General features: G+C 41.1%; 6 protein-coding genes, 5 long non-coding RNA genes and 2 pseudogenes across 20 annotated transcripts; 7 read left to right on the top strand and 6 right to left on the bottom strand.

Annotated features, from left to right (window-relative positions):
- Positions 1-28,737: 28,737 nt before the first annotated feature.
- LOC110143915 (uncharacterized) lies at positions 28,738-46,164 on the bottom strand. 2 transcript variants are annotated; one of them, XR_011491547.1, is made up of 4 exons: positions 45,924-46,164; positions 39,780-39,911; positions 38,958-39,119; positions 28,738-29,076 (listed from the first exon to the last, which is right to left on the bottom strand). It is a non-coding gene; the product is annotated as an uncharacterized lncRNA (long non-coding RNA). The 2 variants fall into 2 exon arrangements; XR_011491548.1 differs by lacking the exon at positions 38,958-39,119.
- Positions 41,176-41,936, top strand: LOC110143914 (uncharacterized). The gene is made up of 2 exons (XR_011491546.1): positions 41,176-41,469; positions 41,563-41,936. It is a non-coding gene; the product is annotated as an uncharacterized lncRNA (long non-coding RNA).
- A 15,795-nt stretch (positions 46,165-61,959) lies between the features above and the next one.
- LOC139038417 (sodium/potassium-transporting ATPase subunit beta-3 pseudogene) lies at positions 61,960-63,229 on the top strand (annotated as a pseudogene).
- A 17,371-nt stretch (positions 63,230-80,600) lies between these two features.
- On the bottom strand, positions 80,601-94,043 carry PSKH2 (protein serine kinase H2). The gene is given in 8 exon segments (XM_070476879.1): positions 80,601-80,665; positions 83,948-84,214; positions 88,215-88,391; positions 88,394-88,523; positions 88,525-88,841; positions 88,844-88,878; positions 92,943-93,052; positions 93,918-94,043. Coding segments are annotated over 8 exon segments (1,227 nt in total).
- A 28,094-nt stretch (positions 94,044-122,137) lies between these two features.
- ATP6V0D2 (ATPase H+ transporting V0 subunit d2) lies at positions 122,138-171,424 on the top strand. Its single transcript, XM_070477437.1, has 8 exons — positions 122,138-122,282; positions 135,885-136,056; positions 159,584-159,762; positions 160,946-161,025; positions 162,802-162,879; positions 167,384-167,560; positions 168,713-168,790; positions 170,495-171,424. Exons 1-8 carry the CDS (start codon positions 122,153-122,155, stop codon positions 170,654-170,656), a joined length of 1,056 nt encoding a protein of 351 aa, XP_070333538.1. The 5' UTR covers positions 122,138-122,152; the 3' UTR covers positions 170,657-171,424.
- A 48,674-nt stretch (positions 171,425-220,098) lies between these two features.
- On the bottom strand, positions 220,099-227,293 carry SLC7A13 (solute carrier family 7 member 13). The gene is given in 4 exon segments (XM_020915700.2): positions 220,099-220,301; positions 226,624-227,010; positions 227,013-227,104; positions 227,106-227,293. Coding segments are annotated over 4 exon segments (819 nt in total). The 3' UTR covers positions 220,099-220,149.
- A 23,726-nt stretch (positions 227,294-251,019) lies between these two features.
- Positions 251,020-263,120, bottom strand: LOC139038409 (uncharacterized). Its single transcript, XR_011491372.1, has 3 exons — positions 263,033-263,120; positions 251,886-252,433; positions 251,020-251,307 (listed from the first exon to the last, which is right to left on the bottom strand). It is a non-coding gene; the product is annotated as an uncharacterized lncRNA (long non-coding RNA).
- A 32,509-nt stretch (positions 263,121-295,629) lies between these two features.
- LOC139038503 (uncharacterized) lies at positions 295,630-302,094 on the top strand. The gene is made up of 2 exons (XR_011491544.1): positions 295,630-296,072; positions 296,987-302,094. It is a non-coding gene; the product is annotated as an uncharacterized lncRNA (long non-coding RNA).
- Positions 302,095-302,194: 100 nt separating this feature from the next.
- On the top strand, positions 302,195-311,510 carry LOC110152146 (malate dehydrogenase, cytoplasmic-like; annotated as a pseudogene).
- A 21,206-nt stretch (positions 311,511-332,716) lies between these two features.
- On the top strand, positions 332,717-469,587 carry WWP1 (WW domain containing E3 ubiquitin protein ligase 1). 4 transcript variants are annotated; one of them, XM_070477430.1, is made up of 25 exons: positions 332,717-332,908; positions 357,772-357,866; positions 369,739-369,829; positions 380,923-381,061; positions 381,694-381,818; positions 399,424-399,561; positions 399,656-399,719; positions 403,113-403,294; positions 413,866-414,202; positions 420,762-420,857; positions 423,056-423,230; positions 425,043-425,097; positions 425,182-425,266; positions 425,396-425,524; positions 431,121-431,196; positions 431,304-431,375; positions 434,292-434,380; positions 438,711-438,870; positions 444,814-444,947; positions 445,037-445,177; positions 445,895-446,015; positions 453,361-453,465; positions 455,951-456,047; positions 456,463-456,535; positions 467,071-469,587. In XM_070477430.1, the coding sequence occupies exons 3-25, from the start codon at positions 369,760-369,762 to the stop codon at positions 467,195-467,197; spliced, it is 2,790 nt and encodes a 929-aa protein (XP_070333531.1). In that variant the 5' UTR covers positions 332,717-332,908; positions 357,772-357,866; positions 369,739-369,759; the 3' UTR covers positions 467,198-469,587. The 4 variants fall into 4 exon arrangements, with proteins under 4 accessions (XP_070333531.1, XP_070333529.1, XP_070333530.1 ...); XM_070477428.1 differs by having other exon boundaries at positions 399,653-399,719; XM_070477431.1 differs by lacking the exon at positions 467,071-469,587 and adding an exon at positions 464,938-466,261 and having other exon boundaries at positions 332,718-332,908; positions 399,653-399,719.
- A 949-nt stretch (positions 469,588-470,536) lies between these two features.
- On the bottom strand, positions 470,537-504,749 carry RMDN1 (regulator of microtubule dynamics 1). 4 transcript variants are annotated; one of them, XM_070477436.1, is made up of 11 exons: positions 504,604-504,660; positions 498,826-499,028; positions 488,779-488,896; positions 485,589-485,685; positions 483,105-483,264; positions 481,025-481,114; positions 478,001-478,056; positions 476,349-476,436; positions 474,926-474,956; positions 471,195-471,328; positions 470,537-470,660 (listed from the first exon to the last, which is right to left on the bottom strand). In XM_070477436.1, the coding sequence occupies exons 2-11, from the start codon at positions 498,832-498,834 to the stop codon at positions 470,610-470,612; spliced, it is 834 nt and encodes a 277-aa protein (XP_070333537.1). In that variant the 5' UTR covers positions 498,835-499,028; positions 504,604-504,660; the 3' UTR covers positions 470,537-470,609. The 4 variants fall into 4 exon arrangements, 3 of the variants coding, with proteins under 3 accessions (XP_070333537.1, XP_020771344.2, XP_020771346.2); XM_020915685.2 differs by lacking the exon at positions 498,826-499,028 and having other exon boundaries at positions 504,604-504,749; XR_011491542.1 differs by lacking the exons at positions 470,537-470,660; positions 498,826-499,028 and adding an exon at positions 471,615-471,979 and having other exon boundaries at positions 471,241-471,328; positions 504,604-504,749.
- A 2,227-nt stretch (positions 504,750-506,976) lies between these two features.
- On the bottom strand, positions 506,977-515,038 carry LOC139038502 (uncharacterized). The gene is made up of 2 exons (XR_011491543.1): positions 514,952-515,038; positions 506,977-507,245 (listed from the first exon to the last, which is right to left on the bottom strand). It is a non-coding gene; the product is annotated as an uncharacterized lncRNA (long non-coding RNA).
- CPNE3 (copine 3) lies at positions 514,905-562,873 on the top strand. Of its 3 annotated transcripts, XM_070477434.1 has the most exons (17): positions 514,905-515,021; positions 524,910-525,173; positions 528,018-528,157; positions 528,428-528,607; positions 530,132-530,206; positions 531,456-531,527; positions 535,843-535,926; positions 537,443-537,532; positions 541,905-542,003; positions 545,169-545,255; positions 545,935-545,994; positions 546,539-546,672; positions 551,036-551,090; positions 551,168-551,219; positions 556,266-556,399; positions 557,417-557,653; positions 559,697-562,873. In XM_070477434.1, exons 3-17 carry the CDS (start codon positions 528,026-528,028, stop codon positions 559,805-559,807), a joined length of 1,602 nt encoding a protein of 533 aa, XP_070333535.1. In that variant the 5' UTR covers positions 514,905-515,021; positions 524,910-525,173; positions 528,018-528,025; the 3' UTR covers positions 559,808-562,873. The 3 variants fall into 3 exon arrangements, with proteins under 3 accessions (XP_070333535.1, XP_070333534.1, XP_070333536.1); XM_070477433.1 differs by lacking the exon at positions 524,910-525,173; XM_070477435.1 differs by lacking the exons at positions 514,905-515,021; positions 524,910-525,173 and adding an exon at positions 515,469-515,763.
- Positions 562,874-576,716: the final 13,843 nt, after the last annotated feature.

The following is a 576,716-nucleotide window of genomic DNA, read 5'->3' as shown; positions in this document are numbered from 1 at the left end:
AAAGTCAGCCCCTACGTCCAAGCCAGTTGCATACGAATAGAGGCCGAGTATCTAACATTATGCTGAAGTTTATCTTCAGGGTGATATACATCAGTGCATATATGCATATCATTGCTACTGTCCCTTGCACTGACCCTTTCCATTTGTAAGATGCATCTTCTCACCAGTCAGAAATCTAGGCTAGATTTAGCCATCACCCTGTGGCTCTAAGCAGACATCCATCCAAGTCGCTGTGCGCTCACTGAGGAGGCTCCTGTTTTAATCATCCTCCTTACTTGATTCTTATCATTTCAGCAAGTTTTCTTCTCCTCTAATGTCTTCAGCAAGTTGCTTTTCTTTGTTCACAGAGCCTTGGTTTCCCTTCAGCCAATTGACTAATTTTCTCTCGCGGTCTGAGGCTCACATCAACCTCTCGGTTAATGTTAATTAATGAGACAGACTGGGCAAAGTACTTTCTTAAATATAAACAAACAACAAGATGTAAGCTCTCACATCTAGCAGAGATAGCTGACTCTGGAATAACATGAGAAAGGTGAAGACCATCTTCCTGTAGGCCTCTGACTCAGTGTATCACTTTGCCTGCTCTGAGAGGTGATACTGAAATGTCCTACCTAGGGCTAGCTCATCATATTTAGTTCTGCTGCTTTTTTTAAAAAAGAGCCAAGAATATACAAGGAATAAAAGACAGTCTCTTCAATAAATGGTGCTGGGAAAACTGGACAGCTCTGTGTAAAAGAATAAAATTAGAACATCCTGTAACACCATACACAAAAACAAATTCAAATTGGATTAAAGACCTAAATGTAAAACCAGAAACCTCCTAGAGGAAAACATAGGCAGAACACTTTTTGACCTAAAATACAGCAGTATTTTTTTAATCTGTATCTTAAAGCAAAGGGAAATAAAGGCAAAAATAAACAAATGGGATCGAATGAAACTTAAAAGCTTTTGCACAGTGAAGGAAAACTTCAGCACCATTGACAAAATGAAAAGACAACCCACTGAATGGAGAAAATATTCACAAATGATGTGATTGAAATGGGGTTAATATCCAACATATAAAACAGCTCACACAACTCAACAACAACAAAAAAGAGCTCTATTTAAAAATGTGCAGAAGAACAAATGGGCGTTTTTCCAAAGAGGAAAGGCAGATGGCCAACAGTAATATGAAGATACTCAGCATCACTAATCATCAGAAAAATACAATCAAAACCAGAGTGAGATACCACTTCACACTTGTCAGAATGACTGTCACCAAAAGGAACACAACACATGTTGGTGAGGATGTCGGGAAAAGGGGACCCTTGTACACTGTTGGTGGGAATGCAGATTGGTACAGCACTGTAGAAAGCAGCATGAAGGTTCCTCAAAAAACTAAAAATAGAGCTAGCATATGACCTAAAAATTCCACCCCTGAGTATATATCCTCCAATCAATTCCCATTAATTTGAAAAGATATGTACATGTCAATGTTCAAATCAGCATTATTTACAATTGCCAAGATATGAAAACAACCTGTGTCCATCAATAGATAGAATGGATAAAGATGCAGTATATATAGACAATAGAATACTTAGTCATTAAAAAAAAAAAAAAGAATGAAATTTCTCCATTTGCAGCAACGTGGACAGACTTAGCGGGCATTGTGTTAAGTGAAATAAGTCAGACAGAGAAAGCTCAATAATGTATGATATCAGTTCTAGATGAAATCTAGGGAAAAAATACAATGAACTAGTGAGTATAATAAAAAAGAAGCAGATTTCCCAGACATAGAGAACAAAGTAGTGATTACCAGTGGGGAGGGGGCAAAGAGCAGGCAATACTGGGGTAGGGAAGTGAGAGGTACAGTCTATTACATATAAAATAAGCTGCAAGGATGTACTTCACAGCACAGGGATCATAACTAATATTTTATAATAATTATAAATGGAACATAATCTTTAAAACTTGTGAATTACTATATTGTACACATATAACTTATATAAGATTGTACATCAACTATACTTTATTAAAAAATGAAAATTAAAAAGTAAAACACACACACAAAAGTTAATTCACAAGCTGTACTTGAAAACATTTTAATTGTAAAAATACACATAAGCTCAGTTCTTGGCTTTCATTAATCTTCCTTCCTTTTCATTACACACTACAGGGAAACTACCACTGACAATTTGGCTTGTGTCCTCCCAGACCACTTTCTAGGTAGATAGATGAGAAGATATAGGTATAGCTAAATATATATATGATGCAGTTTCATTTTGTGAAATTTTGTTTTGCTTACAAAAATGAAATTATACTGTTCATTTAGTTTAGCAATGTGTTTTAAGTTAATATGTCTTGAAAATATTTTCCTATCTCTAAACATAGATCTTCCTTATTCTTTCAGCTGCTTCATAATTATGAATATACCATAATTTAATCATCAGTTCCGAGGTGCTTAGCAATTCTCACTCTTCCCAGAAAAAAAAATGCTAAAAGAAATACTCTTGAATATCACTTTGCACATATGTGGGAATATTTTTCTAGTATAGATAATTATTTTAACAAAAAGCTGCCAGATTTCTCTAAAAACTACTTAACTAATTGTCATGTCCTTCATTTTTCCACATCTTCTTATAACAATCTCAAATTTTTGTTTGTTTTTAATTATTTGTTACAAACATTTTCTCTGTTTCTGTTCCTTGACCATTGTTATGGCCTAGGAACTTTGTCCAGAGTTAAATTGTGAATATTTTTCTTTATTGCGTTTGCATTTAGCATATTGACTCAGAGACTTTGCCCACCTGAGATTTATAAACATATCCCCTATTTCCTTCTAATTTTTAACAGCTTTAAAATTCAACTGCTTAATCTACCCTGAGTTCATTTTTGTGTATATTATAATTTAAATAATTTACCTTTTCCCCCAAAAGAATTGCCATTGGCACAAAATCATTTACTGAATAGCTAATGCTTTCCTCTCTTGTATCAAATGCTACTGTTATAATTTGCAATGTTCAGTGCATGTATTGTAGTCTTGTATGACTGCGAGAACTGGACCATAGAGAAGCCTGAGCACAGAAGAACTGATGCTTTTGAACTGTGGTGTTGGAGAAGATTCTTGAGAGTCCCTTGAACTGCAAGATGAAACCAGTCAATCTTAAGGGAAATCAACTCTGAATATTTATTGGAAGGACTGATGCTAAAGTTGAATACTTTGGCCACCTGATGTGAAGAGCCCACTCATTGGAAAAGACCCTGATGCTGGGAAAGATTGAAGGCAGGAGGAGAAGAGGATGGCAGAGAATGAGATGGTTGGATTGCATCACAGACTCAATGGACATGAATTTGAGCAAACTCTGGGAGATACTGAAGGACAGGGAAGCCTGGTGTGCTACAGTCCATGGGGTCACAAAGAGTTGGCCACAACTGAGCGACGGAACAGCAACAACGTGTATATTGTTCTGTTTCTGAACTCTCTACTAGGTATAGCAGATCTGTTGTTCCATTTTTCCATGAACACCAGACTGTTTCAATTACTATAAGTTGAGTACACTTTAATATAGAAAATAAAATTCCTTCTTACTTAAAAAGAAAAAAATCTTAGTCATCCTTGTGTTTTATTTTCCAAGATGAACTTTATACTTAACCTGCCAAATTCCACAATATTTCTTGTTGGAATTTTTATTTAAATTACTTCGAGCTTATAGCTACTTATCACATTTTTATTATATATAATTCTGTAACTAGATGTTAAAAACAACAAGATAGAATTGCCTTCAGGAAAATTCCTTTGCGATGTTGATAACCACATACTACATTTTCTACTGAATGTATAAAGTGATGTGGAATTTAAAGACTGGAAGGAGAGATGAAAGATTTGCTTTTCAAAAGCTTTTCCTAATTGTTTACGAAGCTTTCTGGAAAAGAATCCACCTGCAATGTGGGAGACCTGGGTTGGGAAGATCTCCTAGAGAAGGGAAAGGCTGCCCACTCCAGTATTTTGTGGCTTCCCTTGTGGCTCAGCTGATAAGGAATCCATATGCAATGTGGGAGACCTGGGTTCAACCCCTGGGTTGGGAAGATCCCCTGGAGAAGGGAAAGGCTACCCACTCCAGTATTCTGGCCTGGAGAATTCCAGGGACTCTATAGTCCATGGGGTCACAAAGGGTGGAGCATGACTGACCGACTTTCACTTTCACTATCTCACACCACTAAAAGCAAAAGTTAAGTTGGGGTTTCTGGGTAATGAAACAAATCATCTCACAAAGGGTAAACAGTTAGCGGATGGCAGGAATCTGATCCCACAGTGACCAGGACCCGGCTAAGGAGCGCTGAAGAGTATGAAGGGGAAGCAACACATGGGAACTGTGTCCAAGGAGGAAACGGGCTGTCCTCACACCCTTGTTTGATAGTTAAGGGTGTGAGGCATTACAGCTGAGTATTTAGCTTCTTTGTCCTTGGGTTTCCACTCAGAACAGAAAGTCTTCAAGACCAGAAGCAGTTAATCCTATTCTTCACTTCATTCGTGGATCTTTAATATGCCTGATTCATGTTCGGGCACCTTGCGGGATTATAGTCTGCTATTTTCTGATTGTGACCTTGAGAAATATTGCCTGGGGTTTTCACACATGGTTAATCTTTTGACTAACTTTAATCTAGTTACACAATAACCTAATTCATTTAAAAGGGAAAACAAGCTTGGATAAACCCTGTTATTGCTTTAAAGTCACAAAAACATCAAAGGTAAACCTATATATTTCATTACCCAGAATATTTGGAGTCTTCCAGGATTCTGGGTCCTAGGATCCCAAGAACGTTAGTTCTTCAAAAGATGCTCATCGTCATCATTGCTCTGCTGTGCTAGCCACTCAGTCAGGTCCGACTCTGTGACCCCATGAACTGCAGCCCACCAGGCTCCTCTGTCCGTGGGATTCTCCAGGCAAGAACACTGGAGTGGGGAGCCTTTCCCTTCTCCAGGGGATCTTCCCAACCCAGGGATCAAATCCAGGTCTCCTGCATTGCAGGCGGATTCTTTACTATCTGAGCCACAAGGGAAGCCCAAGAATACTGGAGTGGGTAGCCTTTCCCTTCTCCAGGGGATCTTCCCAACCCAGGAATCGAACCAGGGTCTCCTGTGTTGCAGGCGGATTCTTTACCAGCTGAGCTACCAGGAAAGCCCTCATCATCATCCCTCTCAGCATTTACTGACTAGTCACCTGGACCTTTGTTCAGTGCTGTGTATCTATTACTTAATTAACCTACTCTTTCAAGGAGTAACTTTCCAGGAGATGGATACTCCTAGTATTTTCATTTTACACATGAAGGGATTGAAGTGAACAAAAGCTAAGTAAGCTGTCCAAAAACAGGCTACCTCTAAGGTAAAGACTCTGTGTTGACCACACAGTCTGATCCCTGAGCCTAGACTGAATAGTTACTCTCAATGACTAAATTAACAGAATCTCTACCTAGACATAGAGATCTTTAAGAAGCTGCTAATTACAACTCACCTTTTTGTTACTTTATTTGAGAACCTGTTTTCTTGCCCCAGTGCCATATTTAGATGTATTGAGGCCACATATTTGAGCTCAGAGCTTTGATTCAAATGAAAGAGAAAGTGAGTCATCAGATTTTGGACGCTTCTTTGACCCAAGTGTTCTAATTTTGCTTGTTCTCCTTGGAAATGCGCAAACATCCTGAATGCTTTTGTGACCGAAGCTTCCGAAGTCAGACAGAAACATCCCTTGCCTCACTTCCCGTTATTCACCCTCACGTCTGCCCCTTACCTCTTCTGCAAACTCCGTTCACTGCCTTCTACGTTAGCACCCACCGGCTGGTCACCGAAGATAAAACTTGCCATTCTTCCGCTCTTTTCAAGCTGCCTAATTTTTTTGTGTGTATTTGAAGTTTGTGTAAGTTACTGAAAGCCAGGTTCTTTCCTGGAGACATGACGATGAAGGTCTTTGTAAGAAGTGGACCCCCTGCAAGTAATTTCTGGTTCTGGGAATTGTGGGCGGAACTTGATGCAATATGATCTTTCAGTTCAACTTAAAGACAGTTGTGACATGTCAATCTAACCCGGAATAATCTAATAACTTAATAATGACTGAAGAGTTGTATGAACTGCGTTTATCTAACTACTTTGTGACGAACGAACAAGCTGTTTTCCAGTCTGCCTTGACACCCTAACTGTCACTGAAGGCGCATCTGAAAAAAATTGTCTGGGCCGCACACAATTTAGCTTAAATAAGGTACAATGAAGAAATGCCTGCTGGTGACGCTCCCACTTTCTTTTTGAGAAAATGTCTGAGTATATTATTGGCATTGGGAAAAAAAATCCTACAAACCATCTGTGCTAAGAGCTGTCTGAGTCAAGCTCTCCGAGTGGAATTCCAGGCGGCCCGTTTCAAAGGCAGCGTCGCTGCAAGACATGCTGCTCATGTGTTCGTTTACAAGAGGCTGGGGGATGGAAGCGTTCTGCTCTCAGACACACCACCTCAGCGTGATGGGCTCTGGTGTCCGCGGGGGTAATCAGCCGCAGGGGCACGGGCTCTGAACACCATCACGCCACTCGAGGCAGAGTCTTCATTCCAAGGTGTTTATCACAAGGAAGGACCAACTTCCTGCCTTCATTTGGGGTGCATCCTTCCTTTAGCCCTGCTCCAAATGTCTTTCTAGAGATGCAGAGCAGAATTGCTGAAAGTACTGCAAGGAGAATGAGAAATGAGGGGCAACTGTTTCTACAAGTTTTCACACCCATTGGAGACCTTCTCCTCCATTCAAATAACACACAGACACACACACAACACAGATTTTAAAAGCCATATTGAAAAGATGGTTTGAAAAGATGAAAGTAAATACTGTGCTAACTTTGAAAATACATTGGGGCCTGAGATGAATCCAAAGGTATCATTATTTGTGGGCAAGTATGCTTTCTCCTGGGAACCCCAGAATGAGAGCACATGTTCAAAATCATAACGGAATGAAAGAGACAACAAATACCAATTCCTCACAATTCAAGGTCAAGAGTAGATTAGTCGTCATCCATTAATAAATCTGAAACCACAGCATCGTGTGTTCCAAGTCATCTTGAATACAATTATGAATAGGGCTAAAATGTTTACATAGGATGAAAAAGAAATGAATAATTCTGAATCATAATTCAGTTCTCAGCTGGCAGAATCCCACATCTGAAAACTAGCTCATATTAATTTATAGTTCAGGAACATGTGGCTTCCATTATACTTCCAGTCAGCCCCACTAGAACCAAATCAATTTTAAAATAACAAAGTAAGAAGTATAAACCAGGAATTCAAGCCCCAGCTTCAGCACTGCATAATATATGCAGCTTTCTCACATTCCTCCTGTGACTGTGAGATAAGATGTTTGAGTTTTTTCTTCTTCTTTCGGGCAGAGGATAAAGCTTATCAAAATCAACTTTTTTTTTTTTTCTTTTTAGGTCTACTGTCAGCATTTGAAAGAGTGAAGTTATTCTTGAGATCTGGGATCATGTTTCATCACAGAATAAAACATGGCAGTACTAAAAGAAAAAAAAAATCTCATTTCTATTTAGTTAAAAATAGCTGTGGTATTTTTATCCCCATGTGAGAAAAAGCAGTAGAGGGTTTACCTTCCACCCTTTAACGTTTCGTTGACCTGGTGTCTGGGCCCTCTTGACTGCTTATTTCTAGTTTCCCACTACAGACGTTAGCGGCCACGGTTTCTTTCCGTCAGAAGTTGCCTGTCTCCTAAAATAGGTCTGCTTCTGCAGCCTGCTATCAGTAGGCAGTGGCAGATTATTCTGACCCGTCCCAAACGCTCCCCGAGGGGCCTGCAACTCCCCTTTCGGTCTTGATCGTGAGCAGGGTTGTTACACGCAGAGGCCCCGGAATGAAGCAGCAGTGATGCTGGGTGATTTCTGAGGCTGAGTTCACTTTCCCTTGTGAGCTGGAATGCTCGTGCCAGAGTCCTGAACCCCCCTGCAGGAGGCCCACTGCCCCAGAGCAGCCACGCTGTGAGGAAGCCCAACCTCACCTACCACGAGAAAGCTCTGAAGAAGACTTGGGGCAGCGTGGCCAGAGCCCCAGCTGCTCCTGCCCTCACTTCTCCAGTTCAGACACTGTCTGCAGCAACCTGAGCACTCTGAACCAGAACCTTTCTGCAGAGCCCCTTCCCCAGACAGCTGTCCCCCAGAAACAGGAGAGATAAGGAAATAGTTGTGTGCCTTAAGTGACTACGTTTTGGAGTGTTTTGTCACATGGCAATAATAACTAGAACACAGGGACTGAGAAGAAAGTAAATTCCAAATTGGAGTAGTACCCCCGCTTCAGAAATTGATTGGCAGAAGAATTTCTGGAGAAAGTCTATTTAAACACAGACATTCTGCTTGGCAAGTTCCACTATTTCTCATTAGGATGTTGCAAACTCTAGATCATAGTTGGCGTAGAGATTGAGACATTTAAATCATAAAGGTTAATCTTATTTTCTTCAATCTATAACTAACTACCCAAGTGAAATTGCAGAAGAGTCAAACCCGGAAAGAAAGTGGAGTTATATGGCAAGTAGGTTGGAGTTACTTTGAATCAATCAAATTTCTTTTCCTGAGCACAGCTCCCCTCTCTCGTGGACAAGGTCTTTCCCCCATTTTCAAAGTGGTAAATACCAGGATGGACTCCCTACATGCAACAAAGAGATGGCAGCTCTGTCTTCTCCAGGGCCCCACTGCTCCCCACAGCATTTGGAGAAGAGGAAGTCTGAGATTCAGAAAGACCTTACAGGTGTCCATGAGGTAGTAATAAATAGCTATAACATCAGACTCACATCAGCTAGACTTCATGGCAATCGTGTGGCTGGAAGTGAAAAATGGGATAAAACACAGGAAAATGTTACCTCCTAGTAGCTGCCTTTCCTAGTGAAGGTGTTAGTCGCTCAGTCGTGTCCAACTTTTGGAAACCCCACGGACTGTACCTCCAGGCTCCTGTGTCCATGGAATTCTCCGGGTAAGAATACTGGAGTGGGTGGCCATTTCCTTTTCCAGGGGCTCTTCCTGACCCAGAGGTTGAACCTGGGTCTCCTGCACTGCAGGCAGATTCTTTAGCATCTGAACCACCAGGGAAGCCCTGTAACCTCATCTCAGAGAGCTCTTCTTCCTTCAGTCTCAGGGCATCTGCCTTCTGCTCCTCCAAAAGTCTTACTCCCCCAGGCACGCGATGTATTAACAGTTGATTTTTGGTCTTGCAGAGCGAGATTGCAGACTCCTGAAATGAGTGACACCGGGGAAACCTGCTGTGACCCCAGGGCCTGGATCAGAACCTGGCACAGAGTAAGTGTTCATTGAATATTTGTTGAATAATTTCAATTCTGATTTCAAGCAAAATTAAAAATAGGTAGTTGGATGAGAGAAAGACTTAGGTGCAAAGAAAGAGAAAAATCCCTGCTTTAGGGACTGAAAACACATAGGCTCTCACTGGAACACATTAGAAAGCCTTGCTGATTCCCGCCCTGTGCCCCAGGCTTCATTTTTTAGGCCAGAGTTAACAAGATGCAGCGGAGCAGCAGACACATGATTCAGGAACAGGCCACTTCTAACACACAAGGAAGCTTCTTTGCAAAATACCTTTGGCCAGAGAGGAAACAGCAGTCTTGGATTCATTTTCCTTTATGGTTCTGGCATTGACAGACATTCCCTTTTCATTTTTCTTGACTGCATTTTATATATGTGAGTGAAAAATCTATCAACAGCATCCTTATCACTTTGGTACCATAATCCAGAAAGTAGGACCATGTCTATCACTCTTTAAATCACCTACCTAATGCCTCTATAAAATAGAGCCCGATTTCATATTTGGGTCCGCTGAGTCCTTCCTCCATGCATTTAGCAAACGCCTACTGCATGCACACGCACGGTGGGCATTGTCGGAGAAGCCGAGGGTCTCAGTCGCGGATCCCGTCCTGGAAGGCGACAGGGACCCCTGCAGGCTGCACCGTTCTCAGTGAAAACCTGTGCAATGCTTCTTTTCTGGAAAAAGTGACAGTTTGTATTAAATCACTGAGTTTATTTTCACTCCTCGCACCAGCTGTACGGCAGCTTTCGTGATATTCTTTAATGTCATGGAAAATTTCCTCCGAATTGTGTTATCCTGTCTGTAAAAAGCCGGAAGCGGAGGGGAAACGCATTAGGACAGCTGGTGTATGTGAGACCCGAATGGGTGAGTTTTTATTCCTCCCACTGCTGCCTTTATCACCACAGCATGGAGAATCAGTCTTCCCAGTAAATCTCCAGATCACAGGGGTTTTCTTTTTTTTTTATTTTAATTGTCTGACTTCATGAAGACATTTTTACTGTTGAATATATCAAATTCATTTACTCATCCCTTCATTTATTCAACAAATATGTCTCGAGTTTCTGCTACCTGCCGAATAGCACTCCATCTCAAGGAGCTTGTGGCTTTGAAGAAAGATAGGCATAAAAACACAATTTCAATATAAGAACTTTGATTTCATAAAGATAAGTGTTGGCCTGGGCCAGGCAGTGGGAGGAGAGGGGTGGGGTGGGGAGGAGCAGAGAGAAGGAGCCTGCTTCCGTGGCGAGCAGTGAAGGGAAGTCCATAGAGGGATGAGAACTGGGCCGCGAGGCAGAGAATCGGGAAGAGACGCTAAGCGGGGAGGCTAGCGGGCCAGGGCGGGAGGCTGGGGAGGGAGGACCCTTACGGGGCAGGGGGAGGTCGGGAGAGGGGAGGGCGTGGCACAGGGCTCGTAGGATAGAATGAAAGTCGAGAAAGGGGAAAGGGGGCCGAGAAACTGGAAGAAGAGGAGTCTCCTCGCGGAAAGACCTTGCATCTCTTGCAAAAGGGGTACACATCTACCCCAGGGGGCGTGAGAAAGCAGCAAAAGAATAATAGAATCAGATACTATTTTATAGACATCTGCTGACAGCATCCTGAGGGCTGAACTAATGATAACGGAGGAAAGGGTGGGGAAAGCAGAAGACAGACAGTAAGGAAAGCTGCCGAAATAACACAGGGGAGAGATGATATTATCCTGATCTGAACAGATTCAGGTTTGACTCTGATTAGCTGATGATCAATATGAAGTAATGAACAGAGAAAAATTAGACCTAAGGCTTGACTTTAACAGATACTGATTTAGTATCTATTGTCCTCCAGATGACGTGGCAATTGCCAGGGAGGAATTCTTACTTGTCCTAAGAAAGCTCCAAGCTTGAGGAGTGGGACAAATCAAGTCAGCAGCAGCAGCATCCAACGAGGGCTACAGGGAAGCATGAAAGGCCCTAGAAACAGTGATGGAGGGTCTACATTCTCTGAGTATCACAAACACCAACTTCATAAGAGCTAGCACATTTTGAACACTTGTGTGCATGTCCACTTATATTTGTAGTATGTGTGTGTTTAGTCGCTCAGTCACGTCCGACTCTTTTGCAACCCCATGGACTGTAGCCCGCCAGGCTCCTCTGTCCATGGGATTTTCCAGGCAGGAATGCTGGAGCGGGCTGCCATTTCCTTCTCCAGAGGATCTTCCCGACCCAGGGATCAAACCCGAGTCTCTTCGGTCTCCTGCATCGGCAGGCAGGTCCTTGACCACTAGCGCCACCTGGGAAGTCCAACTACCCCACAGTATTCTGTAATTATGTGGTGGCTCATTTGGACTACATTCAATTCTTTTTCTTCTTTTTTTTTTAAGCTACATTAAACACTTTATTTCATTTAAAAAAATACCAATTTGAAGAAAATGTGGTAATATGTGTTAAATCTAGCTTGTTAGATACATGAATGTCTTATCCAGTATTCATTTCCTTTCTCAGGCACAAGGCATGGGCAGACATTACCTTGTCACTTCTGTTTGGCTAAGCAACAGTACTTTCGAAGTTTCTAAATTTTCCCTGTGACTATGATTATCCAAAACACACAGTTACATTAATTTTTTTTAAAAAGCATTAAAGATAACCTTTTGCAAAGGTACATACACATTTGGACTGCTAATGACAGCACCTAATTTATATTGCTCCCATTAATAATGGATTTAGCTTTTACTTAACAAGGTTTTAAGGAAACATTAACAGATTGCAAATCTTGTCCCACTTTTGTGCTCTAGTTAACAGCCCAGCCGAATATTAACCGCTAATTGGTTTCACAGAGGACAGAGCCTGAGGTCCCTTAGAGCAGTGTGTTCAACCAACGTGACTGACGTGCCTCCTGCTGCTGCTCCTGCCACAGGCCTGGGGTGAAAACTGGGTTTCTGAAGGACACACGGGCTTCTCTTGTTTAGCCATCCTGTGTGCTGCATGGCTGTTGGGAAGACATGATTATGTGGTTGACAAGCGTTTGAAAGAAAGTGAAAATGAAGTCACTCAGTCGTGTCCGACTCTTTGCAACCCCATAGACGATACAGTCCATGGAATTCTCCAGGCCAGAATACTGGAGTCGGTAACCTTTCCTTTCTCCAGGGGGTCTTCCCAACCCAGGGATCGAACCCAGGTCGTTTACATGCAGGTAAATCCAGCCTTGATTATCTCAAATTATCTCTGAGATCCTTAGACAACAAGTGCCTGTGATAGCACCTTTATCAGCTGAAAGCTTTGCTGCCTTATCCTTTACACATGACTTAATTCAACTCTGAGAAGCACATTCTCAGGAGCTGCAAGCGTTCTCTGGCCCCAGGACTATGCTTCATCTGCCATCTGTGCAAGCAGTTTTCACTGCATCAATCTTTTTCCAATCTTTTAAGTTTCTTAAAATCAGAAACCATGTCTTACATTTATCCTGCAAACCCCGATGCGCTGCACGGGGGATGTAGACAAGATTCTTCTGCGTTGGCTCTGCTGCCTGCCATCTGTGTGTGTGTGTGTGTCTTAGTCGCTCAGTCCTGACCGACTCTTTGTGACCCCATGGACTATAGCCTGTCAGGCTCCTCTGTCCGTGGGACTCTCCAGGCAAGAATACTGGAGAGGGTTGCCATTTCCTTCTCCAGGGGATCTTCCCAACCCAGGGATTGAATCCAGGTGCCACTGTATATCTTAAGCAAAATTTCCTTCACTTCCCCAAGCTTCAGTATACTTATGTAAAAAAAGAGGGAATAATATCTTTTGAGGACTAAATTAGATAATAAATTTTTTAAATGCCCTGGAGACCTAAGTAAAATTGCCAAACAAATATAATCTAAAATAATTAATAATGCATATATCACCAAGCATTACACTTATATGAATATAATCTTCTTGCTATTGATGATTAAGAGCAATCAGTGAAAATAACCCCATCCTTTCCCCCATGGATTGCAAACTTCCTAGAAAAACAGTTTCTGAAAGGAGAAAAAAAAATTTGTTTTACATGGTTTGTATGGTACTGTATTATGTGGCAATAAGCTTACTTTTTTATGATAAATAGAAATGCTATCAATTATCTCCAAAAATTATAGTGCTGAGGATACCTATGATATTTACCAAGAAAACATGTTTTAAGTCAAAATACAATCCATTTAAAGTGTGTTTACTCTAATTAGAAAAAAAAGTTCAGGAAATATTTATATTCACTGCCCAAAATTGAGAGGAAAAGATTCAAAGAATGAAAAATATGAAATCAATATATTCAAGGTGTTGGTCATCTTACAAAATAAATTCCTGTGTTCAAAAATCACACCAGTGGTGGGGCGGGGGGGGGGCGGGGGAGCGGTGGTGAAATCACACCAGTGAAGTGAAAATAGGAATTGTAAATGTTGCATTCCTTCTGGAATATTCATTTTGTTTCTATGCATTTCATTGCTACACTGTTTTGCTTTTTTTAAACTTAAGGATCAAAATTCTGTTAAAGATAAGTAATGCTGTTTTTGAAAGGCCTAAAATTTCTAGTTGGGGATGCTAAGTGCAAAACCCCTCATCAGCTTAGGTTGTGTGAAGTATCTCCTTTATGGGTCTTATCGACTGACAAAAATGCACAATCTAAAAGTTGGGGATAATGTTTTATTTGACAGACATACTAAGGACTTCAGCCTGGGATTCAGCCTCGCGGGGTTTCCCTGGTGGTACAGTGGTAAAGAATGCACCTTCCAGGGCAGGAGTGCAAGAGTCAGAAGGATTCCCTGGAAGAGGAAGTGGCAACGCACTCCAGGATTCTTGCCTGGGGAAACCACAGGGACAGAAGAGCCTGCTGGGCTATAGTCCATGTTGTTGCAGAACAGTCAGACATGATTGAGCTGGCAGGGACTAGGGACAGCCTCTCAGATGGCTCGAGGGGTTGTTCCAAAGAGATAAGGAAGCAGCCAGGATATATAGGAGTTTTCACACACACACACACACAAAATAAGCTGTTGAAACTTCAAAAGATTGCTGTTAATTAAAGAAAACCAGACATCTCAAGTTTAGGGATTTAGTACTTTTCTATATCAGGGAAGATGCAGAAGACTGGAGTCATTGAAATCATTTCTTTGATATGCCCCTTAACTCTCTGGGGCCAGGGTCCTCTTTCCTACATCCTGAATCCCCTCACGGCTACACCACCGGGCCTGGGGGCGTCAGTGGCTGAGGCTCAGTGGCCCCAGCATCCTTTGTTTAGTGCTGAGGCAGGCAGCATAATTCGTCTACAGCCTCAACTCACGCTTTTTACCTGGGGAGTCAATGAAATATGCAGCAGAAATTAAAAAGGTATTATCCAGACCTTAGAAGTAAGGGGGCCAACGAGCTTATTCCAGCAGTATACCATCTCTATGCTCAGAGACTCCACCGCTGCGCTTCTTGCCTTTAACCCAGTAAGCAAGAGAGCCAGCTGTCTCACCTAAGCGGGCGTCCAGCTGGGAGCTGACCACTTCCCCCCAAATAAGAATATGCCACAATGGGGAATGAGATAGGTGGGAGGAAGCGATCGATATTAGCACTCCCTTAGGAGCAGTTTACAAAACGCTCCTAGGAATGCCCTTCGTCCTTTAGAGATTACCTTCCCACACTCGGTAACTGGAGGCTTGTCTTCAGGATTTGTTTGCTGGGTGTTTCCTTGACTAGCCACTGCTTTTTTTTTTGCTGTCTTACTATCACGTAAGACAGTTGTGCCCGACTCTTTGCGACCCCATGGACTGCAGCCCACCAGGCTCCTCTGTCCATGAGATTTTCCAGGCAATGATACTGGAGTGGGTTGCCATTTCCTTCTCCAGGGGATCTTCCCAACCCAGGGATCGAACCCAGGTCTCCTGCACTGCAGGCAGATTCTTTACCGACTGAGCTACAAGGGAAGCCCATTGTCCTTATTCAAATAATTTTGAATTGTCATGGTTTTCATGAACTGTAATCAATTCACAGCCTATCACCTGGCTGATGACCAGCAGGGCAGAGCCCAGCCCTCTGCACTTTGGAGGCCCTGAGTTGGTGGATGGCCACTGACGTTACCGCATGGTTCCAAAAGAGACTGTAAGTAGCGACGTCCCAGATGGCTCAATGGTAGAGAACCCGCCTGCTGATGCCGGAGATGCGGGTTCGATCCCTGGGTTGGGAAGACTTCCTGGAACAGGAAATGCCAAGAAAACTATAAGTCAAAGAAAATCCTGCCGTTTCCCTCAGGTTGTGGAATCCAGCACACATTTTTCCATGAAAAAGAGGACATTTTCAACACAAGCAGATTACGCTGGATGACAGGCTCTTGAAACACTAGTTTTCATTTTAAGGTTAATCTTAGTCCTTTGAAGATTTGAGATACCTGGGTGTCTCCATACGGCATTTGGAATCTCTTTTTTTCTGATCTTCCATCTGCAACACAGGGATCTGATGCCAGACTACTCCCAACTCTGAAACCATACGTTAACTTTTTTTTTTTTCTTCCTGTAAGAGAAGAGCTGACTCATTTGAAAAGACCCTGATGCTGGGAAAGATTGAGGGCAGGAGAGGGGACGACAGAGGATGAGATGGTTGGATGGCATCACCGACTCAATGGACGTGGTTTTGGGTGAACTCCGGGAGCTGGTGATGGACAGGGAGGCCTGGCGTGCTGCGGTTCATGGGGTCGCAAAGAGTCAGACACGACTGAGCGACTGAACTGAACTGAACTGAAGATTAATTACATCCAAGTTTTACAGAGACACACAGAACCTTATTATTTTCACTTTTGCTGAAAATGAAGCATCATATTCTGATATAAAGTGACCAATGATACTGTAATCAAATGTTCTCTATATTTCCAATTAAGGATTGGTTCTAGGAGTAAAAGTCTTTTTGGGCAATGAATAACCATTTATGCATTCAGTAGTACATCCTGAAAACGTGTACTGAATCCTCTCTACGCTCTGTACCAAACACATCACCCGGCATCTCCTGGGCCTGGAGCACGTCCTGACCCACTCACAAGCGGGCTGAGGTGAGACTGGTGATTAACCATAGGGGTGGCCCTAGCAGATCTTCAGAGACACTAAATACAGAATGAAGATGACGGAGACGTCAGAAGTCTTCAGAGAGAAGAAACACAGATGCCTTTTGATCTCCTACCCCTTTTCTCCCCATCCACCACGTTTCATGTTTCTCTCCTATTGTGTGTTCTTAGAAAGCTGATTTTTTTTTTAGGCACCCCATGAGCCTGCTAATACTTTGGCATCTGCCTGATAATCATAAGGACAAATGACCAACGTTCAATAAAATAATGAATGCTTTAATATTTAAAAGTAGTTTAAAACAATTGCTGCTAAAATTCAGCACAGTGAATGCAATTAACATGAAGCCAAATTTGCTTTCACAGATTACCGGTTGGGGGGTGGGCGTGACTGGGAGACTGATGCATCTTTAGAGAGGAATTTACACTTCAATACCCCAATAGAGGAAGAAAGGGCTTCCCTGGCGTCTCAGAGGTAAAGAATCCAAATCCAACCGCGGCGCAGGTCGGGAAGATGCCCTGGAGGAGGACGGCCACCGCTCCAGTATTCTTGCCCGGAGACTCCCGTGGACGGAGGAGCAGAGGGCTGTGGTCCAGAGGGCTGCAGAGAGCCAGACCTGAATGACGCCACTGAGCACGCACGCGAGGAAAGAAAAGCCCCCTCTCACAGCGACCCTGCTGTTTTTCACTCGCACAGCACTGGCGCCCCCTCCCAGCTCAGGACCGAGAGTGGCAGCCCGAGCGGAGACGTGAGCAAACCACGTGCTCTGGCTCTGTCCCAACGCTGAACTCCACCAAAGGCGGAGGTGCTGGGGCCACAGTTTCCATCTGAGTGTGCAAATCAGCATCGTGATGGCAAGAATGATTGTGAGGACACTATTTCATCCATGTGTTTGTGACTGGGTCATTTCCAATCATGTTTTTAATCCCAAAGCCTGGACCTTGTCCACAGTAAAAATAACAACAGGGTATTTTTAAAGTTCACCCGCTAAGAGCTGGTCAAATATATTTACCTGAGGGAACAACTTAGAGGAAAGATCTCAGCATAAAGTGTATGTTAATACCTCTTATCCCATCTCCGTCATTTCCCTCACGAGTCTGCAGGCCTTGCGAAAAACTGAAGGAATCACGGCATGAACCGAGGAGCCTGGTGAGTCCATGGGGTCACAAAGAGGCGAACATGACCGAGCAACTAACACGCACTTTGAACAATACCGCATTCCAACCACCGCCACACCTGATGTGGTGAAAAATGAGGCTCTGTTCGCCTTATTCCTTCAGCAAATATAATGTACCCTTAAATATGGAAACACAAGAGAACTCTACGTTAAAACCAGACAGCAGTGCGGATCTGTATATGTGTGTGTTGGTGGGTATAAGCACCCATGCCGTTCTCTGCTTTAATGTCATAGAGCTGTCTGCAAAGGGAATAAGTGATCCACGCTTTCACCTGGTAGAAGAATATTTAAAAAAAAAAAAAAAAAAGTAACTTCTTGTGAGTTTTAAAAATCCTTCTCATGAGATTTCCAAGAATTTTCCAGTCTTACTCATTAAACTACCCTAAATTATAGATTATCATAATTTTTGTTGATCACATGGTTGCTAAAAAGTGGTAACTGGCTATTCATGACCATTTTTATTATAGACTAATTGAAGAAAATTAGGAGGAAATAACTATTTGCAGATTTTACGGTTCCAGAAAACACAAAATTAGAGGGAGCCTTGTTTGGTGTCTTGGAATTTGTTCATCTTTTTCAAAGTGCCGACCCTGGCTGGCATTCAGTTTTCTGAGAAAAAGTCTCCCACAGCATTTGACTGTTATTCAAATCTTCTTTATCTCAGGTGAAACAGATGCTAATATCTATCCTGAAAAGAAAAAGGATGCAACTAGAGACCCAGAGATCCAACTGTAGAAAGCCATTAGGTAGGGTATTGCTGTCTTCAACTTAATCCAAATTCGACATCTAACTGCTGAATTTTTTTATTTTTAAGGGCTAATTTTTCCTAAGAGATCTGAGGTGTTTGCATAACCCATGCACCATCTAGTGGTAACAAGTGGGAAAAGTCCACACAGAAAAATAAAACAGGAGAGCCTTTCAGAGAGAACAATTGACAAAATAGTCCTTCATCATTGAAATAATACTTAATGAGATATACCATTTCTTATTATAAATAATTAAACTGTTTGAAATTATTTTAATAAACTTCAAGTTGTGTTTATCTAGAGGATTATCTGCAGTAAAAGGAAAGTTGTGTCTCTGAATTTTTATATGTAAATTTACTGGAGACAATCGCTATTGTGTTTTAGATCAGCATGTAATCACTGCTCATTCACATTCTTGCCAGAACGAGAGTAGGTCAGGGATTAAGTGTTCTGAATAAGGATCAGATTAGCTGGGATCAGATTTCTGGCTCTGCTTTCTGTTACCTGAATGACCTTTGGCAAAGTTACCTAAGATCTCTGGCCTTCAGGAGATAAAATAAGAAAGCACACGTTAAGCAGTTATAAAAATCCTTGATGCAAATCAGCTACTCATTAAATGGCAGGTTAATTATTATGAAACTAAAAAAAGTTGCAAAAATTCCCTGTTTACCTAGTTTTTCAATCAAGTCAATATAAAACACCAAAGTTTTTTACCACTAACATCATAGGCTTGCCATTCGCTGTGGCTGGCTACCCTCAGAATAGACAGAATTTACAAATTTCCATGGGAATTTCAAAGGTTCAGCCGGGGCCACTTAGGCCCACTTAGTCAACAAGAGTGCATCATTTGGACAATGGATGAGGAGCGGTGGTGGCAAAATGGAATTTCTGCCTCAATGGACAGGGGCCCAAAACACACCCCTCTTTCAGCCTTGTGATGGATAGTGGCTCATTCTTGAACTGTTTACTCAACTATCTTTCTGCTTTCTGCTGATGGTGCTTGAGCCAGGCCACCATTCACTACTGAACAATGAACAAAGGAGAGCGCCATTAAAATACATTCTAATTTATTGTATTAATTTGGTTGCATGAGAAGTCAAAGTGGGGGAAAGCTGCTGGAAGCACTGTCTGTTGAAGAAGGCTCTTTGTGGAAGAGCCTACGGTGGATGAGATCTGATTGTTGGAAGCTTAGAGCGGCAGAAGGTTTCAAAGCACAGAATGCAGGTACTGCTAGAAGAAATTGAGTCCCACAGCAGGAAGGTGCCTGGACAGTGTTGGAGCAAAATGTGAGGAGAGACTGCTTGGGCGTGAAAGATCGTGACATCCTCTATTCACTGTATCTTGCCTCATCCTGGGGCCAACAATCGAAACTTTACTTTTGAGACACATTCTCAGTGACTGTAATTCCATCATCAACTACAAACTAAATTGACTCCCTGCCTTTTGATTTATCCAACAAATATCTGCTGAATATCTGCTCCACCACTGTCATCAAGCAGTTTCTCTGTACACAGAGAGCAGCAGATTACTAGCGATGAGTCAATGACTGACTCTTAACTGCTGATGCAAGGTTAATTAATAATCAACCTAAAAAAGAAATAGATTTTATTCATGCCTAACTGAGGATTATAACCCAGGAAATAGTCTTTCAGAAAACTCTGAGGACTCTTCCACCTGTTAGAGGTGAAGCACAATTACATATGTTTCTGCGACAGAGTCATACATGAAATGATTCCGACAGCTAACACAATCCAGACCTGCATGTACAGTGAGTGGGTAGCCTTTCCCCTCTCCAGGGGATCTTCCCAACCCAGGGACTGAAGTCTCCAAAGTCTCCCACATTGCAGGCGGATTCTGTACCAGCTGAGTCACAAGGGAAGCCCAGGAATACTGGAGTGGGTAGCCTGTCCCTTCTCCAGCAGATCTTCCAGACCCAGGAATAGAACTTGGGTCTCCTGCATCACAGGTGGATTCTTTACCAGCTGAACTAAGTCACTGAATCCCATGCAAGTGAGTTAAGAGGCAAGCAGGGTTCTCCAACCATGCACTCATTACCAGCATTCACACATGCATAGACACACACAGAAAGAGAGAGAGCAAGAACTCCAGCTGTCTAAACTCTTCTTATTTCTGATTGCTGCTATTCCAACATTACGGTGACGAATACTGGTACTGCAATAAAGGAAGCAGTTCTTCTTCATAGAAGAATAGGGACTCAGAAAGTTAAGGACAATATGTAAAAAGAAGAGGAAGAAGTCTTTGGAGTGTGCAAAAGGGGCAAAGAAAATTGCCAATTAAGTTTAGTGTTTAGTAGGAAACAGAAATTTCATTTTTTTTTTTTAAAGTCAAGTCTGATGTCTTCAGAAGTTTCTCACCTAAATGGAGAAAAAGTTAGAATGAAAAAACAGCTTTTGCTCAGGTGAAAAATTATCTGAGGGTCAAGATTTACATGTTGGAAGAGGAAGCTGAGAAAATCCAGAGTATCAACAAGGCCGTTGAACAATGGCCGTTCCCAGTGACTTTCATTTTATTGATATATCAATAGAATGATTCATTTAACTAAATTTTGTGGAAGTGTTTAATCGGCCATATTTAACACAGCTAGACTTGGAATGTAAGTATACTGTGAACCTAAGAGTGGTTCTTTGAATAAATGAAGCTTCCAGATTTCCTAGGAGACAAAAGGCGAATTTTAAAATTATTTATCTTATTTACTTGGCTGTGTTGGGCCTTCATTGTGACGTGTGAGATCCTTGCGGTGTCACATGGCATCCTCCACTGCGGCCCACAGACTCTCTGTGTCAAGCAAGCCCCACAGCACACGGGCTCGGAAGTTGCTTCTCACTGGCCTAGTTGCTCCAAGTCACGTGGGATCTTAATTCTGAGACCAGAGATGGAATCCAAGTCCCCTGCATTCATTGCAAGGCAGATTCTTAACCACTGGACCACCAGGGAAGTCTCAAAAGCCAGAGAAGTTTAAAACAAAAAGAAATCATAGAATGGCACAAGGTATATTCTATTATTGATATTTGTGAAATAAAAACTAATAGACACTTTTTAATGATCATAGCCACAACTTCCCCTTTGATGTGAGTCCGTGGGTAAATTTACAGAGAGCTAGCAGGCACAAATCTCCAGATTAAAGCCTGTCGGTCACAATACACACTGCTTCCCTGCAGGGTTTCACCGTCCTGGGTAAGCAGGCAAGGCACCCATGGATCACAGCCCTGCGCTCTACTTCAACCACATCCCCTTCAAAGGGGAATATGTGATGGGTGTTGACATTGCATTTTTATAATTGCTCTTGTGAACCACAACTTACTAAAACAAGAAGTCTTCTTTTACGGATAGCAAAGTCTTTCTTGTATGATCTAACCAATTCTGTTAGCTTTGGAAGAATTCTGTTTCTCCAACTCAAAAACACTTGATAATATTTTTTAAACAATTGTTAACTTGAATTGGCTTGTACTTTATTCAGCAGACATATACCCTTGGCAGCCGCTGCTGCTAAGTCACGTCAGTCGTGTCCGACTCTCTGCGACCCCATAGACGGCACCAGGCTCCGCTGTCCCTGGGACTCTCTAGGCAAGAACACTGGAGGGGGTTGCCATTTCCTTCTCCAATGCAGGAAAGTAAAAAGTGAAAGTGAAGTCGCTCAGCCATGTCCGACTCTTCGCGGCCCCACGGACTGCAGCCCACCAGGCTCCTCCGTCCATGGGATTTCCCAGGCAAGAGTACGGCAGTGCGGTGCCATTGCCTTCTCCATATACCCTTGGATGTACATACAGAAACCATGTAAATTACATACTCTTCATATCTTTAGAGAGATATTGGATTTTGAATCGAGGAAAAACAGGTTTTTATTTTATTTTTTAATAAAGGAACACAACAAGTAGAAGGTTTGGGAAAATAAAATGCAATAAAATATTATAGAGAAAAAATATTCATCAAAGGGGTTAAAGATAAAGAAATTTGATCAACAGGGCAAATACCTAATAATTGAAGTTCCCAAAAGATGAAAGAAGGCAGATGAGAAGAAATTATAAAAGCCATAAATCGAAACTATTTCACAAAACTGAAGGACTTGAAATCTAGATGAAAAGAACCACTGAGTACCCCGTAAAATGAACAACGACAAGACAATGATGCACCTAGAGGTCATCATTATGAAACTTTACAACTCTTGGAACAAAGAGAAGACCCCAAAATGTTCAGAGAAGAAAAAGATCACCTATTAAGGATAACATTGTATTTATAAAGCAGCACTAGAAACTTAAAGGACATCATCAAATTCTTTGTGAAAAAGCAATTTCAGTCTAGCATTTTAAACCCAGCTAAGCCACTAATCAAGAGCAATGGTAGAATAAATAGACCTTTCTGAACATTCAAGTTCTTTGAAACTTTACTAAAGTATTTGAAACTCTCGTTCCGGAATTTTCTCAGGAATTTCTGAAGGATGTTTTCCTTCAAAATAATGGAATAAACCAACAAGAGGAAGACATGAGACCCAAGAGGAAATGAGGTCTCACACACAGGAATGTCAGAGGGGATCCCTTGATGATAGAAAGAAAGTTCCAGGGCAAACACTTCACAGGAGGCCATGTAAGCAACCAGAATAAGTTGTAACAGAACGAAAGAAATGTCCAAAAGAAAACAATCCAAAAAATGAAAGTGATAGATTTTCTGATGTATTTACAAGGACAATTTCATTTTAAAAAAACAGCTGAGGGACTGGAGAACAATAGGAGAACAATTGTAACAACAAGCATATACAATAAGATACATAGAAAGTTAAATGAATTAAAAAGGGAAAAAGAATTACGTCCAAAAAAAAAAATCACTAAGTCATGTCTGACTCTTGCAATCCCATGAACCATAGCCTGCCAGGTCCATGGAATTCTCCAGGCAAGAATACTGGAATGGGTTGCCATTTCCCTCTCCAGGGGAACTTCTTGATGTAGGAATTGAACCCAGGTCTCCCGCTTTGCAGGCAGATGCTTTACCGACTGAGCTACACAGAAAGCCTAGAAAAAGAAAAAAGGTTGTGCAAGAATAGAGACATAATCACAACACACTATGTAATCAGTGAATGTTGATTTAACCTAAATCATGGTATAGTTAATGATGGACAGGGAATGATGATAGACAGTAAAACCCTCATCTATGGACAAAGAAGTCAAGAGATATTGCTCAGTCTCTAAACACAGTACAGGCTGCGCAGACGCCCACTCATGTCTGACTCTTTGTGACCTCACGGACTGTTGCCCACCAGGTTCCTCTGTCCATGGGACTCTCCCAAGAGGAGAGTTTCTTGGAGAAATGCTTGGTTTCAGATCTGGAGTAGGAAATGCACAAAATGAGCCCAGGACAACTTGTCACAGCTGAAAACCAGGACACGATCAAGGATCCCTGGGTGGTGGATATAGGGCTCAGTGCAGTGGTCTCTGTACATTTGTTTGTGTTTGAGATTTTTCACTGTTAAAAGAAAAAATGAGTTGGGATGTAAGGTTGGGAGGAAGAAAAGAGAACTTCCTAGTAAATGCAATTCAATTCTATTTGAATATTTTAAATAGGAATGCAAATATATGTATTCCTCATGCAATTTCTAATGAATTTTAGATTAAAATGTAAAAGACACAGTGCTGTAAGCATATTACACAGAAGTGTGAGGTTCAGTCCCACGGAGACTAATAAGGGTTGAAAGTGTTGGCCAAAGGGAGGTGTAACAAGGCCATGAAGCAAGGCGAGCAGGGAATTGCTGTTTTGTTGTCTGTAAGTCTTTTGGTCTCATTTGGCTTTTAAATTATGTGCCTATTTTACTTCAATAAAAACAAGCTTTAATTTTTAAGTATAACATTTTTAATAGAAGATAATGGGCTTTGGGATCACATGGAACATTAAAAACTTGATTTGGGCATTTACCAGCCAAGAGGCCTTGAGCTGTGGCTTAATCTCTCCCAGTTTGTTCCTCTATGAAATAAAGATAATAAACATATCCACCTGTGGAGTCCTGAGGCTTCAACATAATACCTTTGAAGCAATTAGCCTGGCACATATTCAGTATATGGTAGACATTATTACTGTATTATATTTAGAACCTTTGCAGAAGCTGAGCTCTAAATCTGCCTGAAGCTGAGACAGGTGGTCAAAGGCTGCCAAAATACAGTGTGGATGGATGAGGATGTTGGGTGGGGCAGGCAGTGTGCCCTCCTCCAACTTAAAGAGCAGAGAGAGCTGGAGGAATCTGAATGGATGATATGTCCTCAGAGGGGAAGTTTCCCTCATGTAAAGGAACAGAGAAACTTTCTCTAAGGTACATGAATACTAACAAAACTATAATGAGCAGTCTGTACTTAATGCTGGTGATTTAAGATGCCATAACTCTTCAAATCCAATTAGGAAGTTGCAGCCTGAATTGGATCAAGAGGGAGTTGAAAGTAAGCAAACTGACTTTTCCACACTATTAGTACATTGTTAACAGAAAAGCAGAATAAAAAAGTCTTGGATCAAATGCATGTTGATCAGTATGAGTAAAATTAATCAGGAAGACATACTTTTATATAGGTCTCAAATTTCTTTAGAATTAGTTGTAGTAATGTGTCAATTTCTTATACACTATGCATGTGTGCTAAGTTGCTTCAGTCGTGTCTGACTCTGCCATCCTATGGGCTGTAGTCCGCCAGGCTCTTCTGTTCATGGGATTCTCCAGGCAGGAATACTGGAGTGGGCTGCCATACCATCCTCCAGGGGATCTTCCTGACCCAGAGATCAAACTCGCATCTCTTATGTCTCCTGCATTGACAGGTGGGTTCTTTCAGTTCAGTTCAGTCACTCAGTTGTGTCTAACTCTTAGTGACCCCATGGATTGCAGCACGCCAGGTTTCCCTGTCCATCACTGACTCCTGGAGCTTGCTCAAACTCATGCCCATCAAGGTGGTAATGCCATCCAACCATCTCATCCTCTGTCGTCCTCTTCTCCTCCTGCCTTCAATCTTTCCCAGCATCAGGGTCTTTTCCAGTGAGTCAGTTCTTCGAATCAGGTGGCCAAAGTATTGGAGCTTCAGCTTCATCATCAATCCTTCCAATGAATATTCAGGACCGATTTCCTTTAGGAGGGACTGATTGGATCCCTTTGCACTCCAAGGGACTCTCAAGAGTCTTCTCCAACACCACAGTTCAAAAGCATCAGTTCTTTGGCACTCAGCTTTTTTTATGGCCCAACTCTCACATCCATACATGACTACTGGAAAAACCATAGTTTTGACTAGATGGACCCCTATCAGCAAAGTAATCTTTGCTTTTTAATATGCTGTCTAGATTTGTCTTTTAGGATTTGAAATAGCTCAACTGGAATTCCATCACCTCTACTAGCTTTGTTTGTAGTGATGTTTCCTAAGGCCCACTTGACTTCACATTCCAGGATGTCTGGCTCTAGGTGGGTGATCACACCATCATGGTTATCTGGGTCATTAAGATCTTTTTTGAAGTTCTTCTGTGTATTCTTGCCACCTCTTCTTAATACCTTCTGCTTCTGTTAGGTCCATATCATTTCTGTCCTTTATTGTGCCCATCTTTGCATGAAATGTTCCCTTGGTATCTCTAATTTTCTTAAAGAGATCTCTAGTCTTTCCCAATCTATTGTTTTCCTCTATTTCTTTGCATTAATCACTAAGGAAGGCTTTCTTATCTCTCCCTGCTATTCTTTGAAACTCTGCATTCAAATGCATTCAAATCTTTCCTTTTCTCCTTTGCCTTTAGCTTTTTTTTTTTTTCCTCAGCTATGTGTAAGGCCTTCTCAGACAACCATTTTGCCTTTTCGCATTTCTTTTTCTTGGAGATGGTCTTAATCCCTGTCTCCTGTACAATGTCACGAACCTCTGTCCATAGTTCTCTAGGCACTCTATCAGATCTAATCCCTTGAATCTATTTCTCACTTCTACTGTATAATCATAAGGGATTTGATTTAGGTCATACCTAAATGGTTTAGTGGTTGACCCTACTTTTTTCAATTTCAGTCTGAATTTGGCAATAAGGAGTTCATGATCTGAGCCACAATCAGCTCCTGGTCTTGTTTTTGCTGAATGTTTAGAGCTTCTCTGTCTTTGGCTGTGAGTGCAATTGTGCAGTAGTTTTGAGCATTCTTTGGCACTGCCTTTCTTAGGGATTGGAATGAAAACTGACCTTTTCCAGTCCTGTGGCCACTGCTGAGTTTTCCAAATTTGCTGGCATATTGAGTGCAGCACTTTCACAGCACCATCTTTTAGGATTTGAAATAGCTCAAGCGGAATTCCATCACCTCCACTTAGTTCATACTGAAGAGTTGGAATCTGCCTTAGTCATGGAATGACTTGAGCCCCACATGAACCCTGTGGGGGGGAGGGACTCACCCCCAAGTTAAATCCAGAGCCGTTGCAGGAGGCGCAGCACCCACCTCTACTCACTGCTTCTCCGTTTCTCAGTCACTCCTTGGCTCTCTGTAATCAGCCTTCTCACTCCACCACTGATAAAAGCAACTTTAGCAAAATTGCACAAGGAAGTTCAGAAAATGTCATTCTTTTCCTTCCTGAGACGGTCTCCCTGGGACTTCTATAGAATGACACCTTTGTTCCACTTTCTATGTGTTCAGCAGAGATAATGTTTATTGAATACAGTGTTTATAAGTAAAAAAAAAGAAAAGAAAATAAAAGAAACTGCCACTTTCCTTTCAAAGATGTTAATCATGTTAGAGGTGCTACCATTGTATTTCTCTTCACTAAAATTAAGAATGAAAAAGAAAAAGCAAAGGCAGAGACAGCTACATAAACTATACATGTATCAAGTGAATTCTTGGTTGAGATGCAATATGTTTGAACTATTCTGTGTGTGTGGGTTTGCCCAGTTGGATGTACAGCTCCCTATACTCATAAAAATGTTTACTACCAGTTTGCTTTCTTTAAAAGAAGGACTTTGTGTTTTTTGGCTGCACTGGGTTTTCTTTGCTGCATGACGGCTTTCTCTAGTTGTGGTGCTTTATTGAAGTTGCTCAGCCCTGTCCGACTCTTTGCAACCCCATGGACTGTAGCCTCCCAGGATCCTCCGTCCATGGAATTTTCCAGGCAAGAGTACTGGAGTGGGTTGCCATTTCCTTCTCCATAGTTGTGGGGAGGGGTGGGCTAACCTACTCTTTGGGGCTTCTTTGCATCCCAACGCACAGGCTTCCCACTGCAGCGGCTCTGTTGCCGAGGAGGGGCTCCAGGCGGGAGGGCTTGGCTGCTCCGTGGGAAGTGGCATCTTCCCAGACCAGGGATCGAACCCGTGTCCCCTGCATTGGCAGGCATGTTTTTAACCACTAGACCCCCAGGGAAGCCGTAGTGTTTATTTTACATACTTTATACTAAACTTTAAGCTGAGTGAGGAGGCAAACTTTTTGGATTCCAGTCGTCTAGATTCCAGATTGTTGCTCGCTCCTATCTCTGCAGCCTGACCGTCACCAAGTTACCTGCTGCCTTAACCCTCAGTTCCCACGTCTGTGAACTGGGAAGTGAGTGTGAGCTGCTCAGTCGTGTCTACTCTGCATCCCCATGGACTGCAGCCCACCAGGCTCGTCCGTCCATGGGGTTTCCCAGTCGAGAATTCCGGAGTGGGGTGCCATTTCCTCCTCCAGGGGAGCTTTCCAGCCCAGGGACTGAACCTGGCTGTCCTGCATGGCAGGCAGACTCGTTACCATCTGAGCCACCAGGAAAGCCCATGATACCAACTTTGCAGGGGTTTTGTGAGGCCTGGAGGAGGGACTCTACACAAAATGCTCAGCGCAGTGCCATGGGCCCAGCAGCGGCAGCTACTATTACTGTAACCCCTACAACTCTGTTGGACAAACACCTGTTTAGCATTTACTGTAAGCCAGGCACTGCCATAGTGCTCGGTAAATATTAACTTACTGATCGTTCAAAAACCCTGTGAAATTGTTATTATTAATCAGTTTTGTATCAGAGGGCACGGGAAAATTGAAAAGCTGCTTCAGGATGGCACAGCTGAAAGGTGGCCGAGCTGGAACCTGAACTGGAAAGCCTGAACCTGGGCCGGGGGCGGCACCCTCCAGCCCTGCTGCGCCGGCACCTCTTCTCCCTCCCTCCTTCCTGTTCCCCTCCAGCATCCTGCCCCACCGTCAGCGGTAAACACCTACGGGACCAGCAAGCTTCCAGTAGCAAACATGGGGGTAACCTTAAAGGACTTTAAAAGTCTGTTTTCTCACTCTAAAATATAGTTTTTCTTCTTATTTAACTAAATATCAGTTGCCATGTTTAAGAGAAAGTAGAGTTTCAATAATATTAACTACGCATTCTTGCAATCATCCTCACTGTTTTCTCATAGCAAGCAACGGCTCACCGGTTGTCTTCATATGTAGGAATCAAGATATCCATTTCATCTTAAGGCTGAGATATGAAACAGAAGGAAGCACTCTGAAGTAATTAATTCTCACGGGATCTGAAATCTAACATATTAACTTGAATTTTATTTGCAAACATCTCATTACCTCTCGCCAACCAACCTGCTAAAGACAGATGCTGCTGCTTCTTTAAAATACTAGAAATCTCATGCTCCCAGAGAAGCTTTTCACATGAGTGTATAAGATGCATAATCTGCACTTTTCAGTCTCCTTTGCAGACACCACCACTTAGAACTTCACATTATCATGTTGCTACTGGGACAGATAGAAGTATCTTCTGTCTGCTCATGGTGTATTAACACATTCTCACTGTACCAGCAGCTCCTTTAAAATGTGTGTCCTATACACATGAATATCCCCCAGAGGCCATGGGCTTCAGTTATCTATAAAATAAACATAGACAAAATTAAACAGCAGAATACAAGCAAGCATGTGTGCTGGTAGGATGATATAGACGCCAAGCAAAAAGGGAAAAAGATAAGAAGCCAAAATCCTAATGACCATCTCATTCTAACAAAGCCAGTTAAAAAGATGTTGTAGCCATTTTCTTCCTTTTCATTCACTTGTTGACTGAACTAAGGTCACATTGAAAGATACTAGTTTGCATGGGATAGCACTTAACCCATCCTTACCTCGCCCCCTCACAAATAAATCCAGAGTGACAAGGGTTCCAATAAAATTAAATGCAGGAAAAAAAATAAAGATACTGACTTGTCTTGACTATGGTTTACTCATAATACTCTAAAAATTTATTCAGTTCAGTCACTCAGTTGTGTCCGACTCTTTGCGACCACATGGACTACAGCACACCAGTCTTCCTTGTCCACCACCAACTCCTGAAACTTACTCAAACTCATGTCCATTGAGTCGGTGATGCCATCCAGCCATCTCATCCTCTGTCGTCCCCTTCTCCTCCTGCCTTCAATCTTTCCCAGCATCAGGGTCTTTTCCAATGAGTCAGTTCTTTGCATCAGGTGGCCAAAGTATTGGAGTTTCAGCTTCAGCATCAGTCCTTTCAATGAATATCCAGGACTGATTTCCTTTAGGATGGACTGGTTGGATCTCCTTGCAGTCCAAGGGACTCTCAAGAGTCTTCTCCAACACCACAGTTCAAAAGCATCAATTCTTTGGCACTCAGCTTTCTTTATAGTCCAACTCTCACATCCATACATGACTACTGGAAAAATCAGAGCTTTGACTAGACAGACCTTTGTTGGCAAAGTACTGTCTCTGCTTTTTAATATGTTGTCAAGGTTGGTCATAACTTTTCTTCCGTGGGCCAAGTATCTTTTAATTTCATGGCTGCAGTCACCATTACTAAATGATTAATTGAAGAAGTAGCGAGTCAGCAAACCTGGGGAAATTATTTTAACTTCTCTAGGACTGCAAGGAGATCCAATCAGTCCATCCTAAAGGAAATCAGTGCTGAATATTCATTGGAAGGACTGATGCTGAAGCTGAAACTCCAATACTTTGGTCACCTGATGCAAAGAACTGACTCATTTGAAAAGACCCTGATGCTGGGAAAGATTGAAGGCGGGAAGAAAAGGGGACGACAGAGGACGAGATGGTTGGATAGCATCACTGACTCAAAGGACATGAGTTTCAGTAAGTAAGCCTGGCGTGCTACAGTCTATGGGGTTGCAAAGAGCTGGACAAAGAGTGATTGAACTGAACTGAGGACTCAGATTTCACAGAACACATAGCCTGAATTTAGTCCTACTAAGTTATTTTCCATTTCTTGAAGGGACCACTTCCACTAAATATTTTTTCAGTCCCCACATCTATTGCCTGGCACTTAGTAGGTTCTCAGCAGATATTGTTTTTTAGGGTTTTAGGAAAATCTGCTATAGTCAATAACTGGGAAAGAGAGCAAATACAGCTGCTCATTTGCTATATTCTGCCTTGATCTCTCACTACACAATTAGTTATGCCTGTATGATCATACAAGCGCTGAGAAAATAAATCACTTCCAAGAATTTATTAGAGCGAGAGAGACTTTGCCTTGGGAGAGAACAGAGCCTCGCAGCAATGTCCTGACTGTTAATGCAGTATACTATTATTTTGTTCCTGGGTGGATTTAATTTTTACAATTAAAATAAAAGATTAGTCCAGAAACTTGAAACAGACCAAACTAAAAAATAAATTATCAGGCAAAGAATAACTATTACTGTATTATTGCTTTCATTTATGTTTCTGCCTTTCTACCAAACTATAAGCTTCTTGAGAGTAAGAACTATATCTTACCCACCTCCATATTCAGGGATGCTATTCAGTGTATTTTACAACCAGTAAGGGAGAGACTTTGACCAGTCAGAACAAGTGCTGACTATAAACCACCAACGTGGTCAGAGTTTTCTGCCGATTAAATATTAGCCCTAGTTATTCCTGGTGCCAACTGATACAGTGCCTAGAGAAATACTGGATGCTCAATAAATGTTTAGTGAGTTGACAAAGACAGGAATGAATGAGCGCATGAATGCCACAAGCCAGCCATCCCACCAAAGCCCAGCTCTCCCAGGATTGTCCTACTATCACTCTTTAAATTCCTTTGAACCCAAAGGCCCCACGCAGTGCAGAGAAGGGGGCTGCAGGTATTGCGGAAATCACGTGACTTAGGTTTCCTTGGAATTGCTGGGGCAGTTGGGTTCAGTTAGCCCAGGGTTTTGTGATAGTCCTACGACCTTGGGTATTTTTAAGAACATAATCTCCATCGTGAACATAGAAAGCACAACAGTGAGCTTTGTGGTTCCAGAAAATAGGATTGTCTCAGCGATTTCTATACAGCCATGCCTAATTTGGATACAGAAATGACTGATTTGCAAGAGGCTTCTCATAGTTATTTTATGTTAAAACAAAATTCTACTGGAACTATTTTTTATCTTCCCATTCTATAATTTTGAATAAGTACCTTTTAATTATTGAAAGTAATAACTTCCCATGAAAGTGTATTTTTAAAATAAACTGTTGGGTTGAAGTTAGAGTGTACCAGGACTGTCCTAAATACTTTATATATGTATCAACTTATTCAATGAGAAACCCGCATGCAGGTCAAGAAACAACAGTTAGAACCAGACATGGAACAACAGACTGGTTCCAAATTGGGAAAGGAGTACATCAAGGCTGTATATTGTCACCCTGCTTATTAAACTTATATGCAGAGTACATCATGAGAAATTCTGGGCTGGAGGAAGCACAAGCTGGAATCAAGATCCGGGAGAAATATCAATAACCTCAGATATGCAGATGACACCACCCTTAAGGCAGAAAGTGAAGAAGAACTAAAGAGCCTCTTGATGAAAGTGAAAGAGGAGAGTGAGAAAGTTGGCTTAAAACTCAACATTCAGAAAACAAAGATGATGGCATCTGGTCTCATCATTTCATGGCAAATAGATGGGAAAACAATGGAAACAGTGACAGACTTTATATTCTTGGGCTCCAAAATCACTGTGGATGGTGACCACAGCCATGAAATTAGAGCTTGCTCCTTGAAAGAAAAGCTATGATGAACCTAGACAGTATATTAAAAAGCAGAGACATCACTTTGCCAACAAATGTCCATGTGGTCACGGCTATGATAGTTTTGTTCAGTCTTGCCTACAAATGTCCATATATTCAAGGCTATGGTCTTTCTGATAGTCATGTTCAGATGTGAGAGTTGGACCATGAAGAAGGCTGAGTGCCCAAGAATTGATTCTTTAGAATTGTGATGCTGGAGAAGACTTGAGAGTCCTGTGGACAGTGAGGAGATCAAACCAGTCGATCCTAAAGGAAATCAACCCTAAATATTTACTGGAAGGACTGATGCTGAAACTAAACCTCCAATACTTTGGTCACCTGATGCGAAGAGGTGACTCATTGGAAAATACCCTAGTGCTGGTTGAGGGCAGGCAGAGAAGGGGACGACAGAGGATGAGTTGGTTGAATGGCATCACTGATCCAATGGACATAAGTTTGAGCAAAGTCTAGTAGATAGTAAAGGACAGGGAAGACTGGCGTGCTGCAGTGCCTGGGGTCATAAAGAGTTGGACATGACTGAGCTACTGAAAGACAATAAACTTATTCAATGAAGGCTGGTAAATGTTAAACAATCCCCTCTGAGTAGAAGAGGTGGTTTAAGCACTGATTTGTAGAGTCTTCCAATTTCTGTTCCTCTCACCCTGGAGGATATTAGGCTACCAGAGTGATTTCACTGAGTGTGGAGCTGGAAAGAGGAGGAGTCGTGACTACCCAGAGCTCTGCCGTCAGCTCTAGCACACAGCTTGTTCTGACACCTCATGTCCTCAAGACTGATAAGTAGGATCTGAAAAAGGGATTTAGAGTCAACTTGCATTGCATCCACATTTCCAAACATGAAAATATAGGCCCGCATGTTGATTACTATTGACAAAGTCATGATTACATTAGCAATCAAGAGCTGTCTATGGGACCTGGCTCAGACACTAAAGAATCCACCTGCAATGCGGGAGACCTGGGTCCCTGGGTTGGGAAGATTTCCCTGGAGGAAGGCATGGCGACCCACTCCAGTATTAGCTTGGAAAATCCCCATGGACAGAGAAGCCTGGTGTACTGTAGTCCATGGGGTCGCAAAGAGTTGGAATGACTGAGAGACTAAAAACATGGGACCTGGGTGGATCCCTTGGTGGCTCAGACGGTAAAGAATCTTCCTACAATGTGGGAGACCAGGGTTCAATCCCTGGGTAGGGAAGATCTCCTAGAGAAGGGAATGGCAACCCACACCATGATTCTTGCCTGGAAAATCCCATGGACAGAGGAGCCTGGCAGGTTACAGTCCATGGGATCACAAAGAGCCGGACATGACTGAGCAGCTAACACAGCACATGGGACTTGGATAGACAAGAGGCTGAATTCTAAGCTAACTGGTCAAGTTTCCATTCAAAAACGGTCCAGTTCTGAAAGTAGTGTCTGGCATCTTTGTTTCGAGAAAAGTCTAAATTTCAAGTCTCCTTTTCATATTCATACACCTTTCCTGGCTGTTAGTCTAGGCTTCCCTTCCTTAAGGGTATCTAGATAATCTTGTGACTGCCTTCTGCTTTGTTTATTGCACAGCATATACAAAAAGACAATCAAATTGGGACCAGCATGTCAACCTATTCCACGCCTATGTGACGGTCTATGGGATGGCCCTTGGTGCCAAACTTCACAAGATTGCTGAAGTTTCAATACTTAATTCCTCTGGATATTGAAAAAATTTTCTAGCTTCCTAGGTCTAATACCACAAAACCTCCTAAGCAAATAATTTTCATATATATGTTAGGTAAAGTCTATTTATAGAATGCTGAGTCTAAGTCATTGAAATCAAAATTTTTAAAGCCTTATTATCAAAAGTGGAGTTAAGAAACCCTATAATCCTCCTTCATGTATTTAACAGTTTTACCCATGTTTGAAGCTTATATCATAGAAATTCTTCCATACAGCGAAATTTTAGTTGTAAAATCTGCTAAAATCAAAAATAAAGCTATTAGAAATAACTTCGTGAATAAGAAACTTTACTTCTCTTGTGTTTGCCTTTTAAAATAGTAAAATCATTTACGAAATTCTTTCTGTGCTGTTCTGGCTCTCAAGTGATTTTTTATTATTCTTTGGGGTACTCAGAAAAGCAACTCTTTTGGAAAGGCCCAAGTTACCAAGCATAGAATCGTACTAGATTTAGCACAGCTTTGAATACCGATGGTGGGGTGTGAAGTTCATCATGCTTTCGAACCACTACAGTGAACTTGCTGGTCATCAGCTCTGCAGAAGGCAATCTGCTCAGCTGACTGCTCAGTCAGAATACTGTTTCCTTTGTCAGACAACGTAGAGAGGATAGTTGCTTTATCCATGAAATATATATTTAGTATAAATAGCAAGCATAACTTTGCATCTCTGAGCAGATGAAAAATGATCTATTTACTCTGAGAATATCAAGCCAGCGATCTTACAGATCTCAATGAAAAGGGCAAGAAAAAGGATTTGAAACACTCCCTGATGACCAGGCTCATAGAAGGTGTCAGCTGAATCATCTCCTATCCCACACCCCTCCCCTCACTGTCAGACCTAATCCTCCTCTTCCCCTCCTTCTCTCTGGAGGCTGCAGCAAAGATAACTTAGCTGCCCTTGCACAAAACCGAGACATTGCCCCTTCTCCCATTTCAGGAGCATGACTGCATAATCCTTCACCAGCACCCACCCTCCCTCACGTGGCAGAGCCAGAGAAGCTGCTGTGCCCTTCACTTGGAGACCTTCCCCACTTCCCCAAGCCCTGGAACTCTTTGGCTTCTGGACAGTTATTCATTGATTTCTTGATGGTTTGTGAAGACAGTTTGTCTTCACAGAAGACATTTATCCAAAAAAAAAAAAAAAAAAAATCAACAAGGGTGAAGAGATACCTCAAAATATATTGAAAATACATTAAGAACTTAGGGAGTTGCTTTATCTCAGGACACTGAAATTAGTTTCTGAGCTGCATCCCTGTCTGACCTCAGGGAGTTAAGGTCTACAAGCAGGATTAGACAGACACAGGCAGAGAGAGATCAGACGTGCTCGGGGACAAAAATAAGCAAAGGAAACAGGGCTATGCTTCCAGGCAGGGATTAATTTAATTTTCTGGGAGGGAGGAAGGGATTGGTTAAGGGCTTAAACCCATGGGGGTGTCTCAGATGCTGATGAAGTTTGACACTTCGCATTGTTTTTTGGTTTTTTTGGTCTTTTTTGACAGATCCACAAAGATGAACAGAAAAATGACTCATTATCTCTTCTGGGAAGGAAAGACTATAGGGGTTTATTTTAATAATTTAAATCCTCTTTTCATAAAGTACTCTTTACACAGACTATACCTTTTAAGCTCATTGTTAGGGAGAAGCTGATATTCGGTGTGACTTCAGCTCAGGAACTCAATAATTAATCCCTTAGAGACAATAGAATGTTTAACCACTGGATGTTTACTTGAGACATTGCTAATGAAAAATATTCTAAGCCTCCCAATTTTACAATTTACACGTGGAATGAGAGAATGTTCAATTAGGGGAAGATACTGAAATACTGAATAATAGAAATGGGGATTTGCTTATGAATAGGATAAACTCTAAGCTGTGAGGACCTGGAGTGAAGTTTGGGGGTCATGGCGGAGGACACTAACAGGGGCATTTAGGAAAGCCAGCTCTCAGGAAGGGCTCTGGGCAAAGGCCGGGCGGTGGAAGGTCTTCTCTGGGCCTTCTCCGGCCAGCTGTGACCTTCATCACAGGGACTGGCTCCGTTTCTACAGGTGGAGGGGAGGAGGGAGGCAGTGTGAGAAGCCAGAGGAGCTGCGGTGGTTAAAGGGCTTTATCCAAACATTCTAGAACTAAGTGGTATCCCCACAACCCCAAGCACCTGAAAGAAGGTTTCTATCTGTGCAGGAACTCAGAGTTTTTAAAGTGAAGCCGCTCAGTCGTGTCCGACTCTCTGCGACCCCGTGGACTGTAGCCCACCAGGCTCCTCTGTCCATGGGATTCTCCAGGCAAGAATCCTGGAGTGGGTTGCCATTTCCTTCTCCAGGGGATCTTCCCGACCCAGGGATTGAACCTAGGTCTCCCACATTGCAGGCAGATGTTTTAATCTCTGAGCCACCAGGGAAGCCCAAACAAGATCCTAAATACACACACACACACACATAGATGGGTAGGAAATTCTCTTTTCTGTCAAGGCTAAATTAGAAATGCTTATTAAGCAATTCAGACAAAGAATACAAAGAGAAGGAAAGTGAATGACAGATCACAAGGACTTACTAATTCAACTACAGGGGCTCCGTCTAACTCCCTAATTTAAATGACAGTGTATTTTCCCTTGACACTCTCAGTCAGACACACCACTACTTAACTATAGCTAAGTGATGCTTCCATGGTCACAGGAAGGGCAGTCCCTGCTTCTCAGAGACCATCCACCCCTGAGCACCGCCCCCAGCGCTGTGGCTTTATGAGGAGTACAATGGAAGACGCTCAAACCGTGTGTTCTCCCAACAGTCACATAGCTTGCCCAGTGGCTTTGTATCCTGCAAGGAAAAGTAGTAACTGTTCTCAAAAGTGACTTGGCAAGCAGGTAACGCAGGGAAATCCCTGGAGAAGGAGAACCGGGCAGGGCTTTCTTGACATAAGAGAAACCATTTTTCGTCTGAGCCATTGTGTGATCTAAGTTTGGCCACAATGCTCATCCTTGAACAGGTCTCAATAATTAATAATCTTATGGCAGCAGGAGAATGCAGAAACAAACAACTGTTATCAGGCAAGAAAAGTAACCACAGCAAAAATAATATGTCAGTTGGCAAGACTCCCAGTTCTGTTTCCATGGTAAAGATTAGCCCGAAGCTCTCAACCACTAAATTAACTGAAACATACTGCAGCCATGAAACTAAAAGACGCTTGCTCCTGGAAGGAAAGTTATGACCAACCTAGACAGCATGTTAAAAGCAGAGACATTACCTTGCCGACAAAGGTCCATCTAGTCAAGGCTATGGTTTTTCCAGTGTTCATGTATGGATGTGAGAGTTGGACCATAAAGAAAGCTGAGCACCGAAGAATTGATGCTTTTGAACTGTGGTGTTAGAGAAGACTCTTGAGAGACCCTTGGACTGCAAGGAGATCCAACCAGTTCATCCTAAAGGAAATCAGTCCTGAATATTCATTGGAAGGACTGATGCTGAAGCTGAAACTCCAATACTTTGGCCACCTCATGCAAAGAGCTGACTCATTGGAAATGACCCTGATGCTGGGAAAGACTGAAGGCAGGAGGAGAAGGGGACAACAGAGGATAAGATGGCTGGATGGCATCACCGACTCGATGGACATGAGTCTGAGCACGCCTGGGAGTTGGTGATGGACAGGGAGGCCTGGCGTGCTGCAGTCCATGGGGTCGCAAAGAGTCAGCCACGACTGAGCAACTGAACTGAAGGGATGATATGTTGCTCTTTTCTGATGCTCATCACTTCAGTCAACTAAAACTTGGGCTCTGTCAACAGTCCAAGCTCCTTCATAAGATACTGCTTTGGGAAAGGCCCCTGGTATTCTCCTTACTTGCCCCAAGTGCTAAATCCTTCCTTCTCCCGCTCTTTGGCCTAGTTGTGCCTTTTGGCTCAACACCTACCAAGAGGCAGTTTTCAGGCAACATCTTTATAGGTAGGTGCTGCATGCAGCTGTCCGCTCTGGTTCAAGGCTCCTTACTCCATCAAGTTTTGTTCATTTGTTTCTTTTTCAAATAGCTTTATTGAAGCACAGTTTATATACAGTAAACTGTACATATCTAAAATGTACACTTTGATATGTTTTGGCATACATGTACAATCACAAAACCGTCATTACAATCAAGACACCAAATATGTCCATCATCCCCAGAGTCTCCTTGTGCCATTTTGAAACCCCTACCTCCTGTCCCTTCCCAGTACCTCAAATTTACTTTGCACTTTCTAAAGTTTTACATAAATACCATCATATGATATATACCCTTTTGGTCTAACTCCTTTCACTCGGCATGTTTTTTTTATTCATTTATACAATTATATGTATCAATAGCTCAATCCTTTTTATTACTCAATTAAGTTTTTCCTACACAACCTCCAAAAACTTCTAATCCCACCATGAAACTCCGCTTTGGGTCAAGAAAAGTTTTTCATGTTTAACTTGCCACACTTAAAAAGGCAAACCTCTACCCAAAATGTGTCAAGTTGGCAGCTTCATTGAGAGGCTGGTGGCAGCCAGCTGTGAATTTGATGCAAGTAGAAGGGCTCCAAGGGAAAAACAGAAACAGGGATGAGGGCAGCGGGACTCACCAGAGAGAAATGTTGAGTTTCTGCTGCTCCAGTGATGCCCACACTCAGCCTATCTCCTATGGCTACTCGAATTACGTTCCCTATTTTCAGTAACTGAATAATTACCTTTCCTTATTTCTCAGTTTCACTGCCAGCCAGCCTCACTCAAGTGCCAGGGCTGGGGTTCTCTCTGACACATTCCCATCCCCTTTTGAGTACTGAGGATAACTATTCTGTCACCCAGAGCTTAAGCCTGTCCTGGACTGCTGAGAGTTCACGGGCATCAGAGAGTCTCCGGCATCAGTTGGGCTCAACGTTTGGCAGTTTCCCCAAAGCAAGGAGTTCTGCTTCCCTCAAGAGACAGCCGGCACCTCTCAGCCCGTGTGGTTCTCGGCAGTTTCACACCCCAGCTCCACACCTGGGGTCCGGCCAGCTCCCACCCTCCCGTCTCCCCTCCGTCCAGTCTCCTGGAAGTGAAGTTCCTACCTCCTGCTCGCCCTCCGTCATTTCTGCCTCTTTCTAAAAACTCCGATTCTGATCTCAAGGGGTTGGAGGACAGCGTGGGTAGAGTGCTTGCTTCTTCCATGTCTTTCCAAATCTATTGTTAATTCACACCATCTGGGGCTGGTTTACTTCACATATTTCTTTCTGGTGATTAACAAGAGTGTGACTTGGATCATTTTTTTTTTAAATAATAAAGATGGACGAACTATTAATCTTTTGGTCCTAGTAAAACAATCTTATTCTTGGATTCATGTGGAAGAAAGATCATGCATAAATAAGTGGGGAAAAGTAAAACACAAAAATGAATATTTCAAGATACTGTTTTACTACATGTATTTAAATAATTTACATGTATTTGCAATCCCTTAATGTATTTAGAAACATTTTAAAACAGAATTTAGTAAAATATCTCCAAGTCTTAGAAATACCTACAATATAACAGTAAAATTTACCTGTCCAAGATATGCTTTTTGACCCCAGACAGCCTCCTTAACTATGGCTAAATGGAAAGATTATTCTGCAGCCCTTTATGAAGATGAACACTTTTTAAAATTTTTTTAAATTGATATCCTCATTATCCAAAACTATTTACCAAATATATGTAGCACGTCTGCTATTTTGAGCAAGTGAAGTCAAGCTGGGATGAATGTGCATGAGGCCCTGAGGACCACCTCAAGACAAGCACCTTCCTTTGATGGGAACATTTTTGATCCCTCAGCAAAGCAAGAGGCTTGGCAGGGAAAAGGAAAGAGCCATCCTGTACAAAGAAAGAGCTTGCAGGTAAAGAAAAATTGTGAAACTTACAGCCAAACTTGTTTCAAAGTTTTCAGAAGGCAGGGCAGCTCTCGTGTGTCCTTGATGAGTGACAGGCTTCCCTCCACCAGCACATGGGATCTGGCGCTTCCCTGAGACCACACAGGCAAAGGTCTGCTTGTCCTGGAAACCATCAAGAAAGCCATGCCAGCAGATTTGATCAGAGGGGTCAGGGGAGTGGCAATTTCACCTAGAAATGTAGCCTCACAAGCACATTTGAAGGTTTCAAAGACCATTCATCCATCAAGTGCTAACTCTACAATCAGCTCACCCACAAGCCAGCAGAAAATGGATCTTGCCTCTTTCACTGAATAACCATCCTTTCTTGTCTCAAAAGCACTCAGCTCAATATCCTTTTAGAGGCAAGAGTCCTTTGTTTTCATTTGATGTACATGAGCTGAGCTTATCTTTCACGGGCCAAGAGGAGATTCATAGCCTAGGAATCATAACTGATACCCCCATGTATTTATTTTTTTAATAATTAAATGCCAATGTAACAATTTAGTACCCTTGGCAACTATGACATCTTCAATTTATTTTTTCCTTTTTAAAAAATTTTCATTGAAATATTGTTGACTTACAATGTTGTGTTAGTTTCAGTTGTACAGAAAAGTGATTCAGTTATACATCTATATGTATAGTGTTTTTACATTCTCTTCCATTATAGTTTATTACAAGATATTGAGCATAGTTCCTGTGCTATATAGTAGGTCCTTGTTGTTATCTATTTTATGCATAATAATGTGACTATTTTAACCCCAGATTCCTAATTAATCCTTCCCTCCTATCTTTTTCCTTTTTTAAGCACCTAGATGTTCCTGAGATTCTGAAGACAAAGAAAAAAGAAAAAAGTATGTAAATGATTGTATTTACATGACATCATGGAAAACGCAAAACTACAGGAATGAGGAAACAGATCATGGTTGCCCGGGATTAAGTGTGGAGAGAGGGGTGACTAATAATACAGCAGGAAGGGGTGGTGGAGAGTGTTTAAGCTGTCTTCTCTACACCTCGATTTTGGCGGTAGTCACAAGACTTTACACACGTGTCAAAAATCTTAAAACAGTACATCCCAAAAGGTGAAGTCTTCTGTACATAAATTAAAAAAGAAAGTGCACTGAATCTTATTAACCTGGCTTCTATAAGAAACGGAGTTTGGAAAATGTCTTGCGGTGTCTCACTGTTCCGCTGAACCCAAGGCAGGCAAGGCACGAGCGGGGAAGCTGGAAGAAAACTCGGACATGCTTATCCTCTGCGGCCCGGCCCGGCAGCCAGAGCAGCAGACGCGCGGCATTCCGCCCTGACTGACCCAGCGGACACGGCCGTAAGGCCTCGGTAACGCGGACGCAAGGGCTTCTCAGGGGCAGCTTATACGTGTTTACTCGGCCTGTGGCCGAAAGGGTACATTGCGATGCGCATGTGCAGTGCTATGAGCGCGCTCAGGCGTTACGTAACCACGCATTCACAAAACGTGGGGTCAGAGCGAGAGGGCGACCATCTTGGCCAACTGCTCTTTCCCTACAGGGCAACAGTGGAAAGGACAAAGACTCAACCGCTTTTTTTTCTGTTGACATCTGGGAAAATCATTTACTTCTGTATTACTGTAATTAGAATCATCTTAGTCATCTTCTAAAATTATGCATTATACGGATATTATGGCACATAAAGGATAGCAAGGTAGGTACAACTACAGCCTTATCCAGTGTTAACAGAACCCTTTAAGCGTTATTCCCAGCCCCCATCCAATCTTCTTTACCTTTCTCTTCCTAGGTAGACACTTCTCAGCTAAAGAAGATTTTATTCAAGGGATATATTGTTTTTTTATCCTGAAGCACTTGACGCTTACAAAAAAGTCAGACACCCACCCCATCAGTGGAAACTGATTAATCATCTTCACATATCAAATTGTTTACTGGTAAAGCTGAACTGTCTTTGGAGTTTTTATTCACATCAGTGTCTCCAGAAGCTCTTCAGCCTGCTCATGTGTTAGTAGCCAAAGACCTTTTCTCTTGGGTAGAAACTGCAAATTTGCTAGTTAATTAGCTAATTTGTTTCCATGCTTTATGAGCAGATTCATGCTGCTTGAGTCTCTTCCAGTTTGAACATCTTCCACTTCCCCCGAACCCCAAATAAGATGACTAAAGTCAATTCATTGCCTACATATTTATTTCATGTGGGTGTGTGGGTGTGTGGGTGTGTGTGTGTGTGTGGGTGGGTATGTGTGTTTAATAAAAAAAGAAAAAAAAAAAAAAGACAAGGAATAACACGGTCTGAAATAGTTCTTCTCTAAGGATCTCTAGGAGAGAAATAATACTACTTTTTTTTTTAAGTATAGTAAGTTTCCAGCTGATATGTGAAGACAAGCAATGTTCACTAGATCAGTTTAGGGTGATATCTCTCAACCAATTAAAAGGAGCATTTTTTAGCTCTAAGTTAAGGGATATTCCTATAGGAATATCTAACTTAGAGCTAAAATATGAGTCAATAGAAACAAATAAGTCAATAGAAACAAAATACTTAAAGGTCAGCCAGCTACTATTCCTCCTGGTCTCATCTCTACCCATTTGGCAACCCATTAAAGAAATAACTTCACAGGGAGATGTATAATGGTAGCAATGTATCAGTACCTTTTTACATTCTTGAAACCATAATTTTTCCTTTCACTTTACCCCCGAAACAACATAAAGTCTGAGTGAATATTTAGAGACCTGTTCTTACACAAGTGATCTATTAAGAGAGAAAACTGTTAGGCTTGGAAACAATAGGGTAATTTTGCTTTGGGTTAATACTTGCAGTATCTTAAAAACTATCTGTAAAAACAAATGACCTGATTATCACTAAAACATCCGAGAGACTAATTTGAGTTCTAACAGTCTGTATTCTTTTCTCCAACTTCAGGGCTGGGACTGCATGTCTCCCTGGCCTCTGAATGCGTCACTGTAGCCTTGACTACAAGGGAGCCATTGATTTGAAACACAAAGCAGACCCAGGACCAAGCCTGAAAAACAGACACCCTGCACCTGACTCAAATCTCTCCTGGACCTGGGCAAATGCTTTAGGCTATGCTAAACTCAATCTGACAAGTCCCTCATAGTGAATAATTCCATGAGTTTTAGAATAAGGTTTAAAAAAAAAAAAAAGGTATCAACTTGTAAAAACCTACAATGATGTCAGCATACACATATTCTTTTTGTTGGGTAACCCAGCAGCAGATTAGAGGATATTTAACTAAGCTTCAAAACTCCTTGGCATCTCAATAACCTTTTGAACCAAGATTATTCTAACTGTAAAAAAATACAGTCCAAGCTGATTTTCTACCATCGGTAGCTAAGAAAAATATTTGAATATGTGCTGATGTAATTAAATAGTGAAAAAATTATATGGCAAAGACAGAAAATTAGAAAACAAGCATGATTTTCCACCACCTTCTTCATTTTTTTAAAGTTGGTTTTGCACTGGATTTTTTTCATACTTATGAATTTCTAGGATTTAAAATTGAAAGCATTTGTATCATCTTTTATCAGCAATAAATAGTAATAATCTTCCAAAAATACTATAATCCCCAAAATAATTTCTGATGTGTACAGCTATACTAAGATTATGTTGATATCTGATCAATGTTAAATTCTTCATCCAGTTGTCAAGAATCAATACCCAGAACTTGAGCATGATAGTCTCATAAGGCTATTTTTATGGCAGAAAGCGAAGAAGAACTAAAAAGCCTCTTGATGAAAGTGAAAAAGTTGGCTTAAAACTCAACATTCAGAAAATGAAGATCATGGCATCTGGTCCCATCACTTCATGGCAAATAGATGGGGAAACAATGGAAACAGTGACAGACTTTATTTTGGGGCTCCAAAATCACTGCAGATGGTGACTGAAGCCATGAAATTAAAAGACACTTGCTTCTTGGAAGAAAAGTTATGACCAACCTAGACAACATATTAAAAACAGAGACATTACTTTACCAACAAAGTTCCATCTAGTCAAAGCTACGGCTTTTCCAGTAGTCATGTATGGATGTGAGAGTTGGTCTATAAAGAAAGCTGAGCGCCGAAGAATTGATGCTTTTGAGCTGTGCTGGAAAAGACTCTTGAGAGTCCCTTGGACTGCAACGAGATCCAACCAGTCCATCCTAAAGGAAATCAATCCTGAATATTCATTGGAAGGACTGATACTGAAGCTAAAACTCCAATACTTTGGCCACCTGATGTGAAGAACTGACTCCCTGGAAACGACTCTGATGCTGGGAAAGATTGAATGCGGAAGGAGAAGGGGATGACAGAATGAGATGGTTGGATGGCATCACCAACTCAATGGACATGAGTTTGTGCAAACTCTGGGAGCTGGTGATAGACAGGGAGGCCTGGCTTGCTGCAGTCCGTGAGATTGAAAAGAGCTGGACGCGACTGAGCAACTGAACTGAACTGAACTGATGATTAATACATGTTGTTAATATTAAATATACATTTTAGGGTTAAATCTTAATTTTCTTTAATCTCTTGGTGAAAGAATAATACACAGAACATAAACCACTGTTATTTGGCAAAGTCTTCATAGTCTAGCTTCAGAAAACAGATGGAGACAAAAATATAATTCAATAAAGCATCAACTTGCACCTTCGATGACTCACAAAATAAGTCCAAATGCTTTTGCCTGGCATTCAAGGCCACCAACGTTTGCACCCTGCTTCCTCATCACAACTACTCCATTATGCACTTTCAAATATAAAATGCCCGAGCAAAAAAAAAATTGCTTATTTTTTAAAATTCAGCACTCATTCATTTTTTTTGTTATAAAATCCAGGCACTTTTTCAGCACTGGAAATAGATCAGTGAACAAAACAGATAAAAATGCGTACTACTATGGACATCACATTCTAATGGAGAGAGAATCAGTTCAGTTCCTTTCAGTCATTTGGTAGTGTCCGACTTTTTGTGACCCCATGGAGTGCAGCACGCCAGGCTTCCCTGTCCATCACCAACTCCCAGAGCTTACTCAAACTCATGTCCATCATGTTGGTGATGCCATCCAACCATCTCATCCTCTGTCATTCCCTTCTCCTCAAGGAGAGAGAATGGCAATAAATAAATGATCAATTCATAACATTCTTTTTTCACATTTTTCACCTGTAGCTACCATTAAAAGATAATTATTCCTCAAAATAAAAACTTTTATATTGATATAAAATAAACACATGTTAAATATTTTATTTAGCTAAATAAATGAAGGTACCATGTAGATGTTATAGAAGAAACCAAAAAGCAGACTTATTTACAAATCAGAAATATTGAATGTGCAAATGGGAGCAAACCTGGTTTTTCCAAAAGGGGCTGAGAGGTAGGAACGTCAAGTGGACCTCTAAGAAAAGACATAATGTGCATGGCTGCAGATAAGAGTTACTTTGCACGTTAGCAGGTTGAATGGTAGTCCTCAAAAAGATGTGTCCCTGTATTAGCTCCTAGAAACTGTAAATGTTAATTTATTTGGAAAGAGGGTCTTTGCAGATATAATTAAGGATCTTGACATGAAGAGATCATCCGGGATTATCAGGGTGTGGCCTCAGTCCAGTAATGTATTCTTAAGAGCCACACAGAGAGCGGCAGTCTGAAGGGGAGGAGGCAGTGAGACATCGGAGGCAGGAGGACCTGGAGCCGCCAACCTCAGAGAGACAAGGGGCAGAATCTCCCGATGGGGGCCTTCGAAGGGAGAGGGCCCAGCGGCACCTTGGTTTCAGGTCTCTGGCCTCCAAAATTACTGGAGAATAAATTTCTATTGTTTTATGCTACCAAGTTTGTGGCAATTTTTAAGGCAGCCTCAGGAAACTAACGTACATTGTGATCAGTTACCTCCAATTTACAAAGTTGTAAAACAGGTCTCAGAATCAGATAACTGAAAGGATCTTTCTCCAGAGCTTAGCTCTCCACTGAAGCACAATTTTGGCAGACAAACTTTGCCCTGAAATAGCCTTCCCATGCTTTCTCTGCCCATCAGAACCCTGTTCATCTTTAGAAGCTAAGTTCAAATGCCATCATTTGTTTCTTAATGAGTGTCCATTGAATATTTTAAAATCCACCTAACTAGAATGGACCGCTCTGCTAATAACTCCTTTGACCCTTAAGCGGGCCGCCTTACCTGTATTTCTCAGGTACTGTAGTGTCCTAGCAGGGCACCGTGTACACGGCCGGCTCTCGCTACTTGTTTGAAGAAATGGAGCTGAGCTGGGGAGCGCTTGGCCTCTGGCGGTCAAAAGGAAAACTGGATCCCTTCCAGCAGTTACTGACCGGTCTTTGTCCAGGCTTGTCCTGTCCACACTTAATGTTACAGAGTCTCATATCCAAAGCCTCTGACTACATAATTGTGCATGTAGTCAGTGTATCCGAATCTAACAAGAGGCTTGGTCCTTTGAGAAAGTCAGCACCTAAGGCATGGGGTTGGAGGGGTGACATAACAATAGCTTTAATGATAAAATAACTTAATAATAACTTTCCCTTTATCTCACTGAGGAGTCACTTAAAGCAGATTTAATGAGACTGCATTTTATATACATATATATGTGTGTGTGTGTGTGTGTGTGTGTGTGTGTGTGTATGATTGAAACTCACTTGCAGACACAGTTCAGATTGTTTTCCTAGGAAACACTTTCAAACCTCTGTATAACAGTAGTCCCAAAGAGATGTTGCAAGTCTTTGATGCAAAGAGATCAACTGCAACCTGATGCAACTCGGTAGATGCAAAGAGTAGTTGCAAATATCCAACAGATACTCCCCAGTCTCAGTCCCTTTCAACTGGCCCCGCTCCCGCTCTCATATAGAAAATGGACTTCTCCTCATGGGACACTTACAGAAATTAAGATTATGTGACGTCTCATAGATCAATGGAACAGAATAGACACCCCAGAAATAAAAGCATGCACCCAGCTGATTAATCTGTGGTAGAGGAGGCTAGACTATACAACAGAGAAAAGACAGCCTCTTTAGCAAGTGGTGTTGAGACAGCCACATGTAAATCAATGAAATTAGAGCACTCCTTCACCCCACACACAAAACAAACTCAAAACGGCTTAATGACTTAAGTACAAGACAGGACACCATAAAACTCCCAGGAGAGAATAAAGGGAAAACATTCTCTGATATAAACTGCAGGAATGCTTCCTTAGATCAGTCTATCAAGGTAAAAGAAATAAAAGCAAAAATAAACACATGGAACCTCATTAAACTTAAAAGCTTTTGCACAGCAAAGGAAACTGTCAACAAAACAAAGACAACCTACAGAATGGGAGGATAATGTTTTCAAATGATGGAACTGACAACAGGATAATATCCAAAATATAAACAGTTCTTGCAACTCAATCTCAAAAAAACCAAACAAAGCAAACAATCCAATCAGAAACTGTGCAGAAGATTTGAACAGACATTTTTCCAAAGAATACATACAGACTACTAACAAGTACCTGAAAAAAAGCTCAATGTTGTTAATTATTAGAGAAATGCTAATAAAAACCACAATGAAATATCGCCTCACACCTGTCAGAATGGCTATCAGCAAAAAGTCTATAAAAAACAAATGTTGTTAATAGGACGTGGAGAAAAACAAACCCTCCTACCCTGTAGATGGGGTGTAAATTGGTGCAGCCACTATGGAGGACATTAAAGAGGTTCCTTAGACACTAAAAGTAGAGATACTATATGATCCAGCAATCCCACACTGGGGTATGTATCTATAAAAAACAAAAACACTAATTTGAAAAGATACACACAACCCAAAGTTCATAGCAGCACTACTTTCAGTAGTCAAGATATGGGAGCAACCCTACTGCCCATCAACAGATGGCTGTATGAAGATGCATAAATATATGGGCTCCCCAGGTCGTGCTCCTGGTAAAGCATCCACCTGGCAATGCAGCAGACAGTGGCTGCAATCACCATCTGCAGGGATTCTGGAGCCAAAAAATAAAGTCTGACACTGTTTCCACTGCTTCCCCATCCACTTGCCATGAAGTGATGGGACCAGATGCCATGATCTTAGTTTTCTGAATGTTGAGCTTTAAGCCAACTTTTTCACTCTCCTCCTTCACTTTCATCAAGAGGCTCTTTACTTCCTCTTCGCTTTCTGCTATAAGGGTGGTGTCATCTGCATATCTGAGGCTATTGATATTTCTCCCGGCAATCTTGATGCCAGCTTGTGCTTCATCTAGCCCAGTGTTTCTCATAATGTACTCTGCAAATATGTCAAAAAAAACAGGGTGACAATATACAGCCTGACGCATTCCTTTCCTGATTTGGAACCAGTCTGTTGTTCCATGTCCAGTTCTAACTGTTGCTTCCTGAGCTGCATACAGGTTTCTCAAGAGGTAGGTCAGGTGGTCTGATATTCCCATCTCTTGAATTTTCCACAGTCTATTGTGATCCACACAGTCAAAGGCTTTGACATAGTCAGTAAAGCAGAAATAGGCGTTTTTCTGGAACTCTCTTGCTTTTTCAATGATCCAGCAGATGTTGGCAATTTGATCCCTGGTTCCTCTGCCTTTTCTAAATCCAGCTTGAACATCTGGAAGTTCACAGTTCATGTACTATTGAAGGCTGGCTTGGGAGTTTTGAACATTACTAGCGTGTGAGATGACTGCAATTGTGTGGTAGTTGGAGGATTCTTTGGCATTGCTTTTCTTTGGGATTGGAATGAAAACTGACCTTTTCCAGTCCTGTGGCCACTGCTGAGTTTTCCAAATTTGCTGGCATATTGAGTGCAGCACTTTCACAGCATCATCTTTCAGGATTGGAAATATCTCAACTGGAATTCCATTACCTCCACTACCTTTGTTCATAGTGATGCTTCCTAAGGCCCACTTGACTTCACATTCCAGGATGTCTGGCTCTAGGTGAGTGATCACACTATCATGATTATCTGGGTTGTGAAGATCTTTTTTGTATAGTTCTTCTGTGTATTCTTGCCACCTCTTCTTAATATCTTCTGCTTCTGTTAGGTCCATACCATTTCTGTCCTTTATTGAGCCCATCTTTGCTTGAAATGTTCCCTTGGTATCTCTAATTTTCTTGAAGAGATCTCTAATCTTTCCCATTCTATTGTTTTCCTCTATTTCTTTGCATTGATTGCTGAGGAAGGCTTTCTTATCTCTCCTGGCTATTCTTTGGAACTCTGCATTCAAATGGGAATATCTTTCCTTTTCTCCTTTGCCTTTTGCCTCTCTTCTTTTCCCAGCTATTTGTAAGGCCTCCTCAGACAAACATTTTGCCTTTTTGCATTTCTTTTTCTTAGGGATGGTATTGATCACTGCCTCCTGTACAATGTCACAAACCTCCATCGATAGTTCTTCAGGCACTCTCTCTATCAGATCTAATCCCTTGAATCTATTTCTCACTTCCACTGTATAATTGTAAGGGATTTAATTTAGGTCATACCTGAATGGTCTAGTGCTTTTCCCTATTTTCTTCAATTTAAGTCTGAATTTGGCAATAAGAAGTTCATGATCTGAGCCACGGTCAGCTCCTGGTCTTATTTTTGCTGACTGTAGAGAGCTTCTCCATCTTTGGCTGCAAGAATACAATTGATCTGATTTTGGCGTTGCCCATCTGGTGATGTCCATGTGTAGAGTCTTCTCTTGTGTTGTTGGAAGAGGATGTTTGCTATGACCTGTGTGTTCTCTTGGCAAAACTCTACTAGCCTTTGCCCTGCTTCATTTTGTACTCGAGGCCAAATTTTCCTGTTACTCCAGATATCTCTTGAGTTCCTACTTTTGCATTCCAGTCCCCTATAATGAAAAGGACATCTTTTGGGGGTGTTAGTTCTAGAAGGTGTTGTAGGTCTTCATAGCACCATTCAACTTCAGCTTTTTCAGCGTTACTGATCGAGGCATAGACTTGGGTTACTGTGGTATTGAATGGTTTGCCTTGGAGACGAACAGAAATCATTCTGTCATTTAGGACATTGCATCCAAGTACTGCATTTCAGAATCTTTTGTTGACCTTGATGGCTACTCCATTTCTTCTAAGGGATTCTTGCCCACAGTAGTAGATATAATGGTCATCTGAGTTAAATTCACCCATTCCAGTCCACCTTAGTTCACTGATTCCTAAAATGTTGATGTTCACTCTTGCCATCTCCTGTTTGACCACTTCCAATTTGCCTTGATTCATGGACCTAACATTCCAGGTTCCTATGCAATGTTGCTCTTTACAGCATCGGATCTTGCTTCCATCACCGGTCCCATCCACAACTGGGTGTTGTCTTTGCTTTGACTCCGTCTCTTCATTCTTTCTGGAGTTATTTCTCCACTGATCTCCAGTAGCATATTGGGCACCTACCAACCTAGGTAGCTCATCTTTCAGTGTCCTATCTTTTTGCCTCTTCATGCTGTTCATCGGGTTCTCAAAGCTAGAATACTGAAATGGTTTGCCATTCCCTTCTCAAGTGGACGACATTTTATCAGAACTGTCCACCATGACCCGTCTGTCTTAGTTGGCCCTACAGGGCATGGCTCATAGTTTCATTGAGTTAGACAAGGCTGTGGTCTGTGTCATCAGATTGGTTAGTTTTCTGTGGTTGTGGCTTTCAGTCTGTCTGCCCTCTGATGGGGAAGGATAACAGGCTTATGGAAACTTCCTGATGGGAGAGACTGACTGAGGGAGATATTGGGTCTTGTTCTGATGGGCGGGGCCGTGCTCAGTGAATCTTTAGTCCAATTTTCTGTTTATGGGTGCGGCTGTTGTTCCCTCCCTGCTATTTACCTGGAGCCAAGCCATGGTGGGGGTAATGAAGGTAATGGTGAGCTCCTTCAAAAGGTCCCATGCACGCACTGCTACACTCAGTGCCCCCAACCCTGCAGCAGGCCACCACTGACCCACGCCTCTGCCAGAGACTCCTGGGCAAGTCTGGGTCAGTCTCCTATGGGGTCACTGCTCCTTTCTCCTGGGTCCTGGTGCACAAGGTCTGTTGTGCCCTCCAAGAGTCTATTTCCCAGTCCTGTGTAAGTTCTGGCAGCTTTATAGTGGGGTTAATGGTGACCTCCTCCAAGAGGGCTAATGCCATACCCATGTCTGCTGCACCCAGAGCCCCTGCGGCAGTCCACTGCTGACCCACATCTCCACAGGAGATGCTCAAACACAGTTCTGTCTCAGTCTCTGTGGGGTCCCTGGGTCCTGGTGCACACAAGGTTTGTTTGAGCCCTCTGAGCATCTCTGGTGGGAATGGGATTTGATTCTAAATGTCATTCACCCCTCCTACCATCTTGCTGGGGCTTCTCCTTTGCCCATGGATGTGGGGTGTCTCCTCAAAGTTGCTCCAGTGCCACACAGCCACATTTATATAATGGAATATTACTCAACAATAAAAAAGAATGAAATACGGTCATTTGCAGCAACATGGATAAATCTAGAGACTATTATGCATAGCGAAGTCAGACAGAAAGACAAGTACTGTTTGAGATTCCTTATATGTGGAGTCTAAAAAGTAATACAAATGAATCTACATACAAAACAGGAACAGACTCAGAGACAAAGAAAATGATATTATGGTTACCAAAGGGGAGAGAGAAGGGGGAAGGACAAATTAGTGGTGTACGATTAATAGACACAAACTACCATATATAAAATAGATAAGCACTATATATAAAAAGCTGCTGCAGGAGAACATGGCAACCCATTCTAGTATTCTTGCCTCTAGAATCCCATGGATAGAGGATCCTGGTGAGCTACATTCCATGGGGTCACAAAAGAGTCTGACACTACTGAGGCGAATGAGCACAGCACATATATAACAACACCATATAGCACGGGGCATTATATCCATTTTTTAAAAAAATAACCTACAGTGGAATACATGTTGTTGTGGTTTAGTCGCTCAGTAGTGTCTTACTCTTTTGTGATCCCATGGACTGCAGCTTGCCAAGCTTCTCTGTCCATGGGATTTCTCGGGGAAGACTACTAGAGTGGATTGTCATTTCTTTCTCCAGGGGATCTTCGCAACCCAGGGATCAGACTCATGTCTCCTGCACTGCAGACAGATTCTTTACTGCTGCGCCCCCTGGGAAGCCCACAGTGGGATGTAATCTGTGAAATACTGATTCCTTGATTTGCACACCTGTTGCTGTTGTTGTTCAGTCACTAATTTGTCCAGCTCTTTGCAACCTCGTGGACTGCAGCATGCCAGGCTCCCCTGTCCTTCACTGTCTCCTGGAGTTTGCTGAGATTGATGTCTATTGAGTCAGTGATGCTATCTAACCATCTCATCCTCTGCCACCCTCTTTCTCCTTTTGCCTTCAGTCTTTCCCAGCATCAGTGTCTTCATCAGTGAGTTGGCTCTTCACATCAGATGGACAATGTATTGCAGTTTCAACTTCACCATCAGTCCTTCCAATGAATATTCAGAGTTGATTTCCTTTAGGATTGACTGGTTACCTGAAACTAACACAATATGGCAAATCAGCTATACTTCAATTTTTACATTGCATTAACTGTCAAAAAGAAAAAAAAAAGATTAGGTGATATCTGGGGAACATTCTTAGACTTTTCTTTCTAGACTTTCAACAAATGAAACCAAAACCAGTAAATTAGAATTACTGTACAAATAAGATGCACTTCAAAAAAAAAAAAAATACACTTCAAACTAATCTCAGATATTAATTTTACTGGGCCATTATTTTTACTGAAGCAAAACATTATATTTAACCTTCCGGAAAACTCATTTGAACCAGAATTACACATATTATCTTCATTTTACAGCTGAGGAAATTTGAAATTTAGTTCATATACAAGACAGCTTCTCGCCTCCCCAACACTCCTAGTCCCTCTAGGGCAGGTATTCACCTCTCAGTTTCTGATACCTGCAAACGGTAAGCCAAATAGTTGATGATCAAAAAGATTGTTTAACTAAAATAAAAGCTGCATACTGTGTCCCAAAAAAGCATAACTAGGACATAATTCTCCTGACTCATTTATCTACAACAAAAATGTGTCTAACTGAACAGTCTATGATCACATTGCTATGATTAGTATTATAGGAACCATGCTTATCCGCCTCTTACATTTAGATCAGATGTGAGCAGCCCTTCTGCTTTCAAGACCATCCACCACTTCTCTGGTCCACTTACTTTCTTTGTTGTTTAACTTCTTACATTTTCTTTAACCTGGATAAATGTAACTTCTTAATAGGTTCTTTCCAATTTTTGCCTTTTCATACTGCACTTTCATACATCACTTTGTCAACAAAGGTCCATCGAGTCAAAGCTATGGTTTTTCCAGTAGTCATGTATGGCTGTGAGAGTTGGACTCTAAAGAAGGCTGAGTGCCAAAGAATTGACCCTTTTGAACTGTGGTGTTGGAGAAGACTCTTGAAAGTCCCTGGGACAGCAAGGAGAGCAAACCAGTCAATCCTAAAGGAGATCAACCTTGAATATTTATTAGAAGGACTGATGCTGAAGCTAAAACTCCAAAACATGGCCACCTGATGTGAAGAGCCAACTCACTAGAAAAGACCCTGATGCTGGGAAAGATTGAAGGCAGGAGGAGAAGGGGACGACAGAGGATGAGATGGTTGGATGACATTACTGATTCAATGGATGTGAATTTGAGCAAACTCCGGGAGATAGTGAAGGACGGGGAAGACTGGCAAGTTGCAGTCCATGGGGTCGCAAACAGACATGACTCAGTGACTGAGCAACAACAAGATAGGCTCTTTAATTTTTCTCATAGCTGGACTTTCTTTTCTTCTTTGTATGCATATGAACAAAATAAATGAGCTCACTAGCTGTTTCCTTTTCTTCCTTCATGCTAATCCTTTCTCAAACCCCACCTTTCCTTGGAGCCAGCTTGAATCACCTTAAGATTTCCAGGGTCCACTCAACAATACCGAGCATTTTTGCTTTCTGAAGTATGAAGATCTCCTTCCCCTTGAGTGATCCCTGTCCTCTCTCTGCGACTTGCCTGTGTCACGTTTAGATTGTAAACCCAATAGACAAGGAATGTAAGTAACGCTGTGTGTACACAATCCAGCATCAAAATGAAAGTTGTCATTAGCAGCTAGGACTATAACATTCAGAATTTTAATTAACTTGCAGGCAATTGCATTAATACAGCTATAGTAAAACTCTCTTGGAACATATTTGACTCATTTTAATCACCACTGAAGTAATGAGCACAAGTGAAAAGCTGATGCAATGTCAGTGGGCCTTAGGAAAAATTCTCTGGAACAATCTTCAAGGTGTCTGTGTACTTCAGAACATACAGTCTCTTTTGTTGCTAAGCCATTTACATTTCGGAAATGATATTAAGCAGCCAAAGTAATATATTACATATATTCTCGTGTTTTACAGACCACATATTAATGGGTAAATATGCAGGTTTGTTTATAGGTAATTCAACACAGAAATATTATTTTTATTAGTGAGAATTATGGTTTTCCCTCTGTGTGACACTGAAAATCTGAATCTGAAAGCCTAATTATCACTTGCTACCTTCTCTTAATATGAAATAATAAGATAATCATTTGAGACTCATAAACTCTTGATTTTTCATCTTGAAGGGCATGAACAATGTCACAAACTGTCATGAGACAGTTTGTGCTCTGTAGCTAGTGCTAATAGAAAACAAGAGGCCACCAGCAAATATGTCCTTGAATTACCTCTGAAAATGAAACTGTTCTCTTTTTGTATAATAACACATTTTGATCCAAAAGATAATTTGCCTTTATATCAAGAATTTATATAAAAGACTCACTTCTGAAGATACTCCATAGACCATTCTTCTCTTAATTTGCTGTGTAATAGTTAAAATCCTGATGACCTAAACCAATTTTTATAAACATGCAATAGTGGAATAAACTCAGAGTATTTAAATTATTGTTACTGAATACATTGTGAATCATCCATTTCTATAAAAAGGTTAAAATGTATTTAACTAAATTCTATATAACTTAATTGAGTGCTTGTGCCAAACACAGGGATTGTGATGCAAGTATGAGGGTCTTTGCTTTCTCGGAAGTCACAGTTCATAATGGAAAGCATATTAAGTAGGTAATCATGGGACTACTGAACGTTACAAGAGGGTAAAAACAGGCAACTATAGGAGCATGTGAAAATGTGATCTAACTTAAACAGAAGAACCATCACCTCATGACTTAGAAAGCTGTACATTGTGGACAATCAATCTTTCTATTCAACAGAGCCAGAACTGACTCTTCATGCACCAGGCAGTTCAGCAGAGCGAGGGCCAGCCTAGATAGCTCTATTGGTAACAGTCTGGAGCTACTGAAGTACAAATTCTATCCATTTTAGATCACTTGGCTTTCCTCAAGAGGAATCTCTCCCTCACCGCCCCCCACCCCTCACACCCTGGCTGCTGGCCCAGGTCTCTAGCAAAATGTGTAAAATAGACACTGGATATAAGAATGTGAATGACTCAGCATAAACTCTTCTTCACTGAAAAGTCTCAGGAAAAGGTCCTGCTGATTGGGTTAGCCACTGTCTTTCCATGTGATTACAAAGCCTATTATCACACAGGCAATACTTGGAAACAACCTTGAATATAAATAAGAAGCTCAGCTCTTGCCAGCATGTTTATTAAAATGCTCTTTAAATATTTCGAGTAAGGGAAGAAGGGAGATTTCATGGAGACTAGAGCCAGAATCATGTACATTAAAAGCCATACTAAATTTTTCAAAGCTATCCTGCCATCTAAGCAAGGAAATGAAAGCAGACAGATTTTAATGAAAGCTTTCAAAATGAGCAATCAGAATATTCCTTTACACATGGCAATCAAAAATATCTGTAGACTGAATGAATTACTCTGGAGTTGAATCAGTGGGCTCAAGTTCTTGCCACATAAATCCCCTTAGGAAGAACCAAGTTTCCCTTCTAACAGGATACACAAGACCTACTCGTGTTGACAAGATGGTCCTTTTCTCCAGTTTCCTGGACCTCTTTCCTGAGACCATTTCAGCTTTCACTTCCTCTAGAAGAGAAAGTGATAACGGAACAAGGTCCTTTCCAGGCCATCCCCCAGACTTTGGTGAGGTCATTGGCTTGAGAGAAAGCACGCAGCGGCCCTGACTGTAGGGCCCCTGGGCGTGTAGGGGCAGCTCTCTGATGAGACGCAGCACGAGGGTTAGAAGCAGCAGAAAGCAAAGGACGATGACGTTGCTTCTTCCAAACTGATAATGATGAAGACCCTCTAATATGTAAACAGTAAGACATTGACCACAGACTTGACTGCGGCCTAGACAGAACCCCTAGGAATAAGAGCCTAAATCTTCTCCACATAACTGGCCTTTCTGTGTGTCCCCTCACGGGACAGCTTTGTCGGTGGTTTACCTGTCTTCAGCATTTGAGTGCCTTAACAGCTGACAAGAAGGTGGCGTTTGCTTATTGGGATCAAAACCGTACCTGAGCTGAGAACAAGAGAATATTTTCAAAGGAGTGCTAAGTGCTTTCATTCCTGGAGCCCTCGATCAGCAGGAAGTGGCCAGAGCAGTCATCGCCCCTCTTCCTCCAAGACTGAGAAGTGATCAGAGATGAGAGAAGTGGAACAAGGAGTCATCAGTCACATCCACTTCTCCTGCCTTCACCACTCAAGGCTGCCGACGACAGACTTAGCACCTGAACAGAACGATGCCTACCCCAGCTGTTTTCCAGGAACTTGGGCTCAGCGGTGCCCAGTCCAAGCTGAGCTATTAAGACTAGCTCGGACCACTGACCCTCTGACCGCACATGAGCAAAGGTCCGCTTGGTGACCTTTTGATATCAGAGGGCAAAAACTCCACCCTCAGATCATGCTGAGCATCTCCATTTTTTAATAGGCACAGGCCTGTAGCTTAGTTACCTCTGGGCAGAACTGAACCTTTTTCCATTCACTTTTTCCCATGCTACCCATTCCTCAGCCTGCCCTGATTCTTTACTCTTCACTCCAGAAATACCCTGAGCCCCTTGCCTTTTGGGAGGCAGATCTAAGACGTGTTCTTTCCTCTCTTGGATGTCTTGTGAATAACCCTCTCTGTATTGCAAATGTCAGCATCTCAGACTTTTGGCTTGATGCTTAATGGGGCAAAATTAACCTGGTTTGATAATATAAAAAAAGTCATCCTCTTCCCAAATTCTGTTCTGACTGCTGAGTATTCCAATGCATGAGGAGATATTTTTAAAGCATCCTTAGTTGCACATGTCAAACTGAGCCCACTTAATCTCTTATTTTGTCTTTATATGGGATCTGAATCTACAGAAAACTGTGTACTTTTCCTTCCTTCATCTCCCTTTTCTTATGTGTTAGTCTCCTCAGGCTGCCATAATAAAAACACCACAGACTGTGTGACTTAGAAATTTACTTCTCATGGTTCTAGAGACTGGGAGTTCCAGAGCAAGGTCCAGGAGGCAGGGTTTGGTTTCTGGTGGGAATTCTCTTCCTGATTGCAATTGGCCCCCTCCTCACTATGGCATCATATGGCCCTCCCTCTCATCACATGCAGAAAGACATCTCTCTCTCTTCCTCATCTTATAAGAACACCAATTCCATCAAATCAGGGCCCCACCCTTTGTCATTGTTATTCAGCCTCTGAGTCATATCTGACTCTTCACAACCCCATGAACTGCAACATACTAGGCTTTCCTGACCTTCACCATCTCCCAGAGTTCGCTCAGATTCATGTCCATTGAGTAGGTGATGCTATCTAACCATCTTATCCTCACCTACCCCCTTCTCCTCTTTCCTCAATCTTTCCCAGCATCAAGGTCTTTTCCAATGAGTCAGCTCTTCACATCAGGTGGCCAAAGTATTGGAGCTTCAGCTTCAGCATCAGTCCTTCCCATGAATATTCAGGACTGATCTCCTTCAGGATGGACTGGTTGGATCTCCTCACAGTCCAAGGGACTCTCAAGAGTCTTCTCCAACACCACAGTTCAAAAGCCTCAATTCTTCAGTGCTCAGCTTTCTTTATGGTCCAACTCTCACACCCATACCTGGCTACTGGAAAAACCATAGCCTTGACTAGACAGACCTTTGTCAGAAAAGTGATATCTTTGCTTTTCACACTACCTAGGTTTGTCAAAGCTTTCTTTCCAAGGAGCATCTATTAATTTTATGGCTGCAGAAAGGTGAAGCTTCAGAAATCTCTTGTGCGTTCTGGAAGAAGTAAGTGCCCATATGACTCAGGTAAGACTCGAGGACACCTTGTGTTTACCTCTGACAAGGCCAGACACAGACCCGCCAGATCTCCATGTTTGCTTCATAAACAGAACTGCTTTGTCCCCACTGCTCAGTCAGAACAAAGGGTTTGTTCTTCAGATTTGGGATGAGATGAACTTTGGTCCCATCAGTGTGAGCCAGCAAGCCGCCCCTCCTCAACCACCCCTCCTGAAAGCCGGCCGTGTCCTGAGAACACTCTCTGCTGACGCGGCCCTAGAGGCCACGTCCGTCCACCCAAGTCCACAACCCGGTTCTTTCTAGCCTTGTTTACTCCTCCACAAAGAGAAGCCCTTGCAGACCTCACGGTCAGAGCATTCTCCCTATAGCTATAGTTCATCTCACACTCTTCCTTCATCTCTTCGCAATCATCCTTTGGGATAAAGTCTTTCCTTACAAACTCTGGACCTGTTGTGGTTTTTTGTTTTTCACCAACAGATTCCAACAGAAAATTACCCCCCCTTCCCCGCCCCCACCAATTTTTTTTTTTTCCCTTCCAACAGGGCAGGAGCATGTCTGGAGACCACACCAAACCGCTGCAATCGTCCAGGCCAGAGCTGATGGGCGTCTGTAGTGTATGGAGTGGCAGGAGCCTTTTGCTGGGGTAACTTTGTAGGAACTGAGGATGCGCTGGACGAGGGAGGGCGTGAAGAGCCGCCTGCTGCCTGGGCGTCCTCGCCGTGGGCGACCTCCGCCCGGGGCTCCCTGCCGGGGGCCGCCCTGGGGCTCCCGCTACCCCTTCGCCTCCCCCTGCCCCCGGGTCATTGCAGGTGCGCTGCGCAACCCCGCGTCTCCGGAACGACTTCCCCTTTGGGCTGTGAGCTTCCTGCAAACGGGGTTCATGTTTAGTCACTCCTGCACTCTCAGCACCCAGCCTAGTGTCCTGCTGTCCAAGGGTTCACTGATTGATTCGACATTAATTCATAAAACTGATTTAAGATGTCTCAAGGACCCTGGGTGGCACAGTGGATAACAGTCCGCCCCTAGGTGGCGCTAGTTGCAAAGAGGTCAGAGATGCCCGTGCATCTCCGTGGCAGAGGTCAGCCTGCCGGGGCTAAAGAGGTCAGATGTGCCCGCTGAAGCCTGGCCTGGGAAGATCCCCTGGAGGAGGAAATAGTAACCCACTACAGTGTTCTCGCCTGGAGAGTCCGCATGGACAGGGGAGCCTTGGAGGGGTTGGGGTGGGGTTGGCTACAGTCCATTTGGTAGTAAAGAGTCAGACACAACTGAAGTGACTTAGCACGCATGCCAATGCGAGGGACAAGTGTTCCATGCTCCGTCTGGGAAGATTCCACCTGCCCGGGTGCAACTAAGACTGCGCACAACTGCTGAGCTCCAGGGCCCACGAGACGCAGCTGCTGAATCCGCGTGGGGCAACTGCTGGAGCCCCGTGCCTAGAGCCTGCGCTCGGCAGGACAGACAGTCACTGCAAGGGGAAGCCCCACACCTCAGTGAAGAGTGCCCCAGCCTCCCCAGCAACTAGAGAAAGTATTCCCCCCTCCAAAACAAAACCCAGCGCAGCCAAAAATAATAAAATTAAATTTAAAAAGTAAAAAGATTTCTCAAGACATATGTATGTGTGCAAGTCCTCTGGCTTCTGAATTGATAGGAATGATTGGGAAAATAATTTGAGCTAATATATTTTCTGGATTTTGTTTGTATGTCATTTCACCTATAATCTTCACCAAACCCCTAAGAACAGGTACAATTGCTATGATCTTTATTTGACTGATTGGTACACTATTAACGAGGTTGAGCTATTTTGAGTAAGAAGCAGAGCTGAGAGTTCACACACTTCATCTCTGCCTGCTATCAGCTTCCTGCAATCTCAGAAGTAGCAGTGACCAGCTCCTCACAGGAGGGACTGCCCATTGTTCGTGTAAAGGAAGATCTGGATGATAATTCGTCAAAGAAAGAGATGATTGAAAAGAACAACGGAACTTACTCTTTCAAACAAATGCCAGAAAGACAAAAATGGTTTGGGAATGTGCAGGCAATATTTCGAACTCAACAGAAATGCTGACTGAGGGATGAATTGTGATCGTGAGACCTTTGATGTTCTGTGCTAACCATCACTCAGTACAAGGATTATCTTCCAGAGAAAGCAGTCAGGCACACAGAAAAAAAAACTGAAAAGCATCGGGTTTTTTCCATAAATTTTTGCTGTTCTCAAATAGTCTGTGTACATTTTCTTGGCATGTTTCTGTATGTAAGCAGCTAGAAAATGCAGAGATCTAGACAAGCCAGCATGGTCCACGGTAGAGATGACGTCTGCAAATGGGAGCTTCCTTGAGAACAGCCTCCAGCCCTCTATGATGTGACTCTGCGAGCCACCCGCACTTTCACTGCCCGTAAGACGTGCTTTAGAATTTGTAGCTAAGGTGCACCGCAGAGTGAGGGCCATGTGACAGACTTCAGCAGACAAACACATGACTAACAGGAGCCTTAGTCTTGGCTAAGGAAGGAAATAGAGACATTTAAGAACCAAGATGATCCCTTGTATACCTGAAACTTCCATAATATTGTAAATCAACTATGCCTCAATAAGAAAAGGGAAAAAAAAAAAAAACCACCAAGATGATCCTAAGGTCACTTCAGATGGACTCATTTCCTCCTGAAAGGCTGTGGACCAAGCACCAGCTTTGCCAACTGTGTTTTCTAACCTCTGAACAGGACGTCACAGCGCCTCTGTTTCTGGGAGTTCTCAGGGTCAAAGTGATAGGTGAGGTTGATGACTCGTAGCTAAACATTTTTCAATCGATGTTCCATAGATTTTCTTGCTATTATATAGATTTCTGAACTGAGTTACAAATAATCAGGCTTATTCTTAGAAAGTATAATCTATCAAAATTAGATATCCTTCAATGACAATAAAAAGCAAGAGTGACGTGATGAGAAGAATCGTTAAGGATACAGTCTCTCTGAGCAGGTGGGGTCTGGGAGACCCGCACGTGGCCCTGGAAGAGAGACGCCTCGGACACTTGTCAAGTACAGGAGCGGAAGGTGAGGCGGGGGACGCTGCCCCGGGTGGGACTAGACGCTGGGCGAGGAGTCTGGAGCTTTCTAGCGGTGCCCCACCCAGTAACCCGGCGAGAGTTGCTTCCTGCACTTCCATCTCCTCACCCTTTTAGTCGTTTGAACTGCTTGAGTCATTTGCAAGTAAAACTTTTCTCCTGCTCTTCTCAACGTGTGCTCTTTCAAGTTTGGACAACAGTGCTACTTAGTTCCGACTTCATCAAGGTCACAAAGAGTGAAAAAGAGAGGCGAGATTGCTAATGGGCAATTGCCCTCATCCAGTCAGGTGAAGGCTTTAGAGCAAAATCTGCGAGTTCCCTGAGAAGAAGGAAATCTGCCTCAAGACTTCAGCAGAGGACTCCTCCCTAAGTTTGCAGCCTGTCAGCCAGCCCCACACACTCCATTCTCAAGACTGCAAATCCGCTCTTGCCTGTGGCCTGCCCGACAGATTCAGGGCTTGCCAGTCCCCAGGATTGCATAAGCCAGCTTCTTAAATCTACATCTGTCGCCAAAAAAACTTCTCAAAATTTCTTTTCTTGTTGGATCTCTTCTGTAAGCCTATTTTTAGAAAATATCTTTCCCTTTTGTTTTAGATTTGTGTGTGTATGTGTGGACCATTTTTAAAATCTTTTTTGAATCTGTTATAATATTGCCTTTTTTGTTCATTTTCTGGTTTTTTGGCCATGCGGCATGAGGGATCTTAGCTGCTGGACTAGGGATCGAACCTCCACCACTCTGCATTGGAAGACCAAGTCTTAACCACTGGACTGCCAGAAAAGTTCCTACTTTTCCTTTTTGACTGAAGAAACAGATGAACCAAAAAACCACAGCGAAACAGCAAAGGACTTCAACTTCACGTTTGTCCCCGTCATCTGCACCAGGGACTGTTCATAATACCATTTGCTCTCTCTAGACTGTTTCCTTTGCGATTGCACTCGGTAATGTCACAACAAAGCTTGGAATGAAAACACCATCACCGGACAACCGGAGAGTTCCTGGGGCGCACTGCCAAGAGCTGGGGTTTGATCTTGCTCTTCTACTTAGTCTTTTATGGGTTCCTGGCTGCACTCTTTTCATTCACAATGTGGGCCATGCTTCAGACTCTGAATGATGATGTTCCAAAATATCGTGACCAGATTCCTAGTCCAGGACTTATGGTTTTTCCAAAACCAGTGTCTGCATTGGATTTTTCATTCAGCCTGTCTGATTCAGAATCCTATCAAGGGTACATTGATGACCTTAAGAAATTTCTAAAGCCATATGGCTTAGAAGAACAGAAGAATCTCACAAATTGTACCAGTGGAGCCTTTTTTGATCAGAAGGGTCCAGAATACACAGCATGTCAGTTTCCTCTTGCCTTACTTGAAGCATGCAGTGGTGTGGATGATCCCACGTTTGGCTACCAAGAAGGAAAGCCTTGTATTCTTGTGAAAATGAACAGAATAATTGGATTAAAGCCTCAAGGACAACCAAGGATAGACTGTATTGCAAAGAGTGAAAGCACAGCATTTCTAGCAACTTACCCTGCCAATGGAACGATAGATTTAAAATATTTTCCATATTATGGGAAAAAACTGCATGGGAGCTACCTGCAGCCACTAGTTGCCGTCCAGCTCATCTTTGATAGTGATGGTGACGTAAAAGAAGTAATGGTTGAGTGCAAGATTGATGGATCACCCAACCTAAAAACCCAGAATGACCGTGACAAGTTTTTAGGACGAGTTGCATTCAAGATCACCATGCATGCATAGTAGGAGTTAGGATGTCTCCACAGAGTAAATGTTGTGTTGTCTGTCTTCATTTTGTATCAGCGGGACCTGCCATTCCAGAATTATGAGACCGCCTTGGAGAAAGGTGGAGTGGTACATGACACTGGGATAACATAATGTGCTTCCTAGTGGTCCATGTCCTTCGAAGTAACTGCCTGTTGCCTCTGCTGCCTTTTGAACCATGTACAGTCACCAGATAGGGACTGTGAACACCTGATTCTGAACATGTAGGTTGGGGGTCTTGTCCAATTTTTATGTGGTTTAATTGCCAAGTGTCTAAAGCTTAATGTGCTGTGCTATGTAAATATTTTATAGATTTAACACTGGTTAACTGTCATATTTTGATGCCAGCAAAGCTTTAGGGTGTAAAATGGTACCTGACCAACATCAAATGACTTTATAGCTGCAAGAAATTCAGTGCGTGGAAAAGTTCTGTATGTGAGGAGGAAAAAGGAAAATAAAAGTGGATTTGAAAGGTTAAAAAAAAAAAACACCATCATAACTGATTCATGATTAAAATCAATACAATATGTGTAAGTATATATAAACCAAAGAAACGAGTATTCCATTAGCTATTCATTGATCTACAGTCTATAACTGCAGGTAAGATCTTGTATTAAGAAAGAGCTATGAAGCAGAGAGGTTGACTTCTAGTCTGCCATAATAATGGGCAAGTTAAATGACCTCCCCTTTCTCAAATTATTTGATTGTGAACTAAATGGTTGATGAGCATATATAGTGATAGTTTTAATGAGCATAAAATGAAGTATTAATAATGTTATAGTTTGCATTGTATCACTCAAAAGATACTTTGGAGTCCTAACTTCTAGTGTTTCATAATGTGACCTTATAAATAGGATGTGACTAGCTAGAGGTATATAGTCAGTTAAGTTGAGGTCACACTGGAGTACAATGGGCCCTTAACCCATGATGACTGGTGTCCTTGTGGAAAAAGGAGAGACAATCTCACAAGGAGAGCAGCATGTGATGATGGAGGCAGAGACTGAAGGCGGCAGCTGCAAGGCAGGGACCAACAGGAAACCCCTGAATCGAGGGAGAGAACCCTCCCACAGATTCCTGGGGGAGTGTGGTCCTGCCAGCACCTTAATCTTGGACTTCTCATCTCTGTTGTTTTGAGCCACCCAGTCTGTGGGGCTTAGAAGTAAGATGATAAAAGTTTTGAAAGATACAACACCTCGAGTGAAATGTCTTGCAGTGCATTTACAAGCCTGGGACGTGCCACGTTAATAAACAGAGCACACACGTCAGGCCCTGGGATGTGACTTCACCTGTGTTATTTCATTGTATTATCCCAGTAACCAAATGAGGCCGGAACCACTATTATTCACATTTACAGTCAGTGAAAGCCTGGCACTGCCAGCGTACACGGCTTACCCAAGGTCACGTTCAGTTCAGTTCAGCTCAGCCGCTCGGTCGTGTCCGACTCTTTGTGACCCCATGGACCGCCAGGCCTCCCTGTCCATTAGGAGTCGCTATAAGATGTTGTGGGAACACCATAATGTTTTTTGCCTTTAAGGTCTTTAAAATCTAGTTGATAAAAGTTAAAATACATGCGTGTTAATTTAGTCATTCATTAGTTCTATTTCTAATGTTGTGTTGTTCTCCTTGAAATACTACTGAAATAATAAAGGGAGTGAGAGAGAGACAGAAAAAGAGAGGCAGAAAGAATGTGTATTGTATCAACACTATCCCCAGCAGAAATACAAGTGCAAGCCTGCCAGTTCTTCCGTATAAGCTTCACATACGAGAAGAATTCATTTCCACAGTCCCCAGAGTCAAACCAGCAGTTTGGGATGAGGTGACTTTCTAAGTCAGCATCATTGTTTCTTCGTGGAATTTCTCATTTCTCTGTGGCTTCTGCACTTCATCGCCTCCCTCCCATTGTCTGTGGTCACTCGGCGGTGAGTGGAGACAAGCTAAATGAAAAAGGCCTTCCCCTTCTTGGTGAAGTGAGAAGAGCTGCCTCTCACCCCTTTTAACAAAAATGTTTTCTGCATATTCTGTTGTGTTTCCTTTGTTAACATTCACGGTATCTAGGACTTGTCTCTAGACATTGTCGATGTCGTGGGTCTGCTAAACTAGATACTCAGCCAATCCTTCCCCACGCCATCTCATCCTCCAGTCCTGCTGAGAGAGGAGAAGCAGAGATTAATAGCTCTTCTTACCAGCCATTTCTTTCAAAGCTCTTCTCTTGGGGCCTTTTACCTCCACCGCCTTCCGCTCGCCTGACTACATCCCTTCTTTGCATCTTCTAAGCCATGCTGTGTAAGGATGTACAGTTGACTCTCCACTAATGTCCATGTTTTAGCTCGTTTCATTCTTTCATTATCATGATGACAAGAGTAATGGCCTCTCCAAAGTTCCTCCAATCTTTCTGCTTCACAAGAACCAAAAATGTGATTTTCAATGATCTTGTCACAAAAATAATTGAGAGAAAACCACTTGTGTTCAGAGTTTTGGTCTTAACGACTTCAGGGTCTCAGAGAGGCAGACGCACAGATAGCTGTTGGTCATCCGTCCCGGGGATTTCATCGTATAAAGCCTGGGAAGGAATACTTAGTGAGGTCCCAGGAAGCAAGACTCACTTCTAACTTCAGTGAATTTCTAATGAGGCAGCTCTCAAGTGGAACCGTGACGGACTCAGGCTCCATGGACAGAGGACTGGATTCTGATGTGCACTAGATGCGTCTTGGATAATAGTTGGACCTTTTATTAGCTAATATCTACTGAGTGTTTCCCTGTGCTAGAGGTACTGAGTTAGACGCTTTACAAGCGTGATCTCAGTCGTATGTAGCCCCATGAGGTGACTAGCACTATTTTCATATTGTTTCACAGCTGAGCCTGGGTGCTTCTAAGGGATCACTAACTTCCTTATGGTGGAGTCAGGATGCAAACCCAGGCACTCTGAAGCCACAATTGTTCTCTGAACCTCTGTACTATCCGGCTCACTGTCTCCTTCTAGAATAACTCCACTGAGGAGTCAGGAGATCTGCTCTTGCCTTTGAAGCCCTCCTAACTGCCACAGTAATCGAGGCAGTACATACCTGCTGAAGAATTCTCTGACCGTGCTGTCTACTGTGAGAACCTCAGAAGGGCCGGTTCCACCAGAAGCCAGACAGAAACTGTTCACCCCAGGAAGTCGTTAATCGCTGTGCTGTTTTTAAAAGGACAAAGTAAGCTTTTTTCCCATTGCCAATGCCAAAAATCACCTCACGCATTTCTCAGCATGCCGTACGGTTCCTCACATCCCAGCCGCAGCCTGGCCTCCTGGCCGACCTCCCCCCACGACCCGCCCCCTGCCTCCTCCGCGTTTCCACCCTGTCTCACTCTGGTCTCTGATACCTTCTGCTGTTATGTACGTATTTCTTCTTGCCGGAGTCTCCTTCCTTCTTTCCAACAGGTTGCAGGCCCCTACTCGGCTCCCCTGATGACTCAGCGGGTAAAGAACTTGCTTGCATTGCCCGAGACGCAAGTTCCATCCCTGGGTCGGGAAGATGCCCTGGAGGAGGAATTGGCGACCCACGCCAGGGTCCTTGCCCGGAGAATCGCACGGACAGAGGAGCCTGGTGGGCTACAGTCCACAGGGAAGAAGGAAAAAGAGCCTGACTCGACTGAGTGACTAAGCAGCGCGCAAGCGTGAGGACAAGCCCCTACTCATCTTCCAGGACTCCGTTTGTGGTCTGAACAGCCTTCCTACAGACGCTCCAAGGTGAATTAATCTATTCTTTGTACTATCATGAGCTTCCCAGGAGGTGCTAGTGGTAAAGAATCCACTTGCCAGTGCAAGAGATGCAAGAGACACAGGGTCAATCCCCGGGTTGGAAAGACTCCTGGAGAAGGAAATGGCAACCCTCTTCAGTATTCTTTCCTGGAAAGTTCCATGGACAGAGGAGCCTGATGGGCTACAATCCATCAGTTCAGTTCACTTCAGTCGCTCAGTCCTGTCCAACTCTTTGCAACCCCTTGAACCGCAGCACGCCAGGCCTCCCTGTCTATCACCAACTCCCAAAGTTTACCCAAACTCATGTCCATTGACTCGGTGATGCCATCCGATCATCTCATCCTCTGTCATCCCCTTCTCCCGCCCTCAATCATTCCCAGCATCAGGGTCTTTTCTAATGAGTCAGTTCTTCGCATCAGGTGGCCAAAATATTGGAGTTTCAGCTTCAAGTTCAGTTCCTCCAATGAATATCAGGACTGATCTCCTTTAGATCAGGTTTTACCTCCTTGTAGCCCAAGGGACTCTCAAGAGTCTTCTCCAACACCACAGTTCAAAAGCATCAATTCTTCGGCACTCAGCTTTCTTTATAGTCCAACTCTCACATCCATATATGACTACTGGAAAAACCATAGCTTTGACTAGATGGAACTTGTTGGTAAAGTAATGTCTCTGATTGTAATATGCTGTCTAGGTTGGTCATAACTTTTCTTCCAAGGAGCAAGCATCTTTTAATTTCATGGCTGCAGTCACCATCCACAGTGATTTTGGAGCCCAAAAATAGTCTCTCACAATAGTCTCATTGTTTCCCTATCTATTTGCCATGACGTGATGGAACTGGATACCATGATCTTAGTTTTCTGAATGTTGAGTTTTAAGCCAACTTTTTCACTCTCTAGTTTCACTTTATCAAGAGAGTCTTTAGTTCTTTTTTGCTTTCTGCCATAAGTGTGGTGTCATCTGCATATCTGAGGTTATTGATATTTCTCCCAGCAATCTTGATTCCAGCTTGTGCTTCATCCAGCCTGGCATTTTGCATGATGTACTCTGCATATAAGTTAAATAAGCAGGGTGACAGTGTACAGCCTTGAGGTACTCCTTTCCCAATTTGGAACCAGTCCATTGTTCCATGTCCAGTTCTAATTGTTGCTTCTTTACCTGAATACAGATTTCTCAGGAGGCAGGTCAGGTGGTCTGATATTCCCATCTCTTTCAAAATTTTCCACAGTTTATTGTGATCCACACAGTCAAAGACTTTGGCATAGTCAATAAAGCAGAAATAGATGTTTTTCTGGAACTCTCTTGCTTTTTTGATGATCCAGCAGTTGTTGGCAACTTGATCTCTGGTTCCTCTGCCTTTTCTAAGTTCAGCTTGAACATCTGGAAGTTCACAGTTCATTTACTTTTGAAGCCTGGCTTAGAGAATTTTGAACATTACTTTACTAGCATGTGAGATGAGTGCAATTGTGCAGCAGTTTGAACCTTTTTTGGCATTACCTTTCTTTGGGATTGGAATGAAATCTAACCTTTTCCAGTCCTGTGGTCACTGCTGAGTTTTCCAAATTTGCTGGCATATTGAGTGCAGCACTTTCACAGCATCATCTTTCAGGATTTGAAATAGCTCAACTGGAATTCCATCACCTCCACTAGCTTTGTTCATAGTGATGCTTCCTAAGGCCCACTTGACTTCGCATTCCAGGATGTCTGGTTCTAGGTGAGTGATCACACCATTGTGGTTATCTGGGTCATGAAGTTCTTTTTTGTATACTTCTTCTGTGTATTCTTGCCACCTCTTCTTAATGCAAACCATGCGGTCACAGAATTGGACATGACTGAGTGCACACACACACACACACACACACACTGTACTATCATGTATTTCTATTAATACCACAGGTATTGCTCTTATTTTCTCTATCTGTTATCTCTTGTCCCACAAGCTTGTCACTAAATATTGGCACTATTGTAAGTCCAGCAAGACAGCGGTGATCACAGTTGCACGTTCTGCATGTCAGCTGCCCTCTGCCAGAATGTGCCTCTGTTCTTCCCACTCAGCAAGCATAAAGTCTCATATCCACACCAGATGCCTTTCTTACCGATCTCGGGAAATGCATGTCTAGAATCCATTAGTTTTGAAGAATATATGAAGAGTTTTATAAAGGTGAAAAAACGTAGACTTTAGAAACCGTGCCTTTTCTTTAATGAATTTTTTCAACCTCAAGCTTCAGTTGAAACTCCAGACTGCCGAAATACTAACACATGAGTGCCTCGTGGCGCCATCTAGTGTCGGAGTTACTACTGTAACCTGCTCTTCTAGGACTAGGTATCCCATCCAATACTTTGGCCACCAGATGCGAAGAACCGACTCATTGGAAAAGACCCTGATGCTGGGAAAGATTGAAGGCAGGAGCAGAAGGGGATGACAGAGGATGAGATGGTTGGATGGCATCACCAACACAATGGGCTTGGGTTTGCGTGGACTCCGGGAGTTGGTGATGGACAGGGAGGCCTGGCGTGCTGCAGTCCATGGGGTAGCAAAGAGTCGGACACGACTGAATCGACTTAGCAATCACTCTACCTACTGCCCATTGAATCCATGTGGTTTTCACCCCCAGTCATGCCCATTTCCTGCCTGGACAGGTAGGAACCCAGCAAAGGGCAGGGCGAGTCCTCTCTGCGGCTGCCACGCTGTTCATAGTACCTGGAACAAGGTAAGCTAAGCAAGTTGAATGGATGGGAATAGAATTATAGTGGCAGAATTACACTGTCTTTTAAAAAGAAAATATTGATGACTGGAACAATTGTCAATAAAATTAAATAAAAAATAAGGTAAACTAGAAAAGCAAACAATTGGTATTTTCATCGTTGTGAGAAGTCTTTGGCTCTTTTGCCCTCCCCACCCCCACGCCCATCCCCACCCAGTGAGCCCACCTCCTGTTAGCTCTCTGAATGAGTCTTTAAATTCTGCCCTTTTTGCATAAGAAAGTCCTATGAGACTCCACAGCTTCCCAAGTTTGAGCAAAGCCACTTGACTGCAGGCTCCTTGAAAGCACGAAGGAATAATCAGATCCACAGAATTCGCTGAGCGCAGCCACTCACAGTAACAGAGAGGTGGACGTCCTTTCTGTCATCCGTCTGTCGGCTCACGGAAACGTGGGCGCAAGTGAAGTCCATCCCTGCCTCTGCCCCACGCGGAAGGTCATAAACAGTCAGACTGCCGTCCTCCAGGCCAGGCCGACACGGGCCTCACCCAGGATGGGGAAGCCAGGCAGGCCTTTCTAGGCAATGAGGTGGGCATCAGAGGACAGAGCCTCCGAGTCACCAAGAATATCTCATTAAAATTAGCTGCTTTGTGCAATTTGGCGATAAATTATAGACTATTTTTCCTCTGGATTTGTTTGCCTTATTCCTGATAGGTAAAGCAAAAGAGGGAGGAGGGTCTGGATTTTAAAATCTTGCCAAATAACACAACACACTGTCCTTGCACACATATCTTTAGTTATGTTCTCTACCCTCCAGTTCACCTTCGGCATCACCTGCAGCTGGAAAGTAAAAAAGCAGCTCAAGGTGCCATTTTCTTTTTTTTTAAACCTATTTTGAGTAGATTCTTTTTAAACTACCAGTACCCAATATTTTGGCAAGGGTGTGGGAGGTATCAATTTATACAGAATGTCTAAGAAAATAAAAAGTGCATGCCCTCTGATACCTCAATTCCATCCTGAAGGTGTATCCCAAGGACAAATGTGGAAAGAAGGATGCTACAAATATTTTCACTGTACTTTTATTTACAATAACAAAGTTTTGGAAACAACCTAAACACTCAAAAGTAGAGTCTATAATGGCTAAATAAGTCACGATCTTATCCGCATGATAAAGCACCATGTAGTCATTTTTTAAAGTCTATGGAAGAATGTTTAAAAGGAGAAAATTTTCACAATCTAAAAATAGAGAAAAAAATACTGTAAAACAGAGTGTACATATTTATGAAGTACGGCAATTTGAACTGTAGATATCTCTGGTTATTGTTACTGTAAGTAATTTGACTTTCTCTTTGCAGTTTATAGATTTGTACAATGAGCATGTATGTCCATTGTAATCTGGAAGATAAACAGTAAAATTGCATATAAAAAAGGAAAAGGAGGAAGCGTCATGTGTTGGATCGAGTCATGAGCTGAATGAAGAGACAGAAGCATCCGTTGTTCTCCTGAGACACTCATGACTGTTTAAGGGCAGCTCGCAGGCCTCCGGGGGCCAGCCAAGTGTCACTGCTGCTTAGGATCCCAGCGGTGAGACGACATGAATCTCCTTCAGCTTTTGTTTTCCTGAGAGTTTATATGAGTGTCCCGCAGCAGGATTAGACGCGGCACACAGGCTCGCGCTGCCGGGCGGGGAGGAGGAGGCGCTGCAGCCTGCGGGGTTTCAGGACGGGCAGGCGGCGTGACCACAGTCGGAGCCGTCAGGGCACAGGCCAGAATGGCTTTAAGCGTCTTAGAAAGATGCCACGAAGACTCTACCTGGAGCTTGGGCGTATTCAGTAGGTCATTGGAGGACATTTCTCAAGCATTTTCAGCACTCCGGGAGTTGATGGACAGGGAGGCCTGGCGTGCTGCAATTCATGGGGTCGCAAAAGAGTCGGACACGACTGAGCGACTGAACTGAACTGAACTGATGCCACAATTAAGATCTGTGTTTCAGAAGACAGGGTGTGGGGGTGTGTCTGTGTGTGTGTGATGTGGAAGATGAATGGAAAAAAAAGAAACCACAGGCAGAGCGTCCACACTGGAAGCTACTACAGTGGTGCAGAATTTAGAAAGTAAAAATAAATGGTCGCTATCAAAAAGTCTACAAATAGCAAATGCTGGAGACAGGAGAAAAGGGAACCTCCAGCACTGTTGGTAGCAGTGTAAACTGGTGCGGATACTATGGAGCATAGGATGGAAGTGCCCGAAAAACTAAAAACAAGAGTCCCGCTCACGGCCCGTCACAGCGGCTCCTGCACACGGTCACATCCCCACAGAGCCAGCCTCCTCCCCGGCTTTCCCGCCGGGCAGCAGTGAGCACGCCACCCCCGCCCCCCCAGCTGGTGGAGTCTCCTGCTCTGTCGGGGACCCCAGTGGAGACCAGCCGGCCCTTGGAAAAGTACCAGTCCAGGCCCCTTGGCAGGAGCCTAGACTAATGGAAACCTCACCCCAAGCTGGAATTCACGGCTCACCCTGCGGTGCCTTCTCCACTCCAGAGCGCAGCGTTGCTTTGGGTTCCTCAGGGACACCGGCGTGTGTGCGGAGAAGTGACCTGTCCTTGATCCCTTCCCCTCGGCTTTGCGCTTCTGTCTTGAGCCCAGATCTTTCCTAAAAGGCCATAAAATGCTGTCTTCCACACCACCCACCCCTTGTCACTATCCGGCTTGTCCCTAACCCACACTGAGTTGGTGGCATTTATTCTGGCATAAATGTCCTTAGCACGGAAGTCCTACAATGCACAGCACCTGGGACTGCACCGCACTGATCACTCTCAATCCAAAGCCAGCCCTGGCACCGGGCTCTTCTGAAGTTGCTCTAAACTGCGGTCAGAGCTGCCACACCGAGTTAGTACCAGGAGCACTGCCGGGGGGCCTGAATCCAACTTCAGATGGACCTGATGTGAAGAACTGACTCATTAGAAAAGACCCTGAGCCCGGGAAAGACTGAAGGCGGGAGGAGAAGGGGACAACAGAGGGTGAGATGGTTGAATGGCATCACCAACTCAATGGACACGAGTTTGGGAAACTCTGGGAGTTGGTGATGGACAGGGAGGCCTGGAGTGCTGCGGTCCATGGGGTCGCAAACAGTCGGACACGACTGAGTCTAAACTGAGCTGAACTGAAGAACAAGCAGAACTCTGCCTCTGGATTCACAGGAGAACCATCCAACTGAACCCTGCATGTTAACCTCCTGAACGGCCCCACAGACCCTGAGCAGCCCTCCGGCTCCAGGCTCTCTGCCCCAATTTTTAAATGCTGCAGGTACTGGTGTTTAAGGGGACCAGAGGTGCAGGCTTCCTAGATGGTGCTAGTGTAAAGAACCTGCCTGCCAACACAGGAGACATAAGAATCAAGGTTTAGATCCCTAGGTCAAGAAGATCCCCTGGAGGAGGGCATGGCAACCCACTCCAGTATTCTCACCTGGAGAATCCCATGGACGGAGGAGCCTGGTGGGCTACAGTCCATGGGGTCACAAAGAGTTGGACACATCTGAAGTGACTTGGCATGCACACACAAGATGCGTGTGGTCAAGTACCCGGCCTGACTGCTCAGGCTCCTTCTTGGCCCTGAGAGAGATCAAGAGGTCCCTCTCTGTCCCGCCACCCCTGATTTATTAAAGTGCAGGTTGGCCTTTCTCACCTCCCTCAAGGAAATTGCTGTAGCGACCTTTTACCCATTTTCCTGACGAGATTGTCAGGCTCCTGTGTATGGTTTACGTCTAGGTAATCTTTAGATAATCTTTAATTGATTGTAATCATGATAATCTTTTAACTGATTGTAATCATACTAAGACGCCAGTCCCTTGCTCTGATAGTCTTAAAGAGTTGAGATAAAATTCCTGAGCGAAGACTAATGGCTGCGATTCTGTCAAGTACCCAGCCTAAAAGTGACAACCCCGCTCACGCATCCCAAACCTTTGCAGTGATGGGAGGCAAATGAAACTGGCTTTTCTCTGGTCCTGCTAGGGCATAAGGTGGCCAAAACAAACATGTGCTTGCTCTTTTGCTAAAACAAAGATTTTTTTTCCTTGCCATTGAGAGGAGTGTATCTTCTATCTGTAGCTAGATCATTTATTTTATCAACAAAATGTGCTAATAACTGGTAAGGAATCCTATATAAAATAAAACCATAGGTAGCCATTTTTTTTTAATGCAGAATAGAAGGTTCTATTGCCACAAACTAGATATGATTTCAATAGACAAATGAGACTGCTGTCTGGTATCTATTGAAAAGAAGGGCTGGTGATCTTTTAAAATCAAAGTCATTGTTTTGGTCAGATGATTCCCAGCTTTTAACTAGCATAAAGTTATTTGTCTACATGATATGTTAATTTACTATTACTCTAGAAATAGCTTTTTATTTTCCTTGAATAAATGCAATAAGGCAGAATTAATAACATGCTTCATTTGTTTAGATAGATAGATAGAGATGTATATTTTAAGTTTTGACTCTGCTGGATCTGTGTTGCGGCCCCTGGATTCCTGATTGAGGCTCACAGGCTCTACAGTCTGAGGGCTCAGTAGTCGTGGCCCTTCGGGGTTTTCTCGAGTTGCTGTGCATGGGCTTACTTGCCCCACGGCGTGTGGGATCTTACCTCCCTGACCAGGGATCCAGTCTGAAACCCCTGCCTTGGAAGGCGGATTCTTAACCACTGGACAACCAGGGGAGTCCGTAGAAATAGTTTTTTTTATGCTCATTTATTTTAGAAGTTCAGTTCCGTGCAGTTCAGTCACTCAGTCGTGTCCAACTCTTTGCAACCCCGTGAACTGCAGCTCGCCAGGCCTCCCTGTCCATCACCAACTCCCGGAGCTTACCCAAACTCATGTCCATCGAGTCAGTGATGCCATCCAACCATCTCATCCTCTGTCGTCCCCTTCTCCTCCCGCCTTCAGTCTTTCCCAGCATCAGGGTCTTTTCCAATAAATCAGTTCTTTGCATCAGGTGGCCAAAGTATTGGAGTTTCAACTTCAGCAACAGTCCTTTCAATGAATATTCGGAAGTTAACACCAAGGAAAAAAAAAATTATTTAATAGTAAAGGTTCTGTGAAACTTTCCTGAAATGTTTTCACACCTGCAGTAAGTATTTCGCCGTAAACATCTAAAGATTTTTCAAATCTGAAATCACCGCTCTCGTCTTGCCGTGGCATTTCGGTGGCTCTGGATGCCCTTTCCTCGGGGCACTGGGCATGCGCTCAGTTGCTAAGTGGAGTCCGACTCGGTGACCCCAAGGACTGTCGCCCACCGGGCCCCTCTGTCCGTGGGATCCCCCAGGCCAGAATACTGGAGTGGATTGCCATGCCCTCCTCCGGGGGATCTTCCTGCGTCTCCTGCATTGGCAGGCGGATGCTTTACCACTGAGTCGCCCGGGAAGCCCCTTCGGGCCCTGCAGCAGTCGCCGGCTCCTGGAGGAAATCGTGCGGCCCCCAAGGCGGTGCCCTCACCCTCTGCCCTGCGGCGGGAGTCAGACTGGCCGTCCGCCTGCCCGTCTGACTGCCGGCCGGAGCACACACAGCTGAGCCTGCAGGTCGCCGGCCGCCAGGCTCTGCGACAGCCTGCTGCCTCAGCACAAGCCAAAATCACGCTGAGAAGCAATATATTTGCAGTATCACTTGGAAGACATGTGAGATATCCCTTCCTCTTGGTTTTCTCACAGTCCCTCTCTCCAGCAATCTGGACAAACGCTTGGGCGCAGTGCCTGGCGCTTCAGAGCTCCCCGGACCCATCTTCACCAAATCACCCACTGGGTGATATTAAGGGACATCATAAACAAGGAAACTTGTTGAAACTTCTCACTGTGTTTACTCTAAAGATGCTGCTAATTGTATTGCACCTGCGCGTCCTCTCCAGGAGATCCCATAAGAAATTTTCTTTTGAGTCCCAGCGTCAGGAATGAATGTGCTCCCTCCGAGCAACTAATTAAAATTAATTTGGTTTGATTTTACAGGCACTTTGAAGCATGTACCTGTTTTCTTCTTTGAATCAACTCCTAGAAAGCTGAGAGCCAAATTTGAAGTTTATCTTTAGCAAATCGCCTTCTACAATCTATGGTTTTTAATATTTTTACTTATAAATTTCATGTAATAATCTTGCCTTCTAACTTAATCCTATCCCTTCTGCTCCCATTTTGCTTTTTCCAGCTTTCCTCTTCTACGTAACTCAAACTGATTTTTACCTCATTTTTTATCTACTTATGTAAGATACCTTACAACCTTTGAAACAAGAAATGGATAAATTAATAAAGATTTCAGAATATGTGGTACTTTATTTCTCAGAGGCAAAATTAAACTGTTCCCATTTCCTGAACTGATATACTAGGAAACAGAATGGAATTATGCAATTTTATAGACTTGGGACAATTCCATAGAACATTGTTTCAAACAAACCCACCAGTTAATAATACTCAGAGCTCCATTTCATGAAAGATTGGAAGTGGAGCCCCAAGGCCAGGGCCACTGGCAACAGACAGAGGAAGGCGATGCTTTAGGCAGGCAGATCTAATGAAGGACCCCACGTGTGACCTCAGGGCCACAGATACAGGTGCTGATTTCCATCCGTGGTGGGTTGAATGATGACCCTAAAGCACATGTCCAAGAAGAACTTCACAACATGATCTTATTTGGATTAAGAGTCTTTTAAAGTATAATCAAGGTAAAGATCTAGAGATGAAATCATCCTAAATTAAGGTGGTAAATCTGATGATGGGCATCCTTATAAAAGACAAGAGAATGAGACAGAGACACACAGAGAGAGAAGCCGTGTGAAGACCGAGGCAGAAGCCGGAGGGTGGCCCCAGGCCAAAGAACACCAAGTGTCGCCAGCAGCCTCCGGAAGCCAGGAAAGCTGCATGGAGTCGATTGCCCCCTGAGAACCTCCAGGAGGAATCAAACCCACCGGGACCCGGATTTCAGACTCTGGTCTCCAGAGCACATTCCTGTTGTTTTGAGACAACTCAGTCTGTGATCATTTGTCCCAGCAGCCCTGGGAAACTGATGCACCATTTTAAGTCTCCAGATTCAGATTCACACCAATCCATGTTTCAGGTTTCAGAACCTTTCTCTATGAATTTAACTCTTGGTTAAAGTGCCTTTTTGAAAGCGAAACTTCTTCACTTCAAATATATATATATATATACATATATATGTATATATATATATATATTTCAAACACAAATCAGTAATTAGTCCACATATCCAGTTGAAGATGCTTTCACTGTAGCTTAAGTGTTTTAACTTTCCAGAAGTTTGTACACTTACAGGCTATTCGCCATTACATTTTTATATGATGTATTTTAATAAATAATGCTATGATATGCAATAGAATGAAAAAATATAGCTCATATGTGCATGATTTCTATTATTCAGATTATATCAATCAAACATTGAACTCCTTGAAATATAGTTATCAACCTTATATCATGGAAAGTGGATTTTTTTTACAAACATTTTTAAAATATGCAAACAAAGATAATAGTAAACAGTCACATAACCACCAGGAGACAGGAAGAAAGAGTAAGAGAGAAAATATTTAGATAAAAAACTCAGGACAAATAATAATACAAGACAATGTAAATGGATATTAGAGAATGATGAAAGAGGAAATCGATATCATTATTCGGGATAAATCTTTTTTCTCCATTAGAAAAATAGAAACAGTTTCTATTAATAAAAAAAGAAATATAAAAGGAAATATGAGACAACATATCTTTTATAAAATTAGTTGTGTTCTTTTCAGTCAATTCATATTAACCACGTTCAAGTAAAGAAGATCCAATGTTTACAAATTGGTTTGCAATACCTCATTTCACCAGAGGATGGTAGGAGAGGGTCAAAACATATGAAAAACAGCTAATTTGTATTTTTCTCTCAGGAGCTCACAACAGAGTTCCGTGATTTGTAGACCTGTCAAAGTCGTTTTATTCAGGACTTCCCTGGCGGTTCCGCGGTATTAATAACATGCCTGGCATGCAGGGGACGCGGGTTCGATTCCTGGTCCGGGAAGATCACACATGCCATGAGACAGCTCAGCTGGCCCCAGTGCTGCAACGAAGGCCCGGTGCTGCCGTAAATAAATAAATACACATCTTTTTATTCGAAGCTAGCATGTCGGAAGAGGATACTGCGGGGATTTTGGTGGATTGGCTCATCAGTCTGTTTCTCCATGGTGGAGAGAGGAGGTGGGACGAACACCCCGGACGTTAGAACATGACCTACAAGCTCCTGCTCACGTGAAACCAACGGAACGAGGAAGCAGACCTGTGAAAAGTGTATGAATTTCTCAATGAAAGTGTTAGTCTCTCAGCCGAGTCCGACTCTTTGCCACCCCATGGACTGTTTCAGGGAGACAGCTGAAAGCAGAGTAGGTCGATTTGTAGGAACTTCACAAAAGCTGGAGCGAAGGGGGCTTGCCCAGTCGCCGCCCTCTGTTTAAAATCCTTGATCGGGGCAGGGACAGCGAGCCGGGCCCACGGGTAGCCAGCAGGAGAGGGGAGGGGGTTTCTCCTGCTCATGAAAACCCCCGGTGCCCACCCTGCTAGGCCGCTCGAGCCTTTCCCGTCTCATCCCCCCAGTGTCTACGTTTGACTGAGAGATTTAGGTCAGCGGGGACTTTGGTTTTCAGCAGGGAAACCCTGGGGACAAGGGCAGGGGGAGACCAGGCCAGTCCAGCTTCGCTCAAACAGCGCGTGCCTGCCAAGTGCAGACTACCAGGCTCTGGGGTTTCTGAAGCAAAAAAGGTCTGGTCCCTGCTCTTCAGAGGCTGAGCATGTAGGAGACGTGGATCACACGAGCCAGGATCCTGCTGGGCCCATCTGTTCCGCAGGGTCTCTCACCAGTGGTCCGCAGTCACCGTGGAAACAAGCACTCTGCCCCTGGGGAACCGTGGGCCTGGTGTCAAGCTCCTCTCCTGGGCGCCGAGTCCTGGTTGCCGCCCTCCACCTGGGTGCCCGATCCTCCTGGTCTGGTCCCCGCTGCCCCAGACCGCCTCCCTGGACTCCGCGCTCCCTGCTGCTGTTCTTCTCTGGGACTCAGCCCATCTCCCCGCCAGCCCTGCCTCTCCTAAACCCGAAAGCCACCGCGCCGTCTGCCATAGTAGCTGCACCGATGCCCGTTTCCACCAACACTGCACAAGAGCTCCCTTTCCTCCGCATCCTCGCAAACACTTGTCTTCTGCTTCGCTCCTGACAGCTGTGAGGTGACCTTGTGGTTTTGATTTGCATTTCACTGATGATTAGTGATGTTGAGCACCTTTCTATGCACTTAATAGCCATCTGTATGTCATCTCAGAGAGATGTCTATTCAAGTCTCTAGCCCATTTTTAAAACTGTGCTAGTCTTTTTGTTTTGTTTTGTTTTTCAGTATTGACCTATAGAAGTCTCTTTTATATTGGAGATGAACCTCTTGTCGGATATATGGTTTGCAAATACTCTCTCCCATCTTGTGGGCTGTCTTTTGTAGTTTGCTGTGCAGAAGTTTTTTAGTTTGAAGTAACACCACCGTTTATTTTTATTCTATTGCCCATATACACAACCACGTGGATCACAGACAGCCGCTGGGAAGCTGCTCTGTAACGCAGAGCCAGCCTGGTGCTCTCTGAGGACCTAGAGAGCTGGGCATGGGGGGAGTGGAGGAAAGCACAAGAGTGCAGTGATACATGTCTAACTATGGCTGATTTGCCCTGTTACACGGCAGAAACCAACACCATTATAAAGCAATTTTCCTCCAATTAAAAAAAAAATTAAAAAATTAAAACAAAACAACAGCAGCAACAAGAAGAAAGCTTGCTCTGGACTTACTACGCCTGCATCTCCAGTATGGAGAGAGAAAGGGGCTTCAGGGGAGATCCCACCACAGCGCATTTCCTCTGAGCACCGAAGACTTCACTGAGCCAGTTGGCTGCCTACAATTCCGCCGGTAGCAGAGATATGACATGTGCATTCAGCTATTTGAGGTTTCAGGCGTATATTCTGGCAAAGTCTACAGCTTTTGCACTTCAGTGCAATGGCAGAAAATCACAGTGACTTTTCTGAGAACGGGGACAAAAGGGCAGTTGCTTTTTCTCAAACTCCTATTCTGTGTTACCTACCAATGCGCAGCATGTATCTAGGAAAAAAAAAAATACTATGATTTTTGTATCCCTCCTCATCTACAAAGGAGAGAGATTGGGGAGACTGTCCATATATTTGCTATATCTCAAACAACAATTTCTAGTTGATGTGTATTTTTTTTTTATTGTAGATCTCAGGATAAATAAGGGAATCCCTACAAACTATTGTCTTTGTTCTTGTGGGGGGAAAAAAACTCAAATTCCGTACATAAACATTACATCCTCCAATCTCTTACCATTCTGAAAATTTGGATCAAAGAAACCAGTAAAAGAATTATTTTTCTTTTCTTCCCCCTCTGTTTATTTAGATAGATGACCTGTGAGAAATATTTTTCCCCAAAGTAAAATTCTTAAAATAAATGAATGTGTTTGCCAAATACTCAAACACAGGGAAAGTCAAACATAAACCCTGCAAGTCTAGACCAAACATGTCAGTGGCTGACACTCATGATGGCACATCCTCTGATTCTGACTAGACGTTTATTTGGTCCTGAATCCATACATATTTATTTGGGTTCAAGGCTACTTAAAGTTAAATCATTTGTCTTTAGTGGAACATTTAATGAGACAAGCCACTGAAAGCTGGAAAGAATACAAAATATGTGCAATGAGACTTATGGAGAGCTCATTAAAATGACCAAATGAATATACATTGAAAATGCAGAAAATAAGGTTAACTGATGTCCTGGACAAAAATTCTTCAGACAAAGCTCATTATTCAAACACAAGTTATAAATTACAGAATCCCTGAGCCATAAAGAACAGCTGGAGAGTATATGGAAGACGATTTCATGTTGCATATTAGAAAACAGCAAGTAAAAGGGGGAAAATGCTAGAACGCCTACTATATTTTTATCTTCTTAATCTAAATTTTATTTTTGCCTATGTTTCATAAAGTACAAAACAGATTAATATGCATACATGTATATATTCTAGAAATGCATGAAAACAGCGTGCATGCTCAAACTTTTTGACTAGTGTAATGTGACACAAAACGATCAGTTCCTGGGACCACAGGTTTAATCAGATTCCTCCTCTGGAGCTCTGTCATCTGGTGAGGTCATCCAGTCCCGTCAGCAGCTTTCACACCCACATAACAGCCACTGAGGCTGTCTGCATCATTTCTCCTCCGAGAGTTGGCCATATCCACTCTTCGGATTGAAAATCCCCATCCAGCGTTTCTCCTCAGCCTCAGGAAGACAATGCCGTCAACTGTCTTGTCAACCTTGTCAACCGCCATCACACGGAAAGAGCTGGGGACGGAGGTCAGTGGGTCTGGATCAGAGAGGCTGGGTGGCCACACTCAACTCGGAATCGCGAGATCTCGGTTTCTGCAATAGAAAAGTGGGATCACCAGCTCTCTTTCATAAGGTTGCCTTTAGGGGACGTCCCTGGGGGTCCAGTGGTTAAGAATCTGCCTTGCAATGCAGGAGATGCAGGTTCGATCCCTGGTCTGGGAACTAAGGTCCCACCTGCCGCAGAGCAGGTAAGCCCACACGCTGTAACTACTGACCGGAGAGCTCTGGAGCCCGGGTGCCCCCACGGGAGAGTCTGTGCGCTGCAAAGAAGGGTCTCACGTCATGCAGGGAAGATCTCGCATGCCACAACTGAGACCCGATGCAGGTAAATACATAAGAAACATCCAAAAAGGAAAAAAAAAAAGATTTGCTGTTAGGATCAAAGTAATAAGGTATGTGAGAAATGATTTTCAAAGTATAAAATATTACCTCGATTGCTATTGCTCTTGTTCTAGTTACTGTTAAATCACCATGTGACTCTTTTATAGATACATTTCACTAACAACATTTAGAGGACTAGAAGATGAAAATTGTCCGAAAGTTCTCAGACCTATTCCACTACTATTACTGTGACAAATATGTGCCCTCAAAACTAAAAATAAAAACAGCATTCTGTGTGAAGAGGTAATGAACCATGTAAAGACAAAGACTGCCCTTTCCTTTTATTCCAGGCTCATCCAGTTAGTTACAAGTACACTGTAATACTCATGAACAGTTTGGGCCTTTTTCTCCTTTCTTGTCCCTTTCTTTATCTGTGCCTATTTCTGTCATCTGTAACAGAAACTAGCTAACTGTACAAAACAACAACAAAGAAGGCAGAAAACTGAAACTCGGTATTAGAAATTGCACTATTAGCTTTGGAGAAATAAAAGAAATTGAGAGCAATGGGAAAGATTCCTGGGAGAGATTGGAGGCAGGAGGAGAAGGGGGCGACAGAGGATGAGACAGTTGGATGGCATCACTGACTCGATGGACAGGACTTTGAGTAAACTCCGGGAGACGGTGAGGGACAGGGAGGCCTGGCATGCTGCGGTCCATGGGGTCTCATGGAGTCGGACACGACTGAGAAGCTGAACCACAGGAGCAATGGTGCATGTTCCATTCATGTCTTTACTCTTTTGCCTCTAAACAGAAAAGTTTAGAGAGAATGACTGTAGTGTTCTGCTTTCCGATTTGCTGATGAATATTTCTCTTTCAGTGTGACCTAGTGCAGGGCCTTCTGAGAGGCCTGCCCTGCAGAGGGCCCCGCAGGCGTGCTGTCCTGCAGAGTCTGCCAGCTACCCCTGGCCCCTCTGCATGCTCCATTCACCGGCTCTGTCCTCCACCCCACCCACGACTGCCCTCCTTCCTCGTTCTGACAAACAGGCCCCACTTTCATCTCTGATTTTCTGCATCAGCTCCCAAATTAAATCCTTTGCACAAGGTTCTCTTACCTAGGGTTTACCCACGGCTTTGTATCCTGCAGTCTCCTTCATTCTCCCAGACTTGGAGCCCCAGCGTCTCCATGGAGATTCCCAGCCTCCCCTTCAAGGACAACAGAGTCCTACCTTCCAGATTCTCACATTCATTCTCTCCTTTAATGAACACCAGTTAATAAAGTCAAAGTAGCAGCTTGTACAGAAGATGGGGTGTGTGCTCAACCGCTTGATCGTGTCCGACTCTGCGATCCCATGGACTGTATCCGCCAGGCTCCTTTGTCCATGGGATTCTCCAGGCAAGAAAACTGCAGTGGGTTTCCATTTCCTTCTCCAGGGGATCTTCCTGACCCAGGAATTCAACTCATATCTCCTGCAGCTCTGGCATTGGCAGGCAGATTCTTTCCCACTGAGCTCCCTGGGCAGCTTAAAAAATACACAACATCTGACTGAGGCATTGGTCACACAGTGGTTAGTATAGCTGCTTTCCAAAAGCTAAGTAACTAGTTTATAAATGAACAATAGTCCCATGACTAGTCAAAGCTTTCATATTTCTTGGTTCCTTTGAGGCATTCTCACAGAGAATTATTATTTTAAATCATAATTAAAAACCCAGACATTACAAGCATACATGGACACAATATAGATACAGTACCTAAAATTCTAGATGAGACATCTTAAATTTTAAAGATCGTAGGGGTGATCATTTTCTGATGCACAGAAATATCAAATTGCTATATTGTGCACTAGGAGCTAACACATTGTCGTAGGACAATTATACTTTAAAAACAAACTATAGAAAGAGAGAGCAGATTTCTGGATACCAGAGGCAGGTGGGAGGGCAGAAGAGGGACTGGATGAAGGTGGTCAAAAGGCAGAACATTCTAGTTATGAGATCAATACATATTGAGGATGTACAACAAGATTAAATAAGTAATCCTGATGTATGTTATATGTGAAAGTTGTTTAAAAGAGTAAATCCTAAGAGTCCTCAGCACAAGGAAAAAATTTTTTTCTTTTACTTTGTATCTATATGAGATGATGGATGTTCACTAAACTTATTGTGATAATCATTTCATGATACGTGTAAGTCAAATAATTATGCTGGATGTCTTAAACTCATATAATGCTGTTATGTCAATGAGACCTCGATAAAACAGGAAGAAAAAAATATAAGGATTATAATTGATGTTGAAACTCAATAAATCAAAGAACTTCTAAAAGTAGAGGGTAATTATTGATGGATTTAATTATAAGTTTTCATAAAACTACAAACAGTCATTTTTTAAAGTAGATGGTTAAGCTATCATTCATATCTTTGCACTAGGAGGACTCAAGTAGCATTAATTTCCTCAAAAACAGTAGTTTTTATTAAAATTTCTACTGATGATAACCCTCTAACAGTTTCCTTCCTTCTTTGAACATTAGCCTGTAGTTTTGGTAGGATTTCACTTGAGCTTTGCAATTAAATTTTATGTAAATATGTTCCAAGGTACCGATTAACTCTACATAACATTGTTAATAATAGAGCAAAATTGTTCTTCCTTATTTCAAAAAGCAAGAGATCTTGTACATCATCTTTATATCATAGATATTTAAGGTTTGTCTCTTGCCAATATTCAAAGAAGACTTCAAATTGTGTCTCATATTTGCCAAAACTGAAACCACTCAAAGTCAAGCTTTGACTAAGTCAGAATGCTCTATCTGTTGGGGCACTTGTAAACCCTAGAAAAAGCAAACAGACATTCACAAGTTAATTATAGGTGACATCTCATTTAAAAAATAGAGAAAGAGCCAATTGATCCCACACGGAGCTCAGAGAGAGGATATCTTTCTAAGTTTAAGAGGCTCTTGACATGAAGGAAGGATGCTTTCAGTTCTTGACTTATAAAGAAAGCACTGAAGCTAAAAGGGCTGGGCAGGGCGTTCCCGACGGCTCGGTGGCAAAGGATCTGCCTGCCCGTGCAGGAGACACAGATCCCGAACCGGGAGGAGCCCACGTGCGTGGAGCAACTAGGCCTGGACGTCACAACCGCGGAGCCTGCGCTCTGGAGCCCGGAGCTGCAGCGACTGCGCTCACGCACTGCGGCTCCTGAAACCCCGGCGCCCTGAGGCCCGTGCTCCGCAACGAGAGAGGCCGCTGAGGCGGGGAGCCCGTGCGCTGCAGCTAGAGAAAGGCCCGTGCCGCAGCAGAGACTCCGCACAGCCAGAAAAAAAGTGAAAATTAAACTATGTTTGAAAAGGGATCAATCCAAGAAGATGTAACAAGCATACACATTTACGCACCCAACATCAGTTCAGTTCAGTTCAGTCGCTCAGTTGTGTCCGACTCTTGGCGACTCCATGAATCACAGCACGCCAGGCCTCCCTGTCCATCACAAACTCCCGGAGTTTACGCAAACTCATGCCCATCGAGTCGGTGATGCCATCCAGCCGCCCTGAATACATAAGGCAAGTGCTAACAACCATAAAAGAAGAAATTGACAGTAACACGATAGTAGTGTGGGACTTTAATAGCCCACTTACACCCATTCACAGATCATCTAGACAGAAAATAAATAAACACAAGCTTTAAATAACACAATAGACCAGGTAGATTTAATTGATATTTATAGGACATTCTGCCCCAAAGCAGCAGAATAAACTTTTTTCTCAATTCTTCAGGATAGACCACATTTGGGGTCACAAATCAAGCAAGCCTTGGAAAATTTAAGAAAATGGAAATTTTATCAATCATCTTTTCTGACTACAATGCTATGAAATTGGAAATCAATTACAGGAAAGAAATCTTTAAAAAAAAAACACACAAATACATGGAGACTAGACAGTGTGTAGCTAAATAACCAACTAATTACTGCAGAAATTAAAGAACTAAAGAAATACAGAAATACATAGAAACAAATGTCAATGAAAACATGATAACCCAAAACCTATGGGATAAAAAAGCAGTTCTAAGAGGGAAGTTTATGTCAATTCCATCTCACCTCAAGAAACAAGAAAAACCTCAACTAAACAATCCAAACTTACACCTAAAGCAACCAGAGAAAGAAGAACAAAGAAAACCCAAAGTCAGTAGAAAGAAAGAAATCATAAAGTTCAGAGCAGAAATAAATGAAATAGAAATGAAGAAAACAATATCAAAGATCAATAAAAGTAAAAGTTAGTTTTTGAGATGATAAACACAATTGATAAACCCTTAGCCAGACTCTTCAAGAAAAAAGGGAGAGAACTCAATAAAATTAGAAATGAAAAAGGAGAAATCATAACTGACACCATGGAAATACAAAGGATCATAAGAGACTACTACAAGCAACTATACGCCAATAAAACTGACAACCTGAAAGAAATGAACAAATTCTTGGAAAGGTACAATCTTCTAAGACTGAACCAGAAAGAATTAAAAAATATAAGCAGATAGTTCACAAGCATTGAAATTGAAACTGTAATTTAAAATCTTCCAACAAAAAAGTCTAGGACCAGATGGCTTCACAGGTGAATTCTATAAAACATTTTGAGAAGAGATAATACCTATCATGCTCAAACTCTTCCAAAAGTTGCAGAAGGAAGAACACTCTCAAATATTTTCTGAGGCAACCATCACCCTGATACCAAATCCAGACAAAAATGCCACAAAAAGTGAAAAAATCACAGGCCAATATCACTGATGAACATAGACACAAATATCCTCAAGAAGATACTAGCAAACAAAATCCAAGAACGTATTTAAAGGATCATACAACATGATCAAGTGGAATTTACAACAAGAATGCAAGGATTCTTCAATATATGCAAATTAATCAAAGGGACTCTCAAGAGCCTTCTCCAACATCACAATTCAAAAGCAACAATTCTTTGGCGCTCAGCCTTCTATATGGCCCAGCTCTCACATCCATACATGACTACTGGAAAAACCATAGCTTTGACTACATGAACCTTTGTCAGCAAAATGATGTCTCTGATTTTTAATACGATGCCTAGGTTTGTCATAGCTTTCCTTCTAAGGAACAACCGTCTTTTAATTTCATGGCTGCAGTCTCCATTCTAAATGTATCTTTCAAACTACTTTTCAAGAAATCTGTAACAATTCATCCCATACCAACAGTGGATAAGAAGGCTAATCTCTTAGTACTCATAACATCAATGAGTAAATTAGAGCTTTTTTTTTCTTAATTTGTATCAATTTGAAAGACAAAGAAAAGATAAGGTTGTCTTCATTTGCATTTATTTGGGCATTAGTGATGCTAGATGTTTTTTTAAAGCGTCTCATGATTTGCATTGTGTGTGAATTCTTTCCATCCTTTCCTACCTCCCTGTGTAAATCTCAGTTCTCAATTACCAATTTGTATTCAAACATATACATGTGCAATAAGACATTAAATCTGCAAGAGGATAGAAAATAATATTTTTCAATTTGTTATTTAACTTTTAATTTTGCTTAAGATGTTATACCTATAGATGTTACACTTTAAGTATGTACGATTAAACTATCAATACTTTTCCGTATGAGAAAAAAAAAAGTCCTTTCATCACTAAACATAAAACAAATTTGGTCACTTGCTCAATAAGAAGTAAATCTCCTGTTTTGTCAGGCTTCCCACACAGAGGAATTGGCAGCTTTCCTTCCCTAAACAAACCAACAGAAGCGTTAATGCATTCCTAAGCACTGGGAGTTCTGAGTTTAAACAATGGATGAATATTCTACACAAACTGCAAGGTTAAACATTTGACTGAGAAAACACCACATCTCACAAAGGGCTTGGATCCTCTAGAATCAAGGCAGATAAATGTCTCACCAAACATCCAAGCATCACTCTGAGCCTCCAGGTATGCATTAGTCTACACCGGGCTCAGGCTTTGCACGATGACTGAAGACGTAGCAAACTCACTTCCCTACTTGATTGTCACTGCTATGTGCTAGCCACAGACAGCGCCGTCACTGAGGCCCTTTGCTACCTTGAAACATGGCTTTCAATTGGGGTGATTTTTGCCCCATAGAGGCCATTTAAGAATGTCTGAGGACAATGTTAATTGTCACAACTTGGGGGAAGGTGTGTATCTAGTGTAGCTATTGGATACCAGTATCTACCAGACTGCTGGTGTATCTCCTGGTACCTAGTTGGTAGGCTTAGCATCCTACTGCACACAGTGTTGTAACCATGTGTTCAGAGAAACAAACTCACTCAGAAGGACAATGCAGATAGTGGAGTGCAGTTAGTTATACCAGTGGGCCCAAGGCAGAGCCTCCTCTTAGCCAAGGACCCCGACCAGCTTTTGTGAAAACCTTATATACCCTAAGTGTACTTGCTCAAAGCCACCTCTCCAAATTCCCTGAAACTAGTCTGGACAAGGTAAAAGAGAGATACGATCAGAGTTAAGCCATGTGTCACAAGACCAGATAAACAGTGGGTATTTAGCAATAGGCCTGTGGTCATATCCCGATAAACACAATGGAGTTTACCGCTTTGTTCTGTTACAGAGATAATTGGCGTACTCTTAAAAGAATGGCAAGGGAGAGTCCAAGCTCAACTAAATGGCAAGGGAGAGTCCAAGCTCAACTCCCGAGGCTCTTCCGTCCGGGGGTCTGGTTTCCCATTGGTATGCCACTTCTATAGACCTCGGGCGCCAAGTTCGGAGTCCGCTGGGAGGGTGACCACGCGTGTAGCCTGATGTTCGCAGCCTGGGCGGAGACGGAGCCCAGCTCTGTCTGTTTCCTGTTTCAGCAGGACGGCCATACCCCGCACCCCTCCCCACCCGACTCCGGTAAAGAACCATCCTGCTGCAAATGCCAATAGTGTGGAAACTGAGGAACTCTGTTCAACTACCTGCCAATGCAGGGACACAGGTTCAAGCCCTGGCTCGGGAAGATCCCACATGCCGCACGGTAGCTAAGCCCACACACCACAGCTACTGAACCTGAGCTCTGGAGCCCACAAATCACGACGACTGAGCCCACGGGCGGCAGCTACTGAAACCCATGCACCTCGAGGCTGTGCTCCGCACGACGAGAAGCCTCCTCAGGAAGAAGCCTGCACCCTGAGCAGGCTTGAGAGCCCGCACGCACCAACAAAGACCCCGTACAACCCCAAATAAAGCAAATTAATTTCTTTTAAAAAGAAGATCTATTCAAGACCAAGTCCATAGGAAGACACTGAGCTCTTAGCTCTCACCTCTCCTGTATAACTCTCTGCCTTTCAGAATCTTCCTAGAAAGCCTCACATGGCTTTCATCGTTAAAAGACAGGGATCTGCCAAGTAACACATACTCGATTAGACCAAAAATCCACGTGTCAACTCTGCTGGTATAAGATTTTCTCAGCAAAACTTCAGGAGCTATGTACTCTGGGGTCCACAGAGCATCCTCACTGTCCAGTCACCCCCTTTGTTCCTAGAGTGTCCCAAATCAACGTCTGTGATTAAAATGTGTGAGTCTACTCCTGGGTGATTGTGTAAGAGCTTTTCAGGCTTTAGGTCTCTGTTGAGTTATTCTCAACGCATGCACATACCTCATGCCATCAGCAACCACGTGGGGGATTCTGACGGCATCCTGCTCTGTAAAGGATCCCTGAGAGATGAGTCAATCAAAGAACTCCCTTTCTAGAGCCAACCCCATCATCACGTAAACTTGATCTCCGGCCCCAAAGATCTCCAGGAGCTGGATGATGGAACTGTGGCCAAACCCCCATAGGACAGGCAACTCAGACTCACACACCTCCCTGCCTTCTCTCATTCTGGTTTCCATCACTTTTATTGCAAAAGGTTTCTTGGTGGTCCTTGGCTCCACCCTGACCACCTCCTGAAACTGCCAGTCCCAATACAAGTCTTGATATCATATCTGTTGGAAGCAAAGTCAAATAAATCTGCTATCCTTTCAAGTGATGATTTTCAAAATGATTTAATTCAATGTTTTACATCAATTTTTCTAGCTTTACACCCCCACATCCAGTTTCCTTAGTTGTGTTCATTATTTTAAAAAATTCCCCCAAATCCTCTTGAAATGGAGGCAAGGGATAAAAAGTAATTAGTTGGTTGAAAGACAAACAATCTTAATAACAATAGCTACCATTTATTACACATTTATTATGTGCTAGGATTTTTTTTAAAATTTTATCCAATAAAATCCCTGCTGGGCAATATTAAAAAGCTAAGTAATTTCCCAAGGCTATACAGTTTCAATAGATGAAATTTAAATCTAATTCCTTCAAAGGCACTGCTCCAAGTTTTCCTTGAAGAATTTTGGGACCTCCATCTACCATTTTCTCTCCTCCTTCCAACTCTTATTTTTATCATTCTGCAACAGCACCCACCAAACCAGGTGGAGAAAATGAAAAAGAAACTTGGTCCTATTTGTAACTTTTCCAAAGAGGGAGGAAACAGTATCAGGAGGCAGGGTGCAAGCAGTAGGCTTCCTCGGGTTGCTTGACTGTGAGCTCTCAGTCCCAGGAACACCTCGTATCTCGCTCAAGTTCTTGCCCAGAGATGCTCCTTAGTTGATGACCACTGAGAAAGCCAACGTGGTTATGCTATTGAAAGGGCAGCTTTCAGAAGATGGGTGGGGGTGGTATCGGGACCTCCCTGCAGCCAGCAGCTGTCATTGTTTCCCTGACTCCCCTGCACCTGCAAGATTCAGGGAGCCAACAGAATTTTGTGTGCCCGTAACGTGTAATCATTTCTCAGAAAGACCAGGAAGTCAAATGAATTTCAAAGGCTAGGGCTCTTCAACTTGAATTATCTGTGTCAATGTCTGTGTAAATTTAAGAATCCTATCAGAATTTAATCTTCTGTCTTTATTTAAGAAATGTTGAGAAAGCGCTTGACTTAGAGTCATGATTTTACAGCTGGAAAGAATATTAGAGAATGATTTCATCCAATCTCTCATTTTAGCAATGAAGCCATTTGAAGATCAGGTTAGCTGATTGGTTAAGCTGTGGAGTGGGGACTAAAACCCAGGGGTCTTTACCTGCATCATAATTTGGTGCTTTTCCCACTTTATTAAAACTTCTCTCAAGTAAGGATTTCAACAAACGAAGTGTATTCAAGGAGGGTACAAGGAAAAGATAATTTTTTTAGACACATACTCAGTACCAAAGATTCAAATGCAGATATCAACCTGTACTTTAAGTAATCTTATTTCTTTTTGCTGAATTTATTCTTCCTCTAATTTCTTTTTGGTTTGATCCACTTACTTATTCCCTGTATTCCTGTGCTTGCTGAATAAAAATGACATTTGGCTGTAGCAGCTTACAGGAAATAGCTTTGTTCTATACAGTGCATTTAATTTTCTAGCCAATTACCTTATCAAAACAGATAGCAATTTAGCAATCTTAAATGGATTCTGCCCCTTCTTCTCTTGCCAACTCTTATTTTTATTCGCATGCACTCCCAGTGTGATTTTGAAGATAATCACAGGCATTTCAAATTCGGTTGGTCTGCAGATGAACACATTACCTCTAATGTGGAAGAAAGCATTTTGCAAATACTAATTTATCACTCTGCCCTCAAAACTGCAGGAAAATTCATTTGCTCATGGGATTAATCATCAGCTATCAGAAATTACTATTTCTGAGGAGCCACACTCTTACTCAAATAAAAGAAGCTTTACTCAACACTGTTACAGGCTTTTATATATCAACAATTTGAAAAAACAAAATGCTAGCAATTTGGCATTGGAAGAAATAGTAAGCTTTAAGCCAAAATTTAGAGTTGTGGAAATAAATGGTTTTAGAAAACAAATGTTCCATAACAAGTTGGAAGCTGTGGCCTTCCTTGTGAGCCGCTGATGGCCATGGATGGTGACTATTTTTATGAGGATGGTGACTATTTTTATGACTTGGGTGGCTATATCTTGTGCAGCGCCTGACACAGAGGGGACAGCAATAAATGTTGAATGAGAGACCCATTCACTGAATGCTTATTATTTCCAATTTTCACTTGTGTTTTGAAAACATTAAGAAAGGAATCAGGCATGGGAGAATGCATCTACAAGGCCATTCCACCTCCTGCACTTCCACCCTCCATCCCTGCTCTCCCGCAAAGCAGCCCCAAAGGTAGTTTTGTAGGTCATCATCTCAGAGACTACAGGAAATAAATTATTACTTTAACTTCAGCTGCCACAAACTGGGAATCTTCTGAACATGACTTAAAAAAAAAAATGGAAAAGACAATAATACCAATTTGACAGAAGCAATTGTAATGAATTCCCAAGAAGAAAGTGAATATAGTCAGACTTAAATTCTGTCATCTATCTCTCACTGCGGGCTCACAATGGAGAAGAAAGACAGTTGTTTTCTAGACCTCATTCTGCCACCAACTTGGACAAGTCACTTAATCCTCTGGGGCTCAACTCCCCACTGGTTAAAGAAGAGCCTTGAGTTAGTCTCTAAAGTCCTTCCAGTGTTGAGATCCTCTCCTTTTATGACCCTTTCATACTGGAAGGAGCTGAGTTACAAGGGTAGATAAAGACTAGACCAGAGCTCCCCCGGCTACAGATGACCAGAGATGTGACCCAACCATTTGGCAAGATCCCACGTCCCTTTTGATTCGAGTTCACTTGCATCAGCCAACTTAGTTCCTCCCTAGGCTTAGTGGATACTAGACTAATCATCAAGTCATCTTTGTTCCAGAACTTCCCATGGAGGGCAGGAAATGGCTCTGCATAGACTCTGGTCAGAATACTGTGAAGAAGCGACCAAATAACCCCAGGGTTAGAATCCAGTTGGGCCATCCACACCTGTGTCCCACCAAATGCTGCCGAATGGAGAGGATTCCGTGACGACCTTCCTCCGCTTGGCCAACCCAGGGCGCTCAGGAAACTCCTTCTCAGGCCAACCAACTGGCTGGCCTTCCTTGCTTATTACTTACATGTCAGTTACATCTTATGTCTCCCTTCAGTTCAGTTCAGTTCAGTTCAGTCGCTCAGTCGAGTCCGACTCTTTGTGACCCCGTGGCCTGCAGCACGCCAGGCCTCCCTGTCCATCACCATCTCCCGGAGCTTGCCCAAGTTCATTGAGTTGGTGATGCCATCTAGCCATCTCCTCTGCCCTCAATCTTTCCTAGCATCAGGGACTTCTCCAATGAGTTGGCTGTTCACCTCAATCAGTCAGTCAGTTCAGTCGCTCCGTCGTGTCTCTTTGCAACCCCGTGAATCACAGCACGCCAGGCCTCCCTGTCCATCACCAACTCCCGGAGTTTACCCAAACTCATGTCCATCAAGTCGGTGATGCCATCCAACCATCTCATCTTCTGTCGTCCCCTTCTCCTCCTGCCCCCAATCCCTTCCAGCATCAGGGTCTTTTCCAATGAGTCAACTCTTTGCAACTCCAAAGTACTGGAGTTTCAGCTTCAGCATCAATCCTTCCAATGAATACTCAGGACTGATCTCCTCTAGGATGGACGGGTTGGATCTCCTTGCAGTCCAAGGGACTCTCAAGAGCCTTCTCCAACACCACAGTTCAAAAGCATCAATTCTTCAGCACTCAGATTTCTTCACAGTCCAACTCTCACATCCATACATGGCCACTGGAAAAACCACACCTCAGATGACCAAAATAGTGGAGCTTCAGGTTTAGAATCAGTCCTTCCAACAAGTATTCAGAATTGTTTTCCATTAAGAGTGACTGGTTTGATGTCTTTGCTATTCAAGGGACTTTCAGGAGTCTTCTCTAGCACCACAGTTCAAAGGAACCAATACTTTGGTGTCCTGCCTTTTTTACAGTCCATTCTTATGAGGAAGGTATTTGTTATTATTCCCATTTTACAGAGTGGAAACTGAACAAGGAGAAAGGCTAAGGAACATTCCCAAAGACGCACAATAGAAAAGACAGGAGTGGATCTCAAGTCTAGAGTCAAAGCTCTGTTTTTATTACTTTAATAGAATGTAACAGAAGATCCTTCACATACCCCAGCCCCAGTGTATCCAAAGCAAGGTCCTTCTCGATGCCACTGCGGATGGTGACTGCAGCTATGAAATGAAAAGACACTTGCTTCTTGGAAGAAAAGGTATGACCAACCTAGACAGCATATTAAAAAGCAGAGACGTTACTTTGCCAACAAAGGTCCATCTAGTCAAGGCTATGGTTTTTCCAGTAGTTAAGTATGGATGTGAGAGTTGGACTATAAAGAAAGCTGAGCACTGAAGAATTGATGCTTTTGAACTGTGGTGTTAGAGAGACTCTTGAGAGTCCCTTGGACTGCACGGAGATCCAACCAGTCCATCATAAAGGAAATCAGTCCTGAATATTCATTGGAAGGACTATTCGTTTATTGATGCTGAAGCTGAAACTCCAATACTTTGACCACCTGATTCGAAGAGCTGACTCATTAGAAAAGACCCTGATGCTGGGAAAGACTGAAGGCAGAAGGAGCAGGGGACGACAGAGGATGAGATGGTTGGATGGCATCACTGACTCTACTCAATGGACATGAGTTTGAGCAAGCTCCAGGAGATGGTGAAGGACAGGGAACCCTGGCGTGCTGCAGTCCATGGGGACACAGAGTCGGACACGACTGTACCAGTGAACAACACCCCCTTCTCCATATCCCCCTATGCCCCACCCCTACCTGGCACTGTGAGGGTGGAGACCATCCTCCTGCCCCTGGACTCTGAAATCAGGGATTCCCTCCCTGTCCTCCTTGCATTTCCTCCTTCCTTTCAGTCTATAACTTTCCCTCTCCTCTGCCCTCCCACTCTTTTCGAAGAGACACTGGCCAAAAGAGCAGAGAATATTTTATTCCAGACTACTGCAATAGGGGTCAAAACTGCTGTGCTGGGAAAGAACGGCTGAGTTCAGCTGTGGAAACACATGGCAGGAGAGTGTAAGGCTGGAGCGAGCTTGTAGGAAATTATCAGTAGCAGAGGCCACGGCGGAGGGGTACCTGGGAGCTAGATCCCGGACTCCCATCGAGACTGGTAGATAAGGCCGGGCTCTTTCTTGATGCTTGTATTTCAGAAGAAAGGATGGCCCAAGTCCCGGAGAAAGACTTTCCCGGGTTGTAGAACATTTACATCTCAAAGCGGCCGAGATTTTCGGGAGGTCAGGGGCCTTTCATCAGAAGACCTTAGGGTCCTGGCTTCCCTTGCGTCTCATCTGGTAGATAATCCACCCGCGATGCGGGAGACCTCGGTTCGATCCCTGGGTTGGGAAGATCCCCTGGAGAAGGGAAGGGCTACCCACTCCAGTATTCTGGCCTGGAGAATTCCATGGACTGTATAGTCCATGGGGTCGCAGAGAATCGGACACGACCGAGCGACTTTCACTAGGGTCCTGGCAAGTCTAGGGGAAGGGCAAGGCCGTGGGCCGCGGGTCACCTTTCTCAGCCCCGCTCCAGCCCAGCCGCTCCGCCGGCGCTGCTCACTGCGCTTTACCTGGTGAGGCCCCAGCGCTCGGACTTGGCGCAGAAGCAGGCAGCTTGCATCCTGAGCGTGGCCTTGGGTCGGGGTCCTCCAGAGTGGCCTTGGCCTTGGCCCTCTCACTGCACCCCGGCTGGTGCAGGCGCCCTGGAACGTGCACCTCCCTGCGGGCGCTGCAACCCAGGGCCAAGACACGGAGCGGGGTCTGGCTTCTCAGGGGGCGGCCACCCACTTATCGCCGGAACCGCAAGGCAGGTGGGACAGAGCGCCCGGCCCGGGAGTCCTTGCTGGGAAGAAGGCCTTGCCGACGTCAGGCTGCCTTGATCCACGCTGACCACTTACCCTAGTAGATTTAGAGATGGTAAGAGCAAAGTGGAGGAGAAGGTAGGAGCCTCAGTCTTCTGGTCCGTGAAATGGGGACGTGAACATACGAACTTATATCTATAAAGTATAGCTTCCCTCTAAAGGACTTTCCCTGTCTCCAAAGCAGAACTCACTCATATAAAGATGATATGAACTTTAAATATATTATTTTTCAGCGCTAAGAGCTTGTAATATTTAAAGTATAAAACATCACTGTACTCTTTGGCGTTAGTTGCACACTCAAGTCCGTGTCTGACACTCTGCTAGCTCCTACAGCCAGAAGAGACATGAGCTACACTCTGCCAGTGATGCATGTGAGACGCAAACACTCTGGGCAAAACCAGATGTCCAGAACTAAGTGTGATATACTCTGCAAACACAAGGATAAAATCTATGGGGGGGGATTGTATTAATAATTATGTGGTGGTTTAGTTGCTAAGTCATGTCTGACTCTTGCAACCCCCTTGGACTGTAGCCCCCCAGGCTCCTCTGTCCATGAGATTTCCCAGGCAAGAATACTGGAGTGGGTTGCCATTTCCTTCTCCAGGGGGTCTTCCTGACCCAGGGATCGAACCAGGGTCTCCTGAATTGCAGGTGGATTCTTTACTGACTGAGCTATGAGGCTCAGATGTTAATAATTATACAGAATATTAATTAATATAATTGTGTTATAATTGTTCTTATATAATATTTAATCTTCTGTTTTGTCTATTTCATTCTTACATTCATAATTGTTTTTATGTGTTTGCATATAAGTATTTTAATAAATGATATTAAAGTTTGGGTTATATATCAATATATTGATTTATATGATTTATATTGATAACGTTTATATAAATGATGTGCAGGAAGTGAAATTCAGTGAAGATCAGACACCCCTCACAGGTTATAGAGCCAGAGCTGGAGGCCAAGTCTCCCAGTTTAGTGCCCTTTCAGTGGTCATTTCTTTTCTAATTTCAGTTAACCTTGGGCTTCCCAGGAGGCTCAGTGGTAAAGAATCTGCCTGCCAAGCAGGAGACACAAAGGTCCCCTGGAGAAGGAAATGCAACCCACTCCAGTATGCTTGCCTGGAAACCCCCATGGACAGAGGAGCCTGGGGCCTACAGTCCATGGGGTCACAAAAGAGTCAGACAGGACTGAGCACTCTCAGACAACACTTAGTCCTCTTAACAGGGAGCATCTGTGATGGGTCAGTTAGTCCTGGGTTTGCCCGAAAGAACTAACTGTATTTTGAAGGAAATTCTAAAATTGACTTGGGGTGTAGTTTAGAGAAATTGAGCCCATCCTGCAGAGGGAGCTTAAGTGCCAGATAAACAGACTTTTCATGAAAAAGAACCCACGGGATTCCCCAAGTACTGGGGGACAAAGAGAGAAGGTTGACGGTTAGCCAGGAAAGAATTTGTGCTTTTGCGTTTCAGGCTTTTGAATGAATTGGCAGAATAGGCCAAAGTCCAAAGGACGCGGAATGAGAAAGAGAAGAAGGGGCGCTGATGGAGAGAAATAAAGCCTTTAGAGGCTGCTCAAGGAGCGAGCTCGCTGCTCCGGGAGCCCAGAGCTGTGAGCTGAGGATGCGAGCGGCGGCCCAGGGCATGGGAAACGCCCTCCTAAATCCGGGCCCGGGGCCGCCAGGACAGCCTCCCGCAGCTCCCGGAGGAGGTCCGTCCTTGGAGCTGGCCGCCCTGCGGTGAGAGCTTCATCAAGAGCCTACTGCTAAGCCTGAACTTTCCTTGAAAATTGGCTAATAAAATCTCTGGCTTTTAAGCCCTTTCAAAATGAAAACGGTAAATTAGAAACCACTCATCAGTTCTCTTTTGGAAAGCACCAACTATTGTTAGTAACTGCAAGTGTTGTTGAAAATATAAATTCCGTGCCTGGAGACAAAATTTTAACTACTTACGTAGTCAAAACTTTTATGGGTTTTCACCAAGCTTTGAAATGCAAAATGTTAAGCACACATCATCTGCGTGTTCTTGTAGCCTATCTAACCCCTCGGAAAGAACCGGTATTGTGTAGAATAGCATCCTCCGGCAGTGTCCCCTGTGTGTATTTCTCTTTGTTGTCATAATTGCTTCATTGTTTTCGAAGCCATGCAAACATTGTTTGGGATCACTTGCTGTTTACACATTAATTAACTATTTATAGTTATTTAAATTATATATTTTATCCTAATTGAAGTAAGACAGCCGTTGAAGTTAAGTTTTAGACGTAAGGCTTGTTTTAAATGAACTTTTCTTTTTATGTTCATGAGTTTAGTGCTTATAAACGGCTTCCTGTGAGACTCACACCAGTTGAAGAAGGACGATGGTGTTTAACTGACATCTGGTTCTGGTGCTAAAGTTTGCTCCAGTGGTGTTTTCTGAAGAGGATGAAATAAATTGAACATGCAGTTTCTAAAGAAAAAAAATCCAACCTCATCCTCAACTCCCACTCATTACCCCCAAGTCACAAATTCTCATTGAATAGTTGGTTATGACATTCAAAACAATAGGTAATACATTGCACCAATCACTCAGTGCTGGGTTCTCTCCTACACCCAGTTTTCAAAAAGTAGGGTTAGAAAGGCACAGGGAATCCTAGGCAACAGAGATTCTCAACTAAGCACCTTGATGTGTGAAAGATACACTCAACAAATTAGAAACCAATCCCTAAGGAATATTGCACTGAAAGGATTTAAGAGAAAGTGCTTGTCTGACTCTTTGCAACCCAGTGGACTGCAGCCCAACAGGTTCCTCTGTCCGGGGGATTTTTCAGGCAGGAATACTGGAGTGGGTTGCTATTTCCTCCTCCAGGAGATCTTCCCGACCCAGGGACTGACTTTGTGTCTCCCGCATCTCTTGCACTGGCAGGCAGATTCTTTACCATTGAGACACATGGGAAGCCATTGAAAGGATATGTGGAATTACACCAAAATAAAAGCTCATTAAAGACCTAGACTATCATTTAGGGAAAATTCATTTCTCTCTTACATGAACAATATTGGTAAAAAACACACACACAAAATACAAATTTTTGTATTCTCTTCTATTGTCAGTCTTTAGTATACTTCACTAAAGGAAAGAGACCAGCACAAGAAATTAGGGGCGTCACAAAAAATGACGCACTGGGAAGCCCTACAATTCTATAACCTCCTCTTTAGATTTAGAATAAAAAGATATAATCAAAAGACATATTTAACAGATACAAATGAGGAATTTGCTGCATTTGGGATGGGTTTTTTTTTTTTAATAGCTGCAGTTTTGTTGTTTTTCAACTTTTCCTTCTTTTTAGAGCCCCCTTATTGGGATTAATTTTCTCTAGAATAAACTCATGCCTGAAACATCAATATGAAGGTGTTCATCTTCTTGACTTCCAGTTTCCCAAGGTACAGGGTCTGTGTTTGTAATGAGGACTAGGATGGGGCTTTTTAAGTCAATTTCCCATATACAGTGAAGCGTGGAGCCAACAGTGCAAAACTCCTCTCTGAGCTTTCTTTCCATAAAACCAGTAATAAAGAACCATTAAGTAGGATGCCTTTGTGTGAAATTTAAGAGATGAGAAGAGCATTCCTGCTACCCCTGGCAGGCTATTTTTCATTATCACAACACACACACACACACACACACACACACACACACACACAATCATAATAATTCAGACAAGTCAGCAAGAGATTTTTAATTACCTTAAATATTTTGCCTCCACTATAGTAGTGAGTCATTCCTGTTAATTTGCATAGCTCTACATTTAGCACTGGAAAAGAGTATTTCATTTTTGTAGAATTTCAAAATAATTACAAAAAGAAGATAAACATTAACATACAGCAATAAATTGCTGGTAAGATCTCTGCTGTCAAATAAAAACACAAATTTTTTTTTTTTTTAAATAGCAATGAATCAAAGAAGCCAACAGCCAACTGTGAGAAGTTTTAGTGCATAAATCAAAGAAGATAAAGTCAGGTTTTCCATAATATTTTAAATGATTTGCCCAAAACAATTCTGCATTTTTAAGTTGATAAATTGTATCCAAACCCTTTAAAAATTATTATTAAAAATAAGTTTAGTTACAGGGGAAAAAATTTACAATATATTAGTATTTGGGGGTGGGAAAAAAGATAAAAAAGAAACACTATATTGTGTGATCTCATTTGTAAACTCACTAATGAGATAAGTTCCTGTGGCGTGGAAGGAAGCCTGCAGCCAAAAATCAAACAGCAAGGAGCCAGGGCCTGCTGACAACTGTGTGACAGACCCGGGAACAGATCCCCCATCCCCAGCTGAGCCTTGAGATGACTTCAGCCCCAGATGACAGCTTGATGCCACTTCAGCAAAGCTTGGCTCTGAAAGTAGACTTCCAAGTTCAAGTCCTGTTAACACCACTCCCCCACGCTGCGACCTTAGCAAAGTTACCTAGCCTGTCTATTCTGAAGGAGTCTTTTGGGCTTAGAGAAGAGAACAGCAGTCTCAAAGGCCCCTTGCTGAATCGTCTAACTGCGGAGAGAACAAAGCATAACTCTAGTTCCATCCTGATGCTCCAGGCCAGCTGCATCTATCTGGGACTTATCTCCCCCAGTCCGGAAACCTACCACCCCCTCCACCCGCCCAGAAGACTTATCACCCCCTGCCCAGCTGCAAGTATCATCTCAACAGAGGAATACTCAAATATCCTGCCTGATTGACGTTTCCCTTATCGCTTCCACAAACCTCCCTCTAAGAATGAAGCCTCCCTGATCCCTTTCGGCGCTCAGCCTGGTCGTTAGGCCGACTGTCGCCCCTCCTTGCCTGAATAAAGGTAACCTACTTCTCTTGAGGTCGTCTTTCCTTTTCTGCCTCACCGGAACTGTACCTTACATATTCCCCCACCTTTATCCATAAATTTGAAATGATAACATCACAAATGTCGTAAGGTTGCTGTGAATAACTTCACTCATGTAAAGCACTTAGAACAATTACCTAGAACATTATAAATGCTCAATAAATATCACTATTGTAATGTATTTTCTTTTCCATTTATTTTTATTAGTTGGAGGCTAATTACAATATTGCAGCGGTTTTTGCCATACATTGACATGAAAATAAATGGTTTTAAGGGATTGTGTTAGTTAGCTCCAAATTTAGCCGCTTTTGGCTAAGTGAAGTTGGTCAGTCGTGGCCAACTCTTTCGACCCCATGGCCTGTAGCCCACCAGGCTCCTCCATCCATGGGGTTTTCCAGGCTGCCATTTCCTTCTCCAGGGGATCTTCCTGACCCAGGGATCGAACCCGGTCTCATTGCAGGCAGACTCTTTACCATCTGAGCCACAAGGGAAGCCCCATAATAATTACATAGTTCACTAAAAGCTAGCCTAAAGAAATGGTTTTAAGGGATTGTGTTATCTCTTGTTTCACAACACATTTCCAAATTTAGCTGCCTTCAAACAACAAAGTCGGCGGAGAAGCATCCGCTGACTCTCAGGACTAAGTCTCTCCGAGCACGCCTCCCACGGCGGGGCCCAGAGAGGCTGCCTGTCCGGAAACGCGCGGCTGGTCTGGTCATCCGTCAATCAGTTCCCTCCAGTAGGAAGTTCTCAAGGTGCGGTTCTCACGGCTGCCGCAGGTAATCAAGTATCAAGACAATCAGTAGGAAAAGAAAGCCATATCTCAACAGCTAAACTACTTTGAAATGAGCTTTTTAACAAACAAAACTCAAAACTTGTTGTTGTTTTTTTAATGTGCATTTATTACGCTTCGTTGCTGAGCGGGCTTTTCTCTAGTTGCGGCGCGCGGAGGCGCCTGTCCGGCCGTGGGGCCAAGCTTGAGATTGCAGAGTCTTCCCTCGTGAAGCACCATCTCAGGGCGCGTGGGCTCAGTCGTTGCGGCTCCTGGGCTCCTAGAGCGCAGGCTCAGTAGTTGCCGCCGTGGGGCTTGCCTCCCCGCAGCCCGTGGGATCCCCCCGCACCAGGGGTCGAATGCATGTCTCCTGCTTTGGTGGGCAGATTCTCCACCACTGAGCCACCAGGGAAAGCCCGCAAATCAAAACGTTTATTCCAAGACAGTTTGTGCAGTTTTCATAAACATTTCAAAAACCAGTGACCTAGAGACTGATTCCTAACTTGAATAAATCAAAATGTCTTAACTGTTTACTGAAACATGCTCTGGATTTCCCCGCTGCAATATTTAATTCAAACAAGACTCTACAGAAAAGTCAACAGGGACCAGAACCTTGGTTATTTATTGACTTGTGCTTTCAAGGCATTTCCACAACGTGATACTTCTCTGATATCTGTTATTCCCACATAAGCCTCTCTCTCCAGGGAAATAGCTTTCTCGTCCTTGGACACCGTCACTGTATCCCTGGCAGTGCTTTTCCCTCCAACTGTTAGTCTGTGACTAATTTTCTCTCTGCAGCATTTTGTGGAAACCCGCTGCGGATTGAAATCGGAGGTCCCCGTTTCCTTGCAAACGTTAGTCTCACAACGTAGGACACAAGGTTACTACCGAGAGGAGCCCATGGTCAAGCTGCAACCAGCTGTGAAAGCGTTCAAGACCTGAGCTCTCCACCCTGCCGTCAGCGCCTCTGGCATTCAAATTCATCAGGTGCCATTGGACTTCAGGAATCACAGAGAATGTCTAAATCCAGACTTATTCCTCCACTATGTGAAGTGTGTTTCTGAAATGCTGCTTTGTTTATTTTGCTTTTTTAAGACATTGCTTCTTGGTTTGTTTACTGCAGTTTCCACCTGTATGCTGGGTGCTTTTACAGAGTAGCAAATTTTTTATGACCGGTGGGGAAGCACTTAGGTTATTAAAGTGATGATCATTAGTTGGTCACTATATGTTTGTGCCTTTAAAAATATTGAATATATAAGCATCTGTTGGAAAAAATAGCTCAGATGAGACGTCTGATAAATATTCAGGCTGTAAACGTGTTCCCTAGTTTGATATTTTCACTCTTGTTCTTCTCACACTTGATCCCAACCATTACCAACAGTTTGCAAATTTCAATATGCATAAAAATAACTCAAGGAGCTAGTTAAAAATGAAAATTCCAGAACACTATTTCCAAAATTTCAGATTCATTGAGCCTGGGGAAAAGCCCAAGAATTTGCATTTTTAACAAATCAATGCAAGGTGGTCTATAAACCCCAGTTTGAAAATATCATTTTAGACACTGAAAACTAAAAGTCATTAAAATTTAAACCAAAAAATCATAACTATATTCAGTACTATTACTCATGAATGGCAAAACTGACCACCTAGACAGCGAACTCATAGACACCACCCAAGTGCCATCACCTCCAGGGACGTCAGATATTAGGTAGTCACCACCACTACCGGGAGAAGGAGAGAGAAAAAGAAAGAGAAAGGCTTGGACAGCAGGTGCTCAGTGGGTAAAGGAGTTGCCTTACCAACCTTTCTGTTCAGTGTTTAGTTTTGTTGTCTTCCAATTTCAGAGATAATACATGCTTAGAGCAACACTTCTGAAAACACGAAAAGAAAGCTGAACTTTAAAAAGAACTTTGATTTATGGACGTAAATAAGTGTCATTATTTTTCATTTTTATTTATTATTATTCCCTAAAAATATTATGGTATATATTGATATAATGTAACATTTTTTCCATCTATCAGTATCTTTATTTCCCATGTAAAGAATTATCTAAACGAATATTTTAAATGACTAACCAGCATTACATCATGCAGATATTCCACAGTTTAAATATTCCTTTAACATTGAATATTTAGTCTCACTGTGTGGTGGAGGTGGGATGTCTTTCAAAATAGATGTTTCACTTTATTTATTTTTAATATTGATTGATTGATTTGACTGCATCGTCTCAGTTGCAGCATGCAGGGCCTTCGCTGCATCATCTGGATCTTTTGTTGTGATGCATGAACTCACCAGTTGTGGTCTGCAAGCTTAGCTGCTGCTGGACCTTAGTCCCCAACCAGGGATCAAACCTGCATCCCCTGCATGGCAAAGCAAATTCTCAACCTCTGTACCACCAGCGAAATCCCAACACATAGATATTTTAAAGATTTGTGTTGAAGTCTTTTGAGTTTTTTCTTTTACTGTTTCTGCTTTTTGCATTATACTCAGAGAAATGACTCCCAAATTGGCTACACTGTGATGTAGAAATACACTGTGCAATCAGCCTTTGAACTTTAAGCTTTTAATCAGTTTCTTATTTTCTACCCATTGCACAGATTGGAGATCACCAAAGTAAATTATATCTCAGGGTTCAAGAGTTGTTAGACCTGGCTCTCACTGCTTTAGAAGTAAAGTGGGGGAAAGTTATGGCCTCGTTCTCCTCGGGTAAATCCCAATTCACCAGGCTGTTTATAACTTCCTATCTCTTGTGACTTTGCAACTTGCCATTCTTCTCATTGACCCTAAACACTCTAGACCTGTGAAATCCTGTTTTGTGTGTTATTCAGCAGCCTGCTGTCCAGTGGTGGAAATAGGGAAGTGAAGGTTTTTTCCCCCTTAGAGAATAATCCCGTTTCATAATACAGCTCGAAGGTCACTCCAGTAATAACTTCATATTTGTATAAAACTGAATAGTTTAGGCTTTCCCGGTGGCTCAGCAGTAAAGGACCCGCCTGAAATGCAGGAGACACAGGAGATTTGGGTTCAGTCCCTGGGTGGGAAAGATCCCCTGGAGGAGGGCATGGTGACCCACTCCAGTATTCTCACCTGGAGAATCCCGTGGACGAAGACCCTGGTGGGCTACAGTCCACGGGGTGGCAAAGAGTAGGATGCGATGGAAGCACTGAGCGCATACGCACAAATGAATAGTTTATGGGGGCTTCCCAGGTGGTCTGTGGTAAAGAATCCGCCCACCAATGCAGGAGACGCAGGTTCAATTCCTGGGTCGGGAAGATCCCCTGGAGAAGGAAATGGTAACCCACTCCGGTGTTCTTGCCTGGGAAACCCCATGGACAGAGGAGCCTGGCTACAATCCATGGGTCGCAAAGACTCAGACATGACACTGGCTAAACAACAACAAACAACAGTGTGAATAATTTATGAATCACTTTTTAGATAGTAGAATGAATCATAAACCTCGAGTCAGGATATCTTTATCTCCAGATTTGCAATTATTGATTTGTAATATCTGGGATTTTTTTAATCCTTAACTTTTTTGAAGCTGGGCTGCCTTTCTTTGAGGTAAGAAGGTTGGTTTTCTGTGGGTTTTTGTTGTTTTTGTTTTTTATTTATGTTTTTGGCTACGCTGGGTCTTGGTTGCTGTGCCCAGGCTTTCTCTAGCTCTCTTGTGGGGGATTCCCTGGTGGCTCAGAGGGTAAAGCGTGTGCCCGCAATGCGGGAGGCCTGGGTTCGATCCCTGGGCCAGGAAGATTCCCTGGAGAAGGAAATGGCAACCCACTCCAGCATTCTTGACTGAGAAATTCCATGGACTGAGGAGCGGGCTACAGTCCGTGGGGTCGCAAGAAGTCGGACGACTGAGCGACTCCGCTTTCCCTTTCGCTAGCTGTAGAGAGTGGGGACCACTCTCTAGCCGCCGTGTGCAGACTGCTCCCCCGTGGGGGAGCGCAGGCCCTGGGACGTGGGCTCAGCCGCTGCGGCTCCGGGCCTCCGCAGTGCAGGCTCAGCAGCTGTGGCCTTTGGGCCAAGTCGTCCCGCGACGCGTGGGAGCTTCCTGGACGGGAGATCCGGCCAGTGTCCCCGGCATTGCCAGGCGGATTCTTAACCACTGGGCCACCAGGGAAGCCCAAGAAGACTGCTTCTGAGGTTCCTAAACTCTTTATAATTTCCAGCACGCTTTATAATCTTATGAAATGTGACACTGGGATAGTTTCTTTTCCAGACTCTGTAAAGAATTAGCCACGAAAAGCCATGAGTGTCTCCATATTTTTTCAGTTGGTATGACATCCTATCAAATTTTCTCTGATAACATCCCTTCCTATGCTAAGATTCTAAGGTTTGTATGTATAAAACTGTTTCTGATTACAAATCTTTCTTCTGTACCACTTTTTAAAATGTAAATATAATGTATAATAATGACCTCTATAATAATGTAAAGTAATGGCCTTTCTACCTAATAATTCATTTTTTCTTAGTTCATATTTTCTCATAGAAATAATGTTCTGAGCATAACAATGCCATTTATTATTCCCACTGGTGAATTTTCCATCATTAGTTCTTGTAATTACCATACAAGCTTACTATTGTAGCAAGACAGGTCCTGGGATCTCTGCCATCAAGACAGAAAAAAATGAAAAATCAGAAATATCTGGAGTGGAAAAGAAAAACACTGTAAGGGTATTACATTTTAAAATACACATGAATTCAAAAATAGATAATTTCTTCAAGTAAAAACATGATTATACAATCATGTGATATATGAGTTTTATAACTTTTTAAAATAATTAATGTTATAAATCAGAATTTCTCAAACACCATTCAAAAGAATACTACTTCTTCAAGTCACTAAAGACATTAGTTGTCCAAACAAAGGGAGCCATTGTCCAATCAGTTGTTTGGAAAATGCCATCTTAAAGTTAAATGGCTCTAATCACCAAAAGACTTCCCAGGAACTTCAGTATATTAGTATGCACTTTGATTGTCCAAGTTCGGGGGTACTATCTAACCTGTTTGTTCACAGAACTTTTCCTTCCACCATAGAACATCTCTCAAGGAAATATCAATTGAAAAAAAAATTAGAAAACCAAAATCACAGCTTAAAAGCAGTGAGTTTCAGTTTTATTTGGGAATATTACTGAAGACTGTGCCCAGGAGACAAGTCTCTCCAATAGCTCTGAAAAAGGGCTCTGAAGAGGCAGAAAAGAGCCACCAGTATACATGTGAATTTGGGGCTGGAAAATATATGCAAATGTATACATCTTGATAAAAGATTATTGCTAATCACACACACACACACACACAAACCAGATATATGAAGTCAATGAGTTTAGTGCTTTTCTATTTATGGGAAGGTGCAAGAATCTGGAGGCACCAAAATTCTTCCTTAGATATGCGTCTTAACTATCTTGGGACCAAACTCCAAAACACAGAATGCTCATCCTATTTTTTCCATCCTGAGTTCCCTGGATTCAGGACTTCCTGTTGGAGGCTGACTGCAGTCGGTTGCAACCTAACCCTTTGTGTAACTGGATGACGAGCAACATTCTGGTTTTTTCTGTTTACAGATCCTTAAAACAAGGTAAATTGCAGTGAATATGTACGGTAAATGCAACCCGATTGTGAAATAACAGATGAAAACATTTTTTAAAATGCTATTCAGGATGAAGAGAAGGGCTTGCATTATGGGGGAAGCCAGTGATGGCTTTGTTGCAGGAAGGGGGACGCCCACCAGGGCCCCCGAGAGGGCTCTTGTGTAACACTGGGAAATGGGTTGTCTGAGGAGACGCATATGCTGACAAAACCAGGGCTTCCTTGGGAAGGGGCACCCGCGTGGAGAGCAGGAGGGCGGGAGAACCCAGCTCTGCCACGAGGCTCTCTGTCTCCAGGCTCATGGTGAGGGGGTTGGTTTCCAGGTTGTCTCTGGCCATTCTGGCTCAGGGTCCTTCTTGGTGGCACACGCATCGCTCGGCCAAGATGGATTCCAGCAAGGAGGATTCTGGGAGGTGGGTAGGACACACGGACTGCTGTTTCCTTTTGACCTTTCCCGAATTCTTCTGGTTGGTGGTGGCTTGTCAGTTCCTTGCTCCCGATCAGGCCTCCCGTCATAAAATAACTGTAAAATAACTCATGCAAATGGTCACTGTGGTGCCTGGCCAGGGTGACGGTTTCAGTCAGCGTTTCCCCAACAGTTTGGTGAGCAGAGTAAGAGACAGAAAGTAGGAGAGCTCCTTGAAGTTTGTTAATGTATGTTAAAGAGAAATGGTGATGTGTGTCAAAGAGAAAAACCATAGGCCGCATATAGTGCCACTTGTGCCAAAGCCCATGATTCCACCTGGATTTAATCTAACTGTAGTTTCAACCTTCCTCCAAAATGCAACATTAGTGAAGAAGTTGGAATTTTCTGGGCATAAGCCCTCTTGGACAAGGTAGCCCTTAACTCCACCATAGAGCTGCCAGAACTTACACAGGACTGGGAAATAGACTCTGGGACGGCACAACAGAACCTTGTGCCCCAGGACCCTGGAGAAGGGAGCAGTGGCCCCACAGGAGACTGACGCAGACTTGCCCGTGAGGGCCCAGGGGTCTCTGGAGGAGGCGAGGGTCGGCGGAGGCCTGCTGCAGGGTCAGGGGCACTGAGTGTGGCAGTGCATGGACCTTCTGAAGGAGGTCGCCATTATCTTTGTTACATGCAATATCCAGTGAAGTCGCGTAGGCATGTCCCACTCTTTGCAACCCCATGGACTGTAGACCACCAGGTTCCTCCATCAGTGGGATTTTCCAGGCAAGAGTACTGGAGTGGGTTGCCATTTCCTTCTCCAGGGTCCCGACCCAGGGATCAAACCCAGGTCTCCAGCATTGCAGGCAGAAGCTTTACCTCTGAGCCACCAGGGAAGCCCCTTTTACCTTCATTACCTCCACCACAGTTTGGCCCCGGGTAAATATCAGGGAGGGAACACAGCCCCACCCATCAACAGAAAATTGGATTAAAGATTTGCTGAGCATGGCCCCACCCATCAGAACAAGACCCAGTATCCCCCTCAGTCAGTCTCTCCCATCAGGAAGCTTCCATAAGCCTCTTATCCTTCTCGATCAGAGGGCAGACAGACTGAAAAGCACAATCACAGAAAACTAAGCAATCTGATCACACAGACCACAGCCTTGTTCAACTCAATGAAACTATGAGCCATGCCCTGTAGGGCCACCCAAGAATGATGGGTCATGGTGGAGAGTTCTGACAAAACGTGGTCCACTGGAGAAGGAAATGGCAAACCATTTCAGTATTCTTGCCTTGAGAATCCCATGAACAGTATGAAAAGGCAAAAAGATAGGACACTGAAAGATGAACTCCCCAGGTCAGTAGGTGCCCAATATGCAACTGGAGATCAGGGGAAAAATAACTCCAGAAAGAACTGAAGGGTGGAGCCAAAGCAAAAACAATACCCAGTTGTGGATGTGACTGGTGATGGGAGCAAGGTCCGATGTTGTAAAGAGCAATATTGCATAGGAACCTCGAATGTTAGGTCTGTGAATCAAGGCAAATTGGAAGTGGTCAAACAGGAGATGGCAAGAGTGAACATTGACATTTCAGGAATTAGTGAACTAAAATGGACTGGAATAGGTGAATTTAACTCAGATGACCATTATATCTACTACTGTGGGCAAGAATCCCTTAGAAGAAATGGAGTAACCCTCATAGTCAACAAAAGAGTTCAAAATGTAGTACTTGGATGCAATCTCAAAAACGAAGGAGAAGTCAAGAGTTACCTGGAGTAAAACAGGCACATTTGGCCTTGGAGTACAAAATGAAGCAGGACAAAGGCTAAAAGAGTTTTGCCAAGAGAACATACCGGTCATAGCAAACACCCTCTTCCAACCACACGAGAGAGGACTCTACACATGGATATCACCAGATGGTCAACACCGAAATCAGATTGATTACATTCTTTGCAACCAAAAATGGAGAAGCTCTATATAGTCAGCAAAACAAGACTGGGAGCTGACTGTGGCTCAGATGAGTTCAGTTTAGTTCAGTTCAGTTCAGTCGCTCAGTCGTGTCCGACTCTTTGCGACCCCATGAACCGCAGCATGCCAGGCCTCCCTGTCCATCACCAACTCCCAGAGTTCACCCAAACCCATGTCCATTCAGTCGGTGATGCCATCCGACCATCTCATCCTCTGTCGTCCCCTTCTTCTCCTGCCCTCAATCAGGATCAGGATCTTTTCAAATGAGTCAGCTCTTCACATCAGGTGGCCAAAGTATTGGAGTTTCAGCTTCAACATCAGTCCTTCCAATGAACACTCAGGACTGATCTCCTTTAGGAGGGACTGGTTGGATCTCCTTGCAGTCCAAGGGATTCTCAAGACTCTTCTCCAACACCATAGTTCAAAAACATCAATTCTTCGGCACTCAGGTTTCTTCACCGTCCAACTCTCACATCCATACATGACCACTGAAAAAACCATAGCCTTGACTAGACAGACCTTTGTTGACAAAGTAACGTCTCTGCTTTTTAATATGCTGTCTAGGTTAGTCATAACTTTCCTTCCAAGGAGTAAGTGTCTTTTAATTTCATAGCTGCAATCACCATCTGCAGTGATTTTGGAGCCCAGAAAAATAAAGTCAGCCACTGTTTCCACTGTTTCCCCATCTATTTGCCATAAAGTGGCTCAGATCATGAACTCCTTATTGCCAAATTCAGACTTAAATTGAAGAAAGTGGGGAAAACCACTCGACCATTCAGGTATGACTTAAATCAAATTCCTTATGATTATACAGTGAATGTGACAAATAGATTCAAGGGATTAAATCTAATAGAGTGCCTGAAGAACTACGGACAGAGGTTTGTGACATTGTACAGGAGGCAGTGATCAAGACCATCTGCAAGAAAAAGAAATGCAAAAAGCCAAAATCGCTGTCTGAGGAGGCCTTACACAAAGCTGAGAAAAGAAGAGAAGCCAAAGGCAAAGGAGACAAGGAAAGATATACCATTTGAATGCAGGGTTCCAAAGAATAGTAAGGAGAGATAAAGACTTCCTCAGCGATCAATGCAAAGAAATAGAGGGAAACAATAGAATGGGAAAGACTAGAGATCTCTTCAAGAAAATTAGAGATACCAAGGGAATATTTCATGCAAAGATGGGCTCAATAAAGGACAGAGATGGTATGGACCTGACAGAAGCAGAAGATATTAAGAAGAGGTGGCAAGAATACACAAAAGAACTGTACAATAAAGATCTTCACAACCCAGATAATCACGATGGTGTGATCACCCACCTAGAGCCAGACATCCTGGAGTGTGAAGTCAAGTGGGCCTTAGGAAGCATCATTATGAACAAAGCTAGTGGAGGTGATGGAATTTCAGTTCAGCTATTTCAAATCCTAAATGATGATGCTGTGAAAGTGCTGCATTCAACATGCCAGCAAATTTGGAAAACTCAGCAGTGGCCATAGGACTGGAAAAGGTCAGTTTTCATTCCAGTCCCAAAGAATGCTCAAACTACCGCACAATTGCACTCATCTCACACACTAGTAAAGAAATTCTCAAAATTCTCTGAGTGAGGCTTCAACAATACGTGAACTGTGAACTTCCAAATGTTCAAGCTGGATTTAGAAGAGGCAGAGGAACCAGAGATCAAATTGCCAACATCTGTTAGATCATCGAAAAAGCCAGAGAGTTCCAGAAAAACACTTACTTCTGCTTTATGGACTATGCCAAAGCCTTTGACTGTGTGGGTCACAATAAACTCTGGAAAATTCTGAAAAAGATGGGAATACCAGACCACCTGACCCACCTCTTGAGAAATCTGTATGCAGGTCAGGAAGCAACAATTAGAACTGGACATGGAACAACATACTGGTTCCAAATAAGAAAAGGAGTATGTCAAGGCTGTGTATTGTCACCCTGCTTATTTAACTTACATGCAGAGTACATCATGAGAAACACTGGGGTGGAAGAAGCACAAGATGGAGTCAAGATTGCCAGGAGAAATATCTATAACCTCAGATATGCAGATGACATTACCTTTAGAGCGGAAATCGAAGAAGAACTAAAGAGCCTCTTGATGAAAGTGAAAGAGGAGAGTGGAAAAGCTGGCTTAAAACTCAACATTAAAAAAACTAAGATCATGGCATCTGGTTCCATCACCTCATGGCAAATAGATAGGGAAAGAATAGAAACAGTGAGACTTTATCTTTTGGGCTCCGAAATCACTGCAGATGGTGACTACAGTCATGAAATTAAAAGTCGCTTGCTCCTTGGAAGAAAAGTTACAACCAACCTAGACAGCATACTAAAAAGCAGAGACATTACTTTGCCAACAAAGATCCATCTAGTCAAAGCTTTGGTTTTTCCAGTGGTCATGTATGGATGTGAGAGTTCGACGGTGAAGAAACCTGAGCGCCGAAGAACTGATGCTTTTGAACTGTGGTGTTGGAGAAGAGTCTTGAGAATCCCTTGGACTGCAAGGAGATCCAACCAGCCCCTCCTAAAGGAGATCAGTCCTGAGTGTTCATTGGAAGGACTGATGTTGAAGCTGAAACTCCAATACTTTGGCTACCTGATGGAAGAACTGACTCATTGGAAAAGACCCTGATGCTGGGAAAGATTGAGGGCAGGAGGAGAAGGGGACGACAGAGGATGAGATGGTTGGATGGCATCACCGACTGAATGGACATGGGTTTGGGTGAACTCTGGGAGTTGGTGATGGACAGGGAGGCCTGTCATGCTGCGATTCATGGGGTCGCAAAGAGTCGGACACAACTGAGGGACTGAACTGACCGTACTGAGTCAGCACATGGGCCTTCTCCCTGACACCACACCAGAGGAAGAAGAGGGAATCACATGATAAAACCCTTGGGTCTCTTCTTTCCAAAAAAAAGTTGTCCTGGCCCCAAATAATCCTTTCTTTTACTAATGACTTCCTCACCCACCCTGCTTTCTGTAAAAGCCTTCTGCCTTGCCCAGCTCCTGGCCTCCTGGATGCCATTCTAGTACCAGATGGAATGCTTCCTGGTTCATGAGTTGTCCAATAAAGCTAATTACACCTTCCGAGATACTCAGTTGAATTGGTTTTTGACTGGTAAATCAAATGAAAAGGTGCTTGCTATAATGTTATGATGACCCCTTGTGGTTCAAAGTCAAAATGATCCTTTGAAAAATTAATCCTGGCCCCATGAGCAGCAAGTATCTTAGAGTTTAAGTAACTCCTTTCAATGTTTGCCCACACTATTGTCAGTGGTTATCTCTTGGGAGTGGTATTAGAGGGATTTTCGTCTCATATATTGCTGTAATAGTCAAAATTTTTGCAAAAAGTATGCGTTGCTCTGGTGATCAGAGCAAAACACAATGAAGACTAAACAAAATACAGGGAAAACAATCACCCTTCTCAGGTAGATATTAATTTCTCGCAAGCCCGAATATAGAATCTGGATTAAAGTACATTAATGCCCCTAATCTTTCTAAATAAACAGGATTTGGGGCCTTTTACCTTTGCTTTAGAGTTGTATAAGTATTTTATCTAAATACTGTGAGTGGTGATTCATTTTTGTACTTTTCTAATCAGATTAAAAAATTTTTGCCCTAGAACAGATTTTGTAATAAGACATTAGATAGGGTCACTGAAGAACAGTAAGATATTATGAGGGAAGACACATATTATATCAGGTCCAGGTTTAATTAACATATAAAGAATATTGTTTTGATAAAATATAAAAGATAAATCATTAGGGCAAATAACACATTACAAATCCCTGACAAAACAGATTTCATCAGCAGCTAACACGTGAAGTACTTTTAGTCTTCTCTTCAGCAAGAAGAAAAATAATAAAACATCCTTAAAACGCTAAATTAGCCAAAGCCAATAAAGCAAAAATAGGGCCACTTTTAACCTTAAACAAGGGATCCTCCTGACCGACGTGGCCCAGAAAGGCAACGATGCTGAGGACAGTTGGCAAACCCTCCTGCTTTGGAGAGAGTTAAACCAGGAGCGCCGCCGGGCCGAGCACCGTGATCACTGTTCTGAATCAGTGTCAGGGGAGCGCCCTGCTTCGCCTGCGGAGTCGTTGTGCTGAATTCAGGCACGTGCTGTCTGGGGTCTCTCACTGTAGCCCCCTCTAATCCAGCTGGGATTCTTGAAGAACACACATGGAAGTTAAGTTCATGTGGCTTCAAAACTCAATTTTTCATCATGATGGGGTGTTTTGGACTGATATGGGAAGTTTATGTTCACATGTTCTAATTGGAGAGCTTGAGTACTGGAGAAAACAGTGAAGGAGAAGTAACTCAAACCCATCTACACAAGCATTGCCTGCCCTGGGTCCACATGCTCTTAGAAATCACCCACTTGCATGGGCTAACCTTAGCTTCCAGTGAGCAGTGTGGGGCTATCGCACACCACTGAGCACATTGTCCGCCCCACTGCAGGGAATGTGCTTTTTTTCTGAACACTCTTTTCTGAATGGCAGTGTTAAACCAGAGCTCCTTGGAGAAACAGCTGATTCTAGGTCTGGGTAAAAATGGAACAAAATAAGCATGGACCAGCCTGTCATTACAGAAAGCAAGGCAGTTGTCAAAGACTGCTAGGGTTAAATCAAAAGAACATGATGGGGACTTCCCTAGTGGTCCAGTGGCAGAGACTCTGGGCTGTCAGTGCAGAGAGCCTGGGTTCGATCCCCGGTCAGGGAACTAGATCCCATGTGCTGCAACTAAGGCCCTGGTACCGCCAAGTAATAAGTAAATATTTAAAAAGAAGATGACGACTATGCTTAAATCTATGTGTTAATAATAATATTTTTATCAAAAAGAAAAACCCACAGATAAATCCACGCACCTATGGACACAATGTCTTGGACAAAGGAGGCAAGAATATACAAAGGAGAAGACATTCTCTTTGACAAGTGGTGCTGGGAAAACTGGTCAACCACTTGTAAAAGAATGAAACTAGAACGCTTTCTAACACCATGCACAAAAATAAACTCAAAATGAATTAAAGATCTAAATGTAAGACCAGAAACTATAAAACTCCTAGAGGAAAACACAGGCAAAACACTCTCTGACATAAATTACAGCAGGATCCTCTATGACCCAACTCCCAGAGTAATGGAAACAAAAGCAAAAATCAACAAATGGGACCTAATCAAACTTAAAAGCTTTTGCACAATGAAGGAAACTATAAACAAGGTGAAAAGACAGCCTTCAGAATGGGAGAAAATAATAGCAAATGAGGCAACTGACAAACAATTAAACTCAAAAATATATAAGCAGCTCATGCAGCTCAATTCCAGAAAAATAAACGACACAATCAAAAAATGGGCCAAAGAACTAAACAGACATTTCTCCAAGGAAGACATACAGATGGCTAACAAACACATGAAAAAATGCTCAACATCACTAATTATCAGAGAAATGTAAATCAAAGCCACAGTGAGGTATCATTACACGCCAGTCAGGATGGCTGCTATCCAAAAGTCTACAAGCAATAAATGCTGGAGAGGGTGTGGAGAAAAGGGAACCCTCTTACACTGTTGGTGGGAATGCAAATTAGTACAGCCACTATGGAGAACAGTGTGGAGATTCCTTAAAAAACTGGAAATAGAACTGCCATATGACACAGCAATCTCATTGCTGGGCGTATACACCGAGGAAATCAGAACTGAAAGAGACACATTTACCCCAATGTTCATCGCAGCACTGTTTATAATAGCCAGGACATGGACACAACCTAGATGTCCATCGGCAGACGAATGGATAAGAAAGCTGTGGTACATATACACCATGGAATATTACTCAGCCATTAAAAAGAATTCATTTGAATCAGTTCTAATGAGATGGATGAAACTGGAGCCTATTATACAGAGCGAAGTAAGTCAGAAAGAAAAACACCAATACAGTGTACTAACACACATATATGGAATTTAGAAAGATGGTAATGATGACCCTAGATTCGAGACAGAAAGAGACACAGATGTATAGAACAGACTTTTGGACTCTGTGGGAGGAGAGGGTGGGATGCTTTGAGAGAAGAGCACTGAAACATGTATCTTACCGCATGTGAAACAGGTGACCAGTGCAAGTTCGATGCATGAGGCAGGGCCCTCAGAGCCAGTGCACCGGGACAACCCTGAGGGATGGGAGGGGGTTCAGGATGAGGGCGGGGAACACATGGACACCCGTGGCTGATTCATGTCAGTGTATGGCAAAACCACTACAACATTGTAAAGCAATTAGCCTCCAATTAAAACAAATATTAAATAAAAAGAAAAACCTTTATTGGTCACTTTCGGAGGATTCTAGGGAACCAACACATTATTTGGAAAGCTGGTAAATGGCATGAGTTAAGCATTTATCCAGCCTTTTTTTTTTTTTTGGCAGTGCTGGATCTTCGTGCAGCCTGCCGACTTTCCCTTGCTGCAGTGCGCAGGCTTCTCCGAGCACAGGCTCTAGAGCGTGCGGGTTCGGTAGTTGAGGCAGGCAGCCTTCTCTAATTGGAGCACACGGGCTTAGCCACCCTGCACACGTGGGGCTGAGTTCTCCAGCCAGGGATCAAACCCATGTCCCCTCCACTGGAAAGCAGATTCTTGACCCACCAGGGAAGTCCTTATCCTATCTTTCCTGAATGAAATGTAAGCTAAGGTAACCAACAGTTGATATTGCAAAGTCTCTTTTTGTATAAGTTCTCCAGCTAATAAATGAAGAAGGGATGATAGTCTAAAATATATTCATTTTGTGACAGTGAAACAGTGGATCTAAGTAGTAATCATAAATGGCAGGTGAAATTTAAAATTAAAAAATATATATATGTTACATGCATCCTGATAGAAGTAGGAAGTGTTCTTACAAAAACTCTAACAGATTTAATTACCAATTTATAGGAATAACAGGAGATAGAGCAACAAGTTCAATGACACTTCAGGATGTAATCAGCAAATTACAAACTGTGAAAAACTCTCTAGAATCTATGACCAGGTTTTTTAAACAAAATGCAAAGCTAACTGAGGGAAGGTATACCTAAAAGGAAATTGAGATACATAAAATCCAACTGTAATGTCTCCTCATTAAAGCAAACCAAGTGTAAAAAATCATTACCTTGAGAAAATTTGGACATTGACTGGATATTTAATACCAAGGAATAACTTCAAGTATAATATAATTATGATTATCTTATATAATATTTGTTGTTCAATTGCTAAGTCATGTCCAACTCTTTGCAACCCCATGGACTGCAGCACTCCAGGCTTCCCTGTCCTTTACCATCTCCCAGAATTTGCTTAAACTCAGGTACATTGAGTAAGTGATGCCATCCAACCATCTCATCCTCTGTCGTCCCCTTCTCCTCTTGCCCTCAATCCCTCCCAGCATCAGGGTCTTTTCAAATGAGTCAGTTCTTCACATCAGGTGGTCAAAGTACTGGAGCTTCAGCTTCGCCATTAATCCTTCCAGTGAATATTCAGGACTGATTTCTTTTAGGATTGACTGGATGGATCTCCTTGCAGTCCAAGGGACTCTCAAGAGTCTTCTCCAACACCACAGTTCAAAAGCATCAATTCTTTGGCACTCAGCCTTCTTTATGGTCCAACTCTCACATCTTTACATGACTACTGGAAAAATCATGGCTTCGATTATACAAAATTTTGTCAGCTGTAAGTTGTATCTGCTTCTTAGTATGCTGTCTAGGTTGGTCATAGCTTTTCTTTCAAGAGCAAGCATTTTTTAATTTCATGGCTGCAGTCACCTTCCACAGTGATTTTGGAGCACAAGAAAAATAAAGTTTTTCACTGTTTCCATTGTTGCCCCATCTATTTGCCATAAAGTGATGGGACCAGATGCCGTGGTCTTAGCTTTTTGAATGTTGAGCTTTAAGCCAGCTTTTTCACTCTCCTCTTTCACCTTCATTTAGAGGCTCTTTAGTTCCTCTTCACTTTCTGCAGTTAGAGTGGTGTCATCTGCATATCTGAGGTTATTGATATTTCTCCTGGCAATCTTGATTCCAGCTTGTGCTTCATCCAGCCTTGCATTTCTCATGTTGTACTCTGTATAGAAATTAAATAAGCAGGGTAACAATATATCATCTTGACACACTTCTTTCCCAATTTGGAACCAGTCCATGGTTCCATGACTGGTTCTAACTGTTGCTTCTTGACCTGCCTACAGGTTTCTCAAGAGACAGGTAAAGTGGTTTGGTATTCCCATCTCTTTAAGAATTTTCAACAGTTTGTTGTGATCCACACAGTTCAGAGGCTTTAGCGTGGTCAGTGAAGCAGAAGTAGATATTCCTCTAGAATTCCCTTGCTTTTTATGATCCAGCTGATGTTGGCCATTTGACCTCTGATTCCTCTGCCTTTTCTAAACCCAAGTTGTACATCTGGAAGTTCTCAGTTCACATACTATTGAAGACTAGTTTGAAGGATTTTGAGCATTACATTGCTAGCATGTGAAATGAGTGCTGTTATGCAATAGTTCAAACATTCTTTGGCAGTGCCTTTCTTCAGGACTGGAATGAACACTGACCTTTTCCAGTCCTGTGGCCACTGAGTTTTCCAAATTTGCTGGCATATTGAGTGTAGCACTTTAATGGCATCATCTTTTAGGATCTGAAATAGCTCAGCTGAAATTCCATCACTTCCACTAGCTTTTTTTGTAGTAATTATTCCTAAGCCCCACTTGACTTCACACTCCAGGATGTTAAGTTCTAGGAGAGTAACCACACCATTGTGGTTATCCAGGTCATTAAGATATAGTATAGTACATACTGGTGGCTCAGACGGTAAAGCATCTGCCTGCAATGCTGGAGACCCGGGTTCAATCCCTGGGTCGGGAAGATCCCCCGGAGAAGGAAGTGGCAACCCACTCCAGTGCTCTTGCCTGGAGAATCCCATGGACAGAGGAGCCTGGTAGGTTACAGTCCATGGGGTCGCGAAGAGTTGGACACGACTGAGCAACTTTACTTACTTACTTACTTACTTACTTATACATCAATGGACTTTCCCGGTGGCTCAGATGGTAAAGAATCTGACTGCAATGCAGGAGACTCAGGTTTGATCCCTTGTTTGGGAAGATCCCAAGGAGAAGCAAATGGTTACCCACTCCAGTCTTCTTGTCTGGAAACCTCCATGGACAGAGGAACCTGATGGGCTACAGTTCATGGTATCACAAAAAGCTGGACACAACTGAGTGACTAACACACACACTCACATAATAATATTATATTATTACTAATGGGTTTTTGTCTTTTAGAGATACTGACATATTTATGGACAAAACATAAGATATCTTGGGTTTCCTTGACAGTCATTTAGGGAAGGGAGGAGATGGGCGATGTTAGAGAGCAGCCCCAGAAACTGTGATCCAGTGGCCAAATCTGGCGCGGCACATGGTTTTGGTGAAGTGGTACTGGAAAACAGTCAAGTTCATTTGCTTATGTGATTGAGGACTGCTGCACAGAGGTGGAAGTTGCAACACAGACTGTTTAAGTGCTGAGAGCTTTAAGAAAGGCCTTGACTTGGCCTTTGACTTTGTCATTGAGGATGCACCCTGGGCCCACCCCAGGGTGAATCCAACACAGCGCGGCCCTTAAAGACAGTCTGAGGGACCGTTTGAGGGCGGGTGTGGCTGTCCACAACTACCTCAGAGTTTAGCCCTGGCTTGCTTGGTCAGCCACATGGCGACCTGCAGGGGACTGCTCGTGGGAGCGGCCTGGATCTTCTTTGCTTCCTCGGGTCCTCCCGAGAGCCTCAGTCCAGTCCAGTCCAGCTCAGTCGCTCAGTCGTCTCCGACTCTTTGCAACCCCATGAACCACAGCACGCCAGGCCTCCCTGTCCATCACCAACTCCCGGAGTTTACTCAAACTCATGTCCATCAAGTCAGTGATGCTATCCAGCCATCTCATCCTCTGTCGTCCCCTTCTCCTCCTGCCCCCAATCCCTCCCAGCATCAGGGTCTTTTCAAATGAGTCAGCTCCTCGCAGCAGGTGGCCAAAGTTTTGGAGTTTCAGCTTCAGCATCAGTCCTTCCAATGAACACCCAGGACTGATCTCCTTTCGGATGGACTGGTTGGATCTCCTTGCAGTCCAAGGGACTCTCAAGGGTCTTCTCCAACACCACAGTTCAAAAGCACCAATTTTTCGGTGCTCAGCTTTCTTTAAAGTCCAACTCTCACATCCATACATGACCACGGGAAAAACCATAGAAACCCACAAAATACCTTCATTCTTCAAATACAATTTCCAAATATAGTGTTTCCTAGAGACACATGGAGCTAAAGATTCTGTAAGTGTAACTTCACCCAGTGGACAGCTACTGAGTATCTGCTTCCCTCAAAGCATGCTAGTAGGCACTTGAGAGACAGAAAGATGAATAAGATACTGTTGCTGGCTTTCAGGAATGCAGTCTAGTTGATGAACTGAAATTACAGTGTTTTACAGTAACAAGAGGAAGAGGAGAAGCCGTTGCAGCTGCTTCTTAGCACATATACCCACTCTTGCTAAGTATATTTAGGGTTGTATCTCATTTAATATTTACAACAAACCGAGGTGTTATTACCTTCATTTTACACATGAAAACACTGGCACTCAGAGGAAAGAAGTCATTTAAAACCATGCTCTGTCACGCGCCAAAGCCCACTCTCCTAAACATCACTGATAGTTTAAACATGGAAGTGAATATTTTTATTATGTTTCCACCAGAAGGACCCACTTAAGAAGAAACTCTAGATTATTTTCACTGTACTGGGTTTCCTCTCATAGCCCATGAGTTTGATCTCATTTTTTTTTATAAGTATCTTTAGCAAGAATAAGACATGTCTGCTCATCCAAGAAAAAGGGAAATACTTTGCTTACCTCATCCTCCAATTGCATAAAAGCAGACAAAGTAGATGTGTATAATTTTAAAGAAACATTGGAACTTATCTGCTTATGAATATAAAATATGAGAAACAACTTTTCGCACACACATAAAATCCATTCTTTTTTGAGTGTGTGAAGATTTTGTGTTGCACTGTAAATGCTTAAGAACTGGCTGTCCTTCCAAAATAGGTACATATGTTTCTCATAAATTCTATGATATAATGGATATGTATCACCAAACTTACAAATAACAATAAAATAATATTTTTTCATATAAATTCCATTTAGCCTATTGATTTTCACAGTATGCCTTCATTGATTTTTGTTCAGCTCTAGTATCTGTTGCCAACATCTGGTTGCAACTGACAAACAGGTGTAGTTCCAATGACGGTTGGCTGGTATTTTTATTCACATTAATGAGTAGCACAAAAATGAAACAATGAAGACATATGTAACGTGACTGGCTTCTTTGTTGAAAAAAAGAAGCAGTCGATGATTTTTGAATACTGAAAGATTATTTCTTCAAATTTTTTGCAATTCACAAAGTAACTGTTACCAGAAGGGGCACCCCCTCAGAGCCCAAGAGTGGGCTCTTGTGTAACATTGGGAAATACACTGTCCGAGGAGACACACCTACTGACAAAGCAAAAGACTTTTATTGGGAAGAGGCCGGAGGGCATCAGGGTAAGGGAACCCCAGAGAGCTGCCCTGCTGCATGGCACATGGTCTGAGAAATACTGAGAAAGACTTAGAAATACTGGAGAATTTCTGACACTTTAACTTCAATTAAGAATTTGACATAACATTTGACAGTGAAATACAACATGTGTAAAATCATGTTCAGGATACTTGGCACAATTTTTGAGCTAGGTATAAGGGAGAACCAGCGTTCCTTTGGGGAGCAGGAAACAGCAATCACATCCCGGCTTAATTATGCTGTGCCTTCTGAACTGCCTCCCAACTTCTGAGAGTCGGTTCCTTACTTGTGATCTCGGTAATCATACTATGGCTTCTGTGCGTTTGATCCCTGGGGTCACAAAGAGTCCAAGAGGACTTAGCCACTAAACCACCACATGAACACTATGGCGTCCCAGGTGGAGAAGTGATGAGGAACCCGCCTGCCAATGCAAGAGACATCAGAGACTAGGCTGGAGCCCTGGGGAGGTAAGATCTCCTAGAGAGGTGGTGGTGGCTAAGTCGCTAAGTCAGGTCTGACTTTTGCGACCCCATGGACTGCAGCCCACCAGGCTCCTCTGTCCATGGGCTTCTCCAGGCAAGAATCCTGGAGTGGGTTGCCATGCCCTTCTCCAGGGGATCTTCCCAACCAGGGATTGAACCCGGGTCTCCTGCATTGCAGGAGGATTCTCCACTGACTGACGTGCCAGGGAAGCCCCAGGCGTAGGGCTACATCCCCTGGAGTAGGAAATGGCAACCCAGTCCAGCATTCTTGCTGGAAAATTCCCTGGACAGAGGAGCCTGGAGGGGCTACGGTAAAGAGCAGGACAGGACCTACCTCAGTAACAGGATCAGTCCAGATACTCCTCTGAGTAAATCCTGAGACCTAAAAGGGAAAGCCAGTCCACCCTATAGGAGATCAGTCCTGGGTGTTCATTGGAAGGACTGATGCTGAAGCTGAAACTCCAATACTTTGGCCACCTGATGCGAAGAGCTGACTCATTTGAAAAGACCCTGATGCTGGGAAAGACTGAGGGCAGGAGGAGAAGGGGGTGACAGAGGATGAGATGGCTGGATGGCATCACCGACTCAATGGACATGGGTTTGGGTGGACTCCAGGAGTTGGTGATGGACAGGGAGGCCTGGCGTGCTGCGGTTCATGGGGTCGCAAACAGTTGGACAGGACTGAGCGAATGAACTGAACTGAACTGAAAAGGGAAAAAGAGAATGAAGAGCAACTCCTAAAGACTCAGATTTTGCAAAGACAGTGGCTTATAACTATAGAATCACAGCGCTGTGTACCTGCTTCCAAGATTGCCTTCTGGTCTCTGCCCCAGGCCCGAGCTGAGAGGGAAGCAGCTAGGAGACTTGGAGCAGCGTAAGGCATTCCCAGGGCCTCCCTGGTGTCTCAGACGGTAAAGAACCCGCCCGCAATGCAGGAGACCTGGGTTCGAACCCTGGGTCAGGAAGATCCCCTGGAGGAGGGCATGGTAACCCACTCCAGGATTCTTGCCTGGAGAATTCCCATGGGCAGAGAAGCCTGGCGGGCTACAGCCCGTGGGGTCGGAAAGAGTCGGACAGGACTGAGCGGCTAAGCGCAGGGCATTACTAGAGTTTTGTTTTGCAGACACTGTGCTGCCAAATGAGCTTGTCGGGGTTCTCCAAACCGCCTGCTCACATTCGGTCTGCTCACTTAACGTGTGCGTGGGGTGTGTGTGTGTGTGTGTGTGTGTGTGAGAGAGAGAGAGAGAGAGAGAGAGAGAGAGAGAGAAACTCCTCTCTTCTTAGTAGCCCTCAAGACGTTTAAGAAGAATGTAATTTGCAATTGAAAGCACAGAAGCGCGGCTCGGGGAGGACTGTTTGCACAACATTTAGGTGTAGCCGGGTTGCAATAGCGGAGCGGCCCGGGGCGTCTGACCCTCCGTCCCTCCCACGACCCCCGGCTCCCTGCAGGGCTTTGCTCCCGGGTCCCCCTAGGGTTATCTGGCTGATCCACTGTGGATGGAAAAACAGGGCTGGGCCGGCTGTGTGGAAAGCCGCTGCAAGCGGAGGAAACCGGTCACCACAGCGTGACTATCAGCTGAGAGATCGCCGTCTGGCCACCCGAGAGAACCGCGCGCTCGCTTCCAGACCCGCGCGCCCCTGCAGACCCGAGCGCCCCTCCAAACCCGCGTCCCTAGGCACCCGCGCGCCCCTCCGGACCCGCGCGCCCCTGCAGACCCGAGCGCCCCTCCAAACCCTCGTCCCTCGGGACCCGCACCCCCCCGGACCCGCGCGCCCCTCTGGACCCGCGCGTCGCTGCAGCCTCCGGCGGCCGCTCCCGCGATGCTCGAAAGCGCAGAGCTGAACTTCAACGCCGACCACGGCTACCTGGAGGGCTTGGTGCGCGGCTGCAAGGCCGGCCTCCTGACCCGGCAGGACTACGTCAACCTGGTCCAGTGTGAGAACCTGGAAGGTAAGCGCCGCTCTTTAAAAGGAAAAAAAAAGGGGGCTGACGCCGCCCGCTGGAAGGAAGAGCGGGCCAGGGCCTGTGTCCCCCTGGCCTAGAGTCCAGGGCAGGGTGTTCAGCCCAAGACCCAGACTTCAGGGGTCCCTGAATTTGGACGAGGGGGAAGAAAAAGATTGCATCTTTATTTTTCGATAGTCTCTAAGTGAAATTTAGGCAACAATCACAGCTGGTTAGCACTTTGAATAGAAATCCATTGTTTTCATATCCTCTCACTGTTCTTGCAGATGCCTTGAAATGTCATTTATGCTTTCACTGCTTCAAAGTATGCTAGGTATTGGACAGATCCTTGATATTTACTGTCTTAATAAAGAAGTACATTGTTACACATTTTACAATATCTTAGTAACTCTATTTTGATATATTTTGTTTCCTTTGTAATTCTATATATTTTCATTCTACATATTTATAAATGTTTGGAGAAAGGTGTCACCAAACTGTCCAGGGATCCACAGCCTAAATACCTACCCCTCCCAAATCTTGCTCTAGAGAATTTTATTCTATACTCTTTGTTGGTGTATATTAATATGAGGGCATGTGTATTTGAGATTTGTCTTCATTGGAGCGTAAGAAAAAAAATCGAGACAGGCATGTGGTGAGGCCATCCTGGATTCAAAAGTCCTGACTTTGACTTCTACAAAAGGTCAGTAGGTGACCTGAGGCTCAAAGCCTCCAAGCTTGATTCCTTATTTGTAAAACTGGATGGTAATGCTGCCTGCTTTGCTGAGTTGTTTGGACAAATAAATAAGGCAGTACATAAGAGAATGTGTTAAGAGCTATGAAGCACTCTTGTTCTTTAGTCGCTAAGATGTGTCCGACTCTTTGCCACCCCATGGACTGCAGCACACCAGGCCTCCCTGTTCTTCACCACTTTACAGAGTTTGCTCAAACTCATGTCCACTGAGTCAGTGGTGCCATCCAACCATCTGTCATCCCCTTCTCCTCCCGCCTCCAATCTTTCCTAGCATCAGGGTCTTTTTCTTCCAGTTAATCAGCTCTTTGCATCAGGTGGCCAAAGTATCAGAGCTTCAGCTTGAGCATCAGTCCTTCCAGTGAACATTCAAGGTTGATTTCCTTTAGGACTCTACAAAGGCAATTATCTTTGTCTTAAACCACTTTACTGAGATATGGTTGACATACAAAAGCTGTACATATTTAATGTATACAACTTGAAGAGTTCAGGGATAAGTGTACACCTGGGAAATCACCACAGTCTGTGCCATAAACCCGTCTGACACCTCTGAAAGTTTTCTCCTGCCCTCTATTGTTGTGTGTGTGTGTGCATGTGTGCGTGAGGACGACACGTTCTGTGCTCCACAACAGATCTCTAGGACTTACTCGTCTTGTGTAACCAACACCGCATACCCTTCGACCAGCGCCTCCCAGCTTCCCCCGCTCTCTGGAAAGTACACTACAGTGTTTTCAAAGCCTTGCCAAAGATTTCACATTTTTTATTCTTTAAAAAGGCTACATTTACTAACTTTGAAACATGCTCATAAAATCATTATAATGCCAATAATAGGGTGCTTTAAAATGTCTAGCTCCTTCTAGAAAAAGCAAGAAAGTAATAAACTGCCAGGAAGAGTATCAGAAAGCGAAAAGGAAACAAAAAAACAAGGTGACTTTGTAGGCTTCTCAGGCAGGACTGAGGGTGGAGCCAAGCAGAGTTAAGGCAGAACTGCCTTTCATTAGCGATGCACATGGCTGGACAGATCTTGTAGACGATAACTAATTCTGTTGGCTACAAATAATTGCAGTATAATCCCAAATCCTAAATCATTTCAGCACATTTAATTTGGAGTTTGGTGCCTGGAGAATGTTAGTCACATATAGAAAATAAGTGTAAATTGAGGTAGAAAAAATTAATGAACACAAGGCAGAATGTGTGCTTCCGAGAGAAGCCATTTGAATGAATTCAGTAGTTTTCAGGCTTTTAAATGAGTTGAGAAATGCAGATTCAAACACAAACCATACATAAATGTCATCATGATACAAAGCAAGGTTTAAGCCTGCTCACTAAAGAATTCAGAGAGAAACCACCCTCAACTTCAATTTGGGGGAGAAGGAAAGGTTCCAGACTCTTGAAGGCCTGAAGAGTGAATTTCTTAGAAAAATACACACAGGTGCACACATACAGAATTTTCCATATGATTCCAAGGAGTCATGACCACCTGAAGTCATCCTGAACCCTGAATAAGAAACCTTCCTAAATACACCATTTGTTATTTTCATCATATCTCATGGTTTCTACCTTTCTTTTCTCCCAGTAATAGTTCTTTTTCAACCCTTCATTTCACAACTATGTTTGAATCTGTTTCCAATCTTTTTGGAGACTCTTGGGAATATCAAATATGCCCTCAAACTGCAGGTTATAATGACTGCTGAGAAAATCAATCTAAATAAAGGTTTCATGTCTTCAGTTGAAGACTCTGAGGCTTGGCATGGCTGTGACCAATCTAACCACCTCATGAGGTGTGAGGTATGCAGATATCTGCATCTATTATATTTTTTCCATTAAAATGTCTGCCTCCTGAGCATGAATGGAAGATCCATGAATAGGTCGCTGTTGCACTCAGCTCCATTTTGATATAGAAAATAATAAGGTCTGCCTTGCCTGTTTATCTTATAAGATGTTGGGAAATAAGGCACTTGTGAAAAGCAACTCAGCTATTGCATCTGTGAATTTACTGAGAGGAACCCAGCCACCTCCCCAGCTGGTTTAAACATGCACACACTCCTTGGGACAGAAGTTAAGAACCTTAGGATTTCTGTCTGCTTTCGCACACAGTATACACTATACAAGTGGTGGGTTAAGAAGGGCAGGAAAAACTGTCGGGGTAGTGCTGTGTGTTGGAGCAGGCACTTACTGTAAAGGAAAGCTAATTTGGCAAAGATTAAATTTGCCTTTAGTCTTTTAAATTTCTCTAGTTTTTAAAAGAAAAGTATCCTGATACGAACGAATTGTTTTAGAATCTTTATCAGGAACACAGGAGGTTTCAGGTCATTTTGGAAGACAGAAATATGAAGATTGTTGAGAGGGTAACAGGCAGGAAGGCCAGGGGTCTCCAAATGGAGGAAATAGGCTGCAAGTGCCAGACATTTTTGTGTACTTCATACTTTTTTTTTTTTCATTAGTTGGAGGCTAATTACTTTACATCATTGCAGTGGTTTTTGTCATACATTGAAATGAATTAGCCATGGATTTACATGTATTCCCCATCCCAGTCCCCCCTCCCACCTCCCTCTCCACCCGATCCCTCTGGGTCTTCCCAGTGCACCAGTCCCGAGCACTTGTCTCATGCACCCAACCTGGGCTGGTGATCTGTTTCACCCTAGATAATATACATGTTTCAATGCTGTTCTCTTGAAACATCCCACCCTCGCCTTCTCCCAGAGTCCACAAGTCTGTTCTATACATCTGAGTCTCTTTTTCTGTTTTGCATAAAGGGTTATCATTACCATATTTCTAAAGTCCATATATATGTGTTAGTATACTGTAATGGTCTTTATCTTTCTGGCTTACTTCACTCTGTATAATGGGCTCCAGTTTCATCCATCTCATTAGAACTGATTCAAATGAATTCTTTTTAATGGCTGAGTAATATTCCATGGTGTATATGTACCACAGCTTCCTCATCCATTCATCTGCTGATGGGCATCTAGGTTGCTTCCATGTCCTGGCTATGATAAACAGTGCTGCGATGAACATTGGGGTGCACGTGTCTCTTTCAGATCTGGTTTCCTTGGTGTGTATGCCCAGAAGTGGGATTGCTGGGTCATATGGCAGTTCTATTTCCAGCTTTTTAAGAAATCTCCACACTGTTTTCCATAGTGGCTGTACTAATTTGTATTCCCACCAACAGTGTAAGAGGGTTCCCTTTTTTCCACACCCTCTCCAGCATTTATTGCTTGTAGACTTATGGATAGCAGCCATCCTGACTGGCGTATAATGGTACCTCATTGTGGTTTTGATTTGCATTTCTCTGATAATGAGTGATGTTGAGCATCTTTTCATGTGTTTTTTTGCCATCTGTATGTCTTCCTTGGAGAAATGTCTGTTTAGTTCTTTGGCCCATATTTTGATTGGGTCATTTATTTTTCTGGAGTTGAGCTGGAGGAGTTGCTTGTATATTTTTGAGATTAATCCTTTGTCTGTTGCTTCGTTTGCTATTATTTTCTCCCAATCTGAGGTGCCAGACATTTTTATCTCTGTTAAGCGGCAGGAGGAAACAAACTGGCGATATTTTTTTCCTTCTCTATACAAATTTAAAAGGAGGTTTCTCTTAAAAAGCTGTGTTGCCATGAAACCTGGTTTTACCTGAAGCTAACTACTCCCAAACCTTGAATTAACCAATACATTTTTTCTTATGGATATATTTTGTTTTAAGCTATGTTAATGTACCCCAGACTCTTGTCTTCAAGTTCCGCCAAATGGCTCAGAACCTACTTGACAAACCAGCATGTTATACTCAGATACTGTTCCCCTAATCTATGTAAATGAAACTATTTGCATGGTAATCTGCCCTTCTACAAGATTCAAGTCAATCGTTTTATGGCCTGGGATGAATCATCTGGTGCCAGGATTATCACAAAATGCAATTTATGGATGAGGGGCCTGGTGCCATTCTGAGTTTTAAGACATTCCTTTCTTTTCATTAACAGACTGCTAGTGACTGTATAACATCCAGCTGAAGACTAGCAGGGGGTACTCTTTCTGCCCCCTTCTGATGCCTATGTCAGAAGCTTTCTCTATCTCCTTTATACTTTAATCAAACTTTATTACACAAAAGCTCTGGGCGATCCAGCCTCGTCTCTGGCCCCGGATTGAATTCATCTCCTCCGGAGGCCAAGAATCCTGGCATCTTATCGTTCAGCAACAACCTTTCATTGTCCACAAAAGCTTTGAAAAATCCTGGCATTTATGATTGTGCAAGTGAGTGTGGTCGGAAATATTCGTCTTCTCCACGGCCTGACCCTGACTAACAGTCACCTGAACCAGTCACTAGGACCCTCCATGACTCAGTCCTTCCCGGGAGTAGGAGAGGAAGCCAGTTCACATAGCCTATATCACTGGTACTGCGCGTAGAAAATTCCTGAAAAGGGACTTTTTTAAAAAGTTATTTAAAATTAACTTGAACCAAAATAATAATGTGAAAGGGGCATAAAATGGTCTTCAGAAGAATTAGCACCACTAATTTTTAATTAATTTTTTTTAGAGCAGCTATAGGTTCACAGCAAAATTTAGGAGAAAGTACAGAGACTTTTTATATAATGCCTGCTCCCACACATGCATAGCCTTCCCCGTTATCAACATCCTCCACTAGAGAGGTGCATTTTTTATAATCCTCGAACCTGTGCTCGATACATCATAGGCACGCAGAGTCCAGAGTTTACACTGCAGCCACTCTCACACATCCTGTGTTGTTCAGTCACTCGGTCGTGTCCGACTCTGTGACCCCGTGGACTGCAGCCTGCCAGGTTTCCCCGTCCTTCAACATCTCCCAGAGCTTTCTCAAACTCGTGTCCACTGAGTCAGTGATGCCATCCAACCATCTCATCCTCTGTCGTCCCCTTCTCCTCCTGCCTTCAATCTTTCCCAGCATCAGGGTCTTTTCAAATGAGTCAGCTCTTCGAATCAGGTGGCCAAAATATTGGAGCTTCAGCTTCAGCATCAGTCCTTCCAATGAATATTCAGGATCTGATTTCCTTTAGGATTGACCGGTTTCATCTCCTTATAGTCCCAGGGACTCTCAAGAGTCTTCTCCAACACCACAGTTCAAAGCATCAATTCTTCAGTGCTCAGCCTTCTTTATGGTCCAGTTCTCACATCCATACATGACTATCAGAAAAACCATAGCTTTGATTATGGCAAAGTAGTATCTCTGCTTCTTATATACTGTCTAGGTTAGTCATAGTTTTTCTCCCAAGGAGCAAGTGTCTTCTAATTTCAGGGCTGCAGTCACCATCTGCAGTGGTTTTGGAGCCCAAGAAAATGAAGTCTGTCACTGTTTCCATTGTTTCCCCATCTATTTGCCATGAAGTGACGGGACAGATGCCATGATCTTAGTTTTTTGACGATTGAGTTTTAAGCTCTCACTTAAGTTTTTCATTCTCCTCTTTCACATTCTATGGGACTGGACAAATGTACAACACGTACCCACCACTGTTACATTATACAGAGTATTTCCACTGCCCTGTGCTCTGACTGTTCTCCATATTGGTGACCCCCTGCGGGAACCACCGATCATTGTGCCGTTTCCCTGGTTTGGCCTTTTCCAGAATGTCACACCGTTGGGATCATTAAGTAAGTATGTAACCTTTCCAGACTGGTTTCTTTCACTTAATAACATACATTTGAGGCTCCTTCATGTCTTTTCATGGCAACACTGCTATTTTCATTAGATTTTTTAATTACAAACCAGACTGTTGTAAGTATTCTTTCCTCTTCAAAAAATAAGACAAAGTGGTAAGATTAACACTTCAGAGCTCAAAAATTTAGTAAGAAATAGCCTTCCCTGGTGGCTCAGAGGTAAAGAATCCACCTGCAATGCTGGAGATGCAGGTTGGATCCCTGGGTGATGAAGGTCCCCTGGAGAAGGAAATGGCCATCCACTCCAGTATTCCTGCCTGGAGAATTCCGTGGACAAAGGAGCCTGGTGGGCTGCAGTCCATGGGGCTGCAACTAAACAACAAACAACAACAAGCTTTCTCTCAAATACGTGGGGAAAGTGATCCCTGCTCTCGGGTACGGTGAGAGGCCTGGACCCAGCCTGGACCTTGTCCTCTCTGCCGTCATTTTGGGGAAGCGAGTGAGAGGAGCTGGTTACAGCTTACGACCAATTATTAATGCTTCCTTTTCAAGGACCATGACCTTCATTCTTTTCCAGCTGTGCCTTCATGTGGGAATTAATGCATGTGCTCAGCACTTTCTAGTTAGAGCCAAGGAAGGAAAGATGAAAAAGATACAGCCCGCCCTAAAGGGCTCCCACTCTAACAAATAGAAATATTAAAAGAATAAGAGTCCCTTAGTGAGAGTGGTTGGGCCTCAGAATTCTAAATGCATGTGCACTTGACCTGGGACTTCGTGTAGCGCTGGTGGGAAGGGCAGAAAATGACAAACAAATCAAATGTCCACGGTAAGGGAGCTGGTTAAATAAATGATGGAGCAGTTATATAATGTAATATCCTATAACTACAAAAAAAAAAGAGGAGAAATAAGAAACTGTGAAAGGATTCATATGGAACTAAAAATAGTAGTTACTGGGGCTAGTAATGAGTGGCAGGGGTGTGGATATGTAGTTTACAAGTAGGAGGCCTTTACCTACTATCTATTAAAAGGTAGTCTAAATTTTAAAAAAACTCTCGCAGAAGGAAGGCTCTTATTTCAAAGGGCTTTCACCAGTCTCCTTTACACATTATTTGTACCTCTCATTATGTGAAAATGAAAGTGTTAGTCACTCAGGCATGCCCAACTCTGTGGGACCCCGTGGACTGGGGCCCACCAGGCTCCTCTGTCCGTGGGATTCTCCGCAAGGATACTGGAGTGGGTTGCCGTGCCCTCCTCCAGGGCATCGTCCCAACCCAGCGATGGGACCCAGGTCTCCCGCATGGCAGGCAGATTCTTTACTATTTGAGCCACCCAGGAAGCCCTAATTAGAGTACTTATTTTCTCTGCCTTGTATTAAAAATGCATATACAATATTGTCAAGTGTTCAGAAATACTTTCATCAGGCAGGATAAACTTAGCTCAGTTTAAAGGCTAGATAGCTTGGCTGGTACAAGGATCAAACCAGCGATCTTGGCGTTGTTAGCACCACACTCTAACCAACTGTGACTTCTCTGGTGGCTGAGATGGTTAAGAATCTGCCTGCAATGCAGGAGACCTGGGTCTGATCCCTGGGTTGGGAAGATCCCCTGGAGGAGGGCATGGCAACCCACTCCAGTATCCTTGCCTGGAGAACCCCGTGGACGGAGGAGCCTGGCGGGCTACAGTCCCTGGGGTCACAGAGTCGCACACGATTGGAGCAGTTGGGCAGCAGCAGCTAACCAGCTAAGCTGAGGCCAGCTACCATCCCATCTCCACCTGGTAAGCGCCTCCGCAGAGCTTTCTGCCTTTCTCTAGGGTTATTCCTCAGCCACAAATTCCATTCTGCATCTTGCTTACATGGAGAACGCCCATTCCTCTTTGAAGTCTCCATTTCGAAGTCATTTTCTCTATAAACCCTTTTCTACTCATTTCTATTGGGATAGAATTGACAAGCCTCAATTTTGTGCTTTATCGTGGCGAGTAATGTACCTAATTCTGTATAGCATCTGTGATATTTGCTTAAGTCTGTCACTCTGGGGCAGGACGTTTGTCTCCTTTATCTGTCTATTCCTCTGAGTGATCACAGTTAAGGGCTTAACTCCGGAGTGAATAAATGAATCTATCCCCTCCTAAACTGCAAGCTTCTCAAGGGCAGAAACTATAAATATGTCTGCTTATAGAGGTGTTAGTTAAGGAGGTGGGAGAATCCTTTCACAGCGTTAAGAGTGTATCAGAGCACCATGATGTATACTTTAAATGCCTTAGAATTTTATTTGTTGGTTATACCTCAATAGAACTGAGCTTTAAAAAAAAAAAAAAGACTTTTTTAAAGTATAGAAACCACACCATATCCTTCTTTGTCTCCTAGCTTCCCTAGCCTAATGCTGTGTTTTGCACGTAGTATGAATTTGGTGTAAGAATTTGAAAATACACAATAGACATGTCTGCATGTTTAAGTCCTGACTCTGCCTTCTGGCCGTGGGATGTTAAGCCAGCTGCTTAACTTTTAGCCATGGTGCTTTCCTTTTTGATAGATGGTATCTCCCTGGCCTAACTCCCAGTTACTAAGGGAATCAGAAATTCCTGAAAATGTCTTGTAAACTCTAAATCACGAGAATTCCCAGGAAGTCAGAAGAACACCGCCTGAACTGCTGTGTATATACAACAAGAGTTGATTTACCCTCTTCTGCTAGATTTTAAATTCCTAAAATAATCCTTCCCGTTTCTTGGTTATGGTTAATAGTGTTTGGTGTATGCCTCTGTGTTGTTGATTCTGTTTTCCTTCAAAGAGCATTGGTTTGTTTTGGAAACAATCATTCTGTAAATAAATAAAAACTATTAAAATTTAAGAAGAGTTTATAGCTAGAGGATATATTTGAAAGTAAGCTGAATCTTGAAGGACAGTGGGTTGGGAAAATGCCAGTGGAATGGGGAACTGGAGGTGGGGTCAGGGGAGTTGAGATGATAAGATGTCCTAGGCTCTTGGGGAGAATTAATGGGCTATAAATAGAAAAACATAGAAGCATAATGGTAGGATAAAGTGGTTTGCTACAATACTAGAGTATCACAATAACACAGGAGTTTATGCTGTGAAGATTTTCGAGGGCCACCAAAGGTCTAATTATGGAACTTCAGAATACTGAGTGAAGAGAGAGGTGTGTCCGAACCTTCAGTCAAATACATGTATGCTTGGAAAGATGGTCAAGTTGTTTCTCTGAGTCTTGGCTTCTTCATCTATGAAATGGGGATTATTGTTAAGGCTTATATTGTGTGTGAAAATCATCTGTCAGTGGTAAAATAAAAGTAATTTGCAAGTTGCTTTTAATCTGCCTAAAATTCAGTAGCTCCAGGGTACTTAAGAGGATCATTCTAAAATCCAAACATTTCTTAGGAAAGATTAAAGTTTGAGGCATGGAGGACAGAAGAGAAACAAACCTGGGAGAATCTATTAGAGATTGCCACAGTGATCTAGGTTTATGATATCATCATTCTAAACTGGGGTATAAGGAGAGGAAATCTGGGAAGATATTCAGAAACAATGCAGGGGATTTGGAGTTAATAAATCTTCAAAGAGGACTTGAAGTTTTATAACTGTGAGATGGCAGTACCTTAGCAAAAATGGAGAAAGAAGCATCTGTCTTTTAAAATACTGATAGGTTTATTCAAATTTAAGTAACTGTAAGGTATGGTAATACATTGTTTAAAAAAAGTCTGATTTAGGGAATAAAAATCAAAGTCTTAGCCAATCGAATCAAATTATTTTGGAAGGAAATAGGTACACGTAAGGAGGCGAAAGAGGCCTTCATCTACATTATCTTCTTTAAAGCTCTGCAGTAACCCCAAGCATACATTCTAACCCATTTTGTAGGTGAGAAAACTGAGTTCTGAAAGGTCAGGTAATTCCCTTAAGTGCAGCATCAGGCAGAGTGTGGAGAAGAGGCAGGGGCTGCTCAAACATAGCATCCTTCACAAGCACAGGTGCTGCCTTGGCATAGACTACCTGGAGTGTGAACAGCCTGGACGTTCATTTTCAGAGAGTTCCAACAGGAAGCTGCAGGGAACGAAAAAGGATCTACCCAACAAAGCAAGAGAGAAAAGATAGCAGCCAGAGAGTGTTCCTGCCTCACTAGTCAAGAGATCTCAGCTAATTCCCTGAGCCCACTGACTGCAGCCCACGGAAGGAGCATTTTTACATTATGACTCTGTACACGCATATATGCTATTATACTCTGTGTGATATGCTCAGATATTTTTTATAATAGCTGAATCTGTTCCCATTGTGCTATTGTGTTTGGGACCTGTAAAACTGATTTAGTTGGCAGTGATCTCATGGTTCCTCATTTGAATAAAAAAGAAAAAGTGTCACTTGCGACACGACTCTGGATAAAAAAGTGTAATTTTCCAAAGCGTGCTCTCTGGGGTGGCTGCATTGTTTTCTAGTGGCTTGGGAAGTTCTGTACCAAACTCTGTCCAAAGAAATCATTCAAATGAATGTATTAAAGGCTTTCAGTTCCTGCAGTGAAGAAGCCTGTTTATTCTGAATGCATCTGACCACAAAGCTCTATTTACCACACACCTATTAAGATAAGCATGGCTTCCCAGGTGGCTCGGGGAGAATCACCCAGCCAGTGTAGGAGATGCAGGAGATACAAGTTCTACCCATGGGTCGGTGAGATCCCCTGGAGCAGGAAATGGCAACCCACTCTTGCCTGGAAAAGTCCCACGGACAGAGGAATCCTATGGACTGCAGTCCGTGGGATTGCAGAGAGTCGGACACGACTGAACACGTAGGCACACGTGCTTAGATAAGCACTGGGGGAAATGCGAGGAAAAAAATGTGACCCCGTTTGTAAACTATAAAACTATCAGCATGATCGTTATCATTGAAAGATAATAATATTAACTCAGAGCAGATATTTCAAGCCGAGATTTTCTTCGCATCGGATTTCAAGGGTCCCTTGGATCACCTTGGGGTGGGGAGGCAAGGCTCCTTCTATCTTAACTGTCTGTCCACCAGCCACAGTTTTTTACAAGATTGCCTAAGCAGGGTCTGAAACACTTGAGACATTTCATTTCAGCATCTCACTGGCAGCTGAAAGGTTTGGAAGTTATTTTGCCTAAGAGAAACATATGTCACATGAGCCATATATCATGTTTTTGGAAGAAATACCATTTGTGTCACTCCTGTTGGCAAATATTTCTCCATGCTGAGACTACACCCTGTCAAATTGTATAAAAATCTGAACTGTCAAAATAAAGGCCAAACAAGACATGGCAAAGAGTATGCTTTTTTTTTAATTAAGCTAATTAAACAGGTAATTGAGCAAATAAATTCTGCGGTCAGTCAGATGAAGAGCATTTCTGGTGCATGATCTACTCCAGACCCTGAAGAAGGCCTGTCTGCTGAGACTCAAGAACCACTTGAGTGCACATGCCCCCTCCCCCATCAGCTACCAGAGGGATTAGCTCATCACCCACAGAGGCTCCCTGTTATCCTCAGGATCAAGGATGTCACGCCAAGTCTTCCTGGGGACAGCCCCTGCGTCTTTCTCTGGCTTCACATCTTACCCCTCCTCCTCTCCCACCCAGCGCTTCAACAGCACTCAACTGCTTTGAATTTCTTGCCTCCTCCCACCTGTACGAGTTCATGGAACGCCTTCCTTGCACTCTTGCGTAGCGCTTGAAGGCTCATCTCTGGCTTAACCTTCTTCCGGAAACTCTCCTAGGCTTGTTTTGCTTTCATCCCTCTGAGTCTTGCTCTCATTTTCTCAGTTCAGTTCAGTTCAGTTGCTCAGTCGTGTCCGACTCTTCGTGACCCCATGGACTGCAGCACGCCAGGCCTCCCTGTCCATCACCAACTCCCGGAGTTTACCCAAACCCATGTCCATCGAGTCATTTTCTGTGTTCCCATAAATCAAAGTTCTTATCTTTATCCTGAGCTCAGTGGGTTGCATCATCTGCTTTTTTTCATGTCTCTACCTCCACCAGCTTATGAGTTTCCTTGAAGATGAAGAATATGTCTTGTCCGCTGTGATAACAGCACATAATAGATACTCAATAAATGTTTCAGTGAAAATTACAATAAGGTCTAGGACACTGTATTGACTTCAGTCATGTGCTAGATGGTGCCAAAGACATTTCTGATGTTCAAATATTTGAGACACTTATGTTGGGTACCACACAAGAAACCAAAAGATATTACTAAGAAACTGGAACTGCCCTTTTGGAGTTAACATATTAAGACTTTGTGATATCCCGAGACAGGAGGTGTGCTAGAAGTATTATCCAAGTATTTTGAAATTCAGATGAGTGAGGTTAAATAATTCTACCAGACAGAATTAAGTAACAGAATAATTGATAATCTAATTTAATTGATTGGTAATAAAATACAGGGTTTTTTTTAAGGTATAATACTGGCTTTGAATCAATTTCTCAAATTGATATTGATGAAGTGATGGGACCGGATGCCATGATCTTTGTTTTTTGAATGTTAAAGCCCATTTAGACACACGGAGACTCAATTTCTTCATCTGTAGGGTAAATACTCTTTGCCATCAAGCTGGGATGGAGGCTTGGTATCCTCAAACAGTTTTCCTAGCACTATTTCCAAATGACTACGTTGGCTCAGTTAAAACCAATTTGCAATCTCTGGACTAGGTGGTTTCTAATGTTCTTTTCAACTGTGCTCAATAATTCTATAGTTCTTATGTAATTAAACGTTATTTTCGATTATCTGCATTAACATCGAATCCTTTATTGCTGTAGAGATTAACATTCAAGTCTAAATCACATGTAGACCTTATATTAAGGCCTAATAAGATAGCAATAATTAAATATGCGTTTATGAGACTTCCCTGGTGGTAGAGTGGATAAGAATTCACCTGCTGTGCAGGAGACAGGAGTTCCATCCCTGGTCCTGGAAGATTCCACACACTGTAGAGCAGCTAAGCCCCTAAGTCACAACTGCTGAAGCCTGCGAGCCCCGGGCCCTGCAAGTCACAACTCCTGAGCCCACGGGCTGTGACTAGCGAACTTCGTGCACCAGAGCCTGTGCTCTGCGGCAAGAAAGGTCGCCGCAACTAGAGAGTCCACAGGCAGAAACGAAGACCAGTGCAACCAAAGAAATAATAAACAGTACATAAATATGCATTTATCATAAAGTTACTGCAAATTCAGTCAGTGTTGTAAAGCTTTTTCATGCATGTTCCAAATTTAGCCTGATCTGGTGCTTTCCTTAATTTCAGATCTGAAAATTCATCTCCAGACCACCGATTATGGCAACTTCTTGGCTAATCAAGCCGCTCCTCTTACTGTTTCCGTTATTGACACGGAGATGAGGAAAAAGCTGTGCAGAGAGTTTGAGTATTTCCGGAATCACTCCTTGGAGCCGCTAAGCACCTTTTTCACATACATGACGTGAGTGACAGGAGGGGCCCCTGCTCCTCCCCGGGGTGACTGCAAACCACCCCTAAGAGCTCCAGGTGGGGGTCAGGCTGGCCTGAAGTTCAAGGCCGCTTCTGTTGTTTGTAAGTTTGAATGCACTCAGACCTGAGAACTGATAAGCGCATGTCTTATCTTAGTGTGAGTCACTCCATCCCCAGACTCTTTGCGATCCCATGGACTGTAGCCCACCAGACTCCTCCGCCCACGGGATTCTCCAGGCAAGAATACTGGAGTGGGTGGCCATTGCCTTCTCCGGGGGATCAAACCCAGGTTTCCCATATTACTGGCAGATTCTTTATCGTCTGAGCCACCAGGAAAGAACATAGATCCACATTTTCACTGTTGGAAAATAGAGTTCATTTATTTATTTCACTTACTTATAAGCATGATCAGGTCACTCACTCTTCGCAGTGATAAGCGCTGCTGATGTTTGAAACATTTCAGCTCTTGGAACTGAAGGTAGGTATTACGCCACGTTTTCAGATCGCTTGTCAAGGTAGGGTTGGAATATCACAGATCTTTCTTAAAGTCACACCTACCCCTTCAACAGAATAAGGTGCTCCCATCATAGTTAGATGTGTCTTATTTTTATCCCTCTCCATCACCAATGGCTCCAGTCTTTTGGTGTGAAGGCCCTTCTTTCTAAAATGTTTGAATTTCTATACAATAGTAAATTGTATTTCTTAACCTAGTTAATAAACTATATCCAGTGCTCAAAACTTTGGGCCCCTTTAGTCGTCTTGGCTGATAAGCTGAGAACACCCACGAAGGATGAGCTGTCTACCATGTACATATAATTTAGATTAATATATAGCTATGATTACTACATCCAGGCCATAGTCTGGTTGAGAAAGGCATATAATAAAAATATCCCTCTATTCCACCTATCCCCTTCCTCCCCACACAGTTCCTCTCCCTAAAAGTAAGCACTTCTCAGTTTATTATTTTTCTAAAAAAAAAAAATTGCATTGTATATGTATATTGATACATATTCAACCCACCCTACTCCCACATTTCAAATTCATACAGATGACATCAGTTTTTTCCCACTTAATATTGCTAGAAATATCCTCATCCGTGTCATGCATTTTTAATAACTGTAGAAGTCCATGTTTGGTATACATTATAACTCAATTTATCAGGCATCTATTAACAAATAACTAACTTTTTTTTTCCTATTACAAAAAGTTTTGTAACTGGCTCTAGCTTATTATAGTGTAGGTCTTGAATTTATTTCTAAGCTAAATTTCTAGCAGTGCAAGTAGTGAGTCAAAGGAATGTCCCTTTATTTATTTTAGAAAATTTGCTAACTTGAACACAACAGAAGTAGCACCAATTTGTACCCCCAAAACAGTGCATGAGAAGGCCTGTGCCCCTACACCATTACCAACATCAGATGTTATATTTTTCATTTTTACCTTGACAGTAAGTTAAAAACTATCTCTGCTTTAATTTATATTTTTTTATGGGCTTTCCTGGCATCTCAGCTTGTAAAGAATCTGCCTGTTAATGCAGGAGACCCCGGTTCAATTCCTGGGTCCGGAAGATCCCCTGGAGAAGGGATAAGCTACCCACTCCCGTATTCTTGGAATTCCCTGGTGGCTCAGGCAGTAGAGACTCCACCTGCAATGCAGGAGATGTGGGTTCGATCCCTGGGTTGGGAAGATCCACTGGAGAAGGGAATGAAGAGAGCGGCTACCCACTCCAGTATTCTTGCCTGGAGAATTCCTTGGACAGAGGGGCCTGGCAGGCTGCAGTCCTTGGGGTCCCAAAGAGTCGGACATGACTGAGTGACTTTCACTTTGCATATTTCTTTATTAGCAAAATGGAACATCTTTTCATATTTACACATTTAGTCATGTGTATTTGCTACCTGACCAAATTCCTTGTCTATTTTTATTAGAATGTGCAGCATTTCTTAATTGATACATAAGGACTATTTATAAGTTAAGAAAGTTAGCCCTTCATCAGTTTGATATAACTTAATTTTTATTTTTATTTTTTTGCTGTAGGAATATTGAGATTTTTAATTTAGTTATCACCAGTCTTTTTATTGTACAATCTTTTGATTATTGTGTCCTGCTTAGAAAAGCCTTCACTCCAAAGGATCAGTAAATTCACCTGTCCTTTCTTTCCATTCTATTGTTATTGTTGTTTCACTTCTTAACATTTAAAATTTTGATTCATCTAAAATGTATTTTTGTGTAAAGAATGAGAGTAGGGATCCAGCTCAAATTGTTTTTCCCAAAGAATGATCCAGTAGGCAGTTAGAAGGAATGATCATACAGGAAGTGATCACTGATGCTAACAACCTGTGTTCCTTGTTTGTGCAATCTAGCCTCCTAGCAGCACTGTAGTCTGGGAATTTGTTTACAGACAAGATACAGATGCTGACGTTTTAAAAGAATCCACCAATAAACAACTAGTGCAAATGAAGATCGGATATGATCTTGGGTCTGACTCAGTCCAAAGCCCAAACATTTTCTTTGAGAAAGATTCTGGAAAGGTTTCCCAGAAGGGCCGACATTGCTGCCAAGGCTGGAAATGGAGTAGAAATTGGAGATTCGGAGAAGGCTGGGGTTGAAGCATGCCGATGGGAAGGACGCTGCGTGTAATAACCGGTCAGTTTTGGCTGGAGCAGCCTGTGCAGAAAGAGGAGAGGAATGGGGAAGAGAGGCTAGGGGAGAAAATTCCAGTCAGATTTTGGAGTCTTCAGTGACAAGTCTTACTTAGTTCTGGTCGTCGCCGTTTTAAGGATGAGGAAATGAAAACTTAAGAGGAGGAACTTGCCCAAATCACTAAAAAGTGATTTGAAATAAATGCTAGCAGTAGGCTTTGCAGAATTATTTTGCTCAGATTTTAGATGAGTGCAGAAAAGCGGACCTGTGATGAAGACAGGGCAAGTCCAATTTTAACTCACTCTGAAAGCTGCCAGGTTTTGTCCTTTTTAGGTTGAGAGACGATCTCACATGATGAAAATTTTCCCCCAAATATGTTAAGAAGTGCTCTAAGAATGACTCTGAGTCATTTGGTCAGTGGTTCCTCTTATGTGATGATTCCGTGATTTATTGTCTTCTAACTATAGAATCTTAAACCTGGAAGGAACCTGAGATTAATTCAGCAAGCCTTCTTATTTCACAACAAACTATCATATCGATCTAGTTAAAATATACTGTTTCTAAAAATAATTACTTAAAATTCCAAATATTTCTAGCCATTAGTGATATTTAAAACCTGTGTATAAGTATGTATAGATAGTCACAGATACCTGGGTAGAACGTTAATGCAGAAATAGACACGGAAGCATAGTTTTGGTAGTATTAGTATTGTTAGTCATGGACATGCTTTAATTCATCGTCTTCCTCTCTCCCTTTCTCTCTCTTGATGGTAAACTCTTTGAACTAGTTCTTTTAAGGATCTCTATCTGGACTCATTAGTAAATAATGAACACTGAATATTTGTTGAATCAGTATATAATCCTGTATCTAGCAGCACACATGCATATAGAAACATACTTTCAGACAATTCGGGATTTTATATCTTACATTTAATTAATATATGGTACTTGAGGATTGGTTATTCATTGAATGGTATGATAGGGCTAAAAGCCAGATGTCATTCCTGTAGATGTGTTTTATGTGACCAGGGTAGTCTTCACAGTAATATTAAAAAATATGTTTCATTAAGGCTTGCATTCCCCAATTAGCCATGGTATCCAACACACCCTTCTGTCTTATGATCTGCAGGTATTTAAGTTACTTATCAGACCCCAGATGTTTAGGTTTCTTATCAGACATCAGACCTAGATGTTTTACCTACATCTTTGCACCAGAACCATGCAAAGAAGTGTTTATATCTCCAATTTTCAAATTAGAGAAACGGAGGCTCAATGAATCAATGTGTATTTCAAAGTCAGAGCATTATTAAGAGATTTGGAAAGCATTTGGTGTGGGTCCATCATTCTAGAAAGCTGATGGTCTTGCATTCACTCCATAGTTTGTCAAAAAGCAAGTAAATCAGAAGGATCTGTGGGCCTTTAGAATAGAAGTATATTCCTGATGCCTATCCCAGGAGGTTCTGACCTAGTTGATCTGGGCATGGGGCCCCCCTGTATTTTGGAAGGCACCTGGGTTATTCAGATGTGCACCCCTAGTTGAAAATGCCCCATTATGGTCCCCAACCTTATGACTTGGACGTCGCTTTCACAATTATTCTCGTGATCCTTTTGCCGCAGTTAATGACAATGAGTGGCGTTCTCTCCTTGTCGGAGACCAAAGGGATCACACCGAAGCCCAGGTCTTCTGAATCTCAGTCCATCGTTTGTCCCACCATTCGTGTGACCTGCCAGCATCCAGCAGTGCCTGGGTGTATGTTACCAAAACGAAAGGTGTCTGTGTGCGGGACAGGTGTCCAGTAGTTCTGAAACTGTTTTTCTTACTTCTCTTTTAGAACGTATTGCAAAGTCAAGTGTCTGTCTAGCACCTCTGAACTGCCCTACTAGGGAATTCCCAGGGTATCATTATGAAAATGACTAAGCCAACCCTAATAGAAATGCTCTATGTTTAAAGTGGTATAATAAACACAATATGAACATACAAGAACTGTACATTCGTGTGATACAATTACCCTACATGTGAAACTTGTTTTGACAATCTGGAATGTATATTTTTAAATGCCTAATCACAGGAAGATCTGGCGGTTTTGTGTACTATAATTATACACAGTGCTGTGAAACAAAGGAGTGAATCCTATAGCGTTTTAATGAAGAGACTATATAATAGAGGCTTGGATTGTTTTTTCTTCCCTCCAACTCAACACTTTCCAGCAGCATTTCAACTTCTATCTTTTGAGATTAGCTCTCTGACTCAAATATTTTAATATTCAAAATACTGATTTAATTTTTTAAGCTTTAAATTTTATTAATCTTTCAAAATAAATTTTCTCAATGTAGGATAACCAAGGAAATATAATCGTCAATACTTCACAGTAAAATCAACCAAGAATCATAGGTTAAGATCCACGCAGTGAAGAAATCTTTAGAGATTCATTTTTAAAAGCTAATCAAAAGTTCTTGACTATCTCAGTGACACTTTATAACCCTCCACAGGTTTTGCATTGTGTTATATTTTAGAGGGCTATGCAGTTTGGTTTGCCCTAAAAAGCTTCTCAGAATCAGGTCCTTTGGTGCTAACATGAGGAAGTGAAAGTTGCTCAGTTGTGTCTGACTCTTTGCGGCTCCATGGACCATACAGTCCATGACATACTCCAGGCCAGAATACTGGAGTGGGTAGCCTATCCCTTCTCCAGCGGATCTTCCCGACCCAGGAGTTGAACCGGGGTCTCCTGCATTGCAGGCAGATTCTTTACCAGAGTCCTCCACAAACTGGATCACAAACTTGCTCACCCCATCACGTGTTATAGTCAAAACGTAAACAGTATAATTCTGAGTGGGAACTCACATTCTAATGGAGCAGGTAGCTGCGTCCACAAAGGGTGGAACGGTGACAGAATCACGCAGCAGCTGTAATGGAGGCTTGAACATTGAATTGGAGGAACCCAGAGGGTGAAATGACTAATCCTGAGTTTGAACGATTTTGCAGAGAAGGTAGCATTTGAACCAGTATTTCAAGTGGGCATCAGATTGGAAGAATACATTGCGTAAGTGAGACATGAGAAGATTGTGTACCTAGAGGTGAGAAGTCATCTCAGGCGTGGCTGGAGCCCAGGCAAGAGCGGAGCGTGGCTGGCGAACGAGACGAGAGGCTGGCTGACGCAGGGCTTCCCCTGTCTCCATCAGCAACAGCCAGTCGAGGGGAGATTTCAGGAAGGATGCTACCACTTCCTGCTTCAAACACCCACGTCCTTTCTGTTAGTAAGTAGTAGAGACCCTAAGATGTGACATTGTGTGTGTGTTAGCTGCTTAGTCGTGTCCGACTCTTTGCAGCCCCACACACTGCATCCCACCAGGCCCCCTGTCCGTGGGATTCTCCAGGCAAGCACACTGGAGTGAGTTGCCATTTCCTTCTCCAAAAGGAACGGTAGAAAGAAAGAAAGTGAAGTCGCTCAGTCGTGTCTGACCCTTTGTGACCCCATGGACCGTAGCCTACCGGGCTCCTCCGTCCGTGGAGTTTTCCAGGCAAGAGTTCTGGGGCGGGGTGCCAGTTCCTTCCCCGATGTGACATTGGGTTTTCCAAACAGCATTTCAAAGATGCTACTTTTTCTTGTTTGTTTTTACTTTTCAACTCTCATTGTCTTGAAAAGTGAGGGGGAATGATCTGCTACATATTTCAGGAAGATGATTCTGCTGGTATTGTGAAAGATGCATTGAAGACATGAGACCCGAAGCAGAGAAACTATAGAGGAAGCTATTTTAAACGTTTACATTGAAAATATCGATGGTAGAGACAGGAAGGACGGAACAGTGATTAGATGAATTTGATAGGTAGACTTGACAAAATCTAGCATCTTGATTTATGATGCAGCGAGTGAGAGAAAGCAATCAATGATTCCTGGAATCCTAAGCTAAGGGAGAAAAGAATTTGCAAATGAGATAAAGGGTTTTGTTTTATTTCTAGTCAAAAAGAATAAGAAGCCTATTTAACTTAGATAAAATTAAATTAACAAATTATCCTTAGTCTCACCATGATTTGACATATTTTTATACTCACACATTTTAAAGGAATTAAGATCACTCTGTAAAATAATTTAATCTTGAATATCTATTACCAGAATTTTTTCATGTCAGAAGTTTTTTTCTAGTATTTTTGAATGACTGCATAGGCTTCCATCTGATCATGAACATTGTAGGTATGTTTTGTTTCTTCCTGACCTCCAAGTCTGCAAAATATTTAATTTGTTAAATTCTGATTTCAAGAATCAAATTCCCAATAAAAATATCAGGTTGAAAAATATCTGGTTGACAACATTGTGTATTTGTGATTCTGACTCTGGCCAGAAAAGGTCTTCTGAAATCTTACAGATTGCACCAACTTAAAGGTTTTATATCCAGAGATTCTATGTGCATGTTCAATGGGAGAAGCAAAAATGTCTCTAATCCAGCTGCTGATGAGACCTTCTTTGTGTAAAATTCTCCAAGTGCTGGAATTGAAAACACTGGTGCTTTTCTACAAAAGCAATACTTGTCCTTCTGTAACTGAATGATACTTAATCAGCATGAGTGAGTGAGTAAAAGTCACTCAGTCGTGTCCGACTCTTTGAGAATTTTCCAGGCCCGAGTTGGTAGCCTTTCCCTTCTCCAGGGGATCTTCCAACCCAGGGACCGAACCCTCATTGCAGTCAGATTCTTTACCAGCTGAGCCACAAGGGAAGCCTAATTAATCAGCATAACCTTTATTAAGTGACTGCTATGAGTGAAGGCCTATGTAGGTTCTAAGACTAGAGATCAATTGAATACGGACTTGCTTCTCTAAGCCAGTGGAAGAGTTACTTAAGGCGCAGATTCCAAGACCATCCCTCTAAAAATCAGGTTTTAGAAAGTCCTGGACTGCAGTTTAGGAATCCACCCTTTCAGAAGGCCCTCCGGTGACCCTGATCTACATGAGAAATTCTCACAGCCAGTACGCAGGCTGGGAGTCTGCAATACACCAGCTGTGGGGCCCTGGAAAAGTGCCTTAGTCAGTCAAAGCCTTTTCCTCGTCTAGAGTAATAATTATATACAATAGAGTTGCAAGTTTAACTGAAAACACATATATAATATAGAGTCTAAGTGTTAATTGAAAGTTGTGTTTCATGAGGCCCAGTGAAATGAAAATACATGGCCCTTGTTAAAAAACAGTAATTTCAAGAGACCAACAGCAGAGATTTAAACCGAGCCTGGTGATGGTTTAGTACCCAAGGTGTGCCCAACTCTTTGCAGCCCCACGGACCGTAGCCTGCCAGGCTCCTCTGTCCATGGGATTCTCCAGGCAAGAGTACTGGAGTGGGCTGTTGTGGCTTCCTCCAGGGGCTCTCCCCAACCCGAGGATGAAACCTGTGTCTCTTGCGTCTCCTGAATTGACAGGTGGATTCTTTACCACTAGCGCCATAGGGGAAGCTCACTGAAAAGTGTACACATATATAATATATAAATAAATCCGCACACACAGTATATCTACATGCACTTGCTCAATACAGCTAACTTTACGCATTAGGGTCTTATCACCTGTGAAAGCGGGAAAAGGTTGCATAAAGGAGGTAACGCTGAGACTGAGGTTGGAAAGATGGGACCCTGTTTGTACCCAGCCAGGAGGGAAAAATCTAGCGGAGAGAGCAGAAACGTAGGCTTAACCAGTCCTGCTGCTGGGTTGCCCACTTAACTGATAACAGCAAAAGTGGTGCCTGAGGATTAAGGATGCTAAGGTCATGGGTGTAAAAGGCCTTAGGATGCTACAGCAGTTCTCCAGAGTGAGAAATACATCAGGGTCAAGGTAGATGCGTTGTTTCCTTTATCAACAGTCTGGCTAGGCGGCAGTCAACCACCAGGGGGCGCGATTGATCCCCGTAACCCTTTTTCCAAATCTCTACTCCTTCCCCAGCAATTGTTTAGTAAGACTTGAGACTGTCCCATAACCTGGTACTAATTCAGATAACCACTGCCCTAGTTGTATTTTATCTTGTTTATTTTTTTAAAATTTAAAATGAAGCACCTGTATTTTTAAAAATAGCTTTTATTAAAAAAAATTATTTAGTGCTCTCTGCAGACCAACAATTTTATAGTCGCTTTGTTGTTGTCTAGTTGCTAAGTTGTGTCTGACTTTTGAGAGCCCATGGGATAGCCTGCCAGGCTCCTGTCCATGGGATTTCCCAGCAAGAATACTGGGATGTGTTGCCATTTCCTTCTGCAGGGCATCTTCCCCAACCCAGAAGTCGAACCCAAGTTTCCTGCATTGGCAGGCGGATTCTTTACCACTGAACCACCTGGGAAGCCCGACAGTCACTATTCATGCATTAAATTTAATTCTCACAACAATCCTATGAGGTTCCTTTTTAGAAATACAGAACAGAGGTTTTATAAGTTAAGACTGTAATTCAGTACCTATTTCCCAAAGCCCAGAAGTAAGCACTCATAAATTTTATGTATGCCTTTTCAAATTTTTTTCAACATGAAAAAACTTTGTATGTGTGCATATATTTATATCTAAAACAACATATAAAGTATACATAACTGGTTTTAATTTTTTTAGAACAGTTAGGTTATATGATATATTGTTTACATTTTTTTTTTTAGTGTAATCTATTAAGAATTTTCTACAGATGTTGTTGTTTAGTGGCTAAATCGTATCTGGCTCTTTTGTGACCCCACGGACTATAGCCCACCAGTCTCCTCTGTCCATGGGACTTTCCAGTCAAGAATACTTTTCTGGGTTGCCATTTCCTTCTCCAGGGGATCTTCTTTTTATTTTTTTCCAGGGGATCTTCTTGACCCAGAGATTGGACTCGTGGCTCCTGCCTTAGCAGGCAGATTCTTAACCACTGAGCCACCTGGAAGCCCATAAGTGCACACAGATCTATCTTATTTTAAAGCATACATTGTATTCTGTTCCCTCTTTTGTCCATATACTTTATTTTATTTCTTTGTTATTTCAAGTAATATGACAGAAATCATTGTACCTAATATGTTTGCTTCCTTTTGCCGGCATTTCTTTACGAGGGATTTCCAGAAGTGAAATTGCTTTGTCCATAACTGTGCAGGTTCTAGATTTTTACAGTAATTAGCAGATTGCTCTCTCATACTCCAACAATTTGGAATGTTTTGTTCCTCTCCCTATCTTCTCAGCTGTTTCTTTTTTTCTTTCCTCATTGGAAGAAATAAGATTCTCCAAAACCTGTTGTGACTGGTGTTTTGAATATAATAAACAAGATTCACCAGTCACTGTTCTTGACCAGATAGAGAACAGCCTATAATAGAAGCAGCATGTGTAACTGTCTAGTGGACAAGAAGAATCGTCACCCCATTGGTGTTTTCCTATCCATTTCTGTAATATTGACATACACTGCTATGGGAGAGGCAGCACTGAAGCCATCTCACTGATGTTATTCTTCTCAATAGAAAAGTATAGGAAAAGCAAGGAATAAGCAGCCTTGATCCCTAGAAAAAGTACCAGGTATCTCCTCATCCTTTTTACCCAGGGACTATCAGAGTTAACATACTTGTCTGAACGTAGGAAAAAACGTACTCATCCACTGAAAAAAATCATCACTGTGCTCCTGTTCTGGGCAAGTATGGTTCAGGCCTCATGGAGGCCATAAAAAATGAACAGAGTCTCTAAGGATATTGTAGGAATTATCTGTGAATAATTACATTTAAATGAACATGCGAAATCACTTACCCAAGATTACACAATTGAAGAGTGACAGAATTAATGCTGAATCCAGGTCTCAGCTCCTTAGATATATAATAAATATTTGTGAATGAACGAGCTAACTCCTCCCTGTGTTCACCATGGCTACTGCCAATGTATACGAAAAATTAATTTCACAGCAAGATAAATATAAATACAGAGCTTTAGAGACAGAAGAAAGATATCACTTCTAGCTACAGATATTTTAAAATCTTAAATATTTGAATATTGGCCTTAAAGGATGGGGAGGATTTCAGCATTTAGCAATTGGTGGGGAACGGATACTTTTTCCATCTAAAGAGGGGGTAGGAACAAAGACACTGATATAGAAAAGGACGAATGAGTTTGAAGAATTTTTAATGCAAACAAATGGGTTAGACCGAGGTTGTCGAGAATCTTAAGTACTAGGGAAGAGTGCTAAAGATTCCAGAGCTACCAAGGGTTTGAGAAATGCATAGTGACCAGCATTCTTGTTCAAAATGTGCTGTTCCAGCAATGCTGACTTCAGGATAATTTTTCAATATTTTATTTTCCTAGAAGGAAAAAAAAATGCACGTGACAGCAAAATGAACTGCTTTTAAAAACTGCTGTAATTTTCACTTCCTCTATTTAAAAAGTGGGAAACTTCAGGGGAGTAAGAAATGTTACCCCAAATGTCCACTTTCAAGAAGGTACAGAATATTAATGGGGAGATTCTAAACCCCAACAGCCTCTTTAGGAAATCAGACTAAATGCAAGGGCTGGCCCACCTGAGTATCTGGGATTGGCATTAGACTCAGTACATCTGGGGTAACACAGAAATGTTTATCAATGCAGTCAAGAAAAGCTTTCATTTGAAAATTAACACATTGGAAAATACTTCCTACATGGCCCTTTCGTTTGCTGTCGTGCTAAGTCGCTTCAGTCGTGTCCGACTCTTTGTGACCCATGGCCTGTGGCCCGCCAGGCCCCTCTGAGCACGCGATTCTCCGGGCAGGAATACTGGAGTGGGTCTCCACGCCCTCCTCCAGGGGACCGAACCGTCTCCTGACCGGCGGGCAGGTTCTTCGCCTGAGAAACAGCCCCGTTGTCGGGGTCACAGTGAAGAGCTGGCGGGCCTGTCAAGGCGGATCAGCACCTCTCTCTGAGAGGCGCTGCTGAGGAATGAAATAAGTGCACCTAACGCATTTCACGCGCCCTCCCCCCACACTTCTCATGAATTGTGCATTTTATGTCCCTCTTCCTGTGTTTTCCATACGTACAAGCGTGACCCGGAAACATACCGCAGTCCTGCTCACCCGGAACAGAACCGTTGGCGCTGAGAACACCGTATTACGTGCTGTAGATGAAAGGATGCTGACCCGGCTGCTTAGGTAGAAGGAACCAGTCTTGATATCAGGGTGTGCCTCCCGTGATGAAGCCAAACCTTAGTCACAGCGCTTTGAGATGATGAATCTATTGTCCATCTCCAAGTTCACCAAGTTATTTGCTATCCAGCCGTGCCCAGAAGAGGGAGTTCAGTCTGAGTCATGAAGAGCTTCCATCTTCAGTAAGGGGCTCAGGCTTTTTCACACGTAAAAGCAGCTATCATTTACGATGAGCTAGCCAGCATGTTCTGAAATTAGTGATTACATTTCCAAAGAGAAACCATTAAACATTTTGAAGTTCAGGTATCTTAACGGAGACATCGTATGAAACCATGACCACACAAAGATAATTCTAGGGTTAGAAGATGCAGAACAGGTTGGTAACAGATTTTATAAAAGGTATAAATCAGACCTGAGGGCCAGTATCCCAACAGGTATCGTGGTTTATGTCCTGGGGATGTTCTGTCTCCCAGATGACTGTAGCCCTCAGCCTCATATCTCCACGCCATCCCAGGGGTTAATCCCTTGTCTTCTAAGAGCAATAGGTAAATTTTAGAAGGATTCTATTAACTAGAACTAAGTGTGAAAGTATAGAGATATAGAAATCTCAGGCTTGATGAAAGAGTATAAACATTGCAAAATTTTTACACTAAATATTATGTATACAGCTTTTAATTTTTATCTCCTCTTCCTCCAAGATCCAGTTTACAGGGAATTAGCTTCGTCTAAGGGTATGTGACTCTCCTTCACTGGAGGCACTGTACTAGTGTTTTCAGATATATGACTGATCCTGGTGCCAGCAATTCAAGTTGAATAAATATTTCTATTTGAGACTGAGGAAATGGAGCTCTTTTTAAACTGGTTTTTAAGTGACAGAGCTGGGCTTAGAATTACGCTTATCTATTTCAAAGCTTGGCCTCCTTTTACTGTTGTAATTGATGATTTACAAACTGTTTTCATATGTGTGATTTGATTTAGTTTGCACTGCAGTCGTGTGAAGACAATGATATTCTGCCCTTTCCCACCCCTTGATGCCAAGCTTCTTAAAAAAGGATGGTCTCTACTCCTATCTTCTCACTTATTTTCTCAACCCACCTCAGTCTTATTTCTGACCCCACCATGCCCTCTAAACCACTCTAGTTGCTAAGTCTAATGGGTATAAAATTTTAAGCTCTTTTGTTAGATCTTGGTTTCTAAAACCATTCCCCCATAAAGGGAACTGACATTCCTTGGAGAAACAGCTGAGGACTCGAGCGAGAAATATACAGGATGAACTTGAACTATCTTGTAATACCAGAATATGAGGATGTGAAAAATGAAACAAAGCAAAAAAAAAAAAACCTGCAATGGTTTGGGGTGTGTTAAAGTCGCTCACAGGAACCGACAGCAAGAGCTCCCAGGGGCCAAAGCTGGAGCAATTTGAGCAGCGAAATAAAGGAAGTTGTACTGAATTATCATCCAAAGTATAAAATAAATATTTTTTAAGACCATCCTGGTCTAAATAAATGATTGACTAACTTAATAAATGAGGGAGAAGGGACACATCTCCCTTACAGAATGATTTGTGTAGATGCTCCATCCTCAAGGAGGGTACCATATTTCCCACTTCTCTTATGCTTGACTTCCAAAGAGGACAATATGGAAAGAGGAGGCAGGGCCTTTTCGGTGGAGGAGTCTGGCAAACACTGCCTCAGCCGGGTGCTCGTGATGGCACAGGTGGTCGTGACCCATGCTGCCAGGAGGCTCATTTGATAGAATGCGATGGCAGTGGGTCCTCCGGCTTCTGCTTTGCAGGTGGAGGTGCAGACTTGTCTGCAGGGATGACGGGGGGGGGGGGCTGTGTGGGGCAGAGCCCTTCTCCAAGCTTCTGGATTTCAAGCTTCCAACTTTTCCCTCTGCACCCTTTAAGATTAAGACACCCCCGGCTCCACCTTCCATCACACCCATGCAAAGCAGCAGTGAGTCCCCAAGGACAGAAGAGAGGAAAGGATGAAAAACTGTTCAAAGAAGTAACAACTGGAAACCCTTGGAATTTGGCAAAAGACACAAACCTACTGATTCAAGAACTAAACGAACCCCAAATAAAAGAACCCAGTGAAATCCAAGCCAAGATACATCATAGTGAAATTTCTGAAAGACAAAGACAAAAATGCCTGAAAGCTGTGATACTCGTGGGGGAAAAGCAATGTGAACAGGGGTGAATTTCTCCTTAGAAACCATGGTGTTCAGAAGGAAGGATTATAGCATTGTTTAATGCTAAAGGGAAAGAAATGTTAACTCAGAATTCTGTATACAATGAAGGCATCTTTCAAGATTGAAGGGTGAGTCAAAACAGCCTCAGAAGAACGAAAACTAAGAATTTGTGGCCCATAGACCTACCCTAAAAGAATGGCTGAACAAAGTTCTTGAAACAGAAAGGAAATGATAAAAGAAGGAATCTGGAAATAACAGGAAAAGAATAACAAAATAGGAGGAAAACATGGGTAAATACAACAGACTTCCTCCTCTTGATTTTCTATTTTATAATTGACAGTTGAAGCAGAAATTAATATTTTTCTGATGTGATCTGTATATGGAGGAAATATTTAAGACAGTTCTCTTATAAGTAGGGAAGGTAAGAGAAAATCTTAAGAGATAAGATTTATGCAGTTTCTTAAAAAACTAAACATAGTCTACCATACAACTCAAATTGCACTTCTAAGCATTATTCCAGATAAATTGAAATTTATTTCTACACAAAAACTGACACAAAAGTGTCCATATTTACATTATCTACAGGCAGCAACTTGTATTACATGTATCTCAAGGGAATTAGTGAAAGTGAAAGTCACTTGGTCGTGTCCGACTCTTTGAGACCCCATGGTCTATATAGTCCATGGAATTCCCCAGGCCAGAATACTGGAGTGGGGAGCCTTTCACTTCTCCAGGGGATCTTCCCAACCCAGGGATCAAACCCAGGTCTCCCACACTGCAGGCGGATTCTTTACCAGCTGAGCCACAATAAGCTGAATTAAAATAGCCAATCTCAAAATGTCACATAATAAACAATTCCTGTTAAATATTATGCACAAAAATGGCAAAGTTATAGAAAGAACAAATTAGTATTTACCAGAGGTTCGGAGATGGGCTTCCCAAGTGGTTCAGATGGTAAAGAATCCATCTGTGATGCCGGAGACTTGGGTTCAAACCCTGGGTTGGGAAGATCCCCTGGAGGAGGGCATGGCAACCACTGCAGTATTATTGACCTGGAGAATCCCCATGGACAGAGGAGCCTGGTGGGCTGCAGCCCATGGGGTCACAAAGAGTTGTGACTGAGTGACTGAACTCTACAGCACAGGAAATGGTTGGCAGGAAAAGGGTGTGACAATGAAGGGGTGGCACGCTGGAGGTCTTTAGATGACATGCGAGATCTGTACCTTGACTATGGTGGTGCCTGCACCAATCTACGCATGGGATCAAGTAAGACAGAACTACACACATGCAGAGGATCGATGTCAATTGTCTAATTCTAACATTAGAGCTATGAAGATGTAACCCCTGGTGGAAACTGGGTGAAGAGGATGTAGGACCTCTCTGTACGATTTTTTCAACTTCCTAGAGAATCTGTAATTATTTCAAGATAAAAAGCTTTAAAAATTTATTCCATATTTTTGTATCCACATAGTAGTAACAGTAATAATAACTCATAAAATCTAACATCTGAAGCCGATGATCACAGGAAATGACAAATTAGTATTTAATTACATGTATAGAGAGTTATAGGAAGACATAAAAGACTTTCAACATGAAGACATAAATGCTATATCAGCGTAAAATTTCATCAGAGAATTGGAGTAGAAATAACATTTCCAGAAAAAAAAAACAACATAATTTCTTTGTTTATGTATTTGTAATTGAATAGTGGTGGTGTCTTAGTAAGCTTGAGTTTCTGTAACAAAATGGCACAGACTTGGTGGCTTGGATAATTGGACTTTATTTCTTACAGTTTTGGAGGCAAGGAAGTCCAAAATTAAGGTGCCGTCCAATTTGGTCCCCTGGTGAAGGCTGTCTTCCTCACTGTGTCCTCACACAGCAGGAGAGAGAGCAAGATGCCAGTGTCTGTCCTTAGAAGGACACTAATCCTGTCATGCAGGCTGCACCGTCAGGACCTCACTTGAACCTAACTAATAGCCCCAGTGGCCCCAACTCCATATACCATCACACTGGGGCTAGGCGTCAACATGACCTTTTTGCTGTTTAGTCGCCCAGTCGTGTCTGACTCTTTGCAACCCCATGGACTGCAGCACACCCGGCCTCCCTGTCCCTCACCATCTCCCGGAGTTTGCCCAAGCTCATGCTCATTGTATCAGTGATGCCATCCAGCCATCTCATCCTCTGATGCCCTCTTTTCCTTCTGCCCTCAATCTTTCCCAGCATGAGGGACTTTTCCACTGAGTCATCTGTTTGCATCAGATGACCAAAATACTGGAGCTTCAGCTTCAACATCAGTCCTTCCAGTGAATATTGAGGGTTGATCTTCCTTGAGGTTGACTGGTTTGATCTCCTTGCTGTCCAAGGGACTTTGAGGAATCTTCTCCAGCACCACAGTTTGAAGACATCAATGCTTTGGTGTTCTGCCTTTACAGTCCAGCTCTCACAACCTACATGGCCACTGGGAAGACCATAGCCTGGACTGGATGGACCTTTGCTGGCAGAAGAATGTCTCTGCTTTTCAACACACTGTCTAGGTTTGTCATCCCTTTTCTGCCAAGGAGCAATCATCTTCTGATTGCATGGCTGCAGTCACCATCTGCAGTGATTTTAGAGCCCAAGAAGAGGACATCTGTCACAGCTTCCACCTTTTCCCCCTCTATTTGCCATGCAGTAATGGGGCCAGATGCCATGATCTTTGTTTAATATTTAGTCTTAAGCCGGCTCTTTCATTCTCCTCCTTCACCCTCATCAAGAGGCTGTTTCACTCCTCTTCACTTTCTGCCATTAAAGTGGCATCATCCTGATATCCGAAGTTGTTGATGTTTCTCCCGCCTATCTGATTCCACTTGTAACTCATCCAGCCCAGCATTTCTCACGATGGGCTCCGCCTGCAGGCTGAACAAACAGGGTCACAGCAGGCGGCCCTGTGGTACGCCTTTCTCAGTCTTGAACCGATGGGTTGTTCCACACAGGGTCCTAACTTGCATCTTGACCCCCATACAGGTCTTCTCGTCTCGCTGAGAGCTTTCCAAGTTTGTCACGATCCACACAGTCAAAGGCGTTAGTGTCATCTATGATACAGAGATCGATGTTTTTCTGAAATTCCCTTGCTTTCTCTATGATCCAGCGAATGTTGGCAGTTTGATCTCTAGTTCCTCTTCCTTTTCTAAACCCAGCCTGGACATCTGGAAGTTCTTGGTTTGAATAATGCGTCCAGCTCCGGGCCTTCGCGGCCATCGCTGCCTGCGCGGTTCCTTGCCTTCGCCTGCCCCCAGCCCTCCCGAACCGAGTGGAGCCGGTGGGCGTCTGCAGCGTCGCCCGAGGGGCACCGCGGCTTCAGGGGCTGGGCCTCCGCGCGGCGCAATGACATGCTGCGCGGAAGCCCTGTGAGTCCGAGGCCGCGGCCGTGGCCCTGGCCCTGGGCGGCGGCGGGTCCGGGCCGGGTCCGCTCAGGGTGCCACCACGACACCATCCCGACACCGGGCAGGAAGGCCCGGTGCGCTGAGTTCTTCACCTCCGTTTAGACTCGGATCTGCTAAGTTTTCAGGCATTGCTCTTCAAGATCTCAGAAAGGCCTTTAAAATAAGACTGCAAATGGTGTGTGTGTTTATCATGAACCGAATGAATTCCCAGAGCAGTGGTTTCTCTCAGCGGAAGCGAATGGCTCTTAGGATTGTTATTCTCCTACTTGTTGATGTGATATGGGTTGCATCCTCAGAACTTATTTCGGTATGCAAGCTTTATCTAGGAATGATGCTGTGTTATTGAAATATAATTATATCTCTAGCCATTACTGTCTCTCATGCCCACTTAAGTGATATTTTGAATATTGTTAAATTTTCTCTTATAACGAACTAGCATTCGTTGGAGAAGGAAATGGCAACCCATTCCAAGTATTCTTGCCTGGAGAATCCCAGGGATGGAGGAGCCTGGTGGGCTGCCATCTTTGGGGTCACACAGAGTCGGACACCACTGAGGCGACTTAGCAGCAGCAGAAGCCTAGCATGCAAGATTTTAAGCATGACCTTCCTAGCCTGGGAGATGAGTGCAATTGTCTGATGGTTAGCATATTCGTTAGTACCACCCTTCTTGGGAATTGGGATGAGGATTGACCTTTTCCAGTCCGTGGCCACTACCAGGTCTTCCAGATTTGCTGACATAATGAAAGCAAAATCTTGATGGCATCATCCTTTAAGGATTTGAATAGTTTGCTGGAATTTCATTCAACGTGAATTTTAGGAGGACAGAAATCAGCCTATAGCAGGTGAGTATCCAGACACTTCACTGAATAATTTAATTTGACTAATTTAATTTGACTGATTTAAGAGTTTCATTTTAAATACTGGCATCTATGATATACCAGAAATATCTTTGCAGTACTTAAGCTTACAATAAAAGTTTTTACGTATCAACTTAAAGTAAATGAGCTGTGCATAGTCTTCAGCAATTGTTTCATGTGGTTCCACGGTAATGCTTCTAAGACTTGCTGCCTTACCCCACCTGGGAGGTCACGTCCCTGGAAAATTATTGTAGTTAATTGCCCTGACCCTTGCCTTACAGCCTTGAACCATTGTCGCTGTTCCTGAACCAGCCCAAGCTTGACACCTTTCATGGCAATTTCCCAACTCCGCAGCTGCTTTATCACATGTACCTTCTGATCAGGGACTTCTTTTGCTCTAAAGCCATCAATAAAATTCTATTTGTTTGAGATCTTACAGAAACTTATTGAAATCTCTTTTTCCCCTCATTTCACTCTATTGATGAATGTTTTCCTTTTCATATATCTTGAATATTAATTTGGTTGGGGGGGGGTGTCAAATGGTGCATGATATGGTTAGACCAAAATCCGACCAGAGAAGCCTAAAGGATTTGTAAAATCCTCTGGCTTTTCCCTCTGCCTACCATCTTAGTAGACGTGTCTTCAGAAAGGACATGACCACTTTCTTCTGAACCTCTCCTAACTATATTCGTAAAAGAAGAATATAGTTCTTTGCTTATAGAGGTATAGTTCTTATACCTCTCTTTGCCTAACTATCTCGCGCCACAGTGCTTCGGGAATGATGGTCATTTCTCAGCCACTGCTAATGACACTTAAGTACTTAAAACTTTATTCACAGAACAGTTCCACTAACACCAAATTATGGTTCGCCCTACTGTCTGACCATATAGCAACTGTTATATTAGCCCAGAATTTGACAGTTATATCACAGGAAAGTTAATTTAGTTAGCTTCGAGATCCTTAAATAAGTTTGGGAGCAGAAGGAAAAAGAACAGCATGAAGTCCCAAAGGAAATATTAAAATGCCTTCTGGGTGAAGCCGCTTTGCCCAAGTCCAGCATGGAGCCGGGCTGTGGGGAGGGGCCCCAGCGCTGCCCCTCTCCAGCAGGGTGGCCGTGGACGGGGTGTGGAGCCCCACAGCCTGGCTCCTCCGTGCGAAGCGGCCCTTACGCACCGGCTGGTGGGGGGCTTGAGCAGAGCCATGCGTGTATCGCATGTGATGCCTGACACGTGCTAGCAACCTCAAGCAAGGTTGGCATTTAAAAAATTCGTCTTTTTAAAACCTGAACTTTCTGAAATTGTGTCATTTACTCTCACAATTTTAGGCTCATTCATGCACTTCCCTGGGGGCTCAGCTGGTAAAGAATCTGCCTGCAATACGGGAGACCTGGGTTCCATCCCTGGGTTGGGAAGATCCCCTGAAGAAGGGAGAGTATTCTGGCCTGGAGAATTCCACAGACTGTATAGTCCATGGGGTCACAAAGAGTTGGACACGACTGAGCAACTTTCACTTCACCTCGCTTCATGATTTTCAGAGGTGCCGATGTCAGCGTTATAGAGAAAATATTTAGAAGGGGCTCAGTGAGAATGTTTGTCTAGACCACGAGTGGGAAAAACATTGACCCAACTGAGTGGACACAAGTCTTGGCTCTGTTACTACTTATAAGCACAAGTATTTAAAACATGAGGAGTTTGAACTAGGCGAGCAGCCAGGTGACTGTAAACTCAAACATGACTCAAGTGACCCATTAGAGATTTCATTCCTGACCACTGGAGGCATGGCCCTGAAGGTTATCAGGATTATTGTCTGGAGAGAACAAGCTATCTTCTGGGCATATTATCCCCTTCCATCGCAAACCGCCACTCATTATGCACCCGGGGCCTGTGTGATGGAGGTGAGGAAAGAGACGCCCATCCCCTGCTGTGGTCCAGTCTTGAGTTCTCACTTGTTTTCTGGACACAGCTGAGAACTGCTATTATTATCCCATCTTGGAAACAAGGCCACTTAAAGGAGTTGAAATAATTCAATCTCCATACGCCTTTCTCTTTGCAATGTAGGACTAGCCTCTCCATTAACTTTTTAAAAAAAAGCACCCAATACACACATGCCCACAGGCACTATACAGGCATGGGCTTGAGTCTTGTGACCTGTGGGCTGAAGTCTCACTGATTTTGTTCGGCCCCCTCAGCGTCGGTCTAACAGTCCTCTGCAAATCGGGAATGTTGGCGGCTCACCTGCTTTTACATCACAGGGGTGCTGTGGGAAACAATTAAATATCTCGAGCCTGCTAAGATTATTAAGTGCTGGCAATTCCCCTCTCAGGTAATAGCTTCTGAGCCATAAAGGGACAGTTAAATAAGCACTTCCATTTTAATATCCTTTTCAGGACATAAAAAGGATTCTCCAATTCCATAATGTCTAAATACGGCACTGCTATTTGGAGGGGATGAAGAAACTTTATAGTTACACAATTTCATGAAGGGATACGTGCCTTCTTCTAAACTCCTTTAGGTAAAATTTTTGTTGGGATAACTTTGAGAAGCTCAGGGGACATGCAGGAACTATTTTCCTGCTGGAAATGCATTCTTGCCCAGGAAGCCTGTAACCCAGGCAGCCAGACTCCAGTGACAGTGCTTCTGAGTGGACAGGCTTATTTTCATCCAGTGAAAGGTGGGTTTGGGGTTTTTTTTTCATATTTATTTATTCAGCTTTGTGGTGTCTGGTCTTAGTGTGGCCTGCGGGATCCTCCGTCGCGGTGCCTGGGCCTCTGTGGTTATGGCGGGGCTCCAGAGCGCGTGGACTCTAGTTTACAGCACACGAGTCTCTAGTGAGGCGCGGGAACTTAGTCGCATGTGGGGTCTTGGCTCTCTGACCAGGGATGAAGCCCGCGTCCTGTGCATTGCAAGGCAGAGTCTTACCCACTGGACCACCAGGGGAAGTCCTGAAAGGCGTTTGTTTTTCAAGCTTGAAGTGTGCAGTGGGTGAGTCCCTTGCTGTCAGACCTGAGGACTGTGTCTCACCGCTTAGCTGTCCCTTCCGGCTGTTCCACCTCAGCCTCTCGCTACCTCTTTCCCCTCAGCTCTTAATCACGTTCTCTTCGCTCCCATCTTCAGGGGAAAAACACCAAAACTGGAAGTCCAAAGTTCCTTCAGCCCCTAGGTCTCCATATTAGTTACCTTCCGCTGCCCTGTAGCGTGAACTCTTAAAAAACAAAGCGAACAAAACCTCTTTACTTCCCTCTTGTTCTAAGCACACAGTGGCCAGCTTTCTGCCTTCTTCCCTTCCCCTTCCACAAGCAAACCCCCCTGAACGCGTGTTTGCTCTGGCGTTAGAGGACCTCTTTGTGGCTGCATCCTGAGAACACTTGCTTTAATGTCCACCTTGATTTTCCTGTGGCCTTTGACGTCTTCTTTCTGAAACGTCCTAGAACTCCCTCCTGTGGCTTTCTTCCTACCGTCTGCTCATTCCTGCTGAGTTCTGTCCAGGGCCTTGAATGTTGGGGCTCCCCAGAGTTCTCAGGACTGCACTCTTGAGGTACCAGCCAAGGTGTGACCTCAAGCACTCCCAAACATCTGCTTCTACCTTTAAACTGCCCGGTTCCCTGACCGTCTCTGCCCCACCGCTGTCTTCAGGACTCAGATGGCTGAAGCCTGCCTGGTATCTCCTCCTGGGCATCTGAGCTGACTCTGCCCCAAACCTGCTCCTATTATAACCTGTTCTTCCTCCAACACTCGCATCTCAATAAATGGCTCCAGCTTCTAACTGTTAAAACCAGAAACCGATGCGTCATCCTTGACAACTAAACACAACATAACCTGAGCGTTCAGAGAAAGGTTCCAGGAGCAGACCGAGTTTGACACACAGCTCTCTCATTTGTTAGCTGTGTCATCATGGCTGAGATTTTTACCTGTCTGGGCCTCTAGTTGCTCGGCTATAAAATTTCATTAATAATAGTACCTATTATCATTACAGTGTGATTATCATAATTAAATAAAAATGCAGTACGACTTTTGTAAAGCACTTTGCCATGTAAGTGCATTTCCCTCCTCTGTTTTAATGCCTGTTCTGTCTACAGAGATCATAACTCTCCCCTGTCCTTACAGGCACTCAGCACCTCCCAGGGCCCTCGGTCTACATTCCTCATCTTGTCCTTCAGGACCGCCTGTTCAGCCTGGGCCCCACCTCCAGCACTCGGCCTCAGGCCGAAGGATGTCCTTGTTCCTAGCTCTCTGCCTCTGGGGCCTTCCACGTGTTCTCCCTTCTGCCTGCAAGCGCTCTTTCGCCCCATTCCCAGCAGCTTTTGCTTAGACAGCCCTTACTCATTCTGCAAGTTGCAGCCTGAAGTCACTCCCTAGGAAGTCTGATCCCAATTCAGTTCAGTCGCTCAGTCGTGTCCGACTCTCTGCGACCCCATGGACTGCAGCACCCCAGGCCTCCCTGTCCCGGAGTTTACTCAAGCTCGTGTCCATCGAGTCGGTGATGCCCTCCAATCACCTCATCAGTCGGATCCCAGACAGGTTTAAGCGCCCAGCCCTGAAGCCGCACGCCACCCTGCAATCTTTGCATAGCCTGCAGGCTGCGCTGCAGGTCATCCCAGTAGATCCTTCTCCAGGACCTCCCTTAAACTGTGTTCTCTACAAAGGAGGCGACTGTGTCTCTCTTACTTCTTCACCTCATCGTTTGCAACGTCCTTGGAATATAGGGCTTTGTATTGAAGAAAGAAATCACATAAAGTGTGAATCTACGGACTCTTGGGGTTCTGGGAGGGGGAAGAGGTTAGAAAGCTCACTCCCTCATAAGAGAAAAAGACTGGAACAGTCTAATTTTAAATAAATAAAACATTTTAATTTTAAAATGAATATGTTAATTTTATCCCTTTTTATTTTAAATACTTAAAACTTTGAATCCTCAGTGATGGGGCTTCATCACAGATTTCAACAGTCAGCTTTTAAAATAGAAAGAAATCCTTCAGTTCTTTGTTTCTCAACTTTGTCAGGCCATAGTCCATTATGAGAAATCAAACAATCTTACACCCTTGCAGCTCTCTGCCCCCAGCCCCGCCCCCCACATACGATAATTAGTGTGTAGGGTCATCTCCTACGTGGTTCCACCAGTCAGTTGTTATAGCTATGAATATGGTTTTTCAAACTACAGTTCCCTCTGAGAGTCATGTATCTTACCCCACCCACATCTCTCATACGCCAGAGCTTAAAATGAAAGGAGATGTGATTTCCTTCGTGAATGAGGACGTGCCTGAATGGTGTGTGTTGCTTTAACCCGTGGGGTGCTTCTTATCCTCATGCAATCGTGTTCCTAACGACCGCGTGCTCCTTCTACCCCAGGTGCAGTTACATGATAGACAACGTGATTCTCCTGATGAACGGCGCTCTGCAGAGCAAACCCGTGAAGGACATCCTGGGGAAGTGCCACCCTCTAGGCCACTTCACGGAAATGGAGGCGGTCAACATTGCAGAGACGCCTTCAGACCTCTTCAACGCCATTCTGGTCGAGACACCCTTAGGTGCGAGCGCCTAACTCACCGTGCTGCTGTTTGTGCATGTCATCACACCATTAGAAAACGCACTTGCAACTCACAGTTGTCTCCATGAACGCAGGGTCATACTATACAGATTTCTAGAAGGGGAAGGGGACATTGCAGAATCATCTGGTCCAGCTCCCTCCTTTCTCAAGTCAAGACAAGTGATGTAATACCGCCCCAGACCCCACGCAGACCACTGATAGCCGAGCAGGACCAGGCCTCACCTTCCAACATCCAAACCCATGGGCTTCACTCCTGATCACAGCAAATAAATGATAACATTTGTAATTTTTCAAAAAATTTTCTAGCTGTGTTTTAGGTGATTAAGTTCCTTACCTTTTCATTTTAAATTTCTGTATAGGGCTGTGTCTGGGAAACACTTTGTTTCAGGAAGTTTGGGAATGCCATTTTTTCCTGAGATGCTCAGGAGTGCCTGGCAAACGACCTGAAGCAGTGAGAAAATAACTGTCAATGCCATCATACTTTGGCGTGGACAATAGTTGCAGCATTTAAAACGCTGAAGGAATCATTTTATACCTCCATTGTCAGGGAACCCTGATAATAGCAGTTCTCTGCTGATCATTCGTCGTAATAGCTGCCATTTAAAACAAGCTTTAAAAAGAAAAGTAATTGCATCAATATTAAGGGTCAGTTGCTCCAGGAGCATAGCGTGGCCGAAAGACAGTGAGTCTGAAAACCCATGTTCACAGGCATGAAGCCAGGCCCTGCTGCCCCCAACCAAGGGACATGGGACAATTCATTTTACTCAAGTTTCCTCATGCTGAAAACAATACTGTCTTCCTATCAAAGAGTTTTAAAAACTAGGACAGTTTTTAATACAGCTCCATACTTGTCACATCGTAAGGTTGCAAATGGTAACTATGGCTGGCTGATGTGGAGAGGGACTTCAAAAGCGGAAACCATAAAGTGAGGAGTACAAGGTTGGGAGGACTGAAAATGTTCAAGTGTATCCAGTGATTACTGAGGGCTTGGGCAGAGCAAATGCTTCCTCAGGAGTCACTCCCCCATCACCGCCACTGTTAGCTTCATTGAGGCTGTCAATTGTCCTGGTTAGCAGTGAGCAGGGGGTGGTACATTCAGGAGACATTTTCTACAATTTAAAATCCTCTTTTGATTTATTTTGGATGATAATTTCTGCTTTCAGCTCCATTCTTTCAAGACTGTACATCTGAAAATGCTCTAGATGAACTGAATATTGAAATCCTGCGTAATAAACTGTACAAGGTAACTGTTTCCCCAGATATGATGTTCTCCTTTATTATATAATACATTGTAACCAGAGTTCTTCATCAGATGTTACTTACTTGCTAGCAGCTCAGCTGGTAGAGAATTCGCCTGCAAAGCATGAGACCCAGGTTCCATTCCTGGGTCAGGAAGATCCCCTGGAGAAGTAAATGGCAACCTACCCCATTATTCTTGCCTGGGTTGCAAAGAGTAGGACACGACTGGGCAACTAACACTTTCTCTGTATTGACCGATGATCAGCTCAGCTGTTTGGTTTTAGGCTTCCCAGGTGGTGCTAGCGGTAAAGAACCCGCCTGCCAATGCAGGAGACATGAGAGATGTGGGTTCAATCCCTGGGTCGGGAAGATCCCCTGGAGAAGGAAATGGAAACCCACTCCGATATTCTTGCCTGGAGAATCCCATGGACACAGGAGCCTGGTAGGCTACAGTCCATGGGGGCGCACAGAGTCGGACAAGACTGAAAGTGACTTAGGGCTTAGCACTTGCTAGCCAGCTTCTGAACTGTGAAGTCAGGCATCATGGGAACAAAGCTCTTTTTAGTCCTGACCTGTCTTCTAGTTAAATACTCGTATGTCAACTTCTGCCATCCAGCAAGATTCCTGAGATGATCCCATTCTTCTCTGTATCCTTAGCTTTTACGTGGTACCTGGCACATAAAAGGTGTCAACTGGATGGATGGAAGGATGGATAGGTAGATAGATGAGTGGGGTGAACGTCAGTCCATTTCAAAAGCAGCAGCTTACACCGTGAACCCTGTGTTATGTAGTTTTCATCTCTGACCTCAACCCTGTTACAGAGTCCGTGAGTCTCACAGTGAACCTGCCCACAGAATTTTAATTTACTGACAGTGCACACCAGGATGACCCACCCGTGGACACCACACCACCTTGTGCAGCGTGACCGTCTCTCTGGACCATGCCGCTGCCCTCTGAGATGCTCTGTGTGACGGGCTGAGTCCCAGGGGCTGTCATGTCCCCCATGCGACCGTAGCATCTTTACACTCCCACAGAGCAGCTGGACGGATGTGCCCTCCATCTAGCTTCTCATGCTGCGACATATGAACCCTCCTCTCCAAGGCACTGCGTTGCCGCTGCTTCCTTTTTATAAAGAGACCATGGGCTTAGAGGAGGCATCCCTGAGATACAGCTCGCAGAAGCCACTGTTTTAAGCATTTCTAGGCATGAGTTCATTTACTCTACTCAGCAAATCTACGTGCCATCTCCACTCCCCAGATGAGAAAACTGAAACGTGGAGAGGTAAATTTAGTTGGCAGAAGTCAGCAAGCTAGTAGGTAATAGAGTTGAGACTCAAACACAGACCGCCTGACTCTACGCCTAGACTCTGTCTTCCCCGTGTATGGTCCACACTCAGCACCATCCCAAATGTGTCTCCTGAGCGCTTGGACTTTCACTTTTTCATACGCCCAATTCTGGATTGATTTGCTGAGCTCATAAGACAGTTTCATACTCTTGTTAGAATAGCGAGAATTAACTATGAAATAATCCAAGAGCCATGCAAAAAAGTGCTTGGTAAGTTATTTCAAGATATGATAAGTTCGATTTTGTTCTTTTATGGAGTTTTGCTTTTAAGGCTCCGCAATGTACTGCAAGGTGAAAGTATTATAAGATATCCCCCTATGGGAGAAGTAATTCAATTTTCATTAAACAGTTTAATAAGTTGTGAAAAACTGATCTAGAAATTTCCAAAAGGAAAATATGTTCATTTTTTTGTTTTGTGGTCTTTCTTCTTTTTAAGTCCTACATCGAGGCATTCTACAAATTCTGTAAGAATCACGGTGATGTCACAGCAGAAGTCATGTGTCCCATTCTGGAGGTAAGAAAGAGACCTTGACTTTTTTGTGCCAAATAACGGGCTTACATGATTTTTACTTATATAATCCTACCTTTTTTTTTTATTCTTAGAAGTTATTTTATCTAGAAATAAAATAGCAATATATTTTATTATGTTATCATTTGATGTCTTCAAATAAGAGTGGTGTTTTCCTAGTTTTCTACAGAGAAGAGCTTATTTGGAAATTAAAAAAGAATAATGCTTATAGAAATTTGATCATGATTTACTTGGATGTAGTAGGAAGAAAGCAGATTATAATTCATTAAAAACTTAGTATGCTTTGGACAACTGGTGCATTATAGGTTCCCATAACAATCACCAAGTTCCCTCCCGACTTTGGGCCTGTTGGGAACCCCCACAACTTGTCAACAAAACCCACTGTGGGTGGCGCTCCTCATGTAAGTCCTAAAGGACAGGCCTCCACGAGCAACCCTTGAGCATCACCACTCCCAGCAGAAAGACCAGGGGTGGTGATTCACAGTTGGCATGCCCACTTACTCCTCACAGAGTGGCAGATGCCACCATCGGCGCCCACCTCTCTAACTGATATTATACTCCCTTTAATTCCTCTTCATCATCACAGCTTTCGTCTGTGCCCAGAGGCCCTCTTGCTTGCAAATGTCAGTCTGCACACACATGGGAGACTCAAGCTAGAGATCAGGGGATCAGAGAATTCTGGGTGTAGTTTGTGCTGAGTGTTTTACCCGGATCTCTCTTGCTGACTTACTATTTCACTTAGATCTTAAAAAAACAAAAGTATTCCCTGGTGGTCCAGTGCTAGGATTCTTCACTTTCACTGCCAAGAGCATAGGTTCAGTCCCTGGTTGGGGAACTAAGAATCCTTGAAGCCACGTGGCACAGCCAAAAAACAAAACAAAAAAACTTACTGGGCTTAGAAAGCTCTTGCTTTGCCTTGTGGAAAGAAGTTTTGTCTAAAGAATGTCCTTAATCATTAGATTATCAGTTATACTGGCTTCATTGGTGGGTTCAGTTCAGTCTCTCAGTCGTGTCCGACTCTTTGCAACCAGCACGCCAGGCCTCCCTGTCCATCACCAACTCCCAGAGTTTACTCAAATTCATGTCCATTGAGTCGGTGATGCCATCCAACCTTCTCATCCTCTGTCGTCCCCTTCTCCTGCCGCCTTCAATCTTTCCCAGCATCAGAGTCTTTTCAAATGAGTCAGCTCTTTGCATCAGGTGGCCAACATATTGGAGTTTCAGCTTCAGCATCAGTCCTTCCAATGAACACTCAGGACTGGGTAGATACTAATATTTACAAATTTGAATGACTTCTGATTTCAAGAAAAGCCTGATAAGAACTGTTCATTGAAGAAGAAAAAAAAAAGCTGAAATAACGTCATCTGCACGTATTTTAACCTAATGTTCTGATACTGCGTTTGATACAAGTGCGTGTGCACTTAGTCGCTTCAGTCGTGTCCAACTCTGCAACCCCATGGACTGTCGCCCACCAGGCTCCTCTGTCCTTGGGATTCTCCAGGCAAGAATACTGGAGTGGGTTATCATGCCCTCCTCCAGGGGGTCTTCCCGACCCAGGGATCAAACCACATCTCTTACATCTCTTGCATTAGCAGTTTAAGTTTTTTACCACTACTACCACCTGGGAAGCCCCTTGATAAAAGTAATTCCCTTCAAATATCTAATTATTGAACTTTTATAGTTTAAGATACTGTTGAAAATTTAAAGTCAAACCAGCCCTTGAAGTAAGAGCTCTTTGGAGGACTCCAAAAATATTTTCTATCTCTATCTGTATTACACAGGCAGTGGGCATCAAAAAAGATTTTTTCAAGGCATGCCAGTTGTCAAAAAGTGAGTTCCAGACATGCTGAGCACATAACACAAGCAGCCTAGTGACCCTCTGAAGCACCTCACTTTCTTTTCATAAATTTAAGTACTAGCCACTTTATAAAAAGCCACATTATCTATGACTCAAAGTATAGATTCTACATGGCATAATTCCTGTGACTTAGCAATGATTCACATACTTTGTACCTAACAAATATGTGGGAAAGAGTTATGTTAAGATTAATAACTTTCACATCTGTCAAAATGACTATCACCAAAAAGAATATAAACAACAAATGTTGGCAAGGATGTGGAGAAAAGGAAACCATCATCACTCTTGCTAGGAATATAAATTGGTGCAGCCGCTGTGGAAAATGGTATGGGATTTTCTCCAAAAAAAAAAAAAAATGAAACTAGAACTACCACATGACCCAGCAGTTCCACTTCTGATACATATCTGAAAAAAGCAAAGATACTAATTTGAAAAGATACATACACTCCAATGTGCATAGTAGCATTATTTACAATTTCCAAAGTATGGAAGCAACCTAAATGTCTATCAACAGATGAAAAGGTAAAGAAGATGTAGTACATATATACAGTGGAATACTATTCAGCCATGAAAAAAGAAGAAATCTTGCCATTTGCAGCAATTTTGATGGATTTGGAGGGCACTGTACTAAGTGAAATAAGACAGAGAGACACAAGTACTGTATGTTATCTTATATGTGGCATCTAAAAAATAAACCAGTGAATAAACCAAAAAGAAGCAGACTCGGGGATAAAGAGAACAAACTAGTGGTTACCAGTGAAGGGAGTGAAGGGGGAAGGACAGAATAGGGGGAAGGGTTATTATGGGATTATATGAAACGTGAAACTTGAAAATCATAAAGCACTACAGAATAATCTTTCATTCAATAAAAATGAAAAAAGAATAATAACCTTACAGAGGTATACAATAGCACTATTAATAGCTAACATTTATTATATACCAGATACTGGGTTTCTTATTGCCATGAAATCTCCCTCTTGCATTTCTTTTCTTAACCCTGGAAGGTCTACGATTACTGACAGGATTGGTTATATTCAGTAGCCAGAGGCAGCTGCCTTTGCTTCCATATAAGGCCTCCCCTTGATTCTGACGTGCCCATAATTTCCATGAGAGCAATCAAAAGAATCAGAAGAAACCAACTCTCGCTCTACTAATAGGAAACACCTGTTCTAACAAAACAGTTCCAGTAAAATCTGTTGTTAAGTCTGGATTTGCTATTGGTTAATTAGTAAAAAAACAAAAAATAATTCTGTAGAGCAATTCATTTCAGCTCTGATGTGCATATGAGTAAGCTTGGGATCTCATTTCAAATGCAGATTCTAGTTCACTAGGTCTGGACTACAGTCTAAGATTCTGAACTTCTAATAAGCTTTCCATTGATGTCAAAGCTACGAACCCTTGAAACACACCTCGGGTAGCAACATGGTAGAGAATTTTAGAGTGGTAGGACGGTGGACCATTCTGTTGGAGTTGGTAAACATTTAAGATCTTCCTGTGTCAGGCACTAGATGTCCAAAAATAAGGAACAAGACAGACATGACCCCTCAAAGATTTTAGAGTGCAGTGGGATGAAAGACACACGTGGAGATTTTAAATAATGTGGTAAGCGCAGGTTGCTTTGGGTAGGTGGAGATCAGGCCTTCTTAGCCCAAGGTCATCACGGCAGATTCCCCTGGCAGGCAGAGGAGGTGAAATGGGGGACAGACTGAGATGGAATGGTCAGAGTGGGGAGAAGCAGAACCAAGAGGAGTGTGAAGACATAGAAGGCGATTTCAAGAAGGATCTGGCGGTTAGATGAAGCAGAGAGTCGGCACGCGGGGCTGGGAGCTCAGTGTCTAGGAGGGCTCAGCGCAGAGGAGACAGGTGGGGAGCAGACAGACCCCGCCTGAGAGAGCCTGTGGTCAGACCTCACCGTTGACAAATAAGGAAACAGGTCCGGAGAGCAAAGTCACTTGTCCCAAGTCCCATGATCCTTAGCGACAGGCTTAGATTTATTGATTTGGGTGAACTCCGGGAGTTGGTGACGGACAGGGAGGCCTGGCGTGTTGCAATTCATGGGGTCACAAAGAGTCGGACACGACTGAGTGACTGAACTGAACTGAACTGAACGGATCCGAGGACTTGAAAGAAGAAAACCAATACCAGGAAAGTACAAACAAATGGTAAGTAGCCCCGTTTGTTTTAAAGATCCTACTGATGTCAGCATTCAGAAAGGGAGGTTAACTGGTAGGACATGGACTTTTTGGTTCTATACATTTTGCCAGGGCCTTCTATCTGCATTATCTTGTCCTGTCTCTGAATCGATCCCAGCAAGTAGGTCTTACTCTGATCTTTATGGAAGACTCTAGGCGCCTATGCGAGAGAAACGCTTGAGTAACTGATAACAGAGCCTGGGAACTGAGGTTTAGTGGAATGCCCTGGCCTCCTGGGCTGTCGTCACTGCTCTGAGCTCCTTCTCTGGCCAGCCGAGTTGCTCCGTGACAGGAAGAGACTGTGGGAACATTAATAACACATGTCCACATTATAATTAGCCATAGATTGGAAAGAAGGCAGATCGTTCTGAAAATGAATTTGTCTAGAGCATTTAGTAGCTGGTTCAATTTCACTGACTCTGATGTCTTGCAAATTAAGTTTGAGGCTGACCGGCGTGCTTTTATCATCACTCTGAACTCCTTTGGCACCGAGTTGAGCAAAGAGGACCGGGAGACCCTCTACCCGACCTGTGGCAAGCTCTTCCCCGAGGGGCTGCGCCTGCTGGCCCAAGCCGAGGACTTCGAGCAGATGAAGAGGGTAGCGGACAGTTACGGAGTGCGTGTTTGTCCGGGAATGTCTCGCGTGATTTCGTCTCGTGTGCTTTAGAAAGTCCACACATCACATTGACACTTTATCTAATGCGGTTATAATGTTTATAGGCTAGAAGCCAGTCTCTCTTGCTAGGATGTCTCTCCCAAAGAAATACACCGAGTTTCTAGCCCAAGCTAGTGTGTTTTCTAAGATTCCTGCCAAGCAAGTACTTGTTTAAATCTCCAGGGGATGGTCATTTGAGCCTGTTTTTTTTTTTTTTATAAAGTGCATGATAGAGCAAATTCCCCAAGGGACTGGTGCGGTGGAAATGTGAGCTCATGTCAGAGTTATGTGGAAGAGCCTGCCCCAGCCGCCCTTTCAAGTGCCCACTGCACAAACATTGCTAGGTACAGAATGTCTCCTAGGAGGGCAGAATATGGTCATACTGTTTATAGCACTACCTTTGCTGGTGGCCAGCATTCGGGAAAGAGGGCTGCCGCGTCCTCTTACTGCGCGCCTGGCTGCTCTTGGACAGCCTGGAGCGTCTCAGCTCAAGGTTATAACCTCATCCCCTGGCACCCTCCCTTCTCACTTGCAGACAGTAACACACAGACCCTCCAGGGAGCTTTTCCAGAACTAGAATGACACCCCACTCATCTTTGCCCCCAGGGAAAGATAAGCCAACCAACAATGCATGAACCTCTGTAACTGTCTCTTGTGTCACTGCAAGAGGCTCTTGAGCATAATCCTACAATTTGAGCTTCTCCCCGTTTTCACCCCTTCCTCACTTAAAATTCCACGTGAATTTTATCAGTTGTCATCTCAAAAAACCCGTGAACCCAAACCATTTAGCCTCTACGATGTGTCTAACCAGCGCTAAGAGACAAACATGTGAATTAGCTCAAACCGTGTGCGCAGAGAGTAGAATTGCTTTTGCCTCCTGCCTTATAGGCCTGAATAAGCCAACAGAATGGAATTCCACCCCTACTCTCCTTGTTTGGATTTTTTTTGTTATTCCCTCAAGAGACCAAAGAGCCTACATAAAACCTCCAGGCCTTCTGGATAGATGTTCTAAAATAGATGCACAATTCTTTTGTTGCTGGAAAGATATAATTTTTATGCTTGTAAAACGTGAAAGCTTGTTTTAAAAAACAATGCCTTGTCTTTCTTTTTCAGGCATACAAGCCTCTGTTTGAGGCTGTAAGTGCCAGCAGTGGGGGAAAGACCCTGGAGGATGTGTTTTATGAGCGTGAGGTATGATGGAAATGGAAACGCTCCTAACCTTTACACCCTTTTTCTCATACTCTGGGTTTTAGGGGTTTTCTTATTTTTTACACTTTGGGTTTTCTCTTCACAGTTGACCAGGCCAACTGACTAGGCAGGTTCGTAGCTTGGACAAGAATCAGTTAGTGTGCCTGCCGTGGAGCGTCAAGGCCCTGAGGTTCACAGATGGTGGCTTCGCGTGGGGTTGTCCCATCCAGACAGATGTGCTCACCGTGAGGTTCCGGGCGTGAGCCCGCTGTGCCGTGCTAAGTCGCTTCAGTCGTGCCCGATTCTGTGCGACCCCCTGGGCTGTAGCCCACCAGCCTCCTCTGTCCAGGGGATTCTCCAGCATAGCATATGCCAGTGAGGCAGCTCGTCCATAGTTACCTAGGGAAACAAAGCTAGGACGCCCTCGTGATCGCGTGTTGACTGTTAGGTGCACACCCTCTAACCCATCCCTTCTTCAAGGAGGATTTATCACTCCTGTGCTGTTACAACAGTTCAGAATTATTTGCATGGAAATCCATCCAGTCTAGATTATTGTGTTTCCCTGAAAAGGCAGAAGAGTACTTTAATCTTATAGCCAATTCGTGGGCTACTGGAATGTGCAACAGGAGGACTTTGGGCAGGTCGCTCGATGGGAGCCCCCAAATCCGGAGAGTTTTTTACAATGTGTTTTATTCATCTCCCTAAAACCACTGGTTTTAGAGAGAAGCCTGAAATTTACCCACACTTTAGGGTCAGACTGGCTCCAGAAAGCAGTATGAGAGTCTCCCTGGAAGTCCTACTCTAGATATTTTCTAACAGCTCTCTAGAAGGAAGTGAAAACAATGCAAGTTGTTTCATATTTTAGGGATGTTTTAAAAGTCCACACTCTTGTACTTCTGCTGCAAAGACGGCTGTTAAAGGGGGCCCCTTGGCAGGAAAAATGCCTGCCTGCTCCTGACAGAGGGGAGCCTCCCCTTCCTGACAACTTTGCTTGAGGTTTTCAGAACTAAGGGCATTAGTACCTCTTCTTTTTCCTAAATGGAAAAGAATAAAGGGATTGTTCCATTTCAGACTGTACCCTAGTTAAAAAAATATATTTTTTTTGAAAATGTTCTTTTAACAGTTTAACTATATGTCAAGTTTCTAAGGAAACTCATAGTGTCACTTGGTCCAGATTTGATTCCTATATGACATTGCCCTGAAAAGGAGTTCAGTAGCCTAAAAACGACTTGAGAATCATAAACGTTGTGGCCAAGGGAAAATATCTTATCTAAATGAGAGAAGCCCACTAGCTAGAAGCCAAATCAATATCACTACCAAGTTACTCACACACACACACACACTCACACACACACTCACACACACACACACACACACACACACACACACACACACACAGTTGAAGTCCTCCTAGGAATGAGTCAGTCAGTGCTAGCAGTGCTACTGAGATTTGGAGCCTGTCTTATAATTTTCCAAACTTACTTCTTAAACTGCTGGTTGTCTGCCTTTCTCTGCAAAGTGACACTCTCCCTTTAGACTTGCTAAATTTCCTGCTGTTTCCCTTTCTTTGACCCAACTTGGAAATTGTCTATTTAAATACAGGTAAACACTAAACAAGCTGGTCTGTAGCTTCCTATTCTTTCACTAATGTAGTATGTTCCATATAAGGTGATGGTCGATGTTTTTCTTTTTTGTTTCCTTCCTCAGGTACAGATGAACTTGCTGGCATTTAACAGGCAATTCCACTATGGCGTGTTTTACGCATACACCAAGCTGAAGGAACAAGAAATGAGAAATATCGTGTGGATAGCCGAATGCATTTCGCAGAGACAGCGAACTAAAATCAACAGTTACATTCCAATCTTATAACCCAGTGAGGGGCCTCAAATGCAGAAAATCATAAATGTTAAGAGGAGGTTAGGGAAATAAAGGAGTTGTGTCGTATTATCTAGATCACGCAAAAGTAAGCAACGCTGCACTTCATGAATTGTACACCCACTGGAAGCACAGCAAAGCAACCCGGAAACAAAGCATATCTTTTTCTAGGAGCCTTAAATCTCATTATGCCTCATTCTTCACTGGGTCTTAGACATTAATTTTAATTAACCTCTGGTACTTTCCCTATTCTCATTTTCTTCTTATAAAATCAAATCTATTAAAAGTGTTTTGCTTTCCCATGTTTATTCACAGGCCCAAATAGTGTCTCCTTTACTCGTTAACTGTCCATTCCTTATCTATGTCCACAGAAATCCAGAGTAGTACATAGGCATCAAGGACCACACTTGGTGGAAAACACCATAGTTTTTCCTAACACACTTTGATCTGGTAGGCTTGGGAAAGCTACACAGTTCCAAATCATATTCCATAGGTGCAGGTAGTGTTAAATTTTTTACTGAGGCTACCAATTATAACTTATTTTCTCACAACTTTCATTGAATAAAAGGTATACCTCTCTTTCTTACAGTTCCTTCATATTAATACTTTGAGAAGAAAAAGTTTTGTTCAGAAACATAAATCATAGGTTCACAGGATATGGAAACTCTATAAAACTCCAGATTACCAGAGAAAGAAAAATCAACAAACACTGCTCCAGTGCTTTCTTTAAAAATAAAAATAAAAAATTCCTAAATAGAAAAATCTGGGTTTTTGTTATGTTTTAAAAGGTAAACATATATTTATATTTGCAAAGTTCTTGAAATAAGAATATTTACAGAGAGTATAGAAAGTGAAATCATGCAGTCCTGTCCGACTCTGTGCGACCCCCATGGACTGTAACCCACCAGGCTCCTCCGTCCATGGGATTTTCCAGGCAAGAATCCTGGAGTGGGTTGCCACTTCCTTGTCCAGGGATGGACCTTCCCGACCCAGGGATCGAACTCTGGTCTCCCACACTGTAGGCAGACGCTTTACCGTCTGAGCCACCACGGGCAGTCCAGGAATATACACTATACCTATACTGAATTAGGCCCAAAGACCGAGAAGTAAATTCATTTTGGGGGGGAAAAAATTAAACTTATCATAAAATATTTTCTAATTTCAGTGATAGGAATTTTTAAGCAGGAGGAAAACAGTGGCTCTCGGAGTCAGAAGGAAGGCGGTGCCTCTCCGCCCAGCTGCGCAGGGGTCCCGGGCCGTGTGCCCAGGTGGAGGCCGCCCTGTGCAGGCTCCAGCGCGGATTCAGCAGCCGGACCCGGGAGCTGCTCCGGGGGCAGCCTCTGGCGTGGAAAGCGTCCTCCCCGGCTCGCCCCTGCCCCTACCTGCCGCTGCCGTCTTCCCCTCCGAAGCCCGGAGGCCAGGAGACGCCTGTAGACTACATTTCCACCCAGGTGTCTGCAGCGGGGGAGACTGGTAAGACTGGGCGTCCGGAAGGGTCGAGGGCAAAGATGCCGGTTGCAAAGCGGCCCCTTAGAGAAAGTCCCGAGCTTTCTCAGACCAGGCCCTTCCCACCCGCCTCTCCCATGAGCCGTGTGGGCCCTTCACGTGCCCCAGGGTTAGGGTTAGCGGGCTTGCGGTTACCTCTCATCACCTCCAGGCGAGCAATGAAGCCGCCAGCCCCCCGAAGCCCTCCCTAGCCACCAAGTCTAACCATCGTGCGGACAGAAGAGGAAGGAATTTCCTGTCCCCTCATGAGGCACATTCTGTAGGATGTGCCCTGTTAGACATCGCGGCGCACGCTGCTGTTGGAAAAACTTGGCTTCGAAGTTACAGCCTCTAAGTGGCTGGGATCCGATTTCTCTGTCATACCTCGGGGACCCTTTGGAAACGAGGCCAGCAAATCAGGTACATGGAGCGACACAAAAAACTACGAGGCAAAAATGCATTTCGTGTCCTAAGTGGTGGGAGCTGAGGCTCCTTGTCATCCCTTTAGCACCCACCTCCCAGCAGTATTCCATCAGTCTCAGATGTCCACCTCCGTAAATGGCTGCAGTTGGTCTTGGAACACTGTATTCGAGTGGATTCTACACCCAGAATTGCTTGGTCTGCACCCGGTCCAGCCCGCGCCACAGGCAGACTTTCGGCCACCCCCAACCCCTTCATTCCCACCCCCTTCTCGAAGGTTCCAAAGTCATTTATCAGTTTATCCATGGGCAGGAACCTGTTAAATCTCTAAGAAAGTTTTGCAGTCAGGAGAATTTGCGGGGCTTGGGGATTCAAAATCAGCAATTGCAGTTCTCAGAAAATTTGGAGAATATCTGGGGGGGGTGGGGGGAGGCGGCGGAGAATTGCAGTCCTTTTATTTGTCGCAATGCTTTAGGAATGCTGAGAGCAAATAAAAAGGACCATTCTGAATCTGGGTGAACTTCGCCTAAGGCTGTCTGGCTGAATATTGGACAAGTTGAATTAACCCTTCCTCCCAGCATGGCAGCAACTTAATAAGACATTAAGAAAGGTAAATAAAACTTTGTAGAGTGAAGAAGGACTTGGTGGTCAGATTTGAGAGGTTTCATTAGTAATAACTTTTAACCTACCACTTGAAACATGCTGATAATGTCAGATCTCACAGGTAAGATGTAGATATATGTGAAAGTGAAAGTGTTGGTCACTCAGGCATGTCCGATTCTTTGCCATCCTATGGACTGTACCCTGCCAGGCTCTGCTGTCCATGGAATTCTCCAGGCAAGAATACAAGGGATCCTCCCAACCCAGGGATCCAACCCGTGTCTCCCACATTGTGACAAGACCTGATATTGAGAGTTTTTAATGTCAGTTTGGATTGCTGCATAGTTACAAAATGTACGAGGTTTATAAATAAGAGAATAGGCTGCAGAAACTATCATAACGGCCAAACCACCTGCCCTGAGCAATTTCCCATCTTCATTTTTCTCTTTTACGTCTTCATTACTCTATCCGGCCTCCCATTAATTACTTTTCCACTTTCTCCTCAGTCACTCTGTGCTGCAATTTCCAGCTTCCACAACCAGCTTGATCACGAAGTGAAATACAGTTGGTCAGAGCACTGCTCAATGAGAGCGTCTGGCTGCTTGTCCCAGGGAAGGCAAGTTGGACTTCTCTTTGAAAAGGAAAGAGAATACACTAAGACGATGCACACAGAAACAAGTATCAATCAATATACTGGAAATTGTCCCCAGGAAATTGTCATTCTGTCCAGATCCACAAAATGTCATTTAAAGACTAGGATCATTGACGAGCTATAAAAGTACATTGGTAGCTCTAGGCAGACTTCTGATATCTGTAAGAATGTTGTTAATGTTCCAGTTAGTGTGGATCTCTCATTGACAAAGTTGGAAGCAAGTTTTGTAAATAAATAATAAGAAATTATTAGATCTCCATTTCAGGAAGCAAGTACCAGACTCCCTCTCAATAGAGCAGCCTGTCATTAAGACTGTTTGCAGTGGCTTTTCTGCAAGGTTGCACATGTCTTCACGTTCTTTAAAACCCCTCCACCCAGACATGGGGGTCTTTGTGCCCCCTCCTTGCACATAAGCTACCTTTAGTGACTTACTCATAACCAACAAAATCCGAAAAGCAGTGCTGTATGCCGTCCAAGGTTATCCAGTTCCCTTTGCTTACTGGATTTTAAGTCCTGAGCTACCATGTAAGTCGTCCAGCTTCCCTGAGCCTCCCATACGGTGAGGAAGGCAGGCCACATTCAGCAGCCAAGTTTAGACACTCAGACAATATGGAGAAGCAAGGTATATTCAATATGACAATCCCAGTTGAACTCCTACTAACAGTATTATGTCTAGACTGCCATGTCTAGCCCAGGCCAGTCTTCAGATACTAAAGCTTAACCCGATACCTAACCACAACTGCATGAGAAATCCCAGGCAAGAACTACCTAGACAAGTCCTGTCCTAAACTACTGACCCACGGTATCCTTGAGCTCAATAAAGAGCTGTTGCTTTGAACCGCTAAATCGGGGGTACTTTTATGCAGTAGTAAAATGGAACAGTGGCACTCAGTAGTTATCCACTGATACGTCTTACAGTGTCTGTGGCCACCCTGAAGTCCTTTCTTAGGCCTGCCTAAGCCATCCACGCGCCAATCATCTTTGAAATGGTTGGGGTAGGTATGGTTTTCTACATATATCACCTGCAAATGAGTCTTGATGCTGACCTGGAGGGACTACTTCTGTGCCATTTGAAGACAGACATGTCATGCCCAAAGCCAGATAGGAGCAAGCAACTCTAGATGACAGTGTAGCGTCTTGCTTTCCAATAAGGTCTGGCAGTACCAGATTCACTGACACTGAGTCTAGCTCTTCAGAGGTGATAGTCCTTATTACCTTTGTCATTTTTTGAACAAACAGCAATTTTAGATGTTAAACTATTTAAACATTTTCAGATTCTTCTTTTGTAAGTGTTTAAAAATTAAAGCAGTTCATCTGTACTCAACTCTTCATGCTGATGAGATACATATTTTGTTGTATAAGAAGTTCACTGTTTTTAAATTTTTGGTTTGTTTTAGTGTTTTATTTTTAATTTTCTGCTTTTCAAAAAAATGAGTGAAATGCTAATATAGTTCATTTCAGCAACATCAGTTCAGTTCAGTCACTCGGTCGTGTCCAACTCTTTGTGACCCCATGAACTGCAGCACGCCAGGCCTCCCTGTCCATCACCAACTCCTGGAATCCACCCAAACCCGTGTCCATTGAGTTGGTGATGCCATCCAACCATCTCATCCTCTGTTGTCCCCTTCTCCTCCCACCTTCAATCTTTCACAGCATCAGGGTATTTTCAGATGAGTCAGCTCTCCACATCAGGTGACCAAAGTACTGGAGTTTCAACTTCAACATCAGTCCCTCCAATGAACACCCAGGACTGATCTCCTCTTGGATGGACTGGTTGGATCCCCTTGCAGTACAAGGGACTCTCAAGAATCTTCTCCAACACCACAGTTCAAAAGCATCAATTCTTTGGTGCTCAACCTTCTTTATAGTCCAACTCTCACATCCTTACATGACCGCTGGAAAAACCATTGCCTTGACTAGATGGACCTTTGTTGGCAAAGTAATGTCTCTGCTTTTTAATATGCTATCTAGGTTGGTCATAACTTTCCTTCCAAGGAGTAAGCGTCTTTTAATTTCATGGCTGCAATCATCATCTGCAGTGATTTTGGAGCCCAGAAAAATAAAGTCAGCCACTGTTTCCCCATCTATTTCCCATGAAGTGATGGGACCAGATGCCAGATCTTAGTTTTCTGAATGTTGAGCTTTAAGCCAACTTTTTTTTCATTCTCCTCTTTCACTTTCATCAAGAGGCTCTTTAGTTCATCCTCATGTTCTGCCATAAGGATGGATGTCATCTACATATCTGAGGTTATTGATATTTCTCCCCACAATCTTGATTCCAGCTTGTGCTTCATCCAGCCCAACGTTTCTTATGATGTACTCTGCATATAAGTTAAATAAGCAGGGTGACAATATACACCTTGATGTACTCCTTTTCCTATTTGGAACCAGTCTGTTGTTCCATGTCCAGTTCTAACTGTTGCTTCCTGACCTGCATACAGGTTTTTTAAAAGGCAGGTCAGGTGGTCTGGTATTCCCATCTCTTGAAGAATTTTACATAGTTTGTTGTGATCCACACAGTCAAAGGTTTTGGCATGGACAATAAAGCAGAAACAGATGCTTTTCTGGAACTCTCTTTTTTTTTGATGATACAGCAGATGTTGGCAATTTGATCTTTGGTTCCTCTGCCTTTTCTAAAACCAGCTTGAACATCTGGAAGTTCACAGTTCATGTATTACTGAAGCCTGGCTTGGAGAATTTTGATCATTACTTTGCTAGTATGTGAGATGAGTGCAATTGTGCAGTAGTTTTGAGCATTCTTTGGCACTCGCTTTCTTAGGGATTGGAATGAAAACTGACCTTTTCCAGTTGTGTGGCCACTGCTGAGTTTTCCAAATTTGTTGGCATATTGAGTGCAGCATTTTCACAGCGTCCTCTTTCAGGATTTGAAATAGCTCAACTGGAATTCCATCACCTCCACTAGCTTTGTTTGTAGTGATGCCTCCTAAGGCCCACTTGATTTCACATTCCAGGATGTCTGGCTCTAGGTGAGTGATCACACCATTGTGATTATCTGGGTCATGAAAATCTTTTTTGTACAGTTCTTCTGTGTATTCTTGCTACCTCTTCTTAATATCTTCTGCTTCTGTTAGGTCCCTATGATTTCTGTCCTTTATTGAGCCCATCTTTGCATCTGCAACATCAGGAATTTTTTAAAGTAACAGATTTTTATTTTTTTCAGTTTTTTTTAAGCACAATTGACAAAATTGTAAGGTATTTTAGTGCACAATATGATTTGATATGCATAGACACCGACACTGTGAAAGCATTCCTCCCATCACATTAACACCTTTATTCTTATATGTGAAAGAATATTTAAGTTCTACTCTCTGAGCAAATTTCAAATATGCAATACAGTGTTATCAACTATAGTCACCATGTAACACACTAGATTCTATCAATAAGACCTTATTCATCTTATAACCAAAGGTTTGGACCTTTTTTACCAACTTCTCCCTGTTTGTACCGCTCCCTGGCCCAGCTGGTCACGTATCTACTCTGTTTCTATGACACTGACTTCTCTTTTTCCCAAATGTAAGTGAAGATCAAAAGGAAATCTATAGGTAATATTTCAGGGATCACGATTGTTGGTTGTTGCGGTTGGCGTACTTGCTCCGTCATGTCTGACCCTTTGCCACGCACATGCTGTGGCCTGCCAGGCTCTTCTGTCCACAGGAGTCTCCAGGCAAGAGTATCAGCATGCTTTGCCACACCCTTCTCCAGGGAATCTTCCCACCCAGGAGTTGACGCCAGGTCTCCTGCACTGTAGACAGAGTCTCTACTGTCTGAGCTATCAGGGACTCCCCTTAGCAATCATGGTTAGATATGTTTTAACTCAGTCTATTTCTTAAGATATGTGGCAACATGGAAGCTTGGGTGACCATCAGTTCTAGCTCTGAGTGCCCGGATCACATGACTGCATGCAAGGATTCCCCCTGGTCCTGTGATGAGAGGTTTGTATTGAACAGTCTTTCAGAACCTGAAAGGCTTTCAGTAGAAAGACTGAAGAAAGTTATGCAAGAACCACACGTGCAAATAAATAAACATAAACCATATCATAGGCAACTATCAGTTCATAGTCAACTGTTCCCTGTGCTGGAGGTAATTCTGTGAAATACCAGGATTACCTGAGCACCAACTTTAAGATGAGTCATTAACCATGGCTCTAATCATTTGAGTTCAAATAATCCTTTAAGAATCTGATTTAAAGAAAATAATCTGATGAACACAATGAACAACTTCCCTAAGAATAGTAGACATTACACATTCCTTTAAATCTGCAAAAGCCAATATCAAGAGAATAACGAGGCAAACTATAGACTAGGATAAAATATTGGCAAAGACACATCTGATAAAGCACTGTTATGCAAAACAAAGAATTCTTAGAACTCCACACTAGAAAAATAAACAACCCAGTTTTAAAAAGACCTTAAGAGGAATTTCACCAAGGAAGATGCATAAATGGCAAATAAGCATATGGGAAGATGCTCTACATCATAGATCATTAGGGAAACGCAAATTAAGGCAACAATGAGATACTACTACACACCTATTCGAACGGCCACAGTCCAGGATGCACACACCAAATGCTGGCTGGGAGGTGGAGCAAAAAAAGCTCTCATTCATTACTAGTGGGGATGCAAGGTGGTATGTTCACTCTGGAATACAGTTTAGTGATTTCTTACAAAACTAGCCATCAATCACCTCCCCCCTCAGTATTCTCCCAAAGGAGTTGGAAGCTTATGTCCACACAAATGCCTATATACAGATGCTTGTAGCAGCTTTTTTCATAACTGCCCAAACTTGGAAGCAACCAGGATGTCCTTCAGTAGGTAAACAGGTAAACAGTGATGCATCCAGACAGTAGAGTGTTATTCAACACTACGTCATGAAAAGACTTGGAGGAAGCTTGAAAAGTGAAAGTGAACGTCACTCAGTCATGTCCAACTCTTGTGACCCCGTGGACTGCAGCCCACCAGGCTCCTCTGTCCATGGGATTCTCCAGGCAGGAATACTGGAGCCGGTTGCCATTTCCTCCTCCAGGGGATCTTCTTGACCCAGGACTCGAAGCCCAGGTCTCCTGCACAGCAGGCAGATTCTTTACCAACTGAACTACGAGGGAAACCCTTTGCGACCCCATGGACTGTCTTAAATGCATATTATTAAGTGATGTTGGGAACGATTGAAGGCAGGAGGAGAAGGGGACGACAGAGAATGAGATGGTCAGATGGCATCACTGACTCAAGGGATGTGAGTTTGGGTAGACTCCGGGAGCTGGTGATGGACAGGGAGGCTTGGCGTGCTGCGGTTCATGAGGTCACAAAGAGTTGGACGTGACTGAGCGACTGAACTGAGCTGAAGTGACATAAGCCAATAGAAAGGGACAACATACTGCATGATTCCAACTATATGACATTCTGGAAAAGGCAAAATTATGAAGGCAATAAAAAGATTGGTGTTTGCCAGCGGTGGTGGGGGGAGAGATGAACAGGCCCAGCTCAGAGGATTTTTAGGTCAGTGAGTCTCCAGGATATTCTGCTGATGGACATATGTCATTACACATTTGTGTAAACCCATGCAATGTGCAATGCCAGGCCTGAACCCTAAGGTAAACCGTGGACTTTGAGTGATTATGATGTGTTAATGTAGGTTCATCCTTGATGAAAAATGTGCGATTCTGCCGAGGGATGTTGATGATGAGGGAGACTGCATGTGTGGGGTGAGTAATACATGGAAAATCTCTGTAACTCCCTCTCAATTTTGTTGGAAGCCTAAAACCACTCTTTATTGTCTTAAAGACATAAATACATCTGCCCAGCTGATGTTTCCTGAAGTCTATTTTCAGGATGACATGATGAAATGGGAAAAATTACTATTAAGGCAGCACCTTCAGTATAATAGCAGAAAACTGTGCCCTCATATTTTCTCATGGCACCCAGAAATGAATCATTTCTGAATTCTTTTATTTATATAAAAGTCATCCTTTATGGCTTAAAGCCAACTAAAATAAGTCAAGCAGAGTAGTGAAGAGTGGGCAGGACAGATGCAGAACCTCTTTAGTAAGTATTATAAATCGAGGAAGAGCAGGTGGAAATTTAAATCGGTGTTTTCTGAAAGAAAACACATCCTTATGTTCAGAAAGTAGCCTGTGCTATCCTGCATGGATGGGACCATTTTCAGGCAAGATCATGGAGAGACTGTAAATCAAAAACAGCTGGACACACTGCCAGCCCGTACTGAACCACGCGGAGCGCGTCCGCTGACTTAAGACAGGAGCAGTTTTACAATATGGGAAAGCAACAGCAAGGAGAAGAGGGATGCTTGTGCGAAAATGAAGCAGATATCTGCAGTCCACAGAGAAAATGACTGTTCAACATCAGCTCTGGATTGAAGCCCTGAGAATAGTGCACTTCAAGAAATAACTTACCTGAAGAAAATACGCAGCATAATTTGGTTTGTATGCTCCAGGGAAATTGGTGTTCTCCACAGCCTCTGAAGGTAGGTCTTCAGCACAAATTCAAACTGAATGTTAGCACAATGGCTCTGAAAATAAATTGACATATGTGTATGGTCCATTAACTTTCTGCAGTAAATCTGTCTAATGGCCACATCTTGCTCTGACAGTTTTTTTAATTGGATTTCTCTGACGAATTTAGTACATCAGGCTAAATGTTCCTTATTCAATATAGCCATCTAAGAAACATGTCCACATCTGTTGTATCTAGCCACCCCCCAAAAAAAGGATAATTTAAGCTGGATACTGAAAGACAGGCATAAAATGGGTACATAGAATTTCAGAACTAGAATGGGCACTAGTTTTCCAGATAAGGAAACTATAGTCAGAAGAGCTAAGAATAGGAGTCAAAACTAGGTCTCAAGTATTCTGTGTCTTCCATCTTAGATAGATAGATACATACATAGACAGATAAATATAGATATTCTACTTTCTTAAAGGTGATAGACAAGTCTTTAATTTTCTCTTTAAGTTATAGGCTTTAAGTTACTACCTTTCTTAGAGATAATAGAAAAAAATTTTTTTTAAATTTTCTCTTTATCACCTCCAGTTTAAGACTAAGATTCCTGTTTGTTCCAAATATGTCCTGTGAAAAATGACAGAAATCCTATCAAACTTCATAAAAATATGAGAAGGAAACCATCTCACATCTTTGGGAATTTGCAGAGCTCATGGAACTGGATCCAAGGCTTCAAAGATCTCATTAAAAATTATCTGTACTCCCCATGTCATGTCAGAGATGATGAGCTGCAGCCCAGCCTAGCGGGAAATGTTCCTCTAGTCCAATAGCAACAAATGCTCTGGATTAGACAGTGACTGACCTGCCAAGGCGTCTCATGTAAGTCTTTGCAATTATAATTTTTATCATTCTGTTACTATTTGAGAATTGGTGAAGCATTTTTTAAAATTTGTTCATTTATTTTTATAAAATAGTAGAAAATATTAGAATTAGTAGAAAATTATTAGTAGAAAATATTAGTAGAAAATTATTAGAATAGTAGAAAAACTACCTATTTTATTGAATGATTTTAATCATTTAGACCCTGAGGCCTTACTGACTACTGGGCCATATCATGCCCAGGGTAACTTTGAAAATAATCTTGCCATTTTATCCAACGCTAAGTGCCAAATTTTGGACATGAGTTTGAGCATGCTCCGGGAGTTGGAACGGGCAGGGAAGCCTGGCATGCTGCAGTCCATGGGGTCACAAAGAGTCAGACACAACTGAGCAACTGAACTGAACTGAATGTAAAATTATTTGGAATGCTAGTTATCAAAACTTTGGTATATTAACATTTTAAATTTAAAATGTTAATATAGCTAAGTTATATCATGACACTTTAATCTCCCTTACCCATAGTATACAACCTGTACGTAAATTCTCCCAGTTCTGCTAACAAAAATATTTCTTTAATTCACCACTTAAGTCCAATACTTCATCATCTTTTGTGTGGTTAGGTCCATAAACCTCTAACTGTCCAACTGTCATCCCCACTACAACTGAGAGAACTTTTAAAAACCTAAGACCTTATTACCCTTTAAAGCAACAACAAAAACTCTCCCATCGTTTCCCCTTATATCTGAAATAAAACCAGAACTTTACGATGACCTACAAGGCTCGGAAAGGTCAGGCCTTTGCCGCCTTCGCACTGACGGCCTCTGTCCACTACCATGCTCACTGGCCTTCTTTCACATTTTCAGTAGTCCAGATTTGTTCCCATTTAGGGCTATTATCTTCCTCTCTCTACATAGAATTTTTTTCCACTGGGTTCTCCCAAGGCTGGCTCCTTTCCTTCAGGTTTTAACATGATTTTGTCACATTGCCCAGTCCCAATGGGCACTTTTCATATCTCTGAAGTTGTGCCAACCACCAGTGCATGATGTTCCTCTATATTCAGCTTCTCAAAGACTTTTCTCAGCTTTAAAGAGGTACCTTGTATTGTCTCTCTCAAAGCATCCTGTTCCTTACCTTTTATATCTCACCACAATTTGTAGCCATAATAGATTTGTTTATCTGTTTGTAATGTTGGCCTTCCCCACCCAACTATGGTCTGTGAGAGCAGGAAATTTATTTTTTTGATCATCACTACATTAATATATTCAGTATTTGGCACAGAGCTTGGCATATGGCAGCATTTAATAGATATTTGTTCAATGAATGAATGCACAAATTCTTCCACCTGCAAGATACATAGATTCAAATCAAGAACTGCTGAGAAATGAACTGAGGCATACTAAAAATTTTAAGAGTTCATTTAAGCAAAATCGATTCCACTGGGGCAGCTCCACGCGGGAAGTGGTCAGGCGGGCTCCACCAACAGCAGCTGAGGGGACAGACTTACAGAGAAAAGGCTAAAGAAAAGCAAGGAAATTGTTTGAATGGCTATAGCTTAAGCATCTGCCTTGTTTGGGGAGGCCTAGTTGACTGTTTATTATGGATTGTCCTCAGGTTTTTATTTCCTAACCTTGAGGCATTTATAGGTCTAAGTTTTGGTGTGCTTACAAAGACTGCTAAGGTCTTAAGACCATCCCAATCTAATGTCCTCCTTGTTTAGTTAATTTAATAGAAGGAAAAGCCAAAATATAATTAGGCCAGGGACCCATAAATTTCCTTTGGGGCACAGATATTGTCAGTGCCCAGTGAAACTGACTCAGTTGTGTCCAAATCTTTGCGACCCAAGGGACTATACAGTCTATAGAATTCTCCAGGCCAGAAAACTGGAGTGGGTAGTCTTTCCCTCCTCCAGGGGATCCTCCCAACCCAGGGATCGAACCCAGGTCTCCTGCTTTGCAGGTGGATTCTTTACCAGCTGAGCCACAAGGGAAGCCCAAAAAGATTTTCTAAAAAGCCCAAACAACTGAGTCTGATAAAATGTCACCTCCTCAGTCAGTGAAAACAGAAACACATTCAAAGATGGGGCCCCAGGGGCTCCTCTGGACCACAATGAGATCTTCAGCACATGGTAGGCACCCAACACGTATTTGTTGAGTAAATAAACGTATGTGCAGAGCAAGTATTACATCACCACCCACCCCTGACCTTTGCAACCAAAGGGGGAACAGTGACCCAGAATCCATCCCAAGTACAGCATTTGCCGAGAGTCAGAGCAGCCAGACTGCAGTTCTTTGTCTGCACTCACATTGGGCACAGCAACCACAGTCAGAAGCCAAGCCAATTCAATCACAGAAATACGCCTCAGCCAAGAACTGCTTAACTAAATGGAGCCTATTTCCTGTCATCTACAAACACAGGTGTCTAGAGGACAAACCTGAAGAACAGGTAAATGAACCAAAATTGCTCCGTGGTGCTCTCTGCACACCAGGGTAAATGTGGGTCAAGACTCTCAATCCAACTTGCTCGCCTGCTCAAACTCTTTTAACATCTAACTTGAAACTCACAGGGCTCTACCATACATTAAAAAAACTGGTTATTTCCCTCATTTATATGGCGTTTTAAAAGAATTGTCAAACATGGTTTACTCTGCCATGCACCGTTTATTCAACTAATTATGTTATCTCTCTCTTTCAAAGAGTTCTAGGCATGGAGATAAAAGCAAAAGTGCAGAACATTCCACTTCAGTGATGAAAATTAATGGGAATAGTAAGAGGGGGAAAGATGAATGATATTTAGAAAAAGGAAAGGAATGGAAATTATTTTAAATAACTGCAGGTGGAATGGAAAGGTTAATTGCAAAGTCCAGATGTTACTGATACTCGTATCTGTGTTCACCTGGCACCAAACCACACCCCATTCATTCTCCGAGAAGGCTACTTTCAACTAAAGGAGTGGCTGAGATTGGGGAAACAACTGTTTTGGGGGTTTCACATCTATTCCATGCTCTCAGTATGATCTCCTGGTAAGATGGCATTTAAGCATCTGTCCCAAACAATCTTCTCTACGTAACTGTGTAACCCGTGGAGAGAGAGGCTGGCCATTTCCACAGAGGTCTTCTCCAGGCATAGGTGAGGCAAGTAAATCACACCCAAACACAGACTAACAGCTGCATGAAAACATGAGACCTTTGTCCTCTTGAACTTCTTTTTCGAGGTGAGGAGAGAGCTGAAAATGCAGTCACCAAAGGAATAGCATTGTGCTTCGTCCTTGACATCTGCTCCTCCTGGGTGCTTAAGCAATTAATCTGATCTGCCAAATGAGTCTCAGATGAGTCATTCCAAAGGAGACACTCCCCAAATAAACCAGTTCAATAGTCCTAATACTTCAACTTAGTGAAACTTAGCAAGACATGAAATAACGACCCTAGGTAAAGGAAAGCAATCATGATGAAGGTATTTGGGTAATTCTGATCCTTATTTTTTTGCTTTTCTGATCATCTGTCTTAAGTTCTTTCTCCAGAACTGACTTCAGAGTTATGGAGAACTATTTTAAGACAGAGATACCTCAAAGACTATTATTTGGTTTGATATTAAGTGGGAGCGGGTTTCTTTTTTCAAAACAAACAACTTTTTATTGATTTACATAATTAATTTTCTGGTTGATTTACAATGTTGTGTAAGTTTTAGATGTGCAGCAAAGGGATTCCATTGTAAGTACATATATATCTATATTTTTTCAGGTTCTTTTCCCTTATAGGTTAGTACAAAACATCGAGTATAGTTCTCTGTGCTGTATCAGAGGTTCTTGTTGGCTGTCTATTTTATATATAGTAGTGTGTATATTGGTGTTGGAGAAGACTCTTAAGAGTCCCTCGGACTGCAAGGAGATCCAACCAGTCCATCCTAAAGGAAATTAGTCCTGACTGTTCATTTGAAGGACTTATGCTGAAGCTGAAACTCCAATACTTTGGCCACCTGATGCGAAGAGCTGACTCATTTGAAAAGACCCTGATGCTGGGAAAGATTGAAAGTAGGAGGAGAAGGGGACGACAGAGGATGAGATGGTTGGATGGTATCACCGACTCAATGGACATGAGTTTGAGTAAACTCTGGGAGTTGGTGATGGACAGGGAGGCCTGGTGTGCTGCAGTCCATGGGGTCGCAAAGAGTCAGACACAACTGAGCAACTGAATTGAACGGAGTGTGTATATGTTAATCCCAAATTCTTAATTTTTCCCTCTCCCACATCTTCCCCTTTGATAACCATAAGTTTGTTTTCTATGACTGTTAATCTGTTTCTGTTTTGTAAATATTAATAAGTTGATATGTAACATTTTTTCTAGATTCCACATATAAGTGATATCATATGATATTTGTCTTTCTCTGTCTGACTTCACTTAGTATAATAATCTAAGGTTCAACAGTGTTGAGGCAAATGACATTATTTGATTTCTATGACTGAGTAATATTTCATTGTATATATGCACCATATCTTCTTTATCTATTCCTTTGCTGATAAACATTTAAGTTGCTTCCATGTCTTAGCTGTTGTAAATAGCACTGCAATGAACTTTGGGGTACATGTATCTTTTTGAATTATAGTTTTCTCCAGATATATGCCAAAAAGTAGGATTTCTGGATCATATGGTAGTTCTAGTTTTCCTTTTTTAAGGAACCTTCATACTGTTCTTCATAATAGCTGTATCAGTTTACATTCCTACCAACAGTGCAGGAGGGTTCCTTTTTCTCCACACCCTCTCCAGCATTTATTTGTAGACTTTTTAATGAAGGCCGTTCTGACCAGTGTGAGGTGATATAGTTTTGATTTGTGTTTCTCTGATAATTAGTAATATTGAGCATCTTTTCATGTGCTTTTTGGCCATCTGTATGTCTTCTTGGAAGAAATATCTATTTGAATCTTCTGCCCATTTTTTGATTGTGTTGTTTGGTTTTTTATATTAAGCAGTATGAGCTAATTGTGTATTTTGGAGACTAATCTCATGTCAGTGACATCATTTGAAAATACTTTCTCCCAGCCCTTATGTTGTCTTTTTGATTTGTTGATGGTTTCCTTTGTTGTCCAAAAGCTTTTAAAATTAGGCCAATTGTTTATTTTTGCTTTTATTTCCATTGCTGTAGGAGATAGATCCAAAAAAGTATTGTCACGATTTATGTCAGAAAGCATGCTATGTTTTCCTCCAGGAGTTTTATAGTATTCTGTCTTACAATTAAGTCTTTAATCCATTTTTACTTTATTTTTGTATTTGATGTTAGATAATGTTTTAGTTTCATTCTTTTATATGTAGTTGCCCACCCAGTACCACTTATTGAAGGAATTGTCTTTCTCCACCTTATATTCTTGCTTCCTTTGTCATGGATTAATTGACCATAAGTGTGTGGTTTATTTCTGGGCTCTCTACTCTGTTCCTTTGATCTAGGTGTCTGGTTTTGTGTCACTACCATACCGTTTTGATTACTGTATCCTTGTTGTATAGTCTGAAGTCAGGGAGTATGATTTCCCCAGCTCCATTCTTTTTCTCAAGATTGTTTTGGCTGTTCATTGTCTTTTGCATTCCATACAAGTTTTAAGATTATTTGTTCTAGTTCTGTGAAAAATGTCATTGGCATTTTTTTTAAAGAACAATACCTTTTTTTTTTTTTAAGAAATCTGTAAATTGACAAAGGAACCCACCAAAATGCAGTGCTATGATTTTTGGAGCATTGGCAAAATTTTCTGGAGGTGGTGAAGTTCAGGCTGTCTTATGCAATAGATCAGTATTGGAGAAGAGAACGAATCCAAGCAGAGAAGGCCCTGCGTGGAGATGCAGAGCAGAGCATGTGTTTGTGTGTGGGACGGCATGGATGGTTTGTGGGAAGCTGGAGGGAATGGTTGACACCAGGTGACAAGGGCTTTTACAGACTCTGCCAAGCAGTGTGGCCTTCACCCTGTGGCCACTGAAAGGCCAGTTAATGTTTTTACATTGGTGGAGACATGCTCAGATCTGTTTATAGGGCTGGCTTAGTGCACAATGTGGGAGAGACCAGTGTGAAGATGCCGGCCGTAAGCCAGATGCAGTGAGTCAGGTATTTCCTTTGCTGTGCAAAAGCTTTTGAGTTTAAGTAGGTCTCATTTGTTTGTTTTTATTTCCATTATTGTGGGAGATGGGTCAGAAAGGATATTGCTGAATTTATGTCAGAGAGTGTTCCGCCTATGTTTTCCTCCAGGAGTTTTATAGTGTCCAGTCTCACATATAGGTCTTTAATCCATTTTAAGCTTATTTTTGTGTATGATGTTAAAGAAAGATCTAATTTTATTTTTTTCCTATGTGTTTATCCTGTTTTCCCAACACCATTTGCTGAAGAGAGTGTCTTCCCAACATTATGTAGTCTTGCCTACATTGTCAGAGATTAATCAACCATAGGTGCATGGGGTTATTTCTGGGCTTTCTATCTTGTTCTGTTGGTCTCTATTTCTATTTTTGTGGCAGTACCACACTGTTTTGATGATTGTAGCTTTGCAGCATATTCTGAAGTCAGGAAGCCTGATTCTTCTAGTTCCATTTCTCTTTCTCAAGATTGCTTTGGCTCTTTGGGATCTTTTGTGTCTCCATACAAGTTTTAATGTTTTTTGTTCCAGTTCTGCATTGAATCTGTAGGTTGCCTTGCATAGTATAGTCATTTTGATAATATTGATTTTTCCAATCCATGAACACTATGTATCTTTCCATTTGTTTGTGTCTTCTTCAATTTCTTTCATCGGGGTCTTATAGTTTTCAAAGTGCAGGTCTTTTGTCTCCTTAAGTAGATTTATCCCTAGGTATTTTATTCTTTTTGATTCAGTGGTAAGTGGAATTGTTTCTTGAATTTCTTTATCTGATCTTTCACAGTTAGTGTATAGAAATGCAACAGATTTCTGTGTATTAATTTTGTAACCTACAACTTTACCAAATTCATTGATGAGCTCTAGTAGTTTTCTGGTAGCAGGGGGTGGGGGTTTAAAAACTAAAATGTGAAATGATTTTGAAGGTTAACCTCATCCTCCATAGTCACCCTTCAAGACAACAGAGAGGAGCCTGTGTTCCATGGAGGTCCTCCCCTCCTAATATCGTTGCTCCATCTTTCAAAACAAAGGCCTTTAGTCTCTTCTAGCAGATAAGGGCCTCATAAATACATACCTCAGTCTTCTTAGGCATCAAACAGGCAGAATTAGACTCTAAGAAATTAACTGAGTACAGCAGGAAAAGCCTTTGAGAAAATGAGTATGAGTCAGGAATTTGAGTCTGTTTTCCAGAGCTTTGTAGCCTTAGGCAAATCACTGAACTTCTAAGATTGAGCTTCTCAGACTTCTTCAGTGGTACAGTGGATAAGGATCTGCCTACTAACGTAGGAGACACGCGTTCGACCCCTGATCTAGGCAGACTGCTCATGCTGCAGAGCGACTAAAGCCTGTGAACCACAGCCACTGAGCCCGCGCTCTAGAACCCACAGCCACAGCCGCTGAGCCCGCGCTCTAGAACCCACAGCCACAGCCGCTGAGCCCGCGCTCTAGAACCCACAGCCACAGCCGCTGAGCCCGCGCTCTAGAACCCACAGCCACAGCCGCTGAGCCCGCGCTCTAGAACCCACAGCCACAGCCGCTGAGCCTGCGCTCTAGAACCCACAACCACAGCCGCTGAGCCCGCGCTCTAGAACCCACAAGCCACAGCCGCTGAGCCCGCGCTCTAGAACCCACAACCACAGCCGCTGAGCCCGCGCTCTAGAACCCACAACCACAGCCGCTGAGCCCGCGCTCTAGAACCCACAACCACAGCCGCTGAGCCCGCGCTCTAGAACCCACAAGCCACAGCCGCTGAGCCCGCGCTCTAGAACCCACAACCACAGCCGCTGAGCCCGCGCTCTAGAACCAAAACCACAGCCGTGAGCCGTGCGTCTAGAACCCTCAACAGCAGAACCGGGCCTGAGAACGCGTCTAGGGAATGCATTACAAGACTGCCGCTAGTCCTCCAGCGTTTAATCCACACAACAAGCTTCCATAGCTTTGGAGACTTAAAGAAACTAAACCAGCGTTGACTGTCCCACACCATATGCTGAAGTGAGGCTTACCCTATGGCTCCACATGCAGAGGATTAATCACCATAGGTGATGATGTCCGGCTCAGTTCGTTCGTGTCCGTTTCTAGTCGCTCAGTCAACTGGTCGACTCTGCGACAATATTTTGAATCGAAAGTGGCTCAGCTTCCATTCCATCTCAACTGCTCGGATGTTCTCCATAAAATTAAGTTTTTTGTTCCATTGTTGTCTGTATGCCATTGCCATGCATCTCATTTGTCTATTGATTTTCTCTGCCTAACCCTTGGTTTCCTCAATTCCTCCCAGCAATCAGGTCTTTTCCTAATGATCAATTTTCGATTCAGTGGTGGAATGTTTTTGAATTTCACTTCTATCATCTTCCTGTTATGAGAACATCCAGATGATCTCGTTTAATTAACTACAATGTACCTGGGTTGTAATTCTTGCAGTGGCAAAACTACTGCAAGAGTCTATCTCCAACACCCTTCAAGCATCAGAAGGACCCTGTTTGGGTACTCGCCTTCTATAGTTCCCATCTTTCAAACAACCTAGTCCTTCTAGCTAGCAAAAAACCATAGCCCATTGACTTAAAATAGATAGAGACCTTTGTTGACAAGAGGGTAGAATGTCTGTTGCTTTTTAATATGAACTGTCTAGATTGGTTCTCAACTTCAGTTACTATAGGACGTTAACTAGAGCACGCTTTACATCATGGCCTGCAGTCAGAGCGACTAGCTGTACCAGATTGAGCCCCCCAGACACAAAAGGTCTGGCCACTGTACCAACAGGGCTGTGCCGGTCTATACCCGATCAAGGTGAGCCGCGCCAGATCCCAGATCTAATTTTCCGCTGTTGAGCTTAAACCAACAATTTCATACCCGCCCCTCTATTCACTTACAAGCGCTTTTGCCGCCTCTATCCAACATGCCTGGCCAAAAGAGGTAGGTGCTTAGCATACACTGAGGGTCTAGATCAATCACTGCCTGGCATCCTCTGATCCCAGCTTGATGCCTCCTCTAGAACCCACAACCATATCGCTGAGCCTGCTCTAGTAAATAACAGGGCTGACCGGTACAGAACCTCGACACACTGAGCCTTTTCCTATTTGAACCAATCCAAGGTGTTCCGTCCTAGACTCTAAACGCGCTACTTGACCCAAGCACACCGCTGTCCGCTAGAAGCCAGCAAGGTGGCCCGGCTTCCCATCCGCTTAGAATGACCACAGGTCTTAGCTCGTTGATCCCCACACACAGCCTAAAGGCCTTTGCACACACAGCACTGAGCAGCGCTAGACCCGACCACACCTGCGACCACAGTCCTGTTATACCTCCTCTGGACAGACTTGCATCTGAATAATTGGTGCGTGCCACTGTTCCAGTCACTAGGTTGAAAGTATTTGGAAAGGGAAGACCATCTGTTAATTTTGCTTTTGTGTCTCCATTAGTTCAAATCAAACGTGCTTTTCAAATAGAATAAAAATTCGCTACTGGATATTGATATAATATAGATTTATGACCAAAATAATTTTACTGAAATCCCAGGTTGGCTGCAGATTAATTCTAATGAACGAGGACTGTCGCCTTCCATATAAACCTGTACAACTCTGTACGGTCTCTTTTGTACAGTAATGTCTTCCATTTCCAGGCCATGGCGGCCCTTCTCCAAACTCCTCAAGCCGTTCACGTTCTGGTCTTACAAGTCTACTCACCGCTCCCAGCTCTCTCTGCCCTCCACTCTCCAAGTCCTTCACTGCATGTCTGCTGCAATCCCTCTTAGCCTGGGTCATGTCTCCTGTGATTTTTGGGGGGACTCATTGCTTCTCTTTTTGGAGTCTTCTCCCCTCCCCAAGCCTAACTGAGTCTTACAGCAAATTCTAATAGAAAGTTAGATCAATATGTCCCTATCTTCTTAACTAGAAGCCTCCACACTGGATGGAAGCTTTTCTTGGTGGTTTGAGATCCTTTTTGCCACCACTCACGTCTCCATTTTTCATTGCTTTGTCTTCATAATTTATAGTTTAATAATTTGCCTTCTTTTTTAGAAAGTGTCTGTGGGATCACAAAGTCTTAGATGAACAACGGTCCTGGGGGACTTGGACAGTTGGAGTCCCGCCTCTGCCTAGTTTTCAAGGACAGAGGGCACCTCCCCACATCAGGAGGGGAGAGGGCGTCCAGAGAACATCCAGCATTTGCAGCGTGCCCCACTGTACCCACCTGTACCCTGACCCTCTCACCTGACTCAGTGCATCCCCAAACCAGCACCCACCAAGAGCAACTGACCTCTCCACAGCCCTCCCTTTGAGTCTGTTACACTTCTTTTTTTTTTTCAGTGCGCAGTACATACTTGTGTCCTGGAGTTAAATTTATAGCTGCCATTCTAAAATTATTACTGTTAGAAAATATTTTTCCTTATAATTTCAGAATATAAAAGGGGGCAGAAAAGACCAAAAATAATAATAACATAGAGTTGCCTCAAGGGCTACTAAACTGAATAAGCTCATTTGCCTGTCTTTGAAATGACTCCAGACAAGTACATGTTTTATAGTTTTATGATTGCTTTTCCTGCAATTTTCTTGCCCCTTCTATAACTGTCAGTGTAATAGAAGTTCTTTTTTATTAGCTTTCTCTGGCTTCCTTCTATTACGTCTGATTTGCTGCCCACCAAAGGGGAGCAATAAAACCATACTTTGATACCAGTTAGAATTGGGTCCAAAAGATACGTAAATAGAACTCAGGGTAAACTTGAGTACCTGGATGTTGTAAGGCAGCTCTGAATTCCCAGTAAACTCTTTGGCCTGATGGATTATTCTCTATTTCCTGAGAGCTAGATTACTTTGTTAAATCACCACTGAGTACGTGAGAAGAGTTCTTTATAATATTGGTGTTCTTGTTGACAGGAAGTGGTGGAGCTGAATCAGCAGACCGACATGTCCTCTAAAGCAGTGTTAAATCATGTCTTGTGAGGAAATTTAAAGACCTTGGGTACTGGAGATGCCAGTTGCCAAACTGCATTACAAAACAAGCCTGATTATTAAGTATTCCACTGAGTATGTGTGTGATAACAAACCAGGAGAGGGTATTTTCTTCCCAGTGTTCTGCCAACTCTCAGCTTGAATCTAACACTTTGGCGGAACACATTTCCCCTTTCTGTTTCATCCGGAGAAATTTTGCTTTTTTGGTTTCCTGTCATATAAGGTTATGTTTACAAAAAAGGCCGTATCTTCTAACCTCTGGTCTTTGGGTTAAGGGAATTTCAGACTGTACCAGGAGACTAATTAGTAAGCAAAGCTGCTTCGTGCCAGCTGCCATGGAAACGTCAGTAGTCCATTCTGTCAGACTGTGTCACTTTAATTGGCATTGAGGGAAAGTAGACCTAATTTCTAGGAACAACTTAAGCCAAAATTCTTTACTAACTTGATGAAGCATTTTGAATTTGAAGTGAACAGTCAACTTCTTGAAGGGAAAAAATGTATTTTTATGAAAAACTTGAGAATAGGATACCTGAAAAGGAAAAAATGATTTAAATTATGTCTGTGGGAAAGATTATTGTGTATTTGTCTGTTTTTGTTTCTCTTTAATCTGTTAGAGGGCTATTAGATCAGTGTGCTCCAAGAGCTTAACCGTGTGGGTTTATAAGAATCTAATGACTAACCCACAGAACAGAGGACCTGCCCGTCATGTTTGCCATCCTGTAGTGCTTTTATAATTGGCACTTTGGTTAAGATTCTTTAATTTGCAGGCTAAAGAAACTGACTCTGGCTAATCCAAATAAATTAGGAGAGTGTGTTAAAGGGTTGCTCACAGTGTCAAAGGAAGGGCAGTACAGACCTCGCAGAGGACAGAAATCAGAGCGGATCCAGAGGAACCACTGGGGCTGGCTGCTCATGAACAGTCTCTAGGGAACTCGTATCCGGTGACTCGGTTCTGAGAAGCTTCAGCTCCCGCAGACCTCCATTCCTCGTCAGCGTCTGGGGAAGCACTGTCCTCTGGGCCCAGGCACAGTCGGCATCTCTGTGTGTGCCTGACTCCAGTCCCTCGGCAACCCCAGGGGCTGTAGCCCGTCAGGCTCCTCTGTCCATGGAATTTTCCAGGCAAGAATATTGGAGCGGTTGCCATTTCCTACTTCAGGAAAACTTCCCGACCTAGGGGTCGAACCCTCGTCTCTTGCATCTCCCACATTAACAGGCAGTCTTCGCCGCTGCGCCACCTGGGCGGCGTATCTCCCCTTGGGTTAACAGCCACTGCGAAGGATAAAGGGGATGGTGTGAAAGGGGAGGGAAATGACCAAGGCCACTCGGGGAGTCGTTGTGTGCTGAGCAGCAGCCCCAGTTCTCTCTTCTGTTATTGCTGAAGTCATAATCAGGCGCTAGGGTCGTGGAGTTACAAATAGAACATTGGTTTTCCGGAATGATTTCAACACTTTATTAAATACCTGTAGTGTGCCAGGGAGAAGACAAAACTCCAGGTACACAAAAGTTCTCGGTCAAGTAAGAGATGCAGATGTTTAAGTAATGAGTAGCATCATAACAGATATAATTCAGGCTTGTGCATATTTAGGAAGTTATTAGAAGCTTTAAGAATCTGCCTATAATGCAGGAGACCTGTGCTCAATCCCTGGGTTGGGAAGATCCCCTGGAAAAGGGAAAGGCTACCCACTCAGTTATTCTGGCCTGGAGAATTCCATGGGCTATCCATGGAGTTGGCAAAGAGTTGGACACAACTGAATGACTTTCAGTTCACTCTAGTGAACTTTAAAAAATATCAATTGACATACACTTGAGATGTCAGGGAAATCTTTTCAGAGGAAAGAATATTTGAGTTGTCTTTTTTTTGTCTTATTTATTTTGTCTTTTTTTTTAAATTGAAGTATACTTGATTTACAATATTGTGTTAGTTTCAAGTATATAGCAAAATGATTCAGTTATTCATCTTTTCCAGATTATTTTCTATTATAGGTTATGAGTTGAGTCTTGAAGGATAAGTGGGAATTTATTATTGTGAAATGAAGATGAGAGGCATGCCCTCTAGAAAAAGTGCAGTTTCAAAGCACACAATACCTACAAAGGGTGGAAGTAAGAGACAGTGTGGCTCTCTGCAGAGCTTTGAATAGTTCAGTGTTGTTGGGGTTTGGGGATCTGAAGTGGAAGTTGCTGAAAATAAGTCTGGAGGAAGAGGCACACCCCTGAACTTTCTATTATGTAACATGAAGGTCTATTGATCAGATGCTTTAGGCAACAGAGAGTCAGCAAAGGATTTATGATTTGGGTGAGTGACGTGTTCAATATTGCTTATAGAAAGACCACTTTGGCAGCAGTGGAAAAGAGTATGAACAAGGGAAGAAGACCGGCTACATGGAACTTGCAATAGAGCAGAAAAGGAAGGTCCAGGGAAATTCAATCTTCTTTCTCAGGTAGCAAACTAGACCGCGGGGTTGCTAGCTGAGAAGAAGAACTGAAGAAGAGACTGCTGAAGCCAATCAGAGGCCAAGTGCATACACAGGTCTGCAGTCAGAAGAGAGATGTTTCTGAGCTAACAGGACAAGATAACCATTCAAAATGTGGATATTGATGAGTTTCATAAGTAGAATATTTTGAATAAACACAGACCTGAGAATGGAACCTTGGAGACTATAATTAATGGATGGATCAAGAGAAAGAACTGAGTTGGAAATTCAAGAATAATAAAAAGAGCAGTAAAGCGCAGATATAACAGCAAGTAGATAGGAAAGGGAAGGGAGTTTCAAGAAAGAGTATGTGCGGGTTAGGATGAGACCGCTGCAGGTTGCACTTCTTTCTCAGGTAGACTGGATGTGGAGCTTGGCCTCTGGTATTAGTATAGGGGCTTCATGATCATCCAGTTCCTTCTACATTTTACCCGGAATCTTGATAATCCAACTTGGTTCCTCAAGATTCATCTCAGGGGAAGGAGGCCATGTTGAGGAAGGGAGAGTCCTCCCTCTAAAGACACTTACTCTCCACTTTACACAGCATTTCTGTCTACTGGCAGAATTTAGACATATGAACACACCTCCCTTTAAAGGAGGCTGGGAAATGCATATCAAATTTGGGGCAACCGGAAGTCCAGCTGAAAATAGAGCTCTGTTTTACTAAGGAGGGGAAAACGTATCGTGAAAGCAAACTGGAAATTTCTGCCACACAAGAGTTGGTGAAGAGTGACACGAACTGAAGAGAGCTCTTGCAAGACAAGGATTGAAAGGTATTCATTGAATCAATGCCAACCTTGGCAAAAGTAGCTCCTCGGAGCGATGAAAATGTAAGTCAAATTGCAAATAGAAAGCCGATCTTAAGGGACATGAAATTGTATATGGATTTTGCTTTCAACAAATGGGGCTGTGAAAAGCAAGGTGAGAGGTGAGATCAGTTGGCTTGGGCCTGTCACGGGATGGCGCTCGTGAAGGATAGGGGCTCAGACTGGGATGGGCCCCGTGAAGGCTGCAGCAGAAGGCGGCAGCCTTGGGAACCGGGACAAGGGAGCGACTTTCTGCCCCTGGAAACGGCTTCAAGGGTAAACCTAGATCCAGTCTGATCCAAAGAACTCAGCCCTACACATCCTTTGCATGAATCAGGAGTGGCTAATTTACCAAAGTGAGCCAGAGGATTCCTACAGTGAAAGGTTTAGGTTTCCTACTAGAAAATAACAGCTTATCAATTTTATTCCAGTGGTTGAAACTATAAATCATAAAAGTAAGTTGGCAGTCATGTTTTTCATCATGTGTCAGAAAGACATATGTAATCAGGATTAACACAGCACTGTTTATAATAGCCAGGACATGGAAGCAACCTAGATGCCCATCAGCAGACGAATGGATGAGGAAGCTGTGGTACATATACACCATGGAATATTACTCAGCCGTTAAAAAGAAATCACTTGAATCAGTTCTACTGAGATGGATGAAACTTGAGCCCATTATACAGAGTGAAGTAAGCCAGAAAGATAAAGAACATTACAGCATACTAACACATATATATGGAATTTAGAAAGATGGTAACGATAACCCTATATGCAAAACAGAAAAAGAGACACAGATGTACAGAACAGACTTTTGGACTCTGTGGGAGAAGGCAAGGGCGGGATGTTTTGAGAAAACAGCATTGAAACATGTATATTATCTAGGGTGAAACAGATCACCAGCCCAGGTTGGATGCATGAGACAAGTGTTCGGGGCTGGTGCACTGGGAAGACCCAGAGGGATTGGGTAGAGAGGGAGGTGGGAGGGGGGATCGGATGGGGAACACATGTAACTCCATGGCTGATTCATGTCAATGTATGACAAAACCCACTACAATATTGTAAAGTAATTAGCCTCCAACTAATAAAAATAAATGAAAAAAAAAAAAAAAAAAAAAAGAAATCAGGATTAAGAGGAAGATAGAGATTAAAGGCAGAAAGAAAGGGAAAGTCAGTGTCTTAGCAACATTTAGATTCTCGCTTCTGATTGTTCCTGAGACTCAACAATCTTTCCCTTGAGAAGTGTGAGATCATCAAGATCCTTATAATAAAAATCTCCCTCATGCTTAAGTAAATTCATGACTTAGTTACTAAGTCATGTCCGACTCCTGCGACCCATGGACTGTAGCTCTCCAGGCTCCTCTGTCCATGGGATTTCCCAGGCAAGAATACTGGAGTGGGGTGCCACTTCCTTCTCCAGGGAATCTTCCAAGCCCAGGTATTGAATTCCAGTCTCCGGCACTGCAGGCGGATTCTTTACTGACCAAGTTACCAGGCTCAGAGTATGTGTCCCATAAACAGCCACTGAATAAAGACCTCCTCTAATGTGGAGCTTTTGTCTCAAAACAGTGTGATGCTTCTGAGAATGCCTCAAAAATGATAATGTAGCAATATGACAGTAGATTAAAATATGTTTTGCTTCTTGAACAAATGTATTTCTATTTTTATTAGTTTTTTCCTCCCAGGATAGTAATGCAATTCATTTTCAAAATGATGAATGTTTATTCCAATCAAAGAGTCATAACGGAGCTGTGATATTAATGTTATTTAACTTGAATTAGATATGACTTCTATGATCATTATAAAATATCAGGACAGATAAGGATGATATTTTTAATGAATTCTTTGAAATTTCTTCTTTCCTATTTTAAAATTTAGCTTTCCAGAAACACATAATCTTCCTCTTTATACAAAGGAGTAGTTAAAACATAATGTTAATCTATTTCCTCTCAAAAGAAATTTGTTTAAATGACCAGAACTCTCTTGGAAAACAGTTCCAACGACTTCTAATGAAGTTAAAATTGCATCATTGTCATAATTATTAGGATTATACCCACTGGTAGAATTTTCCATTAATATAGAAAAGAAATATTAATCTGTTCATGGCTGTTTTGTTATCAGTACTTTTAACTATACATGTTTCTCTCTTCCTCTCTGTATTTTCTTTTGTCCCAAGAGCATTTATGAAAATCATATTTAATTTAACATGTGAACTTATTAGCCAAGGCAATACTTTTACAAAAGTCAGTTTTTCTTGACATCTATTTCTTCTACACAATTGCCTCTTAATTTAGTGAGACTCAGATACTCCATCATGATGTAAAATGGGAAAAGTTTAATATGTAAAATTAATATGGGTTGCAAAGCAATTATCCTCCAATAAAAGATTTTTAAAAAATAAAAGTTATATGGGGTAAATAGCCACTCTTTACCATGATACTGGTTGTTTCTTAAAATTTTGATACTAGATGTGATTAAGTAGATATGTTCTAGATTAACATCCAGAATCTAGTCAATTCCCTCTGTTTCCAACTAAAAATTTTCTACCTGTTAGGTATAACAGAAACAAAAACATGTATAGAGTGATCATCTCAAGCTCACATGGAACATTCACCAACATAGACCACATTCTGGGTCATAAAACACATCTTAACTTGAAAAGAATAGGAGTCACACAATGTCTGTTCTCAGACCACAATGGAATTAAACTAGAATAATCAGATGTGCCCAGGTCTTAATCAATGAGTCGCTCACTGATGTTCTTGACCTTGTTTCTGATGCCATACAGCAATGCAATGTCCTTTGGTTGCAAAACTGCATGATTGTGGCTTACTTTATTAAAGTCATTTGTGTCTCTGCCATTCTGAAAGGGTTTCCTGTTCTTCCATGCAGCACTGTTCTCATTTGACGCCAGCTTCTCTCTCAGTACACACAGAGTTGTAATTAGTGTCTGGCTCTAAGTCTGTATACAAGGGACAGAAAGTGGCACAGTCTGTCAATGTATTTGATCACGGTAGACAACAGGCCAAAAACTTAGACAAAAATCAGCCTCATTCTCCTCCTTAATGAGGGAAAGATCTGTAGTTTTTCATTAGATTTTCTATGTACCTCAGGACTCTTCTGTTTGCCCATGTAGATTTATGTTACAGAAACATTTTACTCTGTTTTTTTAAGTTCAGCATTGTAATTTAAATACTAATAATGTTTTCTATTCAGAATTTAGAAATTTTCCTTTTTTATATGACATAGCTTATACAACTTACACTATTGTTTGATGATTCATCTTCACTTAGTGTCTTAGAAGATGTTAAATAGTTTTCATTTTATTGCATTGCTTTACTTGACTATTCTATATACAAGACATTTGTAATTGCTCCCTCAAGTGCAAAGACCACCTCGGGCAGAAAAATTCATGCAGAAAAGTATTTAGGTTATAGCCTTCAAAAAAATGGCTGTATGTAAAATTACTATTTTTAAATATTCAAGGACTTTGTTCACTTCATTCTTGTTCTTTCTTGAATCTTCCCTGACCCTTCAGACTGTGGGATCTCTTTATTATATGCTCTGGTAGTACCACTTTCTTATCTTTCATAACTTTTATCTCAATTTAAAAGTATATGCTTATTTTGAGATTACTTGATTAACGTCTAAATTTTCTTGTAGTTTGTAAACTCCATGAAGGCAGAAAAAGTGAAGATGAAAGCCGCTCAGTCGTGTCTGATTCTTGGTGACCCCATGGACTGTAGCCTGCCAGGCTCCTTTGTCTATGGAATTATCCAGGCCAGAATACTGGAGTGGGTAGCCTTTTCCTTCTCCAGGGAATCTTCCCAGCCCACGTATCAAATCAGTTCTCCCCAATTGCAGGCAGATTCTTTACCAGCTGAGCCACCAGGGAAACCCAAGAACTGGAGTGGGTAGCCTGTCCCTTCTCCAGGGGAATCTTCCCAACCCAGGAATTGAACCGGGGTCTCCTGCATTGCAGGCAGAGTCTTTACCAGCTGAGCTATCATAGACTGTGTTAATGAAGAAACAGAAACAGACTAAAATGTTTTAAGAAAGAAAACCACAAGTAATTCAGCTTATACAGGCTGCACGTCTGTTTCTCCGTCTTGTAACATCCCAGGTGAGGGCAATCCAGGGCTGGTGGGGTGGCTGCTATCCTCAGCGCGGGCCTCGTCCTGACTGAAGAAGGCTGCCAGTGTCCTGCTGCCTCTCGGTCAGAAGAGGAAACGACCAGAGCAGCGAGTGTGCAGTAGTCCTTTAAAAGGTCAGAGTCCCTGAAGAAGACGACGTTGCTTCTACGCTCCACCTATCAGCCACAGCTTACTCACATGGTCCCTAATAATTGCAAAAAAAAAAATCTGGGGAATGTAGGAGTTAGCTTGCAACCATCTATACTAGGAAAGACGAGGAGACTGAACCTAGAGGAACGACTAACAGTGTGCCACAATATCTGTGTTTGTTGTTACTGAACGTTACGTCTTCAGAGCCCACTCCAGAGCAAAGCGCTTGACAGCTATTCAAAGGGTAAATGGACAAATGGATTTTAGATTCACATCATCACTGACCTTCCCCTACATTTGACCCTTGCCTCTCCCCCGACCTGAGAAAGCTGTGAATCCAGAAGAAGAGCAGGAGGCCTAGGAGAGTTACAGGATGAGAGAGTAGCTATGTGTGCACCACGGGTCACAGCTTTTATCTTTTCTGCAAGGGTGAAGTTGACAAAATTAGTTGATACTTATGATGTAAGAATCACTAATCCTTAAGATGAAAGGAAAATATTTCAGAATATACCCAGGTCACTGGGGCCTCTCAGGTCTAGTCATCCTTTGTGATACCACCCATCACTCTTAAGTTGAAGGCATGGTTCATTCCTGCAATTGAACACAGAGGACTGAGGAAGACAACACACATACATCTCCAAAACCCAAATGTAAGTTTTGAGAGGTAGTGCAGTACCAATATAAGGAAAAAAGAAACGGTTCTCTCACAAAATGATTATTAAAATAAATAATCATTATCAAAGTAATGAGAGATAGAGCCATGACTCTCCAAGGAAAATTTAAGTGGAACTTTCTTCATATCTGCTTAGCACCTTTTAAGGCACTTTCCACATGGCATTACACTTAATCTGTGAGCTGTTTGTGGACTGAAAGCATGTCTTGTTTATGTTTATACAATATTTCCCCCCAAGAACTAAGTGGCACTCAACAAACATCTGTTGAATGAATAAATGAGGGATTAATGAATCTCCTGAGTTATTGTGCTAAAAATATAAGTGGAAAAAAAAGGTAACTTGAAGCATAAAACCTCCTCTACCCTCAGGAAAACCTAAAGCTTCCATAAGGTCTTTGTGAAGAAAAGACATTAATCATTAAAAGGAAACAATGAGAGAAAGGAAATAGCATTTTTGGTATAGCCTAAGACTCACTGGAAAAGACCCTGATGCTGGGAGGGATTGGGGGCAGGAGGAGAAGGGGACGACAGAGGATGAGATGGCTGGATGGCGTCACCAACTCGATGGACATAAGTTTGAGTAAACTCCAGGAGTTGGTGATGGACAGGGAGGCCTGGCATGCTGCGTTTCATGGGGTCACAAAGAGTCAGACATGACTGAGTGACTGAACTGAACTGAACTGAAAAATATGTGAAGTTTGGTTATGAAGGAGAAAAATATTTCTCGATTCTATTGTAGGATTGGAGTTCGCTGTGTATCAGAATTGAGATGTGCTTTGGGAGTGTGTGTGCACTTTAAATAACTCCTCACTGCACAAAGCTGCCATTCGTGGACTCCCAGTGTGATCTCAGGGTGACAGAGGACAGGAGGACTCATGTCCATCCTGGCTGCTGCCAAGCTACTTAGAAAATGTCAGCACAGACCACTGACTCTCTCCCTAACCTACCAAGTATGTTACTTTGACATGAATGTCTCAGATAGGAAAAAAAAAAAAGTACTTCCATAGAAGAGAAGCATGGATTGTGGAAGGAGATCAACCGCTGTGGTTAAGAGGCACATTTCCCAAAAGGGAGGGGATAGATTTGCAAAGCAGAAGTCAGAAAGACGAAGCATGGAATGGAAGGAGCCAGATTAGGAACATGGCTGTGTCCAACAGGGGTTCCCTCAGGAAGACTTGAGCTTCTTGGGTGACTGTCTCTCTGGACCTTGGGAAAGTCATTTTTGTTGTATATTTAGTAACTCTTGGTAGCTTCCCTGGCGGCTCAGATGGTAAAGCATCTGCAATGTGGGAGACCCAGGTTCGATCCCTGGGTCGGGACGATTCCCTGGAGAAGGAAATGGCAACCCACTCCAGTATTCTTGCCTGGAGAATCCCATGGAGAGAGGAGCCTGGTGGGTTACAGTCCATGAGGTTGCAAAGAGTCGAACCCTACTGAGCGACTTCACTTTCCTTTAGCAACTCTTACATTGTGCTGAGCTGTGTAACAGGGTTCCAGCAAACTCTTCTGGGTATTGAATGGTGGGCCACAGGAAGGAAGCGTGAGCCTGCCCTTAGGTAAACTTGTTCACCTTGGTGACCAGGGAAGAGGCCCACGGCTTTTAATCAGTCCTGAAACAGAGCCAGAGCAGGGCAGGGCTGCTGTGAGAGGGCCACTCCCAGACAGAAGGGAGGCAGAACTTCAAACTACAGACAGCATGTCTCCTTCCCCAAAAGATAGATAGTTTTTCTCTAACCTCCTCCTTGTTTGAATCTGATCTAACTTACCTAGAAGTTTAGAGATCCAGAATTCTGAGGGGACCATAACTGTCCTCCACTTTGTCCTTAATATTTTCATTTCCAAAGAAATATGTTAGAGGCCAGAGAGCTTACAGATATTAAGATATAGTGCTTATCTCTGTTATCTTATTGGTCCCAGAAATTCATGGGATCACTGATGGGAAGGATGTGTCCCAATAATGCTCTGGATTTAAAGATCATAGTACTCTGAGGACCTAAAATAGCTTCACAACTTATCTTTATTAAGTAGCACTTATTTTTTTTTAAGCTTAATGTGATAGTTGTTCATTCAGTAACTATTGAAAAAGACTGCCAAATGCTTTTAAAATATTATATTGCTTTAACTGTATACTTATGGTCACCTGTTCTCAATTGAAACATGTCATTTCCAATCTGGAGACTAATTCAAAGCAAAAATAACCATTTGGCTATCAATTTTCATTCATTTTACACAGATGTGTGTATTTACCTAAAACTTTTATGCTTAATATATTTCTCATTTCTACTCATTTCTCTGTTAAATCGCCTACAAATTCTCCATTGTTTTTCCATGGTTTATAAGAGCTGCATATTCCCTAGCTAAAGGGCATGTACCCAGTTGTTCAGTTGCTAAGTTGTGTCCAACTCTTTGAGACCCCATGGCCTGCAGCACGCCAGGCTTCCCTGTCCTTCACTACCGCCCAGTAGGCACTCAGTAATTACACATTGATGATGACCACGCTAATGATAATGGAGGACATAAGATGAGTTAAATTCACTATTTTCTTTTTTTTCCATTTATTTTTATTAGTTGGAGGCTAATTACTTTACAACATTGCAGTGGTTTTTGTCATACATTGAAATGAATTAGCCATGGATTTACATGTATTCCCCATCCCGGTCCCCCCTCCCACCTCCCTCTCCACCCAATCCCTCTGGGTCTTTCCAGTGCACCAGGCCCGAGCACTTGTCTCATGCATCCAACCTGGGCTGGTGATCTGTTTCACCCTAGATAATATACATGTTTCAATGCTGTTCTCTTGAAACATCCCACCCTCGCCTTCTCCCACAGAGTCCACAAGTCTGTTCTATATATCTGAGTCTCTTTTTCTGTTTTGCATATAGGGTTATCGTTACCATCTTTCTAAATTCCATATATATGTGTTAGTATACTGTAATGGTCTTTATCTTTCTGGCTTACTTCACTCTGTATAATGGGCTCCAGTTTCATCCATCTCATTAGAACTGATTCAAATGAATTCTTTTTAATGGCTGAGTAATATTCCATGGTGTATGTGTACCACAGCTTCCTTATCCATTCATCTGCTGATGGGCATCTGGGTTGCTTCCATGTCCTGGCTATGATAAACAGTGCTGCAATGAACATTGGGGTGCACGTGTCTCTTTCAGATCTGGTTTCCTTGGTGTGTATGCCCAGAAGTGGGATTGCTGGGTCTTATGGCAGTTCTATTTCCAGTTTTTTAAGAAATCTCCACACTGTTTTCCATAGTGGCTGTACTAATTTGCATTCCCACCAACAGTGTAAGAGGGTTCCCTTTTCTCTACACCCTCTCCAGCATTTATTGCTTGTAGACTTTTGGATAGCAGCCATCCTGACTGGCGTGTAATGGTACCTCATTGTGGTTTTGATTTGCATTTCTCTGATAATGTGTGATGTTGAGCATCTTTTCATGTGTTTTTTTGCCATCTGTATGTCTTCCTTGGAGAAATGTCTGTTGAGTTCTTTGGCCCATTTTTTGATTGGGTCATTTATTTTTCTGGAGTTGAGCTGGAGGAGTTGCTTGTATATTTTTGAGATTAATCCTTTGTCTGTTGCTTCATTTGCTATTATTTTCTCCCAATCTGAGGGCTGTCTTTTCACCTTGCTTATAGTTTCCTTTGTTGTGCAAAAGATTTTAAGTTTCATTAGGTCCCATTTGTTTATTTTTGCTTTTGTTTCTAAAATTCTGGGATGTGGGTCATAGAGGATCCTGCTGTGATTTATGTCGGAGAGTGTTTTGCCTATGTTCTCCTCTAGGAGTTTTATAGTTTCTGGTCTTACATTTAGATCTTTAATCCATTTTGAGTTTATTTTTGTGTATGGTGTTAGAAAGTGTTCTAGTTTCATTCATTCTAGTGTTCTAGTGTTCCAGTTTTCCCAGCACCACTTGTTAAAGAGGTTGTCTTTTTTCCATTGTATATCCTTGCCTCCTTTGTCGAAGATAAGGTGACCATAGGTTCGTGGATTTATCTCTGGGCTTTCTATTCTGTTCCATTGATCTATATTTCTGTCTTTGTGCCAGTATCATACTGTCTTGATGACTGTGGCTTTGTAGTATAGTCTGAAGTCAGGCAGGTTGATTCCTCCAGTTCCATTCTTCTTTCTCAATGTTACTTTGGCTATCGAGGTTTTTTGTATTTCCATACAAATTGTGAAATTATTTGTTCTAGTTCTGTGAAAAATACCATTGGTAGTTTGCTAGGGATTGCATTGAATCTATAGATTGCTTTGGGTAGTATAGCCATTTTGACAATATTGATTCTTCCAATCCATGAACACAGGTATATTTCTCCATCTGTTTGTGTCCTCTTTGATTTCTTTCATCAGTGTTTTATAGTTTTCCATGTATAGGTCTTTTGTTTCTTTAGGTAGATATACTCCTAAGTATTTTATTCTTTTTGTTGCAATGGAAATTCACTATTTTCTTCTCATCCAGCAGGAATGAATTTTCCCCCCATGGCAGAATTCCAGGGGCAGTGATGAGATCTCAAGCCTTCCACAGTCAGATTTGTCACTCGTTAGCCTGGAGTTCTCTCCCTTTTGCTCCAAGCCTTCTTCCAGGGCTTCCTGCAGTCAACAGAAGGGTCTGTGTGGAGGACCTCGGCTGCAGCTCCTCGGCTGCTGTTTGGAAGTGGGTTAGCCAGAAGGGCTGGACCGTGGACAGCCCCACCATCAACATCAGTCAGAAACAGTTCCCAAGACTCAGGCTTGTGAAGGTAACATGTGGGCACATCTCCTTGAAAAGCCCTCTGGCCCATAAAATGGTTTGATAGATAAATCAGTGCTGTGCCCTCACTGATAACTTTCAGGAAAATGCAAGCCAAGTTGCACAAAAGAAACACCACTTTTGTATTTGATCAGGTCTCCGTATTTATTAACAATTTGGCAGGAAGCTGGTTGTGAAAAGTTTCTTAATCTGAAACCAGTTAATCTGAGTTCTCCTCCTAAAGTCAATAACCTTGGATTATCTTTTTATAAACATATTAAGTAAATCCCTTGGTTGAAGTGAAGTAAAGTAAAGTGAAAGTCGTTCAGTCATGTCCAGCTTTTTATGACACCGTGGACTATACAGTCCATGGAATTCTCCAGGCCAGAATACTGGAGTGGGTAGCCTTTCCCTTCTCCAGGAGATCTTCCCAATCCAGGAGTTGAACCCAGGTCTCCCACATTGCAGGCAGATTCTTTACCAGCTGAGCCACAAGGGAAGCCCAAGAATACTGGAGTGGGTAGCCTATCCCTTCTCCTGCGGATCTTTCCAACCCAGGAGTCGAACCAGGGTCTCCTGCATTGCAGGCAGATTCTGTACCAACTGAGCTATCAGGGAAACCCAGGTTAAGGAATTTTTAACTGGGCCATTTATAGAGATGTTTGGTCCTACATGAGGTACAAAGCTGATTTGTTCCCTCTGGTAATTCTGTCTTTAATCTTGGTTGAAATCGTATCAGGTAAAGCCTATACTGGCCTTTCCTCTGGGTACCAGGAAAGCATTTCCTCCGGGTACCAGGCTCTGTTGCTGTAGCCTCCTATTTATCAGATTATCTCCGATTTTCATCCTTAAATTACATTTGAAATATTGAAAAGTTTTTGCCTGGCAAATAGTGGCTGTATAAACATTCTTTGAATACAAAAATCGTCTCTTCTTTACTTTGTGAGATAATTTATTTTCATTTGTGTGTAGGGTTTCCAAATTCTATACCACTTGTTTTAAAACAAAGTAGTACAATTAAAACGATTTCTGTGGTTAAAATTTTTGGGAAGCTTGGAGTAAGATCAAGTTTATTTACTGAATGATTTGAGAGAACTAGCTTGTTTGAGGTCAAAACAATCAAAATAATATATCTTGGCAATGCCCAGAGCATGATTTACTTTATTCCCTAAAAACTGGTGTTAATTTCCACTGGCTATCATAATTCACTATGTCTTGGATAAGCTAATTAAAACCAGATGATCTTAGTTTGCCTATTTCAGAGACTTAAAGAATTTTCAAATAACTCTGCCAAAGAAAGTTAAAGCCTGTATAAGCTTAGAATTCAATATATGGCATAGATTTAGTAGAACATATAATAAACACATTTTAAGGGGTTATTTAATTATGTTTTTTTTCAGATTTCTGATTTATTTTATAATTTCTAAATGGCAGTAATAGTACATATATATGATATAATAATACATACTGAATGATATATCACTTTCCAGTCTGATATTCTCAAGGTTGGTGATGGACAGGAAAGCCTGGCATGCTGCAGTCCATTGAGTTGCAAAGAGCCGGACGCAGTTGAGCAACTGAACTGATTCCCAAGGTGCTGGTTCCTGGCATTTCATGTGAAATGAAGATGGATAATATGTGGAAAATTTGCCGGGGTGCCCTCTCAGGGGGGTCATGAATATTAGGAAGATCCAGAGAACCCGCAAAATCCACAGGACCATTTCCACTTCGCAAATTCTCAGTCTCTCATACTTCTGACCGACCAGCTATAAATTAGAGCTTCCCGCAATCCCTTCCTCAGGTTCAATTAGTTGCTATCATGACTCACAGAACTCAGGAACACACTTCATTACATTTATTGGTTTATTAGAAAATGTATTATAAAGATACAGATGAACAGCCAGGCGAAGAGGCAGCCAGGACGATTCAGAGTGTCCTGAGTGCGGGAGTTTCCGTCCCCTTAGAGGTGGGATGTGCCCCCTCCTGCATACAGATGCGTTCACCAGCCCAGACGCCCTCCAAACCCCGTCATTTAGAAGTTTCATGACACAAACATGATTGATTACATAACAGGAGGTTATTATAATAACCTAAACAATAGGTGGTTAACTTAATCTCCAGACCCTCCCCTTCCTGGAGATTGGGAAAGCAGGGCTAAAATTTCTAAGCTTCTAATCAAGGCTTGGGCTTTCTGAGGACATAACACCATCCTGAAGGGATCTAGGGACCCCTAAGTGTCACCTCATTAGAACAAAAGAAGCTTTTTTTTTTTTTTCACCCCTGTCACTCAGAAAAATCCAAGGGTTTTAGGAGCTCTGTGCCAGGGATGTGGGCCAAAGAATAAACATCTGCCTGGCATACCACAAGAAGGTATTGCAACTGCTTTAAAAAAAAAAAAGAATTAATTGTTGATATTGGCAAACACTCTAGAATTGGTGGTCATAAGTTAAGGACTTGTACTAAGAAGGTAGATATGGCAATGGAAAAGAGAGAGGCAATGTGAGAAACCCTGTCAAGATAGAATCAATAGAATTTTAGATAGCCTGTTGAATGGGGGAGGGAGGGGGAGAAGGGCTCAAAGAAGGCTCTTAAGTTGAGTCTACATTGCTGAGAAGATATTGATGCCACTTACTGAGAGGTAAAAGTAGAGAAGGCTTGCTTGGCAAGAAGTTCAATCTTGTACATACAGAGTTTCAAATACCAGTAAAAAAAAAATCCTTGTGCCACATCTTCCTGTTTCTGCAGATGGGTTCTTATCTTCCTGTGCCCCTCGGTGCAACTTTAAGACTTCCTTTTCTTTCTGTTTTTCTCTGTTCTGTCTGAAATATACCTCTTCAAATTTTGAAAATAGTAAGTAGGTTGGCCACGTCCTTTAATATACTCAATTTTTCTCAAGTAGCCAACCATCTCTAACCTCTGTTGGAAATTTTGAAAGAAGTCGATAGAAAGTTGGCCATCTGTAATGGGGAGGAGAAGAATGGAAGGGAGAGCTTTTGAGGTAGACTTGGCCACCAGGTAACTTCGGTACAACCTCAGACACACTCTGTCAATGAACTCTGAGTCTGAAGATCAGCACTGGCTTCAACTTTGGTGGACATTTTCTAGTGCTTTTAAAGGAGTCTTGATAGATGTGGAACGAAAGGTGATTCCCTCTTTCCATGTTAGAAATTCTTTTGTCCATTCTCTCTTGCTATAAAAATCAGAATCAGTAAATCATGATGTCTGAGGTAGAATGGTTGGCTTGCTCCTATCATAGCTATCTGATTTAGAGTAGTATCTGAAGAGAATCTAAATAATTGCCTCTGCTTGATAGCTACTTTTGCCGCATGTATAATGACAAGAATTGTCTTTGTTATAGGCATAATTTCATTTAAGCAACAATTTTAGGAGGATGAGATATTGTCATGCACGCCTCCATCATCAGTGTTAAACATACAAACAGAATCTCCATCTCAGGACAGAGTGACACTGTCATTCTAACTTTTTGCACATCCCGCTTTATAGACTTTTCACTGAATCCTGTCTCTCACTGGAGTTTAAGCCCTCCATTCACCAGTTTTACCACAGCTGAAAATTTCCTCAATGAAGTCAGGTTCCACCTGTCAACCATACTCTCCCTTCTGTCATCACTGACTCACAAATTTGTGAACAGACATTCCTTACCAGACCACAAGAGGAGTCTTCCAACGACTGGGGTTTGAAGACTCAGCAAGGGTCGTCTTCCGGCTCATCTCCAAGAGCAAGACGTCGTACGGCACTGCCCCGTTAGCGGCTTTCTCCCCTTGACCACAGACACCATGCCCAGGCTCTCTCAGTGCCTTTCCAGAAGACTCACCAAAGAAACGATACCATTCATTCTTCAAGGACTTTGCCTTTTCAAAGCTGTTTCGCTCAGATTCAGCCTTTAGGTTCATAAAATATTTAGACGTAAATCATTTACTTCTTTCTCGAGGACATTACACGAGTTGGATCATTGGTTTAAGTCATTTCCTCCACACTGACCTGAGGTACCTTGGATCCTGTTGAGCCAGCGTCAAAAATGGTTTGAGCTCTTGCCTTTTAAATCATGATTTCTGCAGACTTGCAATCAAACTTTCAAAAAATTCCAAAACAAGAATGGGCTTTGAGATCATTTGTGATGTCAAGGGTTGTGCCAGCCAGAATTTTTCAGTGAAGAACACAATGCTGGTTTCCTGTGAGCAAACGAAAAGAATATTATCTTTCAGTTTTATGTATTTCCTTTAAAAATACAAACTGTTGTGATAAGATTGGGACCAGCAGATGATGACATTGGATTTGGAACTCTGCTTGGTGCACAGAATGAACCATCCGTTCAGAAAGGGAAGAGAATTACAGAGGCCACTGGGTTCTTTTTAACAAGGAACACCTTGTTCTGTAGAAACCTCTCTGGTACATTCCATTTGTTTTAATGAGTTCTGTTTAGGGCAAAATGCTAAATGTGTATTCTATAAAGTGCAATTTAATGCTGCATAAGCCTGTAAGATTCTAAGATAAAATCCCAGATAGGGTGAGAGACAAGCTCTGTCCTAACACAGTTCAAAGAGATTTCGCTTGAGGAGTTCCAGGATTCTTCCCCACGATGCAGTGAACCGCTTTATCAGTGGTAAGGGACACGACACAATGTTCTGTATACAGTTCACATTGCCATCCCATCCCATGTTCTCTCCAGGAACTCTTATCAAAATTTTCACAGAACTTATTTGGATACTATGTCACCTTTCCTTCTAACAATTTAGGGTAATCAATAGACACTACAGACAATTCACACTAATTCACTCACTCACCCTTTTATTCATTAATTTAATAAAAAGGCATTGCATGCCTACTGTGCTCACTATGTTTCATTAATTTTATGGAACATTTATCCTGTGCCCCATACTGGACATGAAAAGATACACATAAGGTTGGGCTTGCTTCCAAAGTGTATATAGTCTCATTAGGCCAAAAAAATGAGTGCTATTAAGACAATTATTAAAATGAAAGAAGTTAAATGTCTTAATTAATTTAAGATAATGTTTACTATTATTTATTTAAAGATTACCAGGTAAGCAGACACTGAGAAAAGCACCTTATTTTACTTTATGAAATGTTTTTATTATTTTTTATGGAGTATAATTGCCTTACAATGTTGTGTTAATTTCTGTTGTACAACAAAGTGAATGAGCTGTATGTGGACATAGATCCTCTTCCTTGTGACATGCTTCCCACCCCTCCCACCATGTTAAATCTAAATTACCTCATTTAATTCTCATAAACCCCTAAGTGGTGAGTGTTAACTCCAATTTGGAAATGATAAAACAGGTGTAAAGATATTGACTACCGTCTCATCACTTGATGACCGCCAAACACCTCGCATTTTACCATTTTTCCAGTTAAAATGCTTTTGGCTTAAAGTAGACTGGATAAAAGTATCTTGAATCATAGCTTATTAAGTCAGAAGAAGAAGTCTGGAGGGAAGCAGTTCTAGGGCTGGTTATGTTTCCAGCTTCAAAGAAGAGCGTTCCATTTCTCTGTGGTCTCTTGACTTGCATGTCAGGGTTACTAGAGTCAGCACGGCTTCAAGCATCCCACCTTTACACGATCAAATCCGAGAAAGGAAAGCACAGAGAGCTTGTTCTGGCTTTCTTAGCAGAGAGAACACCGTTTCTCATCAGCCCTGCATCGGACTCTCTCTTACATTTCTTTGGCGAAAACTAGGTCTCACACCCACTCCTAGACAAATCACAGGCCAGGAGCATGAGATTACAGGGGTCAGCCAAGATCAATTATGATTCATCCCCTTGAAGATGAGTATAATTTTGCCTTTTACCTGAATAAAGTCAGGTAAAGGAAGGGAAAAGGGGGCAACCTGTAGGATCTCCCTTATATATTAAAGTGCTCAAAGATTCCAGGTAATAAGGAATTTTCTCACTTGCCATTAGACACATCATCCTCCACAAGATTTTAACTGAGACTGAAATTTTGAATGCACCATTAACCTAAGCATGTGGAACTGAAGCATGATAAGTCTACAGGACATCTTGGTAGAGTTGGGCCTTGTGTGCCATATGTAAACATACTAACACCAAATTCAGCCTGAGAATGGGGCCAGTCATTAAAAGGAAGAAAATATTGCACTATACCATGAAACTAGACAATGTAGACTAATCACATTCTTGTTTTAAAATAATTTATATCACTGAGACAAAGATTTTTAAGTTAAACATCTTTGAACACATTTCCTTTAAACTTTATTCAGAATAATGTGTCTGATCAACTCAGATTTCTTGACGGACATGTTACCTGTTTAAAAAAAATCTTTGCAACACATTAAAAAAAAAAAAGTCTTAGGTTTAAGATGTCAGACTTAACTTAGGTTAAGATGTCAGACTGAAGAAACATCAATTTAAGCTGTGAGTGCACACTGTCATGTCCAACTCTTTGCGACCCCATGGACTGTAGTCTGCCATGTTCCTCTGTCCCTGGGATTCTCCAGGCAAGCGTACCTGAGTGGGTTGCCATTTCCTTCCCCAGGGGATCTTCCCAACTCAGGGATCAAATCCATTTCCTGCATCTCCTACACTGGCAAGCAGATTCTTTGCCACTGAGCCACCTGGGAAGCCCCTATTTAAGCTACTCGTGTGTGTGTGTGTGTGTGTGTGTGTGTGCATCTATGTGTTAGCCATTCAGTCATGTCTGACTCTTTGCGACTCCATGGGCAGTAGCCCACCAGTCTCCTCCACCCATGGGATTCTCCCAGCAAGAACACTGGAGGGTGTTGCCATTCCCTTCTCCAGGTTATCTTCCTGACCCAGGAATCGAACCTGGATCTCCTGCATTTCAGTCAGCTTCTTTACTATCTGAGCTATCAGGGAAGCCCCAAGAATATTGGACTGGGTAGCAATTTCCTTCTCCAGAGGATCTTCCCAACCCAGGGCTCAAACCTGGGTCTCCTACATTGCAGGCAGATTCTTTATCATCTGAGCCACCAGGGAAGCCTCTTAAGTTCAGCTATATACAGCAAATATGTTAAGCCATGCAACATGTTTTACAATACAATGCAGGAGACTCTGGTTCAACTCCTGGGAGGGAAAGAGCCACTGGAGAAGGAATAGGCTCCCCGTTTCAGCATTTTGGGGCTTCCCTGGTGGGTCAGATGGTTTAAAAAAAAAAAAAAATCTGCTTGCAATGGAGGAGCCTGGGTTTGATCCCTGGGTTGGAAAGATCCCCTGGAGAAGGGCAAGGCTACCCACTCCAGTATTCTGCCCAAAACGCTATACTTTCACGCTTATGTAATCCCAGTAAAACCAGAATGAAGAAAATTTTCAAATAAATAACCCCATGAGGAAGAGGGAAAAGAGAAAAGCTTTTTTTTTTGAGAAAAATATTCCAAAATATTATAAATTGGAAAGCAAATGCATTAAAGATGCATACCCATACAAGTGTGGGTCTTTAAAGCAGGAGAAGTTGAGAAACAAGGTGATTTACTCTGCAGAATGCTCAAAGCATCATGTAAATTAATGGAATTAGGTCTGACTGGGGCTGGGGCAGTTACATCACTTAAATAAAGAAGATTATGTGGAAATGATCTAGAATCCAGTTCTAGTCTAAATCCCTAGGCAACTGCTCCTGTGCTACCATAGCAAATAACTGCAGATTTCTTGATGGGAGATATCAGCACAGTTGAAGTTCTAGGTACTCTGTGAAAATGAGATGAGTTTATACTCATTGATTACTAACTGCAGAGACTGTGCTCTCTAGTCCCATTCCCCAGCTCAGCTCCCAATACCCGAAAGTCAGTCCTGACTTTAAGAAGATTAGAAGACTTCTCTGGGGAACCTGACTACCCAAGATGAAAGATGTACAGATTCTGACTTTGATGATGCCTTAACAATTGGTTCGCTCAGATCACCATATATATAGCATGTATACATTTGGAGTTTCCAATCAACTTTTTGGTCCATTATTATTAATTATGAGCAGACAGTTAAGGCTCACAAAACATCTGAAAACTACTGGTTTTCCAGGAGTCATGTATGGATGTGAGAAGACTGAGTGCTGAAGAATTGATGCTTTTGAACTGTGGTGTTGGCGAAGACTCTTGAGAGTCTCTTGGAGAGCAAGATCAAACCAGTCAATCCTAAAGGAAATCAGTCCTGAATATTCATTGGAAGGACTGATGCTGAAGCTGAAGCTCCAATACTTTCACCACCTGATGCGAAGAGCCAATTCATTAAGACTCTGATGCTGGAAAAGATTGAAGGTGGGAGGAGAAGGGGACAACAGAGGATGAGATGGTTGGATGGCATCACCAGCTGGATGGACATAAGTTTGAGCAAGCTCCAGGAGATGGTGAAGGACAGGGAGGCCTGGCCTGCTGCAGTCCATGGGGTTGCAAAGAGTTGGACTTGACTGAACAACAAACAGCAACAAAAAAGTAACAACAAGCAAATAGAGGTTAAAGATAGGAAACAAGAGATAAGAAAATCAAAAGACAAGTTCAGGAGGTTCACACAAAAATAACAAAAATTCCAGAAAAACCAACAGAAATAGAGAGGAGGCATTATATCAATGAAATGATCCAAGAAAATTTCCCCAAACCAAAATATTTTCCATTTTGAAAACGCTTGTGAAGGTCTAACACAATAGGTGAAAATAAAGACACATAAAAACCCGTTACCATTAATTTTTTTAAAATACTGAAGACCAAAATGTAGCTACATTTTTTCAGGTTGGGGGGAAAAACAGGGCTTGGCCACATATATAGGATTAGGAATTAGAATATACTAGAATGTCTAACCAGAACAATTAAACAAGAAATTTTAAAAATTAGAATGATTTTGAAATGTCAAGAGCAATATTGGAAGTTAGCATTCAGTGGAGAAATGTGTTCAAAATTCTGAAGGAAAATTATTTCCAAAGAATTCTATTACTTGCAAGCTATCACTCAAGTAAGGAAATAAAATAGACACTTACATACTTGCAATATCTCATGAAATTTTTCTCCCATTACCTTTTACATGAAGTTACAAAATAACATGCCCTTCCAAAATGAAGAATCAGCTGAAAAAGAGAAATACATGGGACAAAAGAAACAGGTGGAGGTAAGAGGTAAAGAGAATTCCCCAGAACATTGACAAAGGAAATCTCAGGTGAATCACATTAGAAACTGTTTTAGGAAAGGGCAGAGGCCCATATGTAGAGCCGTCTTACCCTCCAGAGTGAGCAGATAACCACAGGAAAGTCACTGGAACCATCATCTCTTTTGATGAGTCTGCAGTGATGATGGGAATGCTGGAGATAGAAAGATGGAGCAGTGTAGAAATATACATCTACTCTTAAGGGTTCATGAAAGCCTCATGTCTCACTTTTACTTTTTTTGTTGAGGAAGGGAATTCATATGTATTTTTACTCAACTAAACAAAAGCTTGTCACTGTAAAGAAAGGAAAAGAAAATATGCTAGAATAAGAATTTTCCTATAAATATCTATGTGATTGCACATATGTATAAACTTGCACTAGTTATTTTTAATTGTAAAACATAAAAAATTATTTCCACTGAAGTTAAGATCAGAGCAAGGATGCAAATATCATTACAGTTTTCAACCTTGTTCTGGAGGTGTTTGTCATCGCCACAAGGCGAAACATATAAATGATATCTAAAAACTAAAGTGAAAGAAACAAAATTCTCTTTCTAAAGATGACAATTATCTTCCTAGCAAATGAGAAATATTCTTCTAAAAAATTATTGGAATAATGAGAGTTCAGTTAAGTAGCCAAATACAAGATCATCCACAATAAAAATGGCTTTCCTAAATACCAACAATCACCAGTTGGAAAAAATAATGAGGGATTAAAGTATCCCAAACATAATCACTGTCAAAAAAAGAAAATATGAAACATATAGGAATAAACAAAAATTTGCAAGATCTTTATAAAAAAATTATAAAACTTCTTTGAAGACATAAAGATAACCTAATAAATAGCAAGATTTGAAAAGAAAGACTTTGAAAGGAAGACTCAGTATTGGAAAATGTGAGTTCTTCCAGAAGTAACCAGTACAACCAAGTAATGAAAATAAAAATTCAAATAGAATTTGCTACGGCGTATGAAAAGGCAGTAATAACTAATACTCATTTTTCACAAGATGAGGAAAATTGACATACACTACGAGATAACCAAACATGACTTTTCTTTAAGAGCATTAAAAACTGTGTAAGTTCCCTAGGGCTGCCATAGAGTACCAGAAACAGGTGACATGAAAAAAAACAGAAATTTATTCTCCCACAGTTCTGTGGGCTAGAAGTCCAACAGGGTTATGCCTTCTCTGAAAGGTCAAGTTTCTGGCCACTCTTGACATTTTCCCCAAATTGCAGATCAGTTCAGTTCAGTCGTTCAGTCGTGTCTGACTCTTTGTGACCCCATGGGCTGCAGCCCTCCAGGCCTCCCTGTCCATCACCAACTCCAGCAGTTTACTCAAACTCATGTCCATCGTGTCGGTGATGCCATTGAGCCATCTCAGCCTCTGTCGTCCCCTTCTCCTCCCGCTTTCAATCTTTCCCAGCATCAGGGTCTTTTCAAATGAGTCAGTTCTTTGCATCAGGTGGCCAAAGTATTGGAGTTTCAGCTTCAGCATCAGTCCTTCCAATGAACACCCAGGACTGATTTCCTTTAGGATGGTTGGCTCTCCTTGCAGATACATTACTCCAAATGATGCCTCAGAAGTCCATGGAATTTTCTGTGTCCCATCACACATCTTCCCTCTGCACAGCTCTGCTCATCTGCTTTCAAAGACATCATCTTGTTGAATTAAGTGCCCATCCTATACACAGTACAACTTCTTCTTAACTAACTACATCTGTAAAAGCATGGTTTCTAAATAGATTCACATTCTGAGGTTCAGGTAAGGACATGAATTTGGGGAGACAATATTCAACCCAATAGGGTAACTAAAACATTGCTATTTTTAAGAAACTGCATACTAATACAGAATAGATTAATAGAACAGAATAAATCATTCAGAAATAGACCCATATATTTTTTAAAATTAAAGACTATCAAAACAAAACAGATTGGCAATTGGCTATTCATTTCAGAAAAAAAAAGAAGATACATTTAGAAGACTTCTTTCAAATATACATAAAAACAAGTTTTATATAAGCCAAAGAGCTAGATTTTAAAAACAAAACCATAAAATATTAGGAAATTAATGTAAGCAATTCACATAAAGAAAAGTCCTAGGGAGAAAAGTTAGTCACTTTTGTGATGTCTATACCCCCAAAGTATAACACAGCAAGTTACAATTTATGAAACCCTTTAATTAGAGGGTCACTCATTTGGAGCTTAAATCATTAAGAAAACTCCTTTTAATGGGTAAAATACCCTTGAGAAAGATAACCTATCATTTCACGGCCTGTTATCAATTATCCAAAAATTGAGAGAGGAAAGAAGAGCACACATGTGGGTATTAGAGACAAATCTCAATGGCTTATGCTATGGTTACCCTTGCCTTCCTTTTTTTTTTTTTTTTGGTAATATTTATTTACTTGGCTGTGCTGGGTCTTAGTTGCAGCACACAGGATCTAATTCCCTAACCCAGGCCCCCTGGGAGCCTCCAGGACCCCTGCACTGGGAGCACAGAGTCTTAGCCCTTGGACCACCAGGGAAGTCCCCTGCCTCCCATTATGACGCAAATGAATATCAAATAATAATATAAGCAATAATAAGTACACTGTGGCTTTGTACTGCTTGCATGCCTTAGCTCATTTTAATACATCTTCACATTCTTAGGAGGTAAGCATTATTTATTCCCATTTTAGGTCTGAAAACACAGGGTCAGCAGTTAAAAAAAGAAGACTGTCTTTCCCTGTGTACCCTCCCTAAGTACTCTGCATGAATGCAGAAGCCAAGTCTTATTCCTTATTCCAACTGATACAACTAGGGGATAGCTAGATAGGCTTCCCTGGTGGCTCAGCTGGTAAAGAATCTGCCTGCAATGCAGGAGACCTGGATTCAATCTCTGGGTTGGGAAGATCCCCTGGAGAAGGGAAAGGCTACCCACTCCAGTATTCTGGCCTGGGGAATTCCATGGACTGTACAGTCCATGGGGTCGAAAAGAGTCGGACACGACTGAGCGACTTTCATCACATTATTAGACGGAAGTAGAAGGAAGAACTGAAAAGAAGGGCTGGTTGCAAGTCAACCAAAGTTGATGGTGATTAAAATGCTGCTTCCTCCGAGTGTTCATTCTTATATTTTGTACTTAGTGAGAGACAAACATCCCAAAGAGACTGCCCAGATTTGAAGCTTGTTTCCACTTCATGCTGTGTGACCTTGGGCAAGTGACTCAACTTGTATAAAGCTGGTTCCTTTTCTGTAAAATGGAGATAACAGTAGTATCTGCCTTCTGTATGACCGAAAGGGCTAAATATGATAATCCAAGTAAAGCTTTTAGCATGCTGAGCCAACCAAGACTATTTTACTGTTATGACAATTAGAGCATCAGGCCAGCGTTCTCCAATAGCATGCTTATGCCGTCAAGTCGTTGCCCTTTTCCTTTTCTACAACTAAAGGGTGCTCCTGTGAAACTCTTCTTCATCCAGACTGAAAGTAAGTTTAAATGTAAGTGAAGATGAAAAGATGGAATCTGTTTGGTGATCAAGTTAAGCTGACATTTCAAAATAGCAGATGGTATAACTTGTGACCCACAGCAGCACTTGCCCGTTCTTATTTCCCACCTGCTAAATCCGACCCTGACTGTGGAAGATGCTGGAATGCAGCGGTAGTTGTGTAAGTAAACGAAGGAACCTCTGCTGAACAGACTCGACGATGTCAGACATGACCAAAAATTTAGTAAAGAATAAACAAAAATCACCTGTAGATCAGTATTAAGTGTTTACTCTCTGTTATATATTGTAATGTAGATCCTGCCTTTTCTCTCACTCCTAAATCGCTTCAGTCGTGTCCAGCTCTTTGCAACCCTATGGACTGTAGCCTGCCAGGCTCCTCTGTCCACAGGATTCTTCAGGCAAGAATGCTGGAGTGGGTTGCCAATTGCCCTCCTCCAGGGGATCTTCCTAACCCAGGGATCGAACTCACCTCTCTTAAGTCTCCAGCTTTGGCCGGCGGGTTCTCTACCGTTAGCGCACCTGGGAAGCCCGCAGGAGGCGCTAGTGGTAGGTACAATGAAATCCTCTCATTATTGCTTTTTTACTTTAAGCATTCTTCAAAAATATGATCTTTGGAAAAGCTCAGAATGGTCTGTTATATGACTTCCTAGGAATCATTTATCTATTTCAAATTTATTGACTATTTTGGTGATCTTTAATTTTTTGCTCCCTCAGATAAGGTTATGATGGTTGCCCCTATACATACAGTTTTCATGTATAGCTCTGATTGTTTTCTTAGTTTAAGTTCATAATACAATAAAAATAGATATTTGCAATAAAAATATTATTTCAGAATTTAAACAAGATCTGAGGATATGTCTGAAACAATCATATCAAATACAGTCAAAACACTTCATGAGTCTTCCACACATACCAAAATTACTATTCCACCCACAAAAATGCTGCAACTATTATGACACCTGAGAAGAGATATTCATTATTTTTCATAATCTTTATGACCATAGCACTGGCCATAACAGATGTCGGCTTCAGTGAACCATTACAGCTAGCCAGCTGACCAACAGCCCTGACCACATCTATAGCTAGCTACCTTTGTAAATTTATTTTCTACATAATCAAAGTAGAGGGCTCCCCTGGTGGCTCAGATGGTAAAGAATCCACCTTCAATGCAAGAGACCTGGATTTGATCCCTGGGTTGGGAAGATCCCTGGAGAAAGGAGTGGCTACCCACTCCAGCATTCTTGCCTGGAGAATTCCATAGACAGAGGAGCCTGGCAGACTACGGTCCATGGTGTTGCAAAGAGTTGGATATGACTAAGCAACTAACACACTACTTGCTTTTATCCAATTTAGCAGTCAGGTTGTTCTTATAAATTCTCAGAATCGTGATTATTTCCAGCATATAGCTCCCTAAGAGAGCTAGACCGCTGTGAATCAACACTGATACCATGCATATGGCAACTTCCTACATGGCAGAAACTCAAGACCTCAGGCAAAGTGTGTTAGGACGTTTATATTAAACCTCCCCTAGGCTTATTTCCAGTGCTCCAAAGATTTACTAAAGCAGTAATAACTACTCAAAAGAGATTAGTTCCAAAGGTACTGGCTGATAGCTTATCACAGAAGGCAGTTGCTCAGAGTCTAATGCTGGTTTGAGGAAATTGCTAGTCTCTCATATTTCCTGTTCCTCATTATTTTTTTCCAAATTTCCTTTTATTCCTTGCATCTGTTGCTCATTTTTAAATATATGTTTATTTCCTTAAGATTTTCTTATTTCATTTTTTATTCTACAATTAGGGATCTCAAATAGTTATCTTTTAGTCAACTTTTCAATATGTTCAGGGCCCTTTGCCCCCATATAGTTTAGAGTTACTTATGATAAATAATGACATTATATTGCATATTAATATTTATCATATTAACTATATACATTAGCATCCATTAGCATCTATTCTTTTAATTGCTAATGTCCTACATTTCAAGTTTATCATTCTTTATGTCACCTAGCAGAATATTTGGAAAATTCACATTGTCAAAATTTTAGTAGATATAAGCTCTGATTACACAGCATCACTCTGGTGAGAGGAAATCATGAAAGGAATACTAGTACTGAATCAGTCTGCATCATATGCCAGCATTATGTATACTATTCCATATTAACAAAAAACATATTACCATGCTTAAATGTGAAACTCTTTTCTTAACCAAATCATACTCTTTGTCACCTCAGTCATTTTCAAAAATTACAATAGATTCTCTATAAAATAGTGAAAAGCAAACAACAGTTCCAACTGGTAAAGGGATACTTACATATACCATCTTTATTATTTATTGTCTTAGCAATTTACATACAAACCTGAACAGAGCATTTCCTTGGGGGTCAGAACAGTCAGGAAGGAAATGTTAACCAGGAAATAAACAAGAGTTACCAGAGGGAATGCAAGAAATAAGTACTTTTGAATTGTCTTTCTGGGTTTCTTTAGCTCGCCTGAAAGACATAAAAGAACAAAATCACAACTGGTAAATCTTATGTCTTAAATTTATCTTTAAAATTGTTCTGAAGGAAACAGACAGAACAGGCTCCATCTTGAAAGCAGGACTCCATCTTGGGCTGGACTGTGGACTTTGAGCTCTATGCCCAGTATCTGTGGAAATGGCACACAAACTGGAAAACCAGACCCTTCAGAAGGAAGAGACCCAGGGCTCATACCCAGACTCTCTGTCACCTACAAAAATACCCTAATTATCTGTGTAACCTTATAGAATCATAAATCCTATTATGCTTATTGGGGTATGACCACAGGCCTATTGATAATTGTCCACTGTTAACTACCTAGGCTTAAGGCATACAAATCACGGGTTAACTTTGACTGTATCTTTCTTTTCCTTTGTTCAGACTAGTTCCAGGGAATCTGGGGAGATGGGTTTGGACACGTACACTTAGAGTATATAAGGTTTTCACAAAAACTGGTCAGGGCCCTTGGCTAAGAAGAGGCTCTGCCTTGGGCCCGCCGGTGTAATGAACTGCTCTCCACTATCTGCATTGTCCTGAGTGAGTTTGTTTCCCGGAACTCGTGGCCACAACAGTTCCATGTCTCGAGTGTTGGGCTGGATTCTTCCTATTCACCGGGGCCACTACCCCCCCCCCCCCCACACTCTAATATGCACAAACACCCACGATAGTAACTACTACACGTACACTCTCCCTTCAGAGCCTGGTGCTAAGTGAACAATATGGTAAAATTTCCGAATTAAAGGCACAAGAATGAAAGTGGAAGCTGAGCCCATAAGACCCTGTGGGTTCAGAGTCCACCTGTGTCTTCAGGCTTCTCTGTCAGGTACTCGGCGCTGAGTTTGAGCAGTGGGAATACAATGGTAAGCAAAAACAAACAGGAAGCTCACCCTCTCCTACTTCCTGTTCCTCATTTTTTCCCAAATTTCCTTTTATTCCTTGAATCTCTTACTCATTTTTAAAATATATCTTTATTACCTTAAGATTATGAGAAGAGCTATGATTAACTCAATGATCACATAAAGAAAAGTTAAAATAGTGACTGTGGTAAGTGTCCATATAAAAGAGAAAGGGCTGTGGAAATATATGAAAATTTGATGGTCCCTTTTGCTATCTGCATTACAGGCACACCAAATTTCTTTCAGTTCCTCAAAAATGTACTCCCTGTTGCCCTCAGCCTGTTCTCTCACTGCCTTTTCTAGTTGCCTAATTGACATTAACCCTTCTTTCAGCAACCATAGCTTCTTCTGGGAAAAGAGGAGTGAACACTCTCCTTGTTCAGTCACTCAGTCATGTCTAACTTTGAGACCCCAGGGACTGCAGCACACCAGGCTTCCCTGTCCTTCACTATCTCCAGAGTTTGCTCAAACTCACGTCCACTGAGTCTCATTCTCTGTTGCCTCATTCTCCTCCTGCCCTCAATCTTTCCCAGCACCAGTCTCTTCCAATGAGTCGGCTCTTCACAGCAGGTGGCCAAAGTAATGGAGTTTCAGCTTCAGCATCAGTCCTTCCAATAAATATTCAGGGTTGATTTCCTTTAGGATGGGCTGGTTGGATCTCCTTGTAGTCCAAGGGACTCGCAAGAGTCTCCTCCAGCCCCACATTCAAAGAAATCAGTTCTTCAGCCCTCAGTCTTCTGTATGGTTGAACTCACTACCGTACACGACTACGGGAAAAACCACAGCTTCGACTAGACGGACCTTTGTCAGCAAAGTGATGTCTCTGCTTTTTAACCCTGTCTAGGTCTGCCATGGCTTTGCTTCCAAGGAGCAAGCATCTCTTAATTTCATGTCTGCAGTCACCATCTGCAGTGATTTTGGAGACCAAGAAAAGAAAGCCTGTCACTGTTTCAATTTTTTCTCTAACTATTTTCCATGATGCCATGATCTTAGTTTTCCAAAGGCTGAGTTTTAAAAGAACCAGCTTCTCACTCTCCTCTTTCACCTTCATCAACAGGTTCTTTAGTTCCTCTTCGCTTTCTGCGCTTAGGGTGGTACCATCTGCATACCTGAGGTTACTGATACTTCTGGCAGTCTTGATTCCAGCTTGTGTTTCATCCAGCCCAAGATTTTTCATGATGTACTTTGCATATAAGTTAAATAAGCAGCGTGACAATAATCAGCCTTAACGTACTCCTTTTCCAATTTTGAACCAGTCCATTGTTCCATGTCCAGTTCTAACTGTTGCTTCTTAAACTGCATACAGGTGTCTCAGGAAGCAGGTAGAGTGATCTGGTATTCCCATCTCTTTAAGAATTTTCCACAGTTTGTTGTGATCCACACAGTCAAAGACTTGAGCATAGTCAATGAAGCAGAAATAGGTTTTTTTTCTGGAATTCTTTTTTTTTCTCTGATCCAATGGATGATTCTTCTGCCTTTTCTAAATCCAGGTTGTACATTTGGAAGTTCTCAATTCACATAGTGTTGAAACCTACCTCAAAGTGAACCTACTTTGAGCATTACTTTGGTAGCATGTGAAATGATGCAATTGTGTGGTAGTTTGAACATTCTTTGGCATTGCCCTTCTTTGGGATTGGAATGAAAACTGACCTTTTCCAGTCCTATGGCCACTGCTGAGTTTTCCAAATTTGCTGGCATATTGAGTGCAGCACTTTAACAGCATCATCTTTTAGGATTTGAAATAGCTCAGCTGGAATTTCGTCACCTCCACTAGCTTTGTTCATAGTAATTCTTCCTAAGCCCCACTTGACTTCACACCCCAAGATGTCTGGCTCTAGGTGAGTGACCACACCATCATGGTTATCTGGATCATTAAGATGTTTTTTTGTACAGTTCCTGTGTATTCTTGCCACTTTTCTTCATCTCTTCTGCTTCTGTTAGGTCTTTACCATTTCTGTCCTTTATTGTGCCCATTTCATATGCATGAATTCCTTTGGTATCTCTAATGGTCTTCAAAAGATCTCTAGTCTTTCCTGTTCTATTGTTTTGCTCTATTTCTTTGCATTGATCACTGAGGAAGGCTTTCTTATCTCTCCTTGCTATTCTTTGGAACTCTGCATTCAGACGGATATATCTTTCCTTTTCTCTTTTTCCTCTTGCTTCTCTTCTTTTCTCAGCTATTTGTAAGGCCTCCTCAGACAACCATTTTGTCTTCTTGCATTTCTTCTTCTTGGGGATGGTCTTGGTCACAGCCTCCTGTATAATGTCATGAACCTCTGTCCATAGTTCGTCAGGCACTCTGTCTATCAAAACTCTCCTAGGCCAACAAAATTGTCCTATTTACATTCTCATAGCATCTGTGGAAAGAGTAAAAGAGTCAGTCAGAAATACTCTTTCCCCTGTAGACTCCTAAGCTTTCCTTTACACCAATATTCAGTGCAGAAGAGATCATGATTTAGCATTTATATATATAATGATTTTCCAGGATAGTCTTATTCTAAATATTGTCCCATTTATGACACCATTTTCCCCAGTCTTACCATTTTCTGAGAACTCTCCCTGACATAAAGAATTGAACACTATAGCTATGTGTATACAATGTGACCCTGGGCCCTGGTAATAGGTAACAGCACCACGCACAGACCTCTGATTCCCTAGAAGCCTATCATTGCCAGTACACAAGATTTCTTGCAAAGATTTGAACCATATGTCAACAAAGCTGAGAGAACCAGGAAAAAAGCACTCAGTGTTTGCAGAATAGGCAACTGATAACTTTAATTTTTAAGTCCTAGAGCTTCCTTGATTTCTGTTGTTCCTGAAGACTGGTTGCTCAGGTCTTCCTTGAAATACAGCATTGTTCTTCTAGCCCGTTTCCTTCTTCTTGTTTAAGCTAATGTGTGTGAGTTTCTGTTACTTAAAGCCAAATACCTCTGACTAATACATGTTTGTCCTTTGACAGATATCAAACGGCTTCCATCTACATCCACCCAGGGGTTGAATGCACTGTCCCTGGCACACACCGATATGGGCTGATTGAGAGCTGAAGAGTAAAGACTTAAAAAGCTCTCATTGAGGTGCTGCCTCACCCACTTATTCCTATGGGCTTCTGGATGATTTACTGACTGTCAAGCTTTCAATTTCCTTACCTGTATATTGGGGGTAATTGGAAAATATAGAAACAATAAAATTCCAATCAAATCCCTAGCACTTAATAAGTTATTAATGACTACGTTATTAGTTAAAACTTTTGAGCAAGCTAAAGGGCAACTTTTAGGATTACCTGTTCTTTCCTTTGGGCCTTTTGCTATTTCTCATTATGTATTAGATTGCTACATCAGAGATAAGGAATATAATACAATAAAATATATAATATAATAGCTATATAAGTGGTGAATATCCTTGGTTTTGAACTTAAAAGATGAATGTTCCCGCAGTAGGCAAAGGCAGCTGCCTACAAATTACCATTTTACTGGTAAAAGTGTTACTTAGAATTTAGTTATGCTTAAAAGTTATTAAGTAAATTAACAATCCCAGCATATGCCCCAGTTCCTCCAGCTTTTGTTTACTGCTCGCGGGTTTTGAAGAGTTCTGTAATAGTTGATAGGTTAGCAAATTTTGTTAATTTGTTTACAGCAGAGTCGTCTAGCAATGAAACACCGTTGGCAAAGAAACAAGATGAAATTGGCACAAACAGAAGCCAAAGATTCCTGTTTTTAAAAGAGAAAAGGACAATGTGTGTGAGAGAGAGAGAGGAAAAGAAAGTTTTGCTCATTACCCTCTCAAATGGCAGTGGCCCATTTAATTATAAAACACTGATCTCTCATAGTTTTCTTTTCTCAATATCTCAGTTTCAAATTCAATGCTGAGTGCCTTTCCTCTCATGCTCAAAATCCACCAACGACCTCTTGGTTAATAAAATTGTTTTTGATCATTTCTCACACTCTTCAGCTTCTGAAGCATTTCACGATGTGGATTACACTCTCTCCTTTGGAAACTTGGTGATTTTCTTTCATAATTCTCTAGACTTCCTCTGGCTTCTTTATCAAATCCTCTTTCTCCATCTGCCTCCTAAAAGCTGACATTCTCCGTCATCTGTCTCCAATCCTATGTCATCTTGCTCTTCCTCATTCTAGGTGCTCGACCTAACAACTGGATTGATTATCAAGCTGGTGAGGCGGAAACAATCTGGCAGTTACCTAAGATTGTGTGCCATGACTTACACACATCTGCACACTTCTGGTCTCCACAGCTTCACTCAGATTTTTCTACTGCTGGAATTTTTTGGAGGGTCCCATTAAAACTGTTATCTTTTCCACTAGATGAAACAGCAGAAGGTGGTTTTATCTTCCACTGAATTTCCATTGTAATTGTATTGTTCCCTTACAGCCACTTACGACATACTATCATATCATTACTTATTCATAAGTCACAGAATTATGGTGACTTTAAGCAATACTGCCTATTTTTCAGACGAAGGAGGGTGAAGTGCAGAGAGATAAAGACACTTAGCACAGCTAGGAAGTGGCAGAAGTCAGGCCACAAATCTAGGGAGAGCCTCTTCTACTGCTGCAAACCTCTTTGGTAGAAAGAATACATCTTACTGATCTTACAGCACTAATACAGGGCTTTAAAAATCATCCGTGTTTCAAAAAATACCTGCTGACAAGACAGTTAATAGATGATGGACACATCAGTGACTACAGGGGGTCCTAAGATTAAGGAAATATTTTTTTCAGTAGTAGAGAGTCTGCTTAATGTTTAAATGTCCAAGAAAAACAGCGATAAAAAGGTTGAAGCTGAGAAACATGATGTAATAAGTGTGAAAGTTTCCCGAGGACGTGAGAGGGAAAGCGTACAGGTGGAGGTCAAGGGGAGAGGCTGACTTTGAAAATGGAGACAGAACTTGTATCCTGACAGTGAAGGGAAGAGTACTGAATCTGACCTTAGAGCAATCAAGGAAATCCAGGATTCTATTCTTTTTAAAAACATTTAAAAGCCTGAATATGTCACACTCACCAATAACACAAGCCTAGTCTGGCATTGGATTATTCTTAGATTCACAGTTTCATGAACAAAGACTATTTTCCACACTCTGAGAATTCATCCATTAATAGAATAAAAACTAGATTGGCACATAAGTCCCCTATCTGCTGTCCCAGAAAAGAAAGCTGAAAAAGAGAAGTTATTCAAGAAAATAAGTACTTTGGAATAACTGGAAAAAATTAAGAGTTGATGATAATTGCAGAGCTGGCATATTCTGATCTGATTTGGAAAATAATAAAGAAGAAAAAATTATTTAATTTAAATAAGACACAAAGTATAATAAAAGATGTGCACTTCACATTGCATACAACAGGTCATGGCTCGAGATTTGTTTTTCCCAAGGTATTGTGGGTTACCTGCTGGATACATAAAGCATCTCCCATCTGAATATGCAAAATATCCTTGGAAGATGGCTTCTGTCAACTGGGAGGCTTCTGGAAACTCAGCATTGAAAGAGTTCTGAAATAATTCTAGCTTCTCCCTTCTCCCTTTCACCAGCAACACTATTGCACTTCGGGAAAGAAGGTCGTGCATGGCCATTTTCAGCATCATGCTGCCTATCTGAAGCCGAGTCACCTCTCTCACACCACGAGAACTCAGAACTCCCAGCGCCAGACATTTCTTCAGCAGCTTTGGAGCAGAGCAGCTGGGATAAAAAGGCTGGATGCTGTACTCAGCAAGGAGCGGAGCCTGCCTGGCAGCGAGCCCTGGGCCCAGAAAGGTGGTCCAGAAATTCAGGAAAGAATCACATTGCCAAAACACCTCTTGAGAAAACAGTAGTGAGCTCCACTGCATGGGAAGGTCACGCCTACCTCTGCTGAGCAGAGAGGGGTCATAAAGGACCACAGGGCCCACCCAGTCAACCTAGGTGCTCAGGGAGAGCCCCGGATTCATGCACGAGGACTTCAATATCCCTTCGAGGGCCACAAAAACGTGTGCTCCAGTCAGAAACGTCAGCAAGTAGAAACCTCGTGCCCAGCAACATCCAAATACTCTCTTGAGCTGTATCTTCCTCTCTTTATCCATTGTAACAGAATTTTAAAATTCTGCATAAATGACAGCTGATGACTTTTCCTGCCTATATTGGTAGAAATGATGTTCATGGGTTCTCTGAAACAAAAGAGTGCTGCCCTTTTTTTTCCACCTTTGTTAAATAGAGCCTGTGTTCAATCACTAACAAAATGCATGTGATGCATCCAGGTAAAATAGTGTAAGATTACTTGAAAGGGTTTTAGTTTGACTTTTTAAAAAATTATCATCAAAATAATATGATCAGATGGAAGAAAAATGTCATTGAGACAGGTATTACAGCAAAAGCAAGGGTTTTCTACTCTACTTCACTCCTTCCCAAACATATTCCCAGTTTTTTTTCCTCTGGAAACAACCATTTAAGAGTGTTTATGGTTCTGGTTCTTCTTGGTGGTTGCTTCCACAAGTCTTCCCTGGTGGTTCAGATGGTAAAGAATCTGCCTGAAACGCAGGAGACCCAGGTTTGATCCCTGGGTCGGCAAGATCCCCTGGAGAAGGGAATGGCTACCCACTCCAGTATTCTTGCCTGGAGAATCCCATGGACAGAGGAACCTGGTGGGCTACAGTCCATGGGGTCACAAAGAGTTGGACATGACTGAGTGAATAATACTTTCCTTCCACAACTCTAAACAATATGGAAACGTTTATTCATAAATATCTCAACTTAAGACAGTGTCTGTTGACTTCTGCACATGAACACTGAGGAGTTGGCTCACTTACAAAAATCCTCTCACTTACGCTACTCCCTCTCCCTCCCACTTTTTCCATCACGCTTTCAAGCGACCAAGGATCTACCTTTCATTCATTTTAAGAAACAAATTCCAGGCTGGATGCATGAGACAAGTGCTCGGGGCTGGTGCCCTGGGAAGACCCAGAGGGATCGGGTGGAGAGGGAGGTGGGAGGGGGGATCGGGATGGGGAATACATGTAACTCCATGGCTGATTCATGTCAATGTATGACAAAAACCACTACAATATTGTGAAGTAATTAGCCTCCAACTAATAAAAAAAAAAAAAAAAAAAAAAAAGAAACAAATTAACAACGTGAGGGAGTGAAAGACCCTGCAACATAAGTCTGTCCCCTAACCAGCCACCATTCTGGTGGCCTGGGTCACGTGCAGAAAGATGAGGTCAGGAAAGACAGGAGGAGGCCACCCTGGACAGAAGGAACAAAGGTCTTGAACATCTGAGCAAGGCCTGAGCTTTAATAGCTCTTAAATATGTTGACTCCACAATGCAAAATGTTGTCCTGAGCACCTCTAAAGTCTCTTAAGCTTGGAGGACACTCCCTGCCTTAGATGTAAATTATTTCCATGTTGTCCTTTAAGAGTAAATGAACATAAAATTGTTTATGTTTTTGCTTTGGTTGCCAGTAAATGGCTATTTTCTGGCAGACTGCATCTGATTCACCAGAAAGCCCAGTAACAATGCTATATAGATCTCAATAAACATGAGCAGGTTCACAACCCAGATGAAAGTATGGCTCCCCTTCTGTCCTGGAGAGAAGGACCTAGAAGTGAGGGAAGGAGACCAGAATGTTCATCTTAAAATAGAATTACAAAAATTAAAAAAAAAATTGAATTACAGTATGTGAAATAACCACACACAGAGAGATAAGTATTGCATGATTGTACTTAAATGAGGTATCTAAAATAGTCAAATCCATAAAGTCAAAGAGTGGGATGGTGGTTACCAGGGGCTGAGACCAGGGGGGGAGTGGGTAATTATTAATCAGAAGTCATAAAGTTTTAGCTAAGTAATATGAATAAGCTCTAGAGATGGACAACATTATAACAATAGTCAACAATAACGCACACTGAAGATTTAAAAGGATAAATCCCATGTTATGTTCTTATCTCAAGAAGATATTTTAAATGAGGGTAAAATACAATGTTTGGGGGAGAAAAAGGCAAAAACAGAGCAGAAGCACAGGGCAGAGTTAGCCAACATCCTGCCACTCAGTCTCCTACCTGCTTTCAGGAGAGACAGTGAGTGAGCCCACTCCCTGTGTCCTGGATTTCACAGCAGGAAAATAAGACTAGAAAAAGAAGCATGACCCCCGCACCTCCACAAATAACAGTGTGGTAGGTTTGCAATGTGTTAACTACACATTTGACTATGCTGAACTACATTTCCCAAATTTCTAAGTTAAAATGAACCATAAGGAAGAATTCTTTTTTTCCCCCTAATTTTAGCTTGTTTGTTTAGTTGACTGTGCTGGGTCTTAGTTGTGGCATTTGAACTCTTCGGACACAACACGTGGGATCTAATTCCCTGACCGGGGATCAAGCTCAGGGACCCCTGCACTGGGAGTGTGAAGTCTTAGCCACTGGACCGTCCAGGAAGACCCCATAAGGAATATTCTTGAGTAAGATTTAGAAAACAGAAGTGAAGCAGCAATCATTTTGATGTTTCACACTGACAAGGAAGCCCTCCTTGACCAAACTTAAACGAGACTCCTTTGAGCCCTCATCCTTTGATTTGCTGAGCACAGTTTAGCAAGAATACCCACACTGCTGCTATCTAATCAAGTTCCTCTTAGTTTTTCTCCATTCACTGACCCCCTCACTGTGCGTGGGATATAAATCCCCACATGCCTTTGCTGTGTTTGGAGTCGAGTTCAGTTCTAGACTGAAGTCTCTTTCCCCTACTGCAGTAGCTCAAATAAAATCTGCCTTGCCATTTGTAACCAGCATGCTAAGCAATTTTTCTTTTACAGTATACATTGTGTTATAGACGATGGCCCACTCCTTTGCTGTAACAGTTGTATATCTGCTGGCTTATCTTGTCAGCATGAGGCGGTAAGGAAACTTGTAACTCTCCCACCTTCACCAAAGTCCTCCTTCGGCCGTTCCAACTTCTGGGTCTGGTGCATGCTTCCTTCCACCGGGAAGGGCTGCAGCTTCGATGAGATACTCAGGCTGTCTAGGTAAGTGGTAATAAAACTGACAGATTTCAGCTTATCCTTGTGAGCTCCAGCTTGTTCTTACTCTCCTCCACGTTTACATCCACTACCCTTCTGGACGACCTGAACTTCCACTTTCAGCTGCAGACTTGAGGACTAGAGACGACATAATCAATCTTACTAGAGACGACATAATCAGCTCCCACAACTAAATAAAGTCAAATCTCTTTAACAAGCAAAGCCTTTTCATTTTCTTTTCTTTTTTTTTTTTTTCATTTATTTTTATTAGTTGGAGGCTAGTTACTTTACAATATTGTAGTGGTTTTTGCCATACATTGACATGAATCAGCCATGGATTTACATGTGTTCCCCATCCCGATCCCTCCTCCCACCTCCCTCCCCATGCCATCATAGCTAGAAATAGAAACAGAGATTCAGATACTGACACAGATAAAGAGCTATTGACAGATCTATACATAGATGAAATAGATGTAGATATAGATACGGTTTCCTAGAGGTTCTATTGCTCTTACTGATACAAGGAGAAAAAGGATATGCCATTTCATGTATCCCTTGAGTTCAGTAGTATTCAAGAATGTCAGTCACTCAGTGGTAAAGAATCTGCTTGCCAATGCAGGAGACTCGGGTTAAATCCTTGGGTCAAGAAGATCCCCTGGAGAAGGAAATGGCAATCTACTCCAGTATTCTTACCTGGGAAATCTCATGGACAGAGGAGCCTGGTGGGCTGTAGTCCATGGGGTTGCAAGAGAGTCAGACATGAAGTCACAACTAAACAGCAACAACTGTCTGTGACACTGAAACATAAGAGTGTAAAACAAGAGACTAGGGCTGGGGCACCAACCCCCATTCCTGGCATTCTCAGGACTATCAGAGAGTCTCCAGATACAGGGGAAGCTCCCTTTGAAACGGGATCCCTACTCCATGGTGTGTATTCTTGAAGATTCCAGGTGGGGCTACTCCATTAACAGGTAAGTGAACCAATATCAGGGTCACTGGCACAGCTCCTCCGGTGCCCTGAGAATCACCTTCCCCACAGCATGCAGGTGAGCTCAGCCCTTGGACAAAAACTTGGGAAATCGAAATGAGAAACTTCCATGACCATGCCTTTTCAACACGTGACTCAAGAAAAAGCAATGGGAGTTGCAAAAAGCAGAGAATCAGAGGAGAGGGAAGCAAAGAAGAGACATTTTGAAAGACTAAATTGTATAGTGAGATGCCATCCTGAAAGGTTTACAGTGCTTTTCCTGTTTATTCTTCTTTTTCTTTAATTGCAATCTAAGAGAAGATCTGTCATGATGACAGATCTAATGGTGTCAGTCTTGTTAAATGTGTATCATTAGCTCAATTGTACAGATATGCAAAAAAAGAGGCTCATAGAAGGGAAGGGACTTGTGAAATTCATATGACTCTGTGTTACTCCAAAATTTATGTTCTTAATACCTAAATTCTACTGTTTGTAGAATTATTTGTAGAATAAATTTACTGTTTGTAGAAATAAATTCCTGATTTATTAATTTTTAAATTAATTTTTATTGAAGTGTATGATGGTGATTGTAGCCATGAAATTGAAAGACCAAGTTAGACCAACCTAGATAGCATATTAAAAAGCAGAGACATTACTTTGCCAACAACGGTCCATCTAGTCAAGGTTATGGTTTTTCCAGTGGTCATGTATGGATGTGAGAGTTAGACTATTAAAAAAGCTGAACACAGAAGAATTGATGCTTTTGAACTGTGGTGTTGGAGAAGGCTCTTGACAGTCCCTTGGACTGCAAGGAGATCCAACCAGTCCATCCTAAAGGAGATCGGTCCTGGGTGTTCATTGGAAGGACTGATGCTGAAGCTGAAACTCCAGTACTTTGGCCACCTGCTGCGAAGAGCTGACTCATCTGAAAAGACCCTGATGCTGGGAGGGATTGGGGGCAGGAGGAGTAGGGGATGACAGAGGATGAGATGGTTGGATGGCATCACTGACTCAATGGACATGAGTTTGAGTAAACTCTGGGAGTTAGGTGATGGACAGGGAGGCCTGGAGTGCTGCGATTCCTGGGTTGGCAAAGAGTCGGACATGACTGAGTGACTGAACTGATTGAAATGTATTTGCTTTACAATGTTGTATTAGTTTCTGATGTACACAAAAGAGAATCAGTTACATGGATACATATATACTCATTTTCAGATTTCCTTCCCATTTAGGTCACCACAGATCACTGTGCTGTTCAGTATGTCCTCATTAGTGGGCTGTCTTAGACATGGTAGTACATACATGTCAACCCCAGTCTCCCAATTCACCCTACTCCTCCTCCCCCTTGGTGACCAAAGTTTGTCCTCTACGTCTGTGGCTCTATTTCCGCTTTGCAAATACATTCATTTGAACCATTGTTCTAGATTTCACATACAGATGATGTTATATGACATTTATTTTTCTCTTTCTGACGTACTTCACTCTATATGACAATCTCTAGGACCACCCACATCTCTGCAGATAGCACTAGATTTTTCCTTTTTATGTATCAGTCAGTTCAGTTGCTCAGTCATGGCCAACTCTTTGTGACCCCATGGACTGCAGCACGCCAGGCTTCCCTGTTTCACCCCTGATTTCAATATAAGTATGGTAGTCACATTATCAGATTGAAGATCCTATATGTCTATTCTTCCATAAAAGCAACAAGATACTGAAAATTTTGCTAAAATCAACTTTTTCTGTACTTCAGAATCTAAGTCAAAAATGGTCACAATCTAGGGGGAATTTATTTAAGAAAAACTTCTGAGGTTTAATTAATACAGTTGAGTTTGTGGGTTTTAAATTTGGCCTATTCCCATCCTCCTTCCCTAGCTCCAAGCCAACCTTGAAAACCAACAGCTCTGAAATCTTGCCACCATAAAAATAAGCGGTGTTGCAGCCACTGTAACGTGGTAGACCAGGAGCACCTCAAAGAGCACCATCTCCAGAGCGTTCTCCTCATTGGACCTATCTCTTGGCTCCTTGAAAATACTCCATATGCAGGTCTTGGAAAAAGCACTCTCAGCAGGATATCTAACAAAAACAATCAACTGCAATTTTGTTTAACACAGAAATAGCCTAAGGCAGCAATGCCAGTTTAGGCAGCAAGGGGGACAGGGGAAATCCCAGCCTAAAATTTAAAAGGAAGATCCGGGAGAAAAGACGTCCAGAAGGGCCTTTGAAAAGTGCCAATGTATTCGTAAATATCTCGAAGGCCACGTGCACATCCAGGGATGTACAAATGCCCAGAGAAGGCCTTTCAGGGCCCCAAGCTCTCACTTTTGTCTGACACTGAAGCCCTGTGAAAACTAGAAATGAAGCCTAAGTTAGAGTAATAATTTGCCTGAGCATAGAAGGAATGCCTTAACCTACACAGAGGGCTCCTTAGCAAAGACTAGAAAACTTACTGGTCCCAGTCATTTATGGGAATCTCTGATCAGTCATTCAGTTCGGTTCAGTCACTCAGTCGTGTCCGACTCTTTGCGACCCCATGAACCGCAGCACACCAGGCCTCCCTGTCCATCACTAACTCCTGGAGTTTACTCAAACTCATGTCCATTGAGTCAGTGATGCCATCCAACCATCTCATCCTCTGTCGTCCCCTTCTCCCCCTGCCCCAAATCCCTCCCAGCATCAGGGTCTTTTCAAATGAGTCAGCTCTTCTCATCAGGTGGCCAAAGTATTGGAGTTTCAGCTTCAGCATCAGTCCTTCCAATGAACGCCCAGGACTGATCTCCTTTAGGATGGACTGGTTGGATCTCCTTGCAGTCCAAGGGACTGGATTCTCAAGAGTCTTCTCCAACACCACAGTTCAAAAGCATCGATTCTTCTGTGCTCAGCTTTCTTTATAGTCCAACTCTCACATTCATACATGACCACTGGAAAAACCATAGCCTTGACCAGACGGACCTTTGTTGGCAAAGTAATGTCTCTGCTTTTTAATAAGCTGTCTAATTTGGTCATAACTTTTCTTCCAAGGAGCAAGCATCTTTTAATTTCATGGCTTCAGTCACCATCTGCAGTGATTTTGGAGCCCCCCAAAATAAAGTCTGCCACTGTTTCCATTATTTCCCCATCTATTTGCCATGAAGTGATGGACTGGATGCCGTGATCTTAGCTTTTTGAATGTTGAGTTTTAAGCCAACTGTTTTGCTCTCCTCTTTCACTTTCATCAAGAGGCTCTTTAGTTCCTCCTCACTTTCTGCCATAATGGTGGTGTCATCTGTGTATCTGAGATTATTGATATTTCTCCTGGCAATCTTGATTCCAGCTTGTGTTTCATCCAGCCCAACGTTTCTCATGATGTACTCTGCATATAAGTTAAATAAGCAGGGTGACAATATACAGCCTTGATGTACTCCTTTCCCGATTTGGAACCAGTCTGTTGTTCCATGTCTAGTTCTAACTGTTTTTTCTTGATCTGCATACAGATTTCTCAGGAGGCAGGTCAAGTGGTCTGGTATTCCCATCTCTTTCAGAATTTTCCGCAGTTAATTGTGATCCACACAGTCAAAGGCTTTGGCGTAGTCCATAAAGCAGAAGTAGATGTTTTTCTGGAACTCTCTTGCTTTTTCGATGATCCAGCAGATGTTGGTAACTTGATCTCTGGTTCCTCTGCCTTTTCTAAATCCAGCTTGAACATCTGGAAGTTCACGGTTCACGTACTGTTGAAGCCTGGCTTGGAGAATCTTGAGCATTACTTTGCTAGCATGTGAGATGAGTCATTAGCTGACTACTAAGCACACCTAGTAAAGAATTCAGTGGCTGCACACCGGGGAATACAAATTTTTATTTGCTTCTCAGGGTTGCCACAATAAAGTACCAAAACTGAGATGTCTTAAAACAACAGAAATTTATTGTCTCATTGTTCTGGAGGCTAGAAGTTCAAAATCAAGATTTCAGGAGGGCCACATAATCTCTGACCACTCTAGGTGAGAATCCTCCCTCATCTCATCCAGCTCCAGGTGATTTCTAGCAATCTATAGCATATCCTGGTTTGTAGATTCAAGATAACGGTTCCATGCTCTTTTCTCCCCGTGTCTTCTTTTCCCTCTGTGTCTTTCTTATTCCTTCATAAGTCACATACATTTTTGTTAAAACTGGACATTTTAGATAAAATGAATGTCACAACTATGAAAATTAGATCCCTCCTCCCCAAAGTTTGTTGTTATTGTTATTGCTTCTGGGGTGTGCATGTGTATGATTGCTTAATCACTTTCCTAGTCTAATTCTATAAAATTCATATTATGGGTTGAATTATGTAACTCCAGAAGACATGTTTAAGTCCTAATACCTGGTACCTTAGAATGTGACAATATTTGGAAATAGAGTCTTTACAGAGGTAATTAATTTAAAATGAAGTCATTAGGGTGGGCCCTAATCCAATATGACTAATAAACTTTCAAACTGATGAAAAACAGATGAGTCCCAAATAGAATAAACTTAACTAAGCTTATACCCTAGCACACTGTATTCAGATTTAGACATAAACAAAAGATTCTTGAAACCATCAAAAGAAAAATACTCATCATCTATATGAAATTCTCAGTAAAGTTAACACTAACTTCTCATTAGAAACTATGGAGGCCAGAGGCAGTGGAACAATACAAAATGTTGGGAATGGGAGGGGAGACCGTCAGTCAAGAATTCTATATTCAGGAAAACTATTCTTCAAAATTGTGAGAGAAATCAAGATACCACAAGACAAATGAATGCTGAGGGAATTCACAATTACCAGTTCTATGAGAATCTTTCAGTCTAAAACGAAAAGACACTAGGGGGTAAACTCAAATCAACATGGAGAAATAGATTATTACTAAGGGTAACTACACAGATAAATATAAAACACAATAAAACACAATTTTTGTAATTTTTTTCTTCTCCTATCTGATTTAGAAGACAACTACATACTGCAATTAATATAAATTTTTGTTGATGGTCTTATAACATTTGAAGGTATAATTTGTAAAACAATAATATCACACAGAAAAAAGAAGGGATGAAGCCAAGTTTCTCCATTAGAGCAAAATCTCTATATGCTACTAAAAGTAAGTTAATATTAATATTAATCTAAATCAGACTGATTTAAGTTAAGGTGCCAGTTGTAATCCTCAGGGTAAACACTATGAAAACAAATTTTTAAAAAGAATAAGCAGAAAAGAGAATTTACATGGTACACTAGAAAATATCTATTTCACACAAGAGAAGGAAGTAAGGGAGGAACAGATGAATAAAAAAGACACATAGAAAACAAATAGCAAAATTTCAAACATAACTCCTACCTTAGCAGGATTTACAATAAATGTAATTAAATGCTATGATCCAAAATGTAGAGACAGGTAGGATGGAATTTTTTAATGATCCAATTAAATATGGTATATAGAAGATAGTAAAATTCAAAGACACAAATAAGTTAAAAGATAGAAAAAGATATATAATACAAATAGTATGCAAAAAAGAGCTGGAGAGATTACACTAATAAAAGACAACGTTTTAAGAAAAAATTGCTACTGGACTGGAGAAACATTTTATAATAAGAGAGTTGAGTTACAAGAACAAATAATAATTACAAAAACCTAACAACTGAGTCCCAAATATATGAAACTAAAATCGATAGAATTAGAGGTAGGAACAGAAAATTCAATGATAGTTGCTCTTGAGAATTCCCTGGGGGTCCAGTGGTTAGGAATCCTTGCTGTCACTGCTAAGGGCTGGGGTATGATCACTGCCGAGGGAACTAAGATCCCACAGACTACATCGTGTGGCCAAAAAAAATAATAATAATAATTAAAAAAGTAAATAGCTGCTCTCAAAAAATTGATAGAAAAACTGGAACAAAAATCCACAAGAATATGTATAACTTAAAAAATATCATCAACCCACTTAATCTAACACCCATCATCAGCAATATTCATAAATTATTTTCAACCACATATGGAACATTTTACAAGATAGATAACATGTTAAGTAATGAAATAAGCATTAATAAATTTAAATGGACTTAAGTCATACAAATGCAGCTAAGTTAGAAATTAAAAACAGAAGGAAGCTACAGCAATCAAGACTGTGTGGTACTGGCAAAAGAAGAGACAAATAGATCAAAGGAACAGAAGAGAGATCCCAGAAATAGACCCACGCAAATGTAGTCAACTGACCTTTGACAAAGGAGCAAAGGCAATTCAATGGAGAAAACAGAATCTTTTCAACACATGGAACTGAAATTACTAAACATCAAATGCAGAAGAAGAAAAATAAATCCAGACACAGAGTAGACATTTTTCATAAAAATTAACTCAAAACAGTTCATAAACCTAGACATAAAACACAAAACTACAAAGCTCTTAAGGACAACATAAGAGAAACTTTAGGTGACCTTGGGCTTAGTGATGACTTCTTAGGCACAACAACAAAAGCACAATTTGAGGGGGAAAATGTGATAAATTGGACTTTTCCTAATTTAAAAACTTGGGCTCTGCAAAGACACTGTTAAGACAATGGAAAGACTAACTGCAGACTGAAAGAAAGTATTTGCAAAATGCGTATCTGATAAGGTACATGTATCCAAAATACAGAAAGAACTCTTAAAACTTAGCAATAAAAAAACAAAAAACCCAACCAAAAAGTGATCAAAAGATCTGATAAGATACTTTATTAAATAAGATGTACAGATAGCAAATAAGCATGTTAAGAGATGTTCCACATCATACGTCATGAGAGGATTGCTAATTAAAGTAAAACTACACACCTTTTTAAGTAGCTGAAATTACTGACAACAGCACTAATAATACCAAATGTTAGTAAGGATGTGGGCAGTAAGAACACTGTTTATTGCTAGTGGGAATGCAAAAGTGGTATAGCAACGTTGAAGACAATTGGGCAGTTTTTAAAACACTGAACATTGGTTTACCATATGATCCAGCAATTGCACACCTTGGTATTTATCCAAGTGAGTTGAAATTAATGACATGCACACAAAATTCTATTCACAACTTAACTAAAACTTGGAAGCAGCCATGATGTTTCAAGGGTGAAAGAATAAACATCTGTGATAATATTAATGGAATATTACTATGTTGTACACAATGGAATACCACTCAGCAGTTAAAATAAATGATAAAACATGGAGACATCTTAAATGCATATTGCAAAGTGAAAGAAATCAATTCAAAGACACTACAGGCTACTTGATTCCAACTGTTGAAAATTTAGCTAAGCTACTCCATGGTAGCGCTGCTTTGACCTCCATTTTGGGGGTCAAGAAACTTGCAGGGGCCTTAAACTGACATCAGCTCCACATACAAGAACATTGCCCAGATAACAGCCTGCAGAGGTATAAGAAAATCTAAGTTCCTAATATGACTTCCCCAAAAGCCCTTGTGATAAACTTTCAGCCCTCCGCCCAAGGCCTTCCCCTTGCGTGCTCCTTAGATAAGACAGGTTCAGAGCTTATCAAAGCCCCATTCTTCTAGGTTTGAACTGACCAATCTGGCTTAGCTGGAAACCCTGAAGCACTCCACCCGTGGACCTTAAAAAAAGCCCATGCCCCAAAGCCTGCCCCTCTCTCTGCCTACACCCTGCCTTGACCTGCACATGTGCTCCCCCAGCGTATGCGGTGTACTTCCTCCATGATCTACGAGCAATAAACTTCTCTATTTCAATTCCCTCGCGGCCTCTTGTTGAACCGGGGCTCACCCTCTGTCATCACGAGACTCAACAAAAGCTAGCTGAACAAAGGCACAACAGTTGGCATCTGGAAAAGGCAAAAATTACTGAGACAGTAAAAAGATAAGTGGCTTCCAAGGATTCCAGAAGGAGGGAAGGATGGATGAACAGGCGTTGCAGAGGTTAACTGGGGGGCAGTGAAGCAAGTTGTGTGGCACCGTAATTGTGGATACATTTGTGAAAACTCATAGGATATACAACAGAGAGTGAACCTTAATGCAATATTGGCTCATCACGTGTATCTCTAGCACTAGATCCAGCAATTGCTGGATCACATGGTAAGCCAATTTTTAGTATTATTTAACATGTTAATAATAGGGTGAACTGTGTAGAAGGGGTAGAGAAGAGTGCTGGGAGGAGGGGTATGTGGGAAATTCCTGTACTAAATTTTTCTGTAAACCTCAAACTGCTCTAAAAAAATTAAGTCCATTAATTTTTTTCAAAAGGTACAGCAGGTTTGGTGGATATAATGTCAATTTGCAAAAATCATTTGTTTTTGATACACGAGCAAAATTAAGAATAAATTTTCACTCACAATAGCACCAAAATGAATGAAATACTTAGGAATATATTTAGCAAGAAAAGTGCAAAGCATACACTGAAAATCATAAAACTTTGCTGAGGTAAATTTAAAAGAGTGTTAGTCACTCAGTCATGTCCAGCTCTTTGCGACCCCATAGACTGTAGCTTGCCAGGCTCCTCTGTCCAAGAGTCAAGAATACTGGAGTGGATAGTCATTCCCTTCTCCAGGGGATCTTCCTGACCCAGGAATGGAACCCTGGTCTCCTGCATTGCAGGCAGATTCTTCACTGTTTGAGTTACCAGGGAAGCCCCAGACCTAAATAAATAGGCATTCTGTGATTATGGATTAGAAAACTCAATATTGTTAAGATGACAATTCTCTCCCAAATAGATTCAACACATTCCTATCAAAAAACTTCTTACAGAAACTGACAAATTCTAAAATTTATATGAAAATGCAAAACACCTGACAGCCAAAATAATTCTGAAAAGAACAAAAAGTTAAAGAATTCTTATTTTCTAATTTCAAAACTAACTATAAAAGCTAAAATAATCAGGCAATTTGGTCGGCATATGTGTGAGCACGTTAGTCTCTTAGTCATGTCTGACTTTTCGACCCCATGGACTGTAGCCTGCCAGGCTCCTCTGTCCATGGAATTCTCCAGGCAAGAATACTGGAGTGGGTAGCCATTCTCTTCTCCAGGGGATCTTCCCAATCTAGGGCTTGAACCAGAGTCTCCTGTGTTGTGGGCAGATTCTTCACCATCTGAGCCAATAGAGAAGCCTGGTATTGGCATATAGACATGCAAATATAATTGACCTTGAACAACACAGATTTGAACTGTGAGGGTCCACAGGTAGGCAGTTTGTTTTTAAAAAAAAAAAAAAAAAAACAGTAAATACTATAATACAGCACTACATGATCTGCAGTTGGTTGAACCCACAGATGCAGTTATGATGGAACCTCAGCTATGGAGGGCAGACTAAATTTATGTGGATTTTTAAATGTGAGGAGAGACAGTGCCCCTAATCTCTAAGTTGTGTAAGGTCAATTGTATGTAGATTATGAAACAGAATTGAGAGTCCAGGAATAAAGCCTTATATTTCAGTCAACTGATTTGTTTTACAAAATGCCAAAGCAATTCATTAGGAGGAAAGGATAACCTGTTCAACAAACGGAACTGGGACTAGATTCATTAGATGTACACACAAAAAATATCAATTTTGAACCTCATCTTAGAACATATACAAAATTAACTCAAAATGGATTATATACTTGAATGTATGAGTTAAAACAATAAAACTTTTAGAAGAATATGTAAAAGAAAAGCTCCAAGACCTCGTGTTAGGGAAAGACCAAAAGCATAACCCATAAAATTTTAAAAAAATTGTTAAATTGGACCTCATCGAAATTTAAAACTTTTGGACTTCAAAAGGCACCATTACGAAAATGAAAAGATAAGCAAAAGACAAGAAGCAAACATTTTCAAAACACATGCCCAATAAAGGACTTATAACCCTGAAGAATGCTGACAACTCAATAAGAAGATGATCCATCAAAAATGTTTAAACATGTTAACATACATTTATGAAAGAAGATACTTGAATGGCTGATGTAAAACATTACACGGAAAGATGTTCAAAAATATCATCCACTGTTGTTGTTGTTTAGTCGCTCAGTCGTACCTGACTCTTTGCGACCCCATGGACTGCAGCACTCGAGGCTTTCTTGTCCTTCACTATCTCCTGGAGTTTATTCAAACTCATATCCATTGAACTGAATCGATACTCATATCCACTGATCCATGGATGTGATCCAACCATCTCATCCTCTGTCATCCCCTTCTCCTCCTACCCTCAATCTTTTCCAGCATCAGGGTCTTTTCCCGTGAGTCAGCTCTTCGCATCAGGCAGCCAAAGCATTAGAGTTTCAGCTTCAGCATCAGTCCTTCCAGTGAACACCCAGGACTGATCTTCTTTAGGATGGACTGGTTGGATCTCCGTGCAGTCCAAGGGAATCTCAAGAGTCTTCTCCAACACCACAGTTCAAAAGCATCAATTCTTCAGCATTCAGCCTTCTTCATGGTTCAACAATCACATCTGTACATGACCACTGGAAAAACCATAGCTTTGACTGTATGGACATCTGTCAGCAAAGTGATGTCTCTGCTTTTAAATATGCTGTCTAGATTTGTCTTAGCTTTTCTTCCAAGGAGCAAGCGTCTTTTAATTGCATGGCTGCAATCACCATCTGCAGTGATTTTGGAGCCCCCAAAAATAAAGCCTCACTGTTTCCACTGTTTCCGCATCTCTTTGCCATGAAGAGATGGGACTGGATGCCAGGATCTTAGTTTTTTGAATGTTGAGTTTTAAGCCAGCTTTTTCGCTCTCTTCTTTCACATTCATCAAGAGCCTCTTTAGTTCCTCTTTGCTTTCTGCCATGAGAGTGGTGTCATCTGCATATCTGAGGTGATTGATATTTCTCCCGGCAATCTTGATTCCAGCTTGAGCTTCATCCAACCCAGTGTTTCACATGATGTACTCTGCATACAAGTTAAATAAGCAAGGTGACAATGACAATATACAGCCTTGACGTACTCCTTTACCAATTTTGAACTGATCCCTTGTTCCATGGTCCATTAAGGAAATGCAAATTAAAATCACAATGAAATGTCATTTCACACCTACCAGAATGGCTCTAATAAATCAGACCGACATTAGCAAGTGGTGGCAAGGATGTGGACAAATAAGAACCCTCTGATGTTGTCAGTGACAGTTAAGGTAGTGCAGGCATTTTGAAAAAGAGCTTCCACATTCTGGAGACGCCAGAATTCTTCCACATACCACTGTGTCTCAAGTTCTAAAAGGACAGAAGTTTCTTTGTTTGGGACCCCACCTATGGATCTCTTCACCAGGTTGCTGACTCATGTAATAAACTGGTCATCTCATGAGTAAATGGATTTTCGTGAGTTCTGTGAGCTGTCTAGCAAATTAACCAAACCCAAAGAGAGGGCTGTGGACATGAATTGGAGCAAACTGCAGGAGATAGTGAAGGACAGGGAAGCCTGGCGTGCTGCCGTCCCTGGGGTCGCAAAAAGTTGGACACAGCTGAGCAACCAAACAAGAAAGGACAGGGTTTTATAAACCTCTTGTTTGCAGCCAGTTAGTCACAAATACAGGTAAAACTTGGGTTTGCAACTGGCATCTGAAATGGAGAGCAGTCTCCTGGGGCTGAATCTTTACCTTGAAATTTGATTCTATCTCCAGGTATGTAGTGTCAGAATTGAACTGAATTCACAGACACCAGAATTGCGTGTATGAAGTATGGTTCCTCCCCTCACTGGAAACTGAGTGTCTCAACATCAACTTTGTGGGAAAGTAGGGGTGGTAGTGGGACATACTAAGGGGGCGAGAGGTGCACACATCCTCCAGAGACACCTGTGGAGGGCAGAAGGGGTCTGCACGGTCCTTTGGGTCTCATTTGTGGCATGAACAGTAACTGGGAGAAAGCATGTTTTCCTTTTGCCGATGGTCCTACAACTGGGATAAAGAGATACACAACCAACAGGCCCTTTGTGGGCCATCCTTAAAACAAAGCGCTAGAATGGGGTCAGGGACCACCAGTGGTATGAAGCAGAGCAGATGCCAAGATAAGGCCACATTCTGTCCAGGTTGCTATTTGAGAAAGCATCATACTGTGCCGTTGCCAAGAGTGTAATAGGATAAATTACATGGAAGGCAAGGATCCACTGTAGGACTTAATAAATCAAGACCTGCATGAGGTCAGGCCCCTTCTCTCAAATTACCCATAGAGGCAGTTGCATAAGCTCCTAAAAATTTAAAAGGGGCTTAAAATTTAAAATTTCAACCCAGGAGAAAGGAAAAGGCTGAACAGGGGGAAACACGGTGAATGTAATCAAGCTTCAAAGCTAAAGGACCGAAAATAACAATTTATTTTTACTTAGACATGACTAAGTTTTCTGCCTCGGGCAAAATAAGAACTTTGAGGCAAAAATCAAAGTGAATTATACAGAAGAGAAAGGAACAGGCATTAGACAAGCTTCTAGAGCAAGAACGCTACCCTCCACTGAGCTGCCCAAATTTGGACTTCTAGAGGAGGCGGCAGGAAGGGCTGACCCGCAGTTGGCGCGAGGATGCGCGCGCAGCCCTGGGCAAGGCCTCCGCACACGCCAAGGGCCGGAGCCGCCGCGGGGTGAGCCGCCGGGTGAGCGCATCAGTGCCTGCGAGGAAGCCTAACGAGGACGCCCGGGAGCTCGTTATTTACTTGTTTTAATAATTTACAGACCAGGAACAAAGGTTTACTTCTACAAACAGTGATTTTCAACTGAGAGAGCTTTCCGCAGTCTTGCTCCTGAACTTTGGATTCTGGTTAAATTACTGTCTGTTCAGATTTTTTTTCAGACTCATATGAACAGAGAAATCGTGTTTCAATACATTATTTTACCTTTCTGGAATTTGGTAAAAACTGGAAAAGATGTTCTGTTTTGTTTCTCTTGTTTGTATACTAAGTGGCCCTTCTTGTCTAAGGAGACGGCTTGACCTTGCTTTCCATATGTCTTACTCAACATTAGGCTGTTTTTAATTTTTATCCTGTTCAGTTTAAAACGCTTACAACATACCAAATTATATTGTTTAATCCTGTCTTATTTCTCAGACACGGACTGAGTTATATTTTGCAAGTAGGTATAATATTAAAACACAGTGTTTTTATACATGTGAGTAGAAAAACATTGATAAATAATCAAATATGATTATGGATTTGTGATCTCATATTTCAAAATGATCAAAAATCATTTGATCATTTTGGCTTGGGTCAAAAATCTCCAACTGTGACAAAATGGCATGTACTTCAAACAAGGATTGTATTTTTATAGGGAAAAAAATGGGGGGAAATTATTTGAAACTGAAAATCTCAAAAACTTTTCCATTGCTGATTATGTTGTATACTATGTTAACATTCTGGCAAATTCCCCACAAAATGCATGAAGACAAGATGTCTACCACAAAGGTACATAAATACTTAGAGAAAAGGCTATATTCTTTTCTTTTTTTTTTAGATTTATTTGTACTTGTTTTTGGCTGTCCCGGGTCTTTGTTGCTGCCTGCAGGCGTTCTCTAGTTGCGGTGAGCAGGGGCTACTCTCCACTGCCGAGCACGGTCTTATTGTGGGGGCTTTTCTTGTGGAGCTTGGGCTCTAGGAGCCCGGGCTTCAGGAGTCGCAGCTCGTGGGCTCAGTAATTGCAGCTCTCCGGCTCTAGAGCGCAGGCTCAGCAGTTGTAGCATGGGAACTTAGCTGCTCTGTGGCATGTGGGATTTTCTTGGACCAGGGATGGAACCTGTGTCCTCTGCTTTGGCAGGCAGATTCTCAATGAAGGTGAAAGAGGAGAATGAAAAAGCTGCCTTAAAACTCAACATCCAAAAAACGAAGATCATGGCATCTGGTCCCATCACTTTATGGCAAATAGATGGGGAAATAACGGAAATAGTGACACACCTTCTTTTCTTGGGCTCCAAAATCACTGGAGATGGTGACTGCAGCCGTGCAATTAAAAGACACTTGCTCCTTGGAAGAAAAGCTATGACAAACCTAGACAGCATATTAAAAAGCAGAACCTTCACTTTGCTGACAAAGGTCTGTGTAGTCAAAGTTATGGTTTTTCCAGTAGTCATCTACAATGTGAGTGTTGGACCATAAAGAAGACTGAGTGCCAAAGAACTGATGCTTTCAAATTGTGGTGCTGGAGAAGACTCTTGAGAGTCTCTTGGACTGTAAGGAGATCAAACCATTCAATCCAAAAGGAAATCAATCCTGAATATTCATTGGAAGGACTGATGTTGAAGCTGAAACTCCAATACTCTGGCCACCTGATGTGAAGAGCCAAATCATTGGAAAAGATCCTGATGCTGGAAAAGATAAAGGGTAGGAGGAGAAGGGGGTGACAGAGGATGAAATGATTGGATTGTGTCACTGATTCAATGGACATGAGTTTGAGCAAACTCCAGGAGACAGTGAAGGACAGGGAAGCCTAGCATGATGTAGTCCATGGGGTCACAAAAAGTCGAACACAATTGACAGAACAACAACAACAAAGACTACTAGGAAAGCTCAGAAAAATGTCTGTATTCTTTATGAGAAATATAGGAAACATTTTTTTTAAGGAGAGAAGGAAGATTAAACAGAGAAAAAACATTGCAAGAGGAAGGAAATAATTGGAAATAGAGAAAGAAGGAAGGAAAAGAGAAAGAAGAGAGATCTAATTTATTCTCTGCTATTAATTACATTGTATATTCAAATCTCAGGAGTTCTTCCAAAGTAAAAGTGTTTATATTGATTTATGATAATGCTTTGAGACGAATGGCCAATATATAAAAACCACTGTTTACAAGACAATATAATTTGCTCAGTTCATGTGAGGTGGTACTTACAATTAGACTTATGAAGAGAAAATGATAAATTTAAAGGAGAAATGCCAAAATAGTAAATGCACTTTTTAATTTTGAAATTGGTCTTGAAATCTTTCATTGAATTGAAAAACAATAGGACAATGTCCAGTTTGACTTCAGTATCGTCATCAGTCCTCTAAGTTTTGGCATGCCCACCTTTGGTGTAATCATATTTTATTGTATCAGGACTGCATGCAAATAAGTTACAGGAAATTGAAGTAGCTTTTAAAAATATAGTCATCTTTTTTACTTGCCTCAGAGGAAGGCTGAGGTAGAAATTGGTCCAGTGACTTACCCCTTCCAAGGTCCCTGATAGTTACTAGATGGCTGCTAGAACTCAGGCTTAGCACCAGTAGCCAAGGCAAGAGGAAGACAGACTCACAGTGCTGCCTCACAAGTTTCCTTCACCAGAAAATCAAGAAAATTCAGGGAAATTCTCCAGCTCAAGGGGCAGGAAGAACAATTGGGTCAGCCAGCCAACAGTGTCAGCAGTAGTTTGCAAACGCTGTTTTTATTTCTTTGAACTAAGATCCTGATTATGTATGAAGTTCAAGTGCTCCATAAGTTGCAAGGAATTTATTTCAAAAGAACGGAATATTCTAGGAACCAGGTTAATCTTTCGTTTCCTACTTTGCATTATACCCCAAAATGCCAGTATCGCCCCATGTTGCACACCTCTTTCTGTGAGAACTCACTCTGCCCCAGCATCTGTATCTGCCGGGGAAGGTGGCTGGCCCAGAGGCATGCGGACACGCAGGTTTCAGTGTTGCTCTCTTAAGACCTGATCAGAAAGATGAGCTGGACCAGTATGATTCCTCACTTAAGAGATGAAAACTGAAAAACAGAGGTAAAGCAGTGGTGGTTGTGAACGTACAAGTGTTCCATAAACTTGAAATGGACCCATGGTAAGCAATATTCAGGTACAGGAAAAGGTTTGACAGAAGATTATTAAAGTACATGATGAGTGCCCTGAATGTGCAGTTTAAATATTTTTTCTACATGATTCAAGAATCAGTCAATTTAAAAAAAAAAACAGCAGGCCTAATGTATACCTACGACTGATGCTTGTTGATATATGGCAGAAACCAACACAGTATTCTAAAGCAATTCATATCCTCTAATTAAAAATAAACAGATTTAAATAAAAAATAAAAGCACCTGAATGTGAAAAAACACAGCAGCCCTATGAGTTGCCCACATTAAAAAGAGAATGCACATTTCAAGAAATATTCATTTTATAAATAAGGAAAATAAAATGCTATTTATTCCATTCTCTGAATAAATGTTGACTTATAATCATGAAGCAGAAAAGTAAACAGTGTTAAATCTCAACTAACTCACCCAGAAAATTGAACCCAGTCCTTTAAAAAAATTTTTTATTTATTATATTTTTGGTCTTCTTTGCTGCGCACAGGCTCTCTCTGGTTGCAGAGAGCAGGGGGCTACTGTCCAGTTGCAGTACCTGGGCTTCTCACTGAGGGGGCTTTTCTCGTGGCGCACAGGCTCAAGGGCAGGCGGGCTCCAGGACTGGCAGCACACGGGCTCAGGTGTGTGGCCCGCGGGCTCAGGCACCCCATCACAGGTGGAATCTTCCCAGACCAGGCAATTGAACTCGTGTCTCCTGGATCGGCTGGCAAACTCTCGATCGCTGAACCACCAGCAAAGTCCAGCCCTTAGGTGACTAACAACGGTATCAGACACAGCTTCCCACCGCTTCGGGGGTGTCTCTGGGAGTCAGCACCATGGCCGAAGAGAGCCAGACCCAAATCAGGAACTACCAGACTGACGCCTGGACGGCACCTTACCCGACAAGAACCAGACCTGGAACTGTGAACAGCGGGCCCTGGCCCGCACCACTGAGAAGGCGGTGATAGCTAGCCGAGTGACACGCGGGGTGAGCAGGCCACCGCGTGTGTGAGGCCCCCTGCCCCACAGCCTGACTCAGCCTGAGACACTGCGTCCTGGGAAGACCCGGACCGGCTCCGCCACCTCCCCTGCCCCCGACCCTTCTCCCCTGGCGGCAAGGGGCGCCTGGGTACGTGGTGATCCCACCGCGGGATCCTGAGTCATGGCTTACCTGATAATAAATATTCATTGGAAAACTGGAAGGAGCGTACTAGAAAGTAACATATACACACTACTGCATGTGAGACAAATGACAGTGACTTACTGTATCACACAAAGAATTATACTCAACATTTTGTACCAACCTATATGGGAAAAATATCCAAATCACTTTGCTGCACACCTAAAGCTAACACAACCTTGTAAATCAACTCTACTTCAACAAAAATAAATTTTTTAAAAAAGGATATTAAAAGATTATGACCTAGTATTTCACATGAATATAAGTTCTACCTGATGGCGCTTTGGAAGGCTCTTTACAGAAAAGAGCACTGAAACTTCTATTTTTTTCTGGACCAAAGTAGCAGATTTTTTTTAAAGTGTAGAATAATGCCAAAATTCCACTCACTGAGTACTTTAAATGTTTATCTTCTAGGATTTTTAAAAAATTTTTCATGTTTCACAATAGTTCCACATGACTACCATCTAGAAAATATTTCAGCATAAAAATCATTTTTCTTGTTCCTGGCTAACTTCACATATAGGTGTTAGAATGGCTCTCAAATGAAAAGTTCATAAAATGGATTTGGAAATGTTGGATGGAACCTATCTATCTTCCAGGTCTAATGAACTGAGCCAAGCTACCAGACTGTATTAGAGAAGCAAATTTTAGATAAGTCAAGTAAAACAAGTTAATCAACAACATCAGAGACTCTGCAGGTGTCTATAGAAGAATCCTCGGCTGTCTGTGTCTGTCTTGTTTCTGGTTGAATATTCTGGTTGACTTCTGATGAAGTCAGGACGTGACCACTGAGGCCCATTCTTTATCTTGGAGGTATCTGATGGAAAGAGTAGTTCCAATGAACTCAGGGAAACCCAAGGGCCTCGCAGGGCTGTGTGCTAGCCCCACATTTGAGATTAGTTAGATCTCTGTCATTCATATTTGAAAACGTCAGCAGTTTGCTTTGCTTCTGGTGACAGGCAAAGGCATAATAACCTTTATGGCTCAGCGTCTGCAGCCGGAAAGGTCAATGCACAAACTAGGAAACTATTTTTGATAACTTGGACTTGGAGAGACCAGGCTAGTGCTCTGTGAGCTATTTTAAACCTGCTCTGGATTCTTAGGCAACACCAGATCCTCTGATTACATGTTTACAAGCCAGTCCTTAAAGATTCATAGAGCTTGCACTCCACAGCCAGGACACCTAAAGTTATTCACTTCAAAGTGAAATCTAGATACTAGCGGAATAATCTCCACAAACACCTGTGCATGCAGATGACTACAGTTAGCCCCATTTTAGAAATCCGCCAATAAGCTCCCTTTCTAGCATCATCAGGAAATTCCACAATTAGGAAAATGGACCTAAATCATACACTTTTCCAGCTTAGTTACAGCTCTTAGGATAAACCTGATGTACTAGAAATAAGGGCTTCCCAGGTGGCTCAGAGGTAAAGAACCTCCCTGCCAATGGAGGAGATGCAGGTTCGGTCCCTGGGTCAGGAAGTTCCCCTGGAGAAGGAAATGATAACCCACTCCAGTTTTCTTGCCTGGGAAATCCCATGGACTGAGGAGTCTGGTGGGCTACAGTCCTTGGGATTGCAAAAAGTTGGACACAACTTAGTGACAAACAACAACAACAAAACTAGAAATAAGGTATTTGGAGTATAAAATACATTCTGAAGAGCATGAGAAGACTGCTTAAATTATCCACCCCAGAACCAGACTGGCTATGTATGACCTTTGATTCTTTGCTAAGCTTCCTGTACCTGAGTTTCCCCATTTTTCAAATGGGGATGATATTAATAAGCACCCCATAGATTTTCTGTGAGAGCAGAATGAGTTTAATATTTGTAAAATGATGAGAACAGCTCCCTGGAACATTGTGAGTATATGAGGAGTATTAGCCAACAGTAGTGCAAAGCACGAGATCCTATTCTCCATAAACACTTATTTCTCATCACCAAGCAAGGGGATCCAACCGGTCCATCCTAAAGGAAATCAATCCTGAATATTCAATGGAAGGACTGATGCTAAAGCTGAAACTCCAATATTTTGGCCACCTGATGAGAAGAACTGATTCATTGGAAAAGACCCTGATGCTGGAAAAAGATTGAAGGCAAGAGAAGGGAATGACAGAGGATGAGATGGTTGGATGGCATCACCGACTCAATGGACATGAGTTTGAGTAAGTTCCGGGAGTTGGTGATGGACAGGGAGGCCTGGCGTGCTGCAGTCCATGGGGTTGCAAAGAGTTGGACACGACTGAGCAACTGAACTGAACTCATCATCAAAAATAATGCAGTTACATCTCTGAAGAAAGAAAATCGGCACTGCCCTTCTGTAACACTAATGACCTGTTTCTTTTATCTTACTCTGGGATCAAGAATCCCTACCATTGGTGAAACAGTGGCTGTGGAGATCTGTAACAACAAATATTGATGGTGCAAAAGCCTATAAATAATTTATTTCTCTGTAGTTGAAGTTAATTTTATTCTCAAACACTAATTTGTATCTGTGGTAGAAAATTCATTCAAGGTAAAACTTAAGTCATTTTCAGTTTAAAATTTAGCCCCTCAAGACTGTCCCATCTTTCTTGTCACCTTTATGCCCTGTCCCCAGCAGCAAAGTTCCTGAAGTGCTATACGTTCCTGGGAGAGTCATCCTGGGCTTGTGGGAGTGGAAGGCTGTGCTGACCTGTCTCAGGCAAGACAGCGCTGAGCGAAGCTTGAGCTACTTGATCTCGGCTATCAGTCTCAGTCTCCACCACTTCTCACACGTGTCCTCAGCCGACAGAACCTGGAGTCTGGTTGCCCTGACGTGGGCGATCCACTCTGCAGACGCTAGTACAGGGTTGTGTCACCCGAGTCCTGGGCTCCCCTCTCAGATCGTAATTCTTAACCAAAACTATTTGTTGGGGAAGCATAGGTCATCTCATGCGCTCTTTGCACAAACCTGCCATACCACCATTTCTCTGGAGGCTTTTATTTATTTATTTATTTATTTATTTATTGGTGCTAGACTGTATTAGTCACATTTTGCTGCATATTATCCCAACACTTAGTGGTTTAAAACAAAAAACATGTATTATCTCAGTTTCTGTTGGTCAGAAAGTCAGGAGCAACCTATAGGTGGTGGGTGGTTGTTACCTGGAATCTCTCCTGAAGCTGCAGTCAAGATGTTGAAACCAAGCAGGACCCTGTGGGTCTCCCAGGTACAAATCCCTTCTGTGTCCTTCATTTCTTGTTTGTAAGAAACAGACTTCATTCAACCTCCTTGGCCTTCCCTGAGTTCCAAAGAGCAGATTCAGCCTTTAATCAGGGATGGGAGGGAATGAACACAGAAATAAGGTGAAGATACAATAGTGCAACCTTGGACATGGAAGCAACCTAAATGTCCATAGACAGATGAATGGATAAAGAAGATGAGATACATATATACAGTGGAATACCACTCAGCCATAAAGAAGAATTCGATGCTGTCATTTGAAGCAGTATGAATGAACCTAGAGATTATCATACTAAGTGAAGTAAGTCAGAAAGATAAATACCATATGATATCACTGATGTGTGGAATTTAAAATGTGACACAAATGAACCTATCTATGAAACAGAAAAAGAATCATGGATGTAGGGTACAGATTGGTGGTTACCAAGGGGATGGGGGTAGGAGATGGATGGAGCAGGAGATTGGGGTTAAAAGATGTAAGGTTTTATATATAGATTGGATAAACAAGATCCTATTGTATAGCACAGAAAACTATATTCAATGTCCTATGATAAACCATAATGGAAAAGAATATTTTAAAAAAAGACTGTATATGTATGTATAACTGAATCACTCTGCTGCCCAGCAGAAATTAACACAGCATTGTAAAGCAACTATATACCTCAACTTTGGGGCAGCCTTGGGTCAGGATCCCGATTCCTCCTTGATGAATATACGTGACAGTATCTTCTGCAGAACAAAGGCCCCTACCCAGACAGAGGATGGCAACTTCAGATTGACTCCAGGAGTATGGCCCTATCCATCCACCATCAGCCAATCAGAAGAAAGTCGCATACCCTGCAACTCTCAGTCCAAATTTTGCCTATAAAAACTTCCCCCTGCCAAACCATCAGGGACTTCAGGGGTTTTGAGCACAAGCCGCCTGTTTTCCTTGCTTGGTGCTGCAAATAAACCTTTCCCTGCTCCAGACTCCAATGTCTCAGTTTTTCTGGCCTCACTGTGCATCGGGCACACAAGCCTTTGTTCGGTAAAAACGTCAGCAGGGCTGCAGTTATCTGAAGGCTCGGCTGGGGCTGGAGGAGGTCTGCTTCCAAAGTCACTCTTGTTATTGTTGGCAGGAGATCCAAGTTCCTCACCATCTGGGCATCTCGGGAGAGATTCTGAAGACACCCCAGGACATGGCAGCTAGTATTTCCCAGGGCCAATGGTCTGGGAAAGAGAACAAAAAAGAAGCTGCATTGTCTTTCGTGATCTGGCCTAGCAAACCATATACTATTCTACAGGGCGCAATGACATGGTGGAGCAGTTCTACGCAAGAAGCAACACCCGGGGGAGGAGATCATGGCAGGACATCCTGGAGGCTGACTCTACATGAACATTCTGTCAGGCTGCTCTTCTCCCAGAATTCTGCATGGGGTGCAAGGCGCAAGTCATGCTTTCTGAGCCCCAAACTCACCAGAGACGGTGCAGGCTCGGGAGTTTACTGTCTGGCTTCTAATTCTGTTTCAACACTTTTTAAGTGTGTGAACTGGGAAATTTACTTAATATTAAGATTTCTGCATCCAAGTCCTCATGTATAAAACAGAGCTAATGATGCCACCTACAGTGAGGTGCTATACTGTGCTGTGCTTATTCTCCCAGCTGTGTCTGACTCTTTGTGACCCCGTGCACTGTGGCCTGCCAGGCTCCTCTGTCCATGGGATTCTCCAAGCAAGAATACTGGAGTGGGTTACCATGTCCTCCTTGAGGGGATCGTCCCAACCCAGGGATGGAACCCAGGTCTCTTGCATTGCAAGCAGATTCTTTACTGAGTCACCAGGGAAGTGAGGTGTAGGGAATTATAAAAGATAATCCAGGTCAAGCACTTAGAACACTCTGGCATATAGTTATTGTTCAATAAATATTACCATCAAGACTGACATTCACAAAGATTTCATCCAGGGAAGGGGAGAATGGGCAGGCAGGGAATAAAGCTCCACACTGTATCTGAGCGCTCCGACTCTTCTTTCTAAATCCTCCCCATATAGCTTTCTCATATCAAGGGTTTATTTTTGGATTTTGAGCTTCTGTTTTGGTTCTTGTTTTCTAATTTCCTTACCCTGTGACTTAAAACTGCTCTTTTCCAGCCCAGGTTGGATGCATGAGACAAGTGCTCAGGGCTGGTGCCCTGGGAAGACCCAGAGGGATGGGATGGGGAGGGAGGTGGGAGGGAGGATCAGGATGGGGAACACATGTAAATCCATGGCTGATTCATGTCAATGTATGGCAAAAACCACTACAATATTGTAAAGTAATTAGCCTCCAACTAATAAAAATAAATGAAAAAAAAAACTGCTCTTTTATCTGTATCCTACAGTCTCAGACTACATAATGGTGTGGTATACTCTTTACTTTAAGCAGCTTTGGTTCTTAATATTTATCAAGATTTTGAAATTCATAGAGCACTTTTCTCTCCTAAGCACCTGGTCTTGGAAGATTTGATGCCCTGTTTTAAAAACTCAAAGCAACTAACAAAAACAATAGCAATTGTTCACCAAGGGCCAGGCCCTAATGGAGATGCTTCATATATTAACTCATTCAATCACTGCAACAACTGCTTGGCATAGACATTATTACCCCATTTTACAGAAGAAACAGGCACATAGAGGGTTAGAGGGCAAGTTCACAGAAAAGAAATAGCAGGGCTGATCTTTGTCCTTTGAACCAAGGCAGCCCCAACCCTCTACACCCCCACTTCCCACCCACCCCCTTCCCCACACCAGAGTCTACATTCCTGTCCATTGCCTTGCATAACCTTTCAAGAATGTGCTCTTGCTATTCACTTGTTCTTTTACACTCTCCTTTTCTTGTAGCACCTTATCTCATCCTCAAGGACACTTCTTTTAACTTTTTATTTTATATCATTTCAGACTTACAAAAAAGTTACAAAAACAACACAAAGAACTCCTTATAACCATCACCCGAATTCTGCAAATGTTAATATTTTACCATATTTGCTTTACCATTCTCTTTCTGCATCATATGTGGAGATTATGTGTATATAACCATATAAATTTCCTGAGAGTAAGTTGCAGACATAAAACTTCTTTGCCCTTAATTATTTCAGGATTTGTTTATTGAAAGCAAAGATAATCTTTTACATAGTTTAGTACAATTATCAACATCAGGAAATTAACAAAGCTAACAACACTAGCGGTGGAATGCTGGTAAATATTTAACAATAAGCTCTCCAGGTTTTAAAAAAATGGCCCTGGTTTGTCTTATTTGCTACTCCCCACATGGGGTAGCAAAGAGTCGGACACAATTGAGCGACTGAACTGAACTGAACTGAACCATATGAATACCCTCTGGGGCTGCTGCTAAGTCACTTCAGTCGTGTCTGACTCTGTGCGACCCCATATTCGGCAGCCCACCAGGCTCCCCCGTCCCTGGGATTCTCCAGGCAAGAACACTGGAGTGGGTTGCCATTTCCTTCTCCAATGCAGGAAAGTGAAAAGTGAAAGTGAAGTCGTTCAGTCGTGTCCGACTCTCAGCAACCCTATGGACTGCAGCCCACCAGGCTCCTCCGTCCATGAGATTCTCCAGGCAAGAGCACTGGAGTGGGTTGCCATTGCCTTCTCCATAAATACTCTCACTGTGGCTAATTTCAAGCCAACAACCTGATGTCACTAAACTTGGAGTTGAGGAGACGTCCCAGTCAGCTCTTGTGGACCAATACAAGGCAACCTTAGCACATGATTGAAAATAAACATTTAATTACTAAATATCTATAAAATTTACAGAGCATTAAAGAAAAAAATATTTATAATAATAAAAAATATTTTTCTACTACTTTATTTACCTTTGATCCATTAGTGTCCTCCCCAGGTTCATCTAAGGATAGTTGTCATCAAGTGCCAGGTAGAGAAAGTGAGGCTTAACAATTTTATGTAAAAGACTAACATGTCCTACTTATGAAGCAATGTTTCACATGACTGTATTGGTCGATGTGGCTTCCAAAGCAATTAACAGAAATTTAATACTAGAATTAAAGAGATGACAATCCTGTGCTATGATTATTCTCATTTGTAATTTAAATAGCTGTTGATAATGTGAATTTGAAGCTGTAAGACTGAACCTGCAAAAACGAGAATAACAGCAACAAACTTTATGTCACAAGAATCAGATTTTGACATATAACTGTGGTATTTGAGCAGAAAAATTGATGTGAGTCTTGTTTTGAATTGAATATACACACAATAATATTCTCTAAGGTATTTGAGACTTTCTTTGAATGCACACAGGAAAAAAAAGAGATAGCTATCCGAATATATCAGTCTCCTCCATCCCACCCCAGGAATAAAACATTAGGAAGAAACTATTGATTGGGCAAATGGCATTACTCTCACTTTCAAATTATTATCAGAGAAAATATTCAGAGAAAACTGAAAAGAATCTTTTATTTTTTCCAATTATTTCCTTTAATTGAGCATAACTTACAAATTTCATAGAGAAAGTACAGGAAAAAAGAATATGAGCAACTCTTTTATTTAATGAAGCAATCATGCAGATCAATTTCAAAGAGATACAATTATGTATTAATGAGACAATGTGAACCTACAACAGACTAGGTTTGAATTTAGGTATATTTACCTAGTATCTCACTTTGGAATTAAATGTGTTATAGTATTTTCACTATTTTTGATTGATCAGACATTTAATTTTTATTTGGAATTCGAAGCATCCTCACAAAGCTGTTTCTCATAGCTTCCTGCTCAGGCAGTTCTTCGTCAGCTGCATTAGATGAAGAAGCCTTTGATAGCAACTACAAATCAGTGATCTTCATCAAAATAAAGTGAAATACAAAGAATACTAAAAGCAAATAAAACATATCCCACAGAAAAAATATTATAGGTAGATAACATGGAGATGTGATCATTGGGATCAGAACCAAAATAGAAGAACAGTTTAACATGAAAAACCCATAAAGTGGGATCTGCATATTTCTCTAATGATAAAACAGAATCTAGGTTAAGGACATATGAAGCAAGCTGAGCTATCTTGGAAGGTGTAAAATAAAACTGAAAGGAAGGAGATGATTTCGGAGGGCGTCATTGTCAGGATTTTGCTTCGATGGTAGGAGCACGCCTTGGTGATCGTACCCCATGAGTGTGTCAGGGTCGCAATCACTTGCTGCCTGGCCAGCATAGGTTTATGGAGATTTTCTTTAGGGCAACACAAGTAATCAAATCCGCAGCTACAAAAAGTTCATGTTATAAATCCATAAAACATCTTCCAGCTGTGCTTTGGTAGAGGGTAGTAGGTTATTTGGTGTGATTTAAGAGGCAGGACGGAATGCAGGAGTCAAGTAAAGCAAAAGTCACTCAGTTGGGCCCCACTCTTTGTGACCCCATGGACTATACAGTCCATGGAATTCTCCAGGCCAGAATACTGGAGTGGGTAACCCTTCCCTCCTCTAGGGGATCTTCCCAACCCAGGGATCGAACCCAGGTCTCCCGCATTGCAGGCACATTCTTTACCAACTGAGCCACCAGGGAAGCCCAGAACTGGTATGTTGACCAACAATTCCCTCAGCCTTTTCTTAGCTTTATCCCTTCCCCTCACCCCAAATCCCTCCACTGCTAGAGCTAATATTTTGGCCATTAATCGCAAACCACATAATGAAGGATATATCTTTTTGCTATTGAGTCATTATGCATTCAGGATTTTCTCTTAAAAACTAGGATAAGCCATTTGCCTAATGCCTTTTAGGATAGTCAAAAACTGAGATTAATGGAGAAATAAGAATGAGCAGAAGATAACTAAATAGGACACAGAGACAAATGTTAGTCAATTCTCTCTCACACCTGAGGCTAACTTTGCCACTTTTAAGATGCACGTGTATGTCAGGGTATAATCACAATCATAAAAACTCATCTTACTGAATGTTTACTGTGAGCCAGACACTGTGCTAAGTACTTTGTTGTCATTATTTATTTATTTTTTCAATTATTAAGGGTATCACTATTTTTGATACATGGGTTTTAGCAATGAAAAAAATCAGATAATATTCCTGCTTTCACAGAGTGTACATATTAGTGATAAACAAAATGTCAATAGGTCAAATGGCCTATTAAAAAATAAAGCAGGGAAAGATGGTTAGAACTGATGCTTTTGAACTGTGGTGTTGGAGAAGACCCTTGAGAGTCCCTTGGACTGCAAGGAGATCCAACCAGTCCATCCTAAAGGAGATCAGTCCTGGGTGTTCATTGGAAGGACTGACGCTGAAGCTGAAACTCCAATCCTTTGGCCACCTGATGTGAAGAACTGACTCAGTGGAAAAGACCCTGATGCTGGGAAAGTTTGAGGACAGGAGGAGAAGGGGAAGACAGAGGCTGGGATGGTTGGATGGCATCACCGACTCAATGGCCACAAGTTTGAGTAAGCTCTGGGAACTGGTGACGAACGGGGAAGCTTGGTGTGCTGCAGTCCGTGGGATCGCAACGAGTCAGGCATGACTGAGTGACTGAACTGAACTGAACTGAATTGACCTTCTGAAGAAGGGTAAATCATGGTGTAGTGTCCACGGCCAGTCATAAGATGTTCCCAGCATTGGCTGCAGGGTGCCTAGCTCTCTGCTTGTCCCTACATGGTTCTTACTGTGCTATACTTACAGTTCTCTGTCTATTTTCTAAGTCTTCCACTGGGCTGTGAACTGCTTGAAGGCAGGAACAATCATTCATTTTTATATTCACAATATCTAGCACAATCCCAAGATCACAGCTGGTGGCCAATAAATAATTTCTGGATAAATGAATTAGCAATTAAGTTAGAATTTAAGAGAAACCTTTTAAAGAAGGTAACTGAAGTAGCCTTCATTCCAGGTATTCTTTTCTGCCTTCCAAAATACTCTCAGTGCATTGGTCAAGAGCTCGGACAGCAGAATCAGAAATTTTGAGATTAGATCCTCAGCTTCAAACTCATTAGATGTCTGTCTGTGGCTCTTTACTAAGCTTCTCCAGGCCTCAGTTTCAACAATAAAGATTTCTCACTTTTTGCTGATATATTAGATAGATATACATATATTCTTAGCAAAAAAAAACCTAATTCTTATCATTGCTTCATACATGTTAGCTGTCACTATTATTATAGATACTTAATGCAAGCCTGTATTTATGCATAGATTAACTCCCATGGGTAGAGGAGCCTGATAGGCTTTAGTCCATGGGGTTGCAAAGAGCTGAACATGACTGAGCAGACAACCTACCTATCTTTTCCAGGTTTAAGTCAAGAATTTTTGACCACGGTGTGCTCAGCCATTCAGTTATGTCTGAATCCAATGGACTGTAGCCTGCCAGGCTCCTCTGTCTATGGAATATACTTTGTTCATAATAAGAATATTGCTACCTACTCCTTCTTTCTATCAAAATCTTCCTTATCTTTTGAGGCCTTGAAGACAAAGTAATTTTTCAAACTCAAACAAAACCAGAAGGTTAAGATGGAAATTGTAAGGTGGTGGGTTGACATTTTGGATTAGGAATTCTCAAAGCACCACTTAGGAAGTTGTCTCTTCTACTTGTCATATGATTAAGAAGAATGCAGAGTGCTAATTCATAAATGGCTTCCCTGGTAGCTCAGTTGTAAAAAAAAAAAAAATTGCCTACCAATGCAGGAGACATGGGTTTGATCCCTGAGTTGGGAAGGTCCCCAGGAGGAGGAAATAGCAACCCATTCCAGTATTCTTGCCCGGAAAATCCCATGGATAGAGGAGCCTGGTAGGCTACAGTAGGTGGGGGTCACAAAGAGTTGGACACGACTTAGTGACTAAGCAAAAATAGTTCATGAATGATCCAGTAATGGTTTGTATGCATGACCAGCTACAGAACTGCTCTTCAGAAGCAGAGCTAGGCCCTAGGATACAGAGTGTCCCTGGGTGTACCCACTCTGTAAGGTGTTCTAAGGACTTCAGTAGCTCCAGATCATCTTTGATGGCATCATATGGTCCACTCATAAAATAATAAGAATGATGAAATTGCAGCATGATGAAATTACAATGACATCACATGGTTCAACAATTTAATAGCTTCACTGAGTTCACTTTTTAAAAGCTTATGAATTATTTTTGTTCTCTTTCTAATGCCAGTATACCAAAAGTCACTTAGATTTTCCTCCTAAGAACAGTTATATCAGATTTACTGTTCATGTCCAATAATGATATTAATGATGGCTGCTCCTGAATACCCTTACTTCTACACACTGACCTTCCACACTTTTCTACAAGACCCTTGCTTATAAAGAACCTGAAGCAAAACAAAGCTACTCTGAAGCTGTCTATTCACATTAAGTAATTGAAACAAAAACCAATCAAACTAAAAAGCCAAAAATCCACTAAACCAAACAGTGAAGACAGCTGCCATCTAACATTGTTTTCTTAACAAAAGGAAAAACAAGAGAGAAAAAATCCACAAGATGCTGAAGCAAAATTGGATGATTCAGTGTGATAAGCCTCCAAACCCCCCTGTTCTGAACCACTTCTAATTCACCTTGTTGGTGAAGGAGGGATTCTTCGCCCTAAGTAGTTAGATACATGAACACGTGACCCCCAAACCTGGACAGATGAGCGTGACAGCAGTTTATCAGCCACAGAACTCACCCCTGCGGTCAGAGGACACGGCCCGCCGTGCAGGGCCATGCAAGGATGGCGCTCAGGAGCAGAGGGAGCCAACAGAGACCGTGGGAGTCAGGCTTTGCAGGAATAAGTGGATCACCCCTGGAGGACGTGATCACTTGTCTGAATGATTTCCAGGCCAGCACAGAGGTAAAACCCAGTAGGTTGAGGACTAAGCACTGCAGGTCCAGCTGACAGAGGTACTAGGCAGGCAAGGAGACTCTCCTTTAGGGTGGGAGGCATATCTAGCAAGAGTGGGAGTGGACGGATGTCACGGCAGCACTAGAAATTGAATGTCCTTACCCCTCTCTACTGTTGAGTAAACAAATTCCTCAGAATCCTAGCACTCCGATACTTAGCCTTTGAAGTAAATACTAAGTGAGTCATCTTATTTTTGTCATAGACATCAGTGATGGGAAAAACTGGTTCCATGGCAGAAACTAGCCTTGAGTTTGATTCACGGTGAGTCACACTGAACTGGAGAACTTGCCTGAGGCTTGATGGTACTTAACTGTTTACAAATATTCTTTGAGCACCAAAGCAGGGTGTGAACCTGCAGCAGAAACGTTGTTATGTGTTCACTGAATCCCTCCAATGTTTCTGCTGAGCACACATTTTCTCTGCAGCTCCAAGCTACTTTTCAAGGACATGTGGCCATGAAACTAAGTTTCGGCCAATGGAATGAGGGCAAAAGTAAAAGTGATACTGTCAGACCCATGTGAGATTATTTGTTTTTTCTGTCCTTTCCATTGATGACCCTGGGAGCCACGTGCTGGAGATGACAACCTCACAAGACGGAGGCTTTTAGTCCCTGGATGGCTATGGTCTTCCTCCTCAATATCTCACTGGAAAAAGACTAAAGTAAGTCAACTAAACAAGCTTTCATTGTGCTAGATCTCCAAGGTTTGAGAATCACTTGTTACAACAGATAGTTTAACCCTCATAGATAACCCCTGTACAGAATGCTAAGAAAGCTTCAGATATGAGAGCAGAGTCTAGGTATTGTTACAAATACTAGATATAATTTCTTCTGAGTTATCCATTTCTGCTATGGTGCTTTGTGCTATTGAAAACATCTCTAAAATGTATCACACGAAAGAAAGTCAACTCCTCTAGGCATGGTGTAAAGAAAACCAATAATTGAATATATTAGTACAAGATAAATTCTGAACTACACTAACCAAGAGTGGGGCAAAAATAAATGGGTAGACAACCTACTATGTTAATGAAAAAGTTTTTAAAAAGTTAAAAAAAAGATGATAAGAAAAGAACAGAAGGAGAAGAAATGAGAGATTATAAGAATCCAATTGAGGGGCAAAAAAGCATCATTAAAGATAAATGAATTAAAAACATAATGGACAGAGATGAAAGTTGAATTATTGAATAGATGAAAAATTTGAGAAAATCACCAATACAATCAATCACCAAATAAAAATATGGCAAAGGTGTGCGTATTGAAATGATCAATTTCAGATTGGGGCCCAGATAGCTACAATTCAATAGGAACATTCTGAAACCAAAGAACTAAACAAATGTAAGAACAAAAGCCTCCAAAGAATTACTGCCAACTGATAACCCTCAAATAATGATTCCAGCAGACTGAACACACATAATCAACACTCATCAAGCCATAACTTGGTAAAATCATGATACTTTAAAAATAAAGAAAACAAACAGAAGAAAGAAAAAGAGAGGAGAAAGAGGAGGACAGGAAAGGAAAAGTTAGGAAAAGAAGAAATCTTCAGGCATCAGGTAGGAGAAAACTCTACCGAAAAGGAGAAAGAATTGAGGCACAGCACAATGCAAAACAAAACATAGTAGAGGCACACCCAGAAAACTCCTAAAAGAGAAAAGAAAAAACACTCAAATGGCCCAAGGAAATCATACTCATCCAAGATGTGAGAATATCAAACAGACCTTCCAAATTATTTCAAAGAAACTGCAAGAACATAGGGCTCATGGGTTCTTATTAGGAGGATAAATATCAAAGCAAAAAACCCCCCAAATCCCAAATGACTGAACTCAGAAATGGAAAATGCAAGTAAAAGGACTGGGGATGGAATGAAATTCACCTAAATGTGAAATAAGCATTAAGCCATTATGTTCAAAAAACAGTGGTATACAGTTGACCCTCGAACAACACAGGTTTGAACTATGAAGGTCTGCTTATCTACGGATGTTTCTATCTGTGGATTTTTCCAGTAAATACATATTACAGCACTACACGACTCGCAGGTGGTTGGATCTGCAGATGGAAAACCAGGGATATGGAAGACCAATTGTAAAGTTAACATGGATTTTTTTGCTTCACCAAGCGATCGGCACCTCTTATCTCCAAGCTATTCAAGAGTCAGCTGTGTACATACAATGGAATATTGTTCAGCCATTTAAAAAAAAAAAAAACAAGGAAAGCTTACCATTTGTGATAACACGGATGAAACTTGAAGACACTATGCTAACCAAGTCAGAGAGGAAGATAAATATTATACGATCTCACTTACAGGTAAAATCTAATACCAATAAACAAAATGAAATAAAAGAACACCAAGCCCATAGGAAAAGAGATCAGATTTGTAGTTGTCAGAGGAAGAGGTTGGAGGTAGGGGCAGTTAGAGAAAGTTGCTCAAAAGGTATCAACTTTCAGTTTTAAGGTAAATAAGTATTAGTTTTAACATGTATAACATATTTACACTGCTATGATATGTAAACAGAAAAGTTAAGAGAATAGATCCCAAGAGGTCCCGTCACAAGGAGGAATTTTTCTCTTTTGATGATATCTGTATAAGATGACAAATGTTGACCAAACCCTCTTGCGGTGATGATTTCATAACACGTGTAAATCAAATAACACCAGGTTGTACACTTGAAACTTATCCAATGATGCATGTCAATAAAGCTGGTAAAGAAAAATGAAGAGAGGTAGGAGAAAAAATTCAATTTGACCTTAAACTCAAAAACAAAATGAGACAGAACAAATGGAACATAAAAAATAGAAGTGACATACAGTTTGACAGAATAAAAAAAAAGACTAACCAATAGAGATGCAGGCACCAAAGCGGGTCAGTGGGAATTAGGAACCCAAGGCTTCAGGCCCTGGCTTGAATTCTAGCTTCACTGATTTCTTAATTAGCAGCCCTGGGTAATTGTGAAATTTTCCTTACCTTAGTTTTTTCATGTAAAATAATGAGGACGATACCTCTGCCTTGTGGGACTGTTCTAAGCATTCTGCGATTTAATGCACTTAGAGTATTTAGCTAGCGCCTGGCCCTTTGTGATCACTCAATCACTGTTTGCTTTTGTTAGTAATGCCCTCATTTCCCACAACAGAGACTTTAGTGGATACTATTTAAAGTGGAAATAAGTAATTTTTAAGTATGACTCCAACTTCTGAATGCACTTTATTATCTCTTAAGCTCAGATAAATCTTTTAGAACATAATAGCCCATTGAGAGGAATTTTATTCCTCTTAAACATGAATAAATTTAAATATAATATTTTTCATTTAGAATATGATCTCATTAAAAAATTGCTTTCACCAATTTATATACCTATGCTTCCATCTGTGCATATGTATAGAAAAACATCTGGAGTAAAGTTATTTCTAAATAGGGGATTGGCAATGATTTTTTAACTTCTTTAAAAAACTTTTTTAACATTACGTATTTATAATAGATCCTTTGCTACTAAAATAAAATTAATATTACAAGGGAAGAAGAAAAATTGTTTCTTGCACTTGTGAACTGTGTATCTTTAGGTGTTACATAGTTAGGTATATTTACTGCTGCAATAGCAAAGGATTTTGTACAATCAAACACCATGCTCCTTGCAAAACTAGCTGGTTATAGTCCATAATCTTTTGGTTCAGCTCACTACCTAATAGAGCCTGCAGGAGGTTTGTTTTTTCTTTTAACTGCATTTGTTTTTATCTTTTAAAAATAATTTTAAACATTCTATATTGTAAAAAGTACTACAAACCCCTGGAACATTTCAAACAAAAAATGTATTGTGAAAAGCAAATTCTGCCGTTGACAATCCCCTCTTCCCATTTCTACTGTAACACCTTTTTTAAAAAAATTTAACTAAATAGTTGATTTGCACTATTGCGTTAGTTTCAGGTGTACGGCTCAGATTGTTTTCCATGATAGGTTACTACAAAGCACTGAATAATGTTCCCTGTGCCTTACAGCAGGTCTTTATTGTTTATCTGTTTTATACCTAGTGGTGTGTATCTTTTAATCCCATACTCTTAATTTATCCCTGCCCTTCCTCTTTTCCCTTTAGGAACCATAAGTTTATTTCCCAAGTTGGTGAGACTGTTTCTGTTTTGGAAATAAGTTGATTTCTATTATTTTTTGGACTGCACAGATAAGTGATATCATATAATATTTCTGCCTGACTTACTTCACTTAGTATAGTAATGTCTAGGTCCATCCATGTTGTTGCAAATGGCAATATTTCACTGTTTTTTATGGCTGAGTAATATTCCATTGCATGCATATATTATATATATATCTATATATATATCCACCATGTGTTCTTTATTCACAACTTACTACATCATTTCAGACCTTTTCTAAGCACCTACAAATGTGCACACATACATAGAAAACATAAATCGAGTCATTATTTTTTATATACATAAGGTAAAACTACAAATATTGTTCTCTGCCTTTAAGCCAGTTTCCTGGGAAATAGGGTTGAACTGCAGATTTGCATGCAGAAGGTTAACAGGGGAGTGATCTCAGGAATAACCCCTGTGGCAGACTAGAGGAAGTGCTGAACTGCTATGCTAAGGGCGCTGGTACCCAGGTTGCTCTCGGCAACTGCAATGATGCTACACAATTTCATCCTAACTTAACCTATCTCACTCTTGCTACCAGAATTTACTTAGGCATTAGATCAATATTCAGTTTCTCCAATGGAGTAATATGAGAACAAACAGCTCAGAGTTCAGAACCTGGGACTGATATAAAAATCCACAAGAATACTGACCTTCTATCATTTCAATCTTCTGTTTATTTCACAGCTTTGAGTGGGTTTTTCAATGCTGACCAAGATAAGCATGTTGTCCACATATCAGTTATTGCTGCAGTAATGATGCATAACAAACCAAATCAAATTCAATGACTTGTAAAAACAAGCATTTGTTCTTAGGTTTATTACATCTTACAGCACATGTTTTAGTTACCATTAAGTTGTGATCATTGTATCACATCATTAAATTTTCTTTTTAAACATAAGCTGTAGTCATGTATGGATGTGAGAGTTGAACTATAAAGAAAGCTGATTGCCGAAGAATTGATGCTTTTGAACTGTGGTGTTGGAGAAGACTCTTGAGAGTCCCTTAGACTGCAAGGAGATCCAACCAGTCTGTCCTAAAGGAAATCAGTCCTGAATATTCATTGGAAGGACTGATGCTGAAGCTGAAACTCCAATACTTTGGCCACCTGATGCGAAGAACTGACTCATTGAAAAAGACCCTGATGCTGGGAGGGATTGGGGGCAGGAGGAGAAGGGGACGACAGAGGATGAGATGGTTGCATGGCATCACCGATTCAGTGGACATGAGTTTGAGTAAACTCTGGGAATTGGTGATGAACAGGGAGGCCTGGCGTGCGGCGGTCCACGGGGTCACAGAGAGTCGGACACGACTGAGCGACTGAACTGAACTGAGCTTATTCGATAGTACACATCGCTAGACGTTGATGTGCATAGATTTCCGGGCACCTCTGATTGTTGCTCTGCTCACTGCCGTCTCACTGTGCTCTTTGTTCCAGTCACACTTCCCTTCCAGTTGCTTCTCAACATGTCAGACACATCCCTGCCTTAGGGACTTCGCGCTGGCTGTTTCCTTGAGGCAGGGGAATGCTCTTTCCCCTTACCTTCTTGAAGCTTTTTTTGAAAATCCCAGCAAAGCCTTCTGTGATCACCCCGTTTGAAATTGCAACCCTTTGTCCTTTTCCTTAGCCTCATCTTCTCAATAACACTTACCATCTAACACCCTAATAAAAATACCTTATAATATTCATCATCTAATACCCACATTATTATTTATTTGCTGTATTTACAATTTATAGTCTCTCTCCCTTTGCTAAAATGAAGGTCTATGAAAATAAAGATTTTAGTCTAATTTTTTCACTTATAAATCCCCAGTGCCTAGAAAAGTGTCTAGAACTCACTAGTTGCTCAGTAAAGATTATTGATTAGTAAACATCTAGAAATAGAATTAGACTGTACTTCTGAACTTCTAAAAGTTAAATTACACCCAAAATTGGCCCAAGAGTAGGCTTTTTAAATCAGGTCACATGTTATTCAGTACACTTTATAGTGTCTCCAGAGTCAAACAAAAGTTTTTTAATTTTCTTAAAATTATTACCTAGTCACAGTACACTTATGCTTCTTTAAAGTTAAAAAGTGATCATTAATCATATACAAAGCTGTCGAATTCTGTTACTAGAAAAACTGATCCCACTTTTGTTTAGTTAGCATGTCCCTAGCACAGCTAGATCACTACAATCCAACTTCTTCTCTTGGCATAATTTAAGAATAGAGACAAGACTAAAAACCATTATTAAAGTCTCACATAAGCTTTCTAAACTTCTTAAGCACTCACTAAAGAAGCAATAACCATGTACTCAAAAGGAATTTGCTTTCATTGTTTATAGTAGATAAATAAATGAGGTTTAGTGTTTTATTTAGGAAATTACTGATTTCCTACTTCTCTAGTCCTCGCTTTTTTCCACATTTCCACATCTTCCTTGGATACATTACTCCTGTTTAATACACATTCTTCCCTTTGAGATTTTTATGGTGCATATTCTTATTCTTTTAGTTATTCTTTTCCCATTTTCTGTACTTAACAAGAACTCTAAAACACTGCTGATCTAATTTTCATGATCTTAAGGGCATATTTTCAAACTGATTTCACAACAAATATCCATCAGAGTGTTAGACACTGTTGGTTTGTTGGCATTTGTTTCTATTAATCTTCAGTACGTACTCTTTCAAGAGAAAATACCCTTTTATGCTCACGAGTACAATTTTTATTAAAAAAAAAAAACAACAACAAAGTCAAAGGGATTGTTAAAAATATGGAGAAACTTAAAGCCTAGTGCATTACTGGTGGGAATGCAAACTGGTGTGGCTACTGTGGAAAATGGTATGGTGAGTCCTCAAAAAATTAAAAATGGAATTGCCTTGTGATCCAGAAATCCCACTTGTGGGTATTAAAGTTAAATTAAAAGAATTAAAAGCAGATACCCGAGCTAATATTTGTACGTCCATGTCAATAGCAGCATCATTCACAATAGCCAAAATGTGGAATTAATACAGGAGTTCAAAGTAAATGAATAAACAAAATGCAGTATATATAAGCAACGAAATATTGTTCACTCTTAAAAAGGAAGAAAATTCTGACACATGCTACTACATGGATGAACCTGAATACACCATGCTATGTGAAATAAATCAGCCACAAAAGGACAAATATTGTGATGATGCTTATATGAGTTACGTAGGCAACTTCATAGGGACCCAAAGTAGACAGATGGTTGCCAGGGTATGCAGTGAGCGTGGGGGTGGGAAGTTAGTGCTAATGGTTATGGGGTTTCAGCTGGGAAGATAAAAATGTTCAGGAGATGGATGAGGTGATGATTGCTCAACAGTGTGAATATACATCATGTCACAGAACTGTCAACTTAGAAATGGTTAAATTTATAAGCTTTACATTACAAAGCTTTACACATTTTTTTAGTGCCCAGTTCAGTTCAGTCACTCAGTCATGTCTGACTCTTTGCGACCTCATGGACTACAGCATGCCAGGCCTCCCTGTCCATAACCAACTCCCGGAGTCCACCCAAACCCATGTCCATTGAGTCGGTGACGCCATCCAACCATCTCATCCTCTGTCGTCCCCTTCTCCTCCTGCCTTCAATCTTTCCCAGCATCAGGGTCTTTTCCAATGAGTCAGCTCTTCGTATCAGGTGGCCAAAGTATTGGAGTTTCAGCTTCAACATCAGTCCTTGCAATGAATATTCAGGACTGATTTCCTTTAGGATGAACTGGTTGGATCTCCTTGCAGTCCAAAGGACTCTCAAGAGTGTTCTGCAACACCACAGTTCAAAAGCATCAATTCTTCAGCACTCAACTTTCTTCACAGTCCAACTCTCATATCCATACATGACCACTGGAAAAACCATAGCCTTGACTAGACAGACCTTTGTTGGCAAAGTAATGTCTCTGCTTTTTAATATGCTATCTAGGTTGGTCATAACTTTCCTTCTAAGGAGTAAGCGTCTTTTAATTTCATGGCTGCAGTCACCATCTGTAGTGATTTTGGAGCCCAGAAAAACAAAGTCAGCCACTGTTTCCACTGTTTTCCCATCTATTTGCCCTGAAGTGATGGGACTGGATGCCATGATCTTAGTTTTCTGAATGTTAAGCATTAAGCCAACTTTTTTACTCTCCTCTTTCACTTTCATCAAGAGGCTTTTTAGTTCTTCTTCACTTTCTGTCATAAGGGTGGAGTCATCTGCATATGTGAGATTATTGATATTTCTCCTGGCAATCTTGATTCCAGCTTTTGCTTCCTCCAGCCCAGCGTTTCTCATGATGTACTCTGCATGTAAGTTAAATGAGCAGGGTGACAATATACAGCCTTGACATACTCCTTTTCCTATTTGGAAAAGTGCCTGAGAAGAGATAAATTAGAGTAAACACTCTTCAGTTAAGAACTGTGAACCACAAATTCTTCCAAAGATGCCCCAGATGGTAGCCCTGTTCACGGGGCGCTTCAGGGTACGCGTGCCCAGCCACTCAGTCGCATCTGACTTTGGGGCCCCGTGGACTGTATCCCACCAGGCTCCTCTGTTCACGGGATTTTCCAAGCAAGAACACTGGAGAAGATTGCCATTTCTTCCTCAAGGGCTCTCCCTGACCCAGGGATTGAACCTGCACCTCCTACCACTGAGCCACCTAGAAAGATCCAAATGGTGTTTAGGAAAAGTCATAGGAAAATGGACTACAACAAGGAAACCAGAAACTTCAGTTACATCTTAACCATGCAGTTTCAGTTACAGTATTTGAAATGAATTCAATACCATCAAAGCTCATATTTTATTTAGGGATAAAAGTTTCCCTACACAAAAAATAGTTCTGGTTGTTTATGACAGATAATTACATATCTATATGTAACTATAACTGTACAAATTATATAAATACAACTGTCCTCTACGTATAGAACCACAACACTCCTCAATAATTCAGTGGCACTTAAGAACTTGATGAAGATAAGTTCATTTTTCTCTTAGCTATTTACTATCGAAGATAAATAGTGGACTTCTTGGAATGTCTGAAAAAATAAACAGAGAAGAAACCACAGTCAGTAAGGGAACTGTTGTTAACAACATGCTTTGGAATCATCTGTGGTTCTTCTGTTTCTCTAAATATCAAAGAAAAGAAAATAAATACTGTTTATTAGTTATGATTTCTGAAAAAGATATGCTCAGCAATTCTAAGGAAATAGAGACATATGTTCCAGACACCTATCACAGACTTTTCATGGTGTTGAAAATCTCATGAAATTGAAACCCAGTTTCAAATATTATTACATCCTGTTCTCACATTATGGGCCCCAATTTTTGGTTTAAATTATGGTAAATATAGACAATGAGAACAGGAAACTGTGATCTCTCACTAGAAAGTGAGCTAGGGCCATTGAAGCTAACTCTCTAAGCCTCAATTTCCTTAAAGCTAAATAAATGTGAGTGATAATATCTACCTTCCAGTTCTAAGAATTAGATATAATATAATGTTCCTGGAAAACAGTAGGAATTTAGTAAATCATTATTAACATAAGTATATTCAATAATAACAGTACAAGAACTTGGTAGCAAGAGGAGCATCTGTTATGGATTATCTGCATCCTCCTGTTAACTGTGTCGTACTTACACACAACCAAACTGGTAAGAAGAAATAACTGATGCTAATAAAGGATAATGAAACACAATTATCATCTATTCTTAGGACTTGAACCCAAGTCACAATAGAATAAATGCTTTTTGTAAATTTTAATCCAAAGGGCTTTTAAATCACTTTTGTACAGGGAACATTTTTTCTCAAACTAAAAAACCTGCCCAGACCCTCCGTGAACAATGACATTTTTTCAGCTGGAGCTCTCTGTCAGATTCATTCCTACCTAAATAACAGTACTGGGGAAAGGACTGCAGGGTAACTTGCCTGTTCATAACTTCTCTAAAATCTTTAGGGCAAGTGATGTAGACTTCCATTCTACCTCATCCAGCAGTGGAACAGGGGAAATTGGCTGATTGTGACCAGAGAGATTTTACTGTTATTATGGAAGCCTTCTTTTTTCAGCTTTCCCCTCAAATTACCATCCTACATCACGCCTTTCTTTCATCACAAATGTCACAAAAATAGCTTTTTATTTCTACTTCATAAACCATGTAATGTGACTCCTTCCTTCTTAGAGATTTAAAAAAAGCCCAAAAATGTCCTTCTCCCAGTTCCGTCTCTTTAATTTCTCCATGGCATGTGAGTCGGTTGACTAACCCTTGCTTTGTGGAACTGGGTGAGTTCTCTCTAAACATAATGTTCTCGTGTCCTGAATGCGTTCTCCTCTGTAATCTGTCTCGTACGACTGGTATCACCTCCCTGTCTGTCCCCACTGCACGCTTCCTTCAGTGGGTTTTGCCATTTCCGTGGCATTTTAGGTACCCTTTATTATAGCCACCTTGGGCTATATTAAGTGCCAGCTTCAGTACACAGCCCTTTCTTTCTGTCTCCGTAGCCTCACTTCCATTGTTTACTCTGACTAAAATGATCTACTCAAGATCCTTTTTCAGGACTCAGCTCATTGTGCCACCTTCTTCATGAGCTTTCTCCAAATGGAAGTGAATATTCTTTCAATGAATATCTGCAGTAATTTTTCACCTTTCTTAAAAATGAGAACACTAAAGTTCTCTCTTTGCAAATTTCAGTTATCCAATACAGTGTTATCAATGATACTCACCATATGATGCTTCAGTCCTCACACCTTATTCCATTTATAACCAAAAGTTTGTATATTTTACCAACCCCTTCCTATTTTTCCCACAGCCAAGTCCCAAACCACCATTCTTCTCTTTGTTTCTATCAGTTTAACTTTTTTTTTAGATTCCACATATAAGTGATACCATACAGTATTTTGTTTTTCTGTATAGCTTAGTTCACTTAGCATATGCTCTCCAGTCTCATTGTCACAAAAGGCGAGATTTCCTTTTTTTTTTTTAAGTATGATTGACACAGTAACATTATATTCGTTTCAGGTATGCAACATGATTTGATATTTAGCTACAGTTTGAAATGATCTAGTTAACATCTGTTAGCAAGACATGCTTACCAACCACCACATCTAGTATCTCTTCCCTTTTTACTGGAATTGGGTTGTTGCAATATGGGAAGATGATGAGAGGGCACAATCAGGATGTTTGTCTCACTTCCCTGGTGGTCCAGTGCCCAAGACTCTGTGCTCTCAGTGCAGGGGGCCCAGGTTTGATCCTTGGGGAACTAGACCCACATGCCACGATATAAAAGGTTCACAAGCTACAGCTAAAGATCCCGCACACCACCACTAAGACAAGGCTCGATCAAAGAAATGAATAAAAAGAAATATTTTTTAAAGAGCAAAAATAATATAAAAGTGTATAAAAGATATTTACTATATTAAATATACAATGTAAATAAACATACAATATAAATACATATATATACAATTGTCTGCATCTGTTTATCTACCAACGGTGGTGTCCATATTTTGACTATTGTCAATATGCTTACATGAACGTGGGAGTACAGATCTCTTTAAGATAATGGCTTCAGAGATAGGGATCAAGATAGGAGAGCAAAAGGATATGGAGTTCACCTTCCTACACAAACACACCAAAGATGCATCTACATGTGAAACATTTCTCATGGGAAAGTAGTGGAAAGTAGCAGAACTCCTCTACGGTAACGCTATAGGAAAGATCCCACATAACGGGATAGGATAGCAGGAAAAGCGTCAGACTGGGGCCTGCACCTCCAGGAGGGGTCTAGGAAGTGGGGGAAGACCCCACGGGCTCGCTCCTGCCCTGCGGAATGAGCTATAGGCTAGGCATCCCAGTTCCGGGACCCCACGGAGAGGAGACCAGGCCCCTCGGCTGCTAGGGAGAAAGCTGGACAGACGGAAGATACGCAGAAGCCTAGACTCCACTTGCGATGAGCGCAGGGCGCTCACCTGCCAGGAGGCAGGGCGGACAGCGCTCTGCACTAGCAGCTGTCCCCTTGCCTTAGTCCCCAAGCCAAGCTGGGCAGACACGCCAGCTCCACGCATTCCACGCCATGGCACAGGATTTGGGGCCACCTGGTCCCAGAAAGGGGTGTGATACGGTCATACGCGGATGACCAGGAGGCCTGGGCAGTGATCCGTGGAAGGCAGCAGACACCACGGTCGACACTTTGAGAGGCAGCACCACAGATGTAGCCCAAACTTTTGGCAGCAATGCAGGTGCTCAAAAACTTCCACCAGAATAGATAACGGTTTCATCTAAACTCATAGACACAGAGCAAGTGAAGTGAAATGAAAGGCAGGGGAACTACTTCCAATTGAAACCAAAAGAAAAACCCTGAAGAAATAAATAATGGAACATAATTAGTCTATCAGACACTCAGTTCAAAAAGCTGGTAATAAAAATGCTAACTGAATTAAAAAAGAGTATCAGTGTAAATGCACATCATTTTAACAAGGAACTAGAAACTATAAAGACCATCCAGTCAAAAGAGATAATTCAATTTCTGAGATAAAAAAATAAACACTTCAGAAGCAATTAAAAAAAACTGAATAAATGACACTGAGAATTTCATAAGTAATCTGGAAGGTAGGATAATGGAAATCACCCAATCAGAACAGATAGAAACGCAAATTTTAAAAAAGTAACATATGAGAACTATAGGGTAACATAAAATGTGCCAACATACACCTAATAGAGGTTCCAGAAGGCAAAGAGACAAGAGGGAATCAATAATGTTTTTGAAGAAATTATGGCTGAAAACCTTCTAAACCCAAAGAAGGAAATAGATATTCAGGTCCTGAAAACACAGAAGGTCTCAAACAAATGAACTCAAGACATATTATAATTAAAGTTGTAAAAGTGAAAAATAGAGAATTCTAAAGGCAGCAAGAGAAAAACAAAGAGTCGTATATAACAGAACCCCCATAAGGCTCTCAGTTGATTTCTCTGCAGAAATTTTTGCAGGCCAGGAGGGAGTAGAATTATATATTCAGAGTAGAATTATATATTCAAAGTCCTGAAATGAAAAAATGTGCAAACTAGGATACTCTACTCAGCAAGTTACTATTTAGAAATAAAGGAGAGGTAAAGAATTTCTCAGACAGGCAAAAACGAAAAGAATTCATCAATACCAAACCTACCTTAAATGAAATGTTAAAAGGTCTTCTCTAAAGGCAAAAGAAGCAAGAATCTATAGGAAAGGGACAGTCTCAAAAGGAAAGGCATGTATATTGTATGGATTGAAGATAACTTAAATAAGCCAGTATGTAAATTTTTTAAAAACCCAAAATGAACAAGCAATTATAACTACAAAAAAAGGAGAAGCATGAAATGTAAAATACGAGATCAAAACCACAAAATATAGGGAAGGGTGGTAAAAAATGAACTTTAAGAATATGAACTTAAATGATCATCAGTTTAAATCAAGTAGATATAACTGGGGATCAACAGATACAAACTTCATGGAAATCACAAATCAAAAACGTATAATAGATATACAAAAACCAAAAAGAAAGGAAGTCAAGCCCACTACAAAAAAATCATCAAATCACAATGGGAAAAAGAAAAATGAACAAAGGAAAAAAACCTGGAAAACAAGGAATAAAAGGGCAATAAGGACGTTGGTTTTTAGTTGTTAAGTCATGTCTGACTCTTTTGGAACCCATGGACTGTACCTACCAGACTCCTCTGTCCATGGGATTTCCCAGGCAAGAATCCTGGAGTGGGTTACCGTTTCCTTCTCCAGAGGATCTTCTGGGTCCAGGGATTGAATCTGTGCCTCCAGCTTGGCAGACAGATTCTTTACTACTGTGCCACCAGGGAAGCCCATGAGTACATACATTGATTTCAAACAATGGAAGCATATCTGATTCTCTTAGATTGAAAAAATTAGCATTACTAAAATGTCCATACCACCCAATGCAATCTACAGATTTAATGAAGTCCCTATCAAAACCCCCAGGGCATTTTTCACAGAACTAGAATAAATAATCCTAAAATTTATATGAAAGCACACAGAACCCCAGATTGCCAAAGAAATCTTGAGAAAAAGGAACAAACATGGCAGTATAACCCTGCCAGGCTTCAGACTATACTACAAAGCCACAGTACTCAAAACAGAATGGTATTGACATAAAAACAGATACATAAATCAATAGAACAGAATAACAAGCCCAGAAATAAGCCCATACATGTACATTCAATTAATCTACAACACAGGAGGCAAAAATATACCGTGGAGAAAGGATAGTTTCTTCAATAAGTAGAACTGGGGAAATGTATAGTCACATATAAAAAATGAAAATAGGACATTCTCCTATTCTCCTAAAAAATGAAAATAGGACATATACCACACACACACAAAAAGAAACCAAACCTCAAAATGAATTAAAAACCTTATTATAAGACATACTATCACAAAATTCCTAGAAGAGAACATAGGCTAAACACTTTGACATAAATCATAGCATTATTTCCTTGGATCAATCCCCCAAGGCAAAAGAAATAAAAGCAAAAATAAATGAATGAGACATAATTAAACATAAGAGCTTTTGCATAGCAAATAAAATCATCAATAAAATTAAAAGACAACCTATAGAATGGAAAAAAATTTGCAAATGATGTGTTCGATTCCTGGGTCAGGAAGATGCACTGGAGATGGGATAGGCTACCCACTCCAGTATTCTTGGGCTTCCCTGGTGAGTCAGCTGGTAAAGAATCTGCTTGCAATGCAGGAGACCTGGGTTTGATCCCTGGGTTGGGAAGATCCCCTAGAGAAGGGAAAGGCTACCTACTCCAGTATTCTGGCTTAGAGAATTCCATGGACTGTATCGTCCATGGGGTCACAAAGAGTCAGACACAACTGAGCAAGTTTCACTCGCAAGAGGCTAATATCTAAAATATACAAACAGCTCATATAACTCAGTGTTTTAAAAATCTAATGAAAGTGTGGCAGGGGCCACCACAGTGTTGTGAAGTAATTGTCCTCCAATTAAAATAAATAAATAAATTATTAAAAAATCCAGTGAAAAAATGGGCAGAAGATCTACATAGACATTTTTCCAAAGAAGACATACAGATAGATAATAGGCACATGAAAAGATGCTCAGCATCACTAGTTAGTAAAGAAATGCAAATGAAAATTCCAACAAGGTACCACCTCACATCAGACATCAGAAAGTCTATAAATAACAAATATGAAGAGAATTTGGAGACAAGGAAAGCCCTATATACTATTGGTGGGAATATAAATTGGTGAAACCATATAAAAAACAGTATGGAGGTTCACACACAAAAAATTAGAAGTATCATACTAGCCAGCAATTCCATTTCTGGTATATGTCTGAAGAAAATGAAAAAACTAATTTGAACAGATACACAAATACCAATATTCAAACTATTATTTACAATAGCTAAGACCCAAGTGAAAGCAACTGAAGTGCTCAACAACAGATGATTGGCTTGAGAACATGTGGTGTGTACACATGTATAACGGAATGTGAGTCATGAAAAAGAATGAAATGCTATCATTTGCAGCAACATTAGTGGACCTAGAGTGATTATGCTTAGTGAAATAAGTCAGAGTATCAAACACTATACAACATCACTTGTATGTGGAATCTGAAATGTAATACAAATGGATGTTTATTCAAGACAGAAACAGACTCACGGGCAGAGAAAACCAACTTGGGGTTATCAAAGGGGAGAGGAGAGTGGGGAGGGACAAATGAGAGGTATGCAAGGCTCATGGACACAAACTACTACTGTATATAAAGAAGATAAGCAGCAAGTATTCACGGCAGAGCACGGGGAACTATGCCCATTAATAACCTATAACGGAATACAATGATCTGCTAAAACACTGAATCACTATGCCGTACACCTGAAACTAACACGATACTTTAAGATAACTGCAATTCCATTATGGAGAAAGAAATGGCAACCCACTCCAGCAATCTTGCCTGGAGAATTCCATGGACAGAGGAGCCTGGCAGGCTACAGTCCGTGTGGTCACCAAGAGTCAGGCATGACTGAGCAACTATCACTCACTCATACGTCCATTGAAATAATAAGTAAATAAATAAAGCACTTATATTTTTCCAAAAAAATGATTATATTTCCTTTGACTCTACACCCAGAAATGGAACTGCTACATTACATGGCAGCAATATTTAAGCTTTTGAGAACCCTACATAGTGGCTTCACCAATTTACATTCCCACCACCAAAGTACTGGCTAGGGCTTCCAGTACTATGTTAAATAAAAAAGACAAGAACATGTATCCTTGTCTTGCTCCTGATCTTAGTGGAAAAGTTTTGAGCTTTTCAATGTTTAGCACGATGTTAGCTATGAGCTTGTCATACATGGCCTTTAACGTGTTTATGTATGTTCTCCTTATACCCAGTTTTCAAGAGTTTTTATCATGAAAGAATGATAAATTTTGTGAAAAGTTTCTTCTACCTCTATACCCAGTGTGTTAAGAATTTTTTTTTACCTCCATTTCATTCCTTGGGTCTAGAGGTCCCTAGCCAGTCTATCTTCTTCTTTCCACTGTTCAGAGTTTCTTTTTTGCTTTATATATGATATCCAAGAGTTTTCACTGTATTTACTGGGAAGAGTAGGGAAATACATACCAACTTAACCTTCTCTGGAGCAAAGTCCTCCTGTGCTATAGACTGAATATTTGTTTCCCCCCAATTTCATTACTTGAGACCTAATCCCCAAAGTGATGGTGTTTGGAAGTGGGGTCTTTAGGAGGTGATCAGGCATGGAGGGTGGAGCCCTTGTGAGTGGGATGGGAACCTCTGTCAGAGAGGACCCACACCAATGCCTCTACCTTCCACCATGTGAGGTCACAGAACAAAAATCCATCCATCTGTGAACCAGGAAGTGGGCTCTCACCAGACACAGGAATTGCAGGCACCTTGATCTTGAACTTCTCAGCCTCCAGAATTATGAAAAATAAATTTCTGTTGTTTATATACCACCTAGTTTACAGTATTTTACTATAGCAAACCCAGACGGAAGAGACTAAGACTCCAGTTTAGCAGTTTTTAAAATACTGTAACATAGCAAATAGTGATATGTAGATTTTCTCATTCATAAGAATCTGAAGATTTCTCTTACAGTTGATATTGTTTGTGAGCTGTTATGTTATCAGCTGAATGTATCTCTCTAAACATTTTTATATTGGAGTCCTAACCCCCAATACCTTGGTTTGAGGTTCAAAAGGTAAAGAGTCTGCCGGCAATGAAGGAGATCTAGGTTCAATCCCTGAGCTGGGAAGATCCCTTGGAGAAGGAAATGGCAACCCACTCCAGTATTCTTGCCTGGAGAATCCCATGGACAGAAGAGCCCGGTGGGTCCATGGGGTCGCAAAGAGTCGGATCCGACTGAGCGACTAACACTAACCCCCAATGCCTCAGAATGTGACTCGGAGATAGCGTCTTTAAAAGAGGAAAATAAACTAAAATGAGGCCTTTGGGGTGGCCCTAGTCCAACATGACTGATGCCTTTCTAACAATAGGAAATTTGGACACACCAGAGGCACAGAAGGGAGACCGGGTGAAGACACAAGGAGAAGACAGCTGTCTACAAGTCACGGGGCAAGGCTTCAGAGTAAAACAATCGTGCCAACACCTTCAGACTTCTAGCCTCCCGAGTTTTGAAAAAATAAATTTCTGCTATTTAAGCCACCCAGTCTGTGGTACTTTGTTATTGCACCCTTGAAAATTGATTCAGTACCAGAATATTAAAATTATTTAACTACAGAAAATGTTTTCTACATAATAGGAGTTAGTTATCTTTTCTTATCTCTTCCTTTTGATTTAGACTAAAAAATTACAATTGTAATAGCCAGCATATGCTCAAAAAAAGAATTTCTTTTCTTCAAGAGAGATATTTGGAGTAAATAGTTAAAAGTTGAAAATCTGGAAAGTCTTCTGCTATTGACTCTGTTTCATAGCTTGCTGATTAAAGACTCCTAAAATCAGGAGAGATATACCTGTCTGGGGCAAAGACAGATGGTGCCAGAAAAGAAAACAGTCTTGAAAAATGAAGGCATGTATATGTGGGAAATAGCTGCATGGAACCATATGAAGAATCAAGTAAAAGGCTGAAAGTTAGATGTAGGTTCAGAAGAATAAATGAGAGGAACAAAGAGCAGAAGGAAGAAGAGAGTGGCGGGGAAGCCAAAAAGAAAAGGCACTCGAGAAGGAAGAAAACAGAGGAAAGGGGCAGGCTGGAGAGACTGGGAGAGGAAAGGATTGTGAAATCATTTTTTTTCTTTATTTAATGTTGCTAATACGAGCTGATGGAACTCTTCCAGAGTGGAAGTGTTCATTTGGCTTGATAACAACTGTTTTGGAGAAAATGGCTAATGTGCAAAAAAAAGAATGCCACACGTGCTTAAGAAATAACTGTTTATGAAATAAATTCGGTTTGCTCAGCTTTTGCAGTGGTCAGTCAGAGTGATTGGAGAGGCAGAAGTTCTCTAATATGATGACTCTCCCAAAAATGGCAAGGCATAGAAAGCAGAGAGAGGCTGTTCCTCTCAGTGGTTGGTTTCAGCAGTATCACACCTCCCAAGCACTTGTCAATACTGTTACCAGTGGTTGTTTTAATTCTTGTTACCGGCTAGTAAGGATTCGTGCTCCCGTTCTCCAGAGTATTGCCCTCACCCAAGCGAGAGCCACCTTGCCTGGACAGAAACTAATAAAGGAAACCTTAACAACGATACTGTGTCTGCTCCAGAGCTCCCCTAGGGGATAAAGCTGCCTCTAGTTGAGACCACAATTTTGCTTAGCTTTTAATTCCCTGCTGTACCCTGCTTCCTTCCTTCCCCTTATCTTTAGCACATTCCTGCAATAAATCACTTACAGTTAAGATCCCCAGTCTTAGGCTCTGTTTACGTTCTAGATGTAGCGTTACAAAGCAGTCTCTAAGGATGGGATTCCGGGGTTGCAACATGTGCCTGGGTGAATGGCACTGAGGACCCATCACAGGTAATAGGTGTAACAGTCACTGTCCCTAAACTGCTGCTGGTGTGTGACTGTGAAGACTTTCGTTCTGGAAAACCGTAAATATGTGTGAGAGCTCACAAAAGCTGGCGCTGTGGCTGGGGCATTTGAGAGGGATTAGAGAAACAGCAGACATAAAGACTGGAATGAAATGCTGTTACTGATTCATGGAAGAGAAAAAAATAAGTCTCAGATTTGTTAACCAACAGCTTAAAGCAAAATACGATACTCAGAAGACTTTCTTTCTTTCTTTATTCAGAAGACTTTCTTGACTGCTCTTAAATAGAACCTCATGGTCTTATAGTTGAAACACTGAAGATCAAGGTATATGACTGAATGCAAAGTAGATAAGAGAATTCATTGATCAAGCCATACTAAAGGTACTGGCAAAAATTAAAAAAAAAAAAATATATATATACTATTTATTTGTTTAGAAAAATATAACTTCTTTTCATGAGTTTGCTATGTTAGCATGTGACAAGTTTATTGGTATTGTTATTTTAAAATAAAGGAATACATGAATGTTTTTAATTGTCTCACTTTTGGCTTATAATACAGTAAACGTGTAGTTGCTTTGCAAGTCTGTTATACAAAGTAAATGAGATAGTGCAAGGCCAGTAGAGTCTTCACAGGTGCCGTTAGTGGTAAGAACCCACCTGCCAATGGAGGAGACACAAGAGACATGGATTTGATCTCTGGGTCTGGACCATCCCCTGGAGGAGGGCATGGCAACCCACTCCAGTATGCTTGCTTGGAGAAGCCCGTGGACAGCGGAGCCTGGTGGGCTATAGTCCCTAGGGTTGCAAAGAGTTGGACATGACTGAAACAACTTAGCATACACATGGACAGTGCATGGTATGTATATATAAGGAAATAATAACAGACTATCTTCATTATTTTGTCCATATAATAAATCCTTTGAGTGTCACTCAAAAATGACAGACAGCATTACTATTTTTACAGACGCTTCCTGACACATGGTGGGCACTCAAATCAATGTCTTTTCTCATCCTTTCTCATCTCTCTTTATACAAGGACTATTCATTCATGACATAACCAAGTGAGCTAAATAAGTAAAGTAAGAAAACAAATTTTAAAAGGTACACAGATATAACCTACATTAACAAAAGCTCTTTGGAATCCTCCATAATCTCCAAGAGTGTAAAGAGTCCTAGAGACTAAAAGGCTTGAGAACTCCTGATCTAAAAGAGAGTAGTCAGGGTCCTGCCTCTTCCATAAAAAATGGAACCAAACAGAAGCTTGAGCAGAGGATTCTAGACTCTAAAATGATCGGAATACATCCGATCAGCACCATCAGCACCATCCTGACAAGACAGTTCCTGCCAGGAGCTCACTGCTGTATGGCGTCCAAGCTTCTTCAGTTCTTGTCTGTTCTCAAGCCCAATTCATCAGACTAAAGTCCTGTATCTTGCCAATAAACTTATTTTGCTTAAATTCATAGGGTTTAATTTCTATTGACTGTAATCCAATCATGCTAACAGATGCAGCATCTAATATTGCTTCTTTATTAGGTCTGAGTCTGAAACTGTCCACTCATGGTGCAAATTCTGTTCTGTCAACGAGTTCCTGCCTATAGAGGCAAGCATCTCTGACATCAGAGAACCCACAACAAATGAGGAATTTAGCTGAAAGTGTGGGAAATCTCAATTCTCTTCTTTGTGGGCTGTTTTAAACAGTAAGCCCACAGATACCACCTCCTTCTTTGATTACATGTTGACAAACCAGTCATTAAAGATCTACCTAGCCCTTTACCCCAGAGTCAGAGTGGTTGCTATGTTTTATCTTCAAAGTGTGGTACACACATCTGTGGAATAATCTACAAAATAAATATGGGTGTTCCTGGAAATGTTACCAGCCGCATTTTGGAAAGTACAGCAATTAAACCTTTTCCCTTAGGTCCCCAGGGGGATACATATTTAAAAATCCTGGCCCCACACCTCACACCACTCAATGCAATTATGGCTCACAGAATAAAACTAAATGTTTAGCATCTGTACAGAAGGAATTTGAAGACAGTATATTTACAGAACAAATTTTCTATAAGGTCTTATTTTAAAATACAGTAAATAATTAATGTTGCAAATTTCACTTCCCTCAAAGGCAAATTTTACATTTCTCCTTTCTGTCAAGGTTATCTAATTTCTTTTTATCTTTCTTGGAAGAATATGTTCCCTGGGAGGACCTATACACTATCTTCTGTAAATTCAATAATCAGGCTCTAGTTTAGGTAAGGGATTTAGGAAACTCATGAACCTATGTATGGTCTGAGAGTCAACAGACTTAATATCTAGGATTAGAAAAGATACAGGCCTGCCCTACACCTCCTTCCTGAGACTGTATCTGGAGAGATGGCATTCATTCTCGGCTCTGACATATACAGAAAGTATATAAAGCAAAGAAAACTGACCAGGTTGATAAATCAGATAAAAATCAGATATTTCTCAAAGAAATTAAGAATAAATAGCCTAGAGAAATAAGGGGCTCAGTAATAGCTGCCTTCAGCTCCTTAAGTGAAATAAGTAGTAGACCCCACCAATTTATCACCAGTTTGTGAAGGCTACAGGCTTCCTGAGATGCCTTCATTCTGTAACTCTTCCTGTTTGTTACTTAATAGCTCCCATGTCTGAATCTGAAACAGATTTCGAGTTAATGTAAGTAACTATGCATCCTACATCATACAAAATAATTTTGGGCTTAAAGTCAATCAGTTAATAAAAATAAAATAGCTCTAAGTATGTGTTCTATTTGTAATTGTATAAAAACATAGTAATGCTTTCTTAGGCATTTAGGAATACTAGGAAATGTACACAGAATGAAATGAATCATGTTTTAAGATGATAGTACTAGAAATCTACAAGTGGACACAGCAAATGAAGTTGTCTTCTAAACATGAAATCAAGGCCTCAAATAGGTTTTAGGGAAGAGAAAAAGATTTTATTTTTAGCAACTTTTATTAATAGTGTAGTTGAGAGTTAACAGAGAAGGAAAGAACAAAAAGAATGAATGAGTGGGAGAGGCAGGTTATAATTTATCAAGAGGTGAAAAGGGAAAGTCTCTACAGTAAAAAAAAGTCACCATCTCAGGGCAGATGCCACCACCAGCTGCATGTAACAGAGTAAGCACGGATGTATCTCTACACGTGGGCATCACCAGACGGTCAACACTGAAATCAGACTGATTATGTCCTTTGCAGCCAAAGATGGAGAAGCTCTATACAGTCAGCAAAAACAAGACCGGGAGCTGACTGTGGCTCAGATCATGAACTCCTTATTGCCAACTTCAGACTGAAATTGAAGAAAGTAGGGAAAACCACTAGACCATTCAGGTATGACATAAATCAAATCCCTTACGATTATACAGTGGAAGTGAGAAATATATTCAAGGGATTAGATCTGATAGGCAGAGTGCCTGAAGAACTATGGATGGAGGTTTGTGACATTGTACAGGAGGCAGTGATCAAGACGGTCCCCAAGAAAAAGAAACGCAAAACGGTAAGACGGTTGTCTGAGGAGGCCTATTTGTAAGGCCTCCTTACAAATAGCTGAGAAAAGAAGAGGGAGAAAAGGAAAGACATACCCATTTGAATGCAGAGTTCCAAAGAATAGCAAGGAGAGATAAGAAAGCCTTCCTCAGTGATCAGTGCAAAGAAATAAGAGGAAAACAAGAGAATGGGAAAGACTAGAGATCTCTTCAAGAAAATCAGAGATACCAAGGGAACATTTCTTGCAAAGATAGGCTCAATAAAGGACAGAAATGGTATGGACCTAACAGGAGAAGATATTAAGAACAGGTGGCAAGAATACACAGAAGAACTATACAAAAAAGATCTTCATGACCCAGATAACCACAATGGTGTCATCACTCACCTAAAGCCAGACATCCTGGAGTGCAAAGTCAAGTGGGCTGTAGGAAGCATCACTACAAACAAAGCCGGTGGAGGTGATATAATTCCAGTTGAGCTATTTCAAATTCTAAAAGATGATGCTGTGAAAATGCTGCAGTCAATATGCCAGCAAATTTGGAAATTTCAGCTGTGGCCACAGGAGTAGAAACGGTCAGGTTTCATTCCAGTCTGAAAGAAAGGCAATGCCAAAGAATGTTCAAACTACCACACAATTGCACTCATCTCACACACTAATAAAATAATGCTCAAAATTCTCTAAGCGAGGCTTCAATAGTATGTGAACCCTGAACTTCCAGATGTTCAAGCTAGATTTTAAACAGGCAGAGAAACCAGAGATCAAGTTGCCAATATCCACTGGGTCTTCAAAAAAGCAAGAGAGTTCTAGAAAAAACATCTATTTCTGCTTTACTGACTATGCCAAAGCCTTTGACTGTGTGGATCACAACAGATTGTGGAAAATTCTGAAAGAGATGGGAGTACCAGACCACCTGACCTGCCTCTTGAGAAATCTGTATCCAGGTCAAGAAGCAACTGTTAGAACTGGACATGGAACAACAGACTGGTTTCAAATTGGGAAAGGAGTACATCAAGGCTGTATATTGTCACCCTGCTTATTTAACTTTAATGCAGAGTACATCATGAGAAACTCTGGGCTGGATGAAGCACAAGCTGGAATATCAGGGAGAAATATCAATACCATCAGATATGCAGATGACACCACCCTTATGGCAGAAAGCACCCTTATGGCATCACTTTCTTGATGAAAGTGAAAGAGGAGAGTGAAAAAGCTGGCTTAAAATTCAACATTCATAAAACTAAGATCATGGCATCCAGTTCCATCACTTCATGGCAAATAGATGTGAAAACAATAGAAACAGTGACAGACTTTATTTTCTTGGGCTCCAAAATCAATGCAGATGGTGACTGCAGCCATGAAATTAAAAGATTTCTTGTCTTTTAATTAAAATTAAAAGAAATCTGCCTCTTGGAAGAAAAGCTATGACCAAACCAGATAGCATATTAAAAAGCAGAGACATGACATTGCTGAGGAAAGCCCATCTGGTCAAGGCTATGGTTTTTCCAGTAGTCATGTATGGATGTGAGAGCTGGACTATAAAGAAAGCTGAGCGCTGAAGAATTGATGCTTTTGAACTGTGGCGTTGGAGAAGACTCTTGAGAGTTCCTTGGACTGCAAGGCGATCAAGTCAGTCAGTCTTAATGGAAATCAGTCCTGAATATTCATTGGAAGGACTGATGCTGAAGCTGAAACTCCAATACTTTGGCCACCTGATGCGAAGATCTGACTCATTGGAAAAGACCCTGATGCTGGGAAAGACTGAAGGCAGGAGGAGAAGGGAACGACAGAGGTTGAGATGGCATCCCCAACTCAATGGATATGAGTTTGAGTAAACTTCAGGAGTTGGTGATGGACAGGAAGGCCTGGTGTGCTGCAGTCCAAGGGGTTGCAAAGAGCCAGACACAACTGAGTGACTGAACTGAACTGAGAGTGAGCGTGCTGGCTGGCTGCCTTGCAGACTCCACTAAACTGTGCATTCTTAAGAAGCAGCCACGTGAATAAAGGCACTTGATTTTCATTTTAACAAAAAAGTTCTTTTTAAGTATAAATTTTGCTCAGTCTTAAAAATATACCATATGCTAGACACTACATATCTAGGAATATGTAGACACATGATCTCATTCTTAAAAAAAGAAAAAGTGTATAGAACTTTCACACTGATGGCTTTACAAGGATGTATCTCTTTTTTTTTTATAAATACAAGAAGCATTTATTAAACTCATAGCATGCTAAAACATTACTAAGAAATGATCTACAAATATACAAACTGCTCTCGAGGAAACAGGGAGACCTATGTTGTTAATAATTTCTCTTTTTAAAATTTATGGATTTAATTGGAGGGTAATTACAATATTGTGATGGTTTTGCCATATATCAATATGAATCAGCCATAGGTATACATGTTTCTCCTCAATCAGAAGGATATATCTTTATGAAGAATTTGGAGAATCTGTTTCCAGACACTTCAGAGAAAAAAGCATTCTAGAGTAATTTTAAATATTAAATGATTTTTCTTTCAAACTCAATGGAACAAAACTGAAAACACACTCAAGTTAATTATAATAGAAATTTCTATAGAGAAAGACAGATTTTTAAAATGTATCTGTGAAGACTTGATCATTGGGATCAAAGCCAAGCAGAATTTAAGGGTTTTTTGGGAATAGAATATGAAGTTGTTTTTTTTAATTCTTCCTATAAAAATTCAGATATCTTTTTTTATGTATCTTCCTATAAAGATATACGAAACAGTAGATGATTTAATGGGAAAAAAATGAGCTAAAATTGTTAGCTGAGACTTATTTTCGAAGAGTTGTTTTAAGTTATTTTTTGAAAGATATTAGTTCAAAAATTAACATTTAAGAAGTAGATTAATTAAGCAGCATCCCTTTTTTGAAACAGTGGCTGTAAGGCTAAGCATTCTGCAAAACAAAGTAGAATAAATTGTTTAAGAGGGTCTCCGGGGAACCAGCATAAGTATCAGTAGGTTTCATCAGACAGATCTCAAGGCAGAAGAATGTCAATGATAAAAATCACTAGAATATCTTGAAGTGTATTGCCATTCATCATTGGAAAAGATTGACATCAAAAGGTATAATTTCAGGCCTGTGAAGTAGTGGGAATGAAGAGGGAATTTGGAAACTTGGCCAAAATAATTCTCCTTAAAAGTCTGCCAGGAGAAACATAAATCTCTGCTCTTACACTCTACTTGAATTTAGCACTCTGAGAATCCTCCTGCAGTAACCTGTGCATTTTGGAAGAAAGAAAGCAGACAGACACTTCTGACATATAATTTGAGAAAAGCAAGTGCTCTCCTCTACTCCAAAATATCTCCACAAGCTAGTGTGAGATGCGGCACCCCATAATTAGATGTGCATTCTTTCTGAGTCTTGAAGGGCTTTTGTGTTTGGTTGTCTTATGCAATTGAAAAATATTCTTGGGAAGAGAAAATCTCTGAATTAACACTTATTAACACTTTAGAGAGAATTAGTTACTAAATAAGGGAGTGAGAGATCTGAAGCAACAGGAAAGAAGAAAAGCATGAAGCAGGGTACACCTGAAACAGATTTCAAACACTTCTGTTTTCCCCAAGGCTTTGTAAATGTATGTGCATAATATCATTAGTAACAAGAAATAGTGCTAACTGAATGCGTTCTAAGTGGCAGTGTGCCAGCCCCCTCCCATGGATAGCAGATTTGAAATGGACAGTCAAAAAACTCTCAGATGCTCCAAATATGGCTTTGTTCACTTCTCTAGAATTGAATATGAATTAGTACGTAAGTACCCATGTTCACTAATTGAGGAAAAATATAAATTTGTCCACCAAAGTAACCCCAGATACTTTAGATTTGAAAAGAAGTAAACTGAGAATTTAATCTCAGGGCAAAATTTCAGCCTCTTTCTTGATCTCCTCTTCTCCTTGGTAAAGATGGGACATAAAGACGGGCCCAGCCCAATGCCTTCCGTGATGCTCAGATGCCTCCACTGTGAGAAGACAGTTTCTCTAGTCCAGTCTTCAACTTTTCAGGTTATTGTCTCTATTATAGATGTTAACTTTCCATTTGGAAATTTAAAGATAAGCAGTTTCACTGACTTTTTAATTCTAGGCTGAATGCTCCAACTGCATATTGACTCCAATAATGAAAGCCCAGGGCAAGAAAGTAAATCTCAGGAAATACCAAGAATGAAGACATTCTCCGTGAATGCTGCACAAGGACGCTTTCATCACACATGCATTATCACCCTGAAGCTTGTTCGAAGTTAAGGGTTAGTGAGTGAAGAGTCTAGGATTTTCCTCAGATGCAGCAAAGTGCAGAGCCTGACCAGCTGCTCGCCCCCTTTGACACGGTCATTCAGAGGAACAACAAGACCACATTCACAATTAAGCCTTCAGAGTTTTACGGCATTAACTTCAATGATCTCATCAAGGTCTAGGACACAGAAAATCAAAGCAAGCGGGGGAAAATACGCTATCATGTGTTACTCTTAAAGAGAGACTCTAGGGAGAAATACCAATAACCTCAGATGTGCAGATGACATCACCCTAATAGCAGAAAGTGAAGAGGAACTAAAGACCCTCTTGATGAAAGTGAAAGAGGAGAGAGAAAAAGCTGGCTTAAAACTCAACATTCAGAAAACTAAGATTATGGCATCACTTCATGGCAAATAGATGGGGAAAAAATGGAACCAGTGACAGACTATTTTCTTAGGCTCCAAAATCACTGTGGATGGTGACTGTGGCCATGAAATTAAAAGACACTTACTCCTTGGAAGAAAAGCTATGAGCAACCTAGACAGCATATTACAAAGCAGAGACATCACTCTGTTGACAAACGTCCGTATAGTTACTCAAAGCTATGGTTTTTCTAGTAGTCATGTACAGATGTGAGAGTTGGACCGTAAAGAAGGCTGAGAACTGAAGAACTGATGCTTTTAAACTGTGGTGCTGGAAAAGACCTTTGAGAATCCCTTAGATAGCAAGGAGATCAAACCAATCAATCTTAAGGAAGATCAACCCTGAATATTCACTGGAAGGACTGAAGTTGAAGCTGAAACTCCAATACTTTGGCCACCTGATGTGAAGAGCTGACTCACTGGAAAAGACCCTGATGCTGGGAAGGATTGAGGGCTGGAGGAGAAGGGGATGACAGAGGATGAGACGGTTGGATGGCATCACCGACTCAGTGGATGTGAGTTTGAGCAAACTCCAGGAGACAGTGAAGGACAGGGTAGCCTGGCATGCTGTAATCCATGGGGTCTCAAAGAGTCAGACACAACTTAGCAAGTGAACAACAACAAAGGGAGATGCTAAAACATACCTTCCTTTGGAGGTGAGGTGCTCTTTAGGGATCGTATCCACTTGGGGAGACAAATCTCTAGGTGTCTCTCATTTCCCTGCACCTGGGAGTGAAGCCACTGACGGCCTTTGTTCTGGACTGTGTTTTCAAGAATGTGTGTAGAGCAAACAGCTTTGGAGGATAGTGGTGTCTCCCACTAGAGAATACAGATTTATTTATTGTCAAAATATAATCATGTCTTCCTCCAGAGCAAACACTGGGGAGGCTTGATTGTAGTGCATTAAAAAAAGATTCCGTTTTCTTAAGCTTGTGGTTTTAAACTTGTTGCATGTGCAGCATCTTCCCGGGCCACTCCCCTTCCCTTGTGACTTTGGGAGAAAGAGGAAGCTCTCGCTGCTTTTGGTGCTGTGCTTGATACAGTCCTTTGTGTCTGATCCAGGTCTCCTCTGACAGCAGCCATGAAACTGGCAGGCTAACTTGTGAGCTTGCGAGTAGGATAACACCTCAGCGGCTTCACAGCTTCTGACACTCATAAAATCCTGTCCGTGCCTTAATGTAGCACTTTCTACACTTGACCCCTGAACAACGTGGGGGATTAATCTGCATATAACTTGTAGTCAGCCCTGTGTGTCAGCAACTCCCCTGCATCTGCAGATGCAAACAGCCATGGACCTTGTAGTACTGCACTATTGATATTCACTATTGAAAAACCCACATGAGAGTGTCTCTGCACAGTTCAAACCCATGTAATTCAGCTGTATAATGCTGCCCTGTCTTATCCTATTAAAACCTACCATAGGTTATGAACTGTTGGAGAACAGTGAATCAGACAGCTTAGGCTAAGCTGTGGTGTGGTAATGAACAATTTCAACTATTAGTTTCTTTAAACACTGCTGCTGCTGCTAAGTCACTTCAGTTGTGTCCGACTCTGCGCGACCCCACAGACGGCAGCCCACCAGGCTCCGCCGTCCCTGGGATTCTCCAGGCAAGAACACTGGAGTGGGTGCCATTGCCTTCTCCAGTGCATGAAAGTGAAGAGTGAAAGTGAAGTCGCTCAGTCGTGTCTGACTCTCAGCAACCCCGTGGACTGCAGCCCACCAGGCTCCCCCGTCCCTGGGATTTTCCCGGCAAGAGCACTGGAGTGGGGTGCCGTTTTCCCTTTAACACTGAGTGCTGAAAGGAAAAGTTCAGTAAAAGGAGGTAGTCGCTCAGATCACGTGTCCAACCTTGGCCGTGAGCACGCAGCACCGCCAGCTTAAGCTCGTCATGGGATTGTCCAGGCAAGAGCACTGGAGTGGGGTGCCATCGCCTTCTCCCTTTAAACACTGGAGTACTGATAAGCATATAGCAAGTTCTTCAGGAATAAAAGTCTTGATGTGTAGTTTTCGCTAATTTTCAGAATGCAAACTGTTCCACCTTGGCCAGTGTTAGCAGCAGCAGCAGCCGCCAATGTTAAGCTCTAATGTGGCCTCACCTGGTGCCGTTGGGAGGAGATGAGCACAGTCACTTCCTCCAAGCCAGTGCAAGCCAGCTCCAGCACGCCACTGCTTTACAACAGCAACGGCTTATTTCTTGCTCATGGTACAAACTCTTTGCAGTTCAGCTTCAACTCTGCCTAAGGCCATCTTTGCTTCAGGAAACAGGCTGGAGGACGGCTCTTATCTGGGACAGACCAATTTGTAGCAGGGAAAAGAGTGAGAGTGGGGCCATAGGATGACTCTTGGTGGTTCTGTTCTCAACTGTTGCAAGTCACTGCTACTCACATTTTCTTAGCCAAAGCAGACCACCTGTCAAGGCAGACCCAGTAAAGAGGGGCAGCAAGTATTTTGACATTAATACAGTCTACAGTAAAGTGAATCATGTCTTATTGTGCCGTGAATCCACACCACCCAAGACAATACTTTGCACAAAGTGCTAGGTTAAACAAAATTTAGCTGAAGTCTTAATGGTAACCTTAGGAGGACAGGCTAAAATGTTTGCCATAAGACCAGCTAATATTGTGATTTGCACTTTGCTTTCCCTTTCCTCAGTTGTCTCCCAGAGGTTTATACAGACATCTCTGTGAAACCCCGGTGTTTCTTAGTTAAGACTATTAATGTCTTAGAATTCCAAGCTCAGAAAAATTTATTGAACCCATACTTTGGGTCAGGCTTTGTTTTAGAATTCGAATAGATGGTAATATGAAGAAAATAAAGTTCTTGTTCTTATCGAACTAAAAATCCATCAGGAGACTTTTCATAAACAAACAAACATGCCATTTTTTGACAAGTTCTATGAAGAAAAATAACAGATAATATTTGTGAACCTACTTTTATGAACACTTATGAACCCACAGCAAGAGTATAAAGGGAAGCTTACCTATATGGACTTTGTCTAAATTAGTAGTTAAGTCTTTATTTAGCAAAGAATATGAAGTTACACAGATTTCATGACATGTATATGTTGTGAATTTGATGAAAATAATCTTCCCGCTTGCTTTTATTATTTTAATCACTAATTAAATCTTCATTAAGTAAAGAATATGCAATATATTTTCATGAATTTTATGTGGGTTGTTCTTGACTTTCATTGTTTTCTGGTTTTTAAAATTTTAAGCAGTCTGCTTTTTAGGAGATTTTCTGCTTCATTTTTATTTTCAGATTTTTTTATTTGGGGGTCTCTGTCTTATCATTTCAATCTGCTATCATACTTTCAACTTGTCCTCATTCTCAATGATCTAAAGAATGATACATATACACATACGTGTATATGTAATAAAATTGTATTCAATGTGCTCATAATTTGAATATGTATTTATTCAAAATATAATAAAATAAAGATTAAAATTTTCATTCATGTTTTCAGAAGTGTTCTACTTTTTCTAAAATGCTTAGAGTTATCTATTAAAATTAAGCAGCAAAATTCAGTCTGTGACTAAAGAACATAAAAAATTTAATTATATAAATAAAGCAAACACTTGAATCTTGTTTTCAAAATTTTAATTAAATCTTATTACATTTTTGTCAAAGAAGGAAAGCTATTCGTAATTTTATATTTTGGGCCTGATTGCCTATTAGGCATAAAATGTAAAATGCAAAGAATTGACATTGTTTCCTATGTTGTGTTGAGATCTACTTACATACAGATTTAAATATAAATTGTTTAAAATGTCCCTCAGGACCCACCTGCAATTACTGTGCCTCAGGTCCCAACAATTTTTCTGAGCCATGAATCAAAACAGAAAAAATATGCAGGGCATACTGGGAAACATTCTTCATTACACAAGAATTTTTGGTATTTGTGCTTTCTGAAAGGGTTAGAGAAGTTAATTAGCGGGGTTTTTTTCCTTCAAATTTTACTGTACTTGTGTACTTTAATATCTATGTATCTGCTTAAATTTTTAAAATTTATTTATTTTTTAATTGAAGCATAATTGCTTTACAGAATTGTATTGTTTTCTGTCTTTTTCTCTTAAGTTCTTCCACTCCTTTGTGAAGAGCTGTCGTTCTCAGCTGTTGGCAATAGCACAATCCACAAATATTCACAGCATTTTGAAGACCGAGGTAAAGGATGTAAGAAGACATTTCCCTGGGGCCTAAACAGTGTTAGCCACAAAAGCGTAAGTGTGGGGTTGGGCTGTGCCATGCCAGTGCTGAGAAGCGTCTGCTGAGCGATGAAGGTCACCTGTGTCCCATCTAATACATCTGCTGGGGTGTGTTTTTCTAACACGTGGGCGCCTCTAACGTGCGGAACCATGTAGTGCCTTGGAGGCAGTAGTAAAGTGTTTAGGTTTTATTTTGGCTATCAGATCTTTGGGGAGTTTTGAGCAAAGAAGTGACCTGAGTTTACATTACTTTAAAAATTAGTTTTCTGAATGCAATGTGAAGAATAAATTGTAGGAGATCAAAAATAGAAACAGGGAGACCAGCTTGAAGACTATGGCAATGGCCAAGTGGAAAATGATGGTTCAGACAGCAGGGATGAATGTAGTCAAACTGGTCTAATTCCGGCAAAATTTTGCAGGCGAAGCCCAAAGGATTTGTTGACTCACACCGCCACACTTCTAAGATTAATTGTCTTCACTTTGAAATGGAGCCTTATTAAAATTGAGCTTATATGAAGATTAACTATTATAATCCTTATGAAAGTATTCTCATGATGATTGGTATATAATAAGGATATAATAAATATCAGCCATTAAATTACTTTTAAGGCATTTACCTGATAAACTCGCTTTCCCCAAATATCCTCTTCCATGCCCCTAAATTTTGCACATTTATATTTTTATAATTGGAAACACATTTGATCCTATTCTGTTCCTGTCCAAATCTTCCTATCTATCTATTAAGGCTTTGAAGACCAAAAACCTTTTCAGACTCAAAGGAATGAAAAGAAAGTACTGAAAATAGTAGAGAACAGATTTGTGTTGGGACGGCGATCTTCCCCTCCACAATACCTGCCAAATCTGAAACTCACTATTGAGTACCGTAGAGTACCAGTTCACTAGCACGTCATTAATATTTTTAAAAAAATTTCACCTGTGTGCATGAATAGATCCATAAAAATAAAAACTAATCTTCTTCTCAAGAGAATAGTAATCATCTTTGCCTAACTGCTCCAGGCACCATTTTACCTCCCTAACAAAAAATATATTTTTCAGTGAACTGCAGAGACCTCATATTGAACAGGGTTTATATACAATACACAACAATACACTGAAAATTAGACCTAGACCGGCATTATCATTATATGTTTTACAGTTAGTAAATTAGCTGAGTTGTAAATAATTCTCCACATTGAAATTCTGAATATAGACTTTCAATATCATAGAGCTAAAGTTGTCTTTTTTTCAAATAGAGGAAAAATTACAAAGCCCATTGAATTTTAAAACTGGTTTCTCAGTTTTAACAGTCCTACCCCCATCCTCTGTCCATGGAATTCTCCAGGCAAGAATACTGGAGTGGGTTGTCATTCCCTTCTCCCAGGGACCTTCCCAGCCCAGGGAGAGAACCCAGGTCTCCTGCATTGCAGGCAGATTCTTTACCATCTGAGCCGCTGGGGAAGCCCCAGTGATCTTTTCAAATAGAGGACAAATTATAAAGCCCATTGAATTCTAAAATTGGCTTCTCAGTTTCAACAGTCCCTTCTTAATTATGCAGTCCAAAGCGGTTTGGCAAAGTGACGATAGCTTCTCAAAGCAATTAAACCGATGTGATATTCAAAACGGCTGCCACGATAGTCATGACTGATTCAGCCAGGGCTGAAGAAGAGGGAAATCTAAACTTTGTGAATAAGAAAGCAGCTGGCCCTTTTGGCTAGCAGTTCAATTCAGTTTTGTAAGGAAAAGACAGGAATCAGAAAGGCACTGCATTCTCAGGCAAAATGAATGACCCATGTTATTAAAGGAATAACTCTATCAGCCCATAAGACAGACACAGCATTTGCAGAGAAGAAAAAAAGATACATTTGAAAAGAATTACCCAGTGATGTATGCTTTAATCTACTCTTGAAAGATAGCAGGAAATTCTCCTCTGATAGCAAAGAATATTGTGCTCTGTGTTCTATTGCACTTAGTTGCATTCATTGCCCCTCCCTAAACATATATATTATCTTGGGTCTGACTCCATTAAGGCACTATAACGGTTTCATAAATGCTGTTTATTTTTATCTATTTCTTCCACTAAATTGTAAACCATTTATTAAAATAGGGAACAGTAAGAAGGGTTCTGATAGGGAGTGAGTGGTTCCATTCTGAACATGTTAAGTTTGGGATGCCCAAGAGGTAAGCAGTCTTGTCTTACCAAAGGAATACATATCTGTCAATTAACTCCTAATGAAAATTTTATTACTGGATTTTAAAGCTAATTATGTCATCCTGCAACAATAAATTTCACTCTAACTTGCTGCTTTCAAAGAAAGAGATCCTGTGTCAAGTCACGGTACAAAGGAGACATTCGCTTAATCATTCCAAAACTGACTTTTGTGAACAGAATGCTATTTTCACTTGGTTATACCCTCTAAAAGAAATATGTATTTGCAGCGTGGCAGTGTTCATGCTGATAAATGGAGCCCCACCACTTGTCGAGAAGTGCTGGGCCAAGTTTGGACTCATTCAAACAGCTTTCTGAGAATGGAAAAGGAAATTGGGAGGCAGGGAAGGCTGACTCAGCGGGAGACTCTTTGTTAAAGTAAACACGTGTGCACACACACTGGCTGCTTTTCAAAAAGCAAAGTCCAGGGAGAAATTTCAGCTGTTTCCTGAAAACATGCTCACTTACACTTCCCTGAAACAGAGGTTTTTATCACCTGCGAGAACTGAGGACCTTGTTTACTGGGAAGAAAGGGACAAAATGGGGGGCTGGGTCGCGGAGCCCTGGAGAGCCATCCCAGAATCAGGCTGGGCAGGAGAAAACACCCGCGGCTGAGGCCTCGTTCAGTGGGAACAAGTGGGACACAGCCCTCCTACCAGAAGTGCACAGTCACATTTCTCCTCTTACAAAATCTGCTAAATCAGTTGACAGCAGAATTTGGGTGTGGTTGGGCTGGGAAGTCAGCGTCCACGGTTGACACCCACTCAAGTGTTCTAGGTATGTTTCAAATGCAGATAGTCTAATCCAGGGCTCTCAGGATCACTAGGACTCGGACTGTTGTCCAGGCCCTTGGCTGTTGACCGTGTCACCGAGTTCACAGACTTCTGTTTATTTATTCAATAGATATTTACTGAGAATCTACTAACCGCTGAGCACTGTTCAAGGTGCTAAGAAGACAGCAATAGAGCAAAATACAGATTAATGTTTCTATTCTAAAGGAATTTACCTTTTACTGGGGGGAGATAAAAGGTAAGCAAATAAGATTTCCAGACGGTGATAAGGACTAAGAAGAAACTAGACTAGGGAAATGTGAGAGAGCGTGACCTTGACATTCAGTAGAAGGAAATCCTCTCCAAGGTGCCGGGTCATGGCATGACCCATCAGAACCCCTGAGAGGGTCACGGACTGTTCAAAATTCAATTCTGTGCAGAAGACGGCACAGTCATCCCTCTTGGACAACAGCTCTGAAGGCTCCTGTCTGGTCCTTTGGCTGCAAAAGGCTCTTTCTGATCTAGAAGAGGAATGTTGTCAATACTCTGATATGCTCTGAAATTACGGGCCTCTTTTAGCAAATGCTCTTGACTGAAATACCTACTCCCTCCAAGCATGCTCTGATTTATGACCTCTTTGATTATTTTTCTTGACTGCCTTAATATTGCTGGTATCAGTTTTCACTTAACCTTGAGCCTTGCCTCTTTTTTCTGCCACCTTACCTACACTCTCCTGCTTGCTTTCTGCAACAGGCAAGCTTGCCAATCCTCTCTAGGGCTTAACTCCAGTTGTAACTTGGATGAAACATGCTCCTGACATGCCCCACAATGATGACATCCTGGCAGGATCTGGTCTTTGCTTTCCCTGTGCCAATGTCAGGACTTTTGCCAACTGGCTTATACTTACAGGTGCTCCAGAGATGCCCTTTAAATCTATACTCTCTAGAATATTTTGCCAACTGAGGTTAAAATGTTACGATCTGAACACTTGGTAGTGAAGTGTCCTGAATGAGGTATCAAATGTCTAGGATTGCTAGTTGGCAGAGAATAACTCTACCCATCAGGACCAAAAATGTCAACTGCTTGTGTATCCCTGGGCACAAGAATTCAAAGTAACAGGAGAGTTTGACTTTGCAAGCAGTAGCATTTACTGGAACTGTAACATCAAATCTGTGCCAAAATGGCTCCAGAGCAGGACAAAAGGTTCACGTTAAACTGAAGTTCCTTACGAACAGGAGCTAAGAGTCGCATGAAAAAGCCTGACTGCCTTAAGGAGAATGAAATGGAGGTAAAGATGGAGAGATGCAGAGAAGAGACATGGTGCTGACTGGAAAAAAAAAAAAAAGATAAAGGAGCTTGTCTGAAATTTTTCAGCGTGTTTGAGGCATAGTGGTGCTACCTGCAGTTGGATTATGGAGACTCCCACATAGTCTTCAAATAAACACCTTACTCAGCTGGCCCATCGGAAAATCTTTCTGAGCTCTTCAGGTGCATGACTTTGTAAGCGGAACCTACAGAGCTATCTGAAGGCAGCTCAAACTCTCTAATATAGCAACATGATTCCCGGGCTCGGAAGTCTGGGGTAGGAATTCTTACTGCTACCTTGCTTCCTCTACTGAGGTATACTTCTCAGACTGCTGACATTTTTGGTCCTGATGGGGAGAGTTTTCCTCTGCCAACCAGCAGGCCTAGAGTTTAGATATCTTATTCAGGACCCTTTACCATCAAGTGGTCAAAGTATAGCATCTTAACATCAGACTCTCGGAAAGAGAATCTTATTGGCCCTACTAAGCTTTAGGTTGCTTTAATCTGGGTTATCTGTCTAGTCAACTATGCTAAGTCTATGCTAAGCCTTTGGGGTTGAGGACTAGAAGATTCTGTGCTATATAAACCTGATAGCCATGGGTGTAACCAGGGGGAAGATTTCCTGAGATGGAGGGCTGGGTGAGGGACGCAACGACTAGCAGACAGGACCAGCAAAGCTATAAAACCCAGTCACCACCCATAACTACCAATGAGGACACACATGAAGAATCTGGTGCTTCCAACTGATATGAATGCTTGAATTGTCCAGTGTGGGTGTAGAATGTAGTACTAAATGTGTACCCTTTCCAAAAGCAAACCAGATTGTAGACATGCTAAAGATAAAGATCTTGTAAACTGTAATCTAAGAGAATTTGTCTAGCTAAACAAAAACTTGTGAGGTAATGGTGAATAAGACTGTGAATAAAAAATAGTTTAGAAGGAGCTAGAAAATGGAGGCAGGTTTCCTCCTGCTTCCATATGCTGTTTGTCTCCCCAGAACGCCTCTCCTTCCACCATCTTCTTGGCAAAGTCTTATTCATTCTTCGAGACCTAGATTAACCATCCCTGCTGGCCATGTTTTTCCTATATGGTCCACTTTTCTCTTTCAGAGAAAGACAGTCTCTTCTTTGATCAACACTGCAACATGAGCCTGGTTTCAGCCTTCATTGCAGCAGCTCTCACACTCATTTCCATGGGCTGCTTTACGACACTGTGTCTGAAATGAGACTTTCAATCCCTCCAGGGCAGAAATAGTGTCTTCTTTGACTTATTTTGATTTATATTCCTGGCTTCTACCCCAGTGTCTGATACGGAACTGGTGTTCAAGAAACGTGACTGAATGAGAGAGAGTAAAAGAAAGTATGTTATTCATTTGGCACAAGCATAGACTGAGGAATCTTCTAGATAACTGAAGTTTTTCCAATAGTCATGTATGGATGTGAGAGTTGACCTATAAAGAAAGCTGAGTACTGATGAATTGATGCTTTTGAACTGTGGTGTTGGAGAAGACTCTTGAGAGTCCCTTGGACTGCAAGGAGATCCAACCAGTCCATCCTAAAGATCAGTCCTGGGTGTTCATTGGAAGGACTGATGTTGAAGCTGAAACTCCAATACTTTGGCCACCTGATGTGAAGAGCTGACTCACTGGAAAAGATCCAGATGCTGGGAAAGACTGAGGGCAGGAGGAGAAGGGGATGACAGAGAATGAGATGGCATCACCGACTCAATGGACATGAGTTTGAGTAAACTCTGGGAGTTGGTGATGGACAGGGAGGCCTGGGGTGCTGCCGTTCATGGGGTCGCAAAGAGTTGGACACGACTGAGCGACTGAACTGAACTGAATACCTTCAGTAATCAAAACTTTAAAAATATTTATGAAGACAGAAATCCTTAGCAATTCTTACAGATTTTTCTGCCTCATTAAAGAAATGAAATTATAATGAATACTCTGTAAGCTATTCAAATTCCTTTTTTTTAAATCTATCATATTTTTCTCTATTATGGTCTCAAGAAAGCTTAGTTCAGTTTCCACATCATCCAGGAACCCTATCCCATCAAACATCACTAGATATCTTATATTCACAGAACGCCATCTGTATACTACTTACACTCTGTTATAGAAATCATCTATTCATGTGATTCCACTACATCATATGGTCACACATGTCCTATGTCTCTGTTAGACAGTGGGCAGCTCTGGACAGGAGACCATATCATTCATCTTTTCATTGCCAGGGCCAACCAGAGCATAATAGGTATAAACAAATGCTGAACTTAAGTGAATAGACGTTATTATTGTAAAGATATTATTATGCCCAATTTTTTCTGTTTTAATAATGTTAAATTTTTTATATTGTTTCTTTTTTCCTTCCCAATTATATCATGTAACTTTATCAGATTAACTGTCTCAAGAAAGCTGCCTCTGTCCCTTTTACCAATTCAATGACTTACAAACTTTTTTGATAACATATCTTGATTAGTAGAAAATATTTGAACCCATACCTCTATCAAATAAGGGAGAACAAATTTGCATATAAATTTATACACATTTTAAAATAAATTGAATACATGTATTATTGTATTGATATTTTGTGCATGTCCACTCATAACCATAAGCAGAAAAGAAATAATTGAAAGGAAAGGTTAGATAGCAATGAAACCAATATTTTAAAACCAATATGGCATTTTATTGTGTTTATTAACAGTATAGAGTATTTTGCTCTTGGTTAGTGAAATCATCTTTTTTTTCAATCTTGGCATAATATTTAGTGATACAATATTTTGATGGCTTGGGTTCTAAGTTCAATTGAATATTAATATTAACAGCTATTACAGATGAAAAAGATACTTCAGAAATATGTTGACACAAATAGATTAAGTATATATCATTATCCTTAGTTTTAAAACATGAAATTCATGTTCATTCCCAGATACCAATTATGCCAAAGTTTTGAAATTCAGATAGGCAATTCAGTTCATCTTGATGTCACCTTGATGTAGGTGGTGGTGGTTTAGTTGCTAACTCATGTCCCACTCTTACAACCCCCTGGACTGTGGTCTGCCAGTCTCCTTTGTCCATGGGGATTCTCTAGGCAAGGATACTGGAGTGGGTTGCCTGTTCCTTCTCCAGGGGATCTTCCCGACCTAGGAATCGAACCCAGGTCTCCTGCATTGCAGGCAGATTCTTTACCAACTGAACTATGAGGGAGGCCCATAGGTATTGGGTTTAAAAAAAAAAAAGGCTAACCAAAAGGATTCAGATTTTTCATTTAGAAGATGATACTGTGGGAAATTCTATTTGAAAAGTTATAAGTAAGCAATTTTACAGATGGCACCCCTGTACCACTTTTAGCTATAATACCATATATTAATATAAATATTTCCAAACATCTGTTTTCAAATAGTTCCCACAACATAAGGTTTTCCCCAAATTGTTTATTTTCTCATTCACTGTAAAAATGTGCCCTTTATTTTGATGATATGCAAAGGATAAGTGCACTCTGCGGGCAGCCTTTTGCCATCAGTGAAAAGGTCAACACATTTTCAGCACTTATCTTTTTGTAAATGAAACACTTAATTTGTCTTTAAATTCAGCAACTCCTTAAGCACTTTTCAGTGGAATAATCAGTGAATTTCTCTGGCAGCAAATATTAACATTGTTATTCCCTATCTTATTACAAAGTCACATAAATATTTGATGTCATTTTGGAGTTGTGTTCTTGTGAAATTAGAAAAATCATTGTTGATGCACTCCTGACTTCAGAGTCACTGATGAAAAACTTGGCTAATCAATGATGCAGTTAAGATCTCACGTATGAAAACGTTTACAATTTTTTAATTCCATCAAAGCAATATACTTCCCATAAAACAATTTTTTTAAAAAAAAATCAACAAGGATTTTTTTACTGCTGAGAGTTTATCTTCAATATACTCTTCCTTTACAGGCACAAAATTATGATCAATCATGAGTTTTCTTTTTTAGATGCAATCTAGCAAGTATATTTTGAGACATGGTAGAAATGCTGATAGATCCACTCAGTTCTAACACTGCCTAAATTCTAATGTTACATAATTTGTTCTAGTATCTGCTTCTCAAAGTCTTTAGAAAACTTTCTGTGTATCGTCTAACACTGCTGAAAAAGGACTTACATATTGGTTTGTGGCTTATTATTTCAGTCTTATGTGGAAGGAAAACAGTTTTCCAAGGGGTCTTTTATTAGCAAGGAAAGTTTTGAACATTTGTCATTAAGGTCAGTGAAATGTCATTAAATGCCAGACTGAGTAACTCTTGACTTTGAAAATTTCTGAAAAACTTGTAAAAGATTGTCCTTATTTTTTTTTTTAATGCCTTGTTAATCATGAACACATCTCAAGGCACAATACATGCAGATAACGATCTTCATTAACAAGAATACCAAAAAATCCACATTACAAATGGTTTCATCATAACTTTGATTCCCGGGGGAGGTGGCTTTTTGTTAGATCTGATTAGATCTTGTTTAACAATTTGCAGAAAAAGCTTATTCACAAAGAGCAGTGTCACAGCTAAAATTTTCTTTTGTGTCCAATTGTGCTTGCATTTTATTTGCTCTCACTTTCTGGGACTTTTTTGAGCAACTTGTCCATTTCATGAAAGTTAGTTTAGTTAAAACTTAAGGCATCTCCCATAACGTGCAATGCCTCGCAGTGAAGGATTGGAAGGAGCTTCCCTTTGTTCTGGGGGATGTAATTTCCACTTTCACTTCCATGTAATGCCATGTCAAATACTAATGCCATACATCCATGGGCTACCCACTGATAGTCCATTGTCAATCCTTTTTATTAAATGTTAGTAAGGACTAGTTTCTTTCTTAAAACTATTTCTAAATAAGGAGAAGTTTTCATATTTTCTGCCCAATCTACTATTACTACTGCTTGTCTTGTACTTTGGAGAAACTGTTCTAATGTTTGGTCGAAAGAGAAAACGTGTCAATCCTTTAAGAGATTTCCATCCATTGAAGTCCTAAGACTTGCATGATCTTCAGCACCAGAACATATCACTCATTATTTGGTGTTATTTTCACATTAAGTATATTTGTCTTACTGCCCCAGTTAAATTACAAGCAAATTGAAGGCATAGCATACTTCTTACTCATCTCTTTTTTTCCCCTCACATTACCTAGGACAAAACTTTGTCCAAAAGATATAAAAAACATATCTTTTCTCTTGCTGAATTGTTTGTAAATTCTCATATGCTATTGTCTTTTTGTTCTGGATTGCAGTTTCTATAAGGGAACCTATTCTGTGGATTCCTCACACCTGCCACATAACTTACAAGAAAGTTTAATAAATATTTGTTGATGTAAAACCAGATAACCAAACAGATTTGGGCAGTCACGTCATTTTACACAGAAACAAAGTCAATAAATTATTGAGCAGGGCTCTAATGGAATACTGAAGAGTACAAAATAACTTTAGACAGTACAAATTACCTGTACCATTCCCATGAAGAGTTCATTCAATTAACAGATTTATTATAAGAGAAAAACATGCACATCTTCCCACAGAGTACATGTGCTTTCAAGCCATAGTATTAATGTAATAATTTAATGAAAAAAGACAAATTCTATGAGGAAATGTTCATTTATTTTTTCATTCAATCAAGTAATGTTGGTAGTGTGCTTTCCATGTGCTAAATATTAATTATAAATGTAGCATAATAAAACAGAAAGCAGAGAACACAAAGTAAAGTAAATATGTTGTATAATCATCACGTAATAATCCATAGTGGATAGAGACTTAAAGAAGCTGTTACACACTCACAGGAAGCTATTCACTCTTGTTTGTAAATTCACTGTGCTTGTAAATTCTCTGTTCAATATTGGCCTGTTTATCTCTCTGGACTATATGCTCCACTGGGGCCCAGAGCAGGTCTGAACTAATACTACTCTGCTCCTAGTGTGTATCACAACGCTGGCATAGAATGAAGTATTCAATAAGAGCACGTTGACTAATAAAATAAATGGATGTATGGGGTGAAAACAACAGCAAGAGTTGCATATATTTAAAAATCCAAAAATAGGGATTAGGTTGTATACCTTAGTCTTATACGGTGCTCTATGTATGTAAATTACATCTCAAAAACTGAAAGAACAAGCATAGAGGGAATGATAAAACTGAAGATTAAGCTGTCTTTATTGACGATAACTTGAGAAAAATAAATTATTCAAGTAAATAAGTCTTTATGAATAAATAATTTTTTTTTAAAGAATAAAGATAACTTTCTGTTGTATTTTGGTAGGGGCTGACACATTTGAGAATTCAGTGATTTGCTCGATATGGAGTTCCATACCAAGGTCACAGGTGCGAAGCCTTGTAACAAGACCATAGATTCAGGGACCTGCCCCAAGGTCATCTTCAGAACTGAGCCCCAGAGCAACCATCACCATGAGTCTCCCTGATCTAAAGTTGCCAGCTCTCTCACCCCCTACGAGGGTGGGTAGAAATACCCACCCTAACCAATCTCCTAATGCCACCCATGCAGCAGGAATCTTCTTTCTCTTGAGGCTATAAAAATTGGCTACTAATCCATGAAGAGTATCACCTCTCCCTGGTCTCTCAGGAGGTGTCAGTTTGCTGTATTCTCAGCCTCCACATTACCTCTGTTCTTTGTTCTTAGCAAATTCACTCCTTCCTGAAATACTCTGTGTCTAGAAATTCTTTACCAACCCACACTCAGTAAAACAGTCGACATATATTACTGAATTCATACAAAGAGCTGGACACTGTGCTGAGTGCTGAGATGCAGGAGAGAATAAGATAAACTTGGTCTCTGTCCACATGGCATTTAAAAAAACCCGAAGGTACTGAAAGGCTCAAAGATTATATTTTCCTAACATGTAATATAAAACAAAAGTCTTATAACTACATATGACTGCACAATTGATAACATAAGCAAATACCTAACAGGTCTTTAATTATACTTTGGCAAGTATAACTCCTGGTCCTACATGATGTTCTGGGGGCTTCCAGAATAATCCATGCTGTTGCACACTCCAGGTCATTGTTCATATCCTTGTGCATGCGTGCGTGCTCAGTCACTTCAGTCGTGTCCAAGTCTTTGAGACCCTATGGACCGTACGTAGCCCACCAGGCTCCTCTGTCCTTGGGATTCTCCAGACAAGAATAGTGGAGTGGGCTGCCAGGCCCCCCTGCAGGGGATCTTCTCCATTCAAGGATCTAACCCACATCTCTTGAGTCTCCTGCACTGGGAGGTGGGTTCTTTACCTCCAGCGCCCCCTGGGAAGCCCTCATAGCCTTGTACCTTGCTGGAACTCATTTCCATCAAGGCTCATCTTCTACTTGTCTAAATCCACTCACCCTTTTCGTTTCTCAACACAGCTCCCCCTCCCACATCTGACACCGCTTAGACGATCATATGCTGTGTGTGAACGCCCCATCACCAAGTTTGCCATACTGAAATGGTGATTTATTTGCCTGTCTCTTTTCTGAACTCTAAGTTCCTCTAGGGCAGAGGCTAATTTTCACCGATTCTGCATTCTTTTTTTTTAAATAATCTGTTTCTATCTGGGGCTGTGCTGGGTCTTCCTTGCTGCAGAGGCTTTTCTCTAGTTGCAGTGCGTGGGCTTCTCATTGCAGGGGCCCCGCTGGTTGCAGAGCAGGGCTCCGGGGCGTGTGCGCTTCAGTAGTTGCAGCCCGTGGGCTCAACTGCTGTGCCTCCTGGGCTCTGGAGCGCAGGCTCGATTGCTCGACAGCTGCGGCGCACGGGCCCAGCTGCTCTGCAGCGTGTGGGCGCCCTGTATTGAACACGTATCTCCTCACTGGCAGGCAGATTCTTGGCCATTGAGCCACTGAGGAAGCCCTTGATTTTGTATCTTTAATGCCTACTACTATATAACAGGTGATCAATAAATGTTTGTTAGCTTGAATGGAAACCTCTATGTTTTCTATCTAGAAACCTACATCTGCCTAATGTAAGACTTCATGTGACAGCCTATATTGCCAAATATCTTTAAAAAGCATCTATCAATACAATCTATGAGATGTCAGGAAAGGTCATAACTGAAAACATTCACAAACTTGGTTACACTCTCTTCTCATCCACACCTTAGGTCCACATGAGAATCTGAGCCAGAGAAGGGCGTTATGTCTACCAGCCTGATCACATAAAGTCCACACCTTTTTAACATTTAAAATCCCAAAAGACAGGCTAAGTCAGACAAGCTGCTGCTGCTGCTAAGTCGCTTCAGTCGTGTCTGACTCTGTGCGACCCCACAGACGGCAGCCCACCAGGCTCCTCTGTCCCAGGGATTCTCCAGGCACGAACACTGGAGTGGGTTGCCATTTCCTTCTCCAATGTGTGAGAGTGAAGTCGCTCAGTCGTGTCCAACTCTTCGCAACCCCATGGACTGTAGCCTACCAGGCTCCTCCGTCCATGGTATTTTCCCAGCAGGAGCACTGGAGTGGGGTGGCATCTCCTCCTCCGAGTCAGACAAGCCTCGGGTCTATAATGCTACTTAAGTGCTAGAGGGAAACATTCTCTGGTACCAGAACTCCTCCTGAGGCAGTAAATGAGCTTTTTCAGAGACAGAAGGAAACAAAAAGAGATATGAACATATGAAAGTATCTACCATCTGTGAATATTATCTCTGACTCAGCACCTCAAATACACAGGAAGTTCCCCTCATTGATTAATTGCTATTTGGGTATCTCTGGGTTATCCATTGCCATAATTGTGCTTCATAATAAACCACCCCAAAGTCAGGGCCTTAAAGTAACAAGCATTTATTTCGTTCACTCTAAGTTGACAGTTTTGAGTGAGCTTAGCTCGGCGGTTCTTCTGATCTCAGATGGATTTCCTCGTAGATAAGGGGGCTGGCTGGTAGCTGGCTGGTCCAGGAGGGCCCTAGCTGGGAGGTCTGGGACAGCCTGGTTCTCTTCCACACGTCTCTCACGTCCTTCCTGCAGACTAGCCTAGGCATGTTTGCAAAGCACGGCAGAGGGGAACGGTGAGCAGGCCCGATCACGCAAGAGGGAAATAAAAGAGCATTTGTGCTTTCCAAGTCTCTGCTTGTATCAGGGAGGCTAACATCCTATTGCCCAAAGCAAGTCACATGCCCAAGTCTAGAGTCACAGTGGGAGGAAACGTTTAAGTTATAGGACAAACACAATGGACTTATGGAGGCCATTATGTGGGGTCATTAACACAACTAATTGACGGACACCTGGCTTCCTGAACCTACCCTGACACTAAACTTTAAAAACTCATTCAAGAGAAATGGTTGAACATTTCCACATCATGAATTCTGGATACTTCAGAAAGCAGAGTTCTCTAGGAAATATACTTTAAAAGTTTTGAAGTTTTATTTGGAATTTGGCACAGTCTCACAAATCTACAGATGTTTTAAAGATATATGTATTCTCCATCTGAGGTACACTCCTCATATATAAGGGTAAAAGAAAGCTATGCAAAAACAGCAATGGTAAACTGAAAGTAATTTTGTCAAATCCAGCAAAGTAAAACTGATAAGACAGGTGATACAGTGCATCCAACAGAGAAGGAATGTAACAACAACAACAAAAAGATCTAACCTACAAACTGTGCATGTGCAAGTATACACATGCACACCCACAGATACATGAAGAAGCATAGGCAAATATTTGGGACGCATCCTAAAACAAACAACCCAAGACCAAAACAGGCATACAAATCTGCAAAACTGAATCTTGCAATATTTGAAAAAAATAATTGCATTGGTGGTGCTTTTTCAGATAGCAAAAAGCCACATGTTGGTAACATCTGTTGATACAAGGGGACACATGCAAAACCAGTCAACAGCCCCACGGCCAGGTTTTCTGAGAAACGGGAATGCCACACAGGACGCACGGCTGCTCGGTGTCTCTGTAACTGCAGTGATGCAACGGGGGGTCCTGTCCACCTACGGCCGCTCAGCCCCCCGGACCTGCTGCCCTCCACCCCAGCTGCCCTCCACCCCAGCTGCCCTCCACTCCAGCTGCCTTCCACTCCAGCTGTCTTCCACTCCAGCTGCCTTCCACACTCATGGCTAAGCTCACCTGTGCTCCTATGGGGACTGTACCATTCCTTCTGGAAGCTGGAAACTTTCACTCCCCAGCCACTTTCATCTAACCGTTTCTACTTTTACTTCGCGGCCTCTGATCACTGCTTCTTTCTGTGAAGTTGCTTCGTTTCCAAGCCATTCTATCATCCTCTTAGTGTCTGGTACAATCATCTTCCGGGACACTGTTGGCAAACCCTTAATCCAGACCCTGTCTTAAACTACATTCTAATTTAAATATGAATGTCTTTGGGTTAAGAACCCATCACTGCTTTGCTCAGCTGTTGTCAAGTGTTTGTATTATTGGGCAAAAAAAAAGAAAAAAAAAAAAAAAGAATTCCCCAGCTGGGGGTATAAGTGTTACAAGCACCCGGAGGCTTCTCAGAGTGGGGTAGCCTGGTTGTCAAGCTGCTCTTAATAGACCATTTAGTACAAAAGCCACTACCAACAACAAAAGGCTGATACAAGAATGCAAGGACAATTCACTGTGAGAAAACCTATCTACACAATCCCAATGTGTGTTTTCTCAACTCAGAAGACACTGACAGGTGTCTTACAATGTAACTCAGTTCTACCTAGAGACAGATCATCAGATCCCACAGGCTAAGGGCTCAGTCCTTCAAAACTGTCCCACTAACCACTTCAGATGCCGGTCCCCCAAGTTTAGCTTGTAACTCGTGCTGTGGGCTATAGATAGGAAGTTCTCATGACCCCCTTCAGAGTTTGAGGAATTTGCTAGAATGGCTCACAGAATTCAGAGGAACGTTTTCTTATTAGATTGCTGGTTTGCTATAAAAGGATGTAACTCGGGGACAGTAAGATAGGATGTGTAAAGCAAGAGTTGGGGGAAAAGTGCAGAGCTTCCACGCTTTCTCCAAGCACGCCACTCTCCCGGCAAGTCACATCATTAACATAAACTCAGGAGTAGCTGAAAGGGGGTTCTTATGAATATCAAGAAACTTCTCTCGTTTTATTACTAAGGAAATTCTAAGGGTATTAGGAGCCGTGTGCCAGAAACAACTGAAGACTAAATACATATTTCTTATTATAAATCACAATAATATAATAATACATCCTATCCATGGTCAAAGGGGAAAAATTGAAAGATATATTGAAAAAAAGAGCTGACTCAAAAAAAAAAAAAAAGAGCTGACTCATTTGAAAAGACCCTGATGCTGGGAAAGATTGAAAGCGGGAGGAGAAGGGGACGACAAAGGATGAGATGGTTGGATGGCATCACCAACTCAATGGACATGAGTTTGAGTAAACTCCAGGAGTTGGTGATGGACAGGGAGGCCTGGCGTACTACAGTCCATGGGGTCACAAAGAGTCGGACACGACTGAGCAACCGAACTGAACTGATACTGGAAAAAGCAACTGATGTACTAGTATAGAGTTGATATTATTTCACATGGTTTTCTAGTAAAGTTCTTAATCTAACAAATTTTGCTGGGGAAATACAGATAGATGCAAACAAATGCCAAGAATATCATATTCTTTAATGAAAACACAGAAGTGATAGTGAGACTAAAGTGGAGTTACAGGTACCCAGGAAGACCAGAGTGAGGCCGTGGTCCCTGAGTACTGTATATACAGTGGGGCTCAGGACGGAGAAGGAAATGGCAACCCACTCCAGCATTCTTGCCTGGGAAATCCCATGGACAGAGGAGCCTGGCGGGCTACAGTCCACGGGGTCGCAAGAGAGTTGGGACATGACTGAGTGACTAAACAGCAACAAGGATGGAAGAAGATAATGTAACGAAGAGATACATCACTGTGTCCCCTGAATAAAAAAACTCGCATGAAGAGAGGATAAAGGTGGAGAAAGGTGAGAAATTCTTGGCCGTATGTTGACTAAAGTTGTTTTGAAAGCAAGGGGTTTCTAAATTCTTTAAGTTGTTGGCACTGCTGCATGCAAATCCCCTTTGTCTCCCTCTAACTGTAAATGAAGAATGTTACACAAGAAGAGCCACTTTTGTGGGTGAGATTTTTTTTTTTAAGGATTGGGATGTTGAGAAGGAATCCAAGAAAAGAGTCTTGAGATTCATGCCTAGCGTGGGGCAGAGAGGACACCAGCCGTGTGGGATGAAAGATGTGTGAAAGTAAAAGTTAATTTGAAGCTGACTGACACAGCCTGAAGACACCATTGAACATTTTCTCTGGAGAATTCAGAGAAGCTGAAGGAGGGAGGGAAGGAAATTGGACTTCTCATAGGATGCTGACTGAGTTGTTAGACATAGAATGCTGACTGAGTTGTTAGAGTTGGTTTTCTTTAAATATCAAAAGCTGAACCAGCCTCAGCTGAGAACTGAGTTAACTAGTACATGTAGTAATTCAGTTCATGATTTTACAAAAAAGAAAGAGTGGCATTATGAATCCATGGGAAAGGATGCATATATAAGAAAAAAAAAAAAAAAGAAGCAGCAGCAGCCACCTTTCCATACTGATTCAGCTAAGGAAGGATGGAGTCTTATCTGAATGCTAAGTCACTTTGGTCATGTCTGACTCATTGCGACCCCATGGACTGTAGCCTGCCAGGCTCCTCATTCATGAAAGTCTCCAGGCCAGCATGCTGGAGTGGGTTGCCATGCCCTCCTCCAGGAGATCTTCCCATCCCGGGGATTGAACCTGTGGTTCTTAGGTCTCTCCTGCATTGGCAGGTGGGTTCTTTACCACTAGCACCACCTGGGAAGCCCTATCTGAGTTTAACCAGGTATTTGGTCAAGGGATCATCCATTAAAAATTATATACCTACTGTGTGGCAGGCTCTTAGGCATTGGAAATAAAGCCATGAACAAAGTAGACAAAATACCTGCTCTCAAAATCTTTCCATCCTGGAGGGTAGAAACAGACATTTTGAAAGTGAGTGGTAAAATTCTTGGTGGTGGTGGTGGTTTCATCGCTAGGTTGTGTCCGACTCTTTGTGACCCACGGACTGTAACCCATCAGGCCCCTCTGTCCATGGGATTCTCCAGGCAAGAACACTGGAGCGGGTTGCCATTTCCTTCTTCAGTAAAGCTCTTAAAATAGGCTATTTCTGGTATGCTGAAAAGTATACTTTGAAAGTAGGGGATATGAATGAAGAGAATTTAGATAGTGAGCAAAATGACATGGAAAAACTACCTCAAGGTAACAGTGGAGATGGGCCTTGAAAATTATAGAGCAATTAATTCACAATTTAAAGCACAGGTCAGCAAACTCATTCTGTAAAGGGACAGGTAATAAATATTTTAGGCTGTCATTCAGGCTATACTGCAACTCTCAACTCTGCTACTATAGCTGAAAAGAACCCACAGACCATACAAAAATGAGGGCTCTTGGCTCTCCTGGGAATAAAACTTTATTTATAAAACAAGTGGCAGTCTGCAAGCCATCGTTTACCAATTCCTCTTCTAGAGTCAGGCTGCTTGTGCTCAAATTTGGCTTCATCTGTTCCATAATGCATGACCTTGTATAAATTAAACCAATCCTCTAACCTTCATATCTCAAAAGAGGAAAATAAAATAATGCATATAAACTGTCATAGTTTCTGGTTCACAATAAACTCTCAAAAAATCTTAGCCATTATTACTATGTGGCCATTTTTATTGTGATAATAAAATAGCTACTGATAATAAACTTCGTCCTTGATGAGTATGTGTGTGCGTGTATGTGTGTATACATGCTTGTATGTGTATACATGTTTACATGGAAATGTACGCCTGTGTGAGACTGCTCTAATATCCACTTTCTCGATTATGAAAAGATTAAAGAGTGTGCAAATAATATTCCACCAAAAGTGAACATGTTGGAGTTTTCATGGCAGAGGGGCTTTGAGTACCAAAATCACTTCACCTTCTGAGATCATCCTACTGGATCTGAAGGACCAAAAACCAACATAGATAGAACTTCTGGGGCCCCAGAGCAGTATTTTAGACAGAATAACTTAGGCTTTGGAATTTGATTGCTCCAAGAGCTACAGTAGAGGAAGACTCAATGGATACTAAGGTGAAATTAATCCCGGGTTTACATGACAGTTCTGTATAGCAAAGAACTTTGAGAGAAGAAAGTGACATGAAGGAGACTCAGAATCCAGCACGGGGTCACCATGAGACTGCTGTTGGCTACTCGGTGACACATGCATGTAGTGAAACTTTGCAAAACTAGACAAAAAACTGGACTGTAACCTGGATGACTCTCAAAGCTCACACAGACCTTGGAGATGTTTGAGTTCTGACCAGCCAGATTCCAGGAGCCATTTGAATATTCCCAGAGTCTATTCTAAACCAGTCCACCAAAAAAAGCTTAAAAGCAAGGCTTAAACGAATCTAGTCAAGGCAGGTGTTGAAACTGTCCACACAGCCCCCAATCCTACCAACAGTGTTCCTAAGGGTTTCTGTCACAAAACTCTTGAAAGCAGAAGGCCCTTGACTACACATTTTGAAACAAATCAGAGTCCTAATGACTGGAGCAGCTGGTCAAACTGCATATTCACTACTGTACAGTGTTAGAAACGGATCTGCCTTTGGTTAAGACCAGCCTGTAATTTTTCTGCCGTTGGATATTACTCTCATGATGGGTGTCTTGGATGGTGTCCTAATGGAACTGCAAGACTGTGCCCAACCCTCCTAAAAGAGGCCATTGCCGCAGATAAAAGAAAAAAACAGAGAGACTGCCTCAAAGACCTGGTCATGGCCATGCTGTGGGCTCACACCAAAAATGGGATGGCATGGAGAGGAAAGATTTATTCAAAGCAAGTAAGAAAATCTTCAAATGCCAGGGTGCTGCCTTGAGAAACACGCCAAGAAGTCAGTTATGGTTCTCGTGGTAGGAAGCCCAGCCAATACCAATGGCGTGATTGCTCCAAGCCCATCCCCAGGGAGAACTTTCATTGCTTGACTCTTTTGGATCCTAACTGAGCTGAACTGCTCTGTTAAACTCCGTGTAAAACTTGGTGTGATTTCTTTATTTTCTGGCTGTGCCATGGGGCATTCAGGGTCTTAGTTCCCTGACCAGGGAGCAAACCCATGCCCCCTGCAGTGGAAGTGCCAGGTCCTAACCCCCAGACCACCAGGAAGTCTCTGGTGTGACCTGCAATGGTGTGAAGAATGTCATCATCTGGGGAAACCATGCCTCACCTCGGTATCCAGATGTCAATCATGGCAAAGTGAAAGCATACGGAAAGGAAGATGATATTTAGGAAGCTCTGAAAGATGACAGCTGGTTCAAGGGAGGACTCCTCACGGCCACGCAGCAGCATGGTGCTGCTGTCATCAAGGCTGGAAACCTATCCAGTGCAGCGTTGGCCGCAAAAGCCATCTGCGGCCACTTCAGACACATCCAGCTTGGAGCCCCAAAGGGAGAATTTGTGTCCTTTATGTGTTATCTCTTAAGGCACCTTTTACAGTATTCTGGGTGATCTGCTCTACTCACCACCTGTTATAATCAAGAACAAGACCTGCAAGGTGGTTGAAAGTCTCCCTATTAATGATTTATCAGATGAGAGAAGATGGATCTTACTGCAAGGAAACGGGCAAAAAGAAAAGAAACTGCATTTGAATTGCTTTCCTCTGTATGACCAGACAATCATTTTGATGTCACTAAGTGCCCCAAAACAGAAAACTCTCAAGGTTGTCTTTGACTCTAGTATCAAATAATGATAATGCGATACTTAAATTGTGAAAACAACACATTTTAAAGATAGTGTGTTTCTTGGTATAAATTGGTGACAATTCATCATCATGCTGTTAGTGCTGCATCCTAAATAAAATATGTATTTAAATTATTTCAATTATTAAGTAACTTGGCTAACAGAACAAACTTTCACAGTTTAGCATTCTTTAAAAAAAAAAATACATAAGAAAACAGAACTCAGCAGGCTCACATTTAAAATGCCCAGCATGCAATTAACATTTGCTAGACATGCAGAGAAGTATGAACTTGTCTCTCATACCAGATTTATAATCTGGCAACAGAAACAAACTGGGAAGTAACATAAATGATGGCATTAGCAAATAAGAACGATAAAAGAGCTATTTTAAACATACTCAAGTATTTAAAGGAAAATACGAATATAAAGAAGAGGAAAGAGAAGATTTTTTTAAAACACCAAGTATAATTTTCTAGGATTGAAAACTACAGCAATCGAAGTAGGAATTTTACTAAATGCCCTTAAAAATATATTAGATACTATAAAGGAAGAAAAAAATCAGTGAAATTTGAGATATATTAAAAAGAATTGAGAGGAGGAGCCAAGATGGCGGAGGAATAGGACGGGGAGACCACTTTCTCCCCTACAAATTTATTGAAAGAACAATTCAACGCAGAGCAAACTTCACAAAACAGCTTCTGATTGCTAGCTGAGGACATCAGGCGCCCAGAAAAGCAGCCCATTGTCTTCGAAAGGAGGTAGGACAAAATATAAAAGATAAAAAGAGAGACAAAAGAGCTAGGGACGGAGACCCATCCCGGGAAGGGAGTCTTAATAGAGGGTTTCCAAACACCAGGAAACCCTCGCACTGGTGGGCCTGGGGGAGGTTTTCGAATCTCGGAGGGCAACCTAACTGGGAGGAAAATAAGTAAAACCCACAGATCACGTGCCTAAAAGCAACTCCCAGCAGAAAAGCACCCCAGACGCCCGCATCCACCACCAGCAAGTGGGGGCAGAAAGGAGAGGAGCGGGCGGCATTGTTTAGGGTAAGGACCCGGCCTGAGTACCCTGAGGGCAATCGGAGGGAGCTTTTGTGAGAAACCAACTTAAACTGTGGGACAGAAAAAGAGAGAGAGAAGATTAACCGGCCCGAACACACTGCCGGCCGTTAGCAGAACAAAGGGTCTGAGCAAGTCCAGAGGAGCTAGCCGGCTGCGGACCGGCCCAGCCCCGCCAGAGGCAGGAGGCAGGGGGGAGGGGAAAGGGGCAGACTCGGCCCCAGAGACGGCATCCCCTCCCACACTGCAAACAGGCCTCCAGTTTCTATCCAAAGACTCCCTGAGATTCTGGACGGTCGACATCCGCCGGGAGGGTCACGGCTAAACACAGGGCGCACGCAACCGACCGGCGCGGGCGGAAACTGAGGCTGGGACCGCGGAGGGGAGAAGGCGCGCCGCACCCGGGGAGAGTGCGCCCGACAAGCTCCTGGCTGCCTGAGCTGCTCAGGCCGGGGAAGGCACAAAACGCAGGCGCAACCGAGTCCGCGCTTTTGTGGAGTACCCGAAAACTGGAACCGCACGCAACGCAGGGCACGCTCCATATAGAGCAGCCGGGAGCCTGAGCAGCATAGACGGGGAAAGCAGCGCCCCCCCCCCTCCCCACAGCGTGACGGAACTAGCGAACCTGATCAAGAGGCAAACTCCGCCGGCCTCTGTCAGGGCGGAAATTAGACACTGAAGAGACTGGCAAACAGAAGCCAAATTAACAAAGGGAACCGCTTCAGAAGGGACCGGGGCAACAGATTAACATCCCTGTAGGTAACACCGACTACATCAGAAGGGGCCCATAGATATTGAGAAGTGTAAGCTGGAACGAGGAGCTATCTGAAACTGAACCGAACCCACACTGACCACAACAGCTCCAGAGAAATTCCTAGATATATTTTTACCTTTTTTTTCTTTTCTTTTCTTTTTTATTTTTCTCTTTTATTTTCTTTTAAAATTCCCTATTACTCCCCCATTACTCCTTAACTTTCATTTTTATATATTTTTACGATTTTCTTAATTAGGAAAAAAAATTTTTTTTTCTTTTATTTTCTTTTAAAGTCCTCTATTACTCCTCTACTACTTCTTAATTTTATTTTCATTTCACTATAACCTTGCAAAAAAAAAGAGAGAAGCCCTATTTTTAAACCAAACTTTATATATATTTCTAAATTTTTTTGTGTTTTTGTTTTTAATATTGTATTTTTAAGAGTCTAACCTCTACTCTAGATTTTTAATCTTTGTTTTTCAGTATGTGATATAAACTTTGGACATTTAAGAGTCCAATATTCAGTTCCCATTTTTATTCAGGAGTGTGTTGATTACTCTCGCCCACTTTTGACTCTCCATTTTCTACCTCAGAACACCTCTATTTCCTCCTTTCCCCTTCTCTTACCAATCCAATTCTGTGAACCTTTGTGGGTATCTGGGCTACAGAGAACACTCTGGGAACAGAGAACTGCATAGATATGTCTCTCTCCTCTTGAGTCCCCCTTTTTCTCCTCCTGCTCATCTCTATCTCCCTCCTCCCTCTCCTCTTCTTCATGTAATTCTGTGAACCTCTCTGGGTGTCCCTTACGGTGGAGAATCTTTTCACCATTAACCTAGAAGTTTTATTATCAGTGCTGTGTAGTTGGAGAAGTCTTGAGACTACTGGAAGAATAAAACTAAAATCCAGAGGCAGGAGAATTAAGCCCCAAACCTGAGAACACCAGAAAACTCCTGACTACACGGAACATTGAGTAATAAGAGACCGTCCAAAAGCCTCCATACCTACACTGAAACCAACCACCACCCAAGAGCCAGTAAGTTTCAGAGCAAGACATACCATGCAAATTCTCCAGCAACGCAGGAACATAGCCCTGAGCATCAACTTATAGGCTGCCCAAAGTCACACATAACACATAGACCCATCGCAAAACTCATTACTGGACACTCCATTGCACTCCAGAGAGAAGAAATCCAGTTCCATGCACCAGAACACCGACTCAAGCTTCCCTAACCAGGAAACCTTGAGAAACTAATCGTCCAACCCCACCCACTGGGTGAAACCTCCACAATAAAAAGGAACCACAGACCTCCAGCATACAGAAAGCCCACTCCAGACACAGCAATCTAAACAAGATGAAAAGGCAGAGAAATACCCAACAGGTAAAGGAACATGAAAAATGCCCACCAAGTCAAACAAAAGAGGAGGAGATAGGGAATCTACCTGAAAAAGAATGTAGAATAATGACAATAAAAATGATCCAAAATCTTGAAAACAAAACGGAGTTACAGATAAATAGCCTGGAGACAAAGATAGAGAAGATGCAAGAAATGTTTAATAAAGACCTAGAAGAAATAAAAAAGAGTCAATTAAAAATGAATAATGCAATAAATGAGATCAAAAACACTCTGGAGGGAACCATGAGTAGAATAACGGAGACAGAAGATAGGATAAGTGAGGTAGAAGATAAAATGGTGGAGATAAATGAAGCAGAGAGGAAAAAAGAAAAAAGAATCAAAAGAAATGAGGACAACCTCAGGGACCTCTGGGACAATGTGAAACGCCCCAACATTCGAATCATAGGAGTCCCAGAAGAAGAAGACAAAAAGAAAGGCCATGAGAAAATACTCGAGGAGATAATAGCTGAAAACTTCCCTAAAATGGGGAAGGAAATAGCCACCCAAGTCCAAGAAACCCAGAGAGTCCCAAATAGGATAAACCCAAGGCAAAACACCCCAAGACACATAGTAACCAAATTAACAAAGATCATACACAAAGAACAAATATTAAAAGCAGCAAGGGAGAAACAACAAATAACACACAAAGGGATTCCCATAAGGATAACAGCTGATCTATCAATAGAAACCCTCCAGGCCAGAAGGGAATGGCAGGACATACTTAAAGCAATAAAAGAGAATAACCTACAACCTAGATTACTCTACCCAGCAAGGATCTCATTCAGATATGAAGGAGAACTCAAAAGCTTTACAGACAAGCAAAAGCTGAGAGAATTCAGCACCACCAAACCAGCTCTTCAACAAATGCTAAAGGATCTTCTCTAGACAGGAAACACAGAAAGGCTGTATAAACGTGAACCCAAAACAACAAAGTAAATGGCAACGGGAGCATACCTATCAATAATTACCTTAAATGTAAATGGGTTGAATGCCCCAACCAAAAGACAAAGACTGGCTGAATGGATACAAAAACAAGACCCCTATATATGCTGTCTACAAGAGACCCACCTCAAAACAACGGACACATACAGACTAAAAGTGAAGGGCTGGAAAAAAATATTCCATGCAAACGGAGAACAAAAGAAAGCAGGAGTCGCAATACTCATATCAAATAGACTTTCAAATAAAGGCTGTGAAAACAGACAAAGAAGGACACTACGTAATGATCAAAGGATCAATCCAAGAAGAAGATACAACAATTATAAATATATATGCACCCAACATAGGAGCACCGCACTATGTAAGGCAAACGCTAATGAGTATGAAAGAGGAAATTAATAGTAACACAATAATAGTGGGAGACTTTAATACCCCACTCACAACTATGGGTAGATCAACTAAACAGAAAATTAACAAGGAAACACAAATTTTAAATGACACGATGGACCAGCCAGACCTAATTGATATCTATAGGACATTTCACCCCAAAACAATCAACTTCACCTTTTTCTCAAGTGCACACAGAATGTTCTCCAGAATAGATCACATCCTGGGCCATAAATCTAGTCTTGGTAAATTCAAAAAAATTGAAATCATTTCAGTCACCTTTTCTGGCCACAGTGCAGTAAGATTAGATCTCAATTACAGGAAAAAAAATTGTTAAAAATTCAAGCATATGGAGGCTAAATAACACGCTTCTGAATAACCAACAAATCATAGAAGAAATAAAAAAAGAAATCAAAATATACATAGAAGTGAATGAAAATGAAAAGACAACAACCCAAAACCTATGGGACACTGTAAAACCAGTGCTAAGGGGAAGGTTCATAGCATTACAGGCTTACCTCAAGAAACAAGAAAAAAGTCAAACAAATAACCTAATTCTACACCTAAAGCAACTAGAGAAGGAAGAAATGAAGAACCCCAGGGTTAGTGGAAGGAAGGAAATCTTAAAAATTAGGGCAGAAATAAATGCAAAAGAAACTAAAGAGACCATAGCAAAAATCAACAAAGCTAAAAGCTGGTTTTTTGAAAAAATAAACAAAATTGACAAACCATTAGCAAGACTCATTAAGAAACAAAGGGAGAAGAACCAAATTAACAAAATTAGAAATGAAAATGGAGAGATCACAACAGACAACACTGAAATACAAAGGACCATAAGAGACTACTACCAGCAGCTCTATGCCAGTAAAATGGACAACTTGGAAGAAATGGACAAGTTCTTAGAGAAGTATAACTTTCCAAAACTGAACCAGGAAGAAATAGAAGATCTTAGCAAACCCATCACAAGCAAGGAAATTGAAACTGTAATCAGAAATCTTCCAGCAAACAAAAGCCGAGGACCAGATGGCTTCACAGCTGAATTCTACCAAATATTTAGAGAAGAGCTAACACCTATCTTACTCAAACTCTTCCAGAAAATTGCAGAAGAAGGTAGACTTCCAAACTCATTCTATGAGGCCACCATCACCCTAATTCCAAAACCAGACAAAGATGCCACAAAAAAAGAAAACTACAGGCCAATATCACTGATGAACATAGATGCAAAAATCCTTAACAAAATTCTAGCAAACAGAATCCAACAACATATTAAAAAAATCATACACCATGATCAAGTGGGCTTTATCCCAGGAAAACAAGGATTCTTTAATATCTGCAAATCAATCAATGTAATACACCACATTAATAAATTGAAAGATAAAAACCATATGATTATCTCAATAGATGCAGAGAAAGCCTTTGACAAAATTCAACACTCATTTATGATTAAAACTCTCCAGAAAGAAGGATGGAAGGAACATACCTCAACATAATAAAGGCTATATATGACAAACCCACAGCAAGCATTACCCTCAATGGTGAAAAATTGCAAGCATTTCCCCTAAAATCAGGAACAAGACAAGGGTGCCCACTCTCACCACTACTATTCAACATAGTTTTGGAAGTTTTGGCCCCACAGCAATCAGAGCAGAAAAAGAAGTAAAAGGAATCCAGATAAGAAAAGAAGAAGTGAAACTCTCGCTATTTGCAGATGACATGATCCTCTACATTGAAAACCCTAAAAACTCTACCAGAAAATTACTAGAGCTAATCAATGATTATAGTAAAGTTGCAGGATATAAAATTAACACACAGAAATCCCTTGCATTCCTATACACTAACAATGAGAAAACAGAAAGAGAAATTAAGGAAACAATACCATTCACCATTGCAACAAAAGAATAAAATACTTAGGAGTATATCTACCCAAAGAAACAAAAGACCTATACATAGAAAACTATAAAACACTGATGAAAGAAATCAAAGAGGACACAAACAGATGGAGAAACATACCATGTTCATGGATTGGAAGAATCAATATTGTCAAAATGGCTATTCTACCCAAAGCAATCTATAGATTCAATGCAATCCCTATTAAGCTACCAACGGTATTTTTCACAGAACTAGAACAAATAATTTCTCAATTTGTATGGAAATACAAAAAACCTCAAACACCCGAAGTAATCTTGAGAAAGAAGAATGGAACTGGAGGAATCAACCTGCCTGACTTCAGACTATACTACAAAGCCACAGTCATCAAGACAGTATGGTACTAGCACAAAGACAGAAATATAGATCAATGGAACAGAATAGAAAGCCCAGAGATAAATCCACGAACCTATGGACACCTTATCTTTGACAAAGGAGGCAAGGATATACAATGGAAAAAAGACAACCTCTTTAACAAGTGGTGCTGGGAAAACTGGTCAACCACCTGTAAAAGAATGAAACTAGAACACTTTCTAACACTATACACAAAAATAAACTCAAAATGGATTAAAGATCTAAATGTAAGACCAGAAACTATAAAACTCCTAGAGGAGAACATAGGCAAAACCCTCTCTGACATGAATCACAGCAGGATCCTCTATGACCCACCTCCCAGAATATTGGAAATAAAAGCAAAAATAAACAAATGGGACCTAATGAAACTTAAAAGCTTTTGCACAACAAAGGAAACTATAAGCAAGGTGAAAAGACAGCCCTCAGATTGGGAGAAAATAATAGCAAATGAAGCAACAGACAAAGGATTAATCTCAAAAATATACAAGCAACTCCTGCAGCTCAATTCCAGAAAAATAAATGACCCAATCAAAAAATGGGCCAAAGATGTAAACAGACATTTCTCCAAAGAAGACATACAGATGGCTAACAAACACATGAAAAGACGCTCAGCATCACTCATCATCAGAGAAACGCAAATCAAAACCACAATGAGGTACCATCATACGCCAGTCAGGATGGCTGCTATCCAAAAGCCTACAAGCAATAAATGCTGGAGAGGGTGTGGAGAAAAGGGAACCCTCTTACACTGTTGGTGGGAATGCAAATTAGTACAGCCACTATGGAGAACAGTGTGGAGATTTCTTAAAAAACTGGAAATAGAACTGCCATATGACGCAGCAATCCCACTTCTGGGCATACACACAGAGGAAACCAGATCTGAAAGAGACACGTGCACCCCAATGTTCATCGCAGCACTGTTTATAATAGCCAGGACATGGAAGCAACCTAGATGCCCATCAGCAGATGAATGGACAAGGAAGCAGTGGTACATATACACCATGGAATATTACTCAGCCATTAAAAAGAATTCATTTGAATCAGTTCTAATGAGATGGATGAAACTGGAGCCCATTATACAGAGTGAAGTAAGCCACAAAGATGAAGAACATTACAGCATACTAACACATATATATGGAATTTAGAAAGATGGCAATGATAACCTTATATGCAAAACATAAAAAGAAACACAGATGTACAGAACAGACTTTTGGACTCTGTGGGAGAAGGCAAGGGTGGGATGTTTCGAGAGAACAGCATCGAAACATGTACATTATCTATAGTGAAACAGATCACCAGCCCAGGTGATGCATGAGACAAGTGCTTGGGCCTGGTACACTGGGAAGACCCAGAGGGATGGGATGGAGAGGGAGGTGGGAGGGGGGATCGGGTTGGGGAATACATGTAAATACATGGCTGATTCATGTCAATGTATGACAAGACCCACTGCGGTACTGTAAAGTGATTAGCCTCCAACTAATAAAAATAAATGAAAAAAATAAAAATAAATAAAAAAAATAAAAACAATTGAATCATCCAAACTGAAGTGCAGACAGGAAAAAAAAAAAACAAAAAACAAAAACTTCTAGAAGCAAACTGAAACATCAGCAATGCAAACAGAGCCTCAGTAGCCTATTGGGGAAAAAAAAATTAAGTAGCAATTATTTAAAATATGTTATTCCCAGATGGCGCTAGTGGTAAAGGGCCCATCCACCAATGCAGGAGACCTAAGAGATGTGGGTTCGATCCCTGGGTCAGGAAGATCCCCTGGAGAAGGGCATAGCAACCCACTCCAGTGGAAGCCTGGTTCCTCCAATCCTGTTTTTCCTTCTCAAGATTGCTTTTGCTATTCAGTCTTTTGTGTTTCCATAACAATTTAAAGATTTTTTGTCCTGGTTCTGGAGAAGGAAGTGGCACCCCACCCCAGTACTCTTGCCTGGAAAATCCCATGGACAGAGGACTGTGGCAGGCTACAGTCCATGGGGCCCCAAAGAGTCGGACACGACTGAGTGGCTTCACTTTCACTTTTCTGTGAAAAATGCCATTGGCAATTTGATAGGAACTGCACTGAATCTATAGATTGCCTTGGGTAGTATAGTCATATTGACAATACTGATTCTTCCAATCCACAAGCATGGTATATCTTTCCATCTGTTTGTATCTTCTTTGATTTATTTCATCAGCATCTTACAGTTTTTGGAGTACAGGTGGTTTGTCTCCTTAGGTAGGTTGATTCCTAAGTATTTTATTCTTTTTGATGTGATGGTAAATTGAATTGCTTCTTGAATTTCTCTTTCTGATCTTTTGTTGTTAGTGTATAGAAATGCAACAGATTTCTATGCATTAATTTTGTAACTTGTAAATTCATTGATCAGTGTTACTAGATTGACAGATGAGCTCTAGCAGTTTTCTTATAGCATCTTTTGCGTTTTCTATGCATAGTATCGTGTCATCTGCAAACAGTGACAGTTTAACTTCTTTTCCATCTTCGATTGCCTTTGCTACTTTTTCTTCTCTATTGCTATAGCTAGGGCTTCCAAAACTATGCTGAATAAAAGTGGTGAGAGTGGACATCCTTGAAATGAAACTAGATTATTCTTTAACAAAATACACAAAAGTAAGCTCAAAATGTATTAAAGATCTAACCATGAGCCTGAAAACTATAAAATTCCTAAAGGAAAACATGCACAGAACACTCTCTGACATAAATCACAGCAGTATCTTCTTCAGTTTGTCTCCCCAAATAACAGAAATAAAAACAAAAATAAACTAGTGGGACCTACTTAGACATGTGCACAGCAAAGGAAACGATAAAAACAATGAAGACAATGCACAGACTGGGAGAAAATATTTGCAAAGGATGTGCTCACAAGGGACTGGGCTCCAAAATTCACAAATAGCTCACGATACTTAACAGCATCAAAACAAAGAACTCAGTCAAAAAATGGGCAGAAGACCTAAACAGACATTTTTCCAAAGAAGCTAATAAACACATGAAAAGATGCACGACACCACTCAATATTAAGGAAATGCAAATCAAAACTACAAGGAGGTTATCACCTCACATCCTTCAGAATGGTCATCATCAAAAAATCGACAAACAATAAAGGCTGGAGAGGGTGTGGAGAAAAGGGAATCCTCTTACACTGTCAGTGGGAGTGCAACCTGATACAACCATTATGGAGAACAGTATGGAGATTAAAAAACTAGGAATAAAACTCCCATGTGACCCAGCAATCCCACTACTGGGTATGTAGCCTGAGGAAACCATAGTTGAAACAGACACATGTACCCCAGTGTTCGCTGGAACGCCATCCATAACAGCCAGGACATGGACGCAACCTAGAGGTCCATTAAGAGATGAATGGACAAGGAAGCTGAGGTACATGTACACAGTGGAATATTGCTCAGCTATAAAAAGCAATGTATTTGAGTCAGTTCTAATGAGGTAGATGAATCTAAAGCCTATTATACAGTGTGAAGTAAGTCAGAAAGAGAAAGATAAATATCATATACTGCTATATTTTTAAGTGGATAAGCAACAAGGACCTACTGGATAGCACATGGAACTCTGCTCAATGCTAAGGGCAGGCCTAGACTGGAGAGGAGTTTGAGGGAGAATGGATACATGCATATGCAAGGCTGAGTCCTTTCATCGTTCACCTGAAACTATCCCAACACTTAATGGGCTATACTCCAATACGAAATATAAAAGTTTAAAAAATGTATTGGAAAAGGTAAATTTCAGAACAAATAACACTAACAGATTAAGAGGGAAATTGTGTAAAGGTAAAGCATATATAACTATCCTAATGTGTAAACACCTAATAAAAGACATATGCAATACATGAATCCAGAACTCACAGAATTAAATGTGGATCTATTGAATAGATTCATAGAGATTTCTTTATTCATCTCAGAAATTGATAGAACAAGTAGACAAACTCAGTAAAACTACAGAATGTCTGAACAATACTATCATCCACTTGAACTAGCCATTTATAAAATTATCTTCACTCTCCCCAACAAGAGAACATACATGATTCAGGTGCAAATGGAAATTTTACCAAGAATGCTGGAAGATAAAACTAGTGTCAATAACTTGAAAAGACAGAAATGCTAGAGGATATACTCTGACAATAATGGAGTTAAATTAGAAAACAGTAACAAAAGATATATGGGAAATTTCTAAATATTTGGAAAATGTACAACCTATTTTTTAATAATTGACGGGTCAAAGAAGAGATCAGGGGAATATCAGAAAATATTTATAACTAAAAGAAAATTAGGATATAATATATCTAAGTTTGGGGGATATATATAAACGAGGGCTCAGAAGAAACCTGTGTTCTAAATGCTTATTGTAGAAAAGAAAAAAGGTCTCGAGTGAATAAGGTAAACTTTCACCTTAATGAGTGAGGAAAAAGAAGAGAAAATTAGTCCCACATAATAGAAATATGGTAATGATAAAGGTAAAATACATAAAATAAAACAGAAATAAATAAAACAGAAGATGAACAGACAATAAAATTAATGAAACCAAAGCTTCTTTTTTTGAAGAGATCAAACAAAATACTTTTAACTAAGTTTATCGAGTGAAAAAAAGAGAAAACATAAAATACTAATATTAGGAGTAAATGAGACATGAAATATTGAATAAATGCTAAAGAATAGAGGAATATAATAAATAACTTTAGGCCAATAAATATGACAAGTGAAATGGAAAAAAAATCTTGACAGACACAAATTTCCAAAACTGGCACAAAAAAGACATAGAAAATTAAATTTTTTATCTACAAACAGAATTAAATTCATAATTTACATTTTCTCCAAAAGGAGACTCTGGTCCTAGACAGCTTCACTGATGAAAGCTATCACATAAATCAACTATACTTAAATAAACTACAAGTTTTTGGAAAACTTTTCAAACATTTAAGAAATAAATAATAAAAATGTTACACAACTTCTTCAGCAAACAGATAAGGAGTTTCCATGCTCATTTTATTGGGCCAAGCTTACCCTGAAAACAAACCTAGAAAAAGACGCTACAAGAAAACCACAGACCAATATTCCCAGTGAACTTGGATTCCTTAGTATTTTTAAAATGTAGCTTGTAGAATCCAGCAGTATATAAAAAGTATAATACATCAAGAACAAGTTTGGTTTACCTCAGGAAGGTAAGGTTGGTTTAACATTAATCAATTTAATCCATCAACTCAACAATCTAAAAAGGAAAAAGAAAAAGAAAGAGATAAGATCATCTCAATAGAAGCCCCTTGAAAGCAATTGATAAAAGTCAACACTCATTCATGATAAAAAAAAACTCTCAGCAAAATAGGAAAGTTGTTTGCTTCTCAGCAATCTACCTCAACCTAGCAAAAGACATATGCAAAAAATCTAGAGATAATATCATATTTAATAGTAAAACACTGAATGATTTCCCTAAAATTAGTAACAAGACAAGGATGCTCTTTCTTATTACTTCTGTGTAGCTTTGTACTGTGTGTTCTAGTCAGTACAATAAAATGAGTAAAGTAAATAAAAGCATGCAGAATGGAAAGGAATGGAAAATGGAAATAGAAAAATCTCTTTATTTGCAGATATATGATAGTATACATGAAAACTTCCAAGAAATCTAAAAATCACTACTAGAACTAATTAATTCATTAGCAAGGCCTCAGCATACCAGGCCAATATTAAAACATCAAATTATTTAAATATAATGATTTATATTTAAATATATTGTTTAAATATAATTTAAATATCAATGAACCATTAGAAAAGGAAATTAAGAATCCATTTACAATAGCATTAAAAGTATAAAATACTTAAGGATATGTATATGTTATACCAGTATTTTAAAAAATATAAAATATTGCTAAGAGAAATTAGAGGTCTAAATAAACTGAGATCTATACTATACTTGTGAATTAGAAGACTAAATACCTTTCTTAAAAGAAATTTTTATTGATTGATTTACATCCAATTTATTTACTGGATGCATGAATCTTCATTGCCGCTCCTAGGCTTTCTCCAGTTGCAGCAAGGTGGGCTGCTCGAGTTCGGACTGAGGCCTTCCGCGTGCGCCAGCTTCTCTTGCTGGCAGAGCACGTGGGCTTCGGGAACAGCTGTGTCAGTAGTTCCGGCGCGGGGGCTCCAGATCCAGGCTCACTAGTCGTGACATGCGGGCTTCCTTGCTCCACAGCATGTGGGATCGTCCCAGAGCAGTGATCAAACCCATGTCCCCTGCACTTGCAGGCAGATTCCCAGCCATTCGATGACCAGGGAAGTCCCCTAAATACTTTTACTGCATCAATTCCTCCTAAATTGATCTATATATTAACAATCCCAAACTCCTAGAGGTATTTTTAAAATAAAAATTTGACAGCTAATTTTAAAATGTATATGGAAATGCAAAGAACCTGGGAGAGTCAAAACCATTTTGAAAAGAAGAACAAATTTGGAAAATTTACACTTCCTGGTATCCATACTTTCCAAAATTACTATAGTCAATACAGTGTGATAAAGATAGGCTTACAGTTAAATGGAATGGGTTAAAGAGTCCAAAATGACATTGAGTTCTCCCAAAGTTAAAGGACTGTCTTTTCAACCAATGATGTTGAAATAATAGTCTGTCCATTTAGAAAAAAAATAACATTGATCCTTTCCTTGAGAATACATTATACAAAAATTGATTTGAAATATATTATAGTTCCAAATGCAAAGGTTAAAACTATAAACTGCAAGCAGAAAATACATAAAAAATTCTTTTCTCTATTGCAGTAGGTAAACTTTATTTTATCTATAGGAATAGGTAAACTTTCTTAAACATGTCATTCAAAAAGCATGAGTCATAAAACAAAGAGTTAATAAACTGAACTTTAGCAAAATAAAAACTCTGTTCTTCAAAAGACATTGTTAAGAAAATGAGGAGCAAGTTTCACTGCTTCTATGTAATAAATTTCTCCAAAGCTTAGTGACTGAAAACAACAATAAACAATTATCATCTCTTACAGTTTTTGCGGATTAGGAACATGTGAATTTCCTGGCCGTCCAGCTGTGGCTTCAAGTGTTACATGTAGTCATCTGAAGCCTGGACAGAGGCTGAAGGGTTCATTTCTAAGATGCCACATCTGACTGGCAAGTTGCTGCTGGCTGTTTAGCAACAGGTCTCAGTTCTCTGCACAGATCTTCCCAAAGACATTCTTTAGAGCAAGCAACACAAGAGGAAAGGATAAAAGCCACAAATGATTTTCATGACCTGGTACCAGGAGTCACATACCATTGCTTTTACAATTCCTCTTGGAAAACCTGACATGGGTCTGCTCTAAAGATGATAAGACTGTCCCAGAGCGTAGGCACCAGGAGGCCAAGATCACTTGGGTCCATCTTGGAGGCCTGCTTACCACAGCAAGCCACAGTCTGAGAGAAACAGTTCACAATACATGGATCCAACAAAGGATTGGTATATGGAACACACAGAGAATGGACAAAAGCAATTTGAAAAGGGCAAAAGATTGGAACATCCACTTAACAAAAGGAAATAAGTAAATGGGCCATAATCACATGAGAAGATACTCAACATCATTGGTTACCAGGAAAACCAAAATTAAAACACAGTGGCTTATTCTTACACATTGTTAGGACGGCTAAAATCAGAAAGGACTGACATTACCGAGTGTTGGGAAGGAAATAGAACAGCTGGAACTCATACATTGCTGGTGGGAATGAAAAATGGTACAACCACTTTGGAGAAGAGTTTGGTAGTTTCTTATAATTAAATATATACTGACAATGTGACCTAGCAATTCCACTCCTAGGTATGATTTAGCTAAGAAAAATAAATACATATGTCATGACAAAGACTTTTAACTCAATGTTCATAGAATCTTTAGTCATTATAGCCAAAAAAAAAAGTCAAGAAGCAACAGTTAGAACTGGACATGAAACAAAGGATGGGTTCAAAATTGGGAAAGGAGTGCAACAAGGCTGTATGTATATTGTCACCCCACTTACTTAACTTATATGTAAAGTACATCACGTGCAGTGCCAGGCTGGATGAATCATGAGCAGGAATCAAGCCTGCAGGGAGAAATATCAACAACCTCAGATATGCTGATGATATTTATTCTAATGGCAGAAATGAAGAGGAATTAAAGAGCCTCTTTGATGAGGGTGAATGAGGAGAGTGAAAAAGCTGGCTTAAAACTCAACTTTGAAAAATCTAAGATCATGGCATCCGGTCCCATCACTTTACAGCAAACAGAAGGGGAAAAAGTGGAAGCAGTGACAGATTTTATTTTCTTGGGTTCCAAAATCACTGCGGACAGTGACTGCAGCCATGAAATTAAAAGATGGTTGCTTCTTGGGAGGAAAACTATGAGAAACCTAGACAGCGTATTAAAAAGCAGAGATATCACTTTGCCGATCAAAGTGCATATATTCAAAGCTAAGCGTGATTTTTCAGTAATCATGTACACATGTAAGAGTTGGACCATAAAGAATGCTGAACACAGAAGAATTGATGCTTTTGAACTGTGGTGTTGGAGAAGACTCTTGAGAGTCCTTTGGACTGCAAGGAGATCAAACCAGTCAACCCCAAAAGAAATCAACCCTGAATATTCATTGGAAGGACTGATACTGAGGCTGAAGATCCAATACTTTGGCCACCTGATGTGAAGAGCCGATCCACTGGAAAAGACCCTGATGCTGGGAAAGATTGAAGGCAAAAGGAGAAGGGGGCAGCAGAAGATAAGATGGTTGGATGGCATCACCGATTCAATGGACATGAATCGGAGCAAACAGCAAGAGATAGTGAAGGACAGGGAAGCCTGGTGGACTGCAGTCCATGGGGTCGCAGAGTTGGACACAACTTAGTGACTCAACAACAAAGCCAGAAACTGGAAACAAATTAAATGTTTACCAATAAGACAAATATAGGGAGGCACTAGGGCCAGTTTCTGAAAGTTTGGCAAATCAATACAATAGACTAATAGTCAGCAATGAGAAAAGAAATAACTACTGCTGCACAAAACAGGAACGAATCTTTAAAATATGCTGACCTGAAGAAGTCAGACACAAAACTACGCACTGTATGATTCCATTTACACCAAATCCTTGAGAAAGAAAAAAGTATGCTCTGGTGACAGAAAGCAGATTGGTGGTTGCCTAGGGCCAGGGGTAAAACAAGGGAAAGCGGTACTTAGATGAGCAAAAGGTGTGAAACAAGTCCGTGAGAGAGAGAGAGAGTATGAGTGAGGGGAAAACGGACAGGTTACTGCAGGTTTTCTCATCTTCAGCATGCCGCCATTTTGGATCTGATGATTCTTTGCTTCTGTGGTGGGTGTGTGTGTGTGTGTGTGTTGCCCTGTGCACTGAAGGATGTTTAGCACTCTCTGGCCCCTACCCACAAGATGCCAGAGGAAACTGCCCCCAGCTCCCTAGCTGTTATTAATACAATTAAAAATAGCTCACAACATTCACAATTGTCTTCTGAGACACAAGATAGTCCCCAACTGAGAACCACTGGATTAGTCTGTTTACCATACTGCTTCGTAAAAAGTCATCCCCCCAATTTAGTGGCTTAAAACAGTGAACAATTTATTACCTCACAGTGATCGTATGGGTCAGGTGTTTGAGAATGAGTTGGGGGTTTCTGGCTAAGGTCTCTAATGAGGTTGCAGTCAAGATGTCTACACCATCTGATGCCTGACTGGGGCTGGTGGACCCACTTCCAAGAGGGCTCCATACACGTGGAGACTGGCAAGAGGTCTCACATCCTTGCTGGTTGCTGGCCAGATATGCAAGGATATGCCATGTGTGCATCTGATAAGGCTATTGATACGTCTTCACGACATGTAAACTGCCTTCCTCAGAGCAAGTGATCTTAGAGAGAGTAGAGAGGAGCCATGACACCTTTTTTAAGACCTGCTTCTGGAAAGTACATACTGTCACTTTTATGGTATTGTGTCCATTAGAAATGTCACTAAATACAACCCACGTTCATTTGAAAGGGAATTAGTCTCAACTTTTTGAAGGGAGGAGTACTGGATAAATTCATGGGTATATTTTCAAATCTTCAGAGATGGAGAAAGATTCTTTAACAAAAGAGCTGGGGAAAACCATGAGCTCTTTAGAAAAAGAAAAGGTAGATTACAGTAAATTAAATCTGAAAGGATTAAATTATTTAATGGATAAAACAAAATGATGAAGTAGAAAAACTCAAAGGCAGATAAATGACATGATCTCAGAGTGGTAATGGAGGTGTGAAGCAAAAAACAATAGAAAAAAACAAAAATGAAAAAGCAATAATTTTATCACACATCAATATCTCAGTTCAGTTCAATAGCTCAGTCGTGTCCGATTCTTTGTGAACTCATGAATCGCAGCACACCAGGCCTCCCTGTCCATCACCAACTTCTAGAGCTTTCTCAAATTCATGTCCAACGAGTGGGTGATGCCATCCAACCATCTCATCCTCTATTGTCCCCTTCTCCTCCCCTCCTTCAATCTTTCCCAGCATCAGGGTCTTTTCCAATGAGTCAGTTCTTTGTACCAGATGGCTAAAGTACTGGAGTTTCAGCTTTAGCGTCAGTCCTTCCAATGAATATTCAGGACTGATCTCCTTTAGGATGGACTGGTTGGATCTCCTTGCAGTCCAAGGGACCCTCAAGAGTCTTCTCCACCACCACTGTTCAAAAGCATCAATTCTTCAGCACCCGGCTTTTTTATGGTCCAACTCTCACAACCATACATGACTACTGGAAAAACCACAGCTTTGATTAGATGGACCTTTGTTGGTGAAGTAATGTCTCTGCTTTTTAATATACTATTTAGGTTGGTTATATCTTTTCTTCCAAGGAGCAAATGTCTTTTAATTTCATGGCTGCAGTCACCATCTGCAGTGATTTTGGAGCCCAAGAAAATAATGTCTGTCACTGTTTCCAACGTTTTCCCACCTATTTGCCATGAAATGATGGGACCGGATGCCATGATCTTAGTTTTTTGAATGTTGAGTTTTAAGCCAGTATCTACACTATATAAATATATCTACATTTATATCACCAATATCTACATTATATAAATTGTACATCACAATGTCTACATTATATATACATCAATATCTACATTATATAAATTGACTTTTGCAAATACTCTAGCAAAACAATGGACAATGGACCAACAATAAGACACCACTTTTGCCCTGTGATGAGAATATACCCAGACAAGACTTATGTCATGATGACTTTGACACAGTGAAGAAAGACAATCACATACTGTCACATGGTGCTGTGGGAAAACTGAGAATGAAAATTATAATATCAGTAATCTATTATGTGCCCCATAGTTCTAGGTATTCTATTTGTAGCAACTCATTTTCTTTTTACTACATCATGATGTGATGGTATTAAACCAACTTTCTGGTTGAGGCACAGGCTACAGTTTGTGGCCAAACCTCATAGCTCATAGGAGGCAGGAATGTTGACTTATTCAATTGACAAGATAGGTTCAGTGCCTCAGGCTAACCATGCTTTCAGAGGGCCATAGATGGCTTCCCTCATAGCTCAGTTGGTAAAGAATCCACCTGCAATGCGGGAGACCCCGGTTCCATTCCTGGGTTGGGAAAATCGGCTGCAGAAGGGACAGGCTACCCACTCCAGTATTCTTGGGCTTCCCTGGTGGCTCACCTGGTAAAGAATTCACCTACGATGGGGGAGAACTGTGTTTGATCCCTCGGTGGGGGAAGATCCCCTGGAGAGGGGAAAGGCCATCCACACGAGTATTCTGGCCTAGGGAACTCCATGGACTGTATAGTCCATGGGGTCGCAAAGAGTCAGACACGACTAAGACTTTCACTATAATGTTTTACTTTCTTTTAAAATCAGAAAGAAAATATGAATGCTTCGGCCGAAGAAATGTTTTAATGTATATTACCAGTACACTGTCTTTGTTTCAGTGCAGTTATAAACATAATTTTAAATACACTTTATGGAGGAAGAGGCCCAAGTAAAAGCATCTAGAATCCATGAAAATCGGAATGTGATGCTGGGTGGCAGAGCTGTGTTTTTGATTCCAGGCAATGTGACACCTATGCTGATGTCCTTCCTGAAAGGTAACTTGCCAATATGTTTCAAGAGGGCTAAAATTGTTCACATCTTCAATTACTTTTAAGCATATAAATTATGGCAGTAAGGAAGGACATGGGCAGTGATTTGTGAAAAGGTACTTGTAATAGTGCTCATTTGAACACCAAAGAAACATTTAATAATGAAAGACTGGTCCAATGTTGGCTATCAACTTAGGGGACTAGGTAGGTACTAGGAACTTCTGAATGGAGCTCAACAGAGGTGAAAACGGAGGACTCTGGAGAGCTGTAAGGAGAGCAAGAAGTGGAAGGAGGCCTCTGTGTTCAGCAGATGGAGCACAGACCTCTGCCTGGGATGTGTGGGTTTATGTCTGAGTGCACTTGCCAGCATGTTCTTGAGTTTGTTTTTAAAGGAGTTGGACAAGCACAAAGGCGAGGGAAAGGTTAGAGGAAACAGTACTTTTCAAAGAAGAGATGAGTGAGCACAGTCAGGAACTTTGAAGACTTTGTCCAAACAGGAGGGAAAAGCCCATGAGCATGAAAGAAACCTTGAAGATAGTGTTAATTTTTGTCTCAAAAGCGCTGATGAGCCAATGAAAGATTTTAAGCAGTGGAGTCATGGGCTCCAAAGTATGTGTTAGAATAATCATTGTGGATACAGCATGCGTCAGATCCAAGTAGGAAGTCAGAGGGTAGGAACTGATGGAGTGGAGAGGAAGACAATGTGCATTTATTCAGTCAAAAGATTTTTTTGCTGAATCCTACAAATATTCATGGAATGCAATGTTCTTGATACACAATTCTTTCAAAGGCTTAGTTATGATGGAAGAAAATAGAGAACCAGAAAGAAGTTTTAAAGTCAAGGGACACTTTCAGACACAAAAGTCTTACCCAGTTATCCTGGAGAGTAGTACCAGAAGGGATAACGTTAAAGATATGCCAAGGAGGGCTTCACAGGTGGGAGCAGGCAGTGGAGAGGTTCACCTGGAAGGGAGCAGAGACACCAGACTGAGACAGAGGAAAAAGAGCAAGCTTGGGTGTGGACGTAGGTAATTTATGGAGCTTGGGTGAGGCAACTGGGCACAAATTATAGAAATCCATGCTGGATGACCTTTATTATCTCTCTGACGTAGAGGATCAGTTAATCTGGTGAGTAAGGTGGTCATTACTGATTTTTACCTGCAGGGTAGCCTGGGTTCTAAAAGCAAGGCACAGAGCCAAGAGCTCTTCTTCAGACTAGTTGACTCATTAGCGAGGATAATAGACGCTTCTTACGAACTGCTGTTTGGATTGATCGCACATACACAAGCTCTCGCTTAGTATTTATCACTGTACTCTTGTGGGGTTCATTTCAGTTCAATCGCTCAGTCTTGTCCCGAGTCTTTGCGACCCCATGGACTACAGGACGCCAGCCCTCCCTGTTCATCACCAACTTCCAGAGCTTGCTCAAACTCATGTGCATCCAGTCGGTGATGCCATCCAACCATCTCATCCTCTGTTGTCCCCTTCTCCCCCCGGCTTCAGTCTTTCCCAACATCACGGTCTTTTCCAGTGAGTCAGTTCTCATCAGGTGGCCAAAGCGTTGGCGCTTGTGGGGTTAGGGGAGTGAATGTTTAGGTTAGTAGCAAAAGTGGACTAGAAGTCTTCTGGTACGACCATGTGCTAAATGCAATTATTTACTCTTCCAATGGTTCTGGGTCAAACATTCAGCGAGGCCACGGAGTACTAACAGCTTCCTTTTGCGTAAAGCGATCAAAGGAAGAACTCCAGGGCCCCGTGAGCCTTACTGGAAGTTCCGCACCGGAGCGGCCACGAACCAGAAAGCCCAGCCGCAGCACCCAGCTCCGGCTTCCAGAAACCTCTTCCCAAATCTCGGCGGCGGCCCCGCCCCTTGCAAGGCTCAGGCCCCGCCCCCTACCTCCCATTGGCTGGCCTTCCCCCTTCCTCGCCCGCCTCGAAGACCCGGAGGGCGGAGTTCTCCACAGGCGGCCGCGGTGGGGGCGGGGCGGGGCGTGGGGGGGGGGGGCGCTCCCTCGCTGCGCATGCTCGCGGTGAGCCGGATTCCGGGTCCGGACTTGGAAGCGCCGGGGCCCGGGCCGGCGCGGGGAGTGGGGGTGGGGGGGCGCGCGCGCGCCTGGGGAGCGGCGCCGGCTGCGCGGGCACGCGGCGCGCTCCCGGGGAGGGGAGGCGTGGGGCCGGCCGGGGGCGGCGCGAGGCCGGGGCGGGGTGGGGGGAGGGGCGGGTGTCGGCGAGCGCGGCGAGCGGGTTCCTAGTGGCTGCGGGCGGCCTGGGCTGCCGGGGCCGCCGCCTTGGTAGCTGCCGCCGCCGCCGCGCCTGCTAAGAGATGGCGGTCTTGGGCGCGGAAGGCTGAGGGCGCCCGCCTGTGGAGGAGGCGCCGCCGCCGGGAGCCGACGGCTTCGCGCCGGGTGAGGACGCCGCGGCGCGCGGGGGCGCGGGGGCGCGGGCGGGGACCCCCTCAGGCGGCGCCCGGGGCCCGCGCGGCCCGCCCCGGGGCGGGACCCCCCTCGAGGGCCGTCGGGGCCCGGCCGCAGCCCGGCAGCCGGCAGTGCTCTGAGGTGGCTTCTAGGGTCCGGGCCCGAGCTGAGGAGACGGGCGCCCGGCGCTTCCGTGACTCGGCAGCCGCGGTCCTCGGGCTTCCTTCGCCCGCTCCCTGCCTTTTCCTCGCCTCCCCTCAGAGCCCTCGTCCGGGGGCTCGCTGCCCCGGCTTCCACCTCAGTTCCGCCGTCCCGAGGCGAGGGTCCCCGACTCAGAACGCCTTTTTTTTTTTTTTCCTGACATGTTATCGCCACTGGTTCTTCCCCGACTCTGCGGCTCACGCGCCACCCCCCCCCCCCCCGACACAACCCCCACCTCCACCTTTGTGACCTGCTGGGTCCCAGTGACCTTGCAGTTTTTACTCGTCCTTATCTTATTGTGACTCGGACCTTTCTCCTTTTCGTCTCTTTAGACATTTAAAAAATTTTTGTCATCAGCCCATTGCTTTTTGCAGCCTTTAAACCATCCGTCTTGTGCACAACAAGCCTTTTCTTTGCTCCATAGGTTTCGGAGTTGAGCTTCCTTTGCTTCACCGTGATTCTATGAAACCTTCATCACCAAAGAAGAAAAGTATTTGTTACGTTTGCAATTTTGCTCTTTCAGGATAAAAATTTTTGCCAGGGGCTTTCATGTGGCTTTCTTTTCCTGTTTGATTGGTTTTTATCTCTTTGTGTAGCTAGTGTGCAAAAGATGTGAGTTTCTGCTTTAAAATGTTATTGGTAATACTAGTGTAAAAGGATACAGTCCAAAGTTATCTTCCTTCTCTTTGGATTTTTGTTTTTGCCTGAAATACCTAGTGTACAGTTGTATGTAAAGGGTTCATGCTTATGTATAAATCCACTTTACCTGTCTCATTAAGTCTGTATGTATTATGCAAGCGAAATGGACCTTTTAAAGAAGAAAGGCATTCTTTTATTTATGTGACTTGTTTTTAGTCATAAAGTAGATAGTTATCTGTGGCTGAATTTATCATTTTTCATAAATAGTTAATATTTTTTAAACTGAAAACTTAGTGTTGGGAGCTCTTCAAATTGAGAAGTGTAAAGTGGGAAAACTGTTCTTTCTCAGGTAGCTTATTAACATTTTCAAATGGGTCTTCCCTTATAATGCAAAACTATTTATATGACCTACAACATAGGGCTTTGAAAGGCAATAAGGAAAGGTTATGTATTTGGCAGCCGGAATGTCATGTAAGGTCTCTGCCTTCAAGAGATAATAATCTGCCTATCCTGTGAAGGCTGAAATTTCTTCTACTTCCTTACCGATTATTAAGCATCTACTGCATGACTGCAATGTATTTGGGGGAATATAAAGATGAGGGTGTTAACAGTTTCTGCCTTCACAGACTAGTTAGGCAGGTAGGAAGTTCTGTACACAGATGCCTAATTTGTCTTTTAATACATAATATTAAAAGAATCTGAATCATACTGAATTCAGATTCAGAGGGGTGAGAGCTCACATCTTATTTGGCAAGGTAGAATTAGGGGGGTTATTCCATAGAGCTTCTGGTGTTTGAAATCTTTGGTTTGAAGAATGACTATAGACTTTTGATAGGCTGGGAATGGTAATCCAGGCAGAGAGAAGGGATTAAGACCTCAGAGTTCATACATTTGGGGAAGAGGCAAGTATGTTTAGATGAAATATAACTTATTAGTACCAATATAAGGGGCCTCCCAAGAGGCACTAGTAGTAAAGAACCCACCTGTCAGTGCAGGAATTGTAAGAGATGTGGGTTCAGTCTCTGGGTCAGGAGGATCTCCTGGAGGAGGGCATGGCAACCCATTCCAGTATTCTTGCTTGGAGATTCCCATGGACCCAGGAGCCTGGTGGTGTATAATCTGTAGGGTTGCAGAAAGTCAGACACAATTGAAGCAACTTAATACGATGCAGCATAATGGGTGGTAAAGCTTCCAGGTAAAAATTTCAACCAGCTTATGGACTGCTTTTAAAGCTGGGCATGTAACCTTGGGTTTAGTAGGCGATGGGGGTTTTACAGATGATTTTTGAGTTGGGAAGGAAACGATTAAAGCTTTGTTTTCAGAGGATTAATCTGACAGCAGCTTGTCGTGTGAATTGAAGTAGAACTTGGAGGTACAACAGACGTCATTGCTGTGGTCAAAGGTGTCAGGGTCTCAACTCTGCTGGCAGTTGTAGGGATGGAGGAAGGAAGTAGAATAGACAGAATTTGATGAGAGAGAAAAAGAAGAAAGTAAAGTAACTGAGGTTCTGGTCCAGGCTGCTTGAGAGAATAGTGGTACATTTTGAGCAACATCCACAGAAGCTTTATTTTCAGCCTACTTTACAGCGGTAGTTCTCAACCTTTCAGGGATTAGTAACGCTTGCCGAAACTAAAGAAAGCTGTTGGCCTGGAAAATTTCCATATATTCTTGTGCTTTGTGGATAATTTTCAAGGAATCTGGACCACCTAAATCTCATTCCTGGAACCTGTGGGCCAGTGGGTTGGGAGCTGTGCTTTGAGTTACTGGGGATCTTTTAAAACAATAGAACCTTCAAATGTTTCATTTTAGCAGTGAGAACCTCTGCTGTAGAGACATATTGTATGTACATCTAGTGACACTATCTCCCTTAGACTTGTGGTTTTTTGCTTACCGAGAATTTTGACTAACTTATTTACTATTCAATTACAGAACCGACAAATCCAACAAGTTAAATGATTTGTCCCAAGTTTTTCAGTTAGCAAATGGGTAAAGTAGAATCAGGAGTTGATGGACAGTGATGGTTTTCCTGTCTGGAGATGTGTACAGCTGATTTACCATCAACTGAATGCAATCACTATCTTTAAGTGACTTCATCAGTAGGGATCCTGGGAGGTTCCTTCCAGTTCTTAACATTTTGTGATTCTTGGGTTTTAGATTTTTATTAGACTGTCTGTACCTTTCCTGTTTTCCATGTACAGGGGAGCTAGTGAGACTGATGGATGAATTGGGTATATATCGATCAGATAGGAATACCAAAACGGTCATGCTGTCCTTGGTTTCCTTTGTATCGGTTTGGGTTGGAGAGGTGGGGCTGGAGGGGAAGTAAGTGAAATAAACTTTAAGAACTTTTATCTTCTATATTCAGGCATTCCTACTTGAGAATAGTTCTTCACTCAAGAACACTTTATTAAATAAAAATTAAAACTACAGAATACTGAAGTGTGGAGACCTAGTCAGTGATTTTTTTTTTCATTGGATTAAGTAGCTAAGTCTGTCTGTTATGGTTAAAGCGTAATTTGATGAGTAAATGGTTGACTTTTCTGCCTCTATAGGATTGTCTTCCTGGTAGAGAACCAGAATAAGTTATTACACAGTATCCTTTATAGCTCTGGAAACTTTGATTCCATAATTATTAGGAAGGCTGGGATCTTTTTTACTCTTTCTATAAAAATATGATGTAATAATAACAAGCACTGAAAGCCAATAAATTAGCCTTAGTGGTGGTTATTGAAGTAACTAGCTAGTAATCCATGGAGAAGGGCATGGCAACCCACTCCAGTATTCTTGCCTGGAGAATCCCACGGACAGAGAAGTCTGACAGGCTACAGTCCGTGGGGTTGCAAGGAGTCGCACACGACTGCAGCGACTTAGCACGCATGCACACACGCAGCTAGTAATACACAGTGGAGGAAGAATGTCTGATATAAAGCACAGAGGTGGTTTTTTTAATCTCCTTGCTGCTGGTGCTAAGAAGAATATCATATTTTATATATTACAGTATTTTACACTTTTCCATCATGGGTTATATACATCATCATTTTATTCTCATGACAACTGAACAGTAGGTGTGTCAGGAATAATTGCCTTTTAGATGAAGCTAGTGAAGCTCAAAGAAGTAAAAAAACGTGTAGTTTCCAGGGTATATGGCTAGCAAGCTAGCAGGTGGCTAAAATTAGAACTAGAGCTAAAACCCATCTTTTTGTTCCTGAGTCAGTATTCTTTTCCCATCAACTGTTCATCTAAAATGGAAATTTAACTGAAGATTTTATGTGAGGAGTTTGAATTTACCTGTTTGGAACCTGTAGAAAACTTTTTTACTGAAAAAAAGAAAAAAATAACTTTTTTTTTAAACTGTGTAGATCTGAGCTTGTCTGTTTCCTCCTTTCTGTTAAAATGGTACCTTCATTGTAGTTGCTATTGGTATGTAAATTTGAAAATTTTAAGTATTTATCACAAGTAGTTACCCTTCTATCAAGGAAAAATCAAAAGGTGATTTCTTGTCTGACAAAGTACATTGGTGAAATGTAGGTATTAATTTCCTTTTGAAAATCTGTTGGTTTTAATTCACCTGTTTTTACAGAAGAAGTTTGTTCTTTTATAAACTTTTTAAATGAAGCTTTATCTATGAAGATTTGTATTTTAGGAGGATATAAATCAGGATCTGATTTTCAGAAGTGTGTATCATGATACATCACAGTTTTTGCCAGTACATAAGAAGCTTTGTCATTTAAAAAGAAGTTTACCTTAAAAATTCTTAGGATACATTTCAAATTCATATGTTTAAATGACTTTTGGGGCAAATATTTTGTAAAGCCATTTGTCAGGTAATTCCTAAGGTCTGTTATGACCAACCTAGATAGCATATTAAAAATCAGAGACATTACTTTGCCAGCAAAGGTCTGTCTAGTCAAGGCTATGGTTTTTCCAGTAGTCATGTATGGATGTGACAGTTGGACTGTAAAGAAAGCTGAGTGCAGAAGAATTGATGCTTTTGAACTGTGGTGTTGGAGAAGACTCTTGAGAGTCCCTTGGACTGCAAGGAGATCCCACCAATCCATCCTAAAGGAGATCGATCAGTCCTGGGTGTTCATTGGAAGGACTGATGCTGAAGCTGAAACTCCAGTACTTTGGCTACCTGATGTGAAGAGCTGACTCACTTGAAGAGACCCTGATGCTGGGAAAGATTGAGGGCAGGAGGAGAAGGGGATGACAGAGGATGAGATGGTTGGATGGCATCACCGACTCAATGGACATGGGTTTGGGTAAGCTCTGGGAGTTGATGGACAGGGAGGCCTGGCCTGCTGCCGTTCATGGGGTTGTAAAGAGTCAGACACGACTGAGCGACTGAACTGAACTAAGAAAGACACACATCTGCCTTGACTCTCCCGGAGCCTGTCGTTTGCTCACAGCACTCCACAGTGTCCCTGCTGCCTGGCTGGCCATGGGCTCAGGGCTGGGCGTGCAGGGCCGTGGGAACTGCCCAGGAGCCTGCGCTCTGGAGACAGGGAGCCGAGGGTAGGCCCTGACCGCAGGAAGGGCATGGACTTCATCTTCTGGAATTGTGTGAATAGTTCAGATTGTGATAATTTACCTTTGTCATTTTTTCTGGGTTTTGAACTTATGAGGCAGAAAGACAAGGGGAACAGGAGTGCTGTTTCGTTACTTGTTACTGTGTAACAAACGTGAAACTAAATGACTAAACAACCAGGTTTTTTTGGTGGGGGGTGTGGTTTTGGGGTTTTTCGTTTTCCTTGTTCTTTCTTTCTTGTTTTTGGTTCACAGGCTTGCGCTCCGGGCTGGGCCACTTGAGCAGTTGTGCTGGTTTTGCCGGTGGTAGCTTTCATGGCTAGCATTCAGTTAGGTGCTGCTCTTCTCTCTGTCTCTCCCCCTTCCTCCTTCTCATTTACCACACAGTCTTGTCTCAGGGCCGCTTTTCTCCACGTGGCCTTTTCAGGATTGCGGGCCTCACATATGTGTGGCTAAGGGCTTCCAGGAGTGCAAAAGCAGAAGCCACCAGACCTTCTTAAGGCATAGACTTGGAACCAGCCTAGTCTTATTTCTGTCATATTCTGTTGGTTAAAGCAGGTTACAGGTCCAGATTCAAGGGAAAGGGACTAGACAAGTACGTGAATCCCAGGAACGGGGCTTCTGGAAAACTGTTTTGGAAGCTGAGACTTGAGCTGCCTGGTACTTTTAGTTCCTGGAGTCTGGGCCTCTCAGATGGAAAGTTGAGTCTCAAGTGCAAATGATAGTGTGTTTGGCTTGTTACACAGATGGGAATAGCCAGTCCTCCTGGGGTAGAAAAGAAGGTTTGGGGTCTCTGGGGTTTAACCCAGTGTGCCACCATAATGGGCAAGATCGACTTGCTGTACTTCAGGGTAAGAAAGTTCTAGATCGAGATCTCAGGCCCCTCTGAAGCAGTGATTTACCCAATTTAACCATTTGGATCAGACAAATCCCAGTCAGTACCCTGTGCATTAAATAGGCAGAGATCGATTGGCCCTTGTGATTCGATGCCAGACCTGGGTTAGCAGAGCTCCTGGCCTTGACTAGCCTTGAGCAAACTGGTGCCTCACAAATATTATTCTCTGTTTGCAGTGTTAGGGAAAGTTTAGGATAAGCCGCCCTTTCTTGGAGAGAGTGTTATAATGGAGAGAATGTTCTTTCCTTGTGGAGACTGGAATGGAAGTCCTGTCTCCTTAGCAATATGTAAGGAACGGTAAGGAAGTGCTTCTCCTTCCCTGGAACAGGTAGGTTCATTGATTGCTGCCTAGAGTGTTCTCATCTTATCTGTATCTCACTGTCACTATCTCAGTAGTATCTACTTTTTCTTTTAGTTCGAGTTATATGCTAAGTAATATTATGGCTAACTATGGAATGAAGAAAATAAATGTATGTTTTGTTGTTATTACATTATAGCTTCTGCATAGAATAATGAACCAATATATTTCATTTGAAGAATTTAGGTGTAGATTTGGAGCATTTTTTAATTTTGAGTAGATTTCTGCCTTCTGGTGCAAATCTCTTTGCAAATTTCTGAGTATAGTAGGATGTTGGCTGTTGTGGGCAGAACTTGGTAATTGAGTGTTCATACTGAGAAACACTGTTTATATAAATAGGAGCGGCTGGGGCACAGAGAAAGGTGTAGATTGAATTACCTTAAGGTGTTTCTTTATGGCCCTCCTCCCTGACCTAAATTACATGAGTGGTTTAAAAATGTGCTAGCATTAACAGAATTGCCGGTGTGATAGCTTTTTCTTTAACTAAGGAAAACAAGTTCTTTGATAGCTGTTTAGTATACGCGTGATTAGGACCCCACAGTCCTAATCTGACGCAAACTGACTCGCGTCGTGACTTGAAGTCGGATACTCCTGTTGCACCTTAGCTCCAGCCTGCCACGGTGAACCACGCTTTGTGTTTAGTTTGTGTGGGGAGGAGAATTAGTCAAATGAGCTTGCTCTGTGTAAGTTAGGGCATACTTACTTTACCTTAGAAGTAAATAAATGAGATCTTTCTGTTCTTAAATTCAGTTTAAGAATTAAAGGCATTCCTGCGCGGCGTGGGTCAAGAGCTGTAGCTTTAGAGTCAGGCACACCTGAGTTTTGTCAGTGATGGTTAACAGCAGTGTTACCTCAGTTTCTTCTGTAAAAGGAAGAAAATATCTTCTGGGTTTTTGTAAGGAGTCATTGAAATATTATTTGTGAAGCAGAAAGAAAATGTGGTCCGTTGGACATTTGCAGCCCTTGAATCATTTTTACTGCCCTCAATTCATTATTAACAAGTTGAAAATTTTCTGTGAGCCACTCATTTCTCAAGGACAGATGTAGTTTAGTTTGGCATAGGCAGAGCTGCATGTCAAATTTCACCTCTTAGCTTAAAAAAATAAGTTGCCTAGAGGTTAAGAGTTGATCTGAGAAAGATACTGACTCTGCATGGCTGCAGTATATCAACTGGTGATGGTTTGGCTGTACAGTCTGGGAACAAGAAACTGTTAACACTGTCATTGGATGAAATACAGGGTGGGTCATAAGTTATCGAGGTGCAGTCCCTGTATCATGGTCATCTGGGTTACCAACATATTGGTTAAATGTAGGTTCTGTACTCTTCAACATCTGTGGTATGGTCCTAGTGGAGCTCATGAATCTTCATTTTTAGTAAATACCTCAGATGATTTTGTACACGTTAGTTTGAGAGCTGTTGGTATAAACTGAATGGATAGTTTGGGGTTTTGATGTTCTTTGAGACCATTTTTTAACCTATAGGGTTCAATAAATTATTGTTCAGTCGCCCAGTCATGTCCGACTCTTTGCAGCCCCATGGACTGCAACATACCAGGCTTCCCTGTCCTTAACCATCTCCCAGAGTCTGCCCAAACTAATGTCCACCGAGTTGGTGATGCTATCCAGCCATCTCTTTCTCTGTCTTCCCCTTCTCCTCCCGCTTTCAGTCTTTGCCAGCAAATATCGGTCTTTTCCATTGATTTGGCTCTTTGCATCAGGTGGTCAACGTATTGGAGCTTCAGCATCAGTCCTTCCAGTGAATGTTCGGGGTTGATTTCCTTTAGGATTGACTGGCTTGATCTCCTTGCAGTCCAAGGGACTCTCAAGAGTCTTCTCCAGCACCACAGTTTGAAGTCATCAGTTCTTAGGTGCTCAGCCTTTTTTATTGTCCAGCTCTCACATCCGTACATGACTACTGGAAAGACCATAGCTTTGACCAAAGGACCTTTGTTGGCAAAGCAGTGTCTCTTTTTTAATATGCTGTCTAGGTTTGTCATAGCTTTCCTTCCAAGGGGCAAACATCTTTTAATCTCATGGCTGCAGTCACTGTCCACATTGAATTTGGAGCCCAAGAAATTACATGTGTATAATGTAAATACAAAGAGAACTTAACATCTAAACCTTTCAGATAATTGTCCGGCTTCCCAGGTAGGTCAGTGGGTGAAGAATCCACTTGTAATGCAGGAGATGAGGGTTTAATCCCTAGTCTGGGAAGATCCCCTGGAGGAGGAAATGGCAACCCACTCCAGTATTTTTTTGTCTGGAAAATCCCATGGAGAGAGGAGCCTGGTGGGCTACAGTCTGTAGGGTTGCAAAGAGTTGGACACAACTGAAAGACTGAGTAAGAGCCAGAAAATTGCCAAGGACTTGGTCCAAGCGACCTATAGAAACCCAATACATAGTGATTATAGTGAGAAGTAGGCCAGAGAAGTAACCCTGAAAGAGGCACCCATCATGATTCCTTGTTTAAAAAATTTCCCTATATTTCTACAAAATATGTTTTTATGAATGAAAGTATTCCTTTTTTAAAAACTGCCTCAGCTGAAACAAGTTAGGTACTGTGATTATTTATCCAGTAATCTTACTGTTTTTCACTTAGTTAAGATAAACTAAGCTACTCAGAAATGGAGATTTTGAATGAAGTGTGTTTAACTTGGAATTTGGTCTTTTGGGTAGAAAGTAGATTGAATGGGAGCCGTAATATGTCTCTGTGGAGAAAAGCCATTGCTTCTAATAAGGATATTGATTTGAGAAGAAAGTCCTGAGAGAAAGTTTAAATTTTAAATTGATCAAAAGGAAAAAAAAACCCAAAGCTTTGAAGCTTATTTTCCCTGACCTGTGTTCAGCGCGGTGGTCCTGATGACGTGCGTCTGTGGCTGTGACCCCCCTCAGGCCTGTGGTCCTGTCCCGCGTTGGAACAGCAGGTCTTTACATTGGGGCTGTTCCCGGAAAAACTTAAGCTACATATCAACCTTATTTTTATCGTCTTAGTACATTTTGTGGTTAAAAAACATGCTAAACCCATGATTCTTTCTAAATTTGAGTGGAAAGGATCAGTTGGCATTTGTTTAAGGAGCCTATTGTTTTTGTTTGTTTCCACTGACTGACCAGTTCTTTGGGAAGCAAAGTGGCAATAAACTCATCTCTTTTTGTCCTTCGAGCTATGAAATGTGTTGGTGTTTAGATGTGGCTACCCAGAAAGGAAAGTGTACATCGTACTCAGGAATTTCATTGTGCTACATTAAAAATTTTTGATAATTATAATTTGTTTTAAAAACTTTCATTGTAATTTAATTTTCCTGTGAAGTTTTAGCTAAACTGTTTAAGAGCTTAGGCCTTCAAGTTAGACAAACCTACACTGCATTCTGGCACTTACTTATTGGTTTGGCTTCCTAGGTAGCTCAGCTGGCAAAGAGTTGACCTGCAGTGCGGGAGATCCGGATTCGATACCTGGGTCAGGAAGATCCCCTGGAGAAGGGATAGGCTCCCCACTCCAGTATTCTTGCCTGGAAAATCCCCATGGACGGAGGAGTCTGGCGAGCTGCATATAGTCCATGGTTGCAGAGTCAGTCAGGTCTGAGAGACTAAACACACACAGCACAGTGATCTTGGTAGAGAGCCTTAGATTAAGCCCCAGTTTTAGCATATGTAAACTGGGTACTCACATGTAAAATGATAGTAGTAATAATAATACCTATTTGTAGATTTATTGCATGACTTAAACCTGACACTTAGTACTGAGTAAATATTCACTAGGATGGGTTTATAATACCTTGTTATTTGGTGTCAAATGTGTTGTAGAAATAATTTTTTTTTTTAATTTTAGAAATGTGTAATTACTCCATATTCTCTGTTATATAAAACCCCAATAAAGTCTTAGGGCAGCACTCTATACTTTCCTTGGCAAATGTCTAGTTGTGGGTAAATAAGGACAGTAGATAGTCACACATTTGGTCAAATTTTGCTGCCGGATGAGTTCAGGTCAGTTCGGTTTTTGTCACCAAGTAAGTTACGAAGTTAAGTTTGTAAGAATGGGGATATCTGAAAGTTCGTACTTAGCAGCCTGGTTTAAAATTCTTTGTAAAAAGTAAATGAGCACTGTGTTCTGTTACTGGAGTAGTCATAAAGTATCTTGAAGTCCTGTAATTACAACGGAGAGTTTAGCAGTACTATGTACCTCTCGAGTGATTCAGTGTAGTTTGATCTGATCCTGACTACAGGTGTGGGCGGCTTGCTTTGTGTCACTTTGCGGCATGGTCGTGTGATGGACGTGCTCCTCAACCTGCTGTGCTCTGTACTGTTGTGGAAGTATTGATATGGCAGAAAAATAGTGGTGTTTCTCAGAGCAATTGAGAGTATTACGGGAGTGGTGGTGGTGATGGAAGTTAGGTTTAGGAAGTTACCAATTATTCAGCATCTTCTCTACTTCATTCTGTAAACAGTTCCAGTTTCTTAGAGTTAATGTTAACACATTTCCCCTTCACAAAAGTTAAGGTGATATCTTCATTTTACAGGTAAGAAAACCAAGCCTCAGAGAGGGTGGTGAATACAGCCCTGTAGGAGAGTTGAAGTTTGGACTCTGCTGACGTTACCCAACATGCTCTTCTCACACTAGGGGTTGGCACTTTGGAACTGAAGAGGTAGCAGATCTCCACAGCGACCTAAATGCCGGGAACTTAGAAGCCTTAATGTATTTAGAAACAGTCAGGCCATGTCATGGGGTGACTGTCACTTTGGGTTGTGCTGTCCTAGTGGCCAGTGCAGGGCAGAAGAGTGTTGGCCTCAGCAGCAGGCCTGGGTTTGGCCTTGACGTTAGGAACCTTTTTGTGTGTCTGTCAGCGGGCCTCTTAATCACCTCTCAGCCTCAGCTTCCGCTCTGATTGGTGACTCTGTGCTTTTTGCTACTTCAGAGCAAGTACTGTGTATTTGAAAAATACCAAGCCTTTAACATTTTTGAATTTGAAAGGAAGTTTTATAGGCACATATTATTAAAATACTACACTGTGAAACAAATGGCAGATTATTGATGGAAATGTTTGTCATTTTGAAATATGAGATGTTACGTGATGTAATTACATGAAATTTGATCTTTGCAGAATGAGAATGTTAGGTTGGCCTGGATGTTTTTTCCCAGAATACATGGAAATGATTTATTAAACATAGTCCCAGCAATCTATCTTCTTCATTGTTAATGTGTTTATGCTTTTTACACATTCCTTGTTTTAAAGTACCTTTTGAGCTTTCAGGGAAAGCATTTTTAGTGACCTAGCTTAAAAGCCCCACAAAACCACCCTATTATAAAGTTGCTTAAGTGATAAAATAGTGAAAGAATAGGAACATCAGATTGATATAGCAGACTATTCATATTCAGTCTTGGATTTAGCTCAGCATTTCTTTTTTTAATATCCTTTTTGTAACACAAATGTAGTGAAAAGAGCTTTGGCTTTGAGCCCAGGAGATCTGTGTTCAAAATTCTGACGTTCACCAGTTTTGTAACCCTGTGCAATTTACTTAAATTCTTAAAACCTCGTTTTCCTTACCTGCTAGAAGAGATAGTAAAGACTGTGAAGGACGTTAGAGATAGTTTTGGGGGTTTTTTTTTGGCAACATGACGGACAAATAGGAACCTAGTAAATGGTCAGTGTGAGTCTTAACTACTTTGGGAGTCAGAGGCCTGCTGGTTCAGGTTCCAGGTTTAGGATTGGCCGTGTTTCTGTGTCGTTCAGGTGCCCTCGTGCTGCCCGGCTGCCAGTCTCACGGACTGTGCTCTGTCGTCACATCATTCTGCCTAGGGGGGTATTTATGAAGCTTTTTTTTTTTAAGTATTATCTTAAATTGATTCTATAGGTTTAGAACCTAAGTTTTAAGATGCTGTTATTTGATTTTTCTTATAATTGACTATGCACCACAGGAATGGGAAACCTGCCTTCTACTGGTAGTAAGGTGTAGGGAAAATGACCAACTGCAAACATTTTTCTGCTTGAAAAGCTTTGGTTAAAAAAAAAAATTAAAAAAGAAACCTTTGATAATTTGCCATTACAAGCATAATATTGTATAAAATTGAGAAATTGTGCAAATTAGAAACTGTGTCATTTGCATTTTGGTGTAGTTTACCAATGTTGATGGAAATACATTTTAGTATCAAGTCTTTGAAAACAGCAATATGAATTATCTCTCTAAGAATAATTATGAAAAATGAAGTTAGTCAATAAGTAAAAATGTATTTCTTTTCTCATGTTTTGTTTTTAGTATCCTGAAGGAGGGGATGGATCAGGGAGTGAGGGAAAGATTCGTGTGATAGAAGACACAATAATAATGCTGAAGTCCTGTGTTTTTGTTTTTAAGGACTGTAACTGTTGCCTTGAAAATCAAAATAGTTCCTGCTAAATTTGATGAGTATATTTTCTTCCTCTTTAATGTTTCCTAGTAGGTAGAGACATTTTAATATTCTTTACTTGAATTGGAGGAGAACTATTAATTCAGTATTTTGGTAAATTGGTGTAAGATAACTCGATTATATTTTTAAAAGGTGTGCTTCCCTGGTGGCTCAGAATGTGAAGAATCTGCCTGCAGGAGACCCCGCTTCCATCCCTGGCTCGGGAAGACCCCCTGGAGAAAGGAATGGCTACCTACTCCAGTATTCCTGCCTGGAGAATTCCCATGGACAGAGGAACCTGGCAGGCTACAGTCCATGGGGTCACAAAGAGTTGGATGTGACTGAGTGGCTAACACTTTGTTTTAGAGAGCAACATCACCATCTTGTGGCCTTCTAGAAAATTGTTGCCAAAGGTATCCTGTGAAAACTACAAGCATCAATTAAGTTGTTCTCTGATGTTGGCCAAGGACTCAGTCAAATTTGTATTCAGTGCCTCTTACTATATGTAAGTGGGAGATGGGAGTTAGAAAATGAAATGATTTGTACTGCTTTGATTGCAACTTTGTAAAAATAATCAATATTGGAGGAAAATAACAGTATAAAAATGGAAACAGTTGCAAGTTGAGTTGATGTAAAGATTGTGGATGATTGTTACTGTTTTCATGAAATATGCAGTGTTTATAGTCAAGCAGTTTTGAGCTAGAAAAATCCAATGTGTTCAGTCCTCCATTTCTGAATTAGTAAGATTACAAGGCCAGAGAAGTTTTGATGCCCTGTCTCATTCAGTCCTTTAGTGAGACTTTATCTAGAGCAGTGTTTGCTAAGCTGGTGACTCTTAGGAGTATTTTCTACATGAATTTTTATATGTAAAAATAAAGGAGTGTTTTCTACATGAATTTTTATCCTTTTTTCCTTCATTTTGGAAGTAGTTTTAAAAGGAAAAAAATCGATTTGAGAAGTACTGTAGTTCACTTAAGAGAGCATCTGAAAACTAAATAAAGCTATTTGATTTTACTCCTGTGGTTTACTTAGTTGTTTTTTAGGATTCATTTTGTTGACAGTAATTATCCAAATATAATTACCTAAATAGTATTAAACACTCCTGTGTGCCAAGCTTTGAGGGAGGCATGGTGTATAGGCCAGGAGTTCTCTGCACTGTTGGAATTTACAGTCTAGAATGAAGTGAGAAAAATAAAGCTATTTTGATTAACACAAAAGTTTGAAATCAAAGATTCTGGGGGGAAATAGCTATAATTTAGGTTAAAGACTAATATTTACCATGTGTCAGGCACTGCGAAGTGCTTTTGGTATTGTTTTTCCTCAGTGTCATCTATTTATTTTGGAATTTTGCTTTCCTTTTTGCATATGTATACAAATAAGCTTTTGTGGAAGCTCTGAAACATCTCTGTGGACAGTGTTAGATTGGTACAAAAGTAATTGTGGTTTCAGACCGTGAATTTTAAATCATTATACTAGGCTCAGACACATCTTTATGAATCAAAATAGGAACCATTACAATCAGCACATTTTTGCCATTGAGAAGTAAGTGTGTTTATTGCTGTAGCATAAAAATTCGTGCTTCAGGATTATTCGAGAAACTCTTGGAAAGCATTTTCTACTTCCTGCTGGTTGTGGAAGCGTTTTACCTGCCAAAAGTTGTTGAGATGTTTGAAGAAGTGGTAAGTTGGTTGGTGAGAGGTCAGGCGAATATAACAGATGAGTCAAAACTTCGTAGCCCAGTTCGTCAACTTTTGAAGTGTTGGTTGTGCAACGTGCAGTCAGACGTCCTTGTGTAAAAGAATTGGGCCCTTTCTGTTGACCAGTGCTGGCTGCAGGCATTGCAGTTTACAGAGCATCTCGTTGATTTGCTGAGCATGCTTCTCAGAAGGAATGGTTTTGCCGGAGATTCACAAAGCTGTAGTGGATCAGACCGGCAGCAGACCAGTGCCTCCTGACCTTTCCTTGGTGCAGGTTTGGCTTTAGGGAGTGCTTTGGAGCTGCTTCTTGGTCTAACCACTGAGCTGGTCATTGCCAGTTATGGTATAAAATCACTTTTTGTTACATGCGACAATACGATTGAGAAATGGTTTGTTGTTGTGTAGAATAAGAGAAGATGACACTTCAAAAATGATGATGATTTTTTTGATTTTCAGTCAGCTCAGGAGGCACCCACTTATTGAGCTTTTTACCTTTCCAATTTGCTTCAAGTGCCTAATGACCGTAGAATGGTCAGTGTTGAGTTTTTCGGCAGCTTCTCAGGTAGTTGTAAGAAGATCAACTTTCTTCAATCACTGCTCTCGTTTGGTTATCGTCCACTTCCAATGACCAGCCACTATAATCTTCATCTTCAAGGTTCTCGTGTCCTTTGCAAAACTTCTTGAACCACCATTGCACTGTGTGTTTGTTAGCAGTTCCTGGGCCAAATGCGTTCATGTTGCAATTTGTCTTTGCTGTTTTCCGACCCATTTTCAACTTTAATAAAAAAAGATCACTCAAATTTGCTTTTTGTCTAACATCATTTCTATAGTGTGAAATAAATATCAATTAAATGGCAGGTAATAGTCATTAGCAAAAAAACCATAAAGTGAGAAATGAGCATTAAAATGATGTGTAACATAACCACATTTACTGAAGAATGTAATCCATTATCAAATGACAGTGTTCAGCAATGCAAAACTGCAATTATTTTTGCACAAACATAATACAAGTGGTTTGGATCTTACGGGTTTGCTAGGCTCTTGTAGCTTGGTCTTGCTATCTCACCAGCACTTTCAACATTTCTGTTGGGAAAATATGTACTGTATTCTAAGTAGCTGTCTTTCCCCCAGACTTTTAGAATCTGCTTTATGTATAGTTTGGGGATGAGTGTATGACTTCTGAATTATTTTGAATAGTTAGGGAGAGAAAGTACTGAGTTTCATGAGCTCTTCTCTTGTCAATGTATTTTTGGATATTTGAGTATTTAATATGTCAAATGATCATTTTAGGTAACAATTACCCTCTGCTTTTGTATCGAACTTTTTTTATTGAGACTTTACTGTGGGCTGTGGAGGTGCAGTCGTGTGGGTAAGGTGCACATGGACTTGGTGCTCAGAATTAACCGCGCCAAGATGGGGGAGGGTACAGGCGGTCTATGGTCCCGCCTGTATAGGATTTTCTTTAATATTTTAAAAGTTTCAGTTCTATGCTATGTAAGTATACTGTTTAACATAGCCACTCTTAAACCATTTCTACAGGTTAAATATTTTATTCATTGTGAATCTTCATTCAACACATGTTTTTTGAGTGTGTAGTAAGGGCTGAGCAGTGGGCCAGGGGCTGGAATTATAAAGATGAGAATTAATAAAGAAATTTCCAATGTAGTAGGGTAGATGAAAAACATGGTTACAGTGCTATGTTTGCTTGAGCTGAATCTTGTGGGATGATTAGAAATTAAGTAGATGAGCAGTAGGAAAAAACGTGTACGAAGTTACTGGTGCCCAGATGTGTCTGTGAGAAGCACTGGGACCCACTGGCGATGTCACCCTGGTAATTATGACATGCAGCTCGGTTGAGGAAAGCTGGTAGTGGATTAGAAATGTGTCATTAGTGGGCTTTGGATAAAGAGCTTTTCTTTTTTTCTTTTTTTTTTTTTTGGAGAAAACCAGTTATTTTCTCTAGCTGAATTTTAATGAACAGAGGTGGCAGAGATTGTGTACTTAATGCAGCTGAATAACCACAAATATTATAGTTTGTTAGTAGCTAGAATAGACCTGTTTCTCTTCTAGACGCTATGCTCTAAGCAGGTCTGCCATGTCTTTGCTTGTAAATGTGAACTGTGAAGGTGAATTGGAAAGAAAGGAAATCACGCGTCTGTAGGGATGGGCGCTGCTGCCTGCCTTGAGTTCCTTACCTACTGCGTCCCTCGTCCCTCGTAAAACAGGGATTGTTGTCTGTGTTTATCGACCCTTGTATTCCCCAGTGCCTCAGAGTGCCTGCTTCCCGGAGGGAGCTGGCAGTTAATCCCCTCCTTAAACTTTCCAATTTCAGAGATACCTGCATTTTCACGCATTCTTCTCTCTGGTCTCAGTTGTAAGGACTGTGTTTCTGCCTCTGTGTTAAATCTCAGCCAGCGCTTCTCAGAGATCTTGCCTTAGCAATCATTGTCTTTCTGTGGTGTCAGCATCTTCCTGCCTGAAGGCACATTCAGGTCTCTTCTGGCTTCAAAAACAAAGCTGTGTACCCCTCCCTTTAATACTGCATCTCTTTTCCTTTATTATCACACATCTGAGGAGGTTTCTGGCTGTTCATTTGCTTCTGAAGCCTTTGGCCTCTGGGCCTCCCACTCTGTTAAAACTGCTCTTGCTGAGGGCCTGGTGGCATCCCTGTAGTCTAGTAACCTGCTTTCTCTTTTACGGATCTTCTTGGAGTACTTGCTGGGCTGAGCCACTTTTCTTCTCCTTCAAATTCTTAAACTTTTGGTTTTTTCCAGTCCTGTGCACAGTCTCCATCTACCATCCAGCCTTTCAATATTGCTGTTTCCTGGGCTCTATCTGTACTGCTAATTGCATGCCGGTGGCCTTTCCTGAGTGAAAGACCACCTGTCATCGCAGGTGGCTTCAGGTGGTTCCTGAGCTCCTGCTTATGGGATGTCATGCATACCTTTACCTCCAGCATCTATTTTCTGAACCCTGTCTCAATTGGTCAGTAATAATTTTGGGGGGCCTTCCCTCAGCCAGGCTTTAGCCTGGGTTCTGGGAGTGAATAAGATAGAATTTCTGCCCTTGGAGGTAGACACGAGGTTGGAGGTAGAAGTAAGAGGATTAAATAACTGAACATAAATGATTGGGAATTACTAGGAAAGATGAAATAGGATGAGGTGATAGAGGTGAAGGAGTGGGCTCTGTTTGTGCCTGGGCTAAGTGGAGATTCTTTTCGAATGGACTGTGTTTGAGTGGAGCCCTGAGGCTGAGGGGGTAGCCGAGAGACTGTCAGAGGGAGCAGGGAAAACAGAGAGGGAGGAGAGAGGTAGGAGCTGTAGGGGCAGCAGGTCACATGGAGCTCGGTTTGAGTTTGGCCTTACTGGAGTTAGAATGAGAGGCCTTTGGAGGGTGAAGGAGCGTTTGCGATGATCCTGCTTTGGAAAGCTCGCTCTGACCACTGGGTCGGGGATGGATGTGAGGGGCCTGCAAGCATGTGACGGGAGAGGGGTCGAGAGAGGGGCAGGGAGAGCGCACGCTGCAGTCTAGGTGAGAAACCATGAAGCTCGGAGGAGAAGGCGGGACTGGAGATGGTGAGAAGTAGTCTCTTTCTTTATCCCTGCGTCTGATTAGTCCACCAGTGATTACAGATGCCGGCCTTGCTGTCTGCTGCTTCCTCTGTTTTTAGTCCCTTTCCAGCCGAGCCCACTGTCAGGCTCCCCCCGCAGCACTGTTAGAGCAGCTCTCGCAGAGAGGGAGTCCGCCCTGCTGACGATGCACTGCGCTCTGTGGCCTCCTCGGTACTCTTCAGGGGCGGCAGCTCGCTTCCCTAAGGCTTCGCCTCCTGAAACTCTCTCCACGGACTTGCCTGAGCAGAGCCAGCGATGCATTCGCTGCCCATGTTGGTGGTCTCCTCCGAGCACCAGACGGCCTGAGAGCACCCTCCTCTCGTATGTACGGCGCTCCCGAGGAGTCCTGCACAGCCCCTCTCCGCTGCTTCCCGTCTCTCAGGAGCCTTTGCAGACACCGGCTCTGTCCCACAGGCCAGATCTGGCTTAGATGCCCCTCTTCTCTTGTTTCATCACCAGGTCGTGTCTGACGCTTTGTGACCCCGTGGACTGTAACCCGCCACGCTCCTCTGTCCACGGGATTTCCCAGGCAAGCATACTGCATTGGGTTGCCATTGCCTTCTCCTGAGAGTCTCCCCAACCCGGGGGCTGACCCCACGTCTCCTGCGCTGGCAGGCGGATTCTTCACCACTGAGCCACCGCTCCTGGGGAAGCCTGCGCTGTATTTCCCTTGTATTCTCTGCACCACCCTGTCAGTGGGCTTGATGCTGCTGGTTGCCTGGCCTGTCTTTACAGCTCAATTATAAACTCACTGAGGGCAAAGAGCATATCTGAGATGGTTTTTGTATGCCTAGTGTCTAACACACTACCTGAAAACGCGCATTAGTAGATTTATATGCTGAATAACTTAATTCAGAAGTGGTAAAAGATGCCTGCTTTGATTATTGATTTGATTATTGATACCCACTTTGATTATCAGATACCTGCTGCCTGCTTTGTTTACTGATCAGCTCTGGTTTGTCGCATGGCAAATTGATTGTCTTTTACCGGAAAGGTTAGAGGCCTGAGTCAGGATTTCACAGGGAGCGCTTGGAGGCCCAGTCCGCATTTATTGACTAGATCCCCTCTGACGGTGCAGAGAGCTGCAGGAGAGAGTCGGTGTGAGGTGGCCGCCACTTGGTCACGGAGGAAGAGGGAGATGTTTCAGCAGAGGGTGAGGCGGCAGCCAGACTGCATGGGTGGAGAAGTGAGTGGGAGGCGAGAGAGAAGGTTGGCTGTTCCTTTAAGAGGTTATTTGATCAAAGTATTTGGTTTTTCATTTTATTGTTTTTTGTCTTCTTGTTGTTTTCATAACATAAATCTCAGGTCGATTTGATGGCCAAAAAGAGGAGGGTGTAAACGGGAGGAGAGTATATTTAGGAGACGAAAGCTGTGTAGGTACTCGGTCACTTTGGAAAGGAGGGTAGTCTTCATTTTCAGAGACTCAATACTAGGACGGGGTATTGTATAATATATTTTTCTAAGAATCTCCATCAGAAATTATCTAAAATACAGTAGATTGGGTACGTGTCTCAGAAGGCCAAAGAGTTTAAAAGCAACCTCACTATTCAGAAAAATTTATTGATAGAATTGCAATAAGCAAGAGTATATTTTTCTATAAATGTTTTATTTTCCATTGTCTTATATTTAATGTTTTTCTGTGTTATGTGCTTAATAATTTAGTATTTATATATCACTTTATAATTCACAAAGTGCTTATATAATGATAATCTCTCCTAAGACATCTACTGCTGCGAGAGGTTAAGTTACTTGTCAAAGGTTATGTCAGTTTATTTATTAAGCCTTTGTAAGCCAGACAGTTTTCTTAGCCATTTGTCAATATTAATTCATCTAATTCTCTTGATAAATCTATGAGGGTAGGTACCATTATCTTTCTTATTTTATAGATATAAAAGCTGAGGCAGTGTAGGATGAAGGAGGTTGCCAGTAGTGGAACCAGGATTTGAACCTAGACAATCTGGCTGCAGAGTTTACTCTCGTAACTGCCGTTATGCTGTCTCTTAGTAAAGGTGGGCGCAGAAGTTCACATTCAGACTTGCCTCTGGTAAGTGATGGTTTATTTTCAGTCACTTGTTACTCTCTTACCTCTACTCCCGCCCCCATCAGCCAGACTGAAGGACTTCTACCAGTGAAAGCTTACTTGTTGACAGGATCTGAGTTGGGTTTCTGGTAACTTCTAACGTTGCTAGATGTTGAGAGTTTATATTAAGTTTGCTGTAAGTGTAGTTTTGTTTTTCACTAACCTCTGACTTGGAAAAGGGCAAAACCCAGTATTTCTGTCAGCTCCAAATGGAAATATCTTTGATATTTGATCTCTCAACTGGCCTTTACTTTTTTTGTTATAGTTACTGCTAGCTTAGCCTCTAGTGGAAAGTAAAAGCGTTAGTCGTTCAGTCATGTCTGACTCTTTGCAGCCCCGTGGATTGTAGCCCTCCGTGGGATTCTGTAGGCAAGAATCCTGGAGTGGGTTGCCATTCCCTTCTCCAGGGGATCTTCCCGGCACAGGGATCAAACCCCAGTCTCCTGCATTGCAGGCAGATTCTTTACTTCCTGGTCTGAGCCACCAGGAAGTACAAAGTGTGGTGTTGATCATTTATTGCTTTTTGGGAAAGGAATTTGCATTCTGTACGGACAGGAAGATCTTATAAATTTTGCTGATTTGAAGTTTAAGTGAAACACATTCTGTTTGAAAGGGTAAGTGATTAGTTTTGCTTTGGGTAGGTGATTGTAACTGTGTCTTATTGACTGGGGGCAGGCAACTTGATAGGAAAAGCAGAGCTAGTTAAGTTGCTCCAGTCATGTTTAGTGTTATATGACTGGAGCCTCTTTGTGATGGAAAACTGTTTTAAGGCAAAGAAGTAGATAGAATTTAAAGTACCCAGAATCAAGAATTACCTTAATTGGAATTAATGAGAATGAGAAAGAGAATTAAGTAGTTTGACTCGATAACTGGATGTGAATTTTTAGTGAGTAAAGTTGTAGGAAATAAACTAGGAAATAAATTGCAGGGAATTAATGGGCAGTAGGTATAAGGGTGTGTGTCATGATAATTTGAGGAGGCATAAGGTTAAATTCAGCAAGGCTTTTGACTGTTACAGCAAGGGATATGCAGTTAACAATACAAGTATTTGAAAATTTGAGAAAGGAAAAGAAATTTTTATTAATTAGGTAACTGTTTGAGTAGATTGATTTAACAGAGTAAGTTGAGAGCATGGTGGTCACATAGTGTGAAAATCTGAACCTGGGTGGAGAGAAATAATAAGAGTTGGATATTAATACAGACTTAGGAAATTTGACATTTTGAAGATAAATACATTTTCCTCATTAAAAAAAAAAAGGACACCTCCTGTGTTCTTCCCATAAACTGGCATGTATTGTGCACTAAAATAAGCTTTGAAGTTTACTCAAAGTACAAAAAGGTGGAAGACAGAGGGAAAGTTGTGATTATTAGATCCTGTGATTAAATAGGCACTTTTAGATGAAAAACAGACAAAACAGCCAGACTGCAGCTGGAGGATAAGAAGTTCCTGTGGACGCCGGTCTCCGTCAGTCCGTTCCCTGGCAGATACCGCAAGCGCTCTTCAAGTCCCTGAGCCGCACGGTTCACAAGCGTTACTCGTTTTCACTCAGTGGCCCTCGCACATTATCAGGGGGTGAAATTCCATGTTTTTCTTTTAAAGGATTAATCAGTGAAGTTTATACAGAGAGGTTAGTGTGGACAGGTAAAGTTTTTAAGAAATCATCTGGCTTCTATCCCAAATACCTCAGCACCAAGCGTACTTGAAGGTGGAGGAAAAGGCACAGTGGCTGAGTGCTCCGGGGAAGAAAGCCCAGCTGTCCATAATCACCTGTCAGAGATCTTCCATGGATGCTGAGCTTTCTCCTCACAGCCCGTGCTCTGGTTCAGATAAACTTGCTATTTTAAATCTGGACCCGTTTCTGCCGAAGTCATTCTTCTAAAATGCAGTTCTTGCTATGGAAGCCTGTGAGTGTTACCTTCAGGATAAGCTCTAAACTGCTGTGCTTTGTTTGTTTTGGATACCGTATGAGCTGTCCCATAGGGTGGGAAATGGAGTAGAAATAGGGACACAGAGCGTGAGGGAGGAAGGAGAGGGGGGACGTTTGGAGAGAGTCACATGGACACTTACGTTGCCACGTGTGAAATAGATGCCCAGTGGGCATTTGCTGTGTGACTGGGCGATCTACATCCGGGGCTCGGTCACAACCAGGAGGGGTGGGGTGGGGAGGGAGGTTCCCAAGGGAGGGGGTGTTCCTGTGCCCTGTTGATATTTGGCAGAAACCAAGACTGTAAAGCAGTTATCCTAAAAAAAATAAAATTCAGCTCAATCAAAAGAGAATAATGTTAATGTTGCAGTGTTAAAATTGGAAATGGTTGTACTTGGCCTGTTGCCTAGAGATGGGAATGTGAATGTGTAACTGGTAAGTGCTGAACAGACATAGGTAGGGGTGGTCTCAGACAGCGGAGAGCTGGGGGTCCGAGGGGCTTGAGTTCTGCGGACAGGCGCTGAAGAGGCAGTGCAGTGCTGGACGCAGCTGCCCGGAGCCAGGCACGGGCCGCCCCTGCCGTCGGTGAGATGAAAGGGGGCGAGACCCAGGCTTGGCGCAGATGCTGAGGCTGGAGCAGGGTGGCGGCTTCAAGTGGGAGGAGGCCGCACGGGAAGGTGGAAGTAATCTCGGAATCGTAGGAGACCGCAGTGGTGATCATTCGGAGAGTTCGATAAAAGGGAACGATTCTGAAGTTGAAAGGCACTGGGTACTGAGAAAGGTTTTCCTCCTCCTTCCCCTCTTCTGCCCACGTGAAGTCACCTGGGCTTTGAAACCGAGGCCTGGTGATGTGTAGTCCAGGTAAAATGGGTCTTTCCTTTCTGAATATTTTGGTCCTACAGAAACTGTTAAATCTAACAGAAGTGTGCTTTATTATATCAGGATTCTACTAGTGAAATATTCTTGAGATACATCCGAAAGCTGTCTCTTCAGCTGGAGCCATTGCATTGATTTCTAAGGTTACCCTTTACGGTCCCCGTGTACCCAGGACTGAGCCGTTCCCATGAAGGAGGACTCAGCCTGGATGGTCTGCCTTGATCTTTGCCACATTCACCGAGTTTTAAATTTTAATTCATTGTTAAAATTCATTGAGATTTAAGTTGAGTTTTAAATTTTTAATTTTGTTGCCTAACTGGCTTTTTAACCTTTCAAGTTCCATGTCCATTGGGCTAACTTTCTTTAGCAGCTGGTATGTACCACCCTGTCTTGTTGCTGGGATATTACCTGTGTATTAATGTCCTCAAACTAAAGTACCAGTGTGGAAACGGGAACTTGGTCTTCTACCACTTTTGTGTCCTTACCATACCCACTTTAATAGACTAGGCAGTCACTAAGTATGTTTGTTAATTGATCCAGGCAGATGGATACATGATGATATTTCTCTGGCTTTTCTAATCCATAATGCTGTGCATAGTATGCAAAATGAATCATATCTGTTGGATTTTTAAAATAAAATTTTGCTTTTGACTCAAAAATGACATCTTAAAGTAAGCAGGCAATAAAGATCTATTTTCTGAGTGAGGCGTTGATAGGTCTGTAACCTTGGAGGACTGGAAATGTCGTTTATTATCTACATTCAGGACTCTCACTGTTGTTCGCAGTTGAATAGTAATGAGTAATAGTAATATCACAACTCTGTGATATTTTTAAAGGATTGAACTGGACATAATCAGCTTACATATAACTAGCCATATATGTTATGACCTAAATTCATTTGGATGAGTAATGAATTCACTCGAAAGTTTGTAAAAACTCAGACTTCTGTTTTTTTCTTTTGCCATGCCTGGTCACACAGCTGTTTAAGTGGCAGAATTGGAATGAAATTCAAGTAGTCTGAGTGCAGAATTGGCTCTTGAAAACTGTGGCATGTTGTCTTCCACGATTTGTTCCTCTTCTGTTCCCTATGTTGGTTATAGCTCCATTATCCACCCAGATAGCGAAGTGGGACATTTTAGTTGTGTGGAGTCCTCCTTTCTTCTAAGACCCAGCTATCCATAATCACCTGTCAGAGATCTTACACGTATGCTGAGCTTTCTCCTCACAGCCAGTGCTCTGGTTCAGATAAACTTGTTATTTTAAATCTGGACCCATTTCTACTGAAGCCATTCTTCTGAAATGCAGTTCTTGCTATGGAAGCCTGTCAGTGTTACCTTCAGGATAAGCTTTAACTTTAAACTACTGTGCTTTGTTTTGGATGCCATATGAACTATCCCGTAGGGTTCTTTGTAGTTCAGATTACTGTTTGCCTGTGGGCCTCCTCACTTTGCACCAGTCTTACCAACAGTTCTCTGAATGCTCCGTATTTTCTGTGACTAGTTCTTTAAGAATTGCACTCTAACACACAGTTTATTCGAAGGTTTCCTTCTCCGTGACTCTCTTCGTGACTGAATCACCCACTTTCTATTCTGTGCCCTAGATGTAGTGGTTGCCGTTTTGCATCTGTTTTAGTAACTGTCACAGTGAAAGCTGTTTTGTCTGTTTACAGGTTGTCTCCTCATTAGACTATGAGCTCCGTGGAAGAAGGAATCGTGTCTTACTCATCTTTATATCTCCAGTATCTAGAACAGTTCCTGGTACAAAGTGAGTGATTAACTAAGACTATACTTAGCAATTAAACTCCAGACATGTTGATCGTTAAGTATACCTATGTAGACCGAGAATGCATTGTCATAAAAAATATGGTTGTGGACTTTTAACACTTCTGAGCCAGTTTTCTCATCTATAAGATGGAAATAGTACCTCCCTACTCATATAGTGTTACTGTAATGCTCATATTAAAGAATTTATATAGATACAGAAGCACCCTAAGTGTCCATCAACAGATAAGTGGATTAAGAAGATATGATGTGTGTGTGCGTGTGTATATGTATACAATGGGGTATTAAGCGGCCATAATCAGCAGATGAACTTGGAGGGTAGGTATTATGCTCAGTGAAATAAGTCAGACAAAGACATAATGAATGATATCACTTATATGTGGAATCTAAAAAATACAACCAACTAGTGAATGTAACAGAAGAAAGACTCAGAGATACAGAGAACGAATTAGTGGTTACTGGTGTTGAGAGGGAAGGAGGAGGGGCAATATAAGGGTAGGAGATTAAGAGGTATTGACTATTACGTATAAAATAAGCTACATGGATATGTCTGTACAGATGGGAGTACAGCCACTATTTTATAATGATTATAAATGGAGTATAATCTTTAAAAATTATGAAACTATACTGTACATCTATAACTTACATAATATTGCACATCAGCTATACGTCAATAAAAAATTTGTTATCACATTAAAAAATTATGTATATAGCAGTACTTTACGTGTATTTTAAGTGCCATGTGCATGCCTGCTAAGTCGCTTCAGTTGTGTTTGACTCTTTACAAGCTTATGGACTCTAGCCCGCCAGACTCCTCTGTCCATGGGATTCTCCAGCAAGAATACTGGAGTGGGTTGCCATGCCCTCCTCCAGGGGATCTTCCCGACCCAGGGATCAGACCTGTGTCTCTTAGGTCTCCTGCATTGCCAGGCACTTAGCAGGCATTTACCACTAGCACCCCCTGGGAAGCCCTTAAGTGCCATGCAACTTTGTTATTAAACGAAGTATAAAAGCTAATTGTTGATGTAGATGATTTTGTGTGCTATGTATCTTGCCTGTTAAGGCAAAGTAGTACCATTTTTGAACCATTTTGATCACTTGCAGTTTAAATTTTCAGTTACTGGTGACTAGAGGCACGCACTCTAGAGTCCAAGGACTGGTCTGTATAGAACAAAGAGAGCAATAGCTTGGGGGTGGAAATTTGGGTACAGAAAAAGTTTTAAGCAGTTAGAGCGAACAGTCTTTTGCCTCGTTGGCAGTTTCACAGTCTGCACAGTGTTTTAAACCTTCAATTCTTTTTAAATAACTTATCCTCAGTCTTTATCCTCAGCAGTGACCTTTCGGTCTAATTCACTAATAAAGTCCCTCAATTTTCTTTTAATCTACCTCCAGATTAATTCATATCTTCACTTATCCTTCGATCCCTCATTTACTGTTCAGGGGAAGAAGTACCTCCTTTTTCTTGGAAGACTAATTACACAGCATCTGTGGGAACGCTGTGGCTTTTCCTTGTCTGCCTTATCAGGCTGCAGGCATACTCCCTACCTCATCTGATGAATTAATGATCTACACTTTTCTATGTCTACTTCCTTGTCATCATGTATTTTTTACACTTTTAAAAATTCTGTAAGTTGAACATGCCAATTCCGGATTGTAACATACAGAAGTTAATAATAAAAGCAAACCTTTGGGAACCAGTTACTCTGCTCAGAACTGGGTCAGTACCAACTCAGTTAAAGAGCTGCCTGTGAGTACCTCTGTTACCTTACATTCCTGCCCTTCCCCAACCCCGGAAGTAACTGCCATTTTCAATTTTTTTTAAATTATCTTTTTAAAAAAATAGTATCACCACAGATATGTTTCTTTATTTTGAATTTAATATTATGTTTAGAGTCTTTTTAAAGCTTGCACAAATGATGTTTTAAGAAAAGTCTGTTTTATAAACAGATCTTTATATTTCAATGAAAATACCCAAGCATCATAAAACAATGATAGAAAAGGCTCAGTGCATATTCACATTTATAACAAGAAAATAACCGTGGAGACTTACTTTTGTACGATGTGGATATTGGTGTACCAGATATAAAAGAAAGCTCCTTACTCAGAGTGCAGAAGTGTCGCCAGACGTATCTCCACACACTAGTTTTCTTGAATTTGTGAAGAATGTTTCAGTTAGATTCATAGTGTCCTCCTTGAAGAGTGGTGAGTGGTGATTGTTGTTTGCTTGCCCTTTGCACCTCAGCGGTTCTTCGGTGGGCCTCATTCAGTTGTTCATACTGATCACATAAGCTTTTGAGACGCAGGATCCAACAGTATTCCCGTGTTTCTGGATTTTTAAATTTTTTTCTGTTGTGTAATTGTAGCATTTTCAGAAGAAATACAAAGCAAAAAATGAGTCTATGGTAACTGCCAAAAGAAGTAATTTCTTCTTTGTCATTAAGAATTGGAAGTTGTTCTTGAGGCTCAGTGTAGAACATTAAGTCTTGGAGGTGGGACTTGGTGAAAGAAAGATGTTACTTTTGAACTCCTGTTTGTCTATTTTTATTTACTATTACGTTTTCTAAGATCCATTCATGTTGTTGCCTACAGCTATAGTTCATTCATTCTCACTACTATATAATGTTCCATTGTGTATTATCCTAATTCTTTTAACCATTTTTCTGCCAGTGAACGTTTGAGCATATTGGTGGTAGCTTTTATTATGAAGAATGCTTATACTTGGAACAAGTATGTGCAAAAATTTTTGTAGTATGTACCTAGAATTGTTCAATAAGGACATGTAAATGTTCAACTTTATTTAATAATGCCAAGTTGTTTTCCAACAAGTTTACCAAATTTAATACCTACCAGCAGTTTAAGCTTTGCCAGTTTAAACAACTAGTAGCAGTGTGTAAAGCGTCACCACTGCCCCACGTTTTTTTCTTTACGTTATTTGGTCAAAATTCCTAGTCTTTACCATTCTTGTGAGTTTGAAAATAGCATCTCCTGTGGTCTTAACTAGTATTTCTCTGATGAATAATTGAGCTTCTGTATTTCTTAAAAATACTTCTTGGCCAAACAAGTTTCCATGTCTATAAAATTTCTATTCAGTTTTTTTTTACCCCCCATATTTGCTTACTGTTTTTTTTTTTTTTTTATTTTTTTTGTCCAGGTTCTTACATAGTTTAATTACTAACGTTTATTCAGTTTTACATTTTGTAAATATCTCCCAGTTTGTGGCTTGTCTTTTAGTTGTCTATTTTTAATGATGTTTTATGCTAAATAGAAGTTCTCAGTTTCCACACAGTCAAAATATTCATTCATTCTTTTCTTCTTTGGTTAGTATGCTCAAGAAATCTTTCTTTTTTGGGAGGATGCAAAACAATAGTGTGATTTCTTTTAAAAGTTTGCCTTTTATACTAATATCACTAGTCCATCTTGAATTGATTTTGTATATGATGTGAGTTAGGAATCAAGTTTAATTCTTCCATTATAGATAATATCAGGACCATGTAATTGTCTCTCCTTTCTCACAATTCTGCACTGCTGCATCTGTTGTGTTAGTATGTCCTTAGATATGTAGGTCTTTCGGGAAACTTTTTTTGTATTGAGGGATACCCGATTAACAGTGTCTGGATAGTTTCAGGCGGACAGCAGTGGGACTCGGCCATACATATACATGTATCCGTTCTCTTGTGGGCCTCTTTATGTTGTTTCACCTTATTTGTTGTTGTTTTTATTCAGTCGCTAAGTCGTGTCCGACTCTTTGCAACCCCATGGACTGCAGCACGCCAGGCTTCCCTGTCCTTCACTAACTCCCGGAGTTTGCTCAAACTCATTGAATTAGTGATGCTATCTAACTGTTTTATGCTCTGACACACACTTGTCCCCTTGCCCTTGATCTTTCTCAGCATCAGAGTCTTTTCCAATGAGTCAGTTCTTTGCATCAGGTGGCCAAAGTATTAGAGCTTCAGATTCAGCATCAGTCCTTCCAGTGAATATTCAGGACTGATTTCCTTTAGGATTGACTGGCTTGATCTCCTCACAGTCCAAGGGACTCTCAAGAGTCTTCTCCAGCACTATAGTTCAAAAGCATCAATTCTTTAGCCTCCCAGTCAGCCTCCTTTAGCAGTCAGCCTTCTTGATGGTACTACTGTCACATCTGTACATGGTTAGGAAAAACCATAGCTTTGACTCTGTGGACCTTTGTCAGCAAAGTGATGTCTTTGCTTTTAATATGCTATCTAGGTTTGTCATAGCTTTCCTTTTCTCCAGATAAGAATGCTGGAGTGGATAGCCATTCCCTTCTCCAGGGGATCTTCTCAATCCAGGGATCCAACCCAGGTCTCCTGCATTGCAGGCAGATTCTTTACCTGCTGAGCCACCAGGGAAGATCCTCCAAGGAACAAGCATCTTTTAATTTTTCAAGACCGCAGTCACCATCAGCAGTGATCTGGGAACCCAAGTAAATGAAATCTGTCACTGCTTCCATCTTTTCCCTCTTCTATTTGCCATGAAGTGATGAGACAGGATGCTTTGATCTTAGTTTTTTGGATGTTGAGTTTTAAGTCAGCGTTTTCACTCTCCTTTTTCACTTTCATCAAGGGGCCTTTAGTTCGTCTTCACTTTCTGCTGTTAGAGTGGTATCATCTTCAAATATCTAAGGTTGTTAATATTTCTGTCAGCAATCCTGATTCCAGCTTGTGCTTCTTCCAGCCCAGCATTTCACATGATGTACTCTGCATAGAACTTAAATAAGCAGAGTGACAGTATATAACCTTGATGTACTCCTTTCCCAATTTTGAACCAGTCAGTTTTTCCATGTGAGATTCTAAATGTTGTTTCCTGACCTAAATATAGGTTTCTCAGGAGACAGGTAAGGTGGTCTAGTATTCCCATCTCTTGAAGAATTTCCCACTTGTTTCCAAATGTTTCCATTTGTTGTGATTCATATAGTCAATGAAGCAGAAATAATATTTTTTGGAATTCCCTTGCTTTCTCTATGATCCTACAAATTTTGTTAATTGGACCTCTGGTTCCTCTGCCCTTGTTAAACCTAGCTTGTACTTCTGGAGTTCTCAATTCACATATTACTGAAGCCTAGTTTGAAGATTTTGAGCATAACCTTACTAGCATGTGAAAAGAATGCAATTGTATAGTTTGAACATTCTTTGGCATTGCCCCTCTTTGCAATTGGAATGAAAACTGACCTTTTCCAGTCCTGTGGCCACTGCTGAGTTTTCCAAGTTTGCTGGCATATTGAGTGCAGCACTTTCACAGCATCATCTTTTAGAATTTGAAATAGCTCAGCTGGAATTCCATCACCTCCACTAGCTTTGTTCGAAGTTATGCTTCCTAAGGCCCACTTGACTTCACATTCCAGGGTGTCTGCCTCTAGGTGAGTGACCACACCATCATGGTTATTTGGGTCATTATGACCTTTTTTGTGTACTCTGCATTCTTGCCACCTCTTTTTAATCTCTTCTGCTTCTGTTAGGTCCTTACTGTTTCTATCTTCTGTTGAGCCCATCTTTGCATGAAATGTTCCCTTGATATCTCCCAATTTTCTTGAAGAGATCTCTAGACTTTCCCATTCTATTGTTTTCCTCTACTTCTTTGCATTGTTCATTGAAGAAGGTCTTATCTTCCCTTGTTATTCTCTGGAACTTTGCATTCAGTTGGGTATATCTTTCCGTTTCTCCTTTGCTTTTCACTTCTTTTCTTTTCTCAGCTATTTGTAAAGCCTCTTCAGACAACCACTTTGCCTTCTTGCATTTCTTTTTCTTTGGGATGGTTGTGGTCACTGCCTCCTGTGCAATGTCACAAACCTCCATCCATAGTTCTTCAGGCACTCTGTCTACCTGACCTAATCCCTTGAATCTATTCATCACCTCCACTGTATACTCATAAGGGATTTTATTTATGGCATACCTGAATGGCCTAGTGGCTTTCCCTACTTCTCTTCAGTTTAAGCCTGAATTTTGTAATAAGGAGTTCATGATCAGAGCCACTGTTAGCTCCAGGTCTTGTTTTTGCTGACTGTATAGAGTTTCTCCATCATCAGCTGCAAAGTACAAAATCAATCTGATTTCAGTATTGACCATTTGGTGGTGTCCATGTGTAGAGTTGTCTTTTGTATTGTTGAAAGAGGGTGTTTGCTATGACCAGTGAGTTCTCTTGGCAAAACTCTATTAGCGTTCTCCCTGCTTCATTTTGTACTCCAAGGCCAAACTTGCCTGTTACTTGAGGTATCTCTTGACATCCTACTTTTGCATTCCAATCCCCTGTGGTTAAGGACATCTTTTTTGATGTTAGTTCTAGAAGGTCTTGTAGGTCTTCATAGAGCTGGTCAACTTCAGCTTCTTGGGCATTAGAGGTTGGGGCAGAGACTTGGATTGCTCTGATGGTGAATGGTTTGACCCCTGCTCTTCCCCTGTAGCATATTGGACACTTTCTGACGTGTTGGGCTCATCTTCCACTTGTCATATCTTTATGCCTTTTCGTATTGTTCATGCGTTCTCGTGGCAGGAGTACTGGAGTGGGCTGCCGTTCCCTCCTCCAGCGGCCCACATTTTGTCAGAAATCTCCGTTATGACCCATCCGTCCTGAGTGGCCCTGCACTGTATGGCTCACAGCTTCATTGGGTTACACGAGCTCCATTACACAACCAGGCTGTGATCCATGAGGGCGTTCATTTTATTTACCCTTCACCAAGTCTTGGAAGACATTTATTTGTTTTAGTATTTTCTAAGAACTGTGACTTTGTTGATCTTCTCTGTTACCTTTTTTTACTTCACCAGTTTCTGTTTTTTATTACCTTTTGCTTTCTTAGGGTTTACTGATTTCTGTCTTTCTCATTGAGCAGATTGTCCTGTTAACTCATTTATTTGCAGCCTTTCTTCTTTTCCTAGTACAAATCATTAAGGCAATAGATTTGCCTGAAATTGTAACATTTACTGTATTCCAAAAATGTTTTTAATTCAGTTTTTAGTTTTTTTTTTTTTTTTGAAGCCTGATATGCTGCAGTCCATGGGGTCACAAAGAGTCGGACATGACTTTGCAGCTAAACAACAGAACATTTTTATTTTTTAATTGTATTTAATTATTTTTGGTTGTGCTGGGTCTTCGTTGCTACTCGAGGGCTTTCTCTAGTTGCAGTGAGCACGGTTTCGCTCTTGTTGAGGCACGCAGGCTTCTCGTTGCGCTGGCTTCACTTGTTGCAGAGCACGTGCCCTGGGGCAGGAGGGCCTCAGTCCTTGGGGCTGGAGGCTTCTACGGCGTGGGCTCAGAACTTGTGCCCTCTGGGCTGAGTTGCTCCTGATGTGTGGGATCTTCCAGACCAGGACCTCCCCTGTGTCCTCTGCGTTGGCAGGTGGGCTCACAACCGCTCTTCCCGGGAGTCCAGTTTTTAGTATTTTTAGAAAAATTTGCAGTATGGTTTCTGACAACTCATGTGATATTTAGAAGTGTTATTATTTTCTCTTTGTATTTAAAAAATTTATCTTTCATTACTGATTTTTAACTGCATTTTGATCAGCACCCAGGTACAAAATTCTACATGTTGTTTGAAATTTAGTGACATTTTTGTTACCTCCCAATGTGTATATTGTTTTTCTATATGTCCCATGTATCCTTGAGAAGAATGTTTGTTTGTTTTCTCAGGTATAAAGTTCTGTTCATTAAATTCTTGTTCATCATTTTGTTTTTAGGTATTTTTTGATTCACTTGATCTGTAGAAAATCACTGTGTGTTGAAATCACCCACATCAATGGTCAGTTTGTCAGTTTCTTCCTGTAGTTCTAACAATCTTTACAGGCTTTCCTCCTCCCAGGAGATCGTGAATTTTTTTTTTTGCCTTGTCTGGATAGAGATTTGATTTGCTTAGAAATGTTCCAGGGTAGAGTGAGGCTAGGAGAGAGCACGGGATGTAGAATTCTATTTTTAATTTTCAGTCAGCTGGGAGAGCATCATTCTCACGGTACTGAACTTAGAAGCTGTGCTCTTCTAAGAACGAGTTTCAGATGCAGATCGGAGTTCTTGATCCTTCTGTTCTGTTTTCTCTCCCACTTCTTCTGTCAGTCCTTATTACTTCATCTCTTGGTCCATGCTGGTGTCCCCACTTTCACCTTTTGGGGCACTCACTACATCTGCCTTGTTTTCCTCTTTCCAGGTTGATCCTTGCTGAGATGGTTGAACTGCAGTGACTTCTCCCCATCACTTGTAGGGGACTGCTGCTCTGTGTTTGAACTGAGATCAACAGAGGATTAGCACTTCCCTTCACCTAAGCGAGGGAGGGGCCAGCATTTCCTCTGGTAGCTCATCAGGTCTGGGAGGCTTAGAAGTTGGAGAGTGACAGTCTTTTGCTTTTACTGAGTATTTCACCTTCCAGAGAGGTCTCACTGTCTCCTTCATCCACCCTGGTCTGACTTCTGGTGCACGCGGCAAGGTCCCAGTCCGAGATGACTTACTTCCTGTTCTTGACCATTACTGTTCTTGAAATTCTTTCCTTTGCCAGTTTCGGTGTCTCTCCCGAGGCTGTCATTCTAGTTGGAGATCAGACCAGTCCATCCTGAAGAAAATCAACCCTGAGTATTCACTGAAGCTAAAGCTCCAGTACTTTGGCCACCTGATGCAAAGAGCTGACTCACTGGAAAAGACCCTGATGCTGGGAGAGACTGAGGGTGGGAGGAGACGGGAAAGGCAGAGGATGAGATGGTTGGATGCATCGCCCACTAGATGGACATGAGTGTGGGCAAGCTCCGGGAGAGGGTGAAGGACAGAGAAGCCTGGCGTGCTGCAGTCCCTGGGGTCGCAGAGTCGGACACGACTGAGTGGCTGGACAGCAAGCTGATGCTGCCGTTTCTCCCGTTCCCCCTGTGGCTGCTCTGCTGCCTGTTCGCTCTCAGCGGGGGCGTCGGGCTGCCCTCTGCTGCTCCAGAGATAGACGCTGCCTGAGAGCTGCTTGAGGAGGTGCCAGCAGGGGCGACCGCTTCGCTGGGAATACCCTGAGGCCTGAAGTGCAGTTTGGGCCTCTGGAAGGGTCCTCTGTCATCATACCTGTGATATCTGGAGAGCAGTTGTCTCTGGTGCTCCACGACTGAACGTCCTATCTATGGAACTTCACAGTCATTGTCCCTCTGGTACCTGCTACAGGTTGCCTTTTTGCCACTGTTTGTCCTGAAGTCATGGCCTCTGTCACGGCCGCTGCTGCCTTAGTCATGATGGCAGTCATGGCCTTCATGGCAATCATGATGTTTGCCTTCAAAGCTCTCTTCACCTCTTCTAGGTGAATAGGCAAATCCAGGCTGTCTGTGCAGGACAGCTCCTCCGGTCCATATCTGTTTTGTGAAAATTCTGGTTTCTTTTTCAGCCAAAAGAACCACCATCTTTGTTTCTGTCCTGTCCTTGATTAGCAGTGTTCCCTGGAATTCTGTTGTCTAGAGATTCTTTACTGAGGCTCTGGACACTGAACGGGGACTCCAGGTTCTCAAACTGAGCATAATCAAAACCTTTCAACCTCCCTGCATTCCTGGGTTCTCACGGTAAATGCACAGTGCTGATAATTCTCTGAAGAATTCCTAAGTGGAGACTTCGGTCTCTCACAAGTTGGGCTCCCTAGAAAGACAGTGTAGGGTGGCAGATGGGAAGTGGCCCTGTTCCCAGCAGCCTGTGGAGTGGTGGGTAGGATGTAACAGTCAGTCACAGGTGTTGTGACGTGCTGTCGTCATAACTGTGCCAAGTGGTTGAAACAGCCTCCAGATCATCTGTGTTGGGGTCATAGATGCTCCTTCTACCATGCTATACCATTTCTTAACCCGAAAGTCTGTTAGGGACTTCCCATTCTTTTTGGCTGAGATCACTTTGTTGGGCTGGGAGAAGGAACCAAAACTAGGCTATTTTTTTTTTGAAGTGTGCAAATTCGGAGTTCTCTGTCTGCTTACTTAGATGGAATCTTGTATCATTTTCTTTGTCTTCCCTAATGATGCTCTTTCTCTGCTATTGTAACTAAGCCCAGCTTTCCTTTTGTTTATCTTTGCCTAGTATGTCCTTGCCATATTTTTGCTGTCATGCTGTCAGCATCTTTATTTTGCAGGTGTCTCTGGCCTTACTTCTGAACTTGCTGTCACTGTGATTAATTTCTATATTTGGACTCTCTTCCTTTGTGCTTTCTGATAATGCTGGTTGTTTATGCTTTTTTTTTCCTTTCCTTTTCTAGCCGTTTTTTGGGAATTGATTATTATTTTTTTTAATTGTATTCTCTTCTACTCTACTAGTTTGTAAATTACACTCCTTATTTCCATTCTTCTGTGGTACCCTTGAAATCCTGCTGGGAATGCTGTATAGTCCAGAGTGAAGCCAGAGCACAGTCTCTCTGCTGGACGGCGCAGAGAGCTGACCTCGTCACCGCCCATCCTCTCGCTCCCTGCCCAGTCCCTCCGCTCTGTGCTTCTGTTCTTGGTTCTGTATTTTATTCTGGTTTATTTACATACCATAATAAGATGTCCCTGTTGTTATTTTATTGACAGTGTTTATGTAGATTTACTTGTATGCTGACCAGTTTCTTGGCTCATCTTTCCCTTCTTGCATCTCAGAGCATCCTTCTGTGTAATTTTACTCTTTTTTGGAAACATGTCTTTCAGATTTTGTAGAAGTAAAGGCCTGCTATTGGTAAACTCTTTTTGGTTTGTCTGGCAAAGTCTTGATACTTTCCAAAGAGAGTTTGATGATTGTGTTCCAAAGAGAGTTTTGGTGATTGAGTAAATTTCCTCTCAGTTTTCACAGATAGATGCTTGCTCTGCCTTCTGCGTTTCCCTTGCCGCTTGTTGAGAATTCTGCTGTCCCTTGACTGTCTTCTTCTGTGGGTCATCCCTCTTGTCTCTGGCTGCTTCTAGCAGGCTCTGTGTTTTGGTACCGTGCAGTGTGACTGCCGCGTGTCCTGACATGAGTGTCTTCATGTTTATCCCAACTGTTTTATGTAGTGTTTCTTAGAATTGTGAACATGTGTATTTCATGGTTCTAGAAAACTAAGTCATTTTCTCTGCTAGTATGACCTTTTTCTTCATTTTCTGAGATTTTGAGAGGCAGTATATGTCAGGTCATATTTTATTTTTTCATGTCTTTTAGTTTCTCTTTGATTTTTTAAGCTGTTTATCTCAGCATTACTTCAAAATGACTTTTTAAAGTTTATATTCAAGTTTGCTGATTCTTAAGTTCTGTCTAATCTGAATAAACTATATGCTCTAATTAGTAATAATATATTGATATTGGTTCATTAATTATGACAAATATAGCATTCTAATATAAGAAGTTAATAGTAGAGGATACTGGGTATAGGATATATGAGAATGCTGTTTTCTTCACAACTTTTCTTTAAATCTGAAACTATTCTAAAATGAAGAGTTTAAGCAAATTCAAAATGGTTCTTTTTCAGATACACAATGCCATTTTCATGGTCTCTTTGCTTGACCAATATGTCTTTTATTGCTAAAACTAATTTTTTAAAATTTATGTTTAATAATTATTATTATTTTTTATGTTTATTAAATTATGTTTAATAATCATCATAATAAAGTCCATGAGGGTAAGAAACATATTTATATTACCTTTTTCAATCTTACCCTTAGTGTTCATCTTTATCTTAGTAAGTTAAAGGTTAATAGAAGTTTAACCTTAAAATACTTGCCATGCAGGAGAAAGCTGAAGTAGCTTGGCTTTGTGTTTTATTTAAAAAGTAAAAATAGGGTAGGGCAGTGGCTTAGAACTTGAAAAAGTTATCTGTAAAAAGAAACATGCAAGATTTACTGGGGACAAGGTATTAATCATATTGAAAATTATAATCTCTAGTCTAATATGTGAATAAATTAACTTTTTTGTAGATTTAAGCTGAATTTTGGGACATGGCCACTGCTTCACCAAGGTCTGATACTAGTAATAACCACAGTGGAAGGTTGCAGTTACAGGTAACTGGTAAGTTGTTTTCACGGTCATTTAAACTAATAGTTTTCTGATGAAACTTTCTTTTTAATACCTAATTTAGCAGACTTATTTTATAAGTATCTTTTCTTTTAGATTCATGCCATGGTGTATTTGTTGTAATAGGCCTCAAAGATAGAAACTCTGTAAAAATATTTATTCCATGAGTATTTATTGAACCTGTACTGGATGCCGAGAAGCTCTATCCTTTTTGGTGGTGGGAGAATTTGGGTATTAGAATTAGCTCCATTGAACTGAGCTGGTTTTTAAATGATTATTAGAATGGAGAAAGATGCTAAAAACCCTTTTCCATGCGTTTAAGCCATTCATTCAATCATTGGGCAAATATTTGTTAAGTGGCATTCATATATGGAAACCCAAGACCCTAGAACTGCAGGGACTTACTGTATAATGTCAGGCAGGTTTGTTTTGCATGGACAGTTACTATGCAAAGTGATTGTTAACTGGATGCAGTGAGAACTTAAGAAGAAAGTGTCATAGTTCTGCTTGGAATTGGAGATGGCCTATAGGTCTGTGAGAGTAGGGTAAGAGAAGGATTCACAGAGGGTAACACTTTGACTCTTGTAGGAGGATTAGAGTTCGTTGCAGATTGGCAGCCAAAAGTATGGGAGGGAGAAGGAGCAGCATGTGTGAAAGCATGGAAGAGCCTTGGTTGGGGCGCTGCAGATCATCTATTCTAGCTAACTGGAGCAGTGATGCAAAGTGTGGTCCTCGAACCAGCAATTGTACTTGTATAAATTTATCTTGCAGGTATTTATGTTGTTTATATGTACATATAAATAATGTCCACATATACTGTGTGTGGATAGTTTATATATAAATATCTGCAAGATAAATTAGTAGGAGCAACAGAAAAAGAATCTTTAATAGGAAAAGATTGGCAGAATTCTAGATAAACAATGACATGAAATGAATATGTGTATCAGCAAGAGCCAAGTTCTAAGATAATATTTTTAAGTAAAAGAGCAAAGTGTGAAATAGTGCATATAGCCATATGGATATGGAAAAAAAGGAGGGGTGTTTGTCTGTGGCTCTGTGCTTAGGACATTAGAAATAATATCTGCCTTAGGAGGGGCAGGTTGAGTGTCGGGTAAGAAGGAGGTATACTGTAACCCCATGGTATGCATCACAATTAGGTCAGTTGTTAATGGGAGTTTTCAGTGAACAGAGGTGTTTGTTGTCTTAGAAAGCAAAACACAAACCCCAACTTCACGCTGACAGTGCTCACTCTAAAGAAGAGCTGTAGTCTCTAAGTGACTGTTTTCCACTAAAGGAAGAAAAAAAGTTATTTTTACTTCATTTGACTTTATATCTCTCTTTTCTCTTAACTTCAGAATTTTAATTCTAAATAACATCAGCACAGGTATACCTGTTTTATCCTAACATACACACACAGAAGTCTTAGCAGTTTTAGAGTTACTGAAAGTAACAGGCTCACTCATTGCAGTTTTAAGATTTCTCTGTGAGTGTCCCTCCTTTGTATGTATAGTCAGAGTAACTTGAGTTTCCATTTGGTTATGCCACCAACTGGGTTAGATTCATTGCTTTCAGTTATTTACTTTTTATTTAATTTTATTTTATCACCATATAAGGCATTTACATAGTTCTAGAGTCAAAATTGTTAAGTCAGGATGGTATTTGGTGAAGTCTGGGTACTCTGTCCATTGCTTCCCCTCTTTCCCTTCCCCTTTTGGTAAACATTTTTGTTAGTGTTGATTCATCCATCTGTTGCTTCCTTTTGAAAATACAAGCAGGTATACACATTATATGCATGCATATCTCTCCTGTCAGTCTTCCTAGTTCCTAACATCTAGTTCTTGCACCTTGCTTTTCTTCATTTAGCAGTAATATCGTAGGGTAATGTCCATAGCAGAGTATTCCATACACCTTTTTATCAATGCCCAGTACTTTGTTGACTGGATGTACCAAAGTTAATTCAGCTAGTGCCCTATTAATGGACATTGGGTTCCATTTTTTGCTATTGCAAATAGTGCTACAGTAAAGAGCTTCATGTGTCATTAGGATAGAATTCTAGAATGAGATTGCTTGATCAGATAGTAAGTACATGTGATACTGTCAATCACAGTTGACCCCTGAACCACAGAGATTATGGTGCCGAGTTCCGCGCATTTGAAAAATCTGTGCATGACTTTACAGTCAGCCCTCAATATCCATGGTTCCTTATCCATGGATACAGCCAACTCCTGATGGTATAGTACTGTAGTATGTCCTTATCGTAAAAAATCTGTGTAGAAGTGTATCCACACGATTCAAACCACCCTTGTTCAGAGGTCAGCTGTTGTGAAAGTCTCTTCCGTGGGATCTGTACTATTTCTGTGTTCCCACCAGGTGTCTCTGAGAGTGCCTGTTTTCTTATAGCCTCATCAAGATACGCTATCAGGCATGATGACACTTAGGTAAGAAGTAGTATCTGAAGTGTCCTTTTATATATCATTTCTTTCATTATGAGTGAGGCTGAGGCATATTTCAGGGATATTTGTATTTAGTTTTTCTGTGAACTGTGAATTTACATATTTTCAAGCAATTCTCGGATGATTCTGATGTGTATTCCACATAAATGTAATTCATGATGCTTATGCTTTTTCTCTGCATAAGCTTAGAGCTCTGTCCTTGGTTTTCACTGTTACTTGTGCAGCACCTGTGGCCACCATATCTGAGGTGTAACTTTCTTCCTGGTCTTTATCTACTGTATGAGTACTTAATTGAAGTAACGAAGACCTGGTCTGCCTGATTGGGGCCAAAGGGGACCTTAGAGAAAAGCTGTCAGGTAAGCTAATAAATAGAATCACCCAAAGCCTGGAGAACCAATTGGAAAATAGATATGGACCAAAGGAGTGTAAGTAGCCAAGATAGTGCCTCCACAGTATTTTATCATTTTGAGTATCAGTTAATACAGCTAAAGCCTTTGACTGTGTGGATCACAACAAACTGTGGAAAATCCTTAAAGAGATGGAAATACCAGACCACCTTGTCTACCTCCTGAGAAATCTGTATGCTGGTCAAGAAGCAACAGTTAGAACCAGACATAGAACAACAGACTGGTTCCAAATCAGGAAAGGAGTATGTCAAGGCTGTATATTGTCCCCATGCTTATTTAACTTATTTGCAGAGTACGTCATGAGAAATGCTGGGCTGGATGAAGCACAGGCTGGAATCAAGATTGCCGGCAGAAATATCAATAACCTCAGATGTGCAGATGACACCACCCTTATGGCAGAAAGCGAAGAAGAACTAAAGAGCCTCTTGATGAAAGTGAAAGAGGAGAGTGAAAAAGCTGCCTTAAAGCTCAGCGTTCAAAAAACTAAAATCATGGCATCCAGTCCCATCACTTCATCTCAAATAGACAGAGAAATGAAACAGTGAGAGGCTTTATTTTCTTGGGCCCCCAAATCACTGCAGATGCTGACTGCAGCCATGAAATTAAAAAGACACTTGCTCCTTGGAAGAGAAGCTATGACAAACCTACACAGCGTATTAAAAAGTAGAAACATTACTTTGCTGACAAAAATCCATCTAGTCAAAGCTGTGGTTTTTCCAGTAGTCATATATGGATGTGAGAGTTGGACCATAAAGCAAGCTGAACATCACAGAATTGCTTTTGAACTGTGGTGTTAGAGAAGACTCTTGAGAGTTCTTGGACTATGAATGAAACCAGTCAACCCTAAAGGAAATCAGTCCTGAATGTTCATTGGAAGGACTAATGCTGAAGCTGAAGCTCCAATCCTTTGACCACCTGATGTGAAGAACTGACTCATTAGAAAAGACCGTGATGCTGGGAAAGATTGAAGGCAGGAGGAGGAGGGGGTGACAGAGGAGAGATGGTTGGATGACATCACCACCTCAATGGACATGAGCTTGAGCAAGCTCTGGGAGTTGGTGATGGACAGGGAAGCCTGGCGTGCTGCAGTCCATGGGGTTGCAAAGAGTCAGGCAAGACTGAGAGGCTGAACTGAACTGAAGTGAGCAACTGAACACACACACACACAAGTTGTTCATCCGTGCATCTACTACATCTTGGTTATTTAGATGTTCTGACAGTTGTATAAATAAAGCTGTGATAAATATCCACTTGGAGGCTTTGTGTAAACATAGGTTTTCAGCTCCTTTGAGTACATACCAAAGAGTGCAGTTATTGGATCACATGGTAAGCCTATGTTTAGATTGTAAGAAACCGTAAAACTATCTTCCGAAGTGGTTGAACCATTTTGCATCTCCACCAGCCGTGAATGAGAGTTTCTGTTGCTTCACATTCCCCCAGAATTTGGTATGGTTAGTGTCCCAAATTTTGGCCAGTCTAGTAAATGTGTGGGCTTCCCTGGTGGCTCAGTGGTAAAGAACCCCCCTGTCAATGCAAGAGACATGGGTTCGATCCCTGGGTCGGCAAGATTCCCTGGAACAGGAAATGGCAACCTGCTCCAATATATCCTGCTTGAGAAATCCCGTGGACAGAAGGTGCCTGATGGGCTGTAGTTTGTAAGGTGGCAAAAGAGTGGGACGCGACTTAGTGATTAAACAACAGCAGGTGTGTAGTGATATCTCACTCTTCTTTTAATTTATGTTTCCCTGATGACGTATGCTTTTGAGCTTTTCATATGCTTATTTGCTATCCATGCATCTTTGGTGAGGTGTCTGTTAAGGTCCTTAGCCCATTGGGTTGTTTTCTTAATGTTGACTCTGAAAAGTTTTCTGTGTGTTTTAGACAATAATTCTTGATCAGACATGTCTTTTGCAGGTATTTTCTCCCTTTCTGTGGCTTGCCTTTTCATTCTCTTGACACTGTCATTCAGAGCGCAGCTTTGAATTTTAATTACGTGCTACTTGTAAGTTCCATCTTTGAAGGACCATAGCTTTGGAGTCATTTCTAAATAGACATCCGTCACCACACCTAAAGTCACCTGAAGGTTTTCCTGTTTTATCTTCTATGAGTTTTATCATTTTGTGTTTTGCCTTTAGGTCTGTGATACATTTTGAGTTAATTCCTATAAAGGGTATAAGATCTGTGTTTACATTTATTTATTCGCATGTGGATGTCCAGTTGTCTGTGCACCATTTGTTGAAAAGATGTCTTGTGCTGTTAACACCATCCAGTACTGCCTTTCTCTTCTTTCAGTACACAGATAAATCCAGCATGTACTGAAGAAACGACTTTCATCTGGAGTGAAGAACTTTGGTTGGGGGATGTTTAGGGAGAGATCTGTTCCTTCTGTATCACTCAGTGATAGAGGGTTTAGAGCAGTTTGGAAAAGAGAAGGATGAAAGTGAGTTTTGCCATCACCCTGATAGTACCACTTCAGAGGTAACATTTAACACTTTTTGAATGTTTTATGTTGCTGGTATATACGTATAGTGTTTCCTTTGAACCTCTTCCTTTTCTTCAGTTGTGAGTTGAGGACTACTGTATTTCAGTAGTCTATTGCTGCTGCAGCGTTTTTCATGTCATATCTCTGTGGCTACTTATGTACATTACTGTTTCCTCACTGTAGAATGCAAGCTTGCATCAGCTTGTTTATGTTCACATTTTAACATGTGATACACGTATGACATGGAGGTGGCTTCCCCTCCTTATCTCAGACTCACAGTGTTCACAGGTAATTGACTACAGAAATGATCTTGATAAATTCTTACTACTTCTTGGTAGTCAGTACTTTGCCCTGAAATTATGTATTCCCCATTTGAATTAGTAGTTTTAAAAGTTATTTAAAAATCAGATATTTAGCCTAAATTAAACAAGTCTTCCTCCAAGTCAGATAAATTCACTTTCAAATTCACTTTCTGTAGAGAAGTATGATTAACTTCTATAGTGACATTTTGATTTCAGAATTTTTCTTTGAAAAGGCAGATAACCTCTTTTTCTTGAAACCTACTTTCTAGGGAAAGAATTTTTTTAAAAAATTGCCAGTGTTTGTGTAATTTCAGATGGGTAAGTTATGAATACTACCTCACAGAGAGGTTAATAGACATATTGAATCTGAAGACACTTCAGTTCAGTTCAGTTGCTCAGTCGTGTCTGACTCTTTGTGACCCCATGAATCGCAGCACGCCAGGCCTCCCTGTCCATCACCAACTCCCGGAGATTACTCAGACTCATGTCCATCGAGTCGGTGATGCCATCCAGCCATCTCATCCTCTGTCGTCCCCTTCTTCTCCTGCCCCCAACCCCTCCCAGCATCGGGGTCTTTTCCAGTGAGTCAACTCTTCGCATGAGGTGGCCAAAGTATTGGAGTTTCAGCTTCAGCATCAGTCCTTCCAATGAACACCCAGGACTGATCTCCATTAGGATGGACTGGTTGGATCTCCTTGCAGTCCAAGGGACTCTCAAGAGTCTTCTCCAACACTACAGTTCAAAAGCATCAATTCTTTTGGCGCTCAGCTTTCTTCACAGTACAACTCTCACATCCATACATGACCCCTGGAAAAACCGTAGCCTTGACTAGACAGACCTTTGTTGGCAAAGTAATGTCTCTGCTTTTTAATATGCTATCTAGGTTGGTCATAACTTTCCTTCCAAGGAGTAAGTGTCTTTTAATTTCATGGCTGCAGTCACCATCTGCAGTGATTTTGGAGCCGCAAAAAATAAAGTCTGACACTGTTTCCACTGTCTCCCCATCTATTTCCCATGAAGTGATGGGACCAAATGCCATGATCTTAGTTTTCTGAATGTTGAGCTTTAAGCCAACTTTTTCACTCTCCTCTTTCATTTTCATCAAGAGGCTTTTTAGTTCCTCTTCACTTTCTGCCATAAGGGTGGTGTCACCTGCATATCTGAGGTTTTTGATATTTCTCCCGGCAATCTTGATGCCAGCTTGTGCTGGGGTCCAGCCCCAGCAGGATCCAGGGGTACCCTCAGGATGAATGGCGTTGGCGAGTGAGAGAGAAGAGAGAGAGACCAGACCGCAGTGTGCAGCAGAGTCTGGCCCATGCTTTATTTTTCACCGTAGCTTTTATACCCTAAGTTGGCACATTTCTAAGGGGAAGATAAGCACACAGACTTAGTTTAACATTACATCAGCTTGTCCTTCACGAAACCAGATGTTCTCTGTATATTTTTGTTTATGAAAGTCTTTTCCATAGATTTTTGTACATTATCTTCTGGCCTTGAGCTTAGCAGAAAACAAAAAAGTGGCGGTCTCATGGTACAGCAGGTTGCAGCATAGTAGAAACACAATCCTGTTAACATAAAAGACAGTCTTTTTGCAGAAGTTCTCAGCTAAATTTATCAAAAAAAAGTTTAGCACACAAAGAGTCTGTGGCTCCGGTGAGGCAGCCCCTGTTTAGCACTCCTGGTTAAAATGCACAATTATCTTATTGTTTTTACACTAGGGCTAAACTCTTAATTTTTCTAGATTTTTAACTATATTAACAATAGTTTCCACTGCACAACCTCAGCACATTAACAGCAATCAAACGTTGATCCAATAACCACTTTTAAAACAATATTTTTTGTATTCTCTAATAGGGCTTCCTCACCCCCCAAAGGGCTCTGTGCCTATTAGGGCCTTTTTTATGGTTAACCACTTTTAAAACAATATTTTTTGTATTCTCTAATAGGGCTTCCTCACCCCCCAAAGGGCTCTGTGCCTATTAGGGCCTTTTTTATGGTTAATCTCTGTGTGTAATATCTTTCGGCCTTCAGGCCTGTTGACAGTTTATGGCTTGCACCTGGTGTAACTTTAAGCAACTTCAGTAGCCAACCCTGTCTTTCTTGTGGTTAATCTATTTTCTTTCTATTAGGTGTCATCTCCATGGGAACTAGATAGGATTACATTTTTACAGAACAGAAACGCAAAGGATTGCAAAAACAGCAGATAGAGCACAAAACAGGCTTATTCTTAAAGCTAACTACCTGCAAGAAGTCACCAGCTAATCTCTATCTAAAGTATTTTTTATTAGGCACATTTGTGGCTATTTTATTTGTGGAGCCTTTCTCACCCCGCGGAGGGACCTATGCTTAATGGTTTCTTCTGTTAACGTACTGTGCTTAGGATGCTTAGAACAATCATGAGCATTCTTTGCAATAGGAGCACACATATGCCAAACAAGCCAGAGTGCCAGCAGAAGGGTTTGAATTGAAGCATTTCCTTCATCTTTGGCCCCTTCATAGGGTACCAACGTCTAGGAGATTTATTAATTAGGGTTTTCAGTTGCTCTTTATTCAGTGAAAGAGGAGCAGGAGAGCTCTCGGCAGGCAACACAAGAATCTGCAGCAGGGCAAACAAGAACAACAGCAGGAAAAGGGGGGAGGATACAGGGTGGGGTAGAGGCCGAGGCCAACCTGGAGGGTCCCTTGTGTCCTGAACGGCCTTGCGTGTCAGGTCTTCTCACGACCTCATCATGGGTGGGCTGTCCCATAGCGGCTCCTGGCAAGCTTGTGCTTCTTCCAGCCCAGCATTTCTCATGATGTACTTGGCATACAAGTTAAATAAGGGAAACCAAGCCACGCCGTGTGGGGCCACCCAAGACGGACGGGTCATGGTGGAGAGGTCTGACAGAATGTTTTCCACTGGAGAAGGGAATGGCAAACCACTTCAGTATCCTTGCCTTGAGAACCCCATAAACAGTATGAAAAGGCAAAATGATAGGATACTGAAAGAGGAACTCCCCAGGTCAGTAGGTGCCCAATATGCTACTGGAGATCAGTGGAGGAATAACTCCAGAAAGAATGAAGGGATGGAGCCAAAGCAAAAACAGTACCCAGTTGTGGATGTGACTGGTGATAAAAGCAAGGTCCCATGCTGTAAAGAGCAATATTGCATAGGAACCTGGAATGTTAGGTCCGTGAATCAGTGCAAATTGGGAGTGGTCAAACAGGAGATGGCAAGAGTGAATGTCAACATTCTAGGAATCAGTGAACTAACATGGACTGGAATGGGTGAATTTAACTCAGATGACCATTATATCTACTACTGTGGGCAGGAATCCCTTAGAAGAAATGGAGCAGCCATCATAGTCAACAAAAGAGACCAAAATGCAGTACTTGGATGCAGTCTCAAAAATGACAGAATGATCTCTGTTCATTTCCAAGGCAAACCATTCAATATCATGGTAATCCAAGCCTGTGCGCCAACCAGTAATGTTAAAGAAGCTGAAGTTGATCAGTTCTATGAAAACCTACAAGACCTTTTAGAACTAACACCCAAAAAAGATGTCCTTTTCATTATAGGGGACTGGAATGCAAAAGTAGGAAGTCAAGAGATACCTGGAGTAACAGGCAAATTTGGCGTTGGAGTACAGAATGAAGCAGGGCAAAGGCTAATAGAGTTTTGCCAAGAGAACGCACTGGTCATAGCAAACTCCCTCTTCCAGCACACAAGAGAAGACTTTACACATGGATATCACCAGATGGTCAACACTGAAATCAGATTGATTATATTCTTTGCAGCCAAAGATGGAGAAGCTCTATACAGTCAGCAAAAACAAGACGGGGAGCTGACTGTGGCTCAAATCATGAACTCCTTATTGCCAACTTCAGACTTAAATTGAAGAAAGTAGGGAACACCACTAGACCATTCAGGTATGACCTAAATCAAATCCCTTATGATTATACAGTGGAAATGAGAAATAGATTTAAGGGACCAGATCTGATAGACAGAGTGCCTGATGAACTATGGATGGAGGTTCATGACATTGTACAGGAAACAGGGATTAAGACCATCCCCATGGAAAAGAAATGCTAAAAAGCAAAATGGCTGTCTGAGGAGGCCTTACAAATAGCTGTGAAGACACGTACCTTTCTCTTAATGCTGGAGGCAGCTTAGAATTGGCAAGGATTTGGAGAAATCAGAACTCTTATACACTACTGCTGGATGTGTAAAGTGGTATAGCCACTGTGGAAAATAGCCATTTTTCAACAGAATTACCATGTGTGCGTGCATGATAAGTCGCTTCAGTCATGTCTGACTCTGTGCAGCGCTATGGACTGTAGCCTGCCAGGCTCCTCTGTCCGTGGGATCTCCAACAAGAATACTGGAGTGGGTTGCCATGCCCTTCTCCAGGGGACCGTCCCAACTCAGGGATCAAACCTGTGTGTTTTAGTTTGCTGCATTGCCAGGCGGGTTCTTCACCACTAAAAGCCACCTGGGAAGCCCCAGCAATTCCACTGCTAGGTAAGAGAAATGAAAACAGACGTGTACACAAAACCTTCTAAGTGAATGTTTATAGCAGTATTTTATGCAGTGTAGCCAAAAAATGAAAACAACCCAAATGTCTATCAGCTGCTGAATGGATAAATAAAAGTGGTATGCCTATACAGTGAAATATTATGTGTAAATAAAATGAATGAAAATACTCATGTATGCTACAACTTGGATGAAGTTAGAATGCTAAGTGAAAGAAGGCAGTCACAAAAGACCATGTTATTCTAATCTAAATCCATTATTTGAAATGTTTAGAACAGGCAAATCTATAGAGACAGAGTAGATGAGCCGTTGCCTAGGACTGGTGGGGCAGAGGATGTAGGATGGAATAGAAGGGTGACTGCTTAATGGTATGAAGTTTCTTTTAGGGGTAATAAATATATGTTAAATTGCTTGTGGTGATGGTTGCACAACTCCTGTGAATATAATAAAACTATTGTGCAGTTTAAATGGGTGAATTATATGCTATATTATATTTCAGTAAAACTACTTAAAGTCAAATGGTTCTCAGGCATTAACAATGGCCCTTTTGTATTGTTTCTTCATCTTGCCAGCAAAAAGAGTTTGAGTTGCTTAAGAAGCACAATTCCATTCGTATTGATTTATACTATTTTGTGTGCTAAGTTGCTTCAGTCGCGGCTGACTCTTTGTGACCCCATGGACTGTAGCCTGCCAGGCTGCTGTGTCTGTGGAATTATCCAGGCAGGAATACTGGAGTGGGTTGCCATGCCCTCTTCCAGGGAATCTTCCCGACCAAGGGATCGAACTCAGGTCTCCTGCATTGGCAGGCAGGTTCTTTACCACTAGCGCCACCTGGGAAGTCCCGAAGAGTCGGACACAACTGAAGTGACTTAGCACAAACACACTTTGTGGCTAAATATATTCACTAGTGGTTATCATGTTTCTTGTTAGTTTCTAGTGCCAAACTAAAAAGAAAAAAGAACTGGTTTGGAACAGCAATATATACAGAAGTAGCTGCAGATGGAGAAAGTAAGAAAACAGCAAAATCCAGTAGTTCTTCTAATCCAAAATGGGACGAACAGCTAACTGTGTAAGTATCTGGTGCAAAGAATGCAAACTTTTCAAGAGAGTATTATTTTGGGAATGTTTTTCTGGTGGTGGGGTTTTTTGGTGATTTGCTGTTGTTATTTTGGTAAGATAACTTCAAAGTAAAGAATTCTATATTTTAGTGTGACTAGACAATTTTAAATGTGAAAAAAGTTTTGGTTAATTTTATTTTCTTTAGAAATGAAGCATAATGATTCTTGCTTTTGTTTTACAAACTTTTTCCATATAATCATATTTTCTCTTATTGTAAAAATAAATAGAGCAGAAAACCATTTGGCATTTCTGAAATACAGTGTTAGAAATTTATGTATAGTAAAAATATTATAATGTAGTCAGCTATCTTAAATCTTTAGATATTTGTTCAAGTAGAATTAATGTTATTGTGAAGTCTTAATAAGACTTTTGATGTATTGTTGGTGTTTTGCTTTGTCAATTACAGAAATTGTTTAGGTATTGAATTCCTAATGTACTTGAAAATAAATGTTTTTATTTATAATTCAGCTAGTTTACTGTTTCATGTAGTATTTTTTCCTTAAATATGAATTCATGTCTTTTTGAAAATTTATTGAAGTAAATGTATTCTCCTGTGTTTTTGTTAAAATATTACCTTTACAGAAATGTGACCCCACAGTCTACATTGGAATTTCGAGTTTGGAGTCATCATACTATAAAAGCAGATGCTTTGTTAGGAAGAGCAACAGTAGATTTGAAACAAGCTCTGTTAATACACAATAGAAAATGTAAGTTTTTTATTCTAATCTTTTTTTTTTTAATTTTACTTTAGACATTCTTAAAATAGCCTGAAGTCTAAAAGCAAAAAAAAAAAAAAAAAGTTTTGTATTCATAAAAGGAGAGATTCATTTATTACCTATGACTTTTTAAAAATTTATAACATCATTTGAAATATGAAATATGTACACTGGCATTTCTCTATGCAAGAAATTTATACAAAATAAGCCCATTCATCTGTGAGTATACCCTTTTATCAGTGATCATCAGTGATTTATTTTATATTCAAAGGCATGAAAACTGATCATTATCTGAGCCTGCTCTTTGTTTCTTAGCTAATAACAATTTTGTCTGTACAAAATAGATTCTGACTCTTTAATTTTCTTTTTTCATTATCTAGTTCATGTTTTGAAAATATGGAGTCTATAGAAAATCACAGAGGAATATAAAAATTATCTTTAATTTTTACTATCCAGAGATAACTATAGACACATTTTTTTCCTTCTTTGTATCTATTGGTTTATCCTCTTCTTTTTTCATTTAAGAATATAATATGAACATTATGTTTCCATTACATAAAATTTTTCTAGCATAAGAATTCTTAAAAGTAGTTTAATTATTGTAAACTTTCTATCATGGTATACGAAAATTTGGGTGTATATACTTGTTACTTCTAATTCTGAGAAATTCGTTTTATGAAATTCTCAAAATATTGTGTGATCTAAAGAGTATTAAAAACTGAATGATTTAACTGGTTTCTTATTATTTGATGTTTAGGCAGTTTCTAATAGTTCACTCAAATACAACTGTAAATCTTTATGTTCATCGTCTTAGTTCCTTAGAAATTTTCTTATTCCTAACAAATGTGCTAAAATGCTTATTTTTAAAATGATAATTTTTTAAAAAAAATTCCGTTTTTAACAAAAAATTCATATTAACTGAAAAATCTGTTTTTAGTATAGTATTTGGACATAAGGAGTTATGAGTCAAGAAAATGTAAAAGCCACACTCATTTTTATATATGAGTGCGTGCTAAGTCACTTCAGTCATGTCTGACTCTTTGGGACCCCCATGGACTGTAGCCCACCAGACTTCTCTGTCCGTGGTATTCTCCAGGCAAGAGTACTGGAGTGGGTTGCCATGCCCTTCTCTAGAGGATCTTCCTGACACAGGGATTGAACCCGTATCTTCTGTGGGTGGATTCTTTACCACCAGTGCCACCTGGGAAGCCTCAATGTATATGTGTAGTGATTTTAAAAAAACCTCCTAAGCATTGGAAGTTAATGCTCTGTTGTGTTACGGCTTTTGGTCATTCAGCTCATCTCTGTGACAGGGGTAAGTAGTAGGTCTTGTGTGCAAACGTATGTTGCTTGGTCTGATGGTAGCTGAATTTGTACTTTAGCTCTGTGGCATTATTGGTATAAATATGTAATACCTCTCAGTTTACCTGTATTATTTCAGAATTGACTGTTTGGTTTCACCTATTTATATGCTGTTTCTACTCTGGATTAAGCTTTTACAGAGGACCTCTTTTCTAGTACAGTGGTTTTTTTCTCATAATCTCACAGCCTAGAGATAATGAGTGCTGATACTTTGGTGAATTTTGTCTACCTGTGTACATGTATAATAATTGGGATCATATTAATCTTAACTCTCAATGTTATATATCTTGTGCATTTCTCTGTGTAATTCATTGGTATTATTTGAAAGCCAATTTTAGTACTTTCATAATATTTTACCGCAAACCATAATTTTTAAACCATGTTCCTACTGTTGCCATTTAGATTGTTTCCAAATCTGTTACATTAGGCTGTACTGAACCTTCCTATAAAGACTGTAATTATTCTCTACAGAAAGATTATAATGTTTATCTGCCAAAGTGATTTTGTGGGAAGGTTGTAATGTCTATATACTTGGAAATGAAACTCTTATAAATTGTATATACTTAAAATTATCTCTTATTATTTAATTAGGCAGAATGTTCTCAGAGGAAAAACAAAATTTTATCAACATTCTTGCATGTCTGAAGTCAGAGGTTTCAGAAATTATAGTAGGAACATCCTGTACACCCTAGGCAGTCAGTATTTTTTTAAATTTTTTTTGATAATTGAAAGGTGTATTAGTTTTCCAGGGCTGCCATAGCAAAACACCGCAGACTGAGTAGCCTAAACAAAAGCAGTATACTCTCTCACAGTTCTGGAGGATAGAAGTCTGAGATCAAGAGGTGGACAGGGTTGGTTACTTCAGAAGACTCTTTTCTTGGCTTGTGACTAGCCATCTTTACCTTACGTCTTTATGTGATTTTCCCTATGTATGTGCATCAGTTCAGTTGCTCAGTTGTGTCCGACTCTCTGCGACCCCATGGACTGCAGCACGCCAGGCTGTGTCCAATTTCCTTTTCTTGAAAGGACAGCAGTCGCATTGGATTAGGACTACCCTGATCTCATTTTAACTTAATTACCTCTTTAGAGATCTTCCAAATAAAAAAGTCACCTTCTGAGGTACCAGAGGTTAGGGCTTAAACGTATGAATGGGATGCGGTTGCAGGAGGGGGACACAACTTAGCTTATAACAAAAAGGGAAGTAAATAAGTAAATTAGCTTCAAAAATTAAAAGTTTTATCAAATCATAGTGCCTTAAATGCAGGAGAAACCTGTGAGCATTAATCCCAGTCACTCATTTTGTTGATTAAATAAATTAACCTAAATTAATTGCTTGGGGGCATCCATGGTGGCTCAGACAGTAAAGAATCTGCCTGCAATGTGAGAGACATGGGTTTGATCCCTGGGTTGGGAAGATCCTCTGGAGAAGGGAAAGGCTACCCACTTCAGCTTTCTTGCCTGGAGAATTCCATGGACAGAGGAACCTGGTGGGCTATAGTTACGGGATCACAAAAATTCAGACACGACCGAGCGACTAAGCAGAAGTGAATTGGTCAAGAATGGAAATAATCGCAGATTTTGAACTGGAGTACAGATTTTCTTATTCTTAGCTGCTTAATTTTAAATAGAAGTAATAGAAAACTAATATGCCTCTAGACAACCTTGTGGAATTTACAGATATACTCATAATTGATAAAATCCTTGGTTGCCTTTGATTCAGCCTCTTGGTTTAGCACTGGAACATTGTCCCTCTTTTCTTCCTGTGCTCAGGGCCTTGACATTTTCTTCTCATCAGTTCATGTTTTTATGTATCCGTTCTCCTGATATGTTTGGGGTAGAGCCAAGGGTTGATTCATTGGAATAGTTTTCTTTTTAATCTATTTTTGAAGGTATTTACTTCTTCAGCCTTCATGGTGTAATATGCACTGTTGGTCAGCCATGCTGCTGTTTCGTTGCTAAGCTGTGCTCAGCCCTCTGTGCCCCCGTGGACTGTAGCCCCCAGGCTCCTCCGAGCATGGCATTTCCTTGGTGCTAGTAGTACTGGAGTGGGTTGCCGTTTCCTCCTGCAGGGGATCTTCCTGACCCAGGGATTGAGCCCACATCTCCTGTGTCAGCAGGCAGATTGTTTACTCTCTCTCAAACCTACTGTTCCTACTGTTCCTACTGAACCTTCCTCTCAAACCTACTATTTCTTAAATTGCAAAGGAAAAATCTGTTGTCAAAGTTAAAGCCAGACACTAGTGGTAAGGATATATTTTAGTCAGTAATACACCTTTGCAATAAGGAAGAAGTTCCAGCTCGAGCTGAACTCATCTTCAATTTAGAAAGTGAAAGTGAAAGTCGCTCAGTCATGTCCGAGTCTTTGTGACCCCCCTGGACTATACAGTCCATTAAATTCTCCAGGCCAGAATATTCAAGTGGGTAGCTGTTCCCTTCACCAGTGGATCTTCCCAAACCAGGGATCGAACCCAGGTCTCCTGCATTACAGGTGGATTCTTTACCAGCTAAGCCACCAGGGAAGCCTAGCAACACTGGAAGTGGGTAGCCGTCTACAGTGGATCTTCCTGACCCAGGAATCGAACTGGGATCTCCTGCATTGCAGGTGGATGCTTTACCAACTGAGCTATCAGGGAAGCCCCTGATATAAATCTTCAATTTATATAGAGGTTATCAGGCATTTCAAAGGGAGAATAGGGGAGTAGAAAAAGGGGTGAGTGGAACTAAGTGGAGTCAGGGAAATGCAAAATTACAAAGAACTGATCAGTGTAAATGTAATTAGGCCAGCTTTTTCAACTACTTAGAATTTTATTCTCCCACAAAGCCTGAGACCCCATCCTTCCTAATGATTACATTTTAGAGGAATAGCTTTCTGGCCCTTGAGAAAGACACTTCTGAATAGTGGACACACACACATCTTAAAGGGACAAAGGAAGGATCCACCATTGTGAGCCCTTTTTAGTCAAACCTCTTGGAAAGGGTGGCCTATCTCAGGTGTTGCCTGGAACAAACAGTAAATTCTTTCAAGGTAGGCTGGAGTCTAGCTCTCCTTGAATTGTTAAAACTATGTTACTGTTTGTTAAAGTATTTTCGTTTGGGGAAGAGTGGGGTGGATAAAATCTTTTGTGCTTGTTTTTTATATAGCCAAGGTTGAGGCTTAGTCGAGAAGACAGCTCAGAGGAGCCTTACTTGAATTTGGGCAAGGAGAAAATCTTTGTCATTATATTCATGGATGAACAGTGTAAGAGTAGTGTAACTAATTCCTAGATTGGACAGAATTTCATTTTATATTTCAGTTTTGAAACTGTCAGAGCCACTTGAAACACTCCAGAGAGGAGTCAGGTAGCTGCCTTTTAAACACTGGAATTACACTGTTCTTTGTTTTTCATGGTGTTAGTAGCTTTTATCAACAAAAGTATTTTGAAATCTATTAAGATCACTTCAAATTGAATATGTCCAAAATGATTTACAGTGAAAATTATCTCTTTACATTGAATGATAGAGAAACAAAGCAGAAGAATGTGTCATTTATTGTAGAAGACAGAGCATAGTCAAATTTATTAAAACATTTTGTTTTTAGCCTTATTTACTTGGTTAATGTACTGAGTCTTAAGTTCTTCTTTTAAAATTCACTTAGTATCAGAACAACCTGAGATATTTTAAGCCAAGGTTTTGAACAAACAGTATTTTTATTACTGGTGATACGTGTGTTTCTAGTCTTATGAAAGATTTTTAGGACTGAAATTACTTGGTGGAAGGGAAAATAGTATTAAGCCTCTTAGCTATGCATGGCTGTCTAGTTGCTTTCCCTAAAACTTAAAATAATTTGTACATAAAATGTAACACATGAGAGTGCCCATTTGGAAATATTTGCCATACTAATAGATTAAAAAGATGAATATTTTTCTTACCAGAACATTTCTTTAACTTTTAATTAAGTCAGATTTTATTGATCAATCATATTTCATCATTTGTGATTGTAATTTTCTTACTACTTTTTTTTTGCTGGTTTGTTCCTTTTATTCCTCACCAATTTGTGAAAGCTCTTTTTTTCTCCCAGCTAATCATTTACCTCCTTATTTTTTGTTCACAGTTTTTATTTATAGAAGTTTAATATTATTTCAGTCATTAAAGTTTATTCATTTTCCTTTATTACTAAGCTCAAGGAATCCCTTCCAGTACTTATATTTAATAATTATCCATTTTCTTCCACATTTTAGCTTTATTTTTACTTTTTTTTTTTCATAAATTCTGAAATTATTTTGTTACATAATAGGAGCTGGGAACCTAGCACACTACCTCATACTGTGATGTGATGGAAAGACTTAGAATTCAGAAAACCTGGTTATTCTTGAGACTGTTCCTTACAAGCTTTTGTAACCTAATGCACTCATTCTTTTCTAAAATCCTGTTATCTTATTTATGTGCATGTTGGCCAGCTTCCAAGTGGCCCTTATATATTCCTGTCTTCTATTTCATGCATTTCTGTAGTCTCCCCCCCCCCCCCACCACATTGAAACAGAGATGGTCTGTGTGAAAAATAGAATATGCAGAAGTAATGGTATATGACCTCCAAGACTTGATCAGTGAAGAGATTTCAGCTTTTGCCCTGGTCTCTTAGATGACTCACTCCAGGAAACAAGTCACCATTGTGAAGACTGTCGACAAGTCCATGGAGGGGCCCAAGTGGAGAGGAAACTGAGGTGGCTTCATCAATGCTAGCTTGTCAGCTCTGTGCATGAGTCACCTTTTAGGCAGTTTCCCACCCCTCCCAAACTCCTGGCCCACAGAAACTATGAACAATATTAAGTGGCTGTGGTTTTTTTAAGTGACTGAATTTTAGGATAATTTGTTCCTTTGCAATAGATAATACTATATGCAAGCACTTTTAGAAAACAGCTTCAGAATGTGACTGTGAGCTCCCATCTAATTCTGTGAAATGCTGTGAAGACTGAGATTTCTGAAGGTCTCTTGTTTTCTGTGGTACAGAAAGAGTATATGTTTTTGACAAGTCCATGGTGAAAGACTGATTTTTTGCCCAATCAAAACTAAGGAAGAGGACTTCTGGTGCTGCAGCAGATGGGAATCCACCTGCCACAGCAGGAGACACAGGTTCCATCCTTGGTCTGAGAAGATCCCACGTGCCGTGGAGCAGCTAAGCCCCTGCACCAGCCCTTGTGCCACAGCTCCTGAAGCCTGTGCATCCTGGAGTCCACATGCCGCAAGTACCGAGCCTGCGTGCTGCAGCTCCTGAAGCCTGAGGGCCTGTAGCCTGCGCTCCGTCACAGGGGGAGCCCATGCACCACAAGGAAGGGTAGGCCCTGCTCGCCACGGCCAGAGGAAGCCCGAGTGCAGCAGTGAAGGCCCAGAGCAGCCAGTCAGTGAATAAGACTAAGAAAGAGTGTCTAGGAGGTAGGAAGAAAAATCCGCTACTGCCTTGCAAGTTTCCTGAGGACAGCCCTATCTTAATAGTTGATTTTAAACTTTATTAAGCACCTACCTTTTGTCAAATACTGAGGACACACCACTGAATTAGAAGTCTCTTGGAGACTTCAGTTCAGTTGGGGAGGTGGGCTCCCGCTTCCAATTCTGGTGGTAAATCTATTGAAGGAAATAAGTGGAGTGATGGTAGGGAAGAGGTCTGCTTTAGGCTGATCCAGATTTATCCTGCTTTCCCAGAGTGCAGTATCTGACACGTACTGTGCATTCACGTACTGAATGAACAGATATGTCAGAGTTGGCTTGCTTATACAATAATGGAATAATACCCTCATATTCCATCCCACCCCCCACACACACGTAGAGAGAGTTATTTATGTGATAGTTCTCCCAGTTTAATGACTCATAAATGTTATCTCCCAGTCTGTCACGTTTATATTGTGAAAGGCTCAGTGTTGCAAAGAACCTCCCACTGCAGAACAATTAGGTCCTGAATAGGGCGGCTTTCTGTGGCCTTGATGAGCTTTTCTTAAAGGCAAGGGTGGTCTGCAAGGCCCTTCTTTGAAGAAAAAAAAGGCAAAGAAAACTTATGAGCTGGAGTTTTATTAGTGGATGATGCTGAGCAGTTTTGACTGACAGCCTGCTGGGAAGCTGAGCTTGGACTCCTGTAGTGGGGTGTCTTCACACCACTGACAGAGTAAGAAGCAGACCCTGCCTGTACTAAAGCCCAAAGGTTACCCTGACATTAAGATCAGAAAATGAACTCACCATCAAAGATTACAAATTATAAAAAGCCACCCATAAGCAGGGTTGGCAAACGTTTTCTCTAAAGGACACGATGGTAAATATTTGGTTTTGCAGGTCATGTAATCTCTGTTACACCTGTTTAGCTCTTCTGTTGTAGTGGGAAAGCAGCCATTGAAAATACGCACACGAATGAACATGGCTGTGTGCAAATAAAACCTTAGTTTACAAAAACAGGTAACGGGCTAGATTTGACCTATGATATATAGTTTCCTGAGCCTGGATTTGAGGGTGGAGTAGAGGAGATAATTTCAAGAGATAATGGCTGAAGGGTTTTTTGAACACTGGTGAAAAATAAATCCATGATTCATGATATTCAGAGCAAGATGATAAAGAAGTCATGCTTTCATCAAAGTGAAATATGTGATACCAAAGACCAAAAAATGCAACTGTGGAGCAAAATAGGTCATTTGTGAAGATTTATAAATTAGACAACATAATTAACAGTAGTAGAATAAAACAGTAGAGAAATATCTTCAGAGAGTTGAGAGAGATTATCGCTACTAAGTGGGCATACCCAGGAAATCTTTCAAGGATGAGAATCCAAACATTTACAGGTTTAAAAACAAAAAGATGAGAGAAGGAGAACAAGATGACGGAGGAGTAGGTGGACTTGGTGTACATCTCTCTACACAGATACATCAGGAATACGCCTTCAGACACAGAAGTGCATGCAGAACACCAGCTCAGAGCCAACAGGAGTACCTGACCAGCGGAAAAGAATATATAGAACCATGCAAAACTCGGTAGGATGAAGAAACTAGGGGGAAAAATAGGAGTGTTAGTAGGGGAAAAATAGGAGTGTTAGTAGGACTGGCAATAGGAAACCCAGTTAAGCTTTTGAGCTTTTCTTTTTTTTCCTCAGTCACATTTTTTTATTGTTATAAACCTCTGCTTCTGTGTTGGGCTTTTGCAGTTCTGTGGGGTTTTCCTTTTCTTTTTTTTTTTAATCCTCCTTTCTCTTTTTTTTAATTTTAATTTTTAATTTTTTGAGCCTGTTATTATTTTTTCTACATATATTCCTTTGTTTCGTTTCCCTGCTGTTCTTTTCCCCTTGCAATTAATCTTTAACATATGTAAGTCTTCTTTATCTACCTGTATCTGACTTTGCCTATCTATTCTTTCTTTTCTTTCTCCCCTTTCCTCTCAACATATTTGTTAGTTTTATTTTCATTGCTTTATTCCCCAATTGGCACCTTGCTTTTTGTTTTCCAGCTTGTGCTTTAGTTAATTTTGTTCTGGTAGATATAATTTTTGGTTTGCTTTGTTCGCTGGGTCAATCTATTGTACTTTAATTTTGTTGGACTGTTTCTTGTCTTTGGGAGTATATGTATATGTGTATATTCAGCCACACTTTATATTGTTATAAACCTCTGCCTCTACGTTGGGCTTTCTTGAAGTTCTGTGGAGTTATCCTTTTTTCTTCCATTTTTTTTTTTCATTTTTTAATAATTTTAATTTAAACCTATTCTATTTTTTCTATACTTATTCCTTTGTTTGCCTTTCCTATTGTTCTTTTCCCCTTGCAGTTAATCTTTAATGTATGTAAATCTTTATGTACCTCTTTAAATTTGCATATCTATTCTTTCTTTTGTTTCTTTCCTTTCCTCTCAACATATTTGTTACTTTTGTTTTCATTGCTTTATTCCCCACTTGACACCTTTCTTAAGTTTTGTTTTCCAGTTTGTGCTTTAGTTAGTTTTGTTCTTACCTGATAAATATAATTTTTGATTTCCTTTGTTCGCTGGGTCAGTCTACTGTACTTTATTTTTGCTGGACTGTTTTGACTTTGCTCATGGGTGTATATGTATATTCCATTATTTTAATTATTATTTGCCTGATTTTGTACTGCCATTTGTCTGGGTTCGCCTTTGGTTTCTCGTTTTTGGATATTTGTTTCAGTCTCATTTAGTGTCCTAACAGACCATTTGTGGAAGCTTCATTCCTGACCAGAGATCGAGCCCTGAGGTTTGGAGTGGGAGCACTGGCTCCACGACCCTGGACACCAGGGAACTGACCCCGGGGAGTATCAGACAGTGAGAACTCTCAAACCACTGGAACACAAGACCCTGCTTCACCCAAGCCCCAGTAGCACCCTGTGCAGGATGCCTCATCTAAACAACAAACAGAACAAGAATACAAACCCAGTCATCAGCAGACAGGATGACCACCTCACTCAGCCTTGCCTGTCAGAGGAAAAGCAAACAAAAACTCAGCACAACTCACACCCTATAGGAAGCTTACACAAACCACTGGACCAAACTTAGGAGGGCAGAAACCAAAAGGAAGAAAGAATTCAACCTTATTCAGGGAAAGAATTCATCTTTCCTTGAAGCCTGGGAAAAGGAGCCCTTAAATACAGTAAGTTAAAAAAAATAATGAAAAGGCAGAGAAATACTATGCAAATGAAGGAACAAACTAGAAACACAGAAGTCCAAATAAATGAAGAGGAAATAGGCAAACTACCTGAAAAAGAATTCAGAATAACAGTAATAAAGATGATCAAAAACCTTGAAAACAAAATGGAGAAAATGCAAGAATCAATTAAAGACCTAGAAGAATTAAAGAATAAATGGACAAACAGCACAGTTATTGAAATTAAAAATACTCTAGAAGGAATCAACCGTAGAATATCTGAAGCAGAAGAATGAATCAGTGAGCTGGAAGATAAAATGGTGGAAATAACTTCTGAAGAGCAGAATAAAGTAAAAAGAATGAAAAGAACTGAGGATAGTTTCAGAGACCTCTGGGACAATATCAAACGTACTAACATTCGAATAATAGGGGTCCCAGAAGAAGAAGAGAAGAAGAAAGGGTATGAGAAAATCTTTTGAAGAGATTACAGTTGAAAAGTTTCTCAACATGGAAAAGGAAATATAGTCAATCAAGTCCAAGAGGTGCAGAGTCCCATACAGGATAAACCCAAGGGGAAACATGCCAAGACACATACTAATCAAACTAACAAAGAACACAAAGAATATTAAAAGCAGCAAGGGAGAAGCAGCAAGTAACATACAAGGGAAACCCCATATGCTTAGCAGCTGATCTTTCAGCAGAAACTCTGCAGGCCAGAAGGGAATGGAAGGATATATTTAAAGTACTGAAAGGGAAAAATCTACAACCAAGATTACTGTACCTGGCAAGGATCTCATTCAGAATTGTGGAGAAATTTAAAAAATGGAGAAATAAAAACAGAACAAAAACTTTTCAGACAAGCAAAAGTTAAGAGAATTCAGTACCACCAAATGAGCTTTACAACAAATGTTAAAGTAGCTTATATAGTCAAGAATTATAAGAGAAGAAAAAATCTACAAAATCAACCCCAAATAATTAAGAAAATGGCAATAGGAACATATATTTCAATAATTACTTTAAATGTAAATTGATTAAATGCTCTAGCCAAAAGACACAGACTGGCTAAATGGATACAAAAACAAGACCCGTATATATGCTGTCTACAAGAAACCCACATCACACCTAAAGACATGTATAGACTGAAAGTGAGAGGATGGAAAAATATATTCCATGCAAATGGGAAGCAAAAGAAAGCTGGAGTAGAAATCCTCATATCAGACAAAATAGACCTTAAAATGAAGATTACGAGAGATGAGGAAGGACACCACATAATGATCAAAGGATCAATCCAAGAGGGAGACATAACAATTGTAGATATCTATGCACCCAACATAGCAGCACCTCATACATAAGACAAACACTGACAGACATTAAAGGAGAAATTGACAGTAAGACAATGATAGTAGGAGACTTTAACACCCCACTCACACCAACAGACAGATTATCAAAACAAAAAATAAGGAAACACAGTGTTAAATGATACATTAGATGAGATGGATCTCATTGATATCTTCAGGACATTCCATCCAAATGCAGAAGAATACACCTTCTTCTCAAGTGCACATCGAACATTCTCCCAGATAGACCACATCTTGGGTCACAAATCAGACCTCAGTAAATTTAAGAAAATTGAAATAGTCATCAAGCATCTTCTCCGACCACAATGCTATGGGACTAGATATCAGTTACAAGAAAAAAAATTGTAAGAAACACAAACACATGGAGATTAAACAACACGTTTCTAAATAACCAACAGATTACTGAAGAAATCAAAAGGGAAATCAATAAATTTCCAGAAACAAAACAATGAAAACACGACAACTCAAAACCTATGGATGCAGCAAAAGCAGTTCTAAAATGGAAGTATATGGCAATACAATCCTACCTCAAGAAACAAGAAAAATATCAAATAAACAACTTAACTTTACACTTGAAGTAACTAGAAAAAGGAAAACAATAAAACCCCAGAATTAGCTGGAAATAAATCATAAAGATCCGAGCAGAAATAAATGAAAAAGTAATGAAAGAAACAATAATAAACATTAATAAAAGTTAAAGCTGGTTCTTTGAGAAGATAAACAAAAGTCACAAACCTTTAGCCAGACTCATCAAGAAAAAAGGAGAAAAGAATAAAATCAACAAAATTAGAAATGAAAAAGGAGAGGTTACACTAGACAATTTAGAAATAAAAAGGATTTTAAGAAACTATTATGAACAGCTATATGGCAATTAAATAGATAAACTGAAAGAAATGGACAGATTCTTAGAAAAGTTCAGTCTTCCAGGAAGAAATAAAAATTATCAACAACCCAATTGCAAGCACTGAAATTGAAGCTGTGATCAAAAATCTCCCAAAAAACAAAAGCCCAGGACCAGAATGGCTTCATAGGAGAATTCTATCAAACATTTAAAGAAGAGCTAATGCCTATCCTTCCAAAACTCTTTCAAAAAATTGCAGAGGAAGGAACACTTCCAAACTCATTTTGTGAGGCCACCATCACCCTGATACCAAAACCAGACAAAGACAGCACAAAAAAAGAAAACTATAGGCAGTATCACTGATGAACGTAGATGCAAAAATCATCAACAGAATTTTAGCAAACAAAATTCAGCAACACATCAAATAGTTCATACACAATGATCAAGTTAGGTTTATTCCAGGGATGCAAGGATTCTTCAATATATGCAAAATAATCAGTGTGATCCACCATATTAACAAATTGAAAGATAAAAACGATATGCCATATTAACAAATTGAAAGATAAAAACCATATGATAATCTCAATAGGTGCAGAAAAACCCTTCACCTATTGTGTGACAAAATTCAGCATCCATTTATGATTAAAACTCTTCAAAAAATGGGCATAGGAGGAATCTCTACCTCAACATAGTAAAGGCCATATATGATACGCCTACAGCAAGCATTATTCTCAATGGTGAAAAACTGAAAGCATTTCCCCCTAAGATCAGGAACAAGACAAGGGTGTCCATTTTTGTCATTTTTATTCAACATAGTTCTGGAAGTCCTAGCTACAGCAATCAGAGAAGAAAAAGAAAGAAAAGGAATCCAGATCAGAAAAGAAGAAGTAAAGCTCTCACTGTAGATGACATGATGCTCTACATAGAAAACCCTAAGGATAGTATTAGAAAATTACTAGAGCTAATCAGTGAATTTAGGAAAGTTGCAGAATAGAAAATCAATGCACAGAAATCACTTGCCTTTCTGAAAAATCAGAAAGAGAAATTAAGGAATCAATCCCATTCACCATTGCAACAAAAAGAATTAAATATCTAGGAATAAACTTACCTAAGGAGACAAAAGAACTGTACACAAAAAATTATAAGACACTAATGAAAAAAGTCCAAGATGACATAAACAGATGGAGAGATTTTCTGTGTTCCTGACTATGCCAAAGCCTTTGACTGTGTGGATCACAATAAACTGTGGAAAATTCTGAAAGAGATGGGAATACCAGACCACCTGACCCACCTCTTGAGAAACCTATGTGCAGGTCAGGAAGCAACAGTTAGAACTGGCCATGGAACAACAGACTGATTCCTAATAGGAAAAGGAGTACGTCAAGGCTGTATATTGTCACCTGGCTTATTTAACTTATATGCAAGAGTACATCATGAGAACGCTGGGCTGGAAGAAGTACAAGCTGGAATCAAGATTGCTGGGAGAAATATCAATAACCTCAGATATGCAGATGACACCACCCTTATGGCAGAAAATAAAGAGAAACTGAAAAGCCTCTTGATGAAAGTGAAAGAGGAGAGTGAAAAAGTTGGCTTAAAGCTCAACATGCAGAAAACTAAGATCATGGCATCTGGTCCCATCACTTCATGGGAAATAGATGGGGAAACAGTGGAAACAGTGTCAGACTTTATTTTTTTGGGCTCCAAAATCACTGCAGATGGTGATTGCAGCCATGAAATTAAAAGATGCTTACTCCTTGGAAGGAAAGTTATGACCAACCTAGATAGCATATAAAAGGCAGAGACATTACTTTGCCAACAAAGGTCTGTCTAGTCAAGGCTATGGCTTTTCCAGTGGTCATGTATGGATGTGAGAGTTGGACTGTGAAGAAAGCTGAGTGCTGAAAAGTTGATGCTTTTGAACTATGGTATTGGAGAAGACTCTTGAGAGTCCCTTGGACTGCAAGGAGATCCAACCAGTCCATCCTAAAGGAATTCAGTCCTGGTGTTCATTGGAAGGACTGATGCTAAAGCTGAAACTCCAATACTTCAGCTACCTCATGCGAAGAATTGACTCTTTGGAAAAGACCTTGATGCTGGGAGGGATTGGGGGCAGGAGGAGAAGGGGACGGTAGAGGATGAGATGGCTGGATGGCATCACCGACTTGATGGACATGAGTTTGAGTAATCTCCGGGAGTTGGTGATAGACAGGGTGGCCTAGTGTGCTGCGATTCATGGGGTCGCAAAGAGTTGGACACGACTGAGTGACTGAACTGAACTAGGTAGGAAGAATCAATACTGTGAAAGTGACTGTACTACCAAATGCAATCTACCGATTTGATGCGATCTCTATCAAATTACCAATGGCATTTTCCTCAGAACTAGTACAAAAAATTTCACAATTCATATGGAAACACAATAAGACAAAGCAGTCTTAAGAAAGAAGAATGGAGCTGGAGGAATCAGCGTTCCTGACTTCAGACTATATGACAAAGCTACAGTCATCAAGACAGTATGGTACTGGCACAGAACGGAAATACAGACCAATGGAACAAGATAGAGAGCCCAGAAATAAACCCAATAAACCCTATGGGGTTCCTTATTTTTGACACAGGAGGAAAGGGTATATAATGGGGCAAAGATAGTCTCTTCAATAAATGGTGCTGGGAAAACTGGACAGCTACATGTAAAAGAATGAAATTAGAGTACTTCCTAACACCATAGACAAAGGTAAACTGAGAATGGATTAAAAACCTATATGTAGACCAGAAACTATAAAATTCTTAGAGGAAAACATAGGCAGAACACTCGGTGACGTAAATCAAAGCAAGATCCTTTCTGACCCACCTCCTAGAGTAACGGAAATAGAAACAAAAGTAAACAAGTGGGGCCTAATTAAACTTAGAAGCTTTTGCACAGCAAAGGAAACTAAAGTGAAAAGACAACCCTCAGAATGGGAGAAAATAATAGCCAGTGAAACAACTGACAGGGTTAATTTCCACAATATACAAGCAGCTCATACAGCTCAGTTCCAGAAAAACAATCAGCCCTGTCAAAAAGTGGGGAAAAGACCTAAACAGACATTTCTCCGAAGAAGACATGCAGATGGCTAACAAACATGTGAAAAGATGCTCAGCATCGCTCATTATTAGAGAAATGCAAATCAAAACTACAATGAATTATCACCTCACACTGGTCAGAATGACTACCATCAAAAAGTCTACAAACAATAAATGTTGGAGAGGGTGTGGAGAAAAGGGAACACTCTTACATTGTTGGTGGGAATGTAAATTGATATAGCCAGTTATGGAAGACAGTATGGAGCTTTCTTGAAAATACGAATAAAATCACTGAATGACCCAGCAATCCTACTCCTAGGCATATACCCTCAGGAAACCAAAATGGAAAGAGACACATGTATCCCATTGTTCATTGCAGCACTATTTACAACAGCTGGAACATGGAGCAACCTAGGTGTCCATCAACAGATGAATGGATAAAGAAGTGTGTTACATATACACAATGGATTATTATTCAACCATAAAAAGGCATGCATTTGAGTCCGTTCTAATGAGGTGAATGAACCTAGAATCTATTATACAGAGTGAAGTAAGTCAGAAAGAGAAAGATAAATATCCTATTCTAATGCCTATATACGGAATCTAGGAAAATGGTACTGAAGAGTTTACTTACAGGACAGCAGTGGAGAAACAGACAGAGAATAGACTCATGGACATGGGGAGAGGGGAGGAGAGGGTGAGATGTATGGAAAGAGTAACATGGAAACTTGCATTACCATATGTAAAATAGACAGCCAAGGGAATTTGCTGTGTGGCTTAGGAACCTCAAACAGGGGCTCTGTATCAGCTTGGAGGGGTGGGGTGGGGCGGGAGATGGCAGGAGGTTCAAGAGGGAGGGGGTATATGTGTACCTATGGCCGATTCATGCTGAGGTTTGACAGAAAACAACAAAATTCTCTAAAGCAACTATCCTTCAATAAAAAAATAAGTAAATTTTTTTAAAAAAAGTATTTTCCATCAAGAGACTCATTTTAAAGGGATTTCGGAAAGCTTTAAAAAAAAAAAAGATGTTACTGAAGAATCGTTGATTTACAGTGCTGTTAGTTTCAGGTGTATAGCCAACTGAATAAGTATACATCTGTCCACTCTTTCCTAGATTCTTTTCACACATAGGCCATTATGGAGTGAAAGGCTATTAAGAATCTACTTAGCTAAATATTTTAGGAATGAGAGCTAAGCCTCCAAATTGCAGGTGAATGAAATAGGATGGTGGTCAATAGTTTTCTTTAGATATAGTTTGTTAGAATCTAGATACAACTGAAATTCATGCTTTTGCAGGTTTGGGTTTTTCCTTGGTGCTTTCATATTTCCTCCAGTTTTTCTGTTTTATTAATGTTGATTTTGTGGTTTGAAATGGAAATATGGTTTACGGGGGTGAAAATGGTTGGGATAGGTCTTCTACAAGGCTTTCTTTATTACATGGTCCTTAATTTTTTTGCAAAGAATTCCTGTGTAATGATTAGTGGTTCCAGATTTTTGTTTGTCTTATCTTGGATAATTAAAGTATTTGTGCTAGATATTTGGTAAATGGCAAAAAAAATCTTGTTAAATAAAGGAGGAACCAAAATCAAGGATATAATCTAAAAAAAAATGTTTAGATTTTAAAAATGAAGATCAGATTGAAGTACCTGGACTTGTTTTGCATAATAAAGGAACCACTAATACTTTTGATACATATTCTGTGAGATAGAAGTTAAAGCAAAGGAACTGCATTTAGTAATAATTAGATATCCTGATAAGAATCAATATTTGGCCTTATATGAAAAATAAATAGTTAACTATTGCCATTTATTAAGCATGTACTGTGTGTCAGACGTGGTGCTAGGAGTTTTCTCTGTGACTTTGCATTTGGACCTTATGACAGTTCCTAGTTTGATGCTTTTATGATCCCCATTTGTGATGAGGAAACTGAGGCTTTGAGTAATTTGACTACTTGAAAGTACAGCTAGAAGTCCCTGAACTGGAATAAGGAACCCTCTTGAGTCTCCTGCAGAAAGTTTGCCTTAACCACAAGTCTTACCTTGTACTATGAGCCATAGAGCATGTTTGGGACATTATTGCACTTGTTATCTAGATATGTTTGTATTTTCTCTGAACATTATACTGTGCAAAGGGACAATTAGAGATGATTCTGAAAGTATGTGGTGAAAGGAAAGGAGTTACTCATCTAGTAACTGACAGGAAGTGATCCTGGTGTGGTATGGAAGGGCCTACAGATAAAAACACAAGTAATTCCTTTCACACGCAGCCATCCAGCACTACATTAGAGTCATTCTTGATATGTAGCTTTGATTTCTGAAACATATTTTTGTACATAACAAAAGCTTTTAAATTAGTTTTTCTTTTCCCCCCCTCTTAGTGGAAAAAGTGAAAGAACAATTAAAACTTTCCTTGGAAACCAAGAATGGTGTCGTGCAAACTGGTGAATTAACAGTTGTGCTTGATGGACTGGTGATTGAGCAAGAAAGTATAACAAACGGCAGCTCATCTCCAGCCAGTAAGCTAACTTTGGGTTTTTAAAATTTGAAGGAAAAAAAAAAATCAAGAAGTATGTAAAAAACATAGTGTCTTTTTTTTTTGTCATTCAGTAGAAGTACAGCAAAATGGTGATGCCTTACGTGAAGACAGAGAAGCTTCAGCAAGGACAGCCGCCAGGTAGAGTGTTTTATTTTGGTGTTTGTGGCAAAGTAACACCACATTTCCCATACGTGAAGTTTTTAACCTTAGTTTAGAGTTTGCCATAGACTTTAAAAGCTTATATCTAAACATGTTATTTGGTTGAATTCTTATCAAAGTGGTTTTTTTAAAAAAAAACAGCTGTAACAGATATATTATTGGAGTAAAGTGTACATCTCAGTGGTTTTTAGGTTAGCAGAGTTGGGTAACCATCACCAGTGTCTCATTTCAGAACATTCTCTTCACCCTCAAAAAGACTGTACCCAGGGGCACTCTCTCTCCACCCCCTCTTTTCCCAGCTCCTGCCAGCCACCCAGCTTCTGTCTCAGTGGATTTGCCTCTTCTGGGCATTTCTTGTAAACGGTGTCGTACAACATATGACCTTCCGTCACTGACTTTTGCTTAGCATGTGGTTCATCCCTGCTGTAGGAAGCGTCAGAACTTCATTCGTTTTTTTTTTTTTTAATTGGAAATAACTTTTAAAAATCTGTATTTAGGCACATTTTATCAGTAAATAGAGTCAGGTGATGTGGTGCTGTCTGAGTTGGCAGCTTCCTGTAACTGCTAGAAGATAGATATTGCACTGATTATGGTCTCCTTAGAGGTCACCCTACCATCTCAGCAACTCCCATAGATTCACATTTGATGATAATAGAAACTTTCTGTTTGAAATAATTTGAATTAGAATTAAAGCATGTAATAGATCAATTATAATCGAGTGAACATTTGAAAGTACATTGCTGTGAAATAGATTTGAAAAATCATGCTGGTATATGACAAAGTGTGACTTTTGTTAATCTACAGTTACTAATATTGCTACTAAATTGCTGTGAAATGATCTTCACAGAGCCCTTGAACAGATCAGTATGTCTTCTGAATATATATTTGGCTTAAATAAATGTATTTATTTAGTATTCACATGATAATTGACATTGAGAAAATTCAGAACTGAAAAGTGAAAGTCATTCAGTCATGTCCAGCTCTTTGCAATCCCATGGACTATACAGTCCATGGAATTCTCTAGGCCAGAATACTGGAGTGGGTAGCCTTTCCCTTCTCCAGGGGATCTTCCCAACCCAAGGATCGAACCCAGGTCTCCCACATTGCAGGCAGATTCTTTACCAGCTGAGCCACAAGGGAAGCCCAAGAATACTGGAGTGGGTAGCCTATGCCTTCTCCAGCGGGTCTTCCCGACCCGGGAATCAAACTGAAAGGATACAGCAATTAGGTAGACTAAAATGCACTAGTGTGTATGTGTGTGTGCATATGTATATATGTATCAAAAATTATAATTTTTGAAATGAAATTTTAAATGGTTAAAGGAGCTTGAATCACTACCAACCTAAAGACTAATGTTATTTATTACATAGCAATACATTTTGAATCAAAGTTTAGTTCTACAGCACCAGGAGAACTTGAGTTGCGTTCTTTTACTCTGTCTCCCGGGTCACTGATCCTTGCTGAGTGGCTTAGGGAAGGGTGTACAAATCAGATTCACTTGAGAGAAATTTCAAAGCTTTGTGTGCCTGCTAAGTTGGCGCAGTCATGTCTGACTCTGTGTGACCCTATGGACTGTAGCCTGCCAGCCTCATCTGTCCATGGGGATTCTCTAGACAAGAATACTGGAGTGGGTTGCCATGCCCTCTTTCCAGGAGATCTTCCCCACCCAGGGATCGAACCCAAGTCTCTTACGTCTCCTGCATGGGCAGGCAGGTTCTCTACCACCTGTGCCACCTAGGAAGCCCTTTCAAAGCTTTACCTGCCCAAAATTCCTGAACACATCTCATTCCAAATATATAGGTGACAAGGGAAAGTGTTGTTAATTCGTCCAGGTACTTACTGAGTGCCTGTTTGGTGCCAGGCACTGGTCCAGGCACTAAGAATAGTAGTCCTGTTCCTGTGGAATTTTCATTCTGGCAGGATAGAGGTAGATAGTAGACAAATGAGGAAAGAAATTAGCTAATTGGAGATAGTGATAAGAACTATGAAGTCATCGATGACAGGAATGTAAAGGATCCCTTTTTAAAGAGAAATGCTGCGGAATCATCTCTGTGGAAGTGCCATTCAAGCTACAATTAAAAAGCCAAAAATGTGCCGTCCATGCAGAGATTTGAGGGAAGAGCATTCCAGGCAGAGGAAATAGCAAGTGAAAAAGGACACTGATTCTTTCCCGTTAGTTTTTGTTCTATGTGCGTGCTCGTGTGTGCTCAGTCCTTTGCGACCCTGTGAACTATAGCCCACCAGACTCCCCTGCCCGTAGGATTTTTCAGACAATGGTACTGGAGTGGGTTGCCGTTTCCTCCTCCAGGGAATCTTGCCAACTCAGGGATCAAAACCACGTCTGTTACATCTCCTGCATTGCAGTCAGATTCTTTACCACTGAGCCATTGGAGAAGCCCTTTTGCTCTGCAGATTCTTCCAACTCTAGAGTCTATCTAACCTTTATTTGATAATCTTGTAAGTCATTATAACTTTACTCCCTGTATCTAATAGTTTGTAATAAACATTTGAAGACTCTTTGGCATGATTTTTCATATAATATTGATATACTAATATATCTACTGCAAGGTGGGCAAGGAACAGCTTGGAGAGAAGTAGATCAGAGAGAGAGATGAGGTGGGGCAGGACTGAGATGTGCTCTTATTTATTTATTTATTTTAAATTAAGAAAAAAAAATTAAGGCCACTCTGTGGAGAAGACATACAGGGTTACCAGTGTATTTGGGAAAGTTCTCCTGATTACTTACATAATATTGCCTAACTCCCTGCCAATAAGATTTAAGATATTTGATTTTGTAATTGTAGACATATTTATTTGCAGTAATGAATACACTGTAAAGTCTTCTAACTCTGAAATATAATATTTAGCTTTCTCTGATCATCATGTACTCATTATTTTAGTGCTGGTAATAGCTTGTGATCAATATTGTAAGATGTTTTTGGTCTTTTCAGTACTCACAGTTTGGAATTGATTTTTATAAGTTTCATGACCTTTTTGAAAATATTTCCAGACATTTTAAAAATAAATCTAATATTCTTAGATTTAAATATTTAAAATATACAATTTGATCATTGCTTTGAGGTACTGAATTTATTTTGACAGTATGATTATATATCTCAATATGCATTTACTGTGTGGATACACTTAGAACTGAAAGTAATTTAAACTTTATGTATGTAATAAAATGTGAAATGTAAAAAATAAAATGTTTAAAAAAAGTAATCAAGATTTCTCTTGTTCACTACTCTTTATCATTTTGCTTCAGTGTTAAGAACTTGGTAAATATTCTTACAAAACTTCTGATGAAAAGTTGTGTGATTGCTTTTAATTCATTGAAGTAAGATATCTTTTTTGTTTGACTTTTTTTTTGAGGTTGGCTGCTGAAGATACTAATGGGATAGATAATCATGTACCTGCAAACACCATAGTACAAAACTCATGCTGTTCATATGCTGTTAATGGGGACAACACACCATCTCCATCTCAGGTTGCTGCCAGACCCAAAAACACACCAGCTCCAAAACCACTCACATCTGAGCCTGCCAATGACACTGGTAAGCGTGGTTACTTATGACACACTATTTAAATGAAAACTAAATTTTATGTATCTGTACGTATACTTTTCTTATTGTACAATCTTTCTTAATCTTCAGTTTTATAAAAGGAATTTGAAGATTACACCACCTGAATTTTTTTTTCATAATTTGAATTTTCCTAGGTTATTTAGGAAGATATTCCAAAACTACATTATAATAGCACATTTCACTAAGCAAGTACAAGTACTTGTGTGATAGTCAATCTTAGGCTTTACGTTACAAAAAAAATACTATTTATAATGTAGAATGTATTTCTAAAAGCACTTTAGGGAATTCATTGATTTGTTAGTGACGAATGATTCTTTTAACCATTTTGGTTAAATGGTTTTCTTTTGCCAGACAGATATTTACTGCTTGGCATATAACTTAGTAGAAAAATGTATTGTGAGGTGATACAGCACTCGGAAAGTTTTCTATTTTCTAAGGGGAATTGTTCTATGATTATAGAAGGACTGTCTATGGAAGAATTTTTTTCTGTAATCCTGTTTTTCAGTGGATTCAGCTGTAATATTTGTACATCATTGTTTGATTTTTATAAATTAACTCTTTCAGATGAATTTCTTGAAACACAAACATCTTAGGACTTCTTAAGATTACTAGTGTATGTCTTGAGGCTAAAGTTGGCATCCTGTCTTTTGATCCCAGAGCCTGTATTCTTTCCCTCATCTGTTTATGGGATTATTCAAAAGTAGAAACATGTAAGGAAGTAATTATATGAAAATAGATGGGGATGGGTTTATAGAGAAGACTGTTGGATATTTATACTGAAGGTTGGGGAAATATTTACTGTGCATGTTGTGAGTTTTTGTAAATGTGGGAACTGACATGATGGTTTTCTGAAAATGTAATTTATTAATGCTCCTCTTTTTTTATAAAAAAGATAGGCTTAAACATCCTAAGTCCTCACAATAAGTTGGCACTTTTCATTATTAATTTAAGGTGTCTGGAAAATGAGAGAAAGTAAACACAGATGACCAGGCTGAAATGAGTGAACAGGATCATTTGTTTTCTGATTCTGGTATGCTTTCTAGTAAGAATGTTTGTCTCAGGTTTATTAGCAAAGGGATAAAGGAACAAATTAAGAACAGACCAGTTAAAACGATTTCCATTGGGATTCCCTGGTGGCCCAGTGGTTAGGCTTTAGCACGTTGACTGCCAGGCCAGGCTGAGGTTTAATTGTTTGGGGAACTAAGATCCCACAAGCCTCAAGGTGCAGCCAAAAAGCCCCTCCCAAAACAAAAAATAAGAATACCAGCTTTTATGCCTGATGTTCCATCTTTTATGGATCTGTATGAAAAAGCATAATGTGATCAGCATCCTTGCTAATTCTAAGAGAGTAAATACAGTAGTGAGTTTGACAGAACTCTGCTTATATTATGGATCCTAAGTTAAATTTATAGTTTTAAAAGGTAGTCTGGGAAAATAAGTGTGGGAAGGACCATCCATGTATATGGGTGACCACCAAATAATCACCCATAGAAAAATGGTTTATATTAGTACTAGAGTTCTTAATAATAAAACATAAATCCAGTGCATTTGACCTATAGATTTGTAGATTATCAAATAATTACCTATATTTACCCATACCAAAAATGACACACAAACTAGGTACCCACCCATGAAGAAATTTAAATTGTAAACATTGTAATTCCCTTCAGAATGCTCTGAAGAGGTTGTAAAAATAAAAATACCCTTATGTAACCAGACTTGATTTGTTATATGGGATTATCATTAGATTCATTAGAGTGGTAGATCCAATTCCATTATTTCTGTAAGTAATTAGACATGAGGACCAATTACTGAGTCTGTTCTTTTTCCATGAGAAGTATAAGAATTTTGAATGTTCATTTTAGAAAGGCTTATACAGTCATTCTATTTCATTCTTGTCATCACCTTCCAGTTAAAAGTGTATGGAATTTGGAGATTTAGCTCTTCTTCCTAAAATATTTAGCTGTTAGGATAGATTAGCCAAAGTATCTATTGACCACTAGATAGTTGCATGCTTGTGGGCTTATTCAGGTGTTGTTGCAAAAGGGAGAGCTTTCTGAGTTCCCCCTCATTGTAGAATCTCCAGTTTATATTCTGCTTCTAATTTTGTATTTTATAGACTGTTTCTGTTGGGAACAGATTTGCCTTCCACATTCTTCTCTTATTCTTGCCTGAAATTTCAAGATGAAAGTAAAGCACACATGAGAGACTAGAAATGAAGGCGCCGTTGTAAATAGTTCCCAGGACATTCTCCATAATCGCAAGGAAGCCTAAGACGATCAGAACAACAGCTAGTATCTGTGCTACACATGTTCCAAACACCATATACCCACGGATCGATACAGCTCTCAGGATAACTCTCTGAAATGGGCACTAGCGTTTTTCTCCTGAAGGAACTGAGGCCCAGAGATCCCAGCTGATAGAGGAGCTGTCGCTGACACCCACCTCTGTGGTTCTCTCCTCCCCGCTTTCCTGTTCATTTAGATGTGTGTGATTTCTGTAGTGTCTCATTGTTGGGTTGTTCATCTTTTATACCTTTGATAAACTTCAAATAATATTCCCCCAGTCAACTTAGTGATTGTGTTTGCATATTCTTTGACACATGACAAAACAATCCAACTGCCCTCATTCCATTGGCTGGTTTAGAAAGGCTTCTGGAACCTACTCTGTTGGTAGAAACCACTTTACCCGGGTCTTTTGTATGATCTGGCATCCCTCAGTAGGAATATGAATTCAGGTATTTTTTTCAAGGGGTAGTCTTCTTTAAGGTGTTGGTGTAAAAATAGGATTCTTTTTTCTGTAATCAAGAACTTTAAAAATCAGTTTTCATTGTTGGAGTGGTGATGGAGTGGAATGTGCATATTGTGTGTGTAACATAATACATGTTTTTAATCCATTACCTGTGATTCCAAAATCCTAAAATCCTTAAAACCAAAAGGTTTTGGTAAACTCACTTGATGGCAAAATGACTAGGACTAACTTGAAGGTATTTATAATTTTTTCTGCTTAGTATGAGCATCCTTCTGTTTCACTCCAGAACTGATACTGTGATTAACTACAGTGTCTAGCCCCCAGTCTGACTTGATATTAGTGTAATAGATAATATATGTGCCATACTACCTTTCTGCATTCCAAAGTTATGAATTCTGGAACACACTTGGCCCTAAGAGTTTCAGATGAGGGATTGGGGGCCTGGAACTGCAGATAAATGATTTCTTTTCACCAAAGACAGTATTGTACATGAGGACTTTGGAGGGGAGGGCATTTTCCCTCACCCCTACCTGTTCTTTTGAGTCTTAAGAAGATCCATTGGCTAAGTTTAGTTGGTAAATACTGATATTTATTTTAAGCTAAAGTGGGAGGCAGTCATGATTGGAAAGATTAGATTTGGTTTCTAACCAGACTGTGTTCCAATCCTAACTCTGTCATTGAACACTTTAACTATGGGTTGTCATTCAGTCATGTCCAACCCTTTGTAACCCTGTGGACTGCATCATGCCAGGCTTCCCTGTCCTTCACTATCTCCCGAAGCTTGCTCAAACTCACGTCCATTGAATCGGTGGTGCCATCCAACCATCTCATCTTCTGTCGTCCCCTTCTCCTCCTGCCTTCAGTCATTCCCAGCATCAGGTCTTTTCCAACGAATTGGCTCTTCACATGAGATGGCCAGAGTATTGGCACTTCTGCATCAGCATCAGTTCTTCCAGTGAATATTCAGGACTGATTAAGATTGACTGGTTTGATCTCCTTGCTGTCCAAGAGACTCTCAAGAGTCTTATACAACACCACAGTTGGAAGCATCAAATTCTTTGGCACTCAGCCTTCTTTATGGTCCAACTCTCACATCCATACATAACTACTAGAAAAACCACAGCTTTGGTTTTCTGTATGGACCTTTGTCGGCAAAGCAGTGTCTTTGCTTTTTAATACACTGTCTAGGGTTGTCATAGCTTTTCTTCCAAGGAGCAAGTATCTTTTAATTTCTTGGCTGTAGTCACTGTCTGCAGTGTTTTTGGAGCCCAGGAAAAGAAAGTCCATCACTGTTTTCATTTTTTTCCCCATCTATTTGCCATAAAGTGATGGGACCCAATGCCACGATCTTAGTTTTTTGAATATTGAGTTTTAAACCAACTTTTCCACTCTCCTCTTTCACCTTCTTCAAGAGTCTCTTTAGTTCCTCTTCTCTTTCTGCCATGAAGGTAGTATCATCTGCATGTCTGAGGTTGTTGATATGTCTTCCAACAGTCTTGATTCCAGCTTGTGATTCATCCAGCCAGGCATTTCACATGATGTACTCAGCTTATAAGCATGCAACCTTGGATAAATTTAGCATTCTAAAAATTTAGGTTCTCCACTTATAAAATGATACAAATACTTAATAATACCTTACAGGATTGTTTCATAGGTTAAATAAGATAAATTTAAAACATCTACCATGTTTCTAGAGCAGCGGTATTTAAGAAAAATATGATTTTCTTCTTTACTTCCCCCCTTGCCCTTGGCTTCTAGAAGAAATGACTTTTTCTAATGTATAATTATTGTTTTATTAATAAAATAGAGCTCAGTATGGTAAGGCAGAACTAACCAATTTCACAAATGTATTAGACTTCTGCTTTTAGTTTTTTGTTTTGAAATACAGATTCACAAAAAGTTATCAGGAAATGTACAGAGAGGTCCCGTGTTCCCTTCATTGGCCTCTCCGAATGTTAATGTCTTGTATAACTGTAGTACTGTATGAAAATGAGGAAATTGACATTGACACAGTCCCCATTTCACGGGTTATATACCTGCAGAGAGAGTGTGTGTGTGCAGTTTTGTCATGTGTGGCTTCATGTAACTAGCACTGCATCAAGACACGGAACTGCATCATCACCAAAGGCTCCCTTGTGCTCCACCTCCTTAAAAGCCATAGCCACTTTCGGTGTGAATTGTAAAGAAATTTAGTGTGTATATATATGCACACACACATATATAAGCAGTTTTTCATGTCATACTTTGTAAAGGGGGCAGAAATGATACTAGGTACTTCAATATTTCCTCCTTTTCCTGCTTTATTTGGCTGAACCATTAGAGGACAAATGCACAGTGCTATGAGATGTACATATCATAAAGTCCATGGGAAATTTACTTCTCAGGGATAAAACCTGAAGTGAGGGAGACCTGTCTCCTAAATTAAAAGTCATAATTGCATAAAGTCAGGCTTGAGATATACTCATTAAGAAACCAAATCAGAGAGTGTGGTCTTACATCTGTAGAGAAGGAAATGCTTTGCATAAGCTTCTACTGTCATTGCTGTCACATGGGATTTTAATTAGTTGCCTGCATATAATTTTTCTGTTCTTTTCCTGAGAAAGGAACCTATGATCCCTCCCTCCCTGCCAGCCTTCTTGTTTCTCATCGTCTTTATTGTTAAGTTTATCCATTCAGTCATCCTTGTATCATTTGTTAAGAGGTATTTATTTTGCAACTACAATAGACTGGACGCTGCCTGGTTGCAGGTTACATATGCATTAATCAGTTTCTCATCTTTGACACTTGACATTTTGTGCTATATAATTCTCGGTTGTGGGTGACTGTCCTTGTGCATTTTAGGATCGTAGCAGCCTTCCTGGCCTGTACCCACTAGACGCCAATAACACCCACCCATTCCCCTAGTTGTGACAACCAGACATGTCTCAGACATTGCTAAATGTCTTCAGTGGATGTCCCGTTGAGAGCCATTGATATATATGAATAGTCATCCTAATCAAATGCATGCTCCCTGTACCTACCCCACTGAGAACTTGCCCTGCTATTAACATCTTGCATTGTTGTGGCATATTTGTTATGAATATAATTAGTGAACAGTATAAGTGCATTATGATTAATAAAAGCCCACAGTTTATGTTAAGGTCCACTCTTGGTATTGCCTGGGTTCAGTGTGATTTGAGAAATGCATATTGCCATGTGCTGATCATCACAGTATCATTCAGAATTATTTCACTCTTAGCAATTGCTGTGCTCCACTCATTCATCTCCTTTCCCACACTCCTAGCAGCCACGGATCCTTTACTGTCTCTCTAGTTTGGCCTTTTTCACAATGTCATATGTAGTCATTTCAGACTGGCTTCTTTTACTTTGAAATATGAATTTTAACCTGAGAGCCAAAGAATTGATGCTTTTGAACTGTGGTATTGGAGAAGACTCTTGAGAGTCCCTTGGACTGCAAGGAGATCCAACCAGTCCATCCTAAAGGATATCAGTCTTGAATATTCATTGGAAGGACTGATGCTGAAGCTGAAGCTCCAATACTTTGGCCACCTGATTCAAAGAACTGACTCACTGGAAAAGGCCCTGATGCTGGGAAAGATTGAAGGCAGGAGGAGAAGGGGATGACAGAGGATGAGTTGGTTGGATGGCATCACTGACTCGATGGACATGAGTTTGAGTAAACTCCGGGAGTTGGTGATGGACAGGGAGGCCTGGTGTGCTGTGGTCCTTGGGATCGCAAAGAGTCGGACACAGCTGAGCGACTGAACTGACCTGATGTATTTTCATGGCATGATATCTCATTTCTGTTTGTTGCTGAATAATATTCCATTGCATGGATGTACAACAGTTTGTCCGTTCACCTGTCCACGACCAAGCATTGTGGTTGTTTACAGTATTTTTCAGTTATGAATAAAGCTGATGTAAATATTCATGTGCAGGTTTTGGTGTGGACCTAAGTGTTCAGCTCAGCTGGGTTGAGGACCGTGACTTCAGGATCATACAATAAGAGTATTATTACTTCTGTAAGAAACTGACACGCAGAATGGCTGTGCCTTTTACGTTTCCACTACCAGTGAATGAAAATTTTTGCACTTTGAGGATAGTTTACTTTTTAAATTTTGAAGCAACACTGAATCTTCTCATTCAGGGAGAATTCTGTCTCCAGTATATGTTTTAAAATACGTTTTAGAAACGTTTTTTCTTTTTCTTCAGATAGGTCTTGAGTGTAATCCTTGATGTTGAACTTGAATCTCTCTGATCATGGTGCTGAAAGTTTTGGTCAAATTAATAATTGTCTCTAATGTTTTTTTCAGTTGATTCTTTTGTGATATAAATAAATACTCTTATCTTCTCAGTGAGTTTTACCATTTTATATCTCGTATTTTTCACTTCTCTCTTGTCTTAATACATTTTCATACATAACCCATAGTATTGAAATGGAGTGGTAATTGTGATCTTCCTTGTTTTGTTCTGATTTTAAAATTTGTTCCTGATCTTGATAATAGTTCTTCTAATGTTTTACCATTAATATATTGTGCTTACTCTTGGTTTCTGGTGGATAAACTAGATTATTTTTGAATTTTCCTAGATTCCTCTTATCAGCAGTTTTATCAAGATTTTTTTGAATCCTTTTTGGTTTGTATTGAAAATAATCGTGTAGCTTCTAACTTTTAACCTGTTAACATGGTTTCCTAACATAATTTCCCAATATTGACCCAATGTTTAATTTATTCAGTTTCAGTTTTAGGGTTATATTACTCTTGCAGAATAAATTAAGAAACTCCTTTTTCTTTCTCGCCAACAATGTACTGTAACATTTCAGAGAACACGGGGGTAATCTGTTCCTTGAAGGCTCAAAAGCTGAGTCTGTTGACTTTTGGAGGGACAGTTTTCTATCTTTTATCCCCTTTTACATTTCTACTCTGATTTATCTATTTTTCTTTCTCTTGAGTTAGTTTAGTTAATATATTTTAGACTTACTGATAGGAAGTTATACATGGTATTCCAAATGCTATGCAAACTATATTTTTCTTTATAAAATTTGCTAAGGCAGTATTTCATGGTTTTTCCAACTTTAGTTGTAAGAATTCATCTGAAGCATTTGCTAAAAATACAGATCCCAGAGATTCCCTAGGAGATTCAGTAATTCTAGAATGGAAGCTGAGATCTATACTTTCTATAATATCCAACAGATTCTAATCAGGTTAGGCAATTCTGATCTATTATATTTTTCTTCTAATTCCTTTCCTTCTACCATTTTCCCCTGGCTCTGGAATTGAATGCTAAGCTCATTTATTGCTGTTCTTTCTTATACCCTAGGATACTTCTTTGCCATGTCAAATATTTCATACAAGTATTTCCATGCCATTAATTTCCTTAAAGTTTGTGATTTCATAACTGTTATTTTTCTTTAACTTAATAATTATTTAGGATTTTATTAAAAAAAAATCTAAGCTAAATTGTTTGCAGGTGGCAGAGAGCTATCATTTTTATGGACATGTAAGCATCAATTTTCTTACTAGTAAAATGGATAGTATCTTTCTCATAGCGTTGTTCTGTGGGAATTAAATAAGATAATCCTTAAAAAAATGTTTTACAGAATCTGCCAGACTTTCAGTAAACATTTCAGTAAGTTGTATTTTGCTTTATTTCTAGTTTTCTTGAATTATGATCAGAGTTTCACCTCCTGATTGTAAAATTGGAATTTTCCTTTGGTCCTTTACATGTCATTTTTTGTTTTGTTTTGTTTTCTTAAAATTCCTAGATTGTTTGGATGGAATATGTATGCGAAAACTAAGAACTACCTCTCTAATGCTATAATTTAGAACAGGTATATTGACTGTGTCATTCAGTCCTTCGTGTACTTAATTAATGTTTCTACTAATGTTCTTTTTTTCTGCCTAGTTTTGAGAGAGATATGTTCACTTCTTTTTCTGTGATTTGCCTTTGCTTAACATTTATTGTTTTCATATGCCAGGTGCATTGTAACTGTTGAGAATACTAAAGTGGAACAAGTCTGACAAAGTGTTGCATTTTGAACTAAAGGAAAAAGAAGGAAAAACAATTTCGGAACATGAGAAGCAAACCAGTCTAGTAGGCAGCCTGGGCTGCGGGTGGGGCAGGCGCAGAATTAAATAAGGTGCCCGAGCGCGCCTTTCTGAAGGAGTGGTTGAGCCTGCATGCTGCGTGATAAGAAGCAGCAGCGCCAGTACAAACCCCTGAAGGGGAAGGCGTTCACTCTGCTCGAGGGGCGGAAGGGAGACCACCATGGGAAGTCAGGTGTAGCTGTGGAGCAGGCTGTGTGGAGCCTTTGTCAGGAGCCATGGTAAAGAACTGGGAATTTACTCTGGGTGCAGTAGGTGTGTTTAATTAGGGAGTGAAAAGATCTTCTGTACGCTTTTAAGAGATTACTTTGGCTGCTGTTTGGAGAGTGGGTTGGAGTTGGACCAGAGAGGAAGTGGGCAGACCAGTGAGGACGCTGTTGCAGTGGACGAGGAACAGTGAGTGGGGTGGTGGTGCCGATGGAGAGAACAGCTGAGAGCACTTGGAGCTGAATTGTTGTAGGAGAGAAGGGTTTGCCTTGAACAACTAAAAGCTGCTGTTTAATAATTAATTTTCCTCTTCTGTTTTTAACACTTTGTTAGCATGTGTTATGTTTTAGTATGATAAGGGTTTATGATTCTTTCTTATTGGGCTGGATTATCTTGTCTCAAATATTCCTCTTTTTCCATTTAGTGTTATTTTGCTTTCCAAAGACTGTTGCTAATCTTTTTTCTTTTTTTTTTTGGAAGTCAATTTCCACGTTGTTCAAGATTGCAAGTTAAGTGAAAAAGTTTACTTTTGGATATCATATATTCCATGAATTCTGAATATCGTATTAAGAGACCAGAACTTACTCTCTCTGTGCACATTCTCTTTTCTTCATGTTTTCTAAGAGTTGAGTACAGGTAGCAGTGTACATTTTTATTTCTTATATTTTGTTATTGGTATTTTTCTTCCAAAGTTGCTCTCCCCTGTAGTTGGTACAGAACTTGATTGGTTCTGTTTTGCTCCTGCAGTTTGATTCCTTTTAATAGTACTCATTTCTCTTCTTCCCACTGTTTACATCTCATCTCTTTCTTCAAAAATCTACCTGACCATTTCATTACTCTTAATTGTGTCTCCTTCCTCTGTTTCAGTTAGAACTTTGATGTGTAATTTTCTAATAGGTTTTATTCAATAATCTGTTCCCTTCCCAGTTTTAATTTGACTTTCTCTTATAGTGACATGTAGTTGAAATGGATCGATTCCATTTAAAATTAAAATTTTAAAAATTGTGTGCCACTGGATCTCGGTGCCGGGTTAGTTCTCCACCAAGTGTAGAGTGAGCTCCTGGGTCTTTTTTGCAGTCCTCTGCAATACTGTCTTGAGTTAATGCCACTTTATATTTGACAAGAGTTATTTTGATATTAGCTGTATTTGCATAGGAAAAGGGAGATTGAATGGGGTCATTTTGAAGTTTTTATATAATCCATGTAGATATTCAGAATTGATTGTTTGGAGGAAAAAACATTTGTTCATGTTGATTTCTCTTTCCTTAAGTTTGGGTTATTGTTACATATATATTATGTTTTTTTTTATTTAACATTCATCTCAAAAATATGAGCCACAAAAAGTATTATCTATCTTATTTCCATCAGTACCTAATACATTGCTCAGTGTGAATTAGGCTCTGAATAAATACAGTTGATGAGTTAATTGGGTGCTTGGTCGTTTCTTGACAGACCATCTTACTGATTTTCCCTTCTCAGTTAATGGAGACTCACCCTCATCTGCACCGACTGATAATGCTTCCAGCACGGGTACTGCAATAGTATCTGGAGAACCCGCCTTGTCTTCAAATTGCACTAGTACTCCTGTTGAAGACCCTCCAGTTCAAGAAACACTGACCTCCTCGGAAAACAATGAATGTATTGTCTCTAACAGTGCAGCCTTTGGATCTGAAGCTCAAAATACGTTAGATCCTTCCATCTCCAATTCTGCAAGTAGCTCTGCTTTTGAAGCAGCCAAATTAAGACAGCCGGACGGATGTATGGAACCTGTCCGACAGCAGTCTGGAAGTACCAACACAGAAACGCTGCCAACAGGGTATGTTATTTTTTTTTTTAAACATGTGTGACTTACATTTAATAGCAACTTTTTAATAACAACCTGAGAGTTGAATATGTATATGAAATTTTTCCATTGTTCAGTTATTTGAAATCTAAGTTGGAATCTAATTCATACAATTTATTTGCTACAAACCAAGTATTTCTTTAAAACTAAGAACAATTGCAAGTTTTAGTTACAACATGTGCTATATGACTGGAAGAAGAAAAAACCTTATATTATTTTCCACGACTGTCTATTTGATTCTTGGCTTACTTTTAGAAAGGAGTGACTGTGACTCTGTCTATAATAGCCTCAGTTCTCTAGCTTTCTTTACTGTTGCCTTCCCAGGCTAAGCTTGAAGCAAGTAGCCATCTTTTTTTCTGTTTGTACTCAGTGCTGGGAGCGATCCAGTAAGTCTGCTGAGAAGCACTGTTATAAACTCAGGTTTTCATTGAAAGTGAAAGTCACTCAGTAGTGTCTGATTCTCTGTGACCCCATAGACTATACAGTCCATGAAATTCTCCAGGCCAGGATACTGGTGTGGGTAGCTTTTCCCTTCTCCAGGGGATCCTCCCAACCCAGGAATCGAACCGGGGTCTCCTGCATTGCAGTCAGACTCTTTACCAGCTGAGCTACCGGGGAATAATTCTTTGTCTTTTAATTTTGTACGGTAATAATTCAGCTTCCTATGATTTTCTTTAAAGAATATTCTGTGTATTCCATTTGGTCATCTCTCCCATATTTACTTAATACGTTTCGAGTGCCTCTGAGAATCAAATGCTGCTGATCTGACAGGAGGCGGATTGCAGGTGGTATCGCGAGCTCTGGGGAGCAGCCGTGAATACAGATGGAGATGCGTCCTCTCCACCCCGCCGCGGCACATCCCCAGCTCCTGCCAGGCTGGGGACCGAGACCAGTCCATGGCCCTAGAGCTGGGGACCCCCAGTGCGCAAAGTGTGCTGTGTCCAGGACAGTGTGTACAGTCCTACCGACTACAGCGGCGAGAACTGCCGCCTCTCGCCGCTGTGAAAAGGGCGCCTCCAGCGGGCTCGACCTCAGTGCCCTCATCTCCCGTCACAGTTGCTGTGTCCAGACCCTCACTGACTCTCTGAACTGCATTTTTCTCAGTGCTCCTCACTGGATTATGTGACTTTGCCTGTTGCCTCATCGTGGTTTCAGGCTTTGGCGGGCTCCTGGGAGCTTCTCTTGAGTCTTGCACTCTCCCATCATTTTAGCTGTTAAATTTATACGTCAAGGCCAGACCTTTCTCTGAGCTTATTTTTATCCACTTACTGGAAATCTCCACTGTCTCCTGCAAGCATTTTTGGCCATGTAGTATCTTTCCTTCCTCTCAAAAATCTCTCAGCGTTCCTTTGTCTTCTCTTTGACAACTTATCATTAGGCATTTATCTTAGTCTCACGTGTTTGCCCTTATGACATTGATATATAAGAAGCTTTCCATACTGTCAAGAACCTCTGATCTGATGGGAGATAAAGATAAGTAAATAGTCATTGACTATACAATTTAATTAAAGCTAAGATAGACATCCAAGTTTAGGGTGCTGTGGGGGGGAACATGTGTAGAGGGGGTTTAATAGGATATCCTGTGATACTGAGATCAAAGAATACTTTCTGGAAGAGATGACCCTTCAGTGGTTTCTAAAACAGGAGTAGGCGTTAGCAAAGCAATGAAGAAGGCACATGTGCTGAAAGGTTTCATTTTCAGTGGAGCTAACTGCATATTCAGATCTCTGACACCCAGAAATGAATAAACAACTCAGGAAGTGATATTTTGTTACAGCTTGAGTTGAGCATTTGAGGAAGCAGACTGTGTAGTACAGAAGAGTAAACAGCCCTCTGAAGAGTTCTGTATAGCTGCTAAAGCTTTGGGAGTCCACCCCCCCCCCCCCCCCCGCCCCCCGTAGAACCATGAATAAACACCCAAGAATTTTAAGCAGGGGAGTGGCACAGTCATTTTTGCATTTCAAGATTGTTCTAGAAGTGGTATAGACAGATGAGGAGTTAAGAAGACAAAGCAGAACAAAGCAAGCCAGGCTTTTATAAATGAGAAAAGTGGGCACATTCCTGTTTAAAATGATAAGTACATAAACTTAATTCTGTGGGGCCAGGTAAATGCTTCCACGTGCTTGTAGCCACTGTATGTGAACTTTGCATGAAGAGACTTTTGTAGGCATCTACATGAATGAGGAATCTAGATGAGTGATTTTCAAATTGCAAGTTGCAGCCAGTAATAGATTGTGACCAGCATTTGAAAACGTAATAAAGTAAATCAATATTGACCAGAGTGGAAACCTGGAGTGTGTTAAGTAAACATTGTTTCCTGAAAGTTTGTTTTTCTGGTGTGCTTTTGTGTGTGTAAAATCTGTAGGTAAATAGCAGCCTAGGATGAACAGATGCATTCATGTAAGATGTATTCTTACTCTCTGAGCTGTTGCCTGTAAAGGTTAGAAGCTACTAACCCCAGTGAGAAATTAAAATAGACTGCCCCAAGGTGGATGCTAGTCTTCTTGGGGTGATGTTACAGTGGGTTGTGGGAATTAGCTGTGGGAGGTGGAATGCGAGAGTGGGGCCAAGATTGGTTCTTCTGGCTTAGGCAGTACTTGGCTTCTGTAAGCATCTTAGCAGTTTTCAAATCTACATCATCTTCTCTCTTTCCTCAGAAATGTTTTTTAGTTCCTGTAATTTGTCTCTTTGGCGACTTATTTCATTAGTGCCCAGAATTACGAGTGCTCTGAAGGGAGCCTGTTCTAGCCTGAGGATTATGCCCAGTATGGTCTTACATAAAGCCCTTTGCATTTGCTCTGACTTCTGTGAGGAGTGTTATTCCTCAGATATGAGCGTGTCTCTGCCCAAACGTCACCTTGCTCCAGAGGCCTTTCCTGATTCCCTCAAATCAGGCCGCCCTGTCCCTATCCCCAACCCCGCCTTATTTTTTTCCAACCTTCTGTTAAGAAAATTTACAAACATGCAGAAAAATATAAAGAATTTTACAGTGAACACCTGTATATCTGTCTATCGCTAGGTTCTGTAGTTGATATTTTACTCTCTCTGCTTTATCACGTATCTCTGCACTTCTCCATTTGTCTGATGTTTAAGTCTAATTAAGTAAGTTGTAGTTGTACATTTTGCCCCTCAGAACTTGAGCTTGCATGTCATTCACTAGAGTTCGGTGTTTGTTTACAAGTTTTTAGGTGAAGTTTACATAGAAAGGCTGTCTTAAGTGTGTCACTGATGCGTTTCGACAGGTGGGAATAACGCAGACCTTTATCAAGATGAGAGTGCTGTCGTCACCTTAGAGAGTTCTCTCAAGCCCCTTTCGTTCAATCCTGCTCCCACTTTTAGGGAGGCAACGCTGTTCCTCCCTGCAAGTATTTTTCCACAATAGGTTATAGATTAGTTTTCCCTGTGGTGGAACTTCACATAAATGGAATCAGTATAAACTCTTGAGTAGGGTCCTTTTAATCAGCATGATGTTATTTGTATTACTTTTCAACACTTAAATCATTATGTCACATATATTTGTGTATTTATCAGTTTTCTCTCCACTACACCGAAAAGGGAGCTTTATTTTGTCCATTTCTGTATCCCTCGTGCCTAAAACAACACCTGCCATGTAGCAGGTACTCAGTAAACATAAGTGAACTAGTGCTTGATGCAGTGATTTTGAGTGAGTGAGCAATTGGGCAAAGGCCCTGGCTTTGTAAATGCTTTGGAGGAAATTGTTAACAAGGTCAAAACCTACTGAAAATTCAGGTAACATGAGAACTGAAAGGCACCGTTGAATTTAGCCACAAAGAGCTTATTTATTGTTGACCTTTGACAGAATGATTTCTGGGAAGGAGAGCTGTATTCCGATTTCTGTGTGATGGAGTGAATGGAATGGGTGGAAATGTGATAGAAAACTCTTTGAAAGAGTGAGAACTAGTGCATGCAAGTTTGTCCCTATGAACACACAGGGAAAGAGGAACGTTTGGTAGAAGCAAGCCAGAAAAGACCCAGTATTGAGGAGTACTTTTTTTATTTTAAAAGATGAGAGTGACCTAAAGGGTGGGCAGCAGAGAGGTTAGCAAGCCAGGCAGCAGCAGAGAGGGGCAGCTATTGACCGTGGTTTGTGAGAGCCCATTCGTTACCCAGTCAGTTACTACATCCTGTCATTTTTACTATAATACATCTAGCAAAATTCTCCCACATTTACTATTACTTTCCCTTTTTTAAATAAGGTTTTTTTCAGCAGTAAGTTTTAGGAATGTATATATATGAGATATGGAAGCTGTATCAGAATAGTAGGGACAGGAGAGTATTATGGTTGAAGGTGACATGTAGCACTTATAAATTAGCACTTATCCCCTTGAGATTGAAGAATTCTGTTGGGGAGTCCCATCACTTGGCCTGGTAATTTGCAGCTGTTTGAAAGGGTCTTAGGAATTCCCACTGCAGGGACGATCTAGTCTCTGAGCGGTTTGACCCGTCACTGCTGCAGGACGTGCGGGCTCAGCTGTAGCTGGCTGTTGCTGAGTCCCTGGCCAGGCCCAGGGCAAGCCCCTTACCCTCGTCCCGCTGTCTCCCCCGCCAGCACTGTCCCTCCTCACTGCTGCCCGACACTAGCTCTGGTCACCCCACATGCACTGGGGCTCGTTCTCGGCAGTGGTCCTGCCCCAAAAGGTAAACTCTCACTATGGGAGTGACAGTTCAGCGAGTTGCCTCCCTGTGGACCAGCTGCTGGGGCAGAAGGAGAAGCACCCTGAGATCCTGGTCACTGGGGCGGGTGGTGGAATTGACCAGACTCCTCCCCTGCGGCCAGGAGTTCTTTGTTCCATGAGTGTTGTCAGCAGAGGGCGGGAACATGGCACATCCACAGCCTGGGTGACCTACCTCAGGAAGATGCAGTGGGGCATGACAGGAGTTTTTGCTCTTATTATGTTAGTACCTACATAATAGTCCTGACTTTGTATTTTAGCCCACAAAGTCTAAAGTATTTACTATCTAGTACTTCACAGAAAAAGGCTGCCTTCGCGTGATCTAATGAATGGAATGCAGAAAATTACAAAGATGATATCCAGAAGGGGGTCTTCATATGATGTGTGTAGCAAACAATTTAGTTTGAGTAAGATAAATTCTCTTTGGAGGAAAACCCTGAAATCTGCAAGTGATGTGGAAAAGTTAAGAACTAGTGGCTAGAATTATAGTTGGAACCTAAGTGCTTACTGAATATTGAATATTAAATTAGAGCTATTTCCAGCTAACTTAGGATCAAATTACAAAACGGCGTCATAGCCCGTTTTATGGATGGTACACTCGGTTGTGTACATTACACTCCTCTTACATTATACTCCTTGCAATGCAGGAGACCAGGGTTTGACCCCTGGGTCAGGAAGATCCCCTGGAGAAGGCAATGGCAACCCATCCAGTATTCTTTCCCAGGGATAGAGAAGCCTAGCAGGCACTAGTCCCTGGGATCAGAAAGATTTGGACATGACTGAGCAACTTTCAGTTTCACTTTTCTCCAGTTAAAAAGAAGTCAAATTAAATTGAATCCTCGTGTTTGAGAGGAAAATATTTCCCATTTATTCTACTCTCAGCTGAGAACAAGAATGTTAAACTCAGAAATACGAAGTTTCTGTTTTTAACGTTTAAAGTTTTTTCTTCTGTGCTATGCCAAGAAGAGAGTAGAGAGGAGGGATGAAGGAGCGCAGAGGAGAGAACAAGGGTGGGGGGAGGAAGAGGTGGATGTGTCTGAGATGGAGCAGAGGAAGATAAGTTAGGGTGTGCTTAAACTCAGAGGCGCACCAGAGACAGGAGAGGGGTGACATACACAAAAGCAGACCCTGTGCGCAGATGGAAGAGGGGGTTTGCAGGGCACTGTCTCATGCCATACTTCAGTGCCGTTTCTGCTAAACTCTTAGATGTGCATTTTTTCATTTCCCCAAACAGATGTCACTTCACTGACATTTTCTCCTTTGGGCATGATGCTAGGGTGACAGTTTCTTCAGCCCTTGATTAAATTTCTGTTTTGTGATGATTTGAAATTCCGTGAATTAGTAACTTTAAAAAACTTTGGGTGTTATTCTGTCTTCCTCTGCTAAATGAACTTCCTGAGTTTCCAGTGTGTGCTGTTGTTGGTAAATCACTTCAGTTATGTCCGAGTCTGTGTGACCCAATGGACTGTAGACCACCAGGCTCCCCTGTCCGTGGAATTCTCCAGGCAAGGATCCTGGAGTGGGTTGCCATGCCCTTCTCCAGGGGATCTTCCCCACCCAGGGATCGAACCCACCAATGTCTCCTGCATTGACAGGTGGGTCCTTAGCACTAGCGCCCCCTGGGAAGCTGGGAAGTTTCCAGTACTGCTAATGAAAAGGGAATAATTAAGCACTTACAAAGCCCAAAAGAAGCAACTTCATTTTGTGTGTAAATATGATGCTTTAAAACATACCTGTAATTTTTTGGCTTATAAAAAGGAATCATAAAAAAAGAAAAACAGGAATTGTTCTTCAGACTGTCTTTAGCTTGTTCTTTTATTTCTGTATTTTTCTTAAAGGTGGGAACAGAGAAAAGATCCTCATGGTAGAACCTACTACGTGGATCATAACACACGGACGACCACATGGGAGAGGCCGCAGCCTCTGCCTCCAGGGTAAGGCAATGTCTTCTCCGGCTTCAGCTGTGTTTCATACATGGAATTTTAAAAGCTCAGTTAATGCAATATAAAGTGGTTCTTTCCTACTGCATGTTATGTTTCCTTGATTTGCTTTTGTGAATAGTAAACGTTCAGTAGGTGAGATTTGTTACCCTGTGTCTCATTAACAGTCTGAAGGGCTTCCTCAGGAGATTAAGAGATGTCGAACACTGGCATGAGTTTACTGAGAGGAGTTGCAGACTTCTGATCCAGTGTCAGTCCTTGCTATTTTTTTAAGGAATGAGAGTCATATTTAGGGTAGTTTATGTGTGTGTTTCTTCATAGACAGGGATCTAAACTATGCAGTTGTGTGATACTTACGTAAGAGATCCTAGTGTTATTCAAAATTATTATCTAGAAGATCGTTACAAGTAAAATTGTATTATGGCTGAAGTTAATAGAGCATTTTAAATGAAGAGGCATTCCTATTACATACTAAATAAAACTTGTGCTATTAGGCTGGTATTCACTAATAGTCCTTCCAGATGCAACTCAGAGCTTGCCAGTATAAACATATTCAAAGTCCAGAAAATTAAAGGCAACAAGTGTGTTATCTTGTGAAAATGGTTGCTGAAAGGATATCGAAAGCTTATGAATTAAGAATATAGATTGACTGGAGGTGAACTGAACCCTGGAGGGTAGGGGTCCAGGAGGCCAGGGAGTCTTCTGGCTGGTGGAGAGGGTATTCCGTTCTGAGAGGACTGAAACAGGCATGACGGGATGAGACTTCTGACATATTTGGGGCCTGCCAGGAGTTGATTTGGCCCCTCGTATGGGTCCCTTGAAAGAAAGGAAAGTGAGGGTGAGGCTGAAGAAGGGAGGTGAGGCTGAGATGGTGACTGGGTTCATTGTTGTGCCAGCAAACGGTGATAGGCAGAATGGCATGGCTCAGTCTGCACTTTAGTTCAGCAGCAGCGTGGCCACAGAAGGTTGATTAAAAAGCTGTACAAGTTGAGTTAAAACCCTTTACATGGGCAGGGATGATAGAGGCAGATTGCTCGGTATACAGTTCAGTTCAGTTCAGTCGCTCAGTCGTGTCTGACTCTTTGCGACCCCATGAATTGCAGCACGCCAGGCCTCCCTGTCCATCGCCAACTCCCAGAGTTTACTCAAACTCATGTTCATCGAGTCAGTGATGCCATCCAGCCTCTTCTCCTCCTGCCCCCAATCCCTCCCAGCATCAGGGTCTTTTCCAATGAGTCAACTCTTCTCATGAGGTGACCAAAGTACTGGAGTTTCAGCTTCAGCATCAGTCCTTCCAATGAACACCAGGACTGATCCCCTTTAGGATGGACTGGTTGGATCTCCTTGCAGTCCAAGGGACTCTCAAGAGTCTTCTCCAACACCACAGTTCAAAAGCATAAATTTTTCGGCGCTCAGCTTTCTTCACAGTCCAACTCTCACATCCATACATGACCACTGGAAAAACCGTAGCCTTGACTAGATGGACCTTTGTTGGCAAAGTAATGTCTCTGCTTTTTAATATGCTATCTAGGTTGGTCATAACTTTCCTTCCAAGGAGTAAGCATCTTTTAATTTCATGGCTGCAGTCACCATCTGCAGTGATGTTGGAGCCCAAAAAATAAAGTCTGTCACTGTTTCCACTGTCTCCCCATCTATTTCCCATGAGGTGATGGGACCAAATGCCATGATCTTAGTTTTCTGAATGTTGAGCTTTAAGCCAACTTTTTCACTCTCCTCTTTCACTTTCATCAAGAGGCTTTTTAGTTCTTCACTTTCTGCCATGGGGGTGGTGTCATCTACATATCTGAGGTTATTGATATTTCTCCCGGCAGTCTTGATTCCAGCTTGTGCTTCTTCCAGAGGTATACAGTTAGCAGTCAGTAAATGTTTATCAAAGAAAGAGGGAGAGTAGTCACATTGATACTGTTCAGTCTATGGCCTCTTTTTTTAGACAGTCCTTAGAAATCATGTATGGGAAGAACGGGAAGGTAATTTAGCTAAATAGATAGCAAGTTACATGTTCATAAATTTTCTGAAGAATATCAGTATTTACATTCTTTTAAACTTATTGTGTCTTGGACTTGATTTTTAAATTATTTAGGTAACATATTACCTAAGTGCTTTCCAGTTTCTTGTATGAAGAGGTTGTTGTTTGCTTTCATTTTTGCCACCGCTCCATTTACTCTCGGCAGTTGGGAGAGAAGAGTGGATGACCGGGGAAGAGTGTACTACGTGGACCACAACACCAGGACGACCACCTGGCAGCGGCCCACCATGGAGTCCGTGCGGAACTTCGAGCAGTGGCAGTCGCAGCGCAGCCAGCTGCAGGGCGCCATGCAGCAGTTCAACCAGCGCTACCTGTACTCGGTAACTCGGGGCGCCGGCGCCGGATGGCTTTCTTAAATGTTAGAGATTGCGAGATCGTTTTTAGTTGATCTTTAGTAAATAATTAACATTTCTTATATACAGAAGCACTTTGTTTTTTTTTAAAAATCCTAGTTTACATAGCTATACACTCATGCTTTTGTCCTTATTAAGAGGTAGTCTCATAAATACAATTTACTAATAATATAATATGTCTTGGCTAGTTCCCAATCTTCTACTTTGAGTTATAATCTTTTTGTTTGCTTTAAAAAAAACTGGTTGCCTCCTGACTTTACTTAAGGCCAGTCTTGCCATATTCCAGCTATTCTGTTTCCATCCCTGGTTTGTAGAAATGCTTTCATCTGTTTTGGCCCACTAAATATGTATTCTTGGGATCGGAGATAGTTTTGTCCAAAAAAGTGTAACGCTGTCTGAAAAGTTGATCAATTGGTGATTTACTGTCATAAGCAAACATCCACAAGAGTTTGGGGGATGGGGAGAGGACTTCTCTTTAAATAGATTTGATCTCAAGAAGTAGAAAGTATAAGTCTCAAGTACTGGGCATCTCCAGGTAGTGTTTTGGGGCAGCTTGAAACCCCAAAATGTGGAAAGGAATTAGTAAAGACACACAAAACAGCTCTTCAGAATCCTGCCTCGGGCAGGCTCATTCAGCTGTGCATTTTTGGGAGGTTAAGTAGAAGGTTCTCATTTGAAGGTTGGTCCATTCTCCTGGTTTTCTGACCATCAGAGGGTGAGCCAGCCCAGCCTGCTCAGCATCTTGTGCTATCAGTTCTTGGTTCCTGAGTAGCTTGTGCAGAAATCTGTGGGAATGTTCCTTCCTTTAGCTGTATGTACTAAACAGGTTGTGTGTGTGCATTTGTTGTGGTTGGACTTTGCTGTATATCTGGAAAACCTTGGGGAAATAGGGCAGAATTAGGTAATGGTGTGCGTCAGAAGCGGAGAAAGCAATGGCAGCCCGCTCCAGTGTTCTTGCCTGGAAAATCCCAGAGATGGAGGAGCCTGGTTGCCTTCTGTGGGGTCGCAGAGTCAGACACGACTGACGCGACTTAGCAGCAGCAGTGCATCAGAAATATGTTCTTCGGCACAAACAGAACATCCTAAGCTTGACATTTAGTTGTCTAAATGATAATTGAGTACAATTCATAGTATCTGTTATGAAGTTATAAAATATTTATCAAGATGTATGTGTTTTATCATTAAGAAATGATTTTTCAGGTAATTTTTTATTTGTCTTTTCTTAAAAACTGATGGTAAAGATGTTTCTTTTCTTTTGAATATGTTTCTGAGTTGTCATAATATGTAAGCATTAACATGTTTTTATGTGTGTTTGAATGTATAAAATATATTAATACAAAGGTAGAAGTTTATTTTTAAAAGATAATTCTGGAATTTAATATTATTATGTTAGTAGACATTTGTTTTAAAGAGAGCTGTGGTGATTATACTGTTTTTCAGCAAATAATGTTACCTCATTTAAACATTACAATTTTCTGTATGTTATTTTCTCTCATGTCATTTCACTCTTATGGACTGTTACAGAGATTAACAGTGCTGATGTTGATACATTATTTCTAAATCATTATAGAAAAGCTAATAATTTATCACTTATTTAACTCCTCTTAACTCATCACATTTTTAGGATTTTGTGCCTTGAAATTACTATATTCACATTTCCTTTTCATATTTTTTAGAAAATGACTATTAAATGTGATTCAGCTAAGTGCTTAGTTTATGCTTTTATATTAAAAGCCTGTTTTTTTTTAACTTCTCCTCCCAATCCTTTTCTCCAATCAGGCTTCAATGTTAGCTGCAGAAAATGACCCATACGGGCCTTTGCCACCAGGCTGGGGTAAGCTAATGTGTTGTTGATAAAAATATTGAAATGTATATATAGCAAATAGTTATTAAATGCCATGCTCACTCTATTTTTTAGAAAAAAGAGTGGATTCAACAGACAGAGTTTACTTCGTGAATCATAACACAAAAACAACTCAGTGGGAAGATCCCAGAACTCAAGGGTAAGTATATACTACAGCCTTACTTAAGTGATCTTGCATGTCGGAAGACGGAATCAAGTAAACCTCAATTCAGGCGTTTTTAGCATCTCAATAATGTTCACCTTGTGTGACTTTAACTTTATCTTTTAGTTTGCAGAATGAAGAACCCCTGCCAGAAGGTTGGGAAATTAGGTATACCCGGGAAGGTGTGAGGTACTTTGTTGATCATAATACAAGAACAACAACATTCAAAGATCCTCGCAATGGGAAGTCATCTGTGTAAGTGAAGTTCTGAGATGCTGTTTAATGAGAATGTAAAGTTTGACTTCTAATTTAGCCTCAAGCAAATTTTACATTATGTATCAAGAAAATCTACTCAAGTAATAATCTAGTATATGTGTTTTGCTCTACTGTATTACAGAGTGGGTTTGTGGCATATACTTCCTTAAGAACAATAGTAGGTATTTATCTAGTGATTATTGATGCGCCAAGGATTCTTCTAAGCACTTTATATAAATTAGCTTTTATCTTCCAACAGTTGCTTGAGGTTGATACTCTTACTTTCCAAGTGTGGAAATGGAGGCCTAGGGAGCATGTTGACTTATGCAAAGTCGTACAGCAAGTGATGGAGGTGGTTTCAGACCAAGGCAGTCTGTCCACTGAGTCTGCGCTCCTAATAGTCACATTCTGCCTCTGCAGGCTCAGGGAAAGACGCTCAACACGGCTTTCCCGGTAAACATAGCTCAATGAAGTGTTTGAAAGGTCTCTCCTTCATCCTTACTCTTAGATGTGATGTCTTTATATTACTAAGACAACGGAAGCAGCCATAAAAGTTTTTCAGAAATTCCTACAGTTACATCTCTTTACCAGTCAGCATCTGTCTTCCCTTTTCCTCCTGAAGGTAAATTGTCATCATTCTCTCAAAGGCCAATCCCTCTGCTGGTGCCCGAGGTCTTTCCCTCTTCTGATTAGCTACTCCAGCAGTGATTTTCATACCATCCATCTTTCTCTGCAGTATCATTCTCATCAGCTGCTACTGCTCTGAGATTAGAAGTGAACAAGTGGAAAGCCATGACTCATCACCTCATAAATCCATTTAATGGAGAATTCATTATTATTGCTTCCCTTTGCAAGAAAACTACCTGAAAGACGTGTCTGTGTAATTGCTGTTTCTAGTTTGTCTCTCAAACCAACAACAAGGAAGTTTCACTGACCCTAACTAACCTTACTAAGGGGACCAGTGCCCTCCACTAGGTTAGTCCCTAGGTTGGTTTACAGCTCTGTCTAATTTGACACAGTCAGGAGTATTTGAAGGAAGTTTCTCCCTCCTGACAGAAATAGTACCGGGACGCTGCCTCCTGATTTCCTTCTGCCTGTCTGGTCTGTCTTCTTCCTCCTTTTTGTGGGTGACGGGGGGCCCTGCTCTCCTGTCAGCCTGTTAACATTGATGTACCCGAAGTGCCCCCTCAGATCTCTCTTCTCTGCTGTCTGTACTCATTCTCTTGGTGAATCTTATCCAGCTCACAGATTTTTCTCTAGCATTTCACTTGTAATTTTGCTGCTACTTACTTGATAGCTATTCTTAACTTCTTCCTGGTAACTACCATCAGTCAGACTTATTCTACCTGGGATATTTCCCATCTTAGTTGAAGGGACCTCCACTCTTAGGTGTGTTTGAGCCAAAAATCTTGTAATTGTCCTTGACTACTCTCTCTCTCATGTCACATACAGTCCATCATGAGTTCCAGTTACCTCAGCTTCAGAATGTATTCAGGACCAGCTGTGTCTCGCCATATCCACTGCCGTCACTTTGGTCCAAGCTACCGTGGTCTCTCACCTGGAGTGTTTCTCTGAGTACCACTCTGCTTTCTACCTACACAACACTGTCCCTCATACAAGACTTTTTACTTTTTTATTTTTTCTTTTAAGTAAAAAGTTACTCCACAAAACCTTTCCGTGGTTTCCGCAGAGTACTTGACCGTGACCTCTAAGCCCTTGGAGCATCTGACCCCTGTTAACTTGTCAGCCTCACGTCTGACGTTTCTCCTCATTCACTCTGCCTCAGCTTCCGTAGCAAGTTAGCTGTACCTCAGACAGCTGAGCCTTCCTCATCTGGGCTCTGGTTTCCTCTGGTTGGCATGCACTTTCACCCAGTAGTACCTGTATGTTTCCTGCTTATTGTTTTGTCTGTGAATCCTACTCTGCTTATTCTGTTCACAGTTGAAAAGTTCTTCTCCCCATTTCACTCCTTGTCCTTTTTTCATCTTTTTTCCCCTTTTCTAGGAGCGGGAATGGTGAAACATTTATGCTCTTCTAACACTAAATGTATAGTTTACTTATTCATTGTTTCTTGTCTGTTCTCTTCACTAGTACATAGACTACACAAAAAGAAGTATTTTTTTTTCAGTTTGTTTTATTAGCCAGTAATACTCTCACTATCTAGAATAGTGCCAGGATACATACTGTGCATTTTGTAAATATTTGTTGAATGAATTCAGTTGAACCTGACAACAGAAGAGAACATTTTTTATCCATTGCAGAATGTTCCCTGGGAATGTAAAAGTTCTTTATGCCTGACTCGTAGGCTGTCGCTAGTGGGCAAAAGACCCAGGGCTCTCAGTGTGAATAGCACTTCCCCTAAATGCCGGCCACCCTGCTTTTTCCCTTACTGACCTGCTGAGCTGGGTGACCTGGACATCGCTTCCTAGGAGCTCAGTTTTGCTTTGTTTACTCTCTTCAGCAGTATTTGTTTTGATTTCAAATTAACTTTAACATGTAAAAGGAATATCCTTTCCTGTCTCTTCTACCTAGAGCCTCTTGTCCTCCCCTCCTTGGATTTAAGGGTTAGCAAGAAGTTTTTTTTTAAATAGTCATAGACTTTCATATTTAAATAACTTTTTAATATAACATTTAATATTTGCACTCTAATACATGGTTAAAATCTAAAATGTGGAAAGTATAACCCCAGAAAAAGTGTAGAAAAAGCAATATATATCACCTGCGACTAGTCCTGGTGCCAATCCTGGTGTCATAACACAATTCAGCTTTATATATTTTTTTATATTATAGGTATTATGCCTATCTCCCCCCTCCCCATCTATATTCCTGCAAATTCTAGTGTCAGTTTATGTTTTCTAATAAAAATGTAAATCTCATTATGTTAGTGAGAAATAAGCCTTTGAAACATATTTTTTTTTCACCTGCAACACTCTATTAGAAGTGCTGGGTTATTTGAAAACTGTCAGTTCTTTTTAATATCTTTTAAATTTTTTAAAAATTTCATTTTATGTTGGAGTATATTTATCTATCTACAATATTGTGTTAGTTTCAGGTATACAGCAGGGTGATTTAGTTATACATATCCACTCCAATATTCTTGCCTGGGAAATCCCATGGACAGAGAAGCCTGGCGGGCTACAGTCCATGGGGCTGCAGAGTCGGACACAGCTGAGCACACATGCATGCATCAGGTCAGGTCAGTCGCTCAAAAGTTGTGTCTGACCCTTTGCGACCCCATGGACTGCAGCATGCCAGGCCTCCCTGTCTTATCACCAACTCCTGGAGTTTACTCAAACTCATGTCCATTGAATTGGTGATGCCATCCAACCATCTCATCTTCTGTCGTCCCCTTCTCCCGCCTTCAATCTTTCCCAGCATCAGGGTCTTTTCCAATGAGTCAGTTCTTCACATCAGGTGGCCAAAATATTGGAGTTTCGTTTTCAGTATCAGTCCTTCCAATGAATATTCAGGACTAATCTCCTTTAGGATGGACTGATTGGATCTCCTTGCAGTCCAAGGGACTCTCAAGAGTCTTCTCCAACACCACAGTTCAAAAGCATCAATTCTTCGGCGCTCAGCTTTCTTTATGGTCCAAGTCTCACATCCATACATGACTACTGGAAAAACCATAGCCTTGACTAGACCGAACTTTGCTGGCAAAGTAATGTCTCTGCTTTGTAATATGCTGTCTATGTTGGTGATAACTTTTCTTCTAAGGAGTAAGCATTGTTTAATTTCATGGCTATAATCATCATCTACAGTGATTTTAGAACCCCCCAAAATAAAGTCTGCCACTGTTTCCCCATCTATTTGCCATGAAGTGATGGGACCAAATGCCATGATCTTAGTTTTCTGAATGTTGAGCTTTAAGCCAAGTTTTTCACTCTCCTCTTTCACTTTTATCAAGGGGCTCTTTAGTTCCTCTTCACTTTCCGCCATTAAGGGTGGTGTCATCTGCATATCTCAGGTTACTGATACTTCTCCTGGCAGTCTTGATTCCAGCTTGTGCTTTGTCCAGCCCAGTGTTTCTCATGATGTACTCTGCATTTAAGTTAAATAAGCAGGGTGACAATAAACAACCTTGGTGTACTCCTTTTCCTATTTGGAACCAGTCTGTTGTTCCATGTCCAGTTCTGACTGTTGCTTCCTGACCTGCATGCATACATATATCTGTTCTTTTTCAGATTCTTTTCCCACTTAGGGTATTACAGAGGATTGAGTAAAGTTCCCTGTGCTGTATATATGGCAGGTCTTTGTTGCCTATTTTAGTTTATCATTTTTTAATTTTAATTAAAATTTTTTTTTCATTTTTTGCCAGGCAAAAGTATCTATGCCTTTTCCACACCCCTCCCCCACAAAGAAAGATAACTTTAATGTGCTAAAGGGATTCTTTTCATCTCTAGCTAAATTTTAGATGCTTACATAAGTTCTCTTCAAAGAGAGATTGAAGTATTGATAATTAGGCTTATTTGGTATGTTGTACTACATGGGAAGCACTGTCAAATGTAATGATAAAACTTCTTAGATTCTACAGCTAAATGTTAATTAATGTAAATGTTCTAGAAATTATATGACATTCCTCAAATTGGGTATATCCTGGAATAGTGTTGTATCATAATTTTAGTTATTATCTTAAGATGTTATATGTTGCATAAATAGCCAGATTTCTTTGTCAGTTGCATTGCAGTTGGTTCTTTAATCATACTATTTCAGTTCTCTGACGTTTATATTACTCTGATGCTTTTACAAACATGAAGATCTTCCAGAGGATTCATAGAGAGGACTTTTTTACAAATATAGGTTTCTAATAACTTTTAAATCATACCACTTAACTGAGTAAGAAATTACAGAATTCTAATGGAAAACCAGATGGCTTCATAAACTGCTAACAAGAGATCAAGACCAACAAGAATAATTACATGGGACTGAAAGAACAATATGATTTATGTTTTATGGGTTTTTTTTTGTCTGAAATACTACTGGCTTTTAATATTTGTTTTCCAGATATGAGGAAACTTTTCCCATTATGCTAACTGTAACTATGTATAATATACATATATATTTAAATTCTATCACATATTTTCACTGCTTTGTACATTTTGTATTTATTTGGAGTTACATATTGAATTTTGTTCCTGCTTCTTCACTCTGTTATGTGGTAATTATCTCCTCTTAAAAATATTTTTTACTATTACCCTTTAATTTGTTATGCTAATAACAAATCTGGTTTTTGTTTTTCTATGAATGCTTTCATTTTTCCCAAAAGATGTTTTTGCTTATATACAGTTCTTTTGTTATTATATGTTTTTAGCACATTAACTAGCTTCTTTGTTTATTGTATCCTTTAAGCACATTAACTAACTTCTTTGCAAAATACCCGCCCGTGCACATAATCTCTGTCTTTGCGTGTGTGTATCGTGTGTCTTCATTGTTCCCTGTTGGCCCCCTGAATATTACCTCTGCTTCTCTCCCAGCAGGTGTCACAGAGTAGCTTGCTGTCATTTGTAGGACACTGGTACACTCCAGTTTCATACTGAATAATGAACATCCAGCTTTATTATTTATTAATATAGGGTTTGTTTTTGTTTTTCTTTAGAACTAAAGGTGGTCCGCAGATTGCCTATGAACGCAGCTTCAGGTGGAAACTTGCTCACTTCCGTTACTTGTGCCAGGTACTGCAGTGGTAAATAAACCTCCTGTTCGTAATCATTTAGTTTTCTTGTTACAGGGCACTCGTACTGTAACTAACATGATACCACGATATTATTTTTGTTTTCAGTCTAATGCTCTACCCAGTCACGTAAAGATCAATGTGTCCCGGCAGACATTGTTCGAAGATTCCTTCCAACAGGTAAGAAAGATGTACCAGAATAAAATTGTTCAGTCAGCCCTCTGTATCCACAGATATAATAGCATCCATGGATTCAGCCAACTGTGGATAGAAAATATTCTGCGGTGGGATGGAGGGAGATTTACAGAAAGTTTCAAACGGCGAAATTTGAATTTGCTGCAGCCAGTAGATTGTTTTATTGTGCCTTGCTTTATTTTACTTTGCAGATAGTGTGGTTTTTACAGATGAAGGTTTGTGGCAGTCTTGTGTTGGGCAGGTCTCACAGCACCATTTTTCCAGCAGCACGTGCTCACTTGGGAGTGTCCCTGTGTCACATTTTCGTCATTCTTGACGTGCTCCAAACTTTTCATTATTATTAATTTGTTAAGGCGATCTCTGAGCCGTTACGTTTGATTTTCTGTTCTAAAAAGATTCAACTGCTGACGTCATGGTTATCATTTTTTTTTTAACAATAGAGTATTTTTTAAATTAAAGTCTGTACATTGTCTTTTTAGACATAATGCTATTGCCCCCTTAATAGACTATAGTACAATGTTTTTTTTTTTTTTTTCTCAAATTTTTTTTTTTTCTCCATTTATTTTTATTAGTTGGAGGCTAATTACTTTACAACATTGCAGTGGTTTTTGTCATACATTGAAATGAATTAGCCATGGAGTATAGTACAATGTTAACATGACTTTTATATGCACTGGGAAACCAGAAAATTAGTGTAACTTGATTTATTGTGATATTCTCTTTATTGCGGTACTCTGGAACCAAACCTATAATATCTCTGAGGTGTGCTTGTGTGTATGTGGTATTTATATTGTATTAAGTATATAAGTAATTTAGAAATGATTTAAAATTATATGGGAAGATGCACATAAGTTGAGCACCCCCATATTTTGGTATCTATGGAGCTGTCCTAGAACCAACTCATCTTGGATACTGAGGGAAATCATACAACTTGAGTTGTTATATTCGTTATATCTAAAGGGAGTTAAGGTTTAGAAATTCTCAGCCATTTAGAACACAGCTGTGACAATGACTGCCACTTACTGAGTGTCCCTTATAATAATAAAATCCATCATGTATCAAGTGATTGTCATATGCTTAGCACTGGCACCTTCCATTTATCATTTCATTTAATTTATCACAAAATCCCTTTGAGGTAGCTCCTGTCATTATCTCCCATTTTTACAGGCACAGGTACCTAGGCTGAGAAACAAATCCATTCTACCATGAATTAGATTACTAAAATAAAGCATAACGAGCTCTGGAACAAGTTGACATTTTGACACCTGTTTAGTTTTTATTAAGACTTTATTAACTCAACAAAGTCATGATATGAGACTAAATTAAAATTAGATTGGTGTAGACCCTGTATTCCATTTAAATATTTCTTTCATACCCTAGTGTTAGCTCTCACTTCCTCCTGGTTTCTGTTAAACGTCATGACCTCAGACCTTGTGCGAGCACTCATTTAAGATGGCAGTTCTCTGCTCACCTCCGTCACAGTCCCATTATAGCCAGTCATGGTACTTCATTCTTGTTTGTAACACTTCTCACCATCTGCGGAGAAGGAACTGGCAGCCCACTCCAGTAGTCTTGCCTGGAGAACCCCATGGAGCCTGGCGTGCTACAGTCCACGGAGTCACAGGCTTGGACACAACTGAGCGACTAAACCACTCCCACCACCTAACACACTCTATCTCCCTTACCAGAATGAAACTTCAAGAGATCACAGCTGTTTTGTTTACTGCCGCTTTGCACAGTACCTAGAAACAGTGCTTTGCACATAAGCAGGTATTAATAAACATTTGGTGGCATGAACAAATGAATGTAATACCTTTGCTGAATTATCTGTACAATAGAGATGAAAAACCAAAATATTGTCAGTTCTTTTTTTCTGATGAGGTTGAGAATTTTTCTTCTCAGTCCTCTCCCAAGGTATTACAGTGATGAATTAAAATTCTCTGAGTTCAGGTGCATAGCGACTTGTATGTATAGAAGCCAAAATGGAATAACAGTTCTTAAGTCAATGATGTTCAAATCCTAGCCTCAGTTTAGTCACTTGTTGCATTTTGGACAAGTTACTTAATGTAGCTATTATCATCAAAACCTTTTCTGTTTGATTTAATAAGTTTTTATCTTGTTCCAAGCTCTGTGTAAACTTTGTTTTAATACATACACATCTGAATTCATGGTAGATTTTACTTGGCTTTGTCCTCTGGCTTGGGGAGAATCATGCTCTGTGAGCCCCTGACTCGCTGTAAAGTGGAGGCCTGCTGGCGAGCTGTCGCCTCACCCAGACCAGTCTTGGCTTTGGGAAGTAATTCCCTTTTATCTGGAAGTAAAGCTTATTTACTGGTAACCTTAGTGTGAGCCTTTAAGGCTTATAAAAAATCTAGTATAGATATAGTTTTAAGATAAACCTTTTTATGCTAAAATTCATCATCTTATAAATAATTCTTCACAATAGCTCAGTTCCTTTCCTACTGAGAAATGGAATGTGTGGTATAAGCAATAAATTCTACTTTTCATTAAGTGTTGCTTGTCAAAAAAATTTTCAGGTCACCTTTTATAAGATTTTGGTAAAATGTGGAGAGTGACAGAGATGGGAATATGTTCTAACCTGAAAAACATTGTTTCAAGCTGTTCCTCTCTTGCTACTAACCGAAAGTAGAACTACCATTTAATACCAGAAGAGGGGAAAGAGATTTATGAAAGTTAATCAGAGAAAGCTTAGTAGAGTAAGATGCATCTTTGCTAGTTTGTGGAATAAACTAGTTTGATCTCTTTGAATTAAAAGCATTGTTGTATAAGATAACGAAATGTGAAATTTTGAAAACACAGATGAAATTTAAATAAAACTGTTTTGGAGGAGACTTGTATTACATATGATGTTTAAGCATCCATGTTTTTGTTTTTAATTAGATTATGGCATTAAAACCCTATGACTTGAGGAGGCGATTATATGTAATATTTAGAGGAGAAGAAGGACTTGATTATGGTGGCCTAGCAAGGTAAAATAAAAGATATATCTGCTTTGAAATAAGTGCATCTCCACTGTAGATATATTCTTGAAAAGGTACATTTTTTCAATAACAATCTGAAATTATTTTTAAAAACAATTGAAATATTTATGTAAACCTATCAGTAGCCATTATTATTATTATGTTGCTTATCCTGTACATTTTATCTGCATATTCAGTTGACCCTTGAAAACATGGGGGTTAGGGGTGCTGAACCCTGTGTTGTCAAAAATCTGCATACTGCTACTTCTGTTTCAAAAACAAAAGAGTGTGGGATTAATCAATGTAAGCTACTATACATAAAATAGATAAGCTACAAGGATTTACTGTATACTACAGAATTATATTCAATATCATGTACAAACCTATAATGGAATATAATCTGAAAAAATTTAACTGAAACACTTTACTATATGCCTTAAAACTAACACAATATTGTAAATCAACTTTACTTCCATTAAAAACAACACAAAACAAAGGATTTGATAAATGATTTACCAAAGGACAGGAAGCTAAAGCAGTTTGGATAAAATCTGGATTCAAATCCCTAGTTCTTTCAGTTCCACACACTGTGATCTCTGACTTTTGCTGTACTTAATTGATTTTAAGATATTTGTAAAATGAAAATACAGGTACTATATTGAAAAAAAATTCGTGTATAAGGGGACTTGCAGAGTTCAAAAGCATGTTGTTCAAGGGTCAGCTGTATATAAATTTGAATGTATGTGTGATATCATACATATTTGCTGATTTTTTAAAAACAGAATTGATCATACAATTTGCAAAATACAGCAGCTTGATTTTGTTATTTTGTATATCATGTATATCTTTCCATATCTCATATAGACCTTATACTCATGGTTGTATAATCTTCCATTGTTTGAGCATAGTATAGTTGATGAATCAGCATAAATAAGGTTGTTTCTTATTTTTTGCTATTATAACAATTTGTGTTGGTTTGATGTTTGTGTTTTTAATCCAGTCTGAGTCCTTTTGACTAAATAGTTTTCCACATTTACTAAATATTTTTTTAACAGACACTTATGAAGCAATAAGAACAGCAGATCCTTTTTATTTAATTTTTTCCCCTCAATTGCTTTGCCCAGACCCAATTTGATAGCAGTTTGTTTTTTAGTCAAAGCATTTTCGTTAAAGAATTAAATTTGCTTTTCTTAGAAACAACTCTCTTTTTGAACTCATACTTCATGGGTGTTCAGAATTACATAATCACAATTTTAGTACAGCTGACTTAAAAAGAGGTAGAAAACTAGAACTGGGGGAGTTATCAGAACTGGTTGTGTTAATGTATTTTCTCATCTAAAACATTTTAAGTTTTTTCAGAAGAGAAAACTGCCTGTCACTGTGGATATTCATATCACATCTATTGTGATTTGTCTCAATTTCAAAAATGTTCAGACATTAAAAAGGCACATCTTAGAAATGAATATGGTATTATTTTTACAATGTCTGACTTTATAATATTCACATTCTTAACCATTTTTTACCTCAACTGTTTGGGTTTTGTTTTATATTTTGATGGTTTTAATGCATATAATGTACATAATTAGTTACTGCACACCATGTTTTTCTTATTCCCAAATTCTTTATTTTGATTCATGTATTGGTTTTGGTTTAATCAGTTAACAAGGGTGATAAATCCCTCTAGTTTTACATGTTTGAGAGTATGTTTTCTGCTGCTTTTGTATTTAAACAAGAACTTCACTAGATACAGATTTCTCACCAACACCTGTTTCTCCAGCGCCCGGTCGCCATTGCTTCGCTGCCGTCTAATGGGGTGTGAACGCTATCAAGTAGCAGGCCAGCCTTTTAGGCAGCTTTTCCCTCTGGGTGCCCACACAGGTCTTTTCTTTGAAGTTCATTAATTTCATTGTCGATTGTTTTATATCTTCTTTTGGAGCTTATTAAGATCTTCCTTAATTTAAGGGAAATTTTCTTCTATTAGGTCTTTGAATATTTTTTCTGTTCCATTTGTTCCATTTTTCTTCAGGAACATCAGTCATGGGTATGTGGACTCTCCTCTCTCAGTCTTACGTGTCTGTCATCTCTTCTCAGGTCACTTTCATCTTTGTGCTTTTTCATTCTGTTCTGATTTTTCTCAGACCTGTCCTCGCGTCTCTGTTTGCAGTACTGCCCCGTGTTTTGCTGCTTTTAATGTGACTTTTCATCGTTGGTGGTTTTACTGTTTTCCTCTCTAGGCTCTGCTAGCTCATTCCTTGTCTATTAATTTTTTTTAAACCTCTTGTAACTCTTTAATTTATTTGCGAGTATATGGAAGAATATGTTAAAGGGAACTTTCTACCTCTTGTTACTTAGAATTTTTTCTTCTTTTTTCCTACTGTTAGAGTATAGGTTAGATGCCACATTGTAGTCATTCTTTTTTTCAATGTACCCAGTTTTCTCTGGGCTGTTTGCTGAAAGTCATCTGCAACATCTGGGAGTTTTATTTCTACTTTTTGTGTCTAAACGCATTCTCACTGCTGCTGCTACTGCTAAGTCACTTCAGTCGTGTCCGACTCTGTGTGACCCCATAGACAGCAGCCCACTAGATCTGTTCAATTCTCTTCCTGGGGACATGTGTTACTTCATCCTCATCATAGTGGGAAGTCAACTTGGTTCAGCTACTGTTTTGGGACTGAATTTTGTTTTATAAATTGATTTTAACATTTCTCAGTTGATTTAGAGTCCCTTCTCTACCCTTCATTAAGTTTCCAAGATTATATTTTTAAAGTTTCAGAAAAGCATTTCTGAACAGGCTGCCAGGCCAGATCTAGCTTGCATAGTGATGACCCCCATTGTGATTTTAAATTTTTTTGTATTATTTGACAACATTAAAGAAATCACTAGATTACTCTTATGAATCAAGATTTCTGGCCTTTCTTTAAAAACAATTGCCACACCTTCTCACACGGCATCAGTGGACTGAGTCAGAGCAGCTGCTTTCCCTGTTGGCTGTCATACATTCTGTCTCAGTCCCTGGCCGCCATAGCCAAGTTGTCTAAGGGCTATGGTTACATTCCTAGAAGTCATTCTTCCTAGACCGGTGGTGACTTTTACCCAGGATACAGTGAGGAATGGGAGTTTGTGACTGAGTAGAAGACTGTGAGCCCGTGCAGAGAAGGAAGCCCGCTGTACTCACTGACATCTGTAGGTGTTTGAGTTTTGAACCCTGTATTAGAAAAAATTGCTATGGAAGACAGTCTTTGCGTATTGAGTTTATTTCATAATATAAATTATTAATCTTTTACCTAGTCAGGTTTTCTGTATTGGACTTTTTAAAATGAGACAAATTACATAGTAATAAGTTAGATAATGTCTATCCCATTTAAAGATTTTGCCTTTTAAAATTGTAGTTCCATTTTTAATCCATTGCCCAAAAAAAAAAAAAAACCAGTTAACACTGTTCCATAGTGGCAATGCTGTGTTATCTCAGTATCACCAGCAAATATTCACTAGAGCCTATTGTTCAGGGCTTCCCTGGTGGCTCAGTGATAAAGAATCCACCTGCCCATGCAGGGGACATGGTTTCGATTCCTGGTCTGGGAAGATCCCACGTGCTGCAAGACAGCTCGCCCATGTGCCACAGCTTTTGAGCCTGTGCTCTAGAGCCCGGAGCACAGCTCCTGATGCCCGCGTGCCCTAGAACCCTGCTCTGCATTAAGAGCAGCTACTCCAGTGAGAAGCCGGGGCACCACAATCAAGAGTAGCCCAGTCACCACAGTTGGAGAAGGCCTGCACATGGCAATGAAGACCTAGCACAGCCATAAATAAATAAAATAAATCTTCCTTATAAATCTAGTGTATATAGGTTGTCGAGTGCCTGTAAGAGTTAAAGGTACAAAAAATAGAGACCTGGCTTTTGTTTTTGAGTTGCTTACAGTCTGGTGGATATAGTGGTCATGTGGGCCAGTCAAGTACAGAAAAATGAATAATATTGTGGGATTGTTACCACAGAGTATTAAGTGACTGAGACACTGAAATACACTGAAGAATGCTTCCAATAATTGCGGAAGTAGATGTCAGCTGAACTTAAAAGTGAGATCCCCACAGGCTGAGTTGAAGTTCAGGATTCATACACAAAAATATGGCATAGGAAGAAGCACACAATATGTGAGAAACGCCTAGTTTATAGCTTGGCAGCGCAGGAGCTGGCAGGTGATTTAGAATGGACAGCTTAGCAATGGGCAGTAGAGTTGTTAAAGGCTGTTGAGTGGAGGTGTGATGTTATGTATGAATTTATTTAAGGCCTGTTTTTAAATTTATACATGGTTGCTAAAAATAATATTGACTTATCTTCTTTTAGAGAATGGTTTTTCTTGCTTTCACATGAAGTTTTGAACCCCATGTATTGCTTATTTGAGTATGCTGGCAAGAACAACTACTGTCTGCAGATAAATCCAGCATCAACTATTAATCCAGACCATCTTTCATACTTTTGTTTCATTGGTCGCTTTATTGCTATGGTGAGTCTTGACTTTCCATTACCTATTTATTTATTTATTTGAATTTTGCTTATTCCAAAAGTATTTTAGAGAAGATTTTTTTTTTAAAGTAATACATATCATCCTTGGTTATATGTAGTCACAAATTTGGTTACCAAGGAAGTTTGCCTAGAGAGTATCAAAATAAGTTGCTGTGTGAAATCAAGATTGTGAATATAAGGATTATTGATACAGCCAGTTGATCTTTAGAAGTCCTTTCATTTAAGCCTAATTGTGGTATGACCACTTTTCAATAAAAGGAAAATCTGAGTTGTATAATCATTGAACTTGATTGATATTTTTTGAATTTTCGTAGCTTTGTAGAAGGTCTTGTGGGACTATAAACTTCTTGAGAAGTGTTTGTGTTTATGTATTTATTTGCACTTTATTATCTATCCATTCATTTAGCAAATATACATTGCCTGCTATGGCATCATAGTATGAATGGGATGAAACCATGATAAGACACAGTCCTTGTTCTTAGGGATATAAATATTGTTAGAGGGAGACAAATAATAAATGCATACTGAGGGAAAGGAAGTGTTGCTCTGTTATTTAACATGAGTAGAGGAGGCCTCTCTGATGGGTAACACTTGAACAGAAATAAGAAAGCAAGGGATTGAATCATGCAGATATTTTGGAGAACAACTTTCAAGGCACAGGGAACAACTCAAAAAAAAAAGATCTTGGGTGGAAGTACGTTTTTGAATGAAAATGTCATAGCTGGTGCATAGAGGGAATGTGGTAGGAGATGAAACATAGGCAGTTTGTGGGATCATTCAGAAATTCAGCTAAGGGCTTTGAGCCAGGAGTGGTGTGGTCTAAGGAACATAGTATGACCATGGAATTGATTAAGCTCAGTTTTCTGCCTTGTAGAAAGAGACTGTAATTGAGGGCAAAGGAAAGCAAGAGGAAAAGCAGGAAGACCACTCGAAATAGCTCAGCTGAGACATGGTACTGGAGTCCTCAAGCTCGACCTCGAGAGCTGTAGCTGTGGACGTGGTGAGGCGTGCTGTGGGTTCTGGATGTATCTGCACGTGGAGGCAATCAGGTCTTCTGTCCATTTAGATGCAAGATGTGCGAGTCAGGTGTTGCACCAAACTGTAAGGTCTGTGTGTCTGGTTGCAGCTGCCATTTCCCAGGATGGCAGGGTTGTCGCAAAGAGGAAATTTGGGAAGGGACTCCAGAATTGGGATTTGTTTTAAGATTCCTGCCGATTTTCAAGTGGAAATGTAGAATAGATAGTTGGATGCACAAGTCTGGCAGTGAGGGGCTGTCTTGGTAAGACGATGTAACTATTTGAAGGATCAGTGTGGACAGGGAAGCCATCTAAGGACACTTACAAGTTGGGGAGATGAGAAGGAACCGGCAAAAGAGCCTGGGCATAGGAGGAGATGGGAGAGTCAAATGCAAATGGTTTCCAGACCAAGGAAGCAGGAAGTGTGTATCAAGAAACAAGAAGTGATCAGCTGTGTCGAATGCTGCTGGCTGATCAAGATGAGGTCCAAGAAGTAACTGTTGGAATTGGCCAGGTGAATGATATTCATGTGCAGTGGAGAGGAAAGGTGGATGGGAGGAACCTCAAGAGAGAATGGAAGGAGAAATGGGGACAGTAAATATAAACTAACCTCTTAAATAGGAAAAGGAGTACGTCAAGCCTGTATATTGTCACCCTGCTTATTTAACTTATATGCAGAGTACATCATGAGAAACTCTGGGCTGGAAGAAGCACAAGCTGGAATCAAGATTGCCAGGAGAAATATCAATAACCTCAGCTATGCAGATGACCCCACCCTTATGGCAGAAAGTGAAGAAGAGCTAGAGTCTCTTGATGAAAGTGAAAGAGGAGAGTGAAAAAGTTGGCTTAAAGCTCAACATTCAGAAAACTAAGATCATGGCATTTGGTCCCATCACTTCATGGCAAATAGATGGGGAAACAGTGGAAACAATGGTTGACTTTATTTTTCTGGGTTCCCAAATAACTGCGGATGGTGATTGCAGCCATGAAATTAAAAGATGCTTGCTCCTTGGAAGGAAAATTATGACCAACCTAGACAGCATATTAAAAAGCAGAGACATTACTTTGCCAACAAAGGTCCATCTACTCAAGGCTATGGTTTTTCCAGTGGTCATGTATGGATGTGAGAGTTGGACGGTGAAGAAAGCTGAGCGCCAAAGAATTGATGCTTTTGAACTGTGGTGTTGGAGAAGACTCTTGAGAGTCCCTTGGACTGCAAGGAGATCCAACCAGTCCATCCTAAAGGAAATCAGTCCTGGTGTTCATTGGAAGGAGTGATGTTGAAGCTGAAACTCCCAATACTTTGGCCACCTGATGTGAAGAACTGACTCATTTGAAAAGACCCTGATGCTGAGAAAGATTGAGGGCAGGAGGAAAAGGGGACAACAGAAGATAAGATGGTTGGATAGCATCACTGACTCAATAGACATGAGTTTGGGTAAACTCCGGCAGTTGGTGATAGACAGGGAGGCCTGGCGTGCTGTGGTTCATGGGGTCGCAAAGAGTCGGACACGACTGAGCGACTGAACTGATGAATCTCTTAAAAGGGCCTCCCTGGTGGCTCAGCTGGTAAAGAAGCCGCCTGCAAGGTGGGAGACCTGGGTTCGATCCCTGGGTTGGGAAGATCCCCTGGAGGAAGGCAGTGGCACCCCACTCCAGGATTCTTGCCTGGGGAATCTTGTGGACAGAGGAGCCTGGTGGGCTATAGTCCATGAGGTCACAAAGAGTCGGACACAACTGAGTGACTGAGCCCACACACACAGAATCTCTTAAAGAAACTTGCTGTGAAGGATTAATAGGAGATCGGGTGGTGCCATGAAATATGTGTGGAACCAGGAATGGGAGGAGAATAGAACATTTATATGCTGCCGATGATCAGCAAGAGAAGAAGGGGTTTGGTAAGGTCAGAGAGGGGGGGTATGGGAGCCGTGGCCTTGAATAGGAGAGCAAGGGGGAGGTGTGTCCAGCGCAGAGAGAAGTCATGGCTTCCCCACAGCAGGAGTACACAGGTTCAGATGCTGTTAGGTTTGTGCACACGTCATTACGGTTTCAGACAGTAAATTTTAATTCATTATAACTAGACTTAAACACATCTTTATTAATCAGAATAGAAACCATTACAGTCAACACATTTTTGCCAATGAGAAATAAGTCTGCTTATTCTTGTAGCATAAAAATCCATGCTTTGGAATTCCATGAGCTCTTGGAAAGCATCTTCTGCTCCTGCTGGTTGTGGAAGCATTCTCTCTGCAAAAAACTGTAGAGATGATTGAAGAAGTGGTGGTCGGTTGGTGAGAGGTCAGGTGAATATGGTGGATGAGGCAAAACTCCGTGGCCCAATTTGTTCAACTTTTGAAGCATTGGCTGTGCGACGTGCAGTCAGATGTCATCAGACGTTGTCATGGGGAATTGAGCCCTTTTCTGTTGACCAATGTTGGCTATAGGCGTTTCAGTTTTCAGTGCATCTCCTCGATTTGTTGAGCAGACATCTCAGCTGTAATGGTTTTGCAGGGATTCCGAAAGCCGTAGTACATCGGGCTGGCAGCAGACCACCAAACAGTGACCAGTGCCTCTTTCCGGTGCAAGTTTGGCTGCGGGAAGTGCTTCAGAACTTCTTTGCAGTCCAGCCACCGAGCCGGTTGTCACATAAAGTCCGCTTTTCCTCACACGTCGCCCTCTGGTTGAGAAATGGCTCACTGTTATCGCACAGAGCAAGAGAAGACACTTCAAACTGAAGACTTTTTACATTTTCAGTCAGCTTATGAGACACCCACTTACTGAGCTTTTTCACCTTTCTCATTTGCTTCAAATGCCAAACGACTGTAGAATGATCAGCTTTGAGTTCTTCGGCAGCTTCTCATGTAGTAAGAGGATGGTCTTTGATGATCTTCTCAGCTGGTCATTGTCAGCTTGTGACGGCCAGCCACTACATTTCTCAACTTCAAGGCTGTCGTCTCCTTTGTAAAACTTCTTGAACAACCACTGCACTCTGCATTTGTCAGCAGTTCCTGGGCCAAAGTGCATGGTTGCTGTGAGTTGTCTGTGCTGCTTTACAACCCATTTTGTACTCGAATTAAAAAAAAAAAATCAGTCACTTTGCTTTTTGTCTAGCATGATGTCTACAGTCTAAAACAAGTATACAGTAAACAGCGAGTAATAGTCATTAGCAAAAAAGAAAACTATAAAGTGAGAAATGTGGATTAAAAGGATGTATAATACAGCTACATTTACTTAGAATATATTCCGACGTCAAATGGCAAATTTCAAAATGCAAAAACCACAGTTAGTTTTGCACAAACCTAATACTAGTGAGCAGGTAGTGGGGAAACCAACAGAAGTTCTCTCGTGGTGGCTCTGCTTCCTCGGTGAGATGGAGAGTGTGCTCGTTAGCACAATGAGAAGACAAGGTTTGAAGGTACACAGGAGAGGTGGCCAGGTGGTTAAAGTGATTGTGCTCTGAAGGTCCAAGGGAGTAATTTTAATCACTGATGATGGAATCTAAACCGAGTAAGGGGAGGACTTCCCTAGTGGTTGAGGAGTTAAGACTCTGAGCTTTTCCAGTGCAGAAGGTATAGGTGCCATCCCTGATTGGGGAACTAAGATCCCACATGCCATGTGGTGTGGCCAAAATTTTCAAGATAAACTGAGTAAGGGGAGAAATAACTTCATAAGGGGGCTGAGCGACAGGGACAAGCTAACAAGTTCCCTGGATTATTTTAGATCCCAGTGGGGTCAAAACTTGCCGGTGCTTACTGCTGAAGGTGGTGAGCTAGAATGTCAGGAGCACTTTGGAATTCAATTTATGAAGGAATTGCAGTCAGTGCTAATAACAGTGTCAAGGGCATGGTGTTGAGAACATTTAACTAAGTTAAAGACTAAGATCACAGAAAGGATTAAAATGTGCCAGCGTAGTAAAAGAATCATCAGCGTAGACCGTGAAATCTTAAAAATGATGACGGTCGTGTTGAAAAAGCATGGGATTGAATGAGTAAAGGGGGGAAACCGGAAGGTCTAAGGATGGCTGCAGTAAGGAAGTAGGGGGTGGTGAGCCGTGAATGTAGAGGGCTGGCGTGGACTTGCAGGCCGGAGCAGGAGAGGGAGGTGAGATCAGTGATGGGAAGCAGCACCACCACTCACAGACTTAGTGACACAGGGATGGGGCAGGAGAGAGACAGCCGGCTCCCTGAGAGGGTCTGAACGGAAACAGGGTTCTCAGAAAAACGCCAGATTTCTGTTGGAACAAGATGTGAAAGGATCTTCAAAGGATGAATTGAGAATGTCGGGGATTTTGCTAATGATGGATCATGAGCTTGGAGAGGACAAAACATGGATGGTTTTGAAAGTCAGGTCAGATGTGAGTCACGGAATTGGGTTTCAGAGTAGCCAGGCGGATGGTGGTGAGAGTCCAGGTACTGCAGGTCTGGGGCTCTCTGCGTTGGCTGTTGTGAAGGCAGGACAGGGTTAGTCCTGAGGATCTCTCAGGCAGCTGTGTGGTAAGAAAGGAGTTGGGGAGGGGTCTTCCCAGGTGCACAGGGAGCCCCAGAACGCCGCCTTTTCTGTCTCCAGTAGGGTTAATGTAATTCATGAAACATATTGAAAAGTGGGAGTTTGATAAGGCTCCATTGTCATCCTCTTTTAAAGTTATTGACAGAACATCGTATAGCTCAGTGTTTGACCTCAGTTAAAGAGATACTGTTTTCACTCTAAATTTGTTTTTCATACTTAGCATTTTATAGAATATTTTATTTTTCAGTTTTCATGATTTCAGTCTTTTAGTTTTCATGATTTATGCTGATTAATTATTAAGTACTTTTTTGCCTGTAAAGCCTTATGATACCTCTGTTATTGTGCCTGAATAGGAAAATTGCTACTTTGTAAATTAAAAAAAAATTTTTTTTTCTTGGCAGGCTCTTTTTCATGGGAAGTTTATTGATACTGGTTTCTCATTACCCTTCTACAAGCGTATGCTAAGTAAAAAACTGACTATTAAGGATTTGGAATCAATCGATACTGAATTTTATAATTCCCTTATCTGGATAAGGTTTGAAGATTTATCTTTCAATAAGGTATTTTCTTGAAACCAATTTTACATATTTTGTTAATTAGTGGTTGTATCTCTCTATCACCCAGAGACAACAACATTGAAGAATGTGGCTTAGAAATGTACTTTTCTGTTGACATGGAGATTTTGGGGAAGGTTACGTCACATGACCTGAAGTTGGGAGGTTCCAATATCCTAGTGACAGAGGAGAACAAAGATGAGTATATTGGGTAAGGTGATTGTCCATACTTTCTACAACTGCCAGAGCATCTTAGAACTGTCTCTCTATACCCTTGTCTTTATGCCTTGTTTGCTTCTCTGGGGACATGTTCCACATTCATTTCCTCTTTCAGTGATCCTTTTTAATTATTTTTTTCTCTACTCAATCTTCCTCTTAATTTATAAACATGTTGCAAAGCACTCAAAAATTCAAATATAATTTTAAAAAATCCCATTTCCCTTGCCTCTGACATACGTTTATTTAAATTCTTCCCAACAGTACTAACATTCTTGAAAAAAAAGTGTATATGATGACCTCCACTTTCCCACTGCCATTTGCTGTATTGCATCCTACCTTGTCTGAATAAAAAATCAGAGAACACTGGTGCTAAATAAGGGCTCTTCAAAGCCCATGCACTTCTTCATTTCTAGATGAGGAGATGGAGGCACTCTGTAGATAGTAGCAAAACCAAGTCCGGAGCCGCACCTGACTAGCACTGTAATACTCATTCCTATTCCATTTCACTTTCCCTTTTTGACTTACTCTTTTAATAGTGCTCACCACAACTTCTGGTTTGAAACTGTGCTCACTTAAAGTGTGTGGTCCATACAGCTTACTGATTTTCTTCACTTTCTCTTTTAATGATGGTTAAGAAGTACTCTGTGTTTTAAAGCCTTTTACCTTACATAGAAAGTACCATCTTTTTAAATACCATCTTTATTTTCAGTTTAATGACTGAGTGGCGTTTTTCTCGAGGAGTACAAGAACAGACCAAAGCTTTCCTCGATGGCTTTAATGAGGTTGTTCCCCTTCAGTGGCTGCAGTACTTTGATGAAAAAGAATTGGAGGTTAGGCTCTTTTATTATCTATTATAGGGAAAGTTCATGGGAGGAGGGTCTGTTGTTATGCTTCTATAATAGAATGTCCGCAAGCTGTAAAAACATATGGCAGTATCTTCAGTCCACTCTGATTCATTGAAATGTTTAGGGGGTATAAAATTCCAGCACTGAGTAAGGGTCTTCAGTTCTCCCAAATGTGATGCTGTCATAGCGCAAAACCATCAGTCAGTGCCAACTCTTAGGGCTCCTCAAGAGTGCAAACTTATTAATAATTGGGGGAACTCAAGTAGGGGAAACCATACAATATTTGTCTTATTGTGACTGCCTTATTTCAGTTACCATAATGTCTTCATGGTTCATCCATATTGTATCATGTGAAAAAATTTTTGCTTTTTAATACTGAATATATACAATATACAGGTATACATATACAACGTATGTGTATATATTTTCAGTATTTACTGTATATATGTAAGTAACATATATATCCTGGAGGAGGAAATGGCAGCCCACTCCAGTATACTTGCCTGGAGAATCCTATGGACAGAGGAGCCTGATGGGCTGCAGACCCTGGGATCGCAGAGGCAGATGCTGCTGAGTGACTGAACAACAACAACATATATATAGTAAACAGTAAGAAAAGGCAAGACATGCGACCCTGAAAAATGAACTCCCCAGTCAGTAGGTGCCCAGTATGCTACTGGAGAAGAGTGGAGAAATAGCTCCAGAAGAAGAGAAGAGGCTGGACCACAGCAGAAGCAACGTCCAGTTGTGGATGTGTCTGGTGGTGAAAGTAAAGTCCGATGCTGTAAAGAACAATATTGCATAGGAACCTGGAATGTTAGGTCCATGAATCAAGGTAAATCGGAAGTGATCAAACAGGAGATGGCAAGAGTGAACATTAACATTTAAGGAATCAGTGAACTAAAATGGACCAGTTTGGGCAAATTTAATTCAGATGACCATTATATCTACTACTGTGGGCAAGAATCCCTTAGAAGAAATGGAGTAGCCATCATAGTCAACAAAAGAGCCCAAAATGCAGGACTTGGGTGCCATCTCAAAAACAACAGACTGGTCTCTGTTTGTTTCCAAGGCAGACGATTCAGTATCACAGTAATTCAAGTCTGTGCCCCAACCACTAATGCCAAAGAAGCTGAAGTTGACAGGTTCTGTGAAGACCTATAAGATCTTCTAGGACTAACACTGAAAAAAAGATGTCCTTTTCATCATAGGGGACTGGAATGCAAGAGTAGGAAGTCAAGAGATACCTGGAGAAACAGGCGGATTTGACTTTGGAGTACAGAATGAAGCAGGGCAAAACCTAAGAGAGTTTTGCCAAGAGAGCGCACTGGTCACAGCCAGCAGCCTATTTCCAGCAGCACAAGAGAAGACTCCACGTGGACATCCCCAGATGGTCAATGCCGGAATCCAGTTGATTATATTCTTTGCAGCTGAAGATGGAGAAGCTCTATACAGTCAGCAAAAACAAGACCAGGAGCTGACTCTGTGGCTCTTAGATCATAAACTTCTTATTGTAAAATTCAGACTTCAATTGAAGAAAGTAGGGAAAACCACTAGACCATTCAGGTATGACCTAAATCAGTTCCCTTACAATTATACAGTGGACGTGACAAATAGACTCAAGGGATTAGACCTGATAGGCAGAGTGCCTGAAGAACTATGGGCAGAAGTTCATAACATTGTACAGGAGGCAGTGATCAAAACTGTACCCAAGAAAAAGAAATGCAAAAAGGCAAAATGATTGTCTCAGGAGGCCTTACAAATAGCTGAGAAAAGAAGAGAAGTGAAAGGCAAAGAAGAAAAGGAAAGATATACACATCTGAATGCAGACTTCCAAAGAATAGCAAGGGGAGATAAGAAAGCCTTCCTAAGTGAACAATATAAAGAAACAGAGGAAAACAATAGAATGGGAAAGACTAGAGATCTCTTCAAAAAATTAGAGATACGAAGGGAATATTTCATGCAAGGTTGGGCATGATAAGAGATAGAAATGGTATGGACCTAACAGAAGCAGAGATTATTTAGAAGAGGTGACAAGAATACACAGAAGAACTATACAAAAAAGACTTTAATGACCCAGATAACCATGATGGTGTGATCACTCACTTAGAGCAGACATCTTGGGGTGTGAAGTCAAGTGGGCCTTAGGAAGCATCACTACCAACAGAACTAGTGGAGGTGATGGAATTCCAGCCGAGCTGTTTCAAATCTTAAAAGATGATGCTGTTAAAGTGTTGCAGTCACTATGCCATTGGAGTGGAAAACTCAGCTGTGGCCACAGGACTGGAAAAAGAGATTGAGTTTTCATTCCAGTCTCAAAGAAGGTCAATGCCAAAGAATGTTGAAACTACTGCACACTCATTTCACATGCCAGCAAAGTAATGTTCAAAAGTCTCCAAGCGAGGCTTCAACAGTACATGAACCGTGCACTTCCAGATGTTCAAGCTGGATTTAGAAAAGGCAGAGGAACCAGAGATCAAATTGCCAACACCCATTTGATCATTGAAAAATCAAGAGAGTTCCAGAAAAACATCTACTTCTGCTTCACAGTAAAGTCTTTGACTGTGTAGTCCACAACTGTGGAAAATTCTGAAAGAGATGGGAATACCAGACCACCTTACCTACCTCCTGAGAAATGTATTGCTTCTATGCAGATCAAGAAGCAACAGTTAGAACCAGACATGGAACAATGGACTGGTTCCAGGTTGAGAAAGGAGTATGTCAAGGCTGTATATTGTCACCCTGTTTATTTAACTTTTATGCAGAGTACATCACTGAAGTGCCAGACTGGATGAAGCGCAAGTGGGATCAACATTATCAGGAGAAATATCAATAACCTCAGATATGCAGATGACACCACCCTTAGGGTAGAAAGCTGAAAGGAACTAAAGATCCTCTTGATGAAGCTGAAAGAGGAGAGTGAAAAAGTTGGCTTAAAACTCAACATTCAAAAAACTAAGATCATGGCATCCAGTCCCATCACTTCATGGCAAATAGATTGGGAAACAATGAAAACAGTAACAGACTTTATTTTCTTGGGCTCCAAAGTCACTGCAGATGGTGACTGCAGCCATGAAATTAAAAGATGCTTGCTCCTTGGAAGAAAAGTTATGACAACTTAGACAGCGTTTTAAAAAAAGTCATTACTTTGCCAACAAAAGTCTGTCTAGTCAAAGCTATGGTTTTTCCAGTAGTCATGTATGGATGTGAGAGTTGGAGTATAAAGAAAGCTGAACACCGAAGAATTGATGCTTTTGAACTGTGGTGTTGGAGAAGACTCTTGAGAGTCCCTTGGACTGCAAGGAGATCCAACCAGTCCATCCTAAAGGAGATCAGTCCTGGGTGTTCATTGGAAAGACTGATGCTGAGGCTGAAACTGCAGTACTTTGGCCACCTAGTTGGAAGAGCTGACTCATTGGAAAGATACTGATGCTGGGAAAGATTGAAGATAGGAGAAGAAGGGATGACAGAGGATGAGATGGTTGGATGGCATCACCAACTCAATGGACGTGAGTTTAGGCAAGCTCTGGGAGATGGTGGAGGACAAGGGAAGCCTGGCGGGCTGCAGTCCGTGGGGTCACAAAGAGTCAACTGATAAATCACAGCGGTCACAACTGATATACATAATAAATATATGTGTGTATTTTCTTTATCCATTCATCAGTCACTGCATCTTTGTCTTCATTCCACCTTTTGGTGATTGTGAATAATGCTGCTATGAACATGAGTGTACAGAATACTCTTTGAGACCCTGCTTTCAGTTCTTTTGAGTATATACTCAGGAGTGGTATTGCTCTATCAGATAGTAATTCTCTATTTAACTTCTTGAAGAACCGCTACCGTTTCCCATAGCAACTGTACCATTTTCCATTCCCACCAAATGTATGTAGGGCTTCCAACTTCTCTACATCTTCGTCTATACTTGTTATTTTCTGTTTTGTTTTTAGTAGTAACAATTCCGTTAATAATAGTATGACGTGGTAGCTCACTCTGGCTTTATGTGTCCCTGACGATTAGTTACTGTGAATTCTCCAAGTCTCCCCCGTGTAGGTTAGAACGTAGGGCGGGCCATTTAGGAAAGTGCTTGCATTTCCCCTCTGCCACCTTTTGGGGACAGTATTTTAACTTCAGCCTTCCTGCGTCCTCTGTTAAGAAACTTAGTTTGTCCTGTAATCAAAATGTGCATGTGAAAAAATTAGCATTGTAAATTTTATACAGCAATATTCCTATGTAGGAATTAGCCTTCTAGAAACTCTGACATGGGAATTACATGAAAATCAGGAGTCAGAGCCTGAGCTACAGGCAGACTCTGTAAACGTTAGTTAACGTCTCTTTCCTAACAGCTTGCTTACACAAATTAGCAGAAATGCATTAGTAGAATGGAAGATACTTTTTAGAGTAGTATTAATCATTTTTTAAATGACCAACTTTATTAAGAATATGAAGAAAATGAAACAGTTTTGCATCCTCAAAATGCATACATCTAAAACACTCCATACCCTTGGTTAAGAACTGCTGTCTTAGGGGCCCACTCCGTGAGACAAGGATGTTAAAACAAGAGCCTGACATCAGAGCTGACAGGAGACTAAACCGGCAGATAAAGAAAGACACTAATAGGTGCATATGTCACCTTGGTGGCGCTTCCAGTCTTCTCACAGGACACCTTGTTAAATAGTCTGGCTACATGATAAATAAGGAGACTGATTTGCTTTTGGCTCACAGTACAGAGCTGTGAGGAAATAAAGTTTGTTTTGTTTTGTCTTTCTCTTGTTTCTTCTACTCCCATTCGTTGTCTCTTTTAACCATGAATAATACCACAATAAAGAATATTTACACCATTATCCAGAAGAAAGGTTATCCATAATCATGCCCCTTTTTACAGGTTAAAATCTATTTGTAAGAAGATAAAGCAATCATTCTGTATGACAGCTCTTCATTACACTAGGAATAGAAGGCAGCTGTCTCATTTTGATAAAGGGCATAAACAAAAAAGATAAATCCTAATATCATTCTAATAGTGATATCTTGAATATTTCTCACTGCGATTGGGAACTCAGTGATGTCCGCTCTCACCACTTGTGTTCTACATTGTACCATATTCTGAAGCCAGTGCAATCAAGAAGGCAGAAGTAGAAGCAAAAAGCATAAAGTTGGGAAAGAAGTAAAACTGCCTTTATTCACAGATGATAACATGATTGTCAACTTAGAAAATCCTAAGGGACCTACCAAAAAACAACCAGAAATGATAATGAATTTTAATAATTCACTGTAGGGTAGGAGCTCAGTAATTTAAAAAATCAATTGTGTATCTTCTGCATGCTAGCAGCAAACATTTAGAAATTGAAACTTCGAAGTTTCGTTTACTAATGCATTAAAAAAAAAAGAACAAATTTAGCCAAGGGCATGTAAGAACTCTATCCTAAAAACTGGAAGCATTGTTGAGAAAAATTAAAATTTTAATAAGTGGAGAGATATTTCATGATATGTATTGGAAGATTCAGTATTGTAAATACCAGTGTTCTCCAAACAACACAACCCGATCAACATCCTGGTAGAATTTTCTGTAGAAATTGATGGGCTAGTTTTAAAATTACAAGAAAATGCACAGGTTCTAAATTAGCCAAAACATTGTTGAAAAGGACAAATCTTACAGGATGTTTACTACCTGATGTCAAGAATTTTTATAAGCCATAGTAATTAAGGTAGTGTGATATTTGTGTGAGGATAGACATATAGGTCAGTGGAACACTTTTTATTAAGAGTCCAGAATAGATCCACATATATATTGTCATTATTTTCATCAAAAGTACTAATATATTTTGATGGGGAAAGGGGACAAGTCTTAAACAAATGATTCTGGATTAACTTGATATTCATATAGAAGAAAATTAATTTTGACCCCAAGTCAGCTTATAAAGATTAATTTGAAATAAATTATGAATATAAATATGAAAACTAAAAATATAGCATAGTAGAAAAATCTTAGTCTAGACCGAAGTGTCTTAGGAAGAACACAAAGGATGTTGGACTTCATCAAAATTAAAAACTTCTCCTCAAAAGATGATGTCAAGTAAATGAAAAGGCAACCTACCTGCTGAGAGAAACACTTGAGACAAAGGTGTTATATCCAGACTATATTAAAAACCTGTCACTCAATAAAAAGACAATTTTTAAGTGGACAAAGACTCACTTCTTTAAGGAAGCTCTATTGATGGCATATAAATAGGGGGAGATGCTTACTAATCATTGGGGAAATACAGATTCAAACTAAATGAATTATCACTATTAAACATGCCTCAGCCTTATGTCCTAGCGGTTCCACTAGTAGGTGTTTACTCATGTGGAAATGAAATACATATGTTCACAGAGGAACTTTTCCATAAATGTTCATCACAGTTTTATTCATCAAAATAAAAAATTTGAAGTAACCTAAATGTCCATCAACAAGAGAATGGATAAATAAATTGTATATTAACATAATGAAAGACCTGTCAGCAATGTGAAAGAACCACTGGTACCCATCACAGCATGAATGAATCTCATAAACATTCTACTGGCCAGAGGAGAAAACAGAAGAGAGGGATGAGTGTAGTGTGTCTGCTGTGTTCGGAAATCTAGTCTGTGGTGAAACCACTGATCACCTGGGGCCAGGGATGAGGATGGTGGTGGTTAACTGCGACAAGGGACATAACATATTCTACCTCTTAATTATGGAGGTGGTTAACATGTATATACTTCTGTTAAAATGCACCTCTTTACTTAAAATATGCACGCTTTATTGTGTGTACATTATAGATCATAGTTGATAAAAGAAATAAAATATTGTTTATTATGCCCAAAATAGTTTTCATCCCATATATAATAAACTAGAGTTATTTGAAAATTTTACATATCTAGAATATTTTATTCTCAAAGCCTGGATAGATGAATAACAGGAGGTTAGTATATTTTTAATTTTAAATAGGTAAGGTAGCATAGATTAAGAAAAGAAGAACCAGAAACTTATGTTTAAAACTTACTTGTATGTGATTTGGGATATGTGTGTAGTAAAAGTGATTGTTTTTGTATAGCCGATGTTTCTCTTGAAGAATAGTTACTTTCGAATGTTTTTAAGTTCAGTAAACATGAATAAGATAAGAACCAAAGAATTCTGCATGTTAAATTGCCACACAATTTAGTTAGACTTGCTTTACTATGATCATTATTTGATGTACACATCGCCATTGACATAATTATGCATGTGCACAGCTGGGCATTAGCAGATTTCAGTCCTGTAGTTACTCTCTTCACTAAATCTTGACTCTGACCTGATACTGCGCTCGTTTCCCAGGTTATGTTGTGTGGCATGCAGGAGGTTGACCTGACAGATTGGCAGAGAAACACTGTGTATCGACATTATACCAGAAACAGCAAGCAAATCATTTGGTTTTGGCAGGTATTTGCTTTTATCTTTTTGAAACTAGCTACTGAAAGAAAATGTTTTCTGGGAGGGGGGATTGGGATGGGGAATACATGTAAATCCATGGCTGATTCATGTCAATGTATGACAAAACCCACTACAATATTGTAAAGTAATTAGCCTTCAACTAATAAAAATAAGTGAAAAAAAAAAAAAAATGTTTTCTGATGAAGTGGTAATTTGAAAACAGTTCATTTTTATGATTGAGACTGCTTTTGGACATGATATTTAGTCTTTGAATTTTAAATTAAAAGTGAATAGTGTAAATACTTGCTAAAGGATTTTCATTTCTTATTTCCTAAATGAAAGAACAAATGACCATCTTTAAATAATAGTTTAATGGTAATGGTTTTAGGTATAACATTTTTTTCTAGTAGTATGAAAGTATTCTATAAATTCTGCTTAATTTTGAAAGTAGAAGAGGAATATGTTTTTAATGAGAAAGTCAATGAAAATACTTAATTCCTCTCAAGGTGATAATGTGCCAGCAAATTAGAAGACTCTAGAGGATAATGTCCAAGAATGACTTTTCTTTCCTTTCCTTTTTCTCTCCCCCTCTCTTTCCCTCCCCCCTCCCTCCCTCTCTGTCCATCAGGGGAACTGAGTAAATAAACTGTAATATATCCGTTCTGTAATTCCATACCTTTTTGTCGTTCTTTTTCTTAATGCAAATTAACAAAAATATTGGAGAATAATGTTTTTCAATACAGTATTAAGGTTGAAAGGAAGTTGTATGTATTACTTGAGTTAAAGGAAAATACCTATTCTATATAGACTGTCTGCTAGTGTAGGAGTCCACCCTCTGAGATAGCGGGCGCCCGGACAGAGAGCCGCCCGAGGCAAAGGTGTGCCTGCGGGCTGTTCTTCGCGCCGCGCCCTCCTGCCTGAGCTCCACACCAAGTGCACATGTTAGCAATTGTAGAAAGTGAATGAAAAGCAGGAATAGCTCCGTTTGCACACCTAAGCCATCAGAGCCGCATCGCATACAGAGTGTGTGCAAGTGTCTGTCCCCTCCCTTTTGGCTCTTTACCAGCTTCCTTGTTCCTTCTGTTCCCGGACACTCCCTTTGGGCATTTCTGTCTATATACCCGAGGAGCTTAAGCACTGGGTTATGTAAATCCAAATGAATAGTTGTGTTTTCTAAATGGGATTTCCTTGGAGAAGGAAATGGCAACCCACTCCTGTATTCTTGCCTGGAAAATCCCAAGCACAGAGGAGCTTGGTGGGCTATGGCCCATGGGGTCGCAAAGAGTCAGACACAACTGAGCAACTTCACTCACTCGCTCACTCACATGGGGTTTGTTCTGGGGAAAGTGGTGAGGTTTATGCCAGCTCTGCTCACCTCCATTTCTATGTCTTGATGAAACGTGTTGCCTCAGCACAGTTCTGTGCAGAAACAGTTTTCGTATTTAGCACAACGTTTTGTCTTATTGTTCCTAAAGTTTAGTCTCTCTTTTTAAGATACATTTTTACTTTCACACTGTGCTCTGAGTTCCTTGCCTCCTGTTATAAGACACTCAGAGCAATTCAGATCAGTATTTCACATTACCTGTCTATGTCCACTTTGAAAAGAAATAGTCCATGAAGAGATACATATTTAGAAGAATGCATACTGTGGGTTTTCAAGTATGAAGAACACAGTTGGGAAAGTGGTGTTTAGTGAAAGACAGTATCACAAATTGCTGAGAGTGGTGGTTGAGAAGGATTTGTTCACTGTCAGTAGCTTGCAGGGTAGTCAGCTCAGGTCAGGATAACAGAGCTTTAGAGCTCAGTCAGACCTGAGTTCAGATGTTAGTTCCGCCACTTAGTAGCAGGTCGAGAAGGACAAATTCTTTCACCTCTCCAGGCCTCCATTTTCTTTTTTTCTGATCACTTGTCTCTGTTTGACTGTGCTGGGTCTCTTGCTGCACACGGGCTTTTCTCGACTGCGGCGAGCAGGGGCTCCCCTCCAGCTGTGGTGTGCAGGCCTCCCATCGCCATGTCTCCTCTGTTGCGGAGCAGGGGCTCTAGGGCGCGAGGGCTTCTGTAGGCGTGGCCTGTGGGGTCAGAGGTTGTGGCTCCTGGTATCTAGAGCACAGGCTCAGTATCTGTGGCCCACGGGCTTAGTTGCTGCACGGCACGTGGGATCTTCCAGATCAGGGATCGAACCCGTGTCTCCTGCACTGGCAGGCGGGTTCTTTACCACTGAGCCACCAGGGAAGCCTGGCCTCCATCTTCTTACAGGTATAGTGGGATGCTAATGATAGTACCTGTCTCATAGTATCGTCATTAGGGCCGAATACGCACAAAACATATGGCGCATCCCCTGTTTTCATTTTCCTCCTAAAAATAGGAAATTGGGCTTCGAAATCAATACAAGAGTTGTAAGTTACTTGAAATTAGAAATAGAATTATACATATGGATTTCTTGCTACAAATAATTTCCACCAGGTCGTAAAGTAAACTTGATTTTGTTATGCAGTTTGTGAAGGAGACAGACAATGAAGTGAGAATGCGACTCCTGCAGTTTGTCACTGGAACCTGCCGTTTACCTCTAGGAGGATTTGCTGAGCTCATGGGTAAGTGCAGTTTTCTCTGTAAATAATTCTGTGATAAATGCGTTTAGACACACAGCAGACTTAAGCATAAGGATTATTCTTCTGTGCTTTATGTAGGGCATCTACTGAAAGAAAGACAAATTAATGGTTAATATCAAGTACATTTGTAAGATAGGTATACAAGTCTGCTCTCAGAGGCTGGTTGGCCATTGCTTTGTGAAGGGAGCACGAGTCTGTAGACACTGATCTTTCCACTTTGTGATTCCCATTGCTGGATCTCTGCAGCATTAAGAAGCTTCTCTGGGCAGAAGCCACTTACAGTATAGTTTATTCTGTATAATTCATGGTGATTCTGTGACATGTTCTGGTTTGACTAGTTGTCAAAACTAAAAAGTTTAAAGGACCAAATAAATTTTGTCATATTTTCCTGATTTAGGAAGTAATGGGCCTCAAAAATTTTGCATTGAAAAAGTTGGCAAAGACACTTGGTTACCAAGAAGCCACACGTGGTAAGTTCAAAAGTCTTAAATAGGACAGTGACTGAGTATAATTGTTGATTCATTAAAGTAGTCAGAATTTCAGTTTTTACTGATTAATATAGCACTCTATAACTAAACACTTTAGAGTGACTGGTTAATATAAATACTCAAGAAATGTATCCATTGATTCAACAAATATTTAGAGTGCCCACTAGGTATAAAATAAGATTGAAGTGCTCCCTGCCTTTTATGAAGTCTGTGCTCCATTGGGGGTGGGGGCACAGAAGACAAACAGGTGAATGCTGGGAGTCCTTTAAAGGGAACCAGGAGAACAGCTGGAGAGGAATCCCCACCAGATTGGATGGTCGGGGAAGTTTCTTAGAAACAGTGATGTTTAAGTTGAGTTTGATGAATAGCATGCTGTGGGAAGAAATGGGGAGTGTATACTTTGTATAGGTATTTTTTACAGAAATAAAAGATGACTTGGTATGAATGGAACTTAATGATTCAGAGGAGGATAAAAGAATTTGGAAATGGGGGCCGGGGTACATTGCTGCTAAGTCACTTCAGTCCTGTCCGACTCTGTGCGACCCCATAGACAGCAGCCCACCAGGCTCCCCCATCCCTGGGATTCTTCGGGCAAGAACACTGGAGTGGGGTGCCGTTTCCTTCTCCAATGCGTGAAACTGAAAAGTGAAAGTGAAGTCGCTCAGTCGTGTCCGACTTTTTGCGACCCCATGGACTGCAACCTACCAGGCTCCTCCGTCCATGGGATTTCCCAGGCAAGAGCACTGGAGTGGGTTGGGTTAATAGGCTGTGACGAGCAATTAGATTCTAAAGACAAGGAGAAGCCATTGAGGAGCCTTAAACAGGAATAATGCGATCTAAGGAAAATTACTCTGGCAGCAGGGGGATGGCGGGAGTTGGGTGAGTGCAGGGAGGTCAGAGCTGTTAGTCATCCAGAAGATGGTGCTGGCCTGAAGCTATGTGCTGCTTTCAGGAGGTCACAGCCAGTTTTCACACTGTCCTTTTTTGCCTTTTTATTGTTTTGACATTTGCACTTGTACCAAAGTAATGGTGGGTCAACAGCTGTTGACTTAGCACGGGTCAAGGCAGTGACATCGAACTGCTGTCTCTGCATTTTTCAACACCGCACATTTGAAGTTTCAACTTCACCATATTTGAAGTTTAAAAAAAAAAAGTAAAGAAAAGGCCAGGCTTATTGACAGTTGTTGATTATGAAGTGGTAAAAACTATTAACTTTATTAAATCTTGACACTTGGAGTATGTGTATAGTTTTTTTTTAATATTCTGTATGACAAAATAAATGGCAAGTCTACATAAAACACTGGTTTTTGTCTTGAGAAGAAGCTTTTAGGCAGTTGTTGAGCTTAAAGCTGAAGAGCTTGCTTCTTTGTGTGTGCAATGCTCTTTTTACTTGAAAATATAACAGATGATTTCATTCAGAATTTTTCCTTGAAAATTAAGTAAAAGCTCATCACTTAAAGGAAAACAACTAACAGCATTTGTTGGTGATGATAAAATTGAGGTTTCATACAAAAATCAGAATTTTGGAAAATTGTATATTCAGCTTCACAGCTTCCTAAGACTTTTAGTATTTGAAAATTCATTATAACTTGGTGAACCTATATTTCCAAATAACTGATACATGATGTTATAAACTCACGCATGGGGAAAAACATTCAAAGTGCAAAAGAAACCAGTGGATTTCATATAACAGAATACAGAGTATTCTTTGATATGATTTCAAAACCCATATTATGCATAATCTTGTCAAACTTTAGTATATTATCAAAGAATAATATCCACAATTATCTGGAAAAAAAATTACTTGAGTACATCTCTGTTTTCTAACTGCATATCTGTATGGGCACAGTTTTCATATACTTAATCCAAAACAACACAGTTTGATAGTATAAACACATACGTATTAGAATCCAGATGTCTTTTTTTAAACCAGACATTAAAATGATTTGCAAAAATATGAAACGGGGTCATTCTTTTCACTACTTTTTTGAAAACAGTCATTTTTTTTTTTTTTTTTCATAAAAATAAGTTTACTTTCATTTTCAAAGTAAATTATTTTTAAAATTTAACTTATGGTAAATATCAATAGCTATAACTCACATAAACAAAAAACTCTTTGCATTTCTTCATATTTTTAGATGTGAAAAAGGGATCTGTTCACCAAAAACTTTTAAGAACACCAGGTTAGATTAAATTGGTGAGTCCAATGGAGGAGAGATTGTTGAGTCAGGGGACAGAGAGTTCATAACCAAAGGAGATAATTCTTTAAGGAAGATGGAAAGAACTGGGATTCTGAGTGTGAGTTAAGGAATTCACTTTTGATGAAAACAAGAACATTTCCTTTGTTGTAACAGAAGAGGAAGAAAAGTTGGGTATAAACGATAGATAGATTTCAGATTTTGTGAAGGAAAAGAGTTGATCAACTGTTGATTTCTTTCCTCCAAGTATTTATAAGGTAAAGTCACTGGCTGACAATGAAGAAGGGAAAGACTTGGAAGAAGAAAGAAAGGGAGAGTTGTCAGGGACTAGACAAGTGTTTCTAGAGAAACATGGCTAAGAATGCTGGGCAGTGTTGGATTGCCCACTTGGATCTAGTAGTTCATGTGAAGTCATCAGATTTCCCCTGCAGTAATTTTCAACTGATAAGGTACAAGGAATGAGAAAGTAGAAGGCTGAATTCATTCAGAGTTTGAGTAAGTTCAAAAAGGAGAGATAAGATTTAAAATATTTGCAAGGTATTGATTATAAGGATGGACCATGACCTTTATAAAGTATTAGGCTGGTGCAAAAGTAATTGCAGTTTTAGACCATGAATTTTTTTTTTCTTTTTTATTAGTTGGAGGCTAATTACTTTACATCATTGCAGTGGTTTTTGTCATACATTGAAATGAATTAGCCATGGATTTACATGTATTCCCCATCCCGGTCCTCCCTCCCACCTCCCTCTCCACCCGATCCCTCTGGGTCTTCCCAGTGCACCAGGCCCGAGCACTTGTCTCATGCACCCAACCTGGGCTGGTGATCTGTTTCACCCTAGATAATATACATGTTTCAATGCTGTTCTCTTGAAACATCCCACCCTCGCCTTCTCCCAGAGTCCACAAGTCTGTTCTATACATCTGAGTCTCTTTTTCTGTTTTGCATATAGGGTTATCGTTACCATCTTTCTAAAGTCCATATATATGTTTTAGTATACTGTAATGGTCTTTATCTTTCTGGCTTACTTCGCTCTGTATAATGGGCTCCAGTTTCATCCATCTCATTAGAACTGATTCAAATGAATTCTTTTAATGGCTGAGTAATATTCCATGGTGTATATGTACCACAGCTTCCTCATCCATTCATCTGCTGATGGGCATCTAGGTTGCTTCCATGTCCTGGCTATTATAAACAGTGCTGCGATGAACATTGGGGTACACGTGTCTCTTTCAGATCTGGTTTCCTCGGTGTGTATGCCCAGACGTGGGATTGCTGGGTCATATGGCAGTTCTATTTCCAGCTTTTTAAGAAATCTCCACACTGTTTTCCATAGTGGCTGTACTAATTTGCATTCCCACCAACAGTGTAAGAGGGTTCCCTTTTCTCCACACCCTCTCCAGCATTTATTGCTTGTAGACTTTTGGATAGCAGCCATCCTGACTGGCGTGTAATGGTACCTCATTGTGGTTTTGATTTGCATTTCTCTGATAATGAGTGATGTTGAGTATCTTTTCATGTGTTTTTTAGCCATCTGTATGTCTTCCTTGGAGAAATGTCTGTTTAGTTCTTTGGCCCATTTTTTGATTGGGTCATTTATTTTTCTGGAGTTGAGCTGGAGGAGTTGCTTGTATATTTTTGAGATTAATCCTTTGTCTGTTGCTTCGTTTGCTATTATTTTCTCCCAATCTGAGGGCTGTCTTTTCACCTTGCTTATAGTTTCCTTTGTTGTGCAAAAGCTTTTAAGTTTCATTAGGTCCCATTTGTTTATTTTTGCTTTTGTTTCTAAAATTCTGGGATGTGGGTCATAGAGGATCCTGCTGTGATTTATGTTAGAGAGTGTTTTGCCTATGTTCTCCTCTAGGAGTTTTATAGTTTCTGTAGACCATGAATTTTAAATCATTGTAACTAGGCTCAAACACATCTTCATTAATCAAAATAGGAACCATTACAGTCAACACATTTTTGCCAGTGAGAAATAAGTTTTGTCTGTTCCTGTAACATAAAAATCCATACTTCGGGACTGGACGAACTCTTGAGGAAAGCACTTTCTGCCTCCTGCTGGTTGTGGAAGCATTTTCCCTGCAGAATGTGGTCGAGATGCTTGAAGAAGTGGTAGTCAGTTGGTGAGAGGTCAGGTGAGTATGATGGATGAGGCAAAACTTCGTAGCTCAATTAGTTCAGCTTTTGAAGCGTTGGTTGTGCAGCGGGTGGTCGAGTGTTGTCGTGAAGAATGGGGCCCTTTCAGTTGGCCAATGCTGCCTGCAGATGTTGCAGTTTTCGGTGCATCTCGTGGATTTGCTGAGCTCAGATGTAATGGATGGTTTCACCGCGATTCAGAAAGTTGTAATGGATCAGACAGGCAGCAGACCACCAAACAGTGACCATGACCTTTTTTCTTCCCCTTTTTTTGTATTTGACCAAGACTTTTTTTGGTGCAAGTGTGGCTTTAAGAAGTGCTTTGGAGCTTCTTCTCAGACCAGCCACTGAGCTGGTTGTTGCCGGTTGTCAAATCCGCTTTTCATCACACGTCATAATCCAGGCGAGAAATGGTGTGTTGTTGCCTAGAGTAAGAGAAGATGGCATTTCAGAACAACAGTTTTTTTTATTTTCAGTCAGCTCATAAGGCACCCACTTCTCAAGTCTTTACACCTTTCCACATTGCTTCAAATGCGGAATGACCGTGGACTGGTCAGCACTGAGTTCTTCAGCCACTTCTGCAGTGGTAAGAGGACCAGCCTCGATGATCTTCTCAGTTGGTCATTGTAACTTCCGATGACCAGCCACCACGGTCCTCATCTTCAAGGCTCTCATCTCCTCTGCATAACTTCTTGAAACACCACTGCACTGTACGTGCATTAGTAGTTCCTGGGCCAGATGCATTGTTGATATTGCAAGTTGTCTCCACTGCTTTATGACTCATTTTGAAATCAAATAAGACAATCACTCGAATTTGCTTTTCGTCTGACATCCTTTCCATAGTCTAAAGTAAATATAAAATAAACAGCAAGTAATCATTAGCAAAAAAACAAAGTGAGAAATGTGTGTTAAAGTGATGTATAACATAACCACATTTATCGAGAATGTATCCCAGTATCAAATGGCAGTTTCAACAGTGCCAAAACCACAGTTACCTTTGCACCAACCTAATACTTATAATGATGGGCTGTGGCTTAAGAAGTGAAGATCGGAAGAGTCTATGGACGAGGTAGGGTGGTGAGAATTGGGTTAATAGGTTGGCATTTTGATTGAATTAAGTTGGGGAAAACAGATAATCAGAGAATAGAGTGTTTTAGTTATAATTCCCTTTGCTGCTGCTGACCAAGTTCAAGGTATGATACTGAAGTAGAGGAACGGATCCCTGAAGAAGGGCCAAGACCTGGGAGGCCGTAGCGTTGCATGTCACCTGAGTGACAGAGGTGTCAGTGAGTGAAGGAACATATCAGGAAGGAGGTGACAGCAAGAGTGCAAAAGGAAGGCTTCATAGCCAGATCATTTGCCTCAAAGGAGGAAAGTGTTGGCTGGCTGTGAAAGAAATGGACTGTTTCAGACTAGCTAAATTTCCCTGAAGGCAAGAGAGGAGTTGTTACAACTGTCTCCAGGGGATCTTCCCGACCCAGGGATCAAACCCAGCTGTCCTGCATTTGCAGGCAGATTCTTTACCATCTGAGCCGCCGGGAAAGCCCGTTAAGATTGTAGAAGCCTGCACATCATGTAACAGAAGTTCAGAAGAATGGACTGGAATGCTGCGAGATGGAGGGCACAGGTGGAGATACTGTTCAGATCAGGGGAAGTAGAGTAGGTCAGGACTGAGGTGAGGACTTAGGTGAAAAGATGACCCAGAGAGACTCCCGTCTCCAGCAGTGACTGAGGGGCATGGCGCTGTACCTGCAGTCTGTGGGGAAGCGGTCCCGATGGCCCTCGGGTGGGGTCCCCCTGCTGCGGTGCCAGGGCTTTGCTTGGAGAGGCGGCAGCTCTCAGGATACAGGACAGCAGGCGACGTACGTGTGAAGCAAGCTAGTGGGGGTACTTGTCCCCTCCCTTTTTACATATAGGAAGATAGAAGTAGCAAGCGTTCCTCAAAGTGCAACTAAAAAGCCAAACTAAGACGGTATTCTGACATTCACATAGTGTGTACTCAGCAAAAGATAAGTGTTTTTAGAATGTTTTTGTCCTTTGGCAAACCAGCACAGAGCATGATAGCTCATGTCTTAGAGCCATGTTTTTGAATGTTTTAAAGATACCCATTTTCTCACATGGTTCAACTCAACATAACTGTCTCCTGTACGCAAAATGGATCGGTCCGGAGGATAGAGGGGACTCTGCCCTTGTGAACTTTAGAATCTATTGGAAGAAACCAGTCAGTCATAATACAGAGTAAATCTTAAATAGGAATAAAAAGACCTTATGGAGAGGGGAATTATGAAGTCTATATAACATGTTCAGAGAATTCTTGGAGGAAGTTTTGTAGCATTTGGACTGATTCTTAATAATATTTTCATAGACGAGGGGGTATTTCGGAACATGGGAGAGCTGTGAATAAGAGCATGGCCATAGAGCAGCCGGGCGTGTGGTCTGCCTGGAGAAGACAGAACGAGCGGTGGCCCGCAACAGACGGCCCAGGCTTCCTTCCCCGCCCCCTCCACAGGAGTTAGCAGCAGCAAGGGGTTTTACACGCGCATGTCTTTTTAATAAAGGACCCCTGCAACTGATCCAAGGCTAGATAGATGGTGAAGGAGTGAAAAAGGAAACTGCACACAAGATCGGCAGGCAGGAAATCTGATGGTCTAGATCAAAGAGGAGGCGGAAGTAGACACGGGTGGATGTGGCAGCGACAGGGCCGGGGGGACGGCGGGGCAGCTCGGTGAACAAAGGACAGTGTGACACAGGCAGGGCCGGACTCTCCCCTGACCTCCGTCCACCATCAGACCGCCTCAGGCCCAGGGGACAGGGGACAGCGCCCTTACTTGTTACCGTGGACGGCTTTTCAAGAGAGAGAAACATGGTCTGAGAAGAACACAATTGTAATCGGCCGCCTTGTTTCAAAAGGCTCTTTCCTGATGTCCAGTTCCTGACCAGGGCAGGTAACTGGTAGGAGTAGGAGGAGGGAACGGGGCCACCTCTAGAAACCTTCCACGTGAGAAGATAAAGTGCAGGACGGTTTTGACTTCTCAGGCTGCCTCACTGGACGCTAATAGAGTGGGGACTGAAGTCCGAAACTCCTGAATCCTGACCTAGCGACTCAGTGATGTGTCTTAAAAAAATTAAATGCTAGTCTATACCTTTGTAAATCGTGGAACAATACATTGATGATTTAAGCATTTTCCATGTTTTCTGTATTTCATCAGTTAATCCCAGCAGGGAATTCTCTTTGAATCTGGCAAGATTGCAAGCACTTTATTTTAGAAATAATTTTACATATGACAAGTGAAAGTGGCTCAGTCCTGTCCGACTCTTTGTGACCCCATAGACTATACAGTCCATGGAATTCTCCAGGCCAGAACACTGGAGTGGGTAGCCTTTCCCTTCTCCAGGAGATCTTCCCAACCCAGGGATCAAACCTAGGTCTCCTGCATTGCAGGAGGATTCTTTACCAGCTGAGCTGTCAGGGAAGCCCAACATATGACAAGACATTTGAAAAGACAAAAGTATATATTTGGTGATAGTCTCCACCCTAGAATGTAAGTTCAGTGAGAACATGGGCCTTAGTTTTTCATCTCTGTATCACTAGCTCCTGGGAGAAATACCTGATACAGAAAAGATTCTCAGTAAGTAACTGATGAGTGAGTGAATTCATAGGTGAATGAGTGAAATAAATGGACTCTTTTAACCCAAGAGAAGAAGTTAGGGGGACTCCGGAAACAATGTCACATAGTACTATAGAAAAGAGAAAAAAAATTACAGCGGTTTTATCCATTATTACTACAGTTACTATTTGTAATTCCAGCTTTCTCTGGGAAACATTATTTTTATGAATAGGTCTTAATATTGAGTTGATTGCTATAAGAAAATTTGTATATTTAATATTATGTTCAATAAGTATTAATATAGTAGTCTGTTAGAATACTTCCAACAAAATTTTTACATTCTTCCTCTGTTTAGTTTTTCAGATGTATTTTTAAAATGTATTAGAAATCTTTTCAGAGTTTATTTTATTGAAAATACATTTTGTTTTTGTTTCTGTTCAGTTTTAATCGCTTGGATCTACCACCATATAAGAGTTACGAACAACTAAAGGAGAAACTCCTTTTTGCAATAGAGGAAACAGAGGGGTTTGGACAAGAATGAGCGGCTTCTTGTCTTGGAGGAGCTCTTGCGTTCAAATCCCCCAGCCAAGAAGAGTTGCACAGATAGTGTACATAAGCTGTTCATTCTGTACAGTGAATTTTCTGAACCTCTCAAAAGTATAAATGTTTTCCGTTCTTCCACAGAAATATGCAAAACAGCTCATCCTTTTCTACTTTATTTATTGTTCCCTTGAAATGACTGACCAGGAAAAAAAATCATCCTTAAATTTTGAAGCAAGCAAGAGACTTTATTAAAAATAACTATATATCTATATAAGCATCTATGATAGTGGCTCTAGTTTTATAGAGCTCAGAGTGTATTAAACGTGACAGCCATTCATTCGAAAATAGTCTGGATTTGCTTTACCTTGTTTCTGTTATCCAGGGGGAAAAGTGCAAGTTGCTCTGTGTTTTTTCCCTGATGGAACATCTCTTGAGGGTGTTTAGTTGCATGGCTGTTCAGGAAGGTATTAAGGGCTTAGGCCAAAATCTTACTTTGAATATGTTAAAAAAAGTGCTGCTGGCTTTTCTTAAGATGGGTTCTTGAACCTGTCAGTTTATTTTAAAATAAATACAGTAGTTGAAAAATTTCCCTCTTTGCTACATCACTAATACAAAGTCATTAATGAAACTGTAACTTATATGAGTAACTCATATACTAGATCTACTACCTTTTAGTTTATTCTGGAAATTGGAGAGAATCCACCGAGCAGCATAGAGGTTTGTTTACATGTTACTTTGGGATGCTAGGTATTTGTGGGATTAAAAAGAATCAGGCACTTCTGTACTTTAGTTTTAAAATTTATGATGTTCTTTAAATACAGAATAAATTGATGTAATTTGATACTTAGGAACATATAAAAAGGCAATGTGAACTTTTCTGCTTTTGTGTTTGAAATTTTGGTTTTATAAAACCAGATGGATTGAAGACTTACAGAAGCATCTAAATATTCAAATAAGTCTAATGATTTCCTATTACAGTTTGAATATCTTCATTCCTCTTAAATTCATGAAAGTTCTATGTATCTGAATAAGCATATAAAAAATATTTTGGTCTTCCCCCCTTTTTATATAAATTATTATTTTTGTCCTAGGTAAATACTTTGTTTTTCATTATCAAAGACATTTACTTATCTACAAAAATGTATAACAATCTGATGTGAATGATATTAATGCTGCTTTAGCAAGTGGGGCTTCCTTATTAATATAAAAATTTAAATTTCCAGTTGTATCATTATTTCAATATACACTATAAATTTCATAAAACTTAAAAAAATTTTTTTAACCATGAAACTGACATCTTAGAATGTTACTAGTAACATATTTCACTGAGTACATACAGACAACACTAGGATACAATTTAACTTCTCTGAACAATACTTTTTGCTTTGCCAAAACTTTATTTTTCTACATATTTAGATCATGTTCTGCATTTTTATTCAGAATTCATAGTAAAGATGAAATAAAAGTCAGTGATCCACTTGGTTGAATACTTTTCCCAAATCCTGATTCCTGATTTTCTAATTATTCTCATGCCTAAAGAATGAAAAACAAGAGAACGAGTGTGTAGGACAGATTGTGCGTGAGAGGGTGCCCAGTCTTCGAAAGGGCCACTTGACTCAGACCATGAGGGCGGCACCACTGAGGCGTTTTGCTGAGATGGCAGCGGCTGTCGCCCAGCGTGCGCAGACAGCCGTGTGGTGTCTGACCTTCTCAGGGTGCCCACGCCTGCCCCCACTTCAGGTAAGAACTTACTGAACCACAGGCGGCCTCAGAGCGGAAACCAGCGTCCCGGAGAGCGCGTCAGGCTCTTCTGTCCTGTTATTCCTACAGATCCAGGCCTGAAGGCAGGATATCCCTGCTTGTCTTGATACACGCACGCAGAGGCAGGCTCAGCGCCCTTCACGCCAAGAGAGTTAAACAAAACGTCCACCCTCCCACCTCAGGTCAGACACCCAGGTTCCCCAGCTTTCAAAACCAGGTGGGTTGGTGTGCCAACCGTGCTTCAGGGAATACCTTTTCTCTTCATAAAAGGACCCCTAGATGGTATGTTGCGTCTGGACTGGGAAGACTCCAGAGACTTGACAGGAAGCCACAGCTGCGGACCTCCCAGGATGGGGAAACTCTGACGGCCTGTCCCTTTGGGATTCCCGAGCTGTGACCGGGGCGATGGTCGTTCTGGAGCTGCCTGGACGCACTGCTCCTGACGCTGCCGTAAGGTCTTCCGAATGTCGGGAAGCCTGACACGGACCCGAGTGAACTGGTGCCAGATGAAGCCTGTCATGGGCTTTTTGAGTCTAAATATTTGGTTGAACCTCAAAAGACTCTTGTCGGCATTACAACATCAAACAGAAATGTTCTCTGGTTGAAGTAGGTAACAAAAAAATGAAAAGGCGGGGGAACCCAAACCAGTAACAAAGAGTAATAGTCCAAAAGTGGCACCTTCTGCCCTCACTTCCACAGCACGTACACTATATATAGTTGGAACACAAGTGGCATCTCCTAAATTTCAAATTTTCTCTCCCCAGTCTTTGACCAAGGACAGTCAGATGTTAGCAGCATTTTTAAATATTTACTGATACTCCTGGTAAATACATGTTCTTTAATCCTCAAAATTCCATTAGGTTCTTAGGGGCTTTTTTGTTTTTTCCTTGTAATTATTTTAAAGAGTCTGAGAAAAATCATTCTTACACAATCTACAGCTAGCCCACTCAGGAGAATTTCTGGCAACAAGAGAACAGCCGCTTTCCAGTCCGGTGTCTGCTCTCATTCTTCCAAGGTGACGGGTGCAGGACAGGCGGCTGTGGTCTCCCGGAGCCCGTGTCTGTGGTGTGTTTAGAAGACAGAACACTACAAACTTCTGTTGACACGGATGTGGGGAAACAGGCCTCAGACTAGCAGTCAGCTCTGGAACACAAGCGCCGCATCAAGTGGGCGCTGCAGGGGCAGGGACATAACGGGGCCCCAGGGCTCCCTCCCGGAAGCAGCAGTTCTCAGCCAGAGTGGAGAAACGCCGGGAGCAGCGTGAGACAGGGAGGTCAGACTCTGGGGCAGTCAAGAGAGGCTGAAAACGCACACAGTCACATAGAATCGCAGGGAGGAACCACTCTTTGGAGAAGGAAGTTTTATTCCTTTGTAGAGAGGGAAGAGAAACAGCAGCTCTATAAAGGACCCAGCAACCACACTCCTGGACGTTTGTCCCAGAGAGGAAAAGTATGTTGACATAACTGATATGAGTCATACCTTATGTTCATAGCAGCCAGAGTTTGGGAACCACCCAAATGCCCCAAGGTGGATAGTTTAAGCTGGTGCACCACACAATGAACTATAATCAACAATAAAAAGGAACTGTTGACTAAAGGTAGATGGATCTCAAATGAGTTCTGCTGATTGAAAAAAGCCAATTTCAAAGCATCACATTCTGTATGATTCATTTGTATAATGTTTTGAAATGACAGAATTATAGAGAACTACAGGGAAGTATCAGCGGTTGTCAGGATTAGGGGTGGTGGCAGGGAATGTGTGTGACATAAGCACCAAGTCTCTGTGATGGAACAGTTCTGTATCTTCATTGTGGCAGTTACAGAAATCCACCCATGTCACACTGCACAGATCACACACGCAAGATCACTTAAAAGTGGTCAAGTCTGAATGCTGTCTGTGGACTGCACAGCCTCCTGGCTGTGATACTGTCCTGCAGTTACCTGTTGGCATCGAGAACTGAGGGCAGCACCGCAGCGCCTTTGTGAGAGTACTGTTTGGCAACTTCTTATGAATCTTATTTCAAAGGAAAAAAATTTTAAACAGCTCTAGATAATATCAAAGACCGATCCTCCCCTCCATAAAAGGCTTTATGACTAAAAGAAACCTTATTTTACAAAACTATTTCATTTTGTAAATTACTGAGGGTGTTACTGAACTAATCCAAACCCTTACCTCCCATTATTAAACACACACAAGTCGTACCTCCAAAAAATGACATTCAGAGTCACTCTAAAGAGAAAACTGAAAACGAAATTTCAGATGAAAATGCTAAACAAACAAAAAAAAAAAAACAGTAAAATCCTTAAACACAGTATACTAGTATGAATTAAATCTAAATAATAATTTGCAGACATGAAAAAAATCCAAATTAGAAATTCAGAACTGGAACAAAAAACATGAAGATGTGAAATGCCTACTAACTTAAATCAGGGGGGGAAAATTATAGAAAAAGAAACATCTCAAAAGCGAAGACAAGCAGTATCTATCAGAGAAAGTGATAAATACAAACGTCAAAGAAGATCTAACATACATATAAGATGGAACAGTGTTTCTCTGAAGGTGGTCAATACGGCCATTCTGGAAGGAGGGACAGTTTGGAAGACTTTGGCCTTTTTAAAAAGTCAGTGCTGTGAGAGAAAGACGTGTTACTCTTCTAGATATTAAAACTCAGGTGGAAAATTAAATTCAATGTATGATCTTTGAATCTTGGTTTCTAGAAGTATATAAGACATTTTGGGACATTTAAGGATATTTGAATATGGCTGGATATTAAAGAATTGCTGTTAACTTTCTAGTTGTAATATGAATTTGTGTTTGTTTAGAAGGATGTCTTTACTCTGAGACAATGAATGCTGAAATATTTAGGGATGAAATATGTTGTCTACTATTTCAAAAGTTTACAGATACACATAAATACATGAATATATACATACATAAGTGAAACATAGCAAAAGATTAGCAACTGTTGAATCAGAGATGGGTATAAATAGTCCAGTACTTTGAGTTTTTGCTTCTGTTTGAAAGTACACATGATAACCACGAAGAGTACATACCCCCATTGTATGTTTTCCCTTTGAGCACACTCCACCTAGACATACACTCAGATGTCTCTAAGTGACATTCAAGACACTGCTGCTCACAGCACTTCGGATCTGCACTGGGGGCACCCCAAGGATCCCTCCTTTTTAAACACCCTCGCCTCCGTTTCTCCTTGAGTTCCGCGTTCCTTTCACCCACTAGGGAATAGACTGGGCTCGCCTAGTGACAAAATCAATCGACTTTTAAGACTACCTCACGTTTTAAAGAAGAAACCACTCCATTTTCAGCCCTCCTGACGGAGCTCTTTCCTTATGCAGGCTGGCTCCAAGACACACCAATTAACTGCATTATACCAAGAACCCCCATCGTGCCGAGCCCCTCGCTCACTGTTGCTTCTCTGCAACGGCTCAGCTTTGAATCGGTCAACTTGAAAATGCACCCCTCGGCAGCCAGCGCATCCACACTGTAGCTTTCCTTCCTTTATCCCCATCCTGACGTGGTGCGGTCCGCCCTAGAAATCTCACGCCCTGCTGTATCGCTGGTATCTCGGGCGCACAGTCATCTCTGCCTCTAAGCCATGGAGACGTCTCTGCCACCCTTGTGGAATCATTTCTTTTGCCTTGTTATTTGTAAAGAAATCTAGAATTTTGTTATTTTGTTAAATGGTCACAACATTAAAAGAACAGCCAGAGAACAGTTATACTTAATGTATTTATTATCTTTAAAATCTGACGAAAAGGCAATGCTTCTCAGCTACTTCATTGAAAACCTCAGTTCTTGTCACTGAAGCCTGTGAGTAACTGAGCCGCTTCCGTCTGCACCTAAGATGGAAGAACGCACGTCATAAACAGCACAGCACAGAGACTGACTCCTGAAACAAGTCCATAAAGTAGCGTCTGAGAGTTTCAGAGAACCTGGCTAGTACACGAAGTGAAACTTCTTAGGGAACTCAGAAGCGAGACTCTTAGAGAACTCTCACATTAGCACACACCCCTGCCTTTTATGTTTTAGAAATCTTATCTGATCTGTTATATATAGATATGTCAAACAGGAATGATTCTATACTGTACTGAGTAATTCATACATGTTTGTTGACAGTAACTAAGTATTTGCTCTGCGTGTGTTCAGTAACGCTTTGCAACCCCATGGACTGTAGCCTGCCAGGCTCCTCTGTCCATGGGATTATCCAGGCGAGAAGACTACAGTGGACTGCCATTTCCTTCTCCAAAAACATTTGCTGTATACATTTGAAACCAGCAGTATTATTTAATAATATGCATTGGGACAATGCCACTTTGGAAGCAGTCCTTGAGTCCCCTTTCCTTCACGAGCCTCGCTCACTGGAGACACTGCACCTGCTTATCCTCCTCTGTGTGCGCTGGGTGGTCCTTGGCTTTTGTCAGCCAGAAAGCAGCGAGCTTTCTGTTGTGCAGCTTCAAATACGTCTTTCCTAGAAGGAGCAAGTTTTTGCTGTAGAAGTTTGGATCCACTGTACATAAGAAAGAAAAACAATTCACATTTTATCTCCGGTCAAATAGTATTGCTCTTACTTTGAAAGGCTTAAAATTTTCTAAAATGCCAATTTCTAAAATTTTCTAGATGCCAATACAGTAACCCCAAGACCCACTCTGAGAGCACACACATTCTTAAGTCCGGTTGGTTCCTAAGTCCAACAGAGTTAGCCTAGGTAGCCAGCTAACACAATGGACTATGTAGTATTGAACTGGAATACTTTTCACACAAACAATACATAAGAGAAAACAGTTTAATCCTACAAGTGCACTACAGGCAGCTGGCATCCAGGGGCTGGCACTGAGCGGACAGACAGGAAGTCAGTCACTTTCTGGAGGAGGAGGGTGAGGGAGACGGCAGAGCTGAAGGCTCGTCAGCGACAGGAGATGGCAGCTACGGCCCTGCTGCGTCCGGACCTCCGGGGCTTGAAATAAAGATCCCGCACCACCACACCTCCACGGCGCTGCCCGGCACACGGAAGCACACACTTCTGGGGACGCGCATGTGACCGTGTGCAGCAGACACGTGACCCAACCTCCCTGTCGGAAATCTCCCAACTTCACAGTCTGTGTGTGAGGACGTACTGTGATACGCTAGGCTAATGACGGTCTCCTTTGCTCAACTATTCCTATCAAAAAAATTTGAGAGAAGTCCTATTTTTTGAGTGTCTACTTTGTGCTAGCCATTTATATTACACACATTTCTTATTTTCACAGAAATTTTATAAAATCGGTACTCCATTGAACAGATGAAAACCTGAGGGGGTCCTAATAGACAATACGCCCACCTCTTTTGTTCCCTGGATCCTACGTGCCTAGAACAATGCCTCGAACTGACTCAGTATGTCCTTGCTGCCTGAGTAAATGAAGTCATGATGATATCTGTGTGTGTGTGTGTGTGTGTGTGTGCACGCGCGCGCGCGCACATTTGATCAGCCTTTACTGAGCGTGGGCCGTGTGTGTGTGTGTGCGCGCGCGCGCACATTTGATCAGCCTTTACTGAGCGTGGGCCGTGTGTGTGTGTGTGCGCGCGCGCGCACATTTGATCAGCCTTTACTGAGCGTGGGCCGTGTGTGTGTGTGTGTGCGCGCGCGCACATTTGATCAGCCTTTACTGAGCGTGGGCCATGTTTGGTGGTGGTTTAGTTGCCGAGTCGTGTCTGACTCTGTGACCCCATGAACTGTAGCCCGCCAGGCTCCTCTGTCCATGGGTTCTCCAGGCAAGAAGACTGGAGTGGCTGCCACTTCCTTCTTCAGGGGATCCTCCTGACCCAGGGATCAAACCCGGGTCTCCTGCATTCCAGGCAGATCTTTACTGCTGAGCCGCCACGGAAGCCCGTGGGCTATGTCTGAGCACAGATGAGGTCTCTGCTCTTTTGGAATTTATAATGAAAGCAGAGACCAGCATGAGCACACCTGAATGTAACATAAGAATAAAAGGACTGCTTTGACAGGAGTACCAATTTTAAAGTTCTATGGGAAACCAAAAAAAGCAGCAAAGAGGTTACACTTGGGCTGACTTGGAGGCTGAATAGAATCTAAACAGGAAAGTGGAGAATATGTTTGGCTGAAGCAAAAATCTAAACAAAAAGCCTATGAATGAAAGCATAGGACTGTCTTCATTAATTCTATACAGTTTTCTCCTATCTGTATTTAAGGACCCTTCTATCTTTATAATTTTTCCTGGATATGATTTATGATTAACTACATTTGTCTCTTAACCCAAACCTATTTTACTTCTTTAATCTGAAGATGTTTGTAAGATGCCATGCTGATGTGCGTTTAAGGCTTCCCCGGAGTTAGGCAGACTCCCTCATTCCACCCCCGCTTACGCCGTCCTTCGGCAAGTCTGCCCAGCATTCTGTGCTGAGCGGCGAGGGTGCAGAGCAGGAAGACAGTCCCGTCTTCCCTGAATTTCATTTCAGACAGGGAAACAGTCACACTGTGGGCTAAGGGCCATGAAGGGGGAGATAAAGGATACTAAAAGCATAGGAGGAGCTTCTAAACCGAACATCAGCCATGAGGAAAGGCCCCAAGAGGAGGTGACCATACAGTGAGGCCTGGAGGTGACGAATTACCAAGGGCCATTTTAGCTCCACAAAAGTATGACCGTGTTTTTCTCAGCAACCCAAGTGCTTAAGTCTCCTAAGGTGTTTTTTTAACTTTGTGATTATACTTCTAAGTTTCTTTGAGAAAACTGCATTCCCACATCATGCCCATGATACCTAACACTACCATCATGAGAGGACATCAACGGAAGGTCGTTAATAGTAAATCAGAATTAACACATTACAGAGAGTTAACATTCAGACAATATTCTTTAGAAGAAACATGTTTCAAAAATGCATTGCTATCATGAAAGCATCTGAACAAGTCTGTATGACTAGGCTCTCAAATTTAGTAAATTGTTTTAATCTTCTTCTGATTAAGTTTTATAGAAATATATTGGCAATGGTTTTTTTTTTGGGCGGGTTGGGGGTTGTATTTGGACATTAGGCTTCTGTCTCTGACATCTCTAATTTCTGCCGTTAGAAAGGATAAACGTAGGCTGATGTTTTCTAGGCTGGCTGTTTCTTCAAAGTAAGAGTAACAGAAAACTCTTCATCACAAAAGACTCTGCAACGGAACAAAGACTGACCTGGTTTACAGCAGAGAGTTCTCATTTAAATGCCATCTGAAATTTGCTAAGACAGTTCATCTTTAAAAAGTACTTTTTTGTAACTATGTAAGGCTGACAGGTGTTGACTAGACTTGCTTTTGTGATCGTTTCATGACGTGTATGATATCAAGGCATGTTGTACACATGAAGCTAATAGTGTTACATGCCAATTATACTTCGCTTTTAAACAATAAAAATTTTAAATGAAGATAAATACATGCTTCTGATTAGCTGTGTGATCTTAAATAGTTAATCTGTCAGCGCCTCCTCCCAAAAAGGCAGGCTGAATTACATCAAATGAAGGATCATTAGAACTGTAGCTCTAAATTCAGTAGTAAGTCTATTTCTTTCTCAGGTGATCTTTACTAAATAAGGACTTTTGAAAATTACTTGAGGACTTCCCTCGTGGTACAGTGGGTGGAAATGCAGGGGATACGGGTTCTACCCCTGGTCCAGGAAGACTCCACAAGCCGTGAGACCTCTCGGCCCGGGCGCCACACGAGAAGCCGCCACAGTGAGGCCCAGGCACAGCAGAGCTGCCCCCACTCGCTGTGACCAGTGGGGGGTCACAACGAAGCAACAAAGACCCCGCACATCCATAAACAAACAAATAATTTAAAAGATTATTTGGGAGTGTCTGGTTGCTAAGAATCGGACATTCACTTTCACTTTTCACTCATGCATTGGAGAAGGAAATGGCACCCACTCCCGTGTTCTTGCCTGGAGAATCCCAGGGAAGGGGGAGCCTGGTGGGCTGCCGTCTATGGGGTCGCGCAGAGTCGGACGCGACTGAAGCGACTTAGCAGCAGCAGCAGCTCAAAAAGAAGTTTATGAAGTATATCAAAACAAATAATTTGTTTAAAAAATTGCTATTACATGTCAGACATTCATACAGTTATAGGAAATAAAAACGTTACCTTGCTCTGCCCTGTGAAAGTAGCCTAGGGCCTGTCAAAAACACAAAAGCCCAGATACATTGAAAAGGATTAAAACAGAGTCAGTATTAAAAAGCATTTTCCTACATTAAATATAAGATCTATTCCTACATTAAATATAAGATCTATTCTTACATTAGATCTACTCCTACATTAAAAGATCTATTCCTACATTAAATATAAGATAGGAAGTAAATCAAACCATCCTAAAAGAATGATCCCCTTAAAAAACAGTAACAGTCAATTCATCAACAGTGGGAGTTAATACAGCAAAATTGAACATAACACTATGAAATCATCAGAATACAGATTACAGTTCGTGGCCCATTTCTAGTAATAACTTGACTGTTACTCAGAACTTGGACTGAAACCAACATCATAAGGAAAGAGGTGTACAACTCAGATTATTCTGACATTTTTCTTCTTAGAACAGTGGCTTTATGAATAAAAACTAGATAAAATCAAAAGCTGTGTTTACAGTGATACACAGGTTGGGCCAATGCATCTGTAAGAGTCCTTTGTAACTGAAATCCCTACATAAGATGTTCGTGTCAGCCTGAAAGTCCCTGCTAATTCCTTTTTGTCCCACTTAAACTGTTTTCATAGCACGTTAACTGACACTTAATCTTTTAGATCCATAACTAATTTGTCATACTAGAGATGATTGTGTCTTTTTTGAGAATGCATTCTTTTTAATAAAAACAAATATTTCACAACTCTGTTCTGATTATACAACTAAATATTCTTGACATCAAATTCTACACTATAGCTTCCCAGAACACACTGTGATACAAGCTCATGATTCAAGTATTGGGAAATCTTTTTTTAACCGTCTCCTTCCTTACTCTAAAAATTTTGTGATAAGTAAACCCAAAATATGTGCCCTGAAATCCCTTTCAGGTTTTATTTTTAACAGGAAAAGCAAAAGACCTTAGAAATGAGACTATAAGCCTTTCAAGCCTGCTTTTAAAAAATGTTGTACGTACTATCTATCAATATAAACATGCTTTAATTCCCAGATAGACGGCTGTTACCTTACAGAATCTTTGCCGGCCAGGCCACTAGGGAAGCCTAGAATGTGTCCCTAGAATATACTGGGAAGCAACTGCGTATTTCCTGCTGTATTTTATAATTTTCATATGGTAGATTTCAAACAGAAAGTGAAGGCAGCTTTTGGCCACGGGGCTCTTTAGCTGCAGTATACCAGAACGCTCAGCCATTCCGCTAGAGGGGAGAACACACACTCGCCATCACGGATCGTAGGCACCAGCCTCTGCGGTAAGGGCTGCACCGGCCGTCAGAACGCGCCGGCGGCCCTCACTGCTCAGAGCTGCGGATGAGCGGACACGCGGAGCGGCCCAGCGGTTAAGAGAGCAGTACTAACCGACAAGGGACCTCACACTACCTCCTCATAGGTGGAGCTAGGCGGAGTTGCAAACAGCACTTTGGCAATCCTTCTTTGATACCAAGGCATTTCAGCAAATGTGTAACACCTATAGGGAAAGAAAATGACACATATATTCAAATTGCACCTTCTTTTCTCTTAAAGAGGACTAAGCATCTTAACATATACAAAAGGAATCTTCTCCTATTGTATATTTAAACAGCTTATGCTTCTCATAATATCCAGTAGGTTAACATTTATACTGAATTATTTAGAGACTTATTTATACTGATCCATCGATCATGGTGTATTTTGCGACTAGGTGTAAGCAACATTTACAATAGTAAGGATAATACAGTGTATCGTTCACCACTGAGTATGCACTTTGTGCAAAGTGCTGAGCTGAGTGATTCTCTCATCTACTCCTTACAATAATAAAATGAGATAGAATCATTACCCCTATTTTTTTACATAAAAACTAACTCAAGAGAAGTTTTTAAAAAAACAAGAAAAATAACAAAACATGGGATACCTAAATGACAAGAGCAACCAGCAAGTCTGCAAGTGTGAAGGCGTGTGGCAATGACGAACAGCCGACGGTAGAGGAGGCCGGCGGCTCACCCGTCTTACACACAGCAGCCCGGCCCGCCCACACGCCCGAACAGCCTTCCCCGCTCACCTCCCGCCCCCACTAGCAGCCCTCGGCTCCTTGCAGGCGCAGGAGCCCCGCTCAGCGTCACGTGGCCGCCTGGACGAGGGGCTCGGGGGAGGAGGGACACGTGGCTCTGTACGGCTGAGGCCCCTGCTGTCCACCCGAAACTCTCACAGCATCGTTAACCAGCCGTAATCCAGTACAAAATAAAAAGGTTAATTAAAAAATAACATCAAAACTCTCGACAGCTTCTGAAATGAGGGGAAAAGTGTTCGATCTTTGATTAGGGTCTGAAGTCCTTGAGGAAGAATTGAAGTTCATTCATATCTGGTCGCCGGCATCTGCATTCCTGTCCCTCAATCACCATTAATTCTCACTCAGTAAGTGTTTGGCTAAACATGTCCTCCATCCTGTATTTACCCCTCTTTTAAAGGGTATTCATTTCTCTTTACAGAGAGCTTCAGACGGGCCTTTGCACTGTTACCCCTCACAGAAGACAATAAATACTCAGCTCTGTAGACCACACGTAAAGAAAATGGTGGTAAAACCAACAGCCTCAAACCAGTCAGCATTTAACACACTGGTGTATGCTCATACTGGCAAAATAAGGATGTGCTTTGAACAGAGATTACCTAAAAATGCAAAGATACTGAATGACGCTGTATCTGACACACCCTACTGTATTACTGTATAGTTAGCTTAATCCAATCCATTCAGTCTGGTAAACAAGAATAATCTTTCTCAAAAAAGGGAATGCAAAATTTAATGAAAAGTTTCAATGCATTTTTAATCTTAATACCTGTTTCTAAATAATCTGAATAACAATATTTAACAAAATCACAATCAAATTTAGTATTTTCTAAATACTAAACACTAAATAACCAATACAACTCTAAGTTAATCTAGTCGTTTAAGCACTCTTGACTTTCAAATAATATTTCAAACATTTACTTTTTTATATACTACAAAATAAGATCATACTAAGTACCACTGAAATATTTATTTCAAGAAATTTTCTTACCAAATACCCATAAGGTGAATTGAAGTAGCATCTTTAGGGTTCAGCTCGATTGCTTTCTAACAAGAAACGAGAAAATGAATCATATTTGTTTTCTAAACACCAAAAAGAACTTTACCATATTGCTGACAAAACCCATAATTTTTTTAAAAAATTGCAACCCAGAATTTCAATTTTTCTACGATAATCAACACCAATTTTCTTCCTTTTGACTCTTTAATTAAATATATTTCAGCACACTATTAATTACTTATACATAGGTTACTATTTTATAAGATTCAGAAACTGACAGTAGGATGTAGCAAGAGGAAAGAAAGCAAAACAGTAACAATATATAGCTCTGTTATATCTTCTAGATTAAAGGAAAACTAAATAGTAAAGTTCTTTGTGGCAAGTCCTATATGACTGTTAAGTAAAATTATTCTTTGTTAGAAAAAGAAAAGATAATTTTAGAAAGTCTCTTCCTATGTGCAAATTTGGTTTAACTTCCACATCTATATTTAACCAAGGGAGAATCAACACTATTTATTCAAAGAATTCATTAATAGAATAAGTATGTATAATATAAAATATATTGATAGTCTCCCTAATTTCTATTTACTATGTGGAAGTCCTATGTGAATTAATGTAAAGCATAAACTACAGAATAACTTTAAAGAAATTACTCCTCTATTTTTCATTATTTTGTTGAAAACCACTAAGGAAATCTCACAGATTAATATTAACCCTATTAAAGATTTAAAAAAAAAAAACCCTTTTTAAAAAAATTAAGACTTCCTAGCGTACACTTTTCTGCAAAAACACATTTTCACTTTCAGTTGATAATGTGTGAAACATACATTTTTAAGTATCTGTACTGGTTACTAGAGTGACTCTGAAGCCAGACTAATAGGGTTCAAATCACAGTTCAATGACCTCTAACTTTATGACCTTAGCAAGTTCTGTATTCTTTCCAAGCCTGAGTTTGCTCTTGTACAGAATCAGGAAAGCAGTACACTTAACTTATACGGTTGTGGTAAAAATTAAATGAGCAAATTAACAGGAGGTGCTTAACACAGTAATATTTTCTATCATCAGAATCATCATTTTTACTTTTTTGTCAGTTTCAGACCCTTTATTATGAACACTGATTATAATGTTAGTAATGGGAGAGAGAATAGCTAAAATAAGGCTAATCACGTATGACTTGGGGAAATCTTGTTACCAATAATATGGGTAGGAATCAGCATTGACCTAATTTTGGTTTTTCTATAAATAAAGTTACATGCTTTACACAGCAGAATATATTTTAAAGTATATTCTGCTTTACACAGCAGAATATATTTTAAAGTATATACAGCTCATATTCTAAGCAGCCTTTCCAAATCAGAGTTCCACTAGAAAATTAAGCCCTACAAAATATTATACAAGTTACTATATTTTCCATTCTGCCAAGAATGGTAAAGAGCTAGTCCATTTGGATGCAAAGGAAAGAAGCTAACTCATCACATACAGCTGATGCCTTGGGGAATTACAGTTTATTTTACTTTTGGGATGTATTCAGAGGGGCTATACTCAAGCAAACCTTTTCTTTTATAATCCTTTCTGTCGTAAGTTTAAGTGTCTTCAAAAACAATACAAAGAGTAATTCCTTATGGCTTTAGATGTAATAATGGAATCTGAAATAGAAGTAGTTTAAATGATCTTTTAAGTATGTAAATACTAAACACTGTCATTTAAAAAATATAGTTAATATACACACTTAAAAACATTGCTTATTTTTAAATAACCTATAGTCTTCATAGTTTCTCTTAAGTATATATTAATTTATTGTATGCAGTATTTCATCATTCACTTGGTTTTTTGTCAGGTATTTCTACATGCCAAGGCACAAAATAATTTAAATGATTTATCTAATGCCACTGAGATTCTATTTCACTGAATCTCTAAGATAACATAAAAGTTATGACACATCATTATTTTATATACCACTAAGGAAAAAGCACTGCTGACTATAATAACACAATCTGATTTCAAAGGTCTTAAAATGTGAAAAATCTATATTACTATATAGAAAATCTATATTACTAAAACAAATCTATATTACTAAATTCAAATATATATGTATGTATATCAATGTATATGTGTACGTTTGTGTGTGTGTGTGTGTATGTATACATGTATATATCGATGCCCAAATAAGAAGCTAGGTCTCCTGACTCCTAGTCCAATGCTCTTTTCCACTACTCATTACAACTAGGAATTGAATCAGTAACGATAAACATGTTTGTTTTCATCACTTTCTCTTAATTTATATTTTTGAGATGGTCTATAACAGCAAAGATAAATAGACTGGGTTTTTAGCTGCAGGTTTTTTGATTGTCTTTGGACAACAGAATAATGTGTAAGCACAACAAGAAATATACAAATTCTGGGAGAATTTCTGGCACCTAAGGAAGAGCTTACAATAATAAGTAACTGAACTCTGGGGGAATTATTAAAACTCAGAGATCATATATAGCACTATTACCTCTGCAAGTGGTATGTTGATTATATGAGACTGCTGAGACCATGCCTCCTGGCACTCAGGACTTTGTATAACCCCTCTCACCTTCTCTGGTCTTGGCCAAATGACTTGTTTCGGTTGAAAGATTATTACTAAGTGTGATGCAAACATGCTTGATAAAAGTCTGCACAGTGGAACTTTCCCCCTGGCACGCTCACTCTTGGAAGCAGCGACTGTGCTATAGGCAAGTGTGGGCTACACTACTAAATGATGAGAAGAAAAGTAGAGAGAAACGTCACATGTGAGAGGGCATCTCGTCCATTCCTGTCCGAGCTGAGGGTCCAGGTGAAGGAAGCCCTTTAAAGGACCTCAGCCACAATGAGCAGAATGGAAGCAGCACTGTGCAGTTAATCCACAGAATTTTGAGAAATAATTTGTCATTGTTTTAGGCCACTAAGCTTTAGGTAGTTTGCTATACAGCAAGAAATAAGTGAAACAGAAATCTATTCAGAAAACTAACGACTTTTGAAGTCCATCAGTACCTCAAAATGCTCCTTGATAATGTAGGCATTTGCAATTTTAGCCTTGATTCCTTCATAATCTCCAACATCACTAATACAGATTGCATACCACTAAAAACAGAAGAAACAAAGGTGTAAGAATACTAACATTCAGTAATATTCCATTCAATACCAGGTTGCAATTCCTCAGTAGTTATTCTCATTTAATAGAAAGCTGAGCACAAAACCTGTATTAAATACCCTAGAATATACAAAGAAAAAGTAGACACAGCCGTTAAGGAATTTAAGTTAGGACATGTTTATAGAGGACTATAAGACAGAGATTAGTGAATTTCTAAGAAAGTTACCAACACAATGGGGATATAATGATTCATATTTATGGTGTGGATATAAATTTAGAAAAATGTGCAATTTAGTAATCATCATTTTATTTTCTCAACCGATTTTCTGGGAACTGTTTCTTTTTTTGGGGGGGGGGGGACTGTTTCTTATTTCACACCCACATTGCTATAGTAATAATGGCCATATTTGTCAATTGTGACTTTGTCCTCATGTCCATAGCTGGACAACAAACCCAAACTGAAACAATCTGAGTTTCTTCTCTAAGAACTGAATCCAAATATCCAAGCTTCATAAACCCAGGTGCTGTGGAAAGTCACAGATTCAGGGATGAGAAATGCAAATCAAAACTACAATGAGGTATGTCACCTCACACCAGTCAGAATGGCCATCATCAAAAAGTCTACAAACAATAAATGCTGGAGAGGGTGTGGAGAAAAGGGAAGCCTCTTGCACTGTTGGTGGGAATGTAAATTGATACAGCTACGATAGTATGGAGAACAGTATGGCGCTTCCTTAAAAACTAGGAATAAAATGACTGTTATGACCCAGCAAACCCATTACTGGGCATATACCCTGAGGAAACCAAAACTGAAAAAGACACATGTATCCCAATGTTCACAGTAGCACTATTTACAACAGCTAGGACATGGAAGCAACCCGGATGTCCAGCAACAGATAAATGGATAAATATATGGTACATATATACAATGGAATATTATTCAACCATACAAAACAAATCTGAGTCAGTTCTAGGGAGATGGATGAACCTGAAACCTGTTATACAGAGTGCAGTAAGTCAGAAAGAGAAAAGCAAATACAGTATATTAACCCATATATACAGAATCTAGAAAACTGGTAGTGATCAATCTATTTGCAGGGAAGGAATGGAGATGCAGATGTAGAGAATGGACTTATGGACACTGTGGGGAAAGGAGAGAGTGGGATGAAGAGAGAAAGCAACATCAACACACACACACTACCATGTGTGAAACAACTTGACCGGAATGACATGTATGACATATGCTCAACAACAGCTGGATAAATATACCTTCCATGTGCAAAAAGAACATTTACGAACATGGACCATATTCTGGGCCATAAAACAAGTCTCAACAAATTTAAAGGGTCTGTATGTTTTATTCTTAATATAAACAAGAAACGGTGGTGGTGGGGCTCAGGGCAGATGGAACCATGCCCTAAAGGGAGCATTTGCAAATGCGTGAAGACAATTCAGCTGTCACAATGACTCGGGGGCTCCCCTGGGGACAGTCTGATATGGCAAAGTAAGATTCTAATCCAAAATATCAATAATGTCCCTTGGCCTCCCCACTGTGTTCATTGAAAAGCGTGTTCTAAACAGTCAGGAAATCCACACGCTCGCGGAGTCACATGTAAAAAGTTACACTAGATCTCTGCTGTCCAGCTGCTACCTATCCCCACATAAAACAGAAATAGAATGTGGGGAAAATGAGAAAACGTTTGTCTAGTGTTTTTACAACTAGAACTAAAGACAGACGTAGCTGATGGAACTACTAACGCTTCAGTTTAAAAATAAGCCTTCACAAAAGTACACTAATGAAACTAGAATAGATGTTCAAGAATACAAAGAAAATACTACTTCTTTTTGAAAAAAAGTTTATAAAAGTAAATTTTTAAAAGAGTGCTATTTCTTTCCTAGGTAAGTTATATATAATAGATAAGGATAGACCAATGTCTATGTCAATACAAGGTAAGAGTTTCATTACTGTAAGCACCTCACCTTATGGGCCGCAAAACTTGATTCATTTTTCTCAAGTGCCCTTTTAGCATACTCTAGGGCTTCATATACCAAAACCTTTTTCTCCTCTTCTGAGGTTCCACTAAGCTGAGCTACATCACGTGATGCCCGTGCCAAACGCCACAGTAACTCTGCATCTTCACTAATGTGAAATAAATATAAAGCAACAACCATTTTAGCTCACATTTTCATGGTTAAAGGTCATATCACTAATGAATACATACGTTCTTTCAGGTCAGTGAGGATATAGCAAGCAACACAATATCGAAATCCACTATACATAATGTTAAATTAATTATTTTTTATCACACAAATCTATGTGTGTGCTAAAACTTCCCCCAAAATATCCAACATTACATACAAACATTAACTTACCTGTAATATCTAAAATACTAACTTCCTTAGAAAAATCTTTATATTTGAATTCTCTAAACAATTTCCCTACAAAATTCAACATATAACTTGACATTTGAGTTCAATGGCACTGTGCTTCAGACAACTCACTAACTGGCTCAGACAGTACTATAAAATACATTAATTTATAGACAGGGTTAGGCACTATAAAACAGAATGCTGTATCCATAGCTGCAAATATAGTACCTGGCATACAAATATATGTATATCATAAATACCTGTTAATGAATGATGATTAAATATAATATAATCTCAAAATAAATCCCATCTTTGAATATGTCACCCATACCATGATGCATGGAATATTTAAAGCAAGGGCTCTGGACTCCTTGAAGAACTGCAATTTAAATGCAATTATATAAGACTGAACTGTCTAATAAATAAAACAAATTGTGTGTGCATGCTCAGTTGCTCAGTCATGTCTAACTCTTTGCAACCCTATGAACTATAGTCTGCCAGGCTCCTCTGTCCATGGAATTTTCCAGGCAAGTGGGTTGCCATTTCTTCCTCCAGGGGATCTTCCTGGCCCAGGGATCAAACCCATGTCTCTTGTGTCTCCTGTATCGGCAGATGGATTTTTTACCACTGTGCCACCTGGGAAGCCATTTTAATAAAAATTCCTTTTATTAAATGTTTCTCTTTAAACCTACTACGTTATATTTTTCTTAACAAAAACAGTACTCACATAAAATTGAGTGGAACTGAAGGTAGGGATTTCCCTGGTGGTCCAGTGGCTAAGAGCCCACCTGCCAACGCAGGGCACGTGGATGTGATCCGTGTCAGAAGACCCCACGTGCCGTGGAGCGGCGAAGCGCACACACGCACAGGCCGTGCTCCTCAACAGGAGGGGCCACCACAGACAGCAGCCCCCTCTCAGCAAGCAGAGACAGCCCACACGCAGCGCAGAAGGCCGGCCCAGCCAGAGACTGCTGGACACATCAATCAAAATAAAACGCAAAGGAAGAATCATTAAAAAGAGAAATGGAGGGTATGCAGCAATAGCATATCTATAACCCAGTCAATATAAAATAACCACCTGACCGCTTCCTAGGCAGCTCAGTAGTAAAGAATCCACCTGCAGTGCCGCAGACGTGGGCTCAACCCCTGGGTCGGAAAGACCCCCTGGAGGAGGAAACGGCAACCCCCTCCAGGGCTGCTGTCTGAAGAATCCTGTGGACAGAGGAGCCGGCGGGCTACAGTCCATGGGGTCAGCAAGAGTCGGACACGCCTGAGCCACGGAACCACCACCTTACAGCTTGCACCGCAATTACTGGAGTGACCACAAAATGCCAAGGCAACCACTCAAGGTACCGAGCGGACGATGGAAAAGAAAAGCTGGATCCTACAGATACTTAGGGAGTAGACTGATGGGTCTTTTGGGGACAATTGGTTTGGGGAAATCTAAGAAAAGTCAGTTTAAAATGGCTCATATTTTTAGTTCAGTAGATGAGGTAGATCAACGATCTGGAAATGCGATTTAGTCTGATTTGATTTATTCTATTGGGCTGAATCCCCTCTTTCCATCTCCATTCTCCCCCACAAAATGAGCACACATTAATGCGCTGGACTAAGCATGTAGCTAATACTAAAAACAGAAAAAGGAGCTATTTTTAGTTTCTGAGACTGTGCTTTACAGGGATACATAGGTATTATTCAAAGGTGACAAAAAAATCCTAGTTCATTTAAATCTTATAGAAGTAAGAAATTAACTCAGAAGAAATGAGAAATACATGACATAGATAAAGAAGATAAATATCTATTCAATGACTACCTTGTATTCAAAGTAAAGTAACAAAAGGAAAAACTATGTCAACATTACCTAGAAGGAGTACGTAGAACCATCTTTTCTAAATCAATGAAATATATGTAGCACTTCTGAGTCACTTAACATAAGAAAAAAAATCATACTATAAATTAAACTCTAAGAAATATTACTTTGAAGTAAAAACTTTTAAAAACTATAAAAATTCCCAGCACCGAGAATCATTTTAATCATTATATAACAGAAAATTTCAGTCAACAGCACACCTGGGCCTATGATACATAACCCACCTTTCCTTGTACTGAGTTAGCAATTGGTAAAGTTTTTCTGTTTCTCCACTTTCATATAAGTAGTCTGCTTGTTCAAGGATTTCTTCAATTTTGAAGACTATAAAAGAAAAAAAACACACTAAAGTAAGTCTTTCCAAGCCAGTTGGCAATATTCTAAGACACATGAACACTTTTACATAGAAGCAAAAGAAATTAGAAACAGAAATCACCTATAAAGGAAGATCAGAAATTCTGAAGAATCTTTGACCTCATTTCTATAACAAAGCACTGCTAAAGCATGCTGAAACTAAGAGTGATAGATGCAAAAAGAAGTGGGTAACAGTGCTAATCTCTGCTCTGGTACTTTGAAGAAATTTATATTGTGAGCTTCTTTTGAAAAACTGATATAATGGGACATACGCACAGAGAAAAATCTTTAAAGTTCAACCACTAGGCCTAACTCGCAAGGATACTTTAAAAACATTAATATTATAACATGAAAACATGGCTTCTCCTAACTACTTGGCAAGGTTGTTATGATGAAGCTATGATGAAAAGTCTAGGGAGCTTTATGTTAAGTTAATGTGTGATATTTGTTTTTCTCTCTGATTTACTTCACTCTGTATAACAAACTCTAGCTTCATCCACCTCAGCTCAACTGACTCAAATCCGTCCCTTTTCACGGCTGAGTGATGTTGTAGTATGTACGTGTGCATGTGCACGCATGCGCACAGAGACACACCACGACTTCTTTATCCATTCACCTGCGAATGGACATCTAGGTTGCTTCCATGTCCTGGCTATTGTAAATAGTGCTGCAGTGAATAACAGGGTAATGTGTCTTTTTGAATTCTGGTTCTCTCAGGGTGTATGTCCAGTAACAGGACTGCGGGGTCATTCAGCCTGGTGCTCTGTGACAATCTAGAGGGGCAGAAAAATAATAATAATAAAGGGGCAGGATGGATGTGGGAGGCAGGCTTTAGAGGGAGGGGATATATGTATATTTCTGGCTGATTGATGTTGTTGCACAGGAAAAACCAACACAATGTTGTAAAGAAATTATCCTCCGATTAAAATTTTTTTTTAAATAGTAAAAAATGTCTAGGGAGCTTTAAGAAGCTGAGTTGTAAGTATCTTCCAAAATATGTCATTAGCCAGTGACAAAACCAACTCCTCCCTTTGTCTTTCATGAAAATGATATGTTGAAAAAAGAAAGAAAAAACAAAAACAGAGCAATTCAAGTAACTGCTTTTTTAAAAAATATAAGAACAATCATGGACAAATGAAGTCAACAAATAACTAGTAATTTTTAGCCAATTTCAGATTCTTCATCTTCTAGAACATTAATAAGAACATCTATTCAAAATCAAATCTCCTTTCCTAATCAACTTGGTGACGGTTAAAAAGCGAGGGCTGTGGAACACAAACAGGCTCATTAAGTCATAAATCACAAGAGCTTTTCCCCAGTGGGCTGGGTCCGGTTTTGGTCTCCGTGACCGTTTACTTCCCTTGGCCGTGCTGTCTCTGTTGCTGCGCGGGCTCTTCCCGGGCTGTGGGGCGCGGGGTCTCCCGCAGGGCGCCGGCGTCTCTGGCTGAGGACGCGGACCTCAGCAGCCGCGGCTCCCAGCTCCGGAGCGCAGGCTCCACGGTTGTGGCTCAGGTGCTCCAAGACATGTGAGATCTCCCCAGACTAGGATCAAGCCGGTGTCTCTTGCACTGGGGTGCTAAGCCCCTTCACTCATGTCCGACTTTTGGGACCCCAGGGACTGTAGCCCGCCAGGCTCCTCTGTCCATGGGATTCTCCAGGCAGGAACACTGGCGTGGGCTGTCATCCCCTCCTCCAGGGGGTCTTTCTGACCCAGGGATCGATGTCAAGTCTCTCACAACTTCTGCCCTGGTAGGCAGATTCTTTACTACCGCGCCACCAGGGAAGCCCTGATATAGTCCAAATTTTGGCTCTGTCCACATACGCAACTGGCTTAACCAAATTTAATTTTTAAAATATGGCAAGTCTTAATATATGTTTACATATCTATGATATGCTAAATAAAAAATTTGATGGCATTTTTCTATTTTTCAGCCAGTTATTTGATATTTAGTACCAAGTTGCATTCTGTTTATAAATAAAATATTTTTATCTCAAAGTAATTGGGTCTTTCTTAACTACATCAAGAAGAATACACCACCATGGTATTAAGAAAACAACAGAATCACTGTATCATTATACAGTAGAGGTTGGCAAGCTTGTTCTGTAAAGATTCAGAGAATAAATGTTTTAAGGCTTTGTGGGCCAGATTGATCTGTGGTATATCCTCCCACCCTGCCACAACCCCTCAACCCTTTAAAAATGTGAAAAACATTCCCAGCCCAAGGTTCCTACAAAACTCTCAAGTATGAACAGAGTATTTCTCACTGCAGGAGCTCTAGCTGCAAGAAGATAATTCACACATTTGAATACATAATACAGCTGGCGTATTACAGGCTGGATTATTTTCCGCTTGTCTCTGCTTGTCTGTGTGTCCCTACTGTGTGTGTGCTCGGCTGCTCAGCCGTGTCCAGCTCTTTGCAACACCATGGACTGCAGACCACCAGGCTCCTCTGCACATGAAATTTTCCAGGCAAGAATACTGGAGTGGGGTGTCATTTCCTCCTTCAGGCTCTACTGTGTACAGACACACACACACACACACACACATAAAGTTAAAAGTGAAACTGTTAGTTGCTCAGTTGTGTCCAGTTCCTTGCAACCCCATGGACTGTAGCCCGCCAGCTCCTCTGTCCATGGAATTTCCCAGTCAAGAATACTGGAGTGGGTTGCCATTCTCTTCTCCACGGGAGCTTCCTGATTCAGGGATCAAACCGGGGTCTCCTGCATTGCAGACAGATTCTTTACCATCTGAGCCACCAGGGAACGTGTGTGTGTGTGTGTGTGTGTGTGTGTGTGTGTGTGAGTGTGTGTGTATGTAGAGAGAAAAAGAGATATCAGACCGACAAGTAGAGAAAAGCAGAAAATAATCTTGTGTGTGTGTGTGTGTGTGTGTGTGTGTAGTAGAGAGAAAAAGAGATATCAGACCGACAAGTAGAGAAAAGCAGAAAATAATCTAGCCTATAACATGTCAGTTACATTATCTATTCAAACATAATAAGTAATTATCAAAATATAACAAATACAAATAACTCTAAGTGTTCCCGATGTTTAGCTGAGGCTTACCTTTGGCTGCGGCATGAACCACAACAGCCTGGGAAATGACTTGATAAGTTTCAAAACCCAAATAAGACAGGGCAGAAAATAAAAAACTTCTTTTGAAAGTTCCTGAGTTTCCCGTTACCTATGGAAAGAATTAATGGTCAGGGTTGTCAAACAGAAAATTTGAAGAAACTGCTACCAAAAGCAAAGATTACATCATTTTTTCCCCACCCTCAAAGCAATCAATCCTAAGAGTGCTAGAAGTGCAAAATTTACTTTGTCAAATTCTTCTGTAAAACTATTTCACATAGTTACTTTATACAGAGAGCATATCTTGTTAAGAAAAGACTCTTAGCAGCTAATAATGGTAGCTTGATGTAACAATGTCAGTTATGCTGGTAAATGCTGGATTGGAAGGTCTACATTCTATTTGAAGAAGCATGGATATTATAATTTCTTGAAACAAAATAAGACAAACAAGTATATAATCAGTATGAACCTTAAGAATACACGAGACAAAGAATATCAAATATGGCAATTACATATAAATAACATACATGGTTTTAAATAAAGCTATCTTCAAAAGTGACCCATAAAGTTTTAAAATAAACAATGAATAAAATAAAAAAGTATATCCAAACAGATTTAGAAATTCATTGTCATAATTATGGCCAGAATTCTCAAGATCAAAAGCAAAGGAATATATGGATATCACTCTAGCAATTCTTCCCTTTTCCCATGACAATTTTCCGTTCACATAGCACCTATTTTTCCTTTCTGTCAATTTATTCCCATCTATATAAAAATAAGCTATCCTACCTACCTTTGTAAGGTGTTAACTGTTCCCTTCTTAAAAACAAAAGAAAAAGCTTCCTTTTGAGTTCACATCTCCCTTCAATCTCATTTTTCAAATTCTCTTTTCAGCAAAACTCTTTTAAAAAGCTGTCTGGAGCTCTGTCTCCACTTCCTCTCTTTCCATTCTCTCTTGAATTCATACAAATCACACTTTTATTCCCACAACTCCACAGACAGTAAGGCAACCACGGATGGTATTTCCTAGAAAATTCTCATCTTACTTGATCTATCAAAAGCATTTGACAGCTGTTCACTCCCTCCTTAAAAAAATAAAAACTATAAATGAATATTTAATATAAGAAATGTTTAAGATGTTGCTTTATTGAGAAATTGGACTTCCCTGGGGGCTCAGACGGTAAAGCATCTACTGCATTGTAGCGGGAGACCCAGGTTCAGTCCCTGGGTCGGGAAGATCCCCTGGAGAAGGAAATGGCAACCCACTCCTGTAACCTTGCCTGGAAAAATCCCATGGACGGAGGAACCTGGTAGGCTACAGTCCATGGGGTCGCAAAGAGTCGGACACGACGGGCGACTTCACTTACTGAGAAATAAGCGATATAAAAACTGCGCGTGTGTAACATGCACCATGTGTGAAGGATATCTGCACACCCGTGAAACCATCCCACAGTCAAGGTAATGAGCAAATGCGCCAGTCCCCCAGCCTCCCCGCGTCTGCTTCTTCCCTGAGCCTCCCGAGCTGCGCCGGGTCCTTCTGCCGCGGCGCCAGGCTTCTCTGAGCTGCGGCCCACAGGCTGAGCCGCCCGACAGCAGGTGGGGTCTCAGTCCCAGCCCGGAGCGAGCCCGTGTGCCCGGCATGGAAGGCGGGTCCCTAAGCGCTGGCCCAGAAGGGACGGCCCCTCACGTCTAACTCATCCACCCGCTTCCCTTCAGCCCTTGCTGTGTTCTCTCACCCTTGAAACGCTCTTCACTTGGCTTTAAGAATACTACTTTCCTGAATTTACTGTGTCCTGTGCTAAATCCCAGAACTTCGTTTTTCTACCCCTATCATTTCGGTGATTTCATTTTGTTTTATGGCTTTAAATGGCATCAACATGCCCCAAACATGCACATTTAATAAAGCCAAGAGGTCTCCTCTTAACTTCTGAACCACATACCCAGCTGCCAAACAACACTTACACCCACAGAAAGTTTAACAGGCGTCTCAGTCTCAGCCACGTACTGTTTCCCCAAACTCACGCCACTCAGTCTCCCCTTCTTGGTAAACAGCAACTCTATGCTTACGGTTGTTCAAGCCGAAAAAAGAAACAAAACTTTCTCTCACAACCCAAATCTGAACCATATTTTAGCTTCTCATAAGTATCTAGGGTAAGAATGAGGAATCCAACATACTACAGTTTGCTGAGTGCTTTATTTACTTTTTCTTGAGCTTGAATATACAAAACACCAAATACAACTGGATTCAAAACAAACCAATGGCAAAGCAGTAAAACCAAATCTGACACAGTCACATTTCTAACACTGGATGTTCTGAGTTCACTCAGTCGCCAAAGAGAAGCCAGATGCGGCAGGCGCACCGGAGATGGGGGCAGGGGGTATGGATGGTGACGGTGGTACAGAGAGAAGAGGAAAAAGACTAAAACTTTTCAGTGAGCCCCCGAGTTTCACCTGTTGTTCTGGCAGGTGTATTACACAGAAGAAAGACTGCACAGATTATTACAGCTTGGGGAAAGTATATATTTAGGGTGTGTGACGCCCCTGCTGATACAATGCTCAGTAAACAATACCCTGGCTTTCTTAGAGGGGAGAAAAGATGCTGTTGGGCAGCTGGCATTTCTATTCCTTATTCTACCTTAAAGAACTGACAGTGGACCAGTGGAACTTTGACATCAGTTTGGTTAATGAGAAAGAGCTCTCTGCTCACTTCTGGGAAAGTAAACAAAAATCATGTTTCTAGAGCTCAAATAGTCAACTAAAAGAATCAGAATTTAGTGACACCTCTGAGATGTCACTAAGTTCTGATTCTTTTAGCTGACTATTTTCATTGAGCCCCCTAGTTTTACCTGTTGTTCTGACAGGTGTATCACACAGAAGAAAAGACTGCACAGATTATTACAGCTTGGGGAAACTATACATTTAGGCTGTCTGATGTCCCTGCTGATACAATGCTCAGTAAACAATACCTTGTGACACTGTCTGAGCTAGAATTTGCCATTTCACCTGGAACATTAGCCATTACTCAACACAATGTCTTTCACATAATGAATTCTGAAAAATATATGTGTTGAAAAAAAAAAATGTTGAACAAAAGAAGCCAGCTATCTTTTAGACATGTCTTTTCTTCAACACTGATTATACTGTTTTCAAGCCAGAAGGAATTAAAAACTATAGACCCATCACTAGATGGAAAGAATGTGTCACCATCATCTCCTGGTTCTTCTCCTAACTTCCTGCCAGCCCCTCCTCCTCTTAAAACATTGCACGTATATTGTTCTTTGGTCCTGTCCCAGGAAACAGCACGGCCGTCCACACCACTGGAGGAGACAGAACATGGAGAATCATCCTTGACTTCTTCCTCTGAACTCCCTCACCAAAGCTTTCAGGCACACTAAGTTTACATTACTGACACCCTTTTATGGCATCCACTTATTTCCACTTCCACGGCTACCACTGAAGTTCAGGCCACCACACAGCGTACTCGCCCTCTAGAGGTGATCTTTTCTTTAGTCTCCAGCATCCACACTAGCCTACCTACTCTTGACACTGGACAGTTATTTTTTAATTCAAATCTGAGCTTATGAATCCTCTGTTTAAAACTCTTTCCTAGTTTCCTATAACCTTTAGAATAAAATAAATACCTAACATGGTCTACAAGGTTTTCAGAATTTAGTTGCGGTAAGCAGCCTTGAAAATGGTCCCCACTGGGTCCTCGTTCAAAACGACAACCTAGGAGGATGCTAAACACACCTCCCACACAGACACGCCAAACCTGTAGCTACATTCAGCAAAGAAAGAAAAGGTCTCCTCCTCTGACAGAGACGCCCAACTAACTGAGTGACTCCATATCAGGCAAAGGGTGAAAACCCACGTCAAAACAGGGAGGAGAGACTGAGACAAAATTTTCCCACAAACCACAATTTTGGTGTGGAGAGAGGCAACTCACAGCCCTGAGCTTCTCCCTGAGGAACAAAGGGTCTGAACCCCACAACGGGCACCCCAACTTAAGAGACCTACACTGAGAAAGGAGCGCCCAGAGGACCTCGCTTGGAAATCCAGTGGAGCCTGGCTCTGTGACGTGCACAGGCCACAGAGAGCTGAGAAGCAGCTCTCACAGGCTCGCAGACTCGCCCACCCCGGAGCCCAGCACGGCGGCAGTCAGCCTTTCTGTGCAAGAGGCTTATTGGCTTGCATCAAAACTTCAGCCTGAGGAGCAGGCATCTAATGTAACCCATGTCTAGGGGCCGAGAGTAATCACTTCCAGAGAACTCAGAGGGCGGGCATGTCACAGCACTCTCACTTGGCCATGCCGCAGGTACCAGTATCTCCCCCAAGACCCTGTGCACACGTTCAGAGACGTGAACACGCATCCTCGTGCTAATCACCCAGGTGAGTTCACGGGTCTAGTGTACACGGTCACCTGCGTGCATCCTCTGTAAGTGGGTGTGCTTTTGTGCATTTACTGTCCAGTACTACATACAGCAGGAGGAGGGAATGGCAACCCACTCCAGGTCTCCTGCCTGTAGAATCCCACGGACAGAGGGGCCTGGCAGGCCGTGGTCCATGGGGTCGCAGTGAGTCGGACACGACTGGTGACTGAGTATGCACTATACAGAGCACAGGAGTCCGGTATCTTTATTTCACGCCCAGGATGCTTGGAAGCAAGCATAAAAGTGGCAGTCATGTAGCTGGTACTGCTAAGAAACGGTAACGATGGAAACAAGAGTGAAAATAATTGAGAAAGGGGAGCAAGGTGAAGAGATGGGAGACATCACTTGTTCTTAAAAGATGAATCGTTCAACATGGTTTTAAAGAAGCAGCAGGATTCTAAAGAACAAGGACAGGATCACAGAACACGTGAGGTCTGCTATCAGTGACGTCAACAATAACACCAAAGAAGTGCAGAAGAGTGATGGAGAAGACAGAGAAACTGCTTGGTTTGTGGATGCAGGGTCAGCATCAGCCTTGAGTCCCACTCAGCTTAACGCCGATTCAAGAGAAAGCTAAAAGCCTTTATGAAGACTTGAAGCAGAAACACAGCGAAGAATCAGAGGACGCATCTCTTAATGCCAGCCATGGTTGGCTTCATCAGTTCAAGGCTAGAGCCAAATTTCACAACATAAAAATAAGTGGCGAGGCAGTGAGTGCAGATAGAGTAGCTGCACTCTACTCTAAAATTCCTGCACTCCAGGAATTTCCTGAAATGCTTTGAGAAATTATTGATGAAGGTATGTATTTACTCAAGCAGGTTTTTAATGTGGATGAGACAAGCCTGTACTTGAGAGGATGCCAGGCTGAAGTCACATCAGTGTGGAGGAAAAGTGACGCCAGGCTATACAGCAACAAATGACAGGCTAACTCAGTTGTTCGGTGGCAATGTTTACATGAAGCTGAAGCCTTCCTTAGTTTATCATTCAGAGAGCCCAAGAGCCCTTGAAAACATAGCCAAGGGCTTTCTTCCTATTGCATGGAAGAGTAACCCCAAAACTTGGTTTACACAGGCCATGTTCCAGGACTTGTTTCTCCACTACTCTATCCTGGAGGTAGAGAAATACTGCTTGGAGAAGGATGCCCCATTCAACAATGCTTTGCCCTCAACAACGCTCAATGTCACACCCTATTCATGGTCGACTTTCATCCCATGTACTGCATCTGCCACAAAATATTTCATTGCTCATCTAACTCATAGGCCGGGCAGTTAAGAGTGACTTTCAAGAAATATTATTCATGTCATACTTTATCGAATCAGGAACAACCTTGCAACAATCTTAGAAGGACTATAACATCTACAAGGCCATAAAAAAACATTGACTTTGCTTGGTGTGAGGTTATGGCCACCATCATGAATGAGGCTTGAACAAGCCCACAGTCTGTTCACAATTTTCCCAATTTGTTCACAATTTTCTTGGATTTGAGAAAGTGGATGAGGAATCCAAAGAGGTCTTTGGCAACTTAGTGACCCTCAGTGAGAAGGTGGACCTAGATCTGCAAAAAGATGACTTAACTGAACTCATGGCTGTGCAACGTGAGGAGCTTACTAATGATGATCTGATGGAACTGGAGGCCCAAAGAAAGGGTGAAGAGAGACAAGAGAGAGAAGTAACTGAAGAACCAAAGAGAGCCATGGTGCAGGAAGCGGCAAGGGCATTTTCTTTGTTTGAGGAGGCAGTGTCAGTTTTTGAGGCACAGGCACCATTCTGAATGCAGAATGGTGCACAAAGGTTGCAGGAGCCATCAGAATGCAGTCCAGTGCTACCGTGTCATCTCTGATAAGAAAAAAATGACCTACTACTCAGACAGCACTGGATCGTTTTATCAAGAGGGTAGACAGAATAGAATCCAGCAAGGAACCAGAACCTATGCCAGCAACATCAGGTGTGAGTGATATCGCAACTTGCCCTCCGTCCCCTCTGCTTGATGACCCTTCAGCTCTACTTGGGCTGTTCAGTCACTCAGTCATGTCCGACTCTGTGAACCCAAGGACCACAGAACGCCAGGTTTCCCTGTCCTCCATCATCTCCCAGAGCATGCTCAAGTTCATGTCCACTGAGTCAGTGATGCCATCCAACCATCTCATTCTCTCTCATCCCTTCTCCTGCCTTCAATCTTTCCTGCATCAGGGTCTTTTCTAATGAGTCAGCTCTCTGCATAGGTGGTCAAAGTATTGGAGCTTCAGCATCACTCCTTCCAATGAATATTCAGAATTAATTTCCCTTAGGATGGACTGGTTGGGTCTCCTTGCAATCCAAGGACTCAAGAGTCTTCTCCAACACCACAGTTCAAAAGCATTAATTCTTTGGTGCTCAGGCTTCTTTATGGTCCAACTCCCACATCCATACATGACTACTGGAAAAACCATAGCTTTGATTATGTGGATCTCTGTCGGCAAAGTAATGTCTCTGCTTTTTCATACGCTGTCTGGGTTTGTCATATCTTTTCTTCCGAGGAGCAAGTGTCTTTTAATTTCATGGCTGCAGCCACCATCTGCAGGGATTTTGCAGTCCAGGAAAATAAAGTCTGTCACGGTTTCCATTGTTTTCCCATCTATTTGACATGAAGTGATGGAACTGGATGCCATGATCTTCATTTTATTAATGTTGAGTCTTAAGCCAGCCTTTTCACTCTCTTCTGTCACCTCCATCAAGAGGCTCTTTAGTTCCTCTTTGCTTTGCGCCATAAGGGTGGTGTCATGTGCATAGCTGAGGTTACTGATACTTCTCCTGGCAGTCTTGACCCCAGCGTGTGCTTCACCCAGCCTGGCGTTCCCCATGTTGTACTCTGCCTGTGAGTTAAATAGGCAGGGTGACAATCTACAGCCTTGACGTGCTCCTTTTCCTATTTGGAACCAGTCTGTTGTTCCGTGTCAGGTTCTAACTGTTGCTTCTTGCCCTGCACACAAGTTTTTCAGGAGGCAGATAACGTGGTCTGTTATTCCCATCTCTTTTAAGAATTTTCCAGTTTGTTGTGATCCACACAGTCAAAGTCTTTAGTGTAGTCAATGAAGCAGAAGTAGATGTCTTTCTGCACTCTCTTGCTTTTTCTATGATCCAATGGATGGTGGCCATTCAATCTCTCATTCCTCTGCCTTTTCTAAATCCAGCTTGCACATCTGGAAGTTCTCGGTTCATGTACTGTTGAAGACTGGCTTGAAGGATTTTGAGCATGACCTTGTTAGAATGTGAAATGAGTGTATTTGTACAGTAGTTTGAACATTCTTTGGCACTGCCCTTCTTTAAGGCTGGAATGAAAACTACCTGTTCCAGTCCTATGGTTGCTGCTGACTTTTCCAAATTTGCTGGCATATTGAGTGCAGCACTTTAAAAGCATCATCTTTTAGGATTTGAAATAGCTCAGCTGGAATTCCACCACCTCCACTAGCTTTGTTCACAGCGATGCTTCTTAAGGCCCACTTGACTTCACAGTCCACAATGTTTGGCTCTAGGTGAGTGATCACACCATTGTGGTTATCTATGTAATTAAGAGCTTTCTTGTATAGTTCGTCTGTGTGTTTTTGCCACCTCTTCTTAATATCTTCTGCGCCTATTAGCTCTACTATCGCCTACCTTTTCCCCCTCCTCTGGTCAGTGGCTCTTCTTGCCTGTTCACTCGATGCCAGCCCCCATATGCCAGCTTTGGTTCTGTGCTACTGTACTTTTCAAGGTAAAATATGTAAGATTATAGATGTTTTATTTTTTGATGATTTTTAATGTATTATTTGTATGAAAAGTGTTATAAACCTATCACAGTACAGTACTATACAGCCAACACAGCACAGCACTGTGCTACTTAGATACCTAGGCTAACTCTGTTGGACTTAGAAACAGACTGGACGTACGAATGTGCTTTCAGAATGGAGTCTGCTCATACGCAAAGGATTTACTGTACAGAGGAAACAGACCGCACTTCCAGCCTTTCTGTGACAGAGGCCTCTTAATTTATCTTCAAAGCTAGGCCTAAAGGGAAGGTCGCTAATTAAACACACATATAAGGACCAGCTGTAATCCTCTCCAACTATAAGACCTCAGAAAAAGACCTTAATGAAATGGAAATCACGGATTATCTGACAGTGTACAAAATAAGCCACAAAGATGCTCACTGAGCTCACGGGAAAAACAGATGAACGACATCAGAATTTCAACAAAGGAAAAGAAAACATAAGAAAATAGCAAACAGAAATCACAGATCTGAAGAATACAATAACTAAACTGAAAAATACAACGGAGGGCTTCAACAGAAGACTGGAAGAATGGAAGAAGGTATTAGCGAACTCAAAGGCAGGGCAATGGAACTCATCTAATCAGAGAAGCACAAAGAGAAGAAAAAGAACACAGAAGAGTGAAGATAACTTAAGGGACTTAACGGACAACATCAAGCAGACCAACCATTGTATCACAGGTGTCTCAGAAGGAGAAGAAAAAGGGGCATAAAACTTATTTGAATAAATAGTGGTGAGAACTTCCTTTACCTAGAGAAGAAAACAAGTATCCAGATCCAGGAAGCCCAGGCAATCAAAAAAAGGAATCCAAAGAGACCCTCACCAAGACACAGGAAACGGAAGTGACACAACCAGCAGGAGGGCGTAAAAGCAGCAAAAGAGAGAAGCAGCCTGTGACACACGAGGGCTCCCCAGCCCGCCCCGCAAGGTCTATCAGCAGACACTTCAGCACAAACTCTACAGGCCAAAGGGAGACACAACATTCAAAATGCTGGAGGGAAAAACTGCCAAATAGTCTACCTAGAAAGTTGCCCTTTAGAATTGAGGCAGAGATTCACAGTTTTATCATCACCAGAATGGTCTTACAAGAAACCTTAGAGGGACTTAATTTGAAATGAAAAAGTGCTGATGATTAACAGGAAAACACACGAAAGTATAAATCTCGCATACACGAAAATTCAGAAAATCTAATGTTGTAAAGAAGGGGAGCTAATCACTTATAAAGCTAATATGAAATTTAAAAGACAAAAGTAGTAACAATAAGTACAATAATTTGTTAACAAACACAAAAGATAAAAAGAAATATATTGCGATACCAAAAGCTTAAAATGTGGGAGGGGGGAGCAGCAAAAACTCACAGCTTTAGAAACCATTCAAACCTAAATTACTATCAACTTAAAATAGGCTGTTAAAGCTCTAAGACGTTTTATGTAACCCTCATGGTAACCACAAAGCAAAAACCTACAGAGATACACCAAAGAGAAAGATAAAGGAATATAAGCATTCTATTTCAAAAAATAAATCACAAAGGAAGACAACAAAAGAAAAAACAAAGGAATTACAAAACAACTAAAAAAAAAATTTAAGAAAATGGCAATAAATAAGAGCTAGTCACTGAGTTTCATTTGACTCTTTACAATCCCATAGACTGGAACATGCCATGTGTTTGGAATTTGGTCCATAGGACTCTCCAGGCAAGCATTCTGGAGTGGGTTGCCATTTCTTTCTCCAGGGGATCCTCCCAACACATGGATCAAACCCAGGTCTCCTGCATTGTAGGCAGATTCTTTACTGTCTGAACCATGCATGCGTGCATGCTAACTCACTTCAGTCATGTCCAACTCTATGTGACTGTATGGACTGTAGCCTGCCAGACTCCTCTGTCAATGAGGATTCTGCAAGCAAAAATACTGGAGTGGGTTGCCATGTTGAAGAAGGAATTCATAGGGCCTGGACTCCATCTCAGGCCTGTCCATGCTGATCCTGCTAGGCCGCCTCTCCAGTGGATTCTGAACTCTGTGCTTAGCACCTGTGGGAATGACAATGAAAGGATAAGACCCCCTCTGGATGGGGAATCTTGAAGATCACATCCAGGTTACTCATTGCCTAAGAGAAAACAGACACTAATCACCCCTGCCTCCGGACAGTATCTATCGGAATGTAACCACAGGCTTATTGGTTATTAACTGTTTGAACACATAACACGTGAATGACGGGGTTACTGTGATTGTATTTACCCTTCCTTTGTAAGCCTCAAGGGATTTGGGCTGGTGGGTTTGGACAGGTACACATGGGGTATAAAAGATTTTCACAAATGCTGGTTGGGGTCCTTGGCTAAGAGGAGACTCTGCCTTGGGCCCACCGGTGTAATAAAGTGCACTCCACTATCTGCATTGTCCTTCTGAGTGAGTTTGTTTCCCGGAAAGCATGGCTATAACAATGCCTTCCTCCAGGGGATCTTCCTGACCCAGGGATCGAACCCATACCTCTAATATCTCCTAAATTGGCAGGCAAGTTCTTTACCACTAGCGCCACCTGGGAAGCCCATCTGAGCCATAGCTATCAATAATTAGTTTAAAATTAAATAGACCAAATTCCCCAATCAAAAGACAGAGAGTAGCTGACTAGATTGTTAGGGGAAAAAAATTTTTTTTTTAACCTTGTGAATTTTTTTACTTTTGGCTTCAGAAGCAGGAGAGCAGACCTCTGACCTGCTTCTGACCTGCCTGGACACTGCCTGGACTGTATGCTTGCCAGCAAGCACAGCAAGTTGGCAGCACTTTAGATAAGAAAGGGAGTGGGTCTCGGAATTCTTGCATCCAAGGAGGCCTGGCCAACCCTCTGGGTTCCAACAAAACCCTAAGACTCACAAAGTAAACAAACCTGCACTGTAAAAGTTTAAAAAAAAAAAAAAAAAAAGCTGCACTATTGCGCAAACTGATGCGAACATCAGCCTGGGGTTATAAACAGGAGTCCTCAAAGCAGCGAGCTGAAGTCTCACCCACGGGATGGATGCACCACCCAGGAGCTTTTCCCAACTGGACCTCCAGACTGCTGTTAAAGAGGGACTTCCCAGCACTCTTTAAGTCTGGACATTGTTTGGTCCAACGGTGGTGCATATGCTGTTACTTTTCTCTATTATTTCTACTTCTCTTCTTTTAAGGACTGCATATTGAAATTAAGTCAAATAATCCTCTATTAAATACTGAAGTTGTTCATTGTGTGTGTGATGAATGGTTTCTTTTGTTAATGAATCCTTCCAACCTAAAACAAAAATAAAACTTTTGGCAAATACAGATAAAAACAAACAAACAAACAAACAAAACAGGCTCAACTACATGATGCCTAAATAATTCAGGACACACAAAAATTAAAAATAAAGGAATGGAAGAAATATTCCATGCAAATGGAAACCAAAAGGAAGTTAGGGTAGCTATATTTATGTCAGCCAAAATAGACATTAAGACAAAGACTGTAATAAGAAATAAAGAATGTCATTATATAAAAATAAAGGGCTCAAATCAACAAGACAATACAACATTTGTAAATATTTATGTAAGCAACACAGGAGGAGCTAAACATATAAAGCAAATATCAACAAACCTGAAGAGGGAAATAGATGGCAAGTACAATAATAGTAAGGAACTTCAATATCCCCACTTTCATCACTGGATAGATCATCCAGAAAGAAAATCAATAGGGAAACGTTGCACTTAAACAGCATGTTTAACCAAACAAATATAATGGGTATATATAAAACATCCCATCCGAAAGCAACACAATATACAAGCACACGTGGAACATTCTCCAGGAGAGATCATAATGTTAGGTCACAAAATAAATCTTAATAATTTTAAGATTAAAATCATATCAATCATTTTTTTCTAAGTACAAAGGCATGAATCTGGAAATCAATTACAAGAAAAGAAGAAAATTCACATATATGTGAGGATGAAACATTATGCCAATGAACAACCAATGCTTAAAAGAAGAAAACAAGAGAAATTTTATAAATGCCCACATTAAAAAACTAAACCAAAAATTCATGGAAGAAAATAAACTAAGATCCAAGGGCAAGCAAATGAAATAGATTAACAAGACAATAGAAAAGATCAATAAACTAAAGACATGGGTTTGGGGTTTTTTTTTTTTAAGGTACACAAAATAGACATACATTTATCTAGATTCACCAAGTAAAAGAGAGATGACTCAAATAAATAAAATTATAAATGAATGAGGAGACACCACAACCAATACCACAGAAGTACAATGTGCCATAAGAGATTACTATGAAAAATTACACACCAACAATTTGAACAATCTAGAAGAAATAAATCAATTCCTACTAGCAAACAACTTACTAAGACTGTATCATAAAAAAAAAATTTTTTTTGAACAGACCATTTAAGGCAATTGAGTCAGTAATCAAAAGCCTCTCAAAAAGAACAGCCTAGGACTAGATGGATTCACTGGTGCATTCTATCAAACATTTAAGGAATGAATACCAATCCTTCTCAAACTCTTTCAAAAGTAGAAGAGGAAAAACTGTCAAACTTTTTATGAGGCTAGCATTACCATAATACCAAAGGCAGACAAGAACATTAAAAGAAAAAAAAAAGTACAAGCCAATATTCCTGATGAACACAGATGCAAGAATCTTCAACAAAATTAGGAAATGAAATTCAACAATACTTTAAAGAATCATAAGCCAAGATCAAGTTGGATTTATTTTAAGGATACAAGAAAGGTAACATCTGCAAATCAATCTGATATACCACATTACCAAAATGAATGCCAAAACTCATATGATCATCAATAGATGCAGAAAAAGCATTTGACAAAATTCAACATTTAAGATAAAATTCTGAACAAAGTGGGCACAGAGGGAATGTATTTCAACACAATAAAAGCCATAAATGACAAGTTTATAGCTAACATTACAGCGAATAGTAAAAAAGTCAGAAGTTTTTCCTCTAACATGAGAAACAAGACAAGGATACCCTCCTCTTGCCACTTTTATTCAGTACAGTATTGAACATTCCAGCCAGAAAAATTAGGCAAGAAAAAAAAAAAAAGAAGTAAAACTGTCAGTATCTGCAGATGACATGATAGTACATACAGAAAACCCTAAAGACTCCACCAAAAAACTATTAGAAATAACATATAATTCAGTAAAGTCATAGCATACAAAATCAATATACAAGAATATGCTGTTTTTATATACTAATAACAAACTATCGAAAAGAGAAATTAAGAAAACAATCCCATTTATGGTTACGCCAAAGAGAATAATACCTAGGAATAAATTTAACAAAACAGGTGAAAAACCTGTACACTGAAAACTCTAAGACACTGATGAAAGAAACTGAAGACAGCACAATGGAAAGACAATCCATGTTCATGGGTTAGAGGAATTAATATCATTAAAAGGCCCATACCACCCAAAGCAATCTGCAGGTTTAATAAAACCCCAATCAAAATTTCAATGGTGTTTTTCACAGAAATAGAAGAAACAACCCTAAAGTTTGTATGGAATTATAAAAGACCCCAAATAGCCAAAACAATCTAGAGGAAAAAAGGGCAAACCGAAGGCATCATGCTCCCTGATTTCAAACTAAATTAGTGATCAAACTACTATGGTATGCACTTAAAAAACAGACAGATCAATGAAACAGAATTGAGAGCCTGGAAATAACCTGATGCCTATGTTAACAGTTAATTACTGTCAAGAATATATAATGGGGAAAGGACAGTCTCCATGGTGTTGGGAAAACTGGACAACCACATGCAAAAGAATGAAACTGGACCACTACCTTACTCCATACACAGAAAAAAGCTCAAAATGAATTAAAGACTTCATTTTAAGACGTGAAACCATGAAACTCCTAGAAAGAAATATAAAGATAAGCTCCACGACACTGATTTTGGCTATGACTTTGAATTTGACACCAAAAACAAAGACAACAAAAGCAAAAAAAAAAAAAAAAAAAAAAAGTGGGGTTTCATCAAGCTAAAAAAACTTCTGCACAGCAAAGCAAACAATGAACAAAATGAAAAGGCAAGTTAGTGAAAGGGAAAAAAAATTTGCAAATCATATACCTGATAAGGGGTTAGTAACTAAAATATATTAAGAACTCATACAATGCAACAGCAAAATAAAACAAAAAATCATCCATTAAAAAAAAAAAAACACAGCAGAGGATCTGAAGAGACATTTTTCCAAAGATTTACACACAGCCAACAGGCACATGAAAAGGTACTCGACATCACTAATCACCGGGCGGAAGCAGATTAAAACCATAATGAAATCTCACCTCACACCTGTTAGAATGGTTATTATCAAAAAGATATGACATAAGCAGTTCCTAATTCATAGGGTGCAGGGAAACATTTCAGTAAACAAATCAGGTTAATGTTTAACATATAATGCCTGGTTATAGTAATAGTTCAACAAATGTTAGCTATTACTATCTAAACAATGATCATTTCACTAAAATGGAATTTTTAACTCACCACAGCACTCATCTGGAAACTTGAGGCTAATGTCATACTTAATACTCCTTCCATTCCTCTGCCCACATCATGAAACATCAACCCATTTGGCTATAAGCTCTTCCAAGGAAAGGGATCCATCCTTACTGTCATTCATCCCTCCCTCACCCCAGAACTCTTAACAAAGCAGGCAGTCAAAAATAATGAAGCCTCTAGTTCAAAGGATACATACCCAAAGCGCACCCTCACCCTTCCAACCTGTTTCAGAGATTACACAAACCAAGACCAATCAGTCTAACAGAAATGCCAAAACTGGGATGACAATGCATCCCAACATCCTTCCTTAACATTAGGCCGATGAAGCAAGAAACTCGAAAATAATTTTTAAACCTAAATAGCACAAAAGTCCGGAGAAAGCAATGGCACCCCACTCCAGTACTCTTGCCTGGAAAATCCCATGGACGGAGGAGCCTAGTAGGCCGCAGTCCATGGGGTTGCTAAGAGGCAGACACGACAGAGCAACTTCACTTTCACTTTTCACTTTCATGCATTGGAGAAGGCAATGGCAACCCACTCCAGTGTTCTTGCCTGGAGAATCCCAGGGACGGGGGAGCCTGGTGGGCTGCCGTCTATGGGGTCGCACAGAGTCGGACACGACTGAGCGACTTAGCAGCAGCAGCACGGAAGTCTGAGTCGCAGGAATTTTCAGGATGACACCTCAAGCTTTCCCAGGTCCGACAGACTGACAGCCTCAGGTGCTGTCACTGTATCGGACCATCACTGAAAGGCAAAAGCACCTCACGGCGGTCAAGGGCTTTCTCCCCACGGCCCCCCAGGTATTCACACAGGAGAGACAGGCAGGAGCAGGTTCCCCGGGGCCCTCGCTCCTCCTCCGAGCCAGGTTTTCAGAGGGGAAAGCAGGCTTGCGCAAAGGGGGAGGGCCTACATCCCTCGCGGTAACGGGACTGCTCCAGGTGCACGGCCCCGAGGTCCTTCCTCAGCTCCCCACACACCCTAAGGCGACGCGGGGCCCCCGGGCCTCAAGAAGGAAGGCGCCGCCGGAGAACGGTCGTTGGAGGAGGAAAGTGGGAGAGCCGGGACAGCGAAGGTACCTCAGAGGCGGCGAGTCCCCAAGGAACACGCTGCCCCCGGCTGCCGGCAGCACCTGCCGGAAGTCGAAGTCCCCGGGCGGCGCTACGTCCCACAAGAAATAGGCGCCAGAGGCGCACGGCTAGCGCCATGTTGTATAACTCACAGGGCTGACCTTTCACCTCTTCCACCGCAAGGAGCGGGGCGGAGCTAAGGGCGTTCCGTCTTTCCAGAGGGGGTCGCGTCTGACCACTTCCGGTTTCACGCCCGCTTCCGGTTCCGCGCGGCAGCTTCCGGCGCGCGGTGTCCGCGGGTGGGAAATGCCCTATTGGGTGGGACGTAGTGGGCTTCCAGCCCCTGCGCGCGCTGGAGTGGGGCCCGGAAGATAGCGCCTTTCTGGCTTCAGACTTCTACCCGTCCTAGGGGTCTGTCTTGGCTTTGGCACAAGGGCAGATAAGCATTCCATAATTTATGTATGCAAATAAAAAACGCTTAAAAAAAAAATTCTCTGCTGCCTTTAGAGGTGGGGAGAATGCTGGTACTGGAGGGTCCCTTAAGGAAATAAATGCTTGGGAGGATTAAACTGTTCTATGTACGGGAAGGAATGAAGGAGGAGGAGGTTGTCAGGGAGAAGCCAGAGACAAAGAATGACCAGCCTAGGGACTTCCCTGGTGGGCTAGGGGCTAAGACTCCATACTTGCAACTTAGGGGGCCTGGGTTCCATCCCTGGTCAGGGAACTGATCCCACATGTTGCACCTAAGAGTCCACAATCTGCACCTACAAGGGGCACAGCCAAATAAAGAATGACCCGCCCACACTGATCCAGTAAGAAGGACTAGAGAGAGGAAGCCTTTGGACAGAAGGTTGCTGGCTGTGGTATGCTTTCCGTTGTGTGGTATGAAACCCTCGGTTCCCCTCAAAATATTCACTACTGTGGGCCTTCTCACTGCACTAGAATTCTTTCGGAGGGAAAGAAGAGGTTTTGAACATGCTTCAGAGTTGATGTGGAAGAAAATACAGGCTGAAAACCTATTATATAGACTATATGAAAAAAATTTATGGGCAATAAGGGAAGATAGTTATAGTTTTGTGTTTTTTTTTTTTAATTAGGTTACACTTATATAGTACTCTTACTACTACGTGGTGAATTAACACACACTTTTATTTCATTTGATCTTCCCAACTATGTTGAGAAGTGGTATCCAAAATTAATAAACAAGTGAACTATATCTTAAAGCGTTTTATTACTCAAGGATACATAGCTGGTAAGTATTGGTTGGTCATTGCTCAGTTGTGTCTGACTCTTTGTAACACCATAGACTGTAGCCTGTCAGGCTCCTCTATCCTTGAGATTTTTCAGGCAGGAATACTGGAGTGGGCTGCCATTTCCCCCCTCTAGGGGATCTTCCCAACCCAGGGATGGAACTCACATCTCCTGTGTCTCCTGCATTGGCAGGCGGATTCTTTATCACAGAGCCATCAGGAAAGACCAGTAAATATTGATAGAAGAGTAGAATTCATTTCTTCTAACAACAAGTTCAAAGCCTGTTCTATGTGATTTCTCCTTCCACCGTTTGATCAATCACATTTTTTCAGGATTATATCAGTGATATCCCTATTGTGTTTACTTTTAAAATATTTTGTGAAAGATATATAGATCCTCTTCACAATTTACTTTCTCTTTTTTTAAAAAAAAATTCTACTGGTAGTTTTCTCAGTATTGCCAAATAATATGTTTTTACCACTGGATGCCATCATAATGCTGAGATTGACTTTCTGATATTTAAACCAGAATTAAATTTTTAATTAAAATTTTTATTTTGAAAAAAAAAATTTAGATACTTAGAAAAGTTGCAAGAAATCTCATATATTCTTCACCTAGATTCATCCATTATTTTTAGATCCTTAGGAAAGTTGCAAGAAATCCCATATTTTCTTCACTTAAATTCATCCATTATTAACATTTTCTCACATTTTCTTTATCTTTGTTTAAATATATTACATATAACATGCATATTATATTCCTGTTATTATTTTCTTTTGTTGAACTTGTTAAGAGTAGATTATACATATCATGACTCTTCAAGCCCAGAAACAAGGACATTCTATTATTTAGTCCTACTGAGGTGAAAGTTGCTCAGTCATGTCTGACTGTTTGCAACTCCATGGAATTGCATACAGTCCATGGAATTCTCCAGGCCAGAATACTGGAGTCGGTAGCCTTTCCCTTCTCCAGGGGATCTTCCCAACCCAGGGATCAAACCTAGGTCTCCCACATAGCAGGCAGATTCCTTACTAACTTAGCCACAAGGGAAGCCCAAGAATACTGGAGTGGGTAGCCCCTATCTCTTCTCCAACAGATCCAACCCAGGAATCAAACCGGGGTCTCCTGCACTGCAGTTTAGTCCCAGTACAATTATCAAATTCAGGAAATTAAAGTTGACAGAATATTATTATTTAATGTACAAGATCTGCTTATTGTCCCAATGCTGTCCATCATAGTAACAATTTTTTCCCAACTCAGATCAAATCCTGATTACATGTTGAATTTAGTTGTCTTGTTATGAAGAAGGAATTCATAAGACCTGGACTCCATCTCAGGCCTGTCCATGCTGATCGGGCTCGGCCACCTCTCCAGTGAACTCTGAACTCTGTGTTTAGTGCCTATGGAAACAACAGAAGGATAAGACCCCCTCCAGACAGGGGAACCTTGAAGATCGTATCCAGGTTACTCCTCACCTAAGAGAACACATACACTAATCACCCCTTCCTCCAGACAGGCCATAAATTTTCTGTACCTATTGGAGTGTAACCTCGGCTTATTGATTATTGGCTAATTGTTTAACTGTCTAAGCACATGGCACATGAATGATGGGGCTATTGGGATTGTATTTACCCTTCCTTTATTTACGTAAGTCTCAAAGAATTGGGGGTGGTGGGTTTGGACACATACACATGGGGTATAAAAGATTTTCACAAATGCTGGTCAGGGTCTTTGGCTAAGAGGAGACTCTGCCTTGGGGCTGCCGATGTAATAAACTGCACTCCACTATCTGCATTGTCCTGAGTGAGTTTGTTTCCTGGAACAAGTGGCTACAACAGTTTCTTTAGTCTCCTTAAGTCTGTGATATTTCTCTCTTGGCTCCAGGGACAGTATCTTTTCTTGCCTCCTGTGAGCCTCAGATTTCTCTCTGTGATTTTTTTCTGTCAAGATTCCTTCCCATTTCACTTACTTCCTTGTCACCCTCCCCTTTCCCCTGATCGCAATTCACTATTCCTTATCTATGTAATTCATATTCATCTTTCAACTCTCAGTACAAATGTTACTTCCTCAGAGAAATTTTTTTTGATTCCCCTTAGTATATTTTCATTTTCTTTATGACTCTAAGCACATTTAATAATTTCTTTTATATATTTGTGATTATTTGTCAATCTGGAGTAAATTTTAAAGATAGCATTGATAAGAATCAATAATATGTGCCTTCACTATATTGTAAACTCAATGATGTGTCAGATTTTTGCCTATAGCTGGGCCTGGCACAATTTCTTCACTCATTAAACAAATATATTTTGCTTTTCTATAGTATGCCTGATATTCTTCTAGACCGAGTGAATAATTCATAGTGGAGTATATATTCCAGCTGGAAAGAGATAATAAGCAAGATAAATGATATGACAGATAATAAAAGATATAATGAGTGTGTTAGTCACTCAGTCGTGTCTGACTCTTTGCAACCCCATGGACTGTAGCCCACCTGGCTCCTCTGGCCATGGGATTCTCCAGGCAAGAAAACTGGAGTGGGTGGCCATTGCCTTCTCCAAAGATATAAGAGACAGTGCTAAATGCTGAAAAGGAAGATAAAGCAGGAAGGGGTGTAGAGTATACTTCTTTGTAGGCATTACAGTTTTTAATAGGGTGGTGGCCACAGAAGAAATCACTGAGTTAGAAGGGGGAAGGAGCCACTGAAGATATCTGGGGGCAGAGCATATCATGTGGGGGAAAGTGAAAGTGCAGAGGCCTGAATTTGGAAGTCAAGTGACATTTTCTCTGAACATAAGTGCTCCCCTGGTGGCTCAGGTGGTAAAGAATCTGCCTGCAATGCAGGAGACCCAGGTTTGATCCCTGGGTCAAGAAGCTCCCCTGGAGGAGGAATTGACAACCCACTGAGTATTCTTACTGGGAGAATTCCATGACAGAGGAGCCTGGTGGGGTAGAGTCCAGGAGTCCCAAAGAGTCGACATGACCGTGTGATTAAAACTAACCAACTAGCGCTCTAAGTTGAGTGAGCAAGGAGGAGAGTATTAAGAAGAGATAAGGTCAGAGAGAAGATGGGGATCAGGTAATGTAGGGCCTCGTAAACCACTGTAAGGGCTTCGCCTTTCTTTCTTTGTATGATTGTATGTGACACAGGCTTCCCAGGTGACTCAGTGATAAAGAACCTGTTTTGACAATGGGGAAAATGCAGGTTCTACCTCTGGGTCAGGAAGATCCCCTGGAGTAGGAAATGGCAACCTGCTCCAGTATTATCGCCTGGAAAATTCCATGGACGGAGGACCCCTTGTGGGCTACAGTTCATTGGGTTGCAAAGAGTTGGACATGACTGAGCACACGCAGACACAGACACACACAGACACACACACAACACAGTCTAATTTACATTTTAATTTAACTGTTCTTCTAACAGTTTTGAAAACAGACTTGGGGGAGCTGGTAAGGAAGCAGTTACTAGGATGTTATTGTAATGGTGGTGACTTGGACTAGGCTGGAAAATAGTCAGAAGCCAGACGTATTTTAAAGGCAGAGTTGATAGAATTAGCCAACACCCTGACCAGATAAGATGGGATCTGAGAGAGGCAAAGATTTCTCCAAATGTTTTGGCCCAAACAGCTGGAAGGAAACTTTGACATTACTTGAGATAGAGAAGACTCTGGGAGATACAGATTTGGGAAGGAAGATTGGGAGGATATACCTGTACATTTAGATTTGAAATGATTATTAGACATCTGTGTTAGCCAGTCTTCAAGATGGCCTGTAATGGTTCTTACCTCCTGAATTTACTCGTTTGTGGGATTCCCTCTCACACTAGGTACAGACTAGTTTATTTGACCACTGGAATATGGAAAAAGTGATTGTATATGACTCCTGAGGCTAAATCGTAGAACTCATTAAGCTTCTGTTGTGGTCTTTTAGATTGTTCGCCCTGGGGCAAGCCAGCAGCCTTAGGATCCTCAAGCAGCCCTATTGAGAGGTGCCTGTTGGAAAGGAACTGAGGTGTCCCACCAACAAAGTGCACCACTGTTACACCTAAGCCATCCATCTGGGAAGTGGATCCTCCAGCCCCAGAAGATGGCTGCAACCCTGAAGAATACCTGCCTGCAATTCTCATGAGAAATGAGACAGAACCACAGAGCTAAGCCACTCTGAAATTCCTGAGACACAGAATCTATGTAATAGACGACTACTTAAAGTAAATACTACTAAAATAAGTCATCAGTCAGTTCAGTCAGTCGCTCAGTCGTGTCTAACTCTTTCCAACCCCATGGACCGCAGCACGCCAGGCCTTTCTGTCCATCACCAACTCCCGGAGTTTAGTCAAACTCATGTCCATTGAGTTGGTGATGCCATCCAGACATCTCATCCTCTGTCTTTCCCTTCTCCTCCTGCCTTCAATCCTTCCCAGCATCAGGGTCTTTGCCAATGAGTCTGCTCTTCACATCAGGTGGCCAAAGTATTGGAGTTTCAGCTTCAAAATCAGTCCATCCAATGAATACCCAGGACTGATTTCCTTTAGGATGGTCTGGTTGGATCTCCTTGCTGTCCAAGTGACTCTCAAGAGTCTTCTCCAACACCACAGTTCAAAAGCATCAATTCTTCTGCACTCAGCTATCTTTATAGTCCAACTCTCACATCCATACATGACCACTGGAAAAACCATAGCTTTGATTAAATGGACCTTTGTTGGCAAAGTAATGTCTCTATTTTTTAATATGCTGTCTGGGTTGGTCATAACTTTTTTCTTTTCTTTGTGGTATCTCATTGAATTTAATTTTTATTGGAGTATAATTGCTTTAGAATGTTGTGTTAACTTGTGCTGTACAACAAAGGGAATCAGCTATATGGATACATACATCCTTTCCCGCTCAGACCTTCCTTGCTCCTTCCTGCCCATCCCACCCCTCCTGGTATCACAAAGCACCAAGCTGAGCTTCTGTGCTATACAACAATCTGTTTTACACACGATAGGGTGTATACCCCAATGCTACTCTCTCAGTTCATTTTACCCTCTCCTCCCCTCTCTGTGTCCACAAGTCCTTGCTCTATGTCTGCATCTCTATTCCTGCCCTGCAAATAGGGTCATCAGTACTATTTTTCTAGATTCCATATATATATATATATATATATATACATATATATACATTAATATATGATATTTGTTTTTCTTTTTATGACTTACTTCATTTTGTATGACAGAGTCTGGGTTCATCCACATCATGACAAATGACCTACTTTCATTCCTTTTTATAGCCGAGTAATATTCCATTGTATGTATATATCATATCTTCTTTACCCATTCATCTATTGATGGACAGTTAGGTTGCTTCTATGTCCTGACCATTAAAAGTAATACTTCCATGAACACTGGAGTACATGTATCTTTTTCAATTATGGTTTTGGTTTTCTCAGGGTTATATGCCAAGGGTAAATGACTACTTAATTGCAAGCCCCTAAATTTGGTGTAATCCGTTATGGAGTAGTAGATAACTAAAACAGCCCAAAGTAGAAAGCTGGAATCTAGAGTTTCAGGAGTTGGAAGTTTGGTAACCTCCACAATATAGATGGAGGACCTCCCTGGCGGCCCAGTGGTTAAGAATCTGCCTGCCAACACAGTGGACTTGGGTTCAACCCCACAAGCCTTGAAGCAACTAAGCCCATTTGCCACAACTATTAAACACTCATTCTAGATCCTGAAAATCTCAACTATTGAGCAGAGAGCTACAACCACTGAAGCTCGTGCCCTAGAGCCGGTGCTCTGCAATAAGAGAAGTCACCGTGATGAGAAGCCCACCCTCTACAACGAAGAGTTGCACCCTCTCACGGTGACTAGAGAAAGCTTATGCACACAGAATACATAACAAATAAATAATTTTTTAAAAGAATGCAGATGAATTCCAAAACTGTAAGGCTAGATGAGATAGCTAAAGGTGTGGATGAAGATAGAAAAAAGAAGTCAAGATCTAAACCCTGGGGCAGTCCAGTGTAAGAAGTGGGAATAGGAGGATCAAAAAACCAAAGGATATAAGAAGGGATAACCAGTGAAGTAGAAGAACACCAAAAGAATATATGTATTTTTTGTATTTCTTATTCATTTTAGCATCCCTTTTCATCCCTTTAGTCCCATGTCTATTTGTTCTGCTTCTAGAAACTTGTTATGCCTGATACATAATAATCATTCAATACATGTTGAATAAATGAGCACATAAAGAAGTACAAAAGTAGAATGGAATTAAGACTATAGGTTGAGAAGAATAAATAAGTTAATCAGCTATGGCACTGTCCATTTAAATGAGAGAATGCTTACTGGGTACTAAAAGTACGAAACCATTTCATTGTCTCTGCTCCCAATGTTAGTGGAGACAAAGATCATGAAAGTTCGGTATTGATATTACGTATTCTGGAAATTTTGAAACTTGCAACAAAATTAATGGTACCAGAGGACCTTCACTTTACTGTAAAAACAGAATAAAAACCAAAACAGAAAGGTTGTTTTTACCAATCTTTTAGTAAAATCAAAATAAGACACTTCTCTTTCCTTCATAACCTTTGAGAGACCTTCCCTGTCTGAATAGGCTCTCATTATCCCCCAGCCCCTTTCTATCACATTGTGGTGTTGTTTATTCACCCAGTTGTGTCTGAATCTTTGTGACCCCATGGACTGCAGCACGCCAGGGCTCCCTGTCTCTCACCATTTCCTGGAGTTTGCCCAAGTTCATGTCCATTGCATCTGGTGATGTCATCCAGCCATCTGATCCTCTGAAGCCCTCTTTACCTCCTGCCCTCAATTTCTTTCCAGCATCAGGGACTTTTCCAATGAGACGGCTCTTCACATCAGGTGACCAAAATACCGGCGCTTCATCTTCAGCATCAGTTTCCTTCCAAGGAAGGAAATCAGGGTTGATTTCCCTTAAGACTGACTGGTTTGATTGCCTTGCTGTCCAAGGGACTCTCATGAATCTTCTCCAGCATTACAGTTCGAAGGCATCCTTTATTTGGCATTCTGCCTTGTTTACGGTTCAGCTCTCACAACTGTACATGACCACTGGGAAGACCAGAGCCTTGACTATATGGAACTTTGTCAGCAGAGTAATGTTTCTGCTTTTCAACACACTGTCTAGGTTTGTCATAGCTTCTATCACATTACCCTGTATTATTTTCCTTATAATACTCTGAACAATAATCCATGTCAAGTTTGCAACAAAGAGCTTTACTCAAGGGCCTTAGGAATTGCAATTTGGGAGACAGGGATTTGGGTAAAAACCAGAAGAGTGCTTCTGGAGAGAAAGAGTCAGGGGCTTATAAAGGCAGATACTACGAGGTTGTTAAAGTTGTCTGGTGAGAATTATGGCTGATTCTGATGCAGAAAAGAAGATATTTGTTCTTAATGGGGAGCTATCACTAGGGTCATATAAATAACTTGAGTCTCATGGACTTTGGGCAGATAGTCTGGATGATCCTACTAAGAGTCCACCTCAGCTGTGATGTGCATGTCTCACTCCCTCAAGGGTTCCTGGCTCCATTTTAGGAAGCTCTTTTAGCAACACTGACTCCATTTTGATTTTTCTTTCACAGCACTTACGGTTATCTGAAATTATTTTGTTTTTTTTTTAATAACATTATTTGCTCTCCCTCTAGAATAGAAGCTTCTGTTTGTCACTAGTTCATCAGGTCTCTATAGAACAATGCTTGGCACATAACAAGGACCTGGAGGTGTTGAATAAATGAAGGAATCTTCACTTGCTTTGGTACAATTATTTTGAAGTGCTTACTTTGCATATTTTTGGATTAAAAGAAAAGCTTGGTTTAGAAATCTGTACTTCTTCATTTACTTTCCCGTGTCTTCTGTAATTAAAAAAATTATTCTTTGCCCATTTTTCTATTTCTTTGAAAGCAATTTATACTTAAGATACTAGCCCTTTCTTTGAAAGTTAGGTTTGTAGCAAATATTTTTTCTCATGTTTGCCTATTGATCTTGGCCCCGTTTTTCTTGGGCGGAAGTTCAAATTTCAAGTAGTCAAATGTAGCAATGTTTTCCATAATACTGATAATTTGTTTTATCTCAGGCATCATCAAGTCACAGTCAGGTGGTGTGCTTAGAGATTACTTTGAATCTGTGAATTCGGGCAGTAGGCCAATTACTTAGCTATCAAATCTCAAGTTAGTCGTATTTTTCTCATTTGCAAAATGGGGATAATGGCACTAAATATGTCACAAAACTGTGAGGACTGAATGAAATTAAGAATATCAAATAATTCCGATAGTGTGCACATTGAAAGCACTCTAACTAACAGTGGTTCAGTTCAGTTCAGTCACTCAGTCGTGCCCAACTCTTTGCAACCCCATGGACTGCAGCATGCCAGGCCTCCCTGTCCATCACCAACTCCCGGAGTTCACTCAAACTCATGTCCACTGAGTCGGTGATGTCATCCAACCATCTTATCCCCTGTCGTCTCCTTCTCCTCCTGCCTTCAATCTTTCCCAGCATCAGGGTCTTTTCCAATGAGTCAATTCTTTGCCTCAGGTGACCAAAGATTGGAGTTTCAGCTTCAGCATCGGTCCGTCCAATGAATATTCAGGACTGATTTCCTTTAGGATGGACTGGCTTGATCTCCTTTCAGTCCAAGGGACTCTCAAGAGTCTTCTCAACGCAATAGAGGTTAGGAGTTAGCACTTTTCTACTTTCATGCTGAACCTTATTCTTTCCTGGCTCACATGCGGTCTAAATTTTCTCAAATGTAAATCCTTATATTTTCAGGAATTTATTTTGGTGTACCGGATAACTTACTTTTAAAGGCCTGAAGTCGACAGGGGTTTTCAGTAAGAAACCAATCAGAGTTCCGGGCAGGTAATGGCCGGGGTGGGCGGAGCCGGACTCAACCCCGCCCCGCCCCCCAGCCCCGCCCCGCCCCGCCCCTCAGTCCCGCCCTACCCCTTGTCAGGGCCCCGCCCCCCATCCCCGCATCTTCCCTCGGCCGGCCCCAGCCTCGCCTCGCCCCTCAATCCCGCCCCGGCCTGCCCCGGCCCCGCCCACCCACCAGCCCCGCCCTTTCTCGCCCCGCCCCTCAGCCGATCCCCAGGGTTTCCTTAGACTCACCGCGGCGGGGAGACTGCGGTATCCGCCTGCCCGGTCCTTACGGAGTGACTCCCATCCCTGTGGCCGAGCGGTGAGTGCGGACTCTCCTCTGCTTCGGGCCCGGCGTGGCGGGGCACCTGGAACCCAGCGGTCCCCGGGGGAGGAGAAGGGGCCAGGTCGGGAGAGCCGGGCCCGCGGGCTCCGCGCGACTGGGCCGGGCCGTCCTCGCCCTGCGGGCGCATCCTGGGCTCCGCGCGGCCCTGGCTCGGCCGGGCGCCTGGGGCCTTTGCAGCCGTTGGACGCGCGGTCGGAGACCGGCCCAGGCCCAGAGTTGCCCAGCGTCTCCCGGGGCAGCCGGAGCTCCGGACTCACCTCCTGGCCGCGAGGCGCCGCCTGCGCTTAGCGTCGGTTGCCCGGGACCCCCCAGCCTCCCCCGGCGGGGTGGTGGGCTTGCGGCCCGGGGAGAGACGCCGACTCGCGGCCGGCTCTGCGCTGCCTGAGTACCGGGGGGAGCGGGGCGCGCCTGGGTAACGGAGGACCCTAGGGGAGCTTCCAGATCGTGGGGTGGACAAAAGTGACTCCGTCTGAGGGTAACGCAGGAGGCTGCGGGAAGGCGTATCCTAGCGGCTCCAGTTCCGGCTCCAGCTTCGAATTTCTGATGTTTAGTGTTTTGGGCTCACCGAGGGCGTGGAGGAAGTGCGGTTAGGTTTGTTTTGCATTACCAGAACCTCTGGGAGACCGAGCAAACCTATCACTGACGTTGCCTGTGATCCACACTTTCTGTTTATCCTCGGGATTATGTTTTCGTGGCTGCCTCTGTAACTGCTAATCAGGTAGGAGGAAGAGCGGCATTGAGTGCTCCGAGTACTGCTTACAGGACGGCACAAACCCTGCTGGACAACTTTCGTGTGTGTTAGCTCATGTAGTGCTCGAAGCCATCAGCTTAAGTAGTACTGCTATTTCATTTCATACTCGAGGAAACTCAGATTGCATACATTTCCAAAATTGCACAAGTGTTAAGTGGTAGTAGCATTAGAGCTGAAATTCAGATCTGTATGATTTCTGCACCCAGGCTTTATGGCTTAATGTTAAAAAACGTTATTGGGGTTTCCTGATGGCTCAGTGGTAGAGAATCCTGCTTGCTAATGCAGGAGAGAAGGGTTCGATCCCTGGGTTGGGAAGATCCTCTGAAAAAGGAAATGGCAACCTACTCCAGTGTTCTTGCTAGGAAAAATCCAATGGACAGAGGAGCCTGGCTAGCTACAGTCCATGGGGTCGTAAAAGAGTCAGACACGACTTTGCGACTAAACAACAACGAAGAATATTATTACTCTTTGGGGTAAGATAGATACCTAGGTTTGAGATCTATTCTTTGAGAATTGTTAGCTGTATGACCTTGGGCGGGTTGCTTAGCCTTTTAGGGCCTGTCTGTGCACTTGTAAAATAGAGATAAAATACCTCCTATGTCATAAGGTTGTTATGAAGATTGAATAAGATCATTTTTGGACCACACTTAGCAAAGTGTCTGGCACATAGTGGTGAGCTATATATAGCAACATATATCCTGCTGTTATTAATTGTGGACAGCAAACTGCACCTCTGAGCGCTGCCAGCCGGGCCTGACACAACTTGAGTGGACCGAGAGCACAGGTGGAGGGGGCAGAAAAGAATGAGAACGGAAACCAGGACAGATGGCGCGGATGCTGGCAGGTGTGGGCACGCCGATGGATTCATCTGTGGTGCCGAGGGCCGCTCTTTTGCTTTCATGAGAAGTTTTTAAAAGGCAGTTCATTATAGCTGATGAATTGGAAAAGCACATCTCACTCTGGGCTGCAAACATTCTGAGGGGTGTCTGGGACGGGGCCGTGCTGAGGCTCCCCGCTTGTGAGGGCGAGCGCATTTTGACAGGGCCTGGCACGACCTCCCCGTCAACTGTGCGGTTCTCCTTCAGGATTTCTTCTCTCAGATCCAGCGCCTGAAGAAAGGAGAAGGACAGGAGAGTTTAGGTTGGGGAAAACAAAGCATCTTTTTGCCTTTTAAGTGTTGATAAATGAGTGGACACCTCTCCTAATTTTACCTATAGCTGTGGACACTTTATAGACAATGATCTTCATTTCCACTTAAATTTAAGGCTGCCTAAGTGTTGCAAATTTGTATATCCTCTTTACCGCGCTAGCACTATTCCCCTGAGTATTTCCTCTGTAGCGTGGGTTCATACTGCACCCAGTTCACACTGCAGCCTAGCTCCTGTCAGTTCTTGGTGTCGCTTTAGGCATAGTTTACTTGCCCTCTTTTGTTTCTGGTGAGTCCCGTGATCTTTTTTCCCCCTGTTATTATTATAATTTACTTTTCTCTTTCTTTTTTCAAAACTTTATTTAACCAGTGATTTACTATACTGGAAAATATGCCTGTCAGCAAAACCTGGAAAGTTAGTGTATGATGTGAAATTGGATTAAATAACACTTGACCTTTAAGGAATTGTGATTAGCTACTATTGCGCCTCAAAAGCATGATCTTTTAGGTAGATCTCTTAGCAAGGATTAATACTACTTCTGTTGGTGGCATTCAACAAGTTGAAGAGTCCAAATCTGGCCTTTCCTTTAATTTACCCATTATTACCTTCACCCTATAGGCCAGCTTCCTTCGCACCAATATTTTCCCTTCCAGTTCTTTCTTACCTTATAAGGATTGCTAATTGGTTAAAGTCCAGACAATTAAGTAGAATATTTGGTAGAAGGTTTAGTAAAAGGTTGCCCAAGAAGGTTTAAATTAACACCTAAAAGTAAAGTATCATAGATTTGATTTGACTATATTATTTGAGTTTCTAATATGACGATCAAAGGCAGACATATATACATTTTATTTATTTAATTGAAGTATAATTGACCTACAGTACTATGTTAATTTTAGGTGCACCGGTGATTCAATATTTTTATACATTACATTATAAAATGATCACCACTATATATATTTAAGTAAGATTATACCTACATTTAAGCCAGTTATTCTCATTTAAATCTATTTGGAAGCTGAAATGGGGAGAGAATGGGATTCTTTTGGAGAGACTGTTTACTCTTTTAATATAGAACAGCTCGTGAGTATGCAGTCATAATTTTTATTTCCTTAATTTCTCTTTCTGTTTTCTCATTGTTAGTGTATAGGAATGCAAGAGATTTCTGTGTGTTAATTTTATATCCTGCAACTTTACTGTATTCATTGATTAGCTCTAGTAATTTTAGTCATAATTTTTAAAAAGATGTTAAAATTAGTCTATGTGATAGTCAAATTTACCAATATAAATTAGATGGCTAGCATACTAACACAGTTTCCCCATGAAAAGAGAAGGAAATACTACATATTCATTTTAGCAAATAATTTTGAAATGTGTGTAATTTCAATTTTGAAATGGATGGTACACTTGGATGTACCAAGTGGATGTATTATGTCTTGTTCCTGTGAAAATTACCAAAGCAAAAGTGTGGTTGCGATATGTGTTGTCACCAGGCTACTTCAATATTCTGAGAATTTAGTTTACCGTGTCTCTATACCCTAAGGTGATAGATGGGACATGTTAAAATAGATATCTCTAGACCCTAAGGTGATAGATGGGACATGTTAAAATAGATATCTCTAGACCCTAAGGTGATAGATGGGACATGTTAAAATAGATATCTGAAACTGTAAGGAGAAACCTGTCTTCCCTCCCTCACCACCTTTCTTGGTATTTGACTTATTTTATATTAAAAAAAAAAAAAGCAGGCTTCCCTGGTGACTCAGTGCTTAAAAAAATATACCTGTCAATACAGGAGATGCGGCTTTGATCCCTGGGTTGCGAAGATCCCCTGGCAAAGGAATGGCAATCCACTCCAGTGTTCTTGCCTGAGAAATCCCCTGGATGGAGGAGCCTGGCGGGCTACAGTCCATGAGCTCACCAAAGAGTCGGACGTGACTTAGTAACTAAACAACAACAGCAATAAAAATATACAACCTAAATATATATGATGCTATATAAGACAAAAACAACTGTTAGGTTTAACATTTCCAGTTATTTCAACAGAAAGCAAATATGGAAATTACCTTGTAAGAACAAAGTGTTTCTTCAGAGACTGCATCCCAGGTCCAAGAGAAGAACACCCTTTGAGCGAGCCGTGTGGGAAGTAACCCAGGTCTCCAGCTCTTCTTGTGTTATTTCACCGGCAGGACCTTTATCACACCCTTTCCTAGCGCACTGCTTGTTAGTTACAACCTAACATCCACACTCCAAGTTTAAGGTGTTATCTTCCCTAAAAACCTTTAACGAAAAAAACAGTGTACAATCAGGATTTTCTTAAAAAGAAGGAAAAATTTAAAAAGTTTTTTTCAATGGTGTTGTCAAAATAAGTTGATAAACATATAAATATTACACCCATCTGCAATCTTGTTCCCCTTCTGTGCTTTATTTCTGTCTTTAGCACTTACCTTCACCTAGCACACTGGATATCTCCCTACAGCGTAATCACATGAGAGGAGGGATCTTTGCTTTGTTCATTGTTGTCTCCTAATCCCTTAGAATAGTGTCTGACACACAGGCGTCTGTATTTGTTGAATGACTGTGGAGTGAATGAACAGCACTATTAAACTCTTCATGATTGGCAAATAGAAAGTGGTAGGCCAGAAAGTTAAAACCCGATGAAATGTGTGTGCTTGGCATCCAGAAAACGAATATTGTTGAAATCAGGAAATGTATAACATCCCAAGTCCTTTCTCAACATTACAAACTTTTAAACCTTGAGGACCAATGAAGGTTTTAAACTCTGTAGTTGTTGCAGCTCTAAGAGGAAAGAATTTTCATCATCACTGTTCACCATGAACGAGAGAGGAGCATGTAGTGTTAAAGTGTGAAAACACGTGTCTTGCTTAATTAAATAGTACACGTGCCCAGCTAAGAGGAGAAATGAGGGAGCCAGGTTTTAGAAAGCATGGTTTCAGAATTGGGCATCATTGGGTAAAATGAAGGGTGAGACCTTCTGATGGCTGGTCCAGCCTCTGGGAGATTGAAGAAGGTAGGCAGTTTTTAAAATGCTCTGAGGGAAGTGAGAACCCCAAGGAACTCCAGTAGGTTGCTGTGCCTTAATATAACATCCAAGGAGTGCTGAATATCTGGCCAGCAGCTTTACTGAGTCTTTGTTGCTTTTTAGTTGCTAAGTTGTGTCTGACTCTTTTGCAACCCCTTGGACTGTAGCCGGCCAGGTTCCGCTGTCCATGGATTCTCCAGGTAAGAATATTGGAATGGGTTGTCATTTCCTTCTCCAGGGGATCTTCCCAACCCAGGGATCAAACTCACATCTCCTGCATTAGCAGGCGGACTCTTTACCATGGAGTTACCAGGGGACCTTAAATTTTCGGTTGAGCATCCAGGAATTTTCTGCCAGGTGATGCAGATCTGATTTTTATCAAAGCAGTTTTGGTAAAAGGTGATTCACTTAGTAGGTAAGGTATGTATAAGTGAAAGTGAAAGTCGCTCAGTTGAGTCCGACTCTTTGTGACCCCATGGACTATACAGTCTGTGGAATTCTCCAGGCCAGAATACTGGAGTGGGTAGCCTTTCCCTTCTCCAGGGGATCTTCCCAACCCAGGGATCAAACCCACGTCTCCCGCATTGCAGGCGGATTCTTTACCAGCTGAGCCACAAGGGAAGCCCAAGTATACTGTGGTGGGTAGCCTATCCCTTCTCCAGGGGATCTTCCTGACCCAGGAATCAAACCAGGGTCTCCTGCACTGCAGGTGGATTCTTTACTAACCGAACTATCAGGAAGATCCACTGGAGGTAGGGAAAGGTATGTATACTCTGTAGCTAACTTTGCCAAGATGCATGTTTTATAGGGTTGAGTCAATATGATGTTATCATTACTTCTTTTATTAACACTTCACTCACTACTTAGGGTGAACTGTTCATTTGATATGCTTGAAAGTATAATAATCAGTGACATTTCTAAAATGTGCGTACAGCAACCAGGGGATTAGTAAAGCAGTATAACCTGAAGCACACGGTAAATAAACTGAATGATAGATCAGGCCAGTGTATCTTAGGAATTTTCCAGAGAAATCAAGGAAGGGGCCTTAACTGATTCCTCACTTTGTGGTGGGTTGGATAGGGTAAAACTGCACTTACTCCTTGAGTTTAAAGAAAGAGGCATCACGTGACAGCTCTTTCATATTAACTTCTGCTGACCCCAGTTCTGCATGTCCAGGTATCAGCAATAGTGTTGATTTAGATTTTCTTCAGGATAATTGAAGAATCTGGAAGTTCATTAAAAAAACAAGCAGTGGCCAAAAGCTGGTTCCTTCATTCTTGCCATGATATGAACTGGAGTTTAATAATCTGAGATTCTGTAGATGGTAGTAAAATTCACTTCCTTACTATGCTGCATGTACCTAATAGACTGAGCCCTCTGTTTTGTTTGTTGATGTGGATTATTTTTTCAGGTCATCTTGGGATGGGGAATTGAGTAACAATTTTAAGTGAAGGTACCTCCTTCAGTGGGAAAGTATCTAAATATATACATTTTTTCAGATATAGCTTTTTCAGTAGTGGGAAACGGAGTTTGGAAACCTGTATCTTTTTTCTTTTTTTTCTCTTCTTGGTTCTTAAAATTTTCTGTTCCCCCTTCAAAAAAATTTAGAAAAATTATTTTTAAAGGAGTAGGAACTCATTTAGTCCAGTTCAGTCACTCAATCGTGTCCGACTCTCTGTGACCCCATGGACTGCAGCATGCCAGGCCTCCCTGTCCATTACCAACTCCTGGAGTTTACTCAAACTCATGTCCATTGAGTTGGTGATGCCATCCAACCATCTCATCCTCTGTCATCCCCTTCTCCTCCTGCCCTCAATCTTTTCCAACATCAAGGTCTTTGCCAGTGAATCATCTCTTCACATCAGGTGACCAAAGTACTAGAGTTTCAGCTTCAGCATCAGTCCTTCCAATGAACATCCAGGACTGATCTCCTTCAGGATGGACTGGTTGGATCGCCTTTCAGTCCAAGGGACTCTCAAAAGTCTTCTCCAACACCACAGTTCAAAAACATCAATTCTTCTGTGCTCAGCTTTCTTTATAGTCCAACTCTCACATCCATACATGACCACTGGAAAAACCATAGCCTTGACTAGACGGACCTTTGCTGGCAAAGTAATGTCTCTGCTTTTTAATATGCTGTCTAGGTTGGTCATAACTTTCCTTCCAAGGAGCAAACTGGTACTCCTTTAGTACCAGTTTCTAAACAAGTGCCTTATTCACTGTCATTAAATTAGGATCGTAGAACGTTAACAAGAAGCCTTAGGAATTAAAGTGATTGACTCGACTCTTAGCTTTCACGACTGAAAGAAACCCGAGGCCTCGAGAAACTGACTGCAGCGCTGGCCCTCCTGCGGGGTGGCTGGCACAAAAGTGCCGTCCCGGCGAGCTCCTCTTGGTTCCTTTGGCACCCTGAAAGGAACATGTGCCCTTATCTCTGTTTTTATGCTTCTGTACTTAATTCCCTACCCCCATGCGTAGTATCCCACGGCAAGGATTAAATAAAGATGCAGGCATCCCTGTGTTCTGAATACTGGGCAGACTTGGTGTACTTTTCTTTACTGTGGGTCTTTTGATCTGAGTCTCGGCTGTTAAGTGCAGCGTGTTCTGAGAATAGTTTTGCCGCCGTAAGTGGCCCAGCAGTGCCCTCCGAGATCACTGGGATCCCATGACCCCACGTAGCTCTGCGTGAGTGGGGACTTTACAGAGAACACGCTTTCTTAGCCTGAAGTAGTTTATAGTCTTGTGGGCTGTTTTGAAGAGAAACCACTATGATGTGAATATAAACCTTTCAGCTCTTCCCAGTCTTTGGCAAGCTACTGTTATTCTGTTTACATTTGTTTCAGAGTATAGTAATAGTTATAGTGTAAATATTAATCTTGTAATTTTGTATGATCCTATTCATTAAGTTGTGTCAAGCTGAATATTACATTTGACACGCTAACTAAAGTCATAAGGAAATTAATTAGAGAATATTGCTGCTGTATTAAATAATGATTAATTAGAGGCTTTGGTGCCCTCAGGGCGTTCTGGCAAGAGGGGGGCATAATCTAAGTGCTTTCTTTGGCCTTGCCACTTATTAACTTGTTTATCTAGGGTAATTAACCTTTTTGGATTAGTTTGTTTTTTAAAATGGATACTATGCATTGTTTTGAAAACTTAACAATGTGCTAAAAATTACCAACATATTCAGAGGCAATCTAGTTATTTGCAGGCTTACTGTTATAGTTACAGCTATGATGTCCTGACCTCTTACCATAGACTAGCACTCCTTGTCCTGGCCAATTCACTAGGGTTTTTTTTGGTAGAGCACAGAATAAAATATATTATTTGGAAGCACTTTGAAAACTGCAAAAAGCAAACTTGTAAATTATCCAGATGAATGGAATTGTTAACTGTCTTTCCTTTCCCTCTGTCCTTCCCTTCTCCGCTCCCCCAGTCTCTACTTTAAGGGGGTAAAATAATCCAGTAACAAGTGACAGCATGAATGCAAATACTTTTATAGTGGAATATAGTTTTAATCCTCAGTTTTGAGGATTAAAAGCCTCTGAGGTGTTCTGTTGCTCTGTCTGAACCACGGTTTTGTGTATCTTTGTATACAGAGAGAGCCAGGTATTTATTTTGTCCTGTTTTTGCATCCCTCCATCCTCTGCATTTAGAGCACATGGGAGATACTGTGTTGAGTGACTGGGTCGCCCAGTATTCTTCTAATGAGCTCCAAGATCTTCTGTTGTTGTAGCACCCCCTCCCCCAGCCCCCTGTCCTTAGTACAGTGATAGCCATATAGTTGGAGAAGGGAACGGCAACCCACTCCAGTCTTCTTGCCTGGAGAATCCCAGGGACAGAGGAGCCTGGTGGGCTGCCGTCTACGGTCGCACAGAGTCGGACACGACTGAAGCGACTTGGCGGCAGCAGCAGCAGCAGGAGGTACATAGTAACCTCGTAATATATCCATCTGTTGGTTTGACCTGGGGCTTCCAGGTAGGGTGGCAGCTCTGGGACTTACTGCCATCTGACCCTTTCCCCGCTGTGTTTGGCAGGGATCCCAGTTGCTGTTGTGAGTCACGCAGTCTGAGAGCCCATGTGTAGGCATGCACTGCTGATGCTGCTGGGCCTCCTTCCCGCCGCCCCGGGGCAGCCCCGGTTCCCTTTCAGAGGAGGTCGTGCAGGACATACTGTGGGTATCAATTAGTGAGTCATGATGCTGGAACCAGGAGAAACCTTTGAGGACATTTTAGTATTGCCAGAGTCCTCTTTTTGTTGGGGAAGGAAACGGCAACCCTCGCCAGGATTCTTGTCTGGACACTCCCATGGACAGAGGCGCCTGGCGGGGCTACAGTCCGTGGGGTGGCAGAGTCGACCCCGCTGAGCTGCTTTCACCCGCTCCTCATTTTGTAGCCAGAGACTGAAGCGTGCTAAAGGCTCTGGGGGGTGGACACCGGCTCCTCCCTCCTGATGGCTTTAGGGCAAACAGTGTGATTGTCACTGGTCCGCATGCAACTATTGCAGTCGCTCAGATAAATAAACTCTACCAAGGGGATTTAGGAAAATTAGCAGTTCCCTGGCGTCAAAGCTGACTCCTTTGGCAAATTCATTTTGTGTAAATCCCAGAGGTTCTCGTATTATTAGTCCAAGCAGTTCTTTATAAGCAAGGATGAAAAAGGTGCTTTATGTCTTACTATTTAATAATAAGCCACCAATGCTGAGACAGCCAACTGAAATACTTGAGGACTTAATAAAATAATAATCGCTACACTTTGTAGTGTGTCTAATATATGCTGAGCATGCCACAAACCCACGACTCTCAGAAACAGCTGTTTGGGTAGGATGCGACAGCGGCAAACGGCCGAGAATTCCAGGCAGAACTGAGTGGACTCGGGCACGCCCTGGGCAGCCAGTAATGGTTATTATTATTATTTTTTCATCAGAATTGATAAAATCGTGATGTGAGTTGAGGGAAGATGGCGGTGGGAAGACTCTCAGGAGACTATTCCAGTAGGCAGAGGAGCGCTACGGAAGACCTGAAGTCATGACTGTGGGTGAAGGCAGGTGCCGCGCCTCCGCCCTGGAGAGGTTTGGGGTTGTTGGAGGCAGACTCTGCTGCTGAGGGAAGATGGAAAGGAGGGAGCAGAAAGACTGGAGCGTGGGGAAAACCGTATGCCTTAAATCTCACACCTCAGGTCCTACTTAAGGTATTAGGCCTTAATTTTCCATTCCTTTGACTGATCTGTGTTATATAGTGTTGATTCAGGAAAGTTCGGGTGACTTGGAGAATGACTGAGATGCTTTCTAGGAGAAACCTAAATCTATTTGGATTTAGAAACCAGATGACTCCCCAGTAAGCAATCTGGAGCATCAGAGAAGCCGTTGTCTAATCCTGGGGACCCTTTCTATCTTCTCTGTCATCCTGCTCTTTTGAGGAGTGAAAGACACAGACCTGCTCGTTAATTGTACCTGCCTTCCTCTGCCTGACCACTTATCCCAGCCACGTCTCCTGTTTTCCGTACTAAAGGATACAAAACAGCTGCTTCATTTTCTTCCATTGTGAAAGAATGCCTATTGCTCTTTAAAAAGCTGAACATTGTAATATAATTGAATAAAAATTATTCTGTGCTTGATAATTACTTAGAAAGGAAATGAAAATAACATTTTCATGAATGTTAAACTTTCAGAATGTTTCAGACCGGTGTGTTTATGTAATTTCTTCCATTTGCCACTCAGTCATAATGGGTTTCTAGATAAAAATGATGCTGCATTTGGAGTCATTTTCAGGCGGGGCGAGGAGCGCTGCTAATGGAGGAGATTCATGTCCTGGCTACATTGCGGTAGTGTAGCTGTCAGCGGGTTATTAATACTGAATAATCAGGTGGGCCTTGCACGTTCCTTTTGTCTCTCTCGTGTGAGCATTGTTAAGGGAAAAATAACACTCTTCTGATGTGTGATGTCTCTTTCCTATGAGACTGACTTTACATATAAGTGTTATCAGTGGCTCAGCAGTAGAAGAATCCACCCGCAGTGCAGGAGATGCGGGCTTGATCCCTGGGTCGGGAAGATCCCCTGGAGGAGGGCAAGGCAGCCCACTCCAGTGTTCCTGCCTGGAGACTCCTGAGAGTCCACAGGGTCGCAAAGAGCTGGACACGACTGAGGCAGCTTAGCACCCACCAGTGCCGCTTTCTCTTCCAGGCCACCTTCCTGAGCCGGGGATCCGACCCCCGTCTCCTGTCTCCTCCACTGGCAGGCGGATTCCTGACCACCAGGGCCACCGGGGAAGCCCCTTTTCATAGGAATCCTTATTGCTTCAGACCTGATCACGCATTTTGTACAGCCCCGAAATCGTTCGACTGTAACAAGACGATGAGTAGATTTGTTCTACTGTGTTCTCAGCATTTCAGCTCAAAGTGGAGCGCAAAGGGCACGAACCACTCCACATTCTAAGGACGTTGCCAGCAGCTCTAAGGGAGGGGGTGCTTTTCTACCGCCAGGACCCGAAAGCTTCACTTTGCTTTAGACTTCCAGCTGGGGGGTGCAATGCCCGCCTCCTCTTCTGATACCTTTCATTCCCCTGGCTCAGGGAGGAAAGGGATCGCCCTGAACCTCGCTGCGTCTCAGGGCCAGCGCCCACCGCTGCGCCCGCTCTCCAGTCCTCTCTGTATCCTGACGGGGAGTGGGGGCAAGCAGGGGTGAGTGAACGTGAGGCCAGCTCTAGCGTTTATCAGCAAGTCTCGAGGAAAGGGAAGCCGTGCTCGTTTGCTGCTCGGGCTTCCCCAGTGGTTCAGCAGTAAAGAAACCACCGGTGATGCAGGCTGCGGTGACCCGGGCTCCCCTGGTGGATCAAACCCTAAAGGGACTCCCTGCAATGTGGGAGACCTGGGATCGAGCGCCGGGTGGGGAAGACCCCCTGCAGAAGGAAATGGCAGCCCACTCCTAGTATCCTTGCCCGGAGAATCCCACCGGCAGAGAAGCTTGGCGGGCTACAGTCCACCGGTCGCGAAGAGTCGGACACACGCCTGAGCGATGGACACACACCGTCACGAAGGACACACTGGGGACGCTGGTTCGATCCCTGGGTCGGGAAGATCCCCTGGAGGAGGAGGGACAACCGTCCGCAGCGTCCTTGCCTGAAGAACCCCACGGACAGGGGAGCCGGGCGGACTGCGGTCCATAGTGCCGTGAAACGCTGGACACGACTGAAGCAGCAGAGCGTGCTGGGTAGACGGTAGTTGGTCAGCCTGTCTGCACATGGAGATTACCCAAGGAGCGGCGCCCAGGCTGCGCCCTGAACCAGCCAGATGACATCTCTGTGCGGCCTCCAGCCTCAGGGGCTCGGAAAGCGCCCCGGGCGATTCCAGGCGCGGCGGGCGTGAGGTCCACTGCAGAGAGCCGTGGAGGGCTGCGTGAGGGTCTCTTATTCTCCAGTCTGGGTCTTAGCCAAAATTCCTCGAAAACAGCAAGTATCTCACTCAGTATCTTGTCAAATAAACAAAGATAAAACTAAGGTTGAGGTTTAATCTGTCTCGTGTGTAGCAGCAGGCTATGTTTGCCTTTAAGTGAAAGGTCACGGTTTTACTTGGACTTTTTCTGAAGGGTAAAACGTACAGGGAAATGATAAGATTCATATATCTTATTTGCCATCTTGAAAGCTGCATTTTATTGTCACACAGTAAAATGAGTTTTATCCCAGCAAGATAGTCTGGCGGAAGCAGTGTGATTGTCGTGGGGGACGTCTGAGACATCTGGGTCCCCTGGAGACGCAGACGACAGTCTTATTCCAGCAAGTTCACTCTGTCGTCCTGTTCTGACTGTGTGTCTGAAGGATTTAGGTGTTTCACTAAGAATGCCTGTGCCTTTTTCTTTGTTCTTTTTTGGCTGCTTCACATAGCTTTCGGGGTCTTAGTTCCTTGACCAGGATCAAACCAGGTCCGGAAGTGAAAGCTCAGAGTCCTAGCCACTGAACCTGGAGGGAATTCCCAAGAAATGCGTGTGCTGGTTAAAGGCACCATTTCCCTGGCTTACTCATTTCTTTGTTTTTCTCACAGCTCGAGAGATGGCTGCCCAGTGCGTCACAAAGGTGGAGCTGAATATTTCCTGTGACAATCTTTTGGATAAAGACATAGGGTCAAAGTCAGACCCTTTGTGTGTGTTATTTTTGAATACCAGCGGTCAACAGTGGTATGAGGTAATATTAAAAACTTGCAGCTGAAAAGCCACCTGAATTGCTTTTTTGACAATATGAAGAGTTTATTTAAAAAGTTAAAAATAAAAGCATCTCATCTGTTAGTGCAGTTTTTCAGGCAAATTAGTCCTTGATTGTGAAATATTTCGTATACATATAGACACTTCTTTTAGCTGTCATGCCAATATTTAGTCACATATAGGATATAAAGATAATAAACAAATGCCCCTTTGATCTGAAGAAACTTTTTTTGTCTTGGTGGGGTGAATATAGGTCGAGCGCACAGAAAGGATTAAGAATTGCTTGAATCCCAAATTCTCCAAGACATTTATTATTGATTACTACTTTGAAGTGGTTCAGAAATTGAAATTTGGGATTTATGACATCGACAACAAAACCATCGAGCTGAGCGATGATGACTTCTTAGGAGAATGTGAATGTACCCTTGGACAAGTGAGTATGAATAGTACAGATGTTTTCTAAAGTTGAACCAAAGCATCAGGTGTTTTTGATAAATTCTCTTTAGTTTAATTGTTGGGCTTTCCAGGTGACGCTAGTAGTAAAGAATCTGCCTGCCAGTTCAGAGACTGGGTTTGATCCCAGGCTTGGGAAGATCCCCTGGAATAGGAAGTGGCAAGCCACTCCGGTGTTCTTTCCTGGAAAATCCCATGGACAGAGGAGCTCGGAGGGATGCAGTCCATGGGGCCACAAAGAGTCAGACATGACTGAGCAACTGAGCTGATGTTTGCCTTGAACATCATGGAATTTATCTTAGTTTTTATGAGGGTAGGGACCGAGGGTTTTTCGCAAAGCGTATTAGTTCTTATGAGTTAAAGATGTTCCATTTGCCGTGTCAATAAATAGTACCATTACTCTAGCTGCTTGTCCGTTTACAGATTTCAGTACAGTGTTGTTCTCACGTTTAGGTCATACGTGCTGTCAAGGTGACGGCAACTTCTCTGACGTTCCGACTTGTGTGACTGATGCCTCTTGACCCCTGGATAGCCCAGCACAGCCCCTGTTCCTGGCTTGCTCCCCCTTTTGCCTTGGGTGTGAACCCAGCTCCCCCTCCCAAGCCTTCTCTGACAGCCTAGAGTCGTTTGGCTCACCCCACTGTGCTCACATCATGTCTGCTCCACTCCTTCTAGCTTAATGTTCACCATATTTTATTGTAGTTGCTCAATTTTCTGTCTTTCTAGGATATCACAGGTTGGGTCGGAGCAGGGGTGTGTCTGTGAGCTCCCCATTGTGCTCCCAACTCGGTTTGACTTCTAAGGAGTGACAGTGACCATGCTTATGGGACTTTCAGGGGGAGGAGTTATTTTTTTCCAGTGGCTGACATCTAAGATTTGTCTTGAACGAGTTTATCTTTTAGTGTTGAAATTTTTTTGGAGATCATGCTATTTCCTGTGTCTCAAGGACAACGTGGAGCTGATCAGATTTCTAAAACTTTGATAGTTGTATCAAAAAGAAAATTAAAGTATTTGTTTTTTGGAAAAAAATCACAGTATATCTAAAATTATAGCAAATTGGAGAAACATACCTGTGTGAGAGTATCTGCACTTACTCTATTATTTTAATCAAAATGATGTCTTATGAGGATTATACATTGAAGTTATGTGTCAGTTGAGAAATTGACAGGTGACCCCTGTTACCTATAGGAGTTTTGTTTCAGCTTGGTGATTTGTATATGAGATGAGAATCTGGCCCTTTTTTTTCTTTACAAGGAAAATTTGAAGTGGTTGATGAAGAAACTAGTGGTTTGGGGAGATTTTATACACCAGGATTGGCTCCTTGGAAGTCTTTTCCATTGGGTGCAGATGCATTTTGTAATCTCTAAATCTTTAAGGAATGGACTTATTCCATTTCTAATAACTTTGTGTACTTTTTTCTCAACAGTCTTTTGAAAACTGTTTAGTTGAAGCATTCACATGTTGAAGTGAAATAGCTCTTTGTATCACTTTCCCATTTTAACAGATTGTTTCCAGTAAGAAGCTAACTCGACCACTGGTGCTTAAAAATGGCAGACCTGCAGGGAAAGGGAGCATTACGGTAAAATAAGATCCTTTGAAATACTTGTCTTTTGCCTCCTGAGATTAGCACGAGAGGACAAGCTGAGACTGTGTATATCAGACAGACATTCTATAGCAGCTTTATCGTTTGATCCTGAATGTTGCCCTCCCCTCACCCTTGACTTGCCTTAGAGCGACCACAGATGGAAACTGTGTTGTTCCCAAAAGAAAGTCACATGCATCTTGGTAATGCTTGCCTCTTCCTAATGGAAGCATCAATTCTCAGATTAGGAAGAAATTACTTAATAATGTGACTGGATCAATTTGGCTCTCAGCAGATCAAAAATAGTCCCATCGACATGACAGAAACTTTCCATAATTGTTTTGATTCCCAAATGATCCTGTATTATGACAAGGCCATTGAACCGCTCAGCTCTTAACCGTATTTTGTGTGTGTGTGTGTGCGTGTGTGCACTTTGCTATCCATCCTCTTACCTAAATGTTTCCTTGCTGAATGCTGGACCTGGGCAAGTGAATATATGCATTATCTTATTTTAGATTTCAAATTATATAGTGCCATGCTTTTAAATGTTCTATGTTCTAGAGTTGCGGTCCAGGTAAGCAGTTCCTGAAGAGACAGCTGTCTTAACTTTAGCTCTGCCTGGGAATGGGAGGCTGACTCCCTGGGAGAGTCGTGTTTGAGGATTACCACAACTATCGAACGCATTTCTCTGAGTAGTTGTTTGCTCTAGTTTAGGTGCCTGAAGCACAAGCATGTCCAGTCTGTTGGGGGTGTTGACGTCTATGTGGGGGACAGAGATCATTACCAGTAGTTAGCTTTATGGCTTTTGGGACCATCATAGCCTGGAATTTGCTTTTGAGTAGAGTAAGTCTTTCAGTTACCTTGGCTGAAAGTACCGAGCTGTTATTTGAGCGTGTAGTGTTCTCTAGGTGTAACTTACTCATGCTTCTCCGTCTCTGGAGAGCTCTCGCTAGCTTCTTATGCAGGACTTTGATTTTTTCCATTGGAAGAAGGAAGATCCAGTTTGGGCAACAACATTAAAAAGAAAGTTGCATAATGTAAATTAGGCGTATTTTGGAAATATATTTATTTCACATGCATAAAGGAAATAATGACAAATCTTTCTTAATGGTACCATTTTGTTACTTATTTTAGACTATACTATGTTAGTGTAGACTTTGTATTAGATAACAGGATAAATTGGTACTTCATGACTGTATCAGAATCCCCCAAACGTTTTCTTTTACTTTACCTTGTCTACTCATAGATTTCAGCTGAAGAAATAAAGGATAACAGAATTGTCTTGTTTGAAATGGAAGCAAGAAAACTGGATAATAAGGTAGGTGGGTGATGCAGATTTCAATAAGGATATCATCTTTTTTTCCCCTCACATTGATTACTTTTTGAGAAAATAATAATGCAATTAATATTATGAACTCTGTTGTCTAAAGCATCACTTAGAGTGTTATTTCCAAATTCTATTTTGTATGTGGATGTGTGTTTAAGCAGAAGATATTTCTCTTTACCTCTTTCCTTTGGATGTAACCAAAGAGTTTGTATAGCTTAAAAGAAGAGTTAGTACAAACATTAACGTTATTGTAAGAGATATTTTAGAGTGTATTTGAATTACTTAAGGAAAAAAGCGAAAATTCCATGCTTTATTGATTAGATTTTCCTCTTTGGGGCTTCTCAGATGGTGCTAGTGGTAAAGAACCTGCCTGCCAGTGCAGGAGACATAAGAGCTGTGGGTTCGATCCCTGGGTCTGGAAGATCCCCTGGAGGAGGGCTTGGCAACCACTCCAGTATTCTTGCCTGGAGAATCCTGTGGACAAAGGAGCCTGGCAGGCTTCAGTCCACAGAGTCTCAAAGTGTTGGACATGATTAGAGCACAGATATTGAATCAAAAATTAGCAAAGCCTTTTCTTTTTTGGAGAAGGGAAAGGCTACCCACTCCAGTATTCTGGCCTGGAGAATTCCATGGACTCTATAGTCCACAGGGTTGCAGAGAGTCGTACACGACTGAGCAACTGTCACTTTCACTTTCCTCTTTGCATTCAAAATTTAGGATGAGTACTAATGAGAACACTTAAGTATAATGTATACCCTGGATTGGAATTATTCTTTGAGTGACTTTTGTATGTAATTCTATAATGCAATCAATATTCTTCATCATTTTCATTTAGCTTACAATTCAGTTTGCAAATATCCTAGACTAGTAGACAGTTATCTTTTAAAAAATATTTTGGAAAAATTTAAACATACACAAAAATAGAATAGTATTTCTAAAAAATTCTGCATTCCTACCACCTAGCTTTAAAAATGTTAAAACTCATGACCAATTTTATCTCATCCCTACTCCTATCTACTTTCCCTCCTCCCAGACATCATATCATTTCATCTGTCGGTGTAAATGTATCTCTAAGGACTTTTTAAATAATACAGTTGGTTAATGCGTCTCTTACACTTTTTTAATCTTCAAGTTCTCCCCTCCCCTTTTCTCCTTCCCTTCCTCTCTGTACGGCTCTCTTGTTCCCCCTCTCTCTCTTTCCCTCCGTCCTACCTATCCATCCATGAATTTATTCAGTAAACTGACTCCTTTGTCCTGTAGAAGTATACAGGACAGTATACACTAATTAAATCCCTGTGATGTCATGTAATATGTTCGTCTCTCCGTATTTTATTTCCTGATTTCTATCAGCTGAAATTGAATCTAGAGGTATGATCTAGTGGCGTTTTGAATCGGTATGAGTTTCATAGGTGGTGGCATTAATTCCATCAGGAGGCTCACATTGTCCAGTTCTGGTTTTTGGGGTATTAGTGACCGTTGATGATGACTACCTAGATATATTATTTTATTGAGTCTTAAAATAGTGTTAATCTCATGCTGTTATTGCTGCTTCTTTTATTAGCAGGAATTCTTCTCTCGAGAGAAGTATCTTTCTTCACATTAGATCTTTATTTATTCCCAGATAGTTTATTCCAAGATAGTCCAGAAAAGACAAGTTGAAGTGTTTGATTTTTTTCATATTTACTATCTTTTAGAATAATAAATTTCTATAAATGTGACTTTTACAGAAGAACTTAAAAAATTGTTTTGTTTTTTTTTTTAGTATTTCTAGGAACTCTATTAATTCTTATTGATACTTAAAGTATCCCAAGTTTGACCTATGGGAGGGAACCTATTTAAGTTTGTCCCTGAGACCATTTGGCATGGTCTCAGAAGTCTTTGGCTAGCTTCTTGCTCTGTGGCATGACGCATGTTCCAGGCTTATTTTATCTAATTTCTGCCCCAGATTGGCAGGTTAAAGGGAGCCTTGCTACGGGGAGTCCAGGATCTAGGGAGTCCAGGAACTAGGGGTGCTTAATGTTTATTGGTTGTTGTTGCTCATTCTTTCTAGGACTCTTCAGTAGATAGCTGTAGGAAAGTCTTTTCTTTTTTAAGGAAAACTAAATCGTAAACTTATATAACAAATTCCAATTCAAATGTAGAATTACAAGGCTGTTATTTCTTTAATTCTATAGTTACACCTTTTTTCACTTATGTCAAAATGTTGATTCCTAAGGAAACTAACGTAATTGCTTATGTTTTGCCCTATGTAATATCTAACAGTTTAAGAATACAAATATACATGTTATAATAAAAAATTTTTTCCTGAAAATAGTTTGACCTTTCTTTGGAGTTCCTTTTGCCTTTAGGGTCATATATTCCACTTGAATTATACGGATTTAATTCCTGTGTTTTAAAGGAGTAATTCTTCTCTGATGGTTACGCTGTAACATTAGCACATAATCAGATTTTGCTTTTGATATTTAGAGATTGCTTTAAAATTTGTTTGGTTTAATTTTGCTTTATAGTCATGTATAAGATGGTTCCAAAGCCAACAGAAAACAAACTATATTCAAGAAATGTAGCTTCTTTCCCTGTCCACGCTACATTTTTTTCTCTTGCTATATTTTATACTTTTGTAAAATTTATATTTAATGGCTTAATCCTTCATTTTCCAAAAAAAGAAGGTTTTTTGTGTGTGTGTGTATGTATTATGTATTTTGTGTGTATGTACACGTACGTCTCTTGTGTGTATCTCTGTGTGTATATAAACATACAAACAGATAGATATGCATGCATAGGTCATATAGACAGGTATGAGTGTTCATGCATGTGTATGTATATATTTATATTTCCATACCCCAGCCCAGCCCCAGTCTTTGATTAAATGTAGCATAATATATTAATATTACACATGCATTTCTCTGCCTTGCTTTTTTGACTTAACTTATCCCAGAGATCAGAGTCAGGGACTTTTACTTCTTATTTTAGTTCTACTGTTGACAGCTTAATCAACAGTCAAACAAGGTATGTTTTTTGACCTTCAATATGGTAATAATGATATTCTGCCTTTCTCAAAAGATTATTTCTACGATAAAAGAGACAGGGATGTTCATATGCTTTTGGGAAAGTTAACTTCTCTGTGTATACTATATTGTTCTTAGTTTTATAAAATGGAGCACAGGGAGGCTTATTACATTGCTTAAATTCTTCTTAGAGAGAAGGTTAAATTTAAAAGTTCTGTGTAGTCTTTGTGTTTTTATTTTTGATTATGAGGGATGTGTTCCTTTCTTAACATTAAACTATGCTAAGGAGGGAAATAAAATTATCTTAGTTCTTAATTTAATATTGAAGTAAATTCAGGATTGAAAAAAAATCTTCAGTTTAGGAATATATCTGCTTACATTCCTCTGGGCTTAGTAGATGTCCTTTCACTTTCACAAATAATAAGTAATGTATGCTAAGGAGGATAGAAATTTCAAAATGAAGATAAATAAAAATGAGAAAGTAAAGTCATCCACAATCTTACTATCTGAGTTTTACCCTTGTACATCTTTCCAGAATTCTGTCTCCCTGTGGAAGAGTGTCTGTGTGTGTACGTGTGTAAGATGGCCTTGAGGGGACGTTTGGACACTCTGTACCTGGGCATTGTACAGGAGAGCTGTGCCATGGTGAATTGCGGGGGAGATGGGGGGTGCATCTTGTGACCCCCAAGCACTTCTGTCGTGCACTTCACGTATCTGCTTGTCTGGGCTCCCCTGTGTTTGTGTAAAGAAACGTGTGGGGCTGCTGAACGGGTATTGGACATCGAAGGGTAGGATGTGAAATCAAGGCTCAGATCCATCAATTCATCAGATGTGTGATTTTGGCAAAGTCATTTAACTCCTCTGAATCCACTGTGTCCTGTCTCTCACAGAGCTAGTACGACTAATGTATGGGATCATTTATATAAAACTACTTGGTGCTGTGTGAATGAGTGAATGCTGTTAATAATGAAAAGAAGCTAAAAGCATCCTGTGTTGATAATGGGTTCTGTTGGTCACTGTATTTTAAAGCCATCATGTTTTTTGAGATGTAAGGGTGTAAGGATAGTGAGCATTTATCAGGAATGCCTTAAAAGTTCTCCTTGTAGACTTCAGCAAGTTTATGTTTGTGAGGAATGTATTGGGATTTGTATTTACTGCTGTATTGTACTATGTGTATATATATATATATGTTTCTCTGTAGAATAGAATTAAACTTCAGGTACTACAGACATGTAACATGTATAAAGTGTTTCACATGTTTTAGGAGGAGAATAATTGCTTTGCTTTTTATTTTAACGTAGGATCTATTTGGGAAGTCAGATCCTTACCTAGAATTCCACAAGCAGACATCTGATGGAAACTGGCTAATGGTTCATCGAACGGAGGTGAATATCTGAACTTGAAAAGTAGTGTTGAAGTTTCCTTTGGGGTTGTGGTACTCTGAATTTTAAAAATTTATGTATTTTTAAAAAATATTCATCTGAATTCAGACGTATATAACTGCCAGAGACACAAGGCCAGCATGCTCATTTCTGTTTTTTAATGAGAAGGGCTGCTATGCTTAGTGGTTTTCTTTACTTACTTGCTTTCGGCCCAGCTGGGTCCTTGCCGCTGCCCACGGGCTCGCTCCGGTTGCAGCGCGTGGGCTCTGCTCTCGTGTGGTGTCCGGCTTCTCATATTGCTGGCTCCTCTTGTGGACCGAGGGCTCCAGGCGTGCGGTTCAGTGGTCGCGGCACTCACGGGCTTAGTTGCCCCAAGGGCTGTGGGATGCTCCAGGGACTGAACCTGACTCCTGCATTGGCAGGTGGATTGTTCACCTCTGGGCCCCCAGGGAAGGCCCTCTGCCTTATTTTTAAGATCCTGGAAAGAACCCTGAAATGTATAGCAGTGTATCCTTCACCTGGATTTATCAAACGGTCACACGGCACACGTGTGTGTGCTCCGTCTTGTTCACAGCCACGTCCATGCCCTTTTGCAAAACCGTCCTAATGTAGGGAGCAGACCTCGTGGCTCTTCGCCTTTAAATGCTGCAGGTATTTCTCAAGAAGAAAGGCGTTTCTCTACACCTCCATAACTGAGAGGGTTAGCATTGGTTTAGTAACATAATTTACTATACCATTCGTCTTCAGATCTCCCCAGTTTCCCCAAACATGTTTTTTATGTGTTTTGTTTTGTCTAACACAGGGCCCATTGCAGGTTCACATTTTGCATTTGGCTATTATGTTCCCAGGTGACTCAGTGGTAAAGAACCCTCCCGCCAACGCGGGAGATGTGGGTTTGATCCCTGGGCGGGGAAGATCCCCTGGAGAAGGAAATGGCAGCACATCTAACTGTATTCTTGCCTGGGAAGTCCCATGGACAGGGGAGCCTGGTGGGCTACAGTCTGTGGGGTCGCAAAAGAGTTGGACAGAACTTAGTGACTAAACACCAACAAATCAGTCCTCAAGCACCATCTTATTTTATGTGAAATTATGTTCTCAGTTCACCTTGTGCTTACCCTGCCCTGTCTGGAACGAGCTGTTTCTCTTAGGAGGCCCGATTTTCCTCTAAGAGGGTAGGGTTTGCAGAGCAGGGTGTGAGAGCTCGTTGCCACTGGGCTGCCGTTGCCTTTAGACCTTTTCAGTGGACGTAAAGGAAGCGCGTTCGTCAGTGCGTCTGTAATGGCCGGGTATATTGCCCAGTTTTTTTTCTTTCTCAGAATGTATCTTGACTAGTTAGTCCCCCGCATTTTTCATGTAACAGGTGTATAATATGGTCCTAGCTAGATTTTCACCGACGAAGTTGGACGGGTGAAGAGGTGAAGGGTGATGGTGCATTTGGTGGGAACCTGGGAAAGGCAAGAGCAAAACACTAATGATGAATGGAATGTTTTTCTAACTGGCCTTTTTTTGTTTTTAATAGGTTGTTAAAAACAACTTGAATCCTGTTTGGAGGCCTTTTAAGATCTCTCTTAACTCTCTGTGCTATGGAGATATGGATAAAACTATTAAGGTAATTTGAAAATTATATATATATTATGTACACACATACAAATACCCTGATTTTTTAAATTAATTTATTGGATAGTCCTTAAAGAAAGTAAATGATGTAAGTTTGAACTTTATTTATATTTAGGAATGCTAAAATAGAAATGTTTCTGATAAGCAGTCAGTCTAAAGGAGCAGAGACATTTTGAATGATCTGTTGATCTGTTGAATGCTTAATCAAACATTGTGGTTTTTATTTTATTCTTCATTTTTTAAAATAAAATATTTAAGTCTTCCCTACTTTTTAATAAGATTCTTCCGTTCTGTGACTAGAAACAGTTAACTGCACACTTTGCCTTTGGCGTGTCCCTTGCAATAAAAATAGGTATTACTTTAACTGAGAACCCGGAGCTTCCTTCTGCCCTCAGCGCAGAGTACAATAGTGGTGACATTTTTGGTCACTGATTTTCAGTTCAGCTCAGTGGCTCAGTCGTGTCTGACTCTTTGTGACCCCATGGACTGCAGCATGCCAGGCCTCCCTGTCCATCACTAACTCCCGGAGCTCAGAGGAAGGTGTCATTTATTAAAGCATATGGATGGCTTTAGTTTTAGAGTCTTTAAAGGAAAGCAAAGTAGGACCACGGAGCTGCAGCAGATAGCTAAGAATTTTTTTTAATGTTTTCACTTATAGCCATTTATCAAAACAGATTTATTATTTTAAAGATACTTTTATATTAGTCACCTCTTTACATATGATGCCTGATAGGCACCTTTTCATATATTCAGAGGTCAGCAAACTGAGGTGAGTTTTTTGCTTTTTGTTTTTTTCTTTTGATAATTTGTATGGTGAAAGCAGGAAAGGTGATGAAGGGACTTGGAGTCAAACCGCAGTCCAAGACTTGACTTAGACCTTGAACCAGCTAAGGGATTTTGACCAGGTTAACTTCCTTACTTATATAATGGAGAAAATAATGTCTACATAACAAAATAAAATCAGGATTAAATTAACGTACATGAAAAGTTTCATAAACTGTTAAACACAGTAGCCATGCTATTATTATTGAAAACCATTTTATTTCTTAGATTCATAAATTTTTTCCTTATTTTTCAGAGAACTTTAAAAATTAATATGATTTGTGTGATATTTCAAACAGCAGTGAAAATTTTGGTGCAAAATAAATAGAAAAGTAGCTTTGCACGTTACTTTCATCAACTAGAAAAGACGCACAATGTGAGATATAGTTTTGGGTTACGTTTTATCTGGGACAGTATGGGGACCGCAGAGACAGCGCCTCGGAGAGCTCTGAGCAGCTGTTCCAAAGAGGCAGGGGAAAGGTCAGTGTTGATGTGATTTTGGTAGAGGGGGGAATGCATGCAATCAAGCACAGGTTCTTCCCAAAGTTTCTACGAGTCTTGTGAAGCTTCTGCTGGTCATGAGAAACGGTCGTCACCGTGAAGGATGTTAGTGCTTTTCTAGATATGTGGAGATGCAAGAACTGGCTTCATACAATCAGCTCCTGCGAATATTTAACTGTCTGAAGACCTGTCCTGCAGGTTCTCCCCTGGACACAGAGCGCCTCACTTCTGCCCTCCACCCCGAACCCTTCAGCGGCTGTTAGAGGGCTGCCGCTGCAGCATCTCTCGATTTAATCCCTGTAGGGGCGGGTGCAAGCCCCCACGGAGACGGCCCGTCTGTAGTTGACACTTTTTACTGTCGTATTAAATCTAGACCTTTTGCTTTTCACATTGAAAGTAATAAGTTAAGGCTTCATGAGATCTAAGAAGCAAGAAAGGCTCGGAAAAAAATGCTCAACTCTGATTGTTTATAATAATATATTAACAATGAAACAATATCTAACAACTTTAAAATTTAACATTTTTAAATTTAACAATTTAAGAAATTTAACAATTTCTTAAACTTCTTTTTTTGTGCACAGTGTCATGCTCACAGGGCTATTTTATTATAGTAAGTAAACTGATTTTTTGAGCTTTCTCTGATGAATGTCTTCATTCTTAAAAGATTCTCCACTTGTTTTCACTGTATACCAATTGGTTTGCCACACCATCTCTGTCTTTCTTTCTTTAGTTCTGTATTTGTTCCCAGTCATCAGAAAGTCATCTATCACTGATTCTCTTGGTGTTTGGAAATTGCTTAGAGGTGTAGTAAAGAGTTATAGAGCAGAGAATAGAGTCGGAATTATTGGTAATTTCTTTGCTGCAGTGTGAACGTCCCAGTGTTATCATTCTAGCATGGATTATTACTTTCATAAGATTGTGTGAATAATATAACCATGCATGTCTAAACTGAGAATGCATTAGTGAATGTAGTATTGTGTGATGTGTGCATTCTTTTGCATATATACATATGCACATATGTATATATGTGTACATTTCAGGTTCACAGACTACTGAAGCTGTTGTTTAAAACAGCTAACAGTACTGGTTTTTGAATTCTTGAGAAGAGAAATTAAATGTCATAAATTGTTAACACCATTTACCTCAAACTGTATCTGAACACATGTCAGCATAATAAATGTCACATTTTCCTTTAACATCTAACATTTGTCTTTAATGGGGCAACAGTGAACTTTTCTTATATGTTTATTACAGTGAGTTATCAGGAATTACATTTTAAAAATGTTTTTGCATTCCAGAAGTTTTGGACAGTCTAAACATGAACAGTTTTAGCTCTTCCTTAAGTTTCATTTAAATAAAATCTTGGTCTTATCAAAGCCTGATCTTGTCATCTTAGGTATAAATTAGAGTTTTCTGAATGTAGTTCTAAGATGTAAAATTCTGTTTTCTGTAATTAAAAAAAAACCTCTTAAAATGAAATTATTAAAATATTAAGATTATTTTAATTTTAATTTTAGTCCCTCTAGAAAAATTATTAATGTTATTAATTTTCTGTCAGATAAAGGACTTTTGGTTTAAAAATTGAGTATAAAAAAATAAAATAAAAATTGAGTATCAGATATGTAGATCAAGAGTTAGTGACTGAAGTAGTGGAAATAAATAAAAACACTGTTACTCAGAATTGCAATTCTAGACCTAGTTTGTTTTCATTTATTGATCATTTGATTTTTAGTCTTGAAAAATAATGAAAATATATGGAGTGAAAGACTTCCTGTTTTGATAAGCACTCAATTCACTTTTCATAGAACTGAGAAAAAAGGATCACTTTGCTTGGTGAATATATATAAATCCTGAGTGTTTTAGCTTGATTAATATAACTTTATAACGGATTATGGGATAGGGTAAATGCAAATTGTTTTTCAGTTACAGGCTTTTATCTTAAATCATAGGCTCTAGAAGTATTCAGAAGTTTTCCTGGCACAGACTTACTTTGTTGGTTACCACACAAGATGTGTCATCTTCTAAGACTATTAAATTCTTCTGTCTACCTGACATCCTCAGTAGATAATGTGTGTAGTGCACATAATGAATATTTGCAGGAAGAAACGTTTGTAGTTATAAAGCAGTATGAAAACTCAAGTTATTTATCATCACAGTGAACACATCTGCTTGCTACGAGTTCACACCATGTTAATTTTCTCACTGCAATGAATATTCAGATATTCTTGTGAATACTCTTTGACTGCATCTGCCAGCATGGTACCAAACTACATGGAAGTCAGATACTCTTAGCTGTCTTCCATATGTTTTAAGAAACAGTGAGCATTTAATGAAAGCCATAGCTCAGACTAGGATTGACCTTGTCTTATATGGAAATAGCATTGTTATGACCCAGTGTAGATACTTCCTCAGTGGATTAAATACTGTTTTCCTGGAATTTTCCTTTTCATTGTGGGAGTTGTGATCCTCAGAATGATGCAAATCCAACTTCATTGAATCTAACTCCTAAAAGAAGCCGAGCCTCACCAGATTGCAGCCAATGAAATACATTTTCCATAGTTATAAATCATCTAGAATTTAATTATATGATTTTTAGCTGCCTAGGATACTAACTTGCTTTCTTCCTTCAGATAGATAGTGGCTTTTAGCCATTGTAAAATAGCAAGGTAAAAAGTGGATGAGAAAGAAGGTCTAATTCCATTTCGACTTTGTTAGAACTTGTAAACGGCATATACAGGAATTGAAAACTGCTCAACATGGAATTTCAACAGTATTTGTGTTTTTCATGTGCCTACAAAACACGTGTAGATGTGTTTTCATCTGTCTTGGAATCCCATCCCAAGAATAGCCAGGGCTTGAAAGGGTTTCAGTATTACCCCTCTAGGCACTTAGCTCCTGCTTCTCCAAGTGGGACTGTGTATTAAACAGTTTCACTTATTTTAATTAAAAGTGCACTTCTTGGTAAGTTGCATTTATTGCAACCAATTCTTTTAAACAAAATCATATTGATTTTTATATATTTCTATTATGCTTCCTTATAGGTAGAGTGTTATGATTATGACAACGATGGGTCACATGATCTCATTGGAACATTTCAAACCACAATGACAAAACTGAAAGAAGCCTCCAGAAACTCACCTGTAAGTTGCCCCTTTGTGATTTGTGTATATCTTATATTTGGCCCTGTATTTATTACTTCATTTTTTCTCTTGAAATAGCAAATAGCTTTCCTTGCTTTTACTCTATAATATGTAATATTCTGAAATTTCTGGATTTTGTTTAAGTAGTCAGCTGATGCAAAATTCTTACTTGGGGCGAGTTTGTGTTTAGAGGTTTGGTTTCCTTTCGCTACGGACAAATATATGTGGTTTGATTGAAAAGCCTTCGTTTCAAAGATCTTGGCATTTCATTGGCCACCATAATTAATATCTACATGAGGCAAATACTTAGGCTTGAATTTTGGACATTTATTCTCCTTTTGGATACTTTAGAAATTAGCTTTTACCTTCTGTCCCTCTCTGACTTGTCCTTGCCCAAAGGAAGGATACAAGCATAGTTATACTGCCTCAAATTATGTAGTATTAAGCTGCCATCTAATGGACTAATTTTGTTAGGATTGTTTGTTTGCCTTAACTGCATTCAGTTTGTTAGTTAGCATCCCCACCTATTTCTAAGATTGCTTCTGAAACTTTCCTGTCTCTATGGCAAAGTACCTAAAAACTATTCCAGAGTGTTTTTTATAAATAAAACTTAAAAACTGCCTCCCTCTTACTTACCTTTCTAGTTTGAATGAAATAAGTTAATTCTCTTTTTAGCTTACTTAGACTAATCTGAAATGTTTACTATCTACTTGTGACCTGAATAATGCTCATGAATATAGCATTTGCTTTTGAAAATCCGAACATGCAGTTTAAAAGGAAAGAAATTATGGTCAGGTGGGAAGGTCTTTTTTACCAACTTATGTAAGTGAAGTGACCCAAAAGAAGATACTGATAGTTTTAGATCAAAACTTAAATACGAAGTGAATAAGTAGAACTTACTAGCTTTTTGATTTGAATGATTGGGAGAAATGAGTTTTGAACTAACATAGCGGACTAGAATCTTCGGTAGGTCGTGTAGAGGTCTCCAGTCCTGTCTCTGCAGGCTTCCCGGGAGGCTCAGCGGTAAGAATTCGCCTCCAGTGCAGGAGACGTGGATTTGATTCCTGGGTCGGAAGATCCCCTGGAGTGAGAAATGGCAACCCACTCCAGTACTCTTGCCTGGAGAATTCCATGGACACAGGAGTCTGGAGGGCTACAGTCCACGGGGTCGCAACGAGTCAGACACCACTGAGCGACTGAACGAACACGCACACACACAGTCCTGTCCTTACGCCCAGGTCACAAAGCCCAGGAACTTGTGTAGCGGAAGTGCTTGTGTGAAGTAAGAAGGGCTTTTCCAGTCACACCTAATGGTTTAAATGCAGAGATTGAATTAGCAGTCTAAATTAAAACAACAGTAAAATTCAGCTGTGAATATTCTGCTTAAAGATATATATATGTATATTCATTTATTTTTAAGGGCAGAAATAATGGAAAATTGTGACCATCTGAGCATTTAACATAAAGCAAGCTTCCTGAAAGAACTAAATATGAGGGGTGATGTGTATCATCGTTTCCCTGGTTTCAGTTTGTTGTTATTTTGCAGAACCAGTAAATGCCCTGCTTTTGGAAGAGAATGAACCAGAAACTAACCGTGTGATACTTTACAGAGCACGTAGGTGGCGGTGGCTTAGTCGCTCAGTCCTGTCCGACTCTTGCGACCCCGTGAACTGTAGCCTACCAGGCTCCTCCGTCCAGGGACCCTCCAGGCAGGAATACTGGAGCGGGTTGCCATTCCCTTCCCCAGGGGATGTTCCTGACCCAGGAATCGAACCCGGGTCTCCTGCACTGCAGGCAGGTGATTTACCAACTGAGCTGTGAGGGAAGCCCCTTCAGTTCCTAAAAGGGGACGTTAAGCCTGTCTTGCAAGGTTGTTGGAAGAATTGCATGAGATAACTGATGTAAAAATAAAGCATTAGCGGTCTAGGAACTCACTCCTTTGGTGCAGCTGACGAGAAGATGCCATCAGCATGTGAAACTCTCCTAACTCCAGCTAACTCGATCCTTCCCTCCCATGATAGAATGAGGCTTTTAATACTGTTGCCGTGACAGCGTTTATCCACCCGATCTTCGGAGTCAGGACTGTATCTTATCAACTCTGTGTTCAGTGCCTAGAACAGTGCTTGTTGCTTGGGTGGATACTGGAAAAATGTGGATAAATGAGATGAAGTCATGTAGCCTTTTACAAGTAAGAATTCTGTTTAGGACATTTCTGCATCTTTAATATTCAATAATTAATATGCATGATAATGACAAACTCTGGCAGGATCCTTAACCATCAAAAAGTTTTTTTTAACATTATTTTGTTTTGTATCATTGTTTCAAAGGTATTTTTAAATGTTTGATTCTTAGAAAATTAGTAATGCCTCTGGCTAAAGTATGTAAGTTGCTTTCTATTGACCAGAAGAGGTGACTTATCCAGTATTCACTGAGTGTCTCTTATTACTAGGCAAGACAGTGAGAATTTCAGGGTATAACTTGGAAGTAACTGTACCCTAGCTATGAAAAAAATTAATGAAATGAAACAGTTGAGGTTAATGCCAAGTATGTAAGTTTTATGTAGTTGTGGCAGCTTAATGAGAGAGATGGCAGAGACTAGAACAGGAGCTGATGCTCTGGAGAAGGATGACTTGAGCCAAGCCTTCCAGAAGCAGTGGGTAGGAGTTGGAAGGGAAGATGATCTATTTGTGGGAAGATGTAATCTGTTTCTATACATATTCCCAGTGGAAAGGGATGATCTTTGCTGCATACTCTACCATAGAGATGAGCTTCATATATTTGTGTTTTCTGATGGTTGGTTTTTTCTTTGCTAAGCAGTGTGTTTTTGTACTTTGGATGACAGCTAAAAATAATATTTTATTCTTTTGTTATAAAGAAAAAAGATGATTACTTGGAGCATTTATAAGGAAATGATCTACAAAGGAAACATTTATACTTAGAAACTATTTTTAAAGGTACAAAACTTTAGAAGTGCTTTTTGAAAATGTGACTGATAAATATTTCATATATATAATATAGTGTGCAATTGTTTCAGATTTGTATTTTGTAACAGACCTGTATCAGTAAATGGTTTGATTCCAAGAGAAAAAAGTCATTCACTTAAATTTACATGGGCATTTCTAATATCACTAATAATAATGAACATTTTGTCTTTTCTTCTTATAGGTTGAATTCGAATGCATAAATGAAAAAAAGAGGCAAAAGAAGAAAAGCTACAAGAATTCAGGGGTTATCAGTGTGAAGCAGTGTGAGGTCAGTTGCTCTTGACAGCTGATAGTGTAATGAGATCACATTTTAAGTTTTTCTATCAATATGGTATATATCACACAAACACTTTGAACAGTTGAAAATTACATGAGCATCTCAGCACCTTTAGAGAACAGGAAATAGTAGAGAAATCTTTCAAGTAACTTTGCTTCCAAGGTTTTACAGCTTTTTAGCAAAGGACAAAGAATTTTAAAGTTTTTCATTATCTTAGGAAATACAAGGCGTCATTGGTGTTTTTCTGGTACATCAGTGGAAATTACTTGACTCAGTGCATCAATTCTGGTTATAATTTCAAGATGAGATGTTGTGAGCGAAGGGAAAAAACCCAAGAGATTTCTTTAACAATTGGGAGTTTTTGCTTTTGTTTTTCTTTTTAAACTTATTAAAGTCTCCACATATTAAACTCATTACTAGTTTCTTAAAACCAGTGTATTTCATCTTTGGCTATTGATATTCTAATCTTAACATGCTATAATTATCTTGAATCTTACAGATTCATGACATGTAGGGGTAGGTTGCTTTAAATTCAAATGTAGGAGTGGGTTCTATGTGTTTATATCTTGTGCTGTTCAGTTTATAAATGATTAAAAATGTATGCCAGGGAGCTCTTTGCTTCTCTTAAAAAAGTAGGAAAGTTTTAATTTTGTTTACTATTTATTTTTAGATTACAGTGGAATGTACATTCCTTGACTATATCATGGGAGGCTGCCAGCTGAATTTTACTGTGAGTAACACACTGGATTTTTCACAGTAGACTGTAATGTGTGGCTTTTCCCCTCTATTTTGCAGTGTTCTTTCTTTTACTGCCAAACTGACTTTGTGATGAAATTTACACTATCTGTTACACTATCTGTTGAATATGGTCTCTGCCGAGAGTTTGTCTAAGTTCATCCAGCAGCTTTTGACCTTGTCAATAATACCTTTTCCACCACAAAAAAAGCACGTGTATATAAATCAGTGATTATACAGTAATTTGAATAATAAAAAGCACTAATCAAATGTACCAAAAAACCTGCTATGTCTAAAGTCATGGATGTAATAATCTATGATGTAAGACATCTAGAAAATTAGGAATAGCAGATTGCTTCAGGCTGAAGCTGTAGTTAATTGTCGTGAAAGTACCTGTTGGCTCAGGGACTTGTTAGCAGATCAGAGTAGCAGGCTTGGGGGTCAGTGTTTCTGCGTCAACCTTCAGTGTTTGTGTCTTCCTGGACATCAAGGATGTCCCTGCCCTTCCCTTAGTAAGGACCGCAATTGTCATTTGGCAGGTGGGAGTGGACTTCACTGGCTCCAATGGTGATCCGAGTTCTCCCAACTCCCTTCATTACATCAGCCCCAGTGGTGTTAATGAGTATTTGACTGCAATCTGGTCTGTGGGACTGGTCATTCAAGACTATGATGCGTGAGTATGACTCCAGTACATAACTCCCCAGAAACGGCAGTGTCTGTATCATTTGCTGGTTCTCTGATGTAGTTGACAGGATAACGGTGCTAGGGAGAAGTAGCTCTCTCCTTAAAATTTCTCTTGTCTTTTCTATTTTTCCTTTTGTGAACAGTCAGTGTTTACCTTTGACTTCTAATCTCTGGCTGTGATTAGTTATGATGTATTATGTGTAGCATCCTTTAACAGCTGACTGTTAGCAAGGCTTTTGTTTCTTTGATCTGGTTTTCTTGGGGCTTACTCATTAGGGATAAGTTATTTCTGTGGTTCAAGTCCAGAAGACACCTTTTGTAAACACTCATAGACACTATATTTTAATATGTCTATTTTCTTGGCAGTCATTATCAAATTAGTTTCTTATTTTCAACAAATGCTACAGGGTAACTTGATATAATTGCTATGAAATATTTTGAATCGATTCTCAATGGGTATATTTTGAATAGATTAAAGTAGGTCCTTCTGAAGGTATACTAAACAATAGAAAAAATCGACATTATTAATTTTTTGTTCTGTATCTGTTAGGGTACAGTATACATTTTCACTTGTTTTTGTCAATTATTTTATGATGAAAGTCCTTACATATTGATGGAGTTTTTTATTACTTTGTTATGACATCTAAATGAAATTCTTATACAAAATCTAAGCAAGGATAGCAGTTTCAGTACCACCCTAATAGAATTTAAGGCAAAACTCATTAAATGTAACTTAAAAATTACTTTATAGACACTTTTTTATATAACCCAAAATGAAAATACAAACATGGACATAGTAATAGAGTATCAATGTATTTCCATTGAAAATAGCTAGAAATATGATAAAAATTTCAAAGTAACAGTTGTAATGGGACTTAGATAAAAAAAGCAGTAAATTTACAGGGTTACTGTTTAAGACTGCTTCCTGGAAGTTAAAACAAAAAGTTAACTAAAAAAAGTTTGCCACATGAAAATTAAAAAAAACTCCTTAAGTAGTTCTTAGATCAAAGAGGAAATCAAAGCGTAATAACAGACTCTCTAGAAATAAAGGGTAATGAGAAGACTGTTTATGATCTGTAACAACTTAGTTCCCCAGTCCACAGCACTGAAAGCATCAAGTCCTAATCACTGGACCACAAGGAAACTCCCTTTATTTCATTTTTTTTTTTTTAAAGCATCTCCAGGGACTTGAACCTAGGCCCTCCAATTAAGAGCCTGATACTCTACCAACTGAGGTACCTAGGCAGTCTCAGCTTTATAAAGGAAGATTTCTGACACTTTTATTTTTAAACAAGAATTGAATATAAATGAACTAGCTTTTCAACAAAATAAAATTCAAGGATAGAAAGAAAAATATAGATACAGTAATAGTAGGAGATTCCATATACATGTTGGCTATTCTATGTCAGGGAAACTTTTAGATCCTTTCTATATGATATTCACCTAATCCTCATGCTTGGTTGTGAGATAGGTGGTGTCATCATCTTCATGTTACAGATGAGAAGCCTGAGGCAGGAAGCTAAAGTCACGTGGCCAGGGTCCCTCCGCTGGTAACGGCAGACACAGAACTGCACCCGGGCTGTCTGGCTCCGGAGACGTGTCCCCTCCACTCTGCTGTGTTCTGCTTCCTCCAAACACACAAAGTAATGACTTGCACACACCAAGTTAACACATTAAATGAAGAGATGATTCTTTGCAAGTTCAACAAAATTTAGGAAAACCTTTGGTGACCCCGACCCCCAAGAAAAAGAGAAAACATGTAGAATATTAGTAATGAGGCAAAGATCATAAGCATAAATTCAGAAAAAAATCGTTAAACATTGTATGATAATGTTTGGTAAAATATTATACTATTTCAGTGAAAAAACCTAGGTTGAAGGATGATTCTTTTAGACAGCTACAAATTACCAAACTTGGCTCAAAGAGGCAGAGAACCTCATCAGACCAAGAAATGGTCAAAGAGCTCTTCTCACAAAGGCACCAGCCAAGACAGCGCCATACGTAAATGAGGAATGAATTCAAACCTGAGAGAATCAAGTGAAAAATGTTAGAAAGTAGTGAAAGTTCAAAAGGCAGTTACATACAACATAAAGTTAAAAATCAACAATTTTTCATGAACCAGCAAAAACCAATTGAAGAAACTGTAGTAGGTAATAGATCACAGTTCATAATGCAATAAAAATGAGAATAAATTTAGTAAAAGATCTATGATATTTAGTTAGAAACTACAGAATTATACCCAGGGACAAAGAAGGAAAGATACGCCACAATTCTAGATAGGTAGATGTCACAATAATGAAAATATAACATTTCTCTCTGGGATTAGTAAGTTTTAACCAAAATTTCAATAGAACCTTGACAAAGTGATTCTTATAATTTTCTAGAGGGTAAAATGAATCAGACAGTAAAGAATCCTCCTGCAAAGCGGGAGACCCAGGTTCCATCCCTGGGTTGGAGAGATCCCCTGGAGAAGGGAAAGGCTACCCACTCCATCCAGTATGCTGGCATGGAGAATCCCCTGGACAGCGGAGCCTGGTGGGCTACAGAAGCCCATGGGGTCGCAGAGAGTCGGACATGACTGAGCGACTACGCTCAGCACAGCAACATTATGTATGTTTCACGTGTACAATGTTAAGTATACATTCAGAGTGTGGAACTAGTACATGACCTGTAGAAACATGCAGTCTTGAAATAGACCCAAGAATGTCTGTGAATTTAAGCACTTGACAGCGATGGCATTTTGAGGGGATGGGGTTGTAACAACTGTCAAACCATGCTGGATCTGAACTGGATTTCAACCCCTGACTCTGCTTGTATGTGTTAGGATACTTCTGTACAGACTATGGACAGACCTGCTGAAATAGACACCCCAGCACAACATGATTTTGACAGAATAGAGATTTGTGCCTCGTTCCTGTTGCACGTCTAGCGACAGGCAGTTCAGTGCTACCTCTCAGGGCTTCCACCCTGGGCCCGCGTTCTCGCCCTCCCCAGCCAGTGGGAGGACAAGGACTGAGGACGCCCTGAGGGTGCGACTCCGGAGTGGCTGCAAACCCCTCCACTCACACATCCGGCCAGAACCCCCTGACCACTGCCAGCCCGGAGAGGCTGGGGTCGAGCAAATGTGGTCGCTAGGGGCCCAGGGCATCCCGGCTTAAAGCGGGAGAGATGGGTTCTGGTGGATCCATGTGAAGCAGTTTTTGCTTCACATGCCATTCCTGATGAATTACACATTTAATATCAATATCAAGGCTTGGAAGTTCTAAGAGAACATATATGTGAATTGTCTATAATCTTGCAGTGAGGACAGCCTTTAAGCAAGACAGAAAAGGCAACAATCATGAAAGAATCTTTGGGTGTTCACAGTCATTAATGTTAATAACTAGAAAAGGGAAGCTCTTTTAAAGTTAAAGGCAGACTATCAACTGGGAAAAATATTGTGACATCTATGACATAGGTTCTATCCTCAGTGCAAAAAGAACCATTGAGAATTAATATAAAAAAGATAACCGCTAGAATAAAGGTTAGTATCGTCATTACACGGTTCTGTAATAGCAAGCCATTGGGTATCTGTCTGTTGGGGGAGAATCTCCGTACAGTGGATCACTTGGCAGCCACTCTCATGATGTTGTATATTCTGTCCAAATTATCTCTAAGCCCCTGGGCCAGATATTCATACATTTTGCTGCAGAAATGGAGAGTTTTATGATATGTGGCATTTGTACCATATTTCTGTGGTCAAACATATGATATCTTATTCATATTAAGTGATATAAATAAAGGCTATAAATAACCTCTTGTTAGTTGAGGTCGCGTTTTGCTGCCAAATGAGTATTTTTTGTAGACAAATGAAAAACTTGTGCTTTTTAAAGCTTTATTAATTTATTTACATATTTATTTAGTGAAATGATAAACGGTATACAAGTAGAAGTGTGTTAAGTATTAGTTGCTCAGCTGTGTCTGACTCTTTGCCACCCCATGGATGGTAGCCTGCCAGGCTCCTCTGCCCATGGAATTTTACAGGCAAGAATTCTGGAGTGGGTTGCCATTTCCTCCTCCAGAGGATCTTCCCAACCCAGGGATGGAATCCAGGTCTCCTGCATTGCAGGCAGACTCTTTACTGCCTGAGCCATAAAGTCCATCTTAATAAATACATATAGAGAGACTTTAAATTCCTTCAATGCACAGAAAAATATTTAGGATGAGAGTTTCCAAATATTAACATTAGTTCTAGTCTTTGTTTTAGTTTCATATTTTTCTAAAATTTTGAAAGTTTTAAAAGTAAGCTCATGTTGTTTTATTATGGGTAAAGATAAAAATGACCTGTTGCTTTTTTCAAATTTTCATTTTAGTGATAAGATGTTTCCAGCTTTTGGCTTTGGAGCACAGGTCCCACCTCAGTGGCAGGTAGGAAGAACTCTCATTGTCAGGTTTGCCTCCTAGGAAAGCAAAACAAGCCTCATCAGTGCTTCATCTTTTGACAGGTTTCTCACGAATTTCCGATAAACTTTAATCCGTCCAATCCCTACTGTAATGGTAAGTTAAAAATCAACGTGAGTTTTAAACTGAAAGCCTTCCTGAGTCTTTGTCAGTTGTTTTTTCTCTCTGATTGAAAGCTCCTCAGATTTCCTTTCTGGGTTTCTCTTTGTGACATATTGAATTTCCTATCACGTAAAGTAGAATTTTACACCAAGTTGGTGTTTAGTATGTTTTTTTTTTTTCATTTATTTTTATTAGTTGGAGGCTAATTACTTTACAATACTGTAGTGGTTTTTGTCATACATTGACATGAATCAGCCATGGATTTACATGTGTTCCCCATCCCGATCCCCCCTCCCACCTCCTTCTCCACCCGATCCCTCTGGGTCTTCCCAATGCACCAGGTCTGAGCACTTGTCTCATGCATCCAACCTGGGCTGGTGATCTGTTCCACCCTAGATAATATACATGTTTCGATGCTGTTCTCTTGAAACATCCCACCCTCGCCTTCTCCCAGAGTCCACAAGTCAGTTCTATACATCTGAGTCTCTTTTTCTGTTTTGCATATAGGGTTATCATTACCATCTTTCTAAATCCCATAGATATGCGTTAGTATACTGTAATGGTCTTTATCTTTGTGGCTTACTTCGCTCTGTATAATGGGCTCCAGTTTCATCCATCTCATTAGAACTGATTCAAATGAATTCTTTTTAATGGCTGAGTAATATTCCATGGTGTATATGTACCACAGCTTCCTCATCCATTCTTCTGCTGATGGGCATCTAGGTTGCTTCCATGTCCTGGCTATTATAAAGAGTGCTGCGATGAAGATTGGGGTGCACGTGTCTCTTTCAGATCTGGTTTCCTTGGTGTGTATGACCAGAAGTGGGATTGCTGGGTCATATGGCAGTTCTATTTCCAGCTTTTTAAGAAATCTCCACACTGTTCTCCATAGCGGCTGTACTAATTTGCATTCCCACCAACAGTGTAAGAGGGTTCCCTTTTCTCCACACCCTCTCCAGCATTTATTGCTTGTAGACTTTTGGATAGCAGCCATCCTGACTGATGTGTAATGGTACCTCATTGTGGTTTTGATTTGCATTTCTCTGATGATGAGTGATGTTGAGCATCTTTTCATGTGTTTGTTAGCCATCTGTATGTCTTCTTTGGAGAAATGTCTGTTTAGATCTTTGGCCCATTTTTTGATTGGGTCATTTATTTTTCTGGAACTGAGCTGCAGGAGTTGCTTGTATATTTTTGAGATTAATCCTTTGTCTGTTGCTTCATTTGCTATTATTTTCTCCCATTCTGAGGGCTGTCTTTTCACCTTGCTTATAGTTTCCTTTGTTGTGCAAAAGCTTTTAAGTTTCATTAGGTCCCATTTGTTTATTTTTGCTTTTGTTTCTAATATTCTGGGATGTGGGTCATAGAGGATCCTGCTGTGATTTATGTCGGAGAGTGTTTTGCCTATGTTCTCCTCTAGGAGTTCTATAGTTTCTGGTCTTACATTTAGATCTTTAATCCATTTTGAGTTTATTTTTGTGTATGGTGTTAGAAAGTGTTCTAGTTTCATTCTTTTACAGGTGGTTGACCAGTTTTCCCAGCACCACTTGTTAAAGAGGTTATCTTTTTTCCATTGTATATCCTTGCCTCCTTTGTCGAAGATAAGGTGACCATAGGTTCGTGGATTTATCTCTGGGCTTTCTATTCTGTTCCATTGATCTATATTTCTGTCTTTGTGCCAGTACCATACTGTCTTGATGACTGTGGCTTTGTAGTAGAGTCTGAAGTCCGGCAGGTTGATCCCTCCAGTTCCCTTCTTCTTTCTCAAGATTACTTTGGCTATTCGAGGTTTTTTGTATTTCCATACAAATTGAGAAATTCTTTGTTCTAGTTCTGTGAAAAATACCATTGGTAGCTTGATAGGGATGGCATTGAATCTATAGATTGCTTTGGGTAGTATGGTGGCTAGTATGTTAAGAAGGCAAATGTAATGATGAAGGCTGCAGGCTAAATTCTTCTACCTTAAGAGGCCTAATAGAACAAAAGATTTCTCAATCTTGATGATAGATCAATAAGAGTAATCATTTTATTTTCACATATAAGTTGATTTAAAAATAAACCTTCAATAAAATGAATCATTTAATATACAGATGTTTTTCTCAGATTAACAGTTAACTTTCTATGAAGAAAGTGTCCAGCATCTAATTATTTGTTACACAGTTTCTGTAAGGAGGTGAAAGTAGGCTAAAGAAGCACAGAATTAAGCTCCAGGAATAGCTTTCCTTTGTGTAGAAAACAGGCACAAATATTTCTGTGATTCTACTTTTCTGTTTATCTCTCAAATATCCCAGTGCCTCTTCCTTTTTATCATATTGACCAATGCCAAATCTCCCTCAAAGTTAATATAAAACTGAACAGTTTGGAGGAGGGAAAGAGGTAGGGGCAGAGACATAAAATTGTAGACGCTAAGCTGATTTTCTGCAAAGGGTGCTTTTAACAGTTAGAAAATGTATAGAATTCTAATAGAAGAGGATGTTCTTCCCTCTTCTTAAATGATATTCATAAAGTAGAAGAGCATGAATATTTTGTTGGGAGTAGTTTGTATTAGGATTTTCTCCTTTTCTGCAAAATTCTTTTTTCATACTGATTCAGGGTGCCTTTTTGCGCGTTCAGTGGCTGTGGTTGTGACCCATCTGTGCTGCTGCTGCTAAGTCGCTTCAGTCGTGTCCGACTCTGTGCGACCCCGTAGACGGCAGCCCACCAGGCTCCCCCGTCCCTGGGATTCTCCAGGCAAGAACACTGGAGTGGGTTGCCATTTCCTCCTCCAATGCGTTGAGAGTGAAAAATGAAAGTGAAGTCGCTCAGTCGTGTCCGACTCATAGAGACCCCACAGACTGCAGCCCACCAGGCTCCTCCATCCATGGGATTTTCCAGGCAAGAGCACTGGAGTGGGGTGCCATTGCCTTCTCCAGTGACCTATCCCCAGCCATATGAAAATGGGAATATTTTTCTTTTTTTTTGGATTTGGCAATGATTTATTGAATATGATACCAAAAGCACAGGCAACAAAAATAAAATAGATACGTTAGACTAATTAAAATTTAAAACTTCTGTAAATCGAAGAACACTGTCAAAAGAGTGAAGTCAGCTCATAGAATGGGCACTTCATACCCACAATAAGTAGCCATTCTTTCTTTTTTTTTTTTTCCAGTAACTTTTTCTTTTCAAAAAATGTGCCTCATGCTTATGATGAAATTGGAACAGTTTTTAGAATTTGTTGTAATTAGATTTTATGTTTCACAAGTAAATACAGATGACAGATCATGGGATGATTTGTTTGAGAAGCTCATTCGCTCTGTGAGTAGTAAGAGCCCGTCTAGGGCTGTCACCAAGCGCAGCTTTTCTGCTTTCGGTTTAGTCTGGACAAAAGAGAGAATCATTTAGGTTTCAGACAAAGGAAGTTTTTCACACGGAAAAAATACAACTTTATTTTAAGACAAGGAAGTTTAATCCTCTTCTCTTAGTCACTGAACTTAGTTGCCCATAAAAAAACATGTCTCAGTTGTTCCTTTAATGCAGTGGAAAGATACTAGCATAATTCAGTTTTAGTTGAGGAATTGAAGGCTGTTGATATTTTTATGAAAACATTTAATAGCTTTGTATACCTTCAGATTGAAAAGCAGGCTAGATGATCGAAATGGGAGAAAATATTACTGTTGCTTTGGTTGTGGGTTCAATTTTTCTATAGCATATATCATTACAGAAAGATCCTGCTGCTGGCTTATATTAATATTATTTTTGTTACTACTGGACTGACTAACCACTAGTTACAGCCTCACCTTATGCATGTAAAATCATCTCTGTATATGAATTAGTTACATTCTCAAAGGCGGTTCATATGACCACTTATTCTTAAATTCAAAGTGCCTAAGGAGTTTATTGGCACTCAAATTCTAAGTGGAGAGTGTTGATCTTATTAAGCTTTTAAACCAAATATACGCTGCTCCTCCTTATTAATGTATGTTCTATGGGACATTTTAAAAGCAGGACACCTGTTTTGGTTGACATTAAAAAGTCTTTTAAGATTTTCTTGATACTCTCAGCAAAGGGCTGTGGGGGGATTTCTACAGGCTTTCTAGTCTCTTACCTGCATCCCAGACACTCTGTTGTGTATTACGGGCAGATCCATCAGCAGGGCCTTAATCAGGAATGCTGCTCAGCTTTTGATAGGCTGTGCCGCGGTAATCAACAGGCTAAGTCTCACTAATTGGTAATGACAGTGATTTATGTCTCCCTCACTTGACAAGTCACTCGCCTCTTGGCTAGACGGTTGCACTCCCCTGTTCCTACTCATTCTGGGTCTCAGGCAGTCTGGAATACGCTGTTCCCATAGCAGGGGGGGAAAGCAAGAGAGCTGCAAAAACCGGCAGCGATTCTTGAAGCATCTGCTTAGACATGGTTGTGGCCTCGCTTCACTTGCACTGGGCGGAGCCACGCCGCAGGCCTGAGCTGCGGCCCGCAAACACACGCGGCAGTGTTTCTGCAGCAAAATGTGGTGAACAGCCTGGAAGTGAATATTTGCAATTAATACAGTCTACTAGACCATGCTTAATCTGTAAGTTATCGAATGAACCCTGGGCTAGAATTGACATTAAGTTTACAGCTCTCTGACATTTTTGTAGAGCCTCTGGTCACATACGCAGATGTTTTCCCTTTTTATCATTTACTTTTTCTTTCCTTGTCGTCAGTTGTATGTTGCAGCGTCTTTTGCATGGCTCTTTTTTATTCAGAGTCTCATTCTCAAAACATATCAAAATTAAACAGTATAACAGCCCTACTGTAGACTAATGAATAATTTGGCTGAGGTGGAAACAAATGCCTTCTACTGGGGGAGAGTAAAGTTTATAGGTTTTTTTTTTTTCTGTGTGATGGAGCATCGCTATGGAGCTTTGTAATATATACTTTAGAGAACTCCTAAATATGGAACTTTTGACTCTTTAAAGCACTGTATGTTAGTATATAAATTAAACCAGCCACTATGGTGAATAGCAGACAGTTGTGCTTGAGAGTTTTTAATACTGCTTTTCTTTTTTAATCTAGGAGTCCAGGGCATCATAGAGGCATATCGGGCCTGCCTTCCTCAGATAAGACTCTATGGACCGACTAATTTTTCTCCAATCATAAATCACGTGGCCAGATTTGCCGCTGCAGCCACGCAGCAACGGACGGCTTCTGTGAGTGCCCTGTTGCCAGGGGGCAGGGAGAGCATAGAGTGGGAGTTGGTCCCAGGGCCACTCTGCTGTTTGTCTGGTCTGTTAAGATGCAAAGACGGGGCACGAAGCGATGATGTGTCATCCTTGGTTTGGGAGTAACATCTGTTAAATCGGTGATCGTCAAAAACAAGAGAACAGCAGAACAACCTTTATACTTAATGAGCTTGTTCTCTATCTTTTGAAATAATTTTCCTGGGTAGGTTCTGAAAAAAAAAATTATTTTTAAGTAGACTTAGCAAGTTAAGGCTTGAGGAGACTTGCCACTTCAGTCGCTGTTGCAAAATGCCTGTTTGACCCTGGAGAACGAACCTCATTCAGCTTCAGTATCTTCAGAAGTGAGGCAGGGATAACTGCCTCATACAGTTATTGAAAAAAGTGTGAGGAGATAAACCATAAACACTCAGCACCTGATAGCTACTATTATAATCCTTCTTTCCATTCCAGATGTAAATGACCCAAAAGATGGAGTCACAACTTCATGTCACATTTTATCACTCTCTGAAATGATTTAGCAGAGATGGCAGGATTGAGAGAAAGATTCCCTTCTGCCCTTCCCTGAACCATATCCATTTGTTCAAAAGCGTATTTTAGCTTGATAAGCAATTCTACTTCCATATTGGATCTTTTATGAATATAGTTGTTGCCAGTCTCTACCTTGATAGGTACTTTGACATATCCGATCCTTCAGTTAAATCAAAGTTTCCGTGCTAACTGAGAGTTTCATCTTTGCTTCTGTGTATTTTTGCCACCCTTCTTCTGTGGTCTGTCGAACTTTTAATTAACCTACAGTTTTTGTATCAGTTAATTTCCTTGTCATCAGACAATCTTAGAAGATTTCATGTAGATGGTATCCTGGGTAGAGACTGACAAGGAAAATGAGCGACGAAATGACTCATCCGCGGGAGACGTCATTAACCGTTGCTTTTATTCTCGGGGAGCTCAGCTCGCTCAGCGGACATCATTGTCTTTTTTTGGCAGCAATATTTTGTGCTCCTGATCATTACTGACGGCGTGATCACAGACCTCAATGAGACCAGACAGGCTATTGTTAACGCTGCCAAGCTGCCCATGTCCATCATCATTGTTGGCGTTGGAGGCGCGGACTTTGGCGCCATGGAGTTTCTAGATGGTGATGGTGGAAGCCTCCGCTCCCCGTCGGGCGAAGTGGCCGTCAGGGACATTGTCCAGTTTGTGCCTTTCAGGCAGTTCCAGAACGTGAGTACCACGCCTCCCTGCTCCTCACGCGCCCCCGGGCGTTTGAACAGACGCCTCTGCCCGTCCATGGCCCGGCAGTTACGGGCAGATGTCTGGAGCTGCCGTGCATATATGCTGAGTTGGGTCCCACTCCTGGCAGCCCCATGGTCTGCAGCCCACCAGGCTCCTCGGTCCAGGGGATTCTCCAGGCAAGAATACTGGAGTGGGGTTGCCTTTTCCTCCTCTAGGGGATCTTCCTGACCCAGGGATCAAACCTGGGTCTCCTGCAGATTCTTCAACACTGAGCTAGTAGAGTGTGTGAATTTTCCATTTGAAGAACCTTGATTTGATTTGGCAGGTTTTTTCTTCAGGTTGTAGTCTTGTGTGCCTCTTATAGTCCATATGATAAATTATTTAAAACGATGTTGTTGTGACTGCTGTTTTAAGCTATATTTTATCTTTATGTATGTAACAAGAGAAAAACTATGTAAGTATATGATGGATTTACCAAACTAGAAGTTGATTTGATGAAAAATCTCTAGGAGACTGTTTTACCCGGACGACTCTAATGGTAACATCTTGTAAAACTATGGTCCAGAATCACAACCAGGATACTGACATTGATAGAATCCAGGTCCCTCATGGCAGGCTTCCTCATGTAGCCCTTTTACAGTCACACCACTTCCTGGCCACCTTCATTCCCTCCTTAACCCCTGGCAACCCCCAGTCTGGCCTCCTTTCTATATTTTTGCCATTCAAGAATGCTATATAAATGGAATCACACAGTGTGTAACCTTGACATTGGCTTTTTCTTCACTCAGCTTAATTCTCTTAAGAGTCTTCCCACTTGTTGAGTATATTCCTTTTTTATTGCTGAGTAGTATTCTGTGGTATGGGTATACCAGCTTAACCATTCACCCATTAAAGGACATCTTCAATTGTTTCCAGTTCTCATCTGTCACACACAAAGATGCTATAAACATTGTTGTGTGAACATAAGTTTTTATTTTTCTGGGATAAATACCCGTAAGTGCAGTTGCTGAGTTATATGGTTGTTGCATTTTAGTCATTAAAGAAACTTCTAAGCTTTTCTGGCATAATTATGTCCTTTTACACTCCCACGAGCCAGTGTGTGCTTGGGAGTGGGTAGAGGGGAATGAGGTGGGTGTGTATGCAAAAGGTGGCAGTGTTAGGGATCTTTGTGATAGTGAAGCTGTTCTGTATCTTGATTGTGATAATGGTTATACAGATAGACCCTGATGATAAAATGACATATACCTGTGTATGCACAGACTGGTGAAATCTGAATATGACAAAAATGTCATATAATGTAAATCATGTCATTTACATAATTATGTAAAATTATGTCATAGCTTTACATTCCCACCAGCCAATGTATGAGTGGGAGTGGGTTGAAGGGAATGAGGTGGGTGTATATTAAAAAAGGTGGCAATGCTAGGGATCTTTGTGGTAGTGAAACTGTTCTGTATGTTGATTATGATGGTGGTTATACAGATAGACCCCCATGATAAAATTACATATAACTGTATACACACAGGCACACACACACACACATACACAAATGAGTACATGTAAAATCGGTGAAATCTGAGTAAGTTCTGAGAATCATACCAATGTTAGTTTCCTAGTTTTGTTATTGTACTATAGTTACATAAGATGCTACCTTTGGAGGAAACTGGGTAATGGGTACATGTGACCTCTCTGCACTATTTGTAATTATTTCAGAATAAAAAGTTAAAAAAATTAATACTCAGAGAATGAAAGACCCACATTTAAAAGTTGAAAAGCAAAAGAACCAACATCATTAAATGCCAAAATGCAGGCACCAAAAAAGGACTTGTTAAATGTGAGCCTACTAAGGCATTCCTGAGTAACATTGGTTTATTGCATGTTTCGTGGACTATTCTCGAGACAAGATACAAACCTAGAAATTGGAAATTAACTGCTTTTTCCTGGTGGGTGAGGAATTCCTAGTCTTTTATCAAAATCCCAGTTAAAAATTTGGTTGCTAATAAAATTGCTTTGATTTTATCTGTTCATAAGGCTCCGAAAGAAGCACTTGCTCAAAGCGTCTTGGCGGAGGTCCCCCAGCAGGTGGTGGGCTACTTCAACACATACAAACTCCTTCCTCCCAACAACCCGGCTGCTAAATGAGAGGCGCTCTGGCCGTGCCCGCAGGATTCCTTTGTAAAGCTGTGTGGAGCAACAGATTTCTCTCCATCCCAAATCGTGAATCTGTCATCTTACACCCTTCTCGCAAACCCCACCATTTACGATGCAAACCTAGTTCTCTATGGAGTATGTCTATTTAAAGCATTCTTTTTATACTTTTTTGGAGGAAAGTGCTAACTTAGTCTTTGCCCAATCAATTCAGTGATTGCTAGTGATTTACAGTAATTGCAGTGAGGCTATTTGGATTAGAAACCGGTGTGAGAAAAGTAAAAGTTCTTGTTGTTTGCTTTCATATGATGAAAATGCTGTTTCTGAATGTTTGTCAATGGAAAGAACGGGAAATTGTTGGAGCAATGTGATGTACAGGTTGCTATGCTCTGCTCTAGGTGATAAATGTTTTATAAGCTGATGTCCACACCAGATGACGAGTTTCTTAAATTAGATGATACTGAATTTGTATCTAGAACTATATTTTATGCTTTTCTGTGGGATGAAACTACCTTCACCTGCGTGTGAGTTTTGCTGCAACTTAGACATGCACAGTTCAAAACAGAATGCATCCTCGTTAAGACTTCATGAGAAGTCCCAAATTAGAAAGGAAGGCACATACATATTCAGTTCTTAAAAATGTAAAATCACAAGTAAAAGGAACTTCCTGTAAGCCATTTTATTTGCCTGCCTAGGTCTTTCATATAAATTGTTTAATACTCTAAACATGGTTGGATTTGACCTTTTCATTGATTGTATGTGACACTTGGGATTCTGTATGTGCATTAATGATAGCTTGTCCTAGACTCAGCATTATTAGATGATTTCAACTGGAGTTTGTGAAAATGGGTAGGACTGGGTTTGTCCAGGAAAGTTATAAGGACCAAACATGTAAAAAATTCGGAATTCCACTTTCTATTAGTTAATGAAAGACTTTACTTATTAAAAAAGGCAAGCTTTATATTTTCCTTGCAAAGGAAGCATACATTGATTTCTCCATTTGTATAGATTCATTTAGACATTTTCTCCTTTTTTTTTAAGTTTTAAAGACATTTTTACTCTGATTTTTTAAAACTCATGATAATGGTTATTAATCAAAATCCTATTTTACATTTTAATGACATGCTGCTTCCTATGCCCAGAATGTATGGTATTAAGCAGAAACCTATTATAACTTATAAAAAATATCCAACTGCTGCATAGGATAGAGTGGACTTAACATGCTTTTTTTTTTTTTAGTATTTTTTTTTCCTGATGTTTACACTTTAGAATATAATAGTTAGCAAACATTACCTTTTCAGAGTAGATTAAGGTTTTACTGAGGACCTGTGTGCCAAGTACTATGCACGTCCATATGCTGGCTGGTCATCTTGGACATCTGGATACTGAGGATGGCATGTCGGTCACAGATCCGTAAGTGGATGCACCCTGTGCCGACGTGCCTTCCGGTCTCACTGAAAATGCACCACCACGTGGGTCTTGTGTTTCCTGAACTGTTTGAAGGAAGCGAGCCTCAGCCATGAACAGCTTTTGGCTTCTCAGAAGCCGCTCGTTGCCCAGGTCAGGGAGAGGGGGTCTGCTGGCCGTCGTGGGTGCCCACCCCAGGCGAGCAGTTGACGCTTTCCCACCTAGCCAGCTGGCCTCTGGACGTGCGTTGTTAACCTGAAGGTACTTAGCTAGTCGTCTGTTACCCTACAGTATGACTCATTGGATGACAAGCCATCTTGACGTCAGTCAGGAGAGGAGTAAACTGCTGACTCTTCCAGGAGTTCGCAGCCTTTGTTGTCTAAGATGTCCTACTTTCAGTTCTCTTTGTGTCCTGGGGAACAGCCTGTATATATTGCTTTGGTTTTCAGAATTTTCTTTTTTGAACATATGCGTCCTTTAAAGGAAACATTTGCATGTGAGCTCAGTGTATTGGAAGACAGGAGTAGAGGTTCTCGTTTGAAGCTGGGGTGGGGTCCAGGGGTCTAGGGCTCACTGGGCCCCGTCCTCAGTCTCCTGAACCCGATCCTGGTGCACCGCGGTCGTCTGCACAGGGTACCTGGGGACCGCTGGTCAAAAGCATTCATTGCTTTCATCAGCCAAATCAGCGTTCTGTCACCACTGTCATTGATTTGGTCTTCATAACTTTATATTCTGATTTTAACCAGAATTGTTCCCTTTTGAAAATTAATTTTATATTATTCATTCTTGATTTGCTTCATCAGTAAGTGCTATTATTCAGAAGACCTGTGATTCCAGTAGATTAGGGGAATTGATACCTTTTTGCAGTTTTGAATAAAAGCATTTATAATTTCTAAATTATCATTTATAAAATTCTTATAGCTTCAACATTTTATGTCATCACATGCTGATTTAGTATTGTTTTATATTAAAATAGTTCTTTTCCCTATTGTGCTACCATTCATTCAAGTGCCATTAAAGTCCTTAAAATGCATTTAAAGAAAAAAATAGCCAAGTTGACTTTCACATCTCATACAAACAGATATATTGCAAACATATATGAGGGTGACTGTACCTTGGGTGGATGTAATATTTCTCACATCTGCCTGTACTGAGAGAATAGCAATTAGCATGGTCATGTCACCTTGTGCTTGGAATTGAAAATTTTAAGATCAGAAAAATCTAAAGTCAGATCAGGGATTTACAGCTGTCTACTTTGGTAGTGCCTTAGGCAGCCTTTCCAGAGTAAATTCAGGGTCCCCTTGTTGCCTGTGCCTTATTTAACATACTTTGCCATATTAATTGTGTAAATTTTCTGGAAAATCATCTTCAATAAAATATCTCCTAGTCTCTTTATATGTGTGGTTGGTAGTCATGGAAGTGACACATACGGTAAACCAGAAGTTTGGTTGAAATCTCGAGAGACTCTTGTGGTTTTATGTCATATTTGGTGATAAATGTGTAAGTTACTAATATATGAATTGATGTTAAGTATATCTTCCATTTGGATAAAGTCATTTCTTGATGTGTTACAATAGTACCTTGTTTTTATTTTTTTTCTTTCTTCAAATGATATTGGTCGAAAAGTTAGAAATAAAGTTAGTGCTTTAATCAGCCTGTATTCCATGTTTTTCTGAATTAAACAGTTTGGGGGGTTTATTCTTTTATGGGGTGTAATCACTTAAAGATATTGTATTCAAGGTATTTTTCAGGGTACAGTAAGGGAACAGTCCTCAGCTTAACTACAGTGCTTGCATGAGAATTACAGCGCTCGTATTTTATCAGTTGTGTTGGACATGACAGTATATTCACCTAACTTTTTTTTTTTAAGTGCTTCTATCATGTTGCAGTGATCCGGCAAGGTCTTGGGGGGAACAGTGGTGACCTCAGTAGCCAAAGTTGCCACCTTCATGGAAATAATGGACTGGAAGAACAGGGGTCTCCTGCATTGCAGGTGGATTCTTTACTAACCGAGCCACCACGGAAACCCAGTCGTTTAGTACTAGCAATCAACAGGTGAAGTCAAAGTGGTGATATTTCTTACTAACCTCAAAGAGTTTATGATCTAATATGAGAACGGAGACAGTACATGACGCTAAAACAAGAAAGGAGCAAGGCGAGGCAGCGGGCTGTAGGAGCGGGCCTTCGCCCGCGGACCTCGCGGATGGTGCAGCCTGCAGAGCCCGCAGGTTCGCTGGGGCCCCGGAGCCCGAGAGCGGGTCCTGGGCCCCGCGCACCACGGTGTGCTGTGCCTGCTTGCCCGTGGCCTGCGCCAGCTGCTGCCTGAGCACGGAAAGGAGCCTCCGGCTCGGGGGCGCTTTGATGGTCCCTGAGAATGCCCCCTGCAGGACGCACGGGCCGCGGGGACCCGCAGAGGCAGCAACCGACTCCCGCCCACACTGCACCCTAGCCCTTCAGTCCTCTGTGGTCAAGAGTTCAGTTCACTCACTCAGTCGTGTCCGACTCTTTGCGACCCCATGGACTGCAGCTCGCCAGGCCTCCCTGTCCGTCACCAACTCCTAGAGCTTACTCAAACTCACGTCCATTGTGTCTGTGATGCCATCCAACCATCTCATCCTCTGTCGTCCCCTTCTCCTCCTGCCTTCAATCTTTCCCAGCATCAAGGTCTTTTCTAATGAGTCAGTTCTTCGCATCAGGTGGCCAAAGTATTGGAGCTTCAGCTTCAGCATCAGTCCTTCCGATGAATATTCAGGACTGATTTCCTTTAGGATGGACTGGCTTGAGCTCCTTGCAGTCCAAGGGACTGTCAATAGCCTTCTCCAGCAACAGTTGGAAAGTATTAACTCTTCCGTGCTCAGCTTTCTTTATAGTCCCTCACATCTGTACGTGACTACTGGAAAAAACCATAGCTTTGACTATTTGGACCTTTGCAGGCAAAATGATGTCTCTGTGTTTTAATACACTGTCTATGTTTGCCATAGCTTTCCTTCCAAGGAGGAAGTGTCTATTTCCCATCGCTTCATGGGAAATAGAAGGGAAAAAATTGGCAGCAGTGACGGATTTTATTTTCTTGGGCTCCAAAATCACTGGGGACAGTGACTGCAGCCATGAAACGAAAAGGTGCTTGCTCCTTCGGAGGCAAGCTGTGACAGGAGTCCAGAAGGGACCCTGAACACTTTCTGGCCAGATGCTCCTCCCTCCCTGGCCTCCAGGGTCCGCTGTGCCCACCAGGACCAGGGCGGGGCCTGCTCTTCCTCACCAGCTGCGTCTTGACGGCTCTCACTCTAATCTCCACGTCTTTTCTGTGAACCCATATTCTGACTACACCCCTCTTCTCTCAGACACCTCTGTCCTTGGGAACTCAGTCATTCGTTTGCATCTTCTGAACAATTCATACCTGCATTTTCTGAACAAGTCCTTCATGTTTCTATTCTAATGAAAACCTGGCTGTCTTTAAGAATCTTCCCCCCTCTGCAGCTCTCTCGAGTGGTTCTTCTCTCTTCCCGATCCACCGCTGGGCTTGGAAGCCGGTGAGGTGTACCCCTAAGTCCTCCTCTCTGCTTTCAGATGACCTTCTCCTACTCTAAGACAACCAGCTCTGATCCTTGGACCAGACCACACTCTGTCCCTCATCCTCGTAATCGTTTTCTCCCGCTTACCTCAGCCCTTACTCCTAAGGTCATACCTTGTCATTATCAATTACAATGCCCTCCCTAATCTCAATTTCAGGTACTCCAATTTTCTAGCAATAACCCACTTTCCAACTTACTCCCTCTAGTAGTAAAACTCCAACCAATCATTCTCCATCAGTGCCTTCAATCCACTAAACCTTCCAAGTGTTCAATGACTTCCGTGGCGTGAACCCCTCCTCCTTTTCTAGGCTTACCTGGTCTTTGCCTTGGCCATTCTGCTCCCACCACGTGGGTGTTCTTGCTCTTGGTTAAGTTTGCACGGCATCCTCCTGGCTCAGGGCTTTCTCGATGCTGCTCCCCTTCCTGCAGAACCCTTCCTGGTCGCTGGTGAGCCTTGCCCCCTCACCTCTTTCAGATCTTCATTCCAAAGTGAGGCCTTTGCTGACCATCCTGTTTAAAATTGTACCTCTCTCCCCAGAACATTCTGTCTCCATTCTGTGCTTAGGTTTTTTGTTTTTTTTTTCTCCATAAATTTAATTTTTATTTTATATTGGGCTATAGTTGATTTACAATATTGTGTTAGTTTTGGGTGTACAGAAAAGTGATTCAGTTATACATATGCATACATCCATCCTTTTACAAATTCTTTCCCTATTTAGGTTATTACAGAATACTGAATAGAGCTCCCTGTGCTATACAGAAGGTCCTTGTTGATTATCTGTTTTACATATAGTAGTGTGTATATATGAATCCCAGACTCCGCCTATCCAGCTTTCCTTCTTCCCACAAACTTTCGTCTTTGGTAACCATAAGTTTGTTTTCAAAGTCTGTGAGTCTGTTTCTGTTTTGTAAATAAGTTCATTTTTGTATCATTTTTTTTTAGATTCCATGTATAAGTGATATCATATGATATTTGTCTTTCTCTGTCTGACTTACTTGACTTCATATGATAATCTCTGGTTGCAACTATGTTGGTGCAAATGGCATTATTTTATTCTTTTTCATGCCTGAGTAATATGCCATCATACACACACACACACACACACACACACCACATCTTCTTTATCCATTCCTCTGTTGAAAGACATTTAGGTTGCTCCCATTTCCTGGCTATTATAAACCACACTGCAATGAACATTGGGGTGCATGTATCTTTTTGAATTGTGGTTGTGGTTTTCTCCGTATGTATGCCCAGGAGAAGGATTGCAGGATCATATGGTAGTTCTTTGTTCAGTTTCTTAAGGAACCTCCTTACTGTTCTCCATAGTGGCTATACCAATCTACATTCCCACTGACAGTTTGGAGAATTCGTTTTCTCCATACCCTCTCCATGATCGTCATTTTGACTGGTATGAGGTGTTACCTCTTTGTAGTTTTGATTGGCATTTCTTTAGTAATTAGTGATGATGAGCATCTTTTCATGTGCATGTTGGCCATCTGTATGTCTTCTTTGGATAAGTGTCTGTTTAGGTCTTCTGCCCATTTCTGGATTGGTTTGCTTGTTTTTTAAATACTGAACTGCAAGAGCTGTTTGTGTATTTTGGAGATTAATCCCTCTCAGTCACATCATTTGCAAATGCTTTCTCCCACTCTGTGGCTTGTCTTTGCATTTTGTTTAATGATTTCCTTTGCTTTGCAGAAGCTTTCAAGTTTAATGAAGTCCCATTTGTTTATTTTTGTTTTTATTTTGCCTATGTTTTTCTCTAAGAGTTTTATAGTATCTGTCTTACATTTAGATCTTTAATTCATTTTGAGTTTACTTTTGTGAATGATGTTAGAAAATGTTCTAATTTCATTCTCTTATATGTAGCTGTCCAGTTTTCACAGCACCACTTATTGGAGAGACTATTTTTCTATTCTATATTCTTGCTTCTTTTGTCATTGTTTAATTTGCCATAGGTTCATGGGTTTATTTCTGGGCTTTCTGACCTGTTCCATTAATCTACATTTTTCTTTTTGTACCAGTACCATACTATATTGATGACTGTAGCTTTGTAGTATAGTCTGAAGTCAGGGAACCTGATTCCTCCAGCTCTGTTCCGCCCCCCCAGGATTGCTTTGAAACTGTAGATTTCCTTGGGTAGTATAGCAATTTTGGCAGTATCAATTCTTCGAATCCAAGAACATCTATTGGCATCATCTTTGATTTCTTTCATCAACATCTTATAGTTTTCAGAATACAGGTCTTTTGATTCCTTAGGAATGTATATTCCTGGGCATTTTATTTCCCTGTTTGGGTCTTATTTGTTTTCTTGTTATTTCCACCCACTGACATGTCAGTTTCAAGAAAGCAGGGATTTTTTTTTAAATTTTGTTCACTGTCTGGAAAAGAGCTTGGCATTAACTAGGCCCTCCCTACTAATCATCAAGAGAGTGAATGAATCTGGTATGTATTACAGCACAGAGAGGGGCAGAAGTTAATGCATGTGAGAAAACATTGAAGTTTAGAGTGGGGAGATTTTCTTCTAAATCTGGGTAGCAGCTAGAACAATGGAGAGATCTGGAAGAACTTCATGGGTGGTTTGGCATTTCATCTGGGGTTTGATGGTTACATAGAGTTTTATCATGTAAAGAAGAGACTCCAGATCAAAAAATAGACATTGTCCATGGGTTGAAGTCAGAAAGTAGGGTGAGCTGGGAACATTATTGGTACAGGGAAATGAACATGTGCTTGTACTAACCCTTTTATTTCATAATTGAATCTTTTTACTCACTTTTACAAATGGCATATCAAAATCGCAATTGTATTCATCTTTCACATTCCTAGTTTAATGAAATCTGTGGTTAGTTCATTTCTGAAGGACAAGATAAATTTGAAAGTTTCCTGTCAAATTTGGAGTATAAATACAGTATTAAAATGGCAGACTTAAGCACCATTTTGCTCTATGAAATCTCAGGAAATGCACTTGTTTATTTCAAAAAGTCCTTCAGGTAGATGCTACTTTTTCAAGCTTGTCCATCATCTTCCTGTTTGAAAAGCAGTGTGGTATCTTTTTTCTTGGATTTTGCCATCACACACACATCTGATGTGATCCTGGATTTTGTATTATGTTTTGTATACTAGCAGCATGGAGTAGGAATCTCTAAATTCAAGTCCGAGGTTTTGGAATAAATAACACAGCTTGGTTTATTGAAAGCTGGGTGCAAGAAACCACATCATGAGTCTGTTTAGTAGCACTTAGCATGCCCTGTGTGCTGAATTCTGTATTACATAGGAGTCTCAGCGCAGCAAGTTTTAGTAAACTTGCAGCAGAATTGTTGTGTGTGGCGGGCAGAGATAACCACAGGAGCAAAGGACAGGTGGGGCTGTGACCTTCCAGGTACGCCTCTCTTTCCTCATCTGGGAGGGTTATTGTCTAGAAATGTCAGCTTGTATTTCTTAATGATTCACGTTTATTTGACCTTTGCGGTGTCACATTCTAGTCACAGAAGTTATAGTAGGAAAAATACTGCTAGTTGTAGAAACTCATAGAGGAAAGTATCAAATTTTACTACAGTGTATATGGGTAGAGTGCTTAAAACTTGAGCTTCAAGTATCTTTTGTCTGATTAGACATAATCAATTTCAGGACAGCATAATGATTAATATCTTCTGAAGATTTTTAAAAATTCCTCCTAGGTAGATAAAAGAATTATTTTTAGTATAGAATAAGTCCAAATTACAGAAAGTATAGATGCTTCTCTTGTTAGCATCCTATGAGGCATTTTTCATGTAATGCATAACTAAAATGAAACATAATATGTTATGTTTTATTTTAGGGTTAATTAATACCAGTTAAGTCAAGATGTTCCCTAGACTATGGAGAGGGACCATGTTACTCTCCTGTGGGTGTACTTGGAGATTCTAGCTCATTTCAATACAACATGCTGTATAGTTGTACATTTTAAAAATGATTTCAAGTTCAAAGTTCTTGTTCTATTTTAAATAAAGGTTTTATTTATCTTTGGCATGGTCTGTGTGTAGGGTTGCCAGATTTAGCAAACAAAAACACAAGTTTAATTTGACATCAAGTTAAATCTGAATTTCAGATAAACAAAGGATAATTTTTTAATATAGACATATCCTAAATTTGGCATGGGACATACCTATACTAAAAAATTATTCATTAACTGGGTGTTCTGTATTTTTGGGGGCAATCTACCTGGATGATAGATTGCAAAAATGGCCCAAATCCTTCCCTTCTCTGTATCTATCCCTTTTGCAGTAACAATTGTTATTTTAAGTCCTTAAGTTTTAATTAGCAAAGGAAACTGATCTAGGCTAACAATGCAAAGGGGAGCTAGGCGTTTTTTTAAAACTAGAGGAGAGTTCATACATTGTGCTGAGTTTTAAAGCCCACAGATAAAAGTAAGGTAGGAGATATTTTTTGTAATTAATTTTGAGCAAATAACGCTTGAGGGTGACTTCAAGAAATCAGAGGAAACTGCTTGTTGAATGCACTTGGCCCCACAGGAAAAAAATTCCCTTTTGTAAAAAGACATTGCATCTTTGGCCATGTAATGTTCATAAAGGGTAGAACTCCTGCTGAGTGGATTCCCACTTTCTAGTTCCTTCTTTGCAGACCTTTTCAGGATACCTTCCTTTTAACCAGTGTTTTGCGTTACACCTTTGGTGACTCATCACTTGAGGTAGGATTCTGGTGGGGGTGGGGAGAGAACTTTCATATATCTCTGCATCACCAATTAGCCAGTTAGTCAACAGCTGCTTGTCAACTAGTTAAATGATTAATGGTCATGGGCTCTCACGGGTCCAGAGAAAAGAGATGGATGGCTTAGCACAGTAGTAGAAGAAAGAAAGAACAGGGGAAAGCTCAGTTTTTATCTCTGGGAACCCCTGGATATCTGGGTTTTGACTCTTAGTCAAGAAAAGCGTGGTGGGATTTATAAGGTGGTGTTTAAAGTGCCAAACTCCGAGGGTGACCGCCAGAATCAGTTTTCACTGAAAGTTTTTTAGTGATCTCACTGGTTAGTCAGCCAGCCTCGTATATGTGGCTCCAGGGATATAGGATCCCCATTGGGCACCTCAGCTTTGAACTCTCCTGAAGCATAGGTTCCTTACATAGATGTGAGTAGTTCAGTCCTAAAACGTGTGATCAGGTCCTAGTGGGACTAAGACATAGAGCGTTCATGGGAGGTTAGGCAGACCTTCCGGTGCTTGCCTGGGCAGCTCTCCTCTTTCTGCCTGGTATCCAATTGCCTTTAGATAAAACCCCGTGAAGTGTGCGCATGCTCTGTGGAGTGTGGTGAGCCCTTTCCAATATCCTAACCCAGGAAATCTTTGTCCTCATAACGATCAAGTGCAAGTTAATGAGGAGGGCATGGCAACCCACTCCAGTATTCTTGTCTGGAGAATCCCAAGGACAGAGGAGCCTGGCGGGCTACAGTCCATAGGGCTGCAAAGAGTGGGACACAACTAAAGTGACTTAGCATGCACGCACGCAATGCTAGATTTAGTTTGCATTCCCTGGAAGGCACAATGTGTAGGCAAGGAGACTGTGGAAGAAGGCCCTGCAGGGAAACGCGTCAGTGCTGACCTGTAGTCCTGAGCACGCGGAGCCGGGGCTGCGGCAGGAGGCTGGAGAACTGGCGGGAGAGAGCACGCCCGTGGGGAGTTTGGGGACCAGGTCGGGGGGTGTTCTACTCCCGTGGCACTTGGAAGACTTTGTCAGCAGCAGTGAGACACAGTGTTACTTGAAATTGAGTGTAGAATATTGGAAGATACACCCTACTTCTTGAGGGGATCTGGGTAAGAAAGAGAAAGCCTGAATGAGTACTTTGTGGGTATTGATAAATTCTCAGCTGAGGGAAGTGAAAAGAGTATAGAAGAATGAGACCTTGAGGGCTCCATGCCTTGAAAAGCCAGATATTTTTCAGCAGAAATCTCAGAAGTAACTCCAAGGCCTGGCATACTGATAAAGGCAGACTCGAAGAGGCTGGTCCTGGTCTCAGCACTGGGTGGAGGAACACCACACTTCATTTGGGGATTCCATTTACTTTCAGTTCAGTTGCTCAGTCCTGCCAGACTCTTTGTGACCCCATGGACTGCAGCACGCCAGGCCTCCCTGTCCATCACCAACTCCTGCGAGTTTACTCACTCATGTCCATCGAGTTGGAGATGCCATCCAACCATCTCATCCTCTGTCGTCCCCTTCTCCTCCTGCCTTCAATCTTTTCCAGCATCAGGGTCTTTTCAAATGAGTCAATTCTTTGCATCAGGTGGCCAAAGTATTGGAGTTTCAGCTTCAGCATCAGTCCTTCCAATGAATATTCAGGACTGGTTTCCTTTAGGATGGACTGGTTGGATCTCCTTGCAGCCCAAGGGACTCTCAAGAGTCTTCTCACAATTCCAAAGCATTAATTCCTCAGTGCTCAGCTTTCTTTATAGCCCAACTCTCACATTCACACATGACTACTGGAAAAACCATAGCTTTAACTAGACGGACCTTTGTTGGCAAACTCATGTCTCTGCTTTTCAATATGCTGTCTAGGTTGGTCATAACTTTTCTCCAATTAACTTAGCTACCTTTTACTGAACACATGCTGTTAGTTATGCTATCCTGGGGTGGGGGCAACCCCACCTTGTGCAACCCCACCTTTCATTTTTTTTTTTTTTAGACAATTAATGTTCTTTTATTTTTGTTTTTTTTTTTAGACAATGTTCTTTTATTTATTTTTTTTAAGCTACTTTTTTTTTTTTTTTTACTTTACAACATTGCAGTGGTTTTTGTCATACATTGAAATGAATTAGCCATGGATTTACATGTATTCCCCATCCCGGTCCCCCCTCCCACCTCCCTCTCCACCCGATCCCTCTGGGTCTTCCCAGTGCACCAGGCCCGAGCACTTGTCTCATGCACCCAACCTGGGCTGGTGATCTCTTTCACCCTAGATAATATACATGTTTCGATGCTGTTCTCTTGAAACATCCCACCCTCGCCTTCTCCCAGAGTCCACAAGTCTGTTCTATACATCTGAGTCTCTTTTTCTGTTTTGCATATAGGGTTATCGTTACCATCTTTCTAAATTCCATATATATGTGTTAGTATGCTGTAATGGTCTTTATCTTTCTGGCTTACTTCACTCTGTATAATGGGCTCCAGTTTCATCCATCTCATTAGAACTGATTCAAATGAATTCTTTTTAATGGCTGAGTAATATTCCATGGTATATATGTACCACAGCTTCCTCATCCATTCGTCTGCTGATGGGCATCTGGGTTGCTTCCATGTCCTGGCTATTATAAACAGTGCTGCGATGAACATTGGGGTGCACGTGTCTCTTTCAGATCTGGTTTCCTTGGTGTGTATGCCCAGAATTGGGATTGTACCTGTAAAAGAATGAAACTAGAACACTTTCTAACACCATACACAAAAATAAACTCAAAATGGATTAAAGCTCTAAACATAAGACCAGAAACTATAAAACTCCTAGAGGAGAACATAGGCAAAACACTCTCCGACATAAATCACAGCAGGATCCTCTATAACCCACATCCCAGAATTTTAGAAATAAAAGCAAAAATAAACAAATGGGACCTAATGAAACTTAAAAGCTTTTGCACAACAAAGGAAACTATAAGCAAGGTGAAAAGACAGCCCTCAGATTGAGAGAAAATAATAGCAAACGAAGCAACAGACAAAGGATTAATCTCAAAAATATACAAGCAACTCCTCCAGCTCAACTCCAGAAAAATAAATGAACCAATCCAAAAATGGGCCAAAGAACTCAACAGACATTTCTCCAAGGAAGACATACAGATGGCTAACAAACACATGAAAAGATGCTCAACATCACTCATTATCAGAGAAATGCAAATCAAAACCACAATGAGGTACCATTACACGCCAGTCAGGATGGCTGCTATCCAAAAGTCTACAAGCAATAAGTGCTGGAGAGGGTGTGGAGAAAAGGGAACCCTCTTACACTGTTGGTGGGAATACAAATTAGTACAGCCACTATGGAAAACAGTGTGGAGATTTCTTAAAAAGCTGGAAATAGAACTGCCATATGACCCAGCAATCCCACCTTTAATTTTTAATCAGAAATTTTTTTTGAAATTCATAAGGGAAAATGTCTCCCCCATCTATGTTTTTTACCAGGTTCTCACTGTCCCCTTCATATATTTCACATTTTAAAGCAAAGTATGGAATTGTTATCAACAGTGGGTTGTAGGCTTGGTGTCTGTTAGGAACTAGGAGGTGATAAGACCCTGTGGTTTTATGTAGAATGAATGAATGTATCAGAGTTTGTTGAGAGAAGTGTTGTCGACATCTGTGGAGGTTGTGTGTGTGTGTGTGTGTGTGTGTGTGTGTGTGTGTGTGCTCAGGTGCTAAGACATGTCCAACTCTTTGTGCCCACGTGGACTGTAGCCCACCAGGCCCCTCTGTCCATGGGATTCTCCAGACAAGAATACTGGAATGGGTTGCCGTTTCCTCTTCCAAGGCATCTTCTGGACCCAGGGATCAAACCCTCATCTCTTGCATCTCCTGCACTGGCAGATTCTTAACCACTGAGCCACCTGGGAAGCCCCATGGAAGTCACAAATCCATTTTCAACCACTGTTCTTCCCTGTAACTAAGGTGCTGGGAGCTCTGTTTGCCATGTACCCAACAAATGAGCTGATGTAATTTAAGGCGGGCATTCCGTACATTCACTCACAGCTGTGGCTCCCCTAGTATGGCTATTTTATGCCTCCATAGACCTGTCTTATCACTGCCTCTTGAATCTCCATATCTTGAAATGAGATATTTCTCATTCTTGTTTCTTGTTTCTCTAACCAACAGCTATTTCCTGCCATAGTTCATGAAACTAAGTATGTTAGTCTCCTGGGGCTGTCATATAGAATGATATAGTATAGAATGGGTATTTAACAACAGAAATATATTTTCTCACAGTCTGGAGGCTGGAAGTCCAAAATCAGGTAGCCTGAACTTTTGGTTTCTCCTAAGGCTACTCAGTGATCAAGGCAAATAGAGAACGATATAATGGGAAAGACTAGAGATCTCTTCAAGAAAATCAGAGATACCAAGGGAACATTTCATGCAAAGATGGGTTTGATAGAGGACAGAAATGGTATGGACCTAACAGAAGCAGAAGATATTAAGAAGAGGTGCAAGAATGCATAGAAAAACTATACAAAAAAAGATCCTCATGACTCAGATAATCATGATGGTGTGATCACTCACCTAGAACCAGATACCCTGGAATGCTAAGTCAAGTGGGCCTTAGGAAGCATCACTATGAACAAAACGAGTGGAGGTGATGGAATTCCAGCTGAGCTATTTCAATGATGCTGTGAAAGTGCTGCACTCAATATGCCAGCAAATTTGGAAAACTCAGCAATGGCCACAGGATCACAACAAACTGTGAAAAATTCTTCAAGAGATGGAAATACCAGACCACCTGCCTTTTGAGAAATCTGTGTGCAGGTCAGGAAGCAACAGTTAGAACTGGACATGGAAGAACAGACTGGTTCCAAATAGGAAAAGGAGTACGTCAAGGCTGTATATTGTCACCCTCCTTATTTAACTTATATGCAGAGTACATCATGAGAAACGCTGGGCTGGAAGAAGCACAAGCTGGAATCAAGATTGCTGGGAGAAAGATCAATAACCTCAGTTATGCAGATGACACCACCCTTATGGCAGAAAACAAAGAGGAACTAAAGAGCCTCTTGATGAAAGTGAAAGAGGAGAGTGAAAAAGCCAGCTTAAAACTCAACATTCAAAAACAAAGATCATGGCATGCAGTCCCATCACTTCATGGCAAATAGATGGGGAAACAGTGGAAACAGCAGCAGAATTTATTTTTTGGGGCTCCAAAATCACTGCAGATGGTGATTGCAGCCATGAAATTAAAAGATGCTTACTCCTTGGAAGAAAAGTTATGACCAACCTAGATAGCATATTAAAAAGCAGAGACATTACTTTGCCAACAAAGGTCCATCTAGTCAAGGCTGTGGTTTTTCCAGTGGTCATGTATGGATGTGAGAGTTGGACCATAAAGAAAGCTGAGCACTGAAGAATTGATGCTTTTGAACTGTGGTGTTGGAGAAGACTCTTGAGAGTCCCTTGGACTGCAAGGAGATCCAAACCAGTCCATCCTAGAGGAGATCAGTCCTGGGTGTTCATTGGAAGGACTGATGCTGAAGCTGAAACTCCAATAGTTTGGCCACCTCATGTGAAGAGTTGACTCATTGGAAAAGACCAGTTCTGGGAAAGATTTAAGGTGAAAAGAGAAGGGGGTGGCAGACAGTATGGTTAGAAAGCATCACTGACTCAGTGGACATGAATCTGAGCAGACTCCTAGAGTTAGTGAAGGACAGAGGAACCTGGCATGCTGTAGTCCATGGAGTAACAATGAGTCGGACTTGACTTAATGACTGAACAACAACAACAAACCTCTACCTTTCCCCAAGATCCTATCATAACTCATCCTTTTCTGTGCTTGGTGGAACACTCATGTTTCCTCTGGTGAATGGTCTCTCCTGTTGCTGCAGGTTAATAAACTTGGTTTTGTCAGGCTACGGATTTGTCCCCAATAGTCTTGATTAGATCGGCTTTATAAAAAATGTGATCCGTGGTATAACTAAAGATCTCATTCTTTTTTCTTACTTAAAAAAATACACTGGTATTTAAAAAAGACCTATCCATGTTGTTAGATGTAAATCTAATTCATTACTTCTAATGGCTGAATAAAATTTCATTTAAAACACATCCATACTCCACACAGCATATATAAATTTTTATCCATTCTGCTAGTATAGCCTATCTGGTTGCCTTCAGTTCCTTGTGTACTACAAGCAATGCATTTCCTCTTGCATTTTATTTTATGGACCTACTTGAGGATTTTCTGGGATGTATATATGAGCCAGTACTGCTGGGTTTTAAGATGTACTGCCGGAATAGTAGCCCAAATTTACATACCAGCACTTGGTATTATTGTCTACTACCAAATATTTTCCTATTTGATGGGCATTCCTTTTTCATTCTGATTTATGTTTCTTTGAGCACGAGTGAAGTCAAGCCTCTTTTCTATGCTAATTTCCTATGTACTGTGCTTCCATGAATTCACTGTTAATAACCTCTCTCCTTAAAAAACAGAGAGCGGGGGAAGGAGAGGGTGGGACAAACTGAGAAATTAGCCTTGACATATATACACTGCCATGGGTAAAACAGATAGCTAACGGGAAGCTGGCGTACGACAGCGGGAACGCAACCTGGCGCTCTGTGAAGACCTAGAGGAGCGGCGTGGGGTGGGGGGTGGACGCAAGGCTCGACAGGGAGGGGATAGATAGACACTTATGTACGTGTATGTGTATATACAATGTGAAGTGAAGTCGCTCAGTCGTGTCTGACTCTTTGTGACCCTGTGGACTGCAGCCCACCAGGCTCTTCTGTCCATGGGATTGTCCAGGTGAGAATACAGGAATGGGTTGCCATTTCCTTCTCCAGGGGAATCTTCCCGACCCGGGGATCGAACCCAGGTCTCCCACTTTGCAGGCGGATGCTTTACCTCTGAGCCACCAAGGAGGCCTGTATCACAATATATACCCTGAGTTTTCCCGCCATAGGGCAGAAACCAACAGGGCATTGTAAGCAATTATCCTCCAGTTTAAAAAAAAGTTAAAAAAATAAAAAGGTGAGAACAAAAGTAAACAACCCCTGGGCTTTCTGTCTTTATATAAATAAAGTGTAAGAGCTAGTCTTTACCTTATTGTAATGTAAGATTAAGCAGAAGTTAGAGAACAACAGAGATATTACTTTGAAAAGCAGACATTACTTTGCCAAAAAGGTCCATCTGGTCAAGGCTATGGTTTTTCCAGTGGTCAAGTATGGATGTGAGAGTTGGACTGTGAAGAAAGCT

This window comes from Odocoileus virginianus, chromosome 15, assembly GCF_023699985.2.
Source record: "Odocoileus virginianus isolate 20LAN1187 ecotype Illinois chromosome 15, Ovbor_1.2, whole genome shotgun sequence".
Lineage (NCBI taxonomy): Eukaryota > Metazoa > Chordata > Mammalia > Artiodactyla > Cervidae > Odocoileus > Odocoileus virginianus.
Note: the sequence above shows the minus strand (reverse complement) of the source record. Positions and strands in the feature narration are given on the sequence as shown.

Bases quoted from the DNA above. Each gene is read 5' to 3' on its own strand.
- ATP6V0D2 (XM_070477437.1), top strand. From the start codon at position 122,153: ATGCTCGAAAGCGCAGAGCTGAACTTCAACGCCGACCACGGCTACCTG. The intron at 161,026-162,801 runs GTAACTGTTTCC...CTTCTTTTTAAG, and splicing joins TGCGTAATAAACTGTACAAG to TCCTACATCGAGGCATTCTA. The intron at 168,791-170,494 runs GTATGATGGAAA...TTCCTTCCTCAG, and splicing joins ATGTGTTTTATGAGCGTGAG to GTACAGATGAACTTGCTGGC.
- WWP1 (XM_070477429.1), top strand. From the start codon at position 369,760: ATGGCCACTGCTTCACCAAGGTCTGATACTAGTAATAACCACAGTGGA. The intron at 445,178-445,894 runs GTAAGGTGATTG...CTTTATTTTCAG, and splicing joins AACAAAGATGAGTATATTGG to TTTAATGACTGAGTGGCGTT. The intron at 456,536-467,070 runs GTAAGTTCAAAA...TCTTCATAAAAG, and splicing joins TTACCAAGAAGCCACACGTG to GACCCCTAGATGGTATGTTG.
- RMDN1 (XM_020915685.2), bottom strand. From the start codon at position 504,732: ATGGCGCTAGCCGTGCGCCTCTGGCGCCTATTTCTTGTGGGACGTAGC. The intron at 488,897-504,603 runs GTACCTTCGCTG...TTCTTTCCATAG, and splicing joins GGGGACTCGCCGCCTCTGAG to GTAACGGGAAACTCAGGAAC. The intron at 483,265-485,588 runs GTGGGTTATGTA...ATTTCACATTAG, and splicing joins CTAACTCAGTACAAGGAAAG to TGAAGATGCAGAGTTACTGT.
- CPNE3 (XM_070477433.1), top strand. From the start codon at position 528,026: ATGGCTGCCCAGTGCGTCACAAAGGTGGAGCTGAATATTTCCTGTGAC. The intron at 528,608-530,131 runs GTGAGTATGAAT...CCATTTTAACAG, and splicing joins GTGAATGTACCCTTGGACAA to ATTGTTTCCAGTAAGAAGCT. The intron at 557,654-559,696 runs GTGAGTACCACG...TCTGTTCATAAG, and splicing joins CTTTCAGGCAGTTCCAGAAC to GCTCCGAAAGAAGCACTTGC.